Here is a 527897-nt window from a genome sequence, read left to right on the forward strand (position 1 = left end):
ATACATATGTTGATGAAAACTGTAGTAGTCTACGTATTATTCTTGCTCATTAAGTTACCTGCTTTGAAGAATCTTTTGAGGCAAATTAAAAGCCTGGTCATTTTCGTGGTAAGCTTTTGTGAATTTTTAAATGGAAATAATTTATAAACTTGGTTACTACATATAAAGTATGTACTTATATAAAATCAGTGTATCAGTTACACATATCCTAATATGCAGGAAAATTTTTGAGGTTTAAATGAAATTCTCAAGAGTCCAGGGATTGAGGTCAGATCATTCTGGGTTCATATCCTTGGCTCTGCCACTTGTTAGCTTCATAATGTAAGGCAAGTTACTCAACCTCTTTGCATCTCAATTTCCTTGCTCATTAAATGGGGATGGTAACCACTAATAGGGTTATTAAAGTTAAAAGAGATTATCATGTAAGGTACTTAGCACAGATAAAGTACTTATCACTTAGTAAATCCACAACAAAAATTTGTTATTACTATTCAAAACCCTTTAAAAATCTTTTAGTCAGATTTTGTGAAGACAGAAGCATAAGGCATAGTTACTAAAGTGGTTAACCAAAAGTTTGCAGCCATTCTTAATGCTGCATGAGAGTTACAATTCTTTTAAAAGGTAAAATCACGTAGTGATTTGTCTTAGAAGGAACTGTTCTGTAAAGACACTTCAGTGTCTCAACAGATGGCTCATAGAAATCATGTTTTTACTATTTTCTCTGAACAATAGCAGCTGTCTCAAATCCATGATTAAGCTCAGTGCAGATTTTAGGTTGAAGAAAGCTAATTGATGCCTTTACCTTTTTCTCCTAGGAAAAAAACATGCTGTTCTATTTTGTTTGCAATTTTTTCATGGTGAATTCTTTAGCTTAAATGCAGTATTTAGAATAGTTCACTCTTGAGCATTGTTTCAGTGATGATTTTGGTGGTGTATAATTGGTTTATTTTTTCAGTTGGATAACATTATATGTAAGTATAGTTGCTAATGTCAGAAACTTGGAAATCATTCTTGATTGCCTCCCCTTCCTCACACCTCACATCCCATCACCAAGTTTCTGAATAATAATCTTCTAGATATTTTTCTAATCAATCCACTCTTTGTCCCCACTTCCACCACCTTAGTCCATGACAACATCCTTTTGTTTTTTGAACAAGTTTCTGCTCTTCTGCTCTTACATATGCGTGGTACCCCTCTCCTCCAAGCCCAGTCTATTCTCAAAAAGCAAATGTGTCTTTTCCAACATGCAAGTCTTATCATGTAGAATCCATTAATGCCTTACTATTATTTTGAAGATAAAAATCCACAATCTTTTCAGCAAGTTGTACAGGTCTACCCTGTTGAGAGATCATTGTGAATCTTTACATATGAAAGATAATTTTGCTGGGTATGAAACTCTAGTTTCTTAAAAATTTTTTTATGATTTAAAAAAATTGTAGTTGATATAACAGTTTCAGGAGTACAAATTTTGATTTGGCAAATATATAGTGCAAAAATGCTCGCTACAGTAAGTGTAGTAGCCATTTGGCACTTTGTTATTACACTATTATTGACCATATTTTCTGTGTTGTACCTTTCATCCCCATGACTAATTTATTTTATAACTGAAAGTTTGTACCTCTTGATCCCCTTCATCTCTTTCGTGCATCTCCTTTGTCAACCACAAGTTTATTCTTTGTATTTATTAATCTGTTTCTGAGTTTCTCTTGTTTATTTGGAGGCCATTGTCTAAGAGTTTACTCTCTATATTTTCTTTTTGGAGTCTTATGGTTTCAAGTCTTACATTTAAGTCTTTAATCTGTTTTGAGTTTATTTTTGTATATGGCACAAGACAGTGATCTAGTATCATTCTTTTGCATATAGCTGTCTAGTTTTCTCGGCACCCACTATCTTTTGCCCACTGTATATTCTTCTTGGTTTGTTGTCCACTAATTGACCATGTAAGCTTGGGTTTATTTCTGGACACTCTATTGTGTTCCATTGATTTATGTATCTCTTTTGGGGCCAGTACCATAATGTTTTGATTATTATAGACTAGTATAGTTTGAAATCAGGGAGCATGATATCTCCAACTTTGTTCTTTTTTCTCAGGATTACATTGGTGATTTGGGGTCTTTTGTGATTCCATACAAATTTTAGGATTATCTGAATTCTATAAAAAATGCCATTGGTATTTTGATAGGGAATGAATTCAATAAAAATGCCATTGGTATTTTGATAGGGATTGAATTCAATCTTTAGATTGCTGTTGGTAGTATGGACATTTTAACTGTATTATTTCTTCCAATCCTTAAGTACAGCATAACTTGCCATTTATTTATGTTGTCTTCAATTTCTTTCACTATTTTATAGTTTTCAGATTACAGGCCTTTCACCTCCTTGGTTAGATTTATTCCTAGGTATTTAATTCTTCTTGATGCAATTGTAAATGGTATTGTTTTCTTAATTTATTTTTCTGCTACTTTGTTTTTAGTCTATAGAAATGCAGAAATTTCTGTATGTAGTCTTTGTGTCCTGCAACTTTCCTGAGTTTGTTTATTAGTTCTGATAGTATTTTGGTGGAGTATGCAGGGTTTTCTATATGTAGTATCAGGTCATCTGCAAATAGTGACAGTTTTACTTCTTCCTTACCAATTTGGATGTTCTTTCTTTTTCTTGTCTGATTTCTGTAACTAGGACTTCCAGTACTATGTTGAATAAGAATGGGAAGAGTAGCATCCCTGTCTTGTTCCTGATCTTAGAGTAAAAGCTTTTAGTTGTTTCTTCACTGAGTATGATGTTAGCTGTGAGTTTGTCATATATTACACTTACTATTGTTGCAGTATGTTCCGTCCATACCCACATTGTGAGAGTTTTTATCATGAATGCATGTTGAGTTTTTTCAAAAGCTTTTTCAGCATCTGTTGGGATGATCATCATATGGTTTTTATTCTTCCTTTTCTTAATGTGGTGTATCACATTGAGTGATTTATGGATATTGAACCATCTTTACATCCCTGGAATAAATCCCCCTTGGTCATGATTGAATGATCTTTTTAATGTATTGTTGCACTTGGTTCGCTAATATTTTGTTGAGGATTTTTGCACCTATGTTCATTAGGGATATTGGTCTGTAATTCTTTTTTTTTTTTTTTGTAGTGTCTTTGTCTGGTTTTGTGTCAATGTGATGCTGGCATTGTAGAATGAATTTGGAAGTTTCCTTCCTTTTCAATTTTTTGGACTAGTTTGAGAATGATAGGTGTTAACTCTTATAATATTTAAATTTGGCAGAATTCTCCTGAAGTGATCTGATCCTAGACTTTTGTTTGTTGGGAGAATTTGATTTAATTATTTAATTTTGTTACTAGTAATTGGTCTTTTCAGATTTTCTCTTTCTTCCTGCTTCAGTCCTGGAAAATTACATTTTTCTAGGAGTTTGTCCATTTCTTTTAGGTTGTCCAACTTTTGTTGGCATGTGATTTTTCATAGTAATTTCATTTTTAAAAATTTTGGTATCATTAATATACAATTACATGAGCAACATTGTGGTTACTAAACTCCCCCTATTATCAAGTCCCCACGACATACCCCGTTACAGTCACTGTCCATCAGTAGTAAGATGCTATAAAGTCACTACTAGTCTTCTCTGCACTGTACTGCCTTCCGCATGCCCCCGCTACATTATGTGTGCTAATTGTAATTCCCCTTACTCCCCTTCTCCCTCCTTTCCCACCCATCCCCCCAGTCCTTTTCCCTTTGGCAACTGTTAGTCCATTCTTGGGTTCTGTGAGAGTAAATTCTTATAACTGTTTGTATTTCTGTAGTGTCAGTTGTAACTTCTCTTTCATTTCTTATTTTATTTTTTTGAGTCCACTCTTTTTTTCTTGGTGAGTCTAGCTACAGTTTATCAATTTTAAAATTTTTTTCGAAGAACCACTTCTTTATTATATCCTTCCTTCTACTAATTTTGGGCTTTGTTATTTTCCAGTTCCTTTAGGTACAGGGTTAGATTGAACTTTTTCTTGTTTTTTTTGAGGGGGACCTGTGTCACTATAAGCTTCCTTCATTGAACTTTTTGCTGCATCCCAAAGATTTTTAAGCATTGTATTTTTATTTCATTTTTCTCTAAGTAGTTAATGATTTTCACTTTGATTTGTTCATTGATTCATTGTTTAGTACCATACTGTTTAGCCTGTTGGGAGTTTTTTGATATATTCAATTTCGAACAAGGGATTTTTGTTTCCTTCAGGTAAATTCCTAGAAGTAGAATGACTGTATTAAATGGTATTTCTATTTTTAGTTTGTGAGGAACCTACATGCTACTTTCTCAACAACAGTGTAGGAGGGTTCCCAATTCTCCACATCCTGGCCAACATTTGTTATTTTGTGTCTTTTGGATAGTGGCCATTCTAACTGGTGTGAGGTAACATCTCATTATGGTTTTAATTTGCATTTCCTTTATGGTTAGCAATGTGGAGCATCTTTTCATGTTCTTGTCCATTTGTATTTCTTCTTTGGAGAAATGTTTGTTCAGGTCCTTCACCCATTTTTTAAAAATCAGGTTGTTTTTTGGGTGTTAAGGTGTATGAATTCTTTATATATTTTGGATGTTAACCTCTGATAAGGTAAGTCCTTTACAAATATATTCTCCCATACTGTAGCTTGCTGTTTTGTTCGATTGATGGTCTCCTTTGCTGTACAGAAGCTTTTTAGTTTGATGTAGATGTAGTCCCACTTGTTCATTTTTTATTTTGATTCTCTTGCCCCAGGATATGTATCCAGGAAAAAATTGTTCATGCTTATGTTGAACAGATTTTTGTCTATGTTTTCCTCTAAGAGTTTTATGGTATCTTTTCTTACATTCAGGTCATTGAGCCATTTTCAGTTTACTTTTGTGTAGACAATAATCCAGCGTCATTTGCTTACATGTAGCTGTCTGGTTTTGCCAACACCAGTTGTTGATGAGACTGTCTTTTCCCCATTGCATACTCATGGCTCCTCTATTATATATTAATTAACCATGTATGTATGGGTTTCTATCTGGGCTCTCTATTCTGATCCATTTATCTATGGATCTGTTCTTGTGCAAGAACCACACAGTTTTGATTACCATAGCTTTGTAATATAGCTTGAGTCAGGGAGTATAATCCCCCCAGCTTTGTTCTTTTTCAGGATTGTTTTGGCTATTTAGGATCTTTTGTGGTTCCATATGAATTTTAGAACTGTTTGTTCAAATTCATTAAAAAATGCTCTTGGTATTTTGATAGAGATTACATTGAATCTGTAAATTGCTTTGGGCTGGATGGCCATTTTGACAATATTCATTCTTCCTATCCATGAGCATGGAATGGATTTCCATTTATTGGTGTCTTCCTTAATTTCTCTCATGAGCATCTTGTAGTTTTCAGGGTATAGGTCTTTGACCTCCTTTGTTAGGTTTATTCCTAGACGTTTTATTCTTTTTTATGCAATTGTAAATGGAATTGTGTTCCTGATTTCTCTTTCTGCTAGTACATCGTTAGTATATAGGAATGCAACAGATTTCTGTGTATTAATTTTGTATCCTGCGACTTCGCTAAATTCAGTTATTCTGGTAGTTTTTTGGTGGGTTATTTAGTGTTTTCTATCTATAATTTCATTTCATCTGCGAGTAGTGAGAGTTTAACCTCTTCCTTACTAATCTGGATGCCTTTTATTTCTTTGAGTTGTCTCATTGCCATGACTAGGACCTCCAGTATATGTTGAATAAAAAGTGGTGAGAGTGGACATCCTTGTCTTGTTCCTAATTTTAGAGAGAGAGTTTTCAGCTTTTCATTAGTATGTATGATGTTTGCTGTGGGTGTGTCATATATGGCCTTTATTATGTTGATGTGTGTGCCCTCTATACCCATTTTGTTGGAAGTTTTTATCGTGAGTGGCTGGTGAATTTTATCAAATGCTTTTTTTGCATCTATTGAGATGATCGCATGGTTTTTATCCTTTTTGTTAGTGTGGTTTAGAGTAGTGATTTATTTACGGATGTTGTACCATCCTTGCATCCCTGGAATAAATCCCACTTGGTCATGATGGATGATCTTTTTGACGTTTTTTGAATTTGTTTTGCTAATGCTTTGTTGAAGATTTTTGCATCTATGTTCATTAGGGATATTGGTCTATAATTTTCTTTCTTTGTGGTGTTTGTGTCATTTTGGTATTGGAGTGATGCCTCATAGATAGTTTGGAAGTATTCTCTCCTCTTCTACTTTTTGGAATACTTTAACAACGATGGATATTAGTAGCTCTTCTTTAAATGTTTGTTAGACTTCAGCTGTGAAGCCATCTGGATGTTGGATTTTGTTTTTTGGGAGTTTTTTGATTACTAGTTCAATTTCAGTGCTGGTAATTGGTCTGTTCAGACTTTTGTTTCTTCCTGGGTTAATCTGGGAAGGTTGTATTTTTCTAGGAAGTTGTCCATTTCTTCTAGGATGTCCAATTTATTAACCTGAACTTTTCATAGTATTGTCTAATAACTCTTTATATTTCTGTGTTTCCATTGTGATTATTCCTTTTTCATTTCTGATTCTGTTTACATATGTACTCTCTCTTTTTTTCTTGAAAAGTCTGGCCCAGCGTTTATTTATTTTAATTTCTCAAAGAACCAGCTCCTGGTTTCATTGATTTTTTTCCTATTCTTTGATCGTTCTTTATTTTATTTATCTCTGTTCTGATCTTTATTATATCCCACCTTCTACTACCTTTGGGCTTCATTTGTTCTTCTTTTTCTAGTTTATTTAACTGTGAGTTTAGACTGTTTATTTGGGATTGTTCTTGTTCCTTGAGGTAGGCCTGCATTGCTCTGTACTTCCCTCTTAGAACAGCCTTTGCAGCATCCCACATATTTTGGGCTGTTGAATTTTTGTTTTTCATTTTCTCCATGTATTGATTGATTTCTGTTATAATTTGTTAACTAATCCATTGATTATTTTGAAGCACGTTGTTTGTCTCCATGTATTTGTGGTTTTTTTTTTTTCCTGGTGTAATTTATTTCTAGTTTTATACCATTATAGCCTGAGAAGCTGCTTGATACAGTTTCAATCTTTCTGAATTTATTGTGGCTCTTTTTGTGGCCTAGTATGTAATCTATTCTGGAAAATGTTCCATGTTCATTTGGCAAAAATGTGTGTCCTGTTGCCTTTGGTGGAAAGTCCATAGATGTCTGTTAAGTCCATCTGATCTAATGTGTTGTTCAGGGCCTCTCTTTCCTTATTCATTTTCTGTCTGGTCGATCTGTTGATGTGAGTGATGTGTTAAAGTCTCTTAAAACGAAGGTGTTGCAATTTGCTTTCCCCTTTAATTCTGTTAGTATTTGTTTTACATATTTAGGTGCTCCCGTGTTGTTGGGTGCAAGGATATTTACAATGGTTATGTCTTTTTGTTGGACTGACCACTTTATCATTATGTAATGTCCTTGTCTCTTGTTACTTTGAAATCTATTTTGTCTGATAAAGTACTGCTACTTGTGCTTTTTTCCTCCCTATTATTTGCATGAAATATATTTTTCCATCTCTATACCTGTGGTCTGTGTATGTCTGGATCTGAAATGAGTCTCTGTAGGCAGCATATAGATGGGTCTTGTTTCTTTATCCATTCTGTCACCCTATATCTTTTGATTGTTGCCTTCAGTCCCTTTACATTTAAGGTAATTATTAGTAGGTATGTACTTACTGCCATTCTTTAAATTAAGGTATTATTGATATACACTCTTATGAAGGTTTCACATGAAAAAACAATGTGGTTACTACATTTACCCATATAATCAAGTCACCACCCATAACCCAATGCAGTCATTGTCCTTCAGGGCAACAAGATGCCACAGATCCACTATGTGTCTTCTCTGTGCTACACTGTTCTCCCTGTGATCCCCCACACCATGTGTATTAAACATAATACCCCTCAGTTCCCTTCTCCCTCCCTCCTCACCCACGCTCTCACACCCCTTCCCTTTGGTAACCACTAGTTTCTTGGAGTCTCTGAGTCTGCTGCTATTTTGTTCCTTCAGTTGCTTCATTGTTATACTCCACAAATGAGGGAAATCATTTGGCATTTGTCTTTCTCTGCCTGGTGTATTTCACTGAGCATAATGTCCTCCAGCTCCATCCATGTTGTTGCAAATGGTAGGATTTGTTTGTTTCTTATGACTGAATAGTATTCCATTGTGTATATGTACCACACCTTCTTTATGCATTCATCGACTGATGGACACTTAGGTTGCTCCGTATCTTTTTATTTTTTTTATTTTGGTACCATTAATCTACAATTACATGAGGAATATTATGTTTATTAGACTTCCCGCATCACCAAGTCCCCACCACATACCCCATTACAGTCACTGTCCATCAGTGTAGTAAGATGCTATAGAATCACTACTTGTCTTCTCTGTGTTGTATAACCCTCCCTGTGCCCCCCCTATACATTATGTGTGCTAATAGTAATGCCCTCTGCCCTTTTTTCCCCCTTATTCCTCCCTTCCCACCCACCCTCCCTAGTCCCTTTCCCTTTGGTAACTGTTAGTCCATTCTTGGGTTCTGTGAGTCTGCTGTGTTTTGTTCCTTCAGTTTTTTTCTTTGTACTTATACTCCACAGATGAGTGAAATCATTTGATACTTGTCTTATTCCACCTGGCTTATTTCACTGAGAATTATACCATCTAGCTCCATCCATGTTATTGTAAATGGTAGGATTTGTTTTTTTATTATGGCTGAATAATATTCCATTGTGTATATGTACCATATCCTCTTTATCCATTCATCTACTGATGGACACTTAGGTTGCTTCCATTTCTTGGCTATTATAAATGGTGCTGCGATAAACATAGGGGTGCATATGTCTTTTGGAAGCTGAGAAGTTGTATTCTTTGGGTAAATTACAAGGAGTAGGACTCCCAGGTCAAATGGTATTTCTCTTTTTAGTTTTGTGAGGAACCTCTATATTACTTTCCACAATGGTTGAACTAGTTTACATTCTCACCAGCAGAGTAGAAGGGTTACCCTTTCTCTGCATCCTTACCAGCATTTGTTGTTCTTAGTCTTTTCAATGCTGGCCATCCCTATTGGGGTGAGGTGATATCTCATTGTGGTTTTAATTTGCATTTTCCTGATGGTTCGTGATGTGGACCATCTTTTCATGTGTCTGTTGGTCATCTGAATTTCTTCTTTGGAGAACTGTCTCCTCATATCCTCTGCTCATTTGTTAATTGGGTTATTTGCTTTTTGAGTGTTGAGGAGTGTAAGTTCTTTATGTATTTTGAATGTTAACCCCTTGTCGGATATGTCACTTAAAATTACATCTCCCTCACTGTAGGATGATGCCTTTTTTATCTGTTGATGGTGTCCTTTGTCATACACTAACTTTTTAGTTTGATGGAGTCCTGTGAGTTCATTTTTGCTTTTGTTTCCTTTGCTTGAGGAGATGCATTCAGAAAGAAGTTGCTCATGCTTATATTCAGGAGATTTTTGTCTATGTTGTCTTCTAAGAGTTTTATGGTTACATGACTTACTTTCAAGTCTTTGATCCATTTTGAGTTTACTTTTGTATATGGGGTTAAACAGTAATCCAGTTTCATTCTCTTGCATGTAGCTGTCCAGTTTTGCCAACACCAGCTGTTGAAGAGGCTGTCATTTCCCTGTTGTATATCCATGGCTCCTTTATCATATATTGACCATCTGTGGTTGGGTTTATATCAGGACTCTCTTGTCTGTTCCATTAGTCTATGGGTCTGTTCTTGTGCCAGTACCAAATTGCCTTGATTACTGTGGCTTTGTAGTAGAGCTTGAAGTTGGGGAGCATTATCTCCCCAGCTTTATTCTTCCTTCTCAGGATTGCTTTGGCTATTTGGGGTCTTTTGTGTTTCTATATGAATTTTAGAATGATTTTCTCTAGTTTGTTGAAGAATGCTGTTGGTATTTTGCTAGGAATTGCATTGAATCTATAGATTCCTTTAGGCAGGATGGCCATTTTGACAATATTCTTCCTATCCATGAGCATGGGATGTGTTTCCATTTATTGGTATCTTCTTTAATTTCTCTCATGAGTGTCTTGTAGTTTTTAGAGTATAGGTCTTTCACTTCATTGGTTAGGTTTATTCCTAGGTATTTTATTCTTTTTGATGCAACTGTGAATGGAATTGTTTTCCTTATTTCTCTCTCTGCTAGTTCATTGTTAGTGTATAGGAATGCCATGGATTTCTGTGTACTAATTTTTGTATCCTGCAACTTTGCTGAATTCAGATATTAGATCTAATTTTGGAGTGGACTCTTTAGGGTTTTTTATGTACAATATCATGTCATCTGTGAACAGGGACAGTTTAACTTCTTCCTTGCCAATCTGGATGCCTTTTATTTCTTTGTGTTGTCTGATTACCATGGCTAGGACCTCCAGAACTATGTTGAATAAAAGTGTCCAGAATTTGCATCCTTGTCTTGTTCCCAATCTTAAAAGAAAAACTTTCAGCTTCTCACTGTTAAGTATAATGTTGGTTGTGGGTTTGTCATATATGGCCTTTATTATGTTGAGGTAGTTGCCCTCTATACCCATTTTGTTGAGAGTTTTTATCATGAATGGATGTTGAATTTTGTCAAGTGCTTTTTCAGCATGTATATAGATGATCATGTGGTTTTTGTCCTTTTTCTTGATGTGATGGGTGATGGATTTTTTAATGTTGTATCATCCTTACAACCGTGGAATAAATCCTACTTAATCATGATGGATGATCATTTTGATGTATTTTTGAACTTGGTTTGCTAATATTTTGTTGAGTGTTTTTGTATCTATGTTTATCAGGGATATTGGCCTGTGATTTTCTTTTTTTGTGGTGTCATTGCCTGTTTTTGGTATTAGAGTGATACTGGCCTGATAGAATGAGTTTGGCAGTATTCCCTCTCCTTCTACTCTTTGGAAAACTTTAAGGAGGATGGGTATTAGGTCTTCACTAAATGTTTGATAAAATTCAGCAGTGAAGCCATCTGGTTCAGGGGTTTTCTTCTTAGGTTGGTTTTTCATTACCTGTTCAATGTTGTTGCTGGTACTTGGTCTGTTCAGATTTTTTGTTTCTTTCTGGGTCAGCCTTAGGAGGTTGTATTTGTCTAGAAAGTTGTCCATTTCTTCTAGGATATCCAGTTTGTTACCATATAATTTTTCATAGTATTCTCTAATAATTCTTTGTATTTCTGTGGTGTTCATTGTGATTTTTTCTTTTTCATTTCTGATTCTGTTCATGTGTGTAGACTCTCTTTTTTTCTTGATCAGTCTGGCTAGGGGTTTATCTATTTTGTTTATTTTCTCAAAGAACCAGCTCTTTCTTTCCTTGATTCTATTGTTTTATTCTTCTCAATTTTATTTATTTCTGCTCTAATCTTTATTATGTCCCTCCTTCTACTGACTTTGGGCCTCTTTTGTTGTTCTTTTTCTAGTTTCATTCATTGTGAGTTTAGACTGCTTGTATGGGATTGTTTTTCTTTACTGAGGTACACCTAGGTTACAGTGTACTTTCCGCTTAGCATGGCCTTCACTGCGTCCCACAGATTTTGTGGTGTTGAGTTATTGTTGTCATTTGTCCCCATATATTGCTTGGTCTCTGTTTTTATTTGGTCATTGATCCATTGGTTATTTAGGAGCATGTTGTAAAGCTACCATGTTTTTGTGGGATTTTTTATTTTCTTTGCAAAATTTATTTCTAGTTTCATACCTTTGTGTTCTGAGAAACTGGTTGGTACAATTTCAATCTTTTTGAATTTACTCAGGCTCTTTTTGTGGCCTAGTATGTGATCTTTTCTTGAAAATATTCCATGTGCACTTGAGAAGAATGTGTATTCTGCTGCTTTAGGGTGTAGAGTTCTGTAGATGTTTGTTAGGTCCATCTGTTCTATTGTGTTTTTCAGTGTCTCTGTGTCCTTACTTATTTTCTGTCTGGTTGATCTGTCCTTCAGAGTGAGTAGATTGTCGAAGTCTCATAGAATGAATGCATCGCATTCTATTTCCCCTTTTAATTCAGTTAGTATTTGTTTCACATATGTAGGTGGTTCTGTGTTGGTAGCATAGATATTTATAATGGTTATATCTTGTTGGATTGACCCCGTTATCATTATGTAATGTCCTTCTTTGTCTCTTGTGACTTTCTTTGTTTTGAAGTCTGTTTTTTTCTGATACAAATACTGCAACTCCTGCCTTTTTCTCCCTATTAGTTGCATGAAATCTCTTTTTCCATCCCTTCACTTGTGTATGTCATTGAGTTTAAAGTGAGTCTCTTGTAGGCAGCATATAGATGGTTCTTGTTTTTTTATCCATTCAGTGACTCTATGACTTTTGATTGGTGCATTCACTCCATTACATATGGGGTAATTAGTGATAGGTAGGTACCTATTGCCATTGCAGGCTTTAGATTCATGGTTACCAAAAGTTCAAGGTTAAGTTCCTTACTACGTAAGAGTCTAACTTAACTCACTGAATATGCTATTACAAACACAATCTAAAGGTTCTTTTCTTTTTCTCCTCCTTTTTCTTCCTACTCCATTCTTTATGTGTTAGGTGTCATATTCTGTACTCTTTGTCTATGCCTTGATTGACTTTGGGGATAGTTATTTTAGTTTTGCATTTGCTTAGTAATTAGCTGTTCTACTTTCTTTACTGTGGTTTTATTACCTCTGGTGACAGCTGTTAAACCTTTGTATACTTCCATCTATAGCAGTCGCTCCAAAATAAACTGTAGAGACAGTTTGTGGGAGGTAAATCCTCTCAGCTTTTGCGTATCTGGAAATTGTTTAAACCCTCCTTCAAATTTAAATGATATTGTTGGAGAACATAATTTTGGTTCGAGGCCCTTCTGCTTCATTGCATTAAATACATCATGCCACTCCCTTCCAGCCTGTAAGGTTTCTGCTGAGAAGTAAGAGCCTGATGTGCTTTCGTTTTTATGTGATCTTATTTCTCTGGCTGCTTTTAGTAGTCCTTATCCTTGATGTTTGCCATTTTATTTACTATATGTCTTGGTGTTGTCTTCCTTGGTTTCCTTGTGTTGGGAGATCTGTGCACCTCCATGGCCTGAGAGACTATCTCCCTCCCCAGGTTGGGGACGTTTTCAGCAATTACTTTCTCAAAGACACTTTCTATCCCTTTTTCTCTCTCTTCTAATTCTGGTCCCCCTATAATGCAAATATTGTTCCATTTGGATTGTTCACACAGTTCTCTCAATATTCTTTCTTTCTTGGAGATCCTTTTTTCTCCCTGTGCCTCAGCTTCTTTGGGTTCCTCTTCTCTAGTGTCTATTTCATTTATCATCTCGTCCACCATATGTAATCTGCTTTTAATACCTTCCATTGTGCTGCTCAACGATTGGATCTCTGACTGGACTTCATTCCTGAATTCTTGAATATCTTTCCGTACCTCCTTGAGTATATTAATGATTTTTATTTTGAACTCCCTTTTAGGAAGATTGATGAGGTCAATGTCATCTTTCTCAGGAGTTGTATTAATTTTACTTTGAACCAGGTTCTTTTGGCATTTCATGTTTGTATATGGTGCCCTCTAGTGTCCAGAAGCTCTACTCTCTGGAGCCGCTCAGCCCCTGAAGCAATATTGGGTGTTGCAGGGGAGTGGTATTGGTGCCTGCGGGGGAGGAAAGAGCTGTTTCCTTCTTCCCGGCTGCTATGCCTGTCTCCACTGCCTGAACCAGTGGGCCGAGCACACAGGTATAAACCTCTATGCTTTGCGTTTATAGCTGCTGTAGGCGGGGCTTCTGTCTGTCTGGCCTAATGCCAGGGTAGGTTTTGCAGGTTTGTGAGCCAGGTGGGGCAGACCGGGAGAAAGGTGCCGTAGGCTGCTTATCACTTTGGGGGTCCTTCGAGCTGTGTAGCCAGCCAGGGAGCTGGAACACCTGACAGTCGTGAAAGCTCCCAAGCTGCTGGGCAGAGTGCACCCCGACAATTTTGTCTACATGTCCTTTTTCCTGAGTAGTAAGCTCTGTGCAATCCGTGCCCCTTTTGTAGCCCTGTTGCTAAGCTCTTCCTTGTTAGGAAGTCTCTCAGACTGCCTGCCTATCTTTTGTCCCAGAGCAGCTGAATATGGATCCCTGCTTTCCACAAGTGGCTGGAATCTCTGTCTCTCAAGGAATTTTGCCTATCTTAGCTTTCCAATCCCCTAATCATGAGAGTATCATGAAAGCACCATGAAATGTAGGTTTGTGTTCCCAGAGCAGATCTGTGGAGTTAGGTATTCAGCAGTCCCAGGCCTTCCACTCCCTCCCTGCTCTGTTTCTCTTCCTTCCGCCAGTGAGCTGGGGTGGGAAAGGGCTTGAGTCCCACCGGGCCACAGCTGTGGTATGTTACCCTGAGGTCTGCTCTTTTCTCCAGGTGTATGAGTCTGGCGCAGTCCTCTTTCCTGTTGCTCTTTCAGGATTAGTTGTATTAATTATATTTCCGTATTATATGCAGTTTTAGGAGAAAACCTGTTTCACCTCTCACATGGCCATCTGTAATCCTATCTCCTGACAATATCCCTTATTGCCATTGTATTAATTGTGTTGTGGTTGTTTTTATAGCTCCTCTCTGTTCCTCTCTTCCTGTCTTATACTCTTCTCTTGTTATTTGATGTTTTTTTAGTGTTACAATTAGATTTCTCTTTTTAAGTTTTCTGTGTCTATTGTTTGCTTTAATTTTGTAGTTAACAAAGTTTCAAAAATAGCTTCCTTCTATATAACAATCTATATTAAGTTGCTGTTTGCTCTATTTCAAACACAATCTAAAGGTACTTTTTTTCTTTTTCTGCCTCCACACTTTATGTATTAGATGTTATAATCTGCCCTTTTTGTTTCTCTCAAGTGAGTTTGTGTACAGTTGATTTTGTTTCTTTTGTACTTGCTTGATAATTAGTTGGTCTGCTACCTTTACTGTGGGTTTATTTTCACTGGTGAAAGCTATCTAGCCCTAGAACTTTCCATCTACAGCAGTCCCTTTAACATGTCTTGCAGGGCTGGTTTAGTCGTGAATTCATTCAACTCTAGTTTATCTGGAAATTGTTTAATAACTGCTTCAAATTAAAATGATTTTCTTGCCATAAGAAGATTCTTCGTTGAGTGTCCTTCTGTTGTGGTACATTAAATATTCCATGCCCCTCCCCCCCGGCCTGTAAAGTTTCTACTGAGTGGTCTGCTAATAGCCTGATGGGATTTCCCTTTTAAGTAATCTTTTTTTTCTCTCTCTGACTGCTTTCAATACTCTCTCCTCATCCTTAATATTTGCCATTTTAAATATAATATGTCTTGTTGTTGTCTTCCTGGAGTTCCTTCTGTTAGGGGCTGTCTGAACTTCCACGACCTGAGTGTCTATTTCCTTCTCCAGAGTGGGGAAGTTTTCAACAATTATTTCCGCAGAGACTTTCTTTCCCTTTGTGTCTCTCTTTTCCTTCTGGTACCCCTATTATGCAAAAATTACTTCATTTGAATCGTTCACACAGCTCTCTTACCATTCTTTCATTTCTACAGATCCTTTTTTCTCTGTTCCTCAGCTTTGTTGTTTCCCTGTTCTCTAATTTCCATTTCATTGAGTGTCCCCTCTATTGCATAAATCTACTCTTTAATCCCTTCATTGTATTTTTCATTTCAGTTACTTTATTCTTCACCTGAGTGGCTCTTTCTCAGCTTTTCTGTCTTTGTTGAAGTCATTTCTGAGATCTTGAATATTTTTCTGTAAGTCAATGAGCATGTTTATGACTTTTCTTTGAAATCTTTATCAAGAAGATTGGTGATTTTTAGCCCTCTTTCTGGTATCTTGTAGTTTGGAACATATTCCTCTGCCACTGAGAGGTACAGAGCGCCTGGTGCTCCCAAGAGTTCCCGACCTGGTGGGCCGAGGGAGGGCTGCAGAGGTATCCTCCACCTGCCCTTTCTCCTGAGGAGAGAGCTCCTTTAACCCTCATCCCCCCAGCACCCCTCCCACTGCTGCCAAGTCTTTCCAAATGCCACCCCTGCTTTGGGTCTCAGGACCAGCAGAGTGTGCCTGTCCTCTGCAAGCAGCTGGAGTCTCAGCCTCCCACAGTGTTTGCCCCTGGTGTCCAGCCCCACTCATCATCAGAACCAGTGTAATATGGGCCTGTGCTCCAGAGCAGATCTCCAGGGCCAGGTGTGCAGCATTCCTGGGCCCCTGTCCCCTTCCTGCTCTGCTCCTCCGTCTCCCACCTGTGGGCTGGGGTTGGGGAGGGCTTGAGTCCTGCTCTGTCATGGCCCTGCCACTGTACCCTGCTCTGGCTGGTCCTCTCTTCTTCCCCAGGTATAGGTGGTCTCTTCTGCCATCTCCAGGTCATCTTCAGGTCTAGCTGTGTTTCCTTTCTCATGGGTGTCCGGGAGGGGGTTCCCGACCTGCTCTCCTGCCCCGTCTTTTCTTGGCTTCCTCCTCAATCTCATTACTAGTGATCGGCCTCCTCGGAGTTTGTTTCTTCCTGGGTCTTGGAAGATTGTATATTTCTTAGGGAATTTAAGCCACTTCTAGGTTGTCCAGATTTTTTAGCACAGAATTCTGTTCTAATCCTTTGAATTTATGTGCTGTTGTAACTTTTCCTCTTTCATTTCTGGTTTTGAGTTCTTTCTGTCACTCTTGATGATTCTAGCTAAAGGTTTATCAATGTTTATCTTTTCAAAGAATCTGCTCTTGGTTTTACTGATTTTTTTTCATTTACTTCTCCTCTGACCTTTATTATGTCCCTCCTTCTACTAATTTCAGACTTCATTTTTTTTTTAGTTATTTTAATTGTAAGGTTAAAGTGTTTGAGATTGTTTTTGTTTCTTGAAGTAGGCCTGTGTCATTATAAATATCTTAGCACTGCTTTTGTTGCATCCTAAGGATTTTGAACTATTGTGTTTCTGTTTTCATCTGCCTCCATGTGTTTTTCTGATTCCTGTTTGAGTTCTTGGTTGACCCACTGATCGTTTGGTGGCATGCTGTTAAGCTTCCCCATGTGTTTTTTACATTTTTTTTTTCTTGTACCTGATTTCTAGTTCAGTCCATTGTGGTTGATAAAGATGTTTGATACAATTTCCGTCTTTTAAAACTTATTGAGATTTGTTTTTTGGCCTAACATGTGCTCTATCTTGGAGAATGTTCCATGTACCCTTGAAAAGAATGTGTATTCTGCTGATTTTGTATAGAATGCTCTGGATAATCTATTAAGTCTATCTGGTCTCATGTCATTCAAAATCACTGTTTCCTTATTGATTTTTGTCTGGATGATCTATCCATCATGTAAGTGGGGTATTAAAGTGTTCCTTATTGTATTTCATTTCCTACCTTTATGTCTTTTAATATTTGCCTTATATAGGTATTCTGTTGGGTACATATATATTTATAATTGTTATACCCTGTTGTTGCAGTGATCATTTTATCATTATGTAATGCCCTTCTTTGCCTCTTGTTATTCTTTGTTTTGTAGTTCATGTTGTCTAAGTATTCCCACTTCCACTCTTTTTTCACTTCATTTGTATGGAATAAATATCTTTTTCCATGCCTTTAATTTCAGTATATATGTGTCGTTAGGTCTGAGGTGAGTCTTGTTTTTTATCCATTCGGCTGCTCTGTGTCTTTTGTTTGGATCACTTAGTCCGTTTACAGTTAAAGTGATTACATGTATGTACTTAACTGTCATTGTAGTAATTGTTTTGTGGTTTTGTTCTGTTCCTTCTCTTGTTCTCTTCTTTTGTGCTTTGATGATTTTCTTTAATGTTATGCATGGATTCCTTTCTCTTTATTCATTGTATATCTATTACAGAGTTTTGGTTTGTGGTTACTTTGAAATTCATATTTAACATCCTGTGTGTATAAGCAGTCTATATTAGGTTAATGGTTAAGTTTAAACACTTTATAAAAGCACTAATTTTTTATTTCGCTCTCCAAGTTTTATGTTTGTCATAATTTAGATCTTTTAATTTCGTGTATCCCTTGACTAATTTTTGTGTATTTAATTGATTTTACTACTTTTATCTGTTTGACTTCATACTAGCTTTTTAAGAAGCTGGTCTGCCACCCTTGTTGTATTTTTGTTTTTACCAGTGTAATATTTTTCCTGTTTTTCTTCATAATTTTCTTTCTTCTATTTGATTTACTTACTCTTTGTTTCCACTTAATAAAGTCCCTTTAAGATTTGTTGTAAGGCCAGTTTAGTGGTGGCGACCTCCTTTAACTTTTGTTTGTCTGGTAAACTATCTCCCTTTCAATTCTGAATGATGACCTTGCTGGGTAGCACATTTCTGGTTGTAGGTTTTTCCCTTTCAGCACTTTGAATATATCCTGCCACTGCCTTCTGACCTGTAGATTTTCTGCTGAAAATCACCTGATAGCCTCATGGGGTTTCCCTTTAGGTAACTGCTTTTCTTTTGCCACTTTTAAGAGTATCTGTGTGTCTTCAATCTTTGCCATTTTAGTCGTTACATGTCCTGGGCGGCCTCCTCGGGCTCACGTGCTTGTGGCCTGTTCTCCCTGGATTTGGACGTCTTTTCCCTTCACCAGGTTAGGGAAGTTTTATTTCTTCAAATAGGTTTTCTGCTCCTTTTCCTCTTCTTCTTCTGAGGCTCCTATTATGTGATTGTTGTTTCACTCAAAGTTGTAATAGAAATCTCTTAGCATCTTGTCATTTTTTAAAATTCCTTTTTCTTTCTGTTGTTCAGCTTGGTTGCTTTCTGCTACCCTGTCTTCTGGATCCCTGATTAATTCTTCTGCACCATCTAATCTGTTGATTCCTTCTAATGTACTTCCCTTTCAGTTATTGTATTCTTTAGCTCTGACTGGTTTTTATATTTTCTATTTCTTTATTGAAGTTCTCAGAGTTCATCCACTCTTCCCTCCAGTCTGGTATCTTTATGACCATTACTTTGAACTCTATCAGGAAGATTGCTTATCTGTATTTTGTTTAGCAATTTTTCTCGCATTTTGTCTTGTTCTTTCATTTGGAACCTATTCCTCTGCCTTACTTTGTCCTGCTTTTTGTGTTTATTTCTATGTATCAGGTAGGTTAGCTACATTTCTTGGTTTTGAAAGTAGTGGCCTATGTCCTGTGGTGCCCCCCTGAGGTACAATATCCCATTGTTACCAGAACCAGGTGCTCTGGGGGTGTCCCCTTTGTGGGCTGGTGTACCCCCTGTTGTGGCTGAGCTGTGGCCATTGTGATTGGGCTGGTGGTGAGGCTGGCCTTCTGTCCAGCTGTCAGCAATGACTGGTGTGACTACTGAAGTTGTACTCGTTTGCAAGGCTCACTCCAAGGGCAAGTGGCTGAAAGGCTCAGCCTGACTTTCAGCAGTGGCAGATGGTAATACTGTGATTATGCTGGTGGGTGGGGCTGGGTCCTACCCTCTCCCAGGGAGGTAGTTGTTAAGGAGGGGCACCTTGCTGGGCTGGGTACGTTGGGTGGGGCAATCTGCAGGGGGCTGCTGGGGCTGCATAAGTGGTGCTGGCATGGTAGATGGAGAGTGTCAGAACTGGCTCCTACAAGCATTTGGACAGCTAGGCTAATGGAGGGCAAGGAAAATTGAGCCTGCCATCCCTTCTTTCCCTGGAGAAAGTACCTGCAGATCTGTCATGTTCCAGAGTTAATAAATTTTCATGTATAATCCAAGCATTTTTCAAACTGCTGCTTCTGTGTTAGGTCTCAGATTGACTGACAAATTATGCTGGCCCTCTTAAAAGAGTAGAGACTTGGCTTTCTAGAGCTTTCCAGCTCTCCTGGTCTCAAGCCCCACTGATTTTCAAAGCCAGATATTATGGGAGCTCATCTTTCCAGTATAGATCCCCAGGGCCAGGTGTGCTGGGGCAGAGCTTTATCTCCAACCCCTCTGTGCCACACTCTCCCCTTTGTGAGCTGGGGTAGAGGAAGCGTGGGCTCTCTCTACCCATTTCACACTTTTTATTGTGGCCTTCTCCTTGTCATTGCATGGATGTCATTAGGTCGTCTCCAGAGTGAGTTGTATTACATGTAGTTGCTGCCTTGGTGTGTACATTGGGGAAAGTTATCACAGTGACCTATCACCTCTTCCTGGAATCCTAAAATTCTGGTTTTAGAGATATTGCTCTGCTTCGTCCTGAACTGCAGTTTCTGACATGAAATCTGTTATTTTTGTTCTTTTTAGTGTAATGTCTTTTTTTTTTTCTTAACTCATTCTGCTTCTTAAGGCTTCTATAATTGAATTTGTGCAATCTCTTTACAACGTGCATCAGTGTAGTTTTCTTCGTCTTTTTTGTGCTTGGAGGCTTGTTGCACTTATTGAACCTCTAAATTTGTAGGTTTCATCAAATCTGGAAAAATTTTGGCTGTTATTTCTTAAAATAAGTTCTGTACATCCCATTCTTAACTCACTTCCTTCTGGGACTCCAGTTTAACCTGTATATTAGGCTGATTGAAGTTGTCCCACAGGTTATTAATGTATTACTCATTTTCCCAGTCTTAGTCTTTAATTTTGGGTATAGTTTCTATTGCTGTGCCTTCAAGTCCACTAACCTGTTTTTTAGCACTAATTTGCTGTTAATCATATCCAATGTATTTTCATCTGTGGAAGTTTGATTTTGCTTTTTTTTTAAATCTCCCGTGTCTCTCCTTAACATGCTATTTCGTTTCTCTGCCTTGTTTAACATTTTATTTATAATAGAAACAGTAAGGACAATAAAACAGCTAACATTTGTGACATTTTTGGGTTTGTTTTTACTGCTTTTTCTCATTTTGGGTCATATTTTCCCGCATCCTTGCATTCCCAGCAAGTTTATATTGGGTGTGAATTGACTGAACATCGTTTTTTTCCTACTTCTTTTTTTTTTTTTTTTTTTTTTTTAGATAATTATTTTTTATTGAAGGGTAGTTGACACACAGTATTACATTAGTTTCAGGTGTACAACACAGTGATTGAACATTTATATACATGATAATTCTAGGTACCAGCTATCACCATACCAAGTTGTTACAATATTTTGACTATATTCCTTATGCTATACATTACATCCCAGTTACTTATTTATTTTACAATTGGAAGTGTGTGTGTATATATATATATATATATATATATGTTTTTTTTTTTTTTTGTGAGGGCATCTCTCATATTTATTGATCAAATGGTTGTTAACAACAATAAAATTCTGTATAGGGGAGTCAATGTTCAATGCACAATTCTTAATCCACCCCAGGCCTAATTTTCATCAGTCTCCAATCTTCTGAAGCATAACGAACAAGTTCTTACATGGAGTACAAATTCTTACATAGTGAATAAGTTACATGGTGAACAGTACAAGGGCAGTCATCACAGAAGCTTTCGGTTTTGCTCATGCATTATGAACTATAAACAGTCAGTTCAAATATGAATATTCATTTGATTTTTTTTTTTTTTTTTTTTTTTTTTTTTTTTGAGAGGGCATCTCTCATATTTATTGATCAAATGGTTGTTAACAACAATAAAATTCAGTATAGGGGGGTCAATGCTCAATGTACAATCATTAATCCATCTCAAGCCTAATTCTCGTCAGTCTCCAATCTTCTGAAGCATAACGAACAAGTTCTTACATGGTGAACGAATTCTTACAGAGTGAATAAATTCTTACATGGTGAACAGTACAAGGGCAGTCATCACAGAAACTTTCGGTTTTGATCATGCAATATGACCTATAAACCATCAGGTCAAATATGAATATTCATTTGATTTTTGTACTTGATTTATATGTTGATCCCACATTTCTCCTATTATTATTATTATTTTTATTTTTAATAAAATGCTGAAGTGGTAGGTAGATGCAAGATAAAGGTAGAAAACATAGTTTAGTGCTGTAAGAAGGCAAATGTAGATGATCAGATGATCAGGTGTGTGCCTATGGACTAAGTATTAATCCAGGCTAGACAAGGGCAGCAAGACATCCACGGATGCAGAAGATTTCTCTCAAAGCAGGGGGGGTGAGGTTCTGAGCCTCACCTCTGTTGATCCCCAAATTCTCACCTGATGGCCCCCCTGCGACTGTGCCTGTCTTAGGTTGTTCCTCCCTTGAGGAATCTTACCCGTCTCTGGCTAACCAGTCATCTTCCGGGGCCATACAGGGAAATGTAAAGTTGGTAAGTGAGAGAGAAGCCATATTGTTTGCAAAGGTTAGCTTTTTACTTCTTTGCAGATTTATGCCCTGTGGCTTCTATGCCCAGCACTTGTCTCGAGGTATCTTTACCACCTGGAGGAATTATGATACTCGGTAAATTCGATATGAGGCACGAATTCTATTTAAGGTTTGTAATTAGGAAGGAAGAAGAAAAGCTATAGATGTAGCATATGAAGGAAACTTGGGAGGATTGATTATTTCTTTGACATATCTTCTTGTATAGTACCTTAAGTATGTATAGGTTTTAAACTACTAACTAATTTGCACACACATATTAACATAATAGGAATACGGTGACATAAACAAAGCAAATCTATAATTACCAGCCATCTCCAGTGAAGCCAAGAAAACCATTTAGGCACCCTAGGCATTTGTGAAAATTTATCTATAATATGATGGATATTTTCCAACTGTACTTGAACCATCAGACAAATTAAAGCAGCCCATTTCTGGGATCTGTTCACATCCCATATGTTCTTTTAACCATAGATAGTCTATAGTCATGAGATTTTGGGGTGCTACAACTTGCACCCCTCCCAACTCCTGGTTGAGTTCCAACAGTACAGATCCAGTCAAATTCGTTGTCTCACTGTATGCACATGCCAGCCTAGACATCTCCCTCCTCCTTCTTATGGCAAGTCCAGGAGACGGTGGGCTGGATGCAGCCACAACCGCAGCATCGTCCGGATCCCTGGGGAGGCTTTTTGATGATCATCCCCCGGCACGAGTCCTCCAGAGAGTGCTGATGCCGGAAGCTCCTCCTCATATCGTATCTTATTTCATTTTCTGGGTATCCAAGCTAGGCCTTGATCTTCTGCGTAGAAACAAACAGACCCTTTGCCCACACTTTGACATGCCCTCTATACCACTGTGCAGAACTCATTGGAGGTCAGCACACAGTAACTGCTTTTTTTTTTTTTTTTTTTTTAATTAAGAGAAAGGAATATTATCAGAAAAGAGTACCTCCATAGCTGATCATCTGACACCCTTTAAGTGATCAACATTAAGGATATTTAAAGCATGCGTTGATCTTTGATTTACCAATAGTTTTATCCTGTTAACGAGTAATCCCCCTTTTCTTTCTTTCTTTCTTTTTTTTTTTTTTTTTTTTAAATTTTTAATCTACCCTTACATGAAGAATACTATGTTTACTATGCTCTCCCCTATATCAGGTCCCCCCTAACAACCCCATTACGGTTACTGTCCATCAGCTTAGCAAAATGTGGTAGAGTCACTACTTGTCCTCTCTGTGTTGTGCAGCTCACCCTCCGCTTTCTCCCTCCCCCACATGCATGCTAATCTTAATACCGGCCTTCTTCTTCCCCCCCCTTATCCCTCCCTGCCCACCCATCCTCCCCAGTTCCTTTCCCTTTGGTACCTGTTAGTCCATTTTTGGGTTCTGTAATTCTGCTGCTGCTTTGTTCCTTCAGTTTTTCCTTTGTTCCTATACTCCTCAGATGAGTGAAATCATTTGGTATTTCTCTTTCTCCGCTTGGCTTATTTCACTGAGCATAATACTCTCCAGCTCCATCCATGTTGCTGCAAATGGTTGGATTTTTCCACTTCTTATGGCTGAGTAGTATTCCATTGTGTATATGTACCACATCTTCTTTATCCATTCATCTACAGATGGACATTTAGGTTGCTTCCAATTCTTGGCTATTGTAAATAGTGCTGCGATAAACATAGGAGTGCATCTGTCTTTCTCAAACTTGATTGCTGCGTTCTTAGGGTAAATTCCTAGGAGTGGAATTCCTGGGTCAAATGGTAGGTCTGTTTTGAGCATTTTGATGCACCTCCATACTGCTTTCCACAATGGTTGAACTAATTTACATTCCCACCAGCAGTGTAGGAGGGTTCCCCTTTCTCCACAGCCTCGCCAACATTTGTTGTTGTTTGTCTTTTGGATGGCAGCTATCCTTACTGGTGTGAGGTGATACCTCATTGTAGTTTTAATTTGCATTTCTCTGATAATTAGCGATGTGGAGCATCTTTTCATGTGTCTCTTGGCCATCTGTATTTCTTTTTTGGAGAACTGTCTGTTCAGTTCCTCTGCCCATTTTTTAATTGGGTTATTTGTTTTTTGTTTGTTGAGGCGTGTGAGCTCTTTATATATTCTGGACGTCAAGCCTTTATCAGATCTGTCATTTTCAAATATATTCTCCCATACTGTAGGGTTCCTTTTTGTTCTATTGATGGTGTCTTTCGCTGTACAGAAGCTTTTCAGCTTAATGTAGTCCCACTTGCTCATTTTTGCTGTTGTTTTCCTTGCCCGGGGAGATATGTTCAAGAAGAGATCACTCATGTTTATGTCTAAGAGGTTTTTGCCTATGTTTTTTTCCAAGAGTTTAATGGTTTCGTGACTTACATTCAGGTCTTTGATCCATTTTGAGTTTACCTTTGTATATGGGGTTAGACAATGGTCCAGTTTCATTCTCCTACATGTAGCTGTCCAGTTTTGCCAGCACCATCTGTTGAAGAGACTGTCATTTTGCCATTGTATGTCCATGGCTCCTTTATCAAATATTAATTGACCATATATGTTTGGGTTAATTTCTGGGGTCTCTAATCTGTTCCACTGGTCTGTGGCTCTGTTCTTGTGCCAGTACCAAATTGTCTTGATTACTATGGCTTTGTAGTAGAGCTTGAAGTTGGGGAGTGAGATCCCCCCTACTTTATTCTTCTTTTTCAGGATTGCTTTGGCTATTCGGGGTCTTTGGTGTTTCCATATGAATTTTTGAATTATTTGTTCCAATTCATTGAAGAATGTTGCTGGTAATTTGAGAGGGATTGCATCAAATTTGTATATTGCTTTCGGCAGGATGGCCATTTTGACGACATTAATTCTTCCTAGCCATGAGCATGGGATGAGTTTCCATTTATTAGTGTCCCCTTTAATTTCTCTTAAGAGTGACTTGTAGTTTTCAGAGTATAAGTCTTTCACTTCCTTGGTTAGGTTTATTCCTAGGTATTTTATTCTTTTTGATGCAATGGTGAATGGAATTGTTTTCCTGATTTCTCTTTCTATTGATTCGTTGTTAGTGTATAGGAAAGCTACAGATTTCTGTGTGTTGATTTTGTATCCTGCAACTTTGCTGTATTCCGATATCAGTTCTAGTAGTTTTGGAGTGGAGTCTTTAGGGTTTTTTATGTACAGTATCATATCATCTGCAAATAGTGACAGTTTAACTTCTTCTTTACCAATCTGGATTCCTTGTATTTCTTTGTTTTGTCTGATTGCCGTGGCTAGGACCTCCAGTACTATGTTAAATAACAGTGGGGAGAGTGGGCATCCCTGTCTGGTTCCCGATCTCAGTGGAAATGCTTTCAGCTTCTCGCTGTTCAGTATAATGCTGGCTGTGGGTTTATCATAGATGGCCTTTATTATGTTGAGGTACTTGCCCTCTATTCCCATTTTGCTGAGAGTTTTTATCATGAATGGATGTTGAATTTTGTCAAATGCTTTTTCAGCATCTATGGAGATGATCATGTGGTTTTTGTCTTTCTTTTTGTTGATGTGGTGGATGATGTTGATGGATTTTCGAATGTTGTACCATCCTTGCATCCCTGGGATGAACCCCACTTGGTCATGGTGTATGATCCTTTTGATATACTGTTGAATTCTGTTTGCTAATATTTTATTGAGTATTTTTGCATCTACATTCATCAGGGATATTGGTCTGTAATTTTCTTTTTTGGTGGGGTCTTTTCCTGGTTTTGGTATTAGGGTGATGTTGGCTTCATAGAATGAGTTTGGGAGTATTCCCTCTTCTTCTATTTTGTGGAACACTTTAAGGAGAATGGGTATTATGTCTTCTCTGTGTGTCTGATAAAATTCCGAGGTAAATCCGTCCGGCCCCGGGGTTTTGTTCTTGGGTAGTTTTTTGATTACTGTTTCAATTTCTTTGCTTGTAATTGGTTTGTTTAACTTTTGTGTTTCTTCCTTGGTCAGTCTTGGGAGGTTGTATTTTTCTAGGAAGTTGTCCATTTCTTCTAGGTTTTCCAGCTTGTTGGCATATAGGTTTTCATAGTAGTCTTTAATAATTCTTTGTATTTCTGTGGAGTCTGTCGTGATTTTTCCATTCTCATTTCTGATTATGTTGATTTGTGTTGACTCTCTTTTTCTCTTAATAAGTTGGGCTAGAGGCTTATCTATTTTGTTTATTTTCTCAAAGAACCAGCTCTTGGTTTCGTTGATTTTTGCTATTGTTTTATTCTTCTCAATTTTGTTTATTTCTTCTCTGATCTTTATTATGTCCCTCCTTCTGCTGACTTTAGGCCTCATTTGTTCTTCTTTTTCCAGTTTTAATAATTGTGATGTTAGACTATTCATTTGGGATTGTTCTTCCTTCTTCAAGTGTGCCTGGATTGCTATATACTTTCCTCTTAAGACTGCTTTCGCTGCATCCCACAGAAGTTGGGGCTTAGTGTTGTTGTTGTCATTTGTTTCTATATATTCCTTGATCTCTATTTTGATTTGTTCATTGATCCATTGATTATTTAGTAGCATGTTGTTAAGCCTCCATGTGTTTGTGAGCCTTTTTGTTTTCTTTGTAGAATTTATTTCTACTTTCATACCTTTGTGGTCTGAAAAATTGGTTGGTAGAATTTCAATATTGTGGAATTTACTGAGGCTCTTTTTGTGAGCTAGTATGTGGTCTATTCTGGAGAATGTTCCATGTGCACTTGAGAAGAATGTATATCCTGTTGCTTTTGGATGTAAAGTTCTATAGATGTCTATTAGGTCCATCTGTTCTAGTGTGTTGTTCAGTGCCTGTGTGTCTTTACTTATTTTCTGCCCGGTGGATCTATCCTTTGGGGTGAGTGGTGTGTTGAAGTCTCCTACAATGAATGCATTGCAGTCTATTTCCCTCTTTAGTTCTGTTAGTATTTGCTTCACATATGCTGGTGCTCCTGTATTGGGTGCATATATATTTAGAATGGTTATATCCTCTTGTTGGACTAAGCCCTTTATCATTATGTAGTGGCCTTCTTTATCTCTTGTTACTTTCTTTGTTTTGAAGTCTATTTTGTCTGATATTAGTACTGCAACCCCTGCTTTCTTCTCACTGTTGTTTGCCTGAAATATGTTTTTCCATCCCTTGACTTTTAGTCTATGCTTATCTTTGGGTTTAAGGTGAGTTTCTTGTAAGCAGCATATAGATGGGTCTTGCTTTTTTATCCATTCTATTACTCTATGTCTTTTGATTGGTGCATTAAGTCCATTTACATTTAGGGTGACTATTGAAAGATATGTATTTATTGCCATTGCAGGCTTTAGATTCGTGGTTACCAAAGGTTCAAGGTTAGCTTCTTTAGTATCTTACTGCCTAACTTAGCTCGCTTATTGAGCTGTTATATACACTGTCTGGAGAGTCTTTTCTTCTCTCCCTTCTTATTCCTCCTCCTCCATTCTTCATATGTTGTGTGTTTTGTTCTGTGCTCTTTTTAGGGGTGCTCCCATCTAGAGCAGTCCCTGTAGGATGCCCTGTAGAGGTGGTTTGTGGGAAGCAAATTCCCTCAGCTTTTGCTTGTCTGGGAATTGTTTGATCCCACCATCATATTTAAATGATAGTCGTGCTGGATACAGTATCCTTGGTTCAAGGCCCTTCTGTTTCATTGCATTAAGTATATCATGCCATTCTCTTCTGGCCTGTAGGGTTTCTGTTGAGAAGTCTGATGTTAGCCTGATTGGTTTTCCTTTATAGGTGACCTTTTTCTCTCTAGCTGCCTTTAAAACTCTTTCCTTGTCCTTGATCCTTGCCATTTTAATTATTATGTGTCTTGGTGTTGTCCTCCTTGGATCCTTTCTGTTGGGGGTTCTGTATAATTCCATGGTCTGTTCGATTATTTCCTCCCCCAGTTTGGGGAAGTTTTCAGCAATTATTTCTTCAAAGACACTTTCTATCCCTTTTCCTCTTTCTTCCTCTTCTGGTATCCCTATAATACGAATGTTTTTCCTTTTGTATTGGTCACATATTTCTCTTAGTGTTGTTTCATTCCTGGAGATCCTTTTATCTCTCTCTCTGTCAGCTTCTATACGTTCCTGTTCTCTGGCTTCTATTCCTTCAATGGCCTCTTGCATCTTATCCATTCTGCTTATAAATCCTTCCAGGGATTGTTTCACTTCTGTGATCTCTTTCCTGACATCTGTGATCTCCTTCCGGACTTCATCCCACTGCTCTTGCATTTTTCTCTGCATCTCATCCCACTGCTCTTGCATTTTTCTCTGCATCTCATCCCATTGCTCTTGCATTTTTTTCTGCATCTCTGTCAGCATGTTCATGATTTTTATTTTGAATTCTTTTTCAGGAGGACTAGTTAGGTCTGTCTCCTTCTCAGGTGTTGTCTCTGTGATCTTTGTCTGCCTGTAGTTTTGCCTTTTCATGGTGATAGAGATAGTTTGCAGAGCTGGTACAAGTGACCGCTGGAAGAGCTTCCCTTCTTGTTGGTTTGTAGCCTTTTCCTGGGAGAATAGCGACCTCTAGTGGCTTGTGCTGGGCAGCTGTGTGCAGACAGGGCTTCTGCTTCCTGCCCAGTTGCTTTGGGGTTTATCTCCGCTGTTGCTGTGGGCTTGGCCTGGCTGGGGCTGTTCCTCCAAAATGGTGGAGCCCCGTTGGAGGGGGAGCAGCCAGGAGACTATTTATCTCCGTAAGGGGCCTCTGTGCTCCCTGCTGCCCAGGGGGTTAGAGTGCCCAGAGATCACCAGATTCCCTGCTTCTGGTCTAAGTGACCTGTCCTGCCCCTTTAAGATTTCCAAAAAGCACTCTCCAAACCAAAACAACAACAGCAACAATGAGAGAGGGAACAGAAAGAAAGAGAAAAAAAAAAAAAGGAAAAAAAAGGAACAAACAAGCGATTTTTTTTTTTTTTTTTTTTTTTTTTGTCCTCAGGTGCCGGTCCCAGGCACCCGCTCACTGGTCCTGCTGCCCTGTCTCCCTAGCACCAGGGTCCCTGTCCTTTCAAGGCTTCCAAAAAGCACCCACCCACCGGTCCGGCAGGGAAGGAACGCTCAATATTCTTTGTCCTCAGGCACTGGTCCCACGCACCCGCTCACCAGTCCCGCTGCCCTGCCTCCCTAGCACCGGGGTCCCTGTCCCTTCAAGGCTTCCAAAAAGCACTCGGCAAAAAGAGAGAAAAAAAAAGGGGAAAAACGCGCGATTTCTTCCGTCCTCAGGTGCTGGTCTCAGGCACCCACCCACCGGTCCCACAGGGAAAAATGCGGGATATTCTTTGTCCTCAGGTGCCGGTCCCAGGCACCCGCTCACCAGTCCCGCCGCCCTGCCTCCCTAGCACCGGGGTCCCTGTCCCTTTTAGGCTTCCAAAAAGCACTCGCAGAAAAGAGAAAAAAAAAAGGGGAAAAACGCGCGATTTCCTCTGTCCTCAAGTGCCGGTCTCAGGCACCCGCCCACCGGTCCCGCAGGGAAAAACGGGGGATAATCTTTGTCCTCAGGCGCCGGTCCCAGCCACCCGCTCACCAGTCCCGCCACCATGCCTCCCTAGCACTGGGGTCCCCGTCCCTTCAAGGCTTCCAAAAAGCGCTCGCCCAAAAGAGAAAAAAAAAAAAAAAAAGGGGGAAAAACGCGCGACCTCCTCCGTCCTCAGGCACCGGTCTCAGGCACCCGCCCCCAGGTCTCGCAGGGAGAAACGCGGGATATTGTTTGTCCTCCGGCGCCGTTCCCAGGCACCTCCTCACCGGTCCCGCCACCCTGCCTCCCCAGCAACGGGGGCCGGTCCCTCTAAGGCTTCCAAAAAGCGCTCGCCAAAAAAAAAACTGCTCCGGTTTCTCTCCACCCGCCGGGAGCCGGGGGGAGGGGCGCTCGGGTCCCGCCGGGCTGGGGCTTGTATCTTACCCCCTTCACAAGGCGCTGGGTTCTTGCATGTGTGGATGTGGTCTGGATGTTGTCCTGTGTCCTGTGGTCTCTATTTTAGGAAGATTTTTCTTTGTTATATTTTCATAGCTCTATGTGTTTTTGGGAGGAGATTTCCACTGCTCTACTCACGCCGCCATCTTGGCTCCGCCCCTTTCCTACTTCTTTTTGGTGGTTCTTCCTCTATTGTTGGGCATTTCCTTCTGCTGATCAGTGCTCATCTGAAGGCCAACCCTCTACACATTTTTGGAACTGTCTTGTCTCTGGTATTGTGCAACCTGCATATTCTCGCTGCCTCGGCCTTCCAGATTCTTGTCTCCGCAACTCAGAGACCGCTTGGTCAGTCTGCTTCCCCTTCCTGCTCTAGAAACTGCCTGTAGGCTGTATTCAGTGACAGTGGTGAGGCTACCTCACTTCATTCCACTCTCCTGTACTGCCTGTTTTCCAACATCTAAAACCCATTTTCTCATATCTATTTTTACTTTTTTAGTTGTTCTATGGTGGGAGATTAAATGTTTTTACCACCTTAGTAAATGGAACAAAGTTTACCCAGTTGCTCAAGCCAAAGGCTTATTATTTAGGCTTTATTCTTGGTTCTCTCTTTTCCTCCGTATCCAGCTCACCACAAAATCTTGTCACTTGCACACTTCCTCTGTTGCTAGGTTGTCTCCTCCCCTTCCACCTGGATTACTATGCAGACCTAGTGTGCACTTACCATTCTTGCCTCGTTCTCCAAAGCCACATGAATGAGCTTAAAAATATGGAAACTATTCTTAAAATCATTCCTACTTAAACCTTTCCTGGCTTCCCTATGGAGGCCTCCAGGGCCTTTCATTATCAGTCCTGCCTCCCTTTCCAACTCCTCCTCAGTACCTTACAGCCACACTGCACCTGCTTTGTTCCTCCATTACATCAAATTCTTTCTCCTGTCAGTCTAGTGTTCGGAATATATTTTCTTAGGTTCACCCCTGAATGGCTTCTTCCCTGTCTGTTCCTTAGTAGGGCCTTCTCTGATAGCCCTAAAGTAATTCCCGTCTTATCCTTGTTATTGTCTAATGACCCTGTCATTTCCTTGTCACGGTCTGCATCATTTATTTTTACTTTTTGCCTGCTTGTGTCTGTCCTTCCCCACCTTAAGTAAGCCCTTTAAGGCAGGGACTTTGTTTACTAAGTCCCCAGAATGCAGAACAGTACCTGATCCCATAGTAGGTACTCACCATAAATGTACACCATAAATGTACCAGAATGAATGAAGGATAGATGTCAAATAATTTACCATTCACACAAGTCTTCTACCCTAGCAGAAAAAAATTTGTGACTTCATTGTTCTCTTAACCTCAGTGCTTAATTTATTGCTGTATAATACTTTCTAGGAACTTGGGCTTTTGTTTTGATTCCAAAAAGGTAGGTATAATATACTTTGATAATATTTACCTGTTCCAGAGAAATTAAACCAAGATGTAAAAACCAAGAACTAGATGAGGCCATTCATACATTCACTTGGAAAAGTAATAGCCACAGGAACGTTAAAAAAAAAAACCTGTTCACTTAATTTTAGAATTTGTTGAATTGAGAAAATTATCCCCCCTTAAGTTGCTATAGAGGTATAACCTCTAACTGCCTAAATATGTACATGATGGCTCATGTGTAATATAAACTAAGCACTTTGATAAATGCTTGCCTAACTGGGGTGTGGTTTTCTTGACTTTCAGAGACATGAAGAAAAATTCTACATACCAGGATATCTCACAAAGTATAAGATTATGGGTCTATGTTTTTATTTTTGGTTCTTGTATTTAGAGGAAAGTGGGCCTGTGCACTGTAGATACAATCCTCTTTCAAGCCAGTTCATTTTTGAAATTTTTTAGATCTATACATTCATAATAGGCCAAATGGGACTTACTGCCAAATGCAGTTTGTTTGTGATTGTCAAGACGTAAATTCATTAAACTTAATTTCATCTCAACACATATTGGTGCCCATCTTGAATAATTAAGTTTGAATTTCACAAATGTGCAATAATTCCACACCTTACCTGCAGCACATCCTGAGCCTATAAGCTGTAATAAGGTGTTACTCAAGGTAACAAATGGTTGTTTATTAAGGGCAAAATAAGCCTCTTGTGTATTTGCTAGTAGTTCTACTTGACTTTAATACAAACATTGTAAAATGGACAAATACCCATATTTTTTGTCAAAATATAGGTATAGGCTAAATTAAAGCACTTGGCTATTATTTTGTATTTTAATGCATATGTGAGAGATTCAGAGTTCTCCAATAGAATTACACTCCATAAATTTCATATTCTCTTATACTTAAGGCTCTGCTTGCATAGGGACACTGAAAGTGGACCCAAGTTAGTGGATATCTCAAACGAATTGTTAACTAATGCAAAGATTATAGAGTTCATGTAATAATTATGATGTGCTTTAAGTAAGTCATTGTATTGCTGATAAACCTTAATAGCATGACCATTAACAGCTGCCTAAATAAATAAACCTGTTACTGTTCCAGGAGCACATTATAGATTAAGCTTTAGCTTAAACACATCTTTGTGGAGGTCTTTAGACTGTCACACAGTTAAACAATTTGAATATTGCTTGCTTTCTTAAAACCCAATTCTCTTTGAATGTTCGGCATATTAAACATAAAATTCTTCATTTGTCCCCATATTTAGAAGCGTTTGGATTTTTCTACATGAGAATATTTTACTATTAAAAAAGTAAGATATTAGCACATAGAAATAAAAAGCCAAATACTTTGTGTGTCCAAGACTTCTAAAATAGGAGTTGGCTCTGTTCATAAGCTGTTTGTTCTGTAAAATTTGCTGTAACTAGGTTGGAAGAGGACAATATTACAGAATCTTAGTTTCTAATATCTCTAGTAAGACAGTATAATAGCATCGTAGAACTTTTTTGTTGTGACCAGTAAGAAAACATGTCCACTGAAATAACAACAGAACTATTCTAGCTGCCACTCTCTGAAGCCTTTGCGATGACACACATCTCTGATCTGAGGCTCGGGAATTAGGGGAGGCTTGGAGTTTCAAGTGTGAGGTCAATGGTAGGTAGGAATGTATTTTTCCACTCACGAGTGTTAAATTAACCATGGTCTTAAAATAGGTTTTAGGCATTATTCATACCAAGAATTAAATTAAATAAAGTCAAAATACTTCATTCTAAAGGTAAGTATAACCAAAAGTAAATAAAATGGTTCAAAAATAATGTGAAGTGCCATAGTCTGATGAGATAGTTTTGTGACCTTGTGGTACTGGACTTAGACCGCTACATCCATTACAAATGTCTAGAAACTGAATTTCCAGTAAGATTAAGTCCTTTTCTGTCCTTAATAAAATAAGAAATGATTTTTGGGGGTAATAAATTATATGCAAAGCTATATTCTTTACAATGAATGGTATAAAACAGGTATAATGATAGTGAACTCACCGATTTTGAGCTTTAAATACAGAAAAAGGCATAGCTAGCTCATTATTATTAGTCTTCCTGAATGTAGGACTTTTTGAATGTTTGTTACTTGTAGGGAGCAAATCTATTTGAGGACTCAGACCATGACTGCAACTAGCTCCACAAATAAACAGAAAGCAACATTAAATAAAACTGACAGTAAAAGAAATATAGGCCATGAACTATTTTTTGTTTTTTTATTATCTATATAAAAAATAACAAGCAATTTACAGATCTTTCTCTAATCAGAACTTGAGGTGTATATATAAAGGATCTGTACAATATATAAACATTTACAACCAGTACATCCATATTTTGCTTAGCATTCCAAGGCCACATTGCTAAGTCAGTATATAATTAGTACAGTGACAGGTTACTTAGGAAAGAGCCACATCAGACTGACAAATGACATCAAAGACATGTCACAGTTAACAAAAATAGGATTTTTATCACTAATTGTGGACTATAGGGAAAATAAATCATTTCTGTGGTACTAAATTCTCTGTTTATCAAGCCTCCTAATTTTGCTCTATTCAAGTAGTTACAGTAGGTGGGTAGATTGAGTTCTGAATGAAAAGGGGCTTCAAAAATCTCACTCTGGGAAACATGTCTTATCTACAGGGGCTGATTCAGTTGTTACATGAAAGAGTTTCACAGTCAGACTGGGAGGGAAGAACCTGGACATAATGTGTTTCACAATAACAAGATGAACCCTGGGTGACAGAACAAGTGTGTTCAAATACTCCATAAAATGGTTTTATTAGAATGTTCCTTTATTTATAGGCGCTACTGAATGTTACTTCAAGGGACTGAAAACCTGGATTTATTATATGGAGTTAAAAAGCTGTCGTCTCCACCTTCCAACAAACATCTTTAATCAGGCTTTCACTCTGAAAACTTATACAAGTTAAGCAGATGTTTTGTCTCCCTTTCTTGTTTTCAAGTAAGTCAATGTTGCCAGAAATAAGGTCCCGCCTGTGCTGCCCACAGCCGTGCCCATCCTTACTGGCTGAGCGGGTCTTAGCACAGGGTCTCCTCAGCAGCCCGCCTGCACAGCTGCACACACAGGTCGGCTCTGGGGCTGGCAGTGGGCTGAAACTGGTTTAACGATTAAATCCCTCACACTCTGTGTGATATTGTGACTCTTCAAATGTGTATTTATTATGTATTAACTACTAAGATACAGGTACAACCAAAATATCCAGGAATAGAAATTTGTAGTTTTTCTACAAAGAGCAATAAGCAGTATTTCCACATGCTGGCTTTGTGGTTTCTTACAAAATAACTGAAGAGGGAGATGGTGGGGCTACAGCTCTGTCAGGGGTGGGTAACAGCGCAGAAGGTGAACTCTTAATTGCTTACTCTCATTTTGAACATATAATTGTAAGTAGTATCTTTCAACAGTTATTCAGAATACCTCATCCAGCCAAATTAAAAAACCCTTAAGTGTCAATATCTGATATTTTGTTTCTTTACACTGGTTATGTTTTGGACTTTTTAAAGGACAGCATCAGTAGCTATTAGAAGAGACAACTGCCATCTTAACTGATGAGTTCATCTCTTCTTCTGCAAGGGCTCAAATATTTCTCTCTGTAAACATGCAACATGCTATTGAGAATATCAACTTCCAAGCCAAACCTAATTTTTTCATTACTGTGGAATATTTGAGTGAGAAGGATCAAATAGACATGATACAGTAGATGACTTGGCACAAATATATAGATCTGTGACCACATTGAGTATCAACATCTGTCATTTGTTCAGACACGCATGAAGACGAGCTGGGCAGCCCGAGCAGGGCATGTTGGGTGGGCGTGGGTGCAGCGCCTTCCTGAGCCTGAGGGTGGCCAACCAGGGGCCAGTTGGTTCCTAGCAATCCTAAAGGCCCTTCATGCAGCCTAGGTAACTTGATGCTCAAATTAAAATGGACAATGTGTGTTTCAGAATTTCTGAAAAATGACTTTTTTTTTTGAAAACCGCTTTTTAGGAAGAAAAGATTGCAACTTGTTTTTCTTTGTTTTATGCTAAAGGTCACAGCCGCCTCTTTGCCACCCCAGTATTGCCTGTGGCTTTATTTGCACCTGGCACCTTCCAGGGCCCTGGAGTTATTGGTGTTTTCCTCACTGGAGAACTGCTTTCAGGTTTGACCCCTCTACTCTCTCTGTTTTTGTCAGCTGCCTGGGGTTCTCTCCCTTTGTAATCTTCTGTTTTGTTTAAAACCGTTCTTTCGTCAGGTTCCTGCTTCAGCTTCTTTTCTGATATTTTGACGTTTTCTCCTATTTTATCTTTAGTACAGCTTTTTTCTCCTAAGGCTGCTTTCTTTCCGTTGGCATCGTCGGCTACTGCTCTGCCAGGAACATTAGTAGCCTTTTTGGATTGAAGAGACTTTTCATCCATTCTCTTGCTTTTTTTCTCTGGAGACTTTGTCCTGTTTTTTCCAGACTGACTCTGCTTTGTTTCTTTCCTGGTAACACCCGATTTGTCTTTCCCATCTGAGATGAGCTCCGCGTTGTCACTATCACGGTCCCCTACTCTTCGACTCCCGAACTCTAATAATTTGGCTTCAGCACTTGATGGGTCTTTGCGTCCTTCAGTTGTTGGCTGCTTCTTTGGGCTTGAAGACTCTCCTCTGCTTTCCCGGTGATGATCTTGTCCAGAACCTGCCCTGGTGCCAATCTGATGACTTTTATTCTCCCCTTTTCTGGGGCTGAGTGATCGGTCTCTGGGTCGTCTTTTAGGGTCAATGTTTAGAGGACCGGTAATCTTTTCTAAATGGTCCTCTGAACACTGACTGGCTGACTTTTTGGGGCTAGCAGATCTCCCTCTTTGTGTAACACCATTTTCTATTTTTAAGAGATTTTTCTTGTCACTATGCCCTAGACTGTGGGGTGGATCCCTTTTATTCATACTTTTCTGGTGAAGAGATGGATGCTTTATGTCAGACTGATTCTCATTTAAAGTGCTTTTCTTTTCAGGCACAATGTCCTTTAATTCTTCTGCATTTTCACATATATGAACTCTCATTAAGGATTCTTCAGTTACTGGCACATAAGACTCTTCAAATATGAAAGCAGAATGTGAAGATGGGGGAAATGGTGACTGTTCATCGTAGATTACATTTGAAGGTGAAGGATTATTCATATCCCAATCACCTAAAAAAAAAGTGATTTGAGTGGAACAGTATTACATTTTAGAATTATAAATAGCAGTAATAAGTTTTGAACTTTGACAGCCATTTGAATTATACTGACTGCTTAAACAGCCTTAGTATGAATATTTTATAAAGTTTGTGTATGTTTAGATATCTCTATAAAGGCAGATGTGTATAGACAGCTGCACGTGAATATGAAGGGTAAGTTGTTTATATATACATAAAATAACAGCATTCATTTTTCCAATTACTTATGTATATTTAGATAATATATAATATGTAAATTCTTTTTAAGTAGTAAAGCCCAATAAAAAATATATAATAAATAATAAAATTGGACCAAGTTACCTGATCCAAGAAGCTTACTAATTGAGCTTTTATCAATGGATACAGCTGTGGATACACCAAAATCACTGACAAAGCCGACCAGACTGTGGTGACCAGAGAGAAGTTCACAGGCATTTGTAAATAATTTTCTTGCATTAAGTTGTCAAATTTAATGTCAAAAGGAAACTGAAAAGGGCAGAAGATAGCAGTAGATGTATTTAATAGCATCATTTTTAATTAAAAAGAAAATAAAAGAAGGAAGTGATTTACAAGACATGCAAATTTACCAAGTCTTTTTAAGGAAAGACCCAGAAAAGCCCTGAAAGCCTTAGTGTTGCTCAGGTTTCACGTGGGAGCACAGACCGGAAGGAGCCAGACCTGAAGAAGGAAGAGAAAAAGCCTCGGACTATGTAAAAAAATCACAGTGCAGTTAGCAAGGGTGTCCCTGGGGTGTATGATTTATAAGCAGAGGTTGGAAGATGATACAGTCAGAGAGTCACAGGCTGGAGGGGGGCTGCAGGAGGTCACGCCTTCGCCTGTCCCTCTAGAGCCCTATGGAGGGAAGGGGGAGCTGGAAGGGCACCTACTAAGTGGTGTGCTACTTTATTTCTAGACTAGTGCACTCAGTTAAACAATATACCCTGGCATTTTAAAAACACACAGTGAAACCAAGGAAGCTGAAGGACAGTGTATGAGTACAGACATGGTTCCAGGTCTGTGGTTCCAGGTCTAACTGTCCCCCCTCAGGGTTATAGCAACTTGTTTTTGACAGGTAAGCAGAAAAGCCTGAAGTTCTAGCTACTCATTAAGAGAGAAACTTATCTTACACTGTAAGAAAATAAATAACACTGGAAGAGATTTCAGATGTTTTCCTGACATTTAAATCACTTGCTTTTAATGTCCTTTCTACAGGCACATTTCTCTACAAAAGTAACTACATGTTTCCTTTGAAATTGCTTAACATACATTCCATTGCAACAAAAATCCTGCCTGAAGCTACTTACTTTATAATACTATTTATAACAACTATGCTACGTAACTAGCTTTAGATGGTTCTGGTGTTTGCCTTTGAATTACTAGCAAAATATCTGTCCCCTCCATGCAGATACTCCTTTTTCTTCTGCTGCCCCCTGCCTACAGCACTCTCAGCGTCACAGCTACAGGGGAGCTACTTTACTTACTGTGGTCAGGTATCAAGCCGGTTCCTGGCCTCAAAAGAAGAAGAACTTTATTTCCACCAGCCTGAATGAGCTCAATCGCTCGAGTATGTGTGATGCCTTGTGTAGGTTCCCCATTGATTTCAACAATCTGGTCACCAACCTAGACAGGGAACATTCACAGGAACAACATGAAACTAGGCATCGTTCTTCAGTTCTGCTTCTGTCAATTCTAGAGCCACTCGACCCTGCTGAGTGATCTCTTGTAAAACATTTAACTTGTACACAGTGCTGTCATGCGAGAGTTGATGAGTGGACAGATGGTAGCGCTAGGAAGAGACAGTGTCCAGTTTTATTTACCCTATAAAAATCCTTTACATGCAAAAAAAAAAAACCCAAAAGGGTTTTTTCATACAACTAGTAAGAAGGATCTGGGCATCTTGAAATCACGACTAGTTTCTAAGTTTTCCAGCAGAGGTCATGTGGTGGAAGAGGTGAAGTCTCTATGACCCATGTAATACCACTGAGCTGTATCTGAATGACCATTCTGTGAAGGGCACTTTCCAACCTGAGCTGAATCTTGAATTTATTTCCTAGAACTTGGGTACGTGTCCTCTCTCTGACGTCTTTCCTGGCCTCCAGGGGTCACTGCCTACTCCTTCCTTTGTGTTGCCCATTCACTCTGTATGATGCATTAGATAAGATATTCATGGATTAAAACTATGAAAAAATACTCAGCTTGGAGAATAGATTAATACTTACTTAAAATCAATAACTGGCTTTTTATACGTCACAATTTTAGTGTAAAATTGTTTCCCTAGAGAATAAACATAGAACTTAGGGATCAGAGTAAAAGATGCCTCAGTACCACTGTCATTTACTAGAAATGTCTGTAGTTATTGTAGAAGAAAAAGGGAAGACATGAATGAGTCAAGAATAACTTTTGCAAAGGACCTGATGAAGGATCATGATGGGATGGTAGTGACTTTAAAATACAGTCCAGATTTTAAGATACATTTAAGGTGACAAGCAACTGGCTCCAAAAGAGAAACTGAGCAATGGAACACTACTGAAATTCCAAAAATAATTCTGACATGTCTAAGAGCTTACTAAACAATCGAGAATTAACACAACAGAAGAGGGCTTAATCATTTAACAAAGGTTGGTGGCACAACTCCAGCCCAGAGGCAGCAGAGCACAGTGGCTAGGAAGCTGGGCTCGGGGTCCTGCTCACTCCCGGCTGCCCCTCTTCTAGCACAATGGCCTCGTTTTCCTTTCTGTTAGGTGGTGACAGTATTAGTACCTGCCTCTTGGAATACTTGGGAGGGTTTAATGAGATTAAAGATTACACCAAGTACAAATAGATGTTGGTTTTCAAGTTACCCATTTTCTTGTTTTTCCAAAAAAGTTCCTCAGCAGGAAGATTTAACCAAAGGCTATATATACCCCATTATATTGAATGCAAAAAAATGCAAGTGAACTATGAAATAGAAAATAAGCATTTTCTTGCATATTTATTAAAAAAATGGGAGCCTCTTGAAAAATATCATAAGATGGATTTAACATATAAAGTGGGAAAAATCAAACCAACCAAAGTAAGACTAAAATAAATGTAAGAATGATAAAAGTAATAATTAATTTAAAAACCTTATATCCAGAATATGTAAGTACAACAAAGTCAATACTGATATTTCCCTTAATAAGTGATTTAAGAAAAATCATTTTCATGAGGAAATGCTGATGATAAATTAGCACTATAAAATCCTGCTGATAGAGATATGAAAATTAAAGCAGACAGTATCTGGACTATGCTTTGGATAATAGCTTGTCAAGCATACTTAGGTCATGTTTCATTTCCCTCACCTTTGGCTTGAATTCACTGTCCCAACCTGCCTGCTTAACTCATTCCATCCAACAAATGAACTGCACTGAAACTTGTGATGAACGAATTTGCCACCAGGTGTCAGTTTTGTTTAACTTTAAATTTGGGGTAAGATGAAGAGAACCATGGGTTTAAGACTTACAGGGAAAATAAGGGGTGTGGGTGGGAAAGTTCTAGACCAGGGTATACAAAACTGAAGATAAAAATGGCAATTTTGAGAGGGGAAAATTAGAAAATTTCTATGTGATAAGAATAAAGTGGGGAATTAATAAATAGAATAAAGATTCAAATTCAAGTTTGTTGAAAAATAAAATTATGAGGCACAGCAGAGAAGAGAGAAATGAAAGAGGAAAAAAATGAGTAGGAAGAAGGGATAAAGAAACTATGTTCCTTTAAGAAAAAGTCATTGTCTTAACACAAGCTACTAAAAATGTATGAAAATTATTTGCCTCCTAAAGGAATCAAATCCAAACATGTAAACTGTGACCTAACACGGAACTGGGCTCATACAAACTAGGCTAAGAGGGTGACTGACTGGGTCACACCATGGCTGTCACAGGCTAAGCGAACCTGGCAAGTGACTCAGTCTCTCTGAGCCTCAGTTTTAACTGTAAGTGGGGATAATGCCACCTACCTCACAGAGGTTTCGTGAGATTAAGTGAAAACACAGGTTGCCTGGAAGATAGCAGGCTCCTGTTATTTCCTAAATCTGATTCTGTCCTGTGTCTGACACTTCCCCAATGTGAGCTGTCCCCATTCAGCTGATTCGTCATTCCTTAGCCCAGAACACCTTTTCTCTCTAAAGCTTAACCAGATTTAAGTACCAGCTTAAGACTCACTAAACTTAAAAACCCTCCCAATGACTCACCACCTTTCCTTGTACATCAAGTAACATTTTCTTGTTTTACTGGATCAGCAAACTGTTGCACTGTTTGCTGACTGCTTCATGTGTATCCCAAGTCCTGTCTACCCCACCATTAAGTTTTGGGAATCTAAGCTAAAATATGTTAAAAAATAATCCTATCATTATCCATCCATGGAAGTATTATCCATCCATTCTACTCTTTCACACGAGTCTATGGAGCATTTACTATGAATATTCAAGGCATTTTTCTAGAGATAATAGTGCTAAAGTATAATAGGCCCAGGACAGAGAGTACAGGTGCCAACCTAAGGGAGAAGAGAGAGGCAGGGGGTAAGGCAGGCACGGAGGCCAGGCGGCCCCTCGGGGCGAGCACTGGCGGGATCAGCTCTCCTCCCCGGGCAGCAGCCGCCAGTGTGCTCTGCCACTGCTGACAGAGCTCCCAGCATCCTGACCAAGTCAAGGTTTTGATAGTTTAGTAGCCAGAAAAAGAATTCTCTGAAAAGCTGATTTATTAGAGTTAGAACAAACCTGGGCATAGTAGTAATACCTTTCTCACTTTGTTTTCAAATTGCAAAGGTTTTTTTTTTTTCAAAAATTAAATTTGATTTAGTTTCAGAATTCTACAGTTTCTGTTCATTTGTAAAGAATGACATGCTTTGTAGGCCTTAAGGCCTGTTTGCCTTTTATGTGTTTGGTAAGATTAGTACACTGAAGATTATATTTGGAACTAACATTTATTTTATAATTATATCCTAATTTTTTATTTAACTGAGTTTTTGTGACTCTGTGTACAATGGAAGATTAAAAAAATAAAGCTAACAGATTTGTTTAAAAAAGAGGTAAAAAAAAAAAAGGACCAAGACAACCAGCAGGGAGTCTGCCATCCCCATACACAGGGCTTCATGCTGCTCTCGGGCCATGCATTTTATGTATGGATCTGCACTTTGCAGATGACGAACCTGAGGTTCAGAGGATTTACCCAACTGTACACAGAGTTCTATCTTGTCCTTTCTGATTTCCAGATCCATGTTCTTCCTACTCTATTAAATGGCCTCTACAAGAAAGTGAACTGAGGCTAGATTCAGCAACTTTTGATCAGCTTTAGCTATACTCAGGGCCATCTGGCCATTAGCCTCTCTCCTCATCATAAACACCCTCCACTCTGGTTCTGCTGCTCTGCATTCTCACCCTCCCCATCTTTACTGTCTCTGGTCCACTAATTAAGGGCCTTACCCAGAGTTTGACCCTTGGCCCACTACTCTCTAAATCTCCTTTAGTGATTTCATCCAGGACAAAGGTGTCAATCATCACCTCTGAAATTTCACAATCTGGGACTTTACAACTACTAATTGCCTGCTAAACGTTTATACCTGCTCAGTTAGCTGGTGCGTCACCTCAACGTGGCCAATGCTCAGTGTGCAATCAGTCTGCCAAGTCCTTTCTCCTCTTGGCTGCCAGGTGTTTCTCATAGTACAGAGGCAAAGCTTGTAGCCATTGCTTCTTCTTTCTTTTCCTTCATCCCTCCCTCATATAGAGACTTACCAGTCATCTGGATTGGTCCTTTCTTCATTAACAGCTGATCATCTCACAGGCATCTCATGTCTTCTACTCTACCACTACCACTGGATGCCTGAACTATAGCTCCCACTATTCTTATCCATCTGACACATCAAGAACATATTTCTCAGTGTATTGCTCTGAGGGGGAACTTCTGGCTCTAAAGCCTTCAGTGGCTTCCTACTCTCTTGGACCCTCCATATTGGTGACTACCTACTTTTATGTCCTCTCCTGTGTATTTTCTAAATAAACTAGATAAACAACCACTTGCAGTTTCCTATACATGACGTATACTTAGTTTTATCCTCGTGCTCATTTCTTCAGCTTGGAATATTTTCTTTTCTCAGTCTCTCTCTATTGAAATCCTACCCACTTTCCAATACCACTTACTCTGTGAAATCTTCTGTATTCATCCTCACCTCCTCTGAACTTGTACACAGGTCTGGCCATTTAGAGGAAGGATGGCATCTCATTTGTTCTGGGGTCACCTCTTCTCCCAACTCATTCAGTACCAGGTATGAAGCTTTGGGTGAGCAAATACTCAATACCTATTTATGAAATGAGTAATGGGAGTGGGGAGTGATGTGCAAAATTTAAAACTGCAATCACCCAGGAGCCTTTTCTAATCATTATTAGAATATGCTTTCTAATCATCTGCTTTTCTAGTTTGTTTACTTAGTTAAAAGTAAAAAAAAATTCTCTTTACCTAATGCCTATTCATGGTCGAGGGTGGAAATCCAATTTCTCAAGTAGTGGAGGAAGGCTTTCTAGAATTGAAAATTTTTAGTGTGTAACCTAACTGAATACTAGTGAATTAATTATTTTTTTGCAGTTTGAGGCCAGCACTTGTCTTCTATATGATTCCATTTTAAGTAACATTCAAAGGAGGAAAAATCTCTCATCCAGCAGATCCATGAACAATCTGGTCTGCAAGGTCAGGTACAAAGCTATGGGGTTTCCGAGCAGAGAATAAATACCTTGGGGGTACTGATGTAGATTCCAGTCCTTCAAATAACAATAAAGGTTGGAAAAGTCATGCTTTTCAATTTTTGGCTACCTCTAGAGATAGCTAAAAGGGTAAAAAAAAAAAAGCCCTATTGTTTCTTGGAAGAAGTTGAAGATTCTGTTTTATCCTGGCTTTTACAAGACTTTTCATAGGATGAAGGTATATTTTATTTACTAATCCACTGGCCTCAAATGTTGACTCCGTAAGTAAACATGATTTTTCTTACTGACCAGTCCCAGTGGGCGGAGCGCCGCGCGCTGGCGGGAAACAAGTGCAGAGGTTTATGCGGCGAATGACAAGTGTCTGCCTTCCAGGTTTTACGGATGGAAAATCCTGCCTCTTAGATTCAGGAGGTTTCTGCATTCCCTTCAGTCAACAGTTTTCATAAGTTTCCCGTCTGGAGCCAGAACCGAAGGTTGCAGAAAGAAGCCAACTCACGTGAATCCTGCCATCTCTGATGGCTGCGCCGTCCTCGGCCAGGCGCAGGATGAACAGCCCCATGTTGTACTCCTTTCCCCCTCGGAGGCTGAACCCGAAGCCCCGCGGGCCTCTCTCCAGCTCCACGGGGTAGCAGCCAAGGCCCTAAGTGAGAGGAAGCATGAGCAGAACCAGCTTGGCTGCAGCCCTCGGCATGACAGAGGGCAGCCTTTAGGGCGGGGGGAGGTGACTGGAACTCTCAGGACGCAGTCCTATAGCTTAGGGAAGGAATGTACATTTGGCTGAGGGGCTACTTAATTTTTATAAATACAACCTAAACTGAAGATCACATGTTTTCTCTACTAGTTGGTCAATGTGCACAGGACAATCAGAGAACAGAATTTTGGAGAGTTCATCCTTTAGGTAGATTTTGATTAATTTTCCTGAAAACAAAAAACAAAAAACCAAAAAGCCTAACCTCTGCTTTGATGAACTCAAACAGTGCTATGTCAAACAAGCAACTAAGGGTTCAGATCTCTCCAACTACAGAGTACACTTGTTTTTGACTCATTTACATTCTCTCACGGAAGCTAACGGAATGCCAGACACACAGGAGGTCCTCAAGCATTACTAACTTTGAGAACAAATTTATCTGAACTGATTTGCAATAAAAATTTATTAGTGTCAGTGATTCAACAACTGAAAAGAGCAGTCTGCATCTGGGGGACATGTTTACCTGACTGTGCCGGCCGCCCACCACGGAGACCCCTGCAGGCTCCGGCTGGGCCAGGTGCTTGGGGTCAGACCATGAATGTCTGTAAGAAGTGGAGACATCCTTTCCGATTTCACCTTCCAGGGCACTTCTACAAGAGAGAAGTCAGGCCATTTTCTGAACAAAGAAAATGAAACACATTCTACAAGTAAAGGTAGATTAATTTCTTTATCTAAAAAAAGCTGACCCTTGCCATTCTCCCTCTGACAACCCGCTATAAAGACAGACTGTATCTAGAACCACAGTGATGCCAGACAAAAATCTTGTTGCCTCCAGCATTAACGCCCGTCAACACCCTCATGTTTTAAGGGTGTCTCCGTGCAGTTTACGTCAAGAAAAGCGCTCAAGTAACTGAACCAGAGGGCAGATAAGCTGACCTTGTCTCAGAGAGAACAGCTCCTTTGCCTAGGAAGATGCTGAATTTCTGGAAATCTAGCTTTTGTCTCATGGTTAATATTTTCAACAATGATTTCCTTTTCATAGGTGAGATGATTTGAAGCAGAGAGAATATAAGTAATTTGTTCAAGAACACACAGCTAGATTAAATAAGCTAATATATATGCTTAGAACAGTGCCTGGCATATTATATTCATTATAGAAATGTTTCTGTTATAATTATTGTTATCATCATCATAATGATTACAATGATAAAGTCTTATTTGGGGTTGTATTTCTCTTAAAGTGTATATTCTGAAATATTTACCTTACTTAGCAAAAATATTCAATGTAGAGGCCATTTTTAGGGTAGAACATGTGGGAAAAGCTATAAACTGAATCTTGGAATTTAATGGAGCTGAAGACTGATGTTAAAGACAAGGATATAAATGTTTAGGAAGCAATCCTATCAAGGGGCTGAAACTTCAGGCTTTACTATAGCATCACTATTTTAGGGCTTGGATTAGTTGTTTCTCTTCAAATTTTTCAGGACTAAAAAACAGATAAAGTATTTTTATTTAGGAGGAAAGACATATTGTACAAATACTACTCTACTCTACTAAGGGCGTCTGGGAAGACAGCAATCCACGCGGGGCGGGGCTCCCTAGTGGGAGGAGGAGGGCCAAGAGCAGCAGAGCCAGACGCTGCTGCCACTTTCTGATCCCGCTTGTCAGGCATGACTGGATAATTATGCTGTCCCTGGATGGGGCTGGGAGGAGGGATGAAGGAAATGAGGGGGTGGAGGGGATGGGGAAGGCATCTGAGGGCGGAAAACCCAAGAGTTCCCATTTTGACCTCCCAGCCGACTTCTGATACTGTGTGGGACAAGGAGTGGGGGCGGGAGGGGGTGAAGAGAAGAAGAAAACAAAGTCTGAGAGCAGCCTCACCTGTGCCCAGGCATGTGGCTGGCCTGTGACTGTCCCATGGGCCTGTGCTGCAGGGCTGGGCTCGGCCTGGCTGAGTTTGTTCCTGATGGTGGACCGTGATGCTCTGTTCAAATGAGAAAACAGCAGAATTAAGAATGGGTACTTAAAAAAAAGGTGAAGGCCAAGTGGACCTGTGAAGGTGCGACAGTAACAAACGGTTACAGCTTCACTGACTTCAGCATGAACAGCACTGTTGTCATCGGCTGCACCTGGAACACTGACTTCTCTCTCTCTGGTTTTTGATTCATATTTATGTTTGAAGAGAACCATACATGACTTCCCTTTCACCTTTCTTTGGCCCTCACACAACATGAAACTCATAAACGAACATGCAGCCTTAGCTGGAGGACAGAACGCCAAGACCGCCCTTGGAGCCTCCTCTATGGATTTCCAGAGCGCATTCCCCGTGGTCGGTCAGCCACTCTAGGTGACAGAGACAGGTCTCCAGGAAGCTGGAATACAGAGGCCGGTCAGCAAACCACACACGCATCTTTGAACCTATGTCTTTTAAATCGAAGCAACTGTTCCGCCTGCCACTGAATATCAAAGATAAACATAAAACCATCCCCAGTGTTGACAAATGTTTAGAAAGATTGTATTGCTTCTATTTTCTAAGAGCATAAATATAGGTGAAAAAAGCAACATTTCTGTATCATTCCCACCAGCACCAGACTCCTGTAGTTCCTGGAAGGCAGATTGCATAACTAAGCATAGGAACTGCCTGTATCTAGAATTAGACAGCAAGTCATGGAGAGGACACTTAAAAGAGATGCTTATGGCTGTTGGATATGCATTTTTTAAGGCTAAAACTTTCTGGTGTTCCCTGTCCAAATATACATTTATTTGTATATTTGGTATATTGGTAGGATATTTAAAATATCAGAGAGAGGGAGCATAACTTACTGATTCAGACCATGAACCCTGGAGCAAGACTGACAGGGTTTAAGCCTGACCCCATCATTTACTAGCTGTGTATTCTTGAACAAATTACTTATATTCTCTGTGCTTCAAATCATCTCATCTATAAAAAGGAAATCATAGCTACCTCATGGGATTAAATAAGCTAATATGTATGCTTAGAACAGTGCCTGGCATATTATATTCATTATAGAGATGTTTGTTATAATTATTATTATCATCATCATAATGATTGCAATGATAAAGTCTTATTTGGGGTTGTATTTCTCTTAAGGTGTATATTCTGAAATATTTACCTTACTTAGCAAAAATATCAATGTAGAGGCCATATTTAGGGTAGAACATGTGGGAAAAGCTATAAACTGAATCTTGGAATTTAATGGAGCTGAAGACTGATGTTAAAGACAAGGATATAAATGTTTAGGAAGCAATCCTATCAAGGGGCTGAAACTTCAGGCTTTACTATAACATCACTATTTTAGGGCTTGGATTAGTTGTTTCTCTGCAAAGTTTTCAGGACTAAAACACAGATAAAGTATTTTTATTTAAGAACTTCCTGCAACTAAAAGCTAGAGAGTACTCTGGAAACACAGCCAAGAGCATAAGAAGTGGCAGGAGGAGGGTAACAGTGACCGTACACGGCCAAGCCCTGGTAGCCCCCGAGGATTAGTAATGCTCTGTGGCTGCTGGGCTTGTGTGTCTACGTGGATTTCAACAATGTGTATCAGATGTAGAGACGTGGGACCCCCCAGTGCAGAACTTATCCAGAGAGCCGCCTTTCCTCTTCCTAGCCATTCCAGGAAGGGAGAGTGGAGCATGAACCTTTTTGGGGGTGACCTGGAAATTTCTTTGTTGTTCTTTTATGTTACTATCATGAATTTATTTTCTTGATTAGCTTAAGTTACTTACATTGACCTCTTCACTGGTCCCTTTGCCGCTAATCTCATCTTCATTGTGTTCCACGGATTCCAGTCTTTGTACATAAAATGAAATATGCCACTGCCTTGCTTAAAAACTACAGTTGACTTTTTATTGCTGACAATATCCAAATTTGTCACCTGGGCACTTCTGCCTTTCCACTTCATCTCTTATTCAAAAGGTCACCTGTGAAATCTTACCTGGCTCTTTATGCACACTGTGTTCATAGCATTTACCACATTGTTTCAGAGCTGAGGGCATACCTATCTCTCCTGCTAGACCATGAACTCCTTTATTGCAGGAAACACACCTCATTTGTCTTTATACTCCTGTATCCACTGGAAATTCCCAGAAGCCCTTCTACATTTGCTTACTGGGTAGGTCAATTTCAAGTTACCCACTTCTAAACTTGAGTACCCATTATAGAGTTGAATTCTCATGTCATTGCAAATTCATGGCTATTATTAAGGGACTGGGAACTGATGGGGAAAAAATACATCTATCAACAAGATGACCGGGAGAGACATGCACCTTTGTACGAATCCAGTTTGGAGAATTTTTTGGCTTCACTAGTTTGGCTAGAGCAATGGGTGTATAACTTCAGAAAAGGATATTATAAATAAACTGATCAGTTACAATTTTTCTACGTTCTTTTAAGATAAATGGAAAACAGAACAAAACAATTATGTCAACACTATCAGCACCTTCTAACATAGTCCTTGGTTGCCCTCTGGCAACTTGTATTCACTCTGAAAAAGGAAATGAACAAGACCTGACAGAAAATTAGAAACCAGTTTTGGAAAATAATACAATTTAAAGGTCTTTACAACAAGAACAACCAGGCATAATCAATGTCTGTTCTATGCTTGAGAGCAGGTCACCATGGTAGAGGCCCACAGCAGTGGGGACACCACGAGGCAGAGAGAGGCCCAAGGCACGGATATGTTTGAGAGTTATACCAGATCCCACACTTCACTTGGGAACTTGGTTAACCATTGCCTTGGCAAAATAAGCACAAATATTAAATAGCATCTATAAAAGGGGAAAAAGAGGTTTTGTCTAACCTACTGATAGTGAAAGTGGGGGAGCAGCATGAGATGGGAGGTAATGCAGCTCTAAGGGTGAGTTCGGAATACCCCTTCAGAGCAATGAACGTTCACTTGACTTGTTAGTGTGGCTGACATTTTATACCGAACACAATGAAAAATTTGGAAGACTTACAAGCTCCCCAAATGGGACTTTATTTATAGACAGAAGGGACACTTTCTATTTTCCTAAAAATAATGATATTTTCAATGTTTCCATAGTTTTATAAAACTTAAGAGTATAATAAAATCAGGTGTAATCATTGAAATGTGATTTTACATGTCAAATGTAATGTATTTTAAGAGGCTTTGCCTCTATATGAAACAGACTTTTAAGTATGTCACTGCCAGGAAGTGTCCTTCTACCCTTCCATCTTTCCTAAACACTGACCAGCATTATATAGGAAATTATAAGAGTATGTCCTGCAGTATCTGGGCAGTATGTCAAAGTGAACTTTAACTTCAAGAAAAATGACTGAGCAGTTTTGGACAACCTCTCAGAGAATATACCATCAGCAATAAAGGTAATTTGGGGGAAAAATTCACTAAGAGAAAGAAGTGATCTTTGTACTAGTATCTCAAGGCTATTCAATGCATGGTATTTGGGTCAGTCAGCAATAAGATGCATAAACATATTGGGAGCAAGCATCTAGAAATTTTAAAACAATTCCACAAATTTTAAAACAATGTCTGTTATTTTTCATTTAATTCTTATTGTATTTCACAAAAATGTGGTCTGTGATGGATTGGAAAAAGGCCACTGGTCCTAAGGCCGCTGATCCTTTTCTATAGATTGTTTAAGAAATACTGATCTATACTACTGCTGGTTCCACTACTTCTAGCAGCTCCATCACTACTGCATGCCAAACATGGTAGTATAAGTACACTACATACATCTCAGAACAACCCTACAGTGTTATTTCCTGTGGTACTGAAGCCTGGATTTTTTTTGTGGGTCACAGCACAAATTTATGGATAAAAAGCAGGTCATAGAGATCATGGTAAAAAGGCCGAGATAAAGAAATCTGATCAAAATCACATTAAGTAACAATAATCCTTCAAAAACTATTTTTTTACTGAGTACTTGTTATGTGCATAATATCGTTTTAGGCCATTGAGATTGACATGACTGAGCATGACAAAATCTCTAACTCATGAATCTTATGACTTCATGTTCTACAAGAGGACATGACAATAAACAAACAAATAGTTAAATAATCTCAGGCAGAGGTAAGTGCAATGAAGAAAACAAAAGCAGGGTGAGGGACAGAGGAGACGCGGCTGGCAGGGGAGGGTTATCTCTGATACTGTGGCTAGCGAAGGCACAGAGTAGTTGAGAGCGTAGATTCCGGAGCCAGGCGGCCTGGTTCAGATACTGGTTCTGCCACAGCTTTGATGACTGTGGGCAAGTTATCAAACTGCTCTGTGTTGATGCTCTCAGTTTCTTTATCTACAGAACGGGAAAATAAGAGCACCTACCTAGGACTTGTGTATTAAATGAGTTAATTGATGTATTTAGGACAATACCTGCCATACATTAAGTGCTTACTAAATATTGTTTTCTTAGGAGGTGGGAATTAGAGATGCAAACGAGGAAGCTGGCCATGAGAGGAGGCGGTGAGACCGCAGCAGCCATCAGCAGATGAGCATCTCAGGGCATTTACGCAAATTATGTACATTTCACCTTTAATCTTCACAATGATCCTGGAATACGTATTTATTCCCATTCTAGAGATAAAAAACTGAAGGACAGAAATTTTAAGGGGCTGGTTTAAGGTCATATAATTAGCTAAGAGCCTTACTTTTTCTATTGGGTTTATATTACCTCTGCTAGGTGTTTCCACAGAGCTGAAAACCTGGATTTTTACTCCATTTCTTCATTCCTTCACTTATTCTTTCATTCAAAAAAATATTTACTGAGTGCCTACTAAGTATCATGACCTATTGATAATATTGTCTTTGTCCTCAAAGAGCAGATGACTTTAATAGGGAGAGAGTTATATATAAGAATAATGCTTAATGATTTATAGAGATAAAGAGTACAAGGGAGTTTAGGGGGAGGAAGCCCATGTACACAGAGGCAATGAGGTCTAGTCAAGAGAGGGCTTGGAAAGAACACTGGGAGGCAAATTTAAAAGGTAGACTGGGAGCAAAATTATAAAACACTTTCTGTTTAGAGAATGGGAGGCACTGGAGGAGCGTTGAATGCGGATTTTAGACGACTCAGCAGAGTCTGAGCAGTGTGGGAACAGACCCGAAAACGGAAAACAGCTGAAGTCAGGATGTCACAAGGTTCTAGAACTAGAAGGGCCTCAGAGAGCAGCCGGGTGAACTCATGTCCACGCAGAAACACCCACGACAGGATCTTGGATAGAAGGGAGATTTATGTAATACCTTAGCTATTAATGTATGAGAGTGGTGCAGCAGGAAGAAAAAACAAAAGGAAGAATCAAGAATGATAAGACTTGAAAACTGACTAAATTAGAGGATCTTGGGGGAAAATGGGACATGAATACACATTATAGTACAAGAAATTTTAATATGACAGACTGGCCCCTTCATAATTGTTTTTGGCTTCTCCTGTTAGTTTTGCAAAATCAGGAAAAATGAGATAAGCATTGTGTAATGGTTATCTTCTAATTCGTAAACAAAGAAATGAACTGGTGTCATTCAAAATGGTTCCTAATTAGGAATTCCTAATGCTCAAAGGCGGCTTTAAAGCAAGGCGATGCCCTATTTAGGGGTCATTCCCACTGTCTGCCTGCCCCCGGGACAGAGCCCTGCCCCCAGGGAAAGGCACTCGGGCGTGGGCCTGACCTGACAAGCTTGATGGCAACAGTGACTTTCTGTTCAGAGGATTTTCTCTCACTTAAGCAGACAGAGACTTAAGACATTAAGAAAGTAGTATCTGAAAAGCTTACCAACTCTTTCACGTCTGGGTGTTTGCTTCTCCAGCACATAAATACCACTCCCTAATTGGATTATTTTTCTTGAGCTCCTGACAACTTTGTAATAAATTATCTTTTAAATTCATTAAGTGGAAAAGGCAAAAAGAAAGTACATACACAGTTCCACCACTGCTACGACCGCAGCGAAGCTGGTGGTGCCCCGCAGAGCGCCTTGGGGAGGGCAGGTCTCCTGGGTCCTTACCTTCTTCGGCAATGACTGTTAGCGTGACAGTGACCCCGGCATCTTTGATCAGCTGGACAATGCTGTCATGGGACAGCTCAATGATGGACTGTCCATTCACCGCAGAGATATGATCTCCCACTTTCAGTTTTCCACAGTGATCAGCTGGACTTCCTTCTATGACTCGGCCAATTTTATGAGGAATAACTATGGGAAAAAATCCCCAGGCTTTTTCAGTTATTTGAGAAATCTGTTAGTCCTGGATTTTTTATCATCATTATTTAGAAATTTAACATAAGGACATCAAAGGAATTTCTTTAAAAATATATCAAGAAAAGCACCACATACAATCATGCAATCATCCTACCCCAATGCAACTATTTTCACATTATTGTCCAACTTTTGCCCACATGCATGGGTACTTTCTATACAGTTGCAATTATAGCATGTAAACCTCTTTGCTGTTTTCCACTCACCATAAAACTTTTTCTAATTTTTATACTGTCATCCTAATAATCCTGTTTAAAGGCTACTGACCTCACTGATACTTATGATAATATCTCACAGATGTGATGTGTCCTGTTTTTTTCCCCACTATTTCAGAAACTGCTACAATGACACCATTATCCATTCTGCTGAAGGGACATTCACTCCCAGAAAAAATGTAAATAAATTCAGTTCAGATTCAAGTTTAGGACTCAGAAGTTACTGGTCAGAAACCCAGGTACAGTGAGATGACTATTACAATGAATCACACACAGTTCTATAGCAAAATTAATCCCTTTTATTTATGCCTTTAGATTTTTTTAAATTAGAAAAACTGATGGCATTGGAGCATTAAATGTTTAATGTTAAGATTATTTGGCTCATGGATAACATCCTACCCGGAATGCACAAAACTGAGTCTGAGGCATTTGCAAAGACCCTCTGGCAATTCTACGGTATCTCCAGTTCATAAGTCTTTCCTAGACTCTTAAGACACTTTGCTGTTATTAGGGCTTAAAGTGACTTCTCAGACATTCATATGAAGAAACAAATGCTCCTTCTGTGCTCACTGAGAATTCCCTTACCTGGGCCAGGACACTCACCAGGCCCTTTTGTTGACTACTGGTTGTTATGTGTAGGGAAATTTATTATTTTAAGATAGCTAGGTGTATGTCAGGGACATTTTATTTATTTGTTTGTTTGTTTTTATTTTTGCTATCATTAATCTACAATTATATGAAGAACACTATGTTTACTAGGCTTCCCCCCTCACCAAGTACCCCCACCCCCCACCCCACTACAGTCACTGTCCATCAGCATAACAAGATGCTGTATAATCAGCACCTGTCTTCTCTGTGTTGCAGAGCCCTCCCCGTGCCCCCCCACAACACTATACATGTGAATACTAATGCCCCCTTTCTTTTTCCCTGCCCTTATCCCTCCCTTCCCACCCATCCTCCCCAGTCCCTTTCCCTTTGGTAACTGTTAGTCCATTCTTGGGTTCTGTGATTCTGCTGCTGTTTTGTTCCTTCAGTTTTTCTTTGTTCTTATACTCCACATATGAGTCAAATCATTTGGTACTTGTCTTTCTCTGTCAGGGACATTTTAATAGACCTTCCTTTGGATGAGAAGTTATTGTTGGCTGTGATTTATGTCCCCATTCCTTGACTCTTCTAGGATTATACAGAGAAAGATTTTATCTTAAAATAGAGGAAGTCAGTGTTGGAAGCAAGAGCATTTTAGCTCTGAATTATATCAAGCACTTATTAGACCATCTTCCTTAAAACAAAGTCATTAGAAAAGCAGCAGAGCAGCACAGGTTGCATCCTGTGCCAGGCGGAGGGAGCTGGTTCCCCAGCAGGACAGTGGGCAGTGTGTCAGAAACCACAGGGGATCGCAGTGGCCCTGTGGTGACCTTCTAGGTCAAAACCTTAGTGGTTCTCCTTCTCAGAAAGGATTTCCTTGTACATAATGTTCATTCTCAATTCCCTGAGAAGAAAATCATTCTGCTCCTTGGCACACTGAAAGGGGTCTGCTCAGACTTGGGAAAGCATCAAACAGAATTAACCTTGAAGTCTCAGTGGTCCCTCCTCATCATGTGAGCAATGTGGTCAAAAGGAATCATCTCAGTACAGAACTTCCCAAAGAATTAGTTGTCTGGCTGATGGAAGGTACAGGCAGTCAGATTATTATTGTCTTGGTTTATAGCCATACCACTAAAACAGTTAAACATAGCAAGTGACCAGTAGAAAGATGATTTCTGAATACTCTCTGAATGGGCTGGGAGATTTTCAAGGTAACCCCTTAGGGAGTGCATAGCTAAGGAACAGTCTGGAGTCCTTCCTTGTTTTTGCTGCTATAACAAAGTCTATATAAGCACTTGCCACTAAGCCACTTTTTGTCTTCATTCATCTTTGGTTTAAATCTGTCTCTCAGACTGGCTTGTCCAGCTGCTGAGATCACTTTAGTGCTCTTAAAACATTCCTTTTCAGGAAAAGAAAGGACAGGAACTGGAAATGTCCCCTCTCACAGAAATCCTTCACAACCAGAACTGAAAAGTATATAAGAAAGAGAAACACTAAAACCCTGAAGTACTGGCAAAGCAAATACCAGCCAAGGCCTTTCATCTTAAATAGAGGTCTTTCCTAAGTACTCCATTGATTTAGGATGCACACAAAGTGGGTCCAGGGCAACAAGGATGCTGGACCTGGATCCCTGAACTTTCAAAAAGTCATCAGTAGAGACTCTCAGGGTAACTAGTATTAGACATGCTACCAGGAACTTGTGACAAATGTCATGAGAAAATACATTTAATCGGAAGGAAAACATAATCCATGCTGAGCAGAATACCAATCTATACCAAGCCAAGTCCATAAAGAATGATCTGTTGTGACAGACAGGTGTCCTGCCTTTTCACCTGGGCTAATAACTCTTTTACACGTCAAGCTTTCTCTGTTGTGCCGTTCACAGCAACTTCTTAGTCTGTGAGTGAAACTCCTCACCCATGCTTACCCCAGGACCCCTCTTCTTTGTATATGACAAGCTTACCCTAGAACCCCTCTTCTATGCATACGAGATAAATGGAGTTGCAAGAAAAATGTTTGCAGAGCTTAGCATTTTGTGAGATTAACAACTAGCATTTTAGTGAAATTATCAATTCTGGTTTTGCACCATGACTGAAAATCTCAAGTACTTTATATAAAATTCATCGACAACCTAAGCCTATTTTAACCATTCAGGCTGATAATTAATGAGGTGCAAACACTCATTTCCTGCCACACATTAGCTGCTGCCTCAATCTTACATTTTAATTGGACTTTCTTTCCCATCTCATTACTCAAGTATTGATAAACTTTTTAAAGTTTCTTAAAAAAAAAAAATCAAGAGACAGTGACAAACGATTTTATAAATAACGGTGATAATCACAGCAGTTGAAGCTACAACAAGCAACAGCACTAACATTTAATGGAGATCCAAGCTACAGGTTTCATGTGCATTCTCTCTTTTAATCCTCAAACTCGTATAAGACAGGAAGTGTTATCACCACCCTCATTTCACAGAGGAAAGTGGAGCCCTTGGAGGGCAACTAATTTGCCCAGGATCAGATAGCTATTAGAAGACGTAAGTGGGGCTTGAAGCTAAATTTGTCAGATTACAAACCCTAACCCTTAATGACACTATCTTTACAGAGATATCTAACATCTATGGTACTCAAAACCAGACAAATCCCAATTTACACAAAGTGTGAAGATAAAGATATTTTTTTTAAAATTTAAATAAAAATACGCAAATGAATATATTTAATATATATTAAAATGTAATACAAATTATAAACAAATCTAAAAATATGTTAATCCTATTTATGTAATAAAACTTTTTACTCAATTCCTCTATGTCACTTTGTTTTATGGTGAACACTACTCTCCCCTAATTATTGTAGTGCTAGAAAAGGTATATCATCAATAAAGTGGTTAGCATCTATCACACTAAGCAATAATCTTTCACTATTTTTGCTAATTTGAATGCCTGGGATTATTGTATTATATTAGAATGAGAACATGATTATTTAAAATGGTTGTTTTGGGAAACACAAATTTCAAAAAATATAAAATCTGCCTAAAATCTGCTTTCTTTCATTTTTCTGACATAAGCCACATAATCATCCTCACAGCATCAGTGAGAGTTCCAGTTCCAAATGTTACCATAGCAACAGCTTTTGGAAATGGAAAGTGTATGTGAGCAGTGACCTGATACTATAGGAATAACTAACTTATCCATGTCACTGAATCTTCTTCCTTTACACACATTTTAGCAAGATTTTTGCAAGTTAGTTTGGCTCACAACACTTTCCTGAAAGTGTTTTCTTTTTTTACTAAGGTTTTAGTCATCGTCTAGTCTCAAAGGATCTCACTACCCAAAATATAATCAAATCTACTGGCAAAGGCTAGAGCACATTTTCATGTGGTCAAAGATTTCAATCATTTGAGTTGAAAAATAGTTACCAGACAAGCATGGCACACTATTTTCAACTTGTTGATTGACACTTATTTGGATTTTACAATTACATTTAAAGATGACAATTTCTTAGAAACATAAAGACAAGACAAATATTTAATTTGCTGAATCATAGTCCTGTAGATACTAGAGGTAAGTCTTCCTTTTTTCAGGGAATGAATTGATTCATTTATCCTTCCCAGAGGAAACTTCTGCTAAACTGGGTTCAGGATATTTAGATTAAGTTTTAGAGGTTTACCCAAAATTTTTAGCTTTCAGTGAAACATATATAAAAGTGAAGAATGCCTTGTATGACTTAAGAAGGTTGCTTTCTAGCTGGAATGTGGCAATTATTATTAAAAAGCACAGAAAGACTACATAAAACATTTGGGTAAAGATTTTTAATCTGTTTTGTCTCTTTTCAACTGCTTCTAGTATTCATTTTTGCATACACAACTTCTCCTAATTAAAAAAAAAACCACAAACCTATGCCCCCATAGTTTTAAAAATACAGCATTGTTCTTTCCCTAAATCTCCTGGGTCATGTCCCTGATATACTGCCACAATACAATGATGCAACTGAGCTGCTAAGACTTATTTTATGGAATCTGTGATGATAGATAAACCCAAAGCCTAGAAGTTTTGGTTCCGATTACCCAATTTTAAAAATAAAGAAAATATTCATTATTCTTAAAAGATAATTTTTAAGGGGGCACTCAAGATGGCAGCATGAGTAGGGTGGCAGAATTCTCCTCCCAAAACCATACATACTTCGAAAATACAACAAATACAACTATTCCTAAAAGAGGGACCAGAAGATACAGTACAACAGCCAGGCTACATGTACATCTGCGAGAACCCAGCACCTCATGAAAAGGGTTAAGATACAAAGATGTGACCAGGTGGGACCCAAGCACTACCCCCACCCCAGGCAGGAGGAAAAGAATCAGAATGGGGAGGCAGTGGAAGCACAGGACTGCTAAGTAACCAGCCCTAGTAATCTGAACCTGGAGCACAGACACACATCGCATGGTATACCGGATATTAGAGGAACAGAAAAGTAAAATCCAAGACAGAGACTGCGAGTGGGTCCCCAGAGCCGGCTCCCCTGGGACAAAAGAAAAGTGGGTGTTTTAAAGGCCTGAAAGGGACAAGGGTTTAACAGGTGGGCAAAACTGTCCCAGCACACACAGCCCAGCAGGTTGAGAATCCTAAGGAACTTCAGGCACCCTAACCACCCCCCCTGGGTGGCAACGCAGCTCTGAAGCCCCTCATGTTGATAAGCAGCCTGCCGTTCATTCCCCCTCAACTGGCACTGCAACCAAACCGGCTGACCCGCCATTGCTGAGGACGAGCCAGGGAGCAGCCCTGCCCACGGCAACCATGCAGTCTTCTCCCAGCATGTGATTGACCGGAGCAGACACAGAGGCTGCCCCCTGTGTGCAGCTGCCTGGCACAGAGGAAGCTGGCGCAGGATCTGGAAGGCATGAAGGGGCACCAATCTTGCAGGAGAACACATGCCACGTGCCTGCGACCCCCCACAGTGCCCTAGGCCATCCCAAGGGCCACCCCACCCATGGCAGATCAAGGGATTAAACCAGAACTACTCCATGTTTACGGGTAACCGGCACAGACAGTGGAGAAGGGCAAAGTGAACAGCAAGCAGGAAGGGACTCTGTTCTCCCAGCTGACACGTGTGCCACTCACTGGCGATCACTTCTACCGCCATGAAAAGGCAGAAGAACTGGTTCAGTCCAAAATCACTCAAATGCCAGAGAGAGGGCCTGGTGAGATAGATATAATAATCTTCCTGAAAAAGAACTCAAAATAAAAGTCATAACCATGCTGAAGGAGCTGCAGAGAAATATACAAGAGCTAAGGGATGAAATCTGGAGGGAGATTACAGAAATGAAACAATCATTAGAAGGACTTAAGAGCAGACTGGATGAGGTGCAAGAGACTATTAATGGAATAGAAATCAGAGAACAGGAATACAGAGAAGCTGAGGCAGAGAGAGATTAAAGGATCTCTAGGAATGAAAGAATATTAAGAGAACTGTGTGACCAATCCAAATGGAACAATATTCATATTATAGGGGTACCAAAAGAAGAAGAGAGAGAAAAAGGGATAGAAAGTGTCTTCGAAGAAATAATTGCTGAAAAGTTCCCCAAGTTGGGGAAGGAAATAGTCTCTCAGACGATGGAAGCCCACAGATCTCCCAACACAAGGGATCCAAGGAGGATACCACCAAGACATATAATAATTAAATGGCAAAGATCAAGGACAAGGAGAGAGTATTAAAGGCAGCCAGAGAGAGGAAAAAGATCACTGGAAAGGAAAATCTATCAGGCTATCATCAGACTTCTCAGCAGAAACCTTACAGGCCAGAAGAGAATGGCATGATATATTTAATGTAATGAAACTGAAGGGCCTTGAACCAAGAATACTGTATCCAGCAAGATTATCATTTATATTTGAAGGAGGGATTAAACAATTCCCAGATGAGCAGAAGTAAGGGAATTTGCCTCCCACAAACCACCTCTACAGGGTAAGTTAAAGGGACTGCTCTAGATGGAAGTACTCCTAAGGCTAAATAGCTGTCACCAGAGAAAATAAAATCACAGCAAAGAAAGCAGACCAACCAAATACTAAGGCAAAAAATAAAATCAGTTGTCCACAAAAGCAGTCAAGGGAAACACAAAAGAGTACAGAATAAAACAACTAACATATAAAGAGTGGTGGAGGAAGAGTAAGAAGGGAGAGAAATAAAGAACCACCAGACTATATTTATAATAGGTTAATAAGAGAGTTAAGTTAGACGGTTAAATAGTAAAGAAGCTAACTTGGACATTTGGTAACAATGAATCCAAAGCCTGCAATGGCAATAAGAACATATCTATCGATAATCACCCTCAATGTAAATAGACTGACTGCACCAGTTAAAAGACACAAAGTAATAGAATGGATAAAAAAGCAAGACCCATCTATAAGCTGCTTACAAGAGACTCACCTCAAACCCAAAGACATACACAGACTAAAAATGAACGGTTGGAAAAAGATATTTCATGCAAACAATACGGAGAAAAAAGCAGGTGTTGCAGTACTTGTATCAGAAAAAATAGACTTCAAAACAAAGAAAGTAATAAGAAATAAAGAAGGACATTATATAATGCTAAAGGGGTTAGTCCAACAAGAGGATATAACCATTATAAATATCTATGCACACAACACAGGAGCACCGACATATGTGAAACAAATACTAACTGAATTAAAATGGGAAATAGAATGCAATGCATTTGTTCTAGGAAACTTCAACACACCACTCACTCCAAAAGACAGAACAACCAGACAGAAAATAAGTAAGGAGACAGAGGCACTGAACAGCACACTAGAACAGATGGACCTAAGAGACATCTACAGAACTCTACACTCAAAAGTAGCAGGAAACACATTCTTCTCAAGTGCACATGGAACATTCTCCAGAATAGACCACATACTAGGCCACGAGAAGAGCCTCAGTAAATTAAAAAAGATTGAAATTCTACCAATCAACTTCTCAGATTACAAAGGTATAGAACTAGAAATAAACTGTACAAAGAGACAAAAAGGCTCACAAACATATGAAGACTTAACAACTTGCTCCTAAATAATCAATGTATCAATGACCAGATTTAAAACAGAGATCAGGCAATATATAGAGACAAATGATAACAGCACAATGCCCCAACTTCTGTGGGACACAGCAAAGGCAGTATTAAGAGGAAAGTATATAGTAATCCAGGCATATTTAAAGAAGGAAGAACAATCCCAAACGAATAGCCTAAAGTCACAGTATTGAAACTGGAAAAAGAAGAACAAATGAGGCCAAAGTCGGCAGAAGGAGGGACATAATAAAGATCAGAGAAGAAATAAATAAAATTGAGAAGAATAAAACAATAGAAAAAAATCAATGAAACCAAGAGCTGGTTCTTTGAGAAAACAAACAAAATAGATAAACCCCTAGTCAGACTTATTAAGAGAAAAAGAGAATCTACACACATCAACAGAATCAGAAATGAGAAGGGAAAAATAACAACAGACACCACAGAAATACAAAGAATTATTAGAGAATACTATGAAAATCTATTTGCTAACAAGCTAGATAACCTAGAAGAAATGGACAACTTTCTAGAAAAATACAAGACTGACCAAGAAAGAAACAGAAAATCTAAAAAGACTAATTGCCAGCAATGAAATTGAATCAGTAATCAAAAAACTACCCAAGAACAAAACCCCTGGACCAGATGAATTCACCGCTGAATTTTATCAGACATTTAGAGTTTTACAGTTTTCCAAAAAGTAGAAGAAGAGGGAATACTTCCAAACTCATTCTATGAAGCCAACATCATCCTAATACCAAAAACAGGCAAAGACCCCACCAATAAAGAAAATTACAGACCAATATCCCTGATGAACACAGATGCAAAAATACTCAACAAAATATTAGCAAACTAAATTCAAAAATACATCAAGAGGATCATACACCATGATCAAGTGGGATTCATCTCAGGGATGCAAGGATGGGACAACATTGGAAAATCCATCAACATCATCACCACATCAAAAAAAAGAAGGACAAAAACCACATGATCACCTCCATAGATGCTGAAAAAGCATTCAACAGAGTTCAACATCCATTCATGATAAAAACTCTCAACAAAATGGGCATAGAGGGCAAGTACCTCAACATAATAAAGGCCATATTGACAAACCCACAGCCAACATCATACTTAACAGTGAGAAGTGGAAAGCTTTTCACCTAAGATCAAGAACAAGACAGGGATGCCCACTCTCCCCACTGTTATTCACCATAGTACTGGAGGTCCTAGCCATGGCAATCAGACAAAACAAAGAAATAAAAGGCATCCAGACTGGTAAGGAAGTAGTCAAATTGTCAGTATTTGCAGATGACATGATACTGTACATAAAAAACCCTAAAGACTCCACTCCAAAACTACTAGAACTAATATTTGAATTCAGCAAAGTTTCAGAATACAAAATTAATACACAGAAATCTGTTGCATTCCTATACACTAATGATGAACTAGCAGAAAGAGAAATAAGGAAAACAATTCCATTCACAATTGCATCAAAAAGAATAAAATACCTAGGAATAAACCTAACCAAGGAAGTGAAAGACCTATACCCTAAAAACTACAAGACACTCTTAAGAGAAATTCAAGAGAACACTAACAAATGGAAATTCATCCCATGCTCTTGGGTAGGAAGAATTAATATTGTCAAAATGGCCATCCTGCCTAAAGCAATCTACAGATTCAATGCAATCCCTATCAAAATACTAAAAGCATTCTTCAATGAACTGGAGCAAATACTTCTAAAATTCATATGGAACCACAAAAGACCCCAAATAGCCAAAGCAATCCTGAGAAGGAAGAATAAAGTCGGGGGCATCTCGCTTCCCAATTTCAAGCTCTACCACAAAGCCACAATAATCTGGTACTAGCACAAGAACAGATCCACAGACTAGTGGAACATAATAGAGTGTCCAGCTATTAACCCAAGCATAGATGGTCAATTAATATATGATAAAGGAGCCATGGATATACAATGGGGAAATGACAGCCTCTTCAACAGCTGGTGTTGGCAAAACTGGACAGCTACAGGGAAGAGAATGAAACTGGATCATTGTCTAACCCATACACAAAAGTAAATTTGAAATGGATCAAAGACCTGAATGTAAGTCATGACACCATAAAACCCTTAGAAAAAAACATAGGCATAAATCTCTTCAACATAAACAAGAGCAACTTCTTCATAAACATATCTCCCCACACAAGGGAAACAAAAGCAAAAATGAACAAGTCAGACTATATCAAGCTGAAAAGCTTCTGTACAGCAAAAGACACCATCAATACAACAAAAAGGTATTCTACAGTATGGGAGAATATATTCATAAATGACAGATTCGATAAAGGGTTGACATACAAAATATATAAAGAGCTCACCCACCTCAACAAACAAAAAGCAAAATAATCCAATTAAAAAATGGGCAGAGGATCTGAACAGACACTTCTCGAAAGAAGAAATTCAGATGGCCAACAGACACATGAAAAGATGCTCCATATCGCTAATCATCAGAGAAATGCAGATTAAAACCACAATGAGGTATCACCTCACACCAGTTAGGATGGCCGCCATCCAAAACACAACAACAAATGTTGGCAAGGATGTGCAGAAAGGGGAACCCTCTTACACTGCTGGCTGGAAAGTAAATTAGTTCAACCATGGTGGAAAGCAGTATGTATGTTCCTCAAAAAACTCAAAATAGAAATACCATTTGACCTAGGAATTCCACTCCTAGGAATTTACCCTAAGAATGCAACAGCCCAGTTTGAAAAAGCCATATGCACCCCTATGTTTATTGCAGCACTATTTACAATAGCCAAGAAATGAAAGCAACCTAAGTGTCCGTCAGTAGATGAATGGATAAAGAAGATATGGTACATATACACAATGGAATATTATTCAGTCATAAGAACAAAACAAATCCTACCATTTGGAACAACATGGGTGGAGCTAGAGGGTATTATGCTCAGTGAAATAAGATAGGCAGAGAAAGACAAGTATCAGATGATTTCACTCATCTGTGGAGTATTAAGAACAAAGAAAAAACTGAAGGAACAAAACAGCAGCAGACTCACAGAGTCCAAGAATGGACTAACAGTTGCCAAAGGGAAAGGGACTGGGGAGTATGAGTGCGAAGGGAGGGATAAGGGGGAAAAAGGGGCATTACAATTAGCACACATAATGTAAGGGGGGCACGAGGAAGGCAGTATAGCACAGAGAAGACAAGTAGTGATTCTATAGCATCTTACTACACTGATGGACAGTGACTGTAATGGGTTATGTGGTGGGGACTTGATAATAGGGTGGAGCCAAGTAATCATAATGTTCCTCATGTAATTATACATTAATGATACCAAATAAATAGATGATAATAATAAAAAAGATAATTCTCTAAGGCAATTTATACATAATTCCTAGGAAGTTTCATAAAACCCCAATGGAAGACTCAGAAAAGAGAAATTGCAGGGAGGGACAATAGGCTATAGCAGCCCTCACCTCCTGGAGGTGGTTTGCTTTTGGAGGTGAGGATAACAAAACCAAATCCTTCATTTTCTTTTCGGTGCAAGACAATATCATAGGCCTCCTGGGGAGCAGGTCTGGCTGGGACCTCTGCTTGGTTCAGGCATGGAGATCCATTCTGCGTTGCAATGAAGGCTTGAGAGCTGTCATCCTCAGGTTGTTTCTCTATAATAAACATGATAAATTTGGTATTTCTGGAACATCATAATTTTTGATAACTAAAGGGTTTTTGTGCTAAGCCTCTCACAAGAGAATTTAGTTTCTAATAACATGAAGGATAGAAAAGCAGACCCCCCATGTGAGCTCTAGATAAAATCTGATTGCAGATGTTGGTAACAGCAGTCTGTTTAACTTCTTAAACACTCTTCAAGTATATAAGTGGAAAGATACACAATGTTATCTCATTTTAAAGGAAGTTTTTCCAAAGGTTTCATGACATTTCATAGTAAATTCTTCTTGAGATTGTTTAAATTCCAGCAAGGTTTTAACAAAAAGTTGGTAATGAGAAACAACCTAATAAACTTCCTTTTATAATTAACTTTAAATACAATTTTGTGCAATAACTGACACTTGTGACATCTGAGAGGCCACTGCATCAGGACAGAGATGTTACCCATTAAAGGTTGAGCACAGTTGGCCATCTAAACAGAATTTGTGTTACACAATATTTTACAACTGCAGTTTCCTGAGTGATGGTGTCAGGAGAGTTAACCGTCAGCAGTCACAGCCATCTGCCCCTACCACCTGCGCCCTTCCAGTATTTAGCAAGCTGTCCACATAATCAGCAAACTCTCCTGGGCACAGATTGGGTCATCTGGAATTTCCAGCAAATGGGCTGTTAATCTACACCCTTTTCTCCTATTCAAGTATGACGTCAGAATTTGATAAAGAATGACACAAGTTAGTCCTAATAAATTTTTTTTAAAAAGGCAAATTTTGAGCCACAATTTGACACAAACCATCATTACTAACAACTATAGCACACTCCTGTCAAGGAATATGCACTTGTAAGGTCTCTTTTTGCTAAAATCTACATGATTCTGAGATTATGTTTTAGGATCTCAGTGAAGTGCCACCAATATCCTAACATTAATGAAAAAAACAGGATTTTTTTTGGTATAATGCATGGTTAGAGTGAATTTGCTAAATACCTCCAATAATATACCAAACTTCTATGGACCTTCATGAAGCTTTCCAGGAGAGAGTCAACCACTACTTGTAATGCATCACTTTTTTCCTGTACATAGTTATAGTCTGACACCAGTACAACCAAATGGAAGCAACAGTTTTGCATTAAAATCTGTATGCATCTCTAAATGCCTGATATTTACAGAGACAGGTCTTTACTCTGGATGTTGCAATCAAAAGCACAGTGCCTCATTTTTAAGAGTAACACCAATATTCAGTATGTCACCATTTACTCATGTCCACTTGGTGCCAGGCAAGCCCTCTTCTAAGTGCCGGGAATATAGCAAATAACTAAATGGATAAATATCCCCAACTTCATGAGGCTTGCACTCTTGTGCTACAGGGTTGTATTGTTTAAATTTTAAAGTGGCAAGAATTCACTTCTAAAAATTCTTATTTAATATTCACAAAGCTATTGATGAGAAAAATGTGAGAGATATTCATATCCTAGTGTGATGGTTTAGACCTGGGCTCTGTAATTAAACTGCCTGTTTTAATCCTGGCCCTACTACTTACCAGCTATGTGTCTCTCAACCTTTTTGTGAATAATTGAAAAACTAGATAGTGACAGTATTTACATCAGGGAGTTTACATGGCCTTCCACAATGAGGCCTTGGGTCACACCAAATGGACTGTCTAGTACACTATTAAGCAGAATAAAATAACTTGCAAAATCATACAGAAAGTGGACTAAGCCTCTTTTTCTTTCTTATCAGTGCTAGAACAGGTCCACATACCACCATAAAATATCTTTCTTCTGACGGTTAATAACACGTGGCCATTTCGAGCAGCAGTCGTCATTAGGTCTAAGACTTGTTTGTGTGATTTCCCTTTAACAGGAATCCCATCAATGCACATCAGCTCATCAGCTGCACGGAGCCGACCATCTTTCTCAGCCGCACCCAGAGGAATGATGGCCCCAATGTATATCTGACAGGATAACAAAGTGTAGGTTGGTTTATACAGTCTACTAAGATAGTTAAGGACTTCTTAACTCAGTACTGTGCAAACCAACAGATATTTGCAGTTCAACTATGAAAACAGTCATATTTTAGGAAGGTGATGTCATAGAAAGTGACCATTCTCCAAAATGGTGCTTCAACTAACCACACTACTTAATTCTTTCTGGATACTTGGGGTTGAGTACAAAAAAGATAGAAAATACAAAATTGGTCAATAGCTTTAAAAGAACCACTTTCACTTCTATCACTACAATAAAACAAAAACATTAAACTCATAAAATGCAATACTGTGGAGTACTTTCCTTAAAAGTAAAAGAAGTCTACTGAATGCCATCAGGAAAGATTTTTGTACACACTGTTCACAGCAAGTGGGGTAATTCTTATGATACTTCTATCACATAAAGCTGTCAGTACAAGTTCAATGTATATAACTGAGAAACATTTCTTGTTCCTAAATCTCAACGTAGTGAATGTTTTCGGGTAATACAGTGGCCTGAGGTTCACTTGAATCCAGACAAACGTATCTAGTTCATTCTGTTTGCCAGCAGCTAGAATCCTGTCATTGGTAATCCTAAATGTTTGGGCTAGTTTCAGAGCTGCTAAAATCTGACATTTAAAAGAAGAGAAAAGTTTCTCTCAAGTTGTTGAAGATAAATTTTTAAAACGTAAAAATCTAAGAGAACACTACAAGTAAGTACCGACAAAATAGGAAGCAATAAAACAAAAGTGTTATCTATAACCAAGAACAATCAGGGTATCTTATATTTGACCTCTACAAGTCAACCTGCTTTAAGCTTTGTCTCTCATAATTTTGTTTTAATCAGTATGACTAATAGAGTACATTTATAATATATAAATCAAACGTTCTATTCAAAAATAGGAAGAAGCCTGTCATTTTAATAGATTATTGCTATTTACCTAACTTCCAAGCATGATAGTAATAGTACACAAAAAACTTCTGTTCTTAAATGCTACAAAGCACATCACTTCTTTGTCATTCAAACTAAGGGCAAAACTGAAAACCCATTACATTTGTTTTCTAAACTAGTTTTATGTGAGAATCATATACAAATAAAATTCTAGATTTTAAATGCTTTGCAAACATAACCCTTAGGTTTTCTGGACAGAAGCATTAGTTACTTCATACTTTTCTAGTTTCATAGGTAACAACTGAAATGGCATGCAAAGTACTGGGCATGAAAATATCAACCCACTAATAAGATTAGGTGATATGATATGCACAGGCTCATGCCAACTGTTCTCTGAGCATCCAGAAGATAGAGTGGTTGTAGTAATAGGGCTTTGGAGTATAGGTTTCTTATAGAAGACAAATGTCTTAAAATCTGTTTAACGAAGGCAAAGGGAATAGAAATTTAAAATAAATTTTAAGCACATAAATAAATTAATTACTGTCCAACATACAGCTGACACATTCAGTTTTTGCTTAAGCTACACCATGGTAACAGAGCGATTACCACACTAACAGAAATTCAGTTCTTCACATTAATGAAACTGTTAGAGAAAACAAAACCGTTAAAAAGGCCAAACACAACAAAAACACCATACTAAATTAACACTTAAAACTTTTAACAGGGAACAGCCAAATTCAAAAGTATTTAAACTTACAGATTGGTCAGGTCCATCTCCTCCTAGCACCCTGAAGCCAAACCCTGATTCCTGTTTCCGAAGAAAAACATCCAAATCTTTGGTGTTTGGTGCTAAGGAAAACCAGAAAATATTTTAAAAAAATAAAATAAATATTTGATTTATTTTAAAAAGATCAAAATAAGACAAAATTCAATGTTTAGTAGGATAATATAGAGTTCAAGAACTACAACTTCATATATTGGTATGTGAAAATTTATACAAGAGCATAACACTACAAAACGTTCAGTCATAAATCTTCCTTTTGAGCTCCAAACAAAATGTATCAACATTGCTTAGGAATATTTACCCCCAATTCCTGGCACATCAATACTATGATATTGAACTCAGAATTATTCAATTTAAATTTGATATTTGATAGGAACAAATTTTTTAAATCAACACTTGGGCAAATCCTAGGAAAAGAGAGCCCATAAAATGCTTTAATTCTACTCCTAAGCCAAATACCTTTGTTACAGAAAAGCATTCCATATGAATTACTTACTTAGCCCAATTTTGCAAAATGATATTTTAGAAGAAAACAAGTAATAGCTAACACTTACTATTCACTCCATTTTCTAGCTAGAAAACTAAGGGCCTAACTAACTTGCCAGTTTCACATAACAGTAAATGGCAGAGCTGAGATTTAAACTCAGCTTGACTTCCAGGATCCAGGCTCTGAACTCACACTATCCTGTCCCTGAAGCACAGGTCACATTCATCAGAATATTAAATCAGGAAAAACTTCATGACTAGAATTTTACCTCTGGGAAAATATTAATGTTTTTACAAGAAGTATTTGCTAGGAAGGGAAAAGAGAGAAACATGTCAGGGAACTACAGAAAAAGTGAGATACCACAGAGGGTAAATCCTGATAATGTTCCTTAGAAGCAATCTCTTTTGAGAAACACTTCCTATTAGAATCACAGGACTTTAAGACAAAAAGACTCATGTGACCAACTCATTTATTTTATGGGTGAAGCCCAAAGGGATGGAACAGTTTATCCCAATACCATATTAGGCTATGAATGGGAAGTCTGAGGGAGACTCTCCCTAATTGCACTAATTTAAATTACTGCTTTGCTGCGCTTACAACTGGTTTTCATTTTGAAATATGGCCTTGGACTATCAAGACAAAGTTCTGCAATAGGTTAAGTAAGTATGAAGTCAGTTATATATTTCCACTTGTGTACATATTTTCCAAGGCAGATTTAGATCTACTTCTTAAAAACAAATACATTTTAATAGCACAGAGAAGACAAGTAATGACTCTGTAGCATCTTATTACACGGATGGACAGTGACTGCAATGGAGTGTGTAGGGGGACTTGATAATATGGGTGAATGCAGTAACCACATATTGCTCATGTGAAACCTTCCTAAGATTGAATATCAATGATACCTTAATAAAAAAAAACAAAAAAACAAATATATTTTAAAAATTAAACCCGCTTAAATCTGCAATTTTACTTTGGAAAAGGTTTGGAATCAGGAGGAAGTAAATTATCACACAAATGATTTTCTGCCTTAGGCACTCTCTCTTTATCATCTTTCAGCTGGACTCAGAGTAAGAAGCTTCCTCCTTGGTGTCCTCTTCAGACTGCACATCCCTCTGATTTATCATCCTTCATAATCCTACCAGGAAAATCTAAGACACTAATCCAGTAAATTCATTCCTCTAGTTAAAGCCATTCCATGGCTCTCCATCATTGGTGTAAGCAGCTCCAGCTTTCTCAGAATGGCAGAACCTGTCCTCACGATCTGCTCCTGTTCTCCCCTCTCATTTCCCTCACCAACCGCATCCAGTGAACTGACCTCCTTGCAGAACCCAGGCCACGCGAAGTCAATGCTGAAATGTTATTCCTTCTTTCTTGCCCTTGCATCTATCTCATAAACACCTCTTTACCTCTGAAGACCTGGTATTAAGGCTTAAATTCCTATAAGCAGATCTGACACTTTTTACAACCCACAGTGGTAAAAAACTGACCACTTCCTACTTGGAATCCCAGTTTGTCCAGCCCATTCTTCCATTACTATGAGGCTTATTTGTACACTTATTGGATTACACACTTGTCTTTTCCATTTAGTTTTAATTATCTTTCTGGGTGCAAGGCCTATGTCAACTATTTATCTCTGTATTCCCATCATCTACTATGGCGGTAGGTAGATTGCAGGCACTTAGTACTTGGTTTTGAAAAAAAATGAATGAATGAATGTTGAATGTAAATGGAGGAACCCCAGAGCTATATTAAAATGAGAATAAAGGAGTAACTTTTCAATACGGTTTTGACAGATGGGAAGGTCCCAGTTTAAAAAAATTCAATTTTATTTGGTTGCATGCTCTCCTGAAATATTCCACAACTACTTACGTTTATCTTCATATAAGGTCTTAGACTTCAGGTAGACTTCAGAAGGATCCAATTTCGGGGATCCTGACCTGATAATGCTGGGTGGAAAAGGCATAGGCTGGGGAATGGACTCATTTATGGCCTCCAAACTTCCTGAATTTTCCTTTTTATCTGTTTTCTAAAATGGAAAAGAGTTTTATTTCGTATTTTTAAAAAATTAGATGATTGATTACTTCATAAAACTTGTCTGAACCAGGTCAGTCAACTGATTACAGTTATACAGGTGGCAGGGTCAAAGCCATGGCATGTTTGTCTTACAGGAATCCACTTTCATAGCCATGTCTATTTGGCTAAAACATATTTAACTTAAATTAGGAAAACTTTATAATGATGTCAACTGAAGGGCCTTAATTAGTCCTGTGTTTAAGCAATCTTACCCTTCTCTCCACCAAGATACAAACTGATTTTAAGGCAACCAATAGGAAACAACACAAGGCAGCATTTCTAAGAAAAGCAAAAGGGATACTCTGGGAGAGCCTTAGCAGTTCTGGATGAGCCCCACCTCCCCAGTCACTGAATTTAATTCCCAGTGAAGATGTTTAAGATAATAATCCAAGAAAACGGAATGGGAAGTGTCAACTCCAATTGCGATTATAAAGATGAAAACCATGAAAACCCTATACAGCCAATTCAAATGTATGAAGGAAAAACGCTCCACACCAGGCAGCCAGATGAGGAAAAACAGAGTAGCATTATTTTCATATTTTTCCCATTCAGGTAGAACTTTCCCAAAAATGCAGCCAAGCAAAACAACTTCTTTAATAAAATTTAAAACATGAAGTCCAATAAATACCCTAAGGAAATAAATAGGGTTTTGAGAATGGCTTGTTACTCTGCTTTACTGTTAGGAGAGGGAGATTATAGGTTTTTGTGAAAAAAAATTAATGCTGACCAGAATGCAGGAGAGCAGCTTTTCCGGGAACAATGAGGGGACAGTCACTACAAATGTGCCACAGGGGCCTTAACTGCCCCAGACCCGGCCAGTCAGATGGCAGGAAAATAAAAGCAACCTATCTCACTGTCACATGTCCTAGGACTATCAGAGCAGTGAGAGGCCATCAGTTATAAGGCATTAGGGTCACATGGCCACACTGGCATCCATTATGAAATAAATATGTTAGCACAGGAGTTAAAAATGACTACCAGAGAAGCCAGAAGTATAGAAAAATGCAGTGCAATTTTAACTGAATAGGCACAAACAATTTCTGTTCACACTGTACCTAAGTAGTACAGTCCAACAAAGTGCATACTGTTTCCTTCTTTCGATCCATAAAACAGCAGATTTGCAGATGGTCCTATTTGGTGGGCTAGAAAGATTTAATCCATTTAATATCTGATGGTATTTCCCTTAGTAGCCTGTGGTTTATATTTATGGAAGATCATCTTTCAAGTGTGAGATGACAGACTCCAAATCAAGCAAATTAACTAAATTTGGATTTTATATGTAATTGTCTTTAGATTCATATCCACAACTGTGGATACTCAAGTAGCTACACATGTGCACCCAGCTCAGTTTCTTTCAGAGCATTACTTGGTATCCCCCCTTTTAGGGTCTTATTCTCTGTACAGGTCCTTAAATAGGCTACTCAGTTATTCAGAAGAATGTCAAAGGAAACACTGTTTACAGTCTGACAGCCTATCACCTTGATAACAAGCAAATTGAGGACAGAGGCCACAATTACTCTAGAAAGTCTGGTTTAGTCCTAATGTAAGAAGGTTATCTAAATGTGGGTATTTACAGTCCCCACGAAATTAAGTGAAGGTACACATCTTTTCTTTGGGCATCAGGGAGCAGATGTAACAGTTTATCATCTGCCTTAACTAACATTTAGCTATGTCTTAGTCTTGCTCCTCTGAAACACAAAGTACAAGGAGTCCCAAGCAGGCACTTTAATGTGTGCATATTTTATTTCTTAGAGGATAGGATTAATGGTAGAATGGGCCTCCAGTGTTCCTCCACTAGAAATACTTAACCAGAAGGCATGCCTCCTCTGTAGGGCCTGTTTTCTAATGCACACATATCCCCAAGTCTGTGATACAAGCCCAGGACAGTAAGCTTCCTGACTTCTCCCAGTCGGTATCCCCCTGCAGTGAGCTGATCTTACAGAAGGGTGTGTGGCATCTCTCCAGCTGTGTGTGAGAAGAAGCATTTGAGGACGACTATATACTCACCATTTTGGCAGTTTTACTTGGTGAAGGAGAACCTTAAAAAAAATGAGCCAAATTTTAAAAACAGAGGAAGCATTCAGAGATCACAAATACTGCTAATGTTTATGATAAAATCAGCTTCAATTTTTCATAGGTTTGTAAATTCTATGTCCAATATCTCCTAAGTGCCAGGCATAATATTATCACACTTTATGTTTATGACAATCCTAAGGCATAATGTTACTACCATTTTATAGATACAGTAAACAAAGGCTCAAATAGATACCATTACTTCCTCACACTGCATAATAAACAGAAAGCAAGGCAGGAAACTGACATCAAACTGTCTGATACAAAACCCGCTATCTTGGTGTACTGGCCGGAGCCCTGGGTCACTCTCCGCACTTGCCTGGAGATCCTCACCTTACTCTGAGCATATTCTACCAAATCATGCAGAGAAGAGACAAAAATAGTGCAAAGAAATGAGAATAATGAAAAATGCCCCAGTGAAGTTCAGCTGCTCATCTGCTTCAAAAATGAAAAGTAAAAGCCAGAGAGAGAAGTGTGAAGGGCTACATTTTATTCCTTAAAGTACTAATCATTCATTTCATGAGAAAGCCCATTAAGATGCAGTTTTTTCATCAGTCCTTAGAACTGGTTTTAAGTCTTGGAGCAGTTCAAGCCAGCTGATGACCTTGGAAAATAAAAATTTTATTTCCCTCACATGAGCACTGTGGGGTTTAATCAACATTTATGTACAGATACTAAAGCTTAAGATAAAAGCTTTTTGAGCACAAGCCATCATGATTGCTTTTACAGAACAGATTAATATACCGTTCAACAATTTGCTTATTCACAGAGATGCAAGCTCTTTCAAACATCCTTGGTATATTACAGAGGTCCAGGAGAAGTACCACTGGCTGAAAGAGCCAATTTCTATTATTGTCATCAACAGAGAAAATGAATTAAGAGGATATATTTCATTTGAAGCAGCACAATGTTAGGACTTTCTCTAATCATTAAAGCCATAAATCAGATTTTAAAAAGAATATAGAGGGAAAGAAACCCACAATGACACCAGTGGAACCAATAATGACTAAAAAACCTGCTGCAAAAGATAGTGCTGATGGAAGCAGTCAGACAGAACCTTAAGGAAAATGCACAATGATTACCAGTTGGGTCTGCTAGGAAAAGAGATATTCTGATCTGCAGGAAGGACAATTAACAGATATAAATGCATGAAAAATGAAGGTTTTCCTCCTTGTTATGCTTTTACTTACCTCCTCTTAAGATAAGCAATGGTACATCTGCACCTACTGGAAACTGCTTTAGCACCTCGACCACTTGGAGATGTGTTAAATTCTGCACATTTTGATGGTAAATTTCCTTAATTATATCCCCTTTCTGTAGGCCTTGACACCACTGACTATCCAATATCATTTTCACCTTCTGTCCAGTTGGGCTGTCAGCAATTGCAAACCCAAAACCTTTTGGGCCCTTAACCAGAGGGACAGCCACTAGTTCAGGCTGGGAGCTGCCTGATGATGCCATGGATGCTCTCTGCTCACTTGGATCTGATGGTCCATTGAGACGATCACTCAACAGGGTATGTCCCGATTTTCCATTCTGGTCCAGAACCATTGCTCCTGACTTAAAATCCTGAGTGTTCATGCAAGTCTCTCCCTTGGTTAATGATTGTCCATTGACAACAGGTGCAGCAGCAACAATGTCCACAATAGGATCTTCACTGTCATCAGGAAGTGGATAACCACGACACAGAGTGAGGCTTACATGCTGATTGACAGGTACCAACTGAAACATCTGGACAACATCTGCATGAGTGTGACCAAGGACACAGCTGCCATTTATATCTACAATAACATCACCTGGTAAAACACAATCATGTTAAAATATTAACGCCACCAAGTAAGTTAATTTTTTGTTGTGGGGGGAGACAAAGATAACTTACACTTAACATCTAAATTTGAATTCTGGAAACTTCTTACTGTTCATTAACTCCTTCAAAGATAGATTTCAAACATAGATATGTCATTCCCTCTTCTGTTACACCTCTCTAAAAAGAATACATAAATGTATAATATCTTAATTATCTTTGTAGCAAAGAGTTATGACCTCAAGCTCAAGTAAGTCATTTAAAAACTAACTGCAAATTCATATTATTGTTGTTAGTATATCCTCTGAGTCATACCTAAGTGGCCATACTAAGCCAGGTACACTGTTGTAGGTACTCAGTATGGAGAAGAGTAAATAACTTCAATCTTTAAATATCACCTTATTTCTTGATTCTAAGAAGCCATTAATTATCATGCACTTAAAAATTCATTTCTAGTTTGAAAAAACACAGGGCCTAAGTTTAGAATAATGTTACAAATATATTTTCTTTATGCACCATTCATTTTGTAGAGATTTTCAATTTACTGTAATTCAAGTTTCAAAAGAGAAACAAGAAACAAAAAAATCAGCACAAGCAAAGATCATATTATTTAAGACATTGAAAAGTCAGCTAAATTAATCCTTTTAAAATCTGGTTTTGCTTTCCTGATTTTACATTATTATGACCACTTTGATTGTAGACTCATTACCACTTGACATTCATTGGTTGTGTTTTTTCTTAATGCAGCCTTAACTTTTAATATGTGTCCTCTGATGTTTCACCCATTTGCTGCTTTTATTTGAATATGATTATTTAAAAGGTTATTGCCTAATAAAGGTGATTTAATTCGTTCTGATTGCAAGTAGGCTTTAAAAAATCAATATGAATAATATTTAAAAACAAATGTTAGTCTGTTGGAAATTTGTTTCATAATCTAAGAAGATAGAGAAATTAGACTAATTAGAAACAAAGTTTTGATTTTTCCTCCTCTGGTTAACATTCCCAGAATTTTCATGGAAGTATTATACTGCTCTGCAAATTAAATAATGGTTTTAGAGAAATCTGAATCTATATTATAAAATCTTGACAGCATATACAGTAGCTATGAAATGGGTTTCATGGACAAAATGCTCAAAAAGTCAAAATTGAGAACTTAAAAAAAACTTACTATTAATTTTATCTCTAGAGTTTGTTAATTTTATCGAGTAATAAAGATGAGCTGGAAATAATTTTCTTTATAAAATATACCTTTTGATTATTTTAAGTTTTCTTGTTTTAAGTTTCTATCACCTAAATGGGAAAGCATAATATGAGAGATTCCATATCTTAACTTTAAGTGATATCTGCCATCGAAAGTATTATGACAGTTGAATTGTCCAAATGGGCACATATTTACATGGTACATGATAAAAGAGAGGATTAGAAAAGTCTAGCAAACAGTGTGAGAAGCAACCTCAGTGAAATACTAAATCTTTCTTGAAAACTGTGCTTAAACCCACCTCATAATTAGTAACTTGAACTTCTCATTCCCTCAGCCATAAACAATGTCAGCCACATAAAAATATCTAACAATTACCCAATAAAAACTATATAAAAGACAAATTTATACAGTTCTGTAAAAATTTGTGTTTACAATTCTTAAAATGACAGTTTAATTTTACTAATAACCAGTGAGACTAAGAAAGAAAAAACAAAATAAAAAATTGGGGAAAAACTATGAGATATAACCACATGTTCAGTATCACTATAAATATCACAGTGGGTCATTTTCCAAAAAAGATTATAGGAAAATGTTCGATAGCTCCAAAAGCACCCTATCTAATCAAAGAAAATCAAGCAATCAAATACATTTCTGAGATGGCTAATAAATCTTCAGCTTAGTGCAGCCAAGTTATTTCAAAATCATACAAACTATTAAAAAATTGATTGAATTTAATGTTTTCTTTAAGCTTTCACTTATTTATAAAAATGGCCTTCCCTTAAAACTAGTACACACTTAGAGGATAAACTATTTTAATACAGGTATCTCCATCTTTAACTGTATAATTTAGTCTTCTCTCTCTCTTTATATATGTAACTTATATAATTTATATAGTTTTATAATATTTATTCAAGTATTGGCTATATATTATGTGTGATTTACATATTTATATTACATATATTTATACATCATACATAATATATATTATGTATACAAAGAGAAAGCTAAATTATACAATTGAAGAGGGAGATTCCTATATTAAAATAGTTTATCCTTTAAATAAATATATAAATCATACATAACATATACATATAAATACATATTTACTATATATATATAAATTACACATATATATTTCATAAAACATTTTCACTATAATTTTTGCTCTGGTATCACTATTCTTCAAGTAATTCTGAAAAATTTGTTACCTGGTGCAATTTTCCCATCTTGAGCTGCAGGACCATCTTTTAGCACATTTTTCACTTGTAGGAACTCATCAGGCCTATCTCCACCAATAATAGTAAAACCAAATCCCATTGTGCTTTTTTTCAGTGATGCTCGAACAAGGATACCTTTAAGCTGGGATGGATCTCGAGTAAAGTGTGATTTTTCCATATCTGTGCCAAAAATGAGAAATGCATTTGACAATAAAAATAATGATGAGGAATATAGCCCTACAGCTAATTTTCAGGATGATCTATATAATTTAAATATAACAAACCTTAAAAGAATGAAAATTAAGAGAGAATCTAATGCTATGCAACTGAATTTAAATTCACAAACTAAATTGCTGGGGAAAAAAAGCTTAGCTAACGAATTATTTCTCTTTTATGGGACTGTTTTGCATTACCTAAAAGGTAAAAGTATCGACCTTACCTCCCCCTTGCTGCCGTGTGAGTCCTTTCTGTGACGGACCTGAGGGGTGACCTTATTAAATTCCTGAACGTCTCGGACACTCACTCAGCTGCCCACTTCACCTGAATAAGCATCTACTGAGCTCCACAAAGAAAACTGGGAAGTGTACTGGGAAGATGAAGGCAACTGTCATTAACTTAGGAAGAATATATTGAGAACTTTTTATAATTCACAGTTAAAGCTTTCTGCAGCCTTAATTCACAGCTGATGAAAGAAGTGAATCCCTGAATTATAAGTAAATAGCTTCATGTCTCTTTCCCTTTCATTGATATTCTGGGAAGGAAAAAAACCATGTCTCCGCAGAATTTCCTAACATGATCCTAGTACTAAAAGTGACCCATATTTGCAGGTAACACCTCCCTTCTCTTGCCCAGAACCTTTTTTCTCTCTCCCCAATTATGGCTACCTGAGGGTGCTTTTGAAAACCATGAGAAGATAAAATTGTACAGATTTATAATTTACAAAGCATAGTTTAAAAGAACTTTTGAAAGATGGTTTAAAATTTTCTGCCAAATATTTAACAGTTTCATTGAAATATAATCACGTAAGATAGAATTCAGCCATTTTAAGTGTGTAAGTCAATTTAATTTTAAGAAATCTAATTTTAGGAAATTTTCTCCACCCATCAGACCCTCAACCAAAAGAAATCCCCCTGCCTGTTAGTAGTCACTCTGCATCTCTGTCAACTTTCACTCACACCCTAGTCTTGGGCAATCACTAATTTACTTTCTGTCTATAGATTTGCCCAATCTGGACACTTGGTATAAATGAAATCATATACTATGTGGTCCTTTAGAATGGTTTCCCTAGAAATATTTTTGAAGTTTATCTCTGTTGTAGGATGTGTCAGTACTTTATTCCTTTTTATTACAAATAATATGTGACTAATGGATATATCACATTTTATTTATCCATTTATCAATTGATGGACATTTGGGTTGTTTCTATGCTTTGGCTACTCTGAATAACATTGCCATGAACATTCATGTACCAGGTTTTCTGCAGCATATATCATTCCTTTTAGATATATATACTAGAGGTGGAATTACAGCGGTGGCCATAAACTCATAACTATGTTTAACATTTTGAAGAATTTCCAAACTTCTCGCAAGTGGCTATGCTGTTTTACTTTTCCACCAATGTAACTGCTGACTTCCACAATGTCTGAGGGTTCCAAATTCTCTAAAGCCTTGCCAGCACCTGTTATTGTCTGTCTCTTTGGTTATGGCCATTCTAGTGGGTGTGGAGTGATATCTCATTTTGGTTTGATGTCCGTTTCCCTAATGTCTTAAATTAACAAGGGTGACATTTCATACTTAGTTCACACTCAGCACAAGTGTCAAGTCCAGAGTTATTTGTGTCTATCTGCTGCTGTCCCTCTTAGCAAAGTGTTCTGAACAAAGGTATGCATTAAAGCTCGTTGTCAGATAAGAGCAGTCCTTGAGCCACCCCATGTGGTTGTACAGGTTGTGCACTATGTAAATAGCTCCCTCTAGAGGTAGGGCTGCCTGAAAATACTCACAAAGGCAGGTTTGGTAGGGTGTAGGTCTACTCTATTTGGTATGTTCTTCCCAGGTTTACTGATCTCTTACAAATAAAAGCACTTGACACTAAAACAAAAACAAAAACAAAACAAGACAAAAAAAAACCCACAACAAAGTTCTAGCCATTTTGTACATCTCAAAATAGAGGATTAAACTCCAACAGCACTGGATCTGCCACAGTAAATACTATTTTTGTGAGGCTCCTCAGACTTTGGCCAGTCTGCCTGCCCATGGTGGTACCTCTGTGCATTGCTGGGTTTTTGTTGAGTCTCTGACATTCAAACCAGCAACCTGTCTCTGAACAAAATACTACTTAAAAAATATTACTTAATTGACACATTCAAAGCCCATTCAGTTATGAAGTTGATTATGATTGCCCACTGGTGTCACCTACCAGACTGTGAATAAGATCATTTGTTTAATGACCATGTTCTTAGGTATTTGAATATCCTTGATGAAATGTAACTTTCTTGTTTTTATGTCAAATATTGAGATATTTCTGGTTAGTTATCTCATGCTCTACTACCAACAAATTTTGCAGTAACACTAGCTTCTGAGGGCTAAACTAGAAAATCAGCATATAACAGATGAGCAAACTCCAAGATGTTCAAACAGTGAAAGGGGAGGGACAGTTCTGGTTAACACCAAACTATAGCAAGTATTAAAACAGCCAAAGCCAATTACAAATTGGTCAGAGGTAGGTCTTATCAGAGTTAAAAGCAGAAGTTAGAAAAGAAAGGCACAGTGAAACTGTCTTTAAGTCTAATAATCCCATTGTTGCCTCAGTTATAAAGCAGGGATAATGGTACCTAATTCATGGGATTGTTACTAGGGATTAAACTAGGTGATGCATAGAAAGCATAGGGAACAGTGCCTGACAAATAGTAAGTGCTCAAATGTAGATGAGCACACATACATGCTATCTAAGGAAGTAGGTTCCCTGGCTCACAAACTTGAGTACTTTTGCCCTGTGGCAAGTATATCCAGATGGATGCATCAGACAATTATAACTTGACACCATCAAGGCATCTGAACAGGGGAAATAACTTTGCAGAGATTATTTTGAGCTTTAAATAAGATAAGATGATGTATGTGAAGTATGCAGTTCACTACCTGTTCAGTATCTCAGTAAATGGAAGCCATTATGCTTTAATGACTAGCATAACTTCCATCATTTTCAGAAAGCCTTTTTTGCCATCCTACATGCAGATTTAATTTCTCTCTTCTTTGTTCTAACACTACTGTATATTTCTTTCATATTCTACTAAAATTACATGTCTATTTCCCTGCCTAAATTGTGAGCTGCTGACAGACAGGTGCTGAGTCATTACTCTCCTTTTAATGCCCACTTCTAGAAGAGTGCAAGGTTATCTAAATTAGTAAAACACATCATCCTTGCTCTTAGGGAGCTTAGAGTTTCTAAGAGAGATTTCTCTTGGTGAGACAGGGAGCATGAGCGTAGACAGAGGAGGGTGAGGGCCTCTGGAAAAAGCAAGCCAAGAAATTTACAGTCAAAACAATGTAACAATGTAAAGTCCCCATCAAAACTCTGTGTTCAGCATTATGCAAAGTCAAGGTCATAATAATTCTCTAGGGTAAAGATACTAGACTAGGAATATAGACATCTTCAGTGAGATCAGTTAAAGGTCAAAAGGCCAGGAGCAACTTGGCCTGGAATGTTTGAGTGTTCCACAAGGGTGTCTCAGCATAACCCGCGACTTCACTATAAACGGCCCTGGCAAACACACAACAATCCAGCCCACCTTGAGGGCAGGGCAACTGGTACAAGGCCACACCCTAAGCCATCAGTTCTGAAAAATCCTGTACTGCCTATAAATCCTCTAGACAATGCACCACCCTGGGACTCTCTTGTCCCCTCCTGGCGTGAGCCAGGAGCTCTGTCCTCCCACTTTATCTCTAAATAAAAACCTGTACCTGGTTCTCTTTCAGTGCTTGTGAAGCTCATTCTTCGGCTTCGTGAACAAGAACCCAGGCATCATTGGTATGTGCCATGGAGGACATGGGCATTCAGGAGCTACATGTTTTAATGCAAAAAACTCTGAATTTAAACCACAGTAAAACTAGGTTCAATTCTGGCTTGATACTCACTATGATTCTAAAGCAAAAGGCTTAATCTTTACTAGAGTATCAGTTTCCTTATGTGTAAATGGGGATTCATGTTTCTCTCCAGTTAATGTCCTCTGTCTATCCTCTTTCAGTCAAAAACTAGAAAAACAGTTGGCTACACACAGTCTCCACTTCTGCATCTTCCTTTCCCTCTTTGTTTTACTGCACTTTATTTTACACTCCACTAGTTCTTGCTAGTGTGACAATGATCTCCATATTGTCAAATCCAATGTATACTTTGCAATTTTCACTTTCCTTGACTTTTCAGTAACATGTGACACAAATACTCAAGTACTTGTTGAAACTCATTTCTGCTCATAACTGCTTACCCCCTACAACCTCATCTCTTGTTACTATCCTACAAATACCCTATATTTCAGCCATTCCAATCTGCTCTACATCTCCTAGACTACCATTTCATGCATCTATGGTTTATGCATTCTATTCCTTCATACCTGGTATGCCTTCTTGCTCCTCTACATTTTTATCTGTCTGATTTAACCTTCCTGATACTTTAAGATACACTCAAATGTGTCCTCTGCTTTAAAAGTTTCCCCCACCCCTTTGACTTTCTTCACCAAAGCAGAGTTGAGCACCCCCTCCTTTATGCTACCAATGTACCCTGTATGTATCTACTAACAATGAGAGCTATACTTATTGGACACCACTTGCCAGATACAATTGTAAGTACTTTACATGTACAGGTAAGTACTATTATTATTCCTATTTTATAAACGAGGAAACAGAGACACAAAGAGTTTAGGAAACTCACCCAAGGTTACACATTTGAGATTCAAAACTGCTCCACCCCCTGCACATTCAACTACTATTCTAGGATGGCACCTATCACCATATATTGTAACCATTCATTTCCTATGTTAGACTGGGAACTCTTAGAGGCAAGATATCAAATGATTACTTCTAATCATTTTTTCAATGTATCTAGCAAAGCACTGGGCATAGATTAGGTGCTCAAAAATATTTTTTAAACTTAAAATGTTGGCTAAGTCAAATGCAAAACTTAAGGGAGGGGACTATGTTTTTGAAGAGTAGCTATAAGAAGGAACTGTTTCTTTCATGAACTATAGCTGGGAGGAAGTCTACTCAATTACTACAATATGACCACATAGACCCTGGTTGTTAATGACAAATGGAGGAAGGGAAGATGGGGAGGGATAAGTAGAATGCAAGAAATTCTTGGTAAGCTTTTTCAAAACACATGGCTAGGCTCATCAAAATATAAGGACTTATATATTTCTTTTTCGTGATTTCTTTTTTTCTTCCCTTTTCTTTTTTATTAAGATATCACTGATATACAATGTTATGAAGGTTTCACGGGAGCAACAATGTGGTTACTACATTCACCCATATTATCAAGTGCCCCCCTCACACCCCATGGCAGTCACTGTCCATCAGCATAGTAAGATGCGATAGAGTCACTATTTGTCTTCTCTGTGCTATACTGCCTTCACCGTGCACCCCCCTACATTATGTGTACTGAACATAATACTCATTAATTCCCTTCTCCTCAACTCCACAGCCACTTTCCTTATGGTAACCACTAGTCCCTTCTTGGAGTTTGAGTCTGCTGCTTTGTTCCTTCAGTTTTGCATTGTTGTTATTATCCACAAATGAGTGAAATCATTTGGTACTTGTCTTTCTCTACGTGGCTTATTTCATTGAGCACAATACCCTCTAGTTTCATCCATGTTGTTGCAAATGGCAGGATTTATTTTCTCCTTATGGCGGAATACTATTCCATTGTGTATTCCATGTACTACCTGTTCTTTATCCATTCATCTACTGACGGACACTAAGGTTGTGCCCATGTCTTGGCTATTGTAAATAGTTACGTGATAAACATAGGGGTACATATGTCTTTTTATTTTATTTTAATAAAAAATTATTTTATTTTATTTTATTTTTAATTTTTTAATATATTTTTTATTTTTATTGGTATCATTAATATACACTTACATGAACAACATTGTGGTTACTAGATTCCCCCCATTATCAAATCCCCACCACATACCCCATTAGTCACTGTCCATCAGCGTAGGAAGATGTTACAGAATCACTACTTGTCTTCTCTGTGCTATAGTGCCTTCCCCATGCCCCCCTGCCATACATTATGTGTGCTAATCTAATAAGCCCCTTTTCCGCCTTATCCCTCCCTTCCCACCCATCTTCCCCAGTCCCTTTCCCTTTGGTAACTGTTAGTTCATTCTTGGGTTCTATGAGTCTGCTGCTGTTTTGTTCCTTCAGTTTTTGCTTTGTTCTTATACTCCACAGATGAGGGAAATCATTTGATACTTGTCTTTCTCCACCTGGCTTATTTCACTGAGCACAATATCCTCTAGCTCCATGCATGTTGCTGCAAATGGTAGGATTTGTTTTCTTCTTATGGCTGAATAATATTCCATTGTGTATATATACCACATCTTCCTTTTCCATTCATCTACTGATGGACACTTAGGTTGCTTCCATTTCTTGACTATTGTAAATAGTGCTGCGATAAACATAGGGGTACATATGGCTTTTTCAAACTGGGCTCCTGCATTCTTAGGGTAAATTCCTAGGAGTGGAATTCCTGGGTCAAATGGTATTTCTATTTTTAGTTTTTTGAGGAACCTCCATACTGCTTTCCACAAAGGTTGAACTAATTTACACTCCCACCAGCAGTGTAGGAGGGTTCCCTTTTCTCCACATCCTCGCCAACATTTGTTGTTGTCTTTTGGCTGTTGGCCAACCTAACAGGTGTGAGATGATATCTTATTGTGGTTTTAATTTACATTTCTCTGATGATTAGCAAAGTGGAGCATCTTTTCATGTGCCTGTTGGCCATTTGAATTTTTTCTTTGGAGAAGTGTCTGTTCAGATCCTCTGCCCATTTTTTTACTGGGTTATTTGCTTTTTGTTTGTTGAGGTGTGTTGAGCTCTTTGCATATTTTGGATGCAAACCCCTTATCAGATGTGTCATTTATGAATGTATCCTCCCATACTGTAGGATGTCTTTTATTCTATTGATGGTGTCTTTGCTGTACAGAAGCTTTTTAGCTTGAATAGTCACACCTGTTCATTTTTACTTTTGTATTTTGCACGGGGAGATATGTTCATGAAGAAGTTACTCATGTTTCTTTCAAGAGAGTTTTGCCTATATTATTTTCTAAGACATTTATGGTTTCATGACTCAATTCAGGTCGTGTATGGGGTTAGACAATGATCCAGTTTCATTCTCTTACATGCAGCTGTCCAGTTTTGCCAACACCAGCTGTTGAAGAGGCTGTCATTTCCCCACTGCATATCCATCGCTCCTTTATCATATATTAATTGACCACATATGCTTGGGTTACTATCTGGACTCTATTATATTCCACTGGTCTGCGGGTCTGTTCTTGTGCCTGTACCAAATTGTCTTGATTACTGTGGCTTTGTAGTAGAACTTGAAGTTGGGAAGTGAGATGCCCCCCCTTGCTTTATTCTTCTTTGCCAGGAGTGCTTTGGCTATTTGGGGTCTTTTGTAGTTCCATATGAATTTTAGAACTATTCATTCCACTTCGTTTAAAAATGCTATTGGTATTTTGATAGGGATTGCATTGAATCTGTAGATTGCTTTAGGCAGGATGGCCATTTTAACAATATTAATTCTTCCTACCCAAGAGCACAGGATGAATTTCCATTTATTAGTATCCTCTCTAATTTCTTTTAGGACTGTCTTGTAGTTTTCAGGGCATAGGTCTTTCACTTCCTTGGTAAGGTATATTCTTCTTCTTGATTCTAGGTATTTTATTCTTTTTGACACAACTGTGAATGGAATTGTTTTCCTGATTTCTCTTTCTGCTAGTTCATCATTAATGTATAGGAATGCAAGAGATTTCTGTGTATTAATTTTGTATCCTGAAAGTTTGCTGAATTCAAAGTACATCTAGTAGTTTGGGAGTGGATTCTTTAGGGTTTTTTATGTACAATATCATGTCATCTGCAAACAGTGACAGTTTGATTTCTTCCTTACCAGTCTGGATGCCTTTTATTTCTTTGTTTTGTCTGATTGCCACAGCTAGGACCTCCAGTAGTATGTTGAATGAAAGCAGGGCAAGTGGACATCCTTGTCTTGTTCCCACTCTTAGAGGAAAAGCTTTCAGCTTCTCACTGTTAAGTATGATGTTGGCTCTGGGTCTGTCATATATGGCCTTTATTATGTTGAAGTACTTGCCCTCTATGCCCATTTTGTTGAGTTTTTATCATGAATGGATGTTGAATTTTGTCAAATGCTTTTTCAGCAGTTATGGAGATGATCTTGTGGTTTTTGTCCTTCTTTTTGTTGATGTGGTGGATGGTGTGGATGGATTTTCAAATGTTGTACCATCCTTGCATCCCTGGGATGAATCCCACTTGATCATGGTGAATGTTCCTCTTGATGTATTTTTGAATTCGGTTTGCTAATACTTTGTTGAGTATTTTTGCATCTATGTTCCTCAGGGATATTGGTCTGTAGATTTATTTTTTTGTGGTGTCTTTGCCTGTTTTTGGTATTAGAATGAAGCTGGCTTCATAGAATGAGTTTGGAAGTATTCCCTCCTCTTTTATTTTTTGGAAAACTTAAAGGAAAATGGGTATTATGTCTTCTCTAAATGTCTGAAAAAATTCAGCAGTGAGTCCATCTGTCCCAGGAGTTTTGTTCTTGGGTAGTTTTTTTGATTACCGATTCAGTTTCTTTGCTGGTAATTGGTCTGTTTAGATTTTCTGTTTCTTCCTTGGTCAGTCTTGGAAGGTCGTATTTTTCTAGGAAGTTTTCCACTTCTTCTAGGTTTTCCAGCTTGTTAGCATATAGATTTTCATAGTGTTCTCTAATAATTTTTTGTATTTCTGTAGGGTCCATCATGATTTTACACTTCTCATTTCTGATTCTGTTTATGTGTGGATTCTCTTTTTCTCTTAATAAGTCTGGCTAGGGGCTTATCTATTTTGTTTATTTTCTCAAAGAACCAGCTCTTGGTTTCATTGATTTTTTTCTATTGTTTTATTCTTCTCAATTTTATTTATTTCTTGTCTGATCTTTATTATGTCCCTCCTTCTGCTGACTTTGGGCCTCATTTGTTCTGCTTTTTCCAATTTCAATAATTGTTACTTTAGACTATTCATTTGGAATTGTTCTTCCTTCTTTACATAGGCCTGGATTGCTATATATTTTCCTCTTAGAACTACCTTCTCTGCTTCCCACTGGAGTTGAGGCTTTTTGCTATTGTTGTCATTTGTCTCCATATATTGCTTGATCTCTATTTTAATTTGGTCATTGATCCATTGCTTATTTAGGAGCATGCTGTTGAGCCTTCATATGTTTGTGAGCCTTTTTGTTTTTTTTGTACAATTTATTTCTAGTTTCATACCCCCTTGTGTTCTGAGAAGTTGAATGCTACAATTTCAATATTTTTGAATTTACTGAGGCTCTTTTTTGTGGCCTAGTATGTGGTCTATTCTGGAAAACGATACATGTGCACTTGAAAAGAATGTGTATCCTGCTGCTTTTTGGTGTAGAGTTCTGTAGATGTCTGTTAGGTCCTTCTGTTCTAATGTGTTGTTCAATGCCTCTATCTCCTTACTTATTTTCTGCCTTGTTGATCTGTCCTTTGGAGTGAGTGGACTGTTGAAGTCTTCTAGAATGAATGCATTACATTCTACATCCCATTTTAATTCTGTTAGTATTTGTTTCACATACGTAGGTGCTCCTGTGTTGCATGCATAGATGTTTATAATGGTTAAATCCTCTTATTGGATTGACCCCTTTATCATTATGTAATGTCCCTCATTGTCTTTAGTGACTTTCTTTGTTTTGAAGTCTATTTTGTCTGATAGAAGTACTGCAACACCTGCTTTTTTCTCTCTATTAGTTGCATGAAAGATCTTTTTCGATCCCTTCACTTTTAGTCTGTGTATGTTTTTGGGTTTGAAGTGATTCTCTTGGAGGCAGCATGTATTTGGGTCTTGTTTTTTTATCCATTCAGTGACTCTATGACTTTTGACTGGTGCATTTAGACCATTTACATTTAGGGTGATTATGGATACGTATGTACTTATTGCCATTGCAGGCCTTAGATTTATGGTTACCAAAGGTTCAAGGATAACTTCCTTACTATCTAAGAGTCTAACTTAACTCAATTAGTATGCTATTACAAATACAATCTAAAGGTTCTTTCTTTTTTTTCCCTCCTCCTTTTCTTCCTCCTCCATTCTTTATATATTAGGTATCATATTCTGTACTCTTGGTCTATCCCTTTATATTACCTCTGGTGACAGCTATTTAACCTTAGGAACACTTCCATCTATAGCAGTCCCTCCAAAATACACTGTAGAGATGGTTTGTGGGAGCCAATCTCTCAGCTTTTGCTTATCTGAAAATTGTTTAATCCCTCCTTCAAATTTAAATGATAATCTTGCCATATAAAGTAATCTTGGTTCCAGGGGTTCTGCTTCATTTCATTAAATCCATCATGCCACTCCCTTCTGGCCTGTAAGGTTTCTGCTGAGAAGTCTGATCATAGCCTGATGGGCTTTCCTTTGTATGTGATCTTATTTCTCTCTCTGGATGCTTTTAATAGTGTGTCCTTGTCCTTGATCTTTGCCATTTTAATTATTATATGTCTTGGTGTTGTCTTCCTTGGGTCCCTTGTGCTGGGAGATCTATGCACCTCCATGTCCCAAGAGACTATTTCCTTCCCCAGATTGGGGAAGCTTTCCGCAATTACTTCCTCAAGGACACTTTCTATCCCTTTTTCTCTCTCTTCTTCTTCTGGTATCCCTATAGTGCGAATATTGTTCCATTTGGATTGGTCACACTGTTCTCTCAGTATTCTTTCATTCTTGGAGATGCTTTTTTCTTTCTGTGCCTCAGCTTCTTTGTAGTCCTCTTCTCTATTTTCTATTTCATTTATCGTCTCCTCCACCATATCTAATCTGCTTTTAATACTCTCCATTGTGTTCTTCAATGATTGGATATTTGTTCTAAATTAGTTCCTGTGTTCCTGAATATTTTTATGTACCTCCATGAGCATGTTAATGATTTTTATTTTGAAATCTCTTTCAGGCAGATTCATGAGGTCGATTTCATTTGAATCTTTCTTAGGTGTACTCATAATTTTTCTTTGAAACAGGTAACTGACCTTCCATAATTTGTCTCTGGTGCTCTCTAGTGACTAGAAGCTCCCCTCTCTGGAGCTGTTCATCCCCTGGAGCAATGTGGGGGGTCCCAGGGGAGCGGTGTTGGTGCTTGGGGGGAAGAAAGAGCTGTTTCCTGCTTCCTGGCTGCTATGTCTGTCTCCACTGCCAGAACCAGTGGGCTGAACACACAGGTCTAAGTGTCTATGCTTTGTGTTTGTAGTTGCTGTAGGCAGGGCTTCCCTCTGGCTGGCCTGATGCCAGGGCAGAGGTTGTCAGTTTGCGAGCTGAACCAGATACAGGCTAGCTGTGAGGAAGACACAGTAGGCTGCATATCACGGTGGTGGGCCTTGAAGCTGCGTAGCCAGCCAGGGGGATGGAGCACCTGAAGATCATTTAAGCTCCCAACCTGCTGGGCAGAGTGCACCTGGAGAATTTTGTCTACCTGTCCTTTCTCCTGAGCAGTAAGCTCTGTGCAATCCTTGCCCCTATAACAGCCCTCTCGCTGTTAGGAAGTCTCTCAGACTGCCCACCCAGATCAGCCAGATATGAATCCCTCTTTTCCACAAGGAGCTGGAATCTCCGTCTCTCCAGGTATTCAGCCTATCTTAGCTTTCCAACCCCACTAATCACCAGAGCACCATGCAAGGTAGGTTCATGCTCCCAGAGTAGATCTTCAGGGGTAGGTGTTCAGCAGTTCCAGGCCTCCACTCCCTCCCTGCTCTGATTCTCTACCACCTGCCAGTGAGCTGGGGTCGGGGAGGGGCTTGGGCCCTGCTGGGTCACAGCTTCAGTACGTTACCCTGTTCCCTGAGGTCTGCTCTTTTCTCCAGGTGTATGCAGTCTGGTGCAGCCTTCTTTCCTGTTGCTCTTTCAGGATTAGTTGTATTAAGTTATATTTTCGCATTATATGTGGTTTTAGCCGGAGGTCTCTGTCTCACCTTTCATGCTGCCATCTTTAATTCGCATATGTCTTTTTAAACCTGTGATCTTGTTTTCTTCAGGTAAATTCCTAGGAGTGGAATTACTGGGTCAAATGGTATTTTTATTTTGAGTTTTTTGAGTAACTTCCATATTACTTTCCACAGTGGTTGAACTTTACATTCCTACCAACAAGATGGGAGGGATTCCCCTTTCTCCACATCTTCACAAGCATTTGTTGTTCCTTCTCTTTTGGATGTTGACATCCTAACTGGTGTGAGGTGGTATATCACTGTGGTTTTAAATTGCATTTCTCTGATGATTAGCAATGTGGAGCATCTTTACATGTGCCTGTTGGCCACCTGAATTTCTTCTTTGGGGACGTGTCTGTTTAGATCCTCTGCTCATTTTTTAATAGGGTTATTTGCTTTTTGGGTGTTGAAGCATGTGAGTTCTTTATATATTTTGGACATTAACCCCTTATCCAATATGTCACTTATGAATATATTCTCCCACAATGTAGGATACCTTTTTGATCTACTGATGGTGTCCTTTGCTGTACAGAAGCTTTTTAGTTTGATGTAGTCCCATTTGTTCATTTTTGCTTTTCTTTCCCTTGCCCGAGGAGATGTGTTCAGGAAAACGTTGCTCATGTTAATATTCAAGATATTTTTGCCTATTTTTTTTTTTCTAAGAGTTTTGTGGTTTCATTACTGACATTCAGGTCTCTGATCCATTTTGAGTTTACTTTTGTGTATAGAGTGAGACAGTAATCCAGTTTCAATCTCTTACATGTAGCTGTCCAGTTTTGCCAACACCAGTTGTTGAAGAGGCTGTCATTTCCCCATTGTATATCCATGGCTCCTTTATCATATATTAGTTGACCACATATGTGTGGGTTTATATCTAGGCTCTCTGTTCTGTTCCATTGATCTATGGATCAGTTCTTGTCCCAATACCAAATTGTCTTGATTACTGTGGCTTTGTAGTAGAGCTTGAAGTTGGGGAGCATAATTCCCCAAGCCTTATTCTTCTTTCTCAGTATTGCTTTGGCTATTCAGAGTTTTTTGTGTTTCCTTATGAATTTTAGAACTATTTGATAAAGATCATTGTGAAGAATGTCTTTGGTATTTTAATAGGCATTGCATTGAATCTGTAGATTGCTTTAGATAGAATGGCCATTTTGACAATATTAATTCTTCTTGTCCATGATCATGGGATGTATTTCCATTTATTGGTGTCCTCTTTAATTTCTCTCATGAGTGTCTTGTAGTTTTCAGAATATAGGTCTTTCACTTCCTTGGTTAGGTTTATTCCGAGGTATTTTATTCTTTTTGATGCTATTGTGAATGGAATTACATTCCTGAATTCTCTTTCTGATAGTTTATCATGACTATATAGGAGTGCAACATATTTCTGTGCATTAATTTTGTATCCTGCAACTTTGCTAAATTCAGTTAGTAGTTCCAGTAGTTTTGGAGTGGATTCTTTAGGGTTTTTAATGTATAATATCATGTCATCTGCAAACAGGGACAGTTTAACTTCTTCCTTACCAGTGTGGGTGCCTTTTATTTCTTTGTGTTATCTCATTGCTGTGGCTAGGACCTCCAGTACTATGTTGAATAAAAGTGGGGAGAGTGGGCATCCTTCTCTTGTTCCCGATCTTATTGGAAAAGCTTTTAGGTTTTTGCTCTTCAGTATGATGTTGGCTGTGGGTTTGTCATATATGGCCTTTATTATGTTGAGGTACTTTCCCTCTATACCCATTTTGTTGAGAGTTTTTATCATGAATGGATGTTGAATTTTGTGAAATGCTTTTTCAGCATCTATGTAGATGATCATCTGATTTTTTTTGTCCTTCTTTTTGTTGATGTGGTGGATGATGTTGATGTATTTAAGAATATTGTACCATACTTGCATCCCTGAAATAAATCCACTTGATCATGATAGATGATCTTTTTGATGTGTTTTTGAATTCAGTTTGCTAATATTTTGTTGAGTATTTTTGCATCTATGTTCATCAGGGATATTGGTTTGTAATTTTTTGTGTGTGTTTGGTGTCTTTGCCTGGTTTTGGTAGTAGAGTAATGCTGTTTTCATAGAATGGGTTTGGAAGTACTCCTTCCTTTTCTACTTTTTGGAAAACTTTAAGGAGGATGGGTATTAGGTCTTCACCAAATGTTTGATTAAATTCAGCAGTGAAGCCATCTGGTCCAGAGTGTTTTGTCTTAGGTAGCTTTTTGATTACCAATTCAATTTCATTGCTGGTAATTGTCTTTTCAGATTTTCTGTTTCTTCCTGGGTCAGTTTGAAAAGTTGTATTTGTCTAGAAAGTTGTCCATTTCTTCTAGGTTATTCAGTTTCCTAGCATATAATTTTTCATAATATTCTTTAATAATTCTTTGTGTTTCTGTGATTTCTGTAGTGATTTTTCCTTGCTCATTTCTGATTCTGTTTATGAGTGTACACTCTCTTTTTTTCTTGTTAAGTCTGGTTAGGGGTTTATTTATTTTGTTTATTTTCTGAAAGAACCAGCTCCTGGTTTCTTTAATTCTTTCTATTGTTATATTCTTCTCAATTTTATTTATTTCTGATCTCTATATGTCCCTTCTTCTACTGACTTGGGGCCTCATTTGTTGTTCTTTTTCTAGTTTCATTAATCGTGAATTTAGACTGTTCATTTGGGACCGTTCTTCTTACTTTAGATAAGCCTGAATTGCGATATACTTTCCTCTTAGAACTGCCTTCACTGCACCACAGAGAGTTGAGGTGTTGAGTTGTTGTTTTCATTAGTCTCCGTATATTGCTTGATCTCTGTTTTTTATTTGGTCATTGATCCATTGATTATTTAGGAGCATGTTGTTAAGCTTCCATGTGTTTGTGAGATTTTTTGTTTTCTTTGCAAAATTTTTTACTAGTTTCATACCTTTGTAGTCTTAGTAGTTAGTTGGTTGGTAGAATAACAATCCTTCTGAATTTACTGAGGCTCTTTTTGTAGCCTAGTAAGTGGTCTATTCTTGAAAATGTTCCATGTGCACATGAGAAGAATGTGTATCCTGCTGCTTTTGAGTGGAGTGTTCCGTGGATGTCTGTTAGGTCCATCTTTCTAATGTGTTGTTCAGTGTCTCTGTCTCCTTACTTATTTTCTGTCTGGTTGATCTGTCCTTTGGAGTGAGTGGACTGCTGAAGTCTTCTAGAATGAATGTATTACATTCTATTTCCTCCTTTAATTCAGTTAGTATTTGCTGTACATATTTGGGTGCTCCTATGTTGGTTGCATAGATATTTATAATGGTTATATCCTCTTGTTGGACTCACCCCTTTATCGTTATGTAATGTCCTTCTTTGTCTCTTCTTTCTTTCTTTTGAAGTCTATTTTGTCTGAAAGAAGTACTGCAACTCTTGCTTTTTTCTTCCTATTATTTACATGAAGTATCTTTTTCCATCTCTTCACTTTTAGTCTGTGTATGTCTTTTGGTTTGAAGTGAGTCTGTTGTAGGCAGCACATAAACGAGTTGTGCTTTTTTATCCATTCTGTAACTCTGTGTCTTTTGATTGGTCCATTCAGTCAATTTATATGTAGGGTGATTATTGATATATATGTACTTATTGCCATTGTAGGCTTTAGATTCGAGGTTACCAAGGTTCAAGGGCAGCTTCTTTACTATCTAACAGTCTAACTTAACTTGTTTAGTACACTATTACAAACACAATATAAAGGCTCTTTTTTTCTTTCTTCTTTTTCTTTCTCCTCTACTCTTTATACATTAGGTCTCATATTGTTATCTTTGTGTATTGCTTGACTGACTTTGTGGGTAGGTGATTTAGTTTTGCATTTGCTTAGTAATTAATTTTTTTACTTCCTTTATTGTGGTTTTATTTTCTCTGGTGACAGCTATTTAGCCTTAGGAGCACTTCCATTTAGAGCAGTCCCTTTAAAATACATTGTAGATATGGTTTGTGGGTGGTAAATTCCCTCAACTTTTGCTTATCTGGAAATTGTTTGTTTAATCCTGGCTTGAAATTTAAATGATATTCTTGCTGGGTAGAGTATTCTTGATTGGAGGCCCTTCTGTTTCATTGCATTAAATATATTATGCCACTCCCTTTTGGCCTGTAGGGTTTCTGTTGAGAAGTCTGATGATACCCTGATGGGTTTTCCTTTGTAGGTGATCTTTTTTTCTCTCTCTAGCTGTTTTTAATACTCTGCCCTTGGCCTCAGTCTTTGCCATTTTAATTACTATATGTCTTGGTGTTGTCTTCCTTGGGTCCCTTGTGTTGGGAGATCTGTGTACCTCCATGTGCCAAGAGACTATTTCATTCCCCAGATTTGGAAATTTTTCAGCAATTATTTACTCAAAGAGACTTTCTCTCCCTTTTTCTCTCTCTTATTCTTCTGGTACTTCTACAATTTGAATATTATTATGTTTGGATTGGTCACAGAATTGTCTTACTATTCTTTCATTCCTAGGGATCCTTTTTTCTCACTCTGCCTGAGCACCTTTGTATTCCTGTTCTCTAGTTTCTATTCCATTTACTGTCTCCTCTACCCCATGTAAACTGCTTTCAAATCCCTCCATTCTATGTTTCATTTTAGGTAATGTATTTTTCAAAGTTTCTATCTTCCTTGAGATTGTCCCTGAGATTTTGAATATTTTTCTGGCAGCATGTTTATGATTTTTATTTTGAAATCTTTATCAAGAAAATTGTTGATTTCAGTTTCAGTGAGCCCTCTTTCTGGGGCTTCAGGGATTTGGGGATTGAATAAGTTTTTTTGCCGCTTCATATTTCTACGATGAAACAGTATGGAATAACAACTTTGTGTAGGTTGCACTCTCTAGGGCCCAGAAGCTCTCCTCTCTGGAGCTGCCCAGCCCCTGCAGTGATGGTGAGGATTGCAGGCAAGTTGGGCTGGTGCCTACCAGGAGGAAAGAGCTCTTTCCTGCTTCCCAGCTGCAGTGCCTGCCTCCACTGCCAGGGCCAGTGGGCCAAGTGTGCAGGAAGCAGCCTCTGTGTTACGCTCCTGTAGCGGCCATAGGCGCAGCCTCCCTGTGGCTGGCCTGGCATGATCACAGGGCCAGCAGTTTTGTGAACTGGTGCCGGCCAGGAGGAAGCAGTGGCATGCTGTGTAACGCAATTGGGGGCCTCAGGGCTGTATTGATAGCCAGGGGGATGGAGCGCCTGAAAGTTCCCAATCTGCTGGGCTGAGTGTGCCAGGACAATTTTGTCCACCTGTCCTTTCTCCTGAGCATCAAGCTCTGTGTAATCCTTGCTGCTTTCACAGCCCTCTCACTGTTGGGAAGTCTTTCAAAGTGCCTGCCCTTCTTTTGTCCCAGAGTGGCCGGTTGTGCTTACCTGTTCTCCACAAGCAGCCGGAATCTCAGTCTCTCCAAGTATTCTGTGCTGCTTTCCAATCCCTCTAATCTCCAGAGCACCATGTAATGTGGGTTCATGCTCCTGGAGTAGATCTCCATGGGTGGGTATTTAGCAGTCCTGGTCTTCTACCCTCTCCCCATTCTGTTTCTTTTCCTCCTGCTGGTGAGCTGGGGTGGGAGGAGGGCTTGGGTCCTGCCAGATTGCAGCTTTGCTACTTGACCCTTTTCCATGAGGTCTTCTCTTTTTCCCAGATGTAAGCCATCTGTTATAGTCTTCTTTCTGGTCACTCTTTGAGGATCAGTTGTATTTGCTGTATTTTCATGTTATATGTGGTTTTGGGAGGAGATTTCTGCCTCACTTCTCATGCCACCATCTTTCTCCCCCTCACTTGGTTTCTTATACCTGAGGTGCATTCAGACTTCCATATTTTTTAAATGTTCTCCAAGTGATCTTGATATTACTAATACTCTACTATCCCACTTAGATGCCCAATGATGTAGGCAAATAATATGGTGGATTTATTTACTATTTGTTCATATCAGTGAATGAAGAATCCTTAATGGTTACTGACATTAAATCTAAGCAATTAATTTGGGAGAAGATCATAATGAATTAGAGATCTAATACTGGCCTGCCCTTAAGCATTATGAAACAATGAAATCTTCACATCAAAACCTCCAACCCATAACTAAGCTATTCAATTCCTTCTCTTAACAATATCCTACTTTCTACATGTGCAGCATGAGAAAGAAATATCTTAGTATTCTTAAAATGTTCAGACATTTTATTGAGATTATGCATATCTTCACAGTAACAAAAATAGGACACTCTCTGTTGAATTTAAAGCCCTAACAATAACAAGTTCAAACTCACTTTTATTAATTCAGCATGCAAATTTAACAAGTCATTCTTAGAGGAAAAGATTGAGGAAAAAGTTCTACCTGGTTTTGAAGACCCAATATCAGCCTGTCCTAACTGCTTTTTCCTTTTGGCTTCCTCCACTGGATTTTCAAACTGCGTTTTCTGGTTAAGGTGACTGTGAAATGTAGAAAAATATGCATTTCAGTTTCACGTAAAATTGTTACAGTATTTTTAAATACACTATTTATGCCATTTCATCACCACAGTTTAGGGAACAGATTTTGTGTCTCTGGGCTACGGAAGAACACAGAGAAGCTGAAAGATAGTAGTGGAAGGGTTTTCTGGCAACTAAAAAAAAAAAGCTCACAGAAGATGCCTAGAAGTCAAAGCTGCTAAAACATTCACTATAGCTTTTTCACAAATGTACCAAATACAGCCAGTGACAGTTTTCTAAACTTCCACAGTAGAAGCCCTTACATCTAATGCAATCAGTACTATTGGTAATTGATCAGTTAATTTTTTTAAGGCAGTTAATGATAGTTTGAGTTTCTTTAAAATGGAGCAGTTGTAAAGACACTTTTGAGGAAATCTCATTACAGAAGGCTTTTAAAATTTTACTGTTACTTTTTCAACTGACTCAACCACATTAGGCAACTGAGAAAGATTTGCTTTTATCAAATTGTATCAGGGAACTTTCCCACACTTAAACACTTCTTCTTAATTATGCAATAACTAAGTAAGTTATGTAATTACAACACAAGTTCATCTGGCAGTTCTTATTTGGGAGCATTCACAGCTGAGCTGGCTTTGATAGCACACAAGTCTGTGGGGAAAAGCAGAAAAATGTGAGGAGACTAAGAGCTAACCAATTAGCCAATCACAGTCACTACACTACAGCCAATAGCATGTTTTACAGAAGGAAGAGCACTGGTTTTTTTTTGCAAGTCAGTTAATTAGAAGTTCGTTAGGACTGCAACTATTGTAAAAAAGATGATTAAGACCACCAACAGGTTTAATACAGGAGCAATGAGAATTATATTCTAGCACTTACAGAGTATAAACACGTTTCAGCCCAATGACATGCATTTTCCAGTAGAATCCATTTTAATAAGAAATGACATTAGTGAATACCAACAATTAAATATTAAATTATGAGAATTTCAGATTATGATCATCTTTAGAGAGGTTGACTATTACAAAACCTACACATAAAGAATCATGCAACTGGATAATTACTTCACTCTTTGTGAACATAAATAGTGGTGGTGGAGGCGGAGGCAGCAGAGAGCAAACCAAGGTATGCTACCTTTCTCTCTGTTGTCCGGGCTTCCAGTGCACCACCAACCCTGCCACAACTGTAGGTATTTAGTCTCAGAGCTCAAAATATGGCAAGTTCTACTTGACATTCTTTGGATTTTGATTTCACAAAAACTTAAGTATATTTCTGCTCCTTATTGTGAGGAGCACCTTAACAACTGACTTAATTAACTATGTAACTCTCTGTGAAAATGAAGGTCTTTGGTGTTAAGTTAGGTGCCATTTTAAAAATTATTTATTAGGTACTGACATTTTACATATTCTTGAAAAAACAAAACGACTTGAAACTGACACTTAGAAAAAAATAAACCTGTTTGGAAAGAATCTCAGCTCACTTTAACATCATCAGCTAGAATGACTCACTTTGTCACCCAGGCATTAGAACACAAAAAGTAGTAATTTGTATTTATATTCTTCATAATGTGTGGGAGAAGAGAGTAGAAGTATGCAAATGAGTAATCTCTTCCCTGAAAATTCTTTGACAAAAGAATATAAGATTTTAGTGAGGGGGGTAATTGCAACTGTCACCTTAGACTACCTAAATTAAAATGCCACCCAAAGAACAGAACAAAATAGAGTAAAAATAGTCTTGGTTTCATTTAGTTACTTATATCTACAATATTATTAAGATGTAACAGATTTTGTTTTCCACATGACTAGCTATGGGAAGTAAGAGGAGGCGACAGATTATCAGAAAAACTAAACAAGGATAGGAAACAAGCATGATTAAATATATAATAAGATAATTTAGATTCTCACTATATTACAATTTTGTATATAACAGGCAGACTTCAAAAATTTATCTCAACAAACAAAATCATTATTCATCCATGAAGAATTTAAGATATTAAAGATAATGTGTATTTTGTCACCTTTGTCAGTTTGTCACCTAAGTACACCAGGATATTACTGTAATACAATAAGACAACATTTCTAAGTACATAAGCATTCTTATGGAAGGCCTGCCACTAAATATTTGGAAAAATTTTATTTTTAAAAACGAATCCATTTCAGAATCTCATTATCTAAAAGAATACTTACAAAGAAAACCTACCATTGAAGTTGGTGTTACTACTTACAAGACTCCTGCCAAAAACAATAATTGTGCCATCTGGTTTGACAAACTGAGAGCGCCAAAGAGTAGTCATTTAAGTCACAGCTTTTTATCTCTATCAGTAAACTCACTGCAGATTACTATGGTTGAGATTCAAAACCTAACTAACCTGGGAGTCAAGCCACACTCCACAGCTCAGCTGACTCCATACTAATGTGCATTTTGGAAGCAGCCTGCTCTTTCTTAAACTAATAAATTATCCTCCTGTAAAATGAGCTCGTTTTGGGACCAATCATACAAAATCATGTCACTGCTGCTGTTCCTAATTCAGGCGACTTCACATACCTCTACGACAACTGGGAGCAGGCAGCTTCAAGATTGCCCTAATGTTGTTTCAATATTATATCCTTGCTTAAAGGAACCAGATCATTTAGCCCAAGATTTTATTATAGGCACATGACTTTCACCTCTTGACCATGTATTCATATTCACTTGGAATGAAGAGTAAGAGAGTGAGAGTCATTCTCTTAAAATTTTCAGCAGTGTCAGGGGCAAATAATGGTTGACTGAAGCCAAATTTAAATAGGTTACTAGGAAAAAATCCCACAAAACCTTTTCATTTGGTCTTCAAATATTCCTTTGACTTGAAAAAATGGTTGTTCCAGCTGCTGTACACTTTTCACCTCACAATTCAGTGAGATACTTAGTAATACAATGGGACATAAAATTAGCACAACCTTTCAATGGAACCAAAATATTGACTCTGAAATTATATGCCTATGAGTCAAATTGAGCTGTTTTCTTGGGGTAACAAGTTAGATTCTAAGAAAGCATTCCAGAAATCTCTCTGACCACAGTGACTCAAGTAACAATCTACACATTAGAATAAAGACCAGAGTTACAACAGAAGGCAGAGATACTTACTTTAAGGATAATACCAGGAAGTAGTATTTTTTGTGTATACCAACAACTGATGAAAAATAGAAGATTCTCATCTTTGCCATTTTTTCCAGGTAATAATATCATTTTGCCTTTACTACCTAAGCAGTAGGTTCAGACTTCTGGTTTCCAGGTAAAAAGTAACATTTCTGGTGAAATTATTTGTCTGGTGCTAGATGCCTGATATTAAAATTCTATCTATAACATTTGGAAAAAAGCAATCCCAGTGGTCATAACAATGTAGCAATTAGGTAAATGAAGGAAAGGGAAAGAAAAATTAAGAAGTTGACGTTATCCTAATTTCGCTGGCTAATGTATGCAGGGGTTTGGTGCTCTACTCTGACATATATTTATGTTTAAGTTTAACCATAACAGCTGAGAAAGAAGGAACTTTTCACTCCCAAAGAGAATACTAACTCTTCCTTAACTCCTTAAAAATTAACACTTTTAATCATACATTTCAAAATTTTGAACATTATGGTGGACTGCCCTTAAAGTCCTTTTATTGCTTTCAGAACCATACCACTGTAGGGTTGGAAATGACTTGAATGGTTCATCCAGTACAATGCCCTCATTTCACAGTTTTCTACCTACTGAAGCTTGCTCTTTAGAGGCTATAGTGGTGATGATAACATCTCCAGCTTTTAATCATTTGGGCAACTTCCCTCTAGCTTTCTGTACTTCAAAGCCAACTGCTGGAGAGCCCAGAGTCAGTGAAGTAATGCTCACTGCCTCTACCTTCTCATTCCCCTAGTGGAAAACACTTGAAAGCTGGATTGCAGAAGCATGAAGTGCTGTATTCAGTATTCCCTCCAGCTGCATAATGAAAGAAAAGCACTTGGAGGAATATTAACAGAGGTAACAAACTTACTCAACATAGTATGTGCCATACTGAGGGTCCTCTATTTTCTCCCAGCCATAAGGAAGTTCTGTAAAGAAAGAACAAAAGAAAAAAAAAAGAATTAAGTGAAATGCCAGATTGAAAACCAACAGGAAAAATTCACCAGCAAGTGAATTTAAGTGTCTTTTCGTTATGCTAGTATGTGGAAGATAGACAGAACTCAATTTCAAAGAACAAACACAGTTTGAGTCTGAGTGGCTTCTTCAATAGCTACTGAGTGTCTCAGCAAGTAATTAGAAGCCCAGTAAAAAGAAGACATTTAACTCAAAGAGGTTTACTGAATCACAAGCCATAACAATGTTAATTATTTTTAAAAATCATCTAATATATACCTCTCTTTAAGAAGCTTGGTAATCTGACCCAAGACACACTCACCCTGTTGTCCAATATAAGCAGCAGCTGCTCGTCAAATTTCTCACTATGGTACATAAGACTTGGATATAGTAAGACAATTATTCCTGTTATCACATTCTGACCCATTTCTTCTCAAAGAAGTCCAGCCTTGGAGTTTTGCCATTTCAGGTAGACAATCTAGATTTGCTTAAAACCTAATACCTATTTTCCTTTGCATTAACTTGATCTGAGTTTCTGAAAGAAAATTTATGTAATTACCACAGTGCCATGTGTAGAATCTATATTTGTGTATGGTTACAAAGAAAGACCTTGCATAGGATATTATATATTATTTACTCCAAGTAACTGACCAATAAAATATAACCAGAAAAGCTAAAGATAGCTGAATTTCTGAGAGTAAAAAAAAAAAAAAACATTCTGGTCTTTCTAACATAAACTGAACCTGTCAAGAAAGAATCCTCTTTTCTCTCCCACACTGTTTTCCAAGTTAAGCTTCTGAAGAATCATTTTATTAGTCAGATGTGGATTAAGTTGGTGGGAATATTCCTAGCAGGTGGTTTTGTTCAGTAGAAAGATAGGAGCAGCTGGGGAAGGGAAAGATAAGAGTCAAGGTAAAAACTGCGAGTTAGGGTTCCCACTTGAAGACAATAGAGACTTTTCAGGGAGATAACTTCCTTGCCTATGAGACCAGGCCAAACCAGTCCCAAACAGATCCCAGGGGGGTACAATCCAATAAAACTAAGAACCACCTAAGCCACACCTCATCATAATCTCATTAAAATAAAACAGTGGTTTTGCTTCCACCCACACCACACAAACACAAACACACCTCATGGGCTTTTTTGTGTGCATTCTGTGAAAAGACAAGCACACCAGGAGGAATGAGTGCATAACTAGACCTGTCAATCAAATGACTTCACCCTATCAGTCCAAGATTCACCTCCCAGCTAGGACAAGATAAATAGACCCTCCCCTAAAAGTTTGGGGTCTTTGTCTACCTTGACTGGCCCGTTCCTCCGGGAGAGTGTATTCAAGTAAAACTTTCACTCTGCTTCACTATTGTACCTCTGTCTTTCAATTCTTTGTTTCATCAGGGACAAGAACTGAGAACAAACTCAACTTGGAACAGTTTTAGTGCTCTCAATTATACATAGGATCCCAGCAAGAAGGAATTTCTAAAAACCCACAGTTGTACACTATGACGACCCACACTTTTATTTTCATTTTAGAGTGTTTTTTTGTTGTGCTAAAATAAGCACACATGTGCACACATACACACAAATTGTGTATACAAGACAGAAAATAGGCTTAGGATATATCAAAAAAAATATTAATATTATATCATTTAGCTGCAGTTACGATGTGTTGACTTTGCAAGCAAAAATTCCATTATAATAATCCTGACAAGCTATACAAGCTGTTATGCCCTAGTAAAAATCATTATTCCACATTCATAATAAAAAGAGAACAGATGACTAGCCTCTAAATGAAAAGCTCTGAATCACCTCTACCCCTTTTCTCCAGCATATTTTTCTGCCTACGTATACATATATATGCTGATTGGTAGTTCTGAAGCTTGATGAATTTTTGCCATTTTCCTTTGAAGGACCTGGTTGAAATGTGTGAGATGGAAAAGATGAGAATAGCTGAAAACGACTATGTGAAAACAGAACTGAATAACTGAGAAGAACTCAGATACACTTCACACCCACAAAACAAATGATCGTCAATTAAGCAGATATGATATTTTATGACCAAGCAACTGTTAAAATAGATAAGAGTATTTGTTGGATTATATCTGTAAAACATGCCCTATAATAAGATATAACCAAAGCATTATCATTAAGGATCCTCCATGAAGGAGATTTTTTTCATTAATAGAAATAGCATGGGAACTAAAGGTGCTGCTGAGTGACAATGAATTCTACTACTGCACCACAACTGGGTTTATGCTTTGTCTTAGAGAAGTTTGGGGAATCAAAAGAACTATAAAGATAGCTGGAACATTCCACGTGGCATCTGAAAAATTCACTACAAATAATGTAGTAATACTTAATAAGGAGAAAAGACCAACATAAACATATTTTGGTGTTAACTTGGAAGGTGACACAGCATTTTATAGCATTTAAAGCAATTAACAACAGATAAAGTACAGTCCTCTCTCCTTGGGAGAGTAAACAAATTGGTGATTTACCTTCTTGGTTACTTTTATTTATCACTTCAAACCCTTACCACTGATACCATTATCCAGTTTGTTGCAGGGCTGATTAATAGAGATAAAGAAGTATTTTCCATTTTCCTATTTAAAATAAAGGTAAAAAAAAACAAAAACAAAAACAAAACATTAAAATACCTAGCAATTTTACACACTATTCAGAGGGTCAATTGAGCCACTGATTTCCTTCCCTTTTTTTCTTTTTCTCCTTCCTTGGTTTCTTTCCTTCTTATTCAAAAATAAAAACTAGAAACATGACACAGTTCTTGACTTCAAGGAGCTCACAGACTAAACAGGAAGAAAGAAGAGAGTGATATAATGAAGATAAGCACAAGCTCTTCTGGGGTGTGCAGGGGAATGACACCAATTGCTTGGTAAGAGTAGACATCAGAAAAGTCTTCTAAAAGAGGGTGATATTTATCAGTCTTAAAGGATGATTTGGGATTGGGGATCAGGGTAAGGGCATTCCAGACAGATCAAAGAGCACTGAGATGTAAAAATGTTGGGAATTTCCCGAAAGTACAAATAATTTGATAGGACTTGAGTGAAAGTTATATGCAAGGTGCTTATTTTACAAGCAAGCTCTAAATCAGAGTTCTGGAGGAGTGCTATGTTAAGGAGTTTGACCTTTTTTTTTGATGATGATGGGACTAATTAAACTTGACTATGACAAGATTACATCTGAGAAAGATATGGGCAGCAGTAATAGATGATGAAAAAGATGGAGTGGCAAATAAAGGAAGACAAGTAAGAAAATCATTTATAGACTAGATAAGAAATTTTGAAGGCTGACACAAATGCAGTGATCATGGGAATGCAGGTAGAAAGGTAAGACATGAGCAGCCGGAGAAGGGGAAGATAAGGTTCAAGGAAAAAACTGCTCCAACTCTGCCCAGGTAGGGGGACCCCCATGAAAACTACAAAGGCTTTGCAGGGAGATAACTTACTTGCCTTTCTGGACCAGGCTAACCTGGTCCCAACCTGATACCAACATGGGTGTAACTGAACAAACTGAGAATCACCCAAACCATACCTCATCATAATCTCATTAAAACAAAATTGCAGTTTTGCTACCCCCATCCCATGGACTTCTCTGTGTGCATTTTGGGAAAAGACATGTGGTGCACCATGAGGAATGGGTATATAACTCAAGCTGTCAATCAAATGACCTCACCCTATCAATCAAAGAAGTGTCTCTCACTAGGTCATGATACACAGACCCTCCCCTATAAGTCTGGGGCATTTGTCTACTTTGACTCTGGCCTGCTCCTCCCTTGAAGTGTACTCAAATAAAACTCACTCTCCTTTGCTATTGTGTCTCTGCCTTTCAATCCTTTGTTGTGGTGGGGACAGAACCCAGGAGAACAAACTCAACCCATAATAGGAATGGGGAGCGAGAATGAAAAATAGAGACAAGGAAGTCAAACTAACAGAACTCAATGACTGACACGAAGATTGAGGGAGGAAAAGATGGGAGGAAGCCAAGATGATTCCTAGATTACTGGCTCTTCTGGCTTGAAAATTAAGTATTATCAAATATTTATTGAATACCTACTATGAAAATAGCCATGGGAATATGAAAAGAGGTATTAAATTGGATTTAGAGGCATTTAGGAGACAGATAATATGTAATAAATGCCTAGTATAGTATGTAGTACTAATGGACACTTAAGAGATGGCAGGTTTTTTAAAGTCAGAATTGCTAGAACTTGATAGTTAATTGCAAAGAAGAGGATAAAGTGAGGAAAAAGTTGAGAATGAGAATCAGATTTTCATTCAAGGAACTGGGAGGAGGTGATGTCATTTGTTGAGAGCAGGAAAGTATACAGAAGATTTAGCTCAGTTTGTAAGGTGTCACATTTTAGGGGACAGTGGAACATTCTGGTACAGATCTTTAACAATCTCATGAAAATATGAACCTGGTCCTCAAAAAAGAAATGTAGGAAGATAAGAACTTGGGAGACATTGGAGTTAAAGCTGTGGCAGTGGACAAGGTTATTATCTAGGTAGATTGTGAATAGTAAAAGGTGAAGAACAGAACCTTAGGAGCATTAACAATCTAATGAGCAGATGGAGACAGTTAAAAATTGGGGGTATGGAGTCAAAGAAGATAGAAGAGGAGAGCATTTGCAAATACCTTGTGAGCTGTGAGAACTGAAAATAAGGGCTAAAAAGAGTCCACCAAATTTGGCAAACAGGTTACTAGTAACCCTAAGAAAAGCAGTTTTGCTGAAAAGGTAGGGAGCGAAAGTCTGCATATTGTAGTACTGAAGAGTAAAATAGGAGGTGGAGTCCTCAAGAAAGATGGCTTTTTTTTTTTTAACTTGGTTGTGAAAAAGAGAGTGTGAGAACTGTGGGGAAGAATAGGGTCAAGAGAAAAAAGAGAAAATGTGTTTATTTACTTCTGATAGGAAAGACCTAATCATATTCTTCCGTTAGAAGCTAACATTCTCCCCAAAAGTTGACTCAATAGGCAAAACTATTTCTGGCATGTCAAGTAGCTGGTTGGTTCTAAAGCCTATGAATTTATCCTTCTTTCTTTCCTCTTCCCAAAATAGGACTTTTCTTATTTAATATAGATTACAATTGTTCTCTATACAGTTGATAATCTTTATTATTCTCTAAACTCCAAAATGACATCAACATTTAATATTTTATTTTATCCCTAAGTAAAAATTGAATCTTTCTCTCATCATAAGAGAAAAGGAGTTCAGAGCAAAATAGATTCCTGATGTTGTATTTTAAAGACAACTATTTCACCAAATAACTAATTATTTTATTTGAACGGAAGATAATTATGCACATCAATTACACCATCAGATACAATATAAAGACACAGTTGGGTTCTGAGTTTAAGAAGACTGGGGAGGAAAAGGGTAAATGCAAACAATAAGTATCTGAAACTATAAAAACTTGTATTTAAAATGTTAATACTGTTATCTGAGCATCTACTATGTGCAGAGCACTGTGGCAAATATGAACATAAGTCAGATATAGTCTAATCTGGAAATAGTCTACTGTGGGCCTATCCTCCCCCCATTCCAGGATGATACAAAGTACACAGAAAAAGTGGTAAAGGCTTGCTGAGCATAGAACAAATAGGCTCAAGTTTCCAAACTGTGGCATCTGGTCCCACAGATTAAGTACAGACAATGTTAGAAAGGCATATCCAGTTGTGGGAATGGGAGAGTAGCCCTTACATTAAAAGGTTTTGTTAAAAAGAAAACCAGTCAACATAGGGTCACTTGTGCTAGGCCACGTCATCAAACCAGGGCTTAATACCTAACCTAACTGTAGTTTCAACCTTCCCAGAAACGTAGTCAGTCAGGAATTTTCTGGTCAGCCTTGCTAAGACAATGCCACATGGGTCCCTTCTATGCCCCAAAGGAATCCAGTAGTAAGACCCTCTGTCCCCAAATGAAGGTGACCTAACCCCAAATAATCCTTTTTTCTGTTTATGGCTTCCTTGTCCTGCCTTTAAAACCTCTCCCTTTCTATAGCCCTTTGGAGCATCTCTCCACTTGCCAGATGGAATGCTCCCAACTCATGAAATGTTTAATAAAGCCAATTGAACTTAAAATTCACTTGGTTGAAGTTTGATTTCTAACAGATCTGGTGTCAGAATTGGGATCTGAAGTGAAAACTTCCTACTACATTCAGGGACAATGAGAAACATAGGTGTGGCAACCTGCAAACCCTTTTGAGTTCACTCTTTCTTGCAGTTTCTGAATGCTGTTGGGTGAGTTGTTGAACTCTGCTCTTTCTGTGTTGTGTTCCTGATCTAATCGGCTTTCCAGTCCAGAGTTAATGAGTCTGTCTGGACTGACAGGAGGCTCTGACACAGAGGCAGTCCTCAGCCCTCGGTTCAGTCTGCAATTCCATATTGGAATCCCTTCCCCAGGTCCAGTCTGCAGTCCCCATTTACTGCAGTTTGCTGGTTTAGTCCATGCTGGGAGTTGCTGGTGGTGTGTACGGCCTAGTGGCCCACATCTTTTGGTTGATGTGCTGAGGTACACATGTCTAGTAAAGGCTTTAGTTACTGGGATCCTTTAAATTCTAAAGAGTCAAGAATGCCACCTTCCAACACTAGAAATTATGATTCCAGAAACTGTATCTATCAAAAATAGCAAAATCTTACTAAGCTTGTGTCTTAACAACTTGGCTTATAACTGTCATGTTGGAGACCCTGTGATCAGATAGAAAATACCACACATCTCCAACACACAGACATATACCCTATTTGTGACCAAAGATGGTTACACTGAAATGTAGGTTCAACTCCATTTGTGTCTCAGGTCTTACCAAACTGCTGCCAGCCCTCAGTAAAATAACAACCTAGAATAACTATGGCCAGTATGAGGAATGTTATATTAGATAAAATCATTTAAGAAGTGCACTTAAAAGCAAGTCTTCAAAATTCTAGAATAGCTTCATTAAAAGTTTTGTTGCAGAAAGGTAATGAGAAATTAAAGATATGAGTTACTAAACCAAAAGATTGTAAGCCTGACATAACTCCTAGTGCTCCCCTCTGTCTTCCTTTGAGTACTCATTATAGTAATTCTCTATATGTATTGTTTTTCCACTCTAAAAAGACTATATAACCATAAGCAACAGTCTTCCAAATTGATGGCCTTACAAACACCCCCATATGGGCCCCTCCCAGGTCGACCAAACTGGGATTTCTTAGTAAACTGCTATATTATTCCCTTAAAACAGCCCAGGAAAAACTCTTGTAGATAACGGAGACTGTACAGTAGAAAAACTAGCAGAAGCCAGGAAAGGGTGAAAATCCTTACCAGAAACAGCTCTTCTGAATTGCCTACAGTGCCCTCTTGAGGGGGGAAAATGAAACTTCACGTTGTTGCTCCCTTTCCAAATCTAATCCAGTTGGTTATGGATCCTTTCTCTCCCAGTATAGCTATTGCCTTCTTTCTTTTCTTGTTTTACATCCTAAAAACTGGGTTTGGCTTTCTGCCTGCCTGGGACATGCAGGTTGTTGGTCATTTCTCTGGCTGTTCTTGGGAAGGGCTCTGCATCCTTTGCAGCCTCTTTGGTGATCCCCATGGGTGTTATTCTATACTGCCAAAAATACTTAATGTTTGTCCTGGCTCAAAACTGATAAGATCCTTAAAAGACTTTTTCAGTACCCCTGCAGTCAAAAGTTCGCCAGACTAGGAGCTGATAGAACCTCAGAGGAATTTTTTTAAAGGTCTTCTTTCCTAAGGTAAAATTAGAACTATGTACACAGAGGGAAAGTGGCAAATCGAGGATAATGTAGTTGGATGGATGGACCAACCTATGATGTCATTTAAGTTACAACCCAATTCTTTGAGAAACTGGGAGCAACTGTCCTTATCTTACAAATATTTCCAAACCAGAAATATAACTCTAGAAACAGGTCAAAGCCCACCTACAACTTTTATCTAGAACATCTTCAATTCCTAAGATTGAAGGAAAAAAAAAAATGGAAAGGGTCCTTTTAGTACCACTAATGGCTGTAGAAGCATCCTTGCCCCAAATCTAGCTCACAGCTTCCACAAAGTGTTTGTCAAAGACAAAAACAAATCGTTAAGTGTCTTCTCCACAAATATAAGTAGAATAAGCTTTAGCCATCTGAGCAAGTAACCTTAACTTATTCCACCTGCCAGAAAAGCAGTTTGGGTCCAACTGTGCTTTTACAAACTGAGTAAGTTTTACATTATCATCCCATCTAATGGCTAAGAATTCTAAAGCGATATAAAGTCTTCAGTGGCTTCTGTCTGTATGTCTGTGTGTGGTAGATATGTGGTATTTTCTATCTCCAGATGGTATTGCCAATATTAATTCATAAAGAGCTCTATTTAATTGGTTTAAAAATAAGTGCTTAAAATTAAACATTTTTAAGTTTCAGAGATATAATAGAAACTAACACAAATTACAATAGAAAGTAACCCAAAATTTCAAGTTCAGGTGATCTAGGATAACTTCTGGTAAATAAAAGATAGATTGTTAGTTGGTTTAATAAAAATAGACATGCCTTTACAGTTAGCAACATTATACTTTTTTCCTACCTAAGTTTACTAAGAATAAGCTCATGTTACCTCTGTTATAAAATTTATCAAGGAAAAATGGCTGATAAACATTTAATAAAGCTTTGGTAGGTAACTTAAAGAACGAATAAATTAAACAGATATAAACAAAAAATTTTTGGCAAACTTTTAAAATAGTTTTCCCAAATCTTTTTGGTAATCTGAAATCTTAAAATTTTGCTAAGTTAAATTCATTGAGTACTTAGATCATTTCCAAATAAGATAAAATATGAAACATTAATTGCTAAACAGTCAAAGTTTACCTACTTTTGTCTTCTTGTTACTAAGAAACTAAAGATAAATGTGGGTCTGTTGGTAAAAATGTTTTGTATTTTATTGAAAGACTGTACTAGCATGTTTCTAGAAATTATGAAATGTATTTAATAATTTACCAATCTAAAGAATGCAGTGTAACAAGACAGTTCACAATTGCTTACTTAGTTTTCATCAGAAATGTAAGGTTTCTACAAATTAAGGATTCTAATTAAGTGCAGTTAAAGTCACTAGAAATAATAATGGAAACATCTCTGTGCGTAAGAAACATAGGATATGTACTTTCAGTAAAAGATGGTATGAGGAATGGAAATGCTTTTTTGTTGAGGAAAAAGAAAGTTGTAGACAATTTGTGGGAAAGGAATCTTTGAAAAGGAATTTTAATATGTGGTCAAGCAGGCTAAGATTAAAATGAATTTATTTAAGAATGAGTTTTAGTATCAAAAGTACAATGCTGCAAATTTAGAATTTGGTTTTCTCTCTTTAAAAATACTAAGGTTTCTTGGATTATTGGTTTGTTCTTGCTAGTAAGAGACTGAAGGTTTTTGTTTGCTCTGAAAGTAGTTGCCTAGAAAACAAAATTCCATGTTTTATCGAAATAATTTCCTGTGCTTCATTATACCTTTATCATCAGGTCTTTGATTATATAAGAAAACTATGTCTTCTTTATATTAAAAGAGCTAAGTTTTGCTAGCAACTATGTAACCTTCTATATTTACCTATGAAGTCTTCAGTTGTCATTTTGGGTAAATAAGTATTGTTTCATGGTGACATATGATCCTATTTGACCAAGTATTTTAAAACCTTCATGATATTTTTGACAAACTTCCCAAATTCAAATTATAAGTGAAGTCTTTTTGACTTGGAACATTTTGAGGGATCTGTTAAACTAATTAGGCTTATTTGATATGCTAAATTACATGGAGCATCATTAAATAACAATACTAAGCTTTCTTTATCTTGTATATGTATAAATATATATGTGTGTTGTAGAAATTATGTGGAATTCCTAGAAATCTGTGATGTTCTGGCATAATATTATTACTTGTAATTATTATCTTACCTCCTGTAATTACTCTCATCAGGACTGAGGCCCACACTGAGGACTAAAACCCAAGGACTGGAGAAATGCCCAGCTGACATTCCTGTGGCAGTAAGAGTCTTCAGAAATCGTGTCATTTGTGCATAAAGTCCAAGCTGCTACTACAAAGAATGACCGCTGTTGCCAGACTTTAGCCATTCTGATGTCCTTGTGACATGGCAATAGTCGCTCCTGCATCAGAAGGGCTAATAATGGTTGTAAAATCAATAGGGTGATGGGAAACCCAAGACTGCCACTTAGTTCTTCCCAGCTCCCTGGCAAATCTTGGTATTACCTCCTTTCCCTGCACCATTTGAACACCTGCTGTGGGATCTCATTCAGTTACCACTTAGCATAGGTTGTCAATATGTTCTTATTGTGTTGTATATATGTTTTCTGAAGCCTTCCTTATTTGTGAGGGTGAAGCCTTCATACTAGCAAAGAAACTGTTAGAAAATGTATTTCCCATTTGGGGAACACCTTCTGGAATCTCCAATGATTGAGACACCCACATTACACAAGTCTTAGTGAAAGCCTTGCAAACTTCCTCGTCTCAAAATTTCTAAACTTTACAAAACTACTGGGCTTTCCTGGCCTAAGATATTGCCTTTGGTCTTGTTGACTGCAGTACCCCCTTTTGAAAACATAAACTCACTCCACATGAGATAGTTAATAGCAGACCAATGTCTAATGATATACAACTTTCTGCTGATCCATTATTATCTCATGCTAGTATAACAAAGCACCAGAAGTCTTTAATGCCTTATGCTAAAGCTTATTATTACCAGGTTACAGTTTTCCTGGATCACAATTCAAAGAATCCTGTTGGCCACAGACTGGAATCTGGTGACTGGGTATTTTAGAAACATCATCGGACCCTTTGGAAGAGACCTCACCACTGACAGTGCTGCAGTATTAGAAGCACTGAGCCTTAGATAACCATCTCATTGGTCAACTTCCTCAAATTTCAGACATTGTAAATTCTGCTGCTAAAACAATAGCTGTCCAGCAAATATCCTTAGACTCTCTGGCCAAAGTTAAAGTTGTTCTTGATAACAGGACAGCCCTTGATATATCTTTTAACGGAGCAAGGAGGTATCTGTGCTATGGCCAAGACCACCTGCTGTGCTGCGATTAACGCTTCTAGGGAAGTTGAAACTCAGTTACATAGGATCACAGAACAATCACTTGGCTTAAAAAGGTGACTCCTTTGAAGGTGTTTCTTTGATTTTGATTTGTTTGGGTCTTGGAGACCAGGTTCTGAAGTGCACTCTAAGTACTGAGAATTATCCTGCTTATAGTCATCCTAATAATCTCCCTGGTGTGTTTAATCCTCTCAAAAGCTTTAAATGCATGTAAGCAGCTGCTAACTATCAAGCAGATGATCTCCCCATGAATGGAATTTTGGAGGACAATTGAAGAGACTGACTGATTTAAAGACTATGAACCTGTAGTTGAAACCTGTGAATATCACAGAGATTAAGCAAAAATATCATGACCATGGACACCATACAAAAGGAACAATAAAAACTGCAAGAAGTACTGGACAGTTGCTGAGAGTGGCACTCTGTTCACCTAATAAGACCTCTTGTCTCTAAATGAAGGTGACCTCACCCAAAATGATCCTTTTTTCTGTTTGTGACCTCCTTGTCCTGCATTTAAAAACCTCTTCCTTTCTTCAGCCCTTCAGAGCACCACTTGCTAGATGGGATGCTGCCTAACTCACGTATCATTTAATAAAGCCAATTATATATTCAAATTTACTTGGTTGAATTTTGTTTAACATTTTTAACATTCCTAAATAATAAATGAATTTTGGTTGCTCTACTCTAAAAAAAACATAATTAGGATGACCACATAATATATTGTCTACTTTTGGAGTAAAAGAGGACACTATTAATAATTATGCTGGAACAATAGGAATAAGCTGGGTTACTCTTGGGCCAAGACATATGGTTACCTTTAATGTAAAGAGCCTTAGGGGGATACGTTCATTAATTTTTTTTCTGTAGAAAGAAGAATGGAAGAAATATGTCCAGTTTCTCTGAGCCCCTTTACTTTCTTCTCCAAGGAAGAAAGAATGTCTTATCTGATGGGTGAATTTTAGAGAATGTATTCAATATGCTTGGCTCAAGGCCTCTTGGGTTCTATCACTGTTCTAGACATCAGCCTGCCCGCAGAGAGGGTGCAAATATGGTCTGTTCCCTATGTCTTCCTTCTGGGAGGAGGCCTGCAGCTGAAAAGAGGCCAAATATTGAGTATTTAAGTTTGCCTCCTGTAGGGATAAAATATTGGTAAGCCCATAGAGATGTAGAGCTCAAGCCATGTTCCCTCATCAGGTGGCATTCTAACCTCATCTCTTTGCTTCCTCTGTATTATGTCTCTATTGACTCCAAACTAGTGAATGAACAGACTTACTATTTATTGCCTCCCCCAGGAACTTCACATAGATGAAAACATATTTTCAAGAAGGAAGACTACAATAATCTGGGAGATAAGTAGCTTCTTTCTTCCTCTCATTCCCTTCTTCCTTTTCTTCCCTCCTCCAAACATTTTTCTACTGAGGGGGAATACAGATGAATACAACAAAATCATTGTTCTTATACAGACAACTAGTTACAGTGCAAAGTGCTACAGTAGAAATATGTCAGTGTAACTATTGTGTACAGAAGACAGACACCTCATTGTGACCTGGAAGAGAATGACAGAGGAGGCTAACAAGAAATCACATTTTAGATTTGAGCTTAGAAGGATAAGTAAGTATGAGCCGGGTGGACACAGAGAACTAGGCTGGTTCCTGCCACAAGAAATAGTCATGTGGCAAAGGCAAAGAGAAAATTCAAGTCATACTTACAACATGGGAAGACTTTGAAAACAAAACAGAATATGGTTTAATTATAGAAAATATTCAATATTTCACCAAGGAATCTAGACTTTATTCTTGAGAGCAGAGAGCCATTATAGGTATCTGAACAAGGGAGAGGTATGAAGGCAGCTGAATTTTAGAAAGATTAATAGGTAATGTAGTCAAGATTTTGATCATATAGACTTATCACTAAAAAGTTTGAACATGTACCTTCAAGATATATGTATTCATAAATATATATTACTCTACTAATAAGTATGTAATAAAGCATACACAAAATAGAAATTTAAAAAGGATATGAAGCAGATGAGATTAAAGAGGTGGCGTGAGAGATGAGACAGAGGCTTCCTCCTAAAACTGCATACAATTCAAAAATATAGTTGGTGCAACTAATCCTGCGAGAGCAACAAGAAAGAGACTGCGCCAGACTGCATACACCTGGAGAAAAGAGCAGACCCCACGGAACAGGGTAACGTAACAAAGCTGTGGCCCAGAGGGACCCAAGTCCTTCCCCCACCCCAGCTCACAGGTGGGAGGAAGAGAAATGGAGCAGGGAGGGAGTGGAGGCCTGGGACTGCTGAATACCTAACATGTAGGAGCACAAACCTACATTTCATGGTGCTTTCATGACACTCGCGTGATTATGGGGTTGGAAAGCTAAAACAGGCAGAATTCCAGGAGAGACTGAGATTCCAGCTGCTTGTGGCAAGCGGGGATCCATATCCTGCTGCTCTGGGACAAAAGCTTATACCTGTGTGATGGGCCCACTGGGTCAGGCCATGGAAACAGGCATAGCGGCCAGGAAGCAGGAAACAGCATTTTTCTCCCCCCAGGCATGAATACCGCTCCCCTGTGACCCCAGACATTGCTTCAGGGGTTAAGCAGCTCCAGAGAGCAGAGCTTCTGGACACTAGACAGCACCATATACAAATATGAAACACTAAAATTAATTTAACTCTGGAGAAAGATTTAAATGACATGGACCTTATGACTCTTCCAGAAAGGGAGTTCAAAATAAAAATCATGAACATGCTAATGGAGGTATGGAAAGATACCCAAGAACTCAGGAATAAATTCCGGTTGGAGATCTAATCATTGAAGAGCACAGTGGAGGGTATTAAAAGCAGATTAGATATGGTGGAGGAGACGATAAATGAAATAGAAACTAGAGAAGAGGAATACAAAGAAGCTGAGGCACAGAGAGAAAAAAGGATCTCTAAGAATGAAAGAATATTGAGAGAATTGTGTGACCAATCCAAATCGAACAATATTCACATTACAAGGATACCAGAAGAAGAAGAGAGAAAGGGACAGAATGTGTCTTTGAGGAGGTAATTGCTGAAAACTTCCCCAATCTGGGGAAGGTGAAAATCTCTCAGACCATGGAGATCCACATATCTCCCAACACAAGGGACCAAAAGAAGACAACACAAAGACATATAGTAATAAAATTGGCAAAGATAAGGGATAAGGATAGAATATTAAAAGCAGCCAGAGAAAGAAATAAGATCACATACAAAGGAAAGCCCATCAGGCTATCATCAGACTTCTCAGAAGAAACTTTGCAGGCCAGAAGGGAGTGGCATGATGTATTTAATGCAATAAAGCAGAAGGGCCTCGAACCAAGAATACTCTACCTGGCAAGATTATCTTTTAAATTTGAAGAAGGGATTAAACAATTTCCAAATAAGCAAAAGCTAAGAGAATTCACCTCCTACAAACCATCTCTACAGTCTATTTTGGAGGGACTGCTATAGATGGAACTGTTCCTAAGGTTTAATAACTGTCACCAGAGGTAATAAAACCACAGTAAAGAAAGTAGAACAGCTAATTACTAAGCAAATGCAAAATTAAATTCACTAATTCCAAAGTCAATCAAGGGATAGACAAAGAATACAGAATATGATACCTAATATATATAAAGAATGGAGGAGGAAGAAAAAGGAGGAGAAAAAGAAAAGACCTTCAGATTGTGTTTGTAACAGCATATTAAGTTAGACTCTTAGATAGTAAGAAACTTAACCTTGAACCTTTGGTAACCATGAATCTAAGGCCTGCAATGGCAATAAGTACATACCTATTGATAATCACCCTAAATGTAAGTGGACTGAATGCACCAATCAAAAGACATAGAGTCACTGAATGGATTAAAAAAACAGACCCATCTATATGCTGACTACCAGAGACTCACTTTAAACCCAAAGACATACACAGACTAAAAGTGAAGGGATGGAAAAAGAGATTTCATGCAACTAACACAGAGAAAAAAGCAGGAGTTGCAGTACTTGTATCAGATAAAATAGACTTCAAAACAAAGAAAGTCACAAGAGACAAAGAAGGACATTACATAATGATAAAGGGGTCAATCCAACAAGAAGATATAACCACTACAAATATCTATGCTCCCAACACAGGAGCACCTACATATGTGAAACAAATACTAACTGAATTAAAAGGGGAAATAGAATGCAATGCATTCTTTCTAGGAGACTTCAACACTCTACTCACTCTGAAGGACAGATCAACCAGACAGAAGATAAGTAAGGGGACAGCAGCACTAAACAACACAATAGAACAGATGGACCTAACAGACATCTACAGAACACTACACCCAAAAGCAACAGGATACACATTCTTTTCAAGTGCACATGGAACATTTTCAAGAATAGATCACATACTAGGCCACAAAAAGAGCCTGAGTAAATTCAAAAAGATTGAAATTGTACCAACCAGTTTCTCAGACCACAAAGGTAGGAAACTAGAAATAAATTACGCAAAGAAAATGAAAACTCCCACAAACACGTGGAGGCTTCACAACATGCTCCTAAATAACCAATGGATCAATCACCAAATAAAAACAGAGATCAAGCAATAATTGGAGACAAATGACAACAACAATTCAACACCACAAAATCTGTGGGACGCAGCCAAGGCTGTGCTGAAAAGAAAGTATATTGCAATACAGGCCTACCTCAGGAAAGAAGAACAATCCCATATAAGCAGTCTAAACTCACAAATAATTAAAATAGAAAAAGAAGAACAAATGAGGCCCAAAGGATGGACATAATAAAGATTAGAAAATAAATAAATAAAATTGAGAAGAATAAAACAATAGAAAGAATCAAGGAAAGCAAGAGCTGGTTTTTTGAGAAAATAAACAAAATAGATAAACCCCTAGCCAGACTGATCAAGAAAAAAAGAGTCTACTCATAGAAACAGAATCAGAAATGAGAAAGGAAAAATCACTACTGACACCACAGAAATACAAAGAATTATTAGAGAATACTATGAAAAATTATATGCTAACAAACTGGATAACCTAGAAGAAATGGACAGCTTTCTAGAAAAATACAACCTTACAAGGCTGACCAAGGAAGAAACAGAAAATCTGAACAGACCAATTACCAGCAACGAAATTGAACTGGTAATCAAAAACCTACCTAAAAACAAAATTCCTGGACCAGATGGCTTCACCGGTGAATTTTATCAAACATTTAGTTGAAGACCTAATACCCATTCTCCTTAAAGTTTTCCAAAAAGTAGAAGAGGAGGGAATACTTCCAATCTCATTCTATGAGACCAGCATCACTCTAATACCAAAACCAGGCAAAGAAACCACAAAAAAAGAAAATTACAGACCAATATCCCTGATGAACATAGATGCAAAAATACTCAACAAAATATTAGCAAACCGAATTCAAAAATACATCAAAAACATCATCCATCATGATCAAGTAGGATTTATGCCAGGGATACAAGGATGGTACAACATTCAAAAATCCATCAACATCATCTACCACATCAAGAAAAAGGACAAAAACCACATGAACATCTCCATAGGTGCTGAAAAAGCATTTGACAAAATTCAACATCCATTCATGATAAAAACTCTCAACAAAATGGGTATACAGGGCAAGTACCTCAACATAATAAAGGCCATATATGACAGACCCAGAGCCAACATCATACTTAACAAAGAGAAGCTGAAACCTTTTCCTTTAAGATCGGGAACAAGGCAAGGATGCCCACTCTCCCCACTTCTATTCAACATAGTACTGGAGGTCCTAGCCATGGCAATCAGACAACACAAAGAAACAAAAGACATCCAGGTCGGCAAGGAAGAAGTTAAACTGTCCCTGTTTGCAGATGACATGATATTTTACCTAAAGAATGATAAAAACCCTAAAGAATCCACTCCAAAACTACTAGATCTAATATCTGATTTCAGCAAAGTTGCAGGATACAAAATTAATACACAGAAATCTGTGGCATTCCTAAACACTAACAATGAACTAGCAGAGAGAGAAACCAGGAAAACAATTCCATTCACAACTGCATCAAAAAGAATAAAATACCTAGGAATAAACCTAACCAAGGAAGTGAAAGACCTATACTCTGAAAACTACAAGACACTCGTGAGAGAAATTAAAGAAGATACCAATAAATGGAAACACATCCCGTGCTCATGGATAGGAAGAATTAATATTGTCAAAATGGCCATCCTGCCTAAAGCAATCTATAGATTCAATGCAATTCCTATCAAAATACCAACAGCATTCTTCAATGAACTAGAGAAAATCATCCTAAAATTCATATGGAACCACAAAAGACCTCAAATAGCGAAAGCAATCCTGAGAAGGAAGAATAAACCAGGGGGAATTATACTCCCCAACTTCAAGCTCTACTACAAAGCCACAATTTGGTACTGGCACAAGAAAAGACCCATAGACCAATGGAACATACTACAGAGCCCTGATATAAACCCAACCATATATGGTCAATTAATATATGATAAAGGAGCCATGGACATACAATGGGGAAATGACAGCGTTTTCAACAACTGGTGTTGGCAAAACTGGACAGCTACATGCAAGAGAATGAAACTGGATTATTGTTTATCCCCATAAAGAAAAGTAAACTCAAAATGGATTGAAGACTTGAATTTAAGTCATGAAACCATAAAACTCTTAGAAGACAACAAAGGCAAACATCTCCTGAATATAAGCATGAGTAACTTCTTCCTGAACCCGTCTCCTCGAGAAAGGGAAACAAAAGCAAAAGTGAACAAATGGGACTACATCAAACTAAAAAGTTTTTGTACGGCAAAGGACATCATCAACAAAACAAAAAGGCATCCTACAGTATGGGACAATACATTTGTAAATTACATATCCGACAAGGGCTTAGCATCCAAAGTATATAAAGAACTTACATGCCTCGACACCCAAAAAGCAAATAACCCGATTAACAAATGGGCAGAGGATATGAAGAGACAGTTACCCAAAGAAGAAATTCAGATGGCCAACAGACACATGAAAAGATGCTCCACATTGCTAATCATCAGGGAAATGCAAATTAAAACCACAATGAGATATCACCTCACACCAGTAAGTATGGCCAGCATTGAAAACATTAAGAACAACAAATGCTGGTAAGGATGCTAAGAAAGGGGAACCCTCCTACACTGCTGGTGAGGATGTAAACTAGTTAAACCATTGTGAAAAGCAATATGGAGATTCCTCAAAAAACTAAAAATAGAAATACCATTTGACCCGGGAATCCCACTCCTTGGAATTTACCCAAAGAATACAACTTCTCAGATTCAAAAAGACATATGCACCCCTATGTTTATTGCAGCACTTTTTACAATAGCCAAGATATGGAAGCAACCTAAGTGTCCATCAGTAGATGAATGTATAAAGAAGATGTGGTACATATACACAATGGAATACTATTCAGCCATAAGTAAGAAACAATTCCTACCATTTACAACAACATGGATGGAGCTGGAGGACATTATGCTCATTGAAAGAAGCCAGGTGGAGAAAGACAAGTGCTGAATGATTTCCCTCTTTTGTGGAGTATAGCAATGATGCAAAACTGAAGAAACAAAATTGCAGCAGACTCAGAGAGTCCAAGAAGGGACTAGTGGTTACCAAAGGGGATGGGTGTGGGAGGGCGGATGGGGAGGGAGGGGGTACTATGTTTAGTTCACATGGTGTGGGGGATCACGGGGAGAGCAGTGTAGCACAGAGAAGGCAAATAGGGAATCTGTGGCATCTTACTACACTGATGGACAGTGACTGTACTGGGGTATGGGTGGGGACTTGATAATATGGGTAAATGTAGTAACCACATTGTTTTTTCATGTGAAACCTTCATAAGAGTGTATATCAATCATACATTAATAAAAAATTAAAAAATAATAATAATAAAAAGGAGATGAAGATGAAACAATTATCACTATTTTACCTCAGTGTGGTTTGAAAAAGCCTTCATGAGGTAAATAAAAAGTGTCAGGTCTGCCATTTTCTTGCTGTTAGCTTGAGCTTACATATTGTGCTACCTTCAATCAGCTGTTATCACTGCAGAAATCTTTTAAAGCTACATTTCAATTTTGTATGGATTAGAGACTGTGTAACATAGTCCATAAATACACTTAATTGGACACAAGTAAACTAAAACCTTACTGTGCCTTTGATAAAAGTGAGAGTGCCATACCCATTCTCGCCTCAAGACACTCTGGTAGTCTACATGATAATCTGACATATAGAATGAGTAAGAATGCCATTAGCAATCTGTACATAAAATAGTAGAGAAGCTTAATTTTTCTCCCAATAAGAACATTATGAAAAATAAGTTCTAACATTTTCTTCCTATACATCAATAGATAGTTTAAACACCAACAATCTGGAGACCACTGGCATAAAAATATTGGAGAAGTAACTGCAGGAAAAAGGACTAAGAATAATCCAGGTGTGTGGTGACTGGAGGAACAGAGAGGAAGCTATAATATAAAAAGTACACATAAATAGAGGATAGATGTATAGACAGCAATATGAAAAGGCAAATATAGCAAAATGTTCATTATTGTATCTCAAAGGTGGGCATACATGTTTTCACTATAAAATTCTTATTTTTCTAAATATTGGAAAATTTTCATAATAGCATATTGGCAAAATACAGAAAAACAAGAACAACAGGAATTGGAAACTATATAGAGAATAGAGTAAGAGAGGGAGAATCAAATATGACTCCAAGGATCTGGACTCAAATCATTATGAGGATGGTACCTATGACAGAAAGAGGAAGGGTGACTTTAGGAGAAAGATGTGAAATTTAGTTTTAAGCATGTTTATTTGAAGTGCTAGTAGCACAATAAAAAAAAAGGCTCAAATGTGGTAGGAAATACAGAAATAGAATTCAGTACAGAGGACAATATTAGAGATTTAGATAAGGAACCAGACACAGTAAATTGATAGGTAAAGCTATGAAAATAAATACATTCTAAAGGGAAAACAGGAAAAGGAAGAGAATGGAATTGAAGCAATTAGTGGCAGTTTTTCAGGAAGTATTACCTCAGGAAAAGGAATGGAAACCAGCAAAAGAGATATGCCTGAGAAAACTAATAGCATATATACAATTTTTAGAAAGTCAAATTCTAAAGTACTATATATTCTAGTTTACAGTGGCTGATTTCACCATAAGGAACTTACTGTTGAAAATCTTACAGTCCTACCCATTTGCAACAACATGGATGGAGCTGGGGGATATTATGCTCAGTGAAATAAGCCAGGTGGAGAAAGACAAGTGCCAAATGATTTCTCTCATTTGTGGAGTATAACAACGAAGCAAAACTGAAGGAACAAAACAGCAACAGACTCACAGACTCCAAGAAGGGATTATAGGTTACCAAAGGGGAGGGGTGGGGGAGGGCGGGAGAAGGGGATTGAGGGGTATTATGATTGGCACACATGGTGTGGGGGGGATCACGGGGGAAGACAGTGTAGCACCAAGAAGGCAAATAGTGACTCTGTGGCATCTTACTATACTGATGGGCAGTGACTGAAATGAGGTATGCAGGGGGACACAATAATATGGGAGAATGTAGTAACCACATTGGTTTTCATGTGAAACCTTTGTAAGGTATATCAATAATACCTTAATAAAAAAAAAAAGAAAACCTTATAGACAAAAATTTCTTGAAAATGATTTGAGGTATAATTTACATGTAATAAAATGCACTGATCTTAAGTGCTCATTCAATGATAAAACAATCAATCTAAATGTTTGTTCAGTCATAAAAAATGAGTTTTGGTAGTTGCATGTGTCTACAAAACTGCCATCCTAAAAAAGTGGAGAATTTATCCATCATTCCAAAGAATTATTTCAATATACCCACTTCCTTCCTCTCCTCATTTTCTGACTTCTAGCAGCACAGATCAGTTTTCCTGTTCTTAGGCTTTAAATAATGGATAATTGGGAACCCATTCTTTTCTGTCTGAATTCTTTTTTTCAACATATTTATGAGAATCATCCGTGTTGTTGGGTGTTAGCTACAACTTATTTTTCTTTTTATTGATGAGTAGTATTTCAGTGTTTGAATATACCAGAAGTTGTTTATCCATTCTCATTTGATGGATATTTGGGATGTTTCCAGATTTGAGCTATAATGAACAAGGCTATCATGATCATTTATGTCTTGTGGGCAACACGTTTTCATTTCTCTTGAAATAATACCTTCTGGGAAACTGCCAAAAACGTTCACATAATTTTACATCTCCATCAAAAGTGGAAGTTCCAATTGCTCTACAGCCTGACCAATCTTTGGCATTGTTAGTGTATTTGACTTATATAGTGTATAGCCCTTGCAGGGGGTGTGAATAGCAACTTACCGTAGTGATGACTAATGAAAAGCACCTTTAGATGTCCTTATTAATTATTCTTCTACCTTCTTTGTGAAATGTCTTTTGAAATCCTTTGGTCATTTTAAAAAACAATTTTATTGAGGTATAGTTTATATAAAAAATTCACCTGTTTACAATTCAATGCTTTTTAATAATTTATTGAGTTGTGCAACTATCACCACAATCCAATTTTAGAACATTTCATCACCCGGTAAGATCCCTCATGCTGTTTTCATTTAATATAAAATGTTTGAGGTTTGTTCATGTTTTAGCATGTGTAGTATTTCACTCTTTTTTATTGCTGAATAGTGTTCCATTGTATGATTGTATTTTATTTATCTATTCATTGATTAATAGACATTTGGGTTGTTCCCACTTTTTAACTATTATGAATAGTGCTTCCATGATATTTACATGCATGTTTTTGCATGGACATATGTTTTCATTTGTCTTGGTTAGATACCTAGGAGTGGAATTGCTAGGTGATATGGTAAATTTATATTTAACCTATAAGAAACTGCCAGACTGCTTTCCAAAGTGGTTGTTACTATTTTACATTCTGCCTAGCAATGTACAAGGGTTACCATTTCTCCCCATTCTCACCAACATTTGTCATTCTCTCTTTTTGAACTACAGTCATTCTAGTGGGTGTAGTGTGGTATCTCACTGTGGTTTTAATTTGCATTTCCCTAGTGACTAATCATATTGAATATCTTTTCATGTGTTTACTGCACATTTGTATATTGTCTTTTGGGACCTATTTAAGTATTTTGCCCATTTTAAAATTTGGCTGCCTTTTTCTTACTGAGTAATAATTACTCTTTATAGATTCTCAATGTTATTCCTTTGTGAGATGTGTACTGCAAAGTCTATGACTTTGTCTATTCATTTTCTTCATGTTGTCTTTTAATAAATAGAAATTTAATATTTTTATTAGGCCCAGCTCATCAATTTTTTCTTTTATGGTTCATACTTTTTATGGCTTGTATAAGAAGTCTTTGCTAATCTCAAAGCCATAAGGATACTCTCCTAAGTTTTCTTCTAAAAGCTCTAGGGTTCTAGCTTTTATGACTGGGTCTTTGGTCCATCTGAAATTAATTTTTGTGTATAGGGTGAGGTTCATTTTTCCTTATGAATATCCAGTTGTTTCAACCACCATTTCTTAGAGGGATTTTCCTCCTCTTCTTGAATTGACTTGGTATCTTGATGCAAATTCAGTGATCACATATGTGCTCTATTTCTGGATTCTCTATCCTGTTCCACTGATCTATTTGTCTATCCTTATACCAATACTACACTGTCTTGATTATTAGAGCTTTACAGTAAGTCTTCAAATCTGGCAGTTTAAGTCTTTTATCCTTTTTTAAGTTTGGCTAACTAGAGCTTTTGTATTTCCATATATATTTTAGAATCAGCTTATAAATTTTGATTGGGACTATACTGAATACAGATATAATTTAGGGAGAACGAACATCACTAACAATATTATCATCCAGTCTATGAACATAGCATATCTCTTTAATTATTTTAGGGTTTCATTATCCTATTTCTTTCAGTGATGTTTTATAGTGTTGAATATAGAGGACCTGTATAGCTTTCAGTATATTTGCTCCAAGGTATCTAATTTTTTTATAACATTGCAAATATAACTTAAAATAATTCCATTTTTTAATTATACCAAAAAAAATCTCATTTCTGTAATCATCCTAAACAAAATATGTATAAATTCTGCTTAATTTTTTAAATAAACAGTAACTCAATCTACAGAAAGAGCATCCAAATCTCATTCTAGACACTCAATTTTTAACCAAGGCAAATAATTTCTGATGCAGTGATACAAAATGAATGCAAATTTTATCCATCTGCCCATATTCAAGAAGTCATAGCAAAAAATTTTGGAGTAAATCCTACACTTATTTGTAAGACTATACTATTAAAAAGAACTTGTAATAAGCAAGACAGACATTATTATCTAATGATGCTTAGAAAAACTTTCTACTATGTAGTAAAAGTTGTGTGGGTAAGAATATATTGGAGGGGAAGGGGCATATATTAGAGACTTTCAATGAGTTTCTACTGCTGTTCTAAATGGCTAAAGATTAGCCATAGATACTGGCATATCTATTCTAATGATATCACATTAAATATATTTTTGAAGGCTCAAATGTCATGATGAGGCTACCCTGGGGTTGAGAATTACCTGATTCATTAAATTATTTATTTAAAATTTTAAAAGTATGCCTTCAAAACAAACATAAAAAAAGGGGTAAATTTATTTTTATTAAATTTTTTTTTGGAAAAAGGATTTAGTTGTATTATCCTCAAAAAAAGAAATTAATTCTCTCATAGAATCAGATGCAGAGTCAGTTGATTATAATATCTACTCACTGCTTATGGGCTTACAGTTTGTTTAGGGTTTTGGAAAACTCACTATCTAAGCAAGAAAAGCAAGAAGTCATGAAGAGAATAAATATGGTATAAAAGGTTTCTGAATCTCTACCTCCATCTTCACAGTCTTCAGGGGCTTTGGCTTTCTTACAAAGACGAGGATCCAACCACGTGGTTGTCTTGGTATTGTGGCTGTAGAATAAAGATTTCAATTAGAAACAGCAAAAAAGATGGAGAAAACTATTTTAAAAGCAAAGGTTAAAAGTGACTAAAAGGTATATGATGTTTGCACATTTATTTCTTATAGGTTCCATTTGTATACCTCTGATTTAATAACCCTATTGCACTCAGTCTGTTACTTCAAAACTACTATCAAGGAAAAGTAATGCTAAAAGCACTAATTTGAGAATGAAGACTCTCAGGAAGGGAGAAGATGCCAGTGACAGAAAGAAGACACTGAAGCAGTCAAAATGTTTTAAAGGATGGTCACATAGCCCCATACACTGCATTATTTAGTAGAAAAAGCTGTATTGACAAATACGTTTGCTTGCTAGCTGACTTCTTTCCTCTCTCCCTTCAAAAAGCACTGTATTTCTTGAGTATCTGTGTTGCACAGGCACTGTGCTGAGGCCTAGGAATACAGAGATTAACAGAAAGATCCCCTGTCCTCACAGGGGCTCCTTAAAATACAATATAGTTATAAAATAAAAATTTTAAATGTTGTTTCTGCAACACGCAAGTAAAAACAATGGGTATAGTTCAACTCCAAAACCTAGTTTTCATCAGTATGGACCACATATTTGAGAGAAAAAAAGGTAGAATAAAAGACATCCTTACTCCGTGTCCCTTTTTATGAAGTAGGTCACAAATGCTTTAATTCCATTACAGGTCACAATTACTTTCAGACCAAGTCACCATGCAGTAGATATTAATGCTAAAACAAAATTATCACACAGCTGATTGGACAGTGTTAGAGTTTAAATATCTGAAATATGAGGATTAAAGAAAGAAAAAAATCATGGAAGAAATATACAGGAATGCAGAAAAGTTTAAAGTTATTATCAAAGTAGTGTGAAAATAACAATGTGAATAAACTATCTTTCTTTGGGGTCTTTTAACATGAGATAAACAGACTAATCTCTACATTAACCACTCTTGGGAAATCAAGCCAACAGTTTCAAGGAATTAATCATATCTCCTATGACTTTTCTAACTCCTGAGCTACTTACAGTGCATACAACCCCTTCTTATACATTTCCAAGGATGATTAGTTGGTAGACTATGGCAGAAATATTTTTTGTATGCTGAATAATGGGCAATCTAAGTAGGAAAAATTGGGATAGTTTCTAGCAAGTCTGTGTTACCCATTTTGTCAGAGAGATACTTCACACTAAAACCAGTTAAACCAATTTTGGCAAAATGAAAAGAAACTAGGCCTCCAAAGAGGCCTAGCATCATGCAGAAAAAAATGGAAAAAAAAAAGTGGATATATCCTAAGCGAATATCAAAATTGCTACTTGAAAAAAGCATAACTTTGGTTCCAATGATCTGAAATTGTTACTGCTAAATTAGCAGATGTAGGTAATCAACTAGAGGATTTTACAAGAAATTTCCAAAAGTAAAGAAATGACCATGAAGACTATACCCAGAACATAACAGCTAAAAACTATAGACCTACTTTAGTACTCTTTTTGTACAGATGCACAATTTAACAGCAGCAGTAACACAGATCAAACACATTAGCCACAGCAAACAAGAGAGCTTTATCTATCAGCAAATAATATTCAACTATATTCTGGGCATTAACTCCTTATCAGGTATATGGTTTGCAAGTGTTTCCTCCTATTCTGTAGTTTGCTTTTTCACTCTGTTGATTGTTCCCCTTCAATGCACATACGTTTTTATTTTTTATTTTTTTACTTTGATATCATTAATGTAAAATTACTTGAAAATTATGGTTACTAGACTCCCCCTATTATCAAGTCCCCCCAACATATCCCATTACAGTCACTGTCTATCAGTGTAGTTACATGCTTGTCTTCTCTGTATATACTGCCTTTCCGGTGTCCCACTCACCTCCCACATTATGTGTGCTAATCGTAATGCCCCGTTTTCCCCCTTATCCCTTCCCTCCCACCCATCCTCCCCAGTCCCTTTCCCTTTGGTAACTGTTAGTCCATTCTTGGGTTCTGTGAGTCTGCTGCTGTTTTGTTCCTTCAGTTTTTTCTTTGTTCTTATACTCCACAGATGAGTGAAATCATTTGATACTTGTCTTTCTCCACCTGGCTTATTTCACTGAGCATAATACCCTCTAGCCCCATCCATGTTGTTGCAAATGGTACAATTTGTTTTCTTATGGATGAATAATATTCCAGTGTGTATATGTACCACATCTTCTTTATCCATTCATCTACTGATGGACACTTAGGTTGCTTCCTTTCCTGGCTATTGTAAATAGTGCTGAGATAAACATAGGGGTGCATATGGCTTTTTCAAACTGTGCTCCTGTATTCTTAGGGTAAATTCCTTGGGATGGAATTCCTGTGTCAAATGATATTTCTATTTTTAGTTTTCTGAGGAACCTCCATACTGCTTTCCACAATGGTTGAACTAATTTACATTCCCACCAGCAGTGTAGGAGGGTGCCCCTTTCTCTACATCCTCGCCAACATTTGTTGTTGTTTGTCTTTTGGATGTTGGTCATCCTTACTGGTGTGAGGTGATATCTCATTGTGGTTTTAATTTGCATTTCTCTGATGATTAGCAATGAGGAGCATCTTTTCATGTGCTTGTTGGCCATCTGATTTCTTCTTTGGAGAACTGTCTGTCCAGCCCCTCTGCCCATTTTTTAATTGACTTCTTTGCTTTTTGTTTGTTGAGGTACGTGAGCTCTTTATATAATGTGGAGGTCAACCCCATATCAGATATGTCATTTATGACTATATTCTCCCATTCTGTAGGATCTCTTTTTGTTCTACTGATGGTGTCCTTTGCTGCACAGAAGCTTTTTAGTTTGATATAGTCCCATTTGTTCAGTTTTGCTTTTGTTTCCCTTGCCCAGGGAGATATGTTCATGAAGAAGTTGCTCATGTTTATGTCCAAGAGATTTTTGCCTATATTTTTTTCTAAGAGTTTTATGGTTTTATGACTTACATTCAGGTCTTTGATCCATTTTGAGTTTACTTTTGTGTATGGATTATACAATGATCCAGTTTGATTCACTTACATGCAGCTGTCCGGTTTTGCCAAAACCAGCTGTTGAAGAGGCTGTCATTTCCCCATTGTATATCCATGGCTCCTTTGTTGTATATTAATTGACCATATATGCTTGGGTTTATATCTGGGCTCTCTAGTCTGTTCCACTGGTCTATGGGTCTGTTCTTGTGCCAGTACCAAATTGTCTTGATTACCGTGGCTTTGTAGTAGAGCTTGAAGTCAGGGAGTGTAATTTCCCCTGCTTTATTCTTCCTTCTCAGGATTGCTTTGGCTATTTGGTGTCTTTTGTGGTTCCATATAAATTTTAGAAGTATTTGCTCAAGTATTTGCTCTATTGAAGAATGCTATAGGTATTTTGATAGGAATTGCATTGAATCTATAGATTGCTTTAGGCAGGATGGCCATTTTGACATATTAATTCTTCTTACCCAAGAGCATGGGATCAATTTCCATTTATTAGTTTCCTCTTTTAATTTCTCTTAAGAGTGTCTTGTAGTTTTCAGAGTATAGGTCTTTCACTTCCTTGGTTAGGTTTATTCCTAGGTATTTTATTCTTTTTGATGCAATTGTGAATGGAATTGTTTTCCTGATTTCTCTTTCCGCTAGTTCATCTTTAGTGTACAGGAATGCCACAGATTTCTGTGTATTAATTTTGTATCCTGCAACTTTGCTGAATTCAGATATTAGATCTAGTAGTTTTGGAGTGGATTTTTTAGCGTATTTTATGTACAATATCATGTCATCTGCAAACAGGGACAATTAACCTTCTTCCTTGCCAATCCGGATGCCTTTTATTTCTTTGTGTTGTCTGATTGCCATGGCTAGGACCTCCAGTACTATGTTGAATAGAAGTGGGGAGAGTGGGCATCCTTGTCTTGTTACCAATCGTAAAGGAAAAGCTTTCAGCTTCTTGCTGTTAAGTATAACGTTGGCTGTGGGTCTGTCATATATGGCCTTTATTATGTTGAGGTACTTGCCCTCTATACCCATTTTGTTGAGAGTTTTTATCATGAATGGATGTTGAATTTTGTCAAATGGTTTTTCAGCATCTATGGAGATGACCATGTGGTTTTTGTCCTTCTTTTTGTTGGTGTAGTGGATGATGTTGATGGATTTTCAACTGTTGTACCATCCTTGCATCCCTGGGATGAATCCCACTCGATCATGATGGATGATGTTTTTGATGTATTTTTGAATTCGGTTTGCTAATATTTTGTTGAGTATTTTTGCATCTATGTTCATCAGGGATAAATGGTCTGTAATTTTCTTTTTTTGTGCTGTCTTTGCCTGGTTTTGGCATTAAGAGTAATGTTGGCCTCGTAGAATGAGTTTGGGAGTATTCCCTCCTCTTCTACTTTTTGGAAAACTTTAAGGAGGATGGGTTTTAAGTCTTCACTACATGTTTGATAAAATTCAGCAGTGAGACCATTTGGTCCAGGGATTGTTCTTAGTCAATGCACATAAATTTTTAAGTTTGATGAAGTCCCATTTGTCTAGTTTTGCTTTTGTTGCCTATGCTTTTGGTGTCATATCCAAGAAGTCCTTGCCAAGTCTAGGATCATTGGTGGGACCTTTTGCCTCTTTCAGGCTTGTAACCAAGAAAGGCTGCAGGCTGGAGGTTTCCACCCTCCCTCATTACCTGCATTTGTACCCCAACTGAGTTCCCGTGCGGGTGCTCTTAGCCCTAACTCCACCTCCCCACCTAACCTAAAACCTGTCTAAGACCCTAGTGACAGATGAGATAATTAATTCCCATTGGTTTCTGTTACTTCCTTATCTTCCCCTATATAACTAAGCCTCTGATGCAATAAAGCTGAGTTTTGCTGTGCCTCCAAGGCTGACACATCTCCTGGCTTGGTGTGGTTTTTTTTCCCCGGATCTCTGGGGAGGGTGACCGAGCCGTCGACACTTGCCCTCTCGCTCAGCCCCCAGGGATAACAGGCTGGTCCTGCTTGTGCCCCCACCCCCAGCCTTCTTGTTGCTGCGGAGCAACAACTGGTGCCCCATGTGAGGAACCCTTTGCTGACGAGCTAATCAGACCACGGTTAAGTGTATTTCCATAAACTATGGGATAAACTTCCTCAAAGCCTGGTCCTTCCCTTGAGTCCCTTAGGGTCCTTCTCAAAAGCAGGGGCTTAGAGCTTTCTGATAGTCAGGCTATCAAGACCTGGGAGATTTTAGTTAAGGTCGCCCCATGGTTACCAGAGAGTAATTTGTTTGACTGGGAGACTTGGGATTGGGTAGAGCAGCTTGTGCTCAAGGCACAGATTAACAGGGGTGAGATCCCCCCTCTAGGGCCTTTCCCCACTTTGGCAGCCTTGAAGAGTTGCTTCCCTCCCTGGCCTCCCAAACCACCTGCTAAGGATTCAGGAGATAAGGAGGCCACTGGAGCAAGGGCCCCCTCTTGGCGAAAACTGGGTCCTCTTCCCCCACCCGAAATCACCCCTTCAGGCCAGAAGAGTGATAAAGAGCCTGAGAAGCATCGAAGCGGCCGCACCACTGACCCATTTGATGCCGCTCCCTGGCCCCCAAAATCCACGACTCCCTTATATCCTCCACTTCCTGGTGTTAGTTGCCCTTCTAACCCTTTCAAATCAACATCAGCCCCCCTCCCCCATACCAACGGGCAGGGGTTTCAGCTCCTCTCCCATATAAGGACTTAGGCTCTCCTATTGGTTGTCAACCTTAAGAGAATCCAGGGCTCCACCCACAACCCAACCTAGGGCCATGTCAGCTATTTCCTGTCAATGTTAATCCCGGAGATAACCGCCCTGCCCCCTGGTACCCTTGGGAGCCAGGTGACCTTAAGGAGTTAAAGAAGGCCGTTCTTGAGGATGGCCCCAATGCTCCTTGGACTGAGACCATCCTCCAGAGACTTGCTCACCATCCGTGCACCGCCACAGATTGGAGGGCTCTTGCCCAGGCAGTTCTCCCTGGCCCCCTTTATATTAAGTGGTGTGCTTTGTATAAAGAGGAATGCCAGCAACAAGCTGAGAGGAATCTGACATACTCTTTTACATATATATGGATGATATTATCTTGGGGGCCACTTGTTCCCACAAATTAGACGACCTCTTTAAAAGGTGCCTTTCCCTGCTCAAAAACTACAACTTTCAAATTGCCCCAGATAAAGTTCAACAGAGAGCTCCTTTTAAAATTTTGGGAACTACTTTAACATTAGATGTTGTCTCCCCTGTTAAGTATTCAGGACGCGTATACACTACCACAGCTCCAGAAACTGCTGGGGGAAATCAATTGGATGAGGCCCTGGATTCCTATAACCACAGCTGATCTTATCCCTCTTTTTGACCTATTAAAAGGCCTTAACCTAGCTTCAACAGTGACTTTAACCCCTATACATAGAGACACATTGACAAAAGTTCAACATGCCATTGATAACGCTGCCTTAAAAAGATATAATCCAAACTTGCCACTAATCCTCTATATTATGGCGAGAGAGACCCTCCTCACCACCCTTTTAGCTCAGGAGGGAGATCCTGTACATTGGATACATCTATCTGTGGGAGGGGCACCCCGAGTGTACTCTATAGTGGATCAAATGGCCGACTGCATTGTCAAGGGACGAGATCTTTCTGTCCGTCTTTTTGGGTGTGAACCCCACTCTTTGATCATCCTTTTTCAGGTCAATGATTTCTCGTGGCTACAGAGAAATAATTCCAGATTGCCAATGGCCATGGAGGGCTTTCTGGGGATAGTGGACTGTCACTATGGTCCCTATAGGTGGATGAGTTCTTTTGGCCAACTGGCATGGCAGCTGCCTAAAATGTTCCTCACTGAGGCAGACCCCTCTTTCCCCTCTGTTTTTATCTACAGGGGTAAATGGGGAGCCTCTATGGTAATGTTCCCCCCAGGCACAAGTGAATGCCCTCTGGCCGTAACCCTCTTTCATGAGATACAGGGCTCCGCCCAGTTTAAAGAGCTTTATGCTGTTGTTTTAGCTCTATCTGAGATCCAAGGCTTAATCTGTTTTTAGATAGCCTTTATGTTGTCAATCTACTGCCCAACCCTGTGGGAGCACACATCAGACTTGACAATAATCCCATCACTCCTTTGATGATTCAAGCTCGCAATTTGTTAAAACAGAGACTAGTTCCCCTTTTTGTGCAACATTTAAGAGGACATCAGGACTTGCCAAGCCTTTTGTCGAGGGGCAATGCTCTTGCAGACCAACTAGCTTCAGCCTACACAGTACAGGAAGCCACCTCTTTTCATCAACTTACGCTAATTGGAGGGGACTACACCATCGGTTCCCTCAAGTCCCCATCAGAGACTTAAAAAAGATCATTAGAACATGTATATCATGCCAGCCCTTTCTATAGGTTCCTCCGCTTCAAAAGGGCGGGGTGAACCCTCGAGGCCTGAGGCCCAATAACCTTTGGCAGATTGATGTCACACTTTTGCCCCTTTTGGGAAGCTTAAATACATATTTCTAAGTTGATACCCTCTCCCATGCTTGTTGGGCCACAGCCCATATGGGAGAAAAATCCAAACATGCCATAAGCATTTTCTCCAGTGCTTTGCCGTTCTTGGCCTGCCAGACCAAATCAAAACCGATAATGATCCCTGCTTTATCAGTAGATCTTTTACTGAATTCTTGAGTAAATGGCAAATTTCTCATACCACTGGAATTCCTTATAGCCCTAAAGGACAAGCAATCGTAGAAAAATACAATCATATCCTCAAAGGTCAATTAATAAAACAAAAAGGGGGAACACTCCCCCATCCATGATCAACTAAAGATGGCATTATTTACTCTAAATATTTTGAATTTTGCCAAAGGCGAACACTTCTCGCCCTTCCAAAAGCACTGGACAACAACTGTTCCTTATCAGACGGCTAGAGTCCGATGGAAGGACCCCCTTACTGGAGAATGGAGAGGCCCGGACCCCCTCATTACAGCTGGAAGGGGATTCGGCTGTGTCTTTCCAACCAATGAAAAAAGGCCAATCTGGGTCCCTGCAAGAGATCTCAAGTATTACCCCCCTAAGGAGGAGGAGTTCACTAATGTCAATGATGACCCAGAAGGCCCCTTGCCTCCTGAGGATATCTCTCTTCTCCCTCTCAGAGTCCACAATGAACCCAATGAGGCTGGTCTTCCTGTTAATAGTGATGAATCTCCCATTAGCTAAGACAGGATTTGGAGATCCCAGTCAAGCAAGGGCCATACTATGAAAGACCATCAGAGACCCCTGCATGGCCTGTGCTTTTACCAAGACCCCTCCCCCCGTAACCTGTTATACTTCTATCAAAACCTGCCCTAATGGGCAACGGGCAGCTACTCTTACAAAAGTGAGAGAAAATGGATGCCCTGGAAGGGTTTCGATCACAAATGTTGGCAAGGCCCCAAAGTATCCTCACCTGTCCCAGGGAAACCCCCCTCTAATTGTCCTTGCACCACTTTTCAAGCCTCCATTCATGCTACATGCTATGAGGAGGTTAGCCCCTGCACTCACCGTAACAAAACATACTGGTGTGCGATTCTGATAAAAGGCAAGGCTGAATATGCTGACTGTTGAAAGAAGAGGGGACAGCAAGTCTGTTGGAATACATATGCCCCTATAGGCATCTCTGATGGGGGGGGAGTCCAAGATCAGGCTCGACAGCACAAAATTAAAAAACTGGTAGACAGGCTGATTGAAGACCAAAATCCCCCGATTTACCACCCTCTTAGCCTCGCAGAGATCAGGGGAGAATTGCTTCTTGATTCTGAAACACAGTCAATCATACAGGCTGCTTTTACCTTACTCAATAGAACCAATCCTGATTTAGCGAAGGATTTCTGGCTGTGCCTGAAGCCGGGACCATTACGGGCCAATGCTCTTTTGTTAACCTGTCACAGGCCAAGCCCCAGTGCCAGCTGTTACCCCCAAGTTATAGAGTCTATCTAGACCCTCTTTCCCCTAAAGGCCCATGCTTCAAAGCTAACCCCAGTTCTGATAATACTAGTGAGACATATGTCGGCTGAATCCACTATTCTTTTTGTCAACAAAATATTATTGTGAATAATACCTTTCTCTGTCCTCCTAATGGAACAGTCTTCATTTGCGCGGAAGACACGTTTAGCTTTCTCCCAACGAACTGGACTGGGCTTTGTGTTCCAGCTGTCATTTTCCCTGACATTGGGATAGTCCCTAATAATCAAAGCCTCCCTATTCCTGCTTTAGACCACATCGGAGGTAGATCAAAAAGGGCCATTCAGGTTATCCCCCTGCTTTTAGGCCTTGGAGTGGCCACCGGAGCTGCCACAGGGGCAGCAGGATTAGGGACCTCTCTGCATTATTATAAAGCCCTTTCTCAACAGATGATCGATGATATACAAGCTGTAGCCAGCACAATTCTTGACCTCCAAGCACAATTGGAGCGACAGTAGTCCTACAGAACCGTAGGGGGCTTGATCTCCTCACAGCTGAAAAGGGAGGCTTATGTCTCTTTTTACAGGAAGAATGCTGCTTCTATGCGAACTGTTCCGGCATAGTCCAAAATAAGGTCATACAACTTCAAGAAGACCTCGAGAGATGCCGAAAAGAATTACAAGCCAATTTTCTTTGGACTGAGTTACATGGGTGGTTGCCCTATACTCTGCCCCTCCTTGGTCCTATCCTTCTTTTGCTCCTACTTTTCACTTTTGGGCCCTGCCTTGTTAACAAGATTATCCAGTTTGTCCAAAAAAGAATTGAATCAATTCAGTTGATGAGTGTGCAAGTACAATACCAGAGACTTGCCACAGAAGCCAGTGACCCCTATAGTCGCTATGATGCAGCAATGTCCGTTGATTTCCCCTGACTACCTCCCTGTGTGCCCATGACGGGTAAGATCTCCAAGGTGGAGACAACCTAAGACAGGCCTCGGAGGATAAGTAAGCTTGGGACAACTGAAGAGCTGCAAGTTACCCAGTGACAGGTAAGATCCCCAGAGGGGGACAACCTAAGACAGGCACCTTGCCCGCTGGGACATCCCAGAGCATTTATAAAACAAAACGGGGGAATTGTTGGGACCTTTTGCCTCTTTTAGGCTTGTAACCAAGAAAAGGCCGCAGGCTGGAGGTTTCCACCCTCCCTCATTACTTCTGCATTCGTGGCCCAACTGAGTTCCCATGCGTGCAGTCTTAGCCCTAACTCCGCCTCCCCACCTAACCTAAAACCTGCCTAAGACCATAGTGACAGATGAGATAATTAATTCCCATTGGTTTCTGTTACTTCCTTATCTTCCCCTATATAACTAAGCCTCTGATGCATTAAAGCTGAGTTTTGCTGTGCCTCCAAGGCTAACACATCTCCCGGCTTGGTGTGGTTTTGTTTTCCTCGGACCTCTGGGGAGGGTGACCGAGCCGTCGACACTTGCCCTCTCACTCAGCCCCCCGGGATAACAGGCTGGTCCTGCTTGTCGTCCCCCCCACTGCCTTCTTGTTGCTGAGGAGCAACAGATCATGAAGCATTTCCACTTTTTTTTTTCTAAGAGTTTTATAGTTTCCAGTCTTACATTTAGGTCTTCAATTCATTTTAATAATGTTCAACTATAGAGTCATTTCTTTCATAAATTCTTTCTCCTCTGTAATTTAGTAACTTATCCCTGTTTTCTGTAGGGATGAAGTACTGCCAGATTCTGTGTCTCAAAATCTGCCATTAAAGATATTCTAGCGATTTCTAGTTGACTCTACATCTTACTTGGGGGTTTAGTCCTAAAGTCAGAATGAAAGTCAAAAGTCTAAATTACCCCTGAAAATCCCTTTAAGTTGTCCCTAGAAAAGAATAGACCTGATTGTGTCTTTTTTTTACATCCTCATCACCAATGTTTATATAAATGTATAATGTAATCAATAATGTACCATATATGGTAAAAAGAATACAGTGCACACAAAATCTATGTCTTTTAAAAACTAGAATCCCACTTGGTCCAGCAAGATGTTCACTTTATGGGAAGGAAGTGTAATTAAGGCAACAGATTCAAGTCTCCCACCCCTAATTCATCTCTTAGTACATGTTCTCTGAGTACAGTATCTAGCCCTCAATATTTTAATTATTTAATTACTATATTCTGAAACTTCACTGTATTTGTATTCTATTTCTGGGCAAATTCCTTTAAAGATGAGAATTACAGCTGAATGATAATATAAAAATACTTCATAATAAAACTTCCAATAAATTATTTGCATATTATTATTTGCTGGTACAAACAATATAACATTTTTAATTGATCAAGATCATGTGGTATTCTGTATCTCTATAAATACATTTTTATTTATATTGATAGTGTTTTCACATAAAATAGTTTTATATTTTGTGAATTCATATTGTACCAATTATTCTGAGGATCAATGATATTTTCTTCCTGTATTATTTAACTGTATTGCCTGAGTATATTATAACCAAACTCTAGGACTGAAAATATTTAGCTCAGATAATAAAATCACCTACCCTCCAAATGATGATAATTCTTGAACTGCTCTTTAAGTTGGACAATTTACTGAAAAGTTTTTTAAAAAACAGCAAAGCAAAACACCCTTTATTCCTTTTTCATTGTTAGTGATGAACCTGTTTGTAATCCTTCTGTTTTTATAACACTATAAACACTATTCCTTTATCCAAATCAAATAAAAATGAAATGTCACACAGGGAAATAATCAGATTAAGAATCAACTGTAACCTGTATGAAGAAGAAAAAAAAAGAGGAAAAAGAAATGGAAGCCTTGTGAAATGAGGTTAAAACTTGTTTAAGGCAAGTCTCATAGTGATAGAGACATGAGAAGACATACAGACATCTGCTTACTCAATGAAGTAGATCATCCCGGTGTCAGTGTAGGCCATTTCCCAGTTTTTGGGCAGTGGTTCCAGATTCTCATCTCTATAATTTCTAAAGTCCATGGAGCTATTTGTTTGGTTGTAACTCGGAACAGTCTTCACCCAGTCAGATGACTCAGAATGCCTCTCTCTGTTCTCTGCTATTCAAAACAGAACAGCGTGGAAAGTAGATAAAGTCACACTCTGTTCAAACAGTGCTCTTCACTTCTAACAAAAGGACAAATATTTATTTCCTTGTCTATTATGTACATATTGCACTATAGTTTTTTAAATAACAAATAAACATAGTGAATTTTTTTCATTTGTTGGATCACAATAACCCTGTTCAGCACCTCTAATGCTTGTCTGTGATAGAAGCGAAAATGATGGTAGAATCAGTTTGAATATGAACCAGTCAACACAACACCAACCGTACCAGCCACAGCGCTTACACAGACCTTTAATGAGCTAGGCTCTATTTTAAGCACTTTACATATATTAACTCATCATCCTCACAGCAATGCTGTGAGTACATTTTATTGTTACTCTTATCTTATAAATGAAGAAACTAAGGCACAGTGAGGTTAAATTAACTTAACCAAGGTTACACAGCTAATAAACAGCAAAGCCAGGATTTGAGTCTAAGTGGTCCCTGCTCTTAGCTGTTAGACCAACCTGCCTGTATACATTTAACACAGTCCTTTAAAATAATAATTTTTAAAAATTACACTCCAATAGACTTCTTGTTGTTGAATACAATTCTCTGTTGGTGATATTAAAATTCTTTTAGAGTCCCAAAGTCCATAATGTAGGTAAGAATACTAAAATTTGTCTAGGGAGTTCATAATCCACACACCTAAAACTCATTTCTAAAGCTTAAAAGGTAATATAAGTAACACCTCTGAACTGCAGGCAATGCCTCAGGATCAGAGAATCTTGGAAGAAGCCTTTGAAATCATTATATGTCACTCTTTATAGTACTTCCACTCCAACCATCCTTTACCCAGCCAAGTTCTATGATCCATCAATACTACTTCTTACCACCTCCCACTGTTCCTCACCCCCATCCATGCCCTGGCCTTGCCCTCACTGCCCTTACTCAACTTAAATTCCATGACTGAACATTATAACCACCCCTTGTAAACACTCTTGATTGCTTTGTCCCAACCTCAGTTCATCATACTTACCTGATTGAACCATAATTCTGCTTAAATCTTATTCTCCACCTATTCTACACCAACACATGTAGCTGAACACAGGCAACACTAGTTCACTCTTACTTCATGATCCAGAGGGCATTTAATGATGTATGACAATCACAGGACATGTCCTTAATCCATTCACTCTGACACTCTCCTAGGTAATTATTTCATACCTTCCTTCTCCTTAAATCTTCTTGTACTTCTCCTTTATCCCTAATTTCATTTGATGACCCTGTTTTCTATTTCACTAAAAAAGTAGAAGCAAGCAGAAGACAATTTCCACGAATTCTCACAATTACATCCACACAGCACCTGTGCCCATTTACTCCAGCTTCTGTTGCTGTGGAAGAACTGTCTGTGCTCCTAGCTAAGGTTAACTCCTCAATTACATCCTATCCCCTCTTGCCTATTGCAATTCTCTCACTTTCTCTCCTGTATCACCAATATTCCCTACCTAGCAAATCATATCCATCCACATAAAAACAAACTACTTTTCTATTCTTAAAAAGAAATGAAACAGTTGTTTTTCCATCTAGCAACCACCCCATTTCTCTCTCCTCTACATCAAACATCCTTGACAGAGCTTTATATTTGCTACCTCTACTTCCATTCCTCCATTTCCCTGGAACTGCACTGGGAAAATAATATGGTAATGAGTTCTACAAATTTGGGAATATGATCAAATTCATTCATTTATTGTTTATCAATAAAATATTTTCTTAGTTCCTACTCTGTGCCAGGGAGTTTATACTGCAAGGGATATAACAATGAACAAAACAAGCAAAAATTCCTGCCCTTATAAAGCTTGTATTTAGTGTTTAGAATGGAATTATTATAATAAATAGGACTGAAATTAGTTCTGCTCTGACTCTGTGGTTTCCTACTTATACTCTAAATTAAGCATAAGATTGTCCTAAGCAATCACCACATTATTGAGAGGTACTCAAAAGCAGATTCTCCACCACTAAAATTCTGTTGGTTTTTGCATTTAATGAAAAATATGAGAGTCAAGTTTGGAAATTTTCTTTGAGAGATTCAGAATTTCAACTCAGAATATTGCTAAAAAAATCTTTCAGGTAATTTTATTAGCATATTTCCAACCTCTGTACTTTGTTTTGGTTGAAGGTTCTATCTTAAAACATCTACACTTTGCTATAGCTTGTAAAGCAGGACTTAAGCCAACAAGATTCCCATATTCTAGCATCAGAATGAAACTCAAATCTTTTAAGCAGCACAGTAAATGGCCTATTATATTATTTACTAATTATAGCTTATTTACTGATTTATCAAAACTGCCACTTGCCAACTAACTACAGCTTACAAGACAATCAACAGAGATAGAAATTGTTCCACACACAACCTTTTAAAAATATTAGAATCTCATCACTTGCTCAGCTTATGTCTTGTGAAAAATTTTACTTCCAATGCACTGTCATGCTGAAGTCAACCTGGAAGATCAGTTAGAGGTTTTTCATCTATTTATGAACCTGAATTTCCACTGCCATTAATAGCTTCCTTGTCCTCCTCATCTTCTTCTTCAGGAAGAGAGCTGTCCATTCTTTCCATCTTGCTGACAGATGTAGTTCGTTTTCTTTGGGATTCTGTGTCAAATTCATTATCAAAGAGAACCTGATCAACTGGATCTGGCTGGAAAGGGCTGGGTTCTGCTGGAGGCTTGGGAGTTCCATAGAAGTTTCCTGAAGTGGACAAAATAACAACAGCTGAGAGTACTAAAGTTGAATTGAGAGTTAGAGCAATAACCTAGTGTATGTCTCTGCCCTATTATCTTATACTGCTATTTTTGAATACATACGACTGGCTAAAAAGAGGCCAAAGCACTTTCTGGTAAATGGAAGAGGTGGAAAGAATAGGAAGAACTAATTTATCAAGTGCCCTTATTTTAGGACTGTTGGTGCTAAGAACAGTTAGTTGATTTTATGTACATAGACTATTTATTCCTACAAGGCTTGCTTTGCATAAATTCTAAATTAGGGCCTAATTTGTGAATTTAAATGCATCAATGCTCTCATGTAGGACTAATTGGCATGAAAAGTGGGAGTAAAGAAAGAGAAAACTAACTCAAATAATTTTGTTCTGATGTATAACATAATGAACTACTTTGGTAAAATGAGGAAATATGTGGGCAAAGGATAAAGCTAATAACTAACTAGCCTGTGTTGAAATGTAAGGTGTTTATGTAAAAGTAATTTTTAAAGTTTTTCTGACATTCTAATTATATTACTTTACCTGACTATTTACTGAACAGAGACATTATTAGCATAATTCAATATTGGCTTACTCTCAGGAAAGCCTTTATTTAGAAATAAAATATTTCTATACTTTAGTATGTTAAATCTTGAGGATCAGTAATTTTTACTGTAAAAAATAAATGTTCTAGAATAGAATGAAATGAGAACTGAATATCCGCTTAATTTGTCATGTAGTTTCATTAGGCAGGCAATTACAATGGGGAAAGTGCTCAAGAGGTCCAGCTACAGCAACGGTTTGTGGCTCCTGCTAGTCTTGACCATGTAGCAATCACTATGCTAATATAACAGGAGGATAAATATGGTTAGGGAGTAAAATACTCATGCTCTTCTATTATTTTTTTTTAAATCACATCTTCTGATCAAAGCCCTGGGTTCCTAAGGAGGTAATCAAGATGCTCATTCACATAAGGGGCATATAAAGGATTATTTTTTCTAGGTTATAAAAAAACAGGTTGTTCAAAAAAATAACTGAAGCAAATCTAGAAAATCAGTTTATGTTACGTCATGCATGCTTTGAGGGGAAAGCATTAAGATGAATTCTTTGGAAATTTGACTTTAGGTAATAATTTTCATTAAAATATTCAAGGCAAAACAATGAAATCAAACCATAAAACTTTTCAACTATTATCTTGCTTCTCCCCACTCAACTATTCCCTTGGTTCCAAATCCCTGTTTGAAATGGATTTATTCATATATCATGCAGATGGATGCAAAGATGCGTATTAAAACAGATTAAGAGAGATCTCTTCATAGTTTCTGACACATATATAATAGCAAGGAACCAATGAAAAAAACCACACTTCTCAGAGGCAGAGAGCACAGAAATGCTCCAAACAGAGATTTGACTAGGGAATAGGAAGGATGTTCAAGGATCTCATTTTTTCCTGTATTTTGTCCAGTAATCACAGCACCAAGGAATTTGGATGCACCATGACAAAAATAAAAGTCCATTTTTTCTTACCAGAAACACTAAAAATACCTTTCACTGTGTATTCTTAGTAATTACTATCTACCTCTAGGAAATTCAACATTTTTCTAGGGTAAAAATTAGAAAAAAATTCAGGATATTGTGATTGCTATCCATAATCACTGAAAACATTTTAGTACTTTTGAAGTTTCAGCAGTTTCCTTACTTAAAAGAAAAATTATTGGGCTTAGATTTAAAAAAGAAAACCAGCATTATTTGTAACTAAATTAGATCAATTTTTCTTGAGTTGTTGGTAAGTATCAAGGTTTCAGATACAACGTGGTATAAAATGATAAGGTTTGTGAACCCTAACTATAGCTATTAACAGAAAGTTTTTCATCTTTTTGAAGCTGTTTGGAGCTTTTTATTCCCCCACTTTCTTTTCTCTTTTCTGAAGGCTTTTTCATTTTTACAATAGAATTACCAATGATTAAATATTTTGAACATATATAAGATCACAGATAATTATATGAGAAACATTTTAATTTTTTTTATTTTCATATCCTCCAGTTATTAACTTTTGCCAGATTCCTTTCAGGTCTCACTTGTTTTCCTTTTTAAGGACATACATATATATATTTATATATACATATATATATGATCATATATACAATTAAAGCCCTAATTTGTGTCTCTGTCCTTCCCACACTCTTGCTGAGTTCTTCTAAATGTTGCTATGCGAAACTTCCCTGCATACTGTGTACCGCTATGACATATATGCATACATAACATATAAATACCACTGCTTACATAATGACTTCATAGTGTTTTTTATAACATATCTTTTTTCTAAACCATATACTATACGTATCCTTTTTCACCTCTTTTTTTAAGCAATTACATTTCTAAAACTTATTCCTGTTGATATATGTAGATTTTAGTTCATCTAACTGCTATATTATAGTCCATTTTTATGAGTTAATTAAAATGTATTTTATTCACTTCCTTACTAAAATAGAATCGTTTCCATTTGCTCACTGTTTCAAATAGTGCTATAATGTCTACTCCAGTATATGACTACATATGCACACAGATGAGGATTTCTCTAGAGTAGGCATCCAGAGAAGGAACTGCTAGGTCAGAGTTATGTACATCTTCCAATATACTAGCTATTGACAAGATGTTCTCCAAAGGGATCATATCACTTTATACTCTCAACAGCTGTGTAAGGGAATTTCCATTTCCCAAGATTATCAGACTTTAACATTTTTGTCAATCTGATGGGTGTGAAATGGTGTATGACTGTTATTTCAATTTGCATTTCCTTTAAATTGAGCACACAATTAATAATATGTTATATGCCATTTTGTCCTATGCCATATTCTTATACTTGACAGAGGAAAATGTAGGAGAATATCTTTGTGATTTAAGGGCAGAGAAGAACTTCTTAAAACTTCAAAAGCACAAATCACAAGGAAAACAGTAATAAGTCTAATAGATAAAAATTAAGGATTTCTGTTTAGTGAAGAAACACAGGACAGGGTTATTAGGTGACTTCAGAATGGAAGACAATATCTATACCCAATAAAAGGGATTAATCTCTAAATAAATATGTAAACATCTAAGGAATGTCTGCTAACCTAACTTGAATGTGATTGAGATTCTACTTTTAAAAATGGACAAAGCAAATGAGCAACTTGCAGAGGTCCAAAAAAATTAACAAGCATATGAAAAGATGCTCAAATTCTCTGACTACCAGAGAAACTAAAATTAAAATGAGATATAACCATCAGACTGGCAAAATTATAAATTTGAACAATGCCAAGTGTTTAATGAGGATGAGGAGTCATTACTATAGCTGCTGCAGGAGCAAAGCCTCATGCTTTGCTGGTGAGAATGCAGACTGAAAAACTATCCCAAACTACACCAGATTAAGTATATACATATCTTAAAACCTCTCAATTCTGTACTTGGCTGTACATTCCACAGCCAGCCTCACACAGGTCTATGAGAGGCAGTCCAAGGATGCTTGTTGCAGCTTTAGTGGTAGTGAGGGAGAGCTGGAGGGAATTTGAATTCAATCACTAGTAGAATGGTTAAGTAAAACACAGTAAAGTCACAACATTGAATACTATGCAGTGGTTAAAAAGCAATGAATTACATGTAAATACAGGAAAGAACATGGATAAATCTAAAAAACAAAGTAACATTACTGAAAATGGAAACTGAATGAGATACAGAACATAGTCCCAACGTAAATAATACATGCACAAAGACTAATACACATTTTGAACACATACAAACATAAACATACATATTAAATACACCAGAAAGGTTGCCTATAAGGGGGGGTGTGTGTGAATGAATAAACATACATATTAAACACACCAGAAAGATTGCCTATAAGGGGGGGAATAAGTAGGCTATTTGTATAAAAATAAAATATTAGCAGCCATCATTTCCTCTGAGAAGGCTTCACTGCCCACCTTATTTAAATAAGACATTCCTATTATCTTCTTTAAATCCGTTTTTGTTTCCTTCACAACATCTTAATTTATAGTTATTCTGATGGTTTTTTTGACTGCCGTCCCCACTAAGACATAGGATTTATTAAGGCAGTATCATTTCAATATTGTGCATCACAGTATCTCTAGTCCCTCTTTATAGTACTTGGCACATAGCAGGTACTTAATAAATGGGTTTTTGAATGAATGAAAGAAGGATCAAATGAATGAATGAATGAATGAGTGAGTGAGTGAGTTGTGGGAGATACACCCAGAAAGGGTAGTTGGGTCAAACTGAGCAGGCAGAAGGAAACCACTGAAGATTCTAAAGAGGAGAGACGACCAGAGTACTGCTTGGCTAGCACGGGAGCAGCAGGCAGGGTGGATGGACACAGGGAAGCAATTGTAATAGATGAGATTCACTGCAACAGTCCAGGCATTACCTAGTCCAGTGGGCCTACAATGCGGTGATGAAAGTGAGAAGAAAGGAATTGTGAAATCTGCTAGAAAGGAGGAAATGACAAGATTTGGTAACTGACTGGGTGGGAACTGTGAGAAAAAGGAAGAAGTACATGATGACTCCACTCTTTTGAGGTCACAGTGCAGTTAAAGAGAGAAATTATGAAAAATTACTATTTTGGATAGAATGCAAAGGCATACTTGGTTATGATGAAAGGTCAGAATTTTTTGAGCCCCACCTCTAGGCACTGAAGATACTATTGAATAAGACATGATGCTGCCTTTAGAGTTTGCAAAAAAGGCAATTATAACAGCATGAAAAGCAATGATAGAAAAGCATGGGAGTGGACAAGCTTGCTGGTAAAGAGTGTTAGGTAAGGGGAAAAAAGGACTAATATAGAATCATTTAAAAATTGAAGTTGACCTTAAATCTATACTTCCTAGAATCAGGTGGGTAGAGGAAAAAGATATGAAAAGGAAACCAATTATTTTGTTTTAGTTGCCTCCCACTGCCAATCAATATTCTCTTTTCTCCAAGATAACCAAGGTATAAACAGATTTTTTAAAGTGTGAAGTATTTGGATTCCCAAACACAAACAGAAAGCTATCAACAAATGCTTGCTGAGTTTATATGATGAATGTGAATTACTATGAAATATGCAAACTGGCCAATTTAAATGATTTTAGTATATCACTCACAATCAACTTTATAATATGATGGAACATTTTTGCTTATTGTTTAGTTTCATTTAATCAGTAAATTAAAAATTTCCTAATCAAAAGAAAATTTTCCCAAAGACTAACAGGAAAAACTTTAAAAATGGTATTTTACTGATAAAATTTCCCCTGAAGTAATTCCAGTGATTCAGGTATTTTTCTGGGCTGCTGTTGTTGTCAACATTTGCAGACATACCATCATAGGTTCCACTTTCTAATAATGCTCCACTCTCTTCCAGTGCTTTGAACTGCTCAACAGAAATGAAATTATAGTCCACCCCTGGTACTTCCCCATCCCTGGGGGCCCGTGTAGTGCCTAAGGAAAAAAAACAAGAAGAAAAAATAGGTTGTAAAGTGCTTTTAAACTTACAAAATATTGAGAATATTAGAAAGTCCAGTCTATAGAGAACACATGGGAGAAACAGACTATTGAACATGTACTTTCTATAATGAGGGTCAGAACATTTTGGGCAAGTTAACATTCCTAGAACAACAAATCCTGTAGGATGAGTAAATGTACTTTAATAAAATCTACAGATAGCTAGAAATTCAAAATTAAAATTTTAGTATCAAAGGAAGTTTAATGTGCCAAGGCACAACAGTTAATTCTTCTTTTAAACCTCAATTATCATTACTTAACATTTGAAGGAGAGAGAAGTCCACAAATGATATACTTCATTTTTATGTAGCTATCTTATGTGTTTTTTCTTCCCAGGCATAAAATGTAAACCAATATTTTACTTACTAGAGTCAGGAAGGACAATAATAGGAGAGAAACAGTTTTTAAAAGTTATTTTAATGAACGCTATTTTTAAACCTTGGACAAATATTAATTATGAAATTATTTTAATTTAGGCTCAAGGCTTAAGAGTTAAGGCAACAGGCCTCATCACTTAAGGCTCAAGGCTTAAGACAGGTATCACATGTTGCTTCTTAAGCAGTATGTAAATTGTTTGATGCAATTCACTATACAACAGAGCACTAAATTCTACCTATTAAGGAATTCACGCTAAAGTAAAATCTTTCAGATCTAAGATATAAATTCAGGTTATGGCAGTATTGCTACATTTGACTTTTACTGAACAAGAATCAAAACCTTTATGAACTGATATTAGAAATATCATTTCAAATACTAGAGAATGTAAAAAAGAGACCCATGTATTTAGCCTAGAAATAGAGTTGGGATAGTGCAGCAAGTCCCACACAAGGACCCCTTCCCACACCTGTTCCGCACGGGTGTTCCCTATTAATTAATGGCACTCCAAATTCAGAAACCTGAGAGCAGTCATCTTGGGTTCCTCCACATCCAGTCACCAAATTTGGTTGATTCCATTTCCTAAACATCTCTTCTACTCTCACATTCACTTAATTAGTATCACTACCTATGGTTTGTATTATTGGTTTCCTGGGGTCAACCCTTTCTTCTCCCTGGCTACAGCCCTTACCCAAACTGCAGCCAGTAACTTTTCTAAAACAATAATCTGAGCAAAAGAAACTCTAAAACTCATCAATGGTTTCCCATGATCCTTGGCATAAAATCCAGACTCTACCTCTCCAGCTTCATTCTTGTCTCACCCTTTCACATTCTAGGCTTTAGCCACAAATAGATTTTTACTTGCTTAACTCCAAGGCCCCATCCAAGCCATTATCCTTTTCCCTGGAAAACTTCCTATTCCCTTTCTCAATCTTACTTCAGTAACCCCTACTCATCCTTCAGGTCCTGGCTTAGAAAATTTCTTTAGAAAACCTTCCCTAATTTCAACTAAGGGTGTGCAATATGCAAGGACCATGTCTACCTGGTTCAGAGTAACAGCTCCAAGTCTTAGCACAGTGAAAGAATCAGAGTAGGTATTTAATACAGATAGCTCTCAAATAAATGTAAGTAAAATATTATACAAATATAATTAGCACAGTGCCTGGAAATATGTTATTATAAATTAATTCATAGGAAACTATTAGTTGCTCTTACTTTTCCATTGCATTATATTCTAGTGTATTCTATAATGTAAAAAAAAAATCCACAAATATGATGATAAAACATTAATGGTAATGATTTCAGAAAATAATGATTAAGCCAACATTCCCAACAATAAAGATTGCATTCAATGAATTCTTCCCCTTATTTTTGTCTACCTTTTTATAAAACACATATTTCTTTCTTTGTTTTACATCATAGAAGATACAAAATCTGGAAAACATAACTTCCCCTTTTTTCCATAACACATTTTTTCATTGTCAAATTGTTTCTCATATTGACTAATCCTACATTGTTAGATTCTCTAAATCAACAGCTCTTCACTACATATTAAGTGAAAATTATCATTAGAAAGGGCATTTATTTATTTAAATATAACATTTATAATTAATCTATTTTATAATTTATAATTAAACATGACCACAGTATTTTGCACTTCATCCCATCAAGTGATGGGGCCTGTTTCCTTAACTCTTCAATCTGGATTGGATTTATGAGATGCTTTGAGTAATTTAATGTGGCAGATGTGGTGGTGTGCTAGTTCAGGGGTTTAGACTTCCATTTTTGCTCCTTGGAATAGTCCCACTAAAATCTAGTCTAGACTATCATATGATGAGAGATGTATGATGTTTTCCCCGCCACAAACAGTACCAAGGCCCGAGATATGTGAGTAAGGCCCTCCAACCTCAGCTGAACTGCCAATGACAAGCCATGTGAATAGTCCTAGTTGAGCTCAGCAAACTCATGAAATCATGAGAAATAACACATGACGATTATGTTCTGGCATTGTCTGTTCTGTAGCAAAGGCACCTGAAATATTATTCAAATAAACTCTACTATAAAATATAATGACTATATATAGAAAACCTGATTTAAGAACAAACCATATTATAGATAATACTATAAAAAGAGCACTAACCCAAGGGGCAAGAGCAACTCTGTGTTTTAGGCTGGGATGATTACTAATGGTACAATTTTAAGCAAGTATTAATCCCTCTGGGAGTCATTCTCTTACTGCAAAGCAGTTTTGAGCAAGATAGTGTTCATGATCTTTTCCATTAATAGATATGAAATGTTATGTGTGATTCCAACATACATATTCCCAAGACTTACCAAGCAGCTTTAATGTTAGTTTTCTGTACAAATATAAGCATTAAAACTTTTTTATTTCTTCTCCCCCAAAAACGTAATTATTACAATAGCAAATTCTCTCCCTTCCCATCCACTGCTCCATTGCCTTCAGTATTCCAGAAAATTTATCCTCATATTCTCCTGATGCTCTATATTTTATGTAAAGCTTCCTACAGCCTCTCCTGTCAACACTGTATTTCTCCATTTTACATAAAACTCCTCCGATGAGTGCTGTTTACTCAGTCCCCAGTTCCTCTCCTCTCACTCTATCCTGTGCCCATTCTAATCGGGTCACTGCCCCAAGCACGCCACTGGGATGATGCATTGTGTTCAGTGGTCTCCACTGTGCTTAATCCAACAGTCAAGTCTCAGTCTTCATATTACCTGACATAACAACAACATTTGGCATAAATGACCATTCCCCCCTTTTTATTTTATTCTGAAACATATAGAAAAGTACAGAAAATAACATTAAGTTTAACAATTACAAAACAAACTCATCCAGGTGAAGAAACAGAACATTACCTGAACACCAAAAGCCCCCTTGAACATCTCTATCATAAATCACCCCCAAAACGTAAGTACCATATTGACATTTGTGTGATGACTTCCTTTCTTTTTAAAAATGTTTTTCCCAAATAAATAATGCATTTCTAAGCAGCATAGCTTAGATTCATATGAATAAAATCATACCTTATACATCTTTTTGTGTCCACATCAATACTTGTTATGGGGTTTTAACACTTCTGCCAGTATGCTAAGTACGTAAAGGCATCTCACTGTGTATTTAATGTGTGACTGCCTTATGAGATTAAACGTTCTTTTTCATATATTTACTAGCCACAGAGATTTCTTCTGTTATAAAGTGGCTGTTCAAGTCTTTTGCTACTTCCCTACTGTGCTGCCTGACTCTTTAAAATTGATATGTAGTTCTTTACATTCTGGGTACTACAGTACTTCATCAAGTCTAAGTAATCAACAGCTTCTAAAATGCACCATTATTTTTTCCTTAGGAAAAAAAAAACAGTTATAGTTATAGTTGAAAGATTCCATCTTTTGGAATGTAAGATACATTCCAACTGTAGAGAAGCTAATATGTGAAATAGTTGAGCCTTAGTATTAATGAAACAATACAGTCCTTTGTCAAATATATGTTGCAAATACAGGGTGTTTCTGCTAAGATGTGAAATATGCCTTCTGCAAAATTATGCTCCAAAAGAAGAAAATGTGGAGAAAATAGGGTTAAGGTTCATCTTTCAAAACATATTACAAATTTGCAACCACAGCATTAATCAATAACCATAACTAAAAAAATTAATAGTTTAAGACATGTTAGAGTCCTAATAAAAAATACTAGAGTAAATAAAGTATTTTATCTTTAAAAAACTACTAAGAAAAAGTGAAATGAAAAGGTACTTGAAAGAAAGGGGTACAAAGAGGGTTAAAGCTACTGACTAATGATAAGGCAAATGTGCAATAAGCAATTTTAAGATAAAGCACATGTTGAAATTGAGAAAAGGGGCCAAACTGAGATGGATGGGCATCATGTATAGCACATGCAACATTTAGCTATGTCTGTATATCCTGTTTACTTGCTGCCGCTTGATGATAAAAGACACGAGCTTGCTGGGAAAGTGGAATAAGAATCAGTATTACCTCAGTTCAAATGACATCATTCTCCCCATTTATCAATCATACATGAACTTGCATTATAGAAACAAATGAACAGAATATTATCTTCACCCACTCTGTGATTTTCTTTTCATCTTTTTAAAAAGTATGATGACAAGTTTTTCATTTTAATGTAATCAGTTTATCAATCCTTTTCTTTACGATAATGCTTTTTGTCCTGTGTTGAAGAAATCCTTCCCAAGGCCCTGGAGATAGCCTATATTCTTTTTTAAAAAGCATACAGCTTTGTGTTTCACATCTAGTACTTTAATGCACTAAAACAGATTTTGGGGGGCCTGATGGGAGGTAGTAATCCAATTTCCTTTTTTTCCAAATGGCTACTCAACACAATTTATTGAAAAGTTAATTATAATTTCCCCCTCTAATCAGCCATGGCACTTCATAGAAATCTGACATAGAAACATCTATTCAAGACTGGGTGCCTACTACCTGGCTTTCTATTACATCAACTGACCATTCATGCACCCATATCAGTGGTGTAATTATATTTTCACACTAAATCTTGAGATGTAGTAGAGAAAGCCCACCTATTTTGTTTTTTCTGTTCATAGCCTTTCCATATAAATTTTGGACTCACGCTAAAAAATGTTGGAATTTTTATGGGATTAGGTTCAATCTGTTCATCAATTTGAGGAGAATGGTATCTTCATAACATTGAGATTCTAATCTGAGAACAAGAAATCTCTGCCAATATATTTAGATCTCCTTTAATGTTCCTTAATTTTAATTTACAGAAGTCTTTGTACTTCTTTAGAGAGTAATTTCAAGGTATTTCAAATACACTATCATAAATATCTTTTTGTAAACTTTCTAATTATTGATGGTATAAGAAAATACAATTATGAGTTTACTTGTTCACTTTATTAATGTATAATTTACCTACAATAAAATTCACTAATTCTAACACTAATTCTATGAGTTTTGAGAACCATCAAAAGCTTCCATGTACCCTTTGCAGTCCCCCACCCTATGGAGCTGCTGGTCTGTTGTCACCATAATTTTGACTAAAAAGATCTCATATAAATGTAGTCATACATTAATATGGTTCCAGTAGTGGTTTGTGTCTGGCTTTTTTCACATAGCACGATGTTTTTGAGATTTCTCCATGTGGCTCAATATCCTTTTATTGCTGAGTTGTATTCCATTGTACAGAGCTACCAAAATTTGATTATGCTCTCACTATTGATGGGCAGTTGGGTTGTTTCCAGATTTTAGATTTTATAAATGAAGCTGCTATAAATTTACAAGTCTTTGGGTAGCTATTATATATTTAAATTTATGTTGTTAACAACTAGGAGTGGAATTGCTGGGTGATACGGTAAGTGTATATTTATACAAAAATGCCTTCTGTGCATTCTCACCAGCACTATACAAAAGCTGCAGTTATTGACATTAGTGTTTATACATAGTAATTCCTTCTTGGAATTTCTCAGCAAATTCACTTTTTTTTAAATCCCAAGAAAAATCAAGTGATAGGGAGAATGAGAAAAAAAAATGTTATAATTCTCCTGTGAGAATTAAAGTTTAATAATTTGACACAGAGTTAGTATTGATTTGAAGGAATCAAATGATACCAGCTGAAAACGAGAGCAAGAAACACTGAGAAGTAGATTCAAACGTCACAGATGACATCTCTGGGGACCAGGACAGAAGCATTTGGGAGAGCAGTAGCCACAAGCTGCTCAGTCTCACTTGTACTGTTACCAGACAGTAACTGTGTGATCTAGGCTCTGCCTGCAAACAGTGGGCCTTTCTTGTGAATACAATATCAATAAGAGTATGCATTTATACTATATATTTATATTACATAAATCCTATGAGTGGTATTCCAGAATAATTACAAGTTTTGAATGCCAAATAAGTCCTTACATTGGCAGTCTTGACATGTGATTCTGTGTGATGATGTTAACCTTGTTGAGAGATCTGAATAGTATTTGAATACTCTCCAAGAATGTCCTTGGCCATCTTCCACTGCTTGAGTACTCACTATGAGTTTCAGTATACGAAACACACAGAGAAGTGAATGTCATTGTGGAACACTGCAACTTGAGATCACAAACTGGCCTAAAATATGAAGTAAAAGCAATATAGATTTCAATGGCAAAACCATGATCAGGGCAAGGAGACAATATTTTCATCATTAAAAAAGAAAAAAAGGGGCGGAGCCAGGATGGCAGCATGAGTAGAGCAGTGGAAATCTCCTCCCAAAAACACATACAGCTATGAAAATATAACAAAGAAAACTCTTCCTAAAATAGAGACCAGAGGACACAGGACAACATCCAGACCACATCCACACCTGCAAGAACCCAGCGCCTTGCGAAAGGGGTAAGATAAAAGCCCTGGCCCAGCAGGACACGAGCGCCCCTCCCCCCGGGTCCTGGCGGGTGGAAAGAAACCAGAGTGGTTTTTTTTTTTTTTCGCGAGTGCTTTTTGGAAGCCTTAAAGGGACAGGGACCCTGTTGCTAGGGAGGCAGGGCGGCGGGACTGGTGAGCGGGTGCCTGGGACTGGCACCTGAGGACAAAGAATATCATGCGTTTTTCCCTACGGGACCAGTGGGTGGGTGCCTGAGACCTGCGCCGGAGGACAGAGGAAATCACCCGTTTTTCCCCTTTTTTTTCCTCTTTTTGGCGAGTGCTTTTTGGAAGCCTTAAAGGGACAGGGACCCCGGTGCTAGGGAGGCAGAGCAGCAGGACCAGTGAGCAGGTGCCTGGAATTGGCGCCTGAGGACAAAGAATATCGCGCGTTTCTCCCTACGGGACCAGTGGGCGGGTGCTTTTTGGAAGCCTTGAAGGGACAGGGAACCCGGTGCTAGGGAGGCAGGGCAATAGGACCAGTGAGCAGGTGCCTGGGACCGGCGACTGAGGGCAAAAAAAAATTGCGTGTTTTTTCCTTTTTTTTTTTTTTTTTTCTCTTCCCTCTCTCATTGTTGCTGTTGTTGTTTTGGTTTGGAGAGTGCTTTTTGGAAGTCTTAAAGGGGCAGGACAGAACACTTAGACCAGAGGCAGGGAATCTGGGGATCTCTGGGCACTCTAACCCCCTGGGCAACAGGGAGCACAGAGGCCCCTTATGGAGATAAATAGCCTCCCGGCCGCTCCACCTCCAATGGGGCTCCACCACTTTGGAGGAGCAGCCCCAGCCAGGCGAGGCTACGCCCACAGCAACAGCGGAGATAAACTCCATAACAAACGGGCAGGTAGCAGAAGCCCTGTCTGCGCACAGCTGACAAGCATAAGCCACTAGAGGTCACTATTCTCCCAGGAGAGGAAGGCCACAAACCAACAAGAAGGGAAGCTCTTACAGAGGTCACTCGTACCAGCTCGCAAACTATCTCTATCACCATGAAAAGGAAAAACTACAGGCAGACAAAGATCACAGAGACAACACCTGAGGAGACAGACCTAACCAGTCCTCCTGAAAAAGAATTCAAAATAAAAATCATGAACATGCTGACAGAGATGCAGAGAAAAATGCAAGAGCAATGGGATGAAGTCCGGAGGGAGATCACAGATGTCAGGAAGGAGATCACAGAAGTGAAAGAATCCCTGGAAGGATTTATAAGCAGAATGGATAAGATGCAAGAGGCCATTGAAGGAATAGAAGCCAGAGAACAGGAACATATAGAAGCTGACATAGAGAGAGATAAAAGGATCTCCAGGAATGAAACAACACTAAGAGAACTATGTGACCAATCCAAAAGGAATAAAATTCGTATAATAGGGGTACCAGAAGAAGAAGAAAGAGGAAAAGGGATAGAAAGTCTCTTTGAAGAAATAATTGCTGAAAACTTCCCCAAACGGGGGGAGGAAATAATCGAACAGACCATGGAATTACACAGAACCCCCAACAGAAAGGATCCAAGGAGGACAACACCAAGACACATAGTAATTAAAATGGCAAGGATCAAGGACAAGGAAAGAGTTTTAAAGGCAGCTAGAGAGAAAAAGGTCACCTATAAAGGAAAACCCATCAGGCTAACATCAGACTTCTCGACAGAAATCCTACATACAGGCCAGAAGAGAATGGCATGATATACTTAATGCAATGAAACAGAAGGACCTTGAACCAAGAATACTGTATCCAGCACAACTATCATTTAAATATGATGATGGATTAAGCAATTCCCAGACAAGCAAAAGCTGAGGGAATTTGCTTCCCACAAACCACCTCTACAGGGCATCCTACAGGGACTGCTCTAGATGGGAGCACCCCTAAAAAGAGCACAGAACAAAACACACAACATATGAAGAATGGAGGAGGAGGAATAAGAAGGGAGAGAAGAAAAGAATCTCCAGACAGTGTATATAACAGCTCAATAAGCAAGCTAAGTTAGGCAGTAAGATACTAAAGAAGCTAACCTTGAACCTTTGGTAACCACAAATCTAAAGCCTGCAATGGCAATAAGTACATATCTCTCAATAGTCACCCTAAATGTAAATGGACTTAATGCACCAATCAAAAGACACAGAGTAATAGAATGGATAAAAAAGCAAGACCCATCTATATGCTGCTTACAAGAAACTCACCTTAAACCCAAAGACAAGCATAGACTAAAAGTTAAGGGATGGAAAAACATATTTCAGGCAAATAACAGTGAGAAGAAAGCAGGGGTTGCAGTACTGATATCAGACAAAATAGACTTCAAAACAAAGAAAGTAACAAGAGATAAAGAAGGATACTACATAATGATGAAGGGCTCAGTCCAGCAAGAGGATATAACCATTCTAAATATATATGCACCCAATACAGGAGCACCAGCATATGTGAAGCAAATACTAATAGAACTAAAGAGGGAAATAGACTGCAATGCATTCATTTTAGGAGACTTCAACACACCACTCACCAAAGGATAGATCCACCAGGCAGAAAATAAGTAAGGACACACAGGCACTGAACAACACACTACAACAGATGGATCTAATAGACATCTATAGAACTCTACATCCAAAAGCAACAGGATATACATTCTTCTCAAGTGCACATGGAACATTCTACAGAACACACCACATACTAGCTCACAAAAAGAGCCTCAGTAAATTCCAAAATATTGAAATTCTACCAACCAATTTTTCAGACCACAAAGGTATAAAACTAGAAATAAATTCTACAAAGAAAACAAAAAGGCTCACAAACACATGGAGGCTTAACAACATGCTACTAAATAATCAGTGGATCAATGAACAAATCAAAATAGATATCAAGGAATATATAGAAACAAATGACAACAACAACACTAAGCCTCAACTTCTGTGGGACGAAGCGAAAGCAGTCTTAAGCGGAAAGTATATAGCAATCCAGGCACACTTGAAGAAGGAAGAACAATCCCAAATGAATAGCCTAACATCACAATTATCGAAACTGGAAAAAGAAGAACAAATGAGGCCTAAAGTCAGCAGAAGGAGGGACATAATAAAGATCAGAGAAGAAATAAACAAAATTGAGAAGAATAAAACAATAGCAAAAATCAATGAAACCAAGAGCTGGTTCTTTGAGAAAATAAACAAAATAGATAAGCCTCTAGCCAAACTTATTAAGAGAAAAAGAGAATCAACACAAATCAACATAATCAGAAATGAGAATGGAAAAATCACGACAGACTCCACAGAAATACAAAGAATTATTAAAGACTACTATGAAAACCTATATGCCAACAAGCTGGAAAACCTAGAAGAAATGGACAACTTCCTAGAAAAATACAACCTCCCAAGACTGACCAAGGAAGAAACACAAAAGTTAAACAAACCAATTACGAGCAAAGAAATTGAAACGGTAATCAAAAAACTACCCAAGAACAAAACCCCAGGGCCGGACGGATTTACCTCGGAATTTTATCAGACACACAGAGAAGACATAATACCCATTCTCCTTAAAGTGTTCCAAAAAATAGAAGAAGAGGGAATACTCCCAAACTCATTCTATGAAGCCAACATCATCACCCTAATACCAAAACCAGGCAAAGACCCCACCAAAAAAGAAAATTACAGACCAATATCCCTGATGAATGTAGATGCAAAAATACTCAATAAAATATTAGCAAACAGAATTCAACAATATATCAAAAGGATCATACACCATGACCACGTGGGATTCATCCCAGGGATGCAAGGATGGTACAACATTCGAAAATCCATCAACATCATTGGTACAACATTCGAAAATCCATCAACATCATCCACCACATCAACAAAAAGAAAGACAAAAACCACATGATCATCTCCATAGATGCTGAAAAAGCATTTGACAAAATTCAACATTCATTCATGATAAAACTCTCAGCAAAATGGGAATAGAGGGAAAGTACCTCAACATAATAAAGGCCATATATGATAAACCCACAGCCAGCATTATACTGAACAGCGAGAAGCTGAAAGCATTTCCTCTGAGATCGGGAACCAGACAGGGATGCACACTCTCCCCACTGTTATTTAACATAGTACTGGAGGTCCTAGCCACAGCAATCAGACAAAACAAAGAAATACAAGGAATCCAGATTGGTAAAGAAGAAGTTAAACTGTCACTATTTGCAGATGATACGATACTGTACATAAAAAACCCTAAAGACTCCACTCCAAAACTACTAGAACTGATATCGGAATACAGCAAAGTTGCAGGATACAAAATTAACACACAGAAATCTGTAGCTTTCCTATACACTAACAATGAATCAATAGAAAGAGAAATCAGGAGAACAATTCCATTCACCATTGCATCAAAAAGAATAAAATACCTAGGAATAAACCTAACCAAAGAAGTGAAAGACTTATACTCTGAAAACTACAAGTCATTCTTAAGAGAAATTAAAGGGGACACTAATAAATGGAAACTCATCCCATGCTCATGGCTAGGAAGAATTAATATGGTCAAAATGGCCATCCTGCCCAAAGCAATATACAGATTTGATGCAATCCCTCTCAAATTACCAGCAACATTCTTCAATGAATTGGAACAAATAATTCAAAAATTCATATGGAAACACCAAAGACCCCGAATAGCCAAAGCAATACTGAAAAAGAAGAATAAAGTAGGGGGGATCTCACTCCCCAACTTCAAGCTCTACTACAAAGCCATAGTAATCAAGACAATTTGGTACTGGCACAAGAACAGAGCCACAGACCAGTGGAACAGATTAGAGACTCCAGAAATTAACCCAAACATATATGGTCAATTAATATTTGATAAAGGAGCCATGGTCATACAATGGCAAAATGACAGTCTCTTCAACAGATGGTGCTGCCAAAACTGGACAGCTTCATGTAGGAGAATGAAACTGAACCATTGTCTAACCCCATATACAAAGGTAAACTCAAAATGGATCAAAGACCTGAATGTAAGTCATGAAGCCATTAAACTCTTGGAAAAAAACATAGGCAAAAACCTCTTATACATAAACATGAATGACCTCTTCGTGAACATATCTCCCCGGGCAAGGAAAACAACAGCAAAAATGAGCAAGTGGGACTACATTAAACTGAAAAGCTTCTGTACAGCGAAAGACACCATCAATAGAACAAAAAAGGAACCCTACAGTATGGGAGAATATATTTGAAAATGACAGATCCAATAAAGGCTTGATGTCCAGAATATATAAAGAGCTCACATGCCTCAACAAACAAAAAAACAAATAACCCAATTAAGAAATGGGCAGAGGAACTGAACAGACAGTTCTCTAAAAAAGAAATACAGATGGCCAAGAGACACATGAAAAGATGCTCCACATCGCTAATTATCAGAGAAATGCAAATTAAAACTACAATGAGGTATCACCTCACACCAGTAAGGATAGCTGCCATCCAAAAGACAAACAACAACAAATGTTGGCGAGGCTGTGGAGAAAGGGGAACCCTCCTACACTGCTGGTGGGAATGTAAATTAGTTCAACCATTGTGGAAAGCAGTATGGAGGTTCATCAAAATGCTCAAAACAGACCTACCATTTGAACCAGGAATTCCACTCCTAGGAATTTACCCTAAGAACGCAACAATCAAGTTTGAGAAAGACAGATGCACCCCTATGTTTATCGCAGCACTATTTATAATAGCCAAGAACTGGAAGCAACCCAAATGTCATCGGTAGATGAATGGATAAAGAAGATGTGGTACATATACACAATGGAATACTACTCAGCCATAAGAAGTGGAAAAATCCAACCATTTGCAGCAACATGGATGGAGCTGGAGAGTATTATGCTCAGTGAAATAAGCCAAGCAGAGAAAGAGAAATACCAAATGATTTCACTCATCTGAGGAGTATAAGAACAAAGGAAAAACTGAAGGAACAAAACAGCAGTGGAATTACAGAACCCAAAAATGGACTAACAGGTACCAAAGGGAAAGGAATTGGGGAGGATGGGTGGGCAGGGAGGGATAAGGGGGGGGGAAGAAAAAGGGGAGTATTAAAATTAGCATGCATGGGGGGGAGGGAGAAAGGGGAGGGTGGGCTGCACAACACAGAGAGGACAAGAGGTGATTCTACAACATTTTGCTAAGCTGATGGACAGTAACTGTAAGGTAGTTGTTAGGGGGGACCTGATATAGGGGAGAGCATAGTAAACATAGCATTCTTCATGTAAGTGTAGATTAAAGATTAAAAAAAAAAAGAAAGAAAGAAAGGGGGATTACTCCTTGATAGAATAAAACTATTGGTAAATCAAAGATCAACGCATGCTTTAAATATCCTTAATGTTGATCACTTAAAAGGTGTCAGATGATCAGCTATGGAGGTACTCTTTTCTGATAATATTTCTTTCTCTTAATAAAAAAAAAAAAAAAAAAAAAAAAGCAGTTCCTGTGTGCTGACCTCCAATGAGTTCTGCACAGTGGAATAGAGGGCATGTCAAAGTGTGGGCAAAGGGTCTGTTTGTTTGTATGCAGAAGATCAAGGCCTAGCTTGGCTACCCAGAAAATGAACTAAGATACGATATGAGGAGGAGCTTCCGGCATCAGCACTCTCTGGAGGACTTGTGCCAGGGGGATGATCCACAAAAAGCCTCCACAGGGATCTGGGCGATGCTGCGGTTGTGGCTGCATCCACCCCACCGTTTCCTGGACTTGCCATAGGAATGAGGAGGGAGATGTACAGGCTGGCATGTGCATACAGTGAGACAACGAATTTGACCGGATCTGTACTTTTGGAACTCAACCAGGCGTTGGGAGGGGTGCAAGTTGTAGCACTCCAAAATCTTATGACTATAGACTATCTACGGTTAAAGGAACATATGGGATGTGAACAGATCCCAGAAATGGGCTGCTTTAATTTGTCTGATTTCTCTCAGACTGTTCAAGTACAGTTGGACAATATCCATCATATCATAGACAAATTTTCACAAATGCCTAGGGTGCCTAAAAGGTTTTCTTGGCTTCACTGGAGATGGATGGTAATTATAGATTTGCTTTGTTTATGTCACCGTATTCCTATTATGTTAATATGTGTGTGCAAATTAGTTAGTAGTTTAAAACCTATACATACTTAAGGTACTCTACAAGAAGATATGTCAAAGAAATAATCAATCCTCCCATGTTTTCTTCCATATGCTACCTCTATAGCTTTTCTTCTTCCTTCCTAATTACAACCCTTTAGTAGAATTTGTGCCTCATATCGAATTTACCGAGTATCATAATTCCTCCAGGTGGTAAAGATACCTCGAGACAAGTGCTGGGCATAGAAGCCACAGGGCATAAATCTGCAAAGAAGTAAAAAGCTAACCTTTGCAAACAATATGGCTTCTCTCTCACTTACCAACTTTACATTTCCCTGTATGGCCCCGGAAGATGACTGGTTAGCCAGAGACGGGTAAAATTCCTCAAGGGAGGAACAACCTAAGACAGGCACAGTCGCAGCGGGGCCATCAGGTGAGAAATTGGGGATCAACAGAGGTGAGGCTCAGAACCTCACCCCCCCTGTTTTGAGAGAAATCTTCTGCCTCCGTGGATGTTTTGCTGCCCTTGTCTAGCTTGGATTAACACTTAGTCCATAGGCACACACCTGATCATCTACATTTGCCCTCTTACAGCACTAAACTATGTTTTCTACCTTTATCTTGCATCTACCTACCACTTCAGCATTTTATTAAAAATAAAAATAATAATAATAATAAAGGGAGAAATGTGGGATCAACATATAAATCAAGTATAAAAATCAAACGAATATTCGTATTTGACCTGATTGTTTATAGTTCATAATGCATGATCAAAACCGAAAGTTTCTGTGATGAATGCCCTTGTACTGTTCACCATGTAAGAATTTATTCACTATGTAAGAATTCGTTCACCATGTAAGAACTTGTTCGTTATTCTTCAGAAGATTGGAGACTGACGAGAATTGGGCTTGAGATGGATTAATGATTGTGCATTGAGCATTGACCCCCCTATACAGAACTTTATTGTTGTTAACAACCAATTGATCAATAAATATGAGAGATGCCCTCTCAAAAAAAAAAAAAAGAAAAGAAAACAAGCTTATGTGTATGACCACTGACTAATGCCCATTCAAAGATGCTTTACACATGCACTTAACAATTTGATGAATATCAATGCAAAATGAATTTTTTTCTATGTCTAGAATATTTATTACCAGAGACCAAGACATCAGATAATGTAATTGATACTTTGCTTTAAAATTTCATTTTAGGAGAGAAAAATTCACATATTAAGTATGTGTGGTATCATCTTTCAAATTTTTAAGTGATTTTTATTTGGCATTTATTTTATGTTACTGTTTCCTGCTTTTAAGGTTTTCTATTAGCAAATGTCTGTATCAAGTAGAGATCATTATAGTGGTTAATAATAATTATAATAAACCAGTTGGCTTTATATTGTCATTTTTCTCTCTTTAAGCACTTGGAACATTCAGGAGAATCCATCCCATTCCATGGCATTTGTAGTCACCATTACTGCCATAATGATCAAATGCAACAGTCATTTATGTTCTCAAGGTACTTGGTTCAGCTGGCACTTTACCACAATCCACCAAAGGGTATACTGTGACCAGATTATGTCACTTCTTGTCATGCATCCTGCTTCCCAATGGAAGCAACCTGGCACTGTACTCAAGCCCAAGAACACAACCCAAACCAACAGTAAAATTCCTTTTTGGAGGGTCTGTCTCCTGGGACCACAACCAGCACAACCAGCTATGGGATAGAAACTACATGGAAACTTGAACAAAGACAGCTTAATATAAGGAACCATTAACTATTTACACAGAATTAACTAAGAAAAATAAAAGGGAGCTCTAAAGAATCCCACCCTAGAGCTGAGGGAGAATACTCAAGTAAGGAACAAACTTGGAAGGGAGGGATGCTCCCAAAGAATGGGATTCAGACCTTGTTGGTGAAGGTGTGATAGTAGCCTGGGGACAGAACTGGTTCACAGTAGTGCTTCAAGGCTGCCAGCCAGGGAAATACTCTCCTGGAGTACCAGCAAGCTGCCTGTAGTGGTGGTATGTGTTGGGTGTGTTTTGAACTTACTGAAAACCAGCTGGTATACCGGCAGGACTTCCCATAAACTCACTGGAAAACCGCTTGAAGGGGATATTGCTGACACCTAGGCAGCCAGCTGGGGTACCTATAAAACTCATCAGGAAACTGCAAGTTCGTCAGCTGGTGCATTGGTGGAATTTATGAAGCCATCTATGAGCATGTTGCTGAATTCGTTGCTGGGAAGCCCCCTCTGAAGGGGTGCCATCAAACCTGCCACTGGTAATCGACTGCCAGAGTACTGCTGAAACATACTGAGTGCTTTTTTGCAGGCAAGAGCAAAAAAACAGATGCACAGGAACCAGGAAAGAAGCCTTTTCTTTCTCCAGTATCCTTCTTGTGCCCTCTACTGATGAAGTTTAGCATTGTGCCAGGTGGCAAGGGAGAAATGTCATAGGATCGTAAGAATAAACTGGAAGCCAAGAGACAGTTAAGTAAGAACTCCAGACTAGTTTTCTGATTCTCTAATGACTGGGAGCTGAATTTTGTCAAATGCTTTTTCTGCATGTTTTGAGAAGATCATACCACTTTTCTTTTCTGTTACTATATTAATTTTCAAATGTTACACTAATCTCGCATTAGTGGGACAAATCCCACTTGGTCATAGTGCATTATCCTTTTTTCTTTATAGCTATATATTGAATTGCTATAATATTTTAAGGATTTTTGAGTCTGTTCATAGAAAGTTTGATCTAATATTCTTTTCTTACAATGTTTTTGTCTGGTTTTAGAATCAGGATAATGATCACATCACAGAATGAGTTGGGAAGTCCTCTCTCCTCTATTTCCTATAAGAGTTTGTGTAGAATTGATATTATTTCTTCTTTAAAATGTTTGGAACAATTCACAATACCATCTGGGTCTTAAGTTTTCCTTATAGGAAAGTTACAAACTTCAAATTCAGCTTCCTTGGGGATGTTTGGTTCCTATATTCCTTCTTAAGTGATGAACATTGGTAGTTTTTGTCTTCTAAGGAATTTTTCCATTTCACCTGAGTTGTTCAATTTATTGGCATAATGTTGTTTAGAATATTCCTTATTATCCACTTCTGTAGGATTTTTAGTAATACCATCTCTCTCATTCCTGATACTGTTAGTGTCCTCTATTATTTCCCAAACAGTATGTCTAGAAGTTCATCAGTTTTATTGAGTTTTGTGTTTCATTGATTTTTCTTTTAGTTTTTGTTTTCTACTTTATTGATTGTTGCTCATATCTTTATTTTTCCTTCCTCGTACTTAATTTGGGTTTACTTGGCTTTTTTCTAGATTCTTAAGGTAGAAGTTTAGATAATTGATTGAGACCTTTATTATTTTCTAACAGAACTATTTAATACTATAAATTTCCTTCAAAACACTGCTGTGGCAACATCCCACAAATTGATATGCAGTGTTTGATATATTGATATGTATGAAACTTTGTAATTTTCCTTGCGGCTTATTCTTTACCTTACAGGTTAATTAGATATGTACTATTTAATTTCCAAATATCTGAAACTTTTCTAGATATCTGTTAATAATTTCTAATTTAATTCCATTATGTTGACAGAAAAAAATTTTGTATGATTTATATTCTCTAAAACTTATTGAGTCTTGCTTTATGGTCCAGAATAGAGTCTATATCTGTAAATGTCCCATGTGTACTAGAAAACAATGTACATTCTTTTGTTGTTGGGTAGTATGTTCTAATAAATAGCAATTAGGTCAAATTAGTTGAAAGTGTTATTCATGTTATAATGTTATTGATTTTTCTTACTTTTTCTAAAGGGAATGTTGAAATCTTGAACAATAATTATGAAGTCTATTTTCCTTTCAGTTCTATCTATCACTCTTGTATCATTTCCATTCCACCAGAGAAATTTCCTTCATATTTCTTATAATGCAGGTCACTTGGTGAGAATTTCACTCACATCTTTTTGTCTGAAAAATTCTTTACTTCTTATTTTTAAGGATATTTTTGTTGTATACAGACATCAAGGTTGGCATTTTTTCTCCTGACAGTATATTAAATAGGACATTTCATTGACTTCTAGCTTGTAGTGTTTAAGTCTACAGTCATTTTCTGTTCTCTTCTGTGTAATGTTCCTTTTTTCTTTTATATTTTCTCCTTATTACTCATTTCCAGCAATTAGATTGTGATGTACCTTGGCTTTTTTTCTTTTTTAAATGTTTCTTCTGCTGGGTTTTTGAGCTTCTTAAGATTTATGGACTTATAATTTTCATCTATTTGGAAAATATTCAGCCTACTCCTTCAAATAATTTTTTCTGCTTTCCCCACTTTGGCTGGATACTGTGCCATAAATCAACAGGAACAAATCACAATCATGTTCTGCCTGTATTCCAATGTCTGAAAACAGCTATTTCATATATCTCACCCAATTTCTAGTTTTTTACAACAAGAAGGTAAATCCTGTATCATTTAGTCTTTCAGGACAAGAATTGAAGTGTTTTTCTCTCTCTCTCTCTCTCTCTCACCCATTGGTGACAAAAAAAAAAAAGGTCACTTTTTCAGTCTTTTACCTCTCTCCATGTTTCAGTTTGATTACTTTATATGGTGATATCCTCAAGTTCACTGACTTTTCTTCTGCAGTTTCTAATCTGCTGTCAATTGGATCCATTAAATTTTGAAAGATCCATTGAATTCTTTTAAAAATATATATACCATTTTCTCTTCCTTCTATTCAGATCATCCTTTAAGTTCTTGAGATTTTATTTATAACTCTAAAATTGTTGGTATGGTCATACCATCATCCATGTTATTTCTGTTTTTTTAATTTTTTTTATCTTTTGAGGATTTATTCTTGTTTATTGCAAATTCTTTCTTTTATATGAAACTTAGGTTTCCCTAAACCTTCTTTTCTTTCACTTTCATTAGGAAATCTTCTGCATTCTTTCCTCTAATATTTTCTAATAATAATCCATTAGGTAGTCAAAAGCTTTTTCAGCATCAATACTGGAATTACAATGGACAATGTGTGCAATTTACAGTTATAATACACTGAAAGTTTTTCCTACATTATTACCCAAGGGCCCTTTCATGTCAACAATTTTTAAAACAATTTTTTCTTAAGGTATTATTGACATACACTCTTATGAAGGTTTCACATGAAAAAACAATGTGGTTACTACATTTACCCATATTATCAAGTCCCCACCCATACCCCAATGCAGTCACTGTCCATCAGTGTAGTAAGATGCCACAGATTCACTGCTTGTCTTCTCTGTGCTACACTGTTTTCCCTGTGACCCCCGACATGATGTGTACTATACATAATCCCCCTCAATCCCCATATCCCTCCCTCCCTTGCAACCCAACCCCCCACTCCCCTCCCCTTTGGAAATGACTAGCCCCTTCTTGAAGTCTGTGAGTCTGCTGCTATTTTGTTCCTTCAGTTTTGCTTCGTTGTTAATACTCCACAAATGAGAGAAATCATTTGGCACTTGTCTTTCTCCACCTGGCTTATTTCACTGAGCATAATACCCTCTAGCTACATCCATGTTGTTGCAAATGGTAGGATTTGTTTCTTTCTTATGGCTGAATAGTATTCCATTGTGTATATGTACCACATCTTCTTCATCCATTCATCTACCGATGGACACTTAGGTTGCTTCCATATCTTGGCTATTGTAAATAGTGCTGCAATAAACGTAGGTATGTATGCATATGTCTTTTTGAGTCTGAGAAGCTGTATTCTTTGGGTAAATTCCAAGGAGTGGGATTCCCGGGTCAAATGGTATTTCTGTTTTTAGTTTTTTGAGGAACCTCCATATGGCTTTCCACAATGGTTGAACTAGCTTACATTCCCACCAGCATTCTCGCCAGCATTTGTTGTTCTGAGTGTTTTAGATGTAGGCCATCCTTACTGGTGTGAGGTGATATCTCATTGTGGTTTTAATATGCATTTCCCTGATGATTAGTGATGTGGAGCATCTTTTCATGTGTCTGTTGGCCATCTGAATTTCTTCTTTGGAGAACTGTCTCTTCATATTCTCTGCCCATTTTTTTTTTTTTTTGAGAGGGCATCTCTCATATTTATTGATCAAATGGTTGTTAACAACAATAAAATTCTGTATAGGGGAGTCAATGCTCAATGCATAATCATTAATCCATCTCAAGCGTAATTCTCGTCAGTCTCCAATCTTCTGAAGCATAACGAACAAGTTCTTACATGGTGAACAAGTTCTTACATAGTGAATAAGTTCTTACAAGGTGAACAGTACAAGGGCAATTGCCCATTTTTTTTTAAAGGAGAAAAATTGTATTTATTTCGGGAAACACTACAAACATGTTTGATAAATCAATACCCATTCTTGATAAAAGAAATAAAAATAGCTCTTAGTAATCCCTCCAGTGGAGGATACTTTCTCAACATGATAAAAAACTCAAAACAGCTAAAGTCACGCTTAACATTGACATATGTGAGCGACACTTCCAAAGGGTGTCCTCAGGAAAATGGATCTGGAGTTTTATATATCAAATGTTATCTTGGTGTGTTAGGGTAACATAACAAAAACCAGCATTTCAGGGACTTCACACAATAGAAATGTATTTCTCCCTCATGTAATAGTCCAACATGGAAGTTTATGGGTAGTGGACAGCATTTCTCCATGTGGTGATACAGGGACTCGGGCACCTTCCAGCATATGGACCCACCATTCCCTGGGACTTTGGAATCGGCCTGCAGCTGGTGGAGAGGAAAAGAGAGAATGGAAAGTGCACCTCCACTTCTCAGTTCCCTGGCCATGTCACATACCAATTCTGCTCACATCCCAGTGGCCAGAGCTGGGCTTAGAACTTCATCTGTGACATGTGTGTGAAGGAGACTATGAGGGGGATGGGAGCAGCCCCAGGAGGGATGAGTCATTCTTGTTTGTAGTTGGCAGAAGTCAAAATTAGGACCCCAGGGATGGAGGACATCTTGGTAAAGATCTATCAGATTTTAAATACACATATCCTTTGACCTCATAATTCCACCTTTGGCAATTCTTCCTACAGATGTATTCACCAATGTGTGTAGATTTACATTTTAAGGACACATCCAGTGTCTTAGTTTCCTGTGACTGCTGTATCAAATTGCCACAAACGTGGCAGCTTCATAGAAATTTATGATCTCATTTCTTCTGGAGGCAGAGATCCAACATTAGTATCACTGGGCCAAAACCAAGGTGACAACAGGTCCACGTTTGCTCTGAAGGCTCAAGGGGAGAATCTGTCTTTCCCTCTTCCAGCTTCTGGTGGTTGCTAGTATTCCAATCTCCACATCACCTTCTCTGTGTCTTTTCTTCATCTGTATCTTCTTCTGTCTCTCTATGGACATTTGTGGTTACACCTAGATATCCAAGATCATCTCCCCATCCCAAGAGTTTTCATCTAATTGCAACTGGAAAAACCCATTTTCCATATACAGTAACATTCCCAGGTTCCAGAAATTAGGACCTGATATTTTTGGGTAGCCACCATTCAGTCTGTTACACCTAGCAACCCTGTAGTAGCAAAAGATTGGAAACATCAAGAATGTCTATCAAAAAGCACTGGATGAGTAAATCATTGTACATCCATACAGTGGAACTACCTGCAGCCACTGGGCAGAGCAAGGCTGTGGTATACGGGATGAAGGAAAAACCAAGGTACAACACAGGGTGTCTGCCCCATGCCCTTATTTAAAGAGAAATACATAGGTACTCATTTACTCAAAGTGCATTTGTGGAAAGATAAACTAGAAACTGGTAACAATGGCCAATTTTGGTTAAAACAATAGGGAAGCAGGGGGGAGGGATGGAAGGAAGTCGTGAGTTTACTGCACGGTCTTTTTTTTTTAGTATCATTAATCTACAATTAGATAAGCAACACTTCCCCTATCATCAAGTCCCCCCCCACATATCTCATTATAGTCACTGTACATCAGCATAGTATGAAGCTATAGAATCACTACTTGTCTTCTCTGTGTCGTACAGCCCTCCCCGTGCCCTCCCTTACATTATGTCTTCTAATTGTAATGCCCCATTTTCCTCCTTGTCCCTCCCTTCCCACCCATCCTCCCCAGTCCCTTTCCCTTTGGTAACTGTTAGTCCATTCTTGGGTTCTGTGATTCTGCTGCTGTTTTGTTCCTTCAGTTTTTCTTTTGTTCTTATACTCCACAGATGAGTGAAATCATTTGATACTTTTCTTTTCCCGCCTGGCTTATTTTACTGAGCATAATACCCTCTAGCTGCATCCATATTATTGGATATGGTAGGATTTGTTTGCTTCTTATGGCTGAATAATATGCCATTGTGTATATGTACCACATATTCTTTATCCATTCATCCACTGATGGACACTTAGGTTGCTTCAATTTCTTGGCTATAGTAAATAGGGCTGCAATAACATAGGCATGCATATGTCTTTTTGAGTCTAAGAAGTTGTATTCTTTGGTGAAATTTCAAGGAGTGGGATTCCCGGGTCAAATGGTGCTTCTATTTTTAGTTTTTTGAGGAACCTCCATACTGCTTTCCACAAAGGTTGAACTAATTTACATTCCCACCAGCAGTGTAGGAGGGTTCCCCTTTCGCCACAACCTCACCAACATTTGTTGTTGTTTGTCTTTTCAATGATGGCAATCCTTACTGGTGTGAGGTGATATCTCATTGTGCTTTTAATTTGCATTTCTCTGATGACAAGCAATGTGGAGCATCTTTTCATGTGTCTGTTGGCCATCTGAATTTCTTCTTTAGAGAACTGTCTATTCAGCCCCTCTGCCCATATTTTAATTGGATTATTTGCTTTTTGTTTGTTGAGGTGTGTGAGCTCATTACATATTTTGCATGTCAACCCTTTATCGGATCTGTCATTTATGAATAGATTCTCCCATACTGTAGGATGTCTTTTTGTTCTATTGATGGTGTCCTTTGCTGTACAGAAGCTTTTCAGCTTGATATAGTCCCACTTGTTCACTTTTGCTTTTGTTTCCCTTGCCTGGGGAGATATGTTCATGAAGAAGTCACTCATGTTTATGTCCATGAGATTTTTGCCTATGTTTTTTTCTAAGAGTTTTATGGTTTCATGACTTACATTCAGGTCTTTGATCCATTTCGAATTTACTTTTGTTTATGGGGTTAGACAGTGATCCAGTTTCATTCTCTTACATGTAGCTGTCCAGTTTTGCCAACAACAGCTGTTGAAGATGCTGTCATTTCCCCATTGTATTCCATGGCTCCTTTATCATATATTGATTGATCATATATGTTTGGGTTAATATCTGGAGTCTCTAATCTGTTCCACTGGTCTGTGGGTCTGTTCTTGTGCCAGTACCAAATCACTAAGGCTTTGTAGTAGAGCTTGAAGTTGGGAAGTGATACACAGCCCCTGCTTTATTCTTAATCTCTCAGGATTGCTTTGGCTATTTGGGGTCTTTGGTGGTTCCATAAGAATTTCAGAACTACTTGTTCCAGTTCATTGAAGAATGCTGTTGATATTTTGATAGGGATTGCACTGAATCTGTAGATTGCTTTAGGCAGGGTGGCCATTTTGACAATATTAATTCTTCCTAGCCAAGAGCATGGGATGAGTTTCCATTTGTTAGTGTACTCTTTAATTTCTCTTAAGAGTGTCTTGTACTTCTCAGCATTTGGTCTTTCACTTCCTTGGTTAGGTTTATTCCTAGTTATTTTATTCTTTTTGATGCCGTTGTGAATGGAATTGTTTTCCTGATTTCTCTTTCTGCTAGTTCATTGTTAGTATATAGGAAAGCAACAGATTTCTGTGTGTTAATTTTGTATCCTGCAACTTTGCTGAATTCCGTATCAGTTCTAGTAGTTTTGGAGTAGAGTCTTCAGGGTTTTTTATGTACAATATCATATCATCTGCAAATAGTGAGAGTTTAACTCCTTCTTTACCAATCTGGATTCCTTGTATTTCTTTGTTTTGGCTGATTGCCATGGCCAAGACCTCCAGTACTATGTTGAACAGAAGTGGGGAGAGTGGGTATCCTTGTCTTCTTCCCGATCTTAGAGGAAAAGCTTTCAGCTTCTTGCTGTTAAGTATAATGTTGGCTGTGGGTTTGTCATATATGGCCTTTATTATGTTGAGGTACTTGCCATCTATACACATTTTGTTGAGAGTTTTTATCATGAATAGATGCTGAATTTTGTCAAATGCTTTTTCAAAATCTATGGAGATGATCATTGGGGTTTTGTCCTTCTTTTCATTGATGAGGTAGATGATTCTGATGGATTTTTGAATGTTGTACCATTCTTGCATCCCTGGAATAAATCTTACTTGATCATGACGGATGATCTTTTTGATGTATTATTGAATTTGGTTTGCTAATCTTTTGTTGAGTATTTTTGCATCTTTGTTCATCAGGGATATTGGTGTGTAATTTTCTTTCTTTGTGGTGTCTTTGCCTGGTTTTGGTATTAGAGTGATGCTGGCCTCATAGAATGAATTAGGAAGTATTCCCTTTGCTTCCACTCTTTGGAAAATTTTAAGAAGCATAGGTATAAGGTCTTCACTAAATGTTCGATAAAATTCAGAGGTGAAGCCATCTGGTACAGGAGTTTTGCTCTTAGGTAGTTTTTGATTACCGATTCAAATTCGTTGCTGGTAATTGGTCTGTTTAGATTTTCTGTTTCTTTCTCAGTCAGACTTGGAAGGTTGAATTTTTCTAGGAAGTTGTCCTTTTCTTCTACATTATCCACTTTGTTGGCATATTATTTTTCATAGTATTCTCTAATAATTCTTTGTATTTCTGTGGTGTCTGTAGTGATTTTTCCTCTCATTTCTGATTCTGTTCATGTATGTAGACTCTCTTTTTTTCTGGATAAGTCTAACTAGGGGTTTATCTATTTTCTTTATTTTCTCAAAGAACGAGCTCTTGCTTTTATTGATTCTATTCTTTCATTGATTGTTTTATTCTTCACAATTTTATTTCTGCTTTAATCTTTATTATGTCCCTCCTTCTACTAACCTTGGGCCTCATTTGTTCTTCATTTTCTAGTTTCATTAATTGTGAGTTTAGACTGTTCATTTGGGATTGTTCTTCTTTCCCGAGGTAGACCTGTATTGCAATATATTTTCCTCTTAGCACAGCCTTCGCTGCGTCCCACAGATTTTACGGTGTTGAATTATTGTCATTTGTCTCCATATATTGCCTGATCTCTGTTTTTATTTTATCATTGATCCACTGATTATTTAGGAGCATGTTGTGATGCCTCCATGTGTTTGTGCAATTTTTCTTTTTCTTTGTATAACTTATTTCTAGTTTCATACCTTTGTGGTCTGAGAAACTGGTTGGTACAATTTCAATCTTTTCAAATTTACTGAGGCTCTTTTTGTGGCCTAGTATATGATCTATTCTTGGAAATGTTCCATGTGCACTTGAGAATAGTGTGTATTCTGCTGCTTTTGGGTGGAGAGTTCTGTAGATGTCTGTTAGGTCCATCTGTTCTAATGTGTTGCTCAGTGCCTCTGTCTCCTGCCTTACTTTCTGTCTGGTTGACCGGTCCTTTGGAGTAAGTGGAGTGTTGAAGTATCATTCTATTTTCCCTTTTAATTCTGTTAGTATTATTTCATATATGTCAGTGCTCCTCTGTTGGGCACATATTTATAATGTTTATATCTTCTTGTTCGATTGACCGCTTAATCATTATGTAATGTCCTTCTTTGTCTCTTATGAGTTTCTTTCTTTTGAAGTCTATTTTGTCTGATACAAGTACTGCAACTCCTACTTTTTTCTCCATATTAGTTGCATGAAATATCTTTTTCCATCCCTTACTTTGAGTCTGTATATGTCTTTTGGTTTAAAATGAATCTCTTGTAGGCAGCATATAGATGGGTCTTGTTTTTTAACCATTCAGTGACTCTCTGTCTTTTGATTGGTGCATTCAGTCCATTTACATTTAGGGTGATTATCGATCGGTATATACTTATTGCCATTACAGGCTTTAGATTTCTGGTTACCAAAGGTTCAAGGTTAAGTTCCTTACTATCTAAGACTCTAACTTAACTCACTTAATGTGCTATTACAAACACAATATAAAGGTTCTTTTTTTCCCCTCCTTTTCCTTCCTCCTCTATTCTTTATATATTAGGTCTCACATTCTGCACTTTATCTATTCCTTCACTGACTTTGGGGATAGTTGATTTGATTTTGCATCTGCTTAGTAATTAATTGTTCTATTTTCTTTACTCTGGTTTTATTTCCTCTCATGACAGCTATTTAGCCTTAATAACACTTTCATCTATAGCATTCTCTCCAAAATACACCATAGAGATGGTTTATGGGAGGTAAATTCTCGGCTTTTGCTTATGTGAAAATTGTTAAATCTGTCTTTCAAATTTAAATTATAATCTTGCCGAATAAAGTATTCTTGATTTGAGGCCCTTCTGCTTTATTGCATTAAATACATCATACCACTCCCTTGTGGCCTATAAGGTTTCTGCTGAGAGGTCTGATGATGGCCTGATGGGTTTTCCTTTTTATGTGATCTTATTTCTTTCTCTGGCTGCTTTTAATAGTCTGTCCTTATCTTTGATCTTTGCCATTTTAATTACTATGTCTTGCTACTATATGTTTAATTACTATATGTTTTCTTTCTTGGGTCCCTTGTGTTGGGAGATCTGTGTACCTCCATGGCCTGAGAGACTATCTCCTTCCCCAGATTGGGGAAGTTTTCAGCAATTACCTCCTCAAAGACACTTTCTATCCCTTTCTCTCTCTCTTCTTCTTCTGGTACCCCTATAATAAGAATATTGTTCCATTTGGATTGGCCACACAGGTCTCTTAATATTCTTTCATTCTTAGAGATCCTTTTTTCTTTCTGTGCCTCAGCTTCTTTGTATTCCTCTTCTCCAATTTCTATTTCATTTAACATCTCATCCACCATATCTAATCAGCTTTTAATACCCTCCACTGTGCTCTGCAATGATTGGATATCCGACCTGAATTCATTCCTGTGTTCTTGAATATTTTTCTGTGCCTCAATGAGCATGTTAATGATTTTTATTTTGAAATCCCTTTCAGGAAGATTCATGAGGTCAATTTCATTTGAATCTTTCTCAGGTGTTGTAGTCTTAATTTTACTTTGAACCAGGTTTCTTTTGCATTTCATGTTTGTATATGGCCCCCTCTAGTGCCCAGAAGCTCTACTCTCTGGAGCTGCTCAGCCCCTGAAGTAATGTCAGGGGTTGCAGCAGAGCAGTATTGGTTCCTGGGGGGAGGAAAGAGCTGTTTGCTGCTTCCCAGCTCCACTGCCCAAACCAGTGGGGCGAGCACACAGGTATAAGCCTCTATGCTTTGCATTTGTAGTTGCTGTAGATAGGGCTTCCCTCTGGCTGGCCTAACACCAGGGTAGGGTTTTCCAGTTTGCAAGCCAGGTGGGGCTGGCCAGGAGAAAGGTGCAGTAGGCTGTGTATCGCAGAGGGCATCCTTTGAGCTGTGTAGCCAGCCTGGGAGCTGGAGCACCTGAAGATCGAGAAAGTTTCCAACCTGCTGGGTAGAGTGCCCCTGGACAATTTTATCTACCTGTCCTTTCTCCTGAGCAGTAAGTTCTGTGCAATCTGTGCCCCTTTAGCAGCCCTTTTGCTGTTAGGAAGTCTCTCAGACTGCCCACCTTTCTTTTGTCCCAGAGCAGCCAGATATTGATCCCTGCTTTCCATAAGTGGTTGGCATCTCATTCTCTCCACCTGGCTGTCTTAGCTTTCCAAACCCGTAATTACAAGAGTACCATGAAAGCACCAAGAAATGTAGGTTTGTTCTCCCAGAGCAGATCTCCAGAGTTAGGTATTCAGCAGTCCCATGCCTCTACTCCCTCCCTGCTCCATTTCTCTTTCTTCTGCTGGTGAGCTGGGGTGGGGTAAGGGCTTGGGTGCAGCCAGGCCATGGCTTTGGTACATTACCCTGTTCCCTGAGGTTTATTCTTTTCTCCAGGTGTATTAGTTTGGCGCCTCTCACACCCACCATCATTTTTTTTTAAATCAGCTGACTTTTGACTATGGATCACATTTTGTTGCCTTTTTGTATATCTAGTAATTTTTTATTAGATGCTAGTCATTGTGAATATTATATTATTCAATGTCTAGATTTTGTTGTCTTCCTTAAGGAGTGTTGATTTTTTTTTTGCCTTCATCATCTCTCTCCTTTCTTCTCCTTCCTTTCTTTCTGCTACAATTATTTTGTATTTGCTTGATCCATCTGGGGTTGCTTAATTAAGCTTTGTTGAAGCAGGCCTCAAGGATCTTAATCTATGGCTATTTTAGCCCTCCTAGTAAGCTATTACCCCTATGGCTCTCCACTCAAGCTAGTTAGAACTCAAACTCCTGGCCCTGTGCAAGCTCTGGGAATTGCTAACTTTACATCTTTCAGGGAGTTCTTAACCTAGCCACATGGAGTCTCATTTTTAGCTCTGTATTCAGCAACAGACTCAGGGGGACACCTAAGCAGATTGCTAGAGCCTTTTCTTTATAGCTCTGTTTTCCAACACCTTGTCCTACAAATTCCAGACTTCTCATATTTCTTGAACTCAGATTTCTGTCCCCTCAATTTAGTCTTCTGTAATATGTCTGGGCTCTCCCTCCCTGTGCTATGGCCCAAAAAGTGCCTCCAGGCAGAAAGTAGAGGAAATCATAAGATTCCTTTGTGTGTAGCCTCCTTTTCACTTCTCTTAAGAGATCACATTCTTGTTCCATCAATAGTGCAATGTCTGACAATAGTAGAAGTCTCTCTTTTATTAATTGTTTTGCTCAAATTGTCCCAGATCTTGTCAGTGGGCACCCCTTCTCGGTGGTTTTTTTTTATGTCCTTCTGACATGTCCCTATAGTTTTTATGGCATTTACATACTTCCTAGTACAATTAGATGTTCCAAGCTCATCTTGTACTTCCCTTTTCCCAGACCTAGAATTGGAATTTGCAAGAAGATCTGTTATCTTTCAGTAAAGAATGATAATTGGAGACCAAATGTGACCATTCTGTGTGGGTGTTAACTGCTACTGATATATCATTGTGTCCAGGTTCTTGAAGGAGTTACGGACTCTTCAATTTGTAAGTTAAGAGGTCTTGTTAAGATATGAAAAGGCTGCAGCTGTTTGGAACCTATGATTTAAAACTAAACAAGTTGTAGCTCCTTTCTATGACAAACCTCACACTGAGGAGAGACAGCAAAACTAGGACAGCAGAAGTAAATTTAAAAGAAGATCCAAGTAAAAGTGGCAGAGGCAGCAGAAAGTACACATTTTATTAACTTGTTTTAACAAGGAAAGAGGGAGCTCTAAAGCTATTAAATGTAAATGATACCCTGAAACACCCCATGGAGGCAAAATGCAAACTTACTTATAAGGGAATGAAAATCAGATTGTTCTCAGGCTTTTGAAGAACAATACTTTAAGTCAGAAGACAATTACATAAGTAATTAATATAATTAATGAAAATATGAGCCAAAGATTTCATACCCACCCAAACAAACTTTAAAGGCCACAGACAAAGTGCTATGATGATCCTGTGAACCATTCCTGGGAAACCTAGTAGAGCTTTAGACAACCACAATTACTGAAGCAATAGCATGATGATTGGTAGTTAGATTAAATATGTATTTACCCACAAAATAAAGAACAAATCAAGATTATAAAGCAGAGAGGGCAGTTCACATGGCAATTGCTTTGCCAATAGAGAGAGAGCTCAAGAATCAAAACATAGTGAGAATAAAGAAAGCAGACGCAAGAAAATAGCATAAATTTGCTGATTACTATGTTTTGTTTTGGAGTAAAAACATATCTGATGGCAGAGAAAGATGGACGTGGGAAGAAGAGATGACTAGATAATTTTAATATTGTTCACTGAAAGACAAAAACAAAGAAAGGAGGGAGTATTACATAAAGCTAAAGAGTTATTATGTAAAGGTATAAAGGCAGCCATTAGAATAAAAATACAAATTTTCCTTAAAAGAGAGACATCAAATGAAATATACCACCTAGTGAAAGGCTCTTTATATTAAGATTTGAGTACAGGTAAAACAGAAAAACATAACAAAACTAAGCCAAAAAAATATTGATAGCATCTATAAAGAAAGTTTTACATTGGCTACCAAGTCCAACACTATTTGTAAAACAAAGAGATTCAGAGAGATAAAGAAATAAAAAGATGGACAAAGATATATGAGACAAATGCAAAGAAGGCAGTAGTTGCAATTCTGAAATCTGACAAAGAATATTTATGGGAGGAAATCATAGATAAGGAGTCAGATTTAAAAACAAAAAATATTTTATATGATGTTTAAAAAGTCGAGTTGTAGTCAATAGGAGTCTTTGAAGGATAAACTATAGATGGACAAGAATGACTTGAACTTTTTAAAGACAGTTTAGATGGACGTGACATGGGAGTCAGGGGATGCAGTCAGAATGGGGGCAGGGCCACAACACTGCTTGAGTGCCTCCTCTAGGCAGGTTTATATTTATGTTCTTATTTTAATTCTAATAACAACTATATGAGGTGAGTCTTATTATTCATATTTTACATATGATGATTCTGTGGCTCAGGAAGATTAAGTAACTTGTCTAGGTGAAGCAACCAAGTAAGACACTAGAATAAAGATTTTGAAGGCAGTTTTACCAAGCTTTTCGCCATTACATAGTGCTGTTTATTATTTCTTTTAAAGTCTGAGCAATAAAGTGTGAGGGTCTAAGGCAAGGCAGAAGGACAGATATTTAAGAAGCATAATTAGGAAGCCTGCAGGATGGACTGGACATCACGTAAGAGTAACCAGAAAATAAATCAAGAATTCTAGAGCCATTCTAAAAGCTAGTACCCACAGGAGTTACAAATACATGGAAAAGGAAAACAAACCAGAGTGTCCTTTTATGTCTTTTATTGTTTAGTAATTTTTATTCTTCCCCAGACCTACATTAATGTGGGTAAAATTGTAACATTTCCAGAATATCTCGCCTGGCTTTAGTGCATTTGCATATCCTCAGGGGTGGAGAGAAAATTCATTTCCATATCAATGGGTAATTACATGGGCAACAGAGGGTGCGTCTGAACCTGAGAGGTTAAGGGGTGGGGGCTGGCTGGCTTGCTTGCTGGCTTCCTCCAGAGTAGAGGAGAAAGTGGCCCGAGACTGCAGTTTGTGAGCAATAAACGGATTTTAAACTTTATTTCGTCCTTTGACTGATTTCGGTTTTTAGAGGTATTTTGCCCCGGGTCTTCCTCTCCCCGGACTTATAACTAACTAAAACCAAAACTTAAGTGTACCTGATATCTTGTTATGTGTTAACAAAAAATAAAAGCAAAAAACATTATTACAACCACCACCAAGTCCTATGAGAACTATTAAGACTGGAATAGATACACCAACATCTAGATAAAAACCCAGAATGGATTACCACAAAGAAGGCACTGTATGCTTCTTCCTTTTTTTGTTTGGGGAAGGGGCAGATCTTAAAATTAGTAATACCCTATTGATGAACACAAAAATGTTTGTTATCAGAGTCAAGGTCATTGACAGCAAAAAATAATTCTTACTGCATAGGTTTTAGTAATTGATTCCGACCTAGGAATAAAATTTTGATAGCAATGCATACATACGTACTCATAGATTCTTAAAGTCTAATGACTTTTTTAAAAGTCACAATATAGAATCTTCTAGCTTTTCTACTTTTAAACCCTGCAAGTTCTCTGAAAATTTTTCATCTTATCAAATCTGTTTAATTCTAGTGTCCTAGCTCAGTCTTCACAATTTCATATGAGATATTCTACTGAACTATTTCTAAATGTTTATTTAAATAAGGATGGTTGGCCTCATTTCTTAGTCCATCTCATACTTACATGGAATGGTTCTCAAGTAGAGATTATCTCTGATCACTTGCTGCAGTTTGTGGTCGGTTGATCCCTTCTGAAACTGAAGACTCAGGTAATGCCGCAAATCTTTATTAATGACTTTGCCTACAAAACAAATTACAGAAGACAAAACACATAATAACTGTTAGATCTCCAGTTAAATATTGATACTAGTAATTGAGTACCTTTAAACCATTTACTTTGAAACAGGGAAAAAGAAAACAGATATTTTACTAAAAACAAGATAACTAATGCCAAATTATTATAGGTACAGTATAATTAAAATATATACCTGTAATAAATAAATGTGGGCATAATTTTACATGGTAGCAAAGGGAGAAGATATAGGTCAGAGAATATGACAAATATCCAAGGTAACTGGTTACTTGGTTTTAAATCACTTCTATATACCGATAACTTCAGATTCTTATCATGTCTCTATCTCTGACCTATCTCCACCAAGTTCTAAATTCATCAAACTCACTCATATATATTGCAGATACCTTTGGAAGTCAAATAAGCACCTCAAATTTCATATAGCCAGGACTCTTAGTTCTACCCTCCCTCAATATTTTCCTCTCCTCCAGTTCTCCCTGTCTTAGAAAATAATAGTACTACCAACCCAGTAGATAAAACCCAAAAGTGAGAAGTCATTCTTCATTTCTCTTTTTCCTTTCTGTCCCCCAGATCCAATCCATGAGAAACTTTTGTCATTCTACCTCTGAAACATATCCCGTACTGTCTACTTCTCTCCATTTCCATTGCCACCACCCAAATCTAAGCCACCATCGTTTCTCATCTGTTATTCTGCAACAGCCTTCTAACTGGTCTTCCTGCATCCATTCTTGCCTCCTTCCTGCTCCCACCATTCACACAGGAGCCAGAGTGAGATTTAAAATGTAAACCAGATGGTCACTACTCAATGTTTAGAGTCACCCAATGACTTCTTGTTGTACATGCAATAAAATCCAAAACTTCTAAACAGGGCTTAGAAGCCCCTACATGTTGGTCTAGTTCTGGCCATTTCTGACCCAAATTTGTTCATTCATTCCACTCTCAAACTACACTTCACTAACACTGGCCTTCTTCTGACCTTTGTATAGGCTACATGGGCCCTACCTCAGGGCCTTCTGCTACCACAAGACTGAATAGGCATCTTCTGTTTGCTTGACTCCCAAAGTGAATAAATAAGAGAAAGTTTTTTTCTTACCTGTGGAGAAAATGGAAGACAAAGTGGAATATTAGGGATCTCAAAGAAATATTAAGCAGAAAAATAGGGAACTGCAGAAATCTGTAGCAGTGAATTTGTAGTGAGGGTTGAACTTAAAATGAAAATCAAAGCAATCCAAACACTGTTCATTAGACAAGACTTCAGATAATTAGAAAAGAGCAAAGCTAAGACAAAAATAGATTATCTTATTGAATAAGAAATGACTAGCTGATTAAAATGTACTCTTTGTTTTATTTGAAACAGCACAGTTATGACAAGGTTAGATAAATCAAAAGATTACTACAGATCAGTTCATCTTTTAACTGTAATCCTATAATGTAACATTTGTAATCCCCTCCTTTTTGTCTTTTCTCACACATACAATAAACATAACCTATATGAGAGGGTGTTAATATAAGCAGGATATCAGAGTGCTTCTAAAGTTTAGAGATAACAATCAGATCCTCAACTAACAACACAAACCAGAAAGTCCCTGTTTGCCTTGCCAAAAATAGATGCTTGGGAAGGGGAACAGATCAAAGAAGAAAACCTGAAAGTTATTTGCAGGGATAGCACAGAAGAATCCCTAGTCCCTTCTGCCTGGCATTTAGGGGCCCCAACAACCTTAGTCCAATTTAGATGGAATCATATGACTTTATGTTTTGTTTATATTACAGTAATTGTTCATTGATGGGTAGAAGAAAAACCTAATTTATAATCAATACTGTACAGTTGCATTGCTTACTGAACAAAAACATACCCAATGATGAGTTCATTAAGTATTAAAAAAATTAGATAAGGGGTGTTTCAAATACTTTATAAAAAACATTATAAAAAACTTGGTGGACTGTTATATAGATGCTTAAAAATATCTAGAAATACCTAGAAATCGGCTGTCCAACATATTTTCAGGAATATATTTAATTTGGATAAAGAATAATGCCTGTATAATTAAGAAGACAATTTGAATCAACAATATTTTTCAACTCAAGATTTTCTTTCTTTTTTTATTTGAAACTGTAAGATATGATATAACTCGCAGAAGTAACTATAAAATGCCAAGAATGTAGGCTGGATTTTAATCTATAAAAAAGCAGCCATAAATAAGATATAATTAAAGACAAAGCCATAATAAAAACCACAGATCACAAGTTACAGCATGAGGAGGTATCTTAAGGGGAAATGATGATAAAACAGCTCAATTCCTGTTTCAAGAGCCCACAATATTTTAAGACAAAGGATAGTAAATGCAGAAAGGACTAAGTTTAAAGAATAACACCTAGAATTATCAGGGCTGGAATTGCATTCTCAATTTTCACCCTCAGCTTCTACTGGGATTCTGGATGCAATGCTGAGATGAAAAGCAAAGCAAAGGGTGACAACTTCTTAAATGTGGTATTGTATTTAAATTGTGCAGCTATTCAAAAAAGCCATCATGCATTTCTGAGGCTGAAGACAAAACACTACAAATATCAATGAGATGTCAATTATAAAGTATTAACAATAATATGGGTTGGCATTTCTTAACATTAATAATTAATAATAAAATATATTGGATGTAGCAGTCATCATGGACTTCCCTGCTTCAAGAAACCAAAACTTTTTTAAGGGAACAAAATATTATGGCCCCCTCTTTGATATGATTCCAAGGAATCTGTTTAAAAAGACAAAAAGTACAAATGCCCTGAATAGGCAGATGACAGTGGAATTATTACTAGAAGGCCAACAGTAACATTAACTCACAGACACTGCTGTGTTTATCTATCTTAGCAAGTTGTTTCTGAACTTCTTGCCTTTTGTTTCGGGAGAACTTCACAGAAACTTTTCAGTTTAAGGGTATAAAATATTTACTTGGAGTTAATGTAGCTGTTAAATAAAGACTTCCTAATTTAGCATTCTTAAGTAGCTGAGTAGCTAGCCTTTTGCTTTAAGATTTTTCCTTCACTTCTAAGTGATTTATAATTCAAGTTCACTTATGAAACTTGAAATTAGATCTATGTATCTTACAAATACAGCTCAAGTAGGGAAGTCTTTAAGATCTTAACCATCTGAATAAATCCAGGTGCTCAAGTTTCAATATACAAATCCTTAGTCAAAAGAACTCATAACCTCAAATCCATACTTTCTGAACATATGCAAGTTAATATTCACTTCCAGTTCTCTCTGAGGAACAGTGCATAGAGTCACTACGGGTTATTAGTTAGATAAACCCTGTACGCAGCTGTAAACCAATCTAATTGCCAACATTTCATTGTCTTTTCCATAAGGATAGCCTAAGGGACTTTGTCAACTACTTGCTGAAGTCAAGATACATGTCTTCACTATTCTCTAATTCAGTAGCAATTTTAAAATGAAAAAGAACAAGAAAGAAAATGAGGTCAGTTTTCCATATACTGTTCTTGTAAATTCACGTTGATTCAATGATCATCCCATTCTTTTCTAAACACTTAAAATATTTCATTTTATTTTTTTACAATCTTCATATTTTGCCACAGTTTAAAGCTAGGGAAGTGGACTTGGTATTTCATGATCTACTTCATGCTTTTGCGATAACTGGGACATTTGTCTCTCTTCAGACTCCTGGTACTTCTCACATTCCCCATGATTTCACAAATACTGACAATAACCCTAAGACCATATCTGAGAGTCAGTTCAATACTTGGGAGGCAAGTCAGTTCAGTCTTGAAAACTTAAATTCCTTTAAAATGAACAATAATTCTACTATCTTCTCATCTTTTTAAAAATTTAATTTCCCCCATATCAGGTTGTTTGTTTTACCTTTCTTTCACTGTTGGAAAAGTAATTCTGTTGGTTCAAGATTATGGAAGCAAAGTAATAATGCTTAATATAAGATTTCCACCTATAAACAGCTAACATTAACATCTTCTTCAAACAGTAAGTCCACCTCTTCTTCCTTGTTGCTCTTGTTCCAAACACAACTTTAAAAGCTCTTTGTGCTCTCCGAAGTATCTTAGCTCCTTTTGAGCTCAGACCTGTAGAAAAATTCTTAAATATTTATTCTTACAGTCTACCTAGCTCTGTATAGATGTGATTTTGTGCTCCTTCCATCTATCAATCACACATATCTTTTTAAAAACCTGTGTTGCTCTGAACATTCTGTACACCTATAAGAATTTTTTCACATAACTTTTCTTTTACAAACCTTGTCTTGGAAGTCCACCTATAGACACTATGAATTTTGAAAAATCTGTTTTCCTCAAAGGCAAAGTATGGGCATAACCATGCCCCAGTTCTCTTCCTCACTATGATGACTATCAGAGATACCCTGTTGACTATCCCAATAAAATGTTTAACTAGCTCAACATTACTAATGTTACCACCTAGTCCTTTCCCAGTAGACCTGCAGTCAGTGCGTTCATTCTATTGCTTCTCCCACCTCCTGAGTTCCGCAGCAAGAAGAGAAAGCTCCATGAACTGATACCCAAAGCTTAACCCCAAACTGGCTCCATGGCTCAAGGCAGGGTGTCTCCAAAGCAAATCAAACTGTAGTCCACTTATCTGTGAAACTGTAAATGGCACGTTAAGAAGACTTCTCCAGATAATCAGTATCTACACAATTCATAATAAAGTACATTTTATGGAACAGTTATTAAAAAATATCTTATATGGTCATCAAACATAAAGGTTTTTTGGCTAGGGGCCAAAGCCATGGTTTGTTTTTACAGAATAGTCCCAGTCTAGCACACAGAATCAGCACTGTGTTTTGTATTTTTTATTGTTCATTGGACCCTCTCCATCCTCAAATACATGAAATTTGAGAATACTCATTTAACTGATACAGCACTCTTTAATAGTCTCTATTATAACTTTATCTTAAATTGTTTCTTAATGACATTGATTTTAACTCTATCAAAATAATAAAATAATTCCTTGAAGCAGCACACTAAGTCTTTAAAACTAGGTTTTAATTATGGTTTATGTGCCAATTCCTTTTCTATTCTTTATTTATTAATATATTTAAATATATTCACAAAATAGTGCCTGGCTACCCTGAAATATAAAATAAGGCTAAATTAACCATTCAAATCTATTGTCCTCTAGCACCACCGAGGATTACAAATCTACAGCAGGAAAAAATAATTCCCTTCTGCTTTTTCTGGGAGGAAAGTTATAGGAATAGAAGAGAATGAGAAACAGAGAACACTGATGACTAGTGTTACATATAATTTTTAAATAATTATTACTATATTATACATATTACATTACATGCTCTTATGTTTTCACTCCTCATGAAAACCTTTGAGTAGGTGGTATTATTACTCCCATTTTATAGATCAGAAGCTGAGGTGTGGAGAGGTTAAGTAACTTAGCCAAGGTTACATCACTAGAAGTAGCAGACCTGGGATCTGAACCCTGTCATCCTAGCCCCAGAACCTACAGTGTAAGCCCTGTGCAGGAATGCCAGCAATGTCCACCCCACTCCATCTCTCTCTCTCTCTCTCTCTCTCTCTCTACTTTGATAACTTTCTTCTCTTGCATAATTATAAGAGTATAAACTTATGAGAGCTCTTTCATTAGAGCTTACCCTTCCATGAAACAGTTGCATCTATTGTGTAAACAAGTATTAACTGAGTAGGGGGCACCTGGGGGTAAAGCAGTGAATGAGAGTACAGCCCAGTGGAACATAAGAGTCTCAAATGAATGTTGAAGAAATTTCAAACATGGGAGCATTATGAAAGAGAAATATACAGCACTGTGGGAATCTAAGATCTAGATCCTAAGTCTGGGGATCATGGAAGATTCACTGCTTAAGTTACACTGGGGGTCAAAGCTGAAGGATAAATAGGAGCCAGGTAGGCCAAAAAAAAGAGGGGGGGTGTTGAGGGAGTGGGACATGCAAAGACACTTATTTGAGGTGGGAAAGAACACAGTGCTTACAGGAACTGAGAGAAATCCAGTACACTAGTTCTTAAGAAAGTGAAGAAGAGTTCATGCAAGCTGAGACAAGAGTTCCAGGGGCCAGTGGGTCAAGTAGAACCTTATAAGAGTAATTTACAAGAACACCAACTAGCTCAGGCCTGATTCCAAGGCCCTTCATGATTGCTATAAGCTAACAACTATGGATATATTCTTTCCGGCCACCTCTACATTCCATATTTGTATTCAAACACCATCTCATTATTTCTATTCTGTCTTCTATTTATAAGAGTATATTAAAGGTATTTATAAAGTCAGAATACCAATAACTACATAATTCTTCATACCACTCTCATTCCAGGCAAGTAGGAACTTAATGATTCCTCCTGCTAATGGAGGTCACATTCATTTGTTTTTTGCCCCCAGCTTTATTGAGATATTATTGACATATACAAGTTTAAGGTGTACAACATGGTAATTTGATATATATATATATATATATATATATATATATATATATATATATATGTATATATATTACAAAATGATTACCACTCTAAGGTTAGTTAGCACCTTCATTCCCTCACATAATTAGCATTTTTGTGTTTACAGTGATAAGATTTAAGATCCACTCTCTTTAACGCCTTTCAAGTTTACAACACGTACTATTCATTATAGTCAGAACTTACTCATCTTATAGCTGGAACTTTGTACCTTTCAACCAACATCTCCCTATTTCCTTCCCCCCTGGCAACCACCATTTTACTCTCTACTGCTTTGAGGTTGGCTTTCTTAGATTCTACATATAAGTGAGAACATACAGCACATGTCTTTCTGTATCATAGGTCACATTTTTTTTCTGTATTACAACTTATGTATTGTACATGTTAAAACTGTAGTGTCCATTCTCATTGGTTCCTGGAAGCAGCCATCATACATTGGTTAGTTTTCATCTATCAACCTGGGTCCTACATCAGTGGCAGTTTAAGGTCAAATCCACTGGTGTACACCTGGTTTTTACCCTGTACACCCTAAAAAGTTTTTTTTCCTTCCTCTCTTTCTTTCCTTTTCTTCCTTCCTTGCCTCCATTCCCCCCTTCCTTATTATTATTTTTAATTGCAATCAGAAGAATTGGGAACACAGCTAAAGAAAGAACTCTTCGGTTTCGGTAGCCTATATGTCTGAAAAATCCATGAAATGTAGAAAACAAAGTATATCCATTCCTAAAAGCCTAACCCTGCTTCTTATATGCATAATTTCATATTAATACAGCATTGACATTGTATCATTATATTCAAATTATGTGTAAATAAAACCCATTATCATGCTGCATGCTTTTTATAAAAAAATAGTTTTTATGGCTTTTATTTGCTGAAATAAAGCAAGTATTTCTGAGTAGGGTGTATTTGAAAATAAAAATCATATCTCTAAAACATAATTCAGATACATGGCCAGGGATTTGAACTATTAAGAAAAAGGATCCTTCTGACAAGAGGGTACAAAGCCATCTACTGTGCCCTGTCATTTTACCGGAAAACAGAGTAACTAAATTCAGTAGTCTTTGCATATCAAAGTTATGTGCTTAAATAGAATGGCCAAGACTTGAGGTGGAAGATCTGTTGGACAGCAGCCCTCACCATTAGACTGCATGCCCGTTAAGGTGTCTTAACCGAAGTAAGGTGTCTTAACTTTCATTAAGACAGCTAATAGAGACAGCTGGAAGGGAATAAGGACCTACCTGATTAGATGCCTGACTGAGAAAAAAACAGACTGAGAATTCAGACTGTATTTTTAAGATGCATCATTATCTAAACAATCTCAACCTGTAGGTTGAGGCAGTGGGCTGATATAATTAATCACCAATAAAGGAACAATTTAATAATCTTTCTTTCTCTGATGGTTTTTAAAAATAGGAATTTTACTAATCTTTAAGGATGTTCTCAAGTAAATGGCTAAAGGTCCTACAGACTATATTACACACCAACCATGATCTGACTCCAGGGAAAGTCAACATTCCTTAAACAAAGTCTTTAAGTATTTCCATTTTCATTTCTAAACTCTGTGTTTAATCAGTTATATATTTAAAAGGATTTTTTTATTATCCTTACAAAATATGGTTATGAAAAATGTCAAAATTCCAAAGGAACAATTTTGGGGATAAATGGCCACTTCTATGTATACAACCCCACTCAGATTCATCCACTAACATCCTTTCCCCCAACTCACCCCAACTATAAGGCTGAGCAAATCAGGACTTTTCCAGAAAATATCAACGTAAATGACTGTCAGAAGATCTCTACTCCCATTTCTCATTAAAGGATGGAAAGCAAAGAGAAGAAATCTATACCCCCTAAATGAAACCAAAGACAAGAAATGAATCTATTCCAAAGATACTTAGAATTTCTATAAATTCCAGTTTCAAACAGTCAGAATTAAGAAACTGTACTGTAAGAAACCACAATCAAGTGCACTAAGGGACTCACCCAGCCTGACAGCCCTGAATTCAGATTCAAGAACTGGAAGAGAGTCTTCTGGACAACACGACAACATAAGCGACTTTTACAAAAAGCTCTCTCTCTGATACAAAGCGAAATAAGGAGAAATAATCAAAATAGAAGGAAAAAGTTAACCTTTATCAATTCAAATATCAAATTTAAAGAATACAACACAATTTGGACCACACTGAGAAAATGCCAGAAGCTGATATTCAATGCTGTAGCTCATAATAAGCACAGCAAATTCTCAGATTCTGAGAACAAAATATTCAGAAGAACCCCACTGACATCCCCAGCCTATATGGGCGATGGGAGTGCATGCCAGGCCTGAAGGAAGAACTCATTGGACAAACACCACCATCTTTCTTCTATCCGAGGTTCTTTACTAGGAGGTGTAATGTTAGTAGACAAACCTAATTCAAAGCTGCAGACCAGAGTGACTTTGAGAGTGGAATGATACATGCTGGTCTGCAAAAGGTGTATGAGCTGTTGCTCCCCAACTCCTAGGAGCAAGAGACAGAAAAATTCAGAGAACAGAGACAAAGCTACCAAAACGTAGCTGTCCTTTGCTCTAGCTCCCTCCCTGCTCCCTACTAATCAGACATCTGAATAGCTATAGAGGATATATGCTGCCACATCAAGCTGGCGAGTTCATGTGTTAATTTTAAGAGCCAAGTGGTACCCAGGTAAATAGGAAAGGTAGTAAAGAAATAGCATTGATGGGCACTAAGCAAAGAAGTAACAAGACTATGCTGGCATATTAAAAAGGTAACTGTGGGGAGAGTATAAAGGGGACTTGGCCAAGAATGACAATGGGCATGCAGTTAAAAGGTGAGGGCTATTTTCCAATGAGAGATAAGTTAGATGAGTAGTGGCAGTGGAGAAGAAAAGTAAATGGATTTGAGATTCCCTGTATACACCCACATACGTAAAGAGTTTTATTAATAGAAAAAGAAAAGGACTTGTCTTACACTTGAACTTTACAAAGTCTCAGATTCAGAACGTTCTGTAAAGTATTTTATTCTGAAAATCACAAAGTTCTGTCTGGAAAAGACTTGTTAGCCTGAACGAACAACAATTGTTTCAAGAAATAACCAGCACAACTGCTATGAGGTGAGAGGGGGAAGGGAAGTTAAATAAATAGAGAAGATTTAGTAATTATCCCTTGGGGTAGTATCTCACAGTGGCACGTGGTAGATGTTACTGTCAAGCAATTTTGCAATTATCATTTGAAAAAAGTGATTCAGTCCATGCTTAAGTTATGAGATCACGAATATATGTCAAAAGAAAAAAATAGGGGAAAAAAATTCTGCCTTAACTGTCCTTGTGCTGAGACAGGATTATACACAGATTTTTAAAATACAATATCTCAGACAACAAAGAATGAAAGGAGGAGGTGATCTGGAAAACTATGTTAGATGATTCATTTCAGTGTTGACAAAATACCAAAGATTTCATTGAAGAATCTGAACAAAATTTGTAATTGAAATAGTGGAAAAAACATTTGTATATTTTGTTTTAAATATATATGTGTAATTAAATTATCAGTAGAAATCTGATTATATTTTTTTAAGTTTAGATTCATACTAATCAAAGGATTTTTTTAAGTGGCTTAAAAAATTGTAGGATAGCTTAACCACAGAGTCTCCTCATATTTGGGTAAACATGATATTCTTAACAGAATTCCATAAGCCCTGATGATATATTTGACAGGAAGATTCAGGAAAAAGAGACAATAAAAAATATTGTTCCAGGTTTCCAACTTGAATAAACAGGTGAGTTTAAGTTCTATTTAGACAAAATAAATAGACAGGGGGAAGGAACAGGTTTGGGATTTGAGGCAGGAAATCAGGTTGTAGTTTGGGGCATGTTACTTGAGATGCTAGTGAAACAGACACCATATGAAAATATCAAGAGATCTGACTCTGGAGCTGTAAATTTGCAGTCTTTAGGTCACATGGAGTAACTGACAAAAATCAAGGCTTGGTAGACATGTGGGGCAGTAGTGTTTACATGCATTATGGTATGTAAGTTAGTACAATGTTTCTCAAAGACATTATGATAAATCCATTAATATATATTTGTGTATCTTCTAACAGAAGAGCTCTACTAAAATTATATTCACACATAAAGTAAAAAAGGTAAAAGGTGAGTGTTTATCACAGCATTATTTATAAGGAATTTAAGTAACTGGTGAGTAAATTATAAATGATGAAACACCTTCAAATACTAATGCATAATGGAGTCTAAACATAATGTTAAGAAAGGGAACTATAGAACAGCATGTAGTGCAAACTGTCATTTGTGGACAGGGTACATGTTTCTTATGTGCACATATTGAAAAAACATATTCTAAAATGTGCTCATCTCTGAGTGGGAAGATGTTGAGGGATTTCTACCCTCATTTTTGTAATTTTGTACAGTTTGAGAGGTTTAAAGAGCAAAAAAAAATCAATTTCTACAACTGATAAAAATTTTTGTCTTTTTCTTAAATAGTTAAGAATTAGAGCACAATATAATCAATATAATCTTGGAGTTAATTAATAAAAATAGGAAAGGAAGCCCACCAAGGCTGAGTAGAGGGCGCTTTCAGATTCAGGGCTGCATAACTAGCAGGAGCACACTGTCAAAGCTGCAGCACCACCCCAGCTTGAGACCAAACAATTAGGCTAGAAAAGTCAGTCCTCGCTGAAAAACACCAAGCACTGTGCCAGCGCTGAGGCTATGAAAATCCTGGTTTTTATAGGTTGTACCTGATCCGGTGTTATGGTACCAGAGACAAGCATAAATAAACATCTACAAAATCCAGTTAAGAAGCATGTGCAAGGTTTACAAAAGTATGCAGCCAAAGAGAAAAGAAATAACTGGGTTTGGTGGGAAAAGCTAGTTAATCTAGGCTGGGAGTATGGGTGGGGAGGATAGCAGAGGGAGCAGAGCTGGCATTCTAGGCAGGGGGAAGAACAGGCACCAGGGGGAAGAACAGGCACAGCGGAGGGCATGGGGGTAAAAAGCCAAGTTGTGGTGGATTATAAGACTAGAGAGATAAGCGGGAAGCTCAACTAACAGAAGGCTTTGCTGATGACACTGAAGGGTGAGAACAGGACTGTGTAGTGAGGAAGTCCCTAAAAATTGTATCAGGTAATGACATAGCCAGACTTGTGTTTTAGATGGATCACTCTGGCAACAATGTGGACTATGGAGACAAGACAAAAATAATTGGAGGGCACTAAGACCAGCACAGAGTGAATTAGCCACAACCCAATTAATACTGGCAGAAGAAGAAGTGATAGAAGGATCAATGCAGCAGAAAACTGGATTGATGAGATAGGAGATGGGCTCAAGAAACATATGCTAAACATAAGAAATTGACTGAGAAGTAAATGATCACAGATTTGCAAGTAATGTAATTCAAACTTCAAATAAGAGGAGTCTCTAAAGGAGAAAGGAGAATGAACTCAACTAGTAAGAAATAAAGAGTGCAGTCAAAAAAAACTTGGAAAAATTATAAAGCAATGATATTGGAAATTGAAAGGTTCACCGTGTCTCAAGAAAAAGGGAAACAATAAGATCAAGAAGACACAAATGTATATTCTTTTTTGTATTATTTATTTATTTATTCATTTATTCATTTCATTATCATTAATCTACAATTACATGAAGAACATTATGGTTACTAGACTCCCCCCTTCACCAAGTCCCCCCCAATAAACCCCATTACAGTCACTGCCCATCAGCATAGTAAGAGGCTGTAGACTCACTACTTGTCTTCTCTGTGTTGCACATCCCTCCCTATGCCCTACACACATTATACATGCTAATCATAAGGCCCATTTTTTTTTTCCCTGCCCTTATCCCTCCCTTCCCACCCCTCCTGCCCAGTCCCTTTCCCTTTGGTAACTATTAGTCCATTCTTGGGTTCTGTGATTCTACAGCTGTTTTGTTCCTTCAGTTTTTCTTTGTTCTTATACTCCACATATGAGTGAAATCATTTGATACTTGTCTTTCTCCACCTGCCTTATTTCACTGAGCATAATACCCTCTACCTCCAGCCATGTTGTTGCAAACGGTAGGATCTGTTTTTTTCTTATGCCTGAGTAATATTCCATTGTGTATATGTACCACATCTTCTTTATCCTAATTCATCTACCGATGGACATTTAGGTTGCTTCCATTTGTTGGCTATTGTAAATAGTGCAATGATAAACATAGGGGTGCATCTGTCTTTTTCAAACTGCAGTGCTGCATTCTTAGGGTAAATTCCTAGAAGTGGAATTCCTAGGTCAAATGGTATTTTTATTTTGAGCTTTTTGAGGAACCTCCACACTGCTTTCCACAATGGTTGAACTAATTTGCATTCCCACCAGCAGTATAGGAGAGTTCCCTTTTCTCTGCAACCTTGCCAACATTTGTTGTTCTTTTGGATGGTGGCGATCCTTACTGGTGTGAGCTGATATCTCATTGTGGTTTTAATTTGCATTTCTCTGATGACAAGTGATGTGGAGCATCTTTTCATGTGTCTGTTGGCCATCTGAATTTCTTCTTTGGAGAACTGTCTGTTCAGCTCCTCTGCCCATTTTTTAATTGGATTATTTGCTTTTTGTTTGTTGAAGTGCATGAGCTCTTTATATATTTTGGATGTCAACCCTTTATCGGATCTGTCATTTATGAATATATTCTCCCATACTGTAGGGTACCTTTTTGTTCTATTGATGGTGTCCTTTGCTGTACAAAAGCTTTTCAGCTTGATACAGTCCCACTTGTTCATTTTTGCTTTTGTTTCCCTTCCTCGGGAAGATATGTTCATGAAGAAGTCACTTGTATTTATGTCCAAGAGATTTTTGCCTACGTTTTTTTCTAAGAGTTTTATGGTTTCATGACTTACATTCAGGTCTTGGATCCATTTCAAATTTACTTTTGTGTATGGGGTTAGACAATGATCCAGTTTCATTCTCTTCCCTGTAGCTGTCCAGTTTTGCCAGCACCATCTGTTGAAGAGACTGTCATTTCCCCATTGTATGTCCATGGCTCCTTTATCATATATTAATTGACCATAAATGTTTGGGTTAATATCTGGGGTCTCTATTCTGTTCCACTGGTCTGTGGCTCTGTTCTTGTGCCAATACCAAACTGTCTTAATTACTGTGGCTTCAAGTAGAGCTTGAAGTTGGGGAGTGAAATCCCCCCAACTTTATTCTTCCTTCTCAGGATTGCTTTGGCTATTCGGGGTCTTTGGTGTTTCCATATGAATTTTTGAATTATTTGTTCTAGTTCCTTGAAGAATGTTGTTGGTAATTTGATAGGGATTGCATCAAATCTGTATATTGCTTTGGGCAGAATGGCCATCTTGACGATATTATTTCTTCCTAGAGAAGAGCATGGGATGAGTTTCCATTTGTTAGTGCCCTCTTTAATTTCTCTTAACAGTGTGTTATAGTTTTCAGGGTATATGTCTTTCACTTCCTTGGTAAGGTTTATTCCTAAGTATTTTATTCTTTTTGATGCAATTGTGAATGGAATTGTTTTCCTGATTTCTCTTTCTATTATTTTATTGTTAGTGTATAGGAAAGCCACAGATTTCTGTGTGCTAATTTTGTATCCTGCAACTTTGCTGTATTCTGATATCAGTTCTAGTAGTTTTGGAGTGGAGTCTTTAGGGTTTTTTATGTACAATATCATGTCATCTGTAAATAGTGACAGTTTGACTTCTTCTTTACCAATTTGGATTCCTTGTATTTCTTTGTTTTGTCTAATTGCTGTGGCTAGGACCTCCAGTACTATGTTGAATAACAGTGGGGAGAGTGGGCATCCCTGTCTGGTTCCCGATCTCAGAGGAAAAGCTTTCAGCTTTTTGCTGTTCAGTATGATGTTTGCTGTGGGTTTATCATACATGGTCTTCATTATGTTGAGGTACCTGCCCTGTATACCCATTTTGTTGAGAGTTTTTATCATGAATGGATGTTGAATTTTGTCAATTGCTTTTTCAGCATCTATGCACATGATCATGTGGTTTTTGTCCTTTTTGTTTATGTAGTGGATGATGTTGATGGATTTTCGGATGTTGTCCCATCCTTGCATCCCTGCGATGAATCCCACTTGGTCATGGTGTATGATCCTTCTGATGTATTTTTGAATTTGGTTTGCTAATATTTTGTTGAGTATTTTTGCATCTATGTTCATCAGGGATATTGGTCTGTAAATTTCTTTTTTGGTGGGGTCTTTGCCTGGTTTTGGTATTAGGGTGATGTTGGCTTCATAGAATGAGTTTGGGGGTATTCCCTCCTCAATTTTTTGGAAAACTTTAAGGAGAATGGGTGTTATGTCTTCTCTGTATGTCTGACAAAATTCCGAGGTAAATCCATCTGGCCCAGGGTTTTTTTTCTTGGGTGGTTTTTTGATTACCGCTTCAATTTCTTTGCTCGTAATTGGTTTGTTTAACTTTTGTGTTTCTTCCTTGGTCAGTCTTGGAAGGTTGTATTTTTCTAGGAATTGTCCATTTCTTCTAGGTTTTCCAGCTTCTTAGCATATAGGTTTTCATAGTAGTCTCTAATAATTCTTTGTATTTCTGTTGGGTCCGTCGTGATGTTTCCTTTCTTGTTTCTGATTCTGTTGATGTGTGTTGATTCTCTTTTTCTCTTAGTAAGTCTGGCTAGAGGCTTATCTATTTTGTTTATTTTCTCGAAGAACCAGCTCTTGGTTTCATTGATTTTTTCTATTGTTTTATTCTTCTCAATTTTACTTATTTCTTCTCTGATCTTTATAATGTCTGTCCTTCTGCTGACTTTAGGCCTCGTTTGTTCTTCTTTTTCCAATTTTGATAATTGTGATGTTAGACTATTCATTTGGGTTTGTTCTTCCTTCTTTAAATATGCCTGGATTGTTATATACTTTCCTCTTAAGACTGCTTTCACTGCGTCCCACAGAAGTTGGGGCTTTGTGTTGTTGTTGTCTTTTATTTCCATATATTTTGGATCTCCATTTTAATATTGTCATTGATCCACTGACTATTTAGGAGTGTGTTGTTAAGCCTCCATGTGTTTGTGAGCCTTTTTGCTTTCTTTGTACAATTTATTTCTAGTTTTATACCTTTGTAGTCTGAAAAGTTGGTTGGTAGAATTTCAATCTTTTGGAATTTACTGAGGCTCTTTTTGTAGCCTAGTATGTGGTCTATTCTGGAAAATGTTCCATGTGCACTTGCGACGAATGTGTATCCTGTTGCTTTTGGGTGTAGAGTTCTATAGATGTCTATTAGGTCCATCTGTTCTATTGAATTGTTCAGTGCCTGTGTCCTTACTTATTTTCTGTCTGGTGGATGTGTCCTTTGGAGTGAATGGTGTGTTGAAGTCTCCTAAAATGAATGCATTGCAGTCTATTTTCTCCTGTAGTTCTGTTAGTATTTGTTTCACATATGCTGGTGCTCCTGTGTTGGGTGCATATATATTTATAATGGTTATATCCTCTTGTTGGACTGAGCCCTTTATCATTATGCAATGTCCTTCTTTATCTCTTGTTATTTTCTTTGTTTTGAAGTCTATTTTGTCTGATACTAGTACTGCAACACCTGCTTTTTTCTCCCTATTGTTTGCATGAAATGTTTTTCCATCCCTTGACTTTTAGTCTGTGCATGTCTTTGGGTTTGAGGTGAGTCTCTTGTAAGCAGCATATACATGGGTCTTGTTTTTTTATCCATTCAGTGACTCTATGTCTTTTGATTGGTGCATTCAGTCCATTTACATTTAGGGTGATTATAGATAGGCATGTACTTATTGCCATTTCAGGCTTTAGATTCATGATTACCAAAGGTTCCAGTTTACTTTCCTTACTATCTAAGAGTCTAACTTAACTCACTTAGTATGCTGTTACAAACACAATCTAAAGGTTCTTTTCTATTTCTCCTCCTTTTTCTTCGTCCTTCATTCTTTATATATTAGGTATCAAATTCTGTACTTTTTGTCTATCCCTTGATTGACTTTGTGGAGTCAATTTAATTTTGCATTTGCCTCACAATCACCCTCCCTACCATGGTTTTACTACCTCTGGTGACAGCTATTCAACCCTAGGAACACATCCATCTATAGCAGTCCCTCCAAAATAGACTGCAGAGATGGTTTGTGGGAGGTAAACTCTCTCAGCTTTTGCTTATCTGGAAATTGTTTAATCCCTCCTTCAAATTTAAATGATAATCTTGCCGGATAAAGTAATCTTGGTTCCAGGCCCTTCTGCTTCATGGCTTAAATACATCATGCCACTCCCTTCTGGCCTGTAAGGTTTCTGCTGAGAAGTCTGATTTTAGCCTGATGGGCTTTCCTTTGTATGTGATCTTATTTCTGTCTCTGGCTGCTTTTAGCAGTCTGTCCTTATCCGTGATCTTTCCCATTTTAATTACTATGTGTCTTGGTGTTGTCTTCCTTGGGTCCCTTGTGTTGGGAGATCTGTGGATCTCCATGGCCTGAGAGACTAAGTCCTTCCCCAGATTGGGGAAGTTTTCAGCAACTACCTCCTCAAAGACACTTTCTATCCCTTTCTCTCTCTCTTCTTCTTCTGATATCCCTATAATGTGAATATTGTTCTGCTTGGATTGGTCACACAGTTCTCTCAATATTCTTTCATTCTTAGAGATCCTTTTTTTTCTGTGTGCCACAGCTTCTTTGTATTCCTCTTCTTGTTTCTATTTCATTTATTGTCTCCTCCACCGTATCTAACCTGCTTTTAATATCCTCCATCGTGCTTTTCAATGATTGGATCTCCAACCTGAATCCATTCCTGAGTTCTTGGATGTCTTTCCGTACCTCCATTAGAATACTGATGATTTTTATTCTGAGCTCCCTTTCAGGAAGAGTCCTGAGGTCCATATCATTTAAATATTTCTCGGGAGTTGTATTAATAATTTTACTCTGGACAAGGTTCCTTTGGCGATTTATGTTTGTATATGGGCCCTCTAGTGTACAGAAGTTGTCATCTCTGGAGCTGCTCAGCCCCTGAAGCAATGTCCCCGCCCGATCGCAGGGGAGCGGTACTGGTGCCTGGGGGGAGGAAAGAGCTGTTCCCTGCCTCCTGGCTGCTGTGCCTGTCTCCACTGCCTGAGCCAGTGGGCCAGGCACACAGGTCTAAGTTTTTGTCCCAGAGCAGCCGGATATGGATCCCTGCTTTCCACAAGCGGCCAGAACCCCAGTCTCCCCAGGAACTCTGCCTGTATTAACTTTCCAACCCGATAGTTATGCGAGTCTCATGAAAGCACATTGAAATGTAGGTTTGTGCTCCCAGCACAGATCTCCAGAGCTAGGTATTCAGCAGTCCCAAGCCTTCCACGCCCTCCCTGCTCCGTTTCTCTTCCTCCCGCTGGTGAGCTGGGGTGGGGGAAGGGCTTGGGTCTCGCGGAGCCACAGCTCTGGTACGTTACCCGTTCGCTGAGGTCTGCTCTTTTCTCCAGGTGTGTGCAGTCTGACGCCGTCCTCTTTCCTGTTGCTTTCTCTGGATTAGTTGCACCAACTATATTTTCTAATTGTATCCAGTTTTAGGAGGAAGCCTCTGTCTCTCCTCCCACACCACCATCTTTAATCTCAGTCACAAATGTATATTCTTAAGCTTATTTTTTGTAGGGAGGGGAAATGTCTATGCTTCCCAAAGGAAAGAATAGATTTTATTTAAAGAGTCAAAATCAACAGAAATTGAAGAGGATAACTCCTGGTGAAAGACATGACATGATATCTGTACCCCATTTACTCAGCAACAAAAAGTCATTCAGCATTGTGGCAGTGGTGGTTTAAAAACTTTTTTCTTTCATTTCACTACCTTTTCTTCAGAGAACAATTAAAGAAGTAATCCAGAACTCTACAAATAAAGCAAAAAGAAAACCTTATAGTTATAGAGCTGCTGTAGGCAAATACTATGTTATATTGCTGCTGTGGTGAAAAGACAAATAGGTGGCACATAGGAAAGAAACAAGACACATGCAAGATAACAAGACCAATAGATGCAGGAAGCAGGCAGAGACCACAAACTGCCTTATTTTTTCATTGTGAAAGTAAAAACTACTGCTTTATAGAGAAATAATATATTGATCACAATTAGGTTGGAAAAAGTCTGTGGTAAGCTCAAGACTAACATCAGTTCTTCATAGCTCCTCAAAAAATATACCTTCATATATTACATGATTACATCACCTTATTATTCACATTATGAGGCACTTTTATAATAACATAAATTGGAATTAATGTTTCTAAAGTCTCTAATGATTCATTTGTGCCTTAACCTCCGTAAGTGTCTCATACTTTGTTAAATTTTAAATCTAAAATTGAAACCAAGTCCACCTTTGCTGCTCTTGCAGAACACTATCTAACCTATTTAAGAGGGATTAGCAGATGACAAAAAAATCACCACTGAAAAGGAAAGTATCCTTTGTTATCAAGAGCTTTTAAAGAGTCAAATGTGATGATTTCAGATAAGATCTTAAAAAATAACACAAATTGGCAAAAAACTAAATAGTTGCTAGTGGTAAGATCAGAGATGACTGTGCCTTGTTTTAAAGTTTCTGTCTTAAATGTTACTCCTTTTACAATTAAAAATAAATCAAAACTAGGAAAAGCCCAAACACAAATATGTAGGTATACTCTAAACTAGAAAGGCAAAAATATATACATTAATACTGGCTAATAGAGAATTTGCCAAATTGAAAACAAAGTTTAATGTTCATTTCTGTTTCTGGGAAGCCACGTATATTTATAATATAAAAATTTAATGAAAAACTGAAACATGAAAAAAAGATAGATAGTTGACTATAAAAATGAGTCTTTAAGCAGTAAATTTATGTGATAACTATTTTAATTAAATTACCTAGTCAATTCAGTAAATAAACCAATCTGATTTTGTTAATGTTTCTAATTGTTTTGATCATAACTATGTATCTGTCATTGAACAACAGTATTTGTATTATAAAATTTTAAATGACAACTCTTACTTTAGAGCATGGTTTAAAATTTTTTGTAAGAACGGAATTCAATCTTCAAAGAAATTTTATGAGGAAATCCAATGTACAACAATAGATAAGACTGTAGTCTATTCTGAAATGAATTGCTTCACCACTTGTGGGTTTACCAGGCCATTACCTATGAGATTGTTTTAGTTCCTCGGTAGGGCTGCAATATTCATCAGCTGCCTTACAAAGGGAAGCAGAGATTTTTGTTAATATAATGACATGTAGTAAGGCTTCCCATAAGCATGGTCGAATTAGTAAAAAATGGTGCCTTGCTTTTTTTTTTTAACCTAATAAAACTTCTAAATTTAAATATAGAACTCTTCCTTTATAATTAAAGGGAAGGGCGGGGAGAACTATTAGAAATAAAATGGCAGAGTAAATGACTGGACAGTTCACAGAAAAAGGCAATGACCTTTAAACTTTAAAAAGATATTTGACATCACTCATAATAGATAAATGTTAATTAAAACACCACCAAAATATCATTTCTCACCCATGAGACTGATAAAACAGTCAACACTGCTGATAAAGTTGTGAAGAAACAGGCATTTTTATATATTCTTGGTGGGCACAGTGGCATATCAAGGGTGGGGTGGTGATAACAGACCACAACAGGTCCCACAATAAGGGAGTACATTGTCCACAGAGAATTTACAAACTAAGACTAATAACTAGTCAGTTTCTTATCATCATGTGCCAGCATATTTTTTAAATGTCAGCAATAAAATAACCCCTGAAAAAGTCTTTGTTGTTCCAAATTCTAAGTAAGTTGCAGTTGCTATGGAGTTTTAATAACACGCATGTAAGCTTCAAATTAGAGATTTTTCTTATATTTCTTAAACATTGAATTATATGTAGAAGTTATTTGGAGAACTCCCAGTTTGGCCTCTAATATACAGGGACTTAGTCCCACACATTCATTTCAGAAATTAATTTGTGATGTTTTGAAATGATTCAAGCTCTGTTTGAGCACAGTTTGTCTCTAGTCTCTGTAAAATACTACGTAGTTCTGCAGTTAAACAACATTTTCCAAAGAAACAATGACAGCTGTATGCTATTTCTCTTTTCTAGGTTATCTTTCCCCCCACCCCCCACCCCTGGTAGGAAGTTTTAGATGAATCAGACAAAAGTATTTGCAAGACAGCCAGAATCAGCCTTGAACAATGAATAGTAAAGCACAAAACTTTAAAAACAGTTATTTAAAGAACAGTGCACGGAAACTGTGTTTAAGGTCATTAAATATACAGCAATAAATTATACGGAAATAGGTATTTACATAGAAAAAAGAAACAAATTTTGAAGAATGCCAGGAGAGACAACAAAAGATGCTCTTACATTGCTAGAAGAAACCAAAAGGGCAATGTTTATTTGAATGCTGGGTTTATAACTAGTGGATTAAATAGTGTCAGTGTTCGCTACCCGTCATTTCCTCTGGATTTTGCTGAAGAAAAAAATTTCAGTTTTTTTTTTTAATAAAACATAATAGAAATTTAAGGTAATTTTCTGGTGAGTATATTTTAATAAACACTTTCTTTAATACACTGTTTAATTTATTTTTAAATTTATTTTTATTAGCATGATTATATATTAACATGTTCAATAAAAGAAAATATTGATGTTTATATTTTTCTCTAACATTATTATATTTCATTTTATTTCATGGTTATTTCTGAAAATAACTGTGTCATATAGAAGAGGGATATATTACAAAATTACCTACTCCAGGCATCAAATGTACTAGGTATGCCACTCTAGAGTATAAAATGATACAACCAGTATGCAAGAAAAAAATAAGAAGACAGTTATAATTATGTAATAACAAACAGAAACACTGGGAGGCTAAACCAGAATTGATAAAAATGGTTATTTGTAGTGGAAGTGGTTGAAAGGATTGGGGTAAGGGGTAGAGATAGAAAACAGAGGCAAAACTCTATTTTTCAATGTACTTTTACTTCAAGACTATACAAATATTTATACATTCAAGAGAATAAAACTGAGTAAAGTATCTAAGCAAGCAAACCTTAACATTGAAAGCAAATGGAAATAAATGAGCTTAATTGAATATTAAGTTGGTAATATAACCATATGAAAACAAAAAAATATTTCAAGTCACTTTTGAACATAGTACTCTGACTTATCTTTAATGAGATATATTTTAAGGATAATAAAAACTACAAAGAAATTTTAAACTTCACATAATGGTTATAGTATTAATAGTTTTTGTAATTTTTAACCTCCTTTACTTACACTATAGGATAAAACAAATAGGTAGCTATATAAATGTTATGAGGAACCAAGACAGTGGAAGACAAAAGAAAAAAATTATAAGTATTAAATTCGCACAGGTCATCAACATGAAGCTATGACTTAAAAAATATACATGTATGTATGTATAAACAAATTAGAAAAAAATATATACACACACACATCCTGATTATACGCACTAGAGGTAATGACATCCCAGTAGCAGTGACCATCTCTAATATTCAGATCCCGCTTTCTAAACATACCTCTCCATTAAAAGGAACCAGGGCTCCTCAGAGAAACAAATGGTTCTGGACTTGAGCAGGGAAATTGTAAGTGAGTCAAGGTCATTACATTTTTCAAGAAAGTAAGGAATAAAGTAATGAAGGGGTGTCAAAAGGGCACTAGAGCCAGCTTTGAGAAGTTCTCGCCAGCCATTTGAGAGCAACTGGACATCAAAAAGAATAATGGTTATAATTGATTTTGACAAACTGAATAAATAAAATTATATGAGTCCATATGTTACTCTAAAAAGACAGAGAAAAAGGAGCTCATCTGTAATCAGTGGAGGGACTACAACACCAAACTTCCTACTCTTGTAACTTCTTGTCAAAAGTAAAGAATTAAATATTTATTCTGCCTTTGAGCAAAGAACTGTTGCTCATCCCCAGCAGAAGAGAAAAAGTTCTTTACCTAAGAACACCAGCTAAGATGTGAAAGGAATAATAGAATTAGTAACCCCTAGTGAAATAACTAATTCAAGGAAGAATCATCAACAAATGCTAAACTGTTGGGTATGAAATTACCTCACAGATTACTTGCTAATTTCAAAGGGTAAAAATCTATTATCAAAAAAAGAAAAAATCAAACTCAGTACTGCTAATAGTGTGTGACAATCTGACATCTTTCTGATCAAACACAACATGAAGTGTACAGTATCACCTATGACATTTTTTTGTCACAAATTTTAATCTGAATAGAATCAAGCTTTAAGTCTTAGACTTAAGTTTCAGTTTACAGTAATCACAAAGAACAGAGGAACAAGATAATACTTTGAGGCAACAGATAAGATAGAGTTTAAAACATTCTGGTTTTCTAAAAAGGCAATGCTCTCCTCCAAAAACACAAAACAAAACACAAAAAATATGAAGATGTTCTAGGATAAAAGAAACTAAAGAGGTGTAACACCCAAAGGCAACATGTGAACCTTGACTGGATTCTGTTTAGGAAGAAAAAAAATCTGTAAAATATTGAAATAACTGAGAACTCTGAATATGGCACAAATAGTAAGTGATATTAAGAAATTTTTAATTTTCTTAGATGTGATAACAGTATTACCAGGTATAATAGGAAATGCATGCTAAATATTTTAGAAATGAAGTATCACAAACTTTGTAATTTACTTTGAAATGGTTTGGCTAAACATATACACAAAACACGCACACACCCACTCGCTCGCTCACTCACTCACAGGTATGTATGCAATCTAAGTGATGGTTATATGGGTATTCACTGTCCTGTTCCTCTCAAGTTTTCTGTAGGTTTGGAAATTTTCATAACAAGAAGTAGAAAAAATAAGAGAATTCTTTAGTAAACACAATACAAATTAAAACAATATGTACTTCAATAGGACTCAAAATTCATAAAAAGGCATATGAATTCTATGTTGTCTGCCATTCTGCCAATTAAGAATCTGTCTTACACCTATAATTTCCCTCAATCAGAAACAAAACAGCAGTCAGCATCATCCCATACTCCCTACATTAGCAAACTGACTTTTCTACAGTTTAAGACTTTTCTCAACTGAGGAAGAATTTTCTTTCACCTGACTGCCACTTTACCTCAGTTCAATATCCTCTAAAGCCCAAGATTATGTAAATGATGTTGTACTGAATGCTAAGTCTTTTGTAAACCCTCCACGTGGCACAGTTTTAACCTTGGCTTTTGACCTAAATCAAACGCGGCCTTTCTACCCTTTCCTATTAACATGCTCTTCTTTGGGGTAGTCCCATTTACCCCACAACTTCTCTCATTATTGCCTATGTTCTAGTAATTCTCAAAATGATAACCCCATTCATATCTTTCTATCTGCTTTCAAACTTTTCTGCTTACTGAATGCTTCATCAGGGTACTCCCCAAATACCTGAAAATCTGCAAGTCCAAATGTAAATTTATTACCCCTCCTCTCACACAAAAAAAGCTACCATAATTTGCCTCAGCAGCCAAACTAGAAACCTAAGCATCAGTCTTGGTTTTGCTCTCCCCTCAGTGATACATCAAATCAATAATAATAGTAACACTAACCAATTGCAACAATTATTATAGTAACAACATTTGTATAGTACTTACCATGTACTTGGCACCATTCTGAGCTCTATACATATATTAATTAATTCAGTGATCACAATAATCCTGTGTGGTAACTATTGTGTGTCTCCTCATTTTACAGATGGGGAAGTGAGGCACAGAGAGGTTTAGTGATTTGCCCAAGTTCACTAAGCTACTGAATGGCAGAGTTAGGATTTGAACCCAGGTGTTTGGGCCCCAGAGTCTCTTTTCTTTAACTGGAACATTTTATCTCATCAGTCACCAAATACTGTTGATTTCATCTTCTAAATATTTCTCAAATTCATTCAGCTCTCTGCATGTTAATGACCATTATACTAATCCTGCTCACCATCATCCTTTACTTAGTTGAGCCAACAGCTTCCTAACCAGACTCCGCGTCATAAGCCTTATCCTTCAGTGTGGCCAGGGTGATTATCCTGGAGTACAAATCTTGATTCCATCACACCTCTGCTTGTGTATATAACCCTTCCAATGGATTCCAACTGAACAAAGAATAGCACTCAAATCCTTAATATGGTTTATAAGGCCTGCAGTTTTCCTCTTCAGCCTCATTTCCAGCCTCAACTCCTCTCTAGTTTCTATACTCTGTACCCACACTAACTCTTACATTCCCCAAACGTTAGGTTTTCTCTTTCTCTCTGGAACACTCTTCCTCAAACCCCTGGTTTGGCTATTTCTTACACACCCTGTATATCTACATTCATGTCTGTACATGGATGTCGTTTCCTTGAAGAAGCTTCCCAATCTCCCAATTCTAAATTCCCTGCCTCTCTTGATTCCCTAAGGCCCTATAATCCCCTTATCAAACACACATAGCCACAGGCCTTACCATACCATACTATAACTGCCTAATTACTTGTCTCCCTCACTCCCAGGACTGCAAGCATTAGGAGAACAGGGACAGTGTAGCACAAGCTCAATAAATATTGAAGAATTAATAAAATACAACAGAACAAGTTAAAGCTTTGTCAAAAAGAACGACCTTCTCGGTCTAATCATGTTTTCTTCTTTAAAAATCTAATAAATTTTACCTTCTGGCATATTTAACTCAAAACATTTATTTTATTTTTAATGATCTTCCACATTACTCAAATTATCTCCATTACTCATTTATTTTCTCAAAACTTTGAACTACAATAATTAAGGGAAAACTATATAGAGAAAAAATATAGTCTAACAAAGTCAGCTACCTTTTAATCTCCACGTGCAGTTTTCAAAAGTACATTTTACAAAGCAATTCCCCTAGACTCTTCAAAAATGTCAATGCATGAGAAGACCAAAAGAAAGAAAAGAATAAAGGAAGAAATACTGATTGAAGTTAACAGACTGAAGAGTCAGGACAAGTAAAACAAATGTAATTCTTCTTTGGATCATAGATTTCTAAAGAGAGAAAGAAAAGAAAAACAAAGAAAAAAAAGGATTTTTGTGGAGCAACTGGGACAATCTGAACATAGTCTGTATATTAAGTACTTTTATTGCCTCATTCTTAAATTTTCTGACTGTGAAAAAGGTACTGTGGTTAGGAAGGAAAATGTCCTTATTCTTAGGAGATACATGGTGAAGTATCATGAGTAAGATGTGTGTAACTTTCAAGTAGTTTACTTTCAAAAATAACACGCGGGGGCTGAGCCAGGATGGCGGCGAGAGTAGAGCAGTGTAAATCTCCTCCCAAAAACACATAGAGCTATGAAAATATACCAAAGAAAAATCTTCCTAAAATACAGACCACAGGACACAGGACAATATCCAGACCACATCCACACCTGCAAGAACCCAGCACCTTGCGAAGGGGGTAAGATACAAGCCCTGGTCCGGCGGGACCCGAGCGCCCCTCCCCCCAGCTCCCGGGGGGTGGAAAGAAACGGGTGCGGTTTTTTTTTTTTGGCGAGTGCTTTTTGGAAGCCTTAAAGGGACGGGCCCCCGTTGCTAGGGAGGCAGGGTGGCAGGACCGGTGAGCAAGTGCCTGGGACCGGAGCCTGAGGACAAAGAATATCCCGCGTTTCTCCCTGCGGGACCGGCGGATGGGTGCCTGAGACCGGCGCCTGAGGAAGGAGGAAATCGCGCGTTTTTCCCCTTTTTTTTTTCTCTTTTTTGCGAGTGCTTTTTGGAAGCCTAAAAGGGACAGGGACCCCGGTGCTAGGGAGGCAGGCGGCAGGACTGGTGAGCGGGTGCCTGGGACTGGCGCCTGAGGACAAAGTATATCGCGCATTTTTCGCTGTGGGACCGGTGGGCGGGTGCCTGAGACCTGCACCTGAGGACGGAGGAAATCGCGCGTTTTTCCCCTTTTTTTCTCTCTTTCTGGCGAGTGCTTTTTCGAAACCTTAAAGGGACAGGGACCCCGGTGCTAGGGAGGCAGGGCGGCGGGACTGGTGAGCGGGTGCCTGGGACCAGCGCCTGAGGACAAAGAATATCAAGCGTTCCTTCCCTGCGGGACCGGTGGGTGGGTGCTTTTTGGAAGCCTTGAAAGGACAGGGACCCTGGTGCTAGGGAGACAGGGCAGCAGGACCAGTGAGCGGGTGCCTGGGACCGGCACCTGAGGACAAAAAAAAAAAAAAAAAAAATCACGTATTTTTCCTTTTTTTTGCCTTTCTGTTCCCTCTCTCATTGTTGCTGTTGTTGTTTTGGTTTGGAGAGTGCTTTTTGGAAGTCTTAAAGGGGCAGGACAGAACACTTAGACCAGAGGCAGGGAATCTGGGGATCTCTGGGCACTCTAACCCCCTGGGAGCAGGGAGCACAGAGGCCCCTTACGGAGATAAAAAGCCTCCCGGCCGCTCCCCCTCCAACAGGGCTCCACCATTTTGGAGGAACAGCCCCAGCCAGGCCAAGCCCACAGCAACAGCGGAGATAAACGCCAAAGCAACTGGGCAGGAAGCAGAAGCCCTGTCTGTGCACAGCTGCCCAGCACAAGCCACTAGAGGTCGCTATTCTCCCAGGAAAAGGCCACAACAAGAAGGGAAGCTCTTCGAGCGGTCACTTGTACCAGCTCTGCAAACTATCTCTATCACCATGAAAAGGCAAAACTACAGTCAGACAAAGATCACAGAGACAATACCTGAGAGGGAGACAGACCTAAATAGTCCTCCTGAAAAAGAATTCAAAATAAAAATCATGAACATGCTGACAGAGATGAAGAGAAAAATGCAAGAGCAATGGGATGAGATGCAGAGAAAAATGCAAGAGCAGTGGGATGAGATACAGAGAAAAATGCAAGAGCAGTGGGATGAAGTCCGGAAGGAGATCACAGATGTCAGGAAGGAGATCACAGAAGTGAAACAATCCCTGGAAGGATTTATAAGTAGAATGGATAAGATGCAAGAGGCCATTGAAGGAATAGAAGCCAGAGAACAGGAACGTATAGAAGCTGACATAGAGAGAGATAAAAGGATCTCCAGGAATGAAACAACACTAAGAGAAATATGTGACCAATACAAAAGGAATAATATTCGTATTATAGGGATACCAGAAGAGGAAGAAAGAGGAAAAGGGATAGAAAGTCTCTTTGAAGAAATAATTGCTGAAAACTTCCCCAAACGGGGGGAGGAAATAATCGAACAGACCATGGAATTACACAGAACTCCCAACAGAAAGGATCCAAGGAGGACAACACCAAGACACATAGTAATTAAAATGGCAAGGATCAAGGACAAGGAAAGAGTTTTAAAGGCAGCTAGAGAGAAAAAGGTCACCTATAAAGGAAAACCCATCAGGCTAACATCAGACTTCTCGACAGAAACCCTACAGGCCAGAAGAGAATGGCATGATATACTTAATGCAATGAAACAGAAGGGCCTTGAACCAAGGATACTGTATCCAGCACGACTATCATTTAAATATGATGGCAGGATTAAACAATTCCCAGACAAGCAAAAGCTGAGGGAATTTGCTTCCCACAAACCACCTCTACAGGGCATCCTACAGGGACTGCTCTAGATGGGAGCACCCCTAAAAAGAGCACAGAACAAAACACACAATATATGAAGAATGGAGGAGGAGGAATAAGAAGGGAGAGAAGAAAAGAATCTCCAGACAGTGTATATAACAGCTCAATAAGCGAGCTAAGTTAGGCAGTAAGATACTAAAGAAGCTAACCTTGAACCTTTGGTAACCACGAATCTAAAGCCTCCAATGGCAATAAGTACATATCTCTCAATAGTCACCCTAAATGTAAATGGACTTAATGCACCAATCAAAAGACATAGAGTAATAGAATGGATAAAAAAGCAAGACCCATCTATATGCTGCTTACAAGAAACTCACCTTAAACCCAAAGATAAGCATAGACTAAAAGTCAAGGGATGGAAAAACATATTTCAGGCAAACAACAGTGAGAAGAAAGCAGGGGTTGCAGTACTAATATCAGACAAAATAGACTTCAAAACAAAGAAAGTAACAAGAGATAAAGAAGGATACTACATAATGATAAAGGGCTCAGGCCAACAAGAGGATATAACCATTCTAAATATATATGCACCCAATACAAGACCACCAGCATATGTGAAGTAAATACTAACAGAACTAAAGAGGGAAATAGACTGCAATGCATTCATTGTAGGAGACTTCAACACACCACTCACCCCAAAGGATAGATCCACCGGGCAGAAATAAGTAAAGACACACAGGCACTTAACAACACACTAGAACAGATGGACCTAATAGACACCTATAGAACTCTACATCCAAAAGCAACAGGATATACATTCTTCTCAAGTGCACATGGAACATTCTCCAGAATAGACCACATACTAGCTCACAAAAAGAGCCTCAGTAAATTCCAAAATATTGAAATTCTACCAACCAATTTTTCAGACCACAAAGGTATGAAAGTAGAAATAAATTCTACAAAGAAAACAAAAAGGCTCACAAACACATGGAGGCTTAACAACATGCTACTAAATAATCAATGGATCAATGAACACATCAAAACAGAGATCAAGGAATATATAGAAACAAATGACAACAACAACACTAAGCCCCAACTTCTGTGGGATGCAGCGAAAGCAGTCTTAAGAGGAAAGTATATAGCAATCCAGGCACACTTGAAGAAGGAAGAACAATCCCAAATGAATAGTCTAACATCACAATTATTAAAACTGGAAAAAGAAGAACAAATGAGGCCTAAAGTCAGCAGAAGGAGGGACATAATAAAGATCAGAGAAGAAATAAACAAAATTGAGAAGAATAAAACAATAGCAAAAATCAACGAAACCAAGAGCTGGTTCTTTGAGAAAATAAACAAAATAGATAAGCCACTAGCCCAACTTATTAAGAGAAAAAGAGAGTCAACACAAATCAACATAATCAGAAATGAGAATGGAAAAATCACAACAGACTCCACAGAAATACAAAGAATTATTAAAGACTACTATGAAAACCTATATGCCAACAAGCTGGAAAACCTAGAAGAAATGGACAACTTCCCAGAAAAATACAACCTCCCAAGACTAACCAAGGAAGAAACACAAAAGTTAAACAAACCAATTACAAGCAAAGAAATTGAAACAGTAATCAAAAAACTACCCAAGAACAAAACCCCAGGGCCGGACGGATTTACCTCGGAATTTTATCAGACACACAGAGAAGACATAATACCCATTCTCCTTAAAGTGTTCCACAAAATAGAAGAAGAGGGAATACTCCCAAACTCATTCTATGAGGCCAACATCACCCTAATACCAAAACCAGGCAAAGACCCCACCAAAAAAGAAAATTACAGACCAATATCCCTGATGAATGTAGATGCAAAAATACTCAATAAAATATTAGCAAACAGAATTCAACAGTATATCAAAAGGATCATACACCATGACCAAGTGGGGTTCATCCCAGGGATGCAAGGATGGTACAACATTCGAAAATCCATCAACATCATCCACCACATCAACAAAAAGAAAGACAAAAACCACATGATCATCTCCATAGATGCTGAAAAAGCATTTGACAAAATTCAACATCCATTCATGATAAAAACTCTCAGCAAAATGGGAATAGAGGGCAAGTACCTCAACATAATAAAGGCCATATATGATAAACCCACAGCCAGCATTATACTGAACAGCGAGAAGCTGAAAGCATTTCCTCTGAGATCGGGAACCAGACAGGGATGCACACTCTCCCCACTGTTATTTAACATAGTACTGGAGGTCCTAGCCATGGCAATCAGATAAAACAAAGAAATACAAAGAAACCAGATTGGTAAAGAAGAAGTTAAACTGTCACTATTTGCAGATGATATGATACTGTACATAAAAAACCCTAAAGACTCCACTCCAAAACTACTAGAACTAATATCGGAATACAGCAAAGTTGCAGGATACAAAATTAACACACAGAAATCTGTAGCTTTCCTATACACTAACAACGAATCAATAGAAAGAGAAATCTGGAAAACAATTCCATTCACCATTGCATCAAAAAGAATAAAATACCTAGGAATAAACCTAACCAAAGAAGTGAAAGACTTATACTCTGAAAACTACAAGTCACTCTTAAGAGAAATTAAAGGGGACACTAATAAATGGAAACTCATCCCATGCTCATGGCTAGGAAGAATTAATATCGTCAAAATGGCCATCCTGCCCAAAGCAATATACAGATTTGATGCAATCCCTATCAAATTACCAGCAACATTCTTCAATGAATTGGAACAAATAATTCAAAAATTCATATGGAAACACCAAAGACCCCGAATAGCCAAAGCAATCCTGAAAAAGAAGAATAAAGTAGGGGGGATCTCACTCCCCAACTTCAAGCTCTACTACAAAGCCATAGTAATCAAGACAATTTGGTACTGGCACAAGAACAGAGCCACAGACCAGTGGAACAGATTACAGACCCCAGAAATTAACCCAAACATATATGGTCAATTAATATTTGATAAAGGAGCCATGGACATACAGTGGCGAAATGACAGTCTCTTCAACAGATGGTGCTGGCAAAACTGGACAGCTACATGTAGGAGAATGAAACTGGACCATTGTCTAACCCCATATACAAAGGTAAACTCAAAATGGATCAAAGACCTGAATGTAAGTCATGAAACCATTAAACTCTTGGAAAAAAACATAGGCAAAAACCTCTTAGACATAAACATGAGTGATCTCTTCTTGAACATATCTCCCCGGGCAAGGAAAACAACAGCAAAAATGAGCAAGTGGGACTACATTAAGCTGAAAAGCTTCTGTACAGCGAAAGACACCATCAATAGAACAAAAAGGAACCCTACAGTATGGGAGAATATATTTGAAAATGACAGATCCGATAAAGGCTTGACATCCAGAATATATAAAGAGCTCACACGCCTCAACAAACAAAAAACAAATAACCCAATTAAAAAATGGGCAGAGGAACTGAACAGACAGTTCTCCAAAAAAGAAATACAGATGGCCAAGAGACACATGAAAAGATGCTCCACATCGCTAATTATCAGAGAAATGCAAATTAAAACTACAATGAGGTATCACCTCACACCAGTAAGGATAGCTGCCATCCAAAAGACAAACAACAACAAATGTTGGCGAGGCTGTGGAGAAAGGGGAACCCTCCTACACTGCTGGTGGGAATGTAAATTAGTTCAACCATTATGAAAAGCAGTATGGAGGTGCATCAAAATGCTCAAAAGAGACCTACCATTTGACCCAGGAATTCCACTCCTAGGAATTTACCCTAAGAACGCAGCAATCAAGTTTGAGAAAGACAGATGCACTCCTATGTTTATCGCAGCACTATTTACAATAGCCAAGAATTGGAAGCAACCTAAATGTCCATCGGTAGATGAATGGATAAAGAAGATGTGGTACATATACACAATGGAATACTACTCAGCCATAAGAAGTGGAAAAATCCAACCATTTGCAGCAACATGGATGGAGCTGGAGAGTATTATGCTCAGTGAAATAAGCCAAGCGGAGAAAGAGAAATACCAAATGATTTCACTCATCTGAGGAGTATAGGAACAAAGGAAAAACTGAAGGAACAAAACAGCAGTGCAATTACAGAACCCAAAAATGGACTAACAGGTACCAAAGGGAAAGGAACTGGGGAGGATGGGTGGGCAGGGAGGGATAAGGGGGGGGAAGAAGAAGGGGGGTATTAAGATTAGCATGCATGGGGGGGAGGGAGAAAGGGGAGGGTGGGCTGCACAACACAGAGAGGACAAGTAGTGACTCTACAACATTTTGCTAAGCTGATGGACAGTAACCATAATGTGGTTGTTAGGGGGGACCTGATATTGGGGAGAGCATAGTAAACATAGTATTCTTCATGTAAGTGTAGATTAAAAATTTAAAAAAAAAGAAAAAAGATAGAAAAGGGGGATTACTCCTTAACAGGATAAAACTATAGGTAAATCAAAGATCAACGCATGCTTTAAATATCCTTAATGTTGATCACTTAAAGGGTGTCAGATGATTAGCTATGGAGGTACTCTTTTCTGATAATATTCCTTTCTCTTAATTAAAAAAAAAAAAAAAAAAAAGCAGATACTGTGTGCTGACCTCCAATGAGTTCTGCACAGTGGTATAGAGGGCATGTCAAAGTGTGGGCAAAGGGTCTGTTTGTTTCTATGCAGAAGATCAAGGCCTAGCTTGGATACCCAGAAAATGAACTAAGATACGATATGAGGAGGAGCTTCCGGCATCAGCACTCTCTGGAGGACTTGTGCCAGGGGGATGATCATCAAAAAGCCTCCACAGGGATCCGGACGATGCTGCGGTTGTGGCTGCATCCAGCCCACCGTCTCCTGGACTTGCCGTAGGAATGAGGAGGGAGATGTCTAGGCTGGCATGTGCATACAGTGAGACAACGAATTTGACCGGATCTGTACTTTTGGAACTCAACCAGGCGTTGGGAGGGGTGCAAGTTGTAGCACTCCAAAATCTTATGACTATAGACTATCTACGGTTAAAGGAACATATGGGATGTGAACAGATCCCAGAAATGGGCTGCTTTAATTTGTCTGATTTCTCTCAGACTGTTCAAGTACAGTTGGACAATATCCATCATATCATAGACAAATTTTCAGAAATGCCTGGGGTGCCTAAATGGTTTTCTTGGCTTCACTGGAGATGGATGGTAATTATAGATTTGCTTTGTTTATGTCACCGTATTCCTATTATGTTAATATGTGTGTGCAAATTAGTTAGTAGTTTAAAACCTATACATACTTAAGGTACTATACAAGAAGATATGTCAAAGAAATAATCAATCCTCCCATGTTTCCTTCATATGCTACATCTATAGCTTTTCTTCTTCCTTCCTAATTACAACCCTCAAATAGAATTCGTGCCTCATATCGAATTTACCGAGTATCATAATTCCTCCAGGTGGTAAAGATACCTCGAGACAAGTGCTGGGCATAGAAGCCACAGGGCATAAATCTGCAAAGAAGTAAAAAGTAACCTTTGCAAACAATATGGCTTCTCTCTCACTTACCAACTTTACATTTCCCTGTATGGCCCCGGAAGATGACTGGTTAGCCAGAGACGGGTAAGATTCCTCAAGGGAGGAACAACCTAAGACAGGCACAGTCGCAGGGGGGCCATCAGGTGAGAATTTGGGGATCAACAGAGGTGAGGCTCAGAACCTCACTCCCCCTGCTTTGAGAGAAATCTTCTGCATCCGTGGATGTCTTGCTGCCCTTGTCTAGCCTGGATTAATACTTAGTCCATAGGCACACACCCGATCATCTGATCATCTACATTTGCCTTCTTACAGCACTAAACTATGTTTTCTACCTTTATTTTGCATCTACCTACCACTTCAGCATTTTATTAAAAATAAAAATAATAATAATAATAGGAGAAATGTGGGATCAACATATAAATCAAGTACAAAAATCAAACGAATATTCATATTTGACCTGATTGTTTATAGTTCATAATGCATGATCAAAACCGAAAGTTTCTGTGATGAATGCCCTTGTACTGTTCACCATGTAAGAATTTATTCACTATGTAAGAATTCGTTCACCATGTAAGAACTTGTTTGTTATGCTTCAGAAGATTGGAGACTGACGAGAATTAGGCTTGAGATGGATTAATGATTGTACATTGAGCATTGACCCCCCCTATACTGAATTGTATTGTTGTTAACAACCATTTGATCAATAAATATGAGAGATACCCTCTCAAAAAAAAAAAAAATCACACGCATGAGAGACTGAGCAAATTTGGCATCGATTAAAAATTTTTCTAAGCAAAAGGTATACTGATAGTCACTGATTCTTCTTTCCCCATATTTGTAAGTCTGAACGTTTAAAAAAATGTTGGGGAAAAAAGTGTTGGGGAGAAATAATATTTTTTGAGTGATTCATATGGGTTGGACACTGTTCTATGATATTTACATGTATTATTTCATTTAATCCTTATAAGAACCCCCTGTTTTACTGTAGTACTTAATATTATTACTCACATTTTATAGATGAGTAAGTAGTCCAAGGCATTGAGAGGTTAAACAACTTACCAAAGTCATACAACTAGTTATATTACTGAGGAAAACAGGAAGAAAAAAAAAAAGGAAGAACCTCTAAGAGGACAGAGGGTAAAGATAAGCACATGAGTAACTATTAAGAAAAGAACAGGAAACCAAGACATGCCCATATGACAATGCAGGACTTTAATGTGAAGGGGAAGAAGAGTTAGCAAATCCCATATCCAGAGCCCACGCTTCCTGGTGTCCCATCGTGTGCTTTTTTGTGGAGCTGTGGACAAGACAGAAGAATCTGACGCTGGGTTAGAATACAGAATGGAACAATCACCTTAGAGAAATATAGACTAAAAGACAAATTCCAAGCCTGTTAAGGTGGTCAAATAACAAATGTGGGAGTACAAAGAGGAGTAAAGAGCAGAAAGGCAGATTGAAAGGCTGAAACAGCAAACTGATAACTGATTCCTTTACACATAAAATTTTGTGTAAAATCAAAATACCATTACTACTAGTACTGGACACTAAAATTAGCACTAAGTGAAAACTTTTTCTTAAACCCAGTTACTAAAATGTTTGTGGTGGTTTTAAGCAGGCAAGGGTGTAATAGGTTCCAACACAGTGATTTATCACAGCCAAGGACTATCTATTTAAACACATGTCCCTCCTTCTCTAGCACAAAAATATAGAAATCTGAACAGGACATTATTAAGACAAAAAATTGAAGCCTTAAGATTACACAGTAGTGTCACAGAATATAAACAGACACATATTTGGTAGCATAAGGAAATGTACTTTAAAATCTCTTATGGAATACAATTTGATAAAACAATGTATCCTATGTTAACTTATAAACATTTGTTTACATTTCTGTCACTTTTGCCCTGTAGGCTTCTATAGGGCAAGAACCATGCCAGCTTCATTTCTATATCCTTAATATCTAAAACAGAGATAAGTACACAGTAGGCACTCAAATGTTCATTGGAATTATACATATTTATGGAATTAGGCAATGAAGAATAGAGAAAATAGTCTCAATATATTCACATTGTGATCATTTTTTAACATGTAGTTTTTATGTCTATTAAAAATTATCAGACCCAAAGTTAACATGTTTAAGTATTCAAGTCAGAATGACATGTTTATATTTATTTCAAACTATAGATATTAGCTACTACTAAAGAGCATGAATTTATTATCATCTTCCAAAACTATAAAAATTACAGTAGACAAACTTGTCATATAATCATGCAAGTTATACTGCACATGCACACAAAAGAGTTAACACAGTGGATCTGAGACTGCCATCCTTAGAAAGGTCTACTGGCAAGACTGGCCCTTGGCTTTCCTCGGGGAACCTGGATTTTAGGAGGTTTCCCGCTCTTTCCTAATAAGTCTCAGTGTGCCTAAACTGTTAGTGAGAACAGTGAGGTTTATGTGGAATATCTGCTTTCCCTCTGGGAGTCTGGAACTCTGGTATGTTCTAGACAGAGGATATCTATATGAGCAGTGCCCATAAAAACTAGGCACTGGGTCTCTAAGGAGCTTCCCTGGTATATAGTATTTTACATGTGTTGTCATGACTCAGTGCTGGAGGAATTAAGGGCATCCTAGGTGACTTCACTAGGAACTTGACCCTGGTTTCCCCAGACTCTGTGCCATGTGCCTTTTCCTTCTGTAGTCATAAATCAGATCTATGAGTAAGTCTCTAGATACAGAGTTTTGTGAATCCTTCTATCAAATCACCAACCTGTGAGTGGTCTTGGAGACCCCAGACACAGGCATGCCCTATCAGACAGTAGTCCCATTACTTGGGGATAATGAATGTGATCAAACATTCAACACATTTCCATAAAAAGTTGTAACAGTAAGAAATTTAATAGAAGCCATTAAGATTTGTACTTTGGATTGGGTTTTACAATAATTGCTTCTATCCAATGGTTAATATAGGCTCCCCTCATGGGATAAGGAAGCAAAAAGATAATTAATTATGAGAAATTCAATCAAACTTTATGAACCAGGTCTCAAGCCTCCAAAATGGAATAATTCTTAAGAAATCTCATTTCCATCCAAACTGCCCTCAAAAAGTTCATATAAACCCCAAAAGACATACCTCTAGAAAAGGTTTCTGGAGTTCAAGGATTACATTTTAAAAGAAAAACTCCTGAGGCTTTTGTTTCTGTTTGTACAGACATGATTTAGGGTGATGACAGAAAACATCAATGCTCTCCCCACCACCACCTTTATTCCTCCTGAAATAATGTGTAGCTCATAGTATGGGGGAAGCAAACTGTTATCCACTCCTCTGAAAAAATAAAATTTGGAGACAGTATATATTCAAAAACTGTTTAGCTGCTTCCTGCATTATATATTTCTATTTGGAAATTAGCACTGACAAGAACTCTTAGACATTCACTTTCTTGGAATAAACATAGTTTATACAAAACATTAAATGGCATTCTAAATAAATATAATTACTTTTTAAATTAAAATGTTAATTTTAAGATCTCGTTCAAGGCAATACACAATAGTCATTTTTTATCTATCATAGGAAAATGTGTTTGACCTAACAAGCTTCATGGCAATTTCACTTTGAAATAATTCTACTAGCTACAGAAAGATTAGGTGCTTTGTCAAAACTTTAAATCATATATGAATGGAGTCAACTAATAAATGGGAATGGGGATGGGGGTAGGAGCTTTACTATTCTGACTATGGGTGAAATGCTTCGATATCTACTTAAACAGTGAAGTTTGAGATATAAATAATTATGTGTGCTTACTGGACTATATGTAGACATGTAAGAAAAACACAGCAAGGTTTCTTGCTGACATGATTTTAACTACTTTGCTTTTCCCACCTACTAAGCTGGAATTAAGTATGGGACCAATAGAAAAACATTGCTTATATACACAAAAATTTTACATATACTACAATTATTGAATTTATAAAGTCATATTCTAAAAAAATGTCAAAACACATGCCACGTTGAATATAGGGAATAAAAACTATAGCCCTAAATCTAACATTTCGTTCACTTATCCAGTCAACACTGGGGCTAGAAAGATATGGTCTTATACTCAGGAGTACCATCAGTAGTATGTTACTGGTGTTATTACAGAGGCCAGTAACATAGATTTGGGGACACAAATGAGGAGGTGGTCAATTTTAGGGGTACTGAAGGATATGACAGTCAAAGAAAAACTTCCTTCCCTGGAGCAATGAGGAACAATTCAAAGGTTAAGAGAAAGGATGTTAGAAGGATCAATTTCTGTTTCAGCTCCATCACTGACATAAGATACACTGGGAGGAATCAGACAAAACCTGATTTTGCACCTGCCTGTCATTTATTTACCAGATGGGTAAGTGGCCCTGAGCAACTTACTTATGTCTGGTGCTTCACTTTCCTTATCTGTAAATGAAGAGAATATCTATTCTATGTGTTGCTTAGGGGATTAAATGAGATAGTGAGATAATCGTGTAAAAGGTTGGACACATTGGCACAGAGTATGCATTCAAAAAAAGTCAGATCACTTTTGGAGGTCACATAGGAAAAAAAAAAGAACTTAAGTTGTAAAATTTAACTACTTTTTTGTAATGAAGTTTTGACTAATTTTAAGCAAACATTTCAGAAGAAAGAGTAAAATTCATTTCCTAGTCTTCATTCTCTCATTCTTTTTAATCAAAACGTTACACTAAGCCATGCTACTATCACTTTACAGGGTATATTCCATCACAACAAATGTCAAGTCACAAAAACTGAACAGTTGCAAACATTACTCGTATCAGTCAAATTTGAGAGTTTGTTGCAATGAGATCACAATTATTTTTGCCATTGTTATGAAGAAATGGTTTTCTCTTTCCTGTATGTTCCTTTTCCCATTGTAAAATCAGGAGAAACTTTTCATTCAGAAACCAAAGCCAACCTCTATCTGAAAGACTCTATTGTATCCACACCAGGCTGACTTATAATGATGCATAATATTACACTTAAAAATATAAGGCAAATCCACAGGGATCCAGACGATGCTGCGGTTGTGGCTGCATCCAGCCCACCGTCTCCTGGACTTGCCATAAGAATGAGGAGGGAGATGTCTAGGCTGGCATGTGCATACAGTGAGACAACGAATTTGACCGGATCTGTACTGTTGGAACTCAACCAGGAGTTGGGAGGGGTGCAAGGTGTAGCACTCCAAAATCTTATGACTAATAGACTATCTACGGTTAAAAGAACATATGGGATGTGAACAGATCCCAGAAATGGGCTGCTTTAATTTGTCTGATTTCTCTCAGACTGTTCAAGTACAGTTGGACAATATCCATCATATCATAGACAAATTTTCAGAAATGCCTAGGGTGCCTAAATGGTTTTCTTGGCTTCACTGGAGATGGATGGGAATTATAGATTTGCTTTGTTTATGTCACCGTATTCCTATTATGTTAATATGTGTGTGCAAATTAGTTAGTAGTTTAAAACCTATACATACTAAGGTACTGTACAAGAAGATATGTCAAAGAAATAATCAATCCTCCCATGTTTCCTTCCATATGCTACATCTGTAGCTTTTCTTCTTTCTTCCTAATTACAACCCTCAAATAGAATTCGTGCCTCATATCGAATTTACCGAGTATCATAATTCCTCCAGGTGGTAAAGATACCTCGAGACAAGTGCTGGGCATAGAAGCCACAGGGCATAAATCTGCAAAGAAGTAAAAAGTAACCTTTGCAAACAATATGGCTTCTCTCTCACTTACCAACTTTACATTTCCCTGTATGGCCCCGGAAGATGACTGGTTAGCCAGAGACGGGTAAGATTCCTCAAGGGAGGAACAACCTAAGACAGGCACAGTCGCAGGGGGGCCATCAGGTGAGAATTTGGGGATCAACAGAGGTGAGGCTCAGAACCTCACCGCCCCCTGCTTTGAGAGAAATCTTCTGCATCCGTGGATGTCTTGCTGCCCTTGTCTAGCCTGGATTAATACTTAGTCCATAGGCACACACCTGATCATCTGATCATCTACATTTGCCCTCTTACAGCACTAAACTATGTTTTCTACCTTTATCTTGCATCTACCTACCACTTCAGCATTTTATTAAAAATAAAAATAATAATAATAATAGGAGAAATGTGGTATCAACATATAAATCAAGTACAAAAATCAAATGAATATTCATATTTGACCTGATTGTTTATGTCATAATGCGTGATCAAAACCAAAAGTTTCTGTGATGAATGCCCTTGTACTGTTCACCATGTAAGAATTTACTCACTATGTAAGAATTCGTTCACCATGTAAGAACTTGTTCATTATGCTTCAGAAGATTGGAGACTGACGAGAATTAGACTTGAGATGGATTAATGATTGTACATTGAGCATTGACCCCCCTATGCTGAATTTTATTGTTGTTAATAACCATTTGATCAATAAATATGAGAGATGCCCTCTCAAAAAAAAAAAAAAAAATATGAGGCAAAGGTTGCTAATTAGGGCACTGACCCAGGACAATATGTCAGGACTTAATACAGTATGAAAATTTCCCTCTTACTTGTTCCTCAAATTTACATCTTAGCACTATTTTTTGCCATCTTTTATGTCCTGGAGGTAAATTTTATGTTTGGAATTTGGATCTGTGGTTTAAGAAAGCTACAAGAGTACAAGTGTTCTACATCATTATTAAGCAGACCACTCTGAAGAGAACAGACTTTAGAAATCTTAAACATTATGCCCCCCAAATCATATTTTTATTCCTCTTCATTACAAATGTGACAAACACAATTTTCTGAGAAGACAGAATCCAAAGAAAATGGAGAGCTGTGGATGGCTTTATAGTAGCTTTTTCCCTAATTTTCAAACACAATACTCAAAAATATTTAGAACCTTAAGTGTTTCTTCAGTAATAGAGTTAATTATGCTCTCTTCAGACCCTGAAATTTATAAGTAAAGCCAAATAAGGAGAAATCTTAACATTTCATTTTGAGTTCTAGTTTGTTTTCAGAATAGAAAATTAATATGCTTAAGCAACAGCTAATGTATGACTTTGATTTAAAAATTTAACACTTGACATAATAAAAATGTTTTTTTCTTTGTGATTCCCTTAGTCCCACAAATATATGAATCATTTTTACCCCTTCCATCTTACCCTAAGAATAATTAATTTATTGATTTTAAATGGGGGTTTTGTTTTTATTTTGCCATTTAAGTATCTTCAAATGAACTTATCTTTTCCTCTTTAACTACTAAATGGCCTCCAAATTTAAAGAGAAATACAGAAGAGTAAAGGGGAAACTTTTGTTATTTTTAAAAAATTTACCACCCATTCACAAGGCCAGCAGATCTGAGCCAGGAATTTCAGCCTCTCCTTTGTTTTGTGAGGGGGCTTGGGGAAGGGTGTAATGGAGATCATTTGCAATGATACCATTATAATTTTAAAAGTCATGCTTTCCCCCATTCACCTCAATTTCCACAATACATCTCAAATAATTAAATCTTCTTCCATACTTATGACTGATTAATTCTAACATGTAAGAAAGTAGTTTATACTTCACTATAATCATGCTACTTTTATAGCTCAAAAAAAAAAGGGAGGTGACTTTTTCTCAATTAATTCACCTTCCATTGGGTTAAAACCATCTAAGTTACAGCCCAATATCACCTCCATTAAATATCATTTCTTATTCATTTTCATAAAACTACTATCTAACCTAGTTATAACTACCTAATAATTCTTTCAGATTTCGGATTCAATCCTTTAATAGTACAAAGAAATTGAGGCATAGTGAAAATGAAGTACCTGCCCAAGGTTGCCTAGAAACTTAATACATGACTCTTACAAATTATTTTCATTCCTCTTCCTGTGACTACTCTAATACAATTTACTGGGTTTTAGAAGCCTAACACTAAAAGACAATATTTAGAGAAAAGCAGTAACAAAACAAATAAAACTACCCTAACTTGACTTCAGATAAGAGAACGTTCCTATAGTTCAGCAAAAACTAAGGATATGGTCAGTGAGAACAGTAGTACCACTTCTGCTGTTAAAATCTCTGAACTCTCAGAGCTCCATTCATTTAAACACACTGAGTGTCCAGTCTCTGCCAGGCCCTGGGATATGTTCTGAAAACAAGTTCTCGCATCCACAGCAACAGGGTACGTGATCCCTCAGTTTAACTTGATTTTACTTAAGCAAAGATGTTTTGGTCTTTTTTTTGTGGGTGTAGGATAAATATCAGTATAAATATTTGCCTGATGAATGTAATTATTCCATGTAGCAATATGCCAAATTTTTATGCAGTGATAGACAAATTTGTATGCAGATAGAACATAAAAATGTAATCAACCTATAATTACCTTGTGGAAGCAAAGAAGACATCTGCCATTTCATGAATCAAAATCTTTTCAACGAATCACCCAGAGCCATAAAAATGAAAAGTACCCACCTATAACATTTGCATATCAAATACTGAAGTTGTTATATTTATGTTTAAATTTGAAACTGATTTGTTGCTGACTGAAAAAAAGGGAAACAACAAACCATATGATGTAAAGCAAAATTGATTTTTTTTTCCCCCTGTAAGCATCAACACCCTCAATGCCATTGCTTCAACTGACAAGCTTCCAAGTAATCTACATGTGGTACTCTGAACTGACCACTGTTGTCTGTTCAAGCAAAAATGAAACACACAACTGAGACAAGTACCAATTTAGATATAATTTTAGAGTTTGCACAATTAAAAAATGACTATCCATGTCATTCTTTCCCAACTTGTGTTTGCATATGATTGGTCTCCTATAATATTTATTTAACTCAGTTTTACATATTTATTACCAGGTAAATCTTAACATGGTTTTATAGATCATACTTTAAAGATACCTCCCCCATACTTATAACTAAATTACCAAGATATTCGGAACCAGTCCTACTTTGGAAGAATGTGATAGAAAGAGGATACTATTCCTTAGACATTTTTACAGCTGAAACAAATTCTTTCAGAGGAAAAAGTGTTTCAGCCCTTTGTCTGTATTCAACACCCAAAGGCAAATGGAACATCTACTATATGTCAGGTACCACAACAGGCACAGCAGGAAGGAGTTACAAAAATAATAATAAGTCCACACCTTTAAAGAGTCCCTAATCTGGTGGAAAAGACATAGACAGTTCATCATAATGTAATGGATTCATGTTATAACAGAAATCTGGACACATGTTATAAGGATCCAGAGTCCTAGAGAAGTTGAGGGACATTTGAGCAGCAAAATAAGATAAGGTCACTCAAGGGCAACAGTACGTGTGAAGATGGAATCATGAAGTCAAATATGAAAACAGCAAACAGTTCATCATGGCTTCATGATTTAGTGATTGGGGGAGGATCACAGGACACATTATGAAACTAGAAAATCAGGCTAAAGCCAGAATGTTAAGAGACTTGCATGTCATACCAGAGCCTAGAATTCTTCCCTCTGCACAATTCTAGATGTTGGGGTTATTTAAGTAGGAGTGTGGCAAGACCAAAACTTTACATTTAGAAAGATAATCTGGCAACAGGTATCTGTGTGAAACAGAAACAGTTGAAATATGGAAAAATTTCAGGGAGCAATCCCAATTAAAGTTCATTTTTAGTCTTAGTCAAAGAAGTTACTGGCAGAAGGGATAGATTCAAGAATTACACTGAAAAGACCAAATAGGTGTTTGGTACTTCACACACTTGAAATATCATACAAGTCGATAATATTCTAATGTCAAAGTCAGTCTAGGCCTAGGACTAAGTTTATTTTACATGTGTTTATTTTAGAAGCTTATAATTCTTCCACGATGTTTAGAAACATCTTATCAGATATTTAATAATCTGAGTTACAATACTAACAATATGCAAGAGACTATGGCTTAGACATTATTTGGTTCAAAAAAACTTAATTACATTCTCCCTCTTTTTTTAATTGAAGTAGAGTTGATATACAATACTATATTGATTTCAGGGGTACAACACAGTGATTTGACAATTACATGTTTTTAATCTATTGAGAAAAAACAGGGATCATAATGCATAAACAATAATATAGGAAATATTATTCATATGCAATCTTTAAGCATTACTTTTATGGTGGCAAGCTCATTCTCATGTCACAAAAACTTCATGTGTGCAACAATGACATAATTTACACAAAAAATAACTTTATACTATTCATTAGTGATGACTTAAATTGAAACTTTTTATCCAAATTTCAGCTAGGAAATCCATAAGAAGGCAAAAATAACCATGGAGTCACTCATTTTAGGGTTGAGAAATAATGGGGTTTTTAAAATAGTTTTTTGTTTTGGTTTTTCCTTTACATATACGGTTTTGTTGTTTGAGGTTGGAAAAAAATTTATAGATCTCAAAATGGTAATTTAAGAACAAACAAGCCCTTATTTCAAAAGTTTTGGTAAATACACAAATCTAACAGCAAAGTCCTTGCAAAGAGCCCCCTTGCTTAATGTTAGGGTTGCTATGTGAAAATGAAATTTTTATAAGTACTGTCATACACTTTGTATCATTTCCTTCTACACATTTTTAGGAAGGAAAAAAATCAAGAAAAATATTTCTCCACATAATTTATGCATAATTGTCTTCCTGTTTAGAAACAGCAATGGCGACATTCAACAAAGGCTTGGCATTTTTCTAACACATCGATCACTTTCACAGTGGGGAGGAGTGATGGAGGACGACCACAGATCAATAAAGCTTAGATGTTTCCTCTTGCCCTGACTCCATTCTTGCTGTAATACTTTCAGCATACAGCAAATGTTAGATAGGTCCATTTAAAGGGGCAAGGGGTAGCACTCAAGATGTTTATCAGTGATAAAGGGAGGGGATAGTGTATTAGCACTCACACTCTCCCGGCTCCCAAATGGTTCTCTCTCCAATTCTTTCTGTCTCTCTCACGCCTCCTCCCTAGTTACCAGAAACAGCCTTGGCTGAGGAGGGACTGTGATAACTGCTCCCAGGCAACTTCAGGTAAACAAGGTGAGTTGTGATAGATTCAAAGTATGTTTATTTATCATTTCAATGGACCTTTGAGTCTGTGAGGAACAGCAGAAAAATGAGCCAGGTCTGTAAAAACATTCTGGATTCCAGCACTCTCACCAGAGAGATTAAGACCTCCATAGGAAACTTTAAAAAAGAGGTACTCACCCTTAAGATTGGCACCTTTCAGTCACTTCACAGAGTCGATCTCGTTTCCCCTTAACAAAAATACTAAGGTATATATTCCCTGTGTTTACATACTATGTTTCTTTTTTTTGAAAAGAACTTGCTCATAAATTAGAAGGGATTAAAAGAGAGGACACCTGTTTGGAAATTTAAATTCTAATTAATCTTTGTGGTGGACAGTAACAATTACCACTTGGTTTGCTCAGGTTCCCTATACTTTTTCTCCTAGTAAGGGAAGTTGCTTCCACTGCCGTTAGAGGGAAGACATGACTAGGCTTGGCCAGTCATGATATCTCACCCTTTGACAGTACTGATTAGCTCAAAAGGACCAAGATTCTTCAATATGGCTGACAGGATAGAAGCTGGGAGACAGGACCTCTCTCTTTCCATATGGGTAGCTAAACCGGGCAGTCAGTAGTCATATTTTCCTATCTCATAGAGCAAACCTATCTTTCTCTAGTACATAAAAATGATATCACACTACAAACTAGTCTTTCCATTCAGTCATTCAGTGAACTTTATTAATGGTTAATAAATTAACCATTCATCTATTAAATACCTGTTGGGTGCTAAGTGCTGTGCTGGGAACTGGGGATATTAAAAAAAAAACCAATATGGTGACTATATTTTGTAAATCAAAAATCAAGACATTTGTTGAAAGATTTTTGTGTAACTTCTGGATGTGAGAGGTCATCTGAAAGACACTGCTTAGATTCAAAAACATGGCAACTTCAAAGACATTCGGGTACTATGAGAAAAAAAAAAAGGATAGCCAAAGTTGGAAGTATAATAGCAAAAGGCAAAATTTACAGTTGCCATAATTATAAGGCATCACCTAGCCCGTCAAACCTTCTATTTACATTTTTTCAACACTACGTAAACTATAACAGCTAAGATTAGTGAAGTGAAAAAATATAGCTATAAATGCTACCCCCTTACAAGCAGGGTTGGGGAAACCATAAAATATAATATGCCATGGAAAGAATGCATAGGTGCTGAGTTTATCTGATGCCACTTCAAGTACACATATGCTAGTTTTTCCCCATATGTGAAACAGGAACAATAATAGTAGCTACCTCACAGATTGTTTGAAAATGAAAGGATTTACTATATGAAAAGCACTTACAATCATTTTACGGTAAATAACAAATGGTTTTGTCACCTCAACTCTTACTACCTTTACAACAAAACAACACTGAGGGTCAAAGCAAGTTCTGAATGAATATCAAAGGCAACAAAACAAAATAAAACAAAACACTGGAAAGTGATTTACAACCATTATTAAAAAGAGATATGAAGTTTGGAGGGGACTTGTGATTGCCTTAAGGTTTTCAGGAAAGAGAAATTTTAATCACTACCTCCCTTTTAATTTATCTGCTTTGCTTTTTAATACACTAAGGAGTTCCTCTTTCTTATGTTGAAGGTACTAATGTGTAGTCAATTCTAAAATATATGTTTATGTGATTCCATAGTAGACTCAAAATATATCAGGACTTTTCATGATTTTCAAGTTCCATTCTACCTTCAAAATATATCTGAAATCTAAACGGTTTTATCACTACCTCTATCACTATCTCATTAACAGGGACATGATCATCTCTTGCTTACACTAGTCTCTTCATTGCTTCTCCTCTTCTTATCCCCAAGAGTCAGTTTCCCACACAGCAGCCAGAGTGAGCTTTCCCCAAATCCAAATGAGCACAGCCTCCAATGCCCATACCCTTCCAATCACTTCCCATCACTACTAGATTAAAACCCAATCTCTTTACATGAATAAATATATACACACTCATCAATTCACACTCTCCTTCTCACTTGCCATGCTTCAGTCACACTCTGGTTTCCAGAACATGCCAGGCCGATTCCTGCCACAGGGCCTTCTTACGCCTGTCTGACTAAAATACTCTGCTACATATCTACTTGGCTAGATTCTTCATTTCATTCAGATCTTTTGTCAAATTCACTTCCTCAAAGAAAGAACTTCCCTGATGACCCTATCTAAAATAGTCACTCATCCCCTCCCCTTCCCAGTCTCTTTTAAAAATGCTTTATTTGCCTTATAATATTTATGTGATCTGACATTAAATATGTATTTATTACGACAGGGACTTTGTATGTATTTATCATTGTAGGCCTATAACAATGCCTGACACAAAGCAGGTACTCAATAAATATCTGTTGAATAAATAAAAGCTTCTTACAAGCATTAATGTTTTTGTCTAAGGTGGCTGAAGCAGAAAATATTATAATGAGCTTTTGCAAAGGTGAAGCAGATACCCACAAATATGTGACAAAAAAAAATAGATAAATGCAGGGTTTTTTGTTGGCATCTAATATTACCTTTATAGTGGACTCTCAAATGTAGATCTTGAATTCTGAGTTCCATTGTCACACCTAACTGCCTAGTAATGTGCCCCCTCTTTCTTCTTCCTACTCCTGCTCCATTATTACTACTAACCCTCTAGCATGCACTGTTCTATGTTGTTACATGCTACTACTATCATATGAACATATAAATGTGTAGGTACACATACTTCACATAAACCTACACACAGGTTTATTGTCACTGTTCTATAAAAGAACAGGATATATTAATACATAGTTCTATACATATTTCTTTCCTCATTCAACAATATATCACAGAAAATCCCTCTAAGTTAGCTAATATAATGCTGTTTACAATGGCAATACATCATTCATGTTGTGATACACTGTAATTTATGTACCCCATCCACTTTTAATAGCAATTACTTGTTCTGTAATTTTTGATATTATAAACAGATGAAATACATAATAAGGGCCCCCACCAGTAAGATGGCAAACTTCCGGCTTCTCTTCGGGGTCCTCAGTTCCCGCCGGCGCCACCTGTAGCCCAATCACCTCTCGCCCCCCTCCCAATCCCAGCACCTAGTCAACAGCCACCAGCCCCGTAGAAGTGACATCTCAATCAATTCATGCCCCTTCCTATATAACCCAGCACCTTTCCCTAATAAAGCGGAATTCTCCGGTGAATTGCTGCTGTGTGTCGCTCCTTTCCTTTCATTGGTGCCGAAACCCGGGAGACGGGACACCCCAACTGGGCCCCGTCTTGCCCCTGACACCAGCAGCAGCTTGCCCTAGTCCTCTTTTTCCGGCGCTGGCTCATCACACTCACCACTCCTCTCTGGCCTTTAGGTAAGTTTTCCCCCCAGAGTGGGCCACTCTTCCCCGAGCTATCACAGTGCCATTGACCATGATCATCCGGCAAGGCCCTGACACTCGGGGATGAGGAGGGAACTCTCCCCGCCTCAGGACTTCATGGCTGCGGCGGACCCTCAGGCCCCTCCTCCAACAGCCATAAATCCCTGCCTCAAGCCTTTACGGCTGCTGCGGACCCTCAGGCCCCTCCTCCAACAGTCATAAATCCCTGCCTCAGGACTTCACTTCAGGGCTGCAGTGGACCCTCAGGCCCCTCCTCCGGCAGCCATAAATCCCCACCTCAGGCCTTCACAGCTGTGGCAGACCCTCAGGCCCCCCCTCCAAAAGCCATAAACGAGGTGACTCCTTTGCGGATGAGAATGCTCCCTTCCCCCCCCTCCTTCTGTTCCGTCCACCGAAATCCATTCTGTCTGCCGAAAATTCCTAGCGCTAGGTACCTCGTGACTCCGGCAAACTGCCTTCTTAGGGAAGTCTGGGTGACGACCCACACTTCCTAAGAAATTCCAACTCGTATACGAGTTTCTGCAGACCACCAAGGATCATCGGGGACGCCCTTTGTCTCCTTGCGGTCTGCTTCCAGTCCGAGGATCTCCGTTCGTCTTCCCCTGTTTGTCTCCTTCTCTGTCCTTTAGCCATGGGAGCCTCCTCATCCCTCCCTGAAAGTTCACCTCTTGAATGCCTGCTTAAGCATCTGGCTACCCTCTCCCTGACGCCTGATATAAAACCAAAACTTCTCCGTAAATATTGCTCCCAAGATTGGCTGATATACCCCCTAGACAATAACAACCAATGGCCCGCAGGGGGAACTCTTGATCCTAACATCACTCGCGATCTTTTTAACTACTGCCAGCGCCTGAAAAAATGGAAGGAGATTCCCTATATCAAAGCTTTCCACCTCCTCCACCCCCTGCCCCCTCCCAAGTTCTTCTAGCCTGCAAGCCGCCACCTCCGGAGAAGCCTCCCATTCACTCCCTTCCCCTTCTTCTCCTACAACAGCCCTTCTCCCTTCCTCCCCTACCATCTCCTCCCCCATCTCACCCCCTCCACCTTCATTTACTGCAGATTAAGCCTGAGCCTTTCAGCCTCCCTTTAACTAGGTCCCAGGGGCCTCCTCTGTCTTTGCCCTCATACCTGTTTCTCCCCTGTTAGGGACTGCCTCTGTCTTCTCACATGTTTGTAGGGAGAATGGGAAAGCACCTTCCCCCATGTCTGAAAGCAGCATGGGAAAGCACAAGCTAGGGAACAACTGGTGCAGTCCTTAGAAGTTATCTGTCCACAAAAACATATCTTGTCCTCGAAGAAGAGTCAAGACTCCTCACTCTGAAAATAGGGATACCTTGAAGATGTGTAGAAACACCGCCCCTGCTTCTAGCTATGCCCTGCCCCCACTTGCCGATGTGGCAGGAATGGAGAACAAAGAACATTCTGTTTACGCATTCCATAAGCAATCAACTGGAGCCCTGCTGTAGCTCGGTTAGTAGAGCATGGGACTCTTAACCTCAGAGTCATGAGTTCAAGCCCAACTAGAGCGGCAGAGGCAAGCAGCTGGGCTGCTAGCTGGTGACACGTGGGTCCGATTCTGTCTGTCTTTATTTTCTTTGCCCCCCTTCCGCACTTCAGGACCTGCTCGACTAGGCGCAGCTAGACCGCGTCACTCCCCCACAGACTGAGCCAGAACCCTTCAGTCCCCCTCAGACTCGGTCCTGAGAGCCTCCCAAAATTATCGCCCCCCTCCGGGAGGTAGCAAGATCCAAAGTCATTGTGCACGTTCACATCCCTTTCTCCTTAGGAGGTTTAGCGCAACTAGAGAAACGCCTAAGTTCCTTTTCCACTGATCCCACGACATACATCAGGGAGTTTCAATGGACCCTCCAGTCTTACAGCCTCACACATCATGACATTTTCATGCTCCTGGCCAATACTCTCCTCCCTGAAGAGCGTAGACGAGTTTGGGACTTAGCCCAAACGCACGCTACTGAAACCCACAGGACTGACCCCACCTACCCCCTGGCCCCACTGCTGTCCCCAAACAAGACACACACTGAGATTATAACACCGCCATGGGTCTCCGCTCTGGAGATATTTTTGCCTCCTGCTTAATAGCACGTCTGAAAAAGGCAGCTCGTAAAGTAGTCAATTTTCAAAAGCTCCAAGACATAATTCAAAAGAGAGACGAAACCTCCTCCCAAGTTCTTAGACAGACTCACTCAAGCCCTATTACAGTATACCAGCCTGGACCCAGAAACACCTGAAGGAAAACATGTCCTTATGATATACTTCCTAGCTCAAAGCTACCCCGACATTAAAGCTAAACTCAAAAAGTTAGAACAGGGCCCCATTACCCCACAGACTGAGATCCTAACAGTGGCCTTTAAAGTCTTCCATAACCGGGAGGAGGAGAAAGAATGCCGTAAAAAAAAGGCTCATCAGGCCAATTTCCAAATGTTGGCCCAGCTGATAAAACCACAACCTGGGTGCCCCTCTACAAACAAGCCCCCCCCCCAGGAGCTTGTTTCAAGAGCGGAAAAGAGGGACATTGGACAAGGGCATGCTCCTCCCCCAGATCTCCTACCACCCCATGCCCCAGATGCCACAAAAAAGGCCACTGGGGGTCTGATTGCCCAACCACCCAAAGGGGAAGCTGGACGAACAACCCCCATCCTAAGCCCGCTGTAGTGGGGCTGGCAGAAGAAGATTGACGGGGCCTGGGAGCTTCTCGCCCGACCATTTTCATCACCAAACAGGAGCCCAGGGTTACTTTAACAGTAGACGGTTGCCCCATTTCCTCCCTCCTAGATACAGGAGCCACCTTCTCAGTCTTGCAAGAATACCGGGGCCCTACCATGCCAGCCATTACTCCTATAGTTGGGGTAGGAGGTAAACAGATTTTCCCATTAAACCGCCCCCCTTTTATGCACAATCCTAGACAATCCCATACCTTTCTCCCACTCCTTCCTAGTTATGCCCCAGTGTCCCATCCCTTTACTAGGACAAGACATCCTTTCCCTCCTCCACGTTTCCATAACTATATCCACTCCCACAGCCCCCAGTACTCCCTTTCTGATGGCCCTCATAGCCGACGACCCCCCTCTACCCAATGAAAGCTCTGGTTCCACCCTCATACACCCTGTAAATCCCAAAGTTTGGGACATTACAAGCCCCTCCATGGCCCTATGTCTCCCTGCCTCTATCAAATTATGTGACCCCTCTCAGTATATCTGTCAGGCCCAATACCCCCTTAACCACTTCAGCCCTCATAGGCCTCCAACCCATCATTCAAGATCTCTTGAACAAAAATTACCTCAGACCCACTCACTCCCCATTTAATACCCCCATATTAGCTGTGAAAAAAGCCAACGGATCTTTCCACCTTGTCCAAGACCTTCGCCTTATCAACATGGCCGTTCTCCCTATCCATCCATTAGTTCCAAATCCATACACCCTTTTATTGCAGGTCCCTGCCTAAGCATCCCACTTCTCAGTCCTAGATCTCAAGGACGCATTTTTTTCTATCCCTCTGGACCCCTCCTCCCAAGATTTTTTCATCTTCACCTGGTCAGACCCATACACAAGACATTCTGAACAACTCACTTGGACAGTTTTGCCACAAAGATTCCAAGATAGTCCCCATATTTTCAGACAAGTCCTAGCTCAGGACCTCAAACAGTTTCATCATGATCACTCCAAGCCCACCTTATTAGAATAAATGGACGATCTTCTACTCTGCAGTCCCTTGTGGGAACAGTCTCAACTTGACACTGCCTCCCTACTTAACCTTGTAGCTTCCAGAGGTTACCAAGTATCCCCCGTCAAAGCTCAAATCTCTTCCCCTCCTGTCACTTACCTCAGATTCCTTCTATCTCAACAAAGAAAGTCCATTACCTTAGACAGAAAACGGCTCCTCTCTGACCTGCCCGTTCCCAAAACCAAGACAGAAATCCTTTCCCTTTCTAGGCCTGGCTAGGTATTTTAGAGCGTAGATCCCTAATTTCTCCCTGTTGGCAGGACCCCTATACGACCTCAGGAAGGGCCCCCCTGAAGAACCATTATCCTCCTCACCCCGACACTCCTTCATTAAGCTCCGTCAAGCCCTTGTAGAAGCCCCAGCTCTCCATCTTCCTGATTTGTCGAAGCCCTTCTCATTATACATTCATGAGAGGTCCAGTCAAGCTCTAGGAGTCCTAGGCCAATATTATGGCCCATCCTTTGCCCCAGTAGCTTATCTCTCCAAGCAATTAGACTCCACAGTTCAGAGATGGGCCCCCTGCCTACGAGCATTAGCTGCTAGACAACTCTTGCAGAAGGCAGCTCATAAACTGACATTCAGGGTCCCCCTTACCATTCTGTCCCCACATCACCTAAAAGATCTCTTAACCTACAAAAGTTTACAGACTCTCCCTCCCTCCAGACTCCTGACCTTACTGTCCTCTTTCCTCCAAAATCCCGTTCACCCCCTTTGCCATCCATACCCGAATCATGACTTTTTCCTCCTTTACTGCTCTCGCTTTTTTTTCCTCATTCCTATTGTCTTCCCCACCACACCAGCCTCCTTTGTATGGCGATTCAAAGTCAGACAGACTTACACACAGCATCAAACAAAAGTTACTGCCCTCATTGCCACACCAGACTGCCTTCTGAAAAGCTGCTCTGAGCCTTTATACCTCTCCTGCTCCATTAGAAGCAATATGGGCACCAAGAAGGAAAAGCAATAGAAAGAAAATCACACTTAGGTCTACTCTTCATTACAGCTCATTCAGGACACCACCATCTTTCTCAACCACACCCTTAACACCGCCAATTGTTTCTCGTGTGCATCACTACAGCGCCCACTGCTGGCCGCCGTGCCCCTTAATATTTCCAACTACTCCTTCCATGCAGAAAGACAACCCCTCTGCCCCCTGGCAGACATACCCCTATGGGAACCAGAATACACAGATAATCTCACCATCCACCACTGTGTAGGCCCGACTCCACCCCCCTCCAGCGCACTTCACTGCCTCCCAACTCCAGCACACCCTTCATTCTCGTCACCCTAATCCCACAGCTTACACTTTACAGCATGGCAGAATTCCTTGAGCTCCAACCTCCCTTGCCCTCGCGCACAAAAAGGGCTGCTTTCCTTCCCATCATGGTCGGTATCTCTTTGATCACCTCAGCCATTGCGGCAGGGTTTTCGGGCGAAGCCTTGAGTCACTCTCTATGGGCAGTTAGAGATCTCAACGCCAAACTTGAGGGAGCCCTGACATCCACTGCCGATTCCATAGCCTCTCTCCAAAGACAGGTCACTTCGCTAGCTAAAGTCACCCTTCAAAACCGGCGGGCCTTAAATCTGCTTACAGCCGAGAAGGGCGGCACCTGTGTCTTCCTTCGGGAAGAGTGCTGCTATTACATCAACGAATCCGGCATTGTAGAAACTGACATCACCAAACTCACTGACCTTGCCTCCAGCCTCCACTCTGCTTCCAATTCCAACCCATTCTCTTCAATACTAACAAACCCCCTCCTCACCTGGCTCTGGCCCATTGCAGGCCCCATAATAATCATTCTTCTCGCCTGTCTCTTCTTACCCTGTATAATAAAGTTCATCAAATCCCAAAGTTGGAAAAATCTCTAATCAAGCTTTCAACCAGCTTTTACTCAGGAACTACCAGCTTCTGGCCACAGAAGATCCCTCACCCTCACGTGACCTCCTCACCACACGCTGAGATGGACCCCTCTCTCCACTGGAAACTGTTCCTGGAAACAATGGCCACAGACGCCTGGCTCCTGACACCCATATCCTCTTGGCACCATTGGAATCAATAGGTCCTCGACCTATGGTTACAGGGAACCTTCACTGATTTCCAACCTGAAGAAGTCCACATCTACTCGTCCTTACTGTGGGGAGTCCTATCAACCCTTTCCTCCCAATCCTCAAGCCCTCACTCCCTTCTCCGCCCCCGTTCAGCAGGAAGCAGCCAGAGAAAAAGCAACGTCCACAACCCCATAGAGGAGAAAGGGGGGAATGAAGGGCCCCCACCAGTAAGATGGCAACCTTCTGGCTTCTCTTCGGGGTCCTCAGTTCCCGCCAGCGCCATCTGTAGCCCAATCACCTCTCGCCCCCCTCCCAATCCCAGCACCTAGCCAACAGCCAACAGCCCCGTAGAAGTGACACCTCAATCAATTCATGCCCCTTCCTATATAACCCAGCACCTTTCCCTAATAAAGCAGAATTCTCCGGTGAATTGCTGCTGTGTGTCACTCTTTTCCTTTCAAGATGTAACTGTAGTCCCAGGGAAGAGAAGGATATCATAGCAGAAACAATATATAAAGATACAACAGCTGACAATTTCCTAAAACTGACCTTAGACATCAAACATTCTAGAAGCAATATGGGCACCAAGAAGGAAAAGCAATAGAAAGAAAATCACACTTAGGAATACATAGTAAAAATTGCTAAAAAGAGGACGACAAACTCTTAAAAGCAGTAGAGTATTAATTTCAAAAGAGCAACTCATCTTCCACTTCTCAACAGAAAGTGGAAGTCTGAAGACAATTGAATAATACCTTTAAAGAACTCAAAGAAAATAATGTCCTAACCTAAATTCTATACCCAGTAAAAATACTCTTCAAAAATGGAGGTGAAATAAAGATATTTTTAAACAAACAAACATCAAGAGAATTTATCATCAGCAGAACTGCACTAAAGCAAATACTAAAAAAGGAGTTCTTGTAGGAAAAGAATAAGAATCCCAGAGAGAAGAAAGTAAATACACTAAGAATGTATATCAAGGGAAAGGGTTAAATCTCAAGAGTCATATAACCCAATAAAAGTCATGTCTTCTGGACTTTAAAATACACAGGGAAACTACCTTTTATAAGAACAACACAAAGGCAGAAGGGTAATAAATGGTGTTAAAGTATTCCAAGATCCTTGCATTGTCCAGGAAGTGATAATCAAATCAAATCAAATCAAACTTAATGTTGCAATCTCTAGGAAATTAGGAGAAGAATATATAACTAACGAGTTAATAGGATAAATGAAATAATAAGAAATAATTGCTCCAAAAGAAGGCAGGAGAGAAAATGGCATAGACCAGATGGAACAAATAAAAAACATATAATGAAAAGATTTAAACTGAAAATATGTTATACTTAATGCAAATGGACTAAACATTTAATAAAAAGAAAAATTATCTTACTGGATCAAAAACAAAAGTGTAAGCCACTTAGAAAAGAGCACCTTAAACATAAGAATGCAGAGAAGCTGAAAATTAAAGGATGAAAGACATGTAAAAAGTAACAATAAAATGAACTGGATCTTTATGCCTCTGTGCATTCAATCAAATTATTTCTTGAGCATCTACTGTAATAATACTAAAACTTATGTATCACTTATTAATCCACGATGGCCCCCAATGATTGTTGTCTCTTAGTATTCACCTTGTGAAGTGTCCCCTACATTAAATAGGACTGACCTTTGTGACCATTAGAATATTGTGAAAATGACCGTGTATGCTATCCAGAGCTAATTTCTAAATTTCCAAAGCTAATTTCTAAACTTAATCATAACAGACATTGTGATTTCCATTTTTAGTATATCCAAGGCAATTAAGGCTGACACTCAGAAAGTATGGGAAAAAGTGGTAGCAGCTATGGTCAGGGAGGTAGCCAGGCCAGACCATGTAAGGATTTGTAAGCCATGGTAGGAACTGTGCATTTTATCCAAAGTGTTATGAGAAGTCATTGAAAGTTCTAAGCAAGGAAGTAAGACAATCAGTTAATGTTTTAAAAAGAAATCATTTTAAAGACTCTATAGAGCAGAGACTCTAAAAAGGTGAGAGTGAACAAAGAGAGTCATCCAGGAGGACACTGCAATGTGCCATCCATCATAAGTCTAATCCTAGGAGAAAGGCAAGTCAGTTTTGATTACAGTAGGTAGAGGTGTAAAAAGGTGTCAAATGTGAATACACTGGACTTAGTACACACATAATCTGCTGAAAAATTTAATGTGAAGGTGAGAGAGAGGAGTCAAAAACAACTCCAAGAGTTCTGGCCTGAATAACTCAGCAAATGGAGCTGTCATTTACAGTAGAGGAGAAACATTTGGAGAGGAACAGGCTGGGTAAAAAGATGGTAATCAAGAGTCCTGTTTTAGATACGTGATGAGTGAAATGCCTATAAAACAACCAAGCAGAGATGGCAAATAGGGAGATCAAGAAGGTTGAACCAGGAAATAAAATTTGAAAATCATGAAAGGAGCTCCAAGGTGTTAATTTTTTTAACATCTCTTTTTAAATTGTGGTACAAAACACATAACATAAATTTTAGCATCTTACACATTTAAATGTAAAGTTTAATAATGTTAAGTATATTCATCATATTATTGTGAAACATATCTCCAGAACACTTTCATCTTGCAAAAGTGGAATTCTGTATCCATTAAACAACTCACCATTTCCCCTCCCCATAGCCCTCACAACCACCATTCTACTTTGTTTCTAAAAATTTGACTATTTTAGACAACTCATGTAAGTGCAATCATACAGCATGTCCTCAAGGTTCATCCATGTTGTAGCAGGTATCATAATTTCCTTCCTTTTTTAGGCTGAAAAATATTCCACTGCATGTGTACACATTTTCTTTATCCATTCATCCTTTGAAGGACATTTATGTTCCTTCCACTTCTTAGCTACTGTAAATAATGCTGCTATGAATATGGGCATGCAAGTACCTCTCAAGATCTTGCTTTCAGTTATTTTGGATATATACCCAGATATGGAATTGCTGATCATATTGTGTTTCTGTTTAATTTTTTAAGGAACTGCCGTTTTCCATAGCTGCTGAACCATATTACATTCCAACCAATAGTGCAGAAGGGTTCCGACTTCTCTATCCTTGCCAAAACTTGATATTTTCTTTTTTTTTTAAATAGAAGTTATCCTAATGGGCATGAAGTTAACTACCATATTAATTTTAATAGTATGTTCATATGTGAATGTATGTGAACATGTGCTTGTATATGCGCCAAACATCCTGTAAAGAAACACAGGAACAGTAACAAAATTGCCTTCTGGAAAGTGAACTGGGAAATGGGGTAAAGGGACTTTTTCTGTTTAGTATGGTGTGTATGAATTACCAATTAAGTACAAAACAAAATTTTAACTTTTCTATATTTTTACTAATTGTAATAAAATTCTGCTACTTTTCCCAGTGTGCCAACCACTTTTCTTTTTTATTTGTTTCTTATGCCTTTGAATAAGCAATTTACAAAACTGAAATTATATATACAACAATTACTTCCAATAGTTTAGTGAAGCACTGAATTTTCTAGATTAGGTCTAATAAAAAGCTTTAAAATTTAATAGTCATCAGTTAAAATGTTAGCCACAAATTAGCAAGAAAAACAATAAGTATTAAAACATTTGGTGCAATGCATCATCAGGATAAATAATTACCTTGAAATTTCCTCTCAAGGAAAAGAGGTTTATTCTGTATTTATCATAACTTTACAATTTCTGTAGTTGTTTATTCTTACAAATAATTAATTTTTTGTTCAACAATAGAGGAATGTTTTAGTAAATTATGTCACAGCTGTGCTATGTAATGTTAGGTAGCCATTAAAAATGTTTACCAAAATGTACTACTAAAATGAAAAAATTTGATTATTTTGTATTTGAAGTACAATAAAGCAATTTATATTCGGGACGATCAAATATAATACAGAAAAAATAATGGAAAGAAAGACTGAAATATCACTATTACCTTTGACTGAGGTGGCTATAGATATTCTTTTTAATTTCTACTTTTCTATACTTAAACTTCATAAGGTATATTCTTTTTATTAAAAACTGTAAATGGTTATTTTAATTTGCAATATATCATTTACATGAGTTTCACCATTTTTGTTCAGATTTATGCATGCCTTCTGCTTATTAATGTAGTTAAATTCATTTAAAATTTTTACATGAAAAGGACAATTTCAGTAGAAACCTTGGATTCCTGTTAACAAATATTTACAACCCAGTGAAGCCTATCTGTTCTCTTCTTACCACCCAGCTGTTTCTTCTATTTCTGAATTTTCACTGCATTTTGTTAATATATACATTATATCCTACTGAATTTTATATGCAGTTTACTTTCATTCATTTCTTTGTTACAGCTTCTTATGAATTCTTAGAGATCAAGAATTACCTTCACATTTCCTAGAGTATCCATCACAATATATATTTAATAGATAGTTGATATCTGTTAAATTATTTAAAGCCATAGAATTTTAGAGTTAGAAGAGAACTTGACAAGGAACTTTCTCTTAATTCATATCTCAAGACTTTGGAGACTGCTTCTTTTTAACTACACAACAAGGTATGTAGATTATAAAAGAATATTAAAAATGAGAGAACTCGGATTAAAGATGGCAGCATGAGAGGTGAGAAAGAGGCCTCCTCCCAAAACCAAAATACAAAAACATAGTTCATACAACTAATCCTAAAAGGGAAACAGGAAAGAAGGCTGCACCAGACTACATACACCTGGGGAAAAGAACAGACCTCACGGAACAAAGCAATATACCAAAGCTGTGATCTGGCAGGACCCAAGCCCTTCCCTCACCCCAGCTCACCATAGGGAAGAAGAGAAACAGAGCACGGAGGGGGTGGAAGCCTAGCACTGCTGAACACCTAGCCCTGGAGATCTGCTCTGGAGGCACGAACCTACATTGCATGGTGCTCTGAAGATTAGTGGGGCTAGAAAACTAAGACAGGTGGAATAACTGGAGAGACTGAGATTCCAGGTGCTTGTGGAAAACAGGGATCCAAATCCAGCTGCTCTGGGACAAAAGAAAGGTGGGCAGTCTGAGAGACTTTCAAACAGCAAGAGGGCTGCTAAAGGGACAAGCATTGCACAGAGCTAGCTGCTCAGGAGAAAGGAGAGGTGGACAAAATTGTCTGGACACACTCAACCCAAGGTTGGGAACTTTCAGGAGCTTGAGGCACTCCATCCCCCTAGCTGGCTACACATCTCTGAGGCTCCCCACGGTGATACACAGTCTGTTGGGCATTCCTCCTGATCAGCACCGACTTGCAAACCAGCAGTCCCTGCCCTGGTGTCAGTACAGCCAGGAGGAGGACCCACCAAGAGCAGCTACAAATGCAAAGCATAGAGGCTTGCACCTGTGTGCTCAGCTCACTGGTTTTGGCAGTGAAGACAGGCAAAGCAGCCAGGAAGCAGGAAACACCCTTTCCTTCCCTCAGGCCACAGTGCCGCTCCACTGCAACCACCAACATCTCTCCAGGGGCTGAGCAGCTTCAGAGAGTGGATCTTTTGGGTACTAGAACACATACAAATATGAAACATCAAAGGAACTGGTACAACCCAAAATTCCACAAACACCAGACAAAGGACCCAGTGAAAATGAACTCATCAATCCTTCTGAAAGAGATTTCAATATAAAAATCATAAACATGCTCATGGAGTTACAGAAAAATATTCAAGAACTCAGGATACAATTCAGGACTGAGATTCAATCATTAAGGAATACAATATCTGAAATGAAACATACAACAGAGGGATTTAAAAGCAGATTTAATGATGTAGAGGAGACGGTAAATGGAATAGAAATTAGACAAGGGAATACAAAGAAACTGAGGCACACAGGGAATAAAGGATCTCTATGAATTAATGAATATCGAGAGAACTGGTGACCAATTCAAACGGAAAAATATTTGCAATATAGGGGTACCAGAAGAAAAAAAAGGAGAAAAAGGGATAGAAACTGTCTTTGAGGAGGTAATTGCTGAAAACTTCCCCAATCGGGAAAGGAGATAATCACTCAGGCCATGGAGGTACACAAATCTCCCAACACAAGGGACCCAAGGAAGAAAACACCAAGACATATAATAACTAAAATGGCAAAGATCAAGGATAAGGACAGAATATTAAAGGCAGCCAGAGAGAGAAATAAGATCACATACAAAGGAAAACCCATCAGGCTATCATCAGACTTCTCAACAGAAACCTTACAGGCCAGAAGGGAGTGGCATGATATATTTAACGCAATGAAACAGAAGGGCCTTGAACCAAGAATACTCTACCTGGCAAGATTATCATTCAAATTTGAAGGAGGGATTAAACAATTACCAGATAAGCAAAAGCTGAGAGAATTTACCTCCCACAAACCGTCTCTACAGTGCATTTTGGAGGGACTGCTATAGATGGAAGTGTTCCAAAGGATAAATAGCTGTCACCAGGGGAAATAAAACCACAGTAAAGAAAGTACAACAATTAATTACTAAGCAGATGCAAAATCAAATCAACTACCCCAAAGTCAGTCAAGGGAGAGACAAAGAGTACACAATATGATACCTAAGAATGAAGAAGGAAGAAAGAGGAGGGGGAGAAAAAAAAAAGGAACCTGTACATTGTGTTTGTAATACCATACTAAGTGAATTAAATTATTCTGTTAGATAGTAAGGAAGTTACCCTTCAACCTTTGGTAACCATGAATACAAAGCATGCAATGGTAATAAGTAGATATCTATTGACAGTCACTCTAAATGTAAATGTACAGTTTACACCAATGAAAAGACATAGACTTACAGAAAGGATAAAAAAACAAGACCCATCTATATGCTGCCTACAAGACACTCACTTCAAACCCAAAGACATACACAGACTAAAAGTGAAGGGATGGAAAAAGATATTTCATGCAAACAGTAGGGAGAAAAAAGCAGGAGTTGCAATACTTGTACCAGATAAAATAGACTTCAAAACAAAGACAGTTACAAGAGACAAAGAAGGACATTATATAGTGATAAAGGGGTCAGTCCAATAAGAGGATATAACCCCTATAAATATCTATGTGACCAACATAGGAGCACCCAAATATGTTCAACAAATACTGACAGAATTAAAGGGGGAAAGAAAATGCAATGCTTTCATTTTTGGAGACTTCAACACCCCACTCACTCCAAAGGACAGATCAACCAGACAGAAAATAAGTAAGGAGACAGAGGCACTGAAAAACAGATTAGAACAACTACAGAACACTCTACCCAAATGCAACAGGATACACATTATTCTCAAGTGCACATGAAACATTTTTGAGAATAGATCACATAATAGGCCACAAAAAGAGCCTCAGTAAATTCAAAAAGATTGAAATTGAAGCAACCAGCTTCTCAGACCACAAAGGTATGAAACTAGAAATAAATCATGCAAAGAAAACAAAAAGGCCCACAAACACATGGAGGCTTAACAACATGCCCCTAAATAATCAATAAATCAATGACCAAATTAAAACAGAGATCAAGCAATATATGGAGACAAATGAAAACAACAACTCAACACCCCAACTTCTGTGGGACACAGTGAAGGCAGCTCTTAAGAGGAAACTGTATAGCAATTCAGGCCTATCTAAAGAACAATCCTATATAAACAGTCTAAATTCACAATTAATGAAACTAGTTAAAGAAGAACAAATGAGGCCCAAAGTCAGTAGAAAGGAGGGCATAATAAAGTTCAGAGAAGAAATAAATAAAATTGAGAAGAATAAAACAATAGGAAGAATTAATGACACCAAGAGCTGGTTCTTTGAGAAAACAAACAAAATATATAAACCCCTAGTCAGACTTTTCAAGAAAAAAAGAGAATCTACACATATAAACAGAATCAGAAATGAGAAAGGAAAAATCACGACAGACACCACAGAAATACAAAGAATTATTAGAGAATGCTATGAAAAATATGCTAACAGATTGGATAACCTGGAAGAACTGAAAAACTTTCTGGAAAAATACAACCTTCCAAGGATGACTCAGGAAGAAACAGGAAATCTGAACAGACCAATTACCAGCAATGAAATTGAACTGGTAATCAAAAACCTACGTAAGAACAAAACTCCTGGACCAGATGGCTTCCCTGCTGAATTATATCAAACATTTAGTGAAGACCTAATACCCATCCTCCTTAAAGTTTTCCAAAAATTAGAAGTGGAGGGAATACTTCCAAACTCATTCTATGCAGCCAGGATCACTCTAATAACAAAACCAGGCAAAGACTCCACAAAAAAAGAAAATTACAAACCAATATCCCTGATGAACATAGATGCAAAAATACTCAACAAAATATTAGCAAACCGAATTCAAAAATACATCAAAAATATCAAACATTGTGATCAAGTGGGATTTATTCCAGGGATACAAGGATGGTACAATATTCGAAAATCCATCAACATTATCCACCACATCAACAAAAAGAAGGAAAAAACCACATGATCATCTCCATAGATGCTGAAAAAGCATTGGACAAAATTCAACATCCATTCATGATAAAAACTCTCAACAAAATGGACATAGAAGGCAAGTACCTCAACATAATAAAGGCCATATTGACAAACCCACAGCCAACATCATACTTAACAGTGAGAAGTGAAAAGCTTTTCACCTAAGATCGAGAACAAGACAGGGATGCCCACTCTCCCCGCTTTTATTCAACATAGTACTGGAGGTCCTAGCCATGGCAATCAGACAAAACAAAGAAATAAAAGGCATCCAGACTGGTAAGGAAGTAGTCAAATTGTCAGTATTTGCAGATGACATGATATTGTACATAAAAAACCCTAAGGAATCCACTCCAAAACTACTAGATCTAATATCTGAATTCAGCAAAGTTGCAGGATACAAAATTAATACACAGAAGTCTCTATACACTTATGATGAACTAACAGAAAGAGAAATCAGGAAAACAATTCCATTTACAATTGCATCAAAAAGTATAAAATATCTAGGACTAAACCTAACCAAGGAAGTGAAAGACCTATACCCTAAAAACTACACGACACTCATGAGATAAATTAGATACCAACAAATGGAAATACATCCTGTGCCCATGGATAGGAAGAACTAATGTTGTCACATGGCCAACCTACCTAAAGCAATCTACAGATTCAATGCAATACCTATCAAAATACCAAGAGCATTCTTCAACGAACTGGAACAAATAGGTCTAAAATTCATATGGAACTACAAAAGACCCTGAATAGCCAAAGTAATCCTGAGAAGGAAAAAATAAAGCTGGGGGGATTATGCTGCCTGACCTGAAGCTCTACTATAAAGCCACGGTTATCAAGACAATTTGGTACTGGCACAAGAACAGACCCATACATCTTACTACACTGATGGACAGTGACTGTAATGGGATATGGGGAGGGACTCGATAATAAAGGTGAATGTAATAACCACATTGTTTTTCTTGTGAAACCTTCATAAGAGTGTATATCAACAATAACTTAATTAAAAAAATAGACCCATAGATCAATGGAACAGACTAGAGAGCCCAGATATAAACCCAAGCATATATGGTCAATTAATATACAATAAAGGAGCCATGGATATACAATGGGGAAATGACAATCCTCTTCAACAACTGGTGTTGGCAAAACTGCACAGCTAGATATAAGAGAATGAAACTGCATTACTGCTTAACTCCATACACAAAAGTAAACTTTAAATGGATCAAAGACCTGAATTTAAGTCAAGAAACCATAAAACTCTTAGAAGAAAACATAGGTAAACTCTCTTAAATATAAACACAAGGAGATTTTCATGAACATATCTCCTCAGGCAAGGGAAACAAAAGCAAAAATGAACAAATGGGACTACATCAAACTACAAAGCTTCTGTACAGCAAAGGACACCATCAGCAGAAGAAAAACGCATCCTATGGTATGGGAGAATATATTCATAAATGACATATTTGATGAGGGGTTAATATTCAAAATATATACAGCTCATGTGCCTCAAATAACCCGATTAAAAAATGGGCAGAGGATATGAACAAACAATTCTCCAAAGAAGAAATTCAGATGGCCAATAGGTACAGGAAAAGATGCTCCACGTGGCTAATCATCAGAGAAATGCAAATTTACCCAAGGGAATTTACCCAAAGAAAACAACTTCTCAGACTTAAAAAGACATATGCACCCCTATGTTTATCGCAGCACTATTTACAGTAGCCAACATGTGGAAGCAACGTAAGTGTCCTTCAGTAGGTAAATGGATAAAGAAGATGTGGTACATATACACCATGGAACACTATTCAGCCATAAGAAAGAAACAAATCCTACCATTTGTAACAACATGGATGAAGCTAGGGGGTATTATGCTCAGTGAAATAAGTCAGGCAGAGAAAGACAAATACCAAATGATTTCCCTCATTTGTGGAGTATTAACAACGAAGCAAAACTGAAGGAACTTAATAGCAGCAGACTCACAGACTCCAAGAAGGGACTAGTGCTTACCAAAGGGGAGGAGTGGAGGAGGGCAGATGGGGAGGGAGGGAGATGGGGATTATGGGGTTTCATGATTGGTGCACATGGTTTGTGTGGGGACACGAGGAAGACAGTATAGCTCAGAGAAGACAAATAGGGACTCTGTGGCATCTTACTACACTGATAAACAGTGACTACAATGGGGCATGGGGGGAGACCCGATAATAAGGGTGAATATAATAACTACATTGTTTTTCTTGTGAAACCTTCATAAGAATGTTTATCAATGATATCTTAATAGGAAAAAAAAAGACATATGCATCACTATGTTTACTGCAGCACTATTAACAATAGCCAAGGTATGGAAGCAACCTAAGTGTCCATCAGTAGATGAATGGATAAAGAGGTGGTACATATACACAATGCAATACTATTCAGTCATAAGAAAGAAACAAATCCTACCATTTGCAACAACATGGATGGAGCTAGAGGGTATTATGCTCAGTGAAGTAAGTCAGGCAGAGAAAGACAAATACCAAATGATTTCCCTCATTTGTGGAGTATAACAATGAAGCAAAACTGAAGGAACAAAATAGCAGCATACTCACAGACTTCAAGAAGGGCCTAGTGATTACCAAAGGGGATGCGAAGGGGAGGGCAGGAGGGGAGGGAGGGAAAGAGAAGGGGATTAGGGGTATTATGATTGGCACACATGGTGTGGGGGGGGGGGGTCATGGGGAAGACAGTGTTGCATAGAGAAGTAGTGACTCTGTGGCATCTACTACACTGATGGACTACACTGATACCTTAATAAAAAAATATTAAAAATGATCTGACTTTAGGACTTCACATCATTTACTGATAGTTTTGATGTCTAAAACTATATTGAAAATTCACAGCTTGAATTTTCTCTTGCTTAGAACTGTACTCTAGGGCATGAATTTAGAATTTGCCATGTTTTACAATGACACATCTTTAAAACTCCTTCTTTAAAACTCCTTTTCAAAGTGATTTTCAAATTTTCAAAGTAATAAGTGCCCTTTTAAAATCATTTGCTATTTCATAATCTGAAAAGTGGGGAAATTTGAATATGAACTATATAATATATAATGGTACTATATCAATGTTAAATTTCCTGAGTGGGAAACATGCGGTAGTAAAATATCTGCAAGTAACTCTCAAATGATTCAGGGAGAAAAAAACTGAACCTATATCTATATAGACACATACACACACATACACATACACCACATACACACACTCTTACATACCGTAGAGAATGTGTGCAAATGTAGCAAAATATTAACTATCAGTGAATACAGGTTTGGGTATATAGGTGTTTGTTGTACTATTTTTGCAACTCTTAGCTGAGATTTGATATATTTCAAAATAAAGAGTTGGAGAAAAATAAACAAATACATTCAATTCCCACCCCACCCCCAGTAATATTTATTTCATGCCTTTACATCTTTTAGATTTCTTTCAAAGAACAGAGCTTTGAGGCACTGGTACTTTTATTATTTAGTAGTACAACAGAATTCATCTAAACATCCCTACAAAGAAATAGCATCAGAAGTCAGTTACGTATAGATAGATTTCACATGTAAATATCAGTACCAGCTTGCTTCCAAATGGCACTCACACATGTTAAAATATGAGGCACATTTAAACTTTCCAATAATCTTTTGAAAAGGTAGGGAAATTATAAGAAATAAAAATGAAAATAAATAAAAAGTAGGGAAATTATAAGAAAAAGGATCTGATGTTCTTGTTTCTGATATTGACAAAGCAATTCAAAGAAGACTTCAGATTTATAACCATGCTGTCAATTCATAAGTGCATTTTCTTTTCCGTATATGTAAGATACCCAGTTACAGTTTAAAAAATGGGTTGAACAATCTAAACATGAAACTCTCTAACATCTTAACAATTAAGAAAATTTTCAAAAGACTATGAGAGAACACTCATGTGTATGAAAAGGAAACTAGGACCCTCAAAGGTTCAACATCATGGCCACCATGACCGTCACCATCAATTTTAAAGCCTTTCTCTCCTGTCTCCTGAGTATCACCATTAAATAGAGAATTGGCATCTTGTGAGTTAGATAAAATTAGTTATATTGAAGTTCAGCCATTGTCACATAGGTTTATTTTACCTCTTCTCAAATTCTAAACTAAATTTCAGGGACTTGCAATCATATTTAAAGAGATGTAGGGGCTGGGGGAAAGAGAAATGAGAACGAGTGTGTCTAAAGTATTATTGCTGAAAGCTAAATTATACTTTGTTTTTTATTGAGGAATATATTAACATTAGAAATGCTGTAATAGAATAATCCCCCCCAAAACATCCATTTCCTAACCCCCCTCCTCCATCAACCTGGAAATGTGCTGCTTTGTAATGACAAAAGGGATTCTGCAGATGTGATTAAGAGTATGAACCTTGAGATGCTGAGATTACCCTGCAATCCCAATGGGCCCCATATAATCACATGAGTCCATAAAGGCAGGGAACTTTAACTTGCTAGGTCAGAGAGAAATGAGGCTGAAGGAGAATTTCATAGCCTGAGAGGGACTCAACCTGCTGTTGCTGGCTTTGAAAATGAAGGACGGGACTACAGGAATGTGGATAGCCTCTAGAAGGTGGGAACAGCCCTCAGCTGACACCTAGCAAGAAAACAGGACCTAAATTCCACAATGTCAAGGAACTGAATTCTGCCAATACCTGAATAAGCCAGGAAATGAGTTTCCTCCTTGCATCTCAGGAAGGAAGACAGCCTTATGACACCTTGATTTTAATCCAGTGAAACCCATGTTGGACTTCTAAACTAAAAAACTAGTTGTTTAAGCCAGTAAATCTTGGTAATTTGTTATAGCAGCAACTGAAAACTAAAATAAATACAGAATTAGGTTTGTTATAAAGAACTAATGGGATATGCAAAACACTGGGTTTAAGCTGGGGAAAAAAAACAGGAATGAGAGATTTAGATTACATGTATTATAAAATTGAGGAATTTGCCAATAACAATAACAAAATGCATTCCACCAGCTTCATTTGCACTGAAGAATTAAAGATCAAGATAAAAGCTTGCTTCTCTTTTTCAAAAACCTAAAGTTAAAAAGTAAACAGTCCCCATTAGTTCAGAGCTACAAGTTTTATAAGGAGACTTTAATTGTGAACATAATTGAATTTAACCATTATGAAATTCTTCCATTTGTTTCTGTCAATATATGGTGTTATTTCAGAACAACACTTCTACCTGAACAGTTAAGATATATGGGAACAGATTTAGATGGTGAGCTACAAAAGCAGACCTAAGTAGGTTATACGATTTTGGAGATAAAAAGTAAGTAGAGATCTCCTAAAAGGTGATTTCTGAATCCTCATGTATTCTTTGCTATGAAAGTACTATACGTTACTAAATAGAAGCTTATTGAAGGAAACTAGTAAAATTAAAAACAAATCAGAAACAAGCGATTAGAAAGAACACTGCCAGAAAAGGAAAGATGATGTGTGGCATTACTTACATAGTATGAGGGTCATGATAGTATCAAATCAGGTACCAGTAGGTTAAGGAGCCTGCTTTCAGATTCTGATTTTAATAAATAGTAGCATATTGAAAATCAAGTCCCTTCTTCCAGGCTTTCTTAGGCTGGGTACTTGTGGCTACACTATCAACTTCAAAGACAATAGATAAATATATCTGTGATTCTTAGGATGATAAAAGGTTTGCTACTGTTGGACTCAAAAGTTACTTTCAGCAGTAGGGAGTGGAACTTTCTACTTCCCTTTGCAAAAGACAGAACACACTGAGAAAGTTGATGAGAGGACTAAAAATTCATCTATGAAAGCAATCTTTTCTAATTCTTCACCTCCCAGATCTTTCAAGGATTGAATGCTCCAGGACACAGTTTCGAACCTATTCTCTCTATCTACATTCACTCCCTTGTTTTAAACGCCATCTATAAACTAGCAGCTACCAAATTCATGTCTTCAGCCACAACATTTACCCTGAACTCAAGGCTCACATATACAATTGCCTTCTCTACATCTTCACTTGGATACAAACAGGTATCTTAAATTTAAAATACCCTGGCTTAAATTCCTGATCATGCCACTCAAAATTGTTGTTTTCTTCTCTTAATGACAGCACCATCTTTCCAGTTGCTTGGGTCAAAAATCTTGATCCTTTTTTCTAATTAGGCTAATTACTCTCTCAGGAATATGGTAGAAACAACATGATCTTTGGAAGTCTCACAGACCTTGAATTCAAATTCCAGGTCTTCTGCTTATCTTCTGGATGAACTAGCCTGAAACATGTAACCTCGCAACCTCTCACTCATGAGGACTGAATGAGATAATGTAGATAAAGCATTAGCACAAAGACCAATGTAAGGCAGATACTGAATAAATGGAAATTATTCACATGGCAGAGACTGATAATCTTCCAATACTCAGTTTTTTTCTTTCCTTTAAAAATATAACACCTGTATTTCCTGGCCTCACTTGCAGATAGATGTGTTTGTGTGGCTAAGATCTGGCTGAGACGTGAAACTCTAGTCAAAGATTTTTAAAAACCTGCTTCCACTTGTTTTTTCCCTTGTCTCACAGACTGAAATGTGAATGTGGTGATAGTGACTTAGATTCATCTTTGCAGACAAGAGCAACACTTTCCTTAGGGGACGATGGAACAAGTTAAAAAGATCAATGTTCCTGGAGGCCAGTTGGAACAGAGCTGCTCAACTCTCAGAACTGCCAACTTAACTGCCTCCCAACTCAGACTCAAACAAGCAAGAGAAATATACCAACTCTGCAAGCAAAATGATAGTACCTACAAGTAAATTCACTTCACAACCTAGAATCCATCTGAACCTTCTGTCAGCATATTTTTCAAGTTTTCCAGAATACCCTTGCAAAGGTATGAATTCTCAAAAGGTATGTCACTACTGAAAAGAATCATGTGAAAAGGAAAAAAAAAAAACTTGGCATACATGGGAATTTGTGGCAATTTGTTAAAAAGAATGTATCTTTTCCCTTGAACATTATACTCTGCTGCTTCATGACTATTCATTTGATAAGATCTGTTCAGAATAATAGCATATTAGATTTTCAATTAGATATGGACTAGAACTTTCAGGGGGAAACGTCAATAGAAAGCTGAGGGGAAATAAACTTACATACTTGCTCTCGTTTCCCCCTAGAAGTATAGGTCAAGCAGAAATTTCCCGTTGACACAAGAGGGAAGTTGATTCCTGGGACCAGTACATAAGTACCACTTTGTTGTTTTCCCAGAAGCCAAGTGATAATTTTTACTTCTACCCTACCAGTGACAATGCTTTCTTTATGCTTTGCTATGAGCTGAAAAAGTCATTAAAAATACAAATATAAAAAATACCTTATCATGAACAGACAAAAACAGGCTTTGATTGCTGAACTTTAATTTTAAAGTAATTAAAAGCAGATTCCAACTCCTAAGTAAACTTTCTGCATTCCTGGAAAGCAAAGGAGTCTAAAAACCATGTAGTCCCCCAAGTTCAATGTTGCCCAGGATTCATTCACACAAATCCTTTCATACCTTGAGAGTAACTAAAGAATTATCGGTGACCAAAATTAAATTACTTTACATATCCTTAGCATAGTGGTTAAAAGTACAAACTATGTGGTGGGTACACCAGTTAATATTTTTGTATCTTCGGGCAAGTTACTTAATTTCTCTGCTTCAGTTTCATGTAAATGAAGATTATTAATAGAGCCTGGCTCAGAGATGCTCTTATGAGGACTTAATGATTCAGTTATAGAAAGTGCTCAAAACAAGGGCTATTACTGTTGGCTCCCTAGGTCTCTTAAGTTTTTCCTTCTATGTCAAGTGTGTGTTTAGTTATGTATCAATTATATATCAAAATATACTCTGAAGTACACATACACTTAAGCCTGCAAAGTCACTTGCTTTAATTTAAAGTTTCAACTCTTCAGAAGGCTTGTGGCTACAATTTCTAAAGACTACTTGTTTCATTCAACTGTTTCACTCAACAACTGGTTAATGAGCACTCACTATATGGAAGGTACAGTAACAGTTGTGATAAAAATGAAGAGATAAGGTCCTTGCATACAAGGTACTCATTGTCAAAGCAGCACTGCCCAGCATTAATAATATAATGTGATCCACAAATGTGAGCCAAATGAAGAATTTTTAACTTTCTGGTGGCTATTTTAGACACAGTAAAATGAAAACAGGTAAAATTATTTTAAATATTTATTTAACCCAATATAATCAAACAATATCATTTCAATAGATGATATTAAAAATTATTACTGACAAATATACATTCTTTTTGGGGGGTATTACATCTTTAAAATTCAGAATGTATTTTATACTCACAGCACATCTCAATTCAGGTGCTAAACTTTTATTGGAAATAGTGATCTTTACCCACATCTTCCCTTATTAACAGCCTACTGGCACACTACAAAAGCTATGGACTGTGCTGTCTAAGAGAGCCACAGGTGGCTATCTACATTTAATTTATATTAAGTAAAATAAAAAACCCAATTCCTCAGTCACAATAGCCACATATTAGGTGCTCAGTAGCCACTTTGCTAGTAGCTACTGTATTGGACACTGCATGTCTACAGAGAAGACTAAATGCAACAACTGTTCTTAGATAATTTCTACAGTGGAATATCTACAAAGTATAGTGGGAACATTTAAGAAGTAGCACCAAAGTCTGCCCAAGGGACACACTACAGAGGAGGCCTGTTGGAAACGTAAAGAATAAGTAAAAATTTGCTAGACGAACAAGTTGGAAACAGTATTACAGGTAAAAGGAATAAAAACTTGAGAAAAGGCCCATGAGTTTCAGAGGGTATATTATGAAAATTACATGTAGCTCAGGATTACTGAAGACATGAAACTGGCCAGGTCTTGGGCAAGGACCAAATCTAAAGTGTTTTACAGCCCATAATGTAACACTGCAGGATACAGAGATTTGTTGGAGGAAGTCTTTTCTCCCTAACTTATGGTGAAACTGAGGAAGAATGAAGTCTGTTGAGAGGAAGAAGGGAGAATCAAAGAAACTATATTCTCAGTCCAAGAGACTAGATAAATGCTAAAATACACAAAATATGAGCACAAACCTACAAAATAATAGTTTGACAAACACTACCTCAAATAAATTTAACTTACCATGTTATCCTTAATACCAAAGAATCTTTAAACAGTCAACTTTAAGAAATTTTGAGATCTTGTTTCTTTGGAGAGTTTTAGAAACTAGGTTTGGAAATTAGTCCAAAGGGACGGACTTTGACAATGATGCTAAATAATTTCTGCATCCAACAATCTCATTTAGTGGAAATCAACCATAAGAATTTCAAGAGCCAAAAGACATCTGTATCATTTAACTGCCATTGGGTTCCCGGAATATCATGTAGAATTGTGCCAGAACGTCATTTTGTCTAATCAGGCTCATAATACTGAGCTATAACAAGACAAAAAGTTATAAAAATGTTTTGGATCTCTTAAATCATAAAATAAGCAAGTTGTCCATGGACATAACAATGGGGAAATGACAGCCTCTTCAACAGCTGGTGTTGGCAAAACTGGACAGCTACATGGAAGAGAATGAAACTGGATCATTGTCTAACCCCATACACAAAAGTAAATTCGAAATGGATCAAAGACCTTAATGTAAGTCGTGAAACCATAAAACTGTTAAAAAAAAACATAGGCAAAAATCTCTTGGACATAAACATGAGTGACTTCTTCATGAACATATATCCCTGGGCAAGGGAAACAAAAGAAAAATGAACAAGTGGGACTATATCAAGCTGAAAAGCTTCTGTAGAGCAAAGGACACCATCAATACAACAAAAAAGTATCCGATAGTATGAGAGAATATATTCATAAATGACAGATCTGAAAAGGGTTGACATCCAAAATATATAAAGAACTCACACACTTCAAAAAAAAAAAAAAGCAAATAATCCAATTAAAATATGAGCAGAGGAGCTGAACAGACAGTTCTCTAAAGAAGAAATTCAGATGGCCAACATACACCTAAAAAGATGCTCCACATTGCTTGTCATAAGAGAAATGCAAATTAAAACCACAATGAGATATCACCTCATACCAGTAAGGATCGCCACCATCCAGAAGACAGACAACAACAAATGTTGGTGAGGTTGTGGAGAAAGGGGAACCCTCCTACACTGCTGGTGGGAATGTAAACTAGTTCAACCATTATGGAAAGCAGTATGGAGGTTCCTCAAAAAACTAAAAATAGAAATACCATTTGACCCAGGAATTCCACTCCTAGGAATTTACCCTAAGAATGTAGCAGCCCAGTTTGAAATAGACAGATGCACCCCTATGTTTATCGCAGCACTATTTACAATAGCCAAGAAATGGAAGCAACCTAAGTGTCCATCAGTAGATGAATGGATAAAGAAGATGTGGTACATATACACAATGGAATATTATTCAGCCATAAGAAGAAAACAAATCCTACCATTTGCAACAACATGGATGGAGCCAGAGGAGAAATAAGCCAGGTGGAGAAAGACAAGTATCAAATGATTTCACTCATCTGTGGAGTATAAGAACAAAGCAAAAACTGAAGGAACAAAACAGCAGCAGACTCACAGAACCCAAGAATGGACTAATAGTTACCAAAGGGAAAGGGACTGGGGAGGATGGGTGGGAAGGGAGGGATAAGGGGGAAAAAAAGGAGGGGGCATTACTATTAGCAGACATAATGTGGGGGGGGGTACAGGGAGGGCTGTACAACACAGAGAAGACAAGTAGTGATTCTATAGCATCTTACTACGCTGATGGACAGTGACTCTAATGGGGTTTGTTGGGGGGACTTGGTGATGGGGGAAGTCTAGTAAACATAATTTTCCTCATGTAGATTAATGATACCGAAAAAAAAAAAAGTAAGCAAGTTGGCACAACTAGATATTCCAAACAATTAAGTTTTTTTTAAACACCATATTCCAAATCTAACTAGAGCAGAGAACTAAGGAAACTGAAGTGATCAGAATCAAGTTCACTGGATATAACCCTTAAACTCTCTGAAGAAATAGTATATTGTAAGGAAAGAATAGTAACCAAAATAGTATTTTAAGTATAAGTTCTGACTGCTCCAAATTGGCCCAGTCAATAGGTATTTATTTTAGTAAATCAATTTCTACAGTAAAGATTTTCAAGACATTTCCTCCATTTTAATTATTTATAACTAAAAACATAAAACATCTTTCAGAACCTCTGTTTTCATAATCCTAAGCAACATTTATATAAGAAACAATATGTAAATTCGAATTTTAGACTATTCTAAATTAAATGCTATTTCAATTCATCCTATAGTTTAGATAGTGACTATTACAATTCACCCAAGCTCCAAAAGATAAGGAAATCTAGCTAATGGTACACATCGCTTGAAGTATTACACATATACAAGAAAACTGAGATTTGCTTACAAAGATTTCCATTTTCCCCTGTTGATTTGCATCATAAAATCAGACAGCTATGCTAGTACTCAGTGTTTTTGACCCTAGTAGGCTAGTAAAAATCCTGGCAGAATTTTTGAACATCAATAAAGAAAGGAGGAGGGAGGGAGAAACTGAGCAGAGGCTGCTCAGCTCCTTCCTAGAGAATATTAATATGAGAACATCAATATGTTAATTTAAGGGACTACATTCTAAAGCCTACCACACCACAGAGGCCTATTCTTCAGTTTATACTCCCTTCCTGGGCAGATCCCTGTCTATACCCAATGCTTCAAATACCAGATATTTGTTGATGACTGATTGAAATCTGCCTTGAACTTCTCTCCAGAAGTCCAGACTCATGGAGATACCCACTACTCCACATCTCCACTAGGATGTCTAATAAGCATTTCGAATATAACCTTTGTTAATACCATCAGGATCTACTGGGTTCAAGTTTTACGTTTTCATTTTTTTTTTGAGCATTTCTGTTTGTAAGAATTGATATTTTGTGACTTTAATTTTTTCTAAATGTCTTCCAAAGAACAAAGAGACAATTTACTTTTTCAAAAACAGAATAAAACTAATTTTTTCTTGCAGTTACCATATGCAAAATATATTATTATGGGACCTCAGTGAACTTCTTTTCCTATATCTTGAAATCTCTTCTAGTTCACTGTCCTGGAAATTATTTCATCTTACTTATCAATTATTTCCAACTATATTTAAAAAATAAAATAATAAGAGAATAAAAGAATATTGGGATTACCTAGAAGAATGATACATACTGTACCATCATTCAGTTTTCTTACTGCATTACCCAAAGTACTGCCTCATCTTTGAAAAAAATGGGTTTCAATGAACATAGGTGAGAATTCAGAATATTTCATTATCCATCCATAATGACAAACAGAATTGACAGAGAAATAATTCACAAGTACTATGGTGAATATGAAGAGGCAGATAGCAGTAAAATCTCAGATGATGAATCTTGAGATGACAATATCCTACATGAATTTTCTCAACTCTAAGAAGCAATGAATGTACAATATGTGTTTTAAGAATAAAAAGGAAATATGGGATTCAAAGTCAATAAGAAAGAATTCATCATGTAGTATGTTATAATAAACTGGACTATACCATTTACCTAAGAGAATGTGACAGTATCCTATCATCTTTTATGATGTTTGTGCAAGAAAATTTACTTGATAAAGTTCATAGGTAGGTAAGTGCTTGAGGCAGATATTTATAAAAGGTATATAGAAGAAAACACATGATGAGAAATATAGAAATTCATTGGATTGATCATTCTAACTGGAGTTTATAAATCTAAAAAACAAAATGACTTGAAAATGGTCATCCTTTTTTCAACAAAATCAGCCATCAAGGTTTTCAAAAGTGCTGCCTTTTTGAAAATGCAAGAATTAGAAGTAATAATAAGCTAGAGCCTGTCAGAAATGTATTTGAAATTCGAAATCAGTATTTATTCAATGTATATGCTCCATGTTTATGAATGGCAGTTGATGAGCAATTAATTGTATTAAAGAACTTTTCTCATTTTGAATATGTACATGCCTTCACAACCAGGAAAACATAGAATAAAAATCTGAGTTTGAATCCTAGTAAGTTACTTTGTGGATACTGACAAACTTATTCTAAAGTTATATGGAGCAGCAAAAGGGCCAACATAACATTAAGGGACATGAACAAAGTTCAAGGACTAACACTAACCAACTTCAAGACTTACTATAGAGCTACAGTAATATTATTATGGAACCTCGGTGGTATTGGTCAGGGTGGTATTGGTGAAAGAAGAGACAAATAGATCAAAGACAAATAGGGACCCCAGAAATAGGCCCACATTAATATAGTTGGCTGATCCCTGACAGGGGAACAAAGGCAATACAAATGGACAAAAAACAGTCCTTTTAATAAATGGTGCTGGAATAACTGAAGATCCACATGAAGAAAATGAATTTGGACACAGATTGCACACCCTTAAAAATTAACTCAGAATAAATCACAGACCTAAATGCAAAATACAAAAGTACAAAACTCCTAGAAGATAACATGAGAAAAATCTAGATGACCTTGCGTTTGGTGATGCCTTTTTAGATATGACACCAAAGGCCCAACCTATTAAAACATTGATTAAATTGAAGAATCAACTTCACTGAAATTAAAAATCTCTGCTCTGTGAAAGACACCATCCAAAAGATGGTAAGATAAGACACAGACTGGGGAAAAATATTTGCAAAAGACATCTGATAAAAGACTATTATGCAAAATATACAATGAACTTTTAAAACTCAACAATAATAATTAAACAAACAACTCAAGTATAAATGGGTGTAAGACCTTAACAGATATCTCACCAATAAAGATTTACAGATGGCAAATATGCATATGTAAAGATGTTCAACATCATATATCATCAGAGAAATGCAAATTAAAACAAGATACCACTACATACCTATTAGAATGGCCCAAATCCAGAACACTGCAACCCAAATGCTGGTGAGGATGAGAATTTACAGGAATTCTCATTCACTGCTGGTGGGAATGCAACATGGTAGAACCACATTGGAAGACAATTTGGAGAGGTTTCTTACAAAATGAAACATACTTTTACTATGTGATCAAACAACCATGTGCTTTGGCATTTACCTAAAGGAACTGAAAACTTATGCCCACACAAAACCCTGCACGTGGATGTTAAGTGTAGCTTTATTCATAATTGCCAAAACTTGGGAGGAACCAATATATTCTTCAGAAGGTGAATGGATCAACTGTGGTACATCCAGATAATGGAATATTATTCAGCCCTAAAAAGAAATGAGCTATCAAGCCATGAAAAGACATGGAGAAAACTTCAGCACATATTACTAAGTAAAAGAAGGCAATCTGAAAAGGCTACATACTGTATGATTCCAATTATATGACATTCTGGAAAAGGCAAAGCTGTAGAGACAGTTTTGGTTTGCCAGGAGCTATGGGAGAGGGAGGGATGCCAAGGTAGAGCACAGAGTATCTTTAGGGCAATGAAAATACTCTGTGTGATACTATAATGGATAAATGTCATTATACATTTGTCAAAACCCATAGAATGTACAACATTAAGACTGAATCCTAAGGCAAACTACGGACACTGGGTGATAATGATATGTTAATGTAGGTAGGTTCACCAATTGTAACAAATGTACCAATCTGGTAGGGGATGTTTTCAATGGAGGAGGCTATGCGTGTGAGGGCATAGGAGGTATGTGGGTTAGCTCTGTACCTTCCTCTCAATTTTACTATTAACCTAAAACTGCTCCTTTAAAAAAAAGGTATTTTTTAAAAATTGACTTTGATGTGTTTGTTTCTATTAAAATTTCTAAGAAAGTTTTTTCATTATTCCTGTATACTTACTTCTATAAATTATTTGTAAAATAAATTAAAAATATAAAAACTGGAAGAAGAAAGGTATAGTGAATTCAGCTGATGAATGATAATGACTATATTCCTCAAACCAAGGGTAATATAGCTCAGAGTGCCTGCAAACCATACTTTCATACCCAACCTCAAGATTTGCCCAATTCAGCAAATAACACCACTATTCACTTCCAAGACCAAGAAATTATGGTCATCCCTGACTCTTTCTTTCATACCATTCCAATCTGCCATTTCTCCTGGCTTTAACACTTGAATCTCCACTGCTACCATCTTGACCTAAACCACTACCATCTTCCCCCTAGCCTACACAATACCATCCTACTTCACCTTTCTGCTTCTACTTTTGCTTTCCTCTCTACCTTCCACACGTTATAAACATCTCACTTTGAAAAAACCCTCTAAAGATTAATCATCACCTTCCAAAAAATTCAAATTCCTTTCTATGACCTACCAATGTCTATGTGATCTGGCCCCTGGCTACTCCAATCTTATCTTTCACTCTTCTCCTGTGGTTCATAGTTCTTCAGCCACTCTGGCCTCCCTTCTGTCCTTGAACATGCCAAATTTAGTGTCAACTTGTAGCTCTTTTTGCCAGGAAGACTCTTATAGCTGGTGCTCTCATGGCTTCCTCATCTTCAGGTCTCATTCCAAATGTCACCTCTTTAGTGAGGCTTTCTCTGACTATAACAAAACAGTTGTCATCATATCCCATGCCCTTCATGATCAACCAATACCTATTTTATCCTCTCTATATTAATATCATCTTACTGATAATTAAAGTTATCTAATTTATGTACATGGTTATTATCTATCTATGTCCCTCTGCAATCTTTTTAAGAGTAGAAACTATCTTGCTCACCATTGCCTTCCTACCACCAAGAAAAGGGCCTGGCACTTCATAGGTGGGCCCAGCAGTTAATAGGCCTAGCATTTAATAGCACTTAACTGAGGGCCTAACACTCTATAAATATTGGCCATTAAATTGACAAAGATTCGGAATTGCTGAGGACAACATGAGATGTGTATGGGTCAGCATATGGACTCCCACACTTAATGTTACTTACTGAATAAGGAATAGAAACGTCGTTATATCAATCCATTGTTGTCATATGGTTAGAATGCATCTTAATCTATGTAGGTCAAATAGAAAATTGCAGATATGTTAAAAAAAGAGAGAGAGATAGAATGACATCTCTACCCTCTTCCAAATTCCTTTCCCTAAAGAAAGGCCCATACAAATACCAAGAAAATGAAAACTTTTGATCTCTCTCAACATGCACATTGGTTAGTTCCATTGAAAAGGAGAAATCTGTCTCAGAACAATATAGGGGCTGGTCAGCTCTTTCTCCTCCCCTAACTCATGACTGCCCGCTACCAAGCCAGGATTTAGCACACACAACCCAGTAAGGCAAGGGGGCTTAGAAAGCCTTTGGAGGGAGGAGGAATCACAGGAAGATGGCAGTGTGAGTAGTTCAGTGGAAATCTCCTCCCAAAAACATACACATTTATGAAAATACAATAAATACAACTATTCCTAAAAGAGACACCAGTGGATGCAGTACAACAGCCAGGATACATCTACATCTGTGAGAACTCAACATCACACGAAGGGGGTAAGATACAAGCCGCGGCCAGGCGGGACCCGAACGCTACCCAACTCCAGAACCTGGTGGGAAGAAAGGAGTCAGAACGGGGAGGGAATGAAAGCCCAGGACTGCTAAACAACCAGCTCTAGAAATCCGCACCCAGGGCACAGACACAAGGTGCACGGGGTGCTGGATATTAGACAAACAGAAAAGCAAAACCTGTGGGCAGGTCCCTGCAACTGGCACCCCTGAGACAAAAGAAAAGCGAGTGCTTTTTGCAACTCTTAAAGAGACAGGGACCCCACAGCTGGACGAAGTCGTCCCGGCACACTTAGCCAGCAGCTGGGAATCCCAGGGAACTTTAGGCGCCCTAAACCCCGGGGCGGCAGCGCAGCTCTGAAGCCCCTCACGGCACTAAGCAGCCTGCCAGTCATTCCCCCAACTGGTGCAGACCCTGACACACCGGCCCAGTAGTGGGAGAGTGGCAGTGCACGCCAGGGGTGGCGTCGCCGGAGGGGACCGGGAGCAGCCCGTGTGCGCTGGTGGGGCCAAGGGGACCAGGAGCGTCTTGTGTGAGCCCGCCACGGCGGCAACCGAACAGCCCAGGAGCGGCCCACGTGCGCCGGCGGCAGTGGCGCCAGAAGAGCCCGGGAGAGGTCTGCGCAGGAGAGGCCTGTGTGCACCTGCAGCGGAGCCAGAGGGAGCAGCCACACTCCCAGCAGCTGACCGGAATCCCAGCCCAATGCACAGTCGCCCAGGCCAGACCCAAAGGCCGCTGTTGGTACACAGCTGCCCGGCAGGGGCGCCGCTAATGCGGAGGAGCTCACCTGGCATGCCTGCCACTCCCCGCAGGGCTCAGCGCTGCTCTGACAGAGACCCTGCCCACAGCAGCTTAGGATATTAACCCGGTGGCTGCTCCAGGAGTGCGGGTAACCGACACAGGCAGTGGAGAAGGGCAAGGCATCCAGCAAGCAGGAAAGGACTTTCTTCTCCCAGCTGATACACCCGCAACCCGCCTACAGCAACCGCTATCACCATGAAAAGGCAAAAAATTTAGTCCAGTCCAAAATAGTTCAGACAACCCCTGAGAGAGGATCTGCAGAGACAGACCTAACCAGTCTCCATGAAAAAGAACTCAAAATAAAAATCGTAAACATGCTGACAGCAAGCCTTTGGAGGAATCAGCTCAAAAACATCTGTATTACCAGAAAAACAACCTATAGCATTTTTTCTGACTGAATCAGTGATATTGCCATTGTTTTCATTTTCAACATATTAGCTGTTATGGATATTTCAACAAAACTATATTAGTGGATAGAAAATACTCAAGCCATCTCTTCTTTAGAATGCTTAGTGGAAAAGCAATGTAAAAAAATCCTATGAAGATACTCATAAATAGTGATGCATTAATCAAAGCCTATCACTGACAACAGTATTTTATGCTTCCCAAAATTAGTGAAATAAGCATTGATATAAGAATATAAAATGAGTTACATCCTTAAAAGCCAGGGTAGGTGAAATTTAATAACATCAAATTTTAATATAACATTATAACTTATAATACTACCTTGAAATTTAAACCATAAAAACAACTTCATTGTTATTTACTGTATCTTTTGTTTTAAGCCTCAGCATACTTTCTTTTAAGCACATTTTTCTTTTTAAGATAGGGCCCAAAGGAATAAGAATGTATTTTCTGTGTCTTCTCAATCTATTTTTCCAAGTGCCTTTAAAAAATTTTAAAGCTCTAAACCAGACAAAGCCACTGATATCTATAAAATGTAGTACGTCAAATGCTACTTTGTCTCCTGACTTACATTCATAATTTAAAACTGACTTCTGGGACATAACCCCCATTAAATACTTCAATTAGTGAACAAAAGAAAAGTATGTCCTGATTCCTACTACTCAGATTACATCCTGGCACCATTTTTAGTCATTTGAAACTGTTTTTTCCCTTCCAATCCAGCTGCTGGGATGAACACTGGCCCCCAGAATTGCCACCCTTTTCCTAGTATTAACCATTTCCTTGCCCAACTCTGGAGTTCAGATCTCTAGGGGTTTTTTAGAAAGTAAAAAGTACTGAAGGAAATAATATCACTATTTATAGAGAGAAACAAAAGGATAATCTCTCAGCACTCCAAAATCACAAGAGTTCAGGTTAAAAGGGTCATAGAATTTGAAAAGAAAAAGGAACCTTATAGATCAGACTACTAACCTCCTTTAAAAAACAAGGAAAAATACCACATATCAAATTAATCTCCTAATTAATCCCTTAAAATTCTGTATTTTAAATGAATATCTCTGACAATGCAAAGAACAGAAATATTATAACAACTTGTTTCAGAAGCTTAACCCAGTGTGTTCATCTGATTGATTAACACGTACTGCAAGTGAAAGCATTTCATTCATTCCATAAATGTATGTTGAGCACTTACTATGTGAAAATAGCTGGGTGGAGAGTACAAAATTCTTTGCCCTCATTGATTACATACTAGAGAGAGAAGAGAGAAAGACAATAAAAGAAATAAGTAAAACATAGTATATTCACTGGTAATAAGTGCTATGGAGAAAAATAAGGCAGGTAAATGAGGTATGGGGTAGGGTTAGGGCTGGCAGCAACTTAACCACAGCAGTCAGGGAAGACTGCCTGAGAAGGTAATGTAAGTAAAGATGTGAAGGAGGTAAGGGATAGCCATATAAATGTCTGCAGGAAAAATACTACAGGAAAGGCAATGGCAAGGTCAAAGACTCTGAATTAGGGGCTTGCCTGGATGGTTCAAAGAAAGGCAAGGAAGGTAATACAACTGGAAAGCATGAGGCAGTGAGCAGTAGGACCTGAGATCAGAGAGGTGTTAGGAGTCCCTATCTTGTAAGTTCCTGTAAGTCACTGTGAGGACTCAGTAAGACAGACCTACTCTAAGTAAGATGGACATCATACAAGGTACTGAGCAAGACAGTGAGGTGATCTGACTTGTTTTACCATGATGATGCTAACTACTGATAAACTGAAGGCAGATGTAGCATCTCAAGACCAGTTAAAAGCCTCAACAATTATCTAAACATAAGATCATGGTGGCTTAGCCCTAGAAATAACAAGAAATCACTGAGTTCTTAATACTGTCTGAAAGTACAGCCAATACGATGTGCTGACAAACTGTAGTAGATGAGAGAAATTTACATCCAAATAAACCTATATACATTACAGTACTTACAATACAAACATGCATAAAAACTGCATCCATTTAAAGTATATAAATCAGAGTCCCTAGAAAGCATTGTTTGCTGCTCTCTGTCACTACAGATTTGTTAGCAGTTTTTAGAATTTATATAAATGAAATCTGACATTATAAAGTGTTTAGTGTCTGGCATCTTACATTCAACATTATGATTTTGAGATTTTTTACATGTATCAATGGATCACTCCCTTGTATTACTGAGTAGTGGCATACCCCATACACAGATGTATCACTTTTGGTAATCCACTCATCTGTTGATGGGACATTTGGGTTGTTTTCAGTGACACTGTGGTATATAAGAAATATGTATTTTCAAGACACAGAAGCAACCTAATCATCCATCAAAAGATGAATGGATAAAGAAAATGTGCTATGTGCATATACATAAATGTGGTATGAATGTGTATGTGTTTGTGTGTGATGGCATATTATTCGGCCCTAAAGAAGGAAATCTTGCCATTTGTGACAACATGGATGGACTCTGAGTCATTCATGCTAAGTAAAATAAGCCATATATGATCCCACTCATATGTGAAATCTAAAACACACACACACACACACACACACACACACACACACACACCAAACAACCAACCAAGCCCAGAGACACAGAGAACAGACTGGTGGCTAGTGGCAGGGGCTGGGGCAAAGGGTGCACAAAATATATGAAAGGGGTCAAATGGCACAAACTTTCAATTATAAAATAAATAAGCCATGGGGTGGGACTCTCTTGTCCCCTCCTGGCCTGAGCCAGGAGCTCTGTCCTCTCACTTTATCTCTAAATAAAAGCCTCTGCCTTGCTCTTCTACCTTGAAAAAAAAAAGCCATGGGGATAATGTATAGCCAATAGTTAATAAAACTACTGAAAGTTGCCCTAACAGTAAATCCTAAAACTCTCATCACAAGGAAAAAAATTCTGTAACTATGAATGGTGACTGATACTAACTTTACTTATTGTGGTGATCATTTTCCTGAGTTTTCCCTGGGTTTTTAAGCCATTATATAGCCAAGCATGGAACCTGAAGAGGAGTCAAGAACTCCCAATTTGCAGCTAAGTCAGACAGAAGTGTGGGTAACCTGGAGATCAACTACATGTGACTGGCAACTGAAGTAGGGGGCAGTCTTGTGGGACTGAACCCTTAACCTGGGGGTTTGTGCTAACCTCAGACAGTTGGTATCAAAATTGAATTAAACTGAACACACCCATCTGGTGTCTACAAAGGATTAGAGAATTGCTTGATGTGGAAAACCCACATCTGGTATCAAAAGTATTGTGAGCAAAAATCAGATCTTACTAGTAGGGACTAATGTAGATAAAGGTCATATAAACATTCATGGACCAGTTTTTGAGTGAATATATATTTTCATTTCTCTTAGGTAAACACCTCAGAACAGTATGGCTGGATTGTAAAGTTAGGTTTATATTTAATTTAAAAACAACTGCTGAACAGTTTTCCAGAACAGTTGTAACATCTTACATTTCCACCAACAGCTTACGAGAGTTCAGCATCTGCATCATCATGAGATTATCAGCAGGCTTTTTAATTTAGCCATTCTAATGGGTTTGTGCAGGTAGTATCTCACTGTGGTTTTAATTTGCATTTGCCTAAGAGTAATGATATTGATAATCTTTTCATGTGCTTATTGGCCATTAATATATTGTTTGTTTTATGAAACTAATTGCCTGATTTTTAAGCTTCTCTTATAAAGCATGTATCTATCAATTTCTTACAAGGAAATCTATTTCTCGACTTGTGTTCAGATGTGTATCTATGCTGTTTAAATTGATATTTTTATAAAACATGGTATTAGGTAATGCTATTTCCTTCTAATTACTGTTTACTGAAAATTTGTCTTTGTTTTTATCATTCATTCATTTATTCTAAATAAACAAATTTTCTGGTCAAATTTCAAAAGAAATATTTTAAGATTTTGGTATAGGGAACACTAACCAATTTTGGAACCACTCACAACTTTATTCTGTTATACAATACAGAACTATAGCATGACTTTTCATTTACTTTTTTAAATATATCTTTCAGTAGAATTTTATAATTTTCTTCATTTGTTTGCCCTTTTCTTAATTAAGGTGCTCCTTCATGCTACAGTAACTGGAGCATTTCCCCACTATATTACCTAATTTACTATGTTATAGAAAATATAGAAAAGTCGCTAACCTTATCTCTTGTCCAACTTCAATTTTCATATTAAGTCACTAACCTTATCTCTTACTCAACTTCAATTTTCATATTAATTCATATCTATTCTTACTAATTCTGGTAAAACCATCCTACCTGCAAATTTCTGCAAATTATTTCTCATATAACCATCCTGCCTGTAAATAACAGGAACTGTATCTTTTTCTATAAGTGCTGCTTCTAATTTCTATTGTATTATTATACTATCCAGAACTTGGCAATAAAAAAAAAAGTTACTATTAATGAACCTTTTAAAAATTCTATTTTCACAAAAATGTCTCTAGCACTTCATCATATAACATGATATTGGTTATTGGTTTGGTTAGGGAAACCTTTTTTTTAACTAAAGTAGTCTTCATCCTATTAAAAACCTAATAAAGAAGGAATATTGAGTTTTACCAGACTCCTTTCTGGCATTAGTTAAGATAGCCAGGTAGTTTTTCATATTTGACCCCATATCCACTTACATTTCTTTTATTCAATGGATAAATTCTTATTCAATGGATAATCAATGGATAAATTCTTATTCAATGGATAATCAATGGACTATGACATGTTCTTTTAATATCTTGTTGAATCTGATTTGCTAGAATTTTATATTGGCTTTTCCCATGACTGAACTAGGTCTATAACACCACTTGTTGGTGCTATGTTAAATTCAATATTGGAACAAAATGAACTGGATAGTTTCCATATGTATAGGTATGTTATGTAAGTTTAATACAGACAATTATTCCTAGAAAGTTTGGAAGAATTTGTCCATAAAATCATTTAGGTCTGTTTTGTTTTGAGAAAAAAGGTTTGTAATTCTCATAAAGGAAGAAATTTAAAAAGTTATTAGACTATGCAGGTATTTATTTACTCAGCAAGTATTTACTGAGTACCTATTTATGTGCAAAACAGCCATCAATGTTACCCTCAAAGACACCATGTTCTAGTTGGGGAAAAAGATACCAAAATAATCAGAAATCATTGTTAACAGTGTTAAGTCTCAGAAAAGGTACTGGAACCATGAGAACATAGGCATTAGGGATCCAAACCTAGGCTGTGAAACTCAAGGTATAGTTTCCCCATGGATGTGAAACTTTGAATTACAACCTAAAGATAAATGGAAGTTAAGATTTCAAAACTCCAGGCAACACAAATAGGATGTGTACAATCATAGCATGAAAGAGAACAGCATTTGTTATATGACCGTTAAGAAGTTCAGTAAGGCTGGAGTCCAGGAGCCAAAGGAGTAAATTCACAGGGCTGCAGAGGCAGGCAGAAGTCAGATCACACAGGACTTACAGGCAGGCTGAATGTTTATATCTTTATCTTGAGAACAATGAGAAATTATTTACGGGAATTTCAAATAGAAGAATGATATAATAAGATTTCTTCTACTTCTCTAAGTTGATTTTAATAGTTTATTTTGTTACAAAATTTCAGATTTCATCAAGATTTCCAAATACATTGCCACAAAACTCTGCATAGCAGGGTCTTATAATTTTTAAGATCTCTTCCCAATTTATGGTATTCCTTCTTAGTTTTTGAAACCATTTCCCTCCTCTTTCCTCAAATAGATTTGCTACAGGTTCCTGTATTTATTGGGAATTTCCAAAAAGTTCATTCTGGATAGGAGCTGGAGGATGAAGAGAATGGAGAGATGTTGGTCAAAGGATATAAATCTTCAGTTATGCAGGATGAATAAGCTCTGCTGATCTAATGTACAGCATGGTGACTATAGTTTATTATATATTTTATTATATACTTGAAATTTGCTAAGAGTAAATGTTAAATGTTCTCACCACACACACACACACACACACAAAATGATAACCATGTGAGGTGATAGATATGTTGATTAGCTTGACTGTGGTAATCATTTCATAATATATACATATATCAAAACATTACACAGCATACCATAAATATATACATTCTGGTCAGTTACACCTCAAAGCTGGAAAAATGTGTACTGAACATTCTCATATTTATCCTACTATATTCCTTTTCTCTAATTTAGTGATTTCTGTGTCATTTTTATTTCTTCCCTTTTTTCAGCTTCCTCTTAATTTTACTTCAATCTAGTATTTACCTTTTAATGAACAAGAGAAGAGGTAGAGCCCAGAACTATGACAACTCTTCTAGACCACACATTAATTCTTCACCCTGGTTTTCCTACTTCTTGTTTATTTCTGTACCTAATCACCAGCATTGTATATCTCAAGGTTGTCTCTCAGGGCACATTTTCAAAAACCTCATTGATCTCCCTCTTCAGCAATGTAAGGAAGACGGTGTAAGGAAGCACTTATAAGTGCTTTTTGAGAGCACTATATTAAGAACTGTACATGAATTAATTTATTAATCCTCAGAAATTCTGTGATAGATACTAATCCCTATTTAATAATGAAGTAACTAAGACAAGAAAGGTTAGGTAACTTGCCCACAGTCACACAGCTACTAAGTGAAACAAAAATGTTTTTGGGCTGGACATATTTGTCAGTCCAGTCACCAGAGCCTAAGCTATGTTGCCTCTCCAGGAGCTGAATCAGGCAAACAACTTGCTAAGCTACCACACAAGGAAGAAGACTCTAACACCTCATTTGCAACAAACAAAATATTCCTCCCAAATAACAATCATCAACCAAATGGAATTTTTTAAAGTGTGGTTATTATTCATAATTCTATTTGGATCTTGTTTGCATAGTTTCTGGTCTCACTAATTTACCGACACAGTACTATCCTGATAGAAGATCAGTTTCAGTAATTCTTCCAGAGATATATGAAAAAACGTATACTCTGGTTTTTTAGTACAATGTTTAACATAAGGAATGAATCACAATTACTATGTTATTTTCTATGCATAATTTCTTTCTTACCTACTTGCTGTACCATGGACATAAAGCAGTATGCTAATACTTCCCACAAGATAAAGCTGTGGAGAGCATCCTGGTTAAGAACACAAGCTCTGAAACCAGACTGCTAGTACTCTCCCCTGTCATGCTAACATGTGTCTATATAGCTCCTTCACAACTCACCTCATCAAATATTATCGTTAAAGGTCTTGCCCATAAGGGTCTATCACAGCTAACTGCCCCTAAAGAATATAGACATTAGCTGAAACAAAGAAGAAACTCTCCAAATGGGCTGGTCTCTACTGTATGTATAGACTAGCTCCACATTTCCTCATTAAAAAAAGTTGCTCACAGCAAGCTGAAGGCTTGAATCAAAAAAACTATTTCATTAGTGTTATGCTATACACTGTTTTCCCAAGTTAAAGTATATGCTTGTGTCCATTCTCATCCCTTTCATGTCACTTTATATTTACCTAATTTAATGTTTAATTAAATACTGTACAATATGACTACAAAAAAGAGTGCTTCTATGAAAACTAAGATAAATGTTTTGGGAAAACACTGAAATCTTTGAAAAGGTAAATCTCTAAAACCAGAAAAGAAAAATTATTAGAAAATGTAAAAATCAAGGAGGATTCCATATTCAATTTTCTTTGCAAATGTCTAAGTTCTTTGCTATTTTCTGGAAATTGGAATAGGATTATAGGTTATCTACATAAGGAAGATGACAGCAGTCTCCCGTCAATGGACCCATATTCAATGAAAAAAGCTGAACTGTATATCAGAAGATTTTTAAGTGAATGTATAATATATAATTGAATTAAAAACAAAATGCTTATACAATTATGGGTAAAATTGCAACATTTCCAGAATCTCTCTCTTAGCCTTAGAGCACCATATCAATAAGTAATTACACGGGGAGCAAGGGCATATCTGGATTGAAAAGGTTGGGTGGGGTCCCTTTGCAGCCAATCCCAAGAGACACAGGCAAGCAGAAGTGGTACAGCGCTTGTAAGCAATAAACAGGTTTCTCCCACTTTATTTCTTCCTTTGACTGATTTTGGTTTCAAAGGTATTTTGCCCCAGGCTGGGAGAATATTTGCCCCCACAAGTTACAAGAATATATATATATATCAATTTTTAAATTCTCTACCTTAACTAGCATGTTCAATTAAGCAATCAAATGTTGGCTCCACTCATACCCCATATATATAGCAGAGAACCAGATAATTTCAGGCTAGCTGGGTTGCCTTCCTATAAGGAACCTATAACATACACCTATATTTATGCTTATATACTAACTTATAACAATTCCCTACTTACAAGGCTCTGATCGTGAATGCCAGGAAGAAAGTAACAATTTGCCAACTATCTGTTGATTCTACTGTGACTTGCTTGATAATGAATAATCATTGCTGCAATATTCTTTGGAAGTTATGAGGAAGAAAACCTATTCATATCCCTGAGCAAAATTTCTTCACTGAATATTTCTAATCTTGGGTTTTCTTTTGTTTTATTTTCCTTTTTTCTCCCTCATCTTACTTTAACCTCCTTACTTTTCATTCTCTGCCACTTTGCTGAATAGGCAGATTAACCTAGGGGTTGCTTAATCCTACACAAATCAAGAGAGGAAAAAATATACAACACAACTACTGTTTGTGACTCTCCTTTTGGTCACTATAAAATATTAAAGCAGTTACTCCTAAAAGATTGTCCTAAATCATAAGTCACTGCAAAAGGCTTTGGTACACTCTTAAAGAAAACAGTGAATGATAGTAACTGCACTATTGGGGGGAGGATTTAATGATATGGGTAACTGGTGATCCACAATATTGTATATATGAACTGACTATAAGATTATACATCAGGGTGGGGCAGGAAAATTGGCTGGAAAAAAGATGGTGGAGTGAGAAGTGAGGCAGAAATCTCCTCCCAAAATCACATGTAATATGAAGATACAGAAAATACAACTAATCCAAAACGAGTGACCAGCAATAAGATTGCACCAGCCAGCCAACATCTGGGAAAAGAGATCATCTCACAGAAAAGGGTAAAGCAATAAAGCCACAACTCAGGGGGCCCGAGTCCTCCCCCAACCCTGGCTCACTCGCTGGAGGAAAAGAAACAGAGTGCAGAGGGAATAGAAGCCCAGGACTGCTAAATACCCAGCCCTGGAGATCCACTCTGGGAGCACAAACCTACATTCTGTGGTACTGTGGAGATTATAGGGGTTGAAAAGCAAGGTCAGGCAGAAGATGGGGAGCAACTGAGATTCCAGCCGCTTGTGGAGAACAGGTTCCCACAACTGGCTGCTCAAGGGGCAAGGATTACATAGAGTTTGCTGCTCAGGAGAAGGAACAGGTGGACAAAATTTTCCCAGCACACTCAGCCCAGCAAGTTGGGAACTTCCAGGGAAATTCAGGCGCTCCATCCCCCTGGCTGGCAACACAGCCCCGAGGTCCCCCACTGTGATAAGCAGCCTGCAGCTTTTTCCTCCCAGCCAGCATGTGTGTGCAAACCTGTTGCCCCCACGATCGCTCCTGGCCAGCCAGAGGGCAGCCCTACCTACAGCAACTACACAGGCTTAATGCAGAGATTGCTCCTTGCATGGATGGCTAACTAGCCCTGACAGCGGAGGTAAGCACTATAGCCAGGAAGCAGGAAAGAGCTCTGTCCTCCTGGCAGGCACCCGTGCCAACTGCTTGCCTGCAACCCCAGCCATCGCTCCAGGCCACCAAGAGGGCAGCCCTGCCTACAGCAGCTTAGAGGCTTAATGCAGAGGCTGCTCCTTGGACATGACAGCAGAAGCAGGTGCTATGGCTGGGAAGTAGGAAACAGCTCTCTCCTTTGGGTAGGTACCGGCACTGCTTGCCTGAGATACCTGCCATCGCTCCAAGATTATGAAAAGGCAGAATAACCCTGTGCAATCCAAAATCCCCAAAGCACCACAAAGAGGGCTCAGTGAAACTGAAATCACTAATCTTCCTGAAAGAGAATTTAAAATAAAGGTCAGAAGCATGCTAATGGAGATACAGAAAAATATTCAAGATCTAAGGAACAAATTCAAGAGAGAGATAGACACTTTGGAAAGTACAGTAGCCAAAATGAAATATAGAATGGATCAATTTAAAAGCAGATTAGCAGAGGTAGAGGAAATGGAATAGAAATTAGAGAATAGGAATACTAAGAAGCTGAGACACAGAGAGAAAATAGGATCTCTAAGAATGAAAGAATATTAAGAGAACTGTATGACCAATCCAAAGAGAACAATATTTGTATTATAGGGATTCCAGAAGAAGAAAACAAGAAAAAAAGAGACAGAAAGTGTCTTTGGAGAAATAATTGCTGAAAACTTCCCCATTCTGGGGACGGAAATAATCTCTCAGGCCATGGAAGTGCACAGATGTCTCAACACAAGGGACACAAGGAAGACAATACCAAGACATATTAATAATTAAAATGGCAAAGATCAAGGACAAGGACAGAGTATTAAAAGCATCCAGAGAGGGGAGATTAAAGATGGCAGTGTGAGAGGAGAGACAGAGGCTTCCTCCTAAAACTGAATACAATCTGAAAACATACTTGGCGCAACTAATCCTAAGAGCACAACAGGAAAGAGGATGGTGCCAGACTGCATACACCTGGAGAAAAGAGCAGACCTCACGGAACAGGGTAACATACCAAAGCTGTAGCCAGGCGGGACCCAAGCCCTTCCCACACACCAGCTCACCGGTGCAAGGAAGAGAAACAGAGCAGGGAGGGAGTGGAAGGCCTGGGACTGCTGAATACCTAGCTCTGGAGATCTGCTCTGGGAGCACAAACCTACATTTCATGGTGCTTTCATGATACTCGCATAACTACCGGGTTGGAAAGTTAATACAGGCAGAATTCCTAGAGAGACTGAAATTTCTGCCGCTTGTGGAAAGCAGGGATCCATATCCGGCTGCTTTGGGACAAAAGCTTATACCTGTGTGCTGGGCCCACTGTTTAAGGCAGTGGAGACAGGCACAGCAGCCGGGAAGCGGGGAAAAGCTCTTTCCTCCCCCCAGGCACCAATAACGCTCCCCTGTGACCCCTGACATTGCTTCAGGGGCTGAGCAGCTCCAGAGTAGGGTTTCTGGACACTAGAGGGCGCCATATACAAATATGAAACGTCAAAGGAACCTGGTCCAGAGTAAAATTAATATAACTCTGGAGAAAGATTTAAATGACATGGACCTTACGACTCTTCCTGAAAGGGAGTTCAAAATAAAAATCATCAACATGCTAATGGAGGTACTGAAAGATATCCAAGAACTCAGGAATGAATTCAGATCAGAGATCAAATTGCTAAAGAGCACGATGGAAGGTATTAAAAGCAGGATGGATACAGTGGAGGAGACGATAAATGAAATAGAAACTAGAGAAGAGGAATACAAAGAAGCAGAGGCACAGAGAGAAAGAAGGATCTCTAAGAATGAAAGAATATTGAGAGAATTGTGTGATCAATCCAAACATAACAATATTCGCATCATAGGGATAACAGAAGAAGAAGAGAAAGAGAAAGGGACAGAAGGTGTCTTTGAGAAGGTTGTGGCTGAAAACTTCCTCAGTATGGGGAAGGAGAAAGTCTCTAAGGCCATGGAGATCCACAGATCTCCCAACACAAGGGACCCAAGGAAGACAACACCAAGACATATAGTAATAAAATTGGCAAAGATCAAGGATAAGGACAGACTGTTAAAAGCAGCCAGAGGCAGAAATAAGGTCACCTACAAAGGAAAGCCTATCAGGCTAACATCAGACTTCTCAGCAGAAACCTTACAGGCCAGAAGGGAGTGGCATGATGTATTTAATGCAATGAAGCAGAACAGCCTCGAACCAAGATTACTTTATCCAGCAAGACTGTCATTTAAATTTGAAGGGGGATTAAACAATTTCCAGATTAGCAAAATCTGAGAGAATTTACCACCTACAAACCATCTCTACAGTCTATTTTGGAGGGACTGCTATAGACGGAAGTGTTCCTAAGGTTTAATAGCTGTCCCCAGAGGAAATAAAACCACAGTAAAGAAAGCTGAACAGCTAATTAATAAGCAAATGCAAAATTAAATTAACTATCCCCAAAGTCAATCAAGGGATAGACAAAGAGTACAGAATATGATGCCCAATATATAAAGAATGGAGGAGGAAGAAAAAGGAGGAGAAAAAGAAAAGAATCTTTAGATTGTGTTTATAACAGCATATTAAGTGAGTTAAGTTAGACTCTTAGATAGTAAGGAAATTAACCTTGAACCTTTGGTAACCACAAATCTAAAGCCTGCAATGGCAATAAGTACATACCTATCGATAATCACCCTAAATGTAAATGGACTGAATGCACCAATCAAAAGACATAGAATCACTGAATGGATAAAAAAACAAGACCCATCTATAGGCTGCCTGCAACAGACTCACTTTAAATCCAAAGACATACACAGACTAAAAGTGAAGGGATGGGAAAAGATATATCATGCAACTAACAGAGAGAAAAAAGCAGGAGTTGCAATACTTGGATCAGACAAAATAGACTTCAAAACACAGAAAGTAACAAGAGACAAAGAAGGACATGACATAATGATAAAGGGGTCAATCCAACAAGAAGATATAACCATTATAAATATCTATGCACCCAACACAGGAACACCCACATATATGAAACAAATACTAACAGAATTAAAAGGGGAAATAGAATGCAATGCATTCATTCTAGGAGACTTCAACACTCCACTCACTCTGAAGAACAGATCAAACAAACAGAAGATAAGTAAGGAGACAGAGGCACTGAAAAGCACATTAGGACAGATGGACCTAACAGACATCTACACAACTCTACACACAAAAGCAACAGAATACACATTCTTCTCAAGTGAATGGAACATTTTGAAAAACAGATCATATCTGAGGCCACAAAAAGAGCTTCGGTAAATTCAAAAATATTGAAATTGTATCAACCAGTTTCTCAGATCACAACGCTATGAAACTAGAAATAAATTATGCAAAGAAAATGAAAAATCCCACAAACACATGGAGGCTTCACAACATGCTCCTAAATAACCAATAGATCAATGACCAAATTAAAACAGAGATTAAGCAATATATGGAGACAAATGACAACAATAATTCAACACCACAAAATCTGTGGATGCAGCCAAGGCTGTGCTAAGAGGAAAGTATATTGCAATACAGGCCTACATCAAGAAAGAAGAACAATCCCATAAAAGTAGTCTAAACTCACAATTAATGAAACTAGAAAAAGAACAACAAATGAGGCCCAAAGTCAGTAGAAGGAGGGACATAAAAAGATTAAAGCAGAAATAAATAAAATCAAGAAGAATAAAACAATAGAAAGAACCAATGAAAGCAAGAGCTGGTTCTTCGAGAAAATAAACAAAATAGATAAACCCCTGGCCAGACTTATTAAGAAAAAAATAGAGTCTGCACACATAAACAGAATCAGAAATGAAAAAGGAAAAATCACTACAGAGACCACAGAAATACAAAGAATTATTAGAGAATACTATGAAAAACTATATGCTAACAAACTGGATAACATAGAAGAAATGGACAACTTTCTAGAAAAATACAACTTTCCAAGGCTGACCAAGGAAGAAACACAAAATCTGAACAGATCAATTACCAGCAATGAAATTGAACTGGTAATCAAAAACCTACCTAAGAACAAAACCCCAGCGGCTTCACCACTGAATTTTATTAAACATTTAGTGAAGACCTAATACCCATTCTCCTTAAAGTTTTCCAAAATATAGAAGAGGAAGGAATACTTCCAAACTCATTCTATGAGGCCAGCATCACTCTAATACCAAAACCAGGCAAAGATACCACAAAAAAAGAAAATTACAGACCAATATCCCTGATGAACAAAGATGCAAAAATACTCAACAAAAGATTAGCAAACCAAATTCAAAAATACATCAAAAAGATCATCCATCATGATCAAGTAGGTTTAATGCCAGGGATGCAAGGATGGCACAACATTCGAAAATCTACTAACATCACCCACCACATCAACAAAAAGAAGGACAAAAACCACATGATCATCTCCATAGATGCTGAGAAAGCATTTGACAAAATTCAACATCCATTCATGATAAAAACTCTCAACAAAATGGGAATAGAGGGCAAGTACCTCAACATAATAAAGGCCATATATGACAAACCCATAGCCAACATTATACTTAACAGTGAAAAGCTGAAAGCTTTCCCTTTAAGATCAGGAACAAGACAAGGATGCCCACTCTCCCAACTTCTATTCAACATAGTACTGGAGGTCCTAGCAATGGCAATCAGACAACACAAAGAAATAAAAGGCATCCAGATTGGCAAGGAAGAAGTTAAACTGTCCCTGTTTGCAGACAACATGATATTGTGCATAAAAAACCCTAAAGAATCCACTCCAAAAGTACTAGATCTAATATCTGAATTCAGCATAGTCACAGGATACAAAATTAATACACAGATATCTGTGGTATTCCTACACACTAACAATGAACTAGCAGAGAGAGAAACCAGGAAAACAATTCCATTCACAATTGCATCAAAAAGAATAAAATACCTAGGAATAAACCTAACCAAGGAAGTGAAAGACCTATACTCTGCAAACTACAAGACACACATGAGAGAAATTAAAGAAGATACCAATAAATGGAAACATTCCATGCTCATGGATAGGAAGAATTAATATTGTCAAAATGGCCATCCTGCCTAAAGCAATATATAGATTCAATGCAATTCCTATCAAAATACCAACAGCATTCTTCAACAAACTAGAGAAAATCGTCCTCAAATTCATACGGAACTACAAAGGACCTCAAATACCCAAAGCAATCCTGAGAAGGAAGAATAAAGCAGGGGGAATTACGGTCCCCAACTTCAAGCTCTACTACAAAGCCACAGTAATCAAGACAATTTGGTCCTGGCACAAGAACAGATCCATAGACCAACAGAACAGACTAGAGAGCCCTGATATAGACCCAACCATATATGGTCAATTAATATGTGATAAAGGAGCCATGAACATACAATGGGGAAATGACTGCCTCTTCAACAGCTGGTGTTGGCAAAACTGGAGAGCTACATGCAAGAGAATGAAACTAGATTATTGTTTAGCCCCATACACAAAAGTAAACTTGAAATGGATTAAAGACCTGAATGTAAGTCATGAAACCATAACACTCTTAGAAGACAACATAGGCAAACATCTGAATATAAGCATGAGCAACTTCTTCCTGTAGCTATCTCCTCGAGAAAGGGAAACAAAAGCAAAAATGAACTCATGGGACTACATCAAGCTAAAAAGTTTTTGTACGCCAAAGGACATCATCAACAAAACAAAAAGGAATCCTACAGTATGGGAGAATATATTTGTAAATGACATATCTGACAAGGGGTTAACATCCAAAGTATATAAAGAACTTACTCACCTCAATACCCAAAGAGCAAATAACCCAATTAACAAATGGGCAGAGGATATCAAGAGACAGTTCCCCAAAGAAAAAATTCAGATGGCCAACAGGCACATTAAAGGTGTTCAAGCCCATCTTACATCAAAAGACGCTCCACATCATTAATCATCAAGGAAATGCAAATTAAAACCACAGTGAGATATCACCTCATACCAGTAAGGATGGCCAACATTGAAAAGACTAAGAACAACAAATGCTGGTGAGGATGTGGAGAAAGTGGAACACTCCTGCACTGCTGGTGGGAATGTAAATTAGTTTAACCATTGTGGAAAGCAATATGGAGGTTTCTCAAAAAATTAAAAAGAGAAATACCATTTGACCCAGGAATTCCACTCTTAGGAATTTACCCAAAGAAAGCAAGATCCCAGATTCAGAAAGACATATACACCCCTATGTTTATCGCAGCACTATTTACAATAGCCAAGAAATGGAAGCAACCTAAGTGTCCATCAGGAGATGAATGGATAAAGATGATGTGGCATACATACATATACACAATGGAATATTATTCAGCTATAAGAAGAAAACAAATTCTACCATTTGCAGCAACATGGATGGAACTAGAGGGTATTATGCTCAGTGAAATAAGCCAGGTGGAAAAAGACAAGTATCAAATGATTTCACTCATCTGTGGAGTATAAGAACAAAGAAAAAAAAACTGAAGAAACAAAAACCGCAGCAGACTCACAGAACCCAAGAATGGACTAACAGTTACCAAAGGAAAAGGGACTGGGGAGGATGGATGGGAAGGGAAGGAGAAGGGGACTAAGGGTATCATGATTAGAAGATGTAATATGGGGGGGTGGGGCACGGGGAAGGCAGTATAGCACAGAGAAGACAAGTAGTGATTCTATAGCATCTTACTACACTGATACACAGTGACTGTAACGGGGTACTGGGTGGGGACTTGATAATTGGGGGAATGTAGTGACCACAATGTTGCTCATGTGAAACCTTCATAAGATTGTATATCAATGATACCTTAATAAAAAAAAAAGAGATGGTATGTTAACTATATTATAATTTTAAAAAATTAAGAAAGTAAAGCTTGTGAGTGAGGACTTCACTCAAGAACTCTTAATCACTTTTGCTCTATGATTGCCTTTGACATTCTTGGAAGCCTATGGATCCCTTCTGGGGGTAAATCTATTCAAGAAGAAAAGGCTGCTGATTTGAATAGAATATAAGCCTGATGTCACATCCTGAACTGATTTAGGGTAATGAATGAATGAGTACACAACAAAGGAAAGGAAACTGTTTGGGAAAGGATTTTCATGAAGGTCAGGAAAAGCTTCTGATGGAATGAATGTCTGCTGCTTTGGTACAACAAATATCCTTTTTGGTGTTCAAGCCCATCTTACATCATGTAAGCATTCCAATCAAGACATTTAAAATAGTGTATGTCCCTACTTCCCATAAGGCTGGTTTAATTTGCAGATACTCCCTGAAGCACAGTTAGACCCTGACAGATGACATCACTGCAAGTGTGTCCCTCCTACCTGGGGGCTATGTCAGACTCCCAGCCCACCATTATCAAAGGCTCTGCTGGCTACTATGGCTTAAGTATATCAGTAAGACCTGGCCCTGTCATTTGGCAGAACACCAGGACATCTGGGGGCAAGATGGGAATTCACAATAAGAAGATTACTTGTGGCCTGTATTGGAGGTCCTTTCAATTAAGGCGTTAAACATTTTTTTACAAGTAACCCCCAGAGGTTCAGTCATTCTCATCACCAGCTTTGAAGGATGGCAAGCTAACACAGCAAATGAGTGATCAAGCTCACTGCAAATACTATCAAAATTCAGACACTTCCTTCTCTAGAACGCTCCCTATGTTACTGATGAGACAGGGACTATGAGCTTAGACAGAATAAGGTGAGAGCCTCCAGAAAAAGCAAGGCAAGATATTTGCAGAGCGATGTAACTACATGCTAGGAAATCCCCTACCAAAACTCTGTGTTAAACATTAAGCTCTAGAGTCATTCTTCAGTGAGATCAGTTAATATTCCCCAAATAAAGAAGAGTAGCACATGTTTTTGTTATGGTAATCATTTGTAATCGTGTGTAAGATTCACCTTAGCATGCTAAAAGCCCATGCCTATGTGCTGTCTTTCCTCCTTCAGATCTGATGAAGTGATTTGCAAACTAGGCAACTATTTTAGCATGCAGACCCAGCTGTAAACAACATATAGAGGCAGGAAGGATTCCATCTTAAAGATAAGATTGCATTTTAACACCCAGGAAGTTTAAGAAGTAAGATTCTTAACTTACTCTTTAGCAAACAGACAATACCTCAGCCCACCTTGGGGGCTGGGCAGGTGGCCTTTTGATATGCTCCTAGACCAAGACGCCAGTATCCCAGGGAGAAATCAGAGCAGTAAATTTCTTGTGTTAAGTTAATTTTTAATATTCAGGGACCACTTAAAAAGTCCACACCCCTAAGCCTTTTATCGGGTTCCCAAAAATCCTCAACTGCCTATAAAACCCCTGGACAAGGCACCACTATGGACTCTCTTGAGCCAGGAGCTCTGTCCTTTCACTGTATCTCTCAATAAAAGCCTCTGTCCTGGCTCTCCTACTTTGACTGTGTTTGCTAAGTTCATTCTTCGAGTCTGCACACAAGAAACCCGGCATCACTGACAGGGACTAGATGAAGAAACTTAAAATAAATGTTGATTTTACTTAAATAATATATAAATGCCGTTTTTAGCAAGAAAAATAAAGGAAAAGAAAAAGAAAAAAGTGAACTTCTTTGTCAGTGCAAACTCACAGTATTGCATTTCCATCATTATTTTCCTTAATAGTACATAGATAGGTCAAATACATTTTTAATGGAAATTTATCTGAATCTGTATTATAGTTCTTCCTATCTTCTTAAATAAATATACCAAACATTTATTTAAAAAATAAAATAAGTCAAATAATTAAGAAAATAAAATTTTCAGGGAACTATGAGATTTCAGTATGTGTATGTATATGCACAGAAACTAATCTAATAGTATTAACACATCAATACTTAGATAAATCTAATGTCCTAAGGGAATAAGTACAGAGAGATCTTTTAGAGAGGTCATTAATTTTCAGAGTAGATTTCAGATTAAAATTTTGCCATGAAGCAGTCAATTGTCTCAACTCCAAAAAGGAATTAATGCCAAATAACTTCACTGGCACCTTAGTTCCCAAATAGGACATCTTATGGCTTCACACCGTGACTTTCTAATAATTATACTAGATCTCCAGGATAGGAACATTACTGCAGCTGGTACTAACTATGCTCCATTGACCTTCCTGTCTCTCCTATTCTTTGTCCCCCTTTCTTAAAGGGGAAGCTGGGAAAAGTACACAAGGTCCTCTCTTTGCAGAAAAAACATTAATCAACACTTTACACTTCTACTGCTCAGGAAAAAAAAGACACTGTGATCTCTCTCCCCTCTCTAGAAGCAAAGACTATCCCTCCAAAGCAAAAAACATGGTCATTTCCATATATCCATATGGTTATCTGTATGAAATGGAATACTTCAGAATCCCTGCTGAGAGCTGAAAGGAAAGGAGCGACACACAGCAGCAATTCACCGGAGAGTTCCGCTTTATTAGGGAAAGGTGCTGGGTTATATAGGAAGGGGCATGAATTGATTGAGGTGTCACTTCTACGGGGCTGTTGGCTGTTGGCTAGGTGCTGGGATTGGGAGGGGGGCGAGAGGTGATTGGGCTACAGGTGGCGCCGGCGGGAACTGAGGACCCCGAAGAGAAGCCAGAAGGTTGCCATCTTACTGGTGGGGGCCCTTCATTCCCCTCTTTCTCCTCTATGGGGTTGTGGACGTTGCTTTTTCTCTGGCTGCTTCCTGCTGAACGGGGGCGGAGAAGGGAGTGAGGGCTTGAGGATTGGGAGGAAAGGGTTGATAGGACTCCCCACAGTAAGGACGAGTAGATGTGGACTTCTTCAGGTTGGAAATCAGTGAAGGTTCCCTGTAACCATAGGTCGAGGACCTACTGATTCCAATGGTGCCAAGAGGATATGGGTGTCAGGAGCCAGGCGTCTGCGGCCATTGTTTCCAGGAACAGTTTCCAGTGGAGAGAGGGGTCCATCTCAGCGTGTGGTGAGGAGGTCACGTGAGGGTGAGGGATCTTCTGTGGCCAGAAGCTGGTAGTTCCTGAGTAAAAGCTGGTTGAAAGCTTGATTAGAGATTTTTCCGACTTGGGATTTGATGAACTTTATTATACAGGGTAAGAAGAGACAGGCGAGAAGAATGATTATTATGGGGCCTGCAATGGGCCAGAGCCAGGTGAGGAGGGGGTTTGTTAGTATTGAAGAGAATGGGTTGGAATTGGAAGCAGAGTGGAGGCTGGAGGCAAGGTCAGTGAGTTTGGTGATGTCAGTTTCTACAATGCCGGATTCGTTGATGTAATAGCAGCACTCTTCCCAGAGGAAGACGCAGGTGCCGCCCTTCTCGGGTGTAAGCAGATTTAAGGCCCGCCGGTTTTGAAGGGTGACTTTAGCTAGCGAAGTGACCTGTCTTTGGAGAGAGGCTACGGAATCGGCAGTGGATGTCAGGGCTCCCTCAAGTTTGGCGTTGAGATCTCTAACTGCCCATAGAGAGTGACTCAAGGCTTCGCCCGAAAACCCTGCCGCAATGGCTGAGGTGATCAAAGAGATACCGACCATGATGGGAAGGAAAGCAGCCCTTTTTGTGCGCGAGGGCAAGGGAGGTTGGAGCTCAAGGAATTCTGCCATGCTGTAAAGTGTAAGCTGTGGGATTAGGGTGACGAGAATGAAGGGTGTGCTGGAGTTGGGAGGCAGTGAAGTGCGCTGGAGGGGGGTGGAGTTGGGCCTACACAGTGGTGGATGGTGAGATTATCTGCGTATTCTGGTTCCCATAGGGGTATGTCTGCCAGGGGGCAGAGGGGTTGTCTTTCTGCATGGAAGGAGTAGTTGGAAATATTAAGGGGCACGGCGGCCAGCAGTGGGCGCTGTAATGATGCACACAAGAAAAAATTGGCTGTGTTAAGGGTGTGGTTGAGAAAGATGGTGGTGTCCTGAATGAGCTGTAATGAAGAGTAGGAGAAATGGGAAGAGGGGTGGGGATAAGAAGATGAAGAGGCGCCGTCAAGAGTTTGGATAATGACTTTTTCGGAATGTCTGCTATCTGATGCAACTTGAGAGATCTGGGAATGAGAGGGAACATACTTTCAAGAGATATGAAGGGTACCGTGGGGGGTCGAGGACCCCCCGTAGTAAACTGAGGCTGTGACTCTGGCGGCCCATCAAGAGTCTCAGGGATCTGGGATTGATAAGGAGAATGAGCCGTTGGGATATTTCATGAAACGGTTGGAGGAGTAATATTGTGGGTACTGGAAGTTACCCATGTAGTGAATGGCGCAAGACCAGTAGGGACATCTGTAGGTGTCTGGTTATCGCCTGCAATAGGCTTGTTTTTGGTCATAGAGGAAGCAGAGGTAGGGAGAATAAGGGTAGCTGCTAGTGAACACTTCAGTGGAGGGAGGAAAGTGGAGGTAAAAAGGCTCAGAATAGCTTTTCAGAGGGCAGTCTGGTGTGGCAATTTGGGCAGTAACTTTTGTTTGATGCTGTGTGTAAGTCTGTCTGACTTTAAATTGCCATACAAAGGAGGCTGGGGTGGTGGGGAAGACAATAGGAATGAGGGAAAAAAAGCGAGAGTGCAGTAAAGGAGGAAAAAGTCATGATTTGGGTATGGTTGGCAAAGGGGATGAATGGGATTTTGGAGGAAAGAGGACAGTAAGGTCAGGAGTCTGGAGGGAGGGAGAGTCTGTAAACTTTTGTAGGTTAAGAGATCTTTTAGGTAATGTGGGGACAGAATGGTAAGGGGCACCCTGAATGTCAGTTTATGAGCTGCCTTCTGCAAGAGCTGTCTAGCGGCGAATGCTCATAGGCAGGGGGCCCATCCCCGAACTGTGGGGTCTAATTGCTTGGAGAGATAAGCTACAGGGGAAAAGGATGGGCCATAATATTGGCTTAGGACTCTTAGAGCTTGACCGGACCTCTCATGAATGTATAAAGAGAAGGGCTTCGACAAATCAGGGAGATGGAGAGCTGGGGCTTCTACAAGGGCTTGACGGAGCTTAATGAAGGAGTGTCGGGGTGAGGAGGATAATGGTTCTTTAGGGGGGCCCTTGCTGAGGTCGTATAGGGGTCTTGCCAACAGGGAGAAGTTAGGGATCCACACTCTAAAATACTCAGCCAGGCCTAGAAAGGAAAGGATTTCTGTCTTGGTTTTGGGAACGGGCAGGTCAGAGAGGAGCCGTTTTCTGTCTAAGGTAATGGACTTTCTTTGTTGAGATAGAAGGAATCTGAGGTAAGTGACAGGAGGAGAAGAGATTTGAGCTTTGACGGGGGATACCTGGTAACCTCTGGAAGCTAGAAGGTTAAGTAGGGAGGCAGTGTCAAGTTGAGACCGTTCCCACGAGGGACTGCAGAGTAGAAGATTGTCCATGTATTGTAATAAGGTGGACTTGGAGTGATCATGATGAAACTGTTTGAGGTCCTGAGCTAGGACCTGTCTAAAAATATGGGGACTATCTCGGAAGCTTTGTGGCAAAACTGTCCAAGTGAGTTGTTCAGAATGTCTGGTGCATGGGTCCATCCAGGTGAAGGCGAAAAAATCTTGGGAGGAGGGGTCTAGAGGGATAGAAAAAAAGCGTCCTTGAGATCTAGGACTGAGAAGTGGGATGCCGAGGCAGGGATCTGCGATAAAAGGCCGTAAGGATTTGGAACTAATGGATGGATAGGGACAACGGCTATGCTGATGAGGCGAAGGTCTTGGACATGGCGGAAAGATCCATTGGTTTTTTTAACAGCTAATATGGGGGTATTAAATGGGGAGTGAGTGGGTCTGAGGTAATTTTTGTTTAAGAGATCTTGAATAATGGGTTGGAGGCCTATGAGGGCTGAAGCGGTTAGGGGGTATTGGGCCTGACAGATATACTGAGAGGGATCACGTAATTTGATAGAGGCAGGGGGACATAGGGCCACGAAGGGGCTTGTAATGTCCCAAACTTTGGGATTTACAGGGTGTATGAGGGCGGAACCGGAGCTTTCATTGGGTAGAGGGGGGTTGTCGGCTATGAGGGCCATCAGAAAGGGAGTACTGGGGGCTGTGAGAGTGGATATAGTTATGGAAATGTGGAGGAGGGAAAGGATGTCTCGTCCTAGTAAAGGGATGGGACACTGGGGCATAACTAGGAAGGAGTGGGAGAAAGGTATGGGATTTTCTAGGATTGTGCATAAAAGGGGGGGGTTTTATGGGAAAATCTGTTTACCTCCTACCCTGACTATAGGAGTAATGGCTGGCATGGTAGCGCCCCGGTATTCTCGCAAGACTGAGAAGGTGGCTCCTGTATCTAGGAGGAAGGAGATGGGGCGACCGTCTATTTTTAAAGTAACTCTGGGCTCCTGTTTGGTGATGGAAATGGTCAGGCGAGAAGCTCCCAGGCCCCGTCAATCTTCTTCTGCCAGCCCCACTACGGCGGGCTTAGGATGGGGGTTGTTCGTCCAGCCTCCCCTTCAGGTGGTTGGGCAATCAGACCCCCAGTGGCCTTTTTTGTGGCATTTGGGGCATGGGGTGGTAGGAGATCTGGGGGAGGGGCACGCCCTTGACCAATGTCCCTCTTTTCCACACTTGAAACAAGCTCCTGGGGGGGGGGGCTTGTTTGTAGAGGGGCACCCAGGTTGTGGTTTTATCAGCTGGGCCAACATTTGGAAATTGGCCTGATCAGCCTTTTGTTTACCACGTTCTTTCTCCTCCTGCCGGTTATGGAAGACTTTAAAGGCCACTGTTAGGATCTCAGTCTGTGGGGTAGCGGGGCCCTGTTCTAACTTTTTGAGTTTAGCTTTAATGTCGGAGTAGATTTGAGCTAGGAAGTATGTCATAAGGACATGTCTTCCTTCAGGTGTTTCTGGGTCCAGGCTGGTATACTGTAATAGGGCTTGAGTGAGTCTGTCTAAGAACTCAGAGGGGGTTTCATCTCTCTTTTGAATTATGTCTTGGAGCTTTTGAAAATTGACTACTTTACGAGCTGCGTTTTTCAGACCTGCTCTTAAGCAGGATGCAAAAATATCTCGAGAGTGGAGACCCACGGCGGTGTTATAATCCCAGTGTGGGTCTTGTTCGGGGACAGCAGTGGGGCCAGGGGAATAGGTGGGATCAGTCCTGTGGGTTTCGGTGGCATGCATTTCGGTGAAGTCCCAAGCTCGTCTACGCTCTTCAGGGAGGAGAGTATTGGCCAGGAGCATGAAAATGTCATGGTGTGTGAGGCTGTAAGACTGGAGGGTCCATTGAAACTCCCTGATGTATGTTGTGGGATCAGTGGAAAAGGAACCTAGGCGTTTCTCTAGTTGGGCTAAATCTCCTAAGGAGAAAGGGACGTGAACGCGCACGATGCCTTCAGATCCTGCTACTTCCCGGAGGGGGGCAATAATTTTGGGAGGCCCTCGGGACCAGGTCTGAGGGGGACTGAAGGTTTCTGGCTCAGTCTGTGCAGGGGAAACAGGTGATGGGGGCAAAGCCGCGATAATTTTGGGAGGTCCTCAGGACCGAGTCTGAGGGGGCAAAGACGGAGGAGGCTCCTGGAACTTAGTTACAGGGGGGCTGAAAGGCTCAGGCTCAATCTGCAGGAGGGTGGGAGGTGAGGGGGACGGAGGAGGAGGGCGTGAGGTGGGGGAGGAGATGGTGATGGAGGGAGGGAAGAGGGGGAAGGGAGAGGACGGGAGGCTTCTGTGGGGAAAAAGGCGGTGGCGGCGGTAGAGGAAGGGGGAGGGGCTGTTGTAGGAGAAGAAGGGGAAGGGAGAGGATGGGAGGCTTCTGCGGGGAAAGAGGCAGCGGTGGCGGCGGTAGAGGAAGGGGGAGGGGCTGTTTTAGGAGAAGAAGGGGAAGGGAGAGGACAGGAGGCTTCCGCCACGGGGAAAGAGGCAGCGGCAGCAGCGGAGGGTGGAGGGGTTGTAGGAGGGGGAGGGGCCGAAGGGGGAAGTCTGTATGGCAGAGGCTAGTCGGCCGGGTCAAAGGTAATCGAAGAGGGACTGGGAGTGTTTGGAGGGGAGGGAGACAGCTTGCAGGCTAGGGGAACTTGGGAGGGGGTGGGGGACGAGGAGGCGGAAAGCTTAGATATAGGGAATCTCCTTCCATTTTTTCAGGCGCTGGCAGTAGTTAAAGAGATTGCGAGTGATGTTAGGATCAAGAGTTCCCCCTGCAGGCCATTGGTTGTTATTGTCTAGGGGGTATGTCAGCCAATCTTGGGAGCAATATTTACAGAGAAGTTTTGGTTTTATATCAGGCGTCAGGGAGAGGGTAGCCAGATGCTTAAGCAGGCATTCAAGAGGTGAACTTTCAGGGAGGGATGAGGAGGCTCCCATGGCTAAAGGACAGAGAAGGAGACAAACAGGGGAAGACGAACGGAGATCCTTGGACTGGAAGCAGACCGCAAGGAGACAAAGGGCGTCCCCGATGATCCTTGGTGGTCTGCAGAAACTCGTATACGAGTTGGAATTTCTTAGGAAGTGTGGGTCGTCACCCAGACTTCCCTAAGAAGGCAGTTTGCCGGAGTCACGAGGTACCTAGCGCTAGGAATTTTCGGCAGACAGAATGGATTTCGGTGGACGGAACAGAAGGAGGGGGGGGAAGGGAGCATTCTCATCCGCAAAGGAGTCACCTCGTTTATGGCTTTTGGAGGGGGGGCCTGAGGGTCTGCCACAGCTGTGAAGGCCTGAGGTGGGGATTTATGGCTGCCGGAGGAGGGGCCTGAGGGTCCACTGCAGCCCTGAAGTGAAGTCCTGAGGCAGGGATTTATGACTGTTGGAGGAGGGGCCTGAGGGTCCGCAGCAGCCGTAAAGGCTTGAGGCAGGGATTTATGGCTGTTGGAGGAGGGGCCTGAGGGTCCGCCGCAGCCATGAAGTCCTGAGGCGGGGAGAGTTCCCTCCTCATCCCCGAGTGTCAGGGCCTTGCCGGATGATCATGGTCAATGGCACTGTGATAGCTCGGGGAAGAGTGGCCCACTCTGGGGGGAAAACTTACCTAAAGGCCAGAGAGGAGTGGTGAGTGTGATGAGCCAGCGCCGGAAAAAGAGGACTAGGGCAAGCTGCTGCTGGTGTCAGGGGCAAGACGGGGCCCAGTTGGGGTGTCCCGTCTCCCGGGTTTCGGCACCAATGAAAGGAAAGGAGCGACACACAGCAGCAATTCACCGGAGAATTCCGCTTTATTAGGGAAAGGTGCTGGGTTATATAGGAAGGGGCATGAATTGATTGAGGTGTCACTTCTACGGGGCTGTTGGCTGTTGGCTAGGTGCTGGGATTGGGAGGGGGGCGAGAGGTGATTGGGCTTCAGGTGGCGCCGGCGGGAACTGAGGACCCCCCCCCCCCCCCCCCGAAGAGAAGCCGGAAGTTTGCCATCTTACTGGTGGGGGCCCTTCAAGAGCTAAGGAAGTAATCATGAAGAAACAGTTTTATCCATCCATCCTCAGTTTTGCTTAACAAGTTAGGGTATTGGCAATGGAAGGCAGGTAGGCAGAGAGAAAAAAATACTGTGTACAGACATACTGCCATAGCAATTAAGATCTGGTTTATTTCTACTATATGTTTATTTTCTCTATAGAAAATGTACAAAAACAGAGAAGAAAATACTAGAGAATAAAAACCACCCACTATCCCATCATACAGAGGATACATTCTATACTTACATAAACCTGTTAACAAAACTTAATAAAAATAGCCTCCCCTAATGCAGATGCTAAATCAATTTCACTTAGGCAGATACATCTAATATTTGGGGTTGTTTTTTTCTTGTTCATGCAATATTTCACAGGAAAAAATCCCACTTGACTGTACTGCCCACCTCCGCCTCAAAAGAAACCTCCCTAGTTGATGTGTACTTCTGCATGATACAAAAATCTCAAGTACAACATTGTCCCTGAAGTGACCATTATGACACTTTCAGGAACATTTGGTATTAAAAAGTGAGCCTGATGGAGCATCATAAATGAAAGATGCCTATATGAAAAAAAAATTTTTAATATATAATACTGTGTATAATTTTATTTAAAAGAATAAAAATATCTGCAGAGTTTTGACTATTTTTCTAGAGAAATATAAATTATAAAAAGTATTTCAAGAAGATGAAGAATATCTGGAGAGACCCAAGCCAGAGAATGGAAAAAACTATCAACTATCTACATACCCTCAAAGAGAGGTTAAAGCCTAAAACAACAGACAATCCTTACAGAAAATGTATCAGCTCATTCTATAGACTGACATAATCCTGTCAACAAACCTTAATAAAAATAGCCTCCCCTCATGCAGATGCTAAATCAATTTCACTTGTGCAGATACAATTTTTCTTTTTAAAAAACTCAGCAATGTAGATATTAACTTAATTGGTTTAAAAAATAATATATTTGCAGATAATTTACCCTGAATTTCCAGGTCATTCTAGATGGATATCCTTTCCATTGTTAGAAATTAAAACCCCCAAAATGTTACAATGATGAAAAGAATATAGATCCTGCCACAAAAATCTTCTAGATGCAGTATTTTTTTCCTTAACATCATACAAATTAAGGATTAAAGCCTAAACACACACATACACATACCCCAAATGGAATACAACACTTACAAAGGATTTATTGCTACGGTAAGACTGCATGAGTGAATTTACAACTCAAGCATTACTCGCTACACCACTGTGATACCGCTCTCATCATCAGTCATGACTAGCCCCTTCTTCCAACATCTTCTTTGGCGTAGGCATTTGTAAGTCCAGGGAAAGGAAATCCCAGGGGGAAATTCCTCTAAAAACTGAAATCAGTCAAAGGGAGAAATAAAGTTTAAAACCTGTTTACTGCTTACAAACTGCAGTCCGGGGCTATCTCTCTCTCTGGCTCAGACAGAAGCAGAAACCAGCCTTCCCCCTCAACTCTCAAGTACAGATAAGCCCTCCATTGCCCAGGTAATTACCCATTGATATGGAGATGAACTTCTCTCCATCCTTGAGGAATGATGCAAATGCACTAAAGCCATACTTCTTTCCACCTCTGAACGCCTATTGATATGCAGATGTACTAAAGCCAGGTGAGATATTCTGGAAATACTACAATTTTACCCATAGGATCCATGTCAGCACTGATCTTTTACCATCCAGCATATCACATTATTGACACACGATATTGCAAAATGTTCTTTATCTTTTAGGCAACTAATATAACGTTTAAAAAATGCGCTTGAATCATAATACCATAAATCATTACTTTAAAAGAAATTAGGGTTTTCTATATGAAGATGTATCACTTTGATTCTGAGTAGGCATGTCACAGCAACCAAAGGGCAATGATATTAGCTCACAGGACATCATGGCTACTAACAGGTGAGGAAAGAATATAGATGTACTACCAGAGGCATATTACTTATCAATGAAAAGAACTTTTCCTAGGCATTACATAAAAGAGTACCTGACAATATTCTGCTCCTACAGCCTCAGGAACACTGGTGACAAGTAAATTTAAATAAGAAGAATAGGTTAAGATTTCCCAGTGACTTAACTCCCAAGCAGTAGCTTGGAAAGAATCTTTACCAGAGTAATCATGCTGCCCTTGCACAAGGGAAGGTCTATTCCAATATTAAAACTTAATCCTTGTTGTTATATATATCCTCAAGAAATAGTTGAGAAAATTAGTCAAATTAGCTGTAAATGCTCACATAGAAAATTAAAAAAAAAAAACCAGGTATGATTTTCAGCATAGACAATCATTCAAGGAACTAATAATGGTCTTCTCCATGCACTACTGCCTTGAAAGAACTTCTTAGCTCTAACTAAGCCCTATCGAAGAAACTAATTGAAAAGCATTATTTGTTCCTTCTTCATAAATATTTGTCTACTTAAAATAGAGTGACTACTACCAAAACCAGCACAAGACATATTCCTATTACAGATCATTTTCATTTTTAGTCACTTAAACGTCCACCATCCATGTATGTGACACTACTAAAATGCAACATTTATGCATTTTTAAAAGGAAAGGCTTAAAATGCTACATAAATTATACTTCTAACTTTATTAGAAGAATCATTGTGAATACACTGACAAGGAATTTGTTCATTATCAACATGAAAAATGAAAGAAAAAGCAATGTTCTATAAGCCTAAGAACTTATGTATTACATATGTAAAAATAGTAGTTCTCAAATTTACTTAGGCAATGGAGTACCAGAAACATTTATGAAACATTTAGAAGTATAACTTCTTTAAAAGAATATATGATTTTGTGTATCTGGAGCTAGTGTAAGTAATTAATAGTAGGTTTCAATTATTTAGTAATAGTTATAGAAGAAATAAAGTTTAGCTACCTTTCTGCAAACTGGTAATTATTATCTTACTCTAAATTAAACCTATGTTACAAGAAAACTCACTTATCTTAGAGATCATTCTCATCCACTAGAATGGCTGTAATCAAAAAGACAGATGGTAACAAGAGTTGGTGAGGATGTGCAGGAACTGGACTCCTCATATGCTGGTGGTAGAATGCAAGATGTTACAACTACTCTGGCAAACCGTCTGGCAGTTTCACAAATGGTTAAACATAGAGTTACCATGTAACTCAGCAATTCTGTTACTAGATATATACCAGAAAGAACAGAAAGCATATATTCACATAAATACTTGTATACAAATATTGATATCAGCATTATTCATAATAGTCAAAAAGTAGAAACAACTTGAATGCCCAGCAACTGACGAATGGGTGAACACAACGTGGTATATCCATATAATGGAATATTTTTCAGCTATAAAAAGGAATGAAGAACTGATACATGCTACAACACAGATAAACCCTGAAAACATGCTAAGTGAAAGAAACCCAGATACAAAACATCACATAAGTCCATAAGAAATGTCCAGAATAGGCAAATCCACAGAGACAGAAAGCAGATAACCACAGCCTAGGCAGAGAGGAGTGGGAAATAACTCTTATTGGGCAAGGGTTTCTTTTTGGGGTGGTAAGAATGTTCTGAATACAGATTGGTGATAGTTGTACAACTTTGTGAATATACTAAGAGTTGTACATTATAAAGGGTAAATTTTAATATATATGAATGTTTCAATCTAAAAAAAGAATAAACACAAAAAGTAGTGAAACATATTACATGAAGCCTACTTTAAATACTTCATCTATCATGAAACCTTATCCATTAACACATCTATTAAGAAACTTTCTTTTATGATATAAACATTTTTATTAAAAATAATGTCACAGCTGGCAATCAATGACCATGTTTCAATGTATCCATCAAAACTTTAGATTACAAATTTTGATTTGGAGTCAAACTTCTAAAAAAGAATCAATGACAGCTAATTTTTATTTTGTACAAAACCTAGTGTTTATGCCCTTGCTATGTCTCAATTCTATTAATTCCCTTCTGGAAAAAAAAAATCAGTTCTGCAGGAACTCAGAAAAATTACATGAATAGCTTAAAATCTTATTAAATTAATATTACTGGAGGACTGTATGAATTATTACTACATTAAAATAATAATGTGTGAATTATTAATATATGCAAAAATCCTACTATTTCTACTACACAGAGTAATTCATTTTAATTCTAGCAAAGATACTGAATTGCCAAGCCAAGAACCTATCTAGGTCTACATCATTAAGTCAACAACTATCAGTGAGGCAGTTACTATCTCCACATATGTGAGGAATACAAACATATTAGCACCCAAACTTAAGGAATTTACAATATAATACAAGATGGAAATGAGCAGGTATTAAAACTACAGACATTATAAATATTGAGGATCTTATAGTTTAACCTATAAGCAACAAGGAAACTATTAAATGATCTGAACCATCTACTGTGTTAGAGGAAGATGAGGTACAGGGAGACCATTTCTATGGGGGCTAACACAATAGTCCAGATAAGGATTATGAAGGATCTAAATTAAAGTGACGGCAGGGGAAGGACAGATGAAAAAAGACTCTAACATCTTATTTAGGGGCAGAACCAACAGGAGTTGACTGTGTATGAAGGAAGCAGTACAATCTGAACATTAAGGCTTGCACAGGGTTTGAAAACACACTCCTGGGTCAGAGGTTTGGCTCTGATTCAGTCCAGCTGTGTGTGTATGGTGGGCAATGACTTCATCTCTATTGGTTTCCATTTCCTTTGTAAAATGGAGATAATATAGTGACTACATGTCATAGGGTTGTCATGAGGACTGAATTAGAAAAGAATGCATGTAAAGCATTTAGCACAATGCCTGTTACATAGGATGACAAGGTAAACATAGTCCCACTAACCATGACAGGAAACACAAGACCTATAAATGCGGATGAGGGTGGAGATTAGCTAAATACTTAAGCTTGGGGCCTATAGACAAAATTTGTTAGCCTAGAGAATGGTGAATGCTACAATGGTGAAGCCAAAGCTTACCAACAAGATTTGCAAAAGTAAATTAAATAAAGTGTAACTAAGTTAAATAGATGTAAAAATAAAGAACTAAGATTTCTAGCTATGAAAGGCCTTGAATATCATGCTACAGGATTTGGATGGAATGATAAATCTCCTGTCTCCTAAATACAGAGTTCATCTATTATACCATATCCTTTACTTTCTAAATGAGGAAACTAAGACCCACAGAATGAAAAAAACATCTCAAAAGTCACACCATACATTCATATACACAGTATGAGCTCATTAACAAGTTAAATGTTATTCACACACTTCATGTGCTTAACAAAATTCTGTGTCCTTATATAACAATTCCTTTTCCCCCCATCCCTAAGATAATAGAAAAGTTGAAATAACTGGGATAAAAACTGAGAGGATTTAATGTAATGAAGTGGCAGTTATAATAAAAGTTTTCAACAAATATTATTAAAATTCTTCCTTTAAAATTAAGGAACTACAGCAGTTTATAAAAACCCAAAAGCTTTTCATGTGCTAGGGTTGCCTCTTTACTAATGATATAACATTTTAAATATGAAAATTTGTCTTCAATGATAATTTTAAAATTATATTCTTAATCAAGTAAATATTTCCTAAAATATGTTGCAGAAATTCACTTAACATTTGTTTTCTTCATTTTGAAAAATGAATATAATTACCAAGACAACAACAGTTTTAAGCTTTCTTTCTACAATTCTCTGTAATATCCCAGTTCAGAAACATACTGTATGAATTAGTGGAGAATCCTGAAGATCTTGTAGTAAGGTTCTAAATGCCAATAATGACTTCTACTTTTTACCTCACTCTTTTATTTTCTTTTTATAATCCACTTCTTTCACTTCATGCAGTCCTCCCTCTCTGTCCACTTCCCACCTAGGTTTCATGTGGTACTGCCAGATTGGTGCTTAACCAAAACAAAGCTTTTCTCTCAGTACTAAATGAGGCAGATACTACTACACTGTGTGCATAAAACATTCTCAGGTCTAATACAAAGCAAAGATAGATACAGGCAAAAATAAGAACAGCCAATAAACCAAAATTTTTGGATACATCATAACCAGAACAACAGTATAAATTGTGTGGGATGCCAAGGTCCTCAGAATCCATGGTTTTAGTTTAAAAATAAATTACATATTAGGAAACATTCTAGAATTATGCTAATGAAAGACTATCTTTCCTGAACCATACTATTATAAGAACTTTCATCTTCATTTAGTTCTTCAATCCAAATAAAAGTGTGTTTTCAATTTATTGCAGACTATTAACACAAGAAAATGAATACCAAACCTTACCAACTTTTGTACAGCCTAATATAATCACACCTATACATTAAGAAATGTTTACCTACTTCTCATTTTGATTTTCAGGCAAATTACATTGGCTTTGATTTCTAAAAAGTTTTAAGGTATTTAATTATCTCTTCCAAGAAAATCCCACATTGTGGTTTGCAGCATCTCTAAATACTGAGGAAGAAAAAATTACTGAACCAACAGAAACTAATTACAAAGAGCTGATGTAGTACATAGAAATAATCTATAGGTATACAATTTTCAATTTTTGGTCTTGTAAGGAAAATCAAATGGAAGATTATGTTAAGTACTGAAAAGTGAACTTTTAGCCTAAGTAGGCCATCCTTAAGACTTTACCATCTATTCAATCAAAGAGGGAAGACTTTTAGGATGAGAAAGCCCTGCCCCTTCTTTCTCCATGATGGTAGAGGTCCGTAATGGTGCTTCACTTTGTCATATATCTAAATTAGTTGAAGGAGCATTTCAATAGAAAATTTAAAAACAATTAATAGATTTGACCCAAAGGAATTTAAACAAGGATTAAATAAAACAAAACCAAAATTTAAGGTTTCATAATAGACAAGCAAAAGTGTCAATATAAAGTTTAAATTTATATACACCAAGTAGAATTTATTTTACTGAAATAACATTTTTCACTAATTCAAAGTGGTAAGACATGTAATGGTAATTTGAGAATAAGACTCTAATGAACTAAACAATTCTTTTTTGTAAGTGACCTTAGTATGACTTACCCATAGCAAAATTAAGTTTTCAGTAACACAGATGGTAGGCTAGACACTGCCAATGTTTTAAGCTTAGAAAATTCTTTTAATTTTTTTAATTTCCCCATGCTGTGTTTACTGCTTTACATATGTCTCTGACTGCCAAAGAAGTGTTAACTAATTGGCATGAGATTCATTTTGTTAGTACACAGCTGGGTACTTTAGTCATACAACATCTGCTTCTCAAACATATCTTCTGCCTTTTCTTCATCTACCTCAAAATAGTTTCTAAAAGTTATCACAGTATACAACATATATGTCTCTCAATATTTGGAAGCTAAACTTAATAATCATTGTTTATTATTATTGTACTAAATTATCAGTGGCTTCTGAATAACTAAAAACCATCCAGTGAATCTAAGTTCTATAAAATCTGGCATTAACATCAATTTGTAAAACAACATAGTTGAGCCAAACAAACTCAAAAAGAGTCATGTAATGATCAGATAGTTTTCTTTACATATATATCACTAAGCAATCTGAGTAAAGACCTAATGAAAAAATAACTGAAGCTTCAAAATATATATATTAAAAATAAAAAATATATATGAAGGACCCACATAAAAGAACATACTTCATCTGCAGCCAAGAATCAGATTTTCTGTATACTTTGCTTTTCATTACAGAAGGACTAATAATTAACCAGTCTATGAATTATCCACATCCTTAGCTTCTCCTATAGTTTTTTCACTTTGGATGACTGTTAGTTCAGCACCCTACCAAGGTATAGAAAGGTGAAGCCCAAACATAGGGCATTCAACTCATATATTCTATTTAAATGTTTGCTTTCAAATTGATTAGAAGTCATAAGGTATTTCCCTATAGGAATAATGTATAATAGTAGTTAGATCTTGGTTCAATCCTCAAAAGCCAAAGTGTAACTTAATGAGAGAATAGTAGTATACAATCCAAACATCCTCCATAACTACTGTTTTACAGCTACATATGGAATAATTCTCTTTGAAAAAGACTTTAAGATTAACTGAAGAGGTCCTCCACAACAAAGGATAAAAGGACCGCATTTAGTTGTGTAGGAGAGGCAGATACATAGTATCACCAAAAACCCCAGCCTCACTGCAGTGCCACATAATAGAAAGGGATCTCATAAGTCCAGAGCTTCTTCCAGAGGAGAGAGGGGTTTTTACCATACATCAGGCACTCCAACCCTTGGGACCTGTCCTAGAGAGATGAGCCCTCTAAAGAGATGAGTGTGGTTTAGAAAAACAAGGGAGCTTACACCCAAGGGAACCAAAGGGCTGTAGGTAACTGAGATTCTCCTTCTAAGGCTCACATCTGGTCTCACTCATCCCAGGATCCAGGGTAAAAGCAGCAGTTTGAAAGTACCTATAGACTATATATGAAGGAGATTCACTTGCTAATCTTAAAGCATCTGCTCGAGGGGCAGGGAACAGTTGGGACTCTCTCCAGAGAAAGAGGTTCCACCAGACACCATTTGTGCACTCCCCCTCTAATCCTGCTAGCATAGAAGCACACACACAGCTGTATAACCCACTCACTGCTTTGCCAGCAGGGGTGAGCAGTTGCAGCAGTATCCTGGAGAGAAAGGGTAGAAGCAGCACTCCCCTACTCCCTGACTGGAGCTGGTGAGCACAAGTGGTTATGGCACTCTACATTTCCATGCTAAAGCCTGTGGGTGCACAGCTGAAGCCAGCAACTGTGCCCCACACCCTATGCTATCCAGCTCCAGTCCTTCAAGACTGGGAAAGGTAGTTGCTTCATCTAATTCATAGAAACAAACAGAGGAAAGCAAAATGAGGAAACAAAGGAATATCTTTCAAGTGAAAGAAAAAGACAAAATCTCAGAAAAAAAGACCTTAATGAAATGGAAATAAGTGATCCACCTGATGAAGAATTCAAAGTAATCAAAATCTCAGGAAAAAAGACCTTAATGAAATGGAAATAAGTGATCCACCTGATGAAGAATTCAAAGTAATGGTCATAAAGATGTTCACCAAACTCAGAAGACTGAATGAACACAATGAGCATTTTGACAAAAAGACAGAAAATACCAAACAGAGGTCACAGAGCTTAAAAACACAATTACTGAACTGAAAAATACACTAGAGGTATTCCACAGCAGACTAGACAAAGCAGAAGAATGAATCAGCAACCCGAAAGACAGGGTGATGGAACTCACTCAGAGCAGAAAAATAATAAAGAATTTTAAAACATAAAGATAGCTAAAGTGACCTATAAGGTGACATCAGGTGAAATAACAGCCACATTATAGGGGTCTCTGAAGGTGAAGAGAGAGAGAAAGGGGCAGAAAACCTATTTAAAGTTTTGAATGGCTGAAAATTTCCCTAACCTAAAGAAAGAAACACATTCATATCAAGGAAGCCCAGAATGCTCCAAGTAAGATGAACCCCAAGATCAACACTAAGACACATTATAATTAAAATGTCAAATGTTAAAGATAAAGAGAGAATTCTAAAAGCAGCAAGAAAAAAACAACTTGTTATGTACATGGGAAAATCCACAAGACTATAAACAGATTTTTCAGCAGAAAATTTTCAGGCCAAAAGGGAGTGGCATGATATATTCACAGGGCTAACAGAAAAACTTCCAACCAGGGATACTCTACCAGGCAAGGTTATCACTCAGAATTACAGGAGAGATAAAGCTTCTCCAGACAAGCAAAAACTAAAGGAGTTCATTACCACTAAACATGTCTTACAAGAAAATTTAATGGGACTTCCTTAAGCTGAAAAGAAGTGGTAATAATTAATAATAAGAAAGCATATAAAAGTAAAAATCTCACTTGTAAAGATAAATATATAGTAAAGGTAGTAAATGAAGCAATTACAAAGTCAGTATGAAATTTAAAAGAAAAATAATAAAATTATGACTAAAATTACAATAATTAGTTAAGAGGTACATGAAGTAAAAAGACAAAACATACAATGTGAGGGGAAGTAAAAATGTAGAAATTTGGAATTAGTTCAAATTTAAGTTGCTGGTAACTTAAAATACACTGTTACATATATAGACTGTTCTATATGAATCTCACAGACCCACCTATGGCTGATATACAAAAGAAAATGAGAAAGGAATCTAAACATATAACAAGGAAAGTCATCAAACCACAAGGGAATAAAGCAAAAAAAGAAGAAAAGAACAAAGGGAAACTACAAAAACCGTCAAAAAACAAATAACATAATGGCAATAAGTACATGCCTATCAATAATGACTTTAAATATAAATGGACTAAATTCTCCAATTAAAAGACAGAGAGTGACTGAATGGATAAAAAAAAGCAAGATTCAGCTGTGTACCCCCTACAAGAGAGTCATTTCAGATGTAAGGACACACACAGACTGAAGATGAAGTGATCGAAGAAGATATTCCACACAAATGGACGTGAAAAGCTGGAGTAACTCTACTCACATCAAAATAGACTTCAAAACTAAAACTTTGATTAAAAAATCAGAGCATTACATAACAATAAAGGAATCAATCCAACAAGAAGATATAACATTTGCAATCATATATGCACCCAACATAGGAACACCTAAATATATAAAGCAAATATGAGTAGATCTAAAGGGAGAAATAGACAGCAATACAATAATAGTAGGGGACTTTAGCAAACTATTTACATCAATGGATAGATCATCCAGACAAACTCAATAAGGAAACACTGACCTTAAGACACATTAGACCACATGGACTTAGTAGATACGTACTAAAAATTCCATCCCAAAGCAGCAGAATACGTAGTTTTCTCAAATGCACAGGGAACATTTCCCATGATATATCTCATGTTAGGCCACAAAACAAGTCTTAATAAATTTAGGAAGACTGAAATAATATCAAGTATCTTTTCCAACCACAGTGGTATGAAACTAGAAATCAATTACAAACACACCTCATTTTATTGAACTTCAGACACTATTCTTTTTTTACAAATTGAAGGTTAGTGGCAACCTTGCATTAAGCAAGTCTATCAGTGCCATTTTTCCAATAGCATATGCTCACTTTCTGTCTCTGTGTCACATGTTGGTAATTCTTGCAATGTTTCAAGCTTTTTCATTATTATTAATTTCTTATGGTTATCTGTGATCAGTGCTCCTTAATTTACTATTGCAATTGTTTTTGTATACAACAAATGGGCCCATATTAAACAGTGAACTTAACCAATGAATGTTTATGTGTTCTGACTGTTCCAGAAACCAGCTATTTCCCTTTCTCTCTCCCTCTCATTGGGCTTCCTTATTCCCTGAGATACAATAATATTGAAATTGGACCAATGAATATAGCCCTACAATGGCTTCTAAGTGTTCAAGTGAAAGGAAGAGTCCCATGCTCTCACTTTAAATCAAAACTAGAAATGATTAAGTTTAGTAGGGAAGGCATGTCAAAAGCCAAGACAGGCTGAAAGCTAGGCCTCATGTGCCAAACAGTTAGCCAAGTTGTGAATGCAAAATAAAAGTTCTTGAATAAAATTAGAAGTGTTAAAAGTGCTACTCCAATGAACACAAATGATAAGGAAGTGAGCAAAGAAAGTGGTTTCTTGAGATGGAATCTACCCCTGGTAAAGACACCGTGACTATTGTTGAAATGATAACAATGGATTTACTTGATAAAGCATTGACAGGGTTTAAGAGGACTGACTCCAATTTGAAAGAAGTTCTACTGTGTTATCAAATAGCATCACATTCTACAGAGAAACAGTTCATAAAAGGAAGATTCAACCAATACAGCAAACTTCACTGCTGTCTCATTTTATGAAACTGGCATAGCCACTCCAGCTTTCAGCAATCATCACTCTAATCAGTCAGCAGCCATTAACAATAAGGCAAGACCCTCCACCAGCAAAAAGATTACAACTCAACTGAAAGCTCAGATGGTTAGCAGTTTCTGGCAATAAAGTATTTTTAAATTAAGGTATTGCTATTTTTAGACATATGCTGTTACACTTAATAAACTACAGTATTGTGTAAACATAACTTTTATATGCACTGAAAAACAAAAAAATTCATTTGACTTGCTTTCTTGCAGTGTTCTAGAATCAAACCTGCAGTATCCCCAAGGAATGCCTGTGCAAGGGTAAAACTGGAAAAAAAACGACAAATCTGTGGAAATTAAACAGCATGCTATGGAACAACCATTTGTTCATTGAAGAAATCAAAAGAGATAGAAAAATAAATAACTAGAGACGAATGAAAATAAAAGTACAGCATACCAAAATACATGTGATATGGCAAAAGCAGTTCTAAGAGGGAAGTACAGGCCTACTTCAAGAAACAAGAAATATTTCAAATAAGAATCTAAAGAATCCTTTGCATCTAAAGGAACTAGAAAAATAAGAGCTAATTAAAGCCAGTTAGTAGAGGGAAGGAAATAAAATCAGACTGAAAATAAATGAAAAAGAGACTAAAAAGACAACAGAAAATATTAATAAAATTAAGAGTTAGTGTTTTGAAAAAGATAAACAAAATAGACAAATCTTTAGCTAGACTAAGAAAAAAAGAGAGAAAGCTCCAATAAATAAAAGCAGAAATGAAAAAAGTTACAACTGATAACACAGATATACAAAAGAACACAAGAGACTACTATGAGCAACTCTATGTCAACACATGAGACAACCTAGAAGAAATGGTAAGTTCTTAGACTCATACAGTTTTCCAAGAATGATTCAGGAAGAAACAGAAAGTCTAAGCAGACTAATTACTAGTAAGGAGATAGAATCAGTAATCAAAAACTGCCCCAAAAACAAAAATTCAGGACCAGACAGCTTTACTGGTTAATTCTACTAAACATTCTAAGATTTAATAACTATTCTCAAATTCTTCCATACATTGAAGAGGAGGGAATGCTTCCAAACTCATGTTACATAGTCAGCATTATCCTGATGCCAAAACCAGGCAAGGACATCACAGAAAAAGGAAATCACAGGTCAATAGCAATATTTGAACACAGATGCAAAATCTCAACAAAGCATTATTAGGCAAGCTGAATTCAACAACCCATTAAAAGAATCATTCACCATAATCAAGTGGGATTTACTCCAGGGATGCAAAGATGGTTCAACATCTGCAAATCAATCACTATAATCCACCATATTAACAAAATTAAGGGAAAAAAATCATATGATCATCCCAATAGATGCAGAAAATGCATTCAACAAAATTGAAAATCTGTTTTTGATAAAAAAGCTCAGCAAAGTCTAAGTACAGAAGGAATGTACTCCAATACAATAAAAAGCCATATATGACAAGCCCACAGCTAACATACTCAACAGAGAAAAGCTAAAAACTTTTCCTCTAAGATCAGGAATAAGACACTCTCCCCACTTTTATTCAACATAGTTTTGAAAGTTCTTGCCAGAGCAATTAGGCATGAAAAAGAAATAAAAGGCATCCAAATTAGAAAGGAAGAGGTAAAACTGTCATTTGCAGGTCTCATAATTTTACATATTTTATATATAAAAAACCCTAAAGACCACCAAAAACTGTTAGAACTAATAAATGAGTTCGGAACTAACTGACAGGGCACAAAGTTAATATACAAAATTCAGCTGCACTTCTACATAGTAATAACAAACTATCAGAAAGAGAAATTAAGAAAACAATCCCATTTACAATTATATCAAAAGAATAAAGTACCTAGGAATAATTTTAACCAAGAAGGTAAACAACCTGTATACTAAAAACTGTAAGTCACTGATGAAAGAAACTGAAGACATAAAAAAATGGAAAGATGGTCTGTGCTCATGAATTAGCAAGAATTAATATTGTTAAAATGTCTACATTATCCCAAACAAACTATAGATTCAATGCAGTCCCTATCAAAATGTCAATAATATTTTTCACAGGAATAGAACAAACAATCCTGAAATTTATATGGAACCTAAAAAGATCCTGAATAGCCAAGGTAATCTTGAGAAAAAACAAATGAAGAGGCTCCTGATTTCAAACTATCTTACAAAGCTATAGTAATCAGAAAAGTATGACACTGACATAAAAATGGATACACAGACATAGAACAGGTAAAGAACCCAGAAATAAACTTATGTATATATGGTCAATTAATTTATGATAAAGGAGGCAAAAATACACAATGAAGAAAGGACAGGCTCTTTAACAAACGTTGTTGGGAAAACTGAACAGCCAAGAAATCAAACTAGACCACTATCTTACACCAGACACAAAAATAACTTCAAAATGGACTACAGATTTTATTTAAGAACTGAAACTATAAAATTCCTAGAAGAAAACAGATGGTAAGCTCCTTAACATAGGCCTTAGTGATGAATTCTGGGATCTGACTACTACTGCAAAGGCAACAAAAGTAAAAATAAACACATATAATTACATCAGACTAAAAAGTTTCTACACAGCAAAGGAAACCATCAACAAAATAAAAAGGTACCTACTGAATGGGAGAAACTATTTGCAAATCATATATCCAATAAGGGGTTAATATCTAAAATACATAAAGAATTCATAAAACTCAATAGTCAAAAAAAAACCCAAATAATCCAATAAAAAAATTGGCAGAGAATCTGAATAGACATTTCCCCAAAGAAGATATACAGATGGCCAACAGGCACATGAAAAGATGCTCAACATCACTAATAATCAGGGAAATGCAAATCAAAACCACGATGAGATACCATCTCACACCAGTCAGAATGGCTGGTATCTAAAAGACAAGATATAACAAGTGTCAGTGTACAGAAAAAAAGGGAAACCTGCACTGTTGGTGGGGATGTCACTGTGCCACTATGGAAAGCAATATGGAGGTTCCCTTTAATTAAAAAAAATTAAAAATAGAAATGCCATATGGTCCAGCAATTTTACTTTTGGGTATTTATCTGAAAAAAAAAAAAAAAAGAAAGGAAATGCTAATTTGAAAAGATAGATGTATCCCTATGTCCATTTCAGCATTATTACAATAGGCAAGATAAGGAAAAACTAAAGATCTGGGGTGTATGTATGTATGTATCTGTGTGTGTGTGTGTGTGCATGTGTATGTATATACACACATGTAGTTGTATTTATTCATACATATACATGTATTTGTGAGTGTATACACATACACGAATACTCTCAGCCATAAAAAGGAATGAAATCTTGCCACTTACATGTGAAATCAAAAACAAATGGACAAATAAGACAAAACAAAAATCATAGATACAGGGAACAGAATAGTGGTTGTCCTGGGTTATTGAGTGAAAGAGGTAAAGAGGTACAAACTTACAGTTACAAAATAAATAATTCATGGAATGGAATGTACACCATGGTGACTATAGTCAGTAATTTTATACAGCATACTTGAAAGATGCCAAGAGAGCAAATCCTAAAAGTTGACTTTGTATGGCAATAGATGGTAACTACACTTATTGTGAGAACCATTTCACAGTGTATACAAATATCAAATCATTACAATGTACACCTGAAACCAATATAAAGTTATATGTCATTTATATTTCAATTTTTTAAAAATGTTTAATACTATTAAACATTTTAAAGCTAGCAATTTAAAAAATGCTCTATACTAAACACACTAAACACTAAAATCTAATTTTCCTTGAGGAAAAAGAATTTAGAATCTCAAACTTATATTCTAAACTATGTAAGACATACTGTCCTTGGAGACTGAGCACCAAGAATAAAAAAAGTGAGTAACAACTTCCAGTTGTAAAATAAGTAAACCACAGGAATGAAAAGTACAGCATAAGAACATAGTAACACTGTAATAACTTTGCATGGTGACAGATGGTAACCTCGTATTGTGGTGAGCATTTCATAATGTATATAAGTGTTGATCACTATGTTGTACACCTGAAACTAATATAATGTTATGTCAAGTATACTTTAATAAAAAAAATTTTTTAAGTGAATAACCAAGACAGTGAACTACAAATCAAAATAGTATATGAATTTCAACATAAAAATTTGGTATGCTTAATTTTCAAAACATGCATATTGCATAACTAAAAACAAAACTATAAAAATCAAAAGTGATATAGCAAATACCTTAAAGATAAAATTTCAGAGGGATAAAACATAGAAGACTTATGGATGAAAAAGTTTGAGCCATAATGAAGAAACCTAACTTAGTATACTAACCTTGCCAAACAGCAGTATTATTAAAAATACTACTTATGTAGTTCCATTAATGCAAGAACTTTCCTGGTCTGTTTTGTGGCTCTAGCATTCAGCAAAGTGCCTGACACACAGTAGGTATAAAATAAATATTTTTGAATGGAAATAGAAATATATCAATAAGACATTGACCTCTGTCTTCAAACACCTGAGTAAGGAGACATGAAATTACTAATGACATTTCAGCATTAACCAGTCTAAAATAGAGTATGTTAGAGAACACAGACAGACACAAAGCATACTGTAAGGAAATGCCTCTAAGAGATGAGCAGACTTGAAGGAGAGTGGAGTTAACCAAGCAAATTAGGGTAGAGTCATACCATTTGTTTCATTCCATAAACATTTTAAAAGGATGACTGAAAGTACAGGTAAATGAAAAATCAGTGGAGTATTGAGGGACATACAACTAGGGCAGTCTGGCTGAACTAAAGGGGATATTATGGTGATATAATGAAACAGGATTTACTGCTATCAGAAGAATGTACATTCTACAGTGGCAGGGTACTTTTTGTGTGTTTTTCCTCTACTTGTGGCAGATGGCAAAAATGGCTTTTGCCAACAAAATACAGCAAAAGCAAAGTTGTGCTACTTCCAAATGTAAGCCTCAAAATGCTTCCACTCTCTAGGAACCCTGTTGCATCCGTGTGAAAAGCCTAGTCTAGTCTGTTGGATAATGAGACACACAATCAGTCAACTTCTGTTGCCCTAGACCAGGGATCAACAAACTTTTTCTGTAAAGAGATGGATAGTAAAAATTTTAGGTTTTGAGGGCCATGTGTGATCTCTGTCACACAGTCTTCTTTGATCTTTCATTTTACAATTCTTCAAAAGTATAAACACCATTCTTGGTTTAGGGGCCATAAAAAAACATAGGCCATAGATTTCCAACCCCTGCCTTCAATGACGACCAAGAAGTAGGACTGCCTTAGCTGCTGCAAATTCATGACTGAGCCCAGCCAGACGGAAAGAACTGTATACCAAACCCAGTACAAACTGTCAGCCTACAGAATCATGAGCTAAATAAACAGTGGTTGTTTTTTACAGCTAGATTATAGAGTGCTGAGTTAACCATCAAAAGCTTACAGACAGATTATCTTTAGTGCGTAGAATAGGACCTGTCACTTAGTAGACACTCACCAAATACTTCATGAATAAAATAATGAATAGAAAGTATTATAGGAGTCAGAAGATGACATCACCATACATAAAATTAACTCAAAATGGACCACAGACCTAAATGTAAGAAGTAAATTATAAAACTCTAAGAAATATAGGAATAAATCTTGTGACCTTGAGTTAAGCAATGAATTTTTTAAAAAATTTTTATTAAGGTATTTGATATACACTCTTATGAAGGTTTCACATGAAAAAAACAATGTGGTTACTACATTTACCCGTATTATCAAGTCCCCACCCATACCCCAATGCAGTCATTGTCCATTAGTGTAGTAAGAAAGCAATGATTTCTTAAACATACTACCAAAAGCACAAGACGAAACACTGATAAACTGGACTTAGTCAAAAATTTAACTTTTGTGCTTCAAAAGACACCATTCAAGGAAGTAAAAAGGCAGATGAAGCAAATCCGTAGAAATAGAAAATATGTGGCTGCCAGTAGCTGGAAGAAGTAAGGAATGGCGAGTGACTACTAATGGATACTGGGTTTCTTTTGGAGGTGATAAAAATATTCTGGAATTACATACTAGTGATGACTGCACAACCTTGTTAATATACAATAAACTGCTAAACTGTGCACTTAAAGGGGTGAATACTATAGTGTGTGAATTTTATCTCAAGTTTTAAAAAAGGAAGAAATAAAAAACTGACCCACAGACTGGGAGGAAATATTTGCAAATCATGTATCTGGTAAGAGAATTGTATCTAGAATATATAGAGAGCACTTACAGCTTAATAATACTAGTTTTTAAATGGGCAAAAGGAAGATATGCAAATGTATAGACTGTATATACAGGAAGTGGAGCCATGAAGAAGACAGAAACCAACCAGAGATAAGAAGAAATAACTTATAACTTAAGGGGAAAAGAGTTCTAGAAAGAGTAGCAGAAGTCAAAAGTATAAAGTATCAGCAATATGAAGGTGAAAAAATGCATTGCAATGGATTTAACACTTCATTCATTCAACAAATATTTTTGAGCACCTATTATGTGTCAGGTAATTTGGCTGTTATTTTGAGAGAAAAGCAGGAGCCACTGCAGAACTCTGAAAAGAGGAATGATTTAACATTTTGAAAGTTCAGTCAGGGTGTTCTAATGAGAAGATTATGGACACAAGGGCAAAAGCTGGGATCCCTGTTAAGAGGCTCCTGCAGTAAATTGAGCAAGGGATAATGGCAACAGCAGTGGAAACGGTGAGAAAAGGTCAGATTCTGAATAACCTTTAATAAGGTAGAGCCAACAGGACTTGCAGATAGATTGCATGTGAGGTTTGAGAGAAAAGACAGTAAGGTTTTGGCTAGACAACAAGAATTTACATAGAGGACAGCTGCAAAGAGACAGTGGCTGAGATCAGGAGTTCATTTATAGACATACTAAGTTTGATATGTCTGGTAGAGATCTGAGTGAAAAAGTCTAACGATCATTCGGATGGATGGGTGTAGAGTTCAGAAGAGAGGTGTGGACATTAAGAAGCCAGCAAGAGGAGAATAAGCAAACCAGAGTAAAAAGCAGCAATAAGCATAAAGGAAGAAAACAATGTCATGGAAGAAAGAGTGTTCTACTATACCTGAAGTTCTCAACCAAGAATAATTTTGTCCCCTCAAGGGACATTTGGCAATGCCTGGAGACATTTTTGATAGTCATGACTGGGGGAGGTAGGGTGTGGTACCAGTACCCAGTAGGGAGAGGCCAGGCATAATGCTAAATAGTATACCATGCACAAGACATCCTCCTCCCAACCTCCCACTGAAATTCAAACCTCTTTGGAGACAGTGTAGCATTAGCCCTCTGGATGGCAGAATGCCACAGGTTTTGACTGGCAAGCAAGAAACCATCCACTAAGGTACCAACAAATCTCAGTAGGAACTGCCCATGAGGGTACCAGAGGAATTTACTAGAAGGTGAGCTCACTGCCCACCCTACCCCACCCCCATGCAGCAAGAGTGCCCAAGAGCAAGAAAAGAGGAAAGCATGCCAGAACCAGTAAGAAAAGTCCCTTCTCCCTGTAGTGTTACCTCCAGTATCCTCTACTGGGAAAATGTAACATTATGCCAGCAGGCAAAGGAGAAATGTTTCAGGGTATAGCTTCAGGATTACAAACTAGGGCAATGAAGGAGGATTTGGAGTTGAAAAAGGCAATAAATCGGTAACTGACACATGCTCCCAATTCATTACTCAAAAGCATTTAAAGTGGTCACAACTTTAAAGAAAAAAACCATGCCCAGAAAAAACAAAGACAGAATAGGAAGGTATGCACAGTTACTAAAACTGGACCACAAATTTTGACTCAAGTTCATGTGAATAAATTTCTAAATAATTATGATCGCTTTTTTTGCAATAATAAATTAAAGCTCTTCTTTTAAAGTGGGACTGTAATTCTCAACCATGTACATAAAGATACAAAAACAAAAGACCACAAAGGAATATACCAGTGTTAAGTCACAGTTCTCTAAATAGCTTACCACCATTTATCTACACATTTGTATCTTCCATTTCTTACACTAGTATGTGTTACTTTGAAAATTATGTAAATTTTAAACTTTTTTTTGAAGTATAACTGGTCACTAAATATGAATACACAGGATTAAAGCTATACAGCTTTTATGTAACAGGGTTCTGAATGCCTTTGAAAGAGCATACATTAAAAGAAATAATTTCTGTAAAGTAAATCCTGAAGTTTTAGGTTATTTCCTAGTAGCTGTGAATTTAGAGAGAATAAATCAAATGTTAATCCTTTCAAGCATTAGGAAGTATACTGGCAAATTCAGTGTCCTATTAAATAATTTAAGGGTACACTACTAAATGAAGGTAACATATCCTAGAAATAAAAAAATCAGCTAAAGAAGCAGATCTGATCATAGGTGCTTCTATGATAAAATTTTTTAGACCCAGGAGAGCTACTGGTAGTAGATCCACAACCTACTCCCCAAAGTGCCAACTGGTCAGCCCCAAGTCCTATCTCCTACAGGCTCTTCGCTGAAGAAAAACACAAATGGCCATTAATATAGGAAGTGATGCTTATCCTCACTAAAAATCAAAGGTTGCAAATTAAAACCATAAGTATAGCATTTTATGGCCACTAGAACCAGAAGAATTTCTAATCACAGAAGATGTAGAAAAACAAAATTCTTATACATTATTAGGAGGGTAGGAATTCTTTATATTTATGGTTATAATCCTTTCTTGTTATAAGTATTACAAATATGTTCCCCCAATTTCTGACATACCTTTTCATTTTCTTTATGGTATCTCCTGACAAACAGAAGTTCTTTATTTTAAGGTAGCCAAACTTACTCATTTTTGTTCCTTTCTGATGATACACATAAAATCCTTCCCTATCCCGAGGTCACAAAGACATGCCTCTACACTGAAAAATTTAGAATTTTGTTCCACACACTTAAAGGGGCAGCCATATAGTGGCAGTAGAAACAGGCTATCTGGGTTCAAATAAGACTCTGATGCAGTGGGCCTGGCCGAATTACTTGATTTCTCTTGTGCTTGCCTCCGCTTCCTCACATAAAAAAAAAAAAAAAAAAAAAAAATTGGGAGACAATAATAGCACCTACCATTAAAAATAAAGGTAATGATCAGAGGAGTAAACAGATGTAAAGTGATCAAACAAGGTCAAGTGTATAATTAGTACTACAAGTGTCAGGTGTTTTTATTTAGCCTTTAATTCACCTGGACTTGATTTTGTATAGGGTGTGAATTAGAGATCCCATTTCCAGAAATTTAGAGTGAATAATTTATCCTTTTCCCACCAAATGTGCAGCATCACTCTGACATACATTAGTTTCCATAAAGGTCTACTTGCCTGTTTCCATTCTGCTCCACTGGTCTATTTATCTATGTCTGTGCTGCTACCATACTGCCAGACCACAAATTATTGACAGAAATTAATTTACTACACAATGTAGACCAACCCTCTACCCTCAACTTATTCTTCAGTTCCCAGAATAAGTTGTCCTTTGCAAATTTTAAAATAAGTTTTCAAATTTCATTTTAAAAACTATTGGGACTTTTTAATAAAACTGCATGAGCTTACAAATCAATTTGTGAAAAACTGACTTAATATCCAATCTTCCTATCCATACACATGATCTTTCCCTCCATTTCTTCATGACTTATTTTCAATCAATAAAGTTTTATTATAGTCTCTGTTAAAGGTTTAACTTTTATCTACATATCTTTTTGTGGAAATATAAATGTTATCTTTGTAAAATATATTTAGTCACCCAGCAACTAAACTAACAATTTTTCTGCAGACTCCTTGAAGTTTTCCATGTAGAAAATGCTACCATCTACAAATAATGACCGTTTTATTTCCTCCTTTCCAATTTTTTCCAATTTCAATCCTTTCACTTCTTTGTCTTGTCTCATTAATTTAAGGTGGCTAGAATTTCCAACTGAAAATATATTTTCAATAACTTATAACTAATTAATGTTTTTATAATTTATTATTTCCAATATAAAGTAGAAGCATGATGATCATCTTTGTTACATCCTTGATTTAAAAAAAAAAGTTTTATTATTTCATCACTTAATGTCTTCCTGTAGGTTTTCAGTGGATTTTAACAGGTTAAGAAAGTTTCCTTCTATTCCAAGTTTTGGTAAGAATTTTTACCATATGTTGACACTGGTATATTTTATCAAATGCCTTTTCTATGCCTACGGAGATGGTACAATACTTTGTGTTCCTGGCTGGTCATGAAAATACATAAACATCAAGCTGGTACTTCAAGACTAAGTTGGATGTATCTTTCCTATACACCACTGCTTAGTTTGCTAATGTTCTGTTTGGGAATTCTTATTCTATATTATTAAGTGAAATGGACAGTAATTTTCCTCTCTTTACTATCCTTATTTGGTTTTAGTATTCAGACATACTAATCTCATAGGATAGGTTTTTTTGTTGCAACTCTCTGAGTTTGTACAGCACTGAACTTATCATTCCTCTAATGTGTGATTCACTATCTTAGCCTATTTTCTTTTAGGAAGATCTCAGATTGGTAACTTAATTTCTTTAGTCAAACTTTTTTTTAAATTTTATTCTTCAGTCAATTTTGATAAGCTTTATTCTTCTAGGAATGTGTCCATTTCATCTTAAATTTTCAAATTTTGCAGCATAAAGATGACCACAGAATTCTCTTATCTCTTTAATATCTGTAGCATCATTATTATATCCCATTTTTTTATTTCTCATATTGTTTTATAGGTGTCTACTTAAAAAAATCTTGGATTTGCTGGGTTTTATTTATCTCATTAACTTCTGCTCTTGTCTTTCTTATTTCCTTTCTACTTTGCTTGAATTAATTTTAATTTTCTTTCTTTTTTAAACATCTTATAATCATGTTTAGCACATTTTCAGTATTTCTTCTTATATTCCTTCAGGTTATAAATTTTCCTCTTAACACTGCTTTAACTGCATTGCAATGCTATAAGCTTTGATTTATAGTTTTGTTATTCAGCACTAAGCACTTTTAAAATTTCCATTATGATTGCTTCTTTGATCAATGACTTGAGAAGATTCTGCCCCCCTCCCCTACCCTCTGCATATATATGTATGTCAGACCGGAGAGAAGGGTACTGATTTCTACCTTTACTGTACTTCAATCAGAAAATGTAGTCTGTATGATATAGAAATTTGTTGAGACTTTTATGACCTTAAACTGAAGCTGGTAAACTAAGACCTATAGGCCAAAACAAGCCAGTCACCTGTATTTGTAAATAAAATTGTACTGGAATATGGCCATACCTACAAGTTTGCATATTGCCTATGGCTGCTTTCACTCTACAACAGCATAACAGAATAGCTGCATGCCATGTGACCTACAAAGCGGAAAATACTACTCTTTGGCCATTTACCAAAAGCTTGCAAACCCCTGGCCTAAACTACAGTCAGTTTTCACTAATGTTCATTATGTGCTTGGAGAGGGGGGAAAAAGTACATTTTCCCATTACTGGGAACAGGGTTCTATATGTGTTCACCAATCAAATTTGTTAATAATGTTCCATCTTCTATAACTTTACTTTTTTGTGTGTCTGCTGAATCTCAGAATTACAGAGAGAGGTGTATGAAAATTTCCTACTATGATGATGACTTGTTAACATTTTCTTGTAGTTCAACAAGTTTTTCTTTATATTAGAGTTAGGCAATTGGGTTCTTACAAACTCAGAAATAACTTCCTAGTAAAATCAACATTTTATCATCATATAGGGCCCCTCTCAGACGCTAATATTTTGTCATAAAACATGTTTTGTCTAACAATATCATTACTACAAAGTAGTACTTGGTTAGCATTTGCCTATTTTTTCCATAGTTTACTTTCAACCTTTTCCTGTTCTTATCCGTTAGGTGTTCTCTTATAAACAGCATATGGCTAGGTTTTGTTTTCTTTTTCAGTGTCTTTTAACTTAAGAACAGAATTCATCAAATATTTGATACCTGATAATTTGGATTTATTTCTACCATTTTATTTTGTGCTGTTTTCCCCACATTCTGTTTCTTTTTTTCTCTTCCTTGCCTTTTGTAAAAGTGACTAGTTTTTTCCTTGTCGTATTTTTTCTTTCCTCATTTAGAAGATATCTACTCATTATTTTGAATAAGCTTTAACTTTTAACCTTTCATATTTAAATAAATCCTATTTTTTATTTAGCCTCTTTCCAAATAATTAAAGGAGCTTAAGAAGTCTTAAATCTAGTTATCTCCTTCCCACTTACACATCAAATTATTGTACAGTATTTTATGACTGCCTGATACTACTGAGGTCTTTTTAACTCCTCAAATTAAATGTTTTTGTTTTACATCATTAATATATGTTTAGATACATCTCTTATATATCATTTTACTTGATTATGCTCCTTCTTACATCTGAAACCTTCCTTCTAAGATCAGAAGTAAATCATTCAAAGTTATTTAGAAGTGGGGGAGGGTCTTAAGTAAATAGGTAAATGCCCTAGAGTTTTTTAATCTGAAAATCTTTATTTTGCCTTCATGTTTGAAAGACTATTTCACTAGAAACACAATTCTAGATTGGCGTTTATTTTTTTTCAGCACATGGATTATTCCACTGTGTCAGGTTTCTGTTCACTAAAATGAGTCCAGGTGCCCAGGTATGGATTTCTTTATGTATTTCTTGGGCTTCCAAAATGTGAAGATTAGGGTCTTTTTCTAAAAAAAAAAAAAATCAGCTATTAATCACTTCATTACCACTCTATCATCTTCTGAAACTTATTCCCTTTATCTCCTTTTTATCACAATTTCCACCCCTCTGCCTGTGTGCTGCCTTCTCTGTGCTACTAGCCTCAGACTCACTTTCTAGTAATTTTTCTCTCCTGCTGTATCTAATCTCCTATTTAACCTTGCCATTAATTTTTTTGTTTTTTGTTTTCCATTTCTACAATATCTATTTGGTTCATTTTCAAAACTGCCTGGTCAGTAGTAGACACTTGCTACAACTCATGTTTTCAATTTCTTCATTTAAGTCCTTTAACAATATTAAAATACTCTTTTCATAAACTGCATTTATATTCCAATGACTAAAGTCTGTTGGGTTTGGTTCTTTGGTACGCTGCACCGACTCTCCCTCATGCTTGTTATGACAGTAGTTTCTGACTGTGTGCTCCTACTTACATAACTCTATGGCAATTCTTTGCAGCTTGGTTGAAGACGTTTACTTACAGGTAGAATCTGAGTATGGTCCTGCAAAAGCATGTGCAGCATTAAAGACCCAGGTCCATGTTAAATTACAGTTCTTGGTTTAGGCTTTTTCAGATCATGCAAAGAGTATTAAACCCCAAATGTACACATGAGGGTGAGTACATGGTCACAAATTCTCAGGGAGACTTTTTTTGTTTTTAACCTCATTCAGAGTCAAGGCCAAAGAGAACATTTTCTTTGCCTACACTCCTACAGGTTAAGTACCTTTTTTCCCTTTACTCTTGCTTGCCCTTTCCCTAAAGTAGTCTCCAATCTGACTTCCAAACTGTGGAAGCCCATATCTTAGTCCCCAGCCTTTCTGTGCTCTAAAGTTATGTGCCACTTAGGTCTGTGTATGTCCCTAGCAGATTCAGAGGCTTCAAAGACATTTCAATTCCCTGATAGTCTGCTTGTATTTTTTGCAAATTCATCCATTCATTTAAAATGACTTTCTGTTGTCGTACTTTTTTTAATCAAGCATGTTTTAAATATTTTATAACTGAAAGATGCAGCAGTCATACTGCCAGAAAAAGAAATCCAATGAATACTTTCTTGACTGTTCAACCTGAAATCCAATGAACGTTTTCTTGGCTGCTCAAAGCCAATGTCATAACCATTATGAGTTTTTAAACATTTTCTATCTTAAAAGAACTGTGTAGAAGTTACTTGAGGATAGTCTATTCTAATAGGAAAATTCCTTTGGAATAAGAATTTTATAAGTCTTGGATAATGATGAAATCAAAAATTTTAATGTGGTAATGTTTTTACTATGACAATTAACCAGATAGCTGATCTTTTGTGAATACAATTTGGGAACTATTTAAAAAACATGAGATTTACTTCAATAGTGCTCTATTCAAATCAGGACAATTCACTTTCTAGTTATGAATTGTGCATCATGAGTTATACCAAATTATATAGCAATTCAATTGTAATTATGTCCCCAAACACCTCTTTTCATATTTTAAGGAAATGTCACAAAGCCAAATGCCACATTACTTTTGTGTAGTATTAGTCAGCCATTTTAACCAAAGAGTCTCAGTTTAGAAAGGATCCATTTCTTAGGGAGCAGTTACATGGATAGTTTTTATTATTATTCTTAAATTGTATATATACAATTACACAAAAGAGAGAAGCAAGGATGGAAGAATGAGAAAAAGAAGAGGAAAGGAGAGACTTTTCATGTGCTCAGCTGCATTCTTGTCATGCAGTATCCTGGTATCTTCATAATAAAATTCACTTCTATTTTCTAATGTTAGGTGCTGAATTATGTTGCCCCCTAACTTTATATATTTAAATCCTAACCACCAGTACCTCAGAATGTGACTATATTTGGATTGAAGGTCTTTAAAGAGGTGATTAAATCAAAATGAGGTCATTACGGCAAGCCCTAGTTCAGTATAACTGATGTCCATGTAAGAAGAGGAGATGAGGACTCAGGCAAGTACAGAAAGAAGGCCGTGTGAAGATACAGGGAAAACATAAGCCAAGGAGAGAGGCTTCAGAAGAAACCAACCCTGCCCACACCTTAATCTCAGACTTCTAGCTTCCAGAACAGTGAGAAAATAAATTTCTGTTGTTTAAGCTAAAAAAAAAAAAAGATGTCTTGGTTTACAGTAACAGAGGGTTGTAAAACTACAAATACAATGACTCTACATGTGATCAAAGAGTTCTACTAAGTATATTGCCTCTATTTATTTAATCAAATAATTGAATACCTGCTGTATGTTAGGACCTACACAAAATACTCAAAATAATATAGAGAAGTATATAATTTCCAAAACCAGCAACAACTCCAACCTCTCTCCTCTGGTCATAATATCTTCTTAGGCTCCTCTCTCTGAGAACAGGATATAAAGAAATATATTTATTCTTTTTTTTATTGTATATGTTTTTTAAATCATGTCTGTTCTGTGGGCTGCATCTGTGGCTTGAATAATGGATTTTCACAATGGTCCCCTAAAAAAGCTATGCTATCTCATATTACATTTTATAATTTTGCAGAAGTGCACACAATGAATGGCAGGAGTAGTGAGACTGATTTTTCAGAACAAGTTATTCAGCTAGGAAAAGAACTAAGGCAACAAACTAGCCAACCTCCATATCTCAGTATAGCTTTGTTTTTCTTGTTATCATGTATAACACATTCACTAACATTCAGAGAATAATAATTGGGAATAAAAATGCTAGTGGAAGATGACAAGGTGATTATAAAAATTCACAAGCAAATTTAAAGGATTAGTAATAGCCAAGAACAAAGTTGGTACTTACACTAAAAGATATCAAGACTTACTATAAAGTTATAGTAATTAAGACAGCATGTTATTGGAACAAGGACATACCACAGAACAACAGAAAAGAATAGCACTGTATTGTACAATACAGTAGCCACCAGATATATATGACTATTGTACACCTAAAAGGTGACTAGTATAATTCATGTTCTGAATTTAATTTTTTTTACTTTAATGAATTTAAATTCAAGAACTGGTAATAGATTCAGTTATTGGAAAACTTTTGAGTATAGTTTGGACCACCTTAAGCATGTGAACCTACCTTTTCAACAGTAAAGTTTATGACCTCTAAATACAGATCAAGTATTTCTGCTGACAATTTTACATATGAGTTGAGAAGTGCTGTAAATGTAAAACATATGCCAGATATCAAAGATACAGCATGAAAAAAGTAAATACCTCAATAATTTCATACTGATAACATATTGAAGTATTTTTAATATGCTGGGTTAAATAAAATATATTATTTAAATAAATTCCATGTTTTTTCTTACTTTTTAAAATGTGGCTACTAGAAATTTATAGTTACACATATGGCTTAAATTTGTATTTTGTATTATACTTCTACTGGACAGCTCTGGTATAATGTATCCAAACAAAAGTCACTCATATGCACTGCTTTTGTAAAATAAAAATTTATTACAAGTATGTCAGAGAAAGGATTATCTTTTCAATAAATGGAGTTGAATGAACTCAATATCCTTTAAAAAAAAAAAGGGATTTTGAACACGCCACATAATAAATAAAAATCAACTCTAGTTGGATTGTCTATCTAAATGTGAAAATCAATAAAACTATTAGAAGAAAACAAAGAGATTATCTTTATTACTTTAATTAAGCAAAGATTTCTAAACAGGAAATGCACAGTATTAATCATTTTTAAAAATTGATAAATTGGAATACATTAAAATTAAGAACTTCTGCTCAATAAAAGACACCACTAAGAATGAAAAGGCAAGCAAGAGTAGAGTAAAAAGCACTAGAAGAGGGAAAGCAACAAGAGGGAGTGTAAGTGAGACACACACACACACACACACACACACAGAACATATCCATTGCATATACACTAATACCTCAATATTTGACCATTGTTTTCCTGTTAATATGTTCTACTTCAGCAAAATTTCAACCAAATCAAGTTCACCCAACAAAAAACAGTAATTTTAGTTAGCTAGTTTTGATTCATTTTAGAAATACCATATGTATTTCATATATATATATATTATATAAATATATTATATATATATATATAAGAGGAAATCCTCAAGCAAAAGGTATCCTCTGGAAGAGTTACTTCAAATTAAAATAACCATTTTAAAACATGGGACTTTCAATCTATATGAGATGGTCTGAACTGGTTTCTCCCTGTTCCTCTCCACTAAGTACAATGATAAGCCCTAAAAAAAAAAATGCAAGAGACAACCAAAGGAGAACTTGGAAGGTGTTAAAAAGAAGGCACAATGGTTTGGGATGCTAGGACTAGAGCAACAACACGGAGTCGGGGCACCTTATATGCCTTCCACCCAAAAGGTGATCCAGTCCTGGCATGTCCCAATCTTCAGTTTAGCACAGAAGATAGTCCAAACTCATTTCTCTCTGAGATTGAACAAGAATCTCCCAACAACACCAGGTAAGCCTATAACCAGAGGGAAGGGGTATGAATGTGAGTCCCACTAACAAGCAGCCAGGGAAAGCAATCTCCTTCAAGTTCTGAGACTTCCTGCCATACTGAGAGATAATGTAATGACCATACAGTACTGGCAAGAAGGATTCTGCCACAACAATTGACCAACTGACCAGACTAAGGAACATCTTTGAATCACAGACAGGAAACTCCATACAGAGACAAAAGGCAGCCTAGTCTGGGGAAAGCCCTTCTAGCTCCTCTGGCAGCACCAGAAGGGACCAGTGGGAACCCAGGAGCACCAGATAAACTAAGATGATTAAAACAATACCACAAAGATTCTGAAAATTCAGCCATTATTAGAATCACAGCCCACAAAAAGAGGCATGATGTCATGCTAACAGAACGACTGTCTATTAAAACAAAATAATTAAATAGGACTCAGGGTCTCCAAATAATAAACAAAACTTCCAGGATATAATTTTAAAAATCATCTATCATACCAAAAAACAGCAACATCACAACTTGAATAAGAAAAGACAATCAACTGCCATCAATACAAAGATGAATCATGTTGGAATTATCTGACAGGGCTTGTAAAGCCGTGATCACAAAAAATGCTTCAACAATTTCATGCTCTCTTGAAACAAATGAAAACTTCAGGAAAAAAAATAGAAGTTATTAAAAGTAAATGGAAATTGCAAAACTTAAAAATACATTAACAGAAATAAAAAGTACTCCCTGGATGAACTGAATAGTACAGTAGAGATGACAGAGGACAGAATCAGTTAACTTGAGAAAAGAAGGGTAGAATTTAACCTATGTGAGCAACAGAGAAAACAGAGAACACAAATGAAAAGACCCTTAGGAATCAGTGGGACTCCAATAAAAGAACAAACATTTCTATCATCAAAGTCCCAGAAGGCCAGGAGAAAAGAGAATAGGATTGAAAAAGTACTCAAGAAATAACAGTTAAAATCGCCTCCAAACAGGCAAATCACACAATGTATAGATGCATGAAGCTGAGCAAATACCAAACAAGATAAACCCTAGGAAATCCATGGCAAAACACATCATAATTCAACTTCTACAAACTAAAGTCAAAGGAAAAAAATCTGGTAAACAGCCAGAGAAAAACAAACAAGGCATTATCTACAGAGGAACATCAATTTGAATGACATTGAATTTCTCATCTAAAACTATGGAGGCTGGAAGGAAATTTACACACATCATTTTTCAAACACTGAAAGAAAAGACCTGTCAACCATATGTTCTATATCCAGAGAAACTATCCTTCAGGAATGAAGGGGGAAAAAGACATTATCAAAAAGAATATCTAGAAGAATTCATCACTAGCAGACATATGCTTAAACAATGGCTAAAGAAAGTTCTTGAAACAGAATGGAAATGATAAAAAGGAAATAAAGGAATCTAGGAGCATCAGTTACAAAGAATAACATAAAGAGCAGAAATTTCAGTACATACAATAGATTATCCTTCTCATGAGTTTTATAAATCATATTTGAGGATTAAACAAAAACTGTATTACCATCTGGTGTCTAACATTAAAAGTTAGGAATGTAAAGGAACCTAAATGGAAGTAAGATTTTCACACTTTCATTAAAATGGTAACATGTTGTTCACACTTTACTCAAAATGGTAAAATGTTGAAACCAGAAGACTGTGAATATATAACAATCCCCCCTTATTCTCAGGGGATATAAGATGTCCAGTGGATGCCTGAAATGGCAGATAGTAACAAGCCCTGTAAACACCATGCTTTTTCCTATACATACATACCAATGATGAAATTTAATTTATAAACTAGGCATAGTAAGAGATTAAGAACAACTAATATAATAAAAAAACAGAACAAATATGCTATAATAAGAGTTACGTGAATGAGGTCTCTCTCAAAATATCTTATTGTACTTTATTCACCCTTCTTCATCATCTTATGATGAATGTGACATGATGAAATGCCTGCATGATGAGGTGAAGTGAGATGAATGTCACAGACATTATGACATAGCAGTAGACTACTACTGACCTTATAATGGTATGTCAGAAGGAAGATGTCTGCTTCCAGACTGGCTGACTACAGGTAATTCAAACCACAGAAAATGAAACCACAGGTAAGAGATGACTGCTGTATATGTGTGTGTGTCTGTGTGTGTGTGTGTGTGTGTGTGTGTCTGTGTGTGTGTGTGTGTGTGTGTGTGTGCGTGCAGAGAGAATTCCAGAGCATCTGCTACAAAAATTATATTTTATGTTCAAGTAACCCATATCAAGATGAGAAGACAGAGGAATGAGAACCAGGGGTAACAACCAGAATACAAAAAAATAAAATGGCAGACTTAAGCTCTAACATATTAATAATTATTAGTATGGACTGAATTACATCCCCCAAAAATTCATATGGTGACTTCAACATGACTGTATTTGGAAATAGAGCCTTCAGGAGGTAATTAAGGTTAGACAAAGTCCAAAAAGTGAGGCCCTAATTGAATAGGATTAGTTTCCTTATTAAGACAGACCAGAGAGCTCCATTCTCTTTCCATCTACAAGCAAAAAAGAGGGCATGTGAGTATAAAGCAAGATAGCAGCTGCCTGCCAGTCAAGAGAAGAGGCCTACAAATGACACCCACCTTGCTAACACCTTGATCCTAGACTCCTCAGCCTCCAGAATTGTGAGAAAATAAATGTCTATTTTTTTAAGTCATCTGGCCTATGGTATTTTATTATGGCAGCCTGAGAAGACTAAGATAATACCTTAAATGTAAATGATCTAAATACTAATCAAGAATAGATTGACAACATGTATTTTTAAAAAAAGACCCAAATACCAGGTATGTACAAGAAACTCAGTCCAAATTCAACAACACAAGTAGGTTGAAAGTAAAATAATAGAAAAAGTTATACTTTTCTTAAATGCAAACATTAATTTTTAAAAAGCAGGAGTAACTATAACAGTAGCTGACAAAGTAAACTTCAGAGCAAAAAAAATTATGGAAGACAAAGAAGGATATTTACACAACAAAGGGATCAATCTACAAGGAAAATATAAATGATCCTAAACATGCATGCACCAAAAAACAGAGCTTCAAAATACAGGAAGCAAAACCTGACAGACCTGAAAGGGTAAATAAACAAATCTACAGTTTACTTGGAAACTTCGATACCTGCCTCCTGAGCAACAGACAGAACTTCTAGAAAGAAAATCAGCAAGGATATAGAAGATCTGAACAACGAAATTAACCAAAGGATCTAATTGACATAGATAGAACACCCCACCCAACAACAGCAAAATATACCCTTTGTTTCAAGAGAGAACATATCTTGTGCTATAAATCAAGCCTTAACAAATTTTAAAAATTTTAATTAAATAGTGTGTTCTTTGAACATAATATAATCAAATTAGAAATCAGTAACAGAAAGACATCAGGGTAGTCTCTAAACACATGAAAATTAAACAACACATATGTGTCAAACATGAAGTCTCAAAGGAACTTTTAAAAGTATATAAACTGGATGAAAATGAAATTATAACATACCAGAGTATGTGGGATACAGCTAAAGCAGTACTGACAGGAAAATGTTGCAGCACTAAATATTTACATTAAAAATCAACAATCTAAGTTATTACTTCAATAAAATAGAAAAAAAGAACAAAATAAACCCAAAGCAAGCAGCAGAAGAAAGGAAATAAAAGCAAAATCAATAACACTGGAAATAGCCAACACAGAAAATAAATTAAACAAAAAGCTGGTTTTTTGGAAAAAGTATCATTAAAATTATCTCTCTATAAAGACTAATAAGAATGAAAAGAGAAAAGATACAAATCACCAATATCAGAAATGAAATAAGGAATATCACTACAGATCCTGCAGCCATTAAAAGGATAATAAGGAAATACTGTGAATTTTACACTTATAAATTCAACAATTAAGAAAAAATGAATAATTCCTCAAAAACCATTCAACTAAGATGAAATTGATAACCTGAATAGTCCTATAAACATTAAAGAAATTGAATTTATAATTTAAAAGCTGTAAAAAAAAGAAATCTCAAGTTAGATTTCACTGGAGAATTTTATTAAGTACTTAAAGAAAAATTTTATTAAAACCAATTTTAAACAATCTGTCAATCTCTTCTAGAAAACAGAGGAGGCAACATTTCCCAACTCATTTTATGAGGCCAAAATTACTTTTTCATTTATGTTCATACTAAAACCTGTACACAAATGTTCATTCCAGCTTTATTCATAATAGTCAAAACTGGAATCAGTCCAGATGTACAACAGGAGGTTAAACAAACTCTGGTTGTACAAACCATGGAATACTACTTAACAATGAAAAGGAATGAACTATGGATACATGCAACAACTTGGGTGAATATACAGGAAATTGTGCTGAGTGAAAAAAATCAATCCAAAAAAGTTACTTATTGCCTGACTGCATATACGAAACACTTTTGAAATGACAAAATTATAGAAATGGAAAACAGAAGACTGGTTCCTGGGGTTAGGAAGAGAAAGGGACAGGAAGGAGGTGTCTATGGTTACCAAAGAGCAATTAAAGGGATCTTTGTGATGGAGTTGTTCTGTATCTTGTCTGTGGTGCTGGATACACAAACCTACACAAAAGATAGAACTGTGTAGAATTAACCACACACACTCAAGAGTACATGTAAAACTAGGGAAATGTGATAAGATTGATGGACTGTATCAATGTTAACATCCTGACTGTGATACTGTTCTATGTATGGTTATACAAGATGTTACAAATGGAGAATGTTGGGGGAAAACTACATGGGATCTCTGTTATTTCTTACAGTTTTCTGTTGACAGTTTTCACAATAAAAATATCAATTAAACAAAAACAATAATTGCTATCTAAGTTAACCCTCTGTTTACAGACAGTACAACAGCTAAAGAGAGAGTTGGGCAGGGCATGTCTTATCTATAGCTGTAAAATCAATTCATACTAATGGTAGGAGGGAAAATTCCAAAAACAACTTGACTTCTAAAACACACAATCCAGCATCCAGGTCACTAAATCCTATATCAGATGATTAGTAAACAAAGCCAAACCCAAACACATACAGATAAAAAACAAAAACAAAAAAGCCCAGGTAGTTACAGACTATAGGGTTTAAGAGCAAAAGAAAGTGACCAGTAAGACACCACAAAGCAAGGGAGCACAAGTACTCACAGAGCCGCAGCACTTTATATCTGGTTTACTGTGTGCAGACACTATTCACTTCTGAGGGTATTCCTAAAATCAGAACACTCTGTGAGATCTACTTAACTATAACAATTACTAGCATCCAGTATAATCACAGAAGACAGTTCCGTGTTTTAAGGTTGGTTACTTCTCATAGACTACATATAAATAAAAAACCAAGTTTGTTAAGAATTAAGGACCTGGTATAAGCATGACACATGATATTTATTAGAATGTAGAAAGAAGGGAGGTAGTAATTCGTGAAGGAATTAATAAAATTTGATTCACCCTTATCCCATAAAAAGACACAATTCTGAGAAATTTTACATGCAGCTTCAGAAATTTCTTTGAAGGCCCTAAAGCCCAGATTTTATGAAGCCTGGGCTTAGATTCTGCATCTGGAGGTACCTCCTCTGGCAGAGGTCATTTGCCTCTTTAAAGCAGAGGGTTAGATAAGACAACTTCTCAAAGCCCTTTCCAATGCTATTGTTTAATGATGTATGTACACCCTGATCAAACCCTAACGAGATTACTTCTCTGTCACTGTCAAATGTAATGGCACAGAATTTCTAACTGAACATTTGCTTTATCTAACAGGATCCTTCTGCATGTTTGCTACCTGAGACAGGTTTGAAATATTAAGTTGGAAATCAGAGAAAATCATAAGATTGTTAAGTAGAAAGCATGAGGCACAAAAGCCTCAGGAAAAAAAGGGAAATGCCATGAAGCTGCACTAAGCCAGACTGGTTAGAAAGTTTGCTCAATTTAGCTCAGTTTCGGCAAGAACACTTCTCAAAGCAAACTGCAGTAGCCCTTTCCAAAAAAAAAAAAAGTTTATAAAACCCATTTAAAATACATGGAGGCAATTTGGTACATAATGCATAATGAGATGTCTAAAAGTACACAAGCTTTTTCAGTGTCCCAAAGCAATCTTCATTGACTACAGCATAAAAGCCATTCCCCAGTGCACAGACCTCTGACTTGGATTCCCTGAACTGCAGTATATAGCTATTTGGGTATATTTGAAAGTGAACTGCTAATAGAGACTAGATCTTCCAATAGAAACTATAAAATATGCAACATGGATAAATTGACTCTTACTACATTCGCTCTCCTTAAGTCTTCACATCAACCTACTGAATTCCAAAAAATTTCTCTCTTATTTGGAAAACTGCAGGATTATTAAAACTCCTTTCCATCTAACTTTTTAGAAATGCCATCTATTCTGTTTAAAAGAAGTCTGACTTTTTTTTCACCTGAAGGAATTGATGTTATTAAAATAAACAAAAACATATCTAATCCACAAGAATTTTGACCAAACAGAACTGGGTCACTGCAATAGCACTGAGTTCATAAGTCTATACCCCTGTGGTTTTCAACCTCTCTTATAGGCCTTATGTTTGGTACAGTACTGAAGGGGTAACAACAAAGCAGTAAAGCAACTAAGGGGGTCAAAATTGAATCCCTTAAGGCAGGGATCCTGTTCCAGATCCAGATGCTAACAGCACTGGGCTGTGCATAGAGAAACATTCCATCTCCGAACCAGCAAGGGTCTAAGGCTTGTCTAGATCCAGCCAAAGCTTAGATTCCATCTGTAGCACTTCTAGTAAGAGGTCTTTCATCCTCTGATCAACAATGCTAGTGTCTGGGACATGCTGCTGCTTTCTGAAACTGCCCACTCCATCCTCACAGCTCTGTTAGAAAGTTCTCTTACAGTGGGTACAAATCTGTCTCTCTGAAATTTCCACCTACGAGTTCTAATTCTATCCCTTGGGACCACACAGAAAAAGCCTAATCCTCTACCTTCCACATGTCAGCCGTTCAAATATTTGAAGAGAGTTACCAAGTCTCCCATGATGACTGCACTAGGTTGAACACTGGTCCCCCAAAGATGTCTATGTCCTAATCCCCAGGACCTATGAGAATATTATCATATTGGCAAAAGAGACTGGTAAATGTGATTAAATTAAGGATCTTGGGATAGGTATTAGCCTGGATTATCCTAGTGAGCTAAATGTAATCATGAAGGTCCCTAAGAGAAGGAAGTAGGAGGGTCAGAATGAGAGGAGATCTGACAATGGCAGCTGAGGCTGGAGTGCTGCACTTTGAAGATGGAGGAAGAGGCCATGAGCCTAGGAATGCGGGCAGCCTCTACAGCCCAAAAAAGGCAAGAAGATAGATGCTTCCTAGAGCCTCAAGAAGGAACACAGCCTTGCATGTCCATTCATACTTTTGACCTTCAGAAATGTAAGACAGTAAATCTGTGTTCTTTCATGCTACTAAATTTGTGGTAATTTGCTAGAGCAGCAACAGGAAATAATAGACTCCTTCTCTTTCCAAACTAAAATATTTCTTCAACCACTCTTCAAATGAGAGTTTCAAGTCCCTTCCGTAGGATATTTCCAGTCTTTCTTTTGTCCAAAGCCCCTGCATTTCCTTTGTCCTATCCCTGTACTTTCCTGGTCCAAAATACCTTTAACTTTCTCTCCAGCAATGACTCCTATCCATGTGGTTCACTTGCCTTAACAAGCACATTCTCAGAGTAACTGCTCAATAAATAAGTATTCAACTGAAATGAAACAACTGCTCAGAATTCCCAACACTTCTGATCTTCTAAAAGACTACAAGACCTAATTCCACCTCGTTTCTCCTCCTAAACTAAATAATCATAATATAATTTAACCTTCAGAATCCTCAAATTCCTCTCTATCCATTAGGATTTAAGAAATTAGACAGCTGACTCCTCAGTTGAGACTATCAGTCATATGGCTCCTTAATAAAACCACCATGGAAATGAAGATAAAAGTGAAAGTTCCCCATGTTGTATAGATGACTGTTTCTTAATAATGGGCCCCTAACTAAATTTATTTTTAATTACCATGCAAATCATAAAATTCATTATAAAAATTAAGCAGAAGTATAGTATCAGTTAAGCCAAATGTTTTACAAAATATTTAAATGGTTATATAATAGCCTTACCTATGAAAATTAATTTCTTCCCGAAATGATACAGAAAAAAAAAAAGTTTGACAAATGCACTAAAATAAACATTGCACCTATAGTATAATTCACTTTACAATCTTAAAGGTTTTTCTGTTACATTTCCAGTCATGGACACTAAAGTTTAGTGCACTGATCATCATATTTCAGAATTTTATTAGATATTAAATTAGTCACTATATTTATTCCTTACTGAGCTTCTATGCATAAGGGCAAACAGAAATCAAATATATATTTACTGAAGACCAATGACTCCAAACCCTACATAAAGACAGTGGGAAATTCAAATGTGTATAAGACATGGTCCCCAACTTCAATGTGTTTTTAATTTCATGCAAGAAGAGAGCATATTTATAGTAGTAAACAGAGGGAAAAGGGAATAATACAAGGAAATAAAACACTAGGTAGTTAAGTGCCATAAGTGAATTCAAGAGAGACAGTGTTCTATATAATAGAATAATCAAAGAAGTGGCAAGTGGGACTTGACTTGGGTAGGACTGAAAAAGAAATGGAAAAGAAGAACATACTAGACTAGTGAAATAGCACAAACAAAGGCAAGAAGGCAAAAGACATGTTCACAGAACAGTAAGCAACCAACTGAGACACTGTGGAGAATTTTATGTAGAGAAGTGAAAAAAGATAGCAGGAAAAGTAGGTTGGGGACAAATTACAGAGCCTAACAAATCACCCATCACAGTGCATTACATTACCACTCACTCAAGCTTTTTAAATAAATGACAAATAAAGGTCTTGTATGGTAGTCATATAAGATTATTTTTTTCCTCTGGTAAATAGGGAACCACTGTGGTTTCTGGATAAGAAAATGAGTTACATAAAACAGAATCAGCAATAGTACACAAGAGAAGAGAGAAAAACAAAAAAAAAACTATTATCAAAGATCCCCATAGTTGAGGTGAAAAATCCCACACAGAAAGATATGAAAATGAACGGATGAGAATATAAAAATTATTCCAGAAAAAAAATAAACCTGACAAAACTTAGTAATTAGTATTTCCTTTTTTTCAGGAGGGGCATTTAAATAGCCTGATATTATTTTGAAGTATTTAAGTCTAGATGGCAAGGAAAACTCATTCAGAAGTTATGTATTGCCAGTCACATTTGTTACCTTTGCTACCTGGTATCTCTTTCTTACCCCAGTGTCAGTTCTACCCATCCTGGGAAATATGACTCTTACTTTAAAGGTTTCCATCCTCATCTCTACCCCTCCTAATCTGTCCTATACATCAGTGCCAGATTAATCATACATTCTTCTATCAATTATATAAATCCCAGCTCAAAAACATGTGCCTCTTCTCACTGACTTTAGTATAAAATGCAAACATCTCTGACTAGCTTGCAAATCCTGTATAATGTGACCTAATCCTATATATACAACTACATATATGACTTAAAATCAACTGATTGAAAATTGTATAAAGGGAAGATATTGGGAGCAGGGATAAGAAGATAACATAAAGAAGATACTAAAAGTTTTAAAACTTAAACAAAGCATAAGGCCTATTCTGGAGTAAGGAATAGACCAATTTCATTGACATAAGAGGGAATAATTGGAGGTGAAGCCAGAAGAGTAGGATGGGTCCACAGTTTTAAGACTTATGTGCTAAACAGCAGGTTTTAGTAGGCAACCACAGAATCATAATGGATTTTTTTTAACAGAAGAATGATGTAACAAAAGTGATGCTCAAGGAAATAATTCAGGCAATGGAGTATAGAATGTAATGGTGAAGGATAAAACAGAAAATAGAGGCAAAAGAAGATCACAGCCATGTATATAGTCTAAGCATAAAGTGAAAAGGATGTCAACAGCGGCAGGAAAGTTAGGAAACAAGGAGAAGCCATTCTTTCTCAGCTATTACTGGTCTTCACAAACCTTCCCAAATAATGAATCAGACAGTGTTAGGTGTCCCATCAGGTACCTGTGAGGGTGGTGATAAAATTCATCCATACAATATTTAAATAACTTCTGTTAATTTTAATCAATCTGGAAAGCAATGGTCCGGATAATCCAAAAAAAAACCACAAAATTCCTTGACATTTAAATGAATTTTTTAACATAAAGACTACTTGAATTGTAATTGCTTACTTTGCTTATTAGTGTTACAAAGTAAGCATTTAAGAAGAAAGCTACCAAAACATATCATGGACAATAAGATCTGGGCTTAAAAATTGCTGTCATTTCTGAAAAATGCAAAGACTTGCTTCAGATTTTCATTATTTGGTCTAGAAACCACACAAATATTGTGAAACTTATAATAATAATAATGATGATGTCATTTTGTTAAGAAAATGATATACCAAATCTCATGCAACAATTGGAATTGTTGCTATAAGTATGAAAGAAACTTGTCTTAATTATAGCATCTAGCAGTGTCATCACATAAGCAATGCTTATTTTAATCAGCTTTAGTAAAATATGTTAAGTTGGATTGAAATTAATTCATAGAACTGTTTTATTACCATTACTAAATGGTAAATATATCTATTTTTATTTTAATATAGATGTTAAATAGAACAGAAAATTCAACTTCACTCTTTAAAAATTAATTTCTGCTCAAGATTCAGAGAGGAAACCAAGAAATAAATCAATTACCTACAAAGAAGCTTCTACTTAACTCCCAACAAAATCCATAGCTCATTTAATTTACACTTTTCCAAGAATCAGTATAACTTAAAAACGTCACTTTCAGATACTTACTTGAGGTTTGAATAGATTATATGGGAAGTAATCAGATGCAGTAATTCATAAATGTACCAGGTTACACATGAAAACCAGCCTTTATTTACAAATTAGCCTCTGACAACAGATACAACAGAGAAGCCTAATTATACTAGCAGAAGTAGTTAATAAAAACGCTATGTTTAAACACGATAATTTAAAAACAAGGTATTTTGTGGATACTAAGATGGAAGTTGTGTGTGTGTCCAGGAACCACAGATGCCTTCTGCTTTCCACTTGATTAAAGTCAGGATGTCCAAACAGCTAATAGTGCCACTCAACAGAGGTGATTACATTTTTTAGAATATATTAGCATTTTATATTTGTCAATTTTGTGTTTTTAAACACTTTAGCAATTTATTGGCAGCTTATCCCAGCTTTGGTTTTGGTTTTTAATTTACTAATGACTCAACATTTAAGACAGATGCAGTTTTTAATAATGGAAATATCAACAGCCCTGGCTGTATGGCCAAGACTGCCTTTGCTTTTACAAGATCCATCTGGCTATCTAAAGGAGGGCAGAAACTAGAAAGTAAGGAGCTAAATACCAGATATCCAAATTAGAGAAGATATTTACATATAGAATTAATGAACTATATCTTGTGTTGAGCAAAGCAGTTACCAACAGCAAAATTTCAGCTGTAGAAGACAGAAAATAACCAATCACTAATAGGTATGAGGCATCCCTCCTGGGCCACTGAACCACCTAGGCAGGGCTAACAACCTGATATATCATGATTGTTTATCAACATAATAGTTACTGCTGTCAGAAGAAGGTTGGAGTTTCCTGTATAGTTAACAATTTTGCAAATAACCCAAAATAATGAATGACTTTAGGAAACAAAGGAGAAAGAATCTCTTTTTGGCTAAAAGGGCTGACATTTGTATAAAGAAAATAAAACTCCAAAGATGAGATAATATAGAATGAAGAAAAAGTATTAGTTTCAGAATCAGACAAAATATTACAGTTATCAAGATCCCCAAGAATGTTCATATTTTTTGACCAAGTAATCCAAGTAATGTCACAGCCCTATTTTTAAAATAGTAAAAGAAAAAGGAGAGTATTATGATTGATTCAGGATGGTAAGCAATTAATAGTAATTTTTTGTCCTGATTCTTTATAGTCTATGGAACATTTAAATACAGAATTGTGGCAGTGCTGGGATTTAACTTTGGGTCTAATAGCTAAAATTTAGGCTCTAGACCTCTTTGTAATATAAGCAGAGATTTGCCAAGCCCACAAAAGGATTGTCACTCAGAAAAGATGAAGCTGACTGACTTGTGTTTCAGTCCTTACAAGGAATCTCAAAATACAGGGCACTCCCTCAATTAATTTACTTTGAACAACAAAATACCATTACAAAGAGCAATCTGGTAAGATGACAGATTGGGAAAGGTAACCCCCAGGCAAGAGAATTGGAACTGCCTAAAGAAATGTTATGATAAAAGAGCAGGCCAGGAACCACAGATGCCTTCCTTATACTTTCCAGAGTCAGTTAAATTAGGCAGAATAAGCCTAAGGTGGCAATTTGAGGAAAAGTTCTTAAGCATTGCATGAAATTCTGTTATTTTGAGTCATATAGACAGTTAGGGGGAAAATATCCATGAGTAGCTTTAGCAGGTAATTCCTCACCTCAGTTAAGTATAACTTGGTATAGAATAGCTTAATCAGATAACTTTCCTAACACCCATCTTTTATATAATGGGAAAAAACCAAGAGGTGGGGAGTGCCAATCAGGGAGAAGGTGCTGAGCCTTGACACAGAAAAATCAAACCAAGAAGTAAAAACAAGGGTGGGATAGGATGAAAAACAGGGAGGGTTGGGGGAAGAGTTACCAAATGCTATAATTTCGCTTTACATTTTACTGATGTCCAGCCCGATGTCCACACCGATGTCTATCTCTCCCTAAAGCCAATGAGCTGTTATTTAAGTCTTATCCCAGGCATTCTACTTGATTTTGACCAAACTGGTACTGATTATGACCAGTCTAGCCAGGCTTCCTGTGTTATGGATAAAAATTTGAAGAGTATTTCAAAGGGATAAATCAGAGATTTCAAAGAAAAAATTCAAATACAATAATTTCATACTTTAAGTACACATTTTATGGGGTCTATATAAATGACAATGTCACTTCTCTCAAGTACAATAATTTCATACGTTAAGTACACATTTTATGGGGTCTATATAAATGACAATGTCACTTCTCTCTCACTTAAAACACACACACACACACCTTGTTTAATTCAACAGGATAAAGTCATCTTGCATTTGTGTTATGTTTTTAAAAAGAGGTTTCAAAAAGTCAAACACGCAATTCAAATAAGCTCAAATGCTCATGAGTTTTGGCTTTCCCTCTGGTTTTCCAATTCTTACTCACAAGGAACTAAATTCCACTCATTTCTCTTTTACCTTGTCAAATCTGGGAGAGGAAAGCGTACATTCACTCACCTTTCCACCAAGGTGAAGCTCTTCTTCAGTCAAAGGTATACAGTTGTCTCACAGTCTATAAAAATTTTTTATTGATTAATGTAAATTTGAACATTTTTCTCCATAGCCTGTTGGTTGGAGACTAAATTACTGGGCTAAAGGGCTATAAAATTAATAATGTATAATGCAAAGTACAGAACTATTTAAGTATCCTGGGCTTGCAAAGTATAGAAATAAAAATTATAATATATTAATCCTAGAAAAGTATCTGAAGGAAATAAGCTTAGGACTGGATTTTGAAGAAGTATGGCAAATACTATAGTTTGGCTATAAAGGAGTATCCAATTGGGTGTGGAGAAATGAGTTTGGAAACAAAAGACAGAGTTGTTGGAGGTTATTAAATGTAAGAACAGAGAGTAACCATTGCAAGGGAAGAACACTACTGGGTTAATTTCCTTAAAACCCAAACTATCAGAAGTCAAGAAATAGTGAAAATGTTTATTTTACAAGAAAGCATAAAAATAGCATCAATATAAGACAGTAAGTTTAACTTTTAAAGATGAACATCTCATGTTCCTGTAACCAACTTAAATTATTAACTTCCAAGTTTGATCCTGACTTACATGATGACCTACCTAGTTAATTCTATCAGATAGAAACTAAAATGGATATTTTTCACTCCTTAGAAAAAAAGGCCCTCACACAAAGCAAATGAAAAATCTGCAACCTATGTCCATATGCATTCAGTTTTACCACAGAAGCTGAAGTTTTCCTAGATTGAGAAAGCTTCTCTACCTTTTTAAACTACAGCTTTTATTACATTTTTAAATAAACATAGAGCAAAAGATGGAGAGAGATTTTAGAAAATTGAAACAAACATCAAAGGCTAAGTTCCTTGAAAGAAAAGGAAATGAATCATTCCCTTTTGTATCCTAGCCTGCCATGGAGCTTAGTGCATAGTAGGCATGCAAGGAATATTTGCTAATCAAGTGCAAAGGCCTTGCCAACAAGAGGATTAATGCTTGGAAGAATCCCAACCTACATTCCTGGATCAAATATCTGAAAATGTTCTCAATTCTACATCATATTGTATTTTCCAACAGGTCCTGAGTGTTAAGCTAACACTGTAATCCAATCAAATACAATAGTAAGTACTATATGTTTTGCATTTTGTCCTTGTAATTGGAGTCCAAGAGACTTTCAGCACATAAACTAGCTGGCAGCAAAACTTGTCTAATTTCCAAAATTCACTTTTATTCTTACTTATAAGTTAAAATAAAATCAAATTAGAATCCGAGACTGATAACCTACATGCTAACCCTAGATCCATCAAGCTACATGACCTTGATCATTTTTCTCTAAGCCTCAATTTTCTAATCTGTAAAATGAGAAAAATGGGCATTTAAAAGCCTTCCTTAGGGAACTGTTATCGATGACTGCAATTTACTTGAAATGCATAAAAAATAGGATAGGCTGATGGAGGAATGGATTAATAAAAAATAAAGCAAGTAGAGTAAAAAACAGAGGTACTTTTGTTCCCTCCAGTGAAAGATTCATAGGGCAACTTGAGGTAACTGGACAAGAAAGGTAACTGGCCCACAGTATGTGTGAACTACACTCTAGTACAACTGTTCTTTCAGGAATGATGGCTTTAACCAGTCAACTTATAAATAGCTCAGACAGGTTGTACCATTGCTAAAGAGAGGGGGCTCCACACAAGCGCAAAGAGAAATTGTGATCATATTTCTCTCATCTTGTCAGGCCGCAAGTTAGAAAATGACCACAGAAGAGCTGTGAGCTTTTAGTATCATTTTTATAGATGCTTCTTAAATCATCACAGGCACAGTGATGAAGCAGTCAGTATCTAAGGAGGTGAAAAGTGGCCCACAGCAGGTAATGAGAGAAATTATACCTATTTCTATGTAGTATTTTTAAAATAAAGATAAAATATTCTATATTGTTTATTTATAATAAGTTACTTCACACATTAAATGTGCTGATGAAATTCTCATCTGCATTATAACACTTTAACAGTGTATTAATAGGTCACAATTAGACAATTTTTAATTCTTTCATTTAGTAAGAAATTATCCTATTAGATCCACTTAAAATCACTATTTTTTTACAGATGTCTGCCAAAAAGATAAGGTTTGTTTACTAAATGCAGTCCAATTTAAACCTCTGAAACAAGGATATCAAACAGTAAAATATCTGCAGACCAGGCTCGTGGAATATTTTCAAGTCCAGAAATAGAAAAAACATATACACAACATGTTCTGGGACTAAAGAGTAGCTCCTGAATATATAAGCAAGGGCAAACCTAACAGAAAATAGAATAGAATCCTAGGCTTACACCCAACCCCCTGAGATTGGACAGTCCACCAGGGAGAAATGAAGGAACACTGCAATTGGCTTGGCAAGATCTATAAAAGGTCAGTTTTTTCTCTGGAAAGCAGAGGCATGGGAAAAGCAATCAGAGTAAAGAGAAAACAAAACTGGAGAGATGAGCAAAAAGAGTAGCTGATCAAAGACAGCTGAGAAGGTTAAGACTGTGAACTACAGATACAGACAGTCCAGATCTATAGTGTGCACCTTTGCAGTTCCTAAAGACAGGAGCAGGAACTTAACAAGAGAACAGAGGAAGACATTCCTATGCCCCAAGATTCTAGCTTTTGATGCTTAGGGCAGTTAAACAGTAACAAGCTACTCTCTGCGCAAGCAGCTACAACAGTCCTGAGCAATGCATATACATGAAAATACCACAGAATAAAATACACATACAATAGTTATCCCTTACCAGAGAGTTTAACCTTAACCTAATGTAAAATGTACTGGGGGAGGGGTGTAGACCACAAACTACACGCTACAAATGCCCCACTCTGGAAATTCTCACGTATCACACTTCTCCCTCCTTCCTTCACCTCCATCTCTATCCCACAATATCTGAACCCAAACTTTAACCATACCATCTCCCCTTCATGAGAGAAGGCACACAGGTATCAATAAATAAAATAAAATCCCAGTGTTCTACTGAGCTTGGTAACACCCAGAAACTCACAATTCACGTAATTCCAAGAACAAGGAATAAGATAGGGCTGAACTCTGAGAGACTGAGTTGTAGGATGATCCCAGAATGATTCTGGGCCTTGCAAAAAAGAGTTTGTGGCTCTACCTCCAGTGCTCTGCTATTAACGCTGCTTGGCCCTACATTGTGCATCAGTTTTTTCTGCTTACTCATAGTTTCTTCTACAGTTTTAGTTTGTACCTGACTTAGCATGGCCTTTCCAACCTTGAGTCTCCTTCTCACCCCCACAATTAGTGGTGTGTGTGGTGAATGCTAACACCTCCCACCATTGCCGTGACAACAGTACAGACAGAGCTAGGAAGGTAAGTGCAGTGCCAACTATTATACAGTATTTCCCCCATACAGACTTAGATGTAAAGAAACCCAAGAGCATAAATACTACTAAAATAAACAGGAAAGATGCAGTTGCCAGGAGTTGAGGGATGGCAGAAATGGGGAGAAGTTTGTAAAAAGATGCAAACTTTCAGTTATAAGATGAATAAGATCTGAGGGGCTAATGGATAACATAGTGACTACAGTGAAATATTATATTGCATAATTGAAATTTGCTAAGATAGTAGGAAAAAAGGTAAATATGGAGGTGATGAATGTCAATTAACTGTGGGAACCCTTTCCTAATGTACATGAATATCAAATCATGTTGTATACTTTAAGTATATTACAATATTGTCAATTATACCTCATAAGGCTGAATATAATAATGACTCACTTTGAATACTAAGTACCTTTGTTTTAATAGAATTTAATTATAATATTTTATATCAATTAGTTTTTAAATGGCTGTGTTGAACTTGAAAAATTCCTGAAAAGTTAACAATCAGTCTCACAGAAGAGTACAGCTAACTTCAGTGCATCACTGTAAGACCCTTCAGCTGAAGCTCCTACCTGTAGGAGATTCTTCCCTTTTTGTCTTTATCATATCCCCAGGAAAGACTCTTACCTACCCCCATTCATCTTTTTAAGCCACAGAAATCATAGGTTGCTGACCAGCCTATGAATTGTTTGCTTCAGTTGAGGGTCCTCCCAGCCCCAGATGACTGTGGTTTGCAGGGTATGTTGAGATAAAGTGATATAAACTGTAGATGTCTCAGGCAGCAGAGCCAGAAGGTAGGGCAGGCACAAACTAGTACAAAAGGTCACTACAGATGTTAAAATGCATAGGCTCATTAAGAAGTTCAACCATAGGCCACTTCAAAAGGGAAGCTCACAGAAATGACAATGAGTTATTAAGAAAGAACTAAACTGTATTTCAAACACTACATTTAAGAAGCTGAATAAGCGGGAAAGAGTCAGCTGGCACTCAGCATCCATCTCCTTTTGTATGCTTTCCTGAAATGCAAAGGTTGGAAAACTAAAAACTATGTTTTCCAGATTCCTTTACAGCTAGTACTGGGGAGGCAAATTTGATTCCACCATTAAGATGCAGAACACAACATAAGGAAGGCCGAAGTGAAGCACAGCTCCACCAGACCATAGCTTTTAGCTGCTTCCCAGCTAGCAAAGAAGGTCATGGACATGTCAGTCTCTAGCTTCAAGAGTGTTGGGGGACAAAAGGTAGAAGCAATAGTGCCAGTTTCATTATCCCAGCATCCAGACAGTCATCAAGATGTTGTCACAGCAGTGGTCAGCTGCTACCTTCCAGACTTCATGCAGCTATGAAGACACAGCAGCAGCCTTATGATCCCATGATCCCTGGGGTCCCTAGGATCACAGCTACAGTGGTGTTTTCAGTGGCAACCTGACTGCCACCTTCCTGACCATGGCAGAGGTAGCAGCTCTCATGACAAGTTGTTCCACGGTGTTCTGGAAGTCATTTTCAGAGGCCTGGCCTAGAGCCCAGCCCTCCAGCTCTGTCAAAGATTTCCTAAGCAACTAATTCCCTGCATTATTCCCTTCTTCCCACACTGAACTCTGACTGCAAAGGAGTATATGGTAGAAGGACTACAAGAGGATTTTTTTCATGTCTACACTCATGCTGTTCTTTCACAAACATACAAAGGGTCCACACAAGATCAGTCTCTCCAGAACTGTTGCCTCAATCTCCTTTCTTCAGTTCTGCTTCACACAGACACACACCCTCTCCTCTGCTGTGGCCAGCTCTCATGGCTGAGACCCAGAAGGAGCACAGTCCCGCCTTTCAGTCATGCAATTATCCCAACCATCATTACAGCCAGACAAGGGCAAGAATGCTGGGCCAAGAGCACCCTTGATGGCCCATCTACCACATCCCTGAGCAGTCCCTACCCCTAAGAAACTCATCTTCCCCAACTGCATCCCTTAGTCACTCAGAGAAAAGAATAAAAAGCATAGCTGGCTCTAATTTAGTCTGCAACATTATTGCCCCAGAGAGGGGCAAGGACAACAGCAGTCTGCCACCCAGCAGCACCCATTCAGAAGGATTATATGAAAAGCATTGTGAAAAATCTGTCTGATAGGAAAAATAATTGCTCTAAGCTAAAACAACTAACAAGAACAAATACTTGCATATTCAGCTGTTGTATCAGCTAACAATTTTCAGACTACTTAAATCTTAACATAAGCTACAGCATTATTTAAGGCTAAAAATGTCCTGAAAACCTGTGACATAATGATTTGAATTCTTTCTTGCACTCCAACTTGGAAGTTACTGCCTCCTCTGACAACACGCATGCATGCTGATGGCCTAACAAACTGAGTCTACCACACAATACTTAGCTCCAAAAGAATGCAGACTTCATAAAGAGACAGAGTATGTTTAACAAGCTATTTCTTTTTTTCACTTATTTCCTACAGAAATTCTTACACCAAAAACGAAAACAATAAAAAGAACCTGAGTCCTAGTCCCCACCCTACCAGCTTCATGCTAGGACTCCTGAGCCGAGTCACCTGCCACTGCTAAGCCTCAACTTAAGTATCTGTAGACTAAGGGTATTGGTAGGAAGGTATGGTTCCTTCCAGTTGAATGACTGACTTGAAGCCCAAATAGAAAACATAACAGTACAAACACTTGAAGAAAAAGAGGTGCCGATACTCCAACCTGTTTTAACCATCTTTTCAAAGGAACTACCTTACTGTGCAGTGCTTGAAGCCCAGGAGAGGAGAGAGTTACATGAATACAATGAGTTGTTCCATATAGTTTGGCTAAATGCTATTTGAGCAAAGTATACTTTGAAAAGAGTCTGTATACTCATAAAAACAAAATCCTAATCCAAAAATACATTCATTCACGATAACATTTCCTAGGCAATCTAGCCTCAAGATAAGTGTCCTGATAAACACCTTCCTGGTGGGTGAATTACATAGCAAGTGGACAGGAAACATGAGAACCAGACATTATTTCCAGGATCAAGTATACAGTTTCACAAGTTTATATATTTATGCTAGACTTTTCCATATAACTACTGAAAATATCTTAAACAAAGGTGGCAAGAATTAATGCTAACTTTCTGTTTGATTAGTAATACTTAGGAATAACTACTTTATCATGCAGTTTAGGTGTACAGATTAATCTACACTGCCACAAACTATGTTTAGAAACAAAACCAAGCAATGAGGCTTTTATTTTAAGTACTTGCTCAATGTTTTACCGCATTTAACACCCACTCAAATAGTTCAGTATTGTGGGGGTTTTCCTTTTAATAGAGAAAAAGTAAGTAGACAGATTTGTTTCAGACATTAGGGAAATAATATTCTATTTGGAAAGTGAAGAAGGACGATTGAAAACTGCTTCAGTCCAAAGTCCTCCTTGTGAGTTTGTGTGACATTGGGCATGTTAATCTTTGCAAACCCCAGTTTTCTCATGTGTAAAAGGGAAATGGTAATACCTGATGCAGGAAGAATAAAATATAGAAATTTATTTATAGAAATACATGTATGTCAACATACACATCCTTACAAACCAAATGATGTGGGTGTATCATGTCCTGACAAAATTGTACTCAGTAAATGGCAGCTAGTACTATCATGACACATCCCAAGTTAGAATATTCTGTTCAGACTTAGAGCAAGTTTGTCAACTTCGAGTTGCCACCAAAAAGAAGCTAATCTGTCATTTCACTCATCAGCATTACATTGTGAGATACCTCTAGTTGGTAAAATCTAACTCTATTCAAAGGAAATTAGATTTTTCATTAGCATGGACATTCCAACTTAAGTCAAATGCTGGTATCAATAAATAGTACCCTTAGATAAAATTAATGATATTTTGACAAAGTGCTCTTTTGACAAAAGCTACAGAGGTGGGTTATGATACAGTTCTGTGAGCAGAGTTTAGGAAGACTGTATTATTTTAACAGATTTCATGGCTTAATTAATCAATACATGGAATTAACATTGGAAAACTCTAGCCATAATAAGCTTCTACTAGTGATTTTCCAAATATGGTCTAAAGACTTCTCAAGAGGGACATAAACTAATTAAAATAGAAAGTTCCTGCTATGATTCTTATTGACAAATCAAACCCAATTCCATGGATATTTGTTTTTATGCACAGTAAATATATCTACCAATAAGCTACCAAAGTTTAACATTCACTAAAAGCGCTATTACCAGACAACACTTAGCAAAACTGTAAAACTTCTACTAGACATGTCACATATAAACTGAAGGTTAATATTAAAATAACTGCTTTTACAAGGACACTCAAAAATTACCCAGTGGTGGCTATAGGGGTTCCATGTGATATTCTCTCTACATATGTTTATGTTTGAACTTTTCCATTAAAAAGGAGTAAAAAATAGGTTGGGGAGTAGGACTGGGGAAGCGTCAAGGAACCTTTCTAGTAAATGAACTTCACTACTCTTTGAATATTTTACAGTAAAAATGTAAGTTTATGTATTCCTCAAAAAAATAAAATAATTGCTTTTAAGGCACCAAAGTTGAAGATATTAATACAGTAATTAGAATATAAAAATAGTGTGAAAAGTTATTCAGAGTACCCACCCCTCTCTTTTAAGGTTCTACCTCTATTTCACTGTTCTCCCAGTATTGGCAGGAAAAAACAATGATGGTCATATTTTATCCTACAATACCTGCCAAATAACTTTTTTAGGTGATTAAACAGAGAACACATTACACACTTAAGCAGTGTTTCAAAGTTAAGAGTCAGTGAAGTAGTTTCTTTATAATTCCTATGATATCATCATTAAAAAGTACTATTAGAGAACCCTTAGAAATAAATAATACAACAATGCAGTCTCAATTTATGTTTTAAAAGACTGTTATTTTAGCCAAGATATGGAAGCAACCTAAGTGTCCATCAGAAGATGAATGGATAAAGATATGGTACATATACACAATGGAATATTATTCAGCCATAAGAAGAAAACAAATACTACCACTTGCAACAACATGGATGGAGCTAGAGGGTATTATGCTCAGTGAAATAAGCCAGGCAGAGAAAGATAAGTGCCAAATGATTTTCCTCATTTGTGGAGTATAACAATGAAGCAAAACTGAAGGAACAAAACAGCAGCAGACTCACAGACTCCAAGAAGGGACTAGCGGTTATTACCAAAGGGGAGGGGTGGGGTGAGGGTGGGTGGGGAGGGAGGGAGAAGGGGATTGAGGGGCATTATGATTGGTACACATGGTGTGGGGGGAATCACAGGGAAGACAGTGTAGCACAGAGAAGACAAACAGTGACTATGTGGCATCTTACTACACTGATGGACAGTGACTTCAATGGGGTAATGGGGGGGACTTGATAATATGGGTGAATGTAGTAACCACAATGTTTTTCATATGAAACCTTCATAAGAGTGTGTACCAATGATACCTTAAAAAAATAAATAAATAAATAAATAAATAAAAATAAAAGACTATTGTTCTGAAAGCAAAATATCTGAGAAAATAATTCCTTTAGAATTTCATTTTCAAAGTGGTACAACTATGCTGTTTTAAAAATTGCATTAACTAATCGTTTCCTCAATGCCAAAAATAATTAAATGATCCTTCAAAATATTCTACCTAAGAACAAGCAAGCAGCATTCATCTGAGAATCTTATTTGACATGAAAAACACAGAAAATTGAAGAAAATCTACAAGCTGTACTTTTAAATTGTGCACATTAAGGTATCAACATCTCAATTTTTCAAAGAAATAGCATTTAGATAAAAGGCAGTTTTTAGATTAAAAACATCAAGAATGATAATATTTAAGTACAATATTTGAGTAAATTCAGTGCCTTGGTTTAGTCTACAGCCAATACCTGGTTTTTTGAAAATGATAGTTTTATGACAACTGTGCACTGTTGCTGGCTTCAAAGTGAGAGTAAATATTTTAAAAGAGGCCATTTCCTGGAATGCAGCCTCCCCAACATCCCGTTTTTTGAGGAACTACTCCTCCCTTACCTCCTGGGATTCTGGGACAGTTATTAATCACATTGTACTTTCCTTGCCCAGCTGCAAGAGCGACATGTCTCTAAGCCTGACCAGTCATGATATCCCACTGCCCTCCCTTCACAATTGGTCCAAGAGATGAGCGAGGTCAAAGCCCCTGCGTGAGATTTATTACTGGATTCAAGAAAAAAAAAATGAGAAACTTTGACAGCTCTCTATGATTTGGGGGTTCAGAGCCACTTTTCCTACTACACTGACAGCTGAAAAAGAATCCCACCCAGAAGAAAAGAGAGCCAAGAAATGATCCTGATGACTATCACCTGAAAACATGAATTTAACTATTACTGTCCTATGTGTGAGTTTCCATGTTTCCATGTATGTAAGCCAAAAACTTTCTTCTCAGTCTAAGTACCTTCTTAGAGTTTCTAGTACTTGCTACAGAATCCTTACAAATACAGAAACTGACATGTGATTTTTTTTTTCCCTTCCTGCTGAGATCTGAGCTAAGATACATGTTGCAAACTAGATAACCATATCCAAAGAGTAATATACCTGGAGGACTACTCCACTGAAGTGGATTTAAAGATATTTTACTCGAGGAAAAAACAAAGCCAATTTTGCTTACTCCTGTTAAAGTTCAGAAATAAAGCATGTATTAATAAATACTTCTTTTCCCTCCCTTTTGGAGTATTTTCATTTCTTAAGACTACTTCTTTTAAATGTCATCATGGATAGTAAAAACCCATTTTTAACACTCACATGTAATTCCCAAATAGAACAACAGTGAGACACAGGGTAGCCTCTCACAAACTTCCCTAAAGCAAGAAAAATAATTATGGTTAAAATTATCTGCAAAAAACCAGCAAAGAGCCTAAGATGCCAGAAAGTTTTAATTTGGTAGATAAGTTACTGTTCATATTGCATACCCTAGAAGAGAGGAACAGAGTCTCTGAACAGAATAGGTCCTCATTTTAATAAATTTAAGGCAAAACTTCTTCCCAATTCCCATTCCATAATATTTTTTAAAACCTTACACTCCACATAAATTATAACAAATGTTTAACCCCCTGTATTTCTTACTGAGTCTCTCAAACAGTACCTCTAGTATATCGGTTAATAAAACAAAGTATCTTGCTATCTATGAACATAGTTTGTCCTTCCCTCAAGTATTTAAAATATTTATATAAGTCACAAGTCAAATTATGGTTCTCAAAATGTCACCCATGCTCTCCTGACATGCTAGAACGACTTGAAATGTTTTGGTGGGGAGAGGGAAGAGGGGTAATTGCTCCAGGGAACCAGTGTGCAGCAGCCTCTATCAGGATAAATGGCTGGGGATGGGGGGAAATGGAGAGATAATGGTGCTGCCCTTTTCACTGGAAGTCTGTCAACTGTGACAAACAGAAGGCAGGGATAAGGTGAAAATATGTTTTCAAGTTCCCTTTTTCCTAGACTAGCTAATTATATTTTTCCATAAATTGGGTAGACTTTCAACGTAACCAAAAAAGCCCATTACATAAAGCACAGTACTACTGGTAATATTTCAGCTAAAATACTCATTACAAATTGAATAAAACTAAAGAGAGAAACAGCATAAAGCACATTACCAGCATTATTTCTTGAAGAAAATGCATTTCAAGTTCCAGTTAAAAAACAAAACAACTTGTAAGAGACAATTTTATCTTAGAACTACCTGCACATTTAAACAACTAATATGATTTTCCCTCTATTTTCCAATTATTATATAATGTGAGTTTTGTGCTCTTATACAAAACAAAGTTTCTCTCTATTGAAATAGACCTAAACTGTGGACATTTCTACACTGAACATTCTTGCCCCATGTTTTTCTCCTTCTTTGCTTCTTACCTCCTACTAATAGGATCTTAATTCCATTCAACCAAAACCTATCCATCTTTCAAAGACAGGTCAAGTTCAAAATTCTTCACAATTCCCTCCCTAACAGCAAAGTCATATGAAAGTCAACAGAAAATAAGGACAGATGGCAAGGACCCTAACAAACATAAAAGAACAAAAACTTTCTTTCACCACACAGAAGACATTTAACTTCTTCAACTTCACTATGCACACCCAGATGAGGATAATTTCTTAAAATTTAAAAATAGGTATTTTTTGTTAAGACAGATCTCTTTTTAACGCAAGCACTCTGTTTCATTTGGGGACCAACCAAAATACAGCCAATTGGTTCCAACATGGGTGTGATAGTGACATGTAGGACTCATTATAAAAAAAGGTACCAAACACAATGTTTAAAATACATTATAAAGTAAAACACAAATTGCCTTGTAAAATACATTGTAAATAAAATACAAATACAATGTATCTTAAGGGCAATTAAATTTATGGATTTTTCAAAAGAAAATTTTGTTTATATTTGATTTCCCTCTTTTCCTATGATGTGAGAACCCAAATCCTCTCTGAGATACAAGTCCATGACACTTTCTAGAACAGGGTGCTAGGTAGCCAATTAATTAGTCTAGCCTACACCAAAATTCATACTAGAACTTAACTAAGGAGTTTTACTTAGGTACTGGGAGAAAGTGAAATAGGTAAACCCTTGGCACAGGTATTCCTTACCAATGAGTCATTAAGTTCCCACTAAACTGTGAGCTTCCCGAAGACAGAGACCATTTCTGACTCATTTTTATATTTTATATTTTTACAACATCACCAGTGCTAGCTCACATGGTGGATACACCACTAACTGTCTGTTTAGGGTTACGTGCCAGTAAGAGAACTTTTATTTTTCTCTTTATAAAAGTAAAATAAGCACCTTTTTTTGGGAAAACAGTCTGAATATTTGTTTAAGTTGAAGAGCAACAATGGACTTGCCTCTCTTCCCGAACAAACAAGTTTCTCACAACACCAGCCTCCAAGCTACTAAAAAAGCTTGTATTTAGGAACAGTTTTAAGTTAAGAAGATTCATTCTCTACAAAAATGTAGTATTGCAAAGAGATTATTTCTCAAAATTTTAGAAGAGAAACAAAAATAATTAGTTGATTAAAGAAGACACAGTTCTAGTCTTCAAAACCAAAACATTTACAGTTTTTCAAATCACAACCAACCAAAAATTGACTTGGAAATTGGCAGACTTTGAAATTGGTACCTATGACTGAAACAGTTAGTAAAAAATGAAATTCTCTTAAAACACACTCCCAAAACATTTACAAAGCACTTAGGGGTGATACAGTAAATACATTTAAGGAAACTATTCACCTGAGAAAATAATGGACTGACTTCACAAGTCAGATACTTCGACAAATGTAGGAGATTTATTTTACCATAATTTACATAAATTAGCCATCAGGAGGGGGAGAAAAACCCAAAACACTGAAATTTGTCTCTTATAACAAGAGGTTTATATGGATTATGTCACAGGATCTAAGAGGAAAACAATTTTGCATTCTCCAGGAACAGTTACATACCATGAAAATCAATTTTAGCATTAAACTGAATAAAATAAAGATGACCTGAAAATTGAAAGAGCCAAGTTAAGGGTGTGTTTGTCCTGCCACTGTGGTATAATCCCGTTGTTCACATGAATTAAAGGTGTCAGTGAATAGAGTCCAGAACCTGAACCTTGAGTTAATATGACCAATTTTAGACCCAAAAATTGCTACCAAATTCTTAGAAAACAGGAAAGTATCAAATTTAAGGTTTATCATTGATGCTATTTTCCCTAACAAAGGGACTGCCTCACCAAATCACTAGTTCCTATTGTTTAAAAAAAGGCAACAAAAAATATTTTGTATTGCAATCCTAGTAAGCTAGAAATTAACTCTAATTTCTCTCACCCTTCTCTTCTTCAAATAGTACAACCATCTAAACAAAATTCACAAGTGTCAAATTACCCACTAAACAAAGATCCAAAAGTTAAAAGAAGAAAGGAGTAGTTATTCATTACTGGTATAACATAAACATCCTTACTTAAAAGTCATATTTCTTCACCAATGGGGAGTGTATTTCTAAGAATATGCTCCTTTTAACTGAATTCCCTTATAAATCAAATCACCTCAAAGTGTCAGTGGTGAAGACTTTTCCTACATTTAATTAACATTAAACAAGATCTGTTTCTAATTAGTTTTTGTTTAAAAAAGCTGTAACATTGTTCCTCATGATTTTCATCTCCAGATACAGTATCAGGCTTAATTAAGGTAGCTGAATGCACTGTGTGCATGACAAACAACACAGTAGAGGATGATTTCGTGTACTTACTGTATCAATACTTAATCTCTGGAATAAAATCCACATAATCTAAAAGCACTAAAATATGTACTTAAAGGTATATGACCTTTATTCCTTAAAAGGAATAAAGGAATAATCTATAAAATTCTGCACATTCAAAGTATGGGATATCTTAGAGCAAATTAACCACTATCCTTATTCAGAATAGAAACTGTAAAAAAAATATACTTAGAAGTAAAATCAAATAAACTAATCCTGGTCACAGAACTATCTCATGAAACAATTTCACCAGAGGTTAAAGTTCAACTGCCTTTACTACTGAAAAATACAAAGTCCAAATTCAAGTGAAATTTTTTCTATTTGCAGAAAAATAAATGACAAGGTTGTAATTACAAAACAGATGACTAGTTTGGCCAAGGAATAGGCAGAACTAGAGATTCTCCTAGAAGCAGGAAAGTACTGACTACTAAGTACCATGTTAATACCAAATAAGAATATGAATTCGATAAGAAATTCTCTAATTCTCTCAGTAAAAGCCTCAGATCACAACCCATATTTTGTAAAGTTACTTTCAAATTTCATTAAAGATTACAACAAAAGAAAGAAAAAAGTAAAGCCCCAAATCAGAACTGAAGACAGTCACTGTCAGAAACTTCATAAAGTCCTATGGGTGATAGTGCTGGCTTTGGCTGGGCTTGCCTTAGGATCTATTAGATGAAAAGAAAAGGCTAGAAAGAATCAAGCGCAGTAAGCCCACCCAGCTCACCCTTCCGCGATGGGCTTTTTCAGAAGTATGAGATCCTACTGACTAGTATCACATCTTACAGAAATGCTTAAATTTACTCTTGCATTGTGCTAGCTTCTAAGTGATATGTCATAAATAGTTTAATAGTTACTGATCAAGACAAGAGACAAAGGGCTAAGTACACTTTACAATACCTTATTAAACTGAAAAATCCATTTTCCTCTCACAAAGTTTAAATAAAAGAGCTTCCAATGAACAGGGCAAATTCCTTCTTAAATTCCCTTACTCTGTATTTTCATGAATCTTTGTCTCCTCTGGAGACAATACTTATGATATTTTTAATCACACCCAAAGTTCTACAAATAACCTCTTCAAAGTTCTTAATTTCTAATATTTAAAGTCTTGTGATTAACCTGCAAAACTCTAGCTATTTTATAACAAACATTGTTTGAGCAAAGCCATGTAATATAACACCTGACATGAGGCTATTAGGAAATTAAGAATACCATTTTTATAAAGAGATAAAAAAATTTTAATTACAGCTTCCTTAGGAACAAGAATATCAATCTCAAATGATATATCATGGTATTGAGGCAGAGTGTATCTTTAAAAAGCAGGTGTAGTATTCAGAACTTTTATTACTGATTATAAAAACCCATTAATAAAAATTATTCCCTTTATTTTGGCTAAATGTTAAAGTAGGACAGTATCTGAGGTTGTTAAGGGGACAAACTTTTATTACTATAAAACTGTCAACTACATTCTGGGGCATATAACACTTATTCAACACAGTTAATTTATATTACTGATTACACTCTAAACTTTGAATTATTTCCTTAAATTTAATATAAAGTTGAGAAAAATGTATAACATGCACACCAAACTAATATTAAAGATACAGCATCCCACTCTTCTAAAAAATCGCAATAACCTGCATATATCAACTTCCTCATCAATCTATCAAATTTTAAACTCTTATCTATGCCCCAACTAATCAAAACAAAACACAAAACAATGATGCAGATGTTCTCATTATTCCCTGACTGATGGGATTTGAAATAAATGGTACCTAGACCAGTCAGGTTTGCATATACAGCATTTTGCGTAATATTACAGATGGTGACTGACTGGCTTAATTACAGCCCCAAAAGCCTTTCCTCTTTCACATATGGCTCTAAAAGTTTAAGCTAAGAAAGAATTTCTGAATACACAAAACTATAAAGAGATGTTTAAAGTCTGCCAAAGTTTTTAAAATTAAAAACACTTTAAAAACCTCACACAAACCCGTAAGCTTAAAAATGAATATGATGGAATAGATCATATGAAGGAAATCTTAATTTAAAACTGCAGGGACATGTGAATTGGGTGTGTGTATACACCCACAACACACACATAAGTATATTGTACCACAAACCACCAGTTTCTATTAAACCCAAGGACTATCTGATATTTCCAAAGTGAGCTGCTGAGAAAGAAAAAAAAAATGTGAGAGAAGATAACACATTAAATTTTTCTCCAGAATTTTCCAGCATTTGGCGGTGATGTGATGGACTCATTTCTCTAGCCCAAGTCACAATTAACTCATTATTTGATGCACTGTATATTCAGTGGAGCACATTCAGCAAAACTATTTCGATGTCTAATATCATCGTGATAATCCTTTTTCCTACAAACATTTCAGAAAACAGAACCACATTTTACCAATGCCAAAACAACCAACGGATGCTGTCGATAACAAATACATAGGGGCCATTACATACTATCAGATTTCACTGTACGCAATCTGATCAATGCTGTGGAACATAAACGTAACGTGCTTTGCAGCAGATTTTACTAGCATGAAAGACACCGGGGCAACAGGAGCCCATTTTACCCACTACTTCAATAAAATTTTGTAAAATCAAAGATTTACCAAAGCTTTTACTCAGCGTGGCACCTAGTTCCTTCGAAACCCAGACTATTCGACAGCTCCCTGCCACATATCACGTATTGTTACACCATCGGTTACCCAGACACCTGAACCACCTGGACTGATAGAGTAGTAGGCTGTCAGCTCCGAGGTGCTGCTAGTGTGCAAGGAACACAGAAGCAGCTGAGCCCTCCTAGGTACACTAGGTGGTAACCTTGGCACTAAGTGCCTCAATAGTAAAGACCTTTTTCCCTATTAGACAACGCATAAGACTGTTGCCAAGAATGCTACAATCACAAGGGGCATTTTCCACAAAGGAGAACAGAAAAGGGCCGAATGTCTCTCTTGTCAAAAACTCTAGGGTGGGAGACAGAGCTACAAATCTAGGAAACCCAGCTTCTGCGCCCGATCTGTGACAGCTTGCAGAGCAGCCTTGCCAGCTGGAGCTCAGTTTTCCCAACGGCAAAATGGGAATCTCCACCGCCAGCCCTTCTCCTCTCCCGGGAGACCGGCACACCCAAGAAGTCTAAGATCACCCTGCACGCTAAGCTCTGAGGAGCGGCCGCCGCTCCCAGGAAGCCCACCCCGGATTTCCCCCCAATCCCCGAGACAGAAGGGCAGGGCCGACGTACCTGGCTTCACAGTCTTGAGACGGATGGGCTCTCGGAAGTGGCGGATGACAGCTAGGGTGTCCCGGTTGGTGAGCCCGCTGACAGGCGTCCCGTTCACCTCTAGCAGCACATCCCCGGGACTGGGCGCCTTGCCCGAGACGACGCAGCAGGTGCCCCCGCCGGGCTCCTCCCGGAGCCGCCCCAGGTACGGGAACTCGCCGCGTTCCGCGCCGCCCCGGATCTCGGCGCCCAAGTCGCCCGGGGACCCGGCCCAGGACACCGCGCACTCCTGCACCTTGCTGAACCAGTGCTTCTTCTTCTTCAGCGTCTTCGACATCCCGAATCCCGCTGCACCATGAGGGAGACCCCGCGCGGGCGGCGGGGTCGCCGCTCCGGGCCCCTCTCAGCCTGGGGACCCCGGGCGGCCCGCGCAGCCCGGCGAGAGCGCCTCGCCGCTCCGGCGTCCCCCACCACTGGCCACAGCCCGCCGGGGGCCGGGCCGCTCCAAGCTCCGAGACGCCCCTCGGACGCCCCTCCCGGCTGCGCTCCTCCCGGCTGGTCTGGCTCCGCGAGGGCCACCCTGGGTTAGGCTGAGGAAAGGAGAAGGGAATTGTTCTCCGGCGGCTCCAGAGGGGTTTCGGGCGGGGTCACAGCCGGCTGCGGGCCCCCGGGCGCAGCGCCGGAGCGGCGGGAAAGGCAGGAGCGGGGGGGCGGGGAGGTGAAGGGGGAAGAGCCGGAACGGGAGAAAATCCGTCGGCGGCGCGCAAAGGCGCGCGTAGACCCGTCGCAGGATCGACCGGGGCCGCTGCGGAGCTGGACCGCGGAGACCAACGCCTGCCCAAGCTGCCAGGAAACTGTCGCTTTCAAACCCGCCGCAACCTCCTCCACCTCCCTCTTCCCTTCCCCCCGCCCTCGCCCATCCCTCACCCAGAGCCCCGCCCCCTCCCGCCGAGCGGCGCCCGGCGCGCTGCCGTCACAGGCCAGGCGCTTGGGAACAAGCCCCGGCACTCGACTCGCTGGCCGGGGATTGGCCCCCGACGGGCAGGGGGCGGACCCTCGACGAGGATGAGAACCATCTATTGGCTGATCTGAGCGAAAGAGGCGGGCACTAGGATGACTGAAGTTTAAGACGGTGGAAAAAAGAAGTTTGTAGAGTGAGGGAGGGCCAGGGGAGTGGAACTGGCTCCAGGTCTTCGGGCCGAGAGAGGCCCTCCGTACGGTGGCTGGAGTCAAGAGAAAACTGAAATAAAGAGAGCGACCCAACCCCCGAAGTAGAGGCGTGGCCATGGAGCCGGGAGGAGTCGGGGCGGAGCCTGGGAACCAGAACGGGGCGCTGGGAGCCGGAACCAGCGGGTGTACTTTGGACGGGAGATGACCTGAGTCCAAAGCGCGAGGGGGCCGAGCCTCCAGGGGGGTGGCCTGTTACAGCCGATCACTTAACACTGAGTCGATGTTTCTTATTCGTTTATTCATTCAACAAATGTTACTGAATTTCCAGTAAGTCAGAGACTCTGGAGTCCGGTGGATGCAAGGTAAAAATAAGTCCTGCACACTGCTCTGTGACCTCGGGCAAATTAGACAGCCTCTCTGAGCCTTAGCGTTCTTGGCTGAAAAGTGGAGAAAATATATCTCTCCAAGTTGTTGGGAAGATTACAGGAGGTACATATAAAATATCTGCATAGTGCCTGACAGAGAGTGAATGCTTCTTACCACTTAGTAGCTGGTACTGCTAATGATAACTTTATGTCAAAATTTGTACTAGGCTCTGGGGTTCAAGGATGAAGAAAACAGAGACACTCTCAAGGAGTTTGGTCTAATGGGAGAGACTGACAAGTAAACAGACTGCCTGAGATGAGATTAGGTGGGATGGAGGCAGAAGGTAGGTTAGGAACTAGCCTAGGAGTCCTGTCATGCTACTTGCTGTTTGATCTTGACCAAATCTCACCTTCAAGTTTACTCATCTGTAAAGAAGGTGGAGGGAGGACTAACACTGAATATTAAGTACAGCTTAGGTCCCTTCCAGCCTAGTTTTCCAGAAACTCTTCTGGAGCTTTCTTTTCTCCCTAGCTTGACTCACACTCTCCCATCTTTGTCTTTTAAAAATCCTCTCCTTCCTCAGCCCAAATACCATGTCTTCCAGATAGGCATCTTTGATTTCTTTTCCTCAGGTGTAAAGTGTTTTCTCCGAGCTATGATACTTTGTTTCACTTTACAGCATGACACTCGTTTCCGTAGCCTCCTCCTGTCTCCCTTTAATGATTAGGGAAAGCTCTTATTTACAATATGAATAACTCCACAGAATCTCACCACATCTCAAACAAACTGGACCAAGCTTCAGCAGCTGCAGTGGTTTTCTTCACACCATAGTATCAGTCAGTCCTGGCAGGAAACAAATGGTACTTTACAAGGATGTGGGTAAGGTGTGGGAAACCAAGGAAAGTGTGGAATCTTGGGGCCACAAACTCCTAGAGCTGTAGAAGCAAGGGGAAAAAGCAGTTACTAAAACTCATCACAGAAAGGGTAGCCTGACAGGAGCCTGTGATCGTCAGTCATGGGATGCAGTCAGCCTAAGTAATCACCCAAGGAAGAAGCTGGGAGATTTGTATCTCACTGGCCTCCCTTCTCCAGTCTCCTGCTGGTACATCCCAATAGCCAGATTCAACCAAGAGCCGGAGAGCAAAAGAGCCGTTTGATGAGTCTGTATCAGTCAGTCACACAGAGAAGAGGAAAAGCACATCTAGGAGAAAAAGAGGAACTATCCAACACAGACATTATTGGATTGTTCAGATTTACACAGATCTGAACAAAGCTGGATTTTTTTTTCTTATCTACTACCTACACTAACAGATTCCTGGATGAAATCTTGATAACCTCCACATCATCTCTTTTCTCAGCAACTCTGAGAGAATGTCTTTACCTGCCTAGATTGTAACCATTAGAATACCTGTGACCACAAAGAACAGAATATCTGATAACAGTAGCTTAAGCACTGAGGGCGTTTATTACATCTTTAACATGAATCCAGATATAAGTAGTCTCAGGGTTAGTTCAACAACACAGTCATGTCATTAAGGACCCAAGCTCTTTTTGTGCCTTACTCATAATCATATTCTTGTTGAATTTTATCTCCAGGCTTGTCACCTATTGATTACAATATGGCTGCCACAGCTCCAGACATCACATCCTCAGAGGTCACTTTACCAGTAGGAAGGGAGAAGAAGGCAGTACAACTCCCATTTTTATGAAGGAGAAAAATCTTTCCCAGACTAATCCTCCCCCATAGAATCTCCCTTATTAGTCAGAAAAATGGTCACATGGTCACTGCAGACCAGTCACTGACAAAGGAAAAAGGGATTGCCACAGTTCATGAAATTGTCATGAGTGATCCCCAAATAAAATAGGAATTCTCTCTCAGAGGAGAAAGAGAGAATAGTTAAGTAGGCACCCAACAGTATCTGCCCTGTCAACCAAGAATAAGTTATGTCACCTATTGGACAGAAAACTGAAAATCCCAGCTTTTCTACTTGCTAGCTTTGTGATCTTGAGTAAACTATTTTACCTTACCTAACTTCACTTTCCTCGTCCACAAAATAGGTATGATAACAGTGTTCACCCAACTGAGTTGCTGTGAGAACTGAATGAAACTATCTGAGTCAAGCAAGCACTTAACATATGGTCTGGCACATAAGCAAACATTCCATAAATTATTTTAACTTATGCCAAATTTGTTACAAGGCTAAAAGCATTGCTAATCACCTTTATAATTCTGTATTAAATTTTCTCATCTTAGTAAGTTTAGGTTGCATTTTTTAAATGGTCTAGAAATAAACTGCCCACCTCAATGAATTAATTCTAATAGGATACATAATCAAAGGAGTCCCATTACAAGTTTCTATCTCCAAATAGCCCACCCAACCAAATAATTAGATTATATCCACAGTCATCACTGCTTCCCAAACCTAACAGTTGGCTTAATAGTTGTTATGTCCATTGGGGAACAGTAATAAGCCAAACGATATGGAACCTGGTTTAACAAAAATTGATGAATTTGATGTTGAATATGATGATCTCCAAAGTTTCTTCTAGCTATCTCTATCCATCTAATCTATAGAGATAAACATAGATATGTTTTAATATGCATACCGCATGAGCCAGGTCCCACTGGCTGTAGTGCCTCCAAGTAAAGTTAAGTATCACAAAAATATCCAAAGACTGAAAGGAGGGAAGGGGGTGTCTCCTTTCCTCACTTCCTTTTTGTCCATCAAGGAAACCCTTCCCAAAGGCCCCCAGCAAGACTTCCCATCCAGCTCATTTGCTGGAATTGCCCAAATGCCCTTTCCTAAACTGAAGAAGCAAAGGGTAATAAAATACCCTTATCCAGCTTTACCCTCTGGTGCTCAGAACGGGATCCAGAATCTTGTAAACTGCATAGCTGCACAATATTTGAACAAACCTGGGGGAGGGGGGGTTAACAAATATGAAAAGGGGAGATCGACTTTTAGGTAAGCAATCCACAATGTCCTCTACAAGTACACTGCATTGATTTGCTTCTAACATATACATATATATATTTTTTTTGACAAGGTGGGGAGTTTGTTTTGTTTTGTAACATTGTGCTGAGTTGTAACTTCAGAATGACAAGTATTAATGCCCAATTTTTCTAAAATGACCCATACTTAATTACTCCTTCGCATGATCAGAGGTGCCTTGTATGGTGGTACAGTTTGGGCACTGACAGCTGCAGGGGTATCACTTTCATCAGCATCTATGTGAATAGTGCCCATAGACTTGTGTATGGATGTATACCAATGCAAGTATAGGGAGAAATGTCTGATTCCTTTATATTTTCGATGGTTTCTTTCTCAGAAACCTGAATCTCTAGTAGCAGTAAATCAAATCATCATTATCAAGAAGATGTCATTCTCCAAGTATTAGGTGGCAGAGGGTGAAGGAGAAGGGGAATGGACAGATAAACAAGTATTTACCCTCCATATAGAATATAAGAACATTATGTTGTTTTTAGTCCCATGAAACATAATAAAATTGTCTTGAATTTTAAATCATTTACTGGCTTAGAAAATGTTCACATTACCTGTAATATGGAAATGATGTATGTAGTGTTGTCTAACATTAATAGCCTAACTGAATTTGGTATTAATGTTATTGTATCTTTACATTTTATTTGCATTTTTATTTGCATAAGCCTATGGGCTGATTTGTGCTAATGGTAAAATATGCTCAATTACAAAAGCAGTAATATGGAAGATTTTAGTTCAGCTAAACAAAGTTATTGTCTAAAATCTGTATTACTTGCTATGTTTCATGCATAAATGTGCCTTTTTGCCTATAGATGCACTTACCTGCAAATGACCAAATGAATCCAGCCCAAATTCATATAACAATAGAAATATTCACAACCAAGTACAGTGCCAACATGTTTTGAAAGGCAGGTTAGGTAAGCAGTAAGATGTCAAGTTTGTCTAATAAAGCAGGACAAAGAGAATATTGAATGAAATATAAAATACCAAAATACTCATCTTTTATCTTTCAGCTTAAATGCAACCTACTTAAGGCCAGCCTTGATTTCCTACAGCTGGATGTCATCTCTTCCCTCTTCAGAACCGATAGCACATTGTCTCTTTCCATGTGTTTGATTTTCTAATAAACCTCAAGACTCTTGAGGGAAGGGTCCCTTTCTGATTCACTTGTGTATCCTACATCAGGCTGAGCACTTTGGCTTTGTTACGGTTAGCACACATTCTTTCGTTCATTCATTCAAAAAATAGGGAGTACCTGTATGGAGCAGGCATCATTTTAGGTGTTGGTTTATAGCAATGAACAGACTTAAAAGGTCCCTCCCTTCATGAGAAGAAGACAGTACAGGGGAGGAAAAAGTTTTCCTTGATTTTCTTAGGGCTCCTGGCTGGGTCTGAAAATGAAACTGATGAAGATAGATCAACAGGAGAAAAGCACACAAATTTATTTAATGTTAAGTTTTATGTGACACAGGGAACTTCATAAAGAAATGAAGACCCAAAGAAGGAGTTAAAACCTGAGTGTTATTATGTTATTGATGAAGAGTTGAGAGTCATGGAGAGCTATGATAGGGCAAAGAGTATAAGCGAAGTGTAATAAACCAGGGGATCAGAACAAGGCCTGTTCTCTTGGATTCTTCCCACTATCCCACTGTCTTAAATATAAGGATGCTTTCCTCCAGGTGTCGGGACAGCACCCCTCGTATGAGGGTCTTAAGACCTGCCTCAGGGAAGAAGGGCAACAGAAATGGTCAGAGAGACCTTCTTACTTCTGCCATTTTCTCAAACTCTGTCAGCTTAAAATATTCAATATGCCAAGTTGCCATATATTGGGGTATCATGTCCTGAACCTCATCAACAGTAAACTGGAAACAAGTAATTGGATTAAAATAATTTCTAGTAGAAATAGTACTGTAATTAAAATAGAAGATGAAGCAGAATGAAGTCATAGGAAGTTAGGAGGAGACACAGGCTACATTGGATGGAGGCCAGAGAAGGCTGGCTGAGAAGGTGAGGTTTTGCTGAGACCTGAATGACAGGGAAGAGGGAGCCAAGTAAAGGGCCAAGAACTGACATTCCAGGTCAGACGTTAGGTAGACCTGCATCTGAATTTGAGAAGCAAAAGAGTGCTAATGTGGTTGGAGTGTGGTCATGTAGGCCAGTGAGATAAGAAGTGAAGTCAGAGAGGTAGGCTGGAGGCCGATCACACACAGCCTTGCAGGCTAGGGAAGGAATTTGAATTTTATTTGGAGCACGGTGAGAAGTTTTAAGGAAAGAAGCAGCAGAATCCAATTTACATTTTAGACTGATGGTTCTGATTGCCTCTAAAGGATGACTGACAGTAGAAGCAGAGAAGCCAGAAAGAAACTTCATACAGGAGCCCAGTGAGAAAGGCAAGTGGCATGGAGCAGGGCAGAAACAATGAAAAGGAAAATTTGTCAAATGCACTATGGAAATCAGAAATTATAGTTTTAATTTTCCTAGACTGATCATAGTTAAAGAAATATGTTACAATTGTATTTAATAAGAAGCTTTGTGGAATGTAATTGCTTTATTGAAATGTCTCTGCACGGTGACATAAGGAGGAAGTTAGAAAAAAAAGTGGGGAAAATTCTTAATTAAGTTTAAATTTACCCAGGTTCTTTCTTTTATTATGTTTATTGAGAATAGCATCCAGAAAGATAGCATCGATAATTCCACGTGTTTTCTTTAATCTCTTAAGAAAGTAACATTCACTCAAAACATATGATGATTTTAAAGTTTGTGAAATAATATATACTGTTCTTTAATCTCCAGAATGCATTGGCTTAAAAAGTGGAATTTGTTTCTTGACTTATAAAGGAACTCACAAACTTTGTTTTAAAAGACCTCTACTACCACGTAAAATCTTTTTCTTTGACTAGTTATAAAACGTTAGGGCTTGGAGTCTTATTTTCTTATTGTTTACTGGAAGCAAATAAGCAGTTGCCTTTAGCGGAATCCAATACAAAGCATGATAATGAAGCTCCCTTTCTTCCACAGAAGGAAAATTCTCATTTACTTGGCTACGCTTAGGTGATGTGTTTCCAAACACACACTCCCAAATTTCAGAGTAAATATTATTGGAAGCACACCACGTGAGCTTAAAATAAACCACACCCCATTCAAAGACCAGGGACTGTGGCCTTCTTATACTTAATAAGAGTGTCCAAATAAAGTTTGTATTTTCCATTCAAAAATGGAGAGTAACCTTGGTGAGGGAGGGAAGAAGCTGAATTTCAGTCCAGAAGTAGGGCAACATTCTATCTAATACAGATTCTGAAGAGGTGCTCTGTGCTTGGAACCTGAAGTTAATGTTGGCACATTTAAATATATAATAACTGTCTGCTAAGAGAATAGATCTTAAAAGTTCTTACCACAAGAAAAAAATTTTGTAACTATGTGTGGTGATGGATGTTAATTAGATTTATTGTGGTGTCTATTTCACAACATACACGTATATGGAATCATTATGTTGTATGTCGATTACATCTCAAATATTTCATAATTGTCCATTCACAGTTTGATACACACAAATAGGACACAACTGTTTATATCAACAGCAAACCTTTAGAACTATTAATATGAACATGGTTAGTTTTCAAGATTATCTTTTCAGCCTTGGTGCATTTGAGAATGCGAGGTTGCAAATATCAGGTTTACAGCTGCTATGGATGGAAATGTGTCACCCCCAAATTCATATTCTGAAGCCCTAACCCCCTGTATGACTGCAAATTGGAGACAGGACCTATACGAGGTTAAATGAAGTTATAGGTGTGGGGTGCTGATTCAGTAGGATTTGGTGGCCTCTTGAGGAGAAGAGAGATTTCTCCTCTACCTCTCCACAGCAAGGAGTCAGTCTCAAGCCAGGCAGAGGAAAAGAGAGCTCTCACCAGAAACCAACCAGGCTGGTACCCTGATCTCAGACTCCCAGTTTCTCGAACTATGAGAAAAGTAGTTTCTTCTGTTTAAGCCACTCAGTCTATGGCATTTTGTTATGGCAGCAGAGCTGGCTATGACATATGCAGTTGGAGTGATCCTTCAAAAAGAAAATAAGCAACACCATGTCACTCCTTGCTCAATACTGCATAGTATCCCCGTTTCACTCAGAGTCAAAGCCATTGTTCCTACAGGGACCAAAAGGCCCACTATCATCCATTTACTTCTACTGTATCTTTCTTACTGCCCCCCAACCCTCTTGACTCCACTCCAACTACACTGCCTTTCGTGCAATACTTTCAGCAGGCCAGGCAGGCCGCTGCCTCAGCTCTACCTCTGCCTAGAATGCTCTTCCCCCTGATAACTGCATGGCTCATTCCCTTACTTCCATTTGACAGGAACTCAATTTCATTTCTCAATGAACTTTGACCTTCCTATTTAAAATGGAGCATCACCTCAACTCCTAAACCACCTTACCCTGCTCTGTCTTTCCTTTCCTTTGTACATAAGCACTTCTCACTTCTTGATATATCATATAATTTACTGATTATGTCTATTATTTTTTGTCATCTCTACCCTAGAGTTCCAGGAAGACAGGGATCTTTCTTTTGCTCACTGATTTATCCCCAGTGCCTAGAACAGTGCCTAGCTTATGGTAGGATTTTGATAACTACTTGCTTGTGCAAGTACTTTCCCTTCAAGTTTCTTTCAGACATACTAACTTTACTAGGTAATTTAATCTTCATAATTATAGGCATAAAATAATTCAATCTTTGTAATAATCCTATGAGGTAGTTGTCATCATATTCCTATTTCCTAGTGGGTCAGAAAGAGTACTCTAGTCACCCACAGGCTTCTCAACACTAAGTGTGAGTCAAAACTTAACTCAGATAGTTTTACTCTACATCTAGCCGCCTTTCTTATGCCATCACGATCACTCTAAGACATTTTTACAGTGGAACAAAATATCAATGTACTTAGATTAAGAAATAGTGGCTTCCATTACAACTGCATCAGAATGAAAAAGCCTGGTCCTATTTATTGTTAGCAAAAAACATAGACATGTGGAAATGTTCATATACTGAGAATGTAAATTGGTTCAACCATTCTGGTGAATTGGCAGTTTCTATTAAAGTTAGCAAATGTATGCCCTAGGATTCATCAATTCTACTCCTGAGTGCAATAGTGTATGAGTACTTACATTCTCCCAAAGAACTGTACAAGAATTATACGTAATAGCCTGAAACTAGAAATAACCCAAATGTCTATTAAGATAGAATGGCTACATAAATCCTGGTATATTCTTAGAATTCTACACAGCAGTGTAAGAAAAAAACTAATCTATACACACCAAAATGAATGAGTGCCACAGCCATAATTTTAAACCAAAGAAGCCAGACACAAAAATACATACTACAGGATTCTACTGATAAATTTCAGGAATGCACAAAACTAATACATGGTGATTAAGGTCAGAAAATGGTTACCTTTGAGGGTGTATTGACTGAATGAGGTACAAAGGACATTCTGGGATCCTGGAAATGTCTGTATCTTGATCTAGGTGGTATATAAACATATGTAGAAATAAATCTACCTGTATACTTAAGATACATGCTTTACCATATAACTTAAGTGCTTTAAAGTTTTGTAAAATTTAAAATAATTTAAATAAAATTTAATAATAGATAACATATATTATAAACATAGTAATTTAAATATCTAAAAATAACTTAAAACAAACTTATTTTTTAAATGAGTAGTTTCTATCAATGAGGAAATGATGGATTATTCAATAAATGGTTATAAAACAGATAGCTGGCCATTTGAAAAAAATACATGTTGGTTCCTACCATGTTCCTTACTTGAAAATAAATTTCAGATGATCATATATTTAAATATAAAAAAATCTAAAAAGTACTAGAATAAATGGTAGGAAAATTGTTTCATAATATTGGAGAAAGGAAGGTCTTTCTTATCGAGATGCAGAACACAGGATAATCTTAAAGAAAGATCATTAAATTTGACTACCAAAAAATTTAAATGTGTGATTGACAAAATAATTCCCATAAAGTTTTAAAACAAATGACAGTCTATAACATTTGTGGACAAAGGCAAATTTCCTTCTCAAACTAATGAAATGTTATATTTCAATTAGATCTCAAACTGGAAAAAAATAAGTTTTCTTTAAGTTAACTTTTTGCTTAGCCCGTTTGGTGGATCTTTCTGTTAAAACTGAACTGATATAATAATGGTAATAAACTTTACTGATATAATAATGGTAACATGAAGTTCATCTGAGCAAAAGAGAAAATTGGATAAATACATATATATCTGATTTTTTTTTAGAGCAAGATCTAAGAAACAAATGAAAACTCAGAATCCATTGGCTGTCAGCTTGTCCTATATGTTTGCCTCAATTTACTCTCTAGAAAATAGAGTAAAACATAAGACACTAGGCTTTGAGTATTCTAAAAAATTTAATTAATTGCTTGGGATATGCAGAATCAGAGATTTAACCCAGTCCCTTAATCACTACAGCAATGATGTATTATACTGAGAACAATTGTTCTGAGTAGTGACCATGAGTCACAGGAAAGCCACAATTATCAGAGAGAAAGATTCATAGTCTTGTAGAAATCTAGGACTGGAGAAATTAAAATCATCTACTGTGTCTTAATGCAGGGAAATGGACTTGCGCCATTTTCAACAGTACAAATTGAAACACATGCCTTGTATTAATCCCTAAGTAACTGAGAAATTAACTATATGAAAACAATAGTTTTCCAATCCTTCTTCTGACTTAAGCTCTATGATACAAGGGAATTTTACCACAGTGAGTTTTCTTAGGTACTGGGGAACACAGAAGCTTAACAAACAATCCTGTTTGTTAGAATAAATAACAAATATTCTATTTTCAAAGTAATCTTTGAGGAATGTCATACATTTTGATTCAAAGTATTAGGAAGAACACGGAGTAGAAAATGCAAGAAATTTAGAGTTAGCATGTTTTCGTTTGGCTCCAAGTCCTGTCCATCCATTAACTGTTCAAGTAAAAAAAAAACCAGCTGATTTTTAAAGATTTGGGAAAAATAAGAGGACAATATTCATTTATCATAGTAAGAATCTTTCCAGTCGTGGAAGAAAATCTATACAAAATAATGGACATACAGACGGGTTGTAGTCTAGAAAAAGAGTTATAACCAAATTTGTATAATATAACTGAAATTGTAACCTTTCATAGTTAGAGAAGTCGAGTGCTGTGAATGTAACATAGTTGAATAAGGAGCAAACTTATTCAAGGGACCAAAATTCCCAATTCTGGAAGAGAATGAAGCCTAGGACCTTTGTAGAACCTCATGCTCCCTATACTCAGCTAAACAAAAAAGCATGCTATTGCTCATTCCATCACCACCAGAGCAGAAACAAATACTGCAGGAGCACTGTGACCTGTGGAGGCAGATTGTCCCACCTTTTTTTAGTTTTCAAATCACTGCTTACAGGTTAAAATGCATTCTCTTGATTTCTTTTCATGAATCTTGGCAAAATGCTTATGTAAGAGCTTGGCCTTTTCACAAAAATTAGGCTCTGTGCTGAGACAAGTTGCTAGCTGTATCAAGAGCCCTAAAGTTTGAAATCCCAAAATATGTTAATTTAAAGGCCTTAAGTGTTCTTTCAGATTATAAATCATGACATTTATACAGAAACCACTCTAAATTGAAATTTAGGATATCCAGAGTGGCTGGAGCATAGTGGTCTATGGAGACAAGGTAGTAGAAAAAATTCTGGAAAGAATGTCAAAAGACCTTGAATGTCAAGGAGCCCAGACTACATTTGGTAAGGAGGCCTAAGTGATGTAAATATTTATTTATAATGAAAAAATTCTACCAAATGCAAGGAAATGCAAAATGAATGAACCCCACATGCCTGTCACCCAGCTTAAATAATTATCAAGATTTTGTCATATTTGCTCCATCTCTCCCATTTCTCTCTCTCTCTTTCTTTTCATTCTTTTACCAATATCTTGCCTTTGCTGGTTCCTGTGTCTTTCTGCCCCGACCCATTAGGCCTTGACAGCTTCCTTACTTTCCAGTCCAGCAAGATGTACCCAGACTCTCCTTAATTTCCTGCCACAAGCCTAGTATCAGCCTATCTTTCAGGATGCTCTGATTCTTTTCATCAGGTTAAAATTTGTTTTAAGAAATAAAGGTATAAGCTAACAGCCAATTTTATACAGAAGTAATACCTGGACAACTGTGGGTGCTATCATCCTGAGACTTAAGGACAAAATATTAAAAATAGCTTTAAATAAATGAAAGTATATAAACATTCTAAAATGATTCTGCTTTTAAAACAAAACGTATTTGTCAGCATTAAAAATGTGGCCCAGTAGGCGACCCTTCTCCTGGATTGCCTTCCTCAATTTAGGAAATACTTACCTTCGTTGTGATCTTTTAAGCAAAAATTTCAAGCCAGTTCTTACTGGATAGAATTCAGCATGTTTTACACTAGCACCATTTCATTTTCATAAATCTTATCAAAATGCCAAGTACTATCTGACACTTTCTGCTTTAGGGGAGTTTTCATCTTCTAGTCTAACCTAAACACATAGAGTGCCAGTGCTCTGTTCCCACCACAGGAGCAAAGACTTTTTCAACCTTTAAAGCAGTGATTCTTAACTTTTCCTCGCCTCTCTGGAAGCGAGGGATTATCAGCTGTGAGAGAGAGAGAGAGAGAGAGAGAGAGAGCGCGCGCGAGAGAGAGTGTTGGAACAAGTAACAGCTAAAGCATAAGGAGAGCTTGCCATGTGCACAAGCACTCTCTCAATCCTGATGTGCATTAACCCTCTTAATCCTGACAACAACCCTATGAAGTAGGTACGAATTAATTTTTTTACAGGTGTTTTTTGTTTTCACTTATTTTTATAGGTGAAGACTTAAAGGGAGTAAGTAAGGAGCCCAAGACCACTCAGCTATGAGGTGATGGTAACAGAATTTGAATCCAAGCCATCTGGTAAAAAACACCCTCAGGGGTTTTTCTCTCCCTAAACAAATGGAGAAATCCCCAATCTCAAACCACTGGTGGAGAGAAATTACTCTGTTTAAGAGTGAAATACCAGAGCCTTTCACTTTAAAAGCAAGAAAACAAGGTGCCCACTGTCACTATTAACAAATGTTCTAGCTAACCTATTAATAACATGATCAGTTGGCAATTGTTTCCTTATTACACAGGGAAGAACTAAAAGATGTCTTTTGAACTTCTACTGTCATTAGAGGGGCACTTTCACATGGCATTATGCAAAATCCATGAGGGCAGGGACAATATCTTCACTTTTGTATCTCAAACAGTCAGTCCTGGCACATACGGTGTAAATAGCACATATATAAATAATTTTCAAATGAATTAAAGTTGATGAAGACTTCCAGAATTAAAAAATAATGTATATTGCCCATGACACCTATGTATAGATAACCATGTTTTGTCCAACTCTGGACATTTTTGAAAGTGGAAGAGGCTACCAGTACTCATTACACAAGAACAACAAAGCCTTCTGATTTGAGCAGTTTTGCTGCATAAGCACACTAACCAAATCAATGGAGTCCCAAGGCTAGGTAATTTATGAATGTGTTAACATACCACATTTTAGAAAAACAAAGGCCCTGCTGTAGTATAAATTTGTCAGACCTGCAGCTCCTTCCTCTTTATATGGGTTTATGACCCATTAGTGAAACTTTTCCTGCCATCTTTTAAGTCCTTTATTTATTCTGTGTTCTATTCTAAACAACGTAAGTAGCTGCAGATATCTGCCTATCCAGTCAGTCTTTGTGCTTAGTTGAAGTTTTAAAAGAAATGATAAATGCTATGCACTATTTTCATAATCAAACTTCAGGAGCATGTTTTTTACATAATTCTCATTTTAAAGGTTAAACTTTGGGATCATCTACATACTTTAGGAGTGTCAAAACTTTATAGGCAATTCAGAGAAATCTATTTGGGGGGGGGGGTTGCGGAAAGTGTTTAATCCTTCCGTCTTTGTGTCTGACCAAAAATCAGTATTTGTGACTTCTATGAATTCCTTTCTTATTCCAGCATTTTGGTGACAGCAGTGGTGGTGAAGATCTGGTTGTTCACATCCCTTATAAATGACTGAGTTTCCTGTTTTGCCAGCTCAGCCTTTTAAGTCTCCTAGGAGCTAAAGCAAGGGTATCATAACATTTGCAGTGTTATTTGCAAACATAAAAGGAAATGACTGTGTGTGGCTCATAGACACCGCTTACTTTCCATTGTAGACAAGGAAGCAGGAAACATAAGCATAGTAGTTATAGATTTAAATGGTTTGCCTGTTGTTTCATAAAACACTTGTTTCATTTACTCCTCCAAGTCTGTGCAATTCAGCTCAGCTACTGTGAAGCAGAAAATATTATCAATTAGAGCTGCAGTATGTTAGCCCTGAATCACAGGGCTCAGTACCCTGGTGTGTTATGATACCCAAAGCTACACCCTGCTTCCCGCCCCAGCACACATATCACAGCAGGATGGGATGTGTTCAGAGGCAGGACAGATGTGTATTGAAAATTAATAGACAGCAAAACCAAAAAGGCAAAAAGTTAAGAAACAAAGGATTCTTATAAGGTAAAAGCCTGGAAAGCCAGAACAATAGGAATAAAAGATTGATACATGACTTACAACTCTTGCCCTTTTAGCACAGTAAGACTAGATGTCTAACTTGGCAAAATTGGGAGTGACTAACAGGTCAGTTAGGCCCTTCCATCAAATTCAATATATCTAAAATCGAACTTGTTTTCCCTGTCTTCCATCCAATTCCAACTTCTCAATGGCAAGACCACTGGCAGGGGCAAGATACTGAAGTCGTTTTATCTGAAGTCCAAGCCTCTCATCTGCATAGCAATCAGCTGCTAAGTGCTGTGAGTCTTTTCTGCTTTGAGATATTTCTTGTATCCAATGTTCACTCATCATTTCCATCACCATACTCCAGTCTGGGCCTTCAGTGATTCATTCATGGACCATTATAACAGCTTTCCAGCTGGTCCCTCTAGTAGCACACGATCCTCCACTTCCAACCCATCCTCCATTATTTGGAAGTGGCAAGCTAATCTTCCTAAAACATCACTTTTGTTTTCCTTCAATAGGGAGGCTCAGCAGCTCCATCAACTTCAAAGCCCTCCATACCCTAGTTCCCCTCCATTCTCCTCAATCTTATCAGTTCTTAGTATTTACTCTCTGATATGGTCAAGTCCTTCCCTACACAAGCCCACAAACTATAATCCCTCCCAGCTGTTCCTTGGCCTCCTCACCCGGCTCCCTCCTTTCCCCCTCTGTCCATTAAAATTCAATGATGAGTTCAAGCCCTAGTCTAACCCTTGCTTTCTCTGAATTACATTGTTTGACCAATATTTGACTCCTTTATCACTGTGTGTGGCACATTTTACCTTGATTGCAGGAGGTGAAGAGGGGGTCATAGCGTTTGAGAGTGAGCTTCCATGTCAGATGTTCTCTTATGAATGTGATCTGAGCCTCAGTTTACTAATCTGTAAAATGGAGTTAATAATAGGACCTACCACACGGAGGTGTCAAGAGATGAAATGAGGCAGTCCAAATGAAGTACTTGGCACTGTGCCTGCAATGCCAAGTGTCCAGTGAATTTTGTTGTTGTTATTATTCATTTGCTGAGTCCAGGCTCAAGGGCCCTGCCTCTAGGAGTTCACAATCCAGTGGAAAAGACTCATTGTGTGTGCATGTGCCTGTGCCCACAATAGGCAAGAGAGTTGGAGTCGGGGGTGACAGTGAAAGATAGAGAGGCACCATTAACCAAGGTGCCTGGGGAACCCAGGAGAAAGGTCGGGTTAATGAAAGAAAGATTGTGTGGTTGGCTTGGGAAATGTTGAGACTGAGGTGCCAGCAGGACACCTGTGGTAGCACGCTTAGCCAATGTATTCCATTTGCCTCCTTGGATCTGCTCTCCATCCTCTCCCACTCTGCCCTGGGCTCCAGGGGTAGTCATCTGAGGGGCTACATCCATAGCCTCTCATGCCCTCTGGCTTGTGTTTGGGGCTGGCCATGGAGCCAGCAGCAGATAGGAAGGAGGGAAGGGAATGAGGTCTGGGTGTGTATTTCTCTGACTTCATCCCAGTGAGGCCGCCTCAAGCTGGTGGCATCCCTCGGTACAAGATCACCCGTTCTCTGCAATTCTCTCTCCTTCTAGGCTCTGATAACCTCTCCCATTCCTCATCCCTTTAGATTGAGGGCTAGTGAAAGCACAGCTCCTACTATATCTGTGTGGTTCCCCTCTCCCCAAACCTTTGTAAATAGTCTCGTAGTAAGTAACCCCTCCTGGAATTATCCCAGTTTTAACATATTATCTGTTTCCTCTTGAGACTCTGAATGATACATGTGCTCATCTGGTTATTGGGATTTCAGGTCTAGAATTTGGAAGAGAGATTAGAGTTGAAGGTACAGAGTATGAGGCCAGTTTAAACTGGGAAAGTGAATGAGATTGCTCGCTGAGAGGAAGTAGATGAGGAAAAGAATATCAAAGGCAGAACCTTGGCTGACTTCCTCCTACTCCAGGTGGTGAGAGAAAGAATACATGAGCCTCAAGAGTGAGAGTAATAATTTTCTTTTCTTATGACCCTAATGCTCCTAATAACATCCTTCCAGAAAGATATAGAAATGCAATAATTCTATTGATAGATCAGTCATTTTAAAACATCATCAGGGTACCCGACAGGTTGGACTTGGCAGGGGAACAGATTCTGGGTCTGTTATGCATCCCTATTTGTATAGGAACTTCACCTTTCAAATTTTAAAATATTATTTGTAATAGGCAATACATTCACATGATTGAAAAATCAAAAAAATAGTTTCTCTCCTGTCTCTGTCCCAGTTCACGTTGTTTCTTATCCCCTTCTTTCTCCAGTACCATTTTTTATTAGTTGCTTCTACATTCTTCCCATGTTTCTTTATAAAAACACAAACTAATGTATTTTAATTTTTCCTCTTTCTTACACAATACGTATTATACTACATGTCATAGAGATCATTCCATCTTCCTCTAGAGTGCTTCCTTGTGTTTTTTGTAACTGCACAGAATTTCATAGAGTGGAGGTACCATCGTTTATTTATCCAGTTGTGCAGGGGCTTTGATGAGCACTCCCTGCCAACCCCAGGTTCCTAAGCACAGTTCTCACACACTCTCTCTTCTCACTGTCTCCCTCTCAGTAGAGAAAATTGAGGGCCTCAAAGGATCTGCCTTAATTTCCTGTTATCAAATATAAAAACCTACCCACATCTGCACATACCCTCTTCTTCCCTGAGGAGACTCTTTGCCTTCTGCTTAAAGCTCAGCCTTTCATCTCTGCTTAGGATCCCATCTCCTTCCAGTTGTCTCTGTACCGTACACTACCAATGACCTTAGTTTCTCTCTTGTATATTAAACTTCTCCCTTGCAACCTCCCTTGACTCAATTTTCTCTCCAGCTACTGTTCTTCCTCTCTTCTTTAGAACCAACCAAACTTCTTGGAAGAGTTGTCTATAGCCAAAGTTTCAATTTCCCTGCTAGGGACTCACTCCTCAATCCATTTCAGCCCAATTCTACCTTCACCAACCCACCTAAACTTTTCACACTAAGCTACCAATTTACCCTCAGGTCATTAAACAAACGTACATTTTAGTCTCAGTCATATTTGACTCCTCAGCAAGATTTGAAGCTCTTTATAATTCTCTCCCTTTTGGAAATATTTCCCTTGCTGACACTACTCTCCTGGATTTCCTCTTACATCTCTGGCTACTTCTCCATACACTGGGAACGATTCTTAATCCATAGTTAGATGTTCAAGAAATAGGGCCTGAGGTGAGCGAGGCATTCAGACTCATATAGGTGCAAAATTTGAGGGGATGTGAATTAACTCAGTAAACAAGATGAATAATATTTAATACACTATTTTTAAAAAATCAATTAATACAAAAATTCACACTGAACAAAATGCAAAACTTGTAGATGAAGACCAGTGCTGTGCTGATTCAGACTGGAGCCTGAGACAAAAGAAAAAAAATGTATGTTCCTATATACATGTTGTTATATGTTCTATAATTATTAATTTGTTCCCTGAACATTAAAGTAGTTGGAAAAACTACTTGATGATTTACCTCAATTTAAGATAATTCAAAATTATTTAAGATCATCACTTGGTCAAGAGAAAGGTTAAAACATGGCAATTCTGTTATCTTAATTGAAAGTGAGGTAATCAAAGGGGTAGATTTTGAACATATTATTGATGAGTTTACTTCCACTAAAGATGGAGTCACATTTTTCCTCTTGCCTCAAATTCCAGTATTGTGTATTATGGTACTGTCAAGAAATATCACATTTTATTCTTCTTAAACCAAAGTTCAGACTTTTTCCCACTGTCCCACCAGCAGTGAGAAGTTTAACCTCAATCATTTTGGGAGCTGCCCATCCTAGAGCTCAGCAAAAATCTGGAGACCATCATACCCCAGGCTCACTGGGATGAGTCCTCTGCTCATTGGCCATCTATGTTCATTATCTCCAGAACAGGCTTGTCCATGTCCACCTGGGGCCTTCAGGTCCAGTGGTTCTGTTACATCTAAAGTCTCTTAAAGGCCCTGGGATCATTTCTGAGGTTGAGATCTTGAGCCGTGTGTGGGTCTTTACCATACAAGGCCCTGTAGGCCGCTCTCTCTTTGCCTCATAGGTTCTCTTTGTCTTCTGGACATTTGCCAAAAGCTGCAAGAGGCCTTAACTTCAGGAACTTTTACTTAGCACCTGTGAAGATCCCTGAAGCCAGGAATATTAAAACCAGGCTATCAGCTTGAAACGGGAGGAAAGGGAAAAATAAGAGTAAGAGAAAATAAAAATTAATATTTCCACAGGCTATCCTGCCACATCAGCCTCTTTTGCAGGTTCATTTTCCTTCCCCTGATCATGCAGCACTTGGGCCCAATGTCTTCCTCCATATGCTATCCCAGGTAATCTCATCACTTTCTGGCTACAGTTTCTGTCCATAAGCCTATGACTGCTGATTTGTTTCTCTGGCCCAGACCTCTACACTGAGACCAGAGCAATATGTCCAACTGCTCAACACCTTCATTTGGATATCTCTCAGTGACATCAAACTAAATATGCCCAGTGCCACATTCAGACTCTTCTCCCTCCAATCCAGCTCTTTCCCAGTGCAGATTAGGATCAGATTAGTTGCTCTAGACTTCTCACTGCCTGGTCCTCCCATTTCCAATTCATCCCTGAATCCCATCCACATTCTTTCCTACAAAGCTCTTGTGGGGAAGTTGGGGTTCCTATGGCCAGGATCCTTACTGAACTTAAACCACCTGATGATGTAACTGGCCTATTGTTAGGCTACCGCTTCCACACCCATAGGCAATAAGCTACTACTGCGCTATACAGAGAGTTCGGCCCAGTGCTCTGGGCGGAGGCAGAGATGCTAGTGCTCGTACCGCTGGGAGAACAAGATGGGTAGTAAACCCTTTCACCCCAAAGAACATTTTGATGTCAATTTCTTTGGTCACACTGAATCCATAGTGATCTTGCCTGGGACTGAAACCCATTGGCAAGACAATTGGCGGAAGTCGGCAGGGTTCATTGTTGACCAAGAAAAAAACAGGCTGCCCTTATGGAGGGGTGCTTCAGCAGGCTGCCCCTGTGAATGGGGAGACAGTGGATTGTCTCCCAATGGGTATGTGGTCTGAGGTGGCTTGCCTCCTGGAAGACTGGGCCGCACCCCAGGACTGGAGGCAAGTGGAGGTGACACCTGAGGCAGTAGAGGTGGCTCTTGATATAGTAAGCAGATCCTTTGAGAAGCAGGGTTCCTGGGAGGCAGCAGGGACTGTGCGTTGGCTGCTTCTCACAGTCTTAAAAAGGTCTACAGAGGAGACCCAAGGAATGGCGGCACAAGAATGTGAGCTGCAAATTTCTGTGGATTCCCTGAGGAAGGAAATGGCATTGATGTGAGAGGAGGTAGCACAAGAACACTGGCAGCAAGGTGCCATTGGAGAGGTAAACAATTCCTTACAGAACGAGATGGCAGCGCCGCCAGGTGTTCTGAAGGAGGAAGAGGCCATCACAAAAAAGGATGAACTCCTGAGGGAAGCACAGGTGGAGGTGGCATGAGAACATCAGCTGCGAAGCATTGAGGTGAAGGTAAGAGAGCTTCTGAAGACTGAGGTAGCACTGCTGCGAGGCACAGTAGAAAAGGTAAAGGTTGTAGCTGAGGAGGCACTTGGGGGAGGGGAGAGAAAGGTGCCATCAGCCCCAGAAATGGAGGAGCTGGGGAAGGATGAAGGGGTGGTGCCAGAGGCACTGGCGCCTCCTGTATTGAAAGCATGCCCAGTGGTTGTAAAGAAAACAAAGACCCAGCAGCTGAAAGTTCCCCAAAGAGAGTAGCAGCCCCCTCCCCAGGTTGTGGAGCACTCTATGGTCCGCCCCTATACTCAGGCTGAGCTGGTGGATTTGGGCTCCTGGTTCAGGCAGAAGCCCTCGGAGTCAATATCAGCTTGGCTCCTGCATCTGTGGGACTTAGGGGTGGATGGAATTGTTCTGTCAGGATCAGAGATGGGAAAGCTGGCTTCCCTGACAGTGTAGCCTGCCTTGAGGCAGCGATTACAAAATGCACATCAGACCCCAGGAAGTCACTCCCTCCTCAATTGGCTTATGGCTGCACTTCACGCTGTGTGGCCCAATCTGGGTGATCTGCCATCCTCTCCTGTTAGATGGCAGACATATGCTGAACTCCAGCAGGTGTTACAAGAGCTAGGCATAAGAAATGCCATCTGTAGTCCAGAGAATTATGGCCCAGATGAAGAGATTTTCACTACTAGAATGAGAAATATTGTACTTCAAACAGCTCCCATATCCTTCTTTGGGTCTCTAGTGACCATTCTCTCCCCTCACTTAGAGCAGCCCATAAGCAAGGTGACACATACAGTAGCAGACTTAGGAGAGGCTGAAGCAATGAAAACCCGGAAAGAAATAAGATCTGTTACTCACAAGAAGAATTTAAAGGGCCCCATGAAGGTTATGAGGACACAGATGTGGGTTGATTTATTACAGGCAGGAGCAGATGGAAGGAAATTAGATGGGAAGTCAAATGGGATCTTACTAGAGCTATGGCAACAGCTGAAACCAGAGCAGCAGTTCCAGCCATTAAGACTAATGAGGCAGAGGTCAGAGACAGAGCCACAGGTCTGGCCTGTGTGTTTGCAAGACTTCTTGCTGGAGAGCAAGCAAACTTCACTTGAGACCACACAGGAAGGTGATTGGGGAACACGGTTTGACTGAGGGGAAGGTCAAGGTATCTGCCCTGAGGGACCAGGGGGGACCGGAAGCCACATGTTGAAATAGCTACCCATTGGTCCCCAGTGAATATACAATGTGTCCTGGCTCTGGTGGACACGGGCTGAATGTTTACTGATTCTTGGTAACCCTGAGTGGTTCCCTGGGATCCCCGCTATCATAGATGGATATGGGGGTAAGGCTATCCGAGTGAAAAAAGCCCAAACCCCTTTGGGAATAGGGTGTCCACCCCCAAAAGACTGTGTATATATCTCCTACCCCTGAGTATATTTTGGGGATTGATATCCTGCATAGTCTATGGTTGCAGACCACTGCAGGTGAGTTCAGACTGAGAGTACGTGTGGTGAAGGCAGTTCTGAGGGGACATGCTAGGCACCACTCCATAGCCTGTGCCTCCATGGGTGACTAATACCAAATAAGACAAACTGCCTGGAGGGCATAAAGAGATTGGGGAAACTCTCCAGGAGCTGGAAAGGGTGGGTATTATAAAGCCCACCCATAGTCCTTTCAATTCCCCAGTGTGGCCAGTTAAAAAGCTAGATGGTTCCTAATGTATGACTGTGGATTACAGAGAACTGAATAGTCATACCCCCTATGTATGCTGCTGTCCCCTCTATTGCAGTCTTGATGGATACCCTCAGTGATGAACTAGGAACATACCATTATGTGGTAGATCTTGCTAATGTCTTCTTTTCCATTGACATTAAAGAGGAAAGTCAGGAACAGTTTGCCTTCATGTCGGAAGGACGGCAATGGACTTTCACCCTCCTTCCACAGGGATACCTCCATAGCCCTACCATCTGTCATGGACTTGTAGCCCAGGACTTGGCTACGTGGGAGAAACTGCCAACTGTGCGGCTGTACCATTATATTGATGATGTCATGCTCACGTCCAATTCTCTTTCAGATCTAGAAGGTGCAGCACCTAGATGGCTGCAACATTTACAGGAGAAAGGATGGGCTGTGAACAGTACCAAGTTTCAGGGACCTGGTTTGTCTGTTAAATTCTTGGGGGTCATCTGGTCGGGTAAGACCAAGGTTATATCAGAAGCAGTTATAGATAAAGTCCAGGCCTTTCCTACCCCTACAACTATAGCATTGCTACAGGAGTTTCTGGGTCTTCTAGGCTACTGGAGAGTGTTTATCCTGCACTTGGCACAAATTCTGAAGCCCTTATACTGGTTGGTATGAAAGGGCATCAGGTGAGACTGGGATGAGATGTGCATCTGCCTTTACTACAGCAAAACGGGCAGTCAAGGCCATGCAGGCCTTGAGTGTGATAGACCCATCAAGGCCCTGTGAGCTGCATGTTCATGTGACTGAAGATGGTTATGGCTGGGGTCTCTGGCAGTGGCTTGAATGAACTTGCCAATACGTTGGATTCTGGTAACAACTCTGGAAAGGGGCAGAGGTATAATATACTTTGAAAGAAAAACAACTGGTTGCCATGTATCACACCTTGCTGGCTACAGAGCCCATCACTAGAATGGCTCTGATAAAGGTAATAACCACCTATCCCATCTTGGGGTGGCTATGAGACTGGACCCAAAGCCAAGGAGTGGTGTGGCACAAATGCCCATGTTAGCCAAGTGGGGTGCTTACCTACAGCAGCACAGTGTCCTCTCTAGTAGCCCCTTGGGTGAAGAACTCCAGTGCTTATTGGGGCCGGTGACATATACTAGTGAAAAGCAGGAAGAACTTGCTTTTGAACCATTAGTAGCAGAGAGTCCCTATCAGGAGGGAAGAGCCCCATACCTGAGGATGCATGGTACACAGATGGCTCCACCTGTGGGCAGCCCCCAAAATGGAGGGCCATAGCTTTCCATCCTAAGACTGAGACAATATTAATGGAAGATGGTGAGGGGAAGGGCAGCCAATGGGCAGAGTTGTGGGTTGTGTGGCTTGTGAACAGCCAGGATCCCTCCCTTATAGTTGTCTGCACTGACAACTGGGCTATTGGGGCTTGACCCTGTGGATACCAACCTGGTGCCATGCCAACTGGCTGGTTGGTCACTGACTCTTTTGGGGGCAAGAATTGTGGCAAGACTTATGGGCCTGTGGTCAGACTAAAATAATTACAGTATACCATGTGACAGGTCATTTGCTGCTGGCAGCCCCAGGAAATGATGAAGCAGATAAATTGGCCCAGATATGCTGGTTAGAAGGAAAGCCTGCCTCTGAGGTAGCCCAATGGCTACATCAGCATTTGTTGCATGCAGACCAAAAGACAATGTGGGCTGTAGCCCGTCGGTGGGGCTTGTCTTTGACCTTTGAAGAAGTTAGTAGAGCCCAGCAGGAGTGTGTCGTGTACTCCAAAAGGGACTTACACCGAGTTCCACAGCAACATGGGACAATACCTAAGGGGCCTATACCCCTCGTCAGGTGGCAAATAGACTATATTGGGCCTCTACCTGTGTCAGAAGGATATCGGTATGCTATGACTTGTGTGGACACAGCTACTGGACTTCTGGTTGCTTTTCATATCCGTTGTGCAGACCAGCAGATGACCAAAAGAGGCCTGGAGCATCTCTTTGCTGCCTATGGCCGACCACAGGTGATTGAGAGTGATCAGGGCACCGATTTTACTGGACATACACTGCAAGAATGGGTGCGACAGCTGGGAATCAAATGGAAGTTTCATGTACCATACAATCCTACCACAGCAGGCATGATAGAGAGGCACAATGGCTTGTCAAAATCCAGACTGAAGTCAGATACCATAGACTATGGGGATGGTCAGTCTGCTTCTGGACCATGATACAGCATTTGAATGAGAGACCCTGAAAGGGAGCCCTGAGCGCTGTAGACATGTTAACACATATGGCTGTCTCCCCTACACAACTGCAAGTACAAACCAAGGAAGAATCACTGAAGTCAAGGTTCAGCCACCAGAATAACATCTTGCTGCCAGCACCAACTACACCGAACCCCGGAGACTCCATTGAGTGGACATGGCCTTGGACCTTTCGACACATGGACCAATGATGGCTGGCTCTCCTAGCACCTTGGGGACAAGGCCTGGAAGTTGGCCTCCTGTGTATTCCTGGAATAGCAGCAGAGTGGCCACCAAAGGTCACAGTAGTATATCCTGAACAGCCAGAAAGTAGGAGCATCTTACTGGGGAGTTTTGTCTTATCATTATGGCCAGTGCATGCACCTCCAGTAGCACTATATATAGACCCTTCAGTAACCCCCACGGGGAAAGGAGTAAGAGTGTGGTATACTAGACCTGGGAGCGACCCCCTTCCTGCTACAGTCCTATCACAGGACCACTCTCTTGCATGCATCCTACCTGAAGGACAAGATTTGCCTATGTTGGTGTCATTAAAATGTGTGTCTTATCACCCCCAAAGTCTTTGTGGATTGGGAACTTCCTTTGACTTGAGGATTATTATAATTTTGTTATTAGGAACCTCCTCTAGTTTAAGGATTATTATAATTTTTGTTACCTGTATGAAAATCTTGTTGTATCCTAATTTTTGTTATTATCTCTAAGTTGTTATCCTCTGTTGCTATTGTGGTATCTGGTTACAGTGCTCCAGCTTTCTCACACAGGGACCATTGAGGAAAATTGAAAGCATGTAGATTGTAAGGTGAGAATCCTGGAGGGGTGAATTGTGGGGAAGTTGGGGTTCCTATGGCCAGGATCCTCACTGAACTTAAACCACCTGAAGATGTAAGTGGCCTGTTGCTAGGCTACTGCTTCCACACCTTTAGGCAATAAGCTATTATTGTCCTATATAGACAGCTTCGCCCAGTGCTCTGGGCTGAGGCAGAGATGCTAGTGCTCGACCTACCGCTGGGAGAACAAGCTGGATAATAAACCCTTTCATCCCCAAAGAACATTTTGCTGTCAATTTCTTTGGTCACACTGAATCCATAGTGAACTTGCCCTGGGCTCAAACCCATTGGCAAGATACTCTCAAATTCTAAGCAGCTCCATTTCCACTGCATCCACTCAGTTTTAGCTATCATCCTCTCTCCCCTAGACTATGGTAATGCCTCTCAATTAGTCTTCTCCACGCCCCACGTGGGCCTCCTTCAGTCTCATCTCCATGATGCCACCAGAGTGACATTTTTGAAATACAAACCTGAGCATGTCACCTTCTGGCTTAAACTCTTCAAAAGCTTTCCATTGCTCCTAGAAATACATCCCCAATTGGACTGGTGCTGCTGGGTTTGGCCGTCTCCCACTTCTCTCACCCCATAGCTTATCTTGCTCCAACTTCGTCTCCTGGCTCCCTAGGCTCCAGCCACCCGGGCTGTTCTTTCCAAGCACCTGTTTCTCATTTTTGTCATTATGTACTCATTTGCATGATTATATGATTAATGCCTGCCTCTCCCTCTGGAATGTGTGCTCCATGAGAACAGGGACTCTGTGTCCCCGAGGTCTCACATAGAGGCTGTGACATTATATAAAAATGTGGAAAAATTAATATATTGCATTATTTCTTTGAATGTTAAACCCTTGTGAAGTTTAGAAGTAAATTTGTAGGGGACTTTTCTTTCAATAACATTTGAGAATTGTAGTATTCCTAACACTGTTTTTATGTGTTTTGCATATATTAACTCAGTTAATCCTCACTATGAGCCTGGGAGGTAAATGCTATTTTTATCCCCATTTTAAAGATAATGAGACTGAAGCACAGAGAGGTTAAATTACTCACTCATGATCTGATAGCTAATAAGCACTGCAGCTAGGGCCCTAATGCAAAAGTATTGCATTGGACCCTGTTTATTTAGCAAATATTACTGAGCAAAGTACCAGGAACCATGACAGGAATGGGATAGAACATCTTTAAAAGAGGAAAGTATAGAAAAGAAAGGGATTAATGTCAAATTGTAAGAGACACTATGCAGAGTATTTAGTCCATCTTCAATCAGTTGAAAATGGAGTAAGTTAGGTATTACTATTACATTTTATAAATAAGGAAACCAAGGCTGAGAATGTCTGCATAACTGGTTGAAGATAAATAAACAGCATAAGGCATACCTGGAGTTCAGACCCAAGTCAGTGACTGCAAAGCCAGTGCTCTTTCTGCTGTGTGAAGTCACCTGCAGAGAAAGCTGTTTGAGACTGCTTCCTTTCTCACAAACTGGTCAATTGGTTTATCTACAGATTCAATGGTCCACAAATGTTTTTATGCATAAGAAGCATCTGGAAAACTTGTTGAAATCATGAATTTCTGGGTTTTACCTTTAATCTACAATTTTAAACAAGCACCCCTGGTCATTGTGACATAGATGATTCTAGTCTGGTGGTTCCAAAACTTTAATGCAAAGTAGAATCACCTGAACAGGCTTATTAATGCACAGATTGTTGGGCTCCACATCTAGATTTTCTAATTCAGAAGATCTGGGGCAGCCTGAGAATTTTAATTTCTAACAAGTTCCTAGGTATGCAGGGACCAGCTTTTGAGATCCACTAACTGTCCTAGGTCAAGACTCTGAGAAACACTTCACTAGTTATTTCATTTAATTCTCCCTGATTGCAGCACTTTTGAAGCAATTTCCAAAATATACACAGTTCCACTTTGCCATCCCTCTATACCCTCCTCTTTGAGAACTGAAGAAAAAGCAGATTTGGAAACTTGCAGAAAATTTATCTTAGGGTGAAATCCTTCAGCAGCTTTAGGTGGTATGGATAAAATGAGAGTCCTGTGGCCAGGATTCTCACCTGGCCCTGGTTGACTAGCTCACTGCACACCTGTGGGCAATACATGGCTGTTGACTCCATATAAAGATTTCCACCCAGTGCTCTGGGCGCAACATGGTGGCACTGCTGCAGGAAAGCAGAGCAGAGGCTGAAGTGGTGGCAGCACTGAGGACAGAGGCCCAGAGGATGGCCGTGTGGGATGACTGTGCAGAGGGCCCCAGAGGATAGCTGTGCGGGCAGAGGGGCCCAATGGCAGAGACCAGCTTGCTGCCTGCAGACTCGCTCTGAGTGAATGGGATTCTAGGGACTGACCTGCCACCTGGATATAAAGTTGGGTATAACCCTTTCACCCCAAGAACATTTTGCTGTCAATTTCTTTGGTCACATTGAATCCATAGTGAACTTGCCGGAGGCTGGAACCCATTGGCAAGACAAGTACTTTATTATTATTTTTTAACTTATCCTGTTTAAGATTTAAAATGCAGGGAAATTTACTTCTGTTCAACCGTGTGTGTATTTGTGATTCAATAAAATATAATTTGCATTTAAAATTGTTTAGCTTTTCAGAACCTTGGAGGACAAAGTGTCAGATGCATCTAATTTAATACGGGAGCTATTTTAATTTGATATAAAAAATAGGATTAAAACTTAGTCTTATACTGTTCCTTTGGGAAAATCATCTTTAATTAGGATTGCCCAGGATGCAGAAAGATACGTGTATGTGTGTTTGCGTTAGCCTTGCTTGATTTTATGATCCATACTCAGCAAAGTGCACAAAGTAAGCAAAAAGCAGAAAGGATGAAGACCCCATGATTCAGGGCCCACTTACTTGATGAATTTTTGAGATATGTAAGATAATCTCAGCATATGTGATCTATGAAGATACTTTCCGTAAAGGCAGTTGGTGAATGAGTTCCTGATGATGTGTACTTCTAGACGTTGGTATCTTCAGAAATAATTCAGTCCTTTCATATTTTTGAATTAAAAAAAATTTATCTATCTTATAGGCATCCATGGGGAGAGCTGTCAATATTTCATCTTGAAAAACCTTTAGTAAGATTGGCGTCTCCACAGAGGCTCCTCTGCAGGCCCTCCAGTTCCTCATTCCAAGGTGGTGGACTCACATCACCTGGAATCCTGCCTCACTGTAGTAATGAAACTCAGATATCTGATTTACCTTTCTAACTTCTGTATATGCTTTACTGACTGAAAACCAACTCAACTTCATTTACTCTTCTTTTTTTCTTTTTACTACTTTCAGCATAAATACAAATAACTCTTCTTTCCTATGGCTATCCATAGGAAGTGAATATTTTTAAATTACCAGATCAAATGTCTTAGTGGGTAGGGAATTATGTTTTTGCAGACTCTTGACGATTAAGCCTTCCGGGAATGCCAATGGGTATCAAAGAATTTTTTTCTTTTCTCTATTAAAATAGACCCAACTTAAGGAAAATTTGAGATATATGGCAGAGAGAGGTACCCCACTAAGTGTAGAGCTGGACTAACTTGACTCTTAGGAAGTGGTTGAAGGTAGTGCCACCAAGTACATAGGCTCTGGAACCACATGGCATGAGTTCAAATTTGGTTCCCACAGTTACTTGTCATGTAATTTGTGCAAATCACTTCACTTCTCTGTGTCTCATCTGTATAGTGGGATTCTAATAGTATCTGCTTCAAAGTGTTATTCTAAGGAGTAAGACAATTGGAACAATGCCTTGAACATAAATGCCCCATAAGTATTAGTGGCCACTTAGGTTGTTCTAATTATTATTGAAAAATTCATATAATAACACAGAAATGAGAAGCAGTTTGATTCTGGAGAGTACATTTTAAGGGAAAACCAGCAGAGTTATCAGCTTACTTGATTACAAACTAACATGAGAAAGCTCCTTTTTGCAGAAAGCTAATACTTACTGCTAAGAAAGTCAGATGTTATAAAATGCATATCTAAAACAATGTATCTCAAACACATCCTTTTAAAAGAATCCTAGATTTTAGTTATGAACAGAAGCCATTACATTAGTACCTTGAGACATTTGCTGAGAGGGAAGCACAATTATATAATCAAACATAATGAATGCATATTCATTTATTTATACTGCAATGTATTCCAGAAAGGATTAGAGACTGCTAAAATGAGTGAATCTTAAGGGAGACATAAAGATGCAGAAAGCTGCCAATGTAGTAGGCTAGATCTCAAAGCATATATAATACACTTTGAAAAATTATTCCAAGGAAATATAAATAAAAATAGAAAATGGTCCTTCTACATTTTTATTATTGGCACCATATTTCCTTTCTTGAAAAATCAAAGTTTTATTTGAATCTTTCCCATCCCTCATTCAATCAATAGCGATGACCTATTGGTTTTGCCTTTGCAGAATTTCTTGGATCCACATCTTTTCTTTATTTCTACTGCCCAGTGCCTTAGTTCACATTACCTCGCTAATATTAGTAGCTTCCTGTTCATCTCTTTAGCTCAGTTTCTCCTCTCCTCATTCTCCTTCCTTTCTCTTCTACCACTATAATTCAATCAATACAATGCTACTGAATTAATTTTCTAAAGTATGCCTCTGATCTTGTCACTTGCATGCTAAAAAACCTTCTGTGCCTCCTCATAGCTTTCTATTTTTGATACATTTTATTTGTACCTCTTCTGTGTCACTTAATGTTTTCTACCTCATGTTATAATACATTTTGTGTACATTTTAGCTTCTCAACTAGAAAGTAAGGTCCATGTATTGTTTCCCCGCAGCGTCTAACATGTTGTCTTAAGGTATCAATATTGGAAAAAGTAAATAAGTAAATAGAACTTTAGGAGAAAATATTATTGTGTTGATGTGTATTTCTAACTATTGCAGCTCTATCTTTATGATGATATAATTTAATTCCAACAAAGATAGATATAAACCTATCAGTTCAATAAACTTTCTTTGATATACATTTTATTTGTATCTCTTCTATATCACTTAATGTTTTCTACCTTGTGTTATGATAAATTTATTATAAATTTAGGAAAATGTAACTAATTCAAGACCTTAATTAGGAAATGTAACTAACTCAAGACCTTAATTTTAGATTTGCAAGATGGTCACGTAATACTTTAAATTGAAAAGAACAAATTTTTGTCTTGTTGCCTGCTATGTAAGTTGTGTCAACCGACATAATACTCAACAGTTAAAGCCAGTAGAATGGGGGAAAAAAGTAATAAAAAATAAACATTTTTTAAAAGGAGCATGACACCAGAGATTCTAATGAAAATGATAAACTAGTATGTCCTTACATATAAGGTAGCAAGCTGTTTTGTAAGTTAGATGCCTTTGAGAAAATTTACAAATACATGACATTACAAAAGAGTAATTCATTTGTGCATTTATGATTTTGTAGACAAACAACATTCTTGGCAATGTGCATTTAAATGTCATGTGACCCCAGAGTACAATTATATGAAGATGAATTTTTTTTTTGAGAGGGCATCTCTCATATTTATTGATCAAATGGTTGTTAACAACAATAAAATTCTGCATAGGGGACTCAATGCACAATCATTAATCAACCCAAAGCCTAATTCTCAACAGTCTCCAATCTTCTGAAGCATAATGAACAAGTTCTTACATGGTGAACAAGTTCTTACATAGTGAATAAGTTCTTACATGGTGAACAGTGCAAGGGCAGTCATATCACAGAAACTTTCAGTTTTGATCACGCATCATGAACTATAAACAATCAAGTCAGATATGATTATTCATTTGATTTTTATACTTGATTTATATGTGAATCCCACATTTCTCCCTTATTATTATTATTATTTTTTAATAAAATGCTGAAGTGGTAGGTAGATGCAAGATAAAGGTAGAAAACATAATTTAATGCTATAAGAGGGCAAATGTAGATGATCAGGTCTGTGCCTATAGATTAAGTATTAATCCAAGCTAGACTAGGGCAACAAAACATCCACGGATGCAGAAGATTTCTCTCAAAACAGGGGGGGTGGGGTTCTAAGCCTCACCTCTGTTGATCCCCAACTTCTCACCTGATGGCCCCCCTGCGACTGTGCCTGTCTTAGGTTGTTCCTCCCTTGAGGAATCTTACCCGTCTCTGGCTTGAAGATGAATTTTTAGCTTGTGTACAATCTGCACTGTAGCATGTTCAGTCTCTGAAGAAATTTCATCAGAGATTTCATCAAACTTTAAAAAGAGCTTAGAAAAATAAGCAGTCATTTTAATAACAATGCAGGTAATGTAAAGATAACCATCTCTTAGTCTACAATCATTACAAGAATTAAGGTTTGTGCCTTTTCATAGATGGCAGTACCCATAAGCTACTTCTAGGGATTACAAGTGTTTCTGTATGAATCGCCAAAATATTTTTCTTCATGGTTTGTTGAACTGAATTTGAATGTAAGACAGGAGCTTTCTTAAACATTCCAATTTTTGCATGTAAGGTATTTCCAAAGCAAATCACTCATTCCCATCCCCTTGACTGTGGGCTACATTTAATGACTCCATTCCAAAAAAGTAGAATATGAAAAGGGACAAAAAACTTCACAGTAGAGAAACTTGGCCAACACTACCCCTAACCAAGTGCTGAAGGTTAACATCTCCAGTGCCATGTTCATCCTAATACATGTGATAAAAAGGACACTTCACCTCTGTGGGGTTCTTGTCAAAAACCCGTAACACTTGTTTAATCAGAACAAAAACATCAGACAAGCCCAAACTAAGGGACACTTTACAAAATACCTGGCCTATACTCCTCAAAACTGTCAAGGTCCTGAACAACAAGGAAAGACTAAAAAGCTGTGACTGCAGAGGAGACGAAGGACACAGGACAACTAAATGCAGTGTGGTGCCCTGGATTGGATCCTGAATCAGAAAGAGGACATGAATGGAAAAACTGGCAGAATCCAAATCAAGTCTGGAATTTAGTTAATAGTAATATGCCAATGCTGGTTTTTCAGTTTTAACAAGAGATGTTAACAAGGGGGAAAACTGGGTGAAGGAGACAGCAACTCTGTATAGCATCTCTGCAACTTTTCCATAGATCTGAACGTCTTGCAAAATAAAAAGTTCATTTAAAAAAGACTTCGTTTTTCTGTCTGTGCATACAGCAGACTGCCACTTACTGTCTGTCGCTGCTGTCTGACTGTGTAATTTCATTCCAGGAGCACTTGGTTAACAATGCTGGTCAGTGAAATAGACAAGAAAATGTACAGAAGAAAGCAGTTTAAACAGAACATGGGAACACTTGAAGAAAATCAAACGCTTTGGAAACAACGTATAATTTAAACATTTTTTAAAGAATATATTGTACTCTTCACAGACAGCTACAAAAGAGCCAATGTAAAAGAAATTCACTTCCATTGTATTGTGATTCCATTCAAATACAAGTAATCTCTATGTTTATGCTTTTCTCAGGAAAGGCTCTGTCCTGTTATCACAGCACAGATTTCTAAGCTACTATTACCCTCTGGGGAGAGTTATGTTTTGTTGAATTGTGTGTAACAAGGTTGCAGCCTGCATGCACCCTCTAAGACAATATCTGAGCATTTCCAAGTTCTTTTTTCTTTTTTTCTTTGAGTAGAATTTGGCTGCTGACTTCTTTAAAATGTGAAACAAAGGGAGATGCCATTTTTAAAATGGATGTAATCCTAAAACCGAAGACCAGCAGCCCAGTTCATAGCATTCTCCACCCCATCTTTGTTTCCTTGGTGGTAGGTGTCCTTGCTGAGTATGCATGATGATCTTGAATAGCTATTCTTAAATATTTACAAGAATATAATATTATTACTGCCTTTGGGAGGCTATTTAATATTTTCACTGTAAAATTTCTTCTTGATTAATCTTAATGATCTTATGAATTTTGCTCACTATTATCAGTTGACCTTTCACCACTACTCTAAGTCCTTAATAGATTTGAGTCCTTGTCATACACTTGCAAACACTAATATCACAGTTAATCTATATTTTCCTTCCAGTGGGAAAATCTCAAGAATGACTGCATTTTCGGCATATGCATCTACATGAATGCCTTCATATCAAATGCATTATGGAAGGACTACTCATCACCATGCTGTGATGATTACAGGTACCTCCTGGAATTTGAAAACTGTGTCTTATAAAATGTGCCATTAGGTAAACTCTTGCATATCAAGCCTTATTTTCCTGTGGATTCTAGTAACAAATGTTACATGATTTTTAGCACAGATATAGAATGAAGGAGCAAACTCTGGAATAGCAAGAACAGTAGCAATGACCATGAGAAAGATGTACAGAATATCAGAACATCAGGATTCCATGGAGTCAGACCCCCACTCCCCCAACCCAAGCCCCTCCAATATTCCCCCACACCTGCCCCCATCCCCTTTCACCCCCACCCCCTTGAGGGAGGAGTGATGCAGAAAGACTGGCTGTTTGTTTCCCAAGGCTTCCTGCTTTCTGAGTTCTCAAGCATAATGGGATGTTGGCAGGAGGGAGAGACCACTTCTGAAGAACTGGATGAGGGGCAAAAGGCTCATCTTCCTTCCTTTATTGCCCTCCCTTCCTCCCCTGTCACCTGGACCTCAGGGCAAGACTGCCTCTGAAGGCTAACCTCAACTCCTGGGCATTGCTGGCTCTGCTCTTGGGCTGGGCTCTAGAGCGCCTGCTGTGCCTAGTACAGGGATGTTGAGAGAAAAAAAGACCTTGCTGTATTCCAGTGCTCAGTGATTGAAATGCCACTGTCTCCAACAAGATGTGCATGATTTTCCTTACATTAAAGCACATTTGTGCACTTAAAAAGCAGCTTTCTATGTTGATAATTTTCCTCACATTAAAAACATTTCTGCTTTTAAAAGAACAGTTTTGCTTCATTATGAAGGTATGTCCCTGATCTGTATTTGACGCAGGGCCTGGATCTTCATAGGTTCCGTGGTTTCCATTAGCCTTCTTTCTGATGCTTTTATAGGTAACTTTGCATATATTTGTGCTGATTTTTTTCTGCCCTGGCTATATATTTGCTATGGAAGCTCACCAGAATGGAAGCTACTAAGAATGGGGACAACTTCTTACTCATAAATATATGTATCTCCGGAGACTAACACAGTACTTGACACATAAAATGTGTCATTCCTGTTAATTAAAATATATGGAAAATCATTTTCTTATCTCTTTCTTTCTGACATGTGTCGCTATGGTATACACCAGAACTCAGGGTTCACACTTTGGACAATCCTGTGTGAAGGGTCCTGCACCAGTAATAGGGTCTGGGGAGTTGTAACACACACACCAAGTTTCTTTCCTGTTGGCTTGACATGGGTCCTCACAAATGAGCTAATTCTACACCAAATATCTCTTACCTGTTGCCGTCTGTTCTCCACTGACCTATTTTTCTGGGAGCTACTTCTTTTCTAACTTCTCATGTTGTTGAGGTGTTTAGTTCCTTCTATTTCTGACCTCATTTAAGGAGAAGTAAAACAACTTGGAAATCCTACAGCAGTTTTTAGAGCACTGGGAGGAGTAAACTGGATAAAATTATACTTCTGGCAAAGGAATTCAACAAAGGTAGACCCTGAACTTGTGAATCACCTATCAGATCATGTGCACATCTACTGCCAGAGGAAGGATTTTTTAGATACAAATAAGCCAGTTGGAACCTTAAGACTAGTTAGTTGCACACTTCTCTATTAACTAAATTCCACTACATTAATACCACCCCTTCCCCAGTTCCAACATAGCCCTTCAATAACCTCAGCTTTGAGGTTCCTGCCTTGTCAGCACGCAGCACATCCCTCCCCATTTTCACCTCCTCCTATCAAATCATCCAGTTCCCAACCAGGGCTGTCTCAGTCCTGGGTCACTTGGTCACTTGGCTTGCCCCCTTCTCCATCACCCCAACACGTTTAACTATTTGTTATTTGTTTGGTTCTCAACAGACATTATTTTGTGGAAAAATCTACTTGGCTTTATATTCTGGGGCCTCCTTTGCAATTCTCTCTAAATGCTGTTTCTTTTTCTAACTCCCGTTGACTCACTAGGCTGGGAGAAGGTCAGCATATTGTGCTCCCGATTTTGTTTTCTAGATCATTGTCCCTCCAACTTGTGCCTCCAAATTTCCATTATGATCTCACCATGCTCAGTTTTTTGAAGACTCAAACACAACTACTTTTCTCTGTCAGTCTGGATGATACCTCTGCATCTCATAGTCCTTCCCACTGCCACCACGAACAGCAAAAACTCTTTTCTTTGCCAAAACCATTCTTATGACATTCCAGATAATCACGTTGATGCCAGGTTCTCCTTCTCCCACTTTAAACCCATCGTCCATCCCACATATTGCTTATTTAATCTAAAAGTCAATTCCGATCTAGAAGGAAGGAAGGAGGGAAGGAAGGAAGGAAGGAAGGAAGGAAGGAAGGAAGGAAGGAAGGAAGGAAGGAAGGAAGGAGGGAAGGGGGAGGGGGGAGGGAGGGAGAAAGAATGAAAGTAAGAAAAAGTAAGCTCAAACTCCTCAAGTCTAGCATCCAAGGCTCCCTATAATATGGTCCCAACATTTAACTCCAATCTTATCTTTCAGTGTCCTCTCCTTTAACCAATATAAACTATGTATTTTCCTGTCTTGTGGGATTTTCTGCTTTTAATAATGATAGTAAGAGTTGCAATTTGTAGAGTATTAAATCCAGGCATTACATTAAACACCTTATATTTCATCAACTCAGCAACAGTATAAGGTAAGAACAATTATCCCATTTCAACAGATGAAACGTTGTTATAGGGAGTTATAGGGATTTCCTAAATCACTTATCTGGAAAGTGGTAGGCCCAGATTTGAATACTGTCCATATGTCTCCAAAACTCATGTTCTTTCCTTTGTTTGAAAGGTACCACTCTTTACTTACAAAAATTCACCCAATCCTCCAAAAACCATCTCAAATGCGTCTTCCTTCATGGATTCGCTTTCTGTCCCTCTAACTAAATAGGATCACCCCTCCTCTGCACCGTCACAGTCTTGGATTGAAACTCTTATGCCACAAAACAGTCTGCCTTATTATAAAGTTATATAGATACTTTGCTTAGCCTTTTCAAAAGCCAAATTAACAGTAAGATATGGTTGCTGTCTTACTGGAGCTTACATGTGTTACTTATTGCCTTTTGTATTCCTTTTAAACATAGTAAGAATTTATTACAGAGGCATTGCACTGAGTCAGTATCTATCTATCTATCATCTATCTATCTATCTATCTCTCTATCTATCATCTATCATCCATATCTATCTATCTATCTGTCTACCTACCTATCTATCATCTATCTATCCATCCATCCCTCTCTCTCTCTCAATCTATCGAATCCATCCATCCATCCATCCATCACCAATCATCTATCCACACACTGGACTATTTTTGTAGAGGAAAGCAACAGAATGCTTTCCTAGACCATATTCCTCAGAATACTGTAACCACAATGGCATTCTGAAACCTCATTTTTACAGTTGTCACTTGCGTAAAAAAAAGAGCGTGCTTTATACCCAAGAAATTTATTGTTCAACTAAAATAATAAACTATTTATTTTTCTCTCTATGTATAATCAAAGGACCCATGTCATCAGCTGCTTTTTTTTTAAAGTTCAACTTCTAGAATCTGATGTGAAGACAGCTTGTTTTTTGCTTAACAGTGCTGGGGAAAATCCAGGCATAAGGAATAAGAGGCAAAGTGACAGTAAGTGACAGAATCAGGATTTAAATCTAGGTGCATTTGACGTAGTGCAATAGTTCTTAACCAATATGCTATACTATCACAAAACCATTGCCTCGCCATTATGCTGCCTACAAGTACAGTCATGCTGTTTTGACAACAGATTCTGGTCACTGGGGTTAGGATTTGTTTTTCCAAAACAATATAGCTGCCCACTGGTGATTTAAGATGAGGGCTCTTTGTTCTTTCTTTTCCTGGTTTTGGTTTTAACAGAGAGGAAATGTCCTACCATTTGTCCAAGGGACATCTCTTTTCACTGTGCTGTAGATTCCATCCCTGTTAAGGATTAATACAAACACTTCGTCTTGTTCTTTGTCAATTTTCCCTATTACGTTTCAGAAGGAAACTTCAAATTTGAGGTTACCTTGCTGTCACCATTCTTGTGTCTACTATTCATATAAACTGGAGTGTAATTTAGAGAGTGAAGGATACTATTTCACTGCCTGCACATTCTGTCTTTGCCCAGCATTTTCTGAACCAGAGATGAACCAAGTTTGCCACCGAGTATAGTGCCTATGGGAGGGAAAAGGCAAATTAAATCTGCATGTATGATAAGAAATCTATTAAAATGTACCTTACTGGAGGTCTTCGTTGCTTTCAAAATAGCATGCAAGTTTCTTCATAAGGTACCTGCTGTTCTTCACAAATTAGTCCTTTACCATTCTAGTCTCTTTTCTCAGCATTTTCTCCTCTCATTTCTATTTCAGACAGGCTGAATTTCTTGTAGATCTTCCTAAAAGACACGCTTTTCCTCAGCTCTGAAACTCTGCACATATCGATGTTCGCTTCCTTTACCTTACCTACCTAACCATTACTGGCCCTTCAGGACTAAACTTGGGCTGTACTTCCTTTTGGGCTCCCTAACTCCCTCAAACAATGCCGTAATAAATAGGCTCACCCTGCTTATTTCCCACTGGTAGCACATGTCTTACTGATTTGCAATTGCCTGTCAACTGGCCTGTCTTCCCACTCAGCCCGCAAACCCCCGCCAAGGGCAGGGACTTGGCCTTGTCCACTGTTAGAGTTTCAGGACTTTGAGTGATATTTGGAACATGGTTTTTGGTGCTTATTACATTTTTACTGGATGAATGAATGAATGGATGAAAGAATAAACTCTTCTTTAAGATGAGACAGTCAGCTTTGTATCTTCTAGGTCTAGATATTATTCCCCATATCCCTGCTATGCCCTGGAGGATTTTAAAAGGCCCGAATTACAGTAGTTTGGTAGCATCCAAATTTTATAAATATTTGGGCAACTGTCATATTTCTTTTTATCATATGCATACTTTACATCTGGATATTTTATTTGCACAGGGATTATTCTTCTGGGAAATAATATAGGCATTCCTAGTGATTATGCCATCAAAAGAGATGCATCAGCCTAAATTAATCTGAGAAACTAAATATAACCGAGTGGAGAAGAAATAATCCTTACTGTTATTAAGAGGGAAAGCACACATTATTTTTTTCTGTAATCAATTGCAAATTTACATTTGATAACTCTGGTTGTTGTTTAATCAAAAATGATTATCTTCCTTGATTAAGAGTATTTTTTAAGGAAAAGGAATTGCTAATTAGTTTGCTATCACTCTGTTGAAGGTGTTTGCAATTAAATTGAGGAGGTAAGGAAAGCTGCAAATGATTCAAATGCTGAACTACAGTTATCAAATATTAAAGGAGCTCCTTTTTAAAACTGTGTGAAGTTTTAAACTTCTTAAAAAAATACAAACCCTATTCTTAACCTACAGAAAAAAAATCTGTGGATTCTTGGTTGAGGCTACAGAGACTGAGTATTCAACATCTTTACTAATTATACCTTACCTAATAAGGAGAACCAATTTCTATTGTGTATTTAGGTACATTTAGATAAAGTAATGATATTTGGCATTTTGTTATTCTCTTCATTAATGTCCCACTGACTATGCATAAGCGCTACTCTCAAACCTGCCAAGCAAGTGTCCCCAAAGCTTGAAGGTTCACACAATCACATGGCTTTTATTTCTACTATTCTTTTCATCTGGAGACAATGTCAAGGGAGTGATCTGTAATGAAACATTGGTTTCTTTGATAATAATATTTGAAAATGTTTGCTTCTTAGAAAATCAAATTGCCTAAAATTAATTTTTTCCATCTTAACCATTTTTAAGTGTACAGTTTAGTAGTGTTAACTGTATTTACATTGTTGTGCAATACATTCTTAGAACTTTTTCCTCTTGTAAAACTGATACTATACCCATTGAACAACAACTCCCCATTTTCTCCTCCTGTCAGTTCCTGGCAACCAAGATTCTATTTTCTGTTTCTATAATTTTGACTCTCTAAGTACCTCCTATAAGTGGATCACATGTTATTGGTGTTTTTTTACCACCTTATTTCACTTGACATAATGTCCTTAAGGTTCATCACATAGTGCATCGTTTCCTTCCTTTTTAAGGCTGAATAATATTCCATTGTAGGCGTAGTACATTTTGTTTACCTATTCATACATTGACTGACACTTGGGTTGCTTCTACCTCTTGACTATTGCGAATAATGCTGTAATGAGCATGGGTATACAAATAGCTCTTTGAGATTCAGTTTTCAGTTCTTTTGGATATATATACCCAGGATTAGAATTGCTGGGCCAAACGGTTGTTCTGTTCTTAATTTTTTGAGGATCTATTTTCCACAAGGATCATATACCTTCCCCCCAATGTTGTATAAGAGTTCCAATTTCTTCACATCTTCACCAACACTTGTTTTGTTGTTTTGATAGTAGCCAACCTACTGGGCATGAGGTAGTATCTCATTATAGTTTTGATTTGCATTTCTCTAATAATTAGTGATGTTGAGCATCTGTTCTTGTACTCAGTGTACATCTGTATATCTTCTTTAGAGAAGTGTCTATTCAAGCTATTTTAAATCTGGTTGTTTTCTTGTTATTGAGTTTTAGGAGTTCTCTATATATTCTGGATATTAATCTCTTATCAGATCTATGATCAAATGGCATAGATTCTGTGAGTTGCCTTTTTATTCTGTTGATAGTGTCTTTTGATGAAAATACTTAATTTTTATGAAATCCAATTTGTCTTTTTTTTCTATTGGCTATGCCTTTAATGTCTGATCCAAGAAATCACTGCCAAATGCAATCTTGTGAAGCTCTTGCCCTATGTATTTTTCTAAGAGTTTTATAGTTTTAGTTCTCACATTAGGTCTTTGATCCAATTTTTATAGATGATGTAAGGTAAGGATCCAACTTCATTCTTTTGCATGTGGATATCCAGTTTTCCCAATACCATTTCTTGAAAAGACTATCTTTTTTCCCATGTGTAGCTCTGGTAACCTTGTCCAAGATCATTTGGCCATATATATGAGGGTTTATTTCTGGGCTCTCTATTTTGTTCCATTGCTCTGTGTCTGTCTTTATGCCAGTACCATAATGTTTTAATTAATGTAGCTTTGTAATGTGTTTTGAAATCAGAAAGTATGATGCTTCCAGCTTTGTTTTTCTTTCTCAAGATTGTTCCAGCTACAATAGTGCTTTTTAAAAAATGTGAATATCAAGCTGTACTAAGGAAAACATGGTGTTTTTATGAGAAACATTGTGTCCATAGAGAGTAAACAGAATTAGGAGGGTCTAGAAATTATTTTATATAAAGAACACTTAAAGTAATATGAAATATTTAAACTGAAAAAGAGAAAATGAAAGGAAACCATCACAGCCATCTTTGATCATTCATTCATTCAAAAACTATTTAATAAATTCCTACTATGTACCAGGCATTCTGACTTCCTGCTTATATATGCTGTTTCTACCTGTCTCCTCCATCCCCACCTCCAGTCTGGGTAGACCAACAATCTTATGGGATAGGAAAGGAAACCAACTCATCTTTAAGTCCAGGCTGAGTGCTTATGAATGAATCTTATCACCCTGAAACAAAAAGTTCCACATTAGTTCTTTTGTCTTGGTTTAGGCTAAAAACTAAGTTGTTATTGGTCTATGGATTCAACACAATCCATATGAAAATCCTTGCTGGACTTCAAAAGACACCATTAAGACAATGAAAAGGCAAACAATAGACTTGGACAAAACGTTGGCAAAATTCATATCTGATAAAGGACATGTACTGGGGATATATAAAGAACTTCTACAACTCAATAAGAAGACAAATAACCCATCAAAAATGGTCAAAATGAACTCAAATAGAAATTTCACTGCAGAAGATACATGAATAGTTAATATGCACATGAAAAGATGTTTGACAGCATTAGTTATTAGAGAAAAGCAAATTAAAATCCATTGAGACACCATTTCACAAGAACTGAAATGGCTATAATAAAAAGACAAGATATATATGAATACATATTTCTAATATATTTAACACATAGATATATACCTATACATTCATATAATATATATATTATAATATAAAAAGGCAATAATGTTGAAAAGGACAAGAACCATTATACATTGCTGATAGGAATATAAAATGGTACAGCCACTTTACAAAGTACTGTGGCAATATTTTAAAAAGCTAAACATAAATTTACTATATGGCCTAGCAGTTCCATTCTTAGGCATCTACCCACAATAAATGAAACCATATAAGAGCATGCAGACATGTACATGACTGTTCTTGGTAGCATTATTCAAAAGAGCCAAAAATTTGAAAAAACCTAAATGTCTATCAGTTGGTGAATGGATATACAAAATGTGGTTTATCCATACAATGGAGTGTTATTCATCAATAAATAGGGAGAAACTACAGACATATACTTCCACATGGGTGAAACTTAAGAATTTTATTCTCCATAAAAGAAGCCAGACACAAAAGACCATCTGTTGCATTATTCTATTTACAGGAAACATTCAAAAAGGACAAAGCTATAGAGACAGGAAGTAGATCAGTGGTTGCCTAGAGCAGAGGCAAGGAAAAACAAGGATTAATAGTAAATGTGCATGAGAGACTTTACTGAGGTGGTGAAAATATTCTAAAACCGATTACAGTGATGGTTGCACAGCTTACACATTTAATTTAAAAATCATTGAATGGAACACTTGTAAAGAGTGAATTATATGCAAAATATGTCTCAATAATGTTATTAATATGTAGTTAGACAAAAAATAATCACTACTTGCTTTTTCTTTTCCCATAAATCAACAACCTGACCCTAAATTTATGTGGAAATGCAAAGACCCAGAATAGCCAAAACAATCTTGACAAAGAAGAACAAAGTTGGAGAACTTACACTTTCCAACTTCAAAACTTACTAAAAACCTGCAGTAATTAAGACAATGTGATACTTGCATAAGGATAAACACAAAGATCGATGGGATAAAATTGAGAACCCAGAAATAAGCCCTGACATTTATGGTCAATTGATTTTTGACAGAAGTGCTAAGTAAAAACAATAGGAAAAGAATAATCTGTGCTGGGAAGTTGGGCATGCAGAAGCAAAATAACCTAATTAGGACCTCTTCTTCATACAATATACAAAAATTAGCTCAAAATGGATCAAATCTAAATGTAACAGATAATACTATAAAACCTTTAGAAGAAAACATAGTAGAAAATCTTCATGAGCTTGGATTAGAAAAACAACAACAGAAAAAAATTGGATACAGTTTGGTAAATTGGATTTAATCAAAATTGGAATCTTAAAAACACACTATCAAGAAAGTGAAAGGGTGATCCATAGAACTGGATAATGATTTGCTAATCATATATCTAATAAAAAATATATACCCAGATACACAGAAAAGTCTCACAATTCAATAATAAAAAGACAAATAATCAAATGGATAACCTAGAAAAATGGACAACTTTCTAGAAAATACAACCTTCCAAGACTGACCTAGGAAGAAACAGAAAATATGAACAGACCAATTACTAGAAATGGTAATCAAAAAACTACCAAAGAACAAAACCCGCAGACCAGATGGATTCACCACTGAATTTTATCAGACATTTAGAGAAGACATAATATCCATTCTCCTTAAAGTTTTCCAAAAAATAGAAGGGGAGGGAATACTTCCAAACTCATTCTATGAAGCCAGCATCACTCTAATACCCAAACCAGGCAAAGACACCACAAAAACAGAAAACTACAGACTAATATCCTTGATGAACATAGATGCAAAAATAACTCAACAAAATATTAGCAAACTGAAATAAAAAATACATCAAGAGGATTATATATCATGATTAAGTGGGATTCATCCCAGGGTTGCAAGGATGGTACAATATTAAAAAAACCATCAACATCATCCACTACATCAATAAAAAGAAGGACAAAAACCATATGATCATCACCATAGATGCTGAAAAAGCATTTGACAAAATTCAACACCCACTCATGATAAAAACTCTCAACAAAATGGGTATAGAAGGTAAGTACCTCAGCCTAATAAAGGCCATATACAACAAACCCACAGTGAGCATCATACTTAACAATGAAAAGTTGAAAGCTTTTCCTCTGAGATCAGGAACAAGGCAAGGATGTTCACCCTCCCCACTTTTATTCAACATAGTACTGGAGGTCCTAGCCATGGCAATCAGACAACACAAAGAAATAAAAGGCATCCAGATTGGTGAGGAAGAAGTCAAACTGTCCCTTTTAGTAGATGACATGACATTGTACATAAAAATCCCCAAAGAATCCACTCCAAAACTACTAGAACTAACATCTGAATTCAGCAAAGTTGCAGGATACAAAATTAATACACAGAAATCTGTTGCATACTTATACACTAATGATGAACTAGTAGAAAGGGAAATCAGGAAAACAATTTCATCCACAATTGCATCAAAAAGAATAAAATACCTAGGAATAAACCTAACCAAGAAATTGAAAGACCTATACCCTGAAAACTACAAGACACTCATGAGAGAAATTAAACAGGATACTAATAAATGGAAATTCATCCCATGCTCTTAGGGAGGAAGACTTAATATTGTCAAAATGTTCATCCTGTCTAAGGCAATCTACAGATTCAATGCAATCCCTATCAAAATATCAACAGCATTCTTCAATGAACTGGAACAAATAGTTCTAAAATTCATATGGAATAACAAAAGACCCCGAATAACCAAAGCAACCCTGAGAGGGGGGTCTCGCTTCCCAACTTAAAGCTCTACTACAAAGCCACAGTAATCAAGACAATTTGGTACTGGCACAAAACAGACCTATAGATTGATGGAACAGAATAGAGAGCCCAGATATAAAACCACACATATATGGCCAATTAATATATGATAAAGGAGCCATAGACATACAATGGGGAAATGCCAGCCTCTTCAACAGCTGGTGTTGGCAAAACTGGACAGCTACATGTAAGAGAATGAAACTGGATTGCTGTCTAACTCCATACACAAAAGTAAACTTGAAATGGATCAAAGACCTGAAAGTAAGTCATGAAACTATTAAACTTTTAGAAGAAAACATAGGCAAAACTCTCTTGAATATAAACATGAGAAACTTTTTCATGAACATATCTCTTTGGGCAAAGGAAATAAAAGCAAAAATGAACAAGTGGGACTATATCAAACTAAAAAGTTTCTGTACATCAAAGGACACCATCAGTAGAACAAAAAGGCATCCTACAGTATGGGAGAATATATTTATAAATGACATATCTGGTAAGGGGTTGACATCCAAAATATATAAAGAGCTCGTACGCCTCAACAACCAAAAAGCAAATAACCCAATTAAAAAATGGGCAGAGGATCTGAACAGGCACTTCTCCAAAGAAGAAATTCAGATGGCCAACAGGCACATAAAAAGATGCTCCACATCACTAATCATCAGAGAAATGCAAATTAAAGCCATAATGAGATATCACCTCACACCAGTTAGGATGGTCAACATCCAAAAGACAAACAACAAATGTTGGTGAGGATGTGGAGAAAGGGGAACCCTCCCACACTGCTGGGGGGAATGTAAATTAGTTCAACTATTGTGGAAAGCAGTATGGAGGTTCCTCAAAAAGCTAAAAATAGAAACACCATTTGACTCAGGAATTCCACTCCTAGGAATTTATCCTAAGAATGTTGGATGCCAGATTAAAAAAGACATATGCGCCCCTATGTTTATCACAGCACTACTTACAATAGCCAAGATACAGAAGCAACCTAAGTGACCATCAGTAGATGAATGGATAAAGAAGATGTGGTACATATACACAATGGAATATTAGTCAGCCATAAGAAGAAAACAAATCATACCCTTTGCAACAACATGGATGGAGCTAGAGGGTATTATGCTCAGTGAAATAAGCCAGGCAGAGAAAGACAAGTATCAAATGATTTCACTCATCTGTGGAGTATAACAACAAAGCAAAAATGGAAGGAACAAAACAGCAGCAGGCTCACAGTATCCAAGAATGGACTAACAGTTACCAAAGGGAAAGGGACTGGGGAGGTTGGGTGGGAAGGGAGGGAGAAGGGGATTAAGGGACATTATGATTAGCACACATAATGTAGGGGGGGCACAGGAAGAAAGTATAGCACAGAGAAGACAAGTAATGACTCTATAGCATCTTACTATGCTGATGGACAGTGGCTGTACTGGGGTATGTGGTGGGGACTTGACAATGGGGGGAATGTGGTAACCACAATGTTGCTCATGTGAAACCTGAGCATAAGACTGTGTATCAATGATACTTCAATAAAAAAAAAGACAAGTAATCAAATCTAAAATAAACAAAGGATTTGAATACACATTCCTCTAAGGAAGATCAACAAATGGCCACTCAGTACATGAAAAGATAGCAATTTCATTAGTCATTGAGGAAATGCAAATCAAAACCACAATGAGATACTTCATATTCACCAGAATGACTATAATCAGTGAGACAGACAATAACAAGTATTGGTGAGGACATGGAGAAATTGTGGCTCTCAGTATCAACAGTTTGGCAGCTTCTGAAAATGGTAAACATAGAGTTATCATATGACCCAGCAATTCCATTTCTACATATTTACTGAGGAGAAATGAAACAAACATCCCCACAAAGATTTGTTTGAAATGTTCATAACAGCATTATTGACAATAGTCAAAAAGTGAAAATAACACATATGTTCATTAGCAGCCAATGGATGAAGAAAATGGAAGTATGGAGTGCCATTCACCAAAGAAAAGGAACATAGTACTGATACATGCTTCAGCATGGATGAATCTCAAAAACACATTGTTCAGTGAAAGAAGCCAGACACAAAAGAATACATATTACCAGATTTCATTTATGTGGAATGTCCCCAAAAGAAATCTATAGAGATAGAAAGTACATTGGTGCATGCTTAGGGCCGGGGGTGGGAATGGGAAGTGACTAAACGGGCATAAGATTTCTTTTTGTGGTGACAGAAATACCCTGAAGTCAGACTGTGGTGATGGTTGCACAACTTTGTAAATATACCAGAAGTCATTTAATCATATACTTAAAATTGATTAATTTTATGGTATGTAGAGTATAACTTGATAAAACTGTTAATAAAAATAATGATTTTTTAAAACCCTACCAGAAAATGAAAGGACCTAAAAATTATTTAGTCTAACACTCTCATTTTATAGATGAAGTAAATGAGGTCAAGATAGGTTCCGTGCTGTGCCTAAGGTCATAAAGGCAGCTTTTATCCTCGTAGGATCTAGAGCCCATGCATTGGGAGTTAGCATTTTCACCACATTTCTTTCTTAGATATACATTCCTTGACTACCCAAATTAGAAGGGGTCACCTTTTAAGAAGCTTGTACAGCAGTGGGAATACTTCTTTTATGGCCTTTAATACAGATTATCACTGTCCTTTGTCTCTGACAGGACAGCCAACTTTGTGAGAGAACAGCCCTTTCCATTTCTACTCACCATTTTATCCCTAGTGACTAGCACAGAGCGCAGGAGTAATGAGGATTCTCAATAAATATTTGTTGAATGAGTGAATACATGAATAAACAGATGGACCTTAAGCCCAAACATTCCCAGTAGTCATTGTGAGGTAATGCCTCAAGTGGAATCTTTCCCTGGCAAAGACAGGGTGAACCCTGCACAGAGGTCTTCAGAGATGTACATTACCCATTGTGGCAAGTCAAAACTGAATATTTTATTGTATTTTATAAAAGTGAATAGCTCCTTTCACAAAGAAGGCAAATAGTGAATCTGTGGCATCTTGCTGCACTGATGGACAGTGACTGCGTTGGGATATGGATGGGGACGTGATAATATGGATAAATGTAGTAACCACATTGTTTTTTCATGTGAAACCTTCATAAGAGTGTATATCAATAACACCTTAATAAAAAATAAAAAATAAAAAAGTGAATAGCTTCTTTAGTTTGAAAAGAGGGGCCATTACAGAGGAAATACCCATTTGGCTTTGGCCAACTGTAGGGAAAGAAGAAGAGAACTTCTGGTGAGGCCCTCCCTCTAGGAAAATGAAAGCCTGTACAAAGCTATAGACCAGGGACACCTAATGTAAGAACTTTATAGACTTTGTAACTGCTCACTCGGTTACTTTTGTTATCTTTCTGAATACGTGCTAAGGGATGGGACATAAATGTAGGGGGGGAGAGAATCTGGGATAGGGCAAGAGTCATACATTTTTTAATGTTTTTTTAATTGGCCCAGCACTTCTATGTATCACGAATATGACCTAAAAATAGCTGAACATAGGACTTCCTATTACAATATAAGATTATGATTAATTTCTGCTCCTAACAACATATTGGTCACTGGCATTACAAAGTTACAGTGGTCACAGTTCCTGTTCCTAAGGCATATATGATGCTTGAGGAGCATAAACAAGTAAACTGCCAATTACAGTACAGAGGGACCAGTGCTGAATCCATTCAGGCCCTCAGAGTGAAAGTGACACATGTTAATCTGCTGTCTCAGCAAAAAATATTTTTTTCCAGAAGGCTGTGAAGCAGCTCATAAAACTTAAGGGAAAGGTGAAGTACCAAGCCCTCAAAACAACAGCAACTTGATTAGCTCCAAAAACCTAGAGGACAGGAAATAATTAAGAGCCTATTCAAGGCTCCACAGTTGGAATAAATCATTTTCCAAAATTGTGTCAATCACTCTCACTCAATGAAAATTCCAGAAGAGTCTTAATGGTCAAGGTAGTTCAGATGTCCATCCCTTGGAGTGGCAGAGAGTTTAACACTGAGTCCCACCAAGATTGCATACAGCAAGAAGGGACAATTTCTTGGAGGAAAATTGAATTGTTTCCAGAATAAGAGCAGACACAAGGTGTAGACATCTCCATGAAAGTGTTAGAGGGTCCATCAAGCCAGGGCATAATGAAAGCATAGCCCTAACCAACTTGCAGAATTTCAGTTAAGTTGCCAGTGCAAGTAACATTTAAACAGTGACTTTCTGGGAGAGATTTCTGCAAAATCCTTCCCATCATATCTAGAAACAAGTGAAATTAGACCTATCAGCTTCTTAAGGTTCAACTTTTGTTCTCTTAAATAAATTCTAAATGTTGGGGTAGTCAAGAGGACAGAAGTTCTTAAATAAATCAATATTTGATAATAATAACAATAGCCAGGCTGTCATTTATGATGTACTTACTGTGCTCCAGACACTATGATTACATTATTTCATTCAAACCTGTGAAGAATTGATGAGGCTGTACTACATCCCTGTTAAGTGGAAACTCCATTTTCTCTCTTACAAAAGGAAAAGTGTAGACTTGGAGTGGTCAGGAAACTGGCTTAAAATGCCCACTGTAGCATAGGATTCAAACTCAGGCTGATGTGACCCCAAAGACCATGTTTGTAATAAATATACACTAAAAACTTCCAACATCTTTACTACAAAAAATTAACTGTATGTTCTTTTGTTAGTGTTGGTGTTGTTCTAAAGTTCAAGTTAGTTTACTTTGGATTATTTAGTTTGAATGGTAATATTGTTGAGGCTATTAAAAAATCTAAAATAAAAAGTTCCAAACTCAAAAATTAATCTTTGGGCCCTTACCTTAGACTAAATACATCAACTCAAAATTCATTAAAGAGTTAAATTAAGAACTAAAACTATGCTAATCTTTGAGGAAAGCAGGGAAAAATTTTCATGACACCACAGTACAGGCAACAAAAGCAAAAATTGATAAATCAAACTAAATCAAACTTTAAAACTTTTTTGCATCAAAGGAAACAATCAGCAGAGTAAAAAGGAAACCCATGGAACTAGGGAAAATATTTGCAAACCATATATGTGATAAGGGATTAATATCCACAATATATAAGAGTTCCTGCAACTCAACAACAAAATAACCTGATTAAAAAATAGGCAAAGACTTGAATAGACATTTCCCCTAAGAAGATGTAAAGATGGCTCAGCATCACTAATCATCAAGGAAATGCGAAGCAAAAAAAAAAGCAATGGGATACCACCTCACATCCATTAGGATAGCCACTATCAAAAAAAACAGAAAATAGTAAGTGTTGATGAGGATGTGCAGAAATTGGAATTCTTATGCATGGTTGGTGGTAATGTAAAATGGCACAGCCACCATGGAAAACAGTATGTAGGTTCTTCAAAAAACTAAACACAGAATTACCATTAGATATAGTGATTCCATTTCTGGGTATATATATCCAAAAGATTTGAAAACACAATTTTGAATAGATTTGTACATTGCAACATTATTTACAAAGACAAGAGGTGAAAACCAAAATGTCCGTCCATGCATTAGCATATAAACAAAATGTGGTATATACATACAATGGAATATTATTCAACCTTAAAAAAAGAAGGAAACCCCGTCACATGCTACAACATGGATGAACCTTGCAGACATTATGTCAAGTAAAATAAAGTCATAAAAAAGACAAACACTATATGATTCCATTTATATTAGGTATCTAGAGTAGTCAAACTCTTAGAAACAGAAAGCAGAATGATGGTTGCAAGGTGCTGGGGTGGAGGGGGAAGTGCAGAGTTATTGTTCAATGAATAGTCATAGAGATTCAGTTTTGAAAGATGAGAAACTTCTAGGGATCTGTTGCATAACAATGTGAAGAGTTAACACTACTGTACTACACATTTAAAAATGGTTAAGATGGTAATATTATGTTATGTGTTTTTACTACAAAACACTGTTGGCTTAAGTTAAGATTATAGTCCCATGAATTCCCCAGTTCTTAATACACAATTTACCACTAAAGTCAGTCTCTGTCATCCTGTCCCTGTGAAATTGACTTTTTTCAAAAACTTAAACGGAGGACTTTGCATTTATCACTTTAGAATTTCTTCATGCAGGCTTTAACTGATCATTCCAAATGTAAGGTAAGTGAGCATCTTGATGTCATTGACCAGTCCCAGCAATTCTGTATTACCTGAGGCATTGTTTAATATGTCCCATATAACTCTATACAAATCACTGAAATCAAGACTAAATAGCCAAGGTTAAGGTCCACAAATGACCTCTCTCTTCAAGCACTTCATCTATATTTGTGTTTTTAATATACTTGTTTAACCAACCCACATATTTATTCATTAAAATTTTATTAGCTACCATGTGCCAGGTACTACCCCTGGTTACACATATATGAACACATACCCCCTACATTCACACACACACACACACACACACACACACACACACACACACAGGCTCTTAAAGAATTCATATTTCTGTACATTACTAACAAATATATCATAAAAGACTGTAAAATCTTCTCTGAAATTTAGAAACAATGATCCTTAGTAATAAATACTCACGATACCAATTGTATAGCAAAGGTGAAGCCTATCTTCCCCTCAAATCCAAGCTGATCAACTTTTTCTACAACTGCTATTACAAATTCTTATGAATACATTTAATTTTGCTCACATTTTCATGGCCTCGCTTGCCCTAAACTATTTTTAAAGTTCTAACCAATCGTTAAGCAATTTTTATGCTGAACTTAAATATTCAGTACAGAAATAAAGATTCTGTTTGGTTTGAATTTGTATGGTTCATTAAACCTATGGTTTTCATTACAGTAATATTTAGAGGACTAATTATCTCTGAGTAATCACAGAGTATGAAGCAATTTAAATGTCATTCCTGGCACAGGTTAGAAGGAAATCTAATTTACTTATTAAATTATAAATGTTTCACTTTATACTGGCCATTAAATAATTTAAAAAGGAACATGACACAATTTCAAAGACAAAAATATAAATGCAATGACAGTAGCTTTGCATCAAATCAGAACAGCCTGAACTGTTTATTTTCTTAAAAATTGAAAATCTGTATTGTGGAGTTGTAGTTTCAAATGTAGTTTTCAAGTAACTTATTTCACTAAAATTTTTCAGAAAGTTAGACTCCAGTTTGAAGTTTAAGGAACATTTTAGAATTGGAGTTAGTGACTTTCATTCCAAGAAAGAAGCAATATTGGATAATAATAATACACTATTAGGTTGAATCATACATTGCAATTTTTGTAAGTCAGAAGTGACTGAAAATTGACAGTTTCATATACTTTAATCCAATGAATGTATTGCAGCATATGATAGGTCTTTAAAAATAGGAATTAATTTTTTAAAATTATAAATAGAATTCAAAACATTGTGTGAGATTTGAGGGAAAAAGGAGAATCCATAATCTCATCACATAAATATAAATTCTGTACAGTACCTTCCATTACTTTCTATTGTTTTTTTATATTCTTTTAGTCATAGCATGCATGTTTGCATATATAGAATTTAAAGCTGTACATCAATTATATTTTTTAATTGGTTATATTAATCTTTATAATCTTTACTTAACTGCCCAGTCTACTAATAGAATGTACCATAACTTACCTACTCATTCCCATATTGTTAAATACTTAGGTTGCTTCTAGGTTTTTGATTTTGCAAATGGTGGTATGATGAGCATCTTGTGAGTTGCTAAGAAAAAGCTGCTTTATATTTACATAATCCATTAAAAAATCTGTGTCTCTGTATTTTTCCACTTTTTGGATATTTTTAATCAAGTGAATTATGATGAATACTCTTGATACATTAGGAATAGAAAGTTCCATATGTTTTTCTCTATAATTTACCATTAACACTCAAAAGTGATTTCTTGTATAGTCATTAATTCATAATGACAACATAATAATAATTTTCAGAGCTCACATTCCACTACCAACTTTTGACTAAAACTTGAAATTAAAATGTCAGAATTCATTTCTGTCCTTGAAAATAATTTTTTGCTTCTCATGACTGATTCAAAACTTTGTTTTATATTTTCATGTGTTCTACTTCAGCTGCAAAATTAATCCTCTAGATAAGGAACAAAATAAGAGCTAAGAATTTAAAATCTGTTCTTATTAGTTTGACATTAGATAGCAGGGTCAGATGTTGCTTTTTAACCTTTTTTGCATACTTAAAAATAAAAATGTGAATTATTGCACAATCCGGAGCTTAAACTTTTCTGTTGGACTATTGACAAGTTATAATTCCTACATTTTAAAGAGTGTTATTTTTGTGTATTTTAAAGAGCATGTGTTCAGTTCATTCTTAAGTTAGAGTATACAACATCTTGGTCTGGCCCAGATTTTGCATTCTCATTTGTAAGAGTAGAAAAGAATGCTGAAGAACCATGTAAACTTGAGATACTCGCCAGCATAACTCATTATCCGCCTTCAGGTCTCACTTCCTAGCTCGTCTGCAGTCAACAAGCTGACTGGAGTTCTAGTACTCATACTCATCCAGAGGACTCTTCACCATTATTCCACCTCCAAAGGGCAGTAATGACAAGTCTTAGGAAGTGGATAATATACAGACCTCTTTGTTTTGATTATTTAATCCAGAACAGTAGAAATAGAAACACACGTCATCTCTCATATTTTCCCTTTAATCATTCTTGGTGCTAATACTCAATGGTTGGCAATACCTATATAGGTAATGAGGATACTATATCTAGAATTAAAATAAACCATTTTTATCAAGAATGCCCCAACCTACTTTCTGTCGACCATCAAACATTCCATGGGGACAGCCCATTCAATGCAACAAATGTGTGAGTGCCTTGAATATATAGTATAAGATGTGTATCAAGGAAAGATGTTGCCTTGGTTTTTACATTTTTCCTGGTTTAATAAAGGGCTAGATTCTTCCCAACACATCTGTGGCTGAAAATGTTTTTGTTAGCAGTTATGCAACCTTATGAAAAAGCGTGGTCTTCTCCAAGTTGGACTACTATAATTGAAGACATTAGTCATAGCTGGTGCTTTTTCCTTCTACTTGAAACACACACACTTTAATGCTTTTTTTTAAGGCCAGATTTTAAGTGACAAATTAAAATATTGGATAAGAAATACTATCTGTAACAAAAAAAAATTGTACAGATAATATTTTAAATAGCAATCTGCATCAGAAGGAGGAGAAATAGCAGTGTCATTTTCTCACATTTCAACCCCCAGGCACACACATGTAATTTAACAAAATGCAATATGATGTAGCACTCATTCATACCCTCAGCATATATTTACTGAGCCCTTGTCATGGTGTCACACTGCATTCATCACTGTAGAAAATGTGAAGGAAAAGAAAGGCCCATCCTTGCCCCCAAGAAGCTTACAGCACCTTTGGGGAGACAAGACAAACAGGAAAAGTCTAGTAAGAGTGTGGAGTACTGACTCTAGGACCCAGACAATAGGGCCTCAGGATTGCACAGGGGATGGCCTTGGGAGGGCTACAGAGAGGCAGTGAGGCTTGAGCTGACTCTTCAGGGATCAGTAGGATTAAGCTAGATGAGGAGAGCTTGGCAGGGTGGGGTACTGAGAAGAACATTTAAGCAAAGGCAGGATTGTGTAACAGTGTCGGGGGGCTGGTGAGTAATAGGCTGGCTGAAATGGAGGGTCATGTCATGGAAAATTAGTCTGAAACTAGATTTGGGGATGGGGAGGCACAAGGAAGGCAACAACTCTGCTACCCACTGTATGCAGAGCCATTTATTCATCTATTCCAGCAACCTACTACTTCCTGGCTTTATAGATGAGAAACTGAGGCTCAGGCAGATTCTGTGACTTTTTCCAAGGTCATAAGACTAGTTGGTAACAGCACCGGAATTCAAACCCAAGTCTGTCAGCATGTTCTTGCTCTTTCCCTTATATTAGTTGCTTTAAGTGTCTTGCAGAGGGACTTGAACTTGATTCTATATGAATGTGTGAACACGTGAATGCAGGAAGACATAACCAGCCATGGTGACTTGTGATCTGAGTGCCTTAGCCTCCAGCCTGAGATCCTAAACAAACATAAAGTAAGTACAAAATGGCCTAGCTTCTTTAGATCGCAAAAGTTTAGATCACATGAATTCCAAGGTTTATTATGGTAGAAAAGTCAGGTTGGTGTTCAGGGGTGCTCGGGTTTTACATGTTATGTAATTTAACATAACATTTTAGTTTAGTTTTTTAGAATGCAGTCCTACTGAAATCCTGTTCTGAAAACTTCCACATCTTCTATGAAATTTTCCACCCTAACAGAATTGAGAGCCCAGATATAAACCCAAGCACATATGATCAATTAATATATGATAAAGGAGCCATGAAGATACAGTGGGGAAGACATAGTTCTTCAATAACTGGTGTTGGGAACACCAGACAGCTGCATGAAAGAGAATGAAACTGGTCTACTCTTTAGCCCCATATAGAAAAACAAACTCAAAATGGATTAAAGACTTAAAAATAATACACAAAACCATAAAACTCATAGAAAAAGCATAGGCAAAAAAAAAAAAGAAAAAAAGAAAAAGCATAGGCAAAGACTTGAGTATAAGAATGAGCAATTTTTTTCTGGACATATCTACTTAGGCAAGAAAACAAAATAAAAAATAAACAAGTGGGACTACATCAAACCAAAAAGCTTCTGTATAGCAAAAACACCATCAGCAGAACAAAGGCTACCTACAGTACAGGAGAATATATTCAAAAATGATTTATCTGATAAGGGGTTAATATCCAAAATATAAAATGAACTCATACAACTCAACACCAAAAGAACAAATAACCTGATTAAAAAAATGGGTGGAGGACCTGAACAGACATTTCTCCAAAGAAGAAATGCAGATGGCCAACAGGCACATGAGAAGATGCTCCCCATTGCTAATCATCAGGGAAATGAAAATCAAAACCACAGTGAGATATCACCTTATGCCAGTCAGACTGGCCACTATCCAAAGACAAGAAATAAGAAGTGTTGATATGGATGTGGAGAAAAGGGAACTCTCCTACGCTCTTGGTAGGAAACCACTGTGTTGTATACTTGAAGCCAAAAAAAGATTGTCTATCAACTATACTTCAATTTAAAAAAAAGAAATTACCTACCCTAAACTTTATGTCAAAAATTTTTCAAAGGATGAATAACAGATTTTCTTTTTCTGATGATAATATTTACAGGCATCATCTGCTCTTAGTTGCCGAAGACTGGTATTTTCAAACCTTGGGATAACATAGGTTTCTTTTTTCTAATTAAAATAAATAACTGACTCTTCACAGTAAAAAATGAACAAGAATCCCCCTTTTGCCTGCAGTGCTTTCCCACTGTTCCTTCTTTGTTGTACATTATAACAGCTGTAATACAGTGTACATAAAAATGGAATGTGGTGGTTAAATATTCAGAGCCATTTGCTATTCAGTGTGTGTCTTTATTATTTTTAGCAAAAACTAGACAATCTAATGATTCATTTAACCCAGTTTACAAACTTTCAGTATCTAATTTTTATCTATCACTGGCAGATTTCTGCTTTTTCTGAAAAAGAAGATATTGGCCTTGCCTTTACATGACCTTCTAGCAGCCTCCTAGAAAAACCCATTTCATGGTCCAGGGTGCTTAGGTTTCAAGCTCTCAGTTCTCAGAGTTGGCAAAGTGCAGTAAATGCAGACCAGAGAGTGAGTGGAGACAGAATCTTTCCTTCCTGGGAGAATAGTTCCTCCAACATATGGGCTTAACTGGGACAGAAAGATCAGGAGGAAAGTTCTGCTCATCTTCTTTTGGTTTTGTTGTTATGAAAAAGATGGCATTTTTCAGAGGTTACTCCCTTAGCAAAACAAAGAAAAAAATGAAACAGAGAAAGGGGAAAATGTTTCCTAAAATGTGTTTACTTCTGGGCTTCCTAGTTGTACTACCTGTGGAGTCGCACAGGACCCTGCATTCAGAAAGGCCTCGTGCTTGGTTTAGAGCTCTGCTGTCTCTGTCTAGAAATTCTTAATAATATGGAAATCAGGCCTTGTACTTCCATTGTGCACTAGGCCCTGCAAATTATGCAGCTGGTCCCATGGCCGAGTGAAATACATGATGCAAAAGATGCTCATTTTGCTCTAAGCTGAAGACTTTTAGCAGGCTGACTGAAGAAAAGAAGGCAACTCCAGGGACCAAAGGAAGTAGAAGGAGGAGGGAACCAAGGAAATATTCAGTGGTAACTTGGCTTTTCATGACTAACAATGAAGCAGATGCAGTCTGTTGTCAAGGGAAAAAGAAATGTGGTTGGAAAGAAAAACTGTATATTTGATACCTCTTCCCATGTGGCTACTTTTTATCCAAAAATCTACATTCCTTGCTTACACTTCCCTGTACCTATCTTGTTCTGTGTGAATAGTCATTTAGACATAGTGTGTAGTTTCACTTATATAATCCACAATTGCTTCTGATATCAAAGGTAAAATCTTACATTTACTCTATAGTAAAAAACTATGGTAAAAACAGAGACAACAGGCCTAAAGTGGAGGGAGTCACATGAGCTAAGCCCACATCACCAAATTTGAGACTTATCAGCTAACTTAACTGCAGTTTAGTCTCTCCCACAAATGTAATCTTAACCAGACAGTCTGGAATTACCAGGTGAACGCTAGTGAGGTAATCTGCCTGATGGACCCCTCCCACCCTCCAAAGAAAGGAACCTTGCCTGAAATCACCAGCTCTTTGCTAGAATAACTTCCTTATCCCACCTCCTTCTGCCTATAAAAGTTTTCCATGTTGCATAGCTCTTTGAATGCTGCTCGATTCATGAATCACTTAATAAAGCCAAGACCTTTTATATTTACTCAGTTGACTTTAACACCACTAAAACCAAGAGTTCTACCATTATTTCTATGTTCTCAAGTGTAGAAATAAATGAAGACCAACTAAATGAGAAAAGCAAAAACTATTTATTCTGAGCTTGCTATAACAAGGAGTCACCACCTTCATTTGCATTTTAGCAGAGACAAAGGCAGACAGAGGAGTGGGACAGTTTTATAGTGGAGTAAGGAAGGCTTCAGGCATGTTCTGATTGGAGGCTGTTGGCCTGGAAAAGTTGTAGGTTGGAAGCTATAGGTTGGCCAAATAGAAAGGGGGGTAGCTGTTGGTTGGGGGTACTTATTCGGCTCTCTCTTATCAGTCCTAAGTTAGAAGTGGAGACAAAACTTAGGGAAGCTATCAGTTATTAATTTTGTCCTGTACATTTTGGGCCAATTGTTACAGAAGTTATTATTTAGCTTCTTGGATTGTTACAAGAGATAGCAATCTGGTTCCTGCAAGTCTGACTTACAGAAGGCTGGCTTCCTGGGTGGTTTATTATAGAAAAAGTGTTGGTTTCCTGGGTCGGATGCTGTAGATTGTAGGTCAGAGTTCTATTTTTATAGGATCTGGCCATTGTCTGTAGATCCACTCTCACAAGATATCCCTTGACAACAGGGCTTTGTTATTCTGGTTAGAACAAATTCCTTATTTTAAATGATCCCTACACAACATGTTTTCTTCCCTTCTAGCCTAGGTAACAATCATTTTTCATACTAAATGTGCCAGATAATGTCTTACTTACATAGTCTTACTGAAAAGGCCTTATTAGCTGATTCATTTTGAGGGTTTACGTGTTAGGAGAAGAAAACAACTTGATTTAAGCCAAGCCCTTAATAATTCTTTTGTTCTGCTTCAGTGGAAACAGTATGTGCCCCTCAATTTTTCTTTAAATATCTGAACTGCAGTCTCATCTAAACTTCCATGAAATGATTCCTGGACCTTCAAGGAGGAAAGGGGGTACAGTCCAGCATGTTTGTGATAAAACACTTTTAGCCATCAATTCTTAACAAATAACTGGGCATCATTTTCCCCTGCTTGGACCTTGCAGACTAAGAATATTGTGTCTGAGAGGGTTTTTGTTACACCATGATTCCACTTGACAGACATGGATTCCTGGCTGATGGTTGTTATAATGATACTTGACGAGTTTAAAAGTCTTAACTGAATTAGTAGAGATCCCCCCTTCTCCAGTCAGGTTAGAATATCCTTTAATTTTATCAGTAACATAGATTAAAAGTTCAAAGCTGAATCATGGAACAAAGTTAGTAAAAATCATTGTCATTATTGAGATTTACTGAACAGCACTTAAAAATACAATTTAAAATGCTTGATGAAATATGCATTACTCTAAGTATATATAATTTATGGAATAGAATAGAATAGGATCTAAGACAGAGAATACATATAAACCTAAGCTTCTGGAAGCTCATGCTCCTTTGAGCTGTTTTCTTCCTTCCCCTGCACTCCTGACAAAGCCAGCATCCTCAGCCAAGTTCACATGTAGGTTATACCAACAGCCCCTTCCTTACCTTTATTCCAGTCCCTCTACACAGCTGCCACGATGAGTTTCCTCAAATGTCCTTTTCATTACAACCTTCAAAGCCTCAGCACCTCAGTGGCATAGTAAACATAATAAACATGTGGTCGCTTCATGCATGCAAGGTGTTGTGCTGCTTTACATGCACAACAGTGCTAGGAGAGCTTCTACCGCTTCGAGATACAGAAACTACTAACAAGAAGGTTAAGCAACTGGCTCAAGATCTTGTCACCAGAAACTGTGAATCAATGGCTTTATGATCCCAAAGCCCAACCTCTTCTCTTAACCACTAGGCTCTTTTGCATAGTGGAAAAAGCATAGGCTTCAGCAGCAACCGGGTTGGATTTGAACTCTCTCTAACATGGATTTATGTGGCCCTGGGCAACTTAACCTGAATGGGTCTTGGTTTTTTATATGTCAAATGTGATGTTTTGAGGATTGTATAATACAGCAGAGCTGGGATTCAAACCATGCATCAAGCTCTGAAGTCTGGCTTTTAACCACTATGCCAGGCAATTTGCATTAAGTGTGTGGCACCAAATTGGGAACAGAGTAGGTAGTCAAAACATGGTGGTTAACTCAAGGCAAAATAACTCCTTAGACAAATTCTCAAGATTCTCCATCAGCTAGATCTTCCTTCTTCCTACTAACTCCTTGGCCTCTCCAGGTTTACCTCTCTAGTCTTAGCAGCTCAGGAAGCAAGCTTGAAAGAAATGAGAGCACTGCATTAGGCGGCAGAACACATGGGTACCAGTCATGGCTCCACCCTGTGAGCTGCATAATTGTAGCTAAGAATATTGTCTTTGCATCTTGCATTTCTTGCCCATAAAATGGGAATTATATCTTTCTTGCCTGTTTCACAAGATTATTATGAGTATTAGATATGCTATTATACATGGAAGCCCTTTGAAAACATAATACATGGTTTTGACCTGTTTACTTTTGGGAAGCAGTTTTGAAACTCTCTAGTGAAGTGTGTGTACATGGCGAGGGCCCATCTAGCCTGGTGGGTCAGAGAAGTCTCCCTGGCAGAGCTAATGTCAGGGCTGACACTTGAGGAAGGTGGATCATTAGCGGGTAGAGAGGGTTGCAGACTGAAGCCATGGTATGAACAAAGTCAAGGAGGTGTGAAGCCAGAGTGTGAGCTCAGAGAACTGTGAGTGCTTGTGTATTCTTAGAGCTGGAAGTGAGGCGGGGGGATGCAGACCAGTGTCAGGTCAAGAGGACCTCATAGACTCACCATGGAACTTGAACTTTTAGGGCTCTAGAGACGTGAGAACCATGGAGGGGCTTAAGCAAATGAATCATATGGTAGATCAGTGTTGTACAAGGATTACTTTCATGGCAGAATGGAAGATGAAATAGAGGGAGACAAGAACAAAGCCAAGAGCATGAGCAGGACAAGGCTTTAGCAGGGGCTGGTGGTCGGAGGAGAGGGTGAAGAAAAGAGGGGTGATGTCAATAAATATTTACAGGACAAAATTAGTGGCACTTGGTGATAAGTAATTAGTGTCTTTGGTTAATTAAAATTGCCAACTTTGATGATAGATCCTTGGCAAAAATGCTATAGCCAGTTTTTAGAAATGGCAAGTGAACTTTTAATTTAGAAATTAAGATGGTAGATTAATTTAGTGTCAGAATAGGTTGACTATGAACAAATCATACCAAATATCCCTCATTTCTTTCTTTAGAGAAGTTATTTTTTCATTATATAATAATGCGTACTTGTTATAGAAAACCTGGAAAATATAGAAAACTGGGTAAGAAAAAGTTCTGACACCCACTAGTAACATTTTGTTGTTGGTATTTTTTCCTAGGAATATCTTTTAATATGGAGTAATTGTACTCTGTATTTTGTGTCTAACAGTGAATCTATTTTTTTCTCTTAACATTACACCTTAAACATGTTTATTTTATAACAAAATCTATAAATAACACTTTAATAGACATTAGCTTTCTGTGGGTGTGCTTTAATTAATAAATTATTGATATTTGAGTTATATCCAATTTGGGGACATTTAAAATGATTATTTGATTGATACCTTTACATATAAAGTACTTTGCATATGTGGGACAAGTTCGGTCAGATTTCTAGAAAATTTTACAGTGTTAAAGGATATGAAAGTTTTAAGGCTTTTGTTTTACATTATTAAATGTTTTCCAAGAGGATTGTTACAATCAACAGCCACTAGTAATGTAGGGTTATCTATTTCACAATATTTTTTCCTGAATAGAGTATTATCATTAAAAAAGAATAAATAAAACCAAAACATTTTGCTAACTTGAATATTTGTAAAAACAACGTCTCATTTTTCTTCATTTTTAAAACATGAATAACACATGCATACAAGATACAGTCAAATAGTACAGAAGAACATAAATAAAAAAGCAAAAGTTTCCTTCTTTCTGCCAATCCCAAATCTCTCTGCTTCCCTAGAGCAATCACTGTAAAAACTTTCTTATGTGTACCCTTTTGAATTTTTTTTTTAATTAAAGTCTCTGCAAACTAGCACTAGGTACTATTTATATCAGATTGTTCTTAGTCTTAAAAACTGGTCATGTCAATGTACATAGCTCTACTTCATGGATATATAATAATTTATTTAAAACAGTACTCTATTGATTGACATTTAGGGTCTTGTCCTTTCAATATTTTACTGTTGCAAATAATGCTGCAATGAACATCTTTGAATTAAGATCTTGGTGAACACTTGTGTAGGATAAATTGCTAGATGTGGAACTATATTAAAATTTTTTTTGGAACTATATTAAATTTAATGCTAAAAGATGTTTGACACAATTTACAGTTTCACCAACAGTGTGAAATAGGTGAAGGGGATAAAGAGGCACAAAATCTCAATTATAATATAAATTAGTCACAGGGATGAAAGCACAGCATAGAGAACATAGTCAATGATACTGTAATATCTTTCTATGTTGACAGAACACTTATTGGAGTGAGTATTTAACAATGTAGATAACCGTTGAGTCACTATGTTGCAGTTGCACTCTTGAAATCAATATAATATTGTATACCAACTATACTTCAATTTTTTTTTAAGTGGCAAAAAAACCCAATGTGCAAATATTTATTTCCCATACTTTCACTGATAAGCCTTGAACCATCAGACTCACTAGTTTTTGTCAATCTGCAAGATTAGAGAATGTGATCTCAGTGTGCATTAATTCCTAAATATTCACTGTACTAGGCTCTGCTCTAGATGCTTGGGACACACAGAGGAACAAAACAAAGAACCCTGTCCCTGTGGAGCTACCATTCTAGCACAATAAACATAATACACAAGTAAGTCATCCAGTAAGTCAGTGGTGAGTGCTGGGTGCAGGAGAGTCTCTGCCTTTGCTGCCTCTGAAATGGGTGGCATGGGCTGCATTTGTCACTGTGGCCCCAGAATGGATTTTGGGCAGTCACTGCTTCTTAGCCTTGTTGGTTCCTGCTGCAGTGTTTGGCACTAGAAAATCTGGTTGGTGAAGCCTACATACTGTGACAGCCCTCTTGCTAGAAAAATGGCTGGGAAAGTAAGTATATGGAAACATCAGATTATGTGATGAATAGAGGGCTCTGTCTCTTAAGATGGGAGATTCCTCAAACACAAGGAGCTCAGATGCCGAGCAGCCAAAAGCACTGACAAACATCTGCACACTAAGTGTCTGATTCCCTTTCACAGTGCCCAGGCAAACCTCAGGGAAGAGAGATCCTCCAAATCAAACTGGACCTGAGAAAGTGGGTACCCAGAGTGGCCAGGGGCACATTTCTGTGATCTGATGGACAAGTGCAGGCAAGAGCCAAGGTCAAAACTAAAAGAGCATGATCAGTTATTGGGCCTAAGGGAATAATGCAAAATGTCACAGATGTGAGACTTACATAGGCCAGGACACTAGGAGATTTGGGGGAATGTACAGCTGCCTTCATGTGCAGAAGGGTTGTCCTATGGAAGAGTTAGTATATGTGGGTCATACGTATTTTTGGAAATGACAGAGGGCAAAGCTATATTCATCATGTATTCAACAAATACGGAGTGACTACTGATATATACTAGTCACTGACATAGGCATGGGGGAGGTAATAGTGAATAAGGCACATAAATTCTTACTAGAATTTAATAGGAATGGAGAATTAATAATAACAACAAGAATTACATAGATGTATTATAATATAATGTTAGACAGTGCTAGGTGCTCTAAAATAAAAGAGAGTGAGGTTAAAAATAAATAAATAAAGCATGAAGCTTGACCTGTAAAGCAGTGAGAAGGCAGCTTTGAGCTGTGACACCTGAACAGAGATCTGAATGAAGGGAGGGAGCAAGCCCTGCAGATGTCCGGGAGAAGAAATTCCAGGCAGAAATAAAAACAGTGCAAAGGCCTTGAGATGGGAATGCATATAGCACATTCGGAAAACATCAAGAACCTAGTCATCGATGAGTAGTAGGAAATGAGGTTGGAGACACAATCATGAACCAGGTATTTAGGGCTTTATAGGCAAAGGTAATGCATCTTGACATATTTTAAATGTCATGGGGAACCATCAGAGGGCCTTGAGATGGAGAATGACATGATTTGACTTACATTTTATGAGCATTACTCAAATGGCTGCTGGCTGGAGAATAACTTGCAGGAAGAGCAAGGATAGAACCAAGGAGACTAGTCAGGAGGCTACTGCCATGGTCCAGATGGGAGTTGGTGCTGGGAACAGTGGGTGGGGGTTTCAGGGAGCTACAGTGTGGCTATGTATAAGGAAAACCTCCAGGTTACAAGCTGTTCAAATATGGAAAAGTCTGGATGCTATAAAAGAGGTTTCTGCATTATGAGGACTTCTGTCTAGAATAGGAGCCAGCAATCTATGGCCCCCAGGCCAAATTTGGCCCACTGCCTGGTTTTATAAATAAAATATATTGGAACACAACCACACATTGTCTATGCCTGCTTTCACACTAAACCAGCAAAATTGAATAGTGGCAACAAAGACCATATGGCCTGTAAAACCAAAAATATTTATTGTCTGACCTTTTTAAAAAAACATTTGCTGACCCCTAGCTACTCCTCAGATGCTCCCTCCCTTCCGGTGTTCCTATGATTCCATCTGTAATTGCTCATTTGACACTTTTATGTTGTCTTTGTCCCATCTAGTTAATAAACACCTCATGGATGTGAAGTTTGTTTTCTACTTCTCAAATAGCTCTTTCTATTACCTAAGTATAAACATCCCACAGTTAACTTAAAATATACTCCTGTTTGGGAGGTCAAGCATAGAGGCCATCCTTACTTTGAAAGGGGAAAACAAAAATTGTTCCAAGGTCCCAAGGGTAATACTAATATTTCCCTTTAGGGAAAAAGTCCATGCCATTAGCTATATATATGAGGTGGCTCAGTAGTTGCTTAATAAAATCATCCTGATAATTTTAAGAAATGGTATGTGGGATTAAAGACCAAATGTTTGAAGTCTGAAGATGAAGATCTTGCTCCTGGTAATACACCCTAGCCAAGAGTAACAGAATCAAGTTAATTCACCAGCCAAGAGAGGCTGATCCAGCACTCCAGCTTCTGAAGATGGAAAGTGGTCAGACATTTGGAAAACTGAAGGAATGTTATGCCTGCATAGTTAACTACATTTCTTTTAATGAATGAGAAGAATACTTGTACTAGATACAAAGCTACCTTAATTATATTTTTTAGAAGTGCAGCAAGAGCATCATTTCTACCATGCAAACCCTTAGACTTTGAAATGTAAACAATCCCTATTTTCTCTCATGAGGAATAGGGCATTGGAAGAAAAACCGTGTGAGCAAAAGCAGAAATTCATCAAAAGAACCTTTTGAAGAAAGGGGAGGGTTTCTTATGTAACAGTAACTTCAAGATCTGGGAAAGGATGAGAAAGAATGGGGACAAGGGGAGGGAAGTGGCTTTCACCCATACTGGTTGGTCCCTGTGGGGGGACCAAAGCCAACACCGCCACTGGTTGTCCAGAAAGGAGGTTTTCCTCTTCCCTTTGTTCCCACTACCACAAACAGCAGATTGACTTGTATTTTGAAAAATGCCATCATTAGGACCAATCATAAGGAAAGGCTTTTTAAAAATTGAAATTATGTTATTTTTAATTTTCCAGCTATCTTACATCTGTACAAAAAATTAACTTAGAGGTAGTTATTTGACAATTCAAACAAACAAAAAAATTCCCCAACCTGTTATTTTGTGCTCTTTGTGTAGATATATGAGTGATTATATGGAAATCCTAAAACAATGTTCATTGTTTGCCTCAGCAATTACCCAGGCCCTTCACTTGGGCAGTAACAGTCACTGCAAAATGGTTCATTTCCTCTGTATTTTTAGTGGCATGTTATAGTGACCTAATCAATTTTAAATAGTTTTGTAGGATATTAATAGGACTGTCGCATACAAGTCTTAACTTCTAGAACCCAGCTTTAAAAATTCTTCCTAGAGCTCCCTTCTTCAAACATATCCAGGCTCATAGTTACTTCGTGTGTGACTGTTCGTTTATGTATACACACCCTGCTTACTCAGTGTTTGCTTCAGGCACATTAATCTAGTTAACCTTTACAGGCTGCATAGTGAGTGACAATGCAAATGCCACCTTACCTTTTTTTTTTACATAGGACAGGCAGAGCGCCAGCAAAAGAATTGTAAAGCTTCACCAAGCAACCTGGGGACAGGCCACTAGACAACTCTGTGCTTCCATTTTTGCCATCTATAAAGTGGAAATAGTAATATATATAGATAGATCACTCGAACACATGATTTTAACATCATCATTGTGAATGGACTAAGTATGAATGGATAGCACAGACAATTATTATTATCATTATAAAATGCCTTGTTTTAGACCGGATCCCAGACTTCCTTGGAATCATTTTATGTCTGCGGAAAAATGGGGTCATTATTCAGCACTGGTCTTGGTTAGAAAATAACAGGAGCCAGTGATTATGAACACCAAGACTTCGTTACTGATAGAGGAGACCCTGCCACAGGTTGTAACCATTTTCTTAGGGCAGTTTGTGTTCTCCAGATTCCTCTAATTAGGCCTCTTTTAAACTTGAGGTTCAGGTGGCCACATTCTCTTATCTCCAAATCAGAATACGTAATTTGACCTAAGGTTTTTGCCCCGTGACCCCATATAAGCGACATTTTGTGAGACACACTGTGGACACCAAATTTAGTGGAATTTCTGGGACTTTTTTCATGCAAAAGAATCAGAATATCTGAAATCTAGAAAGTCCCTGATAATCAAGGATTTATGGACCTGATGCTTAAGACAGAGAGACCACAAATGCACGATGTTGACAAGTAGAGGTCAGCTTTGAATGCAGAAAAATTATCTGTAACTTGGTTCATACCAATTTTAATGAGGCATCTTATGATTTCTATCTCGTAAATAAAAAGAAGCAAAAGAAGGCAGAAAAGCAAACACCCCTTTATCATCAAGTGGTTTCTCTCTGAATTTCCTTCAAAGTAACCCTTCTGAATCCTGTGACCCAGTGAAGGCACTGCTTCTCTTTCTGGTTTGTTGAAGAGTAAAAGAGGGCTGGGTGGGAGGAAGGGAGGTATAGGACAGGAATTCTGAAGGAAAAAGTCCACACAGATCAAATATTAGAGAACATTTCATGTGAATGAATAGTTATTTTAGTTCATTGGTTATAAAATTTGCAAATTTGGATTCTTAAATAGCATTTGCATCTGTCAGATCAGTAGGAGTAAAGGCAGGGAGGGGAAAGAGGTGAAAATTATATTTAGTGAAAACATGGAAGAAGAAAGCTACAGTGTTTACATGTAAAATTTAGTTTCCTGGTAACCAAGGCAAAGAGGAAAATATGATGAGTTATGTAACTTCTTTTTTCTAGTAGAAGCAAACAGGCCAGTTATTCAGAAGAGACAAACCTTTTCTGACACCAAGCTCTGAAAATAATTTGTCACAGAGGTTTTTGTATGAAGGACCTTGAACAATTTAATGGGTGACATTTTCCAGTTAGGAGATTTTACATATGTTTGAGAGCTGAGTTGTTGGAGAAATGCTCTTTCATGCAGGACAGGAAAGAAAGAACTTTTTTCTCTCTCTCACTGTCCCCTCAAAGGGATGTGGCCTGGATGGGGCATGGCCATAGAGAGACACAGTTATGTCACTACTCACGGCTCTGCAGCCTGGTAAGAAGAGGTGTGCTCTCTTTGAAGAGCCATAACCATTCATCCGTCCCAGAGGCCTACATATTGAAAGTGGGATTTGTAGCAGTTGTTTCGTTTTGCTCCCTTCTGTCATTATTCATTGAGAAGAAAGAAGAATAAAAGGTAGGGGAGACAGGCACTCACCATCCCTCCTACCCAGAAAGTGTTTGCGGCTAGAGTCTGTGGCCTGAAGGAAAGATCTGAATCGCCATGCTGAGATCATAAGGAAGCAGGAAAGTGAGCTAAAGATGATATACAGTGGTGGAAATAGATGAAAACAGGGGATTCACTGGGATCTCTGTATTATAAAACATGACACCGCCATAGAGAGAAAGATTATAGTAATAGCACAGAGGAACGTGCTTCTCAGAAGGCTACCCTCAGTGCTTGACGGCTTATTACAGACCTATCAACACCAGACCCCAACAGGCCAAACAGCGCTTTGCTGGATTAACACTGGGCTAGTTTCTACATTCTGAGGTTGCCGAGGTCCTTCGGAGTTAGCATATTAAGAAAGCACTTTCCAAGTCATACCCACTGTAAACTTCAGATGCTCCCTATAGCTCTGTGACAGAACAGGAGGTGACTAATTCTTTAGGATTTAATAAGAAGGAAAAGCACTTTTTTTCATGACAAATTAAAAAATGATAACATCCCACAACTAATAAAAAAAAGAACATGGAAGTCATGTAGATTTGCCGAAGGTGATTTTTTTCTTCTAAAGACTCAGTTCCTTTCAGAAGTTCATAATAGTTCTGTTCCCTCAGTGTGGCCCTTCATTTTCAGAGTCTTAATATTAGGGTAATTCTTAGAAAATATTAAAATTTGGCCTGACATCCTTGATTTTGTTAATATTACTTTAGTTGCCTTTGAAGCTGAGGGACTTGAAGTCTCCAGGCGAAGGAACTAGTCTTCTGCTTCCTGTTAGGGTCACTGAGGCTGACTTGAGGATTAGGCTGTGTGAGGTCTGGAGGACGCAAAGGAGGGGACAGTGTTCTGTGCTCAGGTCCCTCAGGGATCAGATTCCAACTCCCGCCACAAACTGGAAGCTACTGGCTTTCCAGGCATGAATACACAACACATACTGTTCCTAGAGAAGCCTTCTTTACAACCTCAGTGCTTCTTAGAAGAATTAGCAACAAATCACAAATAAATGAATAATAAAAAAAAATAACACATCACTGCGTTAAAGAGTATGTAGCAGAAATGCACCACTAGTTTAGGACAGCTGTAGCATTTGGATGTGACTCTAGTGACTGTCCTGCTGTCACATCTCTGGGTATTTATAAACCTATCTCAGCACTGAAACATGGACCAGAACTGATCCCTTGAAAGTAGTCAAGGTGATGGTGTAGGGGATGGACATGAAACTTAACTACAAGATGAAATTTCTGAAAAGGTCAGTGGGGGTGGAGAACAGTAATTGTTCCAGCTGAGCAACTCTCCACTATGTATTTTTGATGCAATGACTAATTATTGTGATTATTTTCATCAGCAAAGCTCTAAGCTAAACATACTCATTTTCTCTTTTCCTCCCTCAAAAGTATTTCAAGCCTTGAGGAATTCCATATGTCTTCTACCTATACTTAGAAAGTGTGCTCTCGTATGTTTCCACAAATAGCGAACTACCTTTCTTCCCATTGCTCTTCTGTCTGCGATCTAGTATTTCTCTCGTTGTGTCTGCTCTAGAAAGCCAACCGGAGCTTAATGAAAACACTCAGCACCAGAGGACCCTGTCAGATAAATGTGCATGCAACCTCTAGCCAATGAGCTCCAGTTTAACATAATGATCTGAGACATCATTTCCCTAGAAGGAAGCAGCAAGTGTAGAAATTGTAGGTTTTCAAAAAATTACTTTAAATCCTTGAAAAATTATTGTCCACAGTTTTACAGTTTTATATGAAAGGTGGCCCCTTTACTGAGCATTTATCCATGATCTTGCAGAAGAGAGTTGTTTTAGAGCTGACACACCCATAGTAGTAGCAAGAAAGAGTAACACAATAATTATATATAAAATATCATTTATAATGCCATTATGATAATAATTCCTTAAATTCCTATAATTTCTTAGACTTTCCAAAAAGTTTTCACACACTTCTTATTTGCTCTTTGTGGATCTGAATGTGACACAACTATTGAATTTGAAACTAAATGAGTATAGCTGAAAAGCATGCTACTCAAGATGTGACCTGTGAAGAACAGTCCGGTGTCCCAGTGGTGAGCCATCTGCACTACTATAAGAACAAACACCAAGAATGGGTCTTCAGAAGTGAAATGAAGATGAGATTTGAGGGATATTAACCAGGTTATTATATTCTGTCTCTTTCTATCTCTTCCCCCAACTTTAATTAAGGAAAAAAACCCCTATCTTAGTAACTGCAGTAGTGGGGGTAAGGATTTAATAGTATGAGTGACTATTGAACCACTGGGCTGTATATTTGAAGCCAATATAAGATTGTATATCGGTGATACTTTAATAAAATAACGACAACCCTATCTTGGTCTGTGTTGTTTGAATTCATGGCATAATTATCAGTTATTCTCTCAGGCAAATGTGATTAATTTGATTTTTCAGTCTTTGAACAAAATCCTTGGTAGTTTAAAATGTCTTAGTGAAAGGTTTTGGGACCACCCATCTTTTCACATGAATTATTTCTGGGAATGATTGTGCATAGGAATCAAGCTTTATGTCTGTTTTCTAAAGCCAATTTAAGTAAATTAAAGCACAATATATCTATTTGGTCAACAATTTTAAAATTCAGAACCCTAGAATCTTGTAGCATTGGGATGAGGTGGGAACTGAGTGACAGAGGGAAGTTAAGATATCTGTCCATTCAATAAAAACATGTGAAACTAGATGGAGAATTTGCAAGTATAGATTTCAGAAAGTTTGGTTTAAAATGGCACTGAAACAGGCTAGCATCTCAGACAAGACTGTGAATGTCAGCATATTTTGTACTATCTTCACTCATTATAGATCCCCTTATACACAAATTGTGGCTATTTATTGCCTAACAATTTGTAGTTTTTACACGTCTTCAGTGTCATCTAGAGCTATAACAAGGATCCACCATTATGAGTTTTCCTTTCAGGCATTTTGGAAATAATCCAAAAATAGACTCTTCATCTTCGACTGCATATCATGTCTTAATGGAATAGTTGCAATGGTAATTATTCATAGTTATTGTATTTTCCTTAAAGATATTTTAAATATGTATTTCACATTTCATTACTCTGGGTCATAATGTAGCATCATAAACTCAAACATGAAACCACTTCTTGTTACAGCACAAGTACTAGATATCTCTGTAAAGTGGGAAATCCTTTTTAAACTGCACCTTCCAAAGAACTATTTTTCTCTATCCTTCTAGGCACCACATATCATAACTCAATTATTTTCAATTTTAACAGTTATTGGCTTTTCTTAAAACCCTAAAGTTGGGAAGTCTATTAGTTGGGAGGATTGCAATCAGCCACCAGCAGCAGAAACCTTGACAAACAGTAGCTTAAACAAGTAAGAGGTTTATTGCGCCCTGACAACTTCAGTTCATCCTTTTCAGCAAATGGACATTTGTCTTCATTAACATAATAGCGACCGTACATCAGGCCTCCCAGCTGCTTCCAGGACTGAAGAAGGGACAGATGACGAAGGGCAGCAGGCAAGAGGCCTTACTGGTAGATCAGTTGAGTCTGTTTCTTTTTTCTTTTAAAGTTGAAATATAATTCACATGCCATAAAATTCATCCTTTTGAAGTATATAATCCAATGGTTTTTACTATATTCACAAAGTTGTACACTCATTGCCCCTATCTCCAGTCCCATCATTCCAAAAAAGTAACCTGTACTCATTAACAGCCAGTTCCCATCCCCCTGCCTCTTCCCCAGCCCCTGGCAACCGCTATCTGCTTTCTGTCTCTGTGTCTCTTCTGGACATTTCATTGAAATGGAACCATGCACTATGTGGCCTTCTTTCCCTTTACATATTTTCCAGGTTCATCCACTGAATGGAAGTATCAGTACTTCATTCCTTTTTAGGACTGAATAATATTCCAGTGTGTAACACTTTGGTGTATGGCCATCTTGATTGTTTCCACTTTTAGGCTATGCTGAATAATGCTGCTATGAACATTTATGTATAAGCTTTTATGTGACTATGTGGTAACTCTATGTTTTAGCTTTTTGAAACACTGCCAAACTCTTTTCCACAGTGGCTGCACCACAATCCCACCAGCAGTGTATGATTCTGTGTCTTCTAAAACCTCTTCTTAAAAGCCTTCCACCACCTCTCCAGAGACTTCTGCAAACATCTCACTGGCTTGAACTGGGTCACATGTCTTCAAGAGGCCCTGGGAAAGTGGGCAAGCTAGCCTTTAAACCTCTATTACAGACTAGGAAAAGGAGTTTTGCATCTTTGTCTGCTAAATAAGTGATCTTGGTCATTTTTTTCTGGTAGGAAATGCCCTCTTCAATATCCCTGACAGAGGCGCAGCCCTCCTCTGCCTGAATCCTGCCAGTGATGCGACTCTTATCTCTGAATGAAGCCTCCACGCCACATTTGAATGGACCTTATTGTTAGTTCTTCCTGCATATGGAGCAATGTATCTGCTATTTTCCCTTCAGAAACAATGAAACAAAGGGAATAGGGGAATGGAAATAAAATAGAGTCATTAATAATGTAGCTGTGATGTTCCATCTCTTCTTGCCTAGCTCACAGGAGGTGTCAGTAATTGTTGGTCTTCCTCCCTTCCACCCCCTACTGTGCCCCATCTTTCCCTTCTTTCCACTGTAATGGGATGGCAAGGAGGATATGTTTTGTTGTTCTGTTAAATTATACATTTCTAGGACATCAGGGATGGTGTTGTCTAATTGACTTTGTTCCACACCTGCTACAACTTAAGCATATGTGAACATTAATTATTTTTTTGCCTATAGAAGACAGGGAAGACAACTGGTGACAGAAGAGGCCATTCCCAGACCTCACCATCGGATTGTAAGCATGCTGGGTGCTTAATGAGTTGCTGAATAATATAACACTTCTTTAGTTCTTTGGCTGGCTCATGATTAAATGCTATAAATATTTATGATTTATTAGATTTATTAGTGATGCTCTGGCTAGGATCGGCTCTGGAAGACTCATGGATCACAGGGATTCTAAAGGAAAATAAGAAAATAAAACTATATAAAGCTGCTTATTTATAATGCTGCTCAAATGGTTATGAAATTTTTCAGAAGCTGGTGGAGGTAAAGCTCTCCAGCGGCAGTGCCATTCAGACAGCTTCTCTTATAATGGACAATGTATTTCTCATGAGAATATCTTTACAATCAATGGAAGTCAAAGTTATTCCTATCTCTAAGAACCCACTAACCTTTGAAGGTTTCAGCCAGGCTGCAAGATCACTGAGCTCAGCCTTACATTTACTGCAAGTCCTTTCTCACTGTATGTACCAGCCTGGGACCAACACGTGGGGTGCTTTCTCCCAAAGTCACAATACATGGCTCTGGGCACTGAGGCTTGACAGTGTTGGCACCACCAACTCCAGCTGCATCTAATGACCCACTTGCAAAACTTTTTGCTCCCTGTTTCCCTGGTTCTACTGGCTTAGGAGATGAGCACCCAAGAAATGAGCACTTTGCACAAGGTGCATGGCAGCGCAGCAGGGGCAGCTGTAGCATGGACTCTGCATTCCAATAACTGGGTTTCATTCCTAACTCCATCAAACTGCCCGGCCCTTAACAAGTTATTTAATGCCTCTGGGCTTCAGTTTCTTCCTGGAGTTACTGTGAGAATCGATTGAATTAATACAGGTGAAGTGCTTGCCAACACCAAGGGCCGGACTACATGTCAGAGGTAAGTATTTCCATTAAAAGGAGTCATACATAAATCTCTAGGACAGAGTGGATATCTCTGAACATTGTACTAGTTAGCTTATTGCTCAGACATGAGGAAAATTCAGCAGAGACAGGAAAACAGAAGTGTTAGAATGTTTTTCCTGAAACTCATTCTGCACCCTAATATATATGTGGAGAAGACAATTGTTGAGTTTGGCCTTTCTGCACATCTCATCCCATTGTAGCTTTATGTCCACCCTTTGAGGTTGTTTTTATTCTCTCCACTTTACTATAAAATGAGGAAACCGAGACCTTGAGAGATGAAATGATTTGCTCAAGAATATGAAACTTCTAGGTGGCAGAGTCAAGATTTGAACCCAGGTATTTCAATCAATATATATACAAAGGAATACACTTTTCTTTTGTTTTTTGTTGTGAGAAAGGGAAAGGCAAGTTTGGGGAGAGGAGGAATGGAAAAAGAGCACCTTCATCAAATTCTCAAGAAGGAAAAAGGTGAGTTCTCCTTGAAAAGCATAAACTCAGCCCACTGATTTTGAGTCACAAAGGCAGGGCACTCAAACAAAATTACAGTTTTTTTAAAACTGATAGGTATAGCCTGACTAGAGCCTGAGAAACCTTTGCATTATAGACTGAAGTGTTTCACTATTGCATTTATGCACACTATTTAACTGGGGGATAAAAATTTCACAATTTCTAGTATATTAATGCCAATGAAGAAAGCAAAAGGCTGCTGGAAATGTGTGACTGACAGCTCAGTGCTCTCAGCGGCTAATGAAGTCTCTCCTGCATGCGGAGCCACCTCATGTACCAAGGCTGAGGTCAGATATTCATGTCACTGAGGGAATGTCATCTGTTTCCTTATTTTAAAAAGGATTCTTAATACCTCATCACTCCCATATCTCCCTAGTTTTGCTTCAGACCAAAAGGAATTAGATAATCATGTCACATACGGAGAAGAGAATATTTATAATACCCACGAGAGTAGGACCTTTTCAGGACTGAATGGAAGGTCAGTCCATCTCCCTGAAACATAAAGTCCTGACTGGAGGAACAAAAAAGCTAACAAGACTAACATGGCCAGTTATATCATACTAAAAGGCCCCACGTGAAGTTGTAACTGTTCTAGTAGGTGAAGTCTATGGTGATGAATAGCACTTACTAAACATCTCCTATGCCAGATACACTAATATACCTGGTTTGTTATATCTACTAAATACTGTATCTGGTTTACTCCTGCAAACAGCACCATGAGATAGAAAATATTATCTCCATATTTGTGATATGGAAACTGAGGTTTGGAGAAGATACAGAACTAACCCCAGGTCGCAGACACAGAATGGCATAGCAGGGATGCAAACCCAGGGCTCTCTGCTACCTAGGCCTGTGCTCTTCTCAATTTTCTACATCTTCTCCTTCTTTCTTTGGCATGTGACCACCCCCACCCCCACCTTCTATCACTGAGGGGTGACATAGTCATCTATTGCCACAGAGCAAATGACCAGAAACTTAGTGGCTTACAGCAACACGTGTATTGTCTGTGAGTCAGGAATCTGGGCATGCCTTAGCTGGATCCTCCTTCAAAGTCTCTCACAAGATTGCCATCAAGGTGTCAGCCAGGGCTGGAGTCTCCTCCGAGAGGTGAGGAAGGATCTGCTTCGAAGGTCATACGGCTGTTGGCAGCATTCAATTCCTCGCAGGTTGTTGGACTGAGGCCTTGGCTCAAAGAGCCTGTGTCAACCAGAGGTTGCCCTTACTTCCTTGCTTCACGGCTATGTGGGCCTGTCCGTGCGGCCGCTTACTTGATCAATGCCATCTAGAGAGTCAACAGAGTCTGCTGCTGAGATGGAAGCTATGATCAGTTGTAACACATTCACAGTAGTGACACTCCCCCATCTTTGCCATATTCTGCTGCTTAGAAGCCAGTCACAGGCCCTGCCCCCTCTCAAGGGGAGGGGGTTACACGAGGCTGTGGATAAGAGGGGGAGGGTGGTGGGCATCTCAGGGTCTGTCAGCCACAGGGAGGCATGTCAAATGTTACATGCTTTCCTCTGTATTTCTACCAACTCCACAAACTTGTCTTAAACTTTCTTCTCCAGGACAAGAGAAAGGTTTATACTTTTAAAAACATATTTTAAAATCCCACCTGGGATGTTCATCTCATGCTGGGTAAAGAGTATTATTTATTATTTTTTAAGACTTGGGCCTTAATTCTTATTAGTTAAATTATCATCTTGTTTCTGGAAATAAGCTCATTGCTCATAGGACCCCAGGGAAGTGTGCATTTAGTAGGGTAAACAGGGTCATAAAATAAATACATGGCATCAGTTCTAAACCCTGAACTCTAGTGGCCTTCCAGCCCAGACCCTCTTAGGGTCACACAGAGGTTACCTCTGAGAAATGTGAAGAGAGAAGTCCTACAGAAATGCTCTAGCACAAGGCTTCTGGGGGACTAAAAGGTGCAGGCTTACCTTAAGAACAGAATGCGTACAATGAAAATTATAGAGGTTATAATTTTAATTGCTTTTTAGTGTCTCAAACCCCACTGTACCATTGGAATGCAGCCTGCCTGAATTGCAGCCGCTTAAAAAAGTCTTTCCATCACTATCACCACATACATATGTCTGTGTGTGTATATATATATATATATATGTATGCATGACACCCAAAATTTAGCACCATGAATTCTCACCGCTGCTGCAAAACTGTGTTCCTTCTCAACCCTCTTGACGTACACGGCATCCAAAAGAGGCTTTGGAAGTCTTCCAGAGCCCAGTTACGCTGGGGAGATGCCAACTCACCCATCTTCCATCTCCCCATAATTTCTTCAATAACTTCAGCATGGAGTGACATTGGTTTACCAAGGAAAAGCTAACAGATTTTTTTCTATAAATAACTGGTTGGCAGTGCTGCGGTGACAATTTATATAATAGAACTCATGCTTAAATAATAAGGTAACAGCTTTGGACTGTGGATTTTAAAATGTTTTATTGAAATGTAGACTGATTAACAGGCAAGATTCTTCTCCTAATTATTTTAATTATAGGCTCTTAATGACAAGAAGCTGTAAAATAAAAACACATTAAAATTACATTTTTAATGAAGTGGCACCTGGAAGCCCCAACTTCTCCAAAGCACGCAGGGGCAATCTATTGTTACCTGGAAACAGTGCATGTGTTCACAAAGGTTAAGAAGATGTTCATTGGGGAAATAGGATTATTTATGACCCAGTTTCTCTGAATGCAATGAAGAAGATAAAGAAGACATGTAGTGTGCTAAAAAGGACACTGGACTCAGACAGAGTCAAGAAGCTGATTTCTAGTCCTGGCTCTATTAAATTGCTTGGCTATGTGTCCATGTTACTTCCCTCGGCCTCAATTTTTCACATGTAAAATGTGGACATAGAAGCTAATGAACTCTAAACCCGCTTTAAGCTTTCTAATTCCATGATTTAATTACACTGTTATAAAGAGTGAAACTCTAAGAGAAAATAGATTGAGCCTATCTGTCACTCAATATTCATTCATCTACACACAAAATGATGTCAGCTTTTAGGATGCAGACAGGGCTTTGTATGGAATTTATCAAAACTAAACCAGACATGTATCCATATACCCCCACTGTACTAAGTGCCATGTATATGTGGGTGGGTAAGGTGGTAACAGAGAAAGGGAAGTATTCATCCACCCACCCATTCACTCATTCATTTCCTAAGCCTGTATTTATTGGCTTCTCTCAAGAAAGATCTCAGTGGTGAGGTAACATTTGAAGAGAAATCTAAAGAGAATGAGAGAACAAGCCATACAGATTATCACATGGAAAAGCATTTGGAACAGAGGAAGAGCAAGTACAGAGGCTTTAAGGTAGGAGTGGGCTTGTTTTGCTCAAAGCTGACAAGGAGACCAGTATGGCTGAAGCAAAGTGAGTGAGGAAGACAGCAGCAAGAGATGAAGTCATGGGGCTGGGTCGTGCAAGGCATTGCCAAGAAAATTCATCCTGTCCAGCACTACTTGTACACATTCTCTTTCTTCAAGTCCAGAAAACTACTGGCCACAATCTTTACAAATATGTCTTATCTGCTACTTTCTCATTCCCTTTTCCGGGAATTTCTATTAGAGTCTGAGTCTTTCCATCTGTTTTCTATGTTTGCTACCTGACATTTCTTAGTTTTAATCTCTGTACTATTCTATGCTGCATTCTGGATAAGTTTCTCAGTACTGTTTTCCAGTTCTTTAATTACCTGTTCAAATATGTCCAGTCTAGAATTTATCCTATTCATTCTGATTTTTACTTCAATGATTGCATTTTTTTATTTCCAGGATTTTCAATTAATTATTTTTTATATCCACCTGTTGTTTCATCTTAGTATTTTGTTTCTTGCTCTTGCTTTTCATGAGATGCTATTCCTTCCTTTATATCTTTGAGGATCTTAAACATACCTATTTTAAAGACATTTTCATATTGATCTCTTTTCATCTGGAGTAAGTATATATCCTAATTACTTATTGTTTTTGTCTCCATTTTCTCCATATGTCTTGGAAGTTTGGTTTGAAGGCTAATTGTGGGTTGGAGGTTTTATTGTTTCTCTCTCTTTGTTTCCCCAGGTTCTGACAATGCTGTGGTTATTTTATCCTGGCCCTCAGATCCCTGTGTAGATCTCAATCTTTTTTCTTCCTTCCTTTCTTTCCTTTTTTTCCTTAGCAACTCAGAAGCTCCTGTCCCATTGAAATAAAAAAAGATTCAGTTGCCAACCCAACAGGCTGCTTGACCCACGTTCTTGCATCAGATGAGATCCATTATTTCCCATCTTTCATGATTCTCAGCTTCATATTCTCCACTGCTCCAGGCAGGGGTCCAATGAGTTTGTTTTTCATCCTCCTTTCATGGGTAGGGGCATCCACAAATTATTGGTTTCACTCAGTGAAACTAGCTCCCTTCCCTGCCTCTCAGGACATGTTTAGTCCGTGTTACCACCCCAGATAATAGCATTTCACAGCCGGTGTCTCCTTGTATAGGGAGCAACCCATAGCCTCAGCCTAGCTTGTGGTACTATGTTTGGGCCATAAAATGATTAATTTTGTTTTGAAGCATGTCCATTTGTGTTTGGATTTCATTTAAAGTATTTTTATCTCCCATTGTTATGTGTTTGGAGTCCCTGGATAGGGTGTGGACTTAAGAGTGTTAACTTACATGCTATCTTCACTAGAAATCTCTTCAGGAGGAATTTGAGACACAAGATAGACCATAAAAGAATTAATAGGCCCTTAATAGGCTGGGTGAACATATAATCCCAGACCTGAAGTCAAGAATATGTAGGACACATGCAGGGAAATGGGAGGAAACCAACCTGGCTAGAGAGTAGAATGGCAATTGAGACCTAGGGGATCCCAGAGGCAGGGTTCAATGTCCCTCGCATGTGTTACTGTAACAAGCTATACTTCCCTTCTCATCACGTGTCATTTCTTTGTAATTTCCTGAAGGCAGAAGCATGTATATAGTTGTCTTATTCACCATTGTGTCCTTTCTACCATGTACAGGGCCTGGCACATAGTAGTGTAAGTCTGGGGAGAGGAAATCCAAGGGCAAAATACCTCTAAAACTGAAATCAGTCAGAGGGAGAAATAAAGTTTAAAACCCATTTATTGCTTACAAACTGCAGTTCAGGCCGTATCTCTCTCTCTCTTACTCAGGAAGAAGCAAGCAAGGGCTTCTCCCTAACCTCTTAGGTTCAGATAAGCCCTGGGTTGCCCAGGTAATTACCCATTGATGTGGAGATGAACCTTTCTCCACCCCTGAGTGCGGCCTGTTGATATGCAAATACACTAAAGCCAGGTAAGATATTCTGGAAATATTACAATTTTACCCACAAGTAGGTACTCAACAATACATGTGGATAAACAAATAAATACTAAGCTGACAAATTAGGGCATGAAAAAAATTAATTGGTCACAAGTAACTTCACCAAACATTGTGTTTATTAGTCTTTTTCTTTTCAGCTGATCAAAACCCTGTTTCCCCTATCTTCTATCAGTGCCTCATAATCTGTCATCCACCCTTGAAACTACAATAAAAATGCTTCACTTAAAGTCTCCAACAGCCTCCCAGGCACAAAATACAACTATCTATTTTCAGTGTTTGCCTCATAAACCTCTCTGCAGTACATCCCCGACCTGGGCTTCAGTGGTGCCTCGCTGTCCTGTCCTGGAGGAGCTGCAACAGCTGCTAGGTTGGACAGCTGGAGACACAAATACCTGGTGATAAGCAAGCATTTGACCAAGAGCCTGAACAGAGGGTGACCTGACTAAAGCTGTGTTTAGAAAATCAGATCTGAATGAGAGAGGCAAGGCCCATGAGAGAAGCCCAGGACTGGAGGCAGGAAACAGGCTACCGGACAACCGTGACTGACTTACCCTACATGTCTGTCTTCTCGTGAGGCCTTTCCTGACCTGCAGGTCTCCTTGGTGCTTAGCTGTGCAGCCTAGGATTTAGCTCCTCTTCCTAGGGCAAGACCTCATCAGCACTTTGTATAGCTCTTGCTGGACCCATTCTGTGGGACTAGGTCTTGTTTCCAAGACCCACCTGCTGTCTGGGGTACTGGTTGCATGTAAGTAAAAAAAATGGCCACCTGCCTGTCCACCTCCCTTACATGGCTCTCTCCACTGCATTCCCTGTGACTTCTGAAGTGAGGCCTGAGACACTGGGTCACCCAGCTTCCCTCTACACACTCAGCTCTTGCTCCCTCTGCCCAGACCCCTTGCTACCTGGTGAGGAAGTGTCTGGTAGCTGTTGCTTGGTTCTGCCTCCCTAATGATTCTGTCCCTTATTGCTGGGGACCATAATGCCTTGCACTCCATGCCAATTTGCTGCTGAGACAGAGTGAGGTGAGTGGAGTTTGTTAGATGTTAGTCCTGAAAAGCTGGAGTAGCAGGCATGTTATCTAAATAAGGTCTCAGGCAGAGGGTTCCCAACACAGAATCCATTAGCAGTTCTGGGGCACAAGGCAATGACAAGGTATTTTAAATGCTACAGAAAGGTAGTTAATCCAAATGGTGACACAAAGCCAGGGCTGGACTTACAGTCAGATATCTTGATGCTTTGCTCCAGAAGGCTGAGCTGTAGCTCCAGAAATACCTACTGTCTGAGGTCAGGACGGGGTCATATTAACAAAAGCAAGGGCTTAGCTGGGAGGTAGGGATCTAAATGGCTGTCTGGACAGAGACCAGCGGCAGTGTTAGGAACGAGGCACAGACTGCAGTGTCTTGTATACCCCAGTACACACGCACACATAGAGTAACATAACTCATATATAACACATATATATCAAACTATGTTAAAGGTACAAGCATTGTGACTCAGAATCTAAAGATCTCTTCTCTCTCTGCAGATGCTTCCTTATTCTAAAATTACTGTCCTGTTGTATCCGTGCTCTATTTCCAGCTCCCTGAATTACTTGAGAGCTTTTTTCCTCCAGGCTGACCGCAGATAGTATGAACCACCTTTCTAGGCAGTAGCCAACAAAGACTCACATAGAATGCAGAGTTTTCTCTCAGCAGCCAGTCCAGTGGGAGCCCCAATTCTCCACACTTTTTACTAGTTCCATTCCTCCATCTCCTTTCTGCCCTATGTTGCCTTGTCTAACCCTTGGTTACCTGAGCAACCGCTTTCCCTCTCTGCTTTTCTCTCTACTATCTCTTTTCTCATCTTTGAGTATACCCAAGGGCAGTGGGGCATCTATCCACAGCCCCTGCAACAGCCTGCAGGGGTGCTCTTCCAGGAGTTGGGGGTGAGAGAGAAGAGCTTGTAACCCCTGGACTCTGTCTAGGAGATGAACATCAGGGGATTTACTCAACCTGCTTTTCATAAGACACTTGACTGTTTTTGTTGCTCTTTTCTGATGCATACATGGAGTTTGAGTATTTTCTTTCATTGAGGTAATTGATTCATCATCTGGTTCAAATCCCTGCATTTCCCAAGTTGATGATACAAGCCCTTAAAAAAGCAGGAATTTGGCTCTGCTACAAGAAACCCGCAGTGATCTGATGTTTTTTTTAAGACTTATCTCACTGTGAATTCTGAGTCCAAAATCACTTTCACTCTTCCTGGCTCTGTATTTCACCTGCGTCCTTTACTGTTCATTGAATCTGATTGAATCTGTGTGTACATTCATACAGAAACTTTTTCCTTGAAATTGGTTTGTGTGGCCTGAAAGGGAAATGACCTTTTTCTCTGTCTTTCCCTTCTCCCCTCCTCCCAACTCACTTTCCACTCTCCGCCCTCATTGCCAGGTTCCTACAGTCTTTTAAAGACGCCCTGGCTATTTCTGGAAGTGCTATTCTTACAAGCCAAAGTGGTTTGGTTGCTTTAGAAAGGGAGAAAGAGCTATGAAATGATTCACTGACTCCTTCTCAGCTGTTCCCCCCTACGAGTGTGCCAGACACTGTGTGCTAGGTCCTGGAATTGTTTATAACCCCACCCAGAGTAAATTATTCCGTTTGACTTGTGTGACTTAGGGTGAAATTTTCAAAGCCTCCCGTGCTTTCTCCCTTTAGGACTCATCAACCATTCATTGTACCTGTAGTTAATTAACGATGGCCACAACCGAGCCCTTTGTTGGAAACCTGGCATCTGGGACAAGAGGCATGCGGAAAAATCCCACAATAGTTCCTGCGCTAATGCAGCCATGGAGCAAAGAATTCATTTGCGTTTCCTACAGAGTGTACTTTTTCTGTAACTAAATGATTCCCCCTGGCCTCTCTGAATTGCTCTTCGCTGTTCACTCCTGTCCCTTTATATAATCCGTGAGAAAAGCTTTCCTCCTGCTTGGTGCGGGCTCCTCGCCCGCCCAGCCTCAGGTCAGTCTCAGCTGCAGCTTTCTCTTCTCTCTCTTCGCAGTTTGTGAACGACCCCATCGCCGCGCAGCCCCGCTGCTTCAGTGTCTTTGACAGGATTTGCCTTCTCTCTGATTACTTTGTGTTTTCCTCTCCGTCGTCTCCTGTGCCAGCAGCACACAGCATCCTCTGGAAGATGCTGTGCGGTGTTTCCCTGCTTCTTTGCATTGCGGGGTTTGGGCTTTTTGATTTCCCTTTGTTTTTCAAGTGCTGGTTGAATTATCAGGTGGACTTGGCTGCCGGCTCCCCCTTCGCCTCTGCTGGAGGTCTGCACTGGGTTGCCCCCTCCCCGCAAACTGTTTCCTGGGCCATCACCTTCCCACTGAGACCATGTGGCCCTGTATCTCATTCCCACAGGTCACCTGTGTGCTCCAAACCATGCAAGGGGACAGTTTCAAGTTGAACTGAGTGCCAACTCAGATTGAGGCGGGCCCTGCTCTCGGTGCTGATGACACAAAGATTAAACAGGACTCAGGCCTTAACCTCAAGGAGCTCCCACCTGGGGTAGAAAATATGCACACAGATTCCACCATTATACTTCCGTAATTGCTAACGGAGACGCAGTTGCACGCACAGGGCTATAGGAGCAGATAGAAACACAGGTGATTCTCCGGTGAAAACATGGGAAATAGAAGAGAAGTTTTAAAAAGAATGTTTTTAAGTTTGACGTACTATAAACTTTGGTATGGAAAGGGAAATGGAATTGCGGGCAGGGGAGGGGAGGGAGAGGTCCCTGGGAGAATGTACTATTTGACCACATTGAAGATTATAACAGAGGACACATGGCCCCCTAATAAATAGGCATATTCCAGATGAATGAGGAAGGAAAGATTGTTTTGGTGGAAGTAAAATCAAATCACAAAGGCACAGCTTATGCTTCAGGGTGATGGGGGCATAGCTGGAGGCTGAAGGGCACTGTGGGTGGAGAGGTGGGTGAGGTTAAATGAGAGTCGGGCAAGCAGTCCTGGGGGAAAGATTCCCAGAGGGGCCCAGCCAGGGGTAGGGTGGGAGCACCAGGTGGGTTTGGGGCAGAGTTTTCTTTAGAGTAGCCAGAAGGTATGTTTCAAAACAGTGTGTTTCCAAACTTTTTACTACCTCTTTGATGGGAAAAAAAAAATTTTACATAGCAAACCAATATATGGACAATTTACTGATTATACATAATTCACTCTGATACTTTCTATTTTATCCTGTTCTGTTTTTTCCTATTTCATCTTTAAAAAATGTTAGTCATGACTCAACCTACCTTATGACTGAATGGATTGTAACTCAAAGTTTGGAAAACTTGATCTAAAGGGTAAGTGTAAGTTACAGTTAAAGAGGGAAGCAGGGTCAACTCAGTTTGAGGGACAGCCAGACCAGAGGAAACCAGGGACTCCTCAGGAAGGAGAGAGCAAGGCCCAATGTTCAGGATACAGTTGCTAAAGCAAGCAAGGTGGTGGGAACCAGTTTTTAAAGTGATAGTTGCACACCATGCGAGCAGGCTGGTTAGCCTAAAAGCATGGAGCTCAGGAAGATGATATAAGACTTTGTACGGTGTTGGGTTGAGGAGTTCTGGTTTTGTTGCAGAGGCAGTTAGAAGCACTGAAGTGTTTTAAGTAAGTGTATCAGTTAGCTATTGCTGAATACTAAGGCACCCTGAAGCTTGGAGACTTAAAACAAACTTTTGATTGTTTTTCACAAGTCAACATCCAGGGGTGGCAACATTGGTAACTGCTACTATCTTCCAGCCCAGGTGTGAATTAGCAAGGGAGGGAGTATGTATCAGACCCAGAAGGGCAAGCTGTACTGGAGAGGCCTGCCCAGCAAGAAGCTATGGCTATTTGGCAGATCCCAGAATAGCGATATTCTGACCTTATAGCTCCTTCTGCCCTTTGGTTCACTTGTGGTGCTTCCCATTAGCCAAACACAACTAGAAACCAGAAGGCAAAGGAGCCCATTGATGGAATCTATACAGGTGAGCCTGCCAGGTCAGGGAGGAGGGTGGAAAAGGATGGAGAGTGGACCTGAAGGGGCAAAAAGAGACCATCCAGCCCATTTCCTGACAGGACCCAACTGGAGTGATGGTAAGGAGGTGTGGCTAGGACCACCCCTTCCTCTCAGGGGCCTCAGCTCCTCAGCTATAAAATGCGAATGGCATTCAATGATCTTCAAGAGCCAACACCAACATTATTCGGTGCTCTAATAACACTCCCAACATTCCTCACTGAGCTAAGGAAAGAGGTCTAGAAAAGGAGAGTCTTTCTTCCTTGATTGCTGGCTCCAGGCCCACAGACCTCCATTTCCTTCTAAGGCCCTCAGTCCAAGGTTAAATACTGGAGTGTAACTGCAACCTAAGGAGGGTAATTCCTCAGGCCAGTGTTCTTGCTGCATCGTAGGAAATTACTTCTATGATGAGAAGTTCAAGTCAAGTCAGAGGGCGAGGAGAGTGGCTGGGCGATGATGGGACCAGTAGGACACACTGTTGATATTTATTAGTCTCCTCTGTGCAAGGCACTGGAGAGGCAGTGATATTTTCTAAAACCATGGGAGGTCATTTTTATGATCCCTAATTTGCTTGTGAGGAAAGAGAATTTCAGAGAGGTAAACTGACTTGTCTGAGGCCACACAGTGAGTAGGGGGAGAGCTGGTTTTTAGATCTACTGCCCTCTGCCCCAGCACACAGGTATTTTGGTCCCAGGAGCCTTCATGGTCCTTAGCTCTCACCCAGAGGCAAATACCTTTCCAGTCCTCACAAGACTTGTGTCCTACCCTAGAATGGCCAGAGAATAGCACAGTCTTTGAAACACCAATGCCCACTAGTAAAACCAAAGAGGGCTGAGATACTCACTGAGGTATTCCAGCCCCTAAATGCCCCTTCCTTTCCAGGCACCAGCCTTCTTTTCCTCAGAGATGATAGGCAAAGATACCCAAGAAGATGGGGTTCCTTTTCCCCTTTTGTGTGCCTTTACAACACATTTTTTAAAAATTGAGGCAGAATTCGCATAACAGAAAGTGAGCCATTTTGAAGTGTCCATTTCAGGGGCATTTAGTACCTTCACAGTGTTGCACTGCCTCCACCTTTATCAAGTTCCAAACTTACAGTGCATCTTACTTCGTATTTGGTAGATGTTTATCTCCCATGCCGGACAGTTCATTTCTTGAGGCCAAGGTCTGTGCCTGTTTGATCTACATATTCTGAGTTTCTCATAAACATTCCATTCCCTCAGAATCCTGTTGAGATGAATTCCAGATACCCTCATCCCTCTTTCTTCTCCTGAGCAACACTGTAAAGACAGGGCTTGGCATCAGAATTTTGGCCTTCTTCCTACCATGAACCTTCATTATGTGACTGAGTCAAAACAATAAGCTTCAAGGTGAAACAGATTCCCTGTCCAGTTTCCTTTGAAGACATTCTCTTCATCTCTTTTTCATCTGACTGCACATTGCCCGTATGCATACCAATTTGCATCAAGCGATGGTTAAATTTTAAATGTGGCACAAAATTTATATTCTGTTTCTAAGTGAACAACCACAAATCTTAATATTGAAACTCAGTAAATAACTAACTTTTCTAGGATGTCTTCCATTTTGGAGAACAGCAAATTTTATAAGTACATAAAGATGAACTGAGGTTTTAAAAATTGAGGCAGATGATATGTGTACCTCTCCAGTGCAGAATTAGAAAAGAAAGAGCACATTGTTTTTTAAATTTATTAGTCAAGAAGTTTACTTAAAAAAAAAAGAGACCCTAACCTATTTTGTGTTTTCTACAAATTATCAGATGGAAAGTAAACCTGCCAGCTATTGTTACAGAATGTTTTCGTCTCTAGAAATAGCTATAAATTAGACCCATTCACCGCTGGAAAGCTCTGAGTTTTCTGAATTCCAATTCTATATAGTTTACATGGTATGCAAATCATGCTCCACTGAATACCGTCTAATGCATTTATTCTTCTTCAAAATTAGCTAAACACTGCCTTTTCCTCCACTAAATCAATCTCTCTGCAAAGGCAGACAGATGTAAGAACACTTGTCTCACACGTGCTGTTGCTTTACTCCTCTTTGCCAAAAATACATGACTGGACAATGGCAAAAAATCTGTTGGGCCCCATTTTCTAAGAACTTAATTTATCATCTGGCTGAGTAGCACCTTGAGTGATGCTCAAGGTGTTGAAGGGAACATAGAAGGATGGAGGCCAAGCTTCCTGGAGGTGAGGTGAGGATTTGGGAATAGAGCTCAGAAGAACAGAAATTAAATTTACTTATATTGCTATGACTTTCTTTAACGCTTATGGGAGAAATTGACAATTTCAGAATAACATTTCTCATCCCTCATCACATCCTATTCATCATCTATACCTACTGGTATTATTGCAATAACTCCATTATTAAAATGTGTTGGAGGGCAGTCATTCTAGATATCTGAACTTTTCGAATGGGAAGGCGCTGACATAACAGAGGATTATTTATACCCTTAAGATCAGTTTTGCTGGGCTCAGCAGCTACTTCACTGAGAAACATAAAGGATATGGCCTTAGAGCTGGGGAAAGTGAGACATAGGTTTGACTTCTCTCAAGCAGTAGTTGCAGCAATCTGAAAAGTGTTCTCTGCAGGAATAATGTAACTGGGAAAGGGTCCCAGCACTCAATTAAGAAGCAATCAAGCCCATCATCAACAATTCTTACGCTGTAAGAACTGTGGAAGCCATTGCCCTCCCACAGGCCCTCCCACTTCCCTGTGTAGAATTTTGAAGTCCACAGGAAGGAAGCTCTTCCAAGAAGCAGAGCATGCAGCAGGACTCTACATTAGGATTGCTGGGCCCCAGACAGACAGCATTCATGGACCCCATCCATTTGTCCTACATGATGGAATAAGTAGCATGACTTAAGTAATAACTGAGGCTCTGAGATAGACAGATTTTGAGTCCCAATCCTTCTATTTTAGCTGTGTAAGCTTGGGCAAGTTAAACTTTCTAAACCTCAATTTCCTCTTTTGTGAAATGAAGATAAGAGTACTACCCACCTCATGGTTTAACAAAAATAATACATTGTGGCTCAGAATAAATGCTTAGGAAATGCTAATTACCCTTAACTGTCAGAATCACCTTATTCTCTCCCTATTCATCAGGACTGGGATGACCAACCTGATTTATCTAACCCAAAAAATGTCTCCCTTTCCCCTATACAGAAGCTGTTTGGAAGGGCCTTAAGTGCTGATGTATATTGAATTTCTGGGCAGGCCTCATCAGTACCGACCCAGCCTCCTTTCTGAAGCACACTTGGTTTTTCAGTTGGGGTAATGCTTGAGAACATGCTCCTTTGGGGCTGGTAGATCAATAAGAGGTTTACATCTCTGCTCTGTATATCTATCAATCTGTAGCAGATTTTCTTCCTGGGTTTGCCCTGATACCTTTCCAGGTAAATCACCCTTTTTCAGTTAAAGAAATGATGTGGATGTTTAACTTATGTGATAGATTTCTACAATAATGTCCCTCAATAGATCCGGCCACCCTCCAGTCGTGCCTTTGGGCAGTGCCCTCCTACTCTGACGTTAGGCTTAGTCACGTGACTTGCTTTGGCCAATAAGCATTAGCAAATTGGATGCAAGGAGATGACTGAAGCAGGCTTGCCTAATATGCTCAACTCTCTTGTTGCTGGGAACTCTCCCAGCCTCACGTGAAGAAACCCAGGTAGTCTGCAGGAGACAATGACTTAACCAAAAGTGCGCACCAGCCTCCATACATATGAGTGAGGCCACCTTAGACTCAAATCCCACCTGAGGCACCAGATGATTGCGTTCACATGAACAGCCCCCGGCGAAACAAGCCCCAGAAGAGACCAGCTGAGCCCAGCCCTAATTGTTGGCAACAATGGACAAATAAAATGGCTGTTGTCAAATGTTTTTGCAAAATGGCTTTAATCCAGTAAGTGCTGGATTGGTTTGTTAGAGCAATAGATAACTGACATAAGTTTTATAAGTACAAGGGTGGACATTTTTGTCTTCTTTGTTTCTAGCAAAGGTAAGGTAGAATAAAACATTGTACTGCATGATGAAAGAATGTGATTTATTTGTGGCAAATCCAGGAAGCGCATTTATTCATTTTAGTTGACTTTAGGTAAATAAGAATGGAAGTGGGGTCCATGTAATTTTTCAAAAATTCAGGTGACAGAACTTTTACCTGAACAAAGTGAGAATTTCTGAATGGCAGGAGAGAGATTTGCTGGCAGCAAGGACATGCCGTGCTCCTGGGAATAACTCCCTGACATCACACTGTTGCGGTATTAATTCTTCCTCCTGACAGTTAACATGCATGAGTACACAGGCATTTTCATCAGTTTTGAAGAACATAGATTTTCATCTGGAAAATGGATATACAAAATCTGGGGGACACAGTTGAGGAATATAGCTGCATAATCTATATTTATGACAAGGAAGCGAATGGGGAACTTACCCTAAAAGAATCTGAAGGACTTGGGATAATGATGAGAATCAAAACAAATGGATGTATTCAGAGCAGAGAGAATACTAAAGCTTTCGACTTCCATGTGGTTCTGGCCCAACATCCAGTCAGAAATAAATACCAAAACTTGCCAACATTTCTGACCAAAAAAAGCATGCAGTGTCAGAAAGGAGTTGTGTTCTTAGATTAAGGCAACACCAAAATTGTCAGGATTCTGGTGGAGGAGGTGGGAATGTAAATAAAAATTATTAGGATTCACTGGAGAAGGCGAGAGTCCATTAACATGCTTATAGGGACCTGAAAGAAATACTAGTTAAATACGTCACCCTGGAGAAGTCATTGCAAGTATTTGATTTGACACTGGTGGTAATAGAAGAATGGTGGAGAAGAGTCAAAAATGGGAAAATCACTTTGACTTCATTAGCTCTCTTCAACCATCACAAACTATAACTATTTTATTCCATTAGGGACTCCTCTTTGAAGTGGGGGCAGACTTTAGCTTACCTTGCCTTACCTTACCTTACCTTCAAAGGTTGTTTTTCAATTTTAATTTAAATTCTACAAATGGTAGCAAGGCCACTTATTGGTCCTCTCCCACCCAGGACCCACTCTTCTCTTAGGAAATCATACCTCATTTCTGCAATGAAGCAGCTACCCCTCCTCTTTATACAGCCTGTGTACGAAGAGTGATGGCTGTTTCCCTGGTGGCACTCCCGGTCAGGCATGTGACCTAGGTTAAGCCACTGGCATGTTCTGGCTACATGGAGGGGCACATGACCTTGTAGAGCCAACAAAACGCCATAAGACTTTTGGGATTGAGGCACGTATTTCTGTTTTGCCAGAACTTGGGGCTGCCGTTGGCATTTTCTGCAGTTTGCAATAGTGGCAGACAGCCATATAAAGTGGACCATTACTTGAGATCTGAATCCAGCCACATCTGAAACCATGCTTATCCCGTGGATGTTTCATTTATAGAAGCCAATAAATCTCATTTTTGCTTACGTCAGTTCATATTAGATTTCCTGTCATTTGCAACAAAGCAAGTACTAACTATGCATCCCTTATCAGATTTTTCAGCTATAGAAGAGGGGAATTCAGCCAGACGATAATCTATATGTAGCCTATAATTCTGACTTTAAGAGAACAATGGGGGAGGAGAAGCCTTATTATATTCTGAAGCAAAATGGGTGTTTCCAGATAAACTGCATTCCAAGCTTGTAATCAATTCATAAAATTTCTTGAGTGCCCACTTACTTCAAGAATGTGATATTTCTTCCTTTCTGCATTATCACTGGAGGTAAATGCATATAAACACATTTAATGCCATTTTCAACATGGGTTGACATGTGCCCTTGAGCATATTGCTAGAGTGATTAGAATCCAGTTGCAGAGAAAGCAATTAAAGGGAGAAAAATGCATTCTCATCTTTTAAATAGCATTTGTTGGACCTGTGTGAAGGTAGTCAATACCTTTATAAATATTGCCCTATACTGTGTTTTTAACTAAAGCTCTGCAGGCATAAAATATTCTTGTCTTGCAAATATGCTACTAACTGAACATACTGGGAATGCTTAGCAGCAATGAAATACAGAAAATGCCAAAGAAATTAATGGCTTTGTGCTGTACTACCAAAACATGTCCACTAATATTTAAAATTCCATGTCCCAGGACATCACTCATATCTGCTGACTTAAGCTGAGAGACCTGGATCTTTGAGGTGGATCAGGCCATTTCTCAAGTCTCTGTTTTTGGGCTTTTGTTTTTCTCTCTTCCACTTCTTTTATCCATCCCTCCATCCTTTCCTCTACCACACCCCCAATTTCCTGGGGTTAATTGAGAATGTTATTTATAAGAGATCAGAAAAGGGTTATACACATGGAGCAGGTTATAATTTGTCAGGACATATTTTGTATTTCTTAGGTAAAGAACCAAATAAACTAAATATCCATGTCTCATTTCAAATATTTGTGTGATGTCTACATTTATTGGTCTTGAAATTTGTATTTTCAGTGTCTTTCAGGGAAACCTCATAGGCCATGCTCAGTGTTCATCAGTTGCCCATCAATGTCACATCTGAGAACTGCAGTCCTGGATTACCCTGTTGGCATGGTCCTTCCCGGGATGTCTGCCAAAGAAAGCAGAGTGTTGTTACCAACCAGGCCCCACACTGACCTACCTAAGGCCCCCACTCTGTGTTTTTTATGCAATCTCACATCACTAGTAGCACCAGTATGTGTTGTATTTTTCAAAACTGAAAATAAAGGCATGTTTCTTATCTAGGAATTTAGTCCATTCATTCTGTGTGATCCTCATTTCATTTCTCTGCAAACATTTGTTGAATTCTCAGTAGGTGCCAGGCACTGAGATAGGCTCTAGAAATATGTCACTGTTACTCAACCTCTCCTTATCAACGCCCTGCAAATGCCCTTAACTTAAAACATTTGCCACCAATCTCTTACCTACTCCACCCAACAACAAGATGACCAGAGCAGCGGCATTTAGTCCAAAGAACTTACTTTTTTTCCCACCCCTGTGTTCACTACTTTAGTCCATCAAGGCAAAAACCTCGAGCAACATTCCCAGTTCCTCACTCTGTCCCTCACCCACCACATCCAAATCTCCACCGTGTCCAGTTATTCACTCTCTTTAACAGGTTGCTCTACCTGGCCTCTGCTCCGGCCCTCAGAACCACTTGGCATCTCTCCTTCAGGTGTTTCCAACTGCAATTCATTTTTGTGCTGCTTTCGGAGTTAATTTTCTAAAATACAAATCAGACCATATCACCTCCTTGCTTACAAACCTCCCTGGCTTCCTACCTATCTTGTAGGATCAAGTCTCTTCTTTGCATGATAAACTAATCCGGATGCCACCTACTTTCCCAGCCTCCTCCCTTTGTGTCCATCCCCACACATGTTTCTCACCTCACCTGGCCTTACACATCAGCACATGCCTCTGGGCCTTTGAACATGGTGTTCTCTGTTCCTCAGAAGCCCATCTTTACCTTCTATTCTCAACTCATCGTTCAAGAGTCAGCGCATGGGTCACTTTGTGAGGCCCCCCCCTGGTTTCTCCATTTAGTTATTAGTGCTGTTCTCTGTGCTCCCAGAATCCTTGAGCCTTGTCTTTACTCTGGCTTGTTTCATACCCAGCTGTGGTGGTTTGTGAGCTCCCTAGTGTACCTTGTTCCCGTCAGCGTTTTCAGTGTGCAGCTCAGTGCTTGGCTTGCAGTCGGGGCTCACTTGGCACTGTGTAAGAGGCAGATAAATATAAAACATGTTTTCTATCCACCCCCTCCCACCAATAAGGTGCTGTAAGATGTACACACTATTTGTGAAAAATTAACTAAACATGTGTGGTGATAAACAGAGACCAGTGAGTGGGACAGTTCTATGATTTGGGAGAAGAGAAATATTATTTGGGAGTGGGAGGTCAAGGAAGGCTTTGACTTGGATCTTGGAGAGTTGTCATTCAGTAGGTAGAGAAGGGGAAGAGGAAGGACATAAAGAAAAAGAGAAACATCACGAATGAAAGCCCAAAGGCAAGAAAGCACAGGGCTGGAAGGGGCTGTGGGACCAGGCTGTGAGGGGCAAGGAAGGTGAGGCTCAAGAGCATGGACTTTCTCCTGCAGGCAGCTGAAAGATTTTGACCGAGGAAGTAACTGTTGGAAATCATATTTTAGGATCAATTAACAGGTGGTGTGCCAGATGGACTCAAGTTAGAAAAACAAGGTAGGAGCCTATTATACAACCCAGGATGGAGGCCTCCTCCATGGTAGTGACAGAAGTAAGTACAAGGGAAGAGTAGAGAGCTGTCTTGAGGATGGAATTGAAGGGCCATAGTGACTCCTCACTAGAAAGGGAGAGACATGGATGACCCAGAGATTTCAAGCCAAGGAGACAAAAAAGATAAATTTGACTAATAGAAAGTTAATGGAAAGACTAATTTGTGAGGAGATAGTGAATTTTGAGACTGGTTACATTTGATAGAACTTCAGGACCTCTGAGGAGAAATGACCAGCAGGCAATTGGACATGAGACAATATTGTGTGGTGGTCAAGGGCAGAGGTCTAGCCAGACTGGGTTTGCATCCTGGTCATGCCAGTTACTAGACAGGTGATTTTAGGTTTCAGTTTCCTCATCTGTAAGAGGGATGTAATTATAGTCCTTACCTCATAGGGTTGTTGAGAGGCTACATAAGATAATTGTATGTGAAAATATCCCTCACACAGTGTCTGCCATATGGTAAGGCCTCCATAAATACTGGCCATTATCATTAATAACTAAAACTGATAAGAATTCCTTAGAGTTCAGAAAATATTTTAATTTTATTTTTCCAATAATTATGTAAGGTAGGTATTTTTGTTATTACCATCCCATTTAAGAGGGAGGAAACCAGAGCTCAGCAAGGTTACTGGATCATATAACTAGTAAGGAGCAGAGCCAAAAATCAAATCCAGCTTTTCTATGTCAAATCCAATGCTCTTCCACTGAGCCTGCTGACTCTGATTTAGGTCGGGGTGGGGACAGAGGAAGAGGGGTTCAGTCACACAACCTCCAAGCACCACCACATTTCACGACTGGGTTTTGATGTACAGTTTGTATTGTCAGAGTGATAATCCTGTGTGAACTATACCAAAATTATAAAGTCCAGTGGAAAATAATAAATTCTTAAGAGAAGGGGGTCCTTAAATGTTATTTAGGCTGTGCCAAAAGTTTGTTTGGCTTAGGTACTCAAATACCCATCTCAGCCCTGCCAACCTTGCACAATGCTGGTATATATTCACAGATGGGTTTTTTTCCCGTATAATTTATAACACAGAATGCTAATAACAGTCTGATACCTGTCAGCAGGAATCTCACCCAGCTGGAACAGCAGCCCATAAATCTCACATTTCAAGTGATTCTTCCAACATTCAAAAGATTGGGAAATTGTGTTGAAGATGAAATTGACAATGCATTTCTGCCTGGGACTGCGAAAATGGTTATTGCTGACCCCTTTCTGTCTTTGAATTACTGCTTAGATTTCTGTCTGGACATATGGAAAGAAGAAATCTTTGGGGTCATTGCCAGATAAATCTGGCTTACCTTGGATTCCTGAATGGGCAGTATGTCTAAGAATAGACTCCAAGGGGAGATGGAAGAGAACTGAGTGGAACCATAAGAACTGGGCATTTTGCTCACTTTTTCTAATAACTCCTCTGATTTAAAAAGAGAATAAGGTCATGGCATAATGCCATCCAGAATGAATAGTAAAGAGCACTGGAGAAATGGTAGGCACTTTTGAGAAAGCTCTATTATCAAAGGAATGTAAGGAATGAGACGGCCAAATCATATTATTGTACAACGTATCAAAATAGGAGACTGGTCTGCTGGTCTTATGAAAGGTAGAGGCAGGAAATTTCAAATTCGAATCCTACTATGGAAGGGTGATTGCATCATGGCCAAAGGCATTTTTTATTATTTCCATGCCCCTTTTCCCACATCTATAAAAAGGAGTTAATCAAGGGTGTTGCTGAGGTTTAATTAGTTAATACTATAAAGTGCTTTGAAGATGAAAAGAAGATTATGAATAGCCACAGTTAAGTCCTCTTTTAAGAAGTATGGATTGAAGTTAAGATTTAACAAATCATATGTCCCAAAATAGCTGGGGGCAAATGAAGGTGGCTTAGCTTTGATAGGTAATTTTCCCTGACATCACTCAGATACTGCAGCTGGTAGGAAAATGATGGGACCTTACTTGGGCTTTTCAGAATTCTGTTGAAAGAAACAGAGAATAAATAGTTTGTCTCCATCAGGATAAGAAAATCAGGAAATCTAAAGAAAAATAAAAATGGATACAGTAACCATAGTGAGTCTCCTCTTCCCAACCCCCTATCCTGCAGGACAATCTGGCCATGAACTCAGAGCTCCTAGAGAGGGGAGCTGGGCCTTCCCAGCCAGGCACACATAAAATAGTTTCCCTCAGATCAGAGTTTTTTGGGTGGTGGTGTCAGATAATGGAGAGTAGGGGAAAATGCCTGTGGCATTAGTGAGGCTTAGTTTCAGGTTCCCCTCAGCTTTCTAGTGTGTGATGCTGAGCAAGCTACCTCTAGGAACCTTGGTTTCTTCTTCTGTGAAATGGGGATCATTCCTTCCTCCTAGAATGCTGTGAGGAGAGACTGAAATAACTAGTAGGAAGTACCTGGCATATAGTTCTTTCTGACTATATAATTACTTTCATCCTATTTTTCTTTTTCTTCAGCCCAGACTGTTTTCTCAGAAAATTCTGAAATGCCAATGTGTTGCATTATTGTTTTCAATTCAGAAGTGTTGGGGTTGTTCTATTTACTTTCATATTTTCACTGGAGAATCTTAAGCGATCATTTCCACTGTGAAAACAGCACTCCAGGGGAGCAGAGTGTTTTTCACTGAAGGTTGTTTCGGGGGAAACTCAAGTTAAAAAAACAAAGCAAAACACCCTAGATTATTTTTTAAATCCCAGATCTCTATGCAGCTGTCTTTCTATTCTGCTATCTTGCAGCTGAAATCCTGACATTAAGTTCCTGAGAATGAAATCTCTCTGAAAACATAATTCATGGTAAAGGGGAAACACTTGGGGCCACCGGGTTTGTGCTGTGCTTTTCACGCTGTGTCTATTCTCAAAATGACCAAGGCCCTTTTGTTTGAAGTAAAGGAGCCCATGTAGGCATTCCTGTGGGGCTTTTATCAGGTAGTGTTGTATTCTCAGCAAACCCCAGCCAAAAGTCCTCATTGAGATTCACACGTACCTAGAATGGTTACAGCTGGGGACAAGGAGGAAGTTCAAGATCATAAAGTGTCTCCTGGGCCCCTATTTTACTGATAAGGAAGCTGAGTTCCAGGCTCCCAAGAGATGTACATACAAAATATGTCAGAATCATTCACCAGGTGGGTAAATACCGCTCTGCTCTCTACCATTCATGAGCCAGTCATCATCAATGTGTGACCCCCTGCTGTAGGAAAAAACTCACCGAGATTTATAGTTAAGGTACCTAGATGTCTAAAAAGCAGAAAAAGAACACTTTAAAATACCAAAGTTCAAAAAAAACTGAACTTCAAATCAGGGACAGTGAGTTGGGTGAGTCCTAGAGGTTGGATGGATGGATGGGACACATCTGTTAGGGACAGAATGTGGATTGTAACACTTGGTCTGTGGAGAGTTACTCCAATGAAGTTAGCATGGCATTGCCAGTCTCCCCTCTCCTCCCCTGGCTCTCTGCTGTCAGCAATGCATCTCTCAGTGCAGAGCACAAAGGTATGAAGCAGTGAGCAGAGATAGATACTATATACATTTTATGCTTTGAATATACACCTGATGTTTGGCCATACACCAATTTGGCCAATTGTGTATCGCAAGCCTGCTGCAGTTTGATTTATAAAGGAATTCATTTCAGAGGGAAGATGGAGTGCTGACTTCCTCGGTACCAGGTAACCTATGTAAGCCACAGGGTATAAGCAGGAAAGAGAGAAAAAGCAAGCGATGAAGGCTGTACAACGCCACTCACCTCAGATGTCCAACCTATCCCCAGCACGCCCCACCACAGAATGAGGACTGAGGCAGCTCAGCTCATTAGGTCCTTGGCCATCGCCAGGGAAAGGACATGCCTGCCATTCTTTGCATCTATGAAGACCAGCAACCTCTCAGGTCCTTCAGCCTGTTAAATAGGGTACACAGTTAAAGTAGACAAGAGGAGAGAAGGAACCCAATGCTAGATTCCATTTCATCTTTCCATCTGTCCCAAATACTTAACCATGTAAGAGAAGCAGAAGGCCAGGCAGCAGATTTTACCATGTTGGTGTAGTTTTAGCATGATCTCTTGGGGGCTTCTCAGCCTTGGTCCCCCTTGGCTGAGGGTGTGGGGCTAAGTGCAAGAGTGGGGTGCTCTTGGGTAACAGTCTCCCTTTTAGTTGTTACACCACAGATGAAAAACACTGACTATGTCCTTGATGTAGAATCACTTACCATATTGCCCCAATTTGTTTAGTTTCTGTGTTTTCAGAAACAAGATGAGTTTTCATCATCTCACTTCCCATCTGTGCTCCAGCAGTTCTGTCCTGTCAAACCATTCTGCCGACACCATGTACCTTCCTGGTGACTGCATGCCTTACGCACCCTTGCACTCTGCCTGGGATGCCTTCTCCCACTTTTGCACCTGGCCAGTTCCTCCTTCTCCTTCCAGATCCAATTCAAATACTGTCAAATACCTCCTCTAAGAAACCAGAGTTCCAGGTCTTTTCTCACCTACATCCTTATCACAGTGGCATAGGGCAAATATTTATTTACATGTGTATGATTTCACTAAGCTCTGAATTCCTTGAGGGCACAGAATCTGATATTCAATTTTTGAAAAATATCCCATTACTAGCACATTCTTTGGAGAATAAAATATGTCCAATATATGTTTATAGAGTGAAGAAATGACTGAAAGAAACCCAGAGCCAAAAATAAAAGGAAACTGGCAGGGAAAAATATTTTCAACAAATACAAGAAAGAAATGATTATTAGCCATAATATATAAAGGTATTTTTCAAATAATAAGAAAAATATGAACATAACAATAGAAAAGTAGGCAAAGGACAAATATTGACAATTAATTAACAAAGAAATACAGTTAAAAAATAAAATTTATGAACATATTTCAAATGCATTATCAAAGGGATGCAACTTAAAACAATGAGATAATTATGTTCCTATATCAACTTGGCAAAAATAAAAACATAATTTTCAGTGTTGTTGAGGTTCTAGTGAGATAGGCACTTTGGTGAGTCTGAAATTATTTTTTCTGGAAAGCACTTTGGATACGTGTATATATATATATGTACCAAAAGTTTTAAAAGTGTTTATATATGCTTTGTCTTAGTATCCCAGTTCTAGGCACCTATTATAAATAAATAACTATAAATGTCATAAAATTCCATGTATAAGGATAACATTCAATGAAATATTTATAATATCAAAAATATGAAAATAACATAAATGTCCCAAAATAGTTTAAAAAGTATCTGCCCACGATGGAATATCATACAGTCATTATGAGAAAAACAAAAACAAATGTGTTTCAAAGAAAATGTCAAAGGATATACAGGAAAATATTTCTCATATAACATTATGAAAAAGAGTAAGATGCAAATTATATCTATAACATGTTTCCCATCTTGTAAAATACAGATAACTATATAGATTGATATTTATGAAGGAAAAAACCTAGGAGGATATATACAAATATTAACTGTAGTTTATATCTGAGTGGAGAGATTATGGGTGATTTTTATTTTCCTTTTTATGATTTTATAATTTCTTTTCTACATTTTTCATAATAAGCTTTATATTAGGACACAAATGAGCTTTTGTACTGAGAATAAACATTTAAAAAGAACTATAGGATACCACTATACAATTATCAAAATGGCTTAAAAAGAACAGTGATAACACCAAATGTTATGAGGATGCAGAGAAACTGGATCACTCATACATTACTGGTAGGAATGTAAAGTGGTGCACTCATTTGGAAAAAGAGTGTAGCAGTTTCTTACCAAACCTGTGCTTACCAAACAACCCAGCAACTATACTCTTGGGCATTTATCCTTTAGAATAATAATTTTACACAAAAGCCTGTACACAAGTGTTTACAGGAATTTTATTTGTACTTGACAGAAACTGGCAATAACTCAGTCTCAGTTGTCTTTTAATGAGAGAATGGTTAAATGAACAATGGTACATCCATTCCATGGACTACTACTCAGCAACCAAAAGGAACAAAGTACAACTTGGATGGACTTATCTCAAGTGGAAAAAAAGTCAATCTCAAAAGGTCATCTACTATATGATCCATTTATGTGGCATTCTTGAGATGACAAAAGTATAAAGATGGGGAACAGATGAATGGTTGCCATAGGTTAGGTACAGGAAGAAGGTGGCTATGAAAAGATAGCCAAGGGATCTTTATGATGGACCCCCAACTTCCCAGTTGTGACATTGTACATTAGTTTTGGGAGATATTAACTGAGAGAAACTGGGCAAAGGGTATGGGGATCTCTCTGAATTTCTTTTTTACAACTGCATGTGAGTCTACAATTATCTCAAAAGGTTAAAAAAATGGAAGAAATGGACAGGAACCTATAAATTAAATGAGAGTTAAGAGATATATCAACCAACTGTAATGTGTGCTTATATCTAATTATTCCTGATTCAAACAAGTTCTAAAAACACGTGACATTTGTGAGACACTACAAATGTTAACAGTAGCTGAGTTGATGCCCTTAAGGAATTACAGGGGTTTTTTTTTTAGATGCAATGGTGGTATTGTGGTTATGTTTTAAAAAAATGAGTCCTCATCTTTTAGAGATTCAAACCAAAATGTTTACAGATGAAGTCATGTGATATCTATATGTGCTTCAAAACAATATGAATGGGAAGAGAATAAGGTGGTGACTGGTTAGTCTGAGCCACAGGTGGATGTATAAATTGGCATATATTATAATAATCTATTGATTTTTGTGTATTTCCCAAATTCCCTATAATAAAACTTTTTTTATTAGGGAAAAAATGAAAAGAAGGGCAAATCTCCAAGAAAACTCTTCCAGGGTACTTATCTGCTCATCAGCAAACATGTGGCTTCTGTCTGAGCACTTTGTCTAACGAGCCACTGTGCAAGGCTTTAAAGATTTAAGATTTGGTCATAAAGAGGCCACTCCTTCCCAGAGCTCAAGGGCTAGTAGGAGCAAAGAGACTGTGAAAGCAAATAAATAGGTTTCTAGATGGTCGGTGCTCATAAGGATTATACAATAGTGGAAGAACTGACTGTTCTTTGCAGCCATGAAATGGGGCCTGGGCCGCATCTACAAGGACTTGATGCAGCCTGAGTCTGTCACAGTGAGGAGAGTTCTTGAAACCCAGACTTGCGTCCTAAATAGGACTCAGCATCACCTGTCCCATCAATGCTTTTCATTTCAAATCCCATTCCAATCCAAATTGTATTACATTCTTTTTGTCAACTGACTCTTCTGTCACCTTCAGGGAGTAGCCGAAACAAAGCTAATGCTATTTACTGACATCTTTCAGTTCTCAGAACAGGATGATTTGAGCTCAGATTCAATCTCTCTCATCATCAACCTCCCCCCACCCCGCCCCCACCATCACAAGGTCCTTGAACCTTTCAGCTGTGGTTTCACCATCCAGATATTGAATCAGAAGAAACTGTTAAATGAGCCTTTTAGAAGGAAGGAAATTTGGTTATGTGTCTTAGGGAAAAAACAGGACATAATTGCATTTGATGAGGAGTGTTTTGTTTCAACTTCACAAAATAGAAGCCTAAGTGAAAATAAGGTATTTCATGCACACACACACTATTATATATATGTAAATACAGGTAGAAAGTATATACATAGAAAATCACATTACGGATGCTGCTTAATCCTTTGTAGTGCAGAGGATGGCATGTAGTTAGCAGTATTAAGGCTATAAATTACGTTTCATAGAGTGTGGTTTCTCCACAAAGCCAGCTGACAAGGCCCACTGTGATTAATGCTACACCAGGGAAGGCGTGAAGAAGCTGAAGACGAGGAAAGGAGGGGTGCGGCAAATGAGACACAGAGACAATGGAGAGAGCAGCCTCTTTGGCCCTAGGTCTGAGGGGACAGCACTCCTGGACTTGGTGGCCAGTGGATGACACCGCCTTAGCTTATAAAAAAATAAACAACAACAAAACAACTACCCAACATGTAAGAAAAGCATTAACCTCTATTTTGTGTATTGTTGTTAACATATATTGTTTATCAGTGCCATGTTCCATTATTACTAAATAGAGAATCAATAAATTAAAACATAAAAGACCTACAGAAATAACAATCGCCAAATAAAGGTAAATCTTCTACTGGGAGTTACCAGGAGGCCTGGCCACTGGAGCAAAGCATTTGTTTCCGGCTTCGCCATTTGTCACTATTGATTCTGCCTGTGAGAGAGGGAGAGCTCCCCTGCCCTGACAAAGGGTGATTTATCCTCCTTCACAATACAATTTGCAACCTTCAGTCTCATTTGAATCCTTACATCTAGAGTCTTTATTCTGACTGGAGAAACCATAAAGGAATTAGGTTTTTGTCTCACAAGTCTGCCTATAATTACTTTTAGTATCAAATGATTCCCAAAGCTAGATGTCATTTTGAGGGAGAGAAATCTTGGCCTTAGATAATAGGTTCAAATACAGTACATAACCAGCTGTGCCTGGAAGCAAAGGAGGTTCCGCGATGGTACAAACGTGAGAAGGAAAAATGGCCTTGCCTGAGTCAGCCCTTAGCTCTGTCTATTTCCAAGGAGTTGCTTACTTACTATCCTCACATGGTTTCCAGTTAGGAAAGGCCATTTTTTAGGAAATGGCTTAATTATCAAAGCTATCTTTTATTGTGATAATAAGAAAAAACAACTCATTGTAAGCAAGTCATAATTAGTGAGATAAAAAAAATTTTTTCCAATATAATTCAACAAACAGCTGTAGAGCTTTCAGTAAAGTAATTTTTGAGTTTGTGATTTGCAACTGAAGTCTGGCAGGACAACGAAGCATGTGCCAGGGACTTGAAGCCTCCACTCCCACATGGTGCCACCTCTTGCTACTCCCATTGGGTTCTTGGCTGCCCACTGCCCCAGGCCCCAAGCAACTATGGCCACCCTCTGTCCTACCCTCTCCCTGGCTCAGGGAGTCAGGATGGGCACGGGGGGTTGGTGGGGGGCACCCATGAAGCTGCACTTAGCCCATGAGCTTCCCTGTGCCCAAAGGAGGATGATACTAAATGGAGAATAAAACATGCCATGACAGGTTGACAAAGACCACAAAAGAAAGGAAAAAGCTTGTTTTCCTTCTTTGTGAACAAAGGTCCCTTCCCTGAATTTCCATAGTGTGCTGGGAAAGCTGGCCCCACCCCTCTGAGGAGGGGACAGTTGAGCACAGACCTGAGAAGAGGGAAGACGTGGGTGTCAGTGCACTAAGCAGAGGAAGCTTTAAGTGCTAAGGCCCTCAGGCTGGAACAAGCTCAACAAGCTAGAGGAACAGCAGGAAGGCTGATGTGGCTGGAGCACTGCTAGCAAGTGGGAGGGTGGAAGGGACGAGACTGGAGGGACAGCCAGCAGTCAGAGCATGTGAGGCCTCATGGGTCATGATAAGGAGACTAGCTTATCATGGGAATGTTTTAGACAGGAAAATGATATTTGTAATTTTCTGACTTATATTTTTGAGGCTATTTTGGGAGAGATGGTGAGATTTATCTTGTTTTTAGTTTCTTAACATATTAACTCATTCCTATTTCATCTCATTGAAGGAGCTGGATGGCCTTGAATGAAGATGATGACAGAGGCATGAATGCCAAGGCTGTGAAAAGGTGAGAGACAGGGGTGACTGTGAGCCCCTAGCCACCAAGACCATGGGTGACGCTGGGTGTGTGTGGAAGCAGGAAAGAGGGAGTCAAGAGGCATGAGTCTGAGGTCTTCATTCTCCTTGGTAAAGTGAGGAGAAAAGCCACGTGTTAAGAGTGAGGAGTGGCTGGGGATCTTAGAAGAGAAGAGAAGGTCCCAATCATCTTTTGAGAGGAACAGGAGAAAGCTTCCTTGAAGAAAGAACAGGATTTGGCAGCACAGGATGGCCAGTTCTGGTGGGAAACCCATCTCATTTCTGAAAGTGACCTCTTCCCCTGGGTTCTGGACCCCATCTTAACATTCCTGGAGGATCTCCTACACTGAAGCCCACTCTCTTTCCTTGTTCTCCTTAAAAAATGCATATTTCAGACTTTTAAACTATAACATGCCTTATGATACAGCCATTTTACCATGTCTCTTCTTCTCCTTATCTTTAATGCTTGACACTTTCTTCATCTTTTCTTCCATATTGTCACCACTCCTTCCTTAATCTCTTGCCATATGATTTTCTTCCATGATGTTACTGAAATTTCGCTTGGAGATCACCTATGATTCTTACCCTGTTACTTCCTTAGATTGTGTGTGTGTGTGTGTGTGTGTGTGTGTGTTGTGTGCACACGCTAACCTGTAAATGCTTCTTCTTTATTGTGCCTTGACCTCTCATTGAAAACTCTTGTCCTTAATTTGTGGGCCACTGATTTCCCATGACTCCCCTCCTCCTCTCTGATCACCACAGTCTATCTTCTCCAGAACTCTTTTTCCTCCTCTGGGTCTCTCACTGGGGCACTCATCATGACCCTACTGACACTTGGCTCTCTGCTTGGCCTAGTCGCCTCCGTAGGGAGTTTACCTACCTTCCTGCCATCAACTATCCCAAATAACATGACTCCCAGCTGAATGATCAGCTCTTGGTAAATGATTCCCAAACACACCTTCAGCCTTAAACTTCCCTCTCCCTGCTTCTGTTGTCATATTTTCAACTTAAAATCATCACGTCCAAAAAAAACCTCAAATCTTTTCCTATAAAACTGCCTTTTCAGATTCCTCAGAAAATTAAAACTAGAATTACCATATGATCCAGCAATCCCATTTCTGGAGGTGTGCCCAAAAGAATTGAATCAGGGACTCGAAATATTGTATCCCCATGTTCATAGCAGCATTATTCATAATAGTCAAAAGGTAGAATCAACCCAGTTGCTTCACATTAATAGGTGAATGGATAAATAAATTGTGGTACATACATCCAATGAAATACTATTTAGCCTTAAAAAGGAAGGACATTCTGATATATGTTGCTACATAGATGGACCTTGAGGATATTGTGCTAAATGAAATGTCAGTCATAAAATATTGTATGATTCCACTTACATTAGGCACCTAAAGTAGTCGAAGTCATAGAGACAGAAAATAAAATGTGGTTGACAGGGACTGGGGTAGGGGAGAATGGTAAGTTAGCATTTAATGGGTACAGAGTTTCAGTTTTGCAAAGTGAAAGAGCTCTGTGGAAGGATCATGGTGATGGTAGCACAATGTGAATGTACTTAATCTGCTGAACTGTATACTTTATAATAGTTAAAATGGTAAAAAGTTAACAGTATGTGTATTCTACATAATTTTTTAAAAATTTCTTTCCAGTTTACAAACTTCTATCAGAGTTACTATTCTTAAGGCAACCATGCTCCCAACTGCAGAGCTAATGTTTACTGTGACTATCTTTATCCTCTACATACAATGTGTCTCATCAGTTTTGTCTTTCAAGCATGTCACAGATATATTCCTTCTTCTTCATTCCTATTGACTCATCCACCTAAGACACAGACTTTGAAGTGACCCCAGAGGTCCAGCCTCCATCCTTCTGTGACTGGAATGTCCCTGGCCAAGGTGATTCAATCATTCATTTATTCAACAAATATTTATTGAGTACCTAGTATATATATTAGGAATATAGTGCTGGACAGAGGAGGCAAGGGCCCTGCTCTCATAAAGTATGGTTTATAGTCAGGCAGATAGACTACAAACAAGTAAATAAAACATTTCAGATAGTGATAACTGGTAGAAAGAGAATAAAACACTGTAATGTAGTAGACAGTGATGTTGGAGGAGGCAGGGTGGAATTCTTCTCTAAGTGAGTGGTCAGGAAGCCCTTTTGGAGAAAGTGAATTTCAGGTCAGAACCAGATGAACAGAGGTGACAAACTACTAAGTTTCAGGGGTAACCAGGAGGGGACACCTGGTGTGAAGGCCCTTGGGATGAACCTGCTTGTTTGGGAAACCAAAGAAAGGCTGGTGTGGCTGGAGAGCAGTGAGCTCTGAAGGAAAACCATAAAAGATGAGTTTGGAGAGGCAGCTGTGGCCAGGCCACCGGGGGCTTGTTAGGACAGGCTGAGGAGTTGGAGGTTTATTCTGAGCTCAAGACCATAGGAGGGTTTTAAGCAAGACCAGTAATGTGATTTATTTTGCTATTTTAGAAGATCATTCTGGCTACATAGTATATGGAGAATGGATTGTGAGGCTCATCGGGGGGGACAACAATTAAGAGGCAGCTATAGGAGTTCAACTGATGCATGTCACAGGAGTTCAACTGACACATATGGTGGCCTGGACTGGGTAAGAGCCGTGTAGGTGGAGACAAGTAGACAAATATATGTTAAAAATATTTTGGCGATAGAAATTATAGGATTTGTTGATAGAGTATAAAGGAAAGAGAGGAATCAAGAATGACTTCTAGATTTTGGCCCAAGCAATGAGTGGACAGTGATATCATTTCACAAAGTGGGATCAGATGGGATAGGCTGGTGGGTGAAAAGAATCAGATATCTTCTTGCACCCTCCTAATAATGGGACACTTGCAAGGGAGACAGCCTATCACACCACTGATGTTAGAAAAGTCTCATACTGACTCCAAATCTGTTTCCCCACAAATTTACTCTTTCATCCTAATTCTTCTCCTTCAACAAAATGTATGAAGTCTTTTCCTCTTTCCTCTGTGACAGTCCTCTTCTTCACCCATGTGGAGGAGAATTACTATGCCTTCTGAGTTTTCTCTGATCTAAATATCCCTAATTTATTCAAAATTTTTCTTAATCCTGGATCACTTTTACAGATTCAAACTAGTTTTTCTTCAACCTCATACCAGTCTGTCATGCAAAATTCAGATAAATACGTCTTCCTAATGCACCAGTTACTAATCACCAAGAGCTGGGCACTGTCCTGGTAAAAATACACAAAGTAGGTACTAAAATCAGATTCTTCTATCTCGGTTTTGTTAAAGCAAGAAGACGACAGGTGCTAAATCTTTAAAACACTACCATGTAAAAATTTCAAAGTTAGCAACCAAGAAGATCCTTCAACCCTTTGCCTATGTCTTTAATGTGTAAGAGTTGAAACTGGAAATGGAACGATCAGGCAAAGGACAAGGTATGACCTAGCTGTGACACATGTTCCTCCCATGGGTGGTGGTGCTGCTTACCCCATTACCTTTTCAAGAGAAAAGGGCTCCAGGGGATCACTTGGCAAGTTTGATGTGTGACACCAGAGTTGGGGGGCATCGCAGACTGGTGTTTGACTCCTGCCTGAAAAACCTAAAAGATCAATATGGATTAGCTGGTTGTTCCAATGGCTAAGGTGGAGAATCAGTGGCTGCACTGGCTGCCTGCCCATCAGAACATGTTGGGCAAAGAGTGTGAGTATATTTCTCATGGAACTCATGTGGATTACGTGGGGATGAGGGCTGGTCTGGCACCATTTAGAACCTGCCCAAGAGGACCACATGGAGGGCTGTGTAGAGAGAAGGCTAGGGAAAACTGAGGCTACTATTCAGAGGAAACTGCCTCAGCTGTATCACAGGAAATACTGTTGAACCGTCCCAACAAAGCCTCCCAAGAACCCACAGAAAGGCCCAGGAGAGAGTCAGCATTAAAATGGGTCCCAAAATGTAAAGCTCTCTTAGGGCAGGACTAGTCAAATAAGAACTTTCCTGATTCCTTTAGGTGTCATCCCCTGATCTTCTTCAACCATAGAGAGACCAGAGATCACACTTAGCTAGAAGAGTGAGGACAGGCGAAGGCAGTAAGTGAGCAAGAAACAAACTCCACCCCTTCTTCTGCTTCCTGTAGGACCCAGCTGGGACAGAGAAGGAGGTTCGGCATTGAGATTTTGGTTGTTACCTGGTCTTGCATATTATTGATCATGAATTAAAACTGTTATTATGATCTAAAGAGACTCTAAGGTGAGTGAGCAAGGGAAGAGCTTGCCCATTTTTATGACCCAGTGGATTCAATGTAAAGTCTCTTTCTGATTACTTTTTAAGAGTTCTCCCAGTTAGGATGGCCAACATAGAAAAGACTAGGAACAACAAATGCTGGCAAAGATGCAGAGAAAGGGGAACCCTCCTACACTGCTGGTGGGAATGTAAACTAGTTCAACCATTGTGGAAAGCAATATGGAGTTTCCCAAAAAAACTAAAAATAGAAATACCATTTGACCCAGGAATTCCACTCCTAGGAATTGACCCTAAGAATGCAGGAGCCCAGTGTGAAAAAGACAGATGCACCCCTATGTTTATCACAGCACTATTTACAATAGCCAAGATACAGAAGCAACCTAAGTGTCCATCAGTAGATGAATGGATAAAGAAGATGTGGTACATATACACAATGCAATACCGTAAGAAAGAAACAAATCCTACCATTTGCAACAACATGGATGGAGCTAGAGGGTGTTATGTTCAGTGAAATAAGCCAGGCAGAGAAAGACAAATACCAAATGATTTTCCTCATTTGTGGAGTATAACAATGAAGCAAAACTGAAGGAAGAATATAGCAGGAGATTCACAGACTCCAGGAAGGGACTAGCGGTTACCAAAGGGGGAGGGATGGGGGAGGCGGGTGGGAGGGAGGGAAAAGGGGATTGTGGGGTATCATGATTGGTGCACATGGTGTGAGGGGTCACGGGGAAGACAGTAGCTCAGAGAAGACAAATAGGGACTCTGTGGCATCTTACTACACTGATGGACAGTGACTGCAATAGGGTATTGGGGGGGACTGGATAATAAGGGTGAATGTAATAACCACATTGTTTTACTTGTGAAACCTTCACAAGAGTGTATATCAATAATACCTTAATAACAAATAAAAAAATAAGAAGTCATACCACATCGGGCTCACATTTCCAAAAGGTCTTTTTGGCCAAAGAGGAGGAGCAGGAGTCTGTGAGCCCCCGCTTAGCAGAAGTGTACCAGTGCTTCTCAGATTGGGATGTGCAGGGGTCACCTTGGGACACTGGTGAATATCAGGGTCTGATTCAGTCGATCTGGAGTGGGGCCCAATAGTTGACATCTCTAACGTGCTTCCAAGTGCCAGCAATGCTGCTGGCCCACTGGCCATATGAGTAGGAGCATCCAGCTGCTGCCGTAGTAGCGGCCCAAGCCTTCCCACACCCGAGTTTGCCTCCCTCCCACTTCTAGACACAGCACTGCCATCCATATGGTCTTCTTCTCTTTCACATCCACATCTTGCCTAGTCATGGCAGCATCTAGATTTCCATTGGTTTTTACATCTTATTTTAACTAAGATTTAAAAGAATACATATATCATCAACCACAGATCAAGGCCTATGATTGTAATATGAAATGTAAAACATGACTATGCTGTAATTTCCCTTGGCTTTCTCATCAGATTTGCTCCATTAAATATAAATCTACTGAAAAAAAAAAGAAAGAGTCCTCCCTGTTCAATATTCTGGTTATACACAGATGAAAGAAGCTTTTGCTTTGTTATTCTCTTTCTTTAAAAGCTCCCTTCAAGGTCTGTCTCTTGCCTTTTGGGTTAAATCCAAACTCCTGAGCATAGAATTTGGTGTTTTCTAACACCTGATCTCATGTATATTTTTCAGCTAAACATCCAACAATTCCAAATAGAACAATGGCCTCAGTCAGGTAGTCTTCTGTGCTTTGTAGTGACAGCTAATATTTACTGGACACTTACTGTGCTAAGCACCATATCATTAAATCCTCACAACCTTTAGAGGTATAATTGTTTGTTGCTTATTATTATTATGCCCATTTTACAGATGAAGAATATGAAACCACTAATAAATGGTGAGGCTGTGATTGGAACCCAGGCAGTCTGACTCCAGAGCACTCAATCCTAACAGCTAAGCATATGGCATCCTCTCTCTACATGCTTATATTCTTCATTCTCAACTATCCTGGCACGGCCCCCTACCCTCCTCTCCTCTGTCATGCCATCCCAGACATCTTTGAAATCCCAGTTATCTTTATTCTCTTTACTCCCAAAACATTTACTCCATGTCAAGGACTTTAAAATGGACTGTGCTGTTTTTTTCTCTATTGTCCTTTTGGACATGTCATTGGGGTAAGTCCCTATAAGCTCCTTTAAGGAAAAGTGAGGCCTGTGTCCCATGCTGTTCTTGTATTCACCAGAGGGGTTGCTCTCCAACTTTAGTACAAAAAGATATTAACAGACAGTTCACAGAATAAGAAATGTAATTGACACTTAAATGTATGAAAAGATACTGGACCTCATTAAATAAGAGACATGCAAAGTCTCACTGAGCTATTTAGCACCTGTCAGACAAAAATCCAAAGTGTGACAACATATTCCAATGACAAGGCTATAGAGAAATAGGAGTTCTCATACATTGCTAGTGGGAATGCAAAATGAGATAAATCTCATAGAAGGGAATTTGGCAGCATTTAGCAATATTACATGTGCATTCCTTTTGACCCAGTAATCCCACTTTTGGGAATCTATCCTAAAGATACACTGGCAAAAATCTGAAATGCTTGTATGACCAAAGCTATTCTGTATAGTAAAAGTAAAAGGATTGGGAGAAAAAAGGCAGTGTCAATCAATAGGGGCCTGGCTGAACAGCCTTTGTACATCCCTATGCAAGAGTACAGGGCAGCAGCGAGGAAGGACTGCTGCAGACACCTCTGGATGGTCTCCAGGATCCTAAGTGAACAAAGCACAGTGAAGCAAAATGTGTACATATGCTACCATTAGTGTAGAAAAGATAGAAGTATGACTGTCTATATATTTACTTATTTTTTCAAAAGGAAACAATAGAAAGGTAAATTAAAAACTAATAAAACTATTGTCTATGATAGGGAAAAATCAGTGGAGAGGAAACTGGGATAAACATAGATCTCCCTGAATATATCTTGTTTTATAGTTTTGACTTTGGAATCAAGTAGTTATATAATTCAAAGACAAAATTAAGCCAAAAGAAAACTGAAACAGGTATATATATGTACTGGAATTGACAATTAAGTAATGGATAGGAGTCAGGTTTCTCACTGTTGGAGTGGGAGACTACAGATAAGCAAGAGGGGGAAGCCAGGATGATGCATATGGTATGAATTAAAGTTGGAGACATTAGTATGAACTCATGTTTAGCTTAATATTAGCTATATTGTACTGAACAATATAAAACAAATGATTATACACAGAAATATTTTTGCATATGTGTATATACACAGGTCAGTATATGTTCATGTATTTCCTTGGTCATGAAAGGGCCTAAAAGCAATGACACCCCAAGAGCAACAAGCACGCCTGACACTGAGATCTTGGTTCTAATACATTCTCCAACAAAAGGAACCCAGAGCTTCTTGGAGAAATGTCCAATTCCAGAGCTGGGCAGGCAATTATACAAGATAAGCATGGAGCATCTTGTGGTGCCAGAACATAAGGAAGTGCTCAAAAAATGTTGTAGGGTCATGTCAAAAGAACACAAAAGCCAGCTGAAGAGCTACCAATGGCCAAAGCTGGACTGGTCTGAGCAAAAAAATAAAGTAGAATTGGATTATAACCCAAACTATAAAATAAATATCTATACATACAAATTGATATAAAAATAACTTAGGGTAGAAGAGACAAATTGCCCATACAAACGAATTCCAAAGAATTCATGTAAATACCTACCCTCAAGGAAAGAGAGCATAACTCCCTACTTCTTAAGTATGGGCTGCACATAGTGACTACCTTCCAAGAAGTACAGTATACAAAGGAGGGGAGAGTGATTTTACAGTGGAGAAACCTGCCATACACTACCTCTGCCAGGTGGTCAAGGCTAACATCAATAGTGATGTCATGTTGATAGTATGCACCTTGATATGATGTGACGAGAATGGCACTTTACCCCTGGTCTTCCTCCCAAAAACACATAATCCCAGTCTCATCATGAGAAAAATACAAGACAACCTAATTGAGGGACATTCTACAAGATACCTGACATTTACTCCTCAAAATTATCAAGGTCATCAAAAAAGAGAAATATGAGAAACTGTCACACCCAAGAGAAGCCTAAGGAGATGTGATGTCCAAAAGAAATGTGGTATCCTGGATGGGCTTCTGGAATCCAACCTACAGAAGGCTGAATAAAGTGTGGACTTTAGAAATGTATCAGTATGGGTTCATTAATTGTGACAAATGTACCACATTAATAAAAGATATTAATAGTAGAGGAAATTGGATGTGGGATATATGGGAACTCTTTGTACTATCTTCACAACTTTTCTTTAAGTATATTCTCAACTAAAAAGTTACAAAAAAATCTAAAATAAATAAACTTAGTTGTATATCAAGTATATTCTATAAACAGAAGAATTATTAAGTGACTTAAAACACAATATCCTGCAGACAAACTTACAATGCTGGTTACCATATTAGAATTTGATATTTGATATGTTGATATGTATCAGGTACTAATATATGATATATATAATATACATTAATAGTGTATATCAAATACCAACATGCATAGAGAGAGCAAATCTATGATTATGTTGGTATCATTAGAAGCCAAACATTTTAGCATAGGAGAAAAGAAATAAATAATATACAACCAAAGAAAGTATAAACTCATAATTGACTTTTTTCTAAAGAGTACATGTTTCCTAGCTCTGTTCACTGAAAATGCCCAGGATTGGTGAACAATGAGCACCTCTAGGGCCCAGATGTTTTCTCTAAATACCCTTTCCCACTAAAAGGAATCAAGAGTTCTTGGAGATAGGACTAATTACAGGTCTGAGGTAGATGACCTTGGGGCACCTTGTTCTCCCTGAAAGCAAGGAAATTATGGAGACTATAGAGTCAAATCAACAAAACAAAACAAAATCCACAGAAGCCAACCTGAAGGGTCTCCCACTGGCCAAAGATGGGACAGTTTGAACATGAAAAAGATTCATAACTGTAATGCATTAAAATACACCAAATATATAAAAATCTATGAGCCCACTGACCTTTTCCCCCACCAACCCCCATCTCAAGAAAGAAAATTTCACTGGTCACCTTTTTGGGAATAATAGGGTATCAATCATTCTGACAAATATAAAAATGATAAATAGAGGAAAAGAAAAAAGCTTTTAACTTACCTTTTCCTTACAGACTATTTCTTGGTAACAAAATAGTTTATAAGGGAAATTTCTTCTATAAAGAAGAATCACAGCTAATAAATGCAGGAGGAAAGAACAAACTAAAAAAAAATTACCATTTTGTAACCCCTAATGAAATAGAACCAGGCAATGATTAAATTAGGTGCTAAAGCCATTAAATAAAATGTTGATGGAGAACTTTATAATGGATGGATCAATCTTAACTAAAACTGGAATAGCCAAATATAGTGTTGTCTTGCCAACAGGTTTCAGCCCTGGGGCAAGTTCACTATGGATCAGTGAGACTGAGGAATGACAATGGGACATTCTTGGAGTGAAATGGTTTATTACCTGGCTTGTTCTCCCCTTACATCTGCATCCAGCAGTCTGCAGGTCTGTAATCCTCTTTTTCTCTGCCGCTGCCCAGAGCAGTGGGCAGAGTTTTTTATATAGTGACTCAGTCAATAATAGCTCATTGCCTGCGGGTATGGAAGCAGGCCAGTTACATCATCAAGTAGTTTAGGTTCAGGTGAGGATCCTGGCCATAGGAACTTCAGTCCTCCCCACAAATGTTCTTCCACCTGTGGAATATTCTTGCCCAAAATACTAAATCTAATCAAGCTTTCAACCATCAGCTTACAGAAAATAAAAGAGATAGGGGAACATGGTAAAAGCAGTACCATGTGGATACACTCCATCAAACCCATAAAGTGGGGAATTCTGCAAGACAAATAATATAGTTTCCTCAACAAACAGGTGATATAAAAATAATAGAAAGGGACTGTTATAAATTAAGAGACTGTAAGGAAATGGAAGTTCCTATGCCCAGGATCTTCACCTGACCCTAAACTGCTTGATGATGTAATTGACCTACTGCTAGGCTACTGCTTCCACACCCATAGGCAATAAGCTATTATTGCTGAGCCACTATATAAAGAACTCTGCTCAGTGCTCTGGGCGGAGACAGAGATGGAGGAGGATTACAGGTCTGCAGACTGTTGGATGCAGATGTGATTCTAGTGCTCAACCTACCCCTGGGAGAATAAAAAGCCAGGTATAAACCCTTTTACCCAAGAATGTTCCATTGTCATTCCTTGGTCTCACTGAATCCATAGTGAACCTCCCTGGGGTTGAAACCCTCAGGCAAGACAGAGATATACCAACGAAACACAACATGTGTATCTTTTTGAATCCTGACTTGAACAAACCAAATGCAAAAAGACATTTTGAGACTGCTATGCAAAACTGGACATGGACTAGGAACTTGATATTATTAAGAAATTATAGCTAATGTTGTTGAGTGTGGTAATTGAATTATGGTTATGCTAAAAAAAAAATAGAAAGTCCTCATCTGTTAGAGGAACATACTGAAGAACTGATGGCTGAAAGGATAAGATATCTGAATTCAATTAAAAATATTCCAGTGCCACTACCTCCAAAAAAATGGGTATAGGTGGATAGAATTGAAACAAGAATAACAGAATGTTGACAGATTTTGAAGCTGAATCATGGGTACATGGGATCCATCATACTAATCTCTCTAATGTATGTATTTAAACATGTTCATAGTAAACAATTAGAAAATATTTTTTATTAAAAAAATGGTTTCACTTTTTGAGCACCAAGGACAATTTGATTCTAGATTGGGGGTCTTTTAAGCAAGCAGCCCAAGTGGTTCTGACCCAGACAATCCAGGACTAGACTGAGAGAATCTGTGCTGGTATAGCACTGTCCTGGGCAGGGAACAAACCCTCAATTGGTATTTACTGATTAAGATTAAAAGTATATTTGATCAGGAATTGAAGTGGGAAAATTCTTTCCATATGGAAAAACATACAGAAAAGGTCAATATGTGATGAGAACTAGCACAGAGAAGTATTTCATGGGCTTGACCAGAATGCCCAACTGTTAGGGTTGCATAATAGCATCATTTCTGTTAGCGCCCCTTTCAAAACAGGGTATTTTGGATCCTCCAAGTTCATTAAGTGAAGAATCAATTGGATTCCCGAAGACTTTCTCAGTGGGTGCCAATTCTGTAATTGTCTTTCCTCCAGCTGTCGGGCTGCACCACTTCTTCAGTCTGGTTTGTGGCAGGGCCCAGCAGACTCTCTCTTCTGCTGGGATGCCAACAAAAACATGTTTTCTGAGGCTTGTGCCCCTTCCGTTCTCTCAATTTGCTTATAGGCATATTTTAGCTCCATTACCAACAGCAAGAAAGAAGGAAATCATCAGAACCTGTGCTTCTGTGCAGCAGTCCCCTAAGATTTCCAAGAAAGCAGATCTGTTTAGGTAAACCAGAAGTGAGAAACCTCCAGGGCACCTGAGCTACTGAATTTAATTGGGCTGCAGCTGCTTTTCCTCTTCCCTCACTCATTCCTAGTTCAGTCTACAGACAATAGGGATTTCCAGTTAATTCACTGTTTCTATGATTGTCATTCACTTCGGCACTCTTTCCTATTTTTTGTCACTACAAAATGCCTCTTTTAAAAGTATTTGCTTTTCTCCGTGGATGTTTTGTTGCTCTTGTCTAGTTTGGATTAATACTTAGTCTATAGGCACAGACCTGATCATCTACATTTGCCCTCTTACAGCACTAAATTATGTTTTCTACCTTTATCTTGCATCTACCTACCACTTCAGCATTTTATTAAAAAAATAATAATAATAAAATAAGGGAGAAATGTGGGATTCACATATAAATCAAGTATAAAAATCAAATGAATAATCATATCTGACTTGATTATTTATAGTTCATGATGCGTGATCAAAACCGAAAGTTTCTGTGATATGACTGCCCTTGCACTGTTCACCATGAAAGAACTTATTCACTATGTAAGAACTTGTTCACCATCTAAGAACTTGTTCGTTATGCTTCAGAAGATTGGAGACTTTGAGAAATAGGCTTGAGGTTGATTAATGACTGTGCATTGAGTCCCCTATACAGAATTTTATTATTGTTAACAACCATTTGATCAATAAATATGAGAGATGCCCTCTCAAAAAAAAAAATACCATTTGACCCAGGAATTCCACTCCTAGGAATTTACTCTAAGAATGCAACAGCCCAGTTTGAAAAAGACATATGCACCCCTATGTTTATCGCAGCACTATTTACAGTAGCCAAGATACAGAAGCAACCTAAGTGTCCATCAGTAGATGAATGGACAAAGAGATGTGGTACATATACACAATGGAATATTATTCAGCCTTAAGAAGAAAACAAATCCTACCATTTGCAACAACATGGATGGGGCTAGAGGGTATTATGCTCAGTGAAATAAGCCAGGTGCAGAAAGACAAGTATCAAATGATTTCACTCATCTGTGGAGTATAAGAACAAAGAAAAAACTGAAGGAGCAAAACAGCAGCAGAATCACAGAACCCAAGAATGGACTAACAGTTACTGAAGAGAAAGGGACTGGGGAGGATGGGTTGGAAGAGAGGGATAAGGGGGGGGTGGAGAAAGCAGGCCTTACGATTAGCATGTATAATGGGGGGGCACAGGGAGGGCTGTACGACACAGAGAAGACAAGTAGTGACTCTATAAGCATCTTACTATGCTGATGGACAGAGACTATAATGGGGTATGTAGGGGGGACTTGGTGATGGGGGGTGTCTAGTAAACATAATGTTCCTCATGTAATTGTAGATTAATGATACCAAAATAAAACAAAAATTTAATTGAAAAAAAAAAAGTATTTGCTTTCCTATGGATCCTGAAGAAAAATGTACAACACTGAAAATCTTTAGGATTTGTTAAAAAGAGGCAAATCTATCTGGGGGAGATGGTGGGATTTGGGGTGTTGCTGTAAACAGAGTTGAGAGGCGCTGGGACTGGCATCCAGGTTATAGATTGTATAAAGGAGCTGGGCAAGTGTCAAGTCTCAGAACCAGTTGGGCAGGTTGAGGGAGTTTTATTTCTCACCACTCAGGTGAAAGAGGAAACTTTCTACTTCATCAAGTGAACGGTTTCCTTGAAATTGTTGAGAAAGTTTAGCAAGCTGGAGCCTAGGTTTCCAGGCGCTCTCATCCCTTCAGCTAGGAGTTAGACCCCAAAACAGACACAAGGCAACAGAATTGAGCAAGAGGTCCACAGGACCCACCAGCTTTCAGTTCAACTTTAGACCTAGGCTGTCAATGGTTTTTCAACTTGCTGGCTTTCTGACATTAAAATAAATAAATAAATAAATACAGTACAGTAAAAAAGGGTACCATTGCCAAAATCAATACATTGTGTTTGTGTGTCTGCCACAGGTTGCATCACGATATTTGATTTTGGTGGTGACCCCATCTCCTCTGCTCATTGCTAGCATCAAACTGCTGCCTGACTTTCTGCCAAGCTGGCTCAGAGCCTGTCTCTCTCACCTCTTCAATGGAAAGTTCTGAATAATTCTATGTGTGCCTCTTCAGAGTGCTTTGTGATTTTTTTTTTTAATGGGAGTTTTGCCATTTAGGAATCCCAACTGGTTCCTAGGAGATGAGATGATTCTTTTGGCTCCTACAGCCTCTAGAATTCTGCAAACCATCTTCTGTTTACCAAATGAACACACCAGTCCAGGAGCCAAGGAGGAATCTGTTCCAGGCCCTCTCTACTTCAAGAAGAAAAGACCTCTATATGCTGTAAATCAAAAAGGAAGCCTGAGAGTTGAATTTCAGTAAGTGGCTCTTTTAACTCAGGAATTCATTCCTGTGATAGGTGAGGCCAAATGGAGTAAATACCTTGCAAATATGTAGTATGTGCCTTGAATCTCAAGCTGCCTTTTTCTCTCCCACCACTACCCAGAGTGGGGAAAAGGAATGTTTAAAATCCCAGGGCCTTGACTGCTCCCCAGACCAATTAAATCTCTATCTCTGGGGAAGGTTTTGTTTTTGTTTTTGTTTTTGTTTTGCTGTAACTCCCCAGGTGATTCCAACGTGCTACAAGGTCGAGAACTACGAGAACTACGGCTCTAGTGGGAAGTTCAATAGGCTGGGAATAAAATGATCAACTTTTCAAATCCTACTTTTGCCACTGAGTTTGTGGACCTATAAAATTATAGGTAACTTTATTCTAAGATTATTTGAACTCTCAAACCAATGATTCTCTTTCAACTGGTCTCTCTTCTGGAAACAAAGTGTATATGAGGGCCAGCTGTTTTTCTATAACACCTGGAATGTCTCTAAAGCTGTCTACACTGTAAGAAGATCTAATTGGGTCAGTGTGTTGGTGAGTCCAGATTGCCTTACCAGGCTTAAGTAAATGAGTAGTGTGGTTTACAAAGGAAAAATACAAGTCACATGGTGTTTCTGATACTTATGGGCCTCCCAACTAGTTTCAAATGAGTCGTGGACATTTTCTTTATGCATTGTTAAGTCCTCTAGCTGTGCTAGTTTCCAACTCCTCTGATATTCAGTTAATTGGACATACACCCTTCTCAAGAATGCCTTAAAATAAAAATGGATCCCCAAACCCCCTTTCCCCTGCTGGCAGAAATTTAAATACTTACAAAAGCTAAGGAGACTATGTTATCCAAAATATGCATTTTTGTCTGGCCTGGACTTTAATTAAATATTACTGTAGTTGCCTAAATAGACAGAGAGAAGCTTTAACTCTTGGACTAAGGCACAATTAGTCGGGCATAAAGGAACTCTAAAGGGATAGTAATTGCTTTTAAAAAGATAAATTGAATTGAACTAGAGAAGCAGAAAATTACCTTTGTTGGGAATCATCTTAGTTGTTTAAGAAAGGAAGGGCTTGTTGAAATTGGAACAACAAAATGCACATGGCTGAGAGGAGGCCCTTACCACTTTCCAGGCCAAACATAAATCCCAAAGGCAGAAACTTTAAGTTTGAATGCCACCCAGTTAAGACAAAGCTGTCTTTCTGGACTCTGGCAACCTCCGTGTATACCTTAAACTCATGCCAGCAATTGTTTTGACATCTGACAGCAAGGGTTCCCAGTGTTATTTGTAAATATTATCTGAAAGGGTGTGTCATGCAACTGTCTCAATGGAGGTAATTTAAATTCAGTTTAATTTTTAAAATGAACCTTCAGGGCAGAAGTGAGGTGGCAATCCTTCTGTGAACTCCACTGCCCTTTAGGGCGCTTTACACATACGATGAGTTCAATGTGTGTAGAAACTATTGCATTCATAGCCCTGTGAGCCAAGTGAAGTTGAACATGTGTCACAGCTACAAAAGCACTAGGAACCATTGTCCTAGAGGGGAATCCAGAGATGCTCTTTTGAGGAGGAAGCATTTAGGAAAAAAATCACCCTTCTTGCTCCCAGAAAGAAAATCTTACAGAGGGCTGAGGGCAGGTTTGGTTTATTCGGTACCATGTGCAAATGGTCCTTGGTTTTCCCTCATGTAACTGAGTACACAAAATAACAAAATTTGGAAATATTTATTGAATAAAAGCCACTGGTGACCACTGCCCCCTTGTCTTGCCTCTGTCTTCTCCACCTCTCAGCAGTGTGCACCGTCAGCCGGGCCTCCCTACACCGCTCTCCTCCTCCCACCCCACAGCCCGCCTCTTCTCCCACTCTCCTTTGCAGGCCTGTGGCTTGCCACCTGCCTCATGTTGGAAAGCCCTGAGCTTGGTCCTAGGCCCTCATCTTCTCTGAGTCACCAATGCCCCCTGGGGACAACACCCATGGCTGTGGTTTTAAATACCACCTCTACGCTGATACCTCCTTCGCCTAGATCTTCAGCTCAGACTTGCCCCTGAGCTGCACGTACTCATGCCCACTTGGGTGGCCAACAGGTTGCTGAGCATTGATTCCTGTCCTCCCTATGTTCTCCAGTAAGTAAAGGGGAACCACCTCACTGTTCACCCTCAATGTTCCCCTTTCTCTCCTCCCCTCATCTAACCCATCAGCAAGTTCTCTTGGTTTTATCTCCAAAACGTATTCCTAATCCCCCCACTCATCTCCGTTTCCACTTTTACCGTCATCTCTGGCCTGGGATCACTATACTAGCCTGCTGGCTGGTCTTCCTGATCTCTCTCTCTCTCTTGCTCCCCTACAATGCCGTCTCCACGCAGCAGCCAGAGTGAACTTTCCAAAATGAAAATCAGATCATATTAATCACCTGATAAAAACCCTGCAGTGTTATCCCAGGAATGCAGGGATATCTAGTTCTGTAAAACACCATACTCATAGATTAAAGGAGAAAAACTGCAGGAGCATCTCAGCTGATACAGAGGAAACACTCAGTAAAATACAATTTTTTCATAACAAAAACTAGTGGCAAACTAGAAAGAGAACTCCCTCAGTATCATAAAAGGGGCAGCTACCTGAAATCCTGAAGCAAGCATAATCATATTTAATAGTCAAACTTTAAAGCCATTTCCACTGGAATCAGAAAGAAAATAAAGGTAACGTCTATCATTGTTTCAAGTAAGCATTGTCTTGGAGGTCCTAGACAAAGTAAAAATTCAATTAATATTTATGAAATGCCTACTAGATGTCAGGAGCATTTCTAGTCTCAAGATTCACCAATGAATAAAAAGTTGAAAACAACATTGGGCTTACATTGTAGTGAAGGACAGCATAAAATAAGCAATGGATAATAGTTATGGGCTGTGCTGGGTCGCCCCAAATTCACACGCTGAAGCCCTAACCCTCAGCACTTTAGGATGTGACTATTCGGCAATAAGATCTTTAAAAAGGTGATTATGTTAAAACAGGGGGGAGGGCTCTAATCCAATCTGACTTGTGTCCTTATCAGAAGAGGAAATTCTGACACCCAGAGACACCAGGGATATGTGAGCACAGAGGAAAGACCATGTGAGGACAGGGAGAGAGGCACTGTCTGCAAACCAAGGAGAAAGGCCTCGGGAGAAACCAAACCTGACCTTGGACTTCCAGACTCCTGCACTGTGAGGAAATAAATTTCTGTTGTGTAAGCCACCCAGTCTGTGGCATTTTGTTTTCAAGCCTGTGCAAACTGATAGAGATATAATAGATAAACTAATTACATAGTATGTGAGACAGTGACAAAATACTATTTTTACATAAGGCGGAAGTAAAAATAACCTATAAGCATTCCTTCTAGGTTCTGCTTGGAAGGAGGGGTATGGAGTACAGTGTTAAATCGCACGGTTAAATCAGAGCAGGCCACACTGAGAAGGAAAAGGATAAGATATACAGAACAGGGCACAAGGAGGTTGGATGGTGAGACTGAGTCACGCACAGTGCCTAGAGAGCTTTAATTTTATCAGTAAGGTGGTGTTCCTTGCGCATTGGTGTGGATTCATTAGACTATCATTGTACCTTTTGGTTTGCCTGTAATCTTTCATCATAATTTTTTTACAAGGTTGGGTTGGAAGGGTGAGCAACTGGACACCAGGTAGTTCTTACAGGAAGGCTGAGCTCACACTGCAGCAGTGAGGATTCAGAGGGTATCTGGGCACCAGTGACCCGGCCCAGAGTCTCAGGGTCGGGGCACTGAGGAAGGGAAATGCATTTAGGACAACCTCCTGGCCACCACACAGATGAGTGCAGAAGGGTGGTGCCATTCCCAAGGCACAGGAAGAGGTGCAGGTATGGGGGTGGACAGCCAGTGCCCGAATCCAGAGCTCGGTCTCGACAAGTTGTTTTTGAGGTGCTGGTGGATATTCAATGGCAAAATAAAAAAGAAGAAAGAGATGAAAGTGTGTGTCTCATCTATGGTTCTAGAATGCTCAGCATCAGTTCCTGAGGGCAGCCTCTTTCTGCTTAGACGCCAAGGGCAGGACCCCAAGACTGAACTGGAACCACACCCACTGCAGCCCCCTGGCACTCAGGCGCTGCTCACACCCCTGATTCCATGCTCACAGCCTCGGGAAACCTTCCTCTCACCGTGCCCCAGCCCAGGCCGGCTTCACAGACCGCCCAGGGGGCACTAGCATTGGGAAGGATTGTAGAGATCAGCTAGTCAGCAGCACCCTCCTGCTTTTTAAATAATATTTAAATTTTAGAATAGATTTAGATTTACAAAAAAGTTGCAAAGATACTACAGAGTTCCCATATTCCCCAAACCCGGCTCCCTGTGTCATGAACATCTTACATTAGTACACTTTTCACAGTTAATGAACCAATGTTGATACAATATTATTAATAAAGTCCACCCTTTATCCAGATTTCCATAATTTTTACCTACCGTCCTTTCTCCGTTCCAGTATCCCATCCAGGACACTACCTCACGTTGAGTCACCACGTCTCCTCAGTGTTCTCTGGACCGTGACAGTTTCTCAGGCTTTGATTGTCTAGATGCCCTTGAAGTTTTGAGGAGTGCTGAGCAGGTACTTTGTAGAATGTCCCTTGTTGGGATCGTCTGATGTCTTCCTCCTGCCCCTACTCTTTTTAAGCAGCACAGACTGTCTCCCTTCCCTGCAGACTAAAGGAGGAAGAGCTGTGGTTACAGCCTGAGGTTATGGAAGGAGAGCCTTAGGGCTTCTCTGTGGGGCACTGCCTGGCTCCATACCAGTCTGGAACAATCCTTCCTTTACAGTACAGGAAGCAGCTCCCCCAGCCTCTGTTCCCTCTTGTGGGCAGGATCCTCCCCCATCACCCACTCACTTCAGTTGCATGCATCTCCTTCCCACCGGAGTTTCCTGTCCCTTTGTGATCTACAAACAGATGATCACTTTTATTGTTCTGACCTCTCCCCATACACACACTTGAATTTATCATTGCCGAGACTTTAGCTCAGCCAGACAGGTCAACGGATCTAGGTGCTTTGAGAAGTTAGCCAGAAAAACACACATTTAAAGTCTTGTTCCACCATTTCAAAGGCCAGACCATCTGAGAATGAAACATGGACCCTAGCAAGGAATCCCTGAGACAGGACAGCACTGGAATACACACATGTACCATGGACTGAATGTTTCATCCCCCCAAAATTTATATGTAGAAACCCTAACACCCCTTCCCTACACATGATGGTATTAGGAGGTAGAGCCTTTGGGACGTGATTAGGTCATGAGGGCAAAGAATGGGATTGGTGCCCTTATAAAACAGACCCCAGCAAGCTCCCAGCCCTCTTTCTGCTGTGTGAGGTCTGTGATCTGGAGGAAGGTCCAAGGCCCTCACCAGAAGCCAGCCATGCTGGCACCCTGATCTCAGATGTCCTGCTTCCCAATCTCTGAGAACTAAATGTCTGTTGTTGATAAGCCATCCAGTCTACGGCACTTTGCTATAGCAACCCAAACAGGTTAAACAATGCTTTCCATGAAATTTGAGGTGACAGGTCTCCCCAGGACCACTAGATGAGTGAGCATACCCCAATAGTTAAGTCTGTCCAGACCCAGGTTCTGGTGTCCAGCAGATGCCAGCTAATCCCGGTTGGCCCCTTACTAGTTCTGTTCCCTTGACAGGTCCTCTGTGTTCCCTTTGACGCTCTGTAAAATGGGGCTAGCATCCAGCTCAGAGGGTGTGGTGGGGGTTGAGTGATACAAAGCCCAGCACGGTCAGTGTCTGGTTAAGCTCAGTAGATGTTGGTGTTATTATTACTGACACTGCTGCAGCCATTACTTTTGTCAGGCATAAACAGCACAGCCTGATCCTTTTTTCCTATGCCAGTCTCACTCACCAGCAGACCATGGGTGGAATAAGACCCAGATCTCATGCTTTTACAGGATTCATACTATTTGAGGCAATGACCAAAGAGGAACATTTCCAAGCTGGCTGAGGCCCAGGAAGAAGCCTAAAACTCAAAATAACCCTTTAAGACAAGGGGGCATTTGGGGCTTCATCTGGATTGTCTTGGCTGGAGAGAGAAGATCTTAAGGGAAGGTCACAGCATCTCCTTCCACTAAGCAATGTTTTTCAAACTGCAGGTTGCAGCCTGCTAGAGGATACTGAAATCAGTCAGTGGGTCATGACTGTATCCCATCTCCACCACCAAAATAAAGAAAAATAAAGAAATAGACTGGACTAGAAAAGAAGATACCAGAAGGCAAAATTTGTAGAAAGCACATTGTTTCTTCAGGAAATGTGTTTTGCTTGTGTGCTCCCGTGTGTCTACTGGCTCATGCTGTAAAATGTCTTTCTACGGTCAGAAGTAGAAAAATTTGTAAACCACTACTCAAAAGTGTGTGGGAGAATGAGGTCTTAGGGGTGGTTAGTAAGTCCATCACAAGGAACGAAATAGGCGGGAGAGCTTATAGGACCAAGAGAGTCAAGGCCAGAGGTATGGACTGTAAGTGGAAGGTGCTAGAACCTTGTCACTGCAACCACAGGCCTCACCAACACCTCAGGTTATGGTATTATCCATTTCTGGCTCCATTTAGGGATTAACAATTAAAACAAACAAAACCACCAACCTCTTATACAATAGGGACTTGTATGCTTGTCTGCAGGTGCAGCCAGGAGCTGGCAGGACCGTGTCCTGTAGCTGGAACTGTGGGAGCCCAAAGGATAGAGCAAGAGATGGCAGCATTAACAAGCCCAGGATGACAACGGGGGCAAGAGAGTCTGGGCCTGAGATAAGGCCACCAGACCCAGCTCCCTCCTAACCTTCAGGGGCTTCTCAGCCCTCAGGGGAAAGTCTCCAGAACCCCTGAGCCCTGTGGTTCTCATCACTCCCTCACTCCCACCAGGCACTCTCTAGGCCACACTCCCCAGTTACCTGCGTTTCCCAGACAGTCCCGTTACCCTCTGTTTCTTGGCCTCAAATGTTTCACCCAGGCTTTCCTCTCCTTGGAACATCTGCTGGGCCCCGTCCTTCAGGCCTGAGCTTAGAAGTCACCTCCTGCCTGCAAGCACCAGGCCGGTTGTGCCTCCACAGTGTGATTCTCAGGGAGCACACTCCTGTGTGCGGTGGCCACCACCCTCTGAGACTGAGCTCCCGCGACTGCAAGGTGATTTTGCCCAGGAGCTGCATTCCCACTGCCTGCTAAGCACCAGGGGCACCCAGCAATGCCTGATTCACTTTTTATTAAATGAATAGTAGAGAAGAAAAGGGTGAGCACTCTCCTGAGATCAAATCCTGTTTGCTCTGGTGGGCCTGGATCAGGAATGTTCGGGAATCTGAGCTATGCACGGGTCAGGGAGCAGAAGTCCAAGGACAGATGTGAGTCACTGGCCAGAGACAACACCAAGGCGGGAGCCTCTGCCCAGGCAGGCAGTTGGGGCTGGGACGGTGCTGCAGAGCAGGCTATGGGCCTTCCTCTGCCTTTTATTGCCCTGGCTGTGCGGGGGCAGTAGGGCCCAGCTCCTGTTCCCTGGGGCACCTTAAAGGAACTGCAGGACCTCTGACTCTTAAGTTCAAAGGTGGGAAAGCAGGAGATTTGTTTGGGGCGTGGGAGGAAGAGCAGAGTGACTAATGCCTGAGAGCAATGGAGATGGGGCAGAGAGGAGGTGGGGGCCCAGCTCTAGGGACAGATTGTAGCTGAGACCACCACAGGGGCTACAAGCACTGCTCCCTATGGTTGTTTGTAAATTTTGCTGTGTTTTTCTAGGAAGAAGACCATAGCTTTATCAGATTCACAAAAATGTTGTGACCACAATAAATAAATAATGTGTTGAGACTTTGAGCAGGTTTCAGGAATATTGCTCTAGCAACAGTGTGCATGCCAGCTCGAGTTTCACTAGTTTTCCTGATGGAAAAACACGTTCCATGGCAAGATAGTGTGTAAATATTTGAGATCTGACATGTGGTCGTTTAATAAGATTGCCTGCCTCTCTGCATAAGAGTTAGAATTTTTACTTCCTAATAGATGTATTCCCCAACTTAATAAACATGCCTGCTCCATTCTCAGGGACCTAGCCGTCCAGCTGTCGCTCTCAGCTGTCTCCAGCTGGAATATTCTCCCTGCAGCTTACTTTGACTCTGCCTGGGGCCCTCAGCCTCAGGTCCTGCTTCTCATCTAATTCTAGACTCATTTGACACTGGGTCACTTATTTGTTCATTCAAAAACTTTTTTGGAGAGCTCACTGTGTTCTAGGTGGTGAGTGAGGCCTGCTTCTTGACCTCAAGTGAACCGCAATGCGGTGAGTGGGGGAGATGCATGAGAAGTCAGGAAATTATAGCCTGCAATGCAGGGACCGAGCACGGGGTCGCATGCCAGCACAGGGGAGGGTCCAGCTGGCCTGGGCCATCGGAGGCAGGACTAATGACAGCAAGGGAGAAGGGGAAGGCTCATCTTCTATGTCAAAATGCCTAGGAGCCCCTCTGAATCTGACTTTCCTCAGATTTACAGATGAACCTCACTTCAGCCCTCTGTATAGTCCAAGACCAACCACTGTTGGCTTCTGTGTGCTTTCCCCCCCTTTTCCTTACAGGCTCCAGGAAGTAGAGAGAGAACGTATCTGGCCTATGGAGAGACTCAAATGTGCTTTGAATGTAGTCAAGTTTGTTCCTTTTGAGAAATGGGGACATTTGTCTGCCTTCATTCCAGGGATGTCCAGCTGGCAGATACCTCGTCTTCCATTCACATCTCGGCTGACATCTGGGCCTGGATGTCAAATAGAGAAGTTCAACCCTATATAAGGATGTCCCACAGGGACTTTTAAATTTCTCAATTTGCTTTCCTATCCTCAGCTAGGCCCCCAGTGCTTTAGAGAGTCCTTTTCTCTACCCACAGGAGTGATTTCACCCTAGAACACATCCTCCTCTTCTCCCTAGGTAGACTGGTAATTCCTAGCAACACTTTCCTCAAAGTCTGATGTACTTGGCGCTTCTACACTAATTCCAGAACTGAGGTGGCAGCAGGGATGATGGGTGTAGACCTCACCCATCAGCTGGATCTGAGAGCGCCTGTCAGTGGCTAATACAGAACAGGGATTCTTCCTGTTCATCTGTTAGGTAACCATCATTCAGATACAAATAAATCTCCTAAAGGCAAACTTTAATTCCTAGAAATGATACAGGCTACATCCCCATTAAGGGAAGCAAACATCGCTATAAGTGCAACATAATCCGTACCGATCCCTGCCCACCATGGACACAGCAATTACCGTGCAGAGCAGCCTTCATCCCTTGTGCTGCTCTGCCCCCACGGTGGCTTCTAGGCAGTGCCTCTGGACTTACAGAAAGCAAAGTACAATTTTGCTACATCAATTCTGCTATAGGAGAAAAACAAATGGAATGGATGCAACTCCTAAGAAGTTTTAAGTAAAGATAGAAAGCAAATAGCTTGTGAACTATTAGCAAAACTCATTAAAATGCATTCAAAACAGATAGAAATTTAGTAACCTATAAACATGGAATGAAGAAGAATGTTCCTGGTAGATAAAAAGGGATGGAGAGACAAAGTCATAAGGTATAAAATATGTCACACTGACAGCTAAATCATCCCCAAATCAGCCAATTGGAAGACTCCCATATTGGCCCCACCTCAACTTCATGTGTGTTGTGTCCTAGAAATGAAGATGAAATCCATGACCATAGAGCAGGCGGGCCAGCAGACTGCATCACTGGCCAGGTGTGCCTCTGACAGAGCATGTGTGGTTGGCTCCAGACTGGTACACACGGTGATTACATACTTCTTTAGTACCATAGCACAGCACTGAAGGAGTTAAGTAGGCTCTTGCTGTCTGATCAAGGAACATAACTAGCATATGTAACACTGTTTTATGGGATATACAATCCAAATTTTAATTAATTTATGTTCATAATTAACTTGTTTTTAAACTGAGAACTGCATGGACAGATCACCCCAATTGCTGGCCAATCCCTAAATTCAAATGCAGCCATAAACTGGTGAGTAATTGGAAAGGACTCAGTTTCACCTGGTCCATCATCTCCCTCCTCTGGGCGCATACAGTGACTTTGCACTTCATTCTGCACCTTGTAGCTTGGATGCCGTAACACCTCAGGGCACAAACTGTTCCTTGTCTTCACACCTTCTTCTCAATGTACACTCTCAGCCCCCAGTCAATGTGAATGCAACAGACAGAATAATCACCACACCACTTCTTAGGAGAGAGACTCATTTTCTAATCACACCTTCTTCCTGAAAAGTGGGAGGGTAGGTTGTGAAGGCTGGGTGATGGGGAAGAGTATGTACAGCTCTGCTCATGGCCCCCACACACCGCATACCCACTCATTCCCAAGTAGGGTGAGCCAGTACATTAATACCTTTTTGCTTCCTTTCACTGAAATTATTCTGCTTGGCTTAATCCTCCAGTCTTAGTGGGTTTCCGCCCTTCAGAATGAATTTTGTTAACAGGGAAGACTCATTTTACTAGAGACTAAATGTCTGGAATGAACAGAGCATGTCAAAGGACTGTGAACTGTCCTTTGTAATGCTGTAATGCTGTAATGGTTCCTACAGCATAAGCCTGTGCAAACCTCTTCAGGGCAGCCTGGGAAATGGATTCTGGACACTATTGTTGCAGCCCCATACATTAGTGGTAGGTCAGTGGTTCTCAGCTGGCGACATTCAGCATTGTTTGGGAACTTTTTCTGGTTTTCATGAGTTGGGAAGAGGTGTAGAACCAAAGACACTGTGAAGCACCTATACTGCACAGGACAGCCCCGACAACAAGGAATTACCCAGCCTAAAATGTCAACAGTGCTGAGATCAAGAAACCCTAAATTTAATGAATACATGTGGTCCATCAACATTATGACACTATCTAGGGAAACACCCAGACACCACTGGCAAACCTCATCTTTGCAAAGATTAAAATGTGTATAAAGGCAACTGATTTTCTTCTGAATTCTATCTCCTTGTCATTGGTTTACTGTAAGATTTTTATACCATGACTTCAGAATTTTTAAGTTTTCCTTAAAGCTTTATCTCTCACTGTTAACCATTTTTTCACAAAGAAATCAAGTTTTTATTACTCAAGGCAAGTAATTACTGAAAGAACAGAAGAAAAATTAAAGTGTATTGAGATAGTGTGGCTAGCTCATTCACCAACAAAGTGACTGTGGCAGAATATTTTTCTGGAAATGACTGCATCAGTATCTTGCATCCTACATGCTCTTATAACATGATTGGCATTCCTCCCATTAAGGGCGGGGGCCTATGTTTACTTCTAGTTGAATCCAGCAAGGTTTATAACTATGGCACAAATTATACTATATAACTTCTGAGGCTAGGGCATAGAAAGAACACAGCTTCCTCAGAACCTGGTCACCATATTGTGAGGAAGCCCAAGCAGTCACACATGTAAGAGTTCTGGCCAGCAGCCTCCACTGAGGAGTTGAGGTCCCACCTGACAGCCAGCATTAATCACCAGACATGTGAATGAGCAAGCCGTTAGGTGGTTTCTGCCCTCAGCCACTGAGTCTCCCTTCAGTCTTTGAGTCTTCTCACCTAAAGCCCCATACTTTGTGGAACAGAGACAAGCTATGCCAGTTGTGTCCTTTCCAAATTCCTTACCCACAGAATCCGTATGTATGATAAAATTGTTGTTTTAGGCCACAAGGTTTGGAAGTAATTATTATGTAGTAAGAACAGCAATCTCCCTCAAATATATGTAAATTTATACTGCAATAAAATTTCCAAATTACTATATGTCATGGACTTTCAGGAAAGCTAATTCGTGGTCAAAACTACAAATTCTAAATTTTCAATGTCAAAGATCTTCTATCAAAGGTAAATAAGTGGTAAACATGCTATGGCTCTCCAATCCTGTACCTAAGGTAGACATCACTAATTAATTGAAGAACTCTTCTTGATGAGTTAGGATCCAATCTTAAAACCCTCTCAGCAAAGTACATCAGTAACCAAGTGACTGGGGCTGACATACAATCTGAAGCTCTTTGCCCTCCCCAATGCTTTTTGTGAGAGGTGAATCTGCTCTCCACCGGCTTATTCCAAGACAGATGGATTTATCTATTGTTTAATCCAGTGCACACAAAAGGACATATGGCTTTTCAGCACCTGTTTGCAAAAATTCTGTCATATCAGCTTAGTAGATGAATATTGGAGGGAATCTATAATTTTTGAGAATTTGGCCATAAAACAACAATAACAATCTCTTGATGCCAAGAGCCACTTTTATTAAAAACAAAACTCAAATTCCCTAATACCTCAGAAAAATGCTTAAACTGCTTAAAAAGAAAAACTAGAAGAACCTCCTAGAAAAGATTTTTTTAAAAAACTAGTATGATAAGATGGATCCATATGTCCAGCCTGTGATTGATGATTGCCAACTGTATGGGATAATTCAGAGGTAGAATCTGTCATTTTAATTTGGTGAGCCAAGCTCATGGCAAAAGGGGGCACTTGTGCATGTATTATTTTGATGTTTATTCAATGCACATTATTATATCAGGTCTGGGGAAGAGGATGAAGTGAACATGCCCTCTCTTCTTCAATTTTGTTGGTGAATTTGACGTCTTCACTTTACAACTGACAACTAAATTTCTCTCGTCTATCAGAGATTCTGGGAAACCAAAAGTTGTTTATTTTTTAAAGGAATATAATAATGGTTATTTCAAGAAAATGAGGTGATTGAATTCCTAGGTAGGCAGGCAAACCACAGGTTGGAAGTACTTTTTAACCCAAGATCTCAAGGATTCTGGAGACATTACAGTCCTCTTATTCTTTCATGGTGGTTTTTTGAACTTTGAATTAAGAAACCTGTGAAAGGCGGTAGGAGTAGGGACAGAAAGGAAAAGTCCTATTGGCTGAAATGTTCTAATCAAACATTTTAAAAATCATAATTTCACCAAAGCAATAACCCTAGGAATATTTTTGAAATCATTAAAATTTGTCTTCTGCATCTTTATGTTTGCTTTCCTGTGTCCCTTCTCACTTGTAAACTTCCCCCTGCTCCTTCTATCACTTTTTGAACAAACATACAAACAAACCCCCTGTCTTCATGTTTCCACTCAGACACCAGAGCTGTCCTTTTCCTCCCCTGTTCCTTTAAGGGCTTGCCATTTCTGTCCCACCCTTCTAGAAAAACTAAGTGATTCCTTGGCTAATCTGACAAACCAATGCAAAGTGAGGCATTATTGTAGTCATTTTCTATTAAGAACCACTGCACTACAGGGAGAAAAAAAATCAAGAAGCATATACATTTAAAAATGAATTTCCCTGCTTTTTTTAAGAAAACTACATAACAATAAAAAAGTTCAAACAAGGTAAAAATGTCTATGACATTAAATATTTAACATGAATCTTTGAGATATTTATTATGGTGTCCATTTCCCTGATGTGGGCATGGAGGCTTAAGCATGTCAAGAGATTGCTCAGATTCCCAGGATTCAAACCCAGATTGACTGGACTGCACAGCACATGCTCTTAACTTCCATGCCTCAACTGTCTCCCGTTATATATCTTGGCTTTAAGAGATTTAACTGGATAATCTTTCCTGGGCAGCTTGAAGGCACAAGGGCATTTTATCATTTGGTTCCTCATAGCCAACATTAAAAATAGCACGTTTACAATTGTGGCTACACTGGAACAGTTAGCAAATGCCTTGCTTTGGATAGCCAAGAGCTTACTAATTTAAACACCAATTGTTATATGTGCATGGAAATTCTTAAATATATTATATCATTTCTTGCCTTCTTAAACTGGATATTCTAAACATAATTTAGCCTGTAGCCTTTCCTTATATACTTGAGGTTCACCAATGTGAACATTAGCTACAGTTAACAAAGCTCTAAGACAGAAATGCCCTGGAGACTGTTGAAGTACATAGAGCTGTTCTTAACCTACATTTTAAGTGGTCTCAGATTACTGTGCTATTTGGGTTCTTGTGTCTGCTTTTCATGGATTTTCTGCCATGCTGTCAGCCTCTTGGGTATTGACGCCGATGCTATTAGTATCTGTTCGTATTAGTCTTCCTTTGCCTGCTTGGATTTGCTACTTATAATCTCTGGTGGATGTAAAACCAAGATATTTAGGCACATTTTGTCTGAAAAAATAGTAAATACTCATTGAATGGCTGAAGGGAATTCTTGTAAGTAGTGAATTTTAGTGACCAGAATTTATAACACCTATTTAAACTTCCTGATTCTCTGGGTCAATAATTGATGAATCTGTTAGTTAACCAATGTACTAGCAATATCCATGGCTACTTGTCTGCCCACAATCTCCACTTAAGAGAAATTGCCTATTGGCCACAGCTCCTGGGGGCCATGCTTTGCCCCACTTAAGTCAGGATACCCCCGCATCAGAAACACTGCATAAGATCAGTGAGTGGGGCCCCTGACCCAAGGCAACCAGACCATAGACTGGACGGTGACCATGAGAAAAAGATAAGCTTAGCCCACCCTGATTCTGGAGCACTTGAGTTGGAAAACATTAAGGCAGTTGTTTGGGCTGGTATTTGAAATAGGAAGGTCATGAGGCAGGACTGTGGCTCTAAAGGCCCAGGATGAAGCAGCAGAATCTCTAAAAAAGCCTGTTGGGAGAAAGAGGAGAAGGACACAAATGCACAGAGATATGCAGAATGCTCTGCAAGCAGAGAAAGAATGAATGGTGAGATTCTGTCCATGGGTATCTTTACTCCAAACACTAGTTTTCTTGAGGCAACATTGAGGCAATCTCTGTGTCTCCCATCCAAAAGAACCTAACCATAAACATCAGTTTCTTGAGAGCTGAGTGTTAGTGTAACTTTCTATAGTCCCTGGCCCCTGTACAAGCAGAAAAACACAAATAATTTAACTGTACAAGAGAAATAACAGATTCTGAAATGCAGACATTTAAGGTCAGAATTAACACAGAAGATAAATGTGTATGAAGAAACAGATGATAACTAATAATTATGCCAAAATACAAGCCCAGCATCCTATTGTAGCTTGAACAGTCAACCCATCAACACAGAAGCAAAGATGAAATCAGAAGAAAACCTTTGAGTCCTGCTAAGGTTTTTTTAAATTAAGCAATTATCACCTGCATACAACTCCCGGTTACATGTGTGTGGTGAGCATGTGCAAGGGGAGTATCGTGCGGGGGGGGGCGGGGAGGGATGCTACTGTCCCCATGAGGTCCCACAACAGCCCACGTAGAGAAGCACAGCTAGACAGGAGCGCCAGGGAGAAGGAAGCAGACCAGAGGTAGCTGGTTACAGCAATGAGCTAAACAAGAGGCCACCATTCTTGGTGGCTCTGGAGAATGTAGCTCAGCTGGTGGTTTTGCTGCTTCCACAGAGGTTGGTGAAGCCTGCTGGAGGTCCCTCAACTCCGTTCTTATAGCATAAGGCAGTCTTACCTAAGGTCAGAAAACAGCAGACACACATCCTCCCTGTGCATAAATCATTACTCAAAACCACTGGCCTCCCGGGACTTAGCAACTGTTCTGGGCTCACAAACAAGGCTGGAAGAGGCAGGTGGAGCTGCCATCCTCCCCTGCAATGGCCAACACATCAAGAGCGTCTTGCTGGAACAGAAATGCAGAGGCCAGGAAGAAAACCCTTGAGGTTTTTTCAAATTAAGCAATTATCACCCGCATACAACTGGCTGTCACTGGGAATGCAAGAGAATGGATTCAGAAGGACTGGGGCAGATGACAAGCACAGACGAGCAGCAAGACAGCTAGGAGAGGCGAGAGCCACACACCGAAGTGCCGGCTGCCGAGGGCCAGATTCAGGTCTGTGTCTGAAAACCAGGCTCTGCTGGGAAGCCACCACCTAAAGGAACCAGGGTTGGGTGGATTGCAAACCAGTAACTTCCAGACACCACGTTCTCTGCCTACAGCAGGTAGTTAAGGGAGAGAGATAAAAGGCGAAGGAGAAAGAGAAGGGTGTATCAAGTGGGCAAAACAAAGATGGACCGAGAGGGGGTGGGGGTGGGGAGGGAAGCCATTTAAGAGAGTGCATGCAACTAGAGTTGGCAAAATGTGGCTCAAGCAGTTAATATCTTTCCCCTGAAATTTCCTTCCTTCTGCTAATAAAACAAAATCAGTACCAAAACCTAAAAAATGATTGAGGCCATCCCCATGAAACAAATAAGAGGTTTCATAAGGTCATAACAAACATGTCAGTAACCCTTGGTCTAATCTGGAAACGAAGTTCACAGTGCTCTTGGTGGCCTCACTGATTTTCCCTTGAACCCTGTCACAACAGATCTTTTCAAACTTGACCCCGGCACAGCATAAACTGGAGAGGGGCCAGTGTAATCTACATACTTCCTCGGAGACTCTGGGAGGCCTACGTGCAGGAGGATCACTCAGTGTTCAGAGTGAACAAGGACAAGGCCAGGAGGTGAGGAGCTGAAGGCAAAGCCCTGCACCTGGGACACTGTCCTGGGGGGCAGGGAACTCACCCCTGAGGACAAGAGGACACAGGGGGTCTCCTCCCCCAGAGACACCTGGCATCATTGTCTGGGCTCAGCCACTTGACCCATCAGCGGCATCTGGCCCACCTGCCACCACCTCCTTCCTGAAGCATTTCTTCTTTTACACCCTGGGATAAATTCCCCTGGTTTTCCTCTTCTCCTTCATACATGGTTACTCTTTCTGAGAGTCCTTTTTTTTTTTTTAAATTTTTATTATAGAAAATTTCAAACATGTATAAGAGTACAGAAAATAGTGCAGTGAAGACCTAGGTGTCCATGATTGTTTCAACAAACATCAACTTGTGGCCCACCTTGTTTGCCCTAGACCCCAACCCACTTTCCTGCTCCTATGGATTGTTTTGAAGTAAATCCCAGTCATCATATAGAGTATTTCCATGTGCATCTCTGAAAACTCTCTTTTTAAAACCATAACCTCAATGCCGTCGACCACACTCCCCCAAAATCAACAATAACTCCTTAATAGCATCAAATATCTACTCAAGTAGAGTTCACATTTCCCCACTTGTCTATTAAATAGTCATTTTTTCTTTTACTTTTCATTTGTTTGAATGACAATCCAAACACGGATCACACATTGCTATTGTTTAATATGTCTCCTACGTGTCTTAATTTATAGTCTTCCTCCAAGTTTCTTTCTCTTTTGCTTACAATTTTTCTGTTGAACTAGATTGTTTATCTATAGAATTTCCCACAATCTGGATTTTGCTGATTGCATCCCATGGTTTCTTTAACACATCACTCTGTCCCTTTTTATTTCCTATAAATTGGTAATTAGCTCTAAAGGTCTAATGAGATTCAAGTTACATTTTGGCAACACTTCACAGGTGGTGTTGGAAATAAGTAATATATTGTTGAATCTTTTTATAATGTCAGAAACATTTGACCATCATTGCCTAATGATTAATCCCATTAATTCAGTAGGGAGATGCAGAGTGGTGATACCATTCCTCTCTCATTCCACTGTCATTTACTAGCTGTAACATTCAGTGAAAGAAACTTCCTTCATCAGCTATTCGGTGACCCTGAGATACAGCTCTTACAAGAAAGTCAGCCTGCCTGGTTCACTCCAGCACCACTGTGGCTTGCTGAATGACCACAGGTCACATCGTGTCTCTGAACTTGCTTTTCCATTTACAAAATGGGAATGACCATACATCCCCTAACTCACAGAATTGCTATAAAGGCTAACGAAAATAATACCTGCAGAGTTCCTGACATGCAAGCATTTCATGGATATTAACTACTGTCCTTATTTTGACCGCTAGAATGAGCATTTGCTGACCTTCCCAACCAGCCCAGAGACACAGCCCAAGGATGCTGAGCAAGGTTTGGCTTTTCATCACAGGTCATTACCACAGGCCTCTTGCAGCCATCAACAGAGTTGTGTGCAAGGAGAGCCATCTCTCTGCCTAGCGCTCCTTCCTGATGCATGTGACAGTCACTAGCAATCTGCTTTGCAGAGGGCGGGTGACCCCAGCAGCTGGTGACTCCGGCAGCACTGCAAGCGCTGGGGTCTCCGGTATCCTGGGCAGTCCTGCCTCTACAGGGAAGAGCTCCAGGAGGCAGACAATGTTAAATGCTGTCCTTTAGCAAGATCATTAGTATAAGATGCCCTTCCTTTGGAAATTTTTGTTAGGAAATATTTACTCTTCTCTGGTTTTAGCAAGTCAGTAAATTAATTTAACCCTACTGTCAGAACAGTTGGTTGCTCGTTTATAACAATAAGAATTTTATAAGGCTTTGTAAAAACCACTCAGGCATGTTTAGGGCCTAAAGGCAGTCATCTCAAAATTGGCTCTGAGTTTGATTTCTGTATTTCTGTGCATATTAAATCTTTATGTTGCTACTTATCCTCTTAACAGTCTCCACTTAGTGAAGGATCCTGGAGCCTTTGGTAGAAGTTATAAAACTAAGAAGCTATTTGTAAGTCAATCTACTTCTGTTGTAAAGGTAAATTTAATTCTAGTGGCTTAACATCAGAGGTTGAGTTCTTGAGTTTTTAGGAGTCTGTGCCCTCTAGCCTTTATTTGGAAGAGCACAGGGACAATTGGGGTAGCCTAAAGGGAGACAAGAGGGACACAGCATGTGGTTTTTCTCCTTTTGAGGCCTAGGAATGAAATGCTGTTTCCTCAGTACATGCTTGAGTTTTATTGACCTCTGGGTCAAACTAAACTTATTAACTAGCCCTGAAAAATCTACTTAACCTGAGCCTCAGTTTCCTTGTTTGTGAAATGGAACAATAAAGGTGTTGCTCAAGGATTTGAGAAAACAGTGTAGGCAAAGGACTGAGCATAGGGTCTGGCACATTTTAAGGACCCATTAATTACTAGCTATTTTCATGATTATACTTATTACCAGACTCTGGTCCCAGCTGGCCAGGTATTATATCACAATTCTTTTCAAAACAATACTTAGTTAGAATATTACTAACCATAAAAAAGGAACAAAGTCTTGATACAACTTTAAAGGCATTAGACTGAGTGAAAAAAGTCCATCTCAAAAGGCCACATAGTTTGATTCTGTTTACATTGCATTCTCAAAATGATAAAATTGCAGAGTTAGAGAACAGATTTGTAATTGCCAAGGTAACGTTAGGGATGGGGTGGGGGGTATGTGGCTATAAAGGAGGAGCATGAGGCACAATTTGGGGTGATGGACTAGTTCTGTATCTTGATTGCAGTAGTGGTGTTCATCTGAATCTATACATGTAAAAATGGTATAGCAACACACACACACACACACACACACATTGCTCCAATGCCAATTTCCTGAGTGATGCTGTTTTATAGTTACACAAATGGAACCAATAGGGAAAATTGGCTGAAGGTTTCATGGGACCTCCCTGCACTATGGTTGCAACTTTCTGTGCATCTGTAATTATTCTAAAATAAACATTTTTAAAACAATATTTAATGTTTACAATATGCAGTCTAAATAACTCAGAGCTGAACCACATAGTGTACATTTCCTTTCCTTTTTATATTTACATATCCTTTCTCATGTGACATTTTTTCCTCTAGATTTAAAAATTGCCTCATAATTTATTTGCCTTGATTTGCTGTTTACCTAGTACCAATTCTTCCCAAACTATCCAAACAATGAAATCCCCTCGATATGGTCAAATACATTAGAAAACTATCCATTCCATTCATTTCTTGGTGACATTTCCCCTTGAACTCTCTGACAGCTCCAGTCCAGCTCCAACATGGTCTTGCTATGCTCTAGGCTGATTCTTTACCATTTGCATAGGAAAATATCTGGTAGTCTACAAACCAAAGTCTTAAATTATAGATTTTACTGGATGCTGGGATTTCTGAACATGTAATTTTTTTTTTTGCCTTCCTGTGTTTTCTAATTTTGCTGCAAAGAACTTATATTATCTGTGTTATACCATCATTATATCTCTTGTCACAGAAAGATACAGGAGGGCATAAAGTCCAGAAAAAAATAATATAAGGTCTAACTTATAGCCAAGTGAGCACATATGTGAATCCTGGGGAATATTCAATCAGTCTTTACACAGTGGTAGTTGCTAACAGGGCCTCCTCTGTGTCTTCATCTTGACCCTCCCTTTGCACACGAGGGAAGGGATCTAGATTCTTGTAGGTACCAGAAGGTCATCCCTCATTCACAGCAACCACCCCATTCCTGCCAATACCTTCTCACTCCCACCCTCTCTCATTTCCCTCTTCCAAATCCCTTAGACATTTTTAGTCCCTGTGTCTCCCACTCCCAGCTTAGGCCATAACCCCAGCTACTGGTCATGTTGGCAAATGTTAATCCTGCAGCTGGACATGGGGGTGGAATGTAAAGGAGCTTCAGGTCCTAAAGCTGGAGGATGGCAAAGCAGAGGCCCCCGCAGAGCGGAGTGCTTAAAAGACAGGCAGACCTCTCTCACTGCCAAATTTAACCTCATTCTGATTGTCACACCTTCTTAGACCAAAGAGTCTTTTATCTCTTTTCCAGACTCAGATTATTTTATAAAAAGTGACCTTCTCTTGGGTTCCACAAAAGGAGGTGGACAGGAAATTCCACCAAACTTGGGTAAAAGGAAGTAAAAAGGAATGTTTGGGCTGGAAGGGACTAGGCCTCTCACACACGCAGAAGGGGTGGGCTGTGCAGTGCCCCCTTCCTCTCAAAATGAAGCTGGACGTGGCAAGGGCCCCGCTGGCGCCCACCTGGAGGAGCCGGTGAAGAGCTACACCCACCAGCCCCCACAGTTTCACAATGAAGAGTCTCACTCGCTCCCTACAAGCTCGTGGGGTGTGTGGAATCTCAGAAGCATGTGTATGTGCAATAGATTCTAAAGAAAACAGCTTTAAAGTTCAGCGTGTCCAGTGGAATAAGCCTTGCCGCCTCAGAAATTCTGAGGCAAAACCCGCCAAACAAATCCCAGACCTATCTCAGGGATTGTCTGCTGCTGATTTTCTGTGAGAGATTTTGCTTTCTTCTGGTAAAACAAAAGCATGTTTAACAGGCCCTGAAATTCCCCTGGCTGGATTTGCTTTACGTTCAAGAGCAAAGTCATTAACAGTATTTCGGGTAAGTCTTGTATTCTCTATCTTCTCTAATCTCTCAAGGTTCTTGAGTATATTAAAAATACTTCTCAGGAACTTTATAAGAAAAATGATCTTCTAAAGTACATCTCACCATACAGTGGTTTCTTTGTTGTTGTTTTGCCATGTCCAGTCCACAGTTCCCTTTAACAAAATGTCCTGATTAAAGTACAGAGGTCCTGGGAATTGCTTGGCATATTAAAGCATTTTGAAGTTGCTAATTTGATTTAAGAAATAGTCCAGGTAATCTATGTAGAAGACATATCAAACCACCACTTCATATGTAGTATCTTTCCTTAAGTGTATAAAAGACTTGGAAATCCTTAATTTGATCAAGATTATTCACCTTGGCAAAGTACCTCTATGCAGTTAGCCAGCAGTGACAGATGAAAGCAAATCTGGGTATTTGCATAAAACAAGAAGAGCTCTGATGTTACTGTGAAGGCAGAACACGGCCTGGGTGCAATCCCAAAATCTGATTATTAGAAGTAGAGGCTGTAAGCAAATCTTTTCACCCTAAATGAAAAATGTCTTTCTGTTATTAGGATGTTCTCTCTCTCCCTCCCTCCTGCCCTCCCTCCCTCGCTCTGTGAGGGCATTCAGCCACTTGCATAGACAAATTATTAACAACAGAAACAACAAAAAATGGTTCACTGAAACATTCAGTTTTTCTTAAAAATCCCAAGAAGTTAGAGCCTTATGGGCAAGTGCATGAATCACAGGGAAGAGATGAGCTATTTTATTTTTGTGCCAAAGGGTGTCTCTTTAATGATGGAACAATGTTGCTTAAGCCTAAAAGAGACCTTAGGCTCCTTACCTTAGCCCAAATCTTTGAGGACAAGACAGAATTCTTTTCCTCTCTCCCTCCCCCACCCCTTCCTTCAGGCTCTGTGGCCTCCGAAAATCTCTAGGAAGTCTTTATCTCTGCTCCTTTTTCTGAGTTTTAATAAAACTGAAATCTTCACCATACTCGTCTTTTTCTTTTGCACTGTATTTCTAAAAAGTTTTTTTCTATAAGGATGTACAAAGCAACCATAAATTAGGGTTATCTCTGTGGAAGTAGGGTATAAAATAGCCAAAATTGGCTGTGCGTAGTGAGCTAGCATCTGCAGTGTGGACGCCGTTGGGCACCTGCCAGGAGTGCACCGCTGGGCTTCTGAAGGTGGGGCAGCCGACCCATGGTGGGAAAAGCTATCCTGGGGTCTAGTAACTTTCATACTCTCTCAACTAGTCACTGTTTTCGACTTCGCCCCTCCCCACCCCCACCTCCTGAGACCTTCTGGGTTCTGAGGAGCAGACTGGCTTGCTTCTAGTTCCCCCACCACCCCCTTGACACATCTTGTTGATGTAGCAAGTCAGTTAATGCTCATCTGTTTGTTTTCAAGCTTCTAAAATTTTACTGAGTTCTCTTATGTGCTGTGCTTTACCCTCGTCTCCTGTGCTTTACCCCTATGGATTTTTGCCTTTTTGATTCTTTCATCTAACTTTGTAAGTTATCCCAGGAGGTAGAGGTAAACACTCTATTCGACTTGCCGTCTTTAGGAGTGCCCACAGACTGCCTGAAATATTTTACGATATTTTTAATGACTACATAACAACTCTTGCATATAGATGTGCCATCATTTATTTAACCTTGTCTTACCTGTACTTTTTTTTCCTGTGCATTTTTGCCTGTATGATTTCCTTAAGAAGTGGACCTGTTGGAAGTAAGAAATGAGCAACTCAAAGACTCTTTGCAGGTTCATCCTCACATCCTCACATGGTCATCTTATATTCCAGCAGAGGTGTATGGAGTGCCCCCTCCCCTCTTCCTGGGAGCCTGCCATCTCCCTTTCTGCTCCGCTCTATCTCACATTGTTTCTCCTTGAATCCTTGAAGAGTGGTCCTTACTTCTGTTTGGCTGCTGCTCCTGACATATAGCTCCTCTGGGCCTCGGGGAATTGCGGCATCTTGCTCTGAGCTCACCTAACCAGGCTCAGAATGTACTCCTGAAACACTCTACAGGGCTCCCTTCCAATAATGTTCTGCATTTTGCTTTTCACCTGAATTCCTTTTGGCTCTTCCAAATAGGAAGCTTCAGCTGGATGCTGGTCCTTTGCTTTTCAGCCCTGCTACCTCTGTGGCTTATGCTGTGTTATTCTCTCTGCTCATATATCTACTTGTTGGTGGGATGAATATTTGTGGGTTAGTCTCATTAGGCTCTATCTCAGAATCTCACAGGCAATTGCATGACTGAATCTGCCTTTGATTTTGTTGGTCGACTCTAGTGAAAAGAGGGCTTGCTTAAAAACTAGAAAAATTCTGCATATGGATACAATCTCTTGCCAAAAATTTGCAGGGTAAGATGCTCAAGCTGCTGCATTTCTCACTGTCTGTTTGAGAGAGTTTGCTGACTTGAGTATATCCTGGGGCCGGAGGAAGAAGTCCTTGGGTGGGTCATGGTCCACATTGACTCACCTTCTCATAGTTCCAGACACATGTGGAAACCCCAAGGTGGTTCTAGCACATTTAAAGCCTGACTCCTAACAATCCTGAGAGTCTACCTCAGTGGCAGGGGCACCTTAATTCATTTTATTCTCCCCATAAAGGAAGTACTACCAACACCGCGCTGAGAAACACCTGAAGTCACAGAAACACAGCACTGATTTCGGTTTCTAGTGATAGTATCACAAAAGCCACAAGATGGGTATTAGACTCCCTGAAATTCTCTCTAGGCCTTTCTTTTGCTCCTTTTGTGTTTCTGTCAGTTCATATTTTCTTTCTCTATTTTCAGATATGTGTCAGCTTGTTCATTTCTATTGTTTCATTCTCCTTTTCATTTTTCCATCTCATTAGTCTTTCTACCCTTCTTTGCTCTTCTTCAACACGTTATAATATAGAATTCTTCTACCATCTACATTTTTGCTGTGTATACCGAATAGCTGTCTGTTTCCAGTTTTAAATGTTTGATAGTTTCCTGTTCCCAATTTTAAAGGAAGATGACTGAAGTCTTTTCATGTCTTTCTCTCTAAAATACCAATTGCTTTAGAGCCGTTTGCTTTTGGGGCTGAATTTTTTCCCTCTGTGGGTTAGTATGACAAGGGTTCTTAATCCAACTATGCATTCCTTGACTAACATTTCCAAAATGCTATGAAGAGTCTGCCATTTGAGTAATTTCTCTATGTCCACATATCCTTCTTTTTGGTCATTTTAGATTTTATTATTAACATGAAAATAAGATTTTTTTTTCAAGTATAGATAATAAAATTAACAGGTAACATTTATCAGGTGCCAGGCACTCTTCTTGGGAATTTACAGCAATCACCAACTTCGAGCTGTACTGATATGTCCCCCTTCTGGGTGAGGCCTTCTCTGGCCACATCATCTAAAATGTCAGCCTCTTTGAGTCTTTCTGTCTCTTTGCTTTGTTTTTTCTCCTTAGTGTTTATCCCTAACAGACTATATTTTTCATTGTTTAGCTCCTTATTTCTCACTCTCTGGAATATATGCTCCTTGAGGACATAGGTTTTTGTGTGCTTTGATCATTGTTATTATATACCTGAACAGTACCTGGCACATGGTGGACCCTTGTCCACTTGTAAATACTTGTTGGATGAATAAATGGATGCATTTCATCCTTACCACAACCCCATTAGATAATATCCCCCTTTTAAAGATGAGAAAACTGAGACACAGAGCAGTTAGGTAACTTGCTAAGGGTATATAACTTGTAAGTGGAAGAGCTGGTATCCTAACTCCAGCACTCTGGTTTCATGATCCTTATTCTTAGTAACTAAGCATACTCAGGTACCCACTATCTGCATTTATCCTTTAAAAGAAAAAAATGTTGAGGAAAAAAAGTTGTAGTAACAGCAGAAGCACCTTTTTTTAACCCTTCCGTGTTCTGATGCCCTCCAGCCCTCGTCAGGGGTAACCACTGTGCTAAACCTGAGGTGTGTCCTTCCCACCTCCACTTGCATATTTTACTGCTCAGAACTATCTTCCCAGTGGCTTCTGAGCCACCAATGAAAACAGTGTGTGGAGGGTGAGAGGACCTACATAATTGAAAATTCCCCAGATCCATCTCTCAAGGAAAGTATTGACTGCTTTTGTTCTTTTCACTCTCCTATTATTATTATGTTTCCTTTTCTGACTTACAGGCACTCATTTTTCTAGCTGAAAATAGCAAATCTTATCAGACTAGAATAACAGTCCTTCTTGCTGTAGTATTTTTTCCCAAAGAAGGGATGAACTTGGGCCTCGCCCTCTGCTGTGTACTCACAGAGCTATTCAGAGCCAAAAGAAGAAAATGAAGGAGAGGAAAAGCCCTGGCTTACTCATTTTAAAACAAGGAGCTGTGGCTTGTAACCTCTCTGCCTCTGACAAAGGCTGACCATGGGGTGGTGTGCCCTGACTTGGGCCACCAGGTATGAGGACTCTGCATTACGCATGGTGACCTTGCAGAACTACCAATAAAGAAAGACATGCGACAAAGGCTCCAAGTCCGGCCCTCTGAGTCCAGGCAGTTCTCCATGGACAATGGCCACTGGATTGGGGTCTGCTGCCCATATCATCATTGCCATCCCCTCTACTGGTTATCTTAACTCATTGCTATTCCTGTCATATAAGCCCTCACCAGTCTTGGTTCAGGACTGCCAGGAAGACGCATTGAGGTCTTCAGAGGTGGCTTCATTCAATCCAGGCACTTTACCTTGTGCCCAAGGGAATGTGCAGATCTGCTGTTGTAGACTAGCACATCTTAAGCAAAGAGGCTGCCCACTCCTAGTTTATGCTGAAATACTTCATTCTTTACCTTCCTTGAGTCACCACAGCAAAAAGTAAACTATAACATGAAAGCCCAGGTCCAAAATCAATATTTTCATACTCTAAAGAACACTTAAATAGCATTCTTTTTTTTCAATTTAGTTTTTAATATATTTTATAAGTACAAAAGTAATATAGGCTGGTTGTAAGAATTGTAATAATATATAAATACATAACTTAGAAATTCAGAGACTTTTGTTACCCCACCTCATAGATGATTGTTAGCAGTTTGATGGATAGTCTTCCAGACTCTTTCATCATTTGCACATTTTTCATGTATATAAAACTGCTTTATAGCCCTCTGTACTTCCCATAATAATTATTTTCCCATTTCACTTCTGCTTATTCATTTAACATGCGTTTCCTGTCAGACCGTGGTCCCCACGAGGACCTAGGCGCTGTCTTAGCTGTTGTGCTCCCAGAGTCTGCCACTGCTCTTGGTACACAGTGGGCACTCAGTAGAAACTTGCTGAGTGAGTGGTTCTCACTCGGGCCATATGAAGCAGGAAGAATAGGCTCTATAATGCCTTTACACTGAGGAGAAAACAGACCTGAAAATGATTCAAGACTTGTCTACGGTCACAGCTATTAAGTAAGTAGTGGAGTTGAGTCTCAAGCCCACGCCTTCTGATTCTGAATCAAGAGCTCTTTCCATCAAACTACATCTTTCCTTTAATAACCACAAGAAAACCATGGCCATGTCCCCAACCAGAGATTTAACTGTGTCCGACCTACCCCATGAAGTCTCCATTTCACATGGAAAATGCATTCAGTTTTGACATTTTTGAGTTGGAAGTAAATAAGTTAGAGAGGAAAGATTATCCTTCAGTATTTCAGAGGATAAAATGGAGTTCAGGGAGAGATTTGGAAGGTTGCTTGCTGAGTGAATTATCAAACACTTCTGTTTGACCCTTCTGATAGAACTGTGGGCCTCTCTTAACTCTTGGCTCGCTCCCACACCCCTGGGTTCATGGCTGCACACTATTAGCCTTCAGGAGCTCAGGCAAGCTTAGGTCTCCATGGTGTTCACTGAAGGTGAGGATCTGTGTGCCCTGCAGAACAGTGAGGCTCTGCAAAGCCAGTTGACTGCAGAACGGCATTTCTGTCCAAACACTCAAGGTGGATGAAAGAGTGATGGAGCTGCAATCAGTCCCGAGATTCTCAGGCATGAGGCTCCTGGGAAGAGACTGACCTCCCAAATGACTCTCTTTCGTGATATAGTCTTTTTTTTTCCTTGCCACTCATACAGAGATTTTAGCTCCTTTATTTTCAGAGGGGACAATTTTCTTCAGGGAGGAATTGTGCCAATTCTTCAAAATTATATTGCAACTTCAAGGACATTTCTATTTCTTCCCTTGTTTTGATTTTTGTAAGCCAGTTTCAGTTAGTGATCAGTATGAAAGAGCAGCCCTTTCAACACTCATGGCTTGAATCACAGAAAAAGAAATCTTTCCTTGTTCCTACTTTTTTTTTCTTTTTCTTCTCTCCTCTTCTTTCCTCCTTTCTTTCCTCTCTTTATCCATCCATCCCTCACCCCTGCTCTTCTTTTTACCTTCTTATATACAGCATTTAAAAATATATAGTTTTGTGAAGTGCTTTCTTCATAGAGACATAGCTCCGTATTTTTTTCAAAAATAGTATGTAAAACTGATTTAAAGAGATATTTTTAAAGTCCCAGTCACTAAAGCAATGTAATTAGATGGGCTTGATCATGGACAGATCAAGACTATAAAACTCATATAGTTCCAAGTGTATTGTGGCAATTAAGTGTATTATAAAAGAAATATTTTTCAAATCAGTGGAGAAAAGATGGATTAGTCAATAAATGGTGATGAAAGACCCGGGCTAGCCATTTTGAAAAAGTAAGCCTGGATCCAAACCTCATTTTTTATATTAAAATAAAATCCAGAAATAGCACATCAAAAGTTTAAGTAAAGAGTAAAATCATAAAAAAAAGGTGAAAAAGTGAAATTTTTCATAATTTTGGGATGGAGAGACTTCAATAACATTCAAAAATTAAGAATGTAAAGTACTGGTAGATCTTGCAAAACCAAAATTAAATCTCACCAAAAAGTAGTGTACATTTAAAAGGCTGAATGATAGAGGGCAAACTATGAAAATATATATGCCCTACATAAAGTTGATATCTCAAGATACAAAATACTTCTCTAAATCAATAAAATTTAGTTATCTATCCTCCTGTTAGGGAAGTAGTAGCATTTTTTTCTGTCATTTTTTTCCTCATATCTAATTTGTACCATTAAATAAAATGTATGATTCAAATTTCAATTTTACTGAAGCTGTACATAGCATTAAAGGAATCAGGGATCATTCAGATAAGCTATTTCATTGAATGTCACATCACATAAACTTACATAAAGCAGCAAAAATCTACTCAGCCTCTAAAAAGTCTTTCAAAAGAGAAAAGGGAGAAAACATATTTTTATTGAGCACCTCCAGTTTGTCAAGCCCTCTCTTGGGCTGCTTCAGTTATGTCATCTCATTTGCTCCTTAGAGAAAGGGGTGAAGTCAGCAGTATCATCCTCATTTTACAGTGAGAGGGGAGGCTCAGAGAAATTAAATGATGTGCTGGAAATCACACCCCCGATTCAAGCATCCATGAAGACCATTTCCTGCCCCCATGAACTTTCTCCCACATATATCTTCTATTATATAGAAGAACTTACACAGCTGAAGTTCTCTCCGTGGTTCTGGATGTCCTTTGGTGACTGAAATGGTCTGCAGACTGCAGATGTTTCCTGCCAGCAGCCGCGAGGCATCCGCATGCCTTCCTGTGCTCTCGCTCAAGGCGGGGAGTTACCGCTGCCCACGCTTACAGTCCAGGGTGAGCACCTTTTGCCTCAGCCAAGGCCACTGGAGTTTGGCCTCCCTTACTGCCTAATCTGACCTCTAGCAGTTGCTGGCTTCAGGGACACATGTGTTTTGTGTTTTAGTTTATTATATGTTATTTGCCAGCACGTATGTCTAATGCCCAGAGGAAGAGTGGCAGAGAGGCCCAGGCACTAGCCTGGCTCTGCCAGCTGCTTACCTGACAAAGAGGGAGGAGATTATACGTGCCTGACAGTGTGTGACTTCAGTGACAGAATGCATGAGAAATGCTTCTCACAGAGCCTAGTGCTACTAACGTGCTTCAAAAACCTGAGCTGTCACTGCTGCTCTCTCCCACCCTTTAGATTGCAGCCCTCAGCCCAGTCTCTGAGGCCCCCCTAATGGCAGGCCCCAAAGTTGCCCTTCCCTGCTTGACCATGCCATTGCATCTGAGCCAAGGCGTGTGCTTGCCACCTGCCTTTGGGATGTGTTTTTCCCCGGCCAGTTCTGTAAGTCCCAGCCCACTCACCCTCTCAATGGGACTGTGGGCATTCCAGGCTCACTTGGATTCTAGGATGGCCCCAATTTAGGCACAAGCCTGCACTGGGGATAGATGCAGGTTTCCCCTAGAACCCAAAATAGCACAGGCTGATATGCTTGTGGAATCAGTGTTGAATTATTAAATATTTCCATTCTGATATTCTGCCAGAAATGTGTTCCAACAGAGTAAGGTGGGAAGCTTGTGAGGGAGCACCATTCAGGGGAGCCGTCAGCTGCTGAAGGTGGGGTACCTTTATCTCTGCACATCAGAACTCCCAGCACAGCTACCCTCCTGGGGAAAAATGGAGGTGTTGCAAGGCACCCTCTTCCCAAGCCTTGCTTGCCTCCCTCAGCCCCATCTGCTTTTCTGAAATCCCTTAGTGTACTGCTGCTAAGTGGTAGATGCTAAGGGCTTTCCATTACTAGTGGCCTTATTGAGAGAAGGACAGGCAATTCACTGCAAACTTGATCCTCATACTGGCTGGGATCCTAGAGATGGAGAGGGCACCCAGTTATAAGTGCTCAGTGTTTTCTGTCCCACTTGATTCACACACCTGCGTTCCTTTGTTTCCAAATATGCCCATGCTATTCCCTCTGATTGGAATGCCTTTCCCCCATCTCGGTCCTCCATAGTCCTTAATGCCTCTCCACAAAATTTCCAAACCCCCATAATCATAATGATCTGATCAGCCCTCTGTATTAGAAATTTTACATTCCTCCATGTGTACATGAGACCCCATATGTTTTTATCTAATTGGTCTTTTGTTATTTCATTTCATATTACACATTTGAGAACATTTTTCCAAAAAGAGATCCATTTTTCCCCTGATTTCCAAAGGCACCAAAGCGGTCACAGATCCCTGATCTAGACTGTGTTGAATGACCCAGAAGGGTGGAGACCATGCCACAGTTCTCTTTGCCCTCCACGTCTGGCACTGCCCAGCACACAAGAGGCTCTCTGTGCCTGTCTGCGGACTTGAAGCGGGCCAGGGGCAGTCCTCACAGCCTGTCCTGGCAACGAGGCCCCGTGCAGCACATGCTGCTCTGGGAGGTAGTGTGTCTGGTATCAAGGCCCAGGGTCACTTCAACCTTATGTGCGCCTCTAGGCTGCTCTGCTAACCAGGCCCCAGCCTGGCCTTGGCACTCCTGCCCTGCTGACCCCCGAGACCACATCGATCTGGGATCCAGCCGTGGGTGTGTACATGGCTTTACAAGGTCACACAGGAGGCTCCGTCTTAGGTCTCAGAATCTCAAGTACTAAATATGGTTTCTGCAGAACTTCTTTTGGCTAATTTGTCTTCTTTAGTATCCAAGGAGGAAAACCAGATTCATTGTTCTGTTCTTAATAAAATTCAATCTGGAGAAGCAGAAGAAAGCTGGTGGTGTCTGCTCAGTTACGCAAGCCTGATTTTCACTAAAACTGATTGATAGTTACATGAGCATACAAAACTGATACAACTTTTATGTCCCTAGAAATTCCTCATTACACATTTTACACTTCCTTAAGGATTTTCAGTAGTAAATGGTTCACAGTCAGGGATGTTCTAGGAAAATCTGACTAACGAAATGCTTGGAATCAGAGCTGAGAGGGAGGGGGGAGGGGACAGCCATCTCTGACCATCTACTGCACCCCAGACCCTGCATCAGGCATGGTACAAACCTTCTCTCATTTATTCTCAGGGCAACCCTCTGGGCTAAGTATGATGACCCTCACTTTACAAGCAGGGAAGCTGTGATTCAGAGAAGGTAATAAGGCTCTTGTCTAAGGCTACACTGCTAGTGAGGAGCAGGGCTGGGGGGCTCAGCTTTGTCCCCTCCATCTTCCCGGTCTCCAGTCACCTAGGGGGGTAGATGGGAGCTTGACCTGGATCTCTGGAGTGACAGGTATTCGGCCCTTTCCTCTGGGTCTCTCTGACTGTTCATGGCTCCTGCCACAGCCTGACCCTGCCACAGTCCTTGCTGGGTGAGTGAAATGTCCAGTACTTGGCTGATAGTAAGATGAGCAACAAAGTCAATGCCCAGACGCCCAGAGTAGGTGGCAGCACTTGGCCAGCCTCCCCAGAGCCATGGACGGAACACTGGCTTCTCTGAAAGGCCCCAGTTCCTGGTTGTCTTGGCTCCTAGAGGCTGCTGGCCCTCCCGGCCACCGTCTCACCTGCTCTCTCCTCTAAACATCCTCACAGTGGCATCCTCTTCATTTTTTCTTGTAAATCTGCCCCAGCAGAAACTTCATAGATGAATTTCTCCCTGACTCTGGTAAGGCCTATAGTGTACCCCTCCCAGAGCTATTCATACTTTCCAGGAACCAAAAACGTTACACTTAAGGAGTGAATTTATGACTGTGAAGTCTTTGGAGGCACTGGCTTAGGTAATCTGAGCAAAGGTATGGGAACCAGGGGAGGGAAGGAACGTCTTCCCTGTGAAGCCCCTGAAATTACATTTGGAGGGCAGTTGTCAATAGTAAACATAGTCCCTTAAAAGTCAGTGTCCAGGTGGGAGCCCTGGGCTTGGTTCTGAAACCTTCTCTTGCACCCTTTTAAAGCCCCTGTAAGGTTCGCATGGTGCCACTGTACTTCCTTTTGCTTCTGCTCTTCACCTCTTTGCAGCGACACCTCCTTTACCTGTCAAATGGCTGCCTCACTATCTGCAAACATCTTGGTACCAGGATGAAGGATGAGTTGGGGCAGGCCTGACTGGTAGGTCTTAGAGGGGACCAGCCCGGAGTCAAACTGGCGTCTTCAGGACAAGATGACGCCAAAACTCAGTCCCTGCCCTCAAGGCACTTCAGTCTGGTGGAGGCATGTGGTGACTTTAAAAACACGTCCACATATTTTTGGCACCTGGAAGTGGTGACTTTAAAAACACGTCCACATATTTTTGGCACCTGGAAGTGACTTTAAAAACACGTCCACATATTTTTGGCACCTGAAAGTGGAGTGTTGCCATACACCAGAAACCTAAAATGTGGGAAGGGAATTGAAACTGGGCCTGTTGGAAGAATAAATGGGTGGATGGATGTATGAAAATAGGTTTTTTTTAAAAGGGAAAGGCATAGTCTAGAAAACTGAAATTATTTAGGAATTACTAGAGCAGAGCATCCATCTTTGATGGGAGTAGCAGGAACTTTTTTCATTCAAAAACTATTTATTGCATTTTTTGTTCCTGAGATTATGCTAGTAGCTGAGACTGTAGTGATGGGCCAGACCACAGAGCCCACGAAGCTGGGAAGGTGACCTGACTGGAATCTGGGCACATAAGCTCTTTGTCTTCTTCAGATTCCTCTCTCTCCCCATTCTTCATCTACGGTGTTTCACAGGCTCTCCACCTCAGCTCTTCCTCTCCTGGTAAGCCCCCGGCACCTCCTTAGCTACTCCCTTGGCACCCAAATCTGTGCTTCTGGCCCACACCCTGCCTGAGCTTCAGCTTCATGACAGGAAGAAAAGAGTCCCACCAAGAGAAGACCACCTGGGTGAGCTGCCAGCCTGCTACTATGCTCACTGGAGCGTGCAGGCTGAGAGCCAAGGGGAACAGCTCAGCTAATGGGGAGGTTTAGTGGTCTCCTGGAGAAAGACAAAGAGGAGGCAGGAAGGAAGAAATATTTGTTTCCACTATTTGGTGGGCAATGTCATTATTATTCCCTATCTCCCCTTGAAGTCTTTGGCATATTATCTATTAATCTGTATATAATATCTATTTATCATGAATATAGTATTATATTAATGAATATATTAATATTATATGACTATGTTGTTAATGGCATGTTAATATATAAATCAATATTAGTGATAACGCATTAACATGATATCTCTTTGTTGTTAATAAATGTTGACTGAGCACCTCATATGTGACAGGCACAGCTCAGTAATGCGCTGTGGGGTTGGCTCTGGGAGGTGGGGCTGCCAGAATGTGCCATAAAGTACTAAGTACAACATCAAGATGCATGTGGGGCAACAGTTGGGGCCGTCCCTGGGGGTATCCCACCCCGTGTTTGAGTTACATACCCATTCCTCAAATACTGTTTGAGTGCCTTGTATGTGCTAGGTGCTCTTACAGGTCCTCGGGAGGCAGAGGAGGTACTCAGAGGCGCAGGCAGGGCACCCTGTCCTCCTGGAGCAGCCGTCTCACGGCGTGTGTCTGCCGGCCCCCCGCAGTGTCCCGCCTTGACTGCAACACGTCCAACGTTGAGCTCATGTTCTGACAGTCACCAAAATTGCTTCTTTTGTGTGTGTCATCTCAGTTTATGGCACTTGTGCTCCATATCTTAGCAAAGAGCACCCTTATACATACAGTTGCATGAAACAGAAATACATTGCCATCCCTCACTGTCCCTCATTATTAAGTCCTAAGCCCACTCCGCACTGCTAGAAACCACGGAGGGACGAACACTAACTGTTGCTGTACATGTTTGTGTTCTCCACCATGATGTCTGTGCCATGGCACCCGGCATACAGGAGGAGCTCAGTAAATGTTTACTCCTGGAAGAGGGAAGACACTGTAGTAAAGTCAGTACAGACTGACCCCAGACCTTGGGAAATGTGCCGTTGTTATCCTCCTCTTCTGCTCTTCTGTCCTCTCTCTCTTGCCTTTCTGAAGGCACTGGCTCTGGTTAGTTACTGACAGCTTTTGCTGTCTATTTCAGCCGCCATTTGGCAGCGTCAAATCACATCACTGTCCCTGCTCCAAAATCATCACATTCAGGCCTCTTAAAATCTGTGCTGACTTCCGGCCTTGGCCTGGGTTCACCCTCACAGTTCCCATTCAGCGCACCCGGCTCAGCATACCTGCATCTCTCAAGCAGCCTCCTCCATGGTTGCTCACCCCTCCCTCCACCAGGGGTGCCGGACACTCACACCAGGATCTTGTGCTCCTCTCAACTCAGCAGTGGGGGAACAGCCTATTCAGGTATGTTGCCCACATTCATTCATTCATTCACTTTACACCTCACTTTGCTCTGGAAACGGTTTCTGCAGCTTACAAAGATTAAGAAAATGGCAAGCATTATCAAGGCCACTACATTACTGTGCAGGGTGTTCACTGCGTAAGAGCTCCCACTGAGGGGGAAATTGAGGGCTGAAATCCAGCCCATTTGTTATTTGTTCACCACTCCATGCAGCCAAGCTATACCTCCTAGAAGCGCCTTCTTTTATGAGTCTACATGGTCTTCCATGGGCCAGGGTGAGAATTAAAAAAAGAATGAAAGAAGAGAGATACAAGGCTGAGGACAAAAGATAACCAGGTCATTAAGATGTGAAAGTACCCAAAGGCAAGTATGGGTTCAAATCCCTGCCCAGGTGTCCCCCAGGAAAAAGAAAGCTGTACATGACTTCCAAGACACATTCATGGGCTGAAACAAAGAGAAAGAGAACCATTGTTGCTCTCTGGGAAAAATTAGAAAGATTTTCAAGAACACATGTCACACTGCTTTGCACACTGGCTGCCCTTGGCCTCATTTCTAGCCACACTGTAACTGGAGAGCCTATCCAGGCAAGGCAAATGCTTTCAAAGGTAAAGGCGGAGGCTTCCCCTCCCAAGTTGGAGAGTCATCATCAGTAGTTTACTGGACTATATTTACACTGGCAAACGCTGGTGCCTGGGCACTGGCCCTACCCTCCCAGGATAGCTCCCAGGTAAGCACGTGACCACGGTAATTTCTTGGATATTTCCTTTTGTACATTCCTGTTCCTGACTCTGATATGAATTCTGTGGGTGGAAAGAATGGGAAATGGGTCCTGTCAGGCTACAAGACTCTCAAAGCTGAAAAATAAAGATGGGTGGTGGACCCTAACCCTCCCTGCCTGGACACTAGTTACTGGCTGCCCTATACTTGGCAAAACACCTAAAAAGGGTGTTTGCTTTAGAATCTCAGAGTCGATACTGCAATAAGCTTCTCACCCCAACTGACTGACATTTCCGTAATATGCTGGTAGTTCAAAGCTATTTAAGAATTTAATTCACCGATGGGATAGGATTGTAACCTACACTCCTGGCCCAAGGGGGTCAGATTAAGAATTTAATAAATGTCTTGCTTTGTGTAGTATGTATAATACCTGGGAATAACTAATACAATAAAACAAATGATAGTTTTTCTTTACCTCAGGCCCATATCTTGTAAGATCCAATGACTCAAAATTATCATTAACAATTGAAATCAACAAAAACTACAAAATCTAACAAGTCAGCAGATGTTTCAGGAAGGTAACACAGCTTCTCACCTGCCTCCCCACTGGAGTGTGGTGTCTGACTTTGTAGGGGGCTGCCTCCCCACCAAAGAGCTGGGGATCAGGGAGGTTCTCACACAGTCCACCTTCCTGGGGCCTGTCCCAGGATCTCTGCCTCCTAAGTTCTGAGGGTCTGCAGCCCCCCCCCCACCCCCAGCAGCTCCTACCTGTGTGCTGATCCGCTGCCAGCTCTCAGAGACCCAGGGCCTCCTCTGGCTTCTCAAGTCTTTTCGTCTCTTTCAGGGATTCTCTCAACATCTCTGAGTTTGTTAATTTATAAAATAAGAATATAATTCTCTTGAGGTTTTTTTGAGATAACATATACCAAACACTTAAAGGACCTGGCACATCAGACCCTCAACAAATGATAATCATTAGCAATCCTAGAAGAAACAAAAGGGTAGAATGTAGGGGTTGCTAGTCTAGGTCCTCTCCAGGGTAATCTTCTCTGGCTTAACTAGAATTCTAGAAGCTAAAGTAGAAAGTGGCCCTCATCTTGCTGCATACCGTAGGCTGTATTTGGGGTAAGGCCTGTATACTGAACACTTGCAATGAAGACTGGTTTGCATTCACATCACTTTAGGATGAAAGGCTGAATAACGGCCTGGAGAAAGGTGCCTAGCTCTTGACCTGGATAAGCAGGTGAGTCTACTGGAATAGTGTATCACCATCAATAATAAAAGGCTTTTTTATACAGATAGTGTATAAGACACATAGCCACTTTTTAAAAATCTGATTCAAAGAAAGGAAAATAGCAGCCTTTAAAAAGGTACAATTTGACATTAACACAAACAAAAACATCAAGGAAATAATATTAGTCAGACTCCTGCCCAAACCTTCATGCTATGTCACTTGGCAGGCAGAGAAACCAAGCTGTCTGGCTTTCGGAGCAGAGGAGAAACAATTCAAGTACCTTATGCAAAAGGAAAAAGAGGATACTGCAGATCAAATGCTCGGAAGGTAACTCTGTTTATTACCTCTGAACACTGAGTTAGAAAGGCTTCATTAAAGCCTTGGGAGTCAGACCAGGCTCTCATTTCGAAGCCTAAATTAAAGTGCAAATTGCAGGAGAAGCCACGCCCCTCGATGGACCTTGAGCCCGTCTCAAATCAAACCCAAATGTAAACTGTTACTGTCACTGGTGAGATAATCGCTAAGTGAATTTGGCCCCCATACTCTGCCCAAAATTCGTTTTTTAAGAATCCGGGCTCCAGCCAAGGGGGAAACATAATAGGCTGCGCGTGAGAAAGGCTGGGAATCTCTGAGAAGACTTAGTACAAACCCTGCTGTAACAGTTGGGATTCTTCCCACCCACAACAGAGAGAGCCAGCTCCAAGGAGTCTAAGCAGATCAGATTTTTTTGGCTTCTGTGAATGAGCTGGATTCAGGGGCTCAAACATTGTCTATGAGGTTCGCTTTAGCATTCTAGCTCTCAGCACACCCGACTTCATTTTCTTCACATGATGATATTTTCCTGGCGCCCCTGCACGCTGGAGAAGATGGCTGCACGCAGCCCCGAAATTAGTCCTAGAGCTCATTATCCAAGCACAAGGCAGACAGGCTCTCCTCCAGCTTCTAGATCAACGCCTAAAGGTGACTGATTGGCTGTGCTTGACTCACATGGCCAACTCTGTGCCAATCACTGTATCAAGGGCGAGAGAGCTATTCTCATCGGCCAAACTGAAGACGGGTCACCTGAACCACAAGGAGTGGGTTCCCCAAAGGAATAGGTGGCTTTATTTCCAGGGTAAGTGGGGAAGTAAGCTCAACAAAGACGATGAAGGTCCTCTACTTCCGGCCAGTTGGAGAGTTCCACAGGGGAGGGGGAGGAGGGTGCAAATTGATACTAGATCCTCTCTCTCTGCTGGATAAATTCTAGATATTCAGAAAGAGTGCAAATCTGTTGGCCTTAAATTAGGATTCAGGTTTCCATGAAGACTGCTGAGCCCCCTCCCTACCCTCACCACCTTGCAAGCGCCGGTTCCTAGAGTGACTGCAAAGTCGAGGGCATGGGCGTCTGTGCCACTCACGGATGGCTTGCAAATACTCTGGGCACATTCCTTCCTCACCTCCTGAACGAACCAAAAAGGTAGCAGGACCAGACAGCCTGACTTCCTGACAAGCGCCCTCCTTCACTCTGTTTGCAGTGTGCCCAGCAGCACATTCCCAGCTTCTGACGCTCTAGGCTCGCTCTCCTGTGGGTCAGGCAATGTCTGTATTTACTAAACAGGCCGCACATTCCTTCCTATCCCAGCACAGCCGCAGGCCCAGAGGTAGTCCGTGATGAATGTTTGTTGAGGCCCTTTTCCAGCAGGTAAAAGTAAATACTTTGGGAAGACTTTGGAGGAACAGTAACCTGGCCTCTCTTTTTGTAGTTTATCCTGAACTGATGAGAGCTCTTTATAGGACCTGGTGTGTTCCAGAAGACACACATGTAAATAAACAGCCACAGCCTGCACACACCTGTTCCCCCTTAGTAGCTGTTAAGGATTGACAGCTCCTTTCCTACAAAAAAGCATTCCAAACCCAAAGGGTTTTATTTGCTGAACAAGACTAGAGGCAGCGCCACCTCAGAAGATTCTGGCCCACAGCAGCAGGGAATAAACTCAGTTTTGGCAAGTATCTCCTATTGCCTCTTGCCTTGATGCTGTAATGGGAAACAGTCAGCAAGGTTGTTTCCTACAGTGTTCTAAGTGCCCATCTTGGGCAGCCCTAGGTGAGTCCAGAGAAATATTTTTATTGTCCTGTCACAGGCTGTACCATGTCTGCCAGAATTCATATGTTAAAGTCCTAACTCCCCAGGTCCTCAGAACATGACTGTGTTTGGAGATAGGGTCTCTAAAGAGGTAATTAAGTTCAAGTGAGGTTATTAGGGTGGGCCCTAGTCCACGATGGCTGATGTCCTTATAAGAGAAGGAGGTTAGGACACAGACACACACAGGCAGAGGGAAGATGATGTGAAGATGCAGAGAGAAGGTGGCACTTATAAACCAAGGAGTGAGGCTTCAGAAGAAATCAGTGTTTAACCAGACATCTTAATCTTAGGCTTCTTAGCCTCCAGAATTAATGAGAAAATACTCTGTCACTTAAACTGCGCAGTCCGTGACATCTTGTTATGACAGCCCTAGCAAATGAATACATAATGCTTTACAATTTACAATGTTTTTTTTCATACCTGAAATTCCTTAATTTCCACAATTCAGTTGAGTAGTAGTATTATCCTCATTTAACAGATGAGAAAACTAAGACCAAAAACCTATTAGCCTGAAGTCACACTGCTCATGAGTGGCAGTGGCAGAGCCCTGGCTTGCATTCAGACTTCCTGACTCCCAGTCCCGTGTTCTTTCCAGCAGACCTGCTTCGTATGTGCGAAGTGCAAAGTGCCATTGTGGTCATTCCTTTTTCTGCCCATCAGCCATTTAGAGGCAGGTTCCATTTGGTCCCCTTAATCTGGAGAGTGGCTGAGTGATTTGCTGCAGCTTACACAATAGGTTGGTGGCCGTGACGGTATTAAGTGGCTCCTGAAATTCTGGGTCATTGTTAAGTGATGATTTCTTACTTCTCCTGTTCACTCAGCCAAATCCAGAGGCAAAAGCTTTTAGACAGGCAGCTTTGTTGCCAGTGCAGAACAGTAATCTCCCCACTTCTAACTCCTGCTACAGGCCTGCTGTCAGGGATCCCGAATTCAGACCCTGAGTGCCTGAGGAGCCTGCGTTGTTTACAGGCCTCAGTGCGAGGGGGGAACTGATTTGGCCCTTTAAGAACTGCTTTCATCAGTCCCAACCTCCCAGGAGGAGAACTGAACAGGGAACCAGGTTCATCTGGGTTTGCTTTCAACTTAAACTAGTCAGTCATGTCTTTTTCTGAGAATATTGATTGAAAAGCTGATATTGCAATGAGCAAAAGAGCAAAACTAGTAAATGCCACTGATTCAGGTTCTTTTTCCTTTTGGGGGCATGGAGTGGAAGTACAGGTAAGGTAGTGAGCAACATTTTAAAATGACTTTCTTACTTAGTGTGCAAACAATAGGAATTGATATCAGAATACATAAAAGAAAGGGAACAATGTACCCACAACCTTATCACCCTGCTTTTGTCTCTTTGGGTGTTCCTTTCTGTCCTTGTCCAGGTGCATGTATAATTTTTTAACTTATATGGGACTTTATATTTTCACTCAACATGGTAAGGTAAGCATTTTTCTAAGTCACCACATAATCTTCATGATTGTTTCTTTAATGGCCATCTGATGTCATTTGAAGGGCTGGAACCATCATTTGCATCATGTACCCTCATGGTAACTGCTCAAGTGGCCCAAGTGGAGGGAAAGCAGAGCAGGGAGGCCCACTGGGGGCCAGCAAGCTGGAGCCGGGCCAGAATCATCCGCTTTCCCACCTAGTCTGTCCGGCCTTTCAGGGACCCCTGGGACATCCTCGGCGGGCACTGCGGTGGGAAGCAGCCTAAGAACACAGACGGTAAATGCCAGAGGGTCCCAGTTCGGCTCCTTCAAGCAGCTGGCCCAACAACAAGCTACTCGGGGAAGTTGTGTGTGTTCAACTCTTCCTGCTTTTCTGAGCATTGGGTCTTCAGATATTAGGCACCCAGCATACTTGGGGAACCTAACCGCTAATCCCAGGAGCCTGAGCAGAAGAGAAGTGGTGTATGATGCTCATCTCATCAAGCCGTAGTCTGTCTGACCTGATCCTGGCCTACAGCTTCGGCCTGAGGGGACAGAAGGCCTCACCCAAATGCAGCCCGGGCAGGGCGCCCCAGGATCTGCTGGGGCAGAGGATTCCTTTCATCCTGGAGCTTCTTGCCTGACCCCTTCGAGTACCGCATCCTGGAGATGAGAATTGCTGACAGCTTTGGGAAATGAAAACAAGCAGGGAGGCAGAGGATGTACCCATTGCATTTAAAGTCAGCTTCATTTGGGGACAATTCAAAATGCAAGTGCACTAATGCAATTAGTTAATTCCCTGCCTCCTGGTTATTACAGCATCAGTCCCACCCCCTTAGAACAAGTTGAGATTTGGGCAGAATCCTATAGAATCTTCTCCATCACCTTCTTCTTGGTCACTCTCAAGGTCACTCAGGCTGGCCTTGACTAGTAATGATAATGACAGAATATTTATTGGTAGGTAATTATTGCTTGGTATTACACTAAACACTTTAATACAATATCTCAAATAATCCTCACAACCACCTTATGAAGAAAGGATTGCTATTACTCCCGTTCTATAGGCGAGAAAACTAAGAATCAGAAAAGTCAAGGAACGACACCCCAGGTCACAGAACAGGTAAGCAGTACTGGTTCAGACTCAGATTCAGGCCGGCTGGCTTGAGTGCACAAGGTCCCTGCCAAGGACGCCTCCTCCTGCCGGTCTAGTCACATCAAAGTAATAATGGTAAGAACTGAATGCAGAGCAAATGCCAGGCACTTTGCTGAGGTATTTGCTTGCAGTCCTTTAACCCTTGAATGAAGGAATTGAGACTCCGGAGGTTAATAGTAAGTGATACAGCAGGGACTATTTTCCTCTCAAATTCAGTTTCTCCTTCTTTTAGAATAATAGGCTCCCTTTATTAGCTGAGCATATGGTCTTCTAGAATTAAGACTACCTTCTCCAGATTCTGTTGAAGTGAAGTGTGTCCAGGTGACTATAGGATATAAGCAAAAACAATACATGCACCTTCCTGGAATTGTTAGCCTTCTCTCCGTTCCTCCTTCCTGCTGGTGGAATGTGATTGGGTCAGCTGGGGCTGGAGGCATGCCAGCTTGAGCCATGAGATGACCAAGGCCACAGGCAGCAGAGCCACAGGTTGAAGGAGCCTGAGTCCCCAAGGTCTCCAGGGAACTGACTGAACCCAGCAATCTCGGGGTGACCACTTTTAGACTTCTACATGAAAAAGAAGTAAATATCTAACCTACTTAAGCCACTAGTGTTTTGGGTGTTCTGTCATTTACAGCCAAGCCTCATCCTAATTAACAGAGTGGTAGAGCTGGAATTTAAACCAGTTTGACTCCAAGGCCACACTTAAGCACTTTGACATGCTGTTTCTACTATAAAACTCTAAGCCCACATTGGTTCACCTTATTATTACTAATGTCTTCCACTCCCTCCATTTGGAGAGTCATTCAGGAAGTATCTGTCAAGTGCCAGGACCTGTGCTAGGGAATAAACCAAGAATATGAATACGGATAAGACATGGTCAGTGCCCTCGAGGAGCTGGCAGTCCATCTTGGAAGACAGATGGCTAAGCAAATAAATAAAATGTAGTGCAATGAGTCCTGTAATAGAGACATGAGCCAAATGCTGTGGGAGCACAAAGAGAGGAGTCACTCACTGCCTGAGGGCTAGGGGAGCTTTCCCTGGAGTGCAGCAGATGAGGAGGACAGGCTAAGCAGCTGCAGAAAGAGTGTGACATACACTTGGTTCTCATACACCCGTGCATTTAAACCACTGGCCTCCAATGACCACCTTTTGTCTAGAAATGCAGCCCACTTTCCTTACCTGGAATTTTAGACTAATTCTTCAGCACTGGACGCTCCTCTAGCCCCTGAGCAATCCAGACTGTTTCTACTTACTGGACCCAAGGCCAGGAAGAAAAATGTATGTGGGACCCATAAGGCCAACTGTCCTTACCACGAGAAAATGAAGCAGGAAACCAGAAGGCCCCAGAGGCAGGGCTGGATAAATAGAGATTCCTCAGTGTAGCTGTGAAAGCAAGAATGAGTTCTGTCTGTAATTACTCTGCACTTGGAAACGGTGTTTCCCATATGACCTTTCTACCTGCAGTTCTAACAGTGGAGCTGCTGTCACTGGTAATAAAGCCTAGACCCAGTACTCCCCAATTAGAATTGCCTGGAGAGAACAGGCAGGGCAGCCCTGCCGCCAACGAGGGCACTGACGTATTGGCACCAGTTAATCTGCCCAGTGAAGAAGGGATAGGAGTGCTTATCCCGCCAAGCATCTCCTTCCCGCCCTCCCGTTGCCTCCGAGAACTCTACTCGACTATTCCATGAGCACCAGCTGTAAAGCAAGGCCATGAGATCTACTGAGGGAAAAGCGTATTTCCTGGATAATGAGGTCAAGCAACGCTTTCCTTCATTCAATATGTATTTATTAAACAATTACTAAGTGCCAGGAGTAGTGCCAGGAGCAGCACTTAATAACGAATGAGATGCAGACAAAGGCACATTTACCATGAAGTTAATGATGTTTAGGCTTGAGAGCATCCCGTTGGCAGTTCTGAGAGGGTCTCTGCCAATGTGTTTACGCAGGCATACAGTTTTGTAAACTCTGCAAAAACGTCAACTATTTTAACCACACTCAGTTAAGAGCACTGTCTCTTTCCACTTACACTGCCCCTATGTCAAACTTTCTCTAGCATGAAGTGGCCATGGACATTTATGGGATCTGGCTAAGGGGAAGTTAAACTGGGATACAATTGGGTTGGCATTTGGCGGTGTATTTTTAGGTGGTTTGCCGTCAGTTTTGTGTATATGAGTTTTTGTTTGCTAGCCTTCTCCTTGTGGAAACAGCTTCCTGGAATCCTACCACTGCCATGGCACTGACTCACCTGCCAATGGGGCACGACGGAGCAGGGCCAAAGACCTTATTATTGGATTTGAGAGTGTTCTATGGAATCTGGCACTGAAAGTATGTGGGTAGTGCAGGAGAAACAGGATTTGAATCATATAGAGGCAAAAGCGAGTCTCAGAAATCCTTTCAATCATCATATATGTAGAATTCTAAGTGCAGGGTTCAGTTCTCATAGATACATAGTCATATATATTAGGACTATTCAGTAATAACAGCAATGCAGTGCCATGCTATGTATTTTTCTTCTTTTTTGATGGGAATTATGCCAAATAGGATTTATCAGAATCCCTGTTTGCAGGGTACAAATTGTAGCAGTCCTACTAACACCTAGTGTGTCTGGTTGTGAAGTTACATGTTTTATGCATCCCAACCATCAATAATAAAAATAATTTTGTTATGCCAGAGGAAAGACTTACTTCTCTTTCCTTTCTCTCTATATCTAAGTTTCTGGTTCTTAGGTTCATAAAACCTGGATTCACATCTGAAACAGTCTTTTGTTCCTTATCATGGTCTAATGGGAGAAGCCTGTTCCCTCCCCTCTCCAGTGAGCAGTGGTGCTCACTGCATGCCAGGCTCTGAGCTGGGGATGGGCACACAGTGGTAGATGAAGCAGATCTGGCATCTCTCCATGTGGAGAGTGGACACAGACTTCAAATAAACCAAATGGGGCAGGATACTGTGGGAGAGAATAAGAGGGGAGAACTTCTTGTAGAATATAATATTTCTGCTGAGAACCAAAGGATAAGACAAATAAAAGAAAAACATGCCAAGTGGAAAGAACACCATGAGTGAAGGCCTTGAGGTGGGAAGGGCTTGGTGCATTTCAGGTATTCAGCAAATACCTATTGGATTAATTTAAAAAATAAATATGACTTGGGCAGGGCCAGGGTGCTACGGGAGCATATAGGAGAGCCATTGAACCCTTGCCAAAGGCAGCCAGGAATGAAGGAATGAGGAATAAGAAAAACTTATGTTAGAACAACTTCCTGACTTTCAGAAGAAACAGCACATGCAAAGGCCCTGGGGTCAGAGAGGGATCAGAGAGTAGTTCTGTATGGCTGGACTTTAGTGGGCTGGATTTGGAGGAGAAGGTTTGGTTGAGGGAGGCTGAGAGTTGAAAGGGAGGGGAATTGGGGTGGAAATTTGCAAGAAATGAGGCTGGACATGTAAACCAGAGCCAGACCATGCGAAGCCTCAGAAGCCATGGTAAGATGTTTGGACTTTATGTTAGATGCTATGGTGATGTGATTATAGGAAAGGAAATGACATGCTCAGATCAGTATTTTGGAAAGATCTAACATACTTACAGGATAGAGAGAGGACTGGATGAGGGGGCAGAGCTGGAAGACCAGTCAGGAAGCTGTTAGAGAAATTCAGACAAGAGAAGGTGGTGCCCAGAGATGGCACCAGTGGGGTGGGAGAAGGAGACAGATCTATGCAAGATAAGAGAATCACACCAGGGGCCAGTGTCAGGCTGGCTCCTAGTTCTTCTTCCTTCATGAAGCCAGCCAATCTCATGGGAGGCTGGGTTCTTATTTATATTGGAAGGTTTCTTCCAGTAACAGGATTGCCTGCATCCTCAGCTATTGGTCACCCTATATTCCATATTTTCTGTTCAACCCTGCTCTCTATCCTCACTTCTCACTGGGTTTGGCCAATGGGAGACTGAAAAGCAAGGGGGTCAGGTGACAGTATTCACTCCCCCATTGCCTCTTTGTGAGGAAGTGCCAGGCTGGCCGTACCCCTCATTCTCTCCAAGACAACCTTCTCATCTCCACCTGTCTCAATGCCCTCTCCCTTCTCCTTCCCGGTTTCAATACTCACTTCCCTCTCCTTCACTTAGGGCCTGGGTGGCTACAGCTCCACCGACCAGCAGTGGACTTCCCCCGACATCCCCGTGGTTCCCGCATGCCTCAGCCACGTCTCTGTGCGTTCATCTTCTTCAAGGAGGGTGCCATCTGTATCCTGTGGGGGCCCTGACTGAGTCACACACATGTGCTCCTGACCCCAGGCTGCTGGGAACATACCTCGTTCTTTTCAATCAGGCCACGCCCACAATCCCGACAGCCAATGAAGCAAGGGCAGTGTGCTTCTGCCCTTCTCCCCGTGACCAGCCAGGATCTTCCTGCCTCTTCACCCTGGTCTAGTCTGTCCTCAGACTGGAGTTTGGCTCTGATTCCTGGCTCAGTCGCTCAGGATCTTCCCAGCCTTGGCCTGAGTGCTCAGCCCCTCGGAGCTGCTCCCCAGCCCTGCTGAGAGCTGGGGAGCCGACCACCAAAGGACCAATGACCTACATGCCCATCCACCTCTCCTGAGAGGGTGGATACACCTGCCCAGTTGTTCTCAGACTCGCAGTCCTTGGGGCTCCCTGCTGACCAATAATCTTATCTTTATGTCTGTCTGGGATTATATGAGTGTGTCCTGTGTCTAAAGTGTTTTTGTCTCTTTCTATCACCAACACGGAGGACAGTTCCTTATTCATGCTGTATCACAGTGTTTAGCCCAGTGCCTGGGACATAGTGGTAACTGGATAACTGTTTGTTGACCAACAATCTGAACACCTGGCCTCCCATCACCTGTTACAGCCTTCCCCAGACGAGCGCTGCTGCCTTGAGGTCGGGTTCCCCAATTGCAGTCCTTCCCAGTCTTGCCTCCCTGAGATCAGCCTCTTCAGGGCCGTGAGTTTCCAGCAACTCTTCAGTCATACCTTTATAGTATTCTTTTTGGGACATTCCCAGAGTCCAATTAATGTCTTTTGGCCCTAAATAAGCACAGACAGGTTTACAGGAACTGACTTCACATGAAATTCAAAATAAAATGTTATTTTTTGATCTAACGTTAATTTATGCTGTATTTTTAGAAAGCAGCTTCTAGATTCTGCAAACCTGTGCCTGAAAAATTGTAAATAAGCTGAACACAGCTGCACTTATCCTTCTGTTTCTCAGTTTGTTGGTGCCCAGGCATGTGTTTGAGTCTGTGTATTGGCATTACTTACTGTGATACAACGGTAATTCCATTCACTGTGGCTTCTACTAGTTTGAGTTGGTAAAGTCAAGCCAAGGCCCAGGTGGGGGTAGAGGAGGATAACTCTTTTTTTTTCCAATTTCTTGGGAGGATGGAGGTGACAAGGGGGAGTCAATTCCCCATTACCATTACATGTGGTTTTCAACCTTGATGTTTCCGTTGGAACAATTCTTTGCATGAACTAACCTACTCATCGCAAGACATTTATCATTTCTGATTTCCAAGTACTAAATGTTAATAGCACCCCTCAGTCATTGTGACAACTTAAAAAAAAAAACCCTCCACACTCCCTAGGGGAGCAGTACTACCTTGGGTGAAGCAACATAGTGATCTGTGTGGTTGAATGCAGGTTGAAAGAATGTTCTTTGAATGGTCCTGCCTTCCTCTGCTCTTGTCTGGAGTGAATGCCCCTTTCTGGCCCTCCCTGCTGAACTTGCTGACCCTACGTTCTGCAAGCCCTTCCCTGGACAATGGAGCCCACAGATTCTCCCCACTCTGAGCAAGAATGGCATTGGTAATACTATTCGTTTAGCACTTTGTCATGTGGCTTGACTCTCGTTATATCAGCGCCTATTATATTAATTTCTCTCGGGATTTGTTACAGAACATTTCACAGTCTGCGTGTGTGTTTCTCTGACTAAGCTATAAGCTCCCAGAAGGCAGAACCCGTGTTTATAGCTCTTTCCTTGGGGGAGGAGATAAGGACGGTTTAGGTGGAAGGTTACTCAGGAAGAGGCATCAGGGGAGCACTTGGAATGCGGCTGAGGATGAGAGGAGGATTGGCCCCGGACCCAGATCCGGGACGCGCTGCCCTCAGGGATAGTCCGTGTTGCGGTGGGAGGAGGCACGCTGACGGTCCAAGGCACTGCTTTGAGGACCAACCACCTTTAGGACATGGAAGAAAAATAAAGCCCAATAAAGCAAAAGGCAGAATGAGAGGGTTGTGGGAGGTGACCGCAAAGTTGCTGAGTCACAGGAGCAGATAGGCAGGGGGCTGGACATTGCACCAGAAGAAGGCAGGAGTGGGGAGACGCCGATCCATGTGTCAGCTGGGAAGTCAGCTGTGGCCTTCCAGACCCCCCACAGTACTGTGGTGATGAGGGGACTATCCTGTAAGGGGCCAATGAGTGAGGAAACTAGGCAGAGGGTGTAGTTTTCAAAATTTTCAAAAGGGAAGGGAAGAGAGGGCAGTCACATGAACAGGCAGTTTGGCACATAGGAGGCATTCCATGAACACATCTATTTATATAAATGGATAATCAATCAGTGTGCATAGCTTTTTTATAAATATGTCTGAATATTATAGGAGAGAGAGAAACAGCATTTGGGACAAAGGTGGAAGAATCTTTTGCAAAGGAATGTTTGAAGATGGAGATGAGCCAGGTCTGATAGGAGAGCATGGAGTCCAGGTCAGGGCCTTAGAGTTGATAAGAAAAAGGACCTTCCTGGAAGAGGTGAATGGCGGCTAGCAGGGAGGGCTAAAAGAATGGATATTTTGAGGTGAAGAGATTGGTGCCCTGGTAATTTCAACAAAAACATGAAATAACTCTGACCTTTATTTATGCAGAGGCATTTAGGTGGATTCCAGCAGCTTCTGAGCCTCTTACAGAATGCAGAATTTTGTCATGGATTTAAAATGCTTTCCCTGAGTGCACTGTAGCTCTAGCTTGGACAGGTCATTTGAGGGCAGGCTCAGAGAAAGGAGGGAACGTTTCTTCCAAAGTGTCCAGAAAACCAAAATGCCTCCTTTATTCCAAGCACGGAGGTCAGTAATAAAAAACATTTATCACCGATTAATCCACAGCCTGAATGCAAAGGTTAGATGGGGGGAAAAAAGCAACCCTAAACTATATGATGTGCACTCTTCCTTTTTACAACCCTGGCAAAAACAAGCAGGAGACAAATCCCATTTACAAGGACAGCAAAAGCTCGGTCTCCTCTCTGACCCGAGCCTCTCCGTGCATCATAAATATTTCCATAGTCATAAATATCACTGATGAGGAAGCAGAAAGCTCTTAATTGGCTCCAACTCATTTCATGGTGGAGGAAGCTAGGAAAAATGCACTGAATAAGAATAAGGCAGGGTGAAAGATCTCTCAGGAGGAAATTAAAATCGAATCTTCCATCAACATGACACCCTGCCAATGTGTTGACTTAAGCCAGCAAAGAGCACCTTGTTTCACTGGCCCAGGGCCTTTCCTGCCTCAGAGGTGCCAGTTCCCCCAGGTGGAGTTTTGTGGGAGTTCAGGTTGTTGGCGGTGAGCCGCCATAAAGAAAGAAGGGCGATCACTAGCATTTGTTAAAAATTAATAGCAAGACACTGGTAAACCAACAGTGGTATATTCATACAATGGACTCCTATTTGGCAAAAAAAAAAAAAATGCACTACTGCTCACACATCATGGATGAGCTTCTAAACCATTATGCTGAATGAAAGGAGCCTTACGTAAAAGAGTATATACCATATGATTCCATTTACATGACGTTCTGCAACAGGTAATCTAGGGTGGGTCAAAAATCTGAACTGTGGTTCCTTCTACGGGCAAGGGGCAGGATGAAATGGGAAGGGGTTTGAGGGAACTCTCTCTGGTGATGGAAATGTTCTGTGTATCTTGATAGGGAGTTGGATTGCACAGATATCTACATTTGTTAAGATGCAGTAAATGCACACTTAACATTCATGCATTTCACTGTACTAAATTTTACATCAAATGAACAAACAGCAAATATTGAATCCTAGTTAATGACATGCATGCTAAAGTATTTAGGGGAAAGGTTGTGATGTCTGCAATTTACTCTGAAATGCGTCAGTAAAATAAACTAGATTTATGGATGGATAGAGGGATGGAGACAGAGAGAGAGAGATGAGAAAAAGCGATTTTAGTAAGATGTTAGTGGTAGACCCTAGGTAGTTAGTAAACAGCTGTTCCCTGCAAGATTCTTTCTACTTGGCTGTGTGTTTGAAATTTTTCATAATAAAATGGAAGAAATAAGAGTGATGTAATAAAAAAAATAGCAACCATTTATTGGATGCCTTGGTGTATCAAGGGCTTTAAATACATTTTCCCAGTCCTCATACTATCCTGATTTTACAGACCAATGGTTAATGTCAGAGAAGCACAACCTCAGGACCAAGGGGTGCTTCTTTGCCCTTCTTTCACGAGCACCCTCCAGAGGTAGGATCTGGCAGTGGTTAAGTCCCTGGCATCTGTATTTTGGGTAACAAATGCTTCCTTCCACAGCTGCTGCCTGTCTGCCTTCATTCTCAGTGCTGGCTTCTGATTAACCTCAAAGTGAAGGGGCACGCTCAACCACCAACCACTCAATGACTCCACAGACAGTCACTGAACACCTACTATGTGTAGGGAATTCAAAGAACTATAAAGCACAGCCTCAGCCTTCAAGAAGCCACTGGAGTATTTAATCCAGCCTGGAGAACTGGACTCTCTGTGTGACTTTGGCAGTAATTAGTGGTATGACCTTGAGTTATTTCCTTCAGCTCTCAGGCTTAGTCTCCTCACCTGTGAAATAAGGGCTTGACCTAGACCATCCCTCAGGTCCCGAGCAACCCTCATGTTTCTGTGACTTTTGAGCTCTGGTAACTGTAAGGGTCAACAGCTGGACCAGATAGTGTGTGCTAATGGAACACTGACGAGGCAAAGGCATAGGCTGGGGGCAGAGTGGTGTCTCAGGAGGGGGTCTAAGCAGCGCCTCGTGATGGAGGAGATGGTGTTCCAGGTGGTGGAAAAGCACATGCAGGGCCTGGAGAGGGGACACATGGGGACAAGAAAGAGGGAGTGTGACTGGGGAGTGGAGAGGAGTGGGATTAGCGTCCAGGAAGCCAGGACAATGCTGAGAAAGATGCTTTAACTTTACCTTCTGAGAAGCAGGATCCCACCAGCAATGTTAAGGATGGGGAGTGTGTGAGAAACAGTACCTAAGGAAAATTAATCTATTCATTCACAGCCGTGAAGGAACACAGCAGCACAAATAATCACAAATGGCAAATTATAAAGTGATGTGGCAGACTCTGGAAAACCCTCAGTCTGTGGTTTTCAAGTTATAATCTTCAGAACATTAGGGTACCTGGGAGGGGCCTCAGAGACAAAGGTGGGTGCAGAGCCCAGCACCCCCTCCCAATCCCACCTTCACTGCAACAGCACAATTTCTATTGGTTTAATACATGGGAAGTGAAGATCAAATCATTTTGAAACAAGAATTCAGACCTCAATTGAACAACATCAATTAATTACAGAAATAAGTAGCCAGACAAATGTGTCAATAGGGAGTTGTTTGAGGATAAACAATTTGCTGGGCATATGCTTCACACAGCTAATTGAGATGACTCTACACTTTCACCTGTGAGGTGCCAGCCCAGACAAAGGCGAGATCTCAAGAAGAGGGTGGATTTGAAGGACGGCTGTGCCGAGGCCCCAGGAAGTTACTGAAATGTTCTCACTTCATGCAACACCCCTGTGCAATGAACTGTCAGCTCTTGGCCCCAAGCGCCTGACTCAGGCTCAGTCAGGCTCTGTCCTGACTTGATTCTCTCAGCAGGTCCCAGGGCCTCACCTGCTTCCTTCCATCCTGGTAGCTGCCTCCAAAGTAGCTTTGGAGTGGGACAGTGTTGCTCCCCCTACTCTTGTTATTTGTTACCCTAAACAAACATTCAAGAGCTTGTAGACCAGGGTTATAGAAACAACAAACTGGAGAAGTCTCACAGGTTCTAGATCCTTGTAAAAATTTTGGTTGAATCCCCTGGCTTTTGTCTCCATGGGAGAAAATAACTGATAAATTCTGCCCTCTATTTCTTCCCAAATGGTCTGGTCAATGGTGTCTTTCAAACCTGACTCTTGGATGCCCTCAAGGCATAACATTAGCCCTCCCTGGGTCTCAGGGGCTTCCTGACCTTCCATCCCACATGAAAAGACTTCCTCATGGTTGTGTCTTACCCCACTACCGCATGTGTGACTTATGCTATGCCTCCTGGTTATCTAATACCACCTAACCAATCACCCAAAGTTAGTGGCTTACAAACACTAATCATTTATTACTTCTCATGGTTTCTGTTGGTCAGGAATTTGGGAAGGTCTCAGCTGGGCAGTTCTAGCCCAGGGTCTCTCATGTGATTATAGCCACATGTTAGCTGGGGCTGCGATCATCTGACGGCTTGGCTGGGGAAGGAGGATCCACTCCCAAGGTGGCTCACTCACATGACTAGCAAATTGTTGCTGGCTCTTGTTGGGGAGACTCAGTTCCTCTCCATGTGGGCTTCTCCATGTTGCTACTTGAGTGTCCCTGGTATGGCAGCTGGCCTCCCCCAGCACAAGAAATCTAAGAGACCAAGCCAGATGCTGTAGTGACTTTTATGGCCCAGGCCTGAATGGATTACACTATGCCTTCTACCGTATTTTACTGGATATACAGGACCAGCCCCAAGTCACTGTGAAAACACCACACAAGGAGGCAGGGATCATGGGAAGTCATCTTGGAGGCTGGCCCACCACACTACAGAAAGGTCAGAAGAAGAGGATTGGGCTCAGGCTTAATAGTAGTTTGCAACTTAGTTTTGGGGGGAGAAATCTTACATATCTGTACCTTACATGTCTTAATAATAAGAGGATTAATAATAATATAATAATAATAATAAAGAAAAAAAAAAGACAGACAGTACATGCCCTGAGTGAGCAAGATAGATATAGGAGATATAGGCTCTTCCATCTTGAAGCTTGTAATCTAGTAGGAATGACAGGTTTCATGTAATGATTGCCCTTGGAATAAAATCCTATCTTCTTAACCCTGCCCCTGCCTATTCTTTTCTCCTACTGTCTATCTCCTTCCTCACTGAGCCTCATTCACACTGGCCATTTCTCCATTCCTCCAGCAAAGATCCCACATGCCTCAGGGCCTTTGTACTTGCTGTTCCCTGGAATGCTCTCCAGGTCTTTGCATGGCCAGCTCTTTCTCGCCATTCAGGTCTCTGCACTTAGTTGCCACCTGATCTTTTCTTTCAAATTTGTTGTCCACCTCCCCCAACTAGAATGTAAACTGCATGAGAACAGATGTTAAATCTCCTTCATTGCTGTGTCTCCAGACCTAGAGAGCACTTGTGGGTAAGTGACGAATATATAGTGTACATAGTGTAAAAAGTGAATGAAATACCCACTTTCTGACGATATCCTAAAAGTGTATCAAATCTTCTTTCTGGAATGTAAACTTCAGCTCCAGCCCTGTCACTGGACATCTTGTAATTCAAACCAAGGTTGCTGAATTGCAGACTTATTCTAAAATCTAATCTTGCTGACTCCTTAACTCTGCGCAAATTGCACATGTCTGCAACACCTGATTTTCCACCTACTTCTAGATTCAGTTGATCTGGCCCAGGCCGACTGTGTTATTTGTATTTTTCCTCAGGGACAGGTCCTCAATTTCTGAGTGCCTTCACTTGGCTTCCTGAACAACTTGCCTTTCTCCTCCAAGGGAAGGGCAATTGTAGCTTTGTTTAGTTGCACTTGTGTTTTCAGCTTTCCTGGGCTGAAATATCAAAAACAGCTACTCATTAACTGAAAAGCAGTAAAGCTTATCAGGAGAAACAACATGACAGAGACCCCATGCATATTTATTTTGAAAGTATGTTTTTTAATTTGAAAGCAAATGGACGCTGCTGGTCTTCAGGTCGTTGTGCCTGTGGTGTGTGATTAGCGGGGTCTGTTCTCCCTGGGGGGTGGCGCTGGCTAATGGACTCACGCTCCCTATGTATGTTTATCTTCAGTTAATTAAAATTTTGCCAAGTCTTCCTCACAGTCCCTGTGGAGAGCAAGGCTGAGCCTTGGCTCCTGGCACTGATCCAGACCGGCAGGCTGGGTGGGGCGGTCATCCTATTAAATATTCATCTGAGAGGGGAATCCAGCCTGTGGGCTTACACCCCTGAGGATCTCCCACTGGGAAGTCACAACCCATGCCAGAGCCCAGGGCCTGTGGGAACTCCATGCCAGGCCTGAGTCAGCACCGGACAAATTTTTTGGAACTGTTATTGACAATAAATCTGAGCAGAATTCAAGGAGATCTCTCTTTAAAAACTGGGATGAATTATGCACACATCTACCCTGGAAGGGAATGTTAGCCATAGTGGGAAACACACCTTATAAATGATGAACAGGCCAATGTGCCAGCATTAATTTTGAATTCATGAGTCAGGTTAAGACTTGCAAAGTATCCTGCACTTCAGATCTTAGTTTTGAAAATCTGCCTCTGGGGGAGGAGATTAGGGATTGAGTGGCACCTGAGGCCTCCACCGCCCCTATTTGGACACGTGGAAGTTGCTGCCCACAAGCTCACCTCCCAAGTCCCTCCTTCCCATTGCTGCTAGGTGTGCACTAGCTGTTGAATCATTTCAGCAGATACCTTTGATGACAGACCTGGCAGATGGGGAGAACACTCTTGTGGGTTGAATTGTATCCAGTCTCTAGAACTGAGAGGATAAATTTCTGTTGTTTTAAGACACCATGTTTGTGGCCCTTTGCTATGGCAGCTGCCAGGGGAACTGACACACAGACTACTCCTGACCCGATGGCTGACCGCCTCAGCTGGCTTCCGTCTGTGCCAACCCCTGATAGGCTTGGTCACCCGAGTGCCTCCCCTGCCTTTCCTGGGAGGTCAGTGAAATCCCAACTTGCTAGAAGGCTTCTGGGAAATGGGAAGTCAGACTAAGAAGAAAATCTCATCACATCTCAAGTCTTGAGATGATTTTGGAAACATCTTGGACCACATTCTTGCCTAAGCAGCAGACAGGGAACATCATAAGATAGCCTCTTGATGTTGGAGGATGTCACTGTGCCTCAGGGGTCATCATCCTAAACTGAAGTCTCCCTGGTGGCATCACACACACAGACAGAGTGGGAGTCTGGCATGAACTTGTACTGACCCCAGCACATACTCTGGAAATTGGATTTTTATTTTCACATTCCTGACTAACTCTGTCTCTTCTAAAAGTTGAATGTAACAATGACAAAAAAATAGTAGCACTGAGGTTTCAAGTGAGGTGGGTTTCTAGTAGTCAAGATTCTACAATACTCTGTTGTCTTGAGACAGCAGTAAGAAGGGATATTGAACTGGAGGCCAGAACACCGGGACCTGAATTCCAACTCTGCTCATCTTCCCAGCAGCCTTGCAAGGTAAGAATAATTAGCCCCCATGTGCTGGAGGCGGGATGGGCTGAGGCCCCCATGTCCCACCTCCAGACACACTTGAGGGACCAGAAAGGTGACTCCTGGTTGGCCTTGGTTTTGCTGAGGGGGCACACAACAGAGGGGGTCCCACAAAGCTGTGGGGTGAAAAGAGGGAAAGACAGAAAATGATCAGCAGGGTAGAGGAATTTGGGAGAGGAGTTGGAGAAGACAATGTCTAATGGAGAATTTGCTTTGTTTTTTATTGTGTATTGCATGTCTTCTTCCCCATATTCCCAAACAAGATTTCTAGTTAATATGTTATGGAGTTGAATCAGGTTTGGGAGGTGGGCATCAGACGAGGAACAAAGGCCACCCATAAGGATCCAGTCACCTCAGGCCTACAAGGGAGCAGAAGCTCAGAGACGTTGAGTGCCTTGCCCAGGGTTACACAGCCTTACCTTCTGAAGTCAGATCTGTGTTCTTCCCTCTAACAAATGGTTTATTCTCATGGTGGACTTACCAAACTATTTCAGACCCAGGAGGTAGCACAGGTGGAAAATTTAAATATTCCAAAATTATTTGCATAAATGCCCTGGACAACAAGCCATAGTAACTTGTTAATTGTAGTTTTCACGTGGCTAGAGCTTTGAGGTTTGGAGAAATGTCTTCCATTTATTGAGAATTTACTAAATGTGAAGCCCTTTCATGGGCATTACATGACCTTAACTCCTGAGCAGGCCTGAGAAGCAGACATTTCTATCCCCATTTTTCAAATGAGGAGACATCAGAGACTGATGAGCCAGGTAACATTTGGGAAGCACCAGACCTAAGACCAAATGCCAAACATCAGTTCATTTACTTTGTGAATAGGTAACACGTACACTTACCACATCATCCCAGGAAAAGACTAGCGGTGAAAAACGCCTGGCTCTGCCCACCCCCTATGCCCCAGAGTGCTTCCTGCCACCCTCAAATTACCCACACTGACCAGTTCTTGAATGTCCTTCAAAGATATCCTTGGTATTTATAAATATGACCACGTTCTTTTGATACCACAAGTGCTTGCCTCAGAGAAAAAGAGCATTTGAAGTAAACCCAAGGAACTGATGCCTTCCCTCAGCCCTCTGTAAGCTTCAGTTTAAACCTTTGGAATTCAAATACCAAATCCAGTTCTATGTTTTTCTGGGAGCCTGGGTCCTGGAATCTGATGGGACTAAGTTCCAATTCACCTCAAGAGCAGGTGATTTCATCTCTCTGAACCATGTCTGTATCTGAAAAATGGCGGCATCCCGACCCCCAAGGGCTGCTGGGAGATAATATAAGAAAATGAAAGTAAAACATCCAGCACATCTGGCATCTGCCTCCTCCTCCTGGACGAGAGCCTAAGCTTCCCCAGTGCTTCTCTAAGAATGCAGAAAACAGGAAAAGCAAACTCCCCAAGTCTACACACTGTTTGACGATCAGCCTTGACCTGATTCTACTTCAAAGTGTTTCCTTCTCTTTCCCACCTCCCACCACCTCCCACCCAGCTGCCAAGTATAGAGAAGACAGGAAAACTTGGGCCAAATGGGAATTTGAAATGTTCAAGCCTTTGAGAGAACAGCTGTTTGTCACTTCATTTATTACCGTGTTTTTGCCCCTGTCTCATTTGACTACAAGAGCCTGTGGAGAAGAAGAATCCTTTGCATTCCAGACTAGTCTCCCCCGTTCTCTTACATGCTTCATTCTACTCCACAACAGCCCTGTGAAAAAAGCAAAACTGTAGTTCAGAGATTAATGCATTGGGTAGAAGCACAAGGTAGAATTGGGGTTAGAACCCAGATGTTCTCACTGGTTTCCCTGCCTTTCACTGTCTCTAGAAGTTTTTATATGCAATCACTACTGCATCCGTCAGGGTGCGTTTGACTGCAACCAACAGAAAACCTGTCCCACTTGCTCACATAACTGGAAACGTGGAGGCCGGACGGCTTCGGGGCTCGGCGCCCTTTCTCTGCACCCCCTCGCTTTCCCCTCCTCTGCACTGGCGTCACTTTCAGGCCGGCTTCCCTCACGCCGGAATGATTTATTGCACTCCAGACTCCGCATCGACACATCTCGGTGTCCAAGAAAGGAGTCTCTTCTCGTGTCTCTCTTATGAATAATGAAGATCTTTTCTAAGAAGTTCCAACAAACAGCACCCTGGTGCTTCACCTTCTCAAACAGGAGCAAATCCTGTGGTAGACATCCCTCCTTCTCGCAGTCACTCTGGCTCTTTGAAGACTCATCCTTTGTTAGCACAAGTTTGAGATTATAAATTCCACCTCCCCAAAGCGAAAGCCAGATTTTGCTCTCCCTTTGTTAAGACAACTTGGAAATTATAAGTCCTACCTCTCCAAGGCAGAAGCCAACTTTTGCTCTCCTGACACAGACATGAACGGGACGTTTACTCAAGAGTGAGTGATGCAAGAAGAAGAGTACAGAGCATGGCCCTCCTCCTCTCCCATAATGGAGGCATCAGTGGCTTCAATCAAGTCAAGCTCCCAGCAGAGGAGCAGCTGGGTTACAGTCTACAGCGCCTGTCGCCAGAGTCTGGTGGGAGTGGACGTTTACCTCTCAGCTCTCACCTGTGGAATGGTTTGGGCTGGAGCCTGGCTCTCCAGCTCTCCCTGTGATTTTGTGAGCCACCCATTGTCCTTTTTCTAAACTTCTGAAGTGCTGAGTTGCCCAGAGTCAGCTTGTTATTGCACCTAAGACTGTCTGATACATATGCCCATTACTAAGTACATGGCTGGCTCTGGACCTGTGCCCTCTGCTAGCTGTCATACATCTGAGCTCCTGAGCCAATAATGGTGGCAAAAGAGTGGGGACCGCCCTTCCACCAATCAAGAGCAGCTCTGAAGTTCACATGACTTGGACTCTGAAGTCATTTATACATTTGTACATTTATTATTTCTCACTCACAGGTCTGTGGGTGCACTGTGGCTCTCCTGGGTCCCCCCTCTGGGTGTGCATCTAGCTGCAGGTTGGGTTCAAGTTGGCTCCATGAACCTCCTGACTTTTCCTGGACCAGTGACTAACTCAGTGGCTACCCAGATTCTCCAGGCGGATGGCGGAGCACATAGGCCAAGTGAACCCCACAGGTCTGTTTACACCTTTGCTAGCCTCATGTCCACTAACCTCCCACTGGCCGAAGCAAATCTCATGGCTAGTCCTAGCATCAGCGGGGCAGGAAAATATTCTTCACCTACTCTAAGGTACCGCAATGTCAAATGGTAAAGGATATATGATTTGCCAGTAACAATAATCTGATCCATATATGATACGGGATTCTTTTTCCTCAGTTACTTTTTGCCCATATTCATTCACGATTTCAGCAAGCACTTATTGAGCATCTATAACATGCCAGGCACTGAGGCTACTGTGGGGAGAAAGGCAGATTTGGCTCTGTATGTTCATGGAGCTTATATCCTAGTGAATTCATCTAGTGGGGCTACATATCACTTTCAGTGTCTTTAAAATCTTGCCGAAAGAAGCAGTAGAGGGAGGACGGAAAGAAAGGAGGAAAGGTAGGGCTGGGAAGAGGTAGGGTGGCCGAAAGCCCTTGCCGCTTCAGACCAGTCCAGGCGCCAACCAGAGGCTGCCCTGCCGCAGGGCCTCTCCCTCCACCTCCCCACTCTGCATTCCATTCTGCTGCCCTTCCTGCCCTGTGTTTGCTAGTTCTGCTATTCCAGCAGGCCTGGTCTTTTCCTTTCAAAAGCTGGCCTTGCTGTCATAGATATTTGTTCTTTCCTTGGGTATCCATCATTCCCTTCAACTCCAACTTCATATTGTTGCCTTAGTGTCCCTTTTGGGGAAATTGTCCATTGTACCATTGCCTCCCTTCCTCGGTGTTGAGGGCTGGATTAGACCATTCCTCTCCCTAGCCCATAGCTGGTTCAGAGAGGGAATGGACATATAAAACTTGACCAGTTGGAGGCTCTCTCTCGGACTCTGACTCTTGGCCGAGAGCCAGAAGGGCAGTTTGCCCTGGTGCGCAGGCCTGAGCATTTTCATGGCTTAGCCCTGCCTATGGCCTCATTGCCTGGCCACTGGCCTCCCTGTGGCTCTTGTCCCCTTGTCCAGGCCCAGCCCTTCAGCCTCTCCCTTGTAGATGCTGGAAGCCTCCACTACTCTGCCAATAAATTCCCTCTTTGTTTCAGAGGGCCAGGGGAAGTTTCTGTTGTTTTTAAACAAGAACCCCAAGTATGCCATATGATCCAGCAGCTCTACTTCTGGGTGTACAGCCAAGAAAAATGATAACATATATCCACACAAAAACTTGTACTCCCAGCACAGAGAAAACAAGTAATGACTCTATAGCGTCTTACTATGCAATGGGGTGTGGGACTTGATAATATGGGTGAATATTGAAACTGCAATGTTGTTCTGTGAAACCTTCATATGATTCTATATCAATGATACTTTAATAAAAAAAACTTATACTCCAGTGTTCATAGTAACATGCTTCCTAAGAATCGAAAAGTAGAAACAGCCTAAATGTCCGTGAACTGAAATATGAGTAAATAAAATTGGTATACCCATATAATGGAATATTATTTAGCCATAAAAAGGAATGCAGTACTGATGCATGCTGCAATATGGGTGAACTTCTAAAACATTATGCTAAATGAAGGCTTACAGACAAAAAAGACCACATACTATATGACCCCATTAATATGAAATGTCCAGAATAAGGCAAATCTATAGAGACAGAAAGTAGATGTTCCCAGGGGCTTGGTGGGGCGAGGGTAAGAGATTACTAATGGATATGGTGTTTTTTTCTGTGGTGACAAAATGTTCTAAACTCAACTGTACTGATGATTGCACATCTCTGTGAATATACTAAAACCCACTGAATCATATACTCTAAAGGGGTAAATTTTATGGTATATGATTTATAACTTAACATCTCAATAAAACTATTACTTGAAAATGAAAGGACCCTAATCAACATACCTTCTAGTATAGAGATGGCCTAGGCTGCTCAGAAGAACAGCATCTGGGGCGCCCAAGGAGTTAGTTCTAATCCCAGGTCTGTTTCTTACCAATCTTAAATGTTACCTTTTATACCTCAGTTTCTTCATCGCTAATACATAGCAGATTCTTGGGTCAATGCTTCCCCAACTTTAGTCACTGGTGAGCTACCTTTGTGATTTTTGTTGTATCATTGTGCCAATGGAATGATTATTTACCTATTTCTTTAAATTAACTCACTTTTTTTTTAACCTCTTATTCTAAACAAAAGTATTCATAAAATCATGGGTTTACTGTGCTGGTCCTATTTTCCCAAAACATTAAATTCAATGACAGACAGTAAAATTAGAAATATTCACCCACTCGCCATGTCACTGGTCCTATCTGCAGTATTTGGGAACCCCGGCCTTGGTCCATGGCTCGTCCGCAAACTAGCCCACTGGCCAGAAGACAAGATTCAGCTCAGCTCTTCCTTCACCATCGTGGATATTAAATCATTGCTCTTTGGGACACGGCTTTGTCTGAAGCCTGCCCTCTCTGGTTGTGAGGATTTCTGGTCTGATAGGAGAAGAGGGCTGCTCCATGGCTGCCTCTGTTTAGGAACTCAGTGGGCACCTCCTTGGATGCTGGGGATAGTTATTGGTATTCTAATTTTACAGATGGGAAACTGTCTCAGAAACAATAACATACCAGAAGATGAAGAGACAGGATTCAAAACCAGATCTTTTTGAAATTCCTGTACTCTTTCAACTGTATCATAATGATAGGCCATGGGGCTAGGCATTTCAGGGTGGAAGTACTTGCTGCCTCCATCAAATCAGGCCATGCGCTTAACTGCCATCTCTGCCCATGGACAGGAACAGCATTGAGGAACGGGACACAAATGGGGTTTCTATGTATTGGTAATACACAGTCACAATTTCTCCTTTCATTACACACATTCCACTTAAAGTTACTAGTTCAAAATCTCTATTCTCCACTAGTCAAGAACCATGTTTTTCTAACTAACTGCTGTGTCTGCAGTACTTGGCCCAGAGTGGGCTCCTAGTAAGTCTCGTGGTAATTCACTGACAATCCCTTACTACAAGGATCCATGAGTGCAGGTTGGGAGGTGGCTGGGTAGGCTGAGACTAGGCCACAGACAAGGAGCAGTGTTCACCTCTGTGCCCAAGGGCCTGCACAGCAGGCAGGAAGAGGCTGGTAAGCCCACCTGAGTGCCCCGTATGTGGGCTGACATGTCTTATGCATCCTCTGCTGTGCAGCCAGCTGCTACCACCACCCAAGTCCGTCTGTGGAGACAGTTTTGATCTGTCCAGACAGACAAGCAGAGCAGAGCAGTGATGCATTCATTCCATCCAGCAAATAACTGCTGACAGCCAGCCCTATGCAAAGCCCCATGCCAGACACTGAGGAGGAAACAAATGTAACTCAGGCCTGCACGGAGCCCCACGCAGGGCTCCTGAGTACACACAGCCACCAGCCTCGGCCTGCCAATTCCTTGTGCAGTGTTCTTTCCACAAGAGCTCTGCCTTCCAAAAGCGGTGCCCTCGCTGCCAGGATTAGGAGCACTCCTCCAGCAGCATGCTCCAGGAGGCTGCAGCTGAACATATGTGGGGCCTGTCAGACAAAGGGTACAGGGGAAACAGGACTCCTCCCGCCCCAGGGAGCTTCCAGTGGCAGCCCTGTGAGTACTGAGGTGAAATGGAGGGGAGAAGAGGAGCCTCGTCCCAGAGACCTGGAGCAAGCAGGATGTGGGGTTAGTGCCTGGGAAGCTGCAGGAGGGACAAGTAGGTGCACAGGGCACATGAAGGACTCTGTTTGGGCCTTTAGTAGCCTGGGGCTTTCTGGCTGGCTTCTGTAATGGGACACGCCCCCTAATGTCACAAGCCCATCTCCTTCCACAGCCCCGGCCCCTCTTTGGACCCTCAATAACAATGGACCTGAAGGCACTCTGCTTTTCTCTTCCCGCCTTCAGCAATCTTCCCCAGGAGGCTTCCACTGTCAGGCTCCCAGGGGCGAGGGGGGGGGGGGTGTCGGCTGGAATGCCAGCACTCCCTCACATGGAGTGTGTCACTGTGGACACAGCCTGCTCCCCATTCTGAGGCATTTTCAGTTATACAGGCAGATCAAGGACAGAGAACCAGGCTAAAGAGCTTTCAGGAAGCCTAAGGAGGTGATGTAATGATTGGTCCACACGGGGTTCCTCACACTGTGCACTGTCACATTTTGGGCCAGATCATTCTTTGTTGCGGGGACTGCCCTGTACATTCAGGATGTTCAACAGTACCCGTGGTCCATACTCACTCCATAATAGTGAGCAACTGCCCAGTGGTGACCAACAAAAATGTCTTCAGACATTTCCTGTATCCCCTGAGGGGTGAAATCATCCCTTGGTAAGAACCACTGCTGTACAGGCTTTGAGTATGAATCCTGACTCTACCATTTGCTTGCTGTGTGAGTACAGCAAGTTCTTTAATCTTTGCCTCAGTTTTAATATCTGTAAACTGGAGACAGTAACTACCTCATAAGATTGCTGTGAAATAAGTTAATATACATAAAGAACAGTGTCTAGCACATAATAAGTATTGAGCAAATGTTAACTACTGTTCTTATCACAGAAACCAGTCAAAGTAGACGGCCAAAAAGACTGATTCATACACAGCAAAGGACACCATCAACAAAATGACAAGGCAACCAACTGAATATATCTGCAAATGACATACCTAATAATATCCAAAATATGCAAAGAACTCATACAACTCCACACCAAAAAATATATAATCTGATTAAAAAATGGGCAGAGGACCTGAATAGACATTTTCCAAAGAAGACTTATAGATGGCCAACAGACACATGAAAAAATGTTCAACAGCACTAATCATCAGGGAAATGTGAATCAAAGCCGCAATGAGATATCACCTCACACCAGTCAGAGTGGCTAATATCAACAAGGCAAACAACAAGTGTTGGTGAGGATGGGGAGAAAGGGGACCCCTCATACACAGGTGGTGGGAATGCAAATTGGCACAGCCACTATGGAAAGCAGTATAGAGGCTTCTTAAAAAATAGAAATACCACATGACCCAGTAACTCCACTTATAGGAATTTACCCAAAGAAAACAAAATCTCTCTCTGAAAAGATATATACACTCCTGTTTATTGCTGCATTATTTACAATAGCCAAGATATGTGAGCAACCACGGTGTCCATCAGTAGATGAATGGGTAAAGAAGATGTGGCACATACACACAATGGAATACTATTCAGCCATAAATGAGAATGAGATCTTGCCATTGGCAACAACATGGATGGAGCTAGAGGGTATTATCCTAAGTGAAATAAGTCAGACAGAGAGGGGCAAATACCACACGATTTCACTTATATGTGGAATCTAAAAAAAACCAAACGAACAAACAGAACTGAAACAGACTCATAAACAGAGAGACAGACAGTGGCTGCCGCAGGGGGGAGGGATGGAGGATGAGTGACTAAAGGGGAAAAAGAAATTAGTATTGTGATATAATGAGTCATAACAAATGCATATTTGGTCACTTAGATGACCAAATATATATTTCCCACGTATATTTGATCTTCATTCACAGTTCCTGAAGACATTGCAGAGTCTTAAAGGTGAAATGGGTGTCTTGTCATGTTAATAAGAGACTTTTGGACCCCACCCAAGGGCAGGGGCTGGAGGTTGAATCAGCCAATGGCTAATAATTTGGTCAATCATGACTATGCAGTGAAGCCCTCACAAAACTCCCTGAGAAGAGCTATTGCATTCTTGGGTCCTGCTTCTCTGTCAGAGCTTCTATGCTTAGGGAACCAGAACACCCCCACGTGACACCAAGCCAGGCCCCAAGCTCCACCAGGAGAGAAGCTCCTTTATTTGGGACCTTGCCCTGTGTCTCTCTTCATCTGGCTGTTAACTTGTATCTTTTACAATATCCTTTATTAAACTGGTAAATATAAGTTGTTTTCCTGAGTTCTGTGAGCCGCTCTAGAAAATAAATCGAACCTAAGGGGGAGGTCATGGGAACTTGCAATCTGTAGGCTGTAGGTCAGAAGCACAGGTAATTGCCTGGGGCTTGCAACCAGCATCGGGAGTGGCAGTGGCGGGAAATCTGGTGCTGTCTTCCAGCAGATAGCATCAGGATTGAGTGGAATTCTGCTGTTGTTCAAGAATTGTTTGGTTTTTGTGTAGGGGGAAGACCCCTCCCTCCCCCCAACACACACTTTGGAATCAGTTCCGGGAACCCGAAAGGAGTTAAGCACACCATTGCAGATATCTTGATCTGGGTGATGATAATATGAGAGTACACACATGTCAAAATTCATTGAGCTATACACTAAGATTTGTGTATTTTATTGTATGTACCTCAATAGAAATAAAAATAAATTTAAAAAATTAACCATAAAAAGACTGATCCATAAATACTCATTATAAAAAAGAAACAAGAAATTTAATTCATTCATTTTTCTGACTAGTTTATTTCTGGTAAACTATTTGCAGTAGCCTAAAATGAAAGCACATACACTAATGGGCAATTTAAAAAATTTTATAACAGGAGTAAATAATTTTAATATTTAAAAACTCACAGTAAATAAGCACTACTATCACCTAGATTAATGAGGACAGGGCATAAGCATAAAGGTTTATAGGAGAAAATAACATGGAAAAATGCTCAACAAAGACATAAAAATTCAAACAGCAACCAAAATAACTGATTAAAAATATCTGATTAGCAGATAAGAGGGCAATGAAACTGATATTCTCATATATTGCAGGTAGAATCATGGCAAATTAAAATTGATTCAGAGATTGATAACCATTAAAACTGGAGAAAAACTAGAAAGGGAGGTTAATTTTATCAAGAACTCAAAATCAGATGGAATGTTTGCTTAAGCAACAAACAGAATCCTGAGCTTCCTAGCATCCACTGCAAAATAAAAACACAGATCAAAGAACATACTGTCAGGACTCCCAGGAGAGAGAACCTTTGCTCACTAAGCCCAAAAGGAACTTGTATTAAGTGAGTCCTAACACAGGGCCTTGAGTAACAGAATTAGACAATATTTCAGCAGCTGTTCCAAGGTGATATAACTAACATGTGCTTCAGCTGCAATAAAAGCTCATTTAAAGCACTACACACAGCTCTACACCTCTGCCTGGCCAAGATGTGCTCCCCTACCCATCACCAAAAAATGAACTTCCTGAAAATGCCCACTCCTCGAGCAGCAAGTTGGAGCCGACAGGAAAGCAACCTGCTGTATCTCTTACCTGCCTGGCTGACCTGCAGGCCCTTCCAGGCTGTCTGGCAGGGCTGGTCACCAGCATGTGCTGCCAGCTGCCTAAACTGTCCTGATGGCTTGGCTCTCTGGCTGCAGCCCCTCAGTAAAGGAAGGCCCAGAGGGAAAGTAGGGATGGACAGAGGCCAGCTCCAAGTGTGCAGAATGAAGGAATAGAGGCTCAGATGCCCCTAGCAAAGAACAGTCACATGAACAGACGTGGTATGAGTAGCTTTTCACCCTCTTAACCTCACTGTGCCTCAGTTTCTTCTTCAGTAAAATGGGGGTCATAGGGTTATGTGAGGATGAAGAGTTCTACATGTAGAGGGCTTAGCACCATGCCTGGCACACAGTACCTGTTAGCTGCTGTTGCTTCCAGCATTCTTCTGCATTCATCCTAGCCTCAAGCAACACGTCTGTCTCCTGCAGGGGCTCACAGTGCAGATGGGTGATAGAAAAAGGTTCCAGAACCTTTAATCACTGTCTAACCCTCAGCCAGATAAGTACCAGGACCAAGTACTGGCTTATGTACTGGAGGAGCCCTAAGCATGGGGTACTAGCCCCAGCCTTGTGCTAACTGGAGCTTTGTGCAAGAGCCTGGGGTCTTGGGCAAATCCTTGCTCCAATCTGGGCCTGTTTATTGACCCAAAAAATGAAGTGATGGGACTAGACAATTCCTAAATGTGACTGTACATCCAAATCACTTCAGGACATCATGAAATGAGTATTCCCAGGCCCTTGGTGCTCTCCCTCTAGCCTCACCCTTATTCCTTCCTTGCCTTCTTTCCTGAGCTGGTGCCATATTTTCCCCAAAAGCTGAATTACCCAAAGTTAGTCTTGATTTACTTAAAGGAACATAGTTGACCATTCAACCAACCATCTTTGTTTTCCCAGCTTCCAAATAAACAGCCTCCTCTTCTCATTAGCAACTCAAGCAGGTAAATGCCTGCCTCTCCTGGGGCTTCTCCCCCTTCCTGCATCTGCGGCAGACATTGTCGATTGATCACAGCACTTGCTCCTAAGTCCCACATGTAGTGATATGGATTCAGAATCCTTCCTGACACCATTTCCAAGGCAGGTGTTATCCATCAGGCAGAGTTGGCATGCCAGTTGAGACAGTCCTACTCACCATCAATGACCTAGTTGATTAAATAACTAATGTGTTTACCAGAAAAGCTCTGTTGAGTTTCAGTTTCAACTCTCATATGGAACCTTAAACCAGAGTACTCTCTAGTTACATTCTATCTACTCCACACCCTTCAGGCAAGAGGATCTGGGTTGTGGGTGAGGCTCTATGAGAGGTTTAATTTGGCATAAGGATTGGCATAAGCCTGCCAAGATCAGAAGACCTTCCACTAAAAACTGTCCTGGAGCCTTGTCCACCTTTATCTTTTTCTCCTGCCAAAACCCACCAAAGTGTCCAGTGAGCCGGCTGATCTCTAGCCATAAAGAGCACCTAAAAGGCTCCAAAACAAATTACAAACTACCCCTAGAAAGAAGAACCTCTGGGGCAGAGAGCGATCGGAGATGCTACTTCAATGTCCCTGAGCAGCAGCGAGGTTTTCAACTTGGCCTGAACAGATGGAGCTATCAGCAATGGAACCACGTGCAATGGAAAGACTGATACCCTTGGTCAGATTACAGGTTGCTCCAGTTTCTTCTCTCCTCCTCCCCCTCCTCCTACGAGCTGATCACATTTCCTTGGTAATTTTCATGCTTAGTCAGTAGGTCTTAGGAGACAAGTGTAAATTACACAGGGATCTTGTCCTTATAAACTACTCTGTACTAATGTTACTATCTGTGTGCTATCTTCCTTCCTCCCTCTTCCTGCCTTACTGCCATAAGCATTTATTAAACACCTACTACTTGCTATGTGGTAAGCACTGTTGTAGGGAAGAAAGCCCTTGAACTCTGACTGGAGCCACCAGGAGAGGCTGTTTATTAAACGAAAATAATGCCGAAACGAAAAACTTTCTGCTCTGATCAGCAGAAAAATGCATTTCAGGTTGCTTTCTCTCTTATTTAGACCTCAGAAGAGTTGTAACTAAGTGTGAGAAAATTGAGAACCTGGCAGCTTAAAATGCCAGAATTCCAGGGAATTCTACAAAAATCATCAAGAGCCGCTGTAAGGTAATCACAAGCCAGTCCTCAAATACAGGATACTACAAAGAGATCAGCCTAACACTTCTTAGCTTTTACTTATTGCCAGGGACTATTTAAATTGTTATATATATATATATAGCTCCCTAAATCCCCACAATAATGCTGTGAGTTAAATACTTAATTATCATCATGCAAAAGATGAGAAACAGAGGCACAAAGAGGTTAAATGATTTGCCCAAGGCCCCCAGCTAAGAAGCAGTAGAGCTGGGATTTGACCCCAGGAGTCTCACTGAGGGGTCCTCAGTTGAAATACAGCGCTAAAGTGTGAAAGAAAGTGCTAATCCATGGACTGGAGTCGGGTGGGATGGATGGTAACTGGGTGTAACTTTCTACCCCAAGACTATCTAGCACTTAAAGATAGAAGGGTTTTGATAGATGGGAAGCTTAGGGTGCCTACCACCTTCCCGTACTTTTAAGGACGACCCCATGAGGACCAGCCACGCCCCAGCCCCACCCACATTTCCAAGCGTCCCAGTGCCTGACCCAGAGTACAGTTTTCATGTTACTGACTACCAGACGCAGAGACAAATCTGCATGGGTACCATTATATACTAGCAAATTGTGTTTTTGACTGGAAAATCCCATGGTGTGATCAGTAGCTACTGTTGCAGCGTCGCTGGTCCTCGAAGCCTGAAACCCTCACTTCTAACTGGACTCTTACCACCTACTGTCCCTCAATTCGGTTTTTATCTGTAAATATTTATTCATTCAGTAAACTATTTTGAGCACTTCTCTGTGCCAAGCACTGCATGCTAAACCCTGAAACCGTCAAGCTGAATCAAATAGTTGCCCCCAAGGAATTCGCTATCTGCTGGTTTCAGAAACGGAGCTGGAAAGGAATCGTTACTATGCACTGTGTCCTCCCAGTGCCCTGGAGAGCGGAGAGCGGAGAGCAAGGAGGGCCCCACCCTGTCCCTCCACCCTGGGAGTTGGTGAGCAGTAAATGAGATCACACAGGAGAAAGTGCTTTGTAAATAGCAGAGGGTGAGAATGAGGTGTGTGGGGAGGAGGGGAAGGGCGGTGGGGGGGAGGATTAAACCCAGGAGTTGCTGGCCAAGCCGTAGACCTTGAGCATGCAGCTGGCGGAGCTAAAGTGCTGCTCCGTCTGGGGCTGTGAGCCTGGGCGAGGCCACCTGGACTCCAGGCGACAAAGCCTGGGCTCTGGGCTCACTCTACCAGCAGGCCAAGCCCAAACCTGGCTGCCCCGGCCAAGCTGCTCTGGGCTATGTCCTGGCAGGAACCTAAACCTCTGTTACCTTGCTTGGGACTTAGCACTTTTGCAGCCCCGAGCCGTCCCCTGACCTCTTCAGGGTCCCAGCTTGAACAGTGACAAAGGCTAGGTCTCGCCTCTATCGTGCAGCCGAGCAGCCCGACTGCCACCAATCCACTTACATAATGATATCCCTGAGAAATGGTGGCCAGAGGAGACGCCAGCCGCTGCCGTTCTCTGTGCTGAAGCGCCACCTACAGGCCAGTTCTAGCTCAAACGAATGTGTAGCTGTGTTTTACAATTTGCCTTGGTGGGAGAAAGAGATTTTCGAAGGATAAACGGCGAAAAGATAGCAAAGGACCTTTAACAGGACCCCATCAGTCCTTTCACCAGCTCTGCTATGGTTTGTTGGTGAGAGAGTCAGGGGCTGCAATAAATGTCTCAGCTTCTCCCTGCGACAGGATTTCCTCCATGGCAAGGGACCAGTAAGAGAATGTCACTGCTTCTCACATAAAATCTACATTCGAAGAGCAAACATGCCAAAAAGACCCTCCAGTTTGCCCTGCAGTCCAGACTGCCCCTCTTCTCCTGTTCCAAAGTTCAGATCCCCTGGCTAGCTTGGGAAAATGGTTTTTCAGTGGATAAGGCCTCGTTTGGGGGAGTTTGCTGATTCTGCGTACATCTCTGGAATCTGCTGCCTTACACTGAGCATGAACACACGTTTATCGTGAGCCATTTATTCAGTAGTAGCTGCATGACTCTACAAAGGCATTAAAGATAAGCCAATAGTTCAAAAGCAGCATTTATTTTTGCCTGAAGAAAATCCAAGCCAGATGGTAGCAGAGTATCAAGAAAAGTAAGCCAAGCTCCCAAACTGAGCAAGGAATTTTTAAAAATCTTCTTTAGGTTTTTCTTTTCAGTCCTTTGCCAGGCTAGTAATTTGGTTTCCTACAACTAGGCTTATTGAATTCTTAAGTATAAGTGGAGCACAAGATACATAAAATATTCAAGCTCTCACTGTCCATCAAAGCATCCCAGTTCACCCTGCTTGGGGACAGCAGCTGTGAGCAATATCCAGGAAAGGCCTACAGCGGCGACATGCCTTCCTGCAGGCAGCTGCTGGTCCTTCTGCGGACCAGTGACAATTCAAACAAGGGTCTCCCTTTACAGTAAACCTTGAGGAGCCTTGAGAAAACTGGAACAATGTTTGAATATATTAAAAAGCTACAGCTATTCTTCGTGCAACTGACTGGCCAAAGCGCCTAGAGGAAGTAAGGTTGCCATTGTCTTCAGCCATACTCCCAAGTGAGTCAGATGTACTAAAACGAAGTGTTTGCTTCTCCCCAGTAGAAATAATTCCACTTGGCGCTCACAGCAGCTTGGTGCGAGATCTTGAGAGGAGCTTTATCATTGCTGTCTTGCAGAGAAGGGAAAGAGGCTAAAATAAATTGAGTAATTTTCCCATAGCAAAGTAGCCAACATTTGAACTCAAGTGTTCTGGTTCCAGTTTCCCCAGTGTGACCATTTCTCTCTCAGCATGAAGTCAACATATTAAGCAGTGAAGAGAGAATATTCTGAAAAACAATTCAGTTTGCCACAGATCGTTACAAGAATTCCCACACAATCATTAGGACTACACAATAGGGTAGAATTTGTGGACCAAGTTTGACTTTCATTCAGGAATAATGCTCATTGAAGGTCAGTTCACACAGTGCATTCTGGGAGGCACAAAGCTTCTCAAACAAAAAGATTTCTCTTGACTTTGTTTCCCACCATATTCCTTTCATTTAAGCCAGACACGGTCATTGCACCCTATGAAATCCCATGCAAGTGCTTGTTATCATTCTTCTTCCGATAAAGTGAGTTCCGTCCTGGGAGAGTTAATAACCACTGAACCATTGGAAGAAACAAAGACACAGTGGGGATCATGGTGAGGATGGCTTTCTGCACCTGGAAAATCACAATGTTTCAGAGCTTTCAGGGGTCCCCACAAGCATTTGATAACAAGACAAGTGCTCTCTTGGCAGATGACATCAAGACCCAGCAGACAAGAGGCTTCCCAAGATTACATGGTCAGTGAGTGGCCGAGCTGGTCAGAATCCCAGTTCAACTGACTCCTAGCCAAAGGCACTTGTCATTCAATCATAGTTGCAGGAGATTGTATCTTGTTTCTAAATAAAATCTAGCTAAGAACCTAAATCTCCAGGGCTTCCCCTGAAATGGTTCTTTGGGGAAACTGCTGACATTCCCCATCTCGAGCTGTTCTGGATAGAGAAGGAAATGGAGGGAGGTACACTCCATTCTGAATGCCCATAATAATACCTAATAGCAGCCAAAATTTTGTAACTATGAGCCAAACACTAATATTATCCAAAATACTAATGTGCTTAGGATTTTATTTGCATTAGCTCTAGTCCTCTCAATAGCCATATAAGGTAGGCATGATAATTTGATTATTTCCACATGACAGATTCAGCAGAATGCAGCACAAAGCACCTCAGGAGCTGGCTGAAGTTCCCACAACTGGGAAGGAGCAGAGGTAGGAGTGGAGCCCAGCTCTGTTCTACATCCAAGCCACTGACTTCTACAAACCATATGGTAACTGCAGGGCACCGGGAGACTCAAGTGAAATTTGGGGTGACCATAGAGAATCCTCACACAGTAGCCAGCTGTCCTGGCAGAAAACTGCAGCCCCTGCTTAGCTGAAAGGGGATCTCCACCACGGATGGCAGAGGGGGACTCCAGAATTCAGTTGCTGGCTTCTTCTGCCCAAACTCTTTTATTAGGGGCTGGGGGGAGAGTAGCACGAGCACTGAGGAAGGAAACCTTCAGGACTAGAGGCTTAACGGGGACAGAAAGAAAACAGGACAGGGTCGTTTTCTAAACCAAAGGTATTCTAAGCCACACTCTGCCCTCAAGAGCTACAGAAGAAATTCTGTGCCATTCTTAAATTCTTCCACCACCTCAGTAACTATTTGCCAACAAGCCCTGTATCTGCTAGAATGTATTACACAAGGAAGGATTTCTGGGCAAAATGAACCAGTCATCTCTGTAAATTGGAATTGCTCTTTACAAAACCTTTTCCTGGATGAGGAAAGTAATGTGCCCAGCCAGCTCTTAGGGCCTTCACTAAATTAAGGCCACCCAAAGGAAGAAATACCGACTTTCAACAGGGGAAGACAAGGGAGGAGTTTTCAAACTTATCTCCCTCGGTATTACAGTCTTGCTAGCTCAAGGGACCATCAAGAAAGGGTACGTATTTGGCAGGTGAGGGGCAACTGAGGTCTAGAAAGGGTATGAGCGAAAGCTACACACTTGAATCTTAACCTTAAGTTCCTTTTCAGAAAGAGCGTGTCTGTGTGTGGTTCCGGAGCCAACCCTAGGTCACAGTATCAAGAATAGGGCCCTGGATGCAGCACCAGTTCACGGTTTGATGACGATTTTCCTCCTCCGCACTAGCTGTTTCTGGCATGGAACCCACACCTGTGCCCTTGTCTCTGGAGCTTGCCCAGAAAAAATAAATAATTCAAGCTAGCCTTTAGCACTGCCAACCTTAACTGCATGCCTATTGTTCTTGAGACAAGATTTCATACTGGCTTTGATGGAGCATTTAAAAAGGACATAAAATTAAACTACTTGATCCGGTATATTATTTCAAGAGCAGCCAAGTCATTCCACACATGGGAGTCTACCTATGCACTTAAAAACTTGGTTTCTCCTTGGGAGAGAATAAAATAGGAACTTAAAAGTACTGACTCCTGAATGCGCCCAATACCCTGCTTCTTTGTTCCAGATGCACTCAGTTTATGATCATTTATTCTGGAAACACACGTCCGAATCTTCCAAGCAGCACTCGGTGCTGCAGTAGCCTTTGGCCTAAATATCTGTGAGCGTGGGGGTGTGCGGTGCAGCGGACCTACAGGCCTGCCAGCCAGTGGGCTCATCGGTTTCATGGCCAGGTTCTCTACAGTGCTTTTCAGTACATGAAGCACCCACCAATTGGGGTCAGAGGACAGTACAGCTCAGTAGAAAGAGCATGGGTTTTGGAGCATGTGACCTTAGGCAAATCACAGCCTGAATTATAAGAAAATTCTATCAACCTGGCTGGGTTATTGGAAGACTTATATATTGGGCTCCCATAAACAAACCACAGATTCAG

At 39.1% G+C, this 527897-nt stretch overlaps 1 protein-coding gene and 1 long non-coding RNA gene across 7 annotated transcripts; both read right to left on the reverse strand.

The window, feature by feature from the left end:
* Nucleotides 1-33630: 33630 nt before the first annotated feature.
* MAGI3 (membrane associated guanylate kinase, WW and PDZ domain containing 3) lies at nucleotides 33631-341126 on the reverse strand. Of its 6 annotated transcripts, none has more exons than XM_073234406.1 (22): nucleotides 340253-341126; nucleotides 175017-175133; nucleotides 143150-143269; nucleotides 137584-137793; nucleotides 134884-135052; nucleotides 122993-123072; nucleotides 98919-98976; nucleotides 94818-94912; nucleotides 76270-76458; nucleotides 73247-73852; nucleotides 71991-72022; nucleotides 69780-69936; nucleotides 67394-67485; nucleotides 65543-65735; nucleotides 63594-63782; nucleotides 52014-52199; nucleotides 45904-46006; nucleotides 44546-44672; nucleotides 43831-43974; nucleotides 38107-38245; nucleotides 37213-37303; nucleotides 36465-36599 (listed from the first exon to the last, which is right to left on the reverse strand). In XM_073234406.1, the coding sequence occupies exons 1-21, from the start codon at nucleotides 340566-340568 to the stop codon at nucleotides 37254-37256; spliced, it is 3372 nt and encodes a 1123-aa protein (XP_073090507.1). In that variant the 5' UTR covers nucleotides 340569-341126; the 3' UTR covers nucleotides 36465-36599; nucleotides 37213-37253. The 6 variants fall into 6 exon arrangements, with proteins under 6 accessions (XP_036861259.1, XP_073090506.1, XP_036861258.1 ...); XM_037005365.2 differs by having other exon boundaries at nucleotides 134884-135055; nucleotides 340253-341125; XM_037005366.2 differs by lacking the exon at nucleotides 36465-36599 and adding an exon at nucleotides 36963-37111 and having other exon boundaries at nucleotides 134884-135055; nucleotides 340253-341125.
* An 89209-nt stretch (nucleotides 341127-430335) lies between these two features.
* LOC118970045 (uncharacterized) lies at nucleotides 430336-436028 on the reverse strand. Its single transcript, XR_005057844.2, has 4 exons — nucleotides 435885-436028; nucleotides 431542-431607; nucleotides 431026-431120; nucleotides 430336-430487 (listed from the first exon to the last, which is right to left on the reverse strand). It is a non-coding gene; the product is annotated as an uncharacterized lncRNA (long non-coding RNA).
* Nucleotides 436029-527897: the final 91869 nt, after the last annotated feature.

The sequence above is a fragment of the Manis javanica genome, chromosome 4, assembly GCF_040802235.1.
Source record: "Manis javanica isolate MJ-LG chromosome 4, MJ_LKY, whole genome shotgun sequence".
Classification (NCBI taxonomy): Eukaryota; Metazoa; Chordata; class Mammalia; order Pholidota; family Manidae; genus Manis; species Manis javanica.

Bases quoted from the DNA above. Each gene is read 5' to 3' on its own strand.
- MAGI3 (XM_037005363.2), bottom strand. From the start codon at position 340,568: ATGTCGAAGACGCTGAAGAAGAAGAAGCACTGGTTCAGCAAGGTGCAG. The intron at 63,783-65,542 runs GTATGTGGACCT...TGTTTATTATAG, and splicing joins AAGAAAGATATTTTATGGTG to AGAAACAACCTGAGGATGAC. The intron at 43,975-44,545 runs GTAAACATGTCC...CCTCTCACTTAG, and splicing joins TGGGCGGCCGGCACAGTCAG to GGCCTTGGCTGCTACCCCGT.